Source organism: Paroedura picta, chromosome 3 (genome assembly GCF_049243985.1).
Source record: "Paroedura picta isolate Pp20150507F chromosome 3, Ppicta_v3.0, whole genome shotgun sequence".
Lineage (NCBI taxonomy): Eukaryota > Metazoa > Chordata > Lepidosauria > Squamata > Gekkonidae > Paroedura > Paroedura picta.
Genome location: NC_135371.1, coordinates 124,922,651 through 125,499,366, shown reverse-complemented (window position 1 = coordinate 125,499,366; position 576,716 = coordinate 124,922,651). Strand labels below are relative to the sequence as shown.

General features: G+C 43.4%; 6 protein-coding genes and 2 long non-coding RNA genes across 26 annotated transcripts; 4 read left to right on the top strand and 4 right to left on the bottom strand.

Moving 5' to 3' along the window:
• Positions 1–38,695: 38,695 nt before the first annotated feature.
• LOC143832750 (myosin-3) lies at positions 38,696–77,292 on the bottom strand. Of its 2 annotated transcripts, none has more exons than XM_077327601.1 (40): positions 76,956–77,292; positions 74,696–74,907; positions 73,186–73,329; positions 72,949–73,105; positions 72,726–72,753; positions 72,179–72,287; positions 71,189–71,281; positions 70,869–70,932; positions 70,693–70,791; positions 68,110–68,213; positions 67,860–67,998; positions 67,138–67,256; positions 65,471–65,620; positions 64,399–64,569; positions 64,006–64,315; positions 63,788–63,864; positions 63,188–63,275; positions 62,980–63,097; positions 61,696–61,819; positions 61,481–61,617; positions 60,327–60,582; positions 57,715–57,957; positions 56,418–56,594; positions 55,571–55,716; positions 55,392–55,482; positions 52,685–53,074; positions 52,260–52,386; positions 51,339–51,457; positions 48,832–49,028; positions 47,115–47,298; positions 46,688–46,853; positions 44,832–44,956; positions 44,135–44,443; positions 43,838–44,041; positions 43,452–43,577; positions 42,093–42,263; positions 41,480–41,584; positions 41,299–41,394; positions 41,030–41,167; positions 38,696–38,854 (listed from the first exon to the last, which is right to left on the bottom strand). In XM_077327601.1, exons 2-40 carry the CDS (start codon positions 74,897–74,899, stop codon positions 38,831–38,833), a joined length of 5,829 nt encoding a protein of 1,942 aa, XP_077183716.1. In that variant the 5' UTR covers positions 74,900–74,907; positions 76,956–77,292; the 3' UTR covers positions 38,696–38,830. The 2 variants fall into 2 exon arrangements, with proteins under 2 accessions (XP_077183716.1, XP_077183718.1); XM_077327603.1 differs by having other exon boundaries at positions 63,788–63,861.
• A 4,650-nt stretch (positions 77,293–81,942) lies between these two features.
• On the top strand, positions 81,943–84,302 carry LOC143831317 (uncharacterized). Its single transcript, XR_013228817.1, has 3 exons — positions 81,943–82,392; positions 82,542–82,612; positions 83,974–84,302. It is a non-coding gene; the product is annotated as an uncharacterized LOC143831317 (long non-coding RNA).
• An 18,053-nt stretch (positions 84,303–102,355) lies between these two features.
• On the top strand, positions 102,356–109,525 carry LOC143832747 (uncharacterized). Of its 2 annotated transcripts, none has more exons than XR_013229390.1 (3): positions 102,356–102,944; positions 103,393–103,609; positions 109,021–109,525. It is a non-coding gene; the product is annotated as an uncharacterized LOC143832747 (long non-coding RNA). The 2 variants fall into 2 exon arrangements; XR_013229391.1 differs by having other exon boundaries at positions 102,856–102,896.
• Positions 109,526–110,752: 1,227 nt separating this feature from the next.
• Positions 110,753–121,915, bottom strand: SCO1 (synthesis of cytochrome C oxidase 1). Its single transcript, XM_077327598.1, has 6 exons — positions 121,701–121,915; positions 119,636–119,726; positions 116,650–116,847; positions 113,640–113,732; positions 113,383–113,498; positions 110,753–111,483 (listed from the first exon to the last, which is right to left on the bottom strand). Exons 1-6 carry the CDS (start codon positions 121,848–121,850, stop codon positions 111,352–111,354), a joined length of 780 nt encoding a protein of 259 aa, XP_077183713.1. The 5' UTR covers positions 121,851–121,915; the 3' UTR covers positions 110,753–111,351.
• Positions 121,916–122,001: 86 nt separating this feature from the next.
• ADPRM (ADP-ribose/CDP-alcohol diphosphatase, manganese dependent) lies at positions 122,002–138,352 on the top strand. 3 transcript variants are annotated; one of them, XM_077327596.1, is made up of 4 exons: positions 122,002–122,220; positions 123,107–123,759; positions 132,137–132,253; positions 133,611–138,352. In XM_077327596.1, the coding sequence occupies exons 2-4, from the start codon at positions 123,132–123,134 to the stop codon at positions 133,952–133,954; spliced, it is 1,089 nt and encodes a 362-aa protein (XP_077183711.1). In that variant the 5' UTR covers positions 122,002–122,220; positions 123,107–123,131; the 3' UTR covers positions 133,955–138,352. The 3 variants fall into 3 exon arrangements, with proteins under 3 accessions (XP_077183711.1, XP_077183712.1, XP_077183710.1); XM_077327597.1 differs by having other exon boundaries at positions 122,002–122,291; XM_077327595.1 differs by lacking the exon at positions 122,002–122,220 and adding an exon at positions 122,302–122,905.
• Positions 138,353–143,047: 4,695 nt separating this feature from the next.
• TMEM220 (transmembrane protein 220) lies at positions 143,048–151,021 on the bottom strand. 2 transcript variants are annotated; one of them, XR_013229388.1, is made up of 7 exons: positions 150,839–151,021; positions 149,356–149,385; positions 148,269–148,329; positions 146,960–147,083; positions 145,321–145,380; positions 144,797–144,904; positions 143,805–143,939 (listed from the first exon to the last, which is right to left on the bottom strand). XR_013229388.1 is itself a non-coding variant. In XM_077327594.1 (6 exons), exons 1-6 carry the CDS (start codon positions 150,971–150,973, stop codon positions 143,807–143,809), a joined length of 543 nt encoding a protein of 180 aa, XP_077183709.1. In that variant the 5' UTR covers positions 150,974–151,021; the 3' UTR covers positions 143,048–143,806. The 2 variants fall into 2 exon arrangements, 1 of the variants encoding a protein (XP_077183709.1); XM_077327594.1 differs by lacking the exon at positions 144,797–144,904 and having other exon boundaries at positions 143,048–143,939.
• Positions 151,022–154,708: 3,687 nt separating this feature from the next.
• On the top strand, positions 154,709–235,922 carry MAP2K4 (mitogen-activated protein kinase kinase 4). Of its 8 annotated transcripts, none has more exons than XM_077327574.1 (13): positions 154,769–154,844; positions 170,234–170,266; positions 180,925–181,027; positions 189,461–189,556; positions 197,937–198,111; positions 206,607–206,726; positions 207,946–208,065; positions 212,054–212,105; positions 213,148–213,275; positions 225,552–225,629; positions 227,942–228,090; positions 232,177–232,222; positions 233,751–235,922. In XM_077327574.1, exons 1-13 carry the CDS (start codon positions 154,784–154,786, stop codon positions 233,862–233,864), a joined length of 1,275 nt encoding a protein of 424 aa, XP_077183689.1. In that variant the 5' UTR covers positions 154,769–154,783; the 3' UTR covers positions 233,865–235,922. The 8 variants fall into 8 exon arrangements, with proteins under 8 accessions (XP_077183691.1, XP_077183694.1, XP_077183689.1 ...); XM_077327573.1 differs by lacking the exon at positions 154,769–154,844 and adding an exon at positions 155,051–155,428; XM_077327576.1 differs by lacking the exon at positions 170,234–170,266 and having other exon boundaries at positions 154,709–154,844.
• A 1,048-nt stretch (positions 235,923–236,970) lies between these two features.
• On the bottom strand, positions 236,971–569,668 carry MYOCD (myocardin). Of its 7 annotated transcripts, none has more exons than XM_077327568.1 (15): positions 569,500–569,668; positions 369,322–369,412; positions 269,200–269,265; positions 268,552–268,600; positions 260,790–260,845; positions 257,253–257,328; positions 255,883–256,044; positions 253,112–253,287; positions 249,291–249,416; positions 248,256–248,509; positions 247,346–247,499; positions 245,238–246,188; positions 243,183–243,296; positions 242,299–242,356; positions 236,971–241,048 (listed from the first exon to the last, which is right to left on the bottom strand). In XM_077327568.1, exons 4-15 carry the CDS (start codon positions 268,598–268,600, stop codon positions 240,477–240,479), a joined length of 2,748 nt encoding a protein of 915 aa, XP_077183683.1. In that variant the 5' UTR covers positions 269,200–269,265; positions 369,322–369,412; positions 569,500–569,668; the 3' UTR covers positions 236,971–240,476. The 7 variants fall into 7 exon arrangements, with proteins under 7 accessions (XP_077183683.1, XP_077183681.1, XP_077183682.1 ...); XM_077327566.1 differs by lacking the exons at positions 369,322–369,412; positions 569,500–569,668 and adding exons at positions 282,586–283,003; positions 283,259–283,649; XM_077327567.1 differs by lacking the exons at positions 369,322–369,412; positions 569,500–569,668 and adding exons at positions 282,586–282,766; positions 283,259–283,649.
• Positions 569,669–576,716: the final 7,048 nt, after the last annotated feature.

The following is a 576,716-nucleotide window of genomic DNA, read 5'->3' as shown; positions in this document are numbered from 1 at the left end:
CTCCAAGTAAAATCAAACCTATAGGTCAAGGGTGCTCTTGAATTTGCAACCAACCCACAACCAGCAACAAGATGAGAGATAAGCAAAGGTGGTTTGCCATTGCCTTCCTCTGCATAGTAGTCCCTGTCTTCCTCGTCTCTTATCTAAGTACTGTCCAAGTTCTTCTCAGCTCTGACGAGATTAGCCTACTCTGACCTATTAGGGCTGCTATAAAAATGAAAGTTAGGAGGCTTTTAATCATTACCTCAGTTTCCAGCACAGACAGACTCACTTTCCTAATTTAACTTTTAAAATGCTATGAAACCAGATGGTCCTTGATTATTACTGGGACTACATTAATGAATCACCTTTAAAGGGTCTGGATGTTGATAGCTGCCATAAAGATCTAGTGGAGAACTATTGCAATGCAAGTAACAAAAAGAACAGTGCACTTTTATGCTATATATGCTAATAACCCAGCCATGTACTCCTGTGCATGCCAGTCCCAAGCCTGGATAACTGGAGAGGGTTAAAGAAAGACCTGGCAACCTACCTTGGAAAAATTTAGCCAAGAAAATCCTATGGAACAGCACTTAAACTACTTTGATATGGTGCCCAATGGTGAGCCCCTCAGGCCAGTAGGTACCAAATGAGCAACTGAGAATGAACAAGGACCTGCAGCAAACAGCCCTAGATTTGATGACACATCTGGAACAAATTCAGCAGCAACCCCAGATGCTGGTGCTGCCAATGGAGAAAGCAAGGGAATACACTTTATGAAAATGCACCAAATAGCAACTTAGAATATTAGAAGAATAAAAAGAGAGAGAGAGAGAGAACAGATCAGATTCCTATGCAGTCCATTTGGTGATGCCCGAGTGCATAGGCAACACTTATACTAATTGAACCAAGTGTTCATGATGCAAAGCCAGTTTTCATGACAAAATCAAACCAAGTGATCACCTGCATCATCCCTCTCCCCAAGTCCAAAGTGGCCAGTAATGTCTTTTTTTTGTTTGCTTTTAAGCCAACTTTTGCATTCAAGTCACACATTCTGGAAATGACATCTTTATGGGTACTTGTTTTAGAATGTCCTGAATGGTGGTATAGAAATTGTCAATTTCTTCTTCTGTTGGATCAGTTGTCAGGACATATACTTGGATAACTGTGATATTTATTGATTTGGCACAAATTCAAATTGTGATAATTCAATAGTTGATCATCAAAAAACTTTTTACTGCTCAATAAGATGTTTTGCTTGCAATGAAAGCCATGCCATTCCTTTTTATGGGGTTCTGAGTAGCTGTTCTATATTTCTGTACTTAGTATTTGTGGTCAAAACCCTACACCGATTCAGTGTAATGCAAGCTAAATATTTGTATTATTTCAAATCTTAACAAACTTATACTATAGACTGAATAGCACTCTAAACTGAAGATGCTATTAATATTTCATGGCTTCTCAACAGTGTTAGCACCTTGCTTAAGAGTGAGAGGTGCAGAAGATTGTGGAAAGATAATAAAGAGGAGGAACTCCTCGTCTCTTGCTGACATGTTGCTAAAGAACCACTCAGTCCTCATCTAAGGGATCTGCCAGAAGGGAAAGTGCCCTTGTCAGGTGAACCCGATTTGGTATGAAAACTTGTTCTCCTATCCTGGGCCCTGCAAGTCCTCCACAAGCACGTCTTGAAGGAACTAGTGGCTCAGTGGGGCTATTTTTACATGTGCCATTATCACTGCTCCCAAGGGTTAGGTTTCAGCTGTAAGAAGCTTATTTTTCGCTGACATGTTGTTACTCATGGTGGGTGCTTAGGGCTCTCAAGAGAGTGAGTGAATTCATCATAAGTCTGCCAGCTGCTGAGGGAACACGATCTGGGCCAAATATAAGAACACCGGGATTTATACATTTGTTTTATGCATTACTAGTACATTTAAAGGAACAGTACACTCATATGGACTGTCCTCAGCACCTTTCAGATTTCTCCTTTGAATAGATCTTGCTGTTGCAGTATAATGCACAGGGCCTTCTTTGGTCACAAGTCATTTAATATACTTTAGATCAGGGATCCCCAACCTTCTGAGGGGGGTGGCTTATTGATTGAATTCTGAGGGGCGGGTGGGGGGGAGCAGGGGCCCTTGGTCGCTGTAGATTACATCTGGTCTCGGCCAAATGCCTGGTGGAGGAGCTCCTTTTTGCAGGCCCTGCGGAACTGTTTAAGCTCCGTCAGGGCCCTGATCTCCTCTGGGAGCTCGTTCCACCAGGTAGGGGCCAGAACAGAGAATGCTCTGGCCCTGGTCGAGACCAGACGGACTTCTTTAGGGCCAGGGATCCTTAGCTGATTGGAGGCAGTAGAGCGCAGAGCTCTTTTGGGGGCATAGGCGGGGAGGCGGTCCCTCAGGTACACTGGGCCCTGACCGCGTATGGCCTTGAAGGTAATTACCAGAACCTTTAGTCTGATCCGGAATAGCTAGAGATTTCCTGAGACCTTTCCCAAAGTTATGATTTGCCAGGGTGTTTTCACCATGTCAGATTCTAAATGTAGACTCTGAATGTGTACCTGGCATTCTGCATCTGTGGTTTTCTTCTGTCAGTGGTCAGAACTCCAATCATGGCATGTGTTTTGCATTTTCATTAGGAAATTGAGCAGCTGTGCTTCCCATCATGCCCCTCCTTTTTTTTCTGGTCTGGGCATGCACTCATGCCATAACAAAATAAACAACGTCAACAAGAACAATTTTGTATGCAGACACTCATGAGTTGTGAGCCCCCATTCTTGAAGTGCTATAATGTGGTTTCGTTGCTTTTTGACTGTTTATGCACTGGAGGTTTTGAGTTTTAGTTGTGGCAGGTTGCCCTACCTCTTCCTGCACCCACACAGGGGAGTACTTGGCTGAGTGCAATTATCCACCCCTCATTTGTGCTCCTGCACGGGAGCTGGGGCAGTGAAGTTCCCAGTGCATAAATGATCTTTGTTACTTTCATGCACAAGACAAGACTTATTGCAACCCTCCCCTTCATCCCTCAACTTGAATCATCCAAGTAAGTGGTGGGGGGTGTCTTGTGCTGATGTATACTCACTCACCACATTTGCATGAAGACAAAACACATTGGATGCCATTACACAGCCATTTCTCTGCACAAAAATTATGACGTGCCCTGTTGTACCTTAAATCATGAAAGCGCATTTAGATCCTGGAGGAGGAAATGGGAGTGGCAGGGGGAGAAATATGGAGTCATAGTTAACTTCACAGGAAGTGGGCATTATTGTCATTGCAAATTCATGTTATAACACAATGATATTCAGTTAAAAATACGGAAGGGAGAGGGGTGGAGGAGAGACAGTTAGTAGGTAGAGCTGATATTATCTATGATGACATCACTGAAGGTGGGAATGGAGAAGGAGGCAGGCTTGAATCCCAAACTTCCTCATTAGATAAGCATGAACTGCCTTCCAAGTGGAGGGGGAGAAATTGCAGTTTCTGAAGATTCTCAAACCAGGGGGCAAACAAGAGTTGCATTCAGACTGGCTTCTTAAGAGCCAGATTTTAATGTAAAGGTTTATTATTCCACCAGTCTTTAGAAAGGCTAGAATGGCTTTTTCATGACTGCAGGAATGATTTGGTGTCTCTAGCACACCACGGAGCTGTTCTACCACCTCACAAACCAAGCCAGTTCATAAAGCAGCTAAACATTTGTAATGGTTTCTTGTTCATGAACAGGGCATGTTACAAACCATGAAGTGAACCACATTTTCCCAATTCCTGCTCATTCATAATCATTCATAAATTACCTGGTTAAGGATTGAAAACACTAATGGTAAAATCCATTAAAAATCAGTGAAGCAAATGTTCATATTTATACATTGGAAAACTGGACACATTAGCAGTGTGGCCCATCTATGTGGGTTTGTTGCACTACCACAGCTGGCCCACCAAGTGTTCCTAGGCAATTGTCTAGGGCAGAGGTGTCCAAACGATGGCTCTCCAGATGTCCATGGACTGCAATTCCCATGAGCCCCTGCCAGGACATCCTGGCAGGGGCTCATGGGAATTGTAGTCCATGAATATCTGGAGAGCCACAGTTTGGGCACCCTTAGTCTAGGGCATTAGTCTGCCCTTGATTTGGGGGTCCCAAGTAGTGGGACTGGTCACAGTGGGCATCACTGTACTAAGGAACCCATATGGTGGATGGGGCTTCTCAACAAATTGGTAACACAAATGGGGGGAGGTGAGGTAAAAGCTGGGCTCAGGGCAGGCTTTGGAAGCATGGCAAGCAACAACCCAGAAATCTCTGTGCTGCACTGTGTTAAAAACCAAGGCTATTCTTTTGCAGAAGGCAAGAAAAAGCTGAGATGTTCTGCATCAAAAAGGTTCCGAGCTTTATTGCATCCAAAAAGGTACATCTGAAATCTCCATAATAGAAAATCTATTGAAGAAGAATAGTTGGTTCTTATATGCCGCTTTTCTCTACCCAAAGGAATCTTACATTCGCCCTCCCTTTCCTCTCCCCACAACAGACACCCTGTGAGGTGGGTGAGGCTGAGAGAGCCCTGATATTACTGCTCAGTCAGAACTGCTTTATCAGTGCTGTGGCCAGCCCAAGGTCACCCAGCTGGCTGCATGTGAAGTAACAGCGGGAAATCAAACCTGGGTCACCAAATTAGAAGTCCACACTCATAACCAATACAGCAAGCTGGCTATGAACAATTAGCCAGTCTACTATAAGGTTGGGCACTTCAGCACCTCAAGCAGCCAGTCTCTCCTGGTGCAGCGAGTGCCGTGCCATGGGGGGGGGGGGGTAGGGGAAGCGCAGGCGTCAGTGCACCGGTGGGCACACACGTGCAGGTGCGGAGCTTGCTGTGCTGGGAGAGACCAGCCGCTTCAGGCCCTGAAGCGCCCAATCCTAGGCCTCTACTACGAGATTAGTATAGGCATCCTCTAAGTCCCATCTGCATGACAATTAAACTTCCCATGGCAGAAAAGCTTTTATCTTCAAAGAGCAGTTAGAACAAAATTAAAGTTAGTTTTTGCACCTAGCAGTCAAAAGGAGCTCAGGCCTAAGTATTAAAGTCATAATGTGCAAACTACAGATAATATCATTAAGGACCCTGCATTTCCTGAGAACTGGCTGAGAAACTAGCTGGGGGGGGGAGGGGAGACAAGGGAGCAAAATACAAGCCCCATGGGCTCCTGGGACTTTGGTTTCCCTTTAGCTACAATACAAGTGGATTAGTGGGCAGCAAGATGCACTTGCACCTGTGCGGTAGGCAGGGCCTTCCCCCATCAGTGGGCCTAGGGTGGGATTAGGAGACATGGCACTGCCCTAGGTGCCAGCTCACTGTACTGATATACCCAGGCAGTGGGCAGGGCTTTCTGCCATCATGAAGTCCAGGCAAGGATTGGGAGGTGGGATGCATCCCAGGGAACCACTGTTTCACATCCATGCCTTACCCTGCTGCCAGGTCTGGCAGGAGTGCTGAGGCAAGCTGCATCCTAGTCTCCAGTGTACTGTCTGGTTTTCCCATGGCAAGGGAGAAAAGTCATTAATCTAGGATAACAGACACTCTAAACCCCATCATATGGTTTTGGGAGCAAATGGGAATTGGGGGAGCTGAAGGCAGGAAAGTGGTATACAATCCCTGTAAAAGGTTATCCACACACGAAATTGCTTTGAAGTTTAAAAAATAAAGAAGCTGATCCATTGATCTCCTGCCATCACACACTCACAGGTTTAACATCATATTTGTTTGAGGATAGATTGCCTGCTGCACTGAGCATGTTTTTTGAAATCTACATATCCATATATTGAAACAGACTAGCATTCTCAGAACAGTACTGCTGGAATAAAAATTAAGTTGCCAGCATTACTATCAAAACCTGAAACTTAAAAAAATTATCCAGATTCCTTAAACACCAGATGTAAATAGCATGTTGAGGAGCCCATCTGTTAAAGAGTCCATGGAGCCCTTCAAGACCTGTATTGGGTTGTTTAGACAGCAATATATAGAACTTTTGTGGCAATTTCCTTTATCCGGCTAATACATTTTCATCTTACCTGTCCACCAAAGAGTGGAGAACAGTGTACATTTTGTCTTCTACATCGTGAGCTAAATTGGGCTAAGCAACAACAGTTGGCCCCAAATCACCCAATGAGCTATGTGGGGTCTTGAATTGAGGCCCCCTCAATCCTAAACCCACTCTTCTTATCACTATACTAAATTTTATGAGTGTTTAGTTTTCACACAGTGCTCTCTTGAAACTATTTGATTTGGTACAACAGTGCCTAGGTTCTGTTCAGCACAATCCAATTTTAAAAAATCTAACCTATCAGCTAGAAGGCTTTATGTATCTAGCAAATACAAAGCAAAGCAAGAAGCTACAGGAAGAGGACATGTGTTCAGCATCCCTGAAAGTATGCACCAGGGAATGGATGCACTGCTAAGCATTTTAGCAGATAATAATTAGCCTGACCTATAACTACATGGATCACTGCCCTCAATTAGCATGTAGTGTTTGTGTTTTTGTCTGTTCATTGTTGTAAGGCCAACAAGGCTCACAGGCTGTGCATTCTCTGGCTATGATGGGTTGTGAATCAGCCAAAGGCATCCCTGGTTGGAACAGATTCTACAAATGTGCACAAGGCAGAGGCCAGACATAAGGCCCTTGGGATGGACTGAGGATATTTCTAATGCCTCCCTCACTATTAAAGAGGAAGTTATGCACATAACAAGGACGTTTCGCACTCCAGTGTTTAGCTCCTAACATAATGCAAGCATCCAGCTGATTCCCTCTACAATGCAGGGGATGTGGTCATGGCTTGCACCCAGGGTCTTTGTATAAACAAAGAAGGGTGCTGCTGTCCTTCTTTAATTTCTTTACTGCCCTTTCACTCTTGTGGATTGAGAGCAATTACATATTTAAAAAGAAAACAAAGCCGCATTTAATCATGAATTTCATATATGACTTGAAGTTTGCAGTTTTACGTGAGCCGTCATTGCTACTTTATATATTTGAATTGAGAATCTGAAGTAGGTGGGATGCTGCAACCAAATGTGAGTCATTCACTTCTTTCATATTGTAAAACTTGAATTTAATTATATTTAACTTCAACAGTTGGGTTCACGTACCTTGAATTTATTGTAGACTAGAGCAGCTGTCCCCAACCCCCGGTCCGGGGACCGGGGACCGGGACCGGTCCATAGACCAGTTGGTACTGGGCCGCGGCTCCTACTCGTTCACCTCCCCGGCTGCTGCCTCAGGGGCTGCCCTGCCGCTCTGCTGCTGGCTCACCTTTAATGCTCTATGGCGGCCGCCATGGCTGGGGCTCCCCCTTGGGGTGGCACTGCGCAGCTGCTGCTGGCAGCGTCCCCCAGTGGGCAGTGTGAAGTCAGGGGCACCAGCGGGAAAGCAAGCGGAGCAGGGGCTCAGGTGGCGGCAGCAACATCCCTCGGCAAAAGACTACCTTCCCCCTCCCCGGGCCTCAGTAAAATTGTCAAGCGTTGACTGGTCCCCGGTGATAAAAAGGTTGGGGACCACTGGTCTAGATGATTATGAACTGCCTCTTGTGTCACAGGGTGGTAAGGCAGCTGACATGCTGTCTGAATCTCTGACCATGAGGCTGGGAGTTTGATCCCAGCAGCCGGCTCAAGGTTGACTCAGCCTGCCATCCTTCCGAGGTCGGTAAAATGAGTACCCAGCTTGCTGGGCGGTAAAACAGTAATGACTGGGGAATGGAATGGCAAACCACCCTGTATTGAGTCTAAAGTTCTCTAAAGGCAAGCCACCCATGAGATGCTGACCCTAGGAATTCTCACTGCTTAGAAAGTGGGATGCATGTAGTAATATGTTTTCTCTTTCAGGATAGTGGATTATTTCAACTAAACCCTTTCTCTGTGTTTATAAAATTAAAACCAGCATTGAAATGAAATGAACTGTTTTCAGGATATTCATCTATATACTATTTGGGACAGTGCAGGGCAATTGATATTTTCAGATTTATGACAGGTATCTTTAGTCCAGGTTAGTTCTTCAATTTAACATGGATGTCTTTCCCAATAGATGTTCAAATAAGTAATTGAAAGATAATTGTTGAGAAGCAGTGCAAAAACAATTTAAAGAAACTATTCTAATGCAGTATAGACAGATTGGTTACCTGTTGAGTACCGGATCAAGCATTGGTTAACAGTTGAGTACTGGATCAAGTTCAAAGTTCTGTATTCACCTTTAAGGCCATTCGAGGTCTGGCCTCATGTACCTGAGGGATTGTTTAATCCCCTAAGTCTCCCACAGGGCTTTGTGCTCTGCAGGCTCAAATAGGTTGGAGATCTCTAGCCAAAATCACCTGGCTGGTGGAATGAGCTCCTGGGAGAGCTGAGAGCTGAGGGCCCTCAAAACAGAGATCTTCCAGCATGCATTTGGTTGAGGCCAGGACGTGGAAGATCTGACTCTCCTACAATGCCTCTGGTGCCTTCGGGCAAGTCACCTGCATTACATCTATCCCACACACCTATACGACATGTATGCCACCAGTTTTATGGCTGGGTAGGGAAGGGATTGGGGGGAAGGATGGGGTGTGTTAAATGTTGTATTGATTTTCTTGTTTATAACATACAAGCTGCCATGGGCTAGCTGGGTTAGAAGCAGTGGCGTAAAAGTTAAAAATAACTAACTAACGAACTAACTAACGAACGAACTAACTAACTAACTAACTAACTAACTAAATAAATAAATAAATAAATAAATGAATAAATGAATAAATGGAGTTCAGTTATCTTTACTGGAATATATAGCATGTGGTGCAAACTGCACGGAGCTTTTATTCCAACCCCAGGCTGATTCAGGCCCTGCCCTCTACATAGAATACCGTTTCCATTTGGATTTTGGATGATTTAAATTTTCCTTCAGCAGCAAGAAAGATTGATCCGGAGTGACCCTACCTTTATTGTGCGATATCTTAGAGTGCTTTTAATGCTCAATATTTTTCAAATCTGGAATGGGAAAGCAAGCTCCATGGTAGAGAACCTCTGATAGGTCATACCTGGTCATGCGACAAGCTTGCCTTAAAGGAAAAGCCCCTAAAGAAAGAGGCTTGGCTCCCCCCCCCTTCTGAACTACCCTAACCATGTGCAGAACACTTTCCTGTTTCAATGAGGAGGGGGGAAGAGGAAGACCCGAGTTCAAAGCGATCTGGATTCAACAGGATTGACAATGGAATAAACAAAGTAAGTGCAGACTCTGCCCCAGTTCAGAAGGGGGGGGGGAGCCAAGCCTCTTTCTTTCTTTTCTTGAAGGGGGGGGAGAGGAGCCAAGCAGGGAGCCTCTTTATTTTCTTGGAGGGGGAGGGAGAGGATCGAAAAAGGCAGAGAAGGGAGGAAAAATCCAGGGCCAACAGAAGTTGAGAGAAATTAGGGGCTTCTCCTTTAAGGCAAGCTTGTCACATGACCAGGTGTGACCTATCAGAGGTTCTCTACCAGAGAGCTTGCTTTCCCAATCCGGATTTGAAAAATATTGAGCATTAAAAGCACTCTAACATATCACACAATAAAGGTAGGGTCACTCCGGATCAGTCCTTCTTGCTGCAGAAGGAAATTTTAAATCGCCCAAAATCCAAATGGAAATCGCATTCTGTGTAGAGGGCAGGGACTGAATCGACCTGGGATTGGAATGAAACCTCCGTGCAGTTTACACCCTATTCCGAATGTGCTCAAAGAGTACTAAAGTGGTTCATAATGTTTAGGTGTGTTGACATTTTCACAAAGAATTCATAATTTTTATGTATTGTTGTTTGTTCTTATGTAAACCGCCCTGAGCTCCTGGGGAGGGTGGTATATAAATATAATAAATAAAAATAAATAAATAAATAATTGATAAGCACCTATTACAAGCAGTGGATGCCCATGCGGAGCCTTCCTGTCCTAACCGCCAGAAGAAGCAGCTGCCAGGAAGGCCACTGTGACATGCACTCACTTGTCCAAATCTAATTACTACTCCAACTGCATCAGGCAAACAACTATTGGCTCTGATAGAAGCATTAAGATTGTCAATAGTCAGGAGGGAGAAAAGATCTTCAGTAGAAGCTTACTATTTGCCGGGTGATGTTATTTATTTACTTAAGTACAAAATTTATATCCCACTGTTTTGCCTTTACAACAGTCACCAAGATGGTTTATAATCAAAACATACATAATTAAGTTACATTTAAAAAAAATTAAGATAAATCAGAAGAAGAGCTTTTTTTTTGTACTCTTTTTACTAGCCTACGGAGTCTCACATTGGCTTACAATTGCCTACCCTTCCTCTCTCCACAATAGACACCTTATGAGGTACATGAGGCTGAGAGAGTTCTGAGAGAACTGTGACGGGCCCAAGGTCACCCTGCTGGTAGAAGATAGCAACAGAAGAGGACAGACAGAGAGTTTCAGAGTTTAGGTACCATGATAGTGAAGGCCTTCTCCTGGGTTGCCACCTGCTTATATAACCTCTGAAGGTGGTGACTGGACATGTTCAGATAGGATTAGGTGGCCCTTCAGATATATTGATCCCAAAATATGTAGGTCTTTTTACCTCAGTATCTTCAGCTGACCATTTCCACACATTATAGATGTGGTTGTAATGGTTTAATGCTTTAAAATGTTTTAAATTGTTACTAACTTTTATTTTGTATTGTTATGTTATTTAATGTTGTCCGCTGCCCTGAGCCAGTTTCACCGCTATACAAATCAAATAAATGAAACCTTTGTTAAAGGGACACCATTCTTCTCCAGGCCTCCTGGCAAATCTAAATTAAAGAATAATGTGTTTGGCTCTTCAGTTTAATGCATTTTTGGGTCATAAAACCAATTCCATTTTCAAATGTTATTGTTATGATCATGTTAAGTTATTGTTGCTATAATGTTATTACTGTTATCACCTGTTGCCATATGTTATCTGTATCTTTTCCTGTTCCCTGTAAACTGCCCTGAGCCTTCGGGGAGGGCGGTATATAAATATAATAAATAAATAATAAATAAATACCTGCAGCATACAGGTGTCTTTGAATTAAGGGCAACTGAATAAAATATGTAGGAAATAAGAATATAAGAAATCTGACTAGGGTAACTGAGGCAAGACTTGAGCTGTCAGGCTGCAACCCAAGGAGACTTATTCTATGGTAACTCCTGTCATTGCAGAAGCATATGCTACACTTGTCCTTCGCCACTGCTAAATGGCAACTGAGGGGAAGGTCAATCAGTCATGGAGACTGGAGAGCTCTCCATTAATACCCCCTGACTGCATGAAGGTGTTTTACAAAAGAAGTAGAGGGATTATGGTAATTAACGTGGAGGTGCATGTAGCTCTAAAGCGTTGTCTAAATCATCTTGGCTTTGGCCTGCCTCTGATTTAGCTGAGGCATTAATGTGTTTCCAGAAACATTCCCTATGGGATTTGCGGCTTTCCAAAGTTGCACTCATCCATGTTTTCAGTATTAGTAGAAATCCGAGGAGAGATCGGCCTTTCCCCAAAGCACATGTGGAAAGGAATGTACATCCTTGGATTTCAGCCACTTTCCCTGTAACCAGAGAGTGCACAGGAATCTTGGCAGCAACTAAGGAAGAAATGCTCAAGCCATCCCTCTCTTAAACTGAATGTCTCCTCTCTACAGACTTCTATTAAGGTTCTCCCAAGAACTGCAGCATGAAGATGTTAAGGCTAATTTTTCATGTCCTTGAGAAGTTGGATCATTCTGCCGAGTAAATATTGTTGGGTTCAATTAATTCACATTTTAAATAAGAGCTTTTTTGGTGTGATATTTGTAAGGATGCTGGCAAAACTAGTCTGAAAAGTCACACAAGAAATTCTCCAGTAGCACTTCAGAGATTGCAAGGTTATTGCAAACATCAGTCGATGCCAATGGGAAACATAGTGATATACTAATTTACAAAAGATTATTAGGGAACTGTTAAGAAGCCCATGAGGGAGGGAGCCGGCAACATGACTGCTGACCTTCTGGGCACAAGATGGGGCTATGGATGCCAGTCCCCAAGAGGGACCTGGGATTCCCTGGAATTATCTCCAGCCTAAAGAGATCAGTTCCCCAGGAGAAAATGGCTGATCTGGAGGGTGGACTCCATAGCATTATACTCCACTGAGGTCCCTCCCTGCCCCCAAATCCCTCCCACTTCCAGCTCCACCCCCAAAGTCTCCAGGTATTTCCCAGCTCAGAGCTGGCAACCCTAGATGGGACTAAACAGAGAAGATGAGGGATGCATCAGCATTATGTCTACTTCATACTGGCTTTAGAATTTTCAGACAGAGAGTGCCTTCCCTTTGCCAATGATCTCATCTGATGGGGGTCCAGAGAAGGCCCTGGAGCACAAACTCAAGAGAGAGGTAAAACCAGGGGGATGGGACTTTTGAGTGAGCTTCTCAACAATCCATCACAAGCAGAGAGCTAATATACTTCTCCTTTCTCTTCTATCAGCATCGGGTATCTGCACATAGGGGTCTCAGAAGGACAGGATGAAGATCAGACATGTTCACCCCTTGTACACCAAAGCAGCTGAAGGGTTCCTGTTACACAGCTGGTGAGTAAGATGAGAAGGCCGAGAAGGGTATTGTGGGAGGGAGAATGAAGAAAGAGGCTCAAGGCATAGCAAAAAGAATGATAGGAGTACAATGACAATAAAAGACAGTAGATCTGCCAACAATAATTATTAGACATTTTCTTCTCTCTCATCAATTTAAAAACAGCAGAGTTTGCTAAGTTTATGAATACTTTGCAAGCCTAGGTAGACTGGCCTTTACAATTTTCTTTCTGGACTTAGCTGATCAATAAAAAAAGCAAAATGTTCCTTTTTTAATCCTTTCGTAATTCCAAACTATATCTCTGATCATGCACATCAGAAGGTACTTGATTGTTCACAGGAAATGACAGATCATCTGACAGAGAGTACTATCCAGGTGTTTTCTTTTCTTTTCTTTTTTTCTTTTTTTCTTTTTTTCTTTCTTTCTTTCTTTCTTTCTTTCTTTCTTTCTTTCTTTCTTTCTTTCTTTCTTTCTTTCTTTCTTTCTTTCTTTCTTTCTTGCTAAATTTCCTATCAACAAAACCTATTCCGGGTGGGGGTTATTTTATTTTTTCCATCAAATCACAGCTGAACTATGGAGTGCCTATAGGGTTTCCAAGGCAAGAGACTTTTAGAGATGGCTTGCCTTTGCCTACCTCTGCATAGCAACCCTGATCCTTCATGGTGGTCTCCCTTCCAAATAATAACCATGGTTGACCCAGCTCAGCTTTCAAGATCTGATGAGATCAGGCTAGCCTTGAGTACCCACACCAAGGCTTCCTATTTAGGCAGAAGTGCCCAAGAAGAGGTGAATAGGACCAATTTCGCATGAGGAATTTGCCCCTGGACAACCTCTTATTGCTTGCAGATTTAGTGCTGCTTCCACATGACGTTGGCAGCAACATGAAGCTCTCCAGTGGGTGGTGTGAGTTTTCGTTTAGCTTGCTCTGTGATGAGGGAAATTGCAAAATCCTGATTTCCCTCTTCATGTCATGCTGCAAATCAGGGCGCAAACAGGAACAAGCCTGTCTAGAGGGAGAAATGTGCAACATTCTCAGTAGCATTTTGCCCGCCCTCGCACCCCCCCTTCCCTCTCCTTTTCCTGATCAATTTTTTTAAAATAAACTTTTCCTGACAATCTGACTCTCAGACAGTATGTGGGACACATACCAGCTCTGGAGCAGTTTTGTCAGGGCCCCTTCCCTCCCTCGCATACACACGGACACACAGACATAGAGAGACTTCCTTCCTTCATCCTGCCCTGGTTTGACCCTTACCTATTGGTTTCCCAACCTCCTCCCTACTTCCTCTCTCCTCCCTCGCACACAAGGACAAACACAGAGAGACTCTCCCCTCCCCCCTCCCATTTCCCCCTTTACCTATTGGTTTCCCAACCTACCTACCTCCAGGCAAGCAAACACACACACACATGCATACACACACACATATATTCACTCCCTTCCCTTCCCCCCTCCTGCTTACCTGTTCCTCTGCTGCTGGCTTAACCCCCACAGGTTGCATGTGCACACATACATGTGTGAGTACACACAGGTGTACATGTATACTTTTATTATTATTTCAAGTATTATTGTTCAAGTATGTGTGGCCACACATGAGCACATGCACAAATATGCATGCATGCACACTCACTCCCTTCCCTTCCCCCCTCCCTCTCCTGCTTACCTGCTTGTCCACCAATACCTCAGCCCCCATGGGTTGCACAGCAGCTGCCCAGGCCCCAGGGGTTGGGGCAGCTGCTTCAAATGCCTTGAGGACATGGCAGCTACAGCCTTGTCCCCTCATGGTTTGTTCAGAGGCTGCCTTGGCCCCTGGGGCTGGTGCGGCTGCTGCCTCAGCCTCGTGGGTGGGGCAGCCACTGCCTTGGTCCCAGCGGGTCGTGCAACAGCTACCCAGGCCCCAGGGGCTAGCGTGGCTACTGGCTGAGCCCTCCATTTTCTGGCACATTTTGTCGGTGGGACAATGGACCTCACATCCATCTACATTTCTGTTTAACGAGGCATGCCAGAAGATGTGTCCCACATCAAAAATGGCATGGTCCATGTAGCTACGGGACTGCAAAGCAACATAGCCATACATCAAATAAAATGTTCTCTTCTGTGTACATGTAATATTATGATCAGGCAGCTTAAAAAAACATTTGTGTTTGTGTTTTCTGTCGGTGGGGTATGAAGAGGGGAAGATGGTGTGTGTGTGATGCAGCAACCCTCTCCCTATTAGCTTAGCATCTGTGCTCTTTGTTTAAAATCTTTATCATTAACACACAATCACTGGGATCCAGTTACCATGGCCAGCCTACCACAAATCTATCCAATCATAAAGAGAGACCATTATACAAAGAATCCCGAGAATGGATTTAAGGAAATTTTTTATTGTTGTAGCATGATCCCGAAGCAATTAGGAAGTGCAAGGTTGTTTTAAAAAAAATGTTCTACTGTTGTTGAATTTCCCCCATAGCAGTGAGGTGAGGAAGTGAGGGAGGAAGTTTCAGTCCCCAAAACAACTGCTGTGAACGAATTGGTGGCTTTCACTAATTGACCACTCAAGGAGCTGGGGCGAAACGTCCGGTTGTCCACACTTCCTGCTTCTCCACCGCCTTGTCATGAGTCAAAAAGCTACAATGAGGCAGTGGGAAAATGTGGATGGGGTCTCCCATCAGGAAGCATGCAAAGCATGCATGGTTTCCTATCACGTGTTTGCAAGCAGGAGGTGGCACACGCTTTACGTCTTCATGTGGAATCGGTCTAGATGTTGGACTAGTATTTGTCAATGATGATTTAAGTATAGAATAAGGTACCTTATATCCCCTGGCAAGTGTTTGTGGCAAGTTCTGTGTGTGTGTGTGTGTGTGTTGTGTACAGTAACCAGGAAGCAAATAATAGTGGCTGCTTTATTGATCCTCTAGTGACCCGTTTTAATCTTTTCCCATCAGCAGTGAGTAGCCAGCAGGACACCTGCAAGATATGTTGCTTTTTTTTGAGGAAAAAGTCTCAAACCGGTCTGGTTCCATAATGGACCTGGATGGCATTTAAGCTCACTAGGAAGCAAAAGGGCCTCCCATGTCACTCATTTCTATGGCATGTAATGATCACTACTTTACAGGTCGGGAAGCAACTGGCTACTCAAGTTGACAGAATAGCTGCTTGCTACTTCATAAGGTAACCATAATGGGAGCATTTCTTCTGAGGGAGACTTACAACCTGCATCACTTTTTTTTAATATCAACGTCACAAGAGCAGGGCTGCTCTGAGGGCAGCTCTGGGTGCAGCCCACTGGCTGCATCTATTTTTAAAGTTTCACCCAGTGATGTTCCTTTATGGACATTATGGACCCATGTTTTTCCTGAGATCAGTTACCTTCGCATCAGCACTTACCAGCTGGCCGACAGACTGAGTACAGAAATAGGGTGTCAATGCCGAGTGACTCCTGTCCTCCATGTATGGCAATGAGGTTCATTTTCCATCCTTCCCTCATTAAATGTTCAACTTGAACCAGATAATCCAGTAGCAAATGCTTCCACCCAAAGGTGGAGCAACCTGAGATTACCAGTTATTCAATCCTGAGTGACTTTCATGTTCAGAGAAATCTTTAAAATGTGAAGGAAATGCCATTTTTTTACAGCTCCAGATAATCAGAAATAAAGCCTTCAAACAGAATCAGATGCCAAGGAGCTAAAGAGATTAAAATTCCCAGTGGGGCTCTCAAGAACATATACCTACCACTCAGCCATCCCAGATGGCTGTTGTAATATGATTCAATATTATAGCATCTGATTTAGCTCACAGCATGTTTGCTAAAATTTTATTAGTATCATTGCTGCTTAATTAAACTCTTTCCCTCTTGTAAAGAGGATTTATTTACACATTCATAGCAGCAAGCAGGCAACAACCATTCCTTGTATCTGCTTTTTAAAAAAAGAGCAAGCATTTCATTAAATGTATAAATAGCAATGTACAGAACCCAGCCTGAGTGGAAATGTATGATTTCAACAACACACCCTGGTTGGTCTTACAAATATTGGGTTATTGACCTGAACAATGCACTTTTCTAGTCGTCCGCAACTCCTGTCCTCCATGTATGGCAATCCAGTGATCTGGGTATATGTTCAGTGATACTGACAATAGTTCCTCATCATCAGATACTGAAACTCTTTTAATCAGCATACTCAATCTGGACTAGCAGAAAAGTCAACGTTCTATATGGAAGATTCACCCTCCCATGCACACCCCCTTATATGTAAACTGCTCCTGCGGAGCGGTAGTAATAAAATGCTAAGGGCAATGTGGGAGGAGAAAGGACGGGCCCTGTTCGGGATAAAAATTTAGAGGGCCCTCCGAGTGTCAATCCAGGGCTCCCCATTGGCTGCTTGGCCCGGCCTCGCCTGGGCTGGCTGGGGAGTCACCACTCAGAGGAAGAAGCCTTACCCAATGGTAAGTCCACCGGCCGGCTTCCCCTCACCCTTGGGAAAGGAGCAGGGACGCCACGTCGAAGAAACAGCCTCCCTGTTCCTTTCCTGCCCTGGGTCCCCTTACGCTGCGGGGGGGGGGGCAGGAGATGTCCCCAGATCGCAGGAGGGTCCCTTTATGCTGCGGGGGCAGGGGAGAAGGCCCCAGGTCGCGGAAGGCCCCAGGTCATGGCGGGGGCTTCTCCCGGCCCCGGAATGTGGCAAGGCTGTTCCTGGGGCTGGGAGAAGGCCCTGGGTTGCGGATGGGTGGCCGGGTGGGCGTGGGCCTTCCCCCGGCCCCAGGAACAGCCTCACAGACACGGCGAGGCTGTTCCTGGGGTCAGGAGAAGGTCCTGGGTCATGGCCGAGTGGCCGGTTGGGCATCGGCCTTCTCTCGGCCCCGGGTCATGGGTAGGTGGGCGGGGGCCTTCTCCCGAACCTGGGAACAGCCTTGCTGTGTCTGTGACACGGCGAGGCTGCTCCTGGGGCTGGGAGAAGGCCTCCAGTTGCATCTGGGTGGGTGGGTGGCCACCTCCTTTCTCCCAGCCCCAGGAACAGCCTGGCTGCATCGCAGACGTGGCCAGGCTATTCCTGGGCCCGCCTTACAACCCTGCCCGCTAGCGCCCGCTGTATTTTTCTTATAGCGGGCTTAAATTCTAGTTATAACATAATGCAGTGGTTCCCAACATATTTGAGCTGGCAAGCACATTTGGAATTTGGATAGAGGGTGGTAGAGCCACCCACAAAATAGCTGCCATGGAAAGTGGAGTCAGTCATAAAACGGCAGCCACAAGAGGTGGAACCAACCACAAGATGTCAAGAAGGGAGGTTATTATAAGATGATAATTCTGGTTGTAGCTCTTCAGCAGGAACTCTACTTAATAAGACACCTTTTAAAATTCACATATTTTTTACTAACTAAGAAACCCTCATTGGCAAACGCGCTATCTGTTCCCGCCCCCTTCCCCCCAGCCACAGGACCTCCGTCTTGGAGGGGTTGAGTTTCAGGCAACTCTGCTCGAACCATTCTGTCACTGCTTCCAAACATCTGGCAATGGTTCCGGGGGGGAGTTCGGGTGACCGTCCATTAGGAGATAGAGCTGGGTGTCATCAGCGTACTGATGGCAACCCAGCCCAAAGCTCCGTACCAGCTGGGCCAGAGGGCGCATAAAGATGTTAAACAATGTGGGGGAGAGGACCGCACCCTGAGGGACCCCGCAAGGGAGTCTATAGGGCCGCGAGAGCTCTTCCCCCACAGCAACCCTCTGGGACCGGTTCTGGAGGAAGGAGCGTATCCAGCACAAGGCTGTGCCCCGTATCCCCGTACCGGCCAGGCGATGGACCAACAGTTCGTGGTCCACGATGTCAAAGGCCGCTGATAGGTCTAAAAGGACCAACACGGCTGACCCGCCTCTATCCAGCTGGCGACGGAGGTCATCCAGCAGAGCGACCAAAACCGTCTCCACCCCGTGGCCAGGGCAGAAGCCAGAATGATATGGATCGAGTGCTGAAGTTTCCTCCAAGAATGCCAGGAGCTGGTCCGCTGCCGCCCTCTCCACCACCTTGCCCAGGAACGCTAAATGCGACACTGGGCGGTAGTTAGCAGGGTCCAGCGGGTCCAGCGATGGTTTCTTCAGGAGAGGGTGGACCACTGCCTCCTTGAGCCGCTCAGGAAACTCTCCCGTACTCAGGGAGGAGTTGATGATGTCTCTGAGCTGGCCTCCTATCTTCTGGCCACCTCCCTTGAGGAGCCAAGAAGGACAGGGGTCGAGGGGGCAGGTGGTCGTCCTGACCGAACCTAGCAACTTGTCCACTTCAGAAGAAGAGAGCCGCCTGAAGCCATCAAACCTCACTACCAATGGCGGCCAACAGGTCTCCAGTTCATTCACTGTATTAATTGTGGAGGGAAGGTCGCGGCAGAGTGACAAGACTTTATCCGCAAAATAGCTCGCAAATGCCTCGCAGCTGATTTCCAATTCACTAGTGTTTTGGCGCCCCTCAAGGGCGGTAAGTGATCTAACTATCCTGAATAATTGGGCCGGGCGAGAGCTTGCGGACGCGATTTCCGTGGCAAAAAACTCACGTTTAGCCACTTTCACCGCCATCTCATACGCCCTTATAAGCGTGCGATAAGATGTTCTTGTAGCCTCGTCACGAGTCTTCTGCCACACTCGCTCCAGTCATCTCACTTCCCTCTTCTTCTCCCGGAGCACCCCCGTGTACCAGGGGGCCCGTTTGAGTCGAGGGCAGAGAGGACGTTTAGGGGCGATTTCATCTATGGCAGCCGTCAGGCGGGACTGCCAGTCCCCCACCATGGCCGCAAGTGAGTCGCCAGGAGGCATCGGGTCCCGCAGAGCATTCTGGAAACCGAGCGGATCCATGAGTCTCCGCGGGCGGGCAAAAATACGCCCGCCGCCCAACTGGGGAGGGGGTGGCATCTCGAGCCGGGCCCGCAGGGCATAGTGGTCTGACCACAGCACAGCCAAAGCTGTATCCAGATCCACCTCTATCCCAGAGCCAAAAATCAAGTCAAGCGTGTGGCCGGCGTAATGGGTGGGCCCAGCAACAAATTGCGAGAGCCCCAGTGTCGCCATGGATGACACCAGGTCCCCGCCAAGTCCTGAAGAGGGCGCGTCCGCGTGGACGTTGAAGTCACCCAGGATTAGAAGCCTGGGGAACTGCAACGCCCAGGCGGCCGCCGCCTCCAGCAGGCCGGGCAGGGCATCTGGCTGGGCTTTGGGCGGACGATATACTAGCCAGATAGCCAAGCTCTCGACCGAGCCCAACTCAGTACCGACACACTCCACCCCACCGATTTCTGGCCCAGGGAGAGCCCTGTAGGAGAGAGCCTCCCGGACCAAGATTGCCACCCCCCCCCTCCTCTCTTGTGGGTCCGGGATTGGTGAAGAACGGAGTATCCTGCTGGGGCCTGTTCTCTCAAGGCCACCTCCTCTCCATCTCTCAGCCAGGTCTCCGTTATGCACACAAGGTCAGCCTTTGACTCCGCAAAGAAGTGTTGCAGAGTCACAGCCTTGTTCTTGATCGACCTTGCATTGCACAAGACCAATGTCGGACCCACTTTCCCCTTAGCCTCCACCCTCACATCCCTGGGGATGGGACGGAGGTTAGAAGGGGATCGAGCACACCCAGAGCGCTGGTCGTGTTTCCACGGCCGGGCCCTATACGGGACACCAGTGCTCCCAACCCTTCTCTTGTCCAACCGCCTCCCCCAGCCATAGCGCCCCTGGCCTGTGATCGTCGGGATCCCGGCCCCTCTATATGCTCCCCCCCTGACCAGAACTCCCCCTCCATAATTCCTCCCACCTACCCCCCCAAGAGAGGGCACTAATACACCTAAGCTAGGTCCTTCTCCCTACAACTACATCCCACCCTAGCCCGCTGCAAAAGGAAAGGGGGAAATGCTTCTTCTCTGTTCTCTCATGAGTGGTGACATTTTCAGCCTCCACTTTTTCTTGTAACAAAGACAGTTGGTGCAGAAGGATTGGTAGAGAGCTTCTTGAACATGTGTACAATAAGAGAGATTCTGCCCAGATTTTATTAGGAATAGAAATTATTTTAGAAAAGTTATCAAAAATTAATGTTATCATTAATTCCCACTGAAATTATAAAAATATATTAAAACTGGAATGATTTACTGACTTCCATAGAACTTCCCATTAGGCACATGAAGCCTTTTAGCCATACTGACCTATTGCTTTTAGACTCTGCTACTTGTATAATACCCAAAACCACTGCCATCTTTATACCATAAACATCAAAATACAAAACACGCTGGCTGAAGTGGATAGGTTGCTAACAACAGTGAGGCCCATTAGGTCCCTGCCGCTCATGGCTACTAAAACAGTGTGATAAGAGGATAGGAGGCTCTCTTTGGGAAAGCTGAAAGAGGCAGTGGTTTGTCCTCTGCTGAAAAAAAATCTCTGGATCCGCGGCACCTGTCCAGCTACTGTCCCGTCTTGCACTTGGTGTTCCTGGGGAATGTAGTTGAAAGGGCCACTGCAGATCAGTTACTAACATATCTAGAGGAAACTTCAGCCTTGGATCCATTTAAGTCTGGTTTAGTTTAGGGCTAATCCTGCGTTGAGCAGGGGGTTGGACTAGATGGCCTGTATGGCCCCTTCCAATTCTATGATTCTATGATTCTATGATTCTATGGTTTCCGGCCTGGCTATGGGGTAGAGACGACACTGGTCCCTCTGATGGATTACCTATGATGCCAGCTGGATCGAGGTGGATTGGTGCTGCTCATGATGTTAAATCTCATTGCAGTGTTAAATATAGTCGACCATGAACTTTTGGCTCAGATATGGGGGTCAGCTTTACAATAGTTGATCTCCTTTCTCTAGGGTCGCAGACAGAGGATCGCAGTTGGGAAGAATTTGTCACATCACTGCCAACTCAGGGTGCAATTTTCTCCCCAGCTTTATTCAACCTCTTCATGTGCCCTCATATACAGCTGGTTTGAGAGTTTGGACTAGGTTGTCATCAATATGCTGATGACACCCAGCTCTATCTCCTGATGAGCGGCCATCAGGACTCACCCCCAGAGTAATTTTCCAGTTGCCTGGAAACAGTGACAAGGTGGATCAAGCACCTAAACTTAACCCTCAAGGGTTGAAAATCAAGGTCATATGACTGAGCAAGCAGGGGCCAGATGAGGAAGTGCACCTGTCCTGCCTGGATGGTGTTCAACTTACTGCTGTTCACAAAGTCAAGAATTTGGGTGTGATCCTCGATGCCTTCCTTATGATGGAGGTGCAGGTCACAATAATAGTCCAGCTGGAATTTTTTCATCTTTGTCAAGCCATGCTACTAACACCCTAAGTGGCCCTGGAGCACCTAGACACAGTGATCCACATGATGGCGACCTCTAGGCTTGACTTCTGTAACCCTCTACATGGGCCTACCCTTATCCTTGACCCAGAAATCGCAGCTTGTCCAGAACACAGCTGCCTGGGTCCTTGCAGGAACTCCCTGGAGGACCCATATTCAACCTATTCTATGGCAGCTGCACTGCCTTCTGGTTAAATTCCAGATCAAGTTTAAGGCATTGGTTCTGACCTTTAAGGCCACTTGCAGTCTGGGCCTGGAATACCTAAGGGACCGCCTCTCTGCCTATATCTCCCAAAGACTGTTACGCTTGGACAATACTGACCGGTTGGTGGTCTCTGGCCCCAGTACATATGGCCTCAAACAGGCCTAGGACATTTTCAGTCCTGGCCCCTACCTGGTTGAATGAGCTCCCGAAGGAGATCCAGGCCTGTCGGAACTGGCACAGTTCTAAAGGGCCTGCAAGACAGACCTCTTCCACCAGGCTTTTGGTTGAGGCCACTGATAACAAAATCAACCCCCCCCCCTCCACAACAGACAACCTCCATGGAAAACCACAATTATGGTTCTACTCCAGGCATAATAGGATTATACTGGTGACTCTTCTGAATGGAACTTAATGGTAATGTGATTTTAATGTTTGCCCATCCTGGCTCTTGAAAACAGCTGGCATAAAGATAATGGGCCCCCTCCGGGAGATAATCAACCTATCTCTAACAACAGGAGAATTCCCGGAGGGTTTGAAAGAGGCTGTGGTATGTCCACTGTTGAAAAAAACATCTCTAAACCCACAAGAGCCTAACAACCACAGGCCCGTGTCTCACTTAGCGTTTCTGGGCAAAATGATAGAAAGGGCAGTCGCAAACCAACTGACAGAATACCTGGAAGAAGCTTCGGTCCTAGACCCATCCCAGTCTGGCTTCCGGCCTGGCCATGGGGTAGAGACAGCGCTAGTCGCCCTGACGGACGACCTCCGTCGCCAGTTGGATCGAGGCGGGTCGGCACTGCTGATATTATTAGACCTCTCAGCAGCGTTCGACACAGTCGATCACGAGCTTCTAGCTCACCGCCTCATCGATGCTGGAATACAAGGGACAGCCCTTCAGTGGCTGATCTCCTTCCTCCAGGATCGTGGACAGAGGGTTGCAATAGGAGAGAAAACATCAGGCCGCCAGCAACTTACTTGTGGAGTCCCACAAGGAGCGGTCCTCTCACCTATCCTATTCAACATCTTCATGCGCCCTCTCGCATAGCTGGTACGGAAGTTCGGGCTGGGTTGCCATCAATATGCAGATGACACCCAGCTCTTCCTCCTGATGGATGGCCGCCCTGACTCTCCCCCAGAAGCATTGGAAGCAGTGACGAGATGGCTCAAGCAGAGTCGTCTGAAGCTCAATCCTTCAAAGAGGGAGGTCCTGTGGCTAGGTAGGAAGGGCCCTTGCGAGGAAGCGCGCCTGCCTACCCTGGATGGCGTGCAGCTCTCCACGGCTCATTCCGCCAGGAACCTAGGCGTGATTCTGGACGCCTCCCCCACAATGGAGGCCCAGATCACAAAGGTAGCGCGGCTCGCATTCTACCATCTCCGCCAAGCCAAACTACTAGCGCCCTACCTGGCCCCGGAACACCTAGCCACAGTGTTCCATGCGACGGTCACCTCTAGACTAGACTTTTATAACTCACTCTACGCAGGCCTGCCCTTAGCCCTGACCCGGAAACTACAACTAGTTCAAAATGCAGCAGCCAGGATCCTCACAGCAACACCGTGGAGGTCCCATATCCGGCCTATTCTCCATCAGCTGCAATGGCTACCAGTTGAATTCCGGATCAGACTAAAGGTCCTGGTAATTACCTTCAAGGCCATATGCGGTCAGGGCCCAGTGTACCTGAGGGACCGCCTCCCCACCTATGCCCCCAAAAGAGCTCTACGCTCTACTGCCTCCAATCAGCTAAGGATCCCTGGCCCTAAAGAAGTCTGTCTGGTCTCGACCAGGGCCAGAGCATTCTCTGTTTTGGCCCCTACCTGGTGGAACGAGCTCCCAGAGGAGATCAGGGCCCTGACGGAGCTTAAACAGTTCCGCAGGGCCTGCAAAAAGGAGCTCCTCCATCAGGCATTTGGCCGAGACCAGACGTAATCTACAGCGACCAAGGGCCCCTGCTCCCCCCCTCACCCCCCTCAGAATTCAATCAATAAGCCACCCCTCTCAGAATCCCATCAACAAGCCCTGGACCTGTTTGTATCACGACTGTTTACTGTTATACTGTGTTGTGTTTGGTTGCAATTGTTGGTTATTGATGTACATGTTCTACAGACTGTTTTATGTAAGGTTCTTTGTTATAATGTAAACCGCCCTGAGCCTCCGGGGAGGGCGGTATAGAAGTATGATAAATAAATAAATAAATAAATAAATATATGTTATTAATGATGTGATTGTTTTTACGGTTGTGCACCACACAGGAGGATAGTACGTGAATTTAATAATAATAATAATAATAATAATAATAATAATAATAATAATAATAATAATAATAATAATAGAAAAGTTAGTTCTTATATGCTGTTTTTCTCTACCAGGAGGAGTATCAAAGTGGCTTATAATCTCCTTCCCTTTCCTCTCCTGACAACGGACACCCTGGGAGGTAGGCGAGGTTGAGAGAGCCCTGATATTACTGCTCGGTCAGAACAGCTTTATCAGTGCTGTGGCGAGCCCAAGGTCACCCAGCTGGTTGCATGTGGGGGAGCACGGAATCAAACTCAGCTTGTCAGATAAGAAGTCCATGCTCCTAACCACTACACCAATAATTATAATAACAATAATAAAAGTTTGCTTTCAATGACTTTTACTGCAATGGGCATTTGCAAAACGACAGCTGACTGCAGACCACTAATATAAGACAGACCTTCAGAGCACAAGCACTGACACAGCCTATCTAGAAATACCAGGCCCCGGGGGGGACCTGGGGATCCCCTGATTTTACAGCTCTTCTCCAAACGACAGAGATCAGTTCCCCTGGAGAAAGTAACTGCTTTGGAGGCTGGACTCCAAAGCATTAGACTCCTTTGAGGCCCCCCACCCCGCCACAAATCCCACCCACTCCTGGCTCCACCCCCAAAGTGTTCAGGTATTTCCAACCCAGTGCTGGCAATACACAGTGGGGGGGGGGGGGGAGGGAGAGGTAAGCTAAATTCCAAGAGAAAACATTAAAAAAAAACTCTGACTAGAGAATGCTGTACAGCTCTCCTTAGGATACAAGTGAATTAAACAATATTTTCAACCATATTTACATTAGCTGGATTTTGAGCCAGTTGTTGTTTCTCCGACATTACATGCACCTGAGGAAGTGAGCTCTGACCCACAAAAGCATGATATAGCATAAATTTGATTTGCCTAAGCCAAGGTGCCATGAGGGTGCCTGTTTTATTTTGCTACCCATCTGGAATGATAATGTGGACCAATTTCTCTAAATGTAATGGGAGTATTGCTGTTTTTTATTCAGCCAAGAAGAGCATCAATCACATTTCCCAGTGGGAAAGAGCAAACCCATTCAGCACAAACAGAAAGAATAAAATTGAAAGCTTCCAAAGGCAATGAGTGAGAGGCCTAATGTCTCATGGGACTGTGTGTCCCTCTGGTGGTAAGAAAGCCAAGAGGACCATTTCCTCTGACTTGCACTCAATTTATTCATTGTGTAGTTTTCTTTTGGGCATGTTCGCCGTTGAGTGTTAATTTGGTGACTTACGTATTTTGTAAAAAAAAAAAAAAAGTTAATCGAATTAGAAAAATAGTTTTTCTTTATCTGTATGAAAACCATGGCTTGTCTTCATCGTGCCTCACACTTGGCTTCCATCCAGGCCTATTAACCCAATGGCTCTGGGTAGCATGTGCTATTCCACAAATCTGGCAAAGGACCAAGAAGCCTTTTAATTATGGGTGACTTTTGCTAATGAAGAAGCCCCACATTCATTTAACCATGATTTTGTTGGCAGAGTTTAAATAAAAAGAACAAAACACCAGGGGGGCTTAAAACAATAATATAGTTTTAGTGTGAAGAGAAACCATTTTGTGTAGAAAGGAGGAGAGAGACAGAGACAGAGAGACAGAGAGACAGAGAGAAGAGTTGGTTTTTATATGCCGCTTTTCCCTACCCGAAGGAGGCTCAAAGCCGCTTACACTTGCCTTCCCTTTCCTCTCCCCACAACATGCACCCTGTGAGGTGGGTGAGGCTGAGAGAGCCCTGATATCACTGCCCGGTCAGAACAGTTTTATCAGTGCCGTGGCGAGCCCAAGGTCACCCAGCTGGTTGCATGTGGGGGAGCGCAGAATCGAACCTGGCATGCCAGATTAGAAGTCCGCACTCCTAACCACTACACCACTACACTAACTATTCTGTTGTCTGCAGTCATTCTTCTGTTCAACTGCTGTTCTGGAGGCAAACAGAGGAAGTGTGCTCAAAGGAGCAGAAAATCTCCAGTGGGCCAATCAGGACACCGGAGGAGATAATTTGAAAACTATCCGGAAGTTCCTAAACTATCCATCTTAAGTACATACTTCCTCTGATGCCCCTGCAGGATATTCTTTCTTATGTTGTTGAATTATGCACTCGATGGATCTTGCATATTCCAGCAGATTTTGCACAGCGCTTGATTTCAGGATAAAACTGTGGCTTGGTTCCTTTTCCTCATTTCTGCTTGCCCTCCTCTTTATCTGTTGCAGGGGCAATTGCTTCATCCTAGGCATTTGTAAGTTCTTTTGAAGACATCTTGCATAAGCATATTTATCTTATTAAAATAATTATTCCCCTCCTTTTCTCATGATTCAAGATAGCCTGCAAATTACAATTAAAAATAAGAGTGTCAGAGGCGCAAAAGCAGAGAGAAGATCTAGGATCCAAGTGGTTATTCCAGAACTATTGAGGCTGAAACATATCTGCTCAGATGTGCTGAGAAATGTAAGTGGAAAATGAGGGGGGCTATAAGGGGTTAGTCCCACCTCTCAAGGACTTTGTTTTCAATTGTGTCAATGGAAAATTTTGGAGATTGAGGGGGGCATTGGAAAATAAAGACACCACATATTTTTGTACAGTTTGGATAATGCACTTTGGAAGTAGATTTTGCTTTTTGTACAGGAAAATCCAGCAGCAAAAGCACATTACATTATACGACATGTGCAAAATGAGCTAACACTCAAGGTTCCAGTTTATGGTGTCCCTTTACCATCTGTGCCTATTGCCACTCACCTGGGCAGCAGGAAGAAATTTGCCAGCAAGATAGCAGGGCAGGATTATGACATGATGATATTACATTCAGTGCAACCTGAAAGTGATATCATAATGCTGGGGGATGACTTTTAGCTCTGGCCCAAAACTCTATGATTTCTATAGAGTTCTTGGGTAAGTTCTAGAGCACTCCCAATACAAAGATGCCATTTCCTGGTTATGCTGGAAGTTGCATTATTACACCAGGAATTATTATTGCACCTCCCCCATCTCCCACCAATTGCCAGTCCATGTCATGAACAACAAACCTGTTTGGTTCAAATGAGGCCCTTTTAGTTTAGGGTGTGGGTCCATGACCACCATGACCACCATGACCAACAAACCAAACCAAGCTATATTTGCCCAGTTCATGCCCACCTCTATGCAACCAATTGTCAAGGATATTTATTGTATAGATTTGATTAGTTTTGTCTGCAATGTATATAATGATAAATTATTGAAAAGTTTAGCATTTCACAGTGTTTGACTTTAATTTGATATCTAAATACACAGTTTATTTATTTATCATATGGCATGTGTTTAATATAGCTCAGAGTTCCTAAGATTGTCTGGCTGCCAGGCAAGAGGCATTTGGAGGCGGTTTGCCATTGCCTGCCCCTGCGTCCTGACCCCGGGATTCCTTGGAGGTTGCCCTTTCAAGTGCTAGCCTGAACTGACCCTGCTTAGCTTCTAAGTCCTGATGGAATCGGCTTGCCTAGGCTATCCAGATCAGGAGAGTGTTTCTGGCTAACTGATACTGTTTCCTTTTTAATTGCAAAATCTATATTTTCTATTTAACTGTTTTCCTACATCTTAGATTGCAGAAATTAAAAAACATGAGCTAGGTGGAGGCTATCTCAAAAAATAATAGCTTCATATTTTGATAATTTTATTTAATAAAGCATTCTATAATTTTGTAACAATATTTTTTTACTTAACCTTGAAAATCACCCAGCACCATCCTTTTGTTCATATTCAATTATTAAAGACATAGGAGCATAGTTAATTTTAAAACCATTCTAGTAGGATCTGGGGAACCAAATTTCATCTTGTTGTGTTGTATTGTTATTTTCTCTTCAAAGAGAACTCAGATAATTTTTTTCAGAGAATATCTTCCTGTTTTGTAAAAATATAGGGATGTGGATTCCCTTACAACTAAATTAATGTAAGGGTAAGGTAGCAGATGAGAACTAATTAGATGTTTATCGTTCATATTTTTAATCTGTCTGTAGTTTATCTTGTTTGAACCAGCTATCAATAAATCTGATTAAAGTGGCCAGATCTGTGGATGGAGTGCAAATATCAATGGCTCACTCTGCCAGGAACCTGGGACACCTCCCTCTCTATGGAGGCACAGGTCACAAGAGTCAGACAGCTGGCATTTTTCTACCTGTGCCGACAAACTACTAGCACCCCACTTGGTCCCTGAATACCTAGCCACAGTGATCCATGCAATGGTCACCTCTAGACTGGACTTCTGCAACTTGATCTACACAAGCCTACCCCTTATCCCTAATCCGGAAGCTACACCTAGTTCAGAATGCAGTGGCCAGGGTTCTAATGGGAACACCTTGGAGGGCCCACATCTGGCCCATGCTTCAACATCTGCACAAGTTACTTGTTGAATCCAAGATCAAGCTTAAGGTCCTGATCATTACCTTTAAGGGCATTCAGTCTGTGCCCAGTATACCTGAGGGATTGCCTCTCTGTCTATGCTTCCCAAAGATCTCTGTGTTCAGCCAACTCCAACCGGCTAGTGATCCCCGGTCCTAAGGAAGCACGTTTGGCCTCAATTAGGTCCAGGTCATTCTCTGTCCTGGCCCCCATCTGGTACAGTGATCTCCCAGACGAAATCTGGACATGGTCGGAGCTAGCACAGTTCTGCAGGGTCTGCAAAATGAATCTCTACTGCCAAGCATTTGCTTGAGGTCTGTGGCAACATCTATTGGGCCCCAGAACACACACACACCGCCCATTCTGATATGCTCACCAGTCTCATCACAGGCAACTCTGATCTGACTATTCTCCAGGGCCATGATCAAAATGTTAAAGTTACACTTAAACAGGGATTAATCAATTCACCCTTCATCTAACATCAAAAAGCAGTGTCAAAAAATGAGCCATGTGCATGCATCGGCAGAGTTCTTGGGTATATATATATATATATGGTGCTTAGCTAAACAAACATGAGCAGTTGCATGGCCACTAGAGGGCAGTGTGTTTATGTCTAATGGGCTTCCTGGATTCGTGGGTTTAGAAATTGTTCCTACTGAGTTGATGTTCCTCTTGTAACTTCAGCAAGGACAGCATGTAGAGGGCCTATAGCATGCATAACAGTTTGTTATCTATTCGGATTCCCTTCTTCCTTTGTCAAAAAAAAGCTAATGACACACTCCCTCAACGTAGCTAATGAAAGAATGAAGTGTGATAGCTATTTCAGCTATTTCACAGGAAAGATACCTTTCAATATATATATATATATATATATATATATATATATATATATATATATATATATATATATATATATATATATATATATATATATATATATATATATATATATATATATATATATATATATATATATATATATATATATATATATATATTCAATATATTCAATATATTCAATTTATTGCCCTATCTTCCATCAACCAACAATAATCATAGATCAAAGTTTGAGTCCAGTGTCACTTTTAAGGCCAACAGTATTAAACGTTGTGGGTCTTAAAGGTGCCACTGGGCTCACACTTTGATCTATTGCTTCAACATGGCAACCCATGTGAATTCAACAATAATCCTGTCAAAGTAGCATTACAGGGTGTCTGTTGTGGGGAGAGGAAGGGTAAGAGATTGTAAGCAACTTTGAGACTTCTTCAGGTAGGAAAAAGCAGGGTACAAAATCCCAGCTCCCATTTTTATGCATGTGGCTAATGTTTAGGTACTGTTTCATCAGTTGCACGCTCTTGAGATTACAATTAATCTTCAAATAACAGAGATCAGTTCACCTGGAAAAAATGGCCACTTTGATAGTGTTTAGGATGGCAGCTCCTAATCTGGTGAACCAAGGTGTTCATGCAGCCCGCTGGGTGACTTTGGGCTTGTCATAGTCCTGATGCTGCTGTTCTGACTGAGCAGTCCTGTCAGAGCTCTCTCAGCCTCACCTACCTCATAGAGTGTCTTTTGTGGGGAGAGGAAGGGAAGGTGATTGTAAGCCACTTTGAGCCGCATTTGGTGTAGTCAAAAGCAGGGTAGAAAAACCAACTCTCCTTCTATGGCATTATACCACAGAAGTCCCTCCTCCACAAACCCTGTCCTCCCCAGGTTCCACCCTGAAAATTCCAGGAACTTCCCAACCCAGAGCTGTCAACCTTGTTCATCAGGCAGTGCTTGAAATCCAGTTGGGTTAATCTGTAACAGCTTTTGATGTTAATACTTGAGCAGTCTCCTGGACGGAGACTGTCCGGCCGTCACTTCCTGTCCAACCTTCACTTCCTGTCTGCAAGCCCATCAGGATGTGCACAGCTTTGCCCCTAGTTTTTAATAAAAGTCAAAATATTCTCTTATTTCATTTTATTAAGGTTTAATAGCCCATAAACCATACATCTAAAACAAGCATTTAAAAAACCAAGTAAAACAGAGGTTTCCTTACATCAACAACAAAATTTTGGCATAAGCTCCTCAAAAATTATTTAGATCTTACTATATCAGTAAAGGGTGGATATTTCAGCATCCATTTTCTCAGAAATTTCTCCCTTTTCTGCTTCATATTTTAGACAGTAAAAAGGGGAAGGAGGGTACTGAATCAAGTTCACCATTTGGCAGTCATAGTAGCATTGGCTTGAAGGCATTTGGAGAAAATGACCCTTCATTTGAGCTCCTAGTAGTGAGTTGTAATGCACAATCAAATAAGACCATTTAAATTTAGAAACTGTTAATAAGATATAGAGGCAGATTGAATTCAGTGGAGTATTTAGTTCTGAGATAGAGTAGAGAACATTTCCCCCTAGCATCTCTTTGAAGAGAATTCCAATTGTATTTAAACAATTTCTGTAGAAATAATGATTGTCCTTTTTGAATTAATTTTTCTGTTTTACATAGACCCATTTTAGCATCTACAACATCATGCCATCTTGACCAGCTGCATTCATACGCTGATGACATAGTATAAGGTGACCCAGATTTTAACATTAGTAAAGTGGGACACCATTGACCAGGAGGGTTCTTGATTAAAAATTTGGTCTATATGGAGCAACAAAAAGTTTCATAGAACGCAAAAATAGTATTGTAATATATATATATATATATATATATATATATATATATATATATATATATATATATATATATATATATATATATATATATATATATATATATATATATATATATATATATATATATATTTAATTTCAACTTAAGTACAATTTGCCAGGTACCCCCAGATGTCCCTCCAAAAGTGGGACAATCTGGTCACCTTACCATAGTAAGAATTAAGTTGTTTTGAACATTGAACAGTCAATATTTGTATTTTATTGTGACCTTCCAGATCAGGATTGAGAGTTTTGGAAGGCCAAGTTCAAGTCACACAACATCAGAAGCAATACATGGTGGAAAAAATAATATTTTTCAGGAAAAGATACACTGAAGTTTCTCAAGTTGCTTTATTGGGCCCAGGAACCAAATCGGAAGACCATATAAAATTATTTTATGATTGTTTATTCTCTGGTTTTTTCTATGCTCTTAAAGCTCAGAGAGATAATCAAGAAGGGAAAACATTGGTCTAATTAACTAGATCCTTATTTATCCCCTACTTGTCCCTCTTCCTTATTACAAGCCCCCCCCCCCCATTCAATAGCAATTCTCTTAGCAATTTGTTGCTCAGCTCTCAATAATGTGAAGTCTGCAGGGTAGACCAGATGCCTGTGCCCCTGTGTCTTATGAAAAAGTGCTGAGGCATCGATCATCTGCTTTGACCATCAGAGATCACCACAGTCAAATCATCTTTAGGAAGGGCCCTTTTGCACCAACAGAAAGTACTAACATTGTCCTGCAACTTTAAACATTGTGGAGACTAGTTGAAACGTTTAGCACGTTTCCAAAATAAGTACTGTTCCATAGTCATGAAGCTGAGGGACATCTATTATTTTGTATGAAAAACAAGCAAATTAATAAGCTTGGATCTTACAGGATACCTAAGAATGGTTCAGTGTCTGCAAGATTTGTGTATTCAGTAAAGAGCTCTCTCTCGAGTTGTAAATACCAGACTTTTTCAATTCAATGCATCCTCCATGTCACATCACAAACAAACATTGTACAAGCCATCTGTGCTCTCCACTGGTACATTCACACAGTCCGATATTCCGAAACTGGAGGCAGTGGTTAATTTGCATCTGCATACAAATACTGGAAGATTTCTTGTGGTGTTTAAGGATGTATCCGATGTTGCCCAGCCTCATGTTAGAAACTGGAATGAGTCGACAGTCATTCATTTCTTGAGCTTTTGCTCTGTTTCCCAGTCTGTCTTGGAGATCAGTGCAGAAATGCTAAGGGATAAGAGTCCATGAAAGCCAGCAGCTGCCTCAGCACTTGAATTAGCCAGCCTCCAGACTCCCCAGGGCCTTAATGAAAATAGCTTTGAACATTGTGCAAAATAGTTATCTGGTATCAGTCTCATGTGGGCTCTGCTGAGAGTTTTATCATTCATTTTGTTACCACTTCCATGTCTGCTGATTCATTACCCAATTTTGTCGCGACCCCATCTGGTGGCATCTGATATTGCAGACTACAGTCTATTGCAACTGAATCTGGAATGACTCCTACTTAAGCAATGGTTTATCCAGTATATCCATATACTAGTCCTTTAACCGTTACTTTCTCTCCTGTTATAAGGCAACAGTCAACTGTGTAGCACAAAATACCTTTAGAAGAAGAAGAAGAATTGGTTCTTATATGCTGCTTTTCCCTACCCGAAGGAGGCTCAAAGTGGCTTACAGTCGCCTTCCCATTCCTCTCCCCACAACAGACACCCTGTGGGGTGAGTGAGGCTGAGAGAGCGCTGATATCACTGCTCAATCAGAATAGTTTTATCAGTGCCGTGGCGAGTCCAAGGTCACCCAGCTGGTTGCATGTGGGTGAGTGCAGAATCGAACCTGGCAAGCCAGATTAGAAGTCCGCACTCCTAACCACTACACCAAACTGGCTCTCTTGTACGGATGTCTTTACTGGCACTGTTGTACAGATGTCTACTAGGGTAGATTCTAAGTAGCTGACAGCTGAATAAGAAACACAATCAGCCCTATTTCCAATTAGTTATTTCTAGTGTAGTGCCAGGTTGCCTTAGTTGCCCAGAAAACACAGTCTTTGACTTGACACAAAAGGTGCAAATGGAGGAGGAAAGGAAAGAGCAATAATTTTTCTAGAGTCGATCTATGCATCTAACAGCAATAAACTGAATAGCATAGGTATTCTGATGAAAAAGAACAAACATTCCAAAGGGTTTGTGACAGTGTCCAGAATCTTCAGGCAAGAACTGGACATTTCAAAGCTCTTACAGTCCAATGTATCAATGATTCCCAATAAAATTTACAATGCAAAAGCAGTTCTCCACAGGAAGGCAAGGCAATTAACACATCAGTTCAAAGGCCAGTATTGGTGACTGTATGCAAAATAAGGTGGGAGTGGGTGGAAGGATACATATTGGAACCACAACAATTTGACAGAACCAAACTGGTTCTGACACATAGTTCGAGTAACTTTAACAGCTGCACAAGAGGCAGAAATTGATTCCTTGAAGCCTTCCTTCCTATCACAGTTCTGTCCATATTTGGAAAACATTACCAAAAACAGAAGCCCAGCAAATTTTTTTAAAAAAAGACAGCAACATTCTTTCTAATGTTTCTTCCAGAAAAGGACACTTATAATGCAGTGTTTGTCATCAGAGGTATTATTACCTACGTATATCAGACCGTGCAATTGTCCTGCATTTATTACCTATAAACTGATTTCAGGATCCAGCCCAGTAGTCCTGGACAATAACTTGTGGCATCTAAAATTAACTTTTCATGCCAAATGGGAGATAAACTTTTGCAGAGATATGAATAGGGCCTGCCATTTTCAATTTTCATACAGCTGTCAATAGTGCCATGACATCATGGTGCTTTTTTGCAGGATACTTCAGCCAACCAAGCCCCTGTGGAATGCCTTCTATGTTTATTAGGGGAAAGACTCACCACAACAAGAATCTTCCAAGGCTGCCTATAGTTAGATCTTTGGCACGAGCACATGACCTTCCCAAGAGAAGCAGTACCCAGATGCTGTTAAGAGTGTCAGCTTTCACTCATCTCTTCGGTCTCTTGTTCAATAGATCTCTGCTTGCTGACCTGAGAAGCCATCTTAAGATCATTGGCTTTATATACTGTCAAAGACTCAAGCACCAGTGACTTGGACTCTAGCAGTTGGATGTAATGTATGTAACAATTTGATGAAACAAAAGGATGTAATGATACACAGCAGATCACAGTCCCCTCTCTCCATCTTTCTTGAATGGATTTGTAAATACAAGGGCTTGATCTCACACTTTAGTTGAAATACCTTTGATGGTGCCAAAAATGACTCCCCCTAATGAAAAGCTCCAGGAGGAGAATGACAAGGATGATCTGGAGCCTGGGGACCAAACCCTATGAGGAAAATCTGAAAGGTGTGGGAATATTCATCCTGGAGAAGAGGAGTAAAAGGAGACATGATTGCTCTCTTTACGTATTTGAAAGGTTGTCAGTTGGAGGAGGGCAGAGATTGGTTCCTGTTGACAGCAGAGGATAGGGCCTGCAGTAATGACTTTAAACTACATGTAGAATGGTACAAGCTAGATTTTTGGGGGGGGGAATCACAGTCAGAGTAGTTCAGCATTGGAATCAGCTGCCTAAGGTGGAGGTGAACTCCCACTCACTGGCAGTCTTCAAGCAGCAACTGGACAGATACTTATCCTAGATGCTTTAGGCTGATCCTGCACTGAGCAGGGGGTTGGACCCTTTGAACTCTATGATTCTATGTGATGATAGAGAAATGCAGAATACTTTGATTAATAGGTAGGTTCTGACCTCAGCAAAAAAATGATGCAATAAATTCAGGTGGAGAGGAAATTATGGAACAAATAGGCTGGAGAGAGATGAACATTTGCCCACCTGCCAAGAAGGGGCAAGATAGATAGCTCTTTAAGTATTCCACGCTGGGCCATAAAAGTTTGGTGATGTGTGCCTTGATTTAATTGGAGAAGGTGCAAAGTAGTACACATAGGACACACTCCCAATTTCAGGATGCCATCAATCTGATAGGATTAAAACATTTAAAATCATAGAATAATAGAGTTTGAAGGGACCTCCTGGGTCATGTAGTCCAAACCCCTGCACTATCTATACCAGGGATTCCCAACCAGGGGTCTGTGGAGCTCACAACTTTTCCCCTCCTGCCTTAATGGACTTGGCCACAAGCTAGGGAACTGGCTGCCTCCACCCAGAGGGCTCGGTGGATAAGCTATGGGTATAAGGATCAAAGGAGGGAGTCATTTGTGGCATGGCATGGGAGATTCAGACTGTCTTCTCGGCTCCTGCCCCTCTTTCTGGTCCACATGAGGTAGAGCCACTATAGCAGTAGTAAAGGTGGGTGGGGGGAGGGAAAGGAGGGTGATGGCTGCATGTGGTTAGGTCGCATCTGGGGTATGGCAGGGAGGTGTGGCCAGTTGACATCATTTCCAGGAGTCCTTGAAGCCTGAAATTTATTTCAGGAGTTCCTCCACAGTTGAAAAGGGCTGATCTAGACACACAATAGGCCTCTAACACATAAGGCATACAGATAGGAATTTTGAATGATTGGCTGGATTAGAGCTGCAAGTGATCCAAGAAAAGACAGGAGAGTGGAACCAAGGCAGAACAAAGGGAAAGAAACAAATGGTGCAAAAGGGAAATAGGTTATTCAGCCATTAAAGATGCTTTTCCTTTTGCACCGTTTGTTTCTTTCTCTTTGTGATTTTTATGGTGTAAAACTGTATATAGTTTTTAAAAAAGAAATGAAATTTGTCACTTCTGTATACAGAGTATTAAGGGAACAGCCTTACAGTGGTGGCTTTGACAGTTCCCTTCTGCCCCCACCAGCAGTCATGCCGTGAGGGTAAAATATACTCCAGTAGGATGGGCAGCCCTTTCTGAGAGACCTGCTATGGTTCATTGCTTTCAGCATGGCTAGATATAAAGGCTTTATTGCTACACTTTTAGATGGATGATACATTTATATTTGAAATCGTTTCCTATTTTATTCCTGTATATTTATACAATTCTACATGTAGGAGGGGTTGTGGCTCGGTGGAAGGACTTCTGCTTTGCCTCCAATTCAGTCCCCAGCATCTTCAGTCAAAAGGATGTGAAAGTCCTCTGCCCTGGTGGACCACTGGTCTGAATCAGTATAAAGCAGGTGTTTACTTGCTGGCATAATGACCGCTGGTTATCATGGTATGCTTGTTACATGTTTTTTTCATATTGTGTGTTTTCAATACACACATGCCTCTGCCCCAATACTTTGAGAGAAGTTCTCAGAGAGCAGACATGAAGATATTAAACATATGCTTGGAAATTAGCAAGTTACTGTAAGAGCTTGCCAGCCGTGTTCTTTCGTATTTCAATGTCTTTTCTGTTTTAGTAAATTCACTGAATAACAAGCAGGGATCCATGAGATTTGTGGGTGGGAAACCCCATATCCCTCTCCTCACTGGCTCAGCCGGCCACCAGCCTGCAGCACTGCAGCTGCCTCTTCTTCTATTGGGTTTTTACATTTATATTTATTAGATTTTTATACTGTCTCTCCCCACAAGTGGATTGGCTTAAGCAGCAGCTCTGGCTCCTCCCTCCTAGCAGTGAGAGAGGGAGTGAAGAACTCACAGGGGGTGTGAGACTCTAGCTTGCCCTGCCATCTCTATGCTGTGTCCACTGTCCTCCTGCCTCTCACCCCATCACTCCAGCTATTGCCACAGCCCTGCCCACACTTCTCTTTGCCCTCCTCAACACACTGGTGCTTAGTGTTCTCATCACTGATATGCCCACTCCCCACTTTCTCACCCCCCTTTGTCTGCCCTCCCCATCCAACCACCACCCTATCTACCTGCTTCACTGCCCTACTACTCTGTGAGGAGTGATGACAGCTCCACTTTCCCTGTCCTTCACCTGCTGGCAGCATCATTGCCGCCATGTGGCTATCTGACTCAGGCTGCAGTGCCCCCCATCTCCAATATGTACCATCTGATAGTGGCATGGCATGTATGCAAATACTCTCTTTGGTGGGATTTCAACCCTTTCTTCAATTTTTAAAAAATGTATATATTTTCCTGCAACCTTGGGAAGTCCCCCAGGTTTGTAAAACATTGTCCCTTCTCTACAAATGGCCTTGACACACATATCTAAGTGTCCACAAATGGGTTCATGTTGAGAATTACAAATACTGATATAATGAACTTCAAAACTTATGTTTAAACGAAGATCCAATTGAAACCAAGTGCAGTCTTTTTCTTTCCTTGGAATGACAGTTAAACTACACTTTACTTTTCCGGTAAGTTGGCTTGGGGTTCTCTAGAACTGACACGCTTTCCCTGCAGTGACAGAACAGCTGTGGAGAAAAGCATGTTAGGCTCTCCAGGAACCCTGATTCAGCTTGAAATTGCAGTATAAAAGGAAGAGAGGCTCCTACCTTCCCTTCAGTGGCATTTCCTTAAGTTGAAAAAGCTTCCAGGACTTATTGTATAACTTTGGAACTATACATAACTTTGAAGCTGCACAGGGACTATTCTGAGTGCATGCAGCTCCAGATTTATGAAAATTTCTTCCTGCTGGGGCTGTTTCAGCTCTGGAAAATGCCAAGGAAGGGAAGGCAGGAGCCTCTCCTCTCCTCTCCTCTCCTCTCCTCTCCTCTCCTCTCCTCTCCTCTCCTCTCCTCTCCTCTCCTCTCCTCTCCTCTCCTCTCCTCTCCTCTCCTCTCCTCACACTGCCATTCTGAGCTAAAACTCCTGCGGAATTTGAAACTGCCTTTTCCTGCCATTGCTGAATGACTCAAGGGAAAATGTGTTGGGTCCAGGGAACACAACAAACGAGGGAGGGAGGGAGGGAGGGAGGGAGGAAGGAAGGAAGGAAGGAAGGAAGGAAGGAAGGAAGGAAGGAAGGAAGGAAGGAAGGAAGGAAGGAAGGAAGGAAGGAAGGAAGGAAGGAAGGAGCTCCAAAACTTCAGCAACAAAAGTGTGAATTCTGCCCAGCTGGCTTTCTTTGTTGTTCTTCAGATATGTTGAATTGGTAACGAGTATGAATTCAGTTTTTTTTTTTTATCAAAGTTTGCAGCTTGGAAAGAAAGGAACGACTCACAGTATGGATGAGTTAGCCTACTTGGTTATAAATATATTTGCTTTTTGTAATACTATCATTGTTTACTAGTCAGCCCAGAATGATAATCTGAAGATTTGCTCACAGATCAGCACTATACTTCTCCTTGGCTAAAGAAACATAGCAAAACAATTCATCCTTCTGAAAAACAGTGCTGTAAGAGGCTTAGGCAGTATCACAAAGAACAATCACTGAATTTTTAAGCAAAGCACAATTTATTTTCTACTGGCATCAGTAAGGAAAGACTACAGGGCTACTATAGCATTCAAAAACATCCGGGGACATATACATTTTGCATACATTCCCAGCTTTGATACTACAGTAGATTCATTCTTCACTTTCTATCACCACCTGCCAAAACACAAAAACAAAAATCCCAGCTTGATTCAAATTACATTTTTGGGAGAAAACATATAGGAGCAGTCATTATTCTTGGGACAGAAGGCAGCATGTTATTTCCCAGTATTGTCAAATCTCAGAAACTAAGAAGAGCTTGTTTTTTGTACCCTGCTTTTTACTACCTGAAGGAGTCCCAAAGCAGCTTATAATTGCCTTCCCTTCCTCTCCCTGTGAGGTCGGTGAGGCTGAGAGAGCCCTGAGGGAACTGTGACTAGCCCAAAGTCACCCAGCTGGCTGCATGTGGAGGAGTGGGGAATCAAACTTGGCTCTCCAGATAAGAGGCCACCGCTCTTAACCACTACACTAAGCTGTAGTATAGAAAATGAGCATGGCCAGCACTTGGAAGGGAGACTACGAAGCAAGATTGCAGAGGAAAGCAGTAACAAACTTCCTCTGCTTCTCACTTGCCTTGAAATTCCCTTGCTTTGGGTCACCATAAGTCAGCTACGATTTTATAGCATATGACACACACACAGTCACTAATCTGTATGAATAAGTATATGCAGACTTGACTACAAACATAACATCAGAATCTATCTTAACCCAGTTCTTTTCTGCACAATAAAGCACAGCTTCTGTGGTGGGCTGCAGTTTCTTCTCCTTCCTTTCTCATATATATTTAAAATAAATAAATAAACTGCCCAGAGGCACAGTCCAGTGCAGGAGGGGCAGATCAATCAATTATAGAATAAAGAAGAGAGTCAAATGGGAGGTGAAACTTGACAGTGGCTCACTTTGTCATCTTCCTCAGTGTGACATGGGACTATTCCATATTTTGACTACAAGTGTGCCTGCTTTGCTTCAGCAGTGAGACTATCTAGAGTCTCGAGGGACAATGGGGAGAGGCCACTTGTCATAACAGTCTTATAAACGTCATATAGACATCAGCATCCGGTCTGCAGACTTTCCAGGGTGTTCTTTGACACTTGTTCAAGTTCAGCCATTGTGTTCACACAACTGTCCAAGGGTGCAGAGCCAGTCAATACACAGCACAACAGGACCCCCAGCAATAACACTTGCAAGAACACACAATTGTCACAGATCAGGAATTCAGGTAACATTCAACATATTACAGAGTTCATAAGCAGAACAGACCAATCGATTCACAGTCCATTTCAGAAGAATCCCCTTCATCAGCTTATGATTAATAACAGTTAGTCCTATGCAGAGCTCTTTGAAACCACAAGTTAGAACAGGCTCAAAATCAGCTGACCATGACATTACAAAGAATTGTGAAATGCACTAGGATGTTTTCCTTGACCAGAGCAGAACCAGTTTAAAGATTCACAGGGCCCGTAGCACCAGAGGCAGCTTAAGGATTTGTAGGGCCCTAGCAGAGCACAGAGGAAAGGGGTGTCACTCAAAGTGTCCTCAAACAGTTCCATCAACCATTCCCACTTTTTAAAAAACGTCCCTGTCAAGAGAGTGTTGGAAAGAGCAAAGGAGGGGGCCTCCAACTCACCTGCTGCTTCCTCATTTCTGGTCCCATGCGAGGGGGGCAGTGGAGGCAATATGGCAAAAGAGGAAGACCACGGAGGAAGGAGCAGCAGTGACAGCAAGACAGCAGCGGGAAAGAAAGGGATGGGGCTCGGATGGAAGAAGACGAAGCAAGCTTCTTCTCCCCACTGCAGCACAGAGACCATGTGTGCGCTGATGCGCTCTTAGTTCTCATCTGATCTCTTGGCTCCACATTCTAGGGCTGCATCTGTACAATGCCTTCTTTCCTATCCCGGCACTTTGATGCTGCAATCCTAACAACCTCATACCATGAGGCTCTTCTGTGGGGTGGAGGCACTGCAGGAGGCCTCTGGAAGTGTGAAACCCATCACAGGTGCTACATGGATAAACTAGCCCTGGACCAAATGACCAGAGCACCCTTGTAAGATGGAATTAACTACAGAGCTCTTTGCAATATCATAGTTAACTGATTTTGAGCCTGTTCAAGTTCATTGCTTCAAAAAGAGTTCTGCATAAGAAAAACAATAATTAATCATAAGATGAAGGAAATTCTTCCAAAACTGAGTGTGAAATCGATTGGTCTGTTCTGTGGACTTTACTCTGAGCTTGTGAGTCTCATATGTCTCTCTCGTCTGCAACAACTGCATCCTGATGTGAAAAAACTCTTACCTTTGTGGTAGAAACTTCTCTGGTCTTTGCTCGGAGCTTATTGACCTGAGACTCAGCAATATCAGCCCTTTCCTCAGCCTCTTCCAGCTCGTGCTGTGCTTTTCTGAATTTGGAGAGGTGGACATTGGATTGTTCGTCCTGCAAGCAGAATGAACCATACAAAAGATGTCAGTCCAAAAAGCTCAGAAGATCTGTGTTACCAAAATCAGAAGCATGGGCCTATTTTTCAAATGGCAAAAATAAAAGGCTGCTTGTATCTTTGGACTCACAGCTTCCTCTGCTTGTCTCTTGTAGGATTTGACTTTCAGCTGAAGCTTATCCACCAAATCCTGCAGCCTGATCACATTCTTCCTGTCCTCTTCACCCTAGAAGAAGCAGCACATTAGGAGATGCTGAACACTGTCAAGGAGAAGGAGAACTGTGAGGCAAGATGCTTGGCATTCCTCTTACCTGGAAAGTCATTTCCTTGATTCGCCGCTCATACTTGCGAATGCCTTTGATGGCTTCTGTCGCTCGCTTCTGCTCTCCCTCGAGTTCAGACTCGAGCTCTCGGATCTAGGAGGGCAAATGAGACATGGCTTGGCAAACCTGAGTCAAGAGACTTCGGACAGTGCGTCACTCCCCCTCCTTTGATCCCAGAGTATACCTTCGGTCCTGGCCCCGACCTGGTGGAATGAGCTCCCGGAAGAGCTGCGGGCCCTGTGGGAACTTTCAACATTCCACAGGGGCTGCAAGACAAAGCTCTTCTGCCAGGCTTTTGGTTAAGGCTGAGCAGCAAAGGAGATCCGCCCCCCCCCCTCACAAATGTGGCGGTTGCGTGTGCCATCAGCCCCCCCCTTTTTTTTTCTTTTGCTTCCTTTTAGTGGGGTTATGGAAATTGGGTTAGTTGCATGAACCTGGCCACCATTCTTGTCTTGCCTTGTTGTGATTGGTGTACTGTGTTTTATTGTTCTTGTTACTGTTTTTAGGGGATTGATTTTATGTGACCCGCCTCGAGCCTCCGGGGGTAGGCGGGATATACATTAAACAACAACAACAACAACAACAATAATAATAATAATACCCTGGCCTCCATTTTCTGGATCTGTTTCTTTCCGCCTTTTAGGGCAAGCTGTTCTGCTTCATCCAGGCGAAGCTGCAAGTCTTTCACTGTCTGATCCAGGTTCTTTTTCATCCTTTCCAGATGGGCACTGGTATCTTGCTCTTTCTTTAGCTCTTCAGCCATCATGGCCGCCTTGAAATGTATACAATACATTTGGATTAACAGTTGTCAAAGGAAGTATGCTAAGAACAAAGGCAGAGCTCAGCTCGGTTTTGACCCCCCAAACAGCCTGTCATAACAAGAAGGTCAAATGAATGCATCAACACTGACTCAAGCTAACAACCTGCTGGGCTGACCATATAATATTGTATAGAAACATTTAGTATCTTTATAATACTAATGGTGGAAGCATGGTATCCCATTTCATGGTATGAGCATGTGACACCCTTCAAGAGTATAGACCAGGATTCATGAAAAATTATCCTGTAAAGCTGAAAGGTGTCAGTTTAATTGATATGCAATATAGGCAGGCCCTCTCTCTCAAGGAAGGGCCTGAAAGTGTGGCTAGGAAAGTGTACAGAATCACACTGGGCCCAACACGTTAGCTAAAAGTGAAAGAAAGTAAAGGGCAAACTGGACAGAGTCAATGTTTACACAAGACTTATTAATTCTAAATCATGCATTTCATTTCCTGGACTGCTGCTTGACCTGAGACCTGGAGTTTAGGCTTCTAGCTCAAGGCTATATTTAGGAATACTCCTTCCCTATCATTTCTCTCCTGTAGCATTAGATAAAGGTTTTTCAACCAGGGTTTTGTGAAACCCTGGGGTTTTTTTTGATAGTTTCCTGAATGGGTGGGAGTTAATTAATTTTAATATATTTTTAAATTTTTAAAACAATTATTAGGTGATATGACTATATATGGTCATGTTGACCCACCCACCCTTCCACATATGGTCAGTGATTGACCTGGAGGGGGGGTAGGAAGGGGCCTGCGTGGGTCTGGACACAGTTATGCTTCCTAGCCATATTTCTGCATGCTCACACCTCTTTCTGGGGTTTTTCAAAGCCTGAAAAATATTTCAGGGGTTTCTCAACTGTAAAAAGGTTGAGAAAGGCTGCCTTAGTGTGTCACCTGCTTTGCCCCCTTTCTTTACGAACATAATACTTCTGTATGGATAACTTATGCTGATTTTTAAAGTTGCAAGATATGAATCGTCTGGGGTCACTTGTGATTCTCACTGACATACAAGTTCACTTGTCTTGTGATGAATGCCTCAGCGTCCTGCATCTGAACTTCAAATAAGCTCATATCATAAACTTGCTAATAGGGGGGGGGACCTTTGTGGCAAACACTAAAATTGTCAGATGAAGCCTTACATCTGTAATTGCCTTCTTGGCCTTATCTTCTGCATTTCTGGCCTCTTTAATGGCATCTTCTACTTCACCTTGAAGTTGAGAAATATCAGTTTCCAGTTTCTTCTTTGTGTTAATCAGGCTAGTGTTCTGAAGAAGAGACAGAATGAGGATAAGTTTGTCTTTTCAGCAATTTGTAGCAATCATGATGAAATTACTCCTGTCAAACTCATGGTTATCACATGTTGAGGACTATTTACAGAAGACTATTTACATCTGTGTTCTGCTTGTGAACTTCTGTGAACCATCTGGGTAGCCATTGTTGGGCACAGAATTCTGCAGCAGATCCGCTTTTGGTCTGATCCAGAAATGCACATTTTAGATTGCTGAATTAAATATATATTACATACTTGGGTGTGTAGGAGTTGCACACGCTCAGTGGCATCCAGAAGTTCTTGTTCAGCTATCTTCCTGCCCCTCTCGGTCTGTTCCAGAGCGGCCCGGAGCTCTTCGATTTCAGCCAGCATCAGGTTTGCCCTACGTTCAACCATGGCCAATTGCTCTTTCAGATCTTCTTGACTTCGGAGAGCATCATCCAAATGCAGCTGTGTATCCTAAAGGCAAACAGCAATATGTTCAGAGGTGCCAATATTGTCTTAAGAAAATAATTGTATATGTCTTGTAGAAAAGGTTACTGAGGAAGTTACCTTGAGCTGCCCCTGAACATTCCGGAGGTGCTTCTGTGTTTCAGCTGCTAGGCGGTTGGCGTGGCTCAGCTGAACTTCCATTTCATTCAGATCCCCTTCCATCTTCTTCTTAATCCGCATAGCTTCATTCCTGCTCCGTATCTCTGCATCCAGAGCACTTTGCATTGTGTCCACTGTTCTCTGGTGGTTCCTCTTTAGCTGATCAATTTCTTCATCTTTCTCAGCAATCTTTCTGTCAATCTCAGATTTTACCTGGGTCAGCTCAAGCTGGATGCGAAGTATTTTAGCCTCCTCATGTTCAAGTGCTGCCTACAGAAGGAAAAATAGGACATATGGATACTGACATTTGGCTCAAGGCAGTTGAATGTATTCCTTGTGGATATATCCTCTTACTGAAATTACCATAATGTGGAAAATTTCTTAGGTAGTTAATGCATAAATGTTAAATGGAAGTTCATTGGAGAAGCTTCCCAACACAGTAGGCAGGATGAGGCATGGGAGATGCCCACAACTACACTTTAATTCAGGGTCAGTCACACTATAGGGCCCATCTACCATGCAAACAGGAAGAAACTAGGTTCAAATCAGGTTCAATGTGACTGGAATGAATCAATACCTCCAATCCCACCAAATGGGCTGGATAGAAGCATGGCTGCTAATGAGCATATATGTTCCCTTCCTTCACTTGATACCTTACCTCTGCTTCCTCTAGAGCCATCTGCATGTCAGATTTCTCCACCTCTATCTGCTTCTTGGCCTTCTCAAGTTCATGGATAGTTTTGCCATTTTCAGCAATTTGTTCTGTCAGATCAGCTATTTCCTCTAGATCATTAAAAAAAATGCATAGAAAATGTCACTGAAAAAGCACACGTGAAAAGCTGAGAGGGGTATTTTCTTCAGCCAGCTTTTAAAAATCGCCCTCGTCCCACCAGCCCTATTTGTATAATGCTTTTTTTTGCATGTGAAGGAAATCCCAACTATACCCAGGTATGCATTGCGATATGGAAATATCCAAGGAATCTCTGACACAATCAGTAGCAATTCCTGCAGTCATGATCATTTTTTTCCTAGTCACTGAATTCTAGAAAACTGTACCTATCATGAACTGGCTTGTGGATGATATAGGACCATGTGAATACGTTCCCATTGATGGCCAGTCTGCCTGTGTCAGGGGTAGTCAAACTGCGGTCCTCCAGATGTCCATGGACTACAGTTCCCATGAGCCCCTGACAGCGAATGCTGGCAGGGGCTCATGGGAATTGAAGTCCATGGACATCTGGAGGGCCGCAGGTTGACAACTCGTGGCCTGTGTGGACCAACTAGTATTGTGATAATCTGTTCTATGTTGTCACACCAGTATTCGCAATCTCTCTGAACAAAAAGATCATTTCTGAAAACATTAGTGAGCAATGACCTTAACACTAGAGGGCACTCTTCCATTATAAGTAGCTGGACTTGTGAAACAAAAGGGTGGGTAGGATACCAGCAAAAGGTCCCAACAATTTAAAGTGAAATAGCATCTATTCTGAGCCCTGATTCAAATTACCCAAGCTGGAAGATAATATATATGTGTGTGGTGGTGTGTTTTGAATCAGGGCCCAGAATGGATGCTATTGTACTTTTAATATTGCTGGGACTTATTGCTGGTCTCCCACCCAGCCTCTTGTTTGAATTATTTTTTATTTCATACATGATAATAAATACAAAATGAAGAGCTCCTTACATTACTAAGTATAATTAAAAGCAGACCAATAGATATAACAAAGATTCTTTTTTTACTTGCAAATAATCCTTTCAACATAACATAATATGGAATCCAATATGCTTCCCAACCTTTAATTTATTTCTTATGAATTGAGGCGGTAGACATAAGTAGCTTCACTGTCTCCCAAATTTTCCTCGGTTAGCTCAGTTAACTTGGAAAATACTTTGATCTTGTCCACATGGGGGGGGGGAGGCCAGGTCGGTGTTTGTGTGGCAGCAGAACTAATCCCTGCTTCCACATGATGTCCATGCTGCCCCAGCCTGGTTTACTTTAGGCCCTCCATTGCCCCATGGCAAGGGAATGCGGATATTTCTGTGTTCCTTTTTTTGCTGTGGGCACCAACAGGGCCTATCACAGGGCAGCCCCATGTGGAAGGGGAAGAGTCAGGCCTTCCAGGAGGGTTTTCCTCCCCCTCCTACAGTGTCCCAGAAGGGACAAAAAATGCCCCAGTCAGCTCTGCAGTGGTTCATGGCTAGATCATGCCTAGTTGAGGCCTTGAGTCCCCTCCTAATGCTTGACCCTAATCCTGTTTGTTTTTTAAAAATAAAATATTTTATTTACCCTATAATCCTGTTTTGTGCTAAGCCAAGATGAATACTTACTCAGTAAGCCCCAATATTCATGGCACAGAGTTAGAATGGCATGAAATTTCTGCCTGTCACGCAACGAAGATATATAGATTGTTAGAAAGAAAGTAGTAAGCTTTGGTTATGCCTGAGACTATCTCTGGATTATGAATTATTCTTGGAGTCATAATATCAAGGGAAAGAGCAAAACAAGGCACTCACGCTGTAAATTCTTGTTTTCTCGTTTGATTGTTTCCAGTTGATCCAGTGTTTCCTCATAAGCATTCTTCATTTTGAAGAGTTCTGTGCTCAAGGAGCGAGCTTCTTTTAATGCCCCTTCCAGCTCGGACTGGCTCTCCTCATACTTTGACTTCCATTCTGCCAGAATCTTAATATTGAATATGATTGGGTTACTGAATTGATACTGGAACTTATATACCTGCTAAGGTTACATACATACATACATACATACACACACACACACACACACACACACACACACACACACACACACACACACACTGTATATATACACTGTATATATGTGTATATATATGTGTGTGTATATATGTATATGTATACATATACGTATACGTATACGTATACAATGAAGGCTACTAGAAAGAGAAGAGCAGTGGTTCAAGCATACCTTATCAAAATTCCTTTGCTTCTTATCCAGAGCAGCCGCCTGTGCATTTGCTCTCTCAACATCCACCATCATGTCCTCCACTTCACCTAGCAGCCTCTGTTTTGTTTTCTCCAGGGAAGCACATTTGGAGTTCACAGCTTCTACTTGTTCCTCAGCTTCTTGAAGCCTTTGGGCAAGTTTTTTCCTGAAAAAAGTTAGGGACACAAGAATAACCATGTCACAGAAGGGCTACACAAGGAAAATGCAGTTGAGAGACAAAATGCAGAACTGCATAAGGATGCAAAACTACGTGTGTATGAGGCCTGGGGATTCCCTGGAATCACAGGTCATCTCCAAACTGAAAAGATTAATTTCACTGGAGAATATAGCTATTTTGGAGGGTGGACTCCATAACAACTGAGGTCCCACTCCGCCCCAAATCCCACCCTCTGCTTGCTCCACCCCTAAAATCTCCAGGTATTTCCCAACCCAGAGCTGGCACCCCAGAACTGCTCAATTATTGCTGTGCCATCTGGTATTCTTCTTCTAGAAGGCATTTCAAAGCAAAGAGTAAAATCTCCACTCCTGCATTTCTAGTGCACTTTGATGAATCAGCAGTAAGGAACAATATGTTTATTCTACAAAAAAGTTGTTTGGAACTATCATTTGCAAAATGGGATGCTGCTTGAAGAGGGATAGGTGTCATGGCTGAGGAAGTATCATAACTAATGCAAGAACCAGCCAATTGGCATTATGCAAAGTCAGTTTCCCCTCAATCAGACAGCCCCTCCACCCAACTATGAACCTAAGGAGAAGGTTGTATGTATATTGCAATTGTTGTGAATTTTCTTCCACGTAAGGTTCAGTGACATGTATGTAGATCTGCATGTCCCTTAACTATGTGAAAATGTCTTCTCCCCACCCTCATTGTTTTGTACCCTCAAATATCACTGTATTGATAAATGTTGCATCTTCATGTTGCATCTTCAAGGATGTGCCCACTCTGAAATATGAGGTATTACTACTATTATTAGATTTATTGGCATCCCCTCCCTGGCAACAGACTCAGGGTGCCTTACAAAAGTAAAAACATACAGAAGTAAATATAAAAACATTTATAATCAGCAAATTAAAATGTAATTAATTAAACCCTACTGAGTCCTCCAACTCTGACCTTATGGACCTTGATTTTATAGCTAGATTTCAGGTGGAGGGGAAGGTGGAAAAACAAGAGGGAGGGGCCTTTCTGATGTCTTGTTGTGCATTAGATTGGCCTCAACAATGTGACTGGTGGAAGAGTGCTGTCTTGCAGGCCCTTTGGGACTTGACCATTCCAATACAGCCCAGATCTCAGCTGGCAACTCATTCCACCAGACTGGAGCCAGAACCAAAAAGGCTCCAGCTCTAGTCGAGGTCAATTGCACCATTTGGGGGCTGAGGACTACCAGCAGGTGGGATTCACAGAGCACAGTGCTCTTCAGGGGACATACTCGGAGAGGTAGTTCCTCAGGTACACACGTCCTGGACCACATAAGGCCTGGAAGATTAAAACCAGTACCTTGAACTTGATCAAGAATTTAACAGCGGCAGCTGCAGAGTAGGCTGAATATGCACTCTCCATGGGGTCCTCGTAAGGACCTGGCAGCCGCATTCTGGACCAGCTGAATTTACAATAGTGTGAATACCAATTAATATAATAAAGCTCCCAAATCCTATCTTTTTCTGCTCCAAGACTTACTTGGCCTCTTCCAGCTCTTCTGTACGTTGAATGGCATCAGTCTCATATTTGGTTCTCCACTGGGCCACTTCACTATTGGCCTTGGACAGGGCCCGTTGGAGCTCACTCTTGGCTTCTTGCTCTTCTTCATATTGTTCCCGGAGCAAGTCACAGTCATGGCGAGCAGATTGTAAGGCATGGGCCAATGCATTCTTTGCCTATGAATTTATAGCATGCTGCATTTTCATTTGCAGATGAGCTTACACATTTAACAATCCACAATGCTTCTCGTGTCCTGTGTAACCCCTCAAATTATAATCCCAGGCAAAACTATTGTGAGGCTGAGGCAGAGGAGAAAGAGAGAGAAAAAGGAGGAGAGAGAAAGCAAGAGTAAAATGAAAGGCGTGAAAGAGAAGGAAAAAAGGGAGATAGAGGGGAAAAGGAAGGAAGAGAGAAAGAGAGGGAGGGAGAAAGAATGAGAGAAAGAGATGAAAGAAAAAGAAAAAGGGAAAGGAAGGATGAAAGACAGAAAAAAGAGTGATAAAGAGAGAAAAGGGGGAGGGGAATGGAGTGAAGGAGGGAGAAAACAAGAAAGGAGGGAAGGAAGGAAAAGGGAGACATGGAGGGAGGAAAGAGAAAGCGAGAGGATGAAAGAAAGAAAAAGGGAGAAAGGGAGAAAAGGATAAAGGAAGGATAAAGGAGAAGATGGAAGAGAGAAAGGCAGGATGAAAGAGAGAAAAGGAAAGCAGGAGGGAAGGAAGGCACCAGTTCTCCTGGAGAAACCTGCATTGGAGGGGTGCTGACCATTCAACCCCCTCCCACAAGAGTGTCCCATCCCCCCCACCTCTCTTAAAGGCTGGGTCACACGGGGATGGCTGTGGAGGGGTGGGCTACCACCTCTCCCAAAGGTCAGGCTAGGTAGGGTAGGGGAGGCCCTCCTCAGAGGAAAAGCCTTGCTAGGAGCTCCCAGCTTTAACCAAGCCTCAGCTGGATGAGAGCTTAGCCTATCCAGATGTTCAACAGGCAGAGGGCTCTGACCAGCAGGAGGGAATGGGGCTGCAGACAAACCAAGGCTTAGATTCCAAAGTTGTTGCAGAAGTTCCTCATTCCTCTGAATGCCTCCACCTGCAGCTCCCAGCCCATCTGGATCACCTGAGCCAATTAAGTAATGCCAGCTATGTGCTGAAAGAGAGCTCCAGTCTAAAAGACACCACACCAGGTTAGCATGATAGTTGCTGACTGCAGAAGCCTGTGAATCATCACACAATGAGAACTAAGAGGCTGCTGTCAGCCTATATTAACTTGGGGTTGGGAGGCCTGGGTGGTGGGCACAACTTTGCAGGTACCTGTGACCTGCTCCTTCTTCTGATACCCTTGCACTGCCTGAATGAATCCTTGATTTATTGGATTGAGTCAATACAATCATTGCATTCTGTCTGTCCCTTGGCATTCTGTTTTTTAAATACTGATTCTCTCTGCTTTCCTGTCAGCTCATCTGTGCTTCCAGCAGAGAACTAAAAACTAAGACTAACACAGGAGGCAAAGGAAGCAGCTGGCTTCCCTCCCTTGCCTGTGGGAGACGGAGCATGGGAAGAGACTGAGGATGGACCAACTTACCAGAAGCAGGGACTTTATGTGTGGCCAGCACCTCTTCCACCCAGCAAGCAACAGGAAGCAGAATAGGACAGATAAGCGCAATTGGCCCTCATTGGGGGAATGCTCTCTCCCTATTGGTGGCACACTTCCGAGGAGAGCCAACTTTATTATGTTTAAAGGTTGGCCAATTTATTTTCATTCACTTTTCTAAGAATTCCTATAATGGAATATGCCTTTTTCATTGCTGTGGCACACTGGGTCAACATTTCATTGAGCTTTCCACAGCAACCCAAAGATCTCTTTCAGATTCAAACAGCATAAACTTAATATCAGTCATTTTGGTTGCAGTATGCAACACCTTACACTCACCCACATTGAAGTTCATTCACCATGTGGCTGCCCACTTATCCAATGTAGAGATGTCATCCTGTACCTCTTTTATAATCCACCTGTTTTTCAGCATCCTGAATAACTTGGCTACTACACCATTCAGTTCCAATTGCAAATCATTTATGAATACATTAAATAGCACTGGTCCCAATACCTGTCTTTGAGGAATGCCACTGCATACATCCTTCCATTGCAGGAACTCTCAGTTTATTCCTATGGCCTGCTTCTTGCTATTTAATCAGTTTTAATTCATAAAAGGCCCTGTTCTCGTTTCCCATTACTGCTATATTTACTCAAGAGCCTTTCGTGAGGTAACTTGTCAAAAGTCTTTTGGAAGTGCAAGCATCACTGCTGTTGGATCACCCTTTTCAATGTGTGTTAAGCTGCACAGAGAACTCCTGGGCAAAGTACTACTACAAATATTGAACTATAATGCATTCACTGGTGAAATCTGAAACTCCCTGTTCTGGTGGTGGGTTCTTTGTAGTGAAATGAGTGTCCATATTCCCAAGCAAATTGGTATACTGTCCTCATATAAATACCTTGGTCTCTTCTTCTAGCTGCCTCTTCAGTTCTTCTATTTGCTGGGAAAATGCTTGCTTGCTTCTGGAAAGCTGTGAGATTATGCTCTCTTTTTCCTCAAGTTGTCGTGCCAGTTCACCTTTGATCAAAGATGACAAATTCTCATTTTCTTCATGATAAAATATTTATCTGCTTGTCTGTCTGTCACAGGTATAATTTATAAAACAAGTTCTGAAATCTGTCAAAGAGGAGTTTGCACCAGTGCATCATGCAAAGAGGAATTGGCAGAAAGTTCCCAGGGTGAGAGCCGTGTCTGAAGTGTGAAGGCAGCTGATATATTTCATTGTGGAGAAGGACAAAAGTCCCCACTTTTCAGGTTACACCACAAATACAAATTAGCAGAGTGTAAGTCATCTACGCTTCTGTTCTCTAATATGCATGCAGCCCCCAGATACTCTTCTTTGTTACTACTCAGCATGTTCCTGGACTGGTTCCTGGCATTCACAGTGCCAGTGCTAGAATTGGCCTGAGTACCTATTAAGAGCTAAACCAGAATGATTTACTCTTTTGTTTTGTTTTCTTGTCATGTCTCTTTACAGCTTGTTATTCAACTTACTCCATCGATAATCTTAGAGACTGATGGCCCCAATGATTCTCCCTAACTCTAGCCAGCTTACATTGAAAGCATCTTAATCATGAAACTTTTGCTGTGTAGACTGATTTATTCCTTTGTCACCTAGGACAACTTCAGGCTCTGCATTTAGACTGCACTGTGCTATGCATCTTCCTCTCCAGATTTGACAGGTCATGTCTGCTCAAAGCCTTTGTGGTTGTAGCTAGTGATGGGAAGAACCCAGAATGAGTCCCTTTTTGCAGTTAGTACTCCCATCCCAAATCTATTTTCTCTCTCTCCTTCTTTTTTTTTTTGGGGGGGGGGGTACCTGTTTCAGTCTGCAGACGAGCTTTTTGCATGGTTAGATCGTTCACAGTCCTCTGATTTTCCTCAGACTTGGCCTTCAGTTCACTGAGCTGGTCCTCTAAGGTACGGCACATTTTCTCTAGATTAGCCTGCGAAGGGAGTTGTAACAGTATGTCTGCATTATGCATTTATACATTTGCATTTATAATAGGGTTGCCAGCCTCCAGGTAGCATCTAGAGATCTGCTGGGGTGAGAACTGAGATCAAGTCACCTGAAGGTGGACTTTCCATCATTATACCTTGCTGAGGTCCCTCCCCTCCCTCTTCCTCAGGCTCCACCCCAAAATCTCCAGGTATTTCCAGCTAGGAAACCTAGTTTATAATGTCTGAGCACACAAAGGCTCGTTTGCATTTAGGTCTGGATTTCTTTCTTCCATTTCCAAATACCTTTGACTTTGAAACAGCCTCCAAGTTACTGGCCAGGTCATCAATCTCCATTTTAAACTCGCTTTTTTCCTTCTCTAGTTTCTGCTTGACACGCTGCAGGTTATCAATTTGCTCCCCGAGTTCAGCAGTGCTGTCAGCATGCTTCTTTCGGAGAGCGGCTACCGTGGCTTCGTGCTGCAGGGCAGACTCCTCCAGGTCACGCCTCATTTTCTGAAATTCTGCCTCCCGCTTCTTATTGATTTCTATCTGGGCAGAGGTAGCCCCTCCAGCCTCCTCCAGCCTCTCGCTGATCTCTTCCAGCTCACGGGCCAGGTCTGCCCGCTGCTTCTCTGCTTTTGCCCGAGTTGCTCTCTCAGACTCAATTTCTTCTTCCAGCTCCTCAATGCGAGCCTACTCAGGAGAAAAGACAGTTTCATTACTCCCTAACATTTGATGCATATAACTTTACACAGCTTCATAATGCATACCTTCAAAAAGACAAATCTCTGCCCCCAAGGAACTCAAAATAAGCAGTGGGGGAAAGTAGTAGGGCTAGGGATGCCAGTCTCCAGGTGGGACCTGGGAATCCCCTGGTTTTACACTCGTCTGCAGGTGACAGAGATCAGTTCCCCTGGTGAAAATGGCTGTTTTGGGGGGTGGACACCGTAGCATTATGCTCCACTGAGGTCCCTCCCTGCCCCGAATTCCACCCACTCCTGGATTCAACCCCAAAGTCTTGAGGTATTTCAAGACCTAAAGCTAGCAACCCTAAGTAGGGATATGCACTCAGATAAATCTAGTCTGAATATAACCCTCCCCCCCCAAAAAAAAACCCTTATTGATTTTCCAGTATCCAGAGTGTTATTCAGGATTCTCAAGAATATTAGAATCCAGGTCCGTTTATTTCAGGGAATATCTGGAATATCCAAGACTAGTATTTTAGGGATCTGAGGCCTGTTCTCCCCTCCCCTCCTGGGTTTCTCAGGCAATGGGAGGGAGGGGCAAGGAGAATATCTGTCCCAGCCCTGGGAATGTAGTGCCTGGCCCAAGCAAGCTAGACATGGGGTCTAGCAAAGCTGCAACTCTGGCTGGCTCCTTCTCCCTCCCTCCCTCCCTACTTTCTTCATTTATGATGGCAGGACCCCTTTTCAAGGGCCTTCTAGCTTGAAACTGGAGGGAGGCTGTGTTAGTGGATAGGCAGCACTAGGTTCCCTATAATTTTGGTGCCACCGTTAAAAGAATAGCCCATCTAGCCCCCAGTCCCCATCTTCCTTAGAGAATAATGCCTGAATTATTTCAGAATCCCAGAAAAATTCAAACTGAATCTTGAAATGGTGTTGGGGAACACAAATATCATAAATACTGGTATTTATACCCTTATCAAAATCTCAATCCTAACCATAGTGGGGGGGGGGGGGGTTGTCACATCCATAGAACAAAGTGAGGGAGACCAAAGACCAATGAATATGGGCCCATATACTGGCAAGTATTGAAACTTAGATCCATATTGGGATGAAGTCAAACGCTTTACAGAAAAAGGTCATTTTGAGGAAGGATCTTAAAGGGGGAAAAAGAATGCCCCAAGGGCAGTTCACATGTTCCAGAGAACTGGTATTTGCCACAAAATCTCTCAGATGTCCCGTTGGAATTTTGTGCCTCCCAAATGCACACAAACTTGAATTTAATTGTAACTGTCACATGTATGGATAAGGGCCATTTGTGTCCTGAAACTGCTCTTGTTCACTCCACTGTGGAAATTACGTGTAGCCAGGTATGTTAATGAATATTTACAGCTCAGCAAACTGTGGCCATTACAAGATGCAAAAAATGGTATCATGTAGAAAGGCTGAAGCCCTTCTCTATGAGCAATGCTGGACAGGCCAGACAAACCCAGTCCCATCAGATCTCAGAAGCTAAGCAGGCTCTTTCCTTGCTAGCATTTGGAAGGGTGACCTCTAAGGAATACCCGAGTCATGGCACAGGAGCAGGCAATGGCAAACCACCTCCAAACCTCTCTTGCCTGGCTGCCAGACAATCTCCTGTCTACATCACGCATATGCCATACAATAAATAAATAACAGTCATAATAGAATCTGCCCTGTTTGCATTTGGGAGGCACAAACCTCCCATTTTATGTTTTATACAAAGACATCATGGTGGACACAAGGATTTGGTAATGTATGAATTGGTAGGCACTGGGAGGTAGAGGTAGAGTTCCAGGGTTAAGAAGCAAGAAGGAGAAGGGAGGAGAATCCAATGGGGCTGCAGAAGGCAGTAGGAGTAGAGGAGCAAAAGTCACCTGCAGAAATATGGCATGCCACAGAACAATTTAACAGGCAATTCCATGGAGAGCTCTAGAGGTCAGAGTGAGACATTTGAGATGGATATAAAAGGAGATAAGAAGCAGTTATGCAAAAGCCCAGCTCCAGAGATGCTCATCTAAAACCAGACGTGTTTCCAAGCATTGCAGTTTCTTTGCCTTGCATGGAAAGTGACTGAAAATGGAAGCTCTGTGATCCTTTCTTTTGCCTTTGCTGTCTAGATTTAAGGAGCTGGTGGAAACCCATATTTACCTCAACCCTCGTTAACTTTTGTCTTTATCTCTTCATTCAACAGTTTCACAAGCGAGACATTAGTACACTTTGCATCATCTCAGATCTGTTAATTGTTACCAAATAAAAATGACCTGGGGTGAAAACTTAAGTATGGAGGGGGAAACAACTCATGCCTGCAGTTCTTTGATCTTCTTTTGTAGTTGGATGCCCAAATTTTGTTCGTCTTCAATTTTGCTTTGCAGCTGGCTGTACTCAAAGTCCTTCCTGAAAAGGAACCAGAGAGGCAGCTTAATTAAAAGGCCGCCTTTTAAACCTAAATTTTACATGCTTCTACAATGTACACAGTTCATACTTCTTCAGTTTTTCATCCAGTTGTTGTTTATCATTTTCTAGATCCATTATGGATTCTTGGGCAAGTTTCAAGTCCCCTTCTAATTTCCTTTTGGCTCTTTCCAGATCCATGCGGATTTTCTTCTCCTGTTCCAAAGAGCCCTCCAACTGCAAATGCAAGCATAATAACAGTCTGGTTATAAATGACAGTCATTACTTGTGTTTAACTCAGAATTCACAACAGCAAAGTGAGCTTTCCTCAGGGGGACTTGACATTTGCCACCAGAGGTGTAAGCATTTAAGAAGACTTGGTTTTTATAACCCTCTTTTTATTATCCAAAGGAGTCTCAAAATAGCTTGCAATTGCCTTGCCTTCCTCTCTCCACCACAGACACCCTGTGAGGAAGGTGGGGTTGAGACAGCTCTGACAGGACTGTGACTAGCCCAAGGTCACCCAGCTGGCTGCATGTTGAGGAGCGGGGAATCAAACTCCATTCTCCAGATTACAGGCCACCACTATTAACCATTACACCAAGCTGATGATCCCACCCCACTCCTAGTTTATATCCTGATGAGGCTGGGAAGCCAAAAGCAAGAAAAATCCCCCTCTCTCCTCAAATAATCAATGCAAAACTAGAGATAGCCTATTCTTCTACGATTCTCCTGAAGGTACAAAGGATCTACTTCCAGTTCAAGGATCTTAAAGTATACTTTCCCCATATTGGTTTCCAGAATTCAGGTTGCCAGGAGACTCATTTGAATACAATATATACAAGCTCCACTTGGTTGTGGACTTAACCTCAGCCAATTGTGTTGTTAACTTTGAATGGTTTGTTGCAGTCTGGGGCCACTAGAATGAGTTTTCTTACATCGTCCACTTGCTGCTCCAGTTTGATTTTGGCTTTCGTGAGAGTGTTGACTTTGTCCTCTTCTGCCTGTAGGTCATCTAGAGCTTGTTGATGAGCCTCTTGGAGGGCTTTCTTCTCCTTCGTTAATTTCACAATAGTTTCATCCAAAACTGCCATCTCTTCTGTTAGGTTTTTAACCTACAATACATCAAATAAACAATGCTGATGGCCTGGGGGACCAGTAAAAACATCCATGTCAATCCCATCACATAGTCCATTAAGAGATTCTCACACATTTAAATTTACCATTATTGCCTGCTCAAAGATACAAGAGTTACGCCATAATGTTCTTGCCTTCCTCCATTTTATCCCAATGTGGTGAAATGCCCCCCTTCCCTTGCTTGACTATTTCAAAGAAACACATAACTTGTTGGTGTTGTTCTCTGAGCTTTGGAGAGAGGAGAGGGCAACATTAATCACTTGCTCATCTTCCTTTAAATGCTAATTGATCTAGCCAGAAAACAAAGGAGGTCTCACAACTGCTACCTCTTTCTGGAGGCAGATATCTGGGAGGGGAGAAGAGTTTCTTCTTCCCAGAATGCCCCAGTGTGGATGGGACAAAGAAGGTGATTTAAGCTGCTTTTTGCTTGCTAACAATTGAAGGAGATTGTTTAGAACTGAGAGCAAGCGGGCAGCCATCTTGGACCATGTGGCTGCTAGGAGAGCTGATGAATATTCGCTAAGAACTTGTAACCTCTTTTAAAAGGTGCCTACTATAGGATATGTTTTAGCAGAGGGTCAGAAGGATTGTATTTCACCCAATTTCTTTTAACTCTTTTTCTTAACTCTGTGTTGTGCGAAAGATATGTTTATAAAACTTGTTAATAAATCATTTATAATTTGTATCTGGCAGTGGTTCTCTGAATCCCCTGTCTCAGAAATTCTAGTCCAGTGCAAGGGAAAGACCCAGGGTGAGGGGAGGGAGCTTGGCAAGCAGCTTTTCTTCTGTGGGTGTACACTGTATTGAATTGTCCCCACAGTGTTCACATGCTGGGCTGTGGGAGACACAGAGGCAAGGCCCTGGAATTGGATCCTCACAGCAGGCCGCCATGTACAATGATCTGGTGATGGTTGTGATCACCCAGAGAAACCTTTTTGCAGCCTTCCTAGAGTTGGCAACCAGCCAAAAAAGAGGGTAGGCAAGGTGAGCCTAATAGTTGCATGACAATTTGAAGAACCAGGCCTGTTATTTTCTATACTTAATCATTTGAAAACTGGAAAGTGGAAATTACTGTATTAAGGCAATATTAAAAAATACCTTATTCTCAGTGGCATGCTTTTCCTTTTCAACCTTGGCCAGTGTGAGCTCAAGGTCATCAATATCTTTCTTCAGCTCTGAGCATTCATCTTCCAGTTTCCTCTTCTTGGCTGTCAACTCAGCATTCATCTCCTCTTCGTCTTCTGCTCGTTCAGTCAGCTCCTTAATTTTGGCTTCCAGCTGGATTTTGGTTTTGATCAGCTGGTCACATCTCTCCTCAGCATCTGCCAAATTTTCACTTTCCTTATCAGGGAAAATAAAATGATAGTTAACTAACAACAACAACAAAAAGTAGTATTCTCCTTTCTTTAAACTTTAATCTTAGTGGCAGCTAGCTCAAGTTAAACTTTATCCTCAGAATGCAAAATAGTTTTGTGTGCTCCAGGGGGCCGTAAGAAGTTTCTCAAGCAAGAGCCTCTCATGGCAGGCATCAAAAATGGTTTGAGGTAAGGCACAGCAGTCTCCTGAATTCACAAATAAATAATCACACTGACTACGCACAAGTCTGTAGGTTTTCCTAAGTAGCTATTTGAACCCAGCCCTTAGTTTTTATCATTCTGTAGCTTCCAGACATGGTATCCCAGTTTGTGTCTCACTACTAGGCTGCTCTCTTCCACTTCCATTCTGCTTCTTAAACTTTGGTAGTTTTTTTAAAAAACATTAGTTTCAGAGGCATTAGAACATTAAGATTGATGCTGTCACTGCTACAAAAGGAAAGAAGCAAAAGGAAAGAAAAACACAGAAGAAGAAAAGATAAATAAAAAGTATAAAGAACAGGCAGGAAGATGTTGGGTGCCAGCATGAGCAAGGACAGTCTCTGTAAAGTTTCAAGATTGATAAATACACCTGTTTATCATCTTTAGCATGTCTTGGAATATGGAGTATGTGTGAAAGAGAGGAAAGGTGAGAGTGGGTTACTGCTGGCTGTGCCAGTTTCTGCACTCATAATATTAGCTTGACATTCAAGGTTTTCACAGGTTATAGCTCTACCAATTTTTACCTTGCCTTTGCCCCCTAAAAGGAGCCCCCAGTGGCTTATAGTCTATATGTACTGCTGTAATAAAAATGTTAATCTCCATAAAATAACCTACCCCACCCCAAATGCCCATAGCTGTTTGTCTATGAATAGTGCAGATGAATAAGGAACAGTGTGTCAGAACTCAAACAGCAGAACCTGCTGGGGAGAGAGAAAGGGACAGAAGAAGTCAAAGCTCTTATCAAAGGACTCCTAGACTGGCGTGATTATTGAGACAGATAGTCGAAGTCATGTGAAGGATGAAGGAAAATGAAAAGATCAAGAAAGGATATGGAACACAGTACTACAGGATGTTACTGTTGGAATATACAAGAACTGTAGATTGCATGATTCAAAAACATCTGAAGACTATCCTACAGAGGGCATCGGAGATATGTATTTAGCATAGTTAGATTGGGAACTTCCTGATATTTTTCAAATAGCCTCCTATGTCCTGATTGGCTCATTTGAAGACTTCCTGCTTCTTTGAGCATACTTCCTTTCTGTTCGCCTCCAGAACAGACAGAATGAATGTACAACAGAACAGTTACACAGTTAGGACTCTCTTCTCTTGCCTTTCTAGACAAAGTTTGCTTTTCTTCTCTTTATTCTTTTAAGAAATTTTGTGCTTAAACTCTAACAGCTGCAAATGGCCTTCCAACAAAGCATTATTTTTTGACTGGCAGGTGGCGACTCAACCAGCGAAGACACGACTCCAGCTTTTGGCATATAACTTGGCCGCAGCCGTTTATTGACAGACCACCCCCAGCCGAGGGTTGGCCATATGTAGGTAAGGGAGCCTGACCCCATCAGCCGTCCGGCTGCTTGTACCGACCTGCGGCCATCGGGCTCCACGCCTCACTCCCAGCCGGGAGGATGGGACGCCTTCTGCCGCGGGTTCAGGGGAAGCGGCCGCGAGGAACCCAATGGGCGTCCGCCTCCATTGTTGTTCCCTCGCCACTTGGCTCCCCGGGCCCCTGGCCTCCCAGCCGGGTAGGCCGCGCCCAGGTCAATGCCGGTCTCTTTAAGGAGACCCCCCCACCTCAGGGAGTCCTGCACGCAGGCGGGCTCCCTGCCAACAGGCTCCCTACCTTGCATATCCGCGACTGCGACGAACTTAAAAACAGAACAAAAACAGGGAGGGTGGGTGGGCATCTGTCCTCGGCGAGCAGCTGGCGCGGAATGAGGCCGGGGCCGCCTGCTCCAGCCTTATAAAGGCCGGCGGCCCCGCCCCTCTGCAGCCGCGCGCCGGCGCGGCCCCGATGACGCCGCCTGGAGCCGAGTCAACGCTGGGCGCCCCCGCGGCGTCAACGGCGGCCGCGCCGAGCCGCGGCCGCTATTTAGAGTGGATGGTGCCCAGTCAGCAAAAAAGAAGAGCTGGGTTTTTATACCCTGCTTTTCACTACCCAAAGAAGTCCCAAGGTGGCTTGCAAACAATTTTCCCTTCCTCTCCCCACAACAGACACCCTGTGAGGTGGGGCTGAGAAAGCTTTGAGAGAACTTCTTTGCAAGAACATATATATGATGCTATAGTTTTGCCTTGTTCCCTGAGACTTCTAGATAGTCACCATTAAAAGTATGCTGACCAATAACTTACAGATTGCACTTGAAGCTGCAGATCATTTTTCTCTTGCAGCAAAGACACCATTTTCTCCTCTAGTTCTTTCCTTTTGGCTTCAGATTTTGTAAGCTCCTCCTTGGTTTTCTCAAATTCTATCTTCATGTTAGCCATCTCCTTCTCTGCCTCTGCACTTCTTAACAGTGGCTTGATCTTGAAGTACAACTTCATCCAAGGCCAGTGCTTAACATTCATAAATGAGCGAATGTTGTACTGGATTGTAAAGATTGCTTCCCTGGAAAGGAAACAGCCCATGCAATTATTTATTATGGATACAAGTTTGTTGTGACATTTGTTTTGATCGTCTAAGTAAGGCTAAGTAAGACCCTCCTTAAAGCACCAATAAATGCTCAATTAGACTATGTAACAAACATGATCCCTTAACTCAGATCTGAAGACCAATTGTACAGAATGCTTCAGTTTCAGTAGACATGATTCAATCATACAGGTACAACAAAAGAGCTCTGCGCTCCACTGCCACCAACCAGCTAAGGATCCCTGGCCCTAAAGAAGTCCGCCTGGTCTCAACCAGGGCCAGAGCATTCTCTGTCCTGGCCCCCACCTGGTGGAATGAGCTCCCGGAGGAGATCAGGGCCCTGACGGAGCTTAAACAGTTCCGCAGGGCCTGCAAAAAGGAGCTCTTCCGCCAGGCATTTAGTTGAGACCAGATGCAATCAACAGCGACTGAAAGGCCCCTGCTCCCCCCCTGACCCCCCTCAGAATTCCACCAACATGCTGTTTGTATTGTTGCATTGCTGTATTGTCTATATTATTTATACTGTTACATTGTTATACGGTTACAACCATTACTTATTATTATAAAGTTATTCACATGTTTATAGATTGTTTTATGTATTGTTGTTTGTTCTTATGTAAACCGCCCTGAGCCCCCGGGGAGGGTGGTATATAAATAAATAAATAAATAAATAAATAAATAAATAAATAAATAAATAAATAAATAAATACTGAGAAGATAGGAGAAATGGAAATTTAATTCCCAGTGCTTTCCATTGCTCTTCCAGCTGATCCTTCAGAGGAAGCTTAAGAGGGAAGGCTGAACATCTGAAGGGTTAGAGATTCCCAGTGTAAACCAAACAAATCAGTAAGTGCCATAGAAAAGAATAGCATTGTACCTTCTCTCTACCATTTTTTGGTATTCCATTCTCATGAGGTACCCTCGGCACACAGCCTGCGTACGAGTAATGAGCAAAGCTAGACGATCGTCTCGCATCTCCTCCAAAAGGCCCAGCAGCCCAGCTTTGAAGAAGACCTAAAATGAGAAAGCCAAGTAGAAAAGCAGCCTTGCTTTGTCTGTCTACCTGAGTTCTCAACACAGCATGCAGCTTACTTTGGTGTGTCCAAATTTGTACTGCGTGTGGTCAATATCAATGGATCCCAAGAGTTTTTCGCAGGCTTTCTTGCTGTCCATAAACTGGCCCTCTGGGATAGCACTCGCATTCAGCACCCGGTACCTGTTCAGTTAAACAGAAATAATCCATTGCAGCACTAAAATGAGGACAAAGAAGCAGCTTTGTCTCACTGGGACAGTTTTAGCTACCTCTGACAGCTTAGGTCATAATTTAGATACAGGAAACAAGATTATGGCTTGATCAGTTCTGTCTAGTCTATACTAAATGTTAAAGAGAAGCTGTGTATCCAACAACAGAGCCAGGGCAAAGCAGCATTACAATATACAATTGTTCTCTAGTCTAAAACATTTCTATGCCACTTATTTAAACATTTAAACTCCATCTTCCCTCTTGGTTCGAGGTGACTTACAATTATGCCCAACAAAAGCACGCCCAGATAAAATAGCAAGGCCCAATTTCTCCTACTTCTCTCCACTTAAAGTATGCGTGCTATTAACCCCCTCCCCCCCCCCAAAAAAAGAAGCCCTGGCAAACAAGAGCCGATTCCGCACTGGCAGCACCACTCCAGAGTGCTGCCATTATGGTGCTGCAGAGCTCCACAGGTTTCTGTGTCCGCAGGGGAAACACATTTCAGTAGGGCACCTTGTCTGCCACGAAATGTGTCACCCCAGGGGACGCAACCACAGTGGACAAGTTCCACCGTGCGTGGGGATGATGCAGGGATTTGTCATTTTATAGGAAGGTGAGATTGTACAAGAACATGATCCCACCTTCCTGCAAACAAAAACAAAAAAAAGCCCCAGATAGACCGTTTATGCACTGGGAACTTCACTGCCCCACCCCCCTGTCAGGAGCACAGATTGGGGGCTGATGAAGTGCACCAGGCCAAATGCTCCCCCATGTGGGTGCAGGAAGTGGTGGGGCAACCTGCCATGACTAAACCTCCAGCCTGCAGCCCAGCATGAAACCTCCAGTGCATAAACGGTCTTTGCCCCACAAAGCCAGCTTGATGTAGTAGTTAGGAATGCAGACTTCTAATCTGACCAAGCAGATTTGTCAGATTAGGAGTGATCTATAGTGATCTAATCTAGATATTGTAAGGTCTTTCCTGTCTTTATATGTAAATGAAATACAAATTGTGATGCTAAACAAAGCTCTTGGGCAAATGCAAAGATTTCTAAATAAGGACCTTTCACTGCCAGTCTTCGTTTAGCAAGATTCAGTGCAAATTGACACAGTCACAACAAACAAAGCTGACAGACCTTTGTTTAAAATCCCCATACAAGATTCTGTTGGGAAAGCCTTTCCTGCAGATTCTAATGCCTTCTAGCACTCCATTGCATCTCAGCTGATGCAGGACAAGCCTGTGATCCATGGAACCTACAGGATGGGAGAACATGGCAGAAGTTAAGCATTCCTTATAGTCTGTTGAAACCTTCCTGAAAATTCACAGGACACATTTGTAGGTACCTGGAGTTTTGGTTTCATTGGGGATGATGCAGCGCACAAAATGAGGGTGGGTTGTCCGCAAGTTGGACATCAGTTTGTTTAAGTTTTCCTGCAATTTGGACAAAATGTCTTCAGATTATCTGTAATTTCTTGTGTGTGTGTGTTTTCAAACATTCTGTAGCTCAAAGCTGTATCATTGTGTTTCTCAGATTATTCAGATAACAGGATGGGTGTGTGTATTTACAGATGTTTTCAAGTTTATTTTAAAGCATTTGAAAGAAAAATATAGACTTGTGGTCCAAGAGGAGTGGGGTGCTATCCCCCTTCTTCAGGCAAATCTTTACCATCTCTCTTCTTTGTCATTAGGAGAAAACCATCCCAACACGGAGCAAGGGATGGTTGCTTTTCCAGACATCTTACAGTTTCATTCCTCAGTCATTTCACCTAACAATATGTTGTTGTTGACAATATCTATATAAATGTTTACCCAAATAATGGGAATTGTTTCTACAAAATGCATTTGAGCTAAGTATTTCACATAAACAACTATGCCATAGTTTCTGGTAAAACAATTACCATTTGTCTAATCTGAAGGAGGTTATTTAAAAAGATGCTACCTACCCTGAAGAGGGCAGAGACAGTTTGGAAAGAAGACCCCTTCTTCTTGGCTCCTTTCTTCTTAGTACCACCTGATTCTGCTAGATCAGAGGACACAAGTACAATCAGGTGTCTGTACATGGGCCAGCCCCACTGCTGACCTTGCACATCTGTGCTGATGGAGTCTTAAGCCACAGTGTGACAAAAGGATTTAAAGACAAAACAGGTGATCCACAACTTACCATCTTCCAGAGAAGCAAAGGTAGCATAAAGATTAGCCAAAATCTTGATTGATGACTTTTGATAGAGGGCCACAACTGTTTCATTCAAGGGATCCTTGTTCTTCTCCAGCCAGCCAGTAATATTATAGTCTACAACTCCTGCATAGTGGACTAAGGAGAAATGAGCCTCAGCCTTGCCTTTGGCAGGTTTTGGCTTCTGGAAATTGGCAGATTTTCCAAGATGCTGGTCATAGAGTTTGTTCTTGAAGGATGTGTCTGTGGCCTTAGGGAACATACACTCCTCTTCCAGGATGGAAAAGATGCCCATTGGCTAAATTGAAAAACAAGCAAATACTTTAATGTCAAGTAGTCTCTGAAATTAATATATATTTATGAGCCCATATTTAAGTCTACCTTCTCAATAAGCTCAATGCAGGCCGCCAGATCCATCCCAAAGTCTATGAATGTCCATTCAATTCCTTCCTTCTTGTACTCTTCTTGTTCCAGTACGAACATGTGGTGGTTGAAAAACTGTTGCAGTTTCTCATTTGTAAAGTTGATGCACAGCTGCTCCAGGCTGTTGAACTAACACCGGAATACATTGCGTAAATACTGTCACTCTGGACTCAAAGGTATGCAGGTAAGCAGTGTTTTCATTCATTGTTTGAGGCAAAAGAACTGATGTTCAAGGGACCAGCCAAAGGGCCCTCTGCACCTGGAGAACCTCTTCCCTGATGTCTTTAGCCTCCTTGGGGTTGGGACAAAGCTGTGGCTATAAAGGATGTACATTTTTATTCATTCTTGTCTTATGGTAATATAATGAAAACAAGTATGGACGTGTGATACTTGTGGAGGGAGGAACCTCTCCCCCCAGTGCTGCCAATTCGCTCTGCAGGATGCCGGCAGCTGCCCCATCCAGCTGCTGTGAGCCCAGCAGTGGAGGTTCCTGGCACCAGTGTCTGGGAGCCGCTCTGAGCCTGGAGCCACTGTAGTGGAAGGGTGTGGAGTGACTCCAGGGTCCACCACTGCTACGGCAGGGCCCAAAGTGCCTCTTGTTGTCCACAGCCACCAGGTTTCAGGGCTCTGCCCCAGCTCCCAACCCCAGCTATTGGAGCAAGGCAGTGCTTTGTTTTTGTTTTTTTTAACAGCCATAAATTATTCTTCTTAGGGTAAAATTTAAACATTTCAGATTTTCAGCAAGCCTGGGGAGTGCCCTGAGTTTGCTGAAAAACCTGTTGAGCCTTCCCAGATAGGAGCCACACATGGTTAATAGTATATAGAAGACATATATTTAACATGCTACCATACATATCAAGAACATGGGGCTTTCTTTGTTCTGAGCACGAAGGGACTGGGTGAGAGTGGAGCAGTGCTTGTGGAGGCACCAACCAACCCCTTTGTATTTTTCCTGGCATTGCCAAGTCCGGTCTGTACTGAGTGCAGAGGGCTGAAGGAAAAGACTTAATGTTGCAATGGCTCTACATACCTCAAATATTTCAAAGCCTGCGATATCTAAAACCCCGATGAAGTGTTGTCTGGGCAACTTTGTGTCCAGTTGTTGATTGATGCGGGCTACCATCCAGAAAAAAAGCTTTTCATAGACTGATTTGGAAAGGGCGTTGACAGCATGGTGCACCTGCAGACCACAATCCAAACAGTTAGTTCAATATCAGTACTATTTGGGGAGGGGGAGATTGTATGGAAGTTAGTGATTCTACCTAGTGTAGAAGGAGTGACCCAACTATAACCATGTTAAATGTGACCCTAGATCAGTAACACCAGGATAGGAAGCACTAGAGCATTTTCCACTGTGTTCCTTCTTCTAAGATAAGAGAGGGTTGGGTAGAAAAAGCTGCTTTATCACAAGACTGCCAATCTAAAGGTCAGAGGGAAATTAAAAAGAAAGAAGATGCTGGGGATCCACAGTTTATGTTAGTGATCTGTAAATACTGGGTGCTTTTACATATGCTAAATAATGTAATTTCAGTCTACTTCCATGAAAGTTTGCAAGTGCATTTTGACGTTTCTCACTAAAATTCATTTGCATAGTGCACTGAAAGAAGCCTGAAAGTGCATTATTGATTGTGTATGTGAATGAGCCAACAGTCATGTATCTATTATTTAAATCTTGCTTTCCTGAAATTACTGCCTATCTAAATCTACTTTGTACCTCCATGGCAATCTGGCAACAGCAGTGCCTTTCTGGGCACTGCCAATGCGGTGCTGCAAAGCTGCATTCTTCACAGCTTTCAGCAGGGCACCTGGTCCACTGCTGAAATGTACCCCCCCCCCCAAGGGACACAGCCACAATGGACAGGTTCTGCCGTGGGGGGGGGAACAGGGGGTTTATTTTGCAGGAAGATGGGATTGCATGAGAATCCAATCCCACCTTCCTGAAAAATCTTTTTTTTTTAAGACCTGGTCAACCCCATGGCACCGCAAAGCACCACAAAGCTTGGCCGGGACATTTTTTGTCCCCTCCCAGCCTCCATAGAACAGGGAGGAGCCTGTCTACATGGGCCTGTCACAGACCGGGATCTCAGTAGCCCCACAACGGAAGAGGGAATGTGGATTTATCCATGTTCCTTTAGCACAGGGCTACTGAGAGCCCAATCCATAGCAAGCCCAGGTGGGTGCCAGCCTGGCAATGATTTCATGTGGATGCAGGGATTAGCCCCACATCCTTATAGGTGCCCTTCCGGCCTTTTCTGCCCATGCAGAATCGGCCCATGTTAGTTTAATGTATCTAAAGAGCAGTCCACTAATGTTAATCCAGATAGAATAGGTGACACTGGAGCTACTGAGATGCAATTTCTCCAAACTGGTCATACAAACAGAAAGACACATATCTTAGCTGAGTGAGAGAATATATGAACACTTGAAGCTGACTTATATTGAATGCAACCACTGATCTATCAAGGTGAGCAATGTCTACATACACTAGCAGTAGCTATCTAGGATCTCAGGTACAACTCATTCAGATAATCTGCTATAACCTGACCTTTTTAAACTGCAGGAGGGGCAGGAAATTGAACTGGGTGCCTTCTACATGCAAGCCAGATGCTCTGTCACTGACTGAGCCATGGTCTCACTTCTAAGGGAAGAGCTCCTCATGCAAGCCGGAAATGTTTCTGGCCTGCTTCATGGACTTACCTGGTCCACCGTTTGACCTTTGGTCACATATTCATTCCCCACCTTCACTCGGGGAAAGCAGAGGGCTTTTAACAAATCCGCAGAATTCAGACCCATTAGATAAGCTGTCTTGTCAGCCTCTATAATACAAATGTATAGGAAAGCAAATAAATGGGAAGCATTTTCAGGACAATCAGCATTATTGGAATTGGTGTGAAGTGACAGAAAGCCATTCAAACTTCATTACATTAATTGGAAGCCATTCAGATCACCAGGATGGATCAAATTAGACATAAGACCAAATTGGGAAAGTGCTTTTTGTATTAACGATGTTATTTCCAGAAAGATCAAAATAATCAAACCTCAAAAAGAAGTAAAAATAATAATAATGAGTATCCTATATTAAATAGGCAAGTACAGCTTACTATCACACACACTGTCACTCTTCCCAAAAATGTCTCCTAACTGTACATCCTATCAACCATAGCATTATTTAGAAGATGACCACAAAAAATTCTGTGCTATAAAGAAAGAGGAATGGCTATAACCTCCAGTGTTAATAGGAATCATTCCAGGAGTGCTTCATGCATCTTGAATTAAAATATAATTAAATATATAATCCTCACAATTTGAAAAGTAGCTGCTCTGAATGGTGGGTACCATGCATTCCTGCATACTGCAGGGGGTTGGACTAGATGACCCTGGAGATCCCATCCAACGCTATGATTCTATGCGTTCATTACCTTCTGTGCCATCTGGTTCTGCCTGCTCCTCTCGTGGTTTCTGCTTAAACTTCATGTTCCCATAATGCATCACTGCCCCTGTCAGTTTATAGATTCCAACCTTCTCATCAGCAGTGAAGCCCAGGATATCTATAGCTGTCTGTGGCATGCAAGAAAATGGTTTATGCAGTCATTTATTAAAATGATTAAGTGAGTAATTGCAATTACAGTTACATTAATTGTAAGTGTCATCATAAATTACTGTACTCACATCAGTTGCTATTAGCTCCTCCTGGTCATCAATGCTTTGGACTGAGATCTCCCCTTGACTTACAAATGGGAAGTCATAAGGGTTGGTTGTAATGAGAAGCATTTCTGAAATGAAAATAGAAGATACTGGATAATTGACACTAAACTCCTAAATAAAAAATTGCAGAACATTTTGCAGTTCAGATAGAAAAGAGGAAGTAATTGCCGGTAGAAGAGGTCTTTGCCATCTCCTCTTCCCATAGTAATCCTCATGGCCCATGAAATATGCCCCTCAGGATTTAAGGAATCCCGAAGAACAGCACGAGTGTGAGCCTCAGAGGGGTCTACTGGGGAGACATTTAAAGACTGCTGCATGATGGGGTCTTTCTCCCCAGCAGACCCATGTGAGGCTGTGGAGAGCCAGTTCTCCACAGCTTCAGACAGGACTACGGGGGAGACATTTAAAGACCCTGCAAAATGACTGCTGGAGCCAGCTGCAAGGAGGGATGGGGAAGGGGGACATGGAGATGTGGGCTAAACTGAATAAAATGAAGTTCAATAGGGACAAATGTAAAGTTCTGCATTTAGGTAGGAAAAAACAAATACACCAATATGAGATAGGGGAGACTTGTCTTGGCAGTAGCATGTGCAAAAAGGATCTCGGAGTCTTAGTAGACCATACATTGAACATGAGTCAGCAGTGTGACTCAGTGGCTAAAATGGAAAATGGGATTTTGGGCTGTATCAAACGGAGTATCGTGTCCAGATCACGGGAGGTGATGGTACCACTTTACTCTGCTCTGGTTCGGCCTCACTTGGAGTACTGTGTTCAGTTTTGGACACCCCAGTTGAAGAGGGATGTAGACAAACTGGAGCGTGTCCAGAGGAGGGCAACAAAGATGGTGAGGGGTTTGGAGACCAGACATATGAAGAAAGGTTGGGGGAGCTTGGTCTGTTTAGCCTAGAGAGGAGACGACTGAGAGGGGATCTGATAACCATCTTCAAGTATTTAAAAGGGTGCCATATGGAGGATGGAGCAGAATTGTTCTCTCTTGCCCCAAAGGGACAGACCAGAATGAATGGGATGAAATTAATTCAAAAGAAATTCCATCTAAACATCCGGAAGAAGTTCCTGACAGAGAACAAGCTTCCTCGGGAGGTGGTGGGTTCTCCATATTTGGAGATTTTTAATCAGAGGCTAGATAGCCATCTGACGGAGAGGCTGATTCTGTGAAGGCAAAAGGGTGGCCGGTTACAGTAGATGAGCGATTGGAATGGGAGTGCCCTGCATAGTGCAGGGGGTTGGACTAGATGACCCATGAGGTCCCTTCCAACTCTATTATTCTATGATTCTATTAAATGTCAGCCCCATGTCCATCCTCCCTGACCCTCTGGGGCCTGCTGCAGGCTGGGATTGGGCAGAGGCACACAAAGCTGACATGTCAGCCCTTTGCTCACCCTCTCTGGCCCTGCTGGGTCTGGCTGTAGGCTGGGATCAGCTGAGATGGGTGTGGAGCTAACATGCCAATCTCACGCCCACCATCGCCAATACCAGCCTGCTCTTGTACAGCCCAGGCTGTGTTGGAAGGGACAGTTGGAGGCATTTAAAGGGTCCCTTTAAATGCCTCCTGAGCCAAACAGCTGATCCTGTGCTGTCAATCAGCAGCAACAGGTTCAGCTGTTCTGCAGCTAATTCAGCCAGTATGAGTTTCCCAAACTGGCTAAACTCAAATCAATATATCCTATATACTCGTGAATAAGCCTAGTTTTTCAACACCTTTTTTCACACTAAAAAGGCCCTCCTCGGCTTATACATGGGTATATGCGGTAATTGAAATAAAAGCCTGCTCCAGCCAGCCAATTGTTGCATTACCTTTTGCAAATGTGTACTGCAAGCTGAGCTTGCACTGACTTGTGTTTCTTTTAAATGTTGATTTTTACAGTTCATTCTTTCAATGTTCAGTTTTACAGTTCTTTATTTCAGTGGTTTGTTCTGGGGGGGCACTGAAGTTGTAGTTAGAGTTGTCCATTCTCCCAGTTTGGTGGCTGTTGTACTTGTTGTAGTAGGTTGCCAACTTCGGGTACTATTGTCCTGCTCTCGTTTGCTGGCCTGGGGGGTACTGTTTGCCAGAGCAGTTCTGTCAGAGCTCTCTCAGGGTGTCTGGCATCAAGAGAGGAAGGGATGGCAATTGTAAGCTGCTTTGAGACTCCTTTGGTTAGTGAAAAGTGGGGTACAAAAACCAGCAGCTATTCATCCTCTTGACTTTTCTGTATTTGTTTGGAGGGGGAGGCTAGATGGGAGAGCCTGTGATGATGGAGCATTTCCCACCCTCGGCTTATATGCGAGTCAATAAATTTGCCCAGATTTTGTGGTAAAATTAGGTGCCTCGGCTTATATGGGGCAGTGGGGCAGTGCTTATATGTGAGTATATATAGTACCAAATCAGTGATTCGGTTGATTCAAATTATACCAAATCAAGAAAACTCCAAAAAGTACCAAATGCTCCCCCAGTGCATATTCCTAGTCATCACTTCCTTGTGTCCTGTTACCAAATTGCGAACGTGTTTCTGTAAAACCTTCTGATATAAGTGGAATCTTACTTACCAATCAGTTCTGGCTTCTTGTTGGACATAATCTGATAGAAAATATGGTAACTTCTTTCAGCCTTGAGCTGGAAAGTTACTCTTGACTTTTCCAGCAGATCTGAAATAGAGACGTGTGTGAATGTTTGTATATCTAAATTTTAAAATCAAAGGCCTTATTTACATGTAATTACTTACAGGTCTCAATATCTGCAGAGGCCAACTTTCCCGTGGCACCAAAATGAATCCGAATAAATTTGCCCTGGACAAGTACAAAAGAAGGAATAGTCAGTAAAAAAATAAAATCCAGGGACTTTGTGAGAACAATCCTGAAGGTACTTTTCTTTGAGTAAGAACTATTGTATAACAAGGGATTTAATTCTGAGTAGACTTGCTTAGGCTTGATATCTGTTTGTCTATGTTAAAAAAGTAACTCTCTCTTCCAAAAACTTGCATGCTATTAGGCCTGTGGAAATGCATGGTTGGACACCTGCTTCTATAGATATTATGCAACTTACAAAGCGAGAGGAGTTGTCGTTTCTCACTGTCTTGGCATTCCCAAATGCTTCCAATAAAGGGTTGGCACTGATGATTTGATCTTCCAGTGTCCCCTGTTTGAAGAAATATTTGAAAATCAGAACCACATTATAATGAAAATATTGGTAGTACACGATCAAACTTCTTGTCCATATTTCCTGCAGATAGCGCAGTCCATAGAGCTGGACTGGGATATCTGGACATAAACTGCAGCTTTGTTATAACTTCACTGGGCACCTGAGGTTATGTAACACTCACAAGTTCAGAACACTTTATGAAAATTACCCACTTGTATCCTTTACAGCAGTAAGGTAGGTCAGTGTTACATCTTGCCAATATGGTGTTCTGCAGACAGAGAGTAGCTTGTCTGGGCCACTTAGTGAGTTCAGGGCTGCCAATAGGGAGGAGTGACAAAATTCCCGTGGGCCATGAAGGAAGCCAGTCTTTTGGGTTGTTTTCATATTGTTTTCATCAAAGCGGCTTACATTTGCCTTCCCTTTCTCTCTCCACAACAGACACCTTGTGGGGTAGTTGAGGCTCAGATAGCCCTGATATTACTGCTCGGTTGGAACAGCTTTAACAGGTCTGTGACTGATCCAAGGTCATGCAGCAGGATTCACATGAAGGAATGGGGAATCAAACCCAGATCTTCAGATTAGAGGTTATAGCTCTTAACCACTACACCAGGCAAACTCTATGGAGATGCATTAATCCCATGAACAATTTGTACTGTCATTCCTTAGAATTCAGCACAGAGAAATGGCTAAAGAAAAATCATTATTGAAATGTTCATCACATTGTGTCCAGTATAGATCCTGTAGTTGGGGGTTGGACTGATTGCTATAATTTGGCTTCAGAACCCCTACTGGTCTAGTCATAAGGCTCCCAAGAGGTTGTTCAGAGCCTGTCCTCCCTCAGCAGAGCATCACAGGTTTACTTGCATGTCCATCGCCCAGACCTACTCATCTTACCTTCATCTTGGATTGGGACTCCTTTTTCTTAGACCCTTCAGCTGCAATTGTTGCAAAATACTGGATGACACGCTTGGTATTCACTGTCTTTCCAGCGCCGGATTCTCCGCTGGCAAGAACAAGGGAGAATCAGATATAGAGAAATGAAAATACATTAGCTGCAACTCAATTTCACTTTTCATGCTATAGAAGAAAAGGATTATCTTAAAGAGACTACTTTGTTGAAATATGCAAGATCTATAGTATGCATGATTCAAAAGAATAGGAAGAATGTTTATGGGGTGGTTAGAATAGAATCTTCCTGATATGTTTCAAATAATCTCCTCCAGCATCCTGATTGACTCAGTAGGAGACTTCTTGCTCCTTTGAGCACACTTCCCCCCTGCTTGTCTCCAGAACAAGACAGAATGAAAGCAGAACAGAACAATTAGATAGTCAGGACTCTCTCTTTTTTTCCTTTTCTATTCAAGTTTGTTTCCCTTCTTAATAAGAACTATTTTATTCTTTAATCAGGTCAGACTGGTGCAAACTTTGCCAACAGACTTACGTGATTAGGATAGACTGGTTTTCACGATCTGGAAAAAGAGATACAGATAAATTACACGCAGTCAGTATGGTATAGAGAGAGCTGCTGAATAACAGTATTAACTACTAGAGTAACTTCACTCTAACAGGATATACAAGAAAGGTTTATTAATACTGATGCTATGAGGAACACTTTGACTGCACGACTCATCTTACTGTGCTTTGTAGTTACGAAGCACTCATACCGGTTAGCATGAACTGATAGGCGTTGTCAGAGATGGAGAAGATGTGGGGAGGTGCCTCTGAGCGCTTTTTGCCCCTGTAGCCAGCCACCACCTCTGGATTGTACACAGGCAGCCATTTGTATGGATTGACAGTAACACAGAAGAGGCCCGAGTAAGTCTGCACAGAAGTGAAGAGAAGGATCATTAGAATTACCCATCTGGCTAGTCTTCCTGTGCTGCAAGATGACACCAACTTACATAGATCATCCAGGAGCTGTAGCGGTCCTTGAGGTTATACAAAACGGCAGGTTCATGCAAATGTGTCAGCATGGCCATGTCCTCAAGTTTGTCAAATTTAGGCGGGTTCATGGCATACACATCTTCTGACTTCACCGTCAATGTCTAAAATACAAAGAGCATCACAGGAGGACCAGATGACAGAGCAAGGTTATAATTCTACCTAAATGGGACAATGTTTCCGCCATATCTTTATTTTATACTGTTGATATTGTTGTACTTTATGGTTTTTATGTCAGGGGTTTTAATGGGATTTTTTAGATTATATCTGACATTTGTAACCCGCCATGAGACTTTGGGGAGTGACAGGAAATAAATACATAAATACATAAATACATAGTTTTGATTTTTTTTATTTATTTATTGGATTTCTATTCCGCCTCTCCCCACAAGCGGACTTGGGGTGGTTTACAGTAATAATAATAAATACAGTTTGAACCAGCACCCCTCCCCTCTTAAATGCCTTCCCCTCCACCAGGCTAACTACCCTGGGGATGGTTTAAAAGAAGTGGAGGAATCAAGGGGAAGAAGGGAGGCCCATATAATTTTGAGACAGGAATGGCCTCAAACATAAGATTGGTGGAAGAGCATTATTCTGCAGGCCCTGCAGAACTTTGCTTAAATATGCTGCCTCTTTACTTCTGATCAAGGTACCAAAGGTAGCAAAAACTCCACAATATACAAGTATTTAAAATGTCACAATTGAACAATGTTACATCACAGTCACTAAAATAACAGCAAAAGCCAGCAGCAGGTTAACCATTTTATAGACCTTCCAGAATAAAAAAAGGTTTTTAATTGCCCTGGAAACCCCAAAGGCATGGTCCCAAGCACACTTTCCTTTAGCATATCCCATAGTTTGGGGAAGGGGGCGGTTGGGGTTTGAATGGAAAGCCCCACTAAAATAAAAAGTTAAATGACCATGCAATTTGTGGCCTGCATGACTTTAGGAGAAGAGGAAAACTTTTTTTCTGAAGAATTGCTATTTCCTCAGAAGCTAGGTTAACCAAATTATTTTCCGTAATGCATACTGGCAGAAAAAGTACTTTATAAACCATGCCAATTTAACCTCACAATGATCCAAGGATGGAGAGAGCCTGTTCCACACGCACTAGATAACACACTTACAATGTGCTTTCACAGATGGATTTTCCTGTGCAACAACAGGGAAATCTATCTCTAAAGTGCACTGAAAGTACATTATCCAATGTGAGCGGAATGGGCCAGAGTGAGTTTTGCCCTAAGCTAATCATTAGGTTTCAAATCCATTTGTGAATTTAAGCCTATTTGCCCATGTTAAAACCGAGTGCACTCTTCATGACAATGTACAATTTAAAATGAGATAACAGGAAGAGCTAAGCCTGATCTATGTTAGCTGGGGTTTTGTTTCACTGAAAATCCGGGAATACTTGTTGAAAAGCAAAAGCTTTACCCTTCCCTTTCTCCCCCCTTCCCAGAAGATGCTGCTTACCCTGCCGTCATCTGTTTCAACCGTTGTCTTGCCTCCTTCAGAGCTCTTGATTTTTCCTTTGGCATATTCTTCTTTGGGTTCAGCCACATAGCAGTATGTCTTAGCATCAAATGGCTGGTTTTGAGCTTCTATCCTTTCCTTCTCAGATTTTCGTAAGAAAGAGGCAGCTACCCCAAAAACCTCCATCTCAGAATCTCTGCTCATGGCTGCAGCTAAAAGAGAGGCAAGTGGTTCAGTCTTTTTCATTCTGTTCCAGGCTAAGATGTTTATAGTGAAAACTGTATTTATACATCACCATACAAGATAACAGTCCTTCCATCTCTCAAGCCTACCTGTGTGTCTAGTAGTGGCACAAAGACTCAGTATGAGCCAAAACAGAAACAGTTTCTCCATACACCTGATTTCTCTGTAATCACCAAAAGGCTAAAGTCTAAGAATAATTTACCTCTATTATTCTTCAGACTCACCAGAATTCTCACCCCATGACAATGTTATGTCTGATGTATTCTGTGGACAATATTTTCAGTGCTTTGGAAATGATAACAGCAACAGCCAAGGGCCATAATGCATCCATAAACTGTTGCAGAAGTTCAAAAGCTGGTGTAAAAATCCAGTACAGAATGCAGCATGGAGCAATTTCAGGGTTTTGGTTTTAAAAAATCAAATTTAAATAGTTGACATCGAGCAAGATGTGTTGGCTGCTTTTTCCATTTGATATACTTTCAGCATCTATTCAGGATGTAACTGTAGGATTAGCTTCATGGACAGATACCGAAGGCATTCTGGGCTATCTAAGTAGTTAGTCTTAACTCAAAAATCTAAAACTTTTAAAAACTTTTCTTCTTGAATGTTTTAATGGAGGGCCAGATGAATCTTGAGGGGTATTGCCTGTGAGAAAGTTGCAATAAGCCAGCATAATTATGCAAACAGACACATCCAAATTAGTGAATGTGTCAGCAGGTACTGAATGATAAGGTCCCTGGTTGTAATCAGCATGCAGTATGTGAGCTAAACCAGTGACTAGAATAACTCTACATAGTATTGCATTGCTAGGCTGATTAAGTATTTTTTTTTCTATTTGGGTTCTTTTTAGCTCACTTTTTTTCCAAAAGCTCACCCTTCGCCAATACCAGATTCAGTGCAGATCAAAACAGGTGCAGGTAATTTAAAAATGTACAATCAAAATTCATGACAGTGAACAAGCATGTGTAATTACATTTAGGTGGCAATGTCAAAAGCCTTCCTGAATAATTCTGCCTTGCACAACTTGTACAGTCTCAACAAAGAGGAAGCCTTTCTAGCCATTTCAGGAAGGCAATCCATAAAATAGGAGCAGCCAGTGAAACAGCCAAAGATCTAGCAGTGAACGTCTTATTTTTATATTATTTTAAAAGGTACTTTTAAATGTAGTGCATACCTTTGGAACTACTGCTCTTAATATCCTAACAACAGACTATTAGCTGAAGAAAATTTAAATGTTGACATCATTTTCAATGGCACCACTCCTTGTGGAACTGTTTATAACCACCAACAGTGCCCAAGATGAAGCTCATGGAGAAGCCTGATATGGATAGTTAAAGTTGCTCATTCTTGAGTATAGTTCTCAGGCTTCTGTCGTGGAATGCCTTCCACTCCCCAGTCTTCATATATTCTGAGGATTAGGAAATGATTAAGTCCTGTACTGAGGCTTGGCTTACCTTCACTTCTATAATTTTTTCTGTCACCATGAAGGGAAGTTCATTTTTCCCCATTCAATGACTCACTGTATCATATGCAAGTTGAATGCCAGTGTAGGTAAGGTAAGATAACCTGGAACAGGAACTGCTGCCTGCATTCAGCAAAATATTGCCTGAATTAGGCAGCCTCCTGGTACAGTGGATGGGTGTGCATTGTATGAAATCAGATTTTAAGATGCAGTTGCTATCAGCTTCAAAGAACACGATAAAACGCTACATGAAACACTCTTGGGAAGAAATTATATTAAACATCAGCATCTGGTGAGGGAGGAGCATGAAAGGTTGGGGTTTCCAACAGATAGCCCATTTTTATGTCCTGTCGGTTTTTTCCTTTTCACCACAGTTTACATGCAGAATCCAGATCAGAAACTTGCAGTTATATAATCTCGTGATGTATACCAATATCACTGTGGATTGCATCACTCCATAACAGCCTAACTTGGAGAAAGAGACCAGAGAACAAGACAATATGGGTAGCTGTAAGTTAGGGAAACAAAATCAGTTACCATACTTTGAATTCTTACCTTTTTGTTATCTACTCCCAACAGAAAGAAGAAATTATCTGGATGAAATGTCGAACCTGCAAAGAAAGTAACAGGATAGGTACTGAGGAATCCAGGACCCACCAGAAGTCCCAACAGCTGAGAATTTGTTGCAGTCTTCCTACACATGCAGGCTCAAAATGCACTGTAGAGATGGACGGTCTTTCCTTTGCACACTTCCTTGCTAAACAAAAGTTTCTGCATCTTTAAACTTAGTTATCCTCCAACAGCCCTTATTGTCTATCATGGCACTTGGTTGCTCTGAAGTCCACACAGTTGGTAGACTCTGCAGGAGGGAGAAGGCAGGAAAATAGATGTGGAAGGAGAGAGAGAAACAGAATCAATCTTACCTCTGACAATCTGTAGTCACCAAGAATCTTTATATCTCTGTTGGCTTTTATAGGCTCTGATTCTCTGCTTAGCTCAACCCTCCCCTATATTTGGAAATCAGAGACCAACCCTGTGGTTTGCTTCCATACTTATTTTTTTCACCAGAAAATGTATTTATAGAAATGACCAGGTTCAGCAGTCATTTTTCAATTCTGATAGCTTGCTCTGGGGCAAAAACTGAAGAAGTGTGCATGCACACAAAAGATTATTCCTTGACTAAAACTGAAATGCGCTCCTGGACCCAAACTTTGCTCTGTTAAGCTCACTTTAAAAAAAATCATGGAGGGGCAGGAGATGTCTGATCTCCAAACCCCTGGAACAAATGAAAGTCTCTGGCAATTTCGACATGATCTTCCTATTGCTTGAAAGTCTGGGGTTACAAAAGATCTACAGAAGCCACTATTAGTAATAGTGGTACTAGAGCCAGTGGTACAAAAATGCTTACACTGAATAGCCCTGTGCCAAGGCTATTTCAATGGCTGCATTTAAAGCAAGCTAAAATGCAGCATTTGGCTTTCCAAAACACTTGTGCAATAGAGGCAATTACTTTAAACAAGTCACAGGTGTCTATAGCTGCACCCTGCACCATGTATCCACATGGGAACCTATGTATGTTCCTGATGTAAGATGTAAAGTGTTCCCAATCAGAAAGCCTGTTAACCTAGTTTTAAATTTATTTGTTTGTTTGTTTGTTTGTTTGTTTATATGCCACCATTCCTGATTGGGCTCACGGCGGTTCACACAATAAAAGAATAAAAATACCCATAATTACAATAAAACCCATAAAAACCCATAATTACAATAACTAAAGATGACCAGACGGCAAGCAAAAAAACTGACTAAACTCACTCTCTCGACCAGCCAGGGCCAGACTTCTGACTGTCTTACTGGTGAGAGTGGGAAGACAGATCTATTTATTTACAGATGGACAAAAGGACATGGGGGATCTCAGATTGAATATCGGGACCACCCACCCTAGCCTCAACCATATGCCTTGTGGAAGAGCTCCATCTTGCAGGCCCTGCGGAAAGTTGACAACTCCAGCAGGGCCCTTAGTGCTTCTGGGAGCTCATTCCACCAGGTTGGGGCCAGGACCGAAAAGCCCCAGGCCCGGGTCGAGGCCAGGCAAGTGTCCCGAGGGCCCGGAACTACCAGTAAGTTCATACCCGAAGAGCGAAGAGCCCTGCGGGGGGCATAAGCAACCAAGCGGTCCTGCAGGTAAACAGGGCACAGACCGCGTATAGCCTTAAAGGTCAAATCCAAGACCTTGAACTTGATCCAGAAACAAACTGGTAACCAGTGCAGATGTCGAAGCACTGGCTGAATATGGGCCCTCCATGATGTTCCAGTGAGGACCCTGAGAGCCGCATTTTGTACCAACTGTAACTTCCAGATCAAAGACAAGGTCTGGCCTGTGTAGAGCGAGTTACAGTAGTCTAGTCTGGAAGTGACTGTTGCATGGATCACTGTGGCCAAGTGGTCCAAGACAGGTAGGGCGCTAGTAGCCTAGTTTGGTGAAGATGGAAAAATGCCGTCCAGGCTACTTTTGTGACCCGAGCCTCCATAGAAAGGGAGGCATCAAAGGCCACTCCCAAATTCTTGGCGACCAGTGCTGCTCATATCTACAAACACAACATTATGCAAAGGGGTAGAAAAAAAATGAATTGGTAAGAACCCTTTCCTTGAGGAACATGATGCAACACTCCTGGGTATGTGAATATACTAGCCCATATGGGCTACGTGGGTCCTTCTTCCTTCCCAATTGGCCATGCCTGCATGGTTGCATTTTTGCACATACTCCGCAACAGTTTAGGACTGCAACATGAATAGCTTTCTATCACACCACTGGATGTCTGGGTGAAGGTAGCCCTGGGACATACAAGAACCAAAAAACATGTTTTGAAAAAGTGACTGAATTAAAAGGAGACGGCAAAGAACTGGATTACTTGCAAATTAGTTGTTTGAAAGAGCCAATCTTGGATGTTGATTAAGATCTACTTCTGATCAAAATGATAACACTTCAGGCTTTCTCCTTTGGGGTTATTAACTGGCTAATGAAGCATGCCTGAGAACTAAGAACTACAACTATGCCAGTAATGAAAAGGAATCAACAAGAGTTAATGAAAGCAGTGGTTGTTTAAAGCAAAACATTCTAGTGAGAAACAAAGGGCAAATATTAAACCAGGAAAATCCCCCCAAGCTGTAGAGCTGCAAGAGTCAAGTATCTTTACACTGCCCGTGGCGCCGCAGGCGCCACGGACTAAATAAAAGGGTAAGGCGTTCTGGGGCGGGATGTGTCCAGGATGAGGAAGGGTCCGGATTGGACCCTTCCACCGGACAGACAATCGGAGGGACCAATCGGCAGGCACGCAGCGCCTGCCGATTGGTCTCTCAGATTCCCAGCCCCAGCAACTGCGAGCCGCGCACAGGGTGGCTCGCAGTTGCTCCTTTGCCGGTTGCTCCTTTGCTTCGCACCTCTGACGTGTCAGGCCGGCCGCAAGGGAGCCCCCGGCAGCCGCGCATAGCTGATCTTCTGCCGCGCATAGCGCGGCTGCCGGGGGGTCCCTGCCCGGCAGCCTGACATGGCGAGAGGCGCAAAGCGCCTCTCACCGTGTCAGGCTGCCACCCGAGGGAGCCCCCGGCAGTCGCGCAAAGCGCGGCTGCCGGGCGCTCCCTGCCCGGCGGCCTGACGCTAGAGAGAGATGACGACGAGGGAGCCCTCAAGGGAGCCCTTGGCAGTCGCGCGGAATTGCCCCATAAGGGCAATTCACTGGTTTGCAGAGGTTAGATCTGCAATCTCCAGCCTTTGTAACAATCAGACTCTACAGTTCCCACATGTGGGTTGCCTAATTCATATTGGGGCAGTGTGGCTTGCAGGAAAGGAGATTCAGTGCCCTTTTTGAGATCTGAAATGCTTCCATCTGTCCTCATCTGCCTCATGCACCTCTTGTATGAGAGAACAAAACCCAAAGTGTACATTGATTTTAGTCAACTATTCTTGAGTTACATTGTAGTGCAGGGGTGACATTGTTTGCTGAGGGTGAACAGCTCTGGGCTGGGAAAGACCTGGAGACTTTGTGAGTGTAGCCTGGAATGGCTGGAATTTGGGGTGGGGAATTGCATTCTCCAAAGCAGTCATTTTATCCAGGGGAACTATCTCTTTAGTCTGGAGATGACCTGTAATTCCGGGGGGGGGGGGAGTGGGGACTGGTATCTCTAAGTTTGACTTATGACCATTGTGTGGGAGGCTGCTTCCAGGGCATTCAGGTTAACACCAAAGTTTGTTTCTTCAGTCTGGTACAGCTACTGTTCTGAATATGCAGGTCTTCAGAAAGGATGAAGCATTGACAGGCAGAAGATCAGTATTTCTAGGTTTGTGCTTTTCCATGTCACAGATGTTTATCAGTCAAAACACCACTATAACAAACTTGAAGCAGTATTTAACATTATGTTATCATTAAAAAATGGCTTCACTATTTTATTTTATTACAGCCAGCTTAGTGTATTGGTTAAGAGTGCCAATTTGTAATCTGGTGACCTGTGTTGGATTCCCCACTCCCCCACATGCAGCCAGCTGGGTGACCTTGGGCTCGTCATAGCCCTGATAGTGCTGCTCTCACAAAGCAGTAACATCAGGGCTGTTTCAGCCCCATCTACCTCATAGAGTGTCTGTTGTGGGGAGAGGAAGGGAAGGTGACTGTAAACTGCTTTGAGACTCCTGGTAGAGAAAAGTGGCATATAAAAACCAACTCTTCTTCTTTTGTTATTTAGTCCCAGTCTCAGAATACACGAGAAAGTGGTCCATAGAATGTGTTCCAGTTGTGGGATGGAGCCAATGTATTTCTAATTTGCATGCACCTAGGCAAGTGTCCATATGAAGTCTATATGTACAGCCTGGAAGAAGGCCAGAATGCTCAATAAAGAGGAAAAACAGGGCCAGAATACTCAGTCCCACTGCCTTTCTGGATATGTTGGTGCTGTGTGTGCTTATATTGTATGGACTGATAGAGCTATACACAATTCCTTTTTAGGGTAAAGGTGTTAACAACAACATGAGTTATGGATATCGCCAGTAAAAATTTTATCCCAGGTACAAATCCCCAGACCCCATCATGGGTTAACATGCAGAATACGGACTTCTATCATTCAGGAGCTCTTCCCTTCCTATTTCCTCATAAACATGATTCTTTTGAGAAATCCAAGGCTATTAGGAAGAGTCACACAGGCCAAAGGGTGAAATTTGAAGATACCTCAGAATAGGGATGGGAGGTACTGGCTGCCTCAGGTGGTGGTATTTGTTTGTTTTAAAGAACAAAATATGCCTATTCTAAAAATAATCTGTTATCTGTTAAATGGAAATTATAAATGGCAAAAAAAAACTTTCTTGGGGAGGATGAAGAAAGACAAAGTGGTGTAATGGTTAAAAGCTGCAGCCTCTAATCTGGATAACCAGGTTTGATTTTCTACTCCTCCACATGCGGCCAATTAGGTGGCCTTGGACTAGTCACAGTTCTCTCAGAGCTCTCTCAGCCCCACCTACCTGTCTGTTGTGGAATGAAGAAGGGTGGGCAATCGTAAGCAGCTTTGAGGCTCCTTCAAGTAGTAAAAAGGGTACAAATACCAACTCTTCTTCTGAATCAGTACCCCAGTTGGGCAGTGTACTCAGTGGCCCAGAACCTTGGCTTCATCTCTGAGGTGAAGGTGACAAAAGGTCCAGACTCGATGGCTGATTCCCAGAAAGCTGTTTCATTTGGTTCCGGATAGCACGATAAGCATCCTGTCCTTTCCTTCACTTAAGGTCATTCAAGAATGGTCATAAACAATCACATCTCTCATGAAAGATGAATTCTTAGAATCCTCTTTAAGCCCAGAGGATGAGCTCTGTCTTTTTTTAGCAACAGTCTTCTCTGGTTAAAAGCCCTTTGAATGTTCTGCCATGTTTGTATTAGGTGTCCCTGGAAAGCCGAGATGATCCAGAAGCATCAGTTTTACACTAGACTTCAAACATGAGGATAGGAACTTTGCCATGGTATTTGGTGGTATGAAAGGCAAATGGGAAGGGCGGGGCGGGGGCAGCTTCCTGGCACATACAGAATAAGGAAGCAGCCATTCTAGTTCTAGGTGTCAAAGAACTGCTTTAGGTGGGTCTCCTGTCTTTCCTCTTTTCTCTATTTACAGATGCTACTGCCTAAGACTAATGAACACACATCTGCACTAGTCTGTGCCACATAAAATGAAGAAAAAGCCAAGTGAGTACTATAAACATTACAGAGCAGCATATGTAAAGTTCTGGTAATTCTGTGTAATTTAAAAGTCTTTTTACTTACTAGCCATCTATGTATCTTTCACATTTTAATCTTACCCCTACTGAAACCTCATTTCATCCTCATTTTATCTCCACCAGCCTGCTGTGTTAGGTTAGGCTGAAAGTGAGTGACTAGTCCAAGATCACCCAAGGCTGCATGTCTGAATGGGAATATGGACCTGGCTCGCACAAAGCCTAATCCAACTCTATAACCTGTCCCCACTAAGGCTAAGCCTGGTGTTTATTGGCACAGTCTCCAGAATGCACACAGACGATGGTAATTAATTGCATGTCATGTTGAAGTTAGAGCCTGACATTTTTAATCTGCCCAGGAGTTCCAGGATGCACAGAGGCAAGGAATCAAATCTAGAATCAAAGCCAAGTCAGGAAACAAAGGTCCACAGAGGTCTGGGAGCCAGGAGTCTGTCCAAAGGCCAAGGAAACAGGGAGGGTGGAGATTCAAGGTCCAAAGCTAGCAGCCATGATAGGAATCCAAGTACCGGTTTCTTACTGAAAAGTATGCCCAATATTAAAAGACAGGGAAACAAGACAAAATTTTGATCATCAAGAGTCTCAGATTACAGAGCAATGTGAGCTAAATTGCTCCCACATTGACTCTCTTCAGTGTCTCCCTTGTATCAGCCTAATTAATTGGCTCATGATCAAAACTCAGTATTGTGATTTGGCTTCTGAACCCCGTATTCTAAATGACATCACTTATACCAGCAACCCCAGACATATTCTACAAGTATTCCAGATTACATTACTTATCTCTAGGGTTGCCAGTTCTGGGTTGAGAAGTTCCTGGATATTTAGGGGTAGAGTCTGGGAAGAATGAATTTGGAAGAGGGGAAGGAAGGGATAATTCCATAGTGTCCTCCCTCCAAAGTCCATTTTCTCCGGGGGAATTGATCTCTTTGGTCTGGAGACCTCCAGGACCCAAATGTAGGCTGGCAATCCTATGATTATGGCATACTCATGCTGAGATTGTCACTATGTGGGTGACTATGCTTCTACCAGAAAAAAACTATTATGTGGCACTGGGGCAGGAGAAATGTAGGCATCATAACATTACAGATATTGCAGGAGAAAAATCAACAGAGCTACCAGCTAATGGAAGCAAGTTGCAACCCTGTGTCACACATAATGAAGAGTTCCATCCAGATTCAAGAAGATGAATACATTTTGCCTTATAATTCCAGAAATGTTATTACTGGACAATTCTACAGCAGTAGAAGTAGCATCAGGTGCCTTGGGCATGTATCAATCCATTGTCTAAGTAGAATATGTTATCTTTGTTTGTAGGCACAAGTATATGAACAAGATAAAACTTCCAGTTACAGGATGATACTGAGAAACATTTCCCATCTCCAAGAGCTGTTCAACAAAGAAACACAAGAATGTGAGGAATGTAGCTTGCTTACTTGGAAGTTTTCAGTTAAAGGCTGGAGAAAAGGAGTATTTTGATCCTAAATTTTCTCAATTTTTTCCTGAGGAAATCTGTGCTGTACATCACTGACGGTCATAAATAATTAAAGCATTTTAGCCTGTAATAAAGTTTCCAATATTTTTTACAATCATAGTAACTTTCATAAGTATTTTTTTTCTGTAGCCTTGTTGACCTCCCCCTGGGAATTCACAGGCTCATGAAAACCAAGCCAAATCTTTCAAATATTTCATTTTAAGGTTCTTTTAGTCATTTGGTTTAGCAAGCTGCTGCAAGAATAGTCAAAGCAAAGACCTCAAATCATCAATGTAAGGCTATTTTGACCTTTTACCCTTCTTGCTTTCACAGCAACTAATCAGTCCGGTTGTAATAATTAATTATATTTCCTGTTAAATTCTGTGCTTCGGGCCTTGTCCTGCTCTTGCAGTTGTACATAGCACAAAGCACTTAGATCTGGCACTCCCTCTTAAATCTATTTTGGAATGACCATAAAAGTGTTTTCCTTTCCTGTCCTTCTCCTTCTGGGGTGGCTGGCTGCAAAGATGCCCACCTGTGCTGTCCCTCTCCTTTGGAATGTCTCGAGCCTTTAGTCTGGGGCTGGAGCATTGTCATTCCATTGGAGAAGGCCCTTTTTTTGGCTCTCTGCTCTGCATACCAGGAATGCAGTTGCTTCTCAAGGAGACAAATGGAACAGCAACGTCTCATTCCAGAGGAGTCTCTGTCGTGATGCCCTGGCTTAGGATGGCATAGGCAAGATATAGGGAGGGGGGGGGCAGCTTTTCAAAAGAGATGCTACTTTGCATGAATATTTTAATGCTTCAAAATAACTTTTTAAAAATAGCTTTGAAATAGACAGAGTAAGAAGGAAAACACTTGGATAATGCCTAGTGCCTTCTCCTTATGGGTATTGCTATTATTGCTAGAGCCATCATCAGAGTCTTTACTATTTAGGCACAGTTTAAATATATAAAATGGCAGGTTTTTTGCTCGAAGAGTTTTCTTTGACAGTTAACATTATTTTGTTGGTCCGCCTTCTTCTTCAGGAATTGGGGTTACCAATCTTCAGGTAGAACCTGGAGAAGTTGCAGAATTCCAGCTGATTCCAGAACTTGCCAAATTCGAGCCTATAATGATCAGTTCCCTCAGTAGAAAATGGATACTTTGGACATTATAACCCACTAAGGTCCTTCCCCTTCCCCACATCAAATCTGCAGTTATTTGCCAACCCAAAGTTGACAACAAAATCAGTTTTAATCCTGCCTGGGAGAACATGCACTCCTTTGTGGTGTTCTTGGTCCTTTCTGCACTCACAGCTTACTGCCAAATATCACAAGGAATTGAGGAGTATGTGTTCTGCTCCCCAATGAGAAAAGGCAGATATTGCAGCAATGTGTGTGTGTGTGTGTGTGTGTGTGTCACATCACATGGTTGGTCTCTCCTTATTGGTCAGTTTCAGGCAGGGCATTTAAAAAAAAAATTGGAAGGAGCGATATACTCAGCTGCATTTACTGCCAGGTGGCTATTGAGTGATTCTCCCGCCGTCAGTACTGTTAGGCATTTAAAATTTTCTTTTCTTAATTTTTTTTAAATAAGAGCTTGGGTGACAAAACCAAGCATAGCACCATTAACGTGGACACACACGCACACACCAAATAGTGCAGGAGGGAGCCAGAGGCAGCTGAGCTGTGCAGGAAGCTCTTAGCTAGCTTCTCCTTTGTTCCTAAAACTGGCTCACCTGGGAAGACCTTTGGCCAAGGCCTAACTTAGGTACTGGTGGCTCTCCCATGCCATTCTTCAGGCCCCTGCCTGATGTCTCTCAGGAGGCAGCACCTGCTGTAACAATGACACACCAGTGGAGGAGCCCACATGGACACCTCAGTGCAAGAGCTGCACTGCAGAGTGGTGGGCTTGGAGCCAGAGCTGTGAGTGCTGCGGAGAGAGGCCAGTGGGCGAGAGTCCTGGTGAGGGAGGCTGCTGCCTGAATGCACTTTGAGGATGGTACCTGTGCTTAAGAAGAACTCCGAGCCACACTGCACATCCACACTGGTAGCCCTCCTTCCCAGTCCCATGCAACAGAGCCCCTTTTCCGGAGGCAATAGGTTGACTGGACTTCCACAGCCTACTGCAAGGTTGGTGGAGGGAGCCTGCCCTACTCGGTGGCAGTGTTAGGCAAGAGCATGCTAAACCTGGTGCACCAGCATTTCCATGGCAAATGGCAGAATTTCTACATGAACTGTGGGGTGCCCACCTACAAGGTCAGTCATGCTCTCACCCAGTTTAAATACTTTCGTTGGAGAGATGGAAGCTTTTGAAGTCCCTCGGCCTTCACTCAAATGCCAGATCGAAAACACAGTGATGACATTTGCACGGATTGCTGCTTCTTACTGGGAGAGAGTAAGTGGCGAAGACTTCAAATCTCGTGTTAAAGACTATTGTGCTTTGATTTTATTGCATTCTGTGATGAAGGAAAGCTCAGGAAAGCAGTGATTTGCAACGCATCTTTCGTAGGAGGGATGAATGCCTTTCCCTCACTATATTGCATGCAGCTTTTATGGGGTCACACCCTTTATTTTTTGTGGGTTCTCCTTACATACTTTAGTTTCTCCTACTCACAGTGAGAGATTAGACCTCACATGGAATTTCTGCCACTTGCCTCAGAACAGATGGCCCATTTGACTCAGCTCACCTTTTACCAGCGCTGATGCCAAGCTTGAGTGGGCAAAAAATTTAGTTTGGATCCAGCCCATTGTTTCTTATCCTGCAAGGAAAAATAAAGCCTGAAATGTTAGGTAATATTATCCTTGTCTAAGAATAAGTGGTTGGACCCACATTTATCTGATCCAGCAAAGTTGCCTTCAGTGATGATCAACACAGTAGCTCATGAGCTTTTAGCTCACCGCCTCACTGATGCCGGGATCAGAGGGACTGCCCTTCAGTGGCTGATCTCCTTTCTCCGGAATCGCAGACAGAGGGTAGCATTAGGAGAGAGCTCATTAAGCCACCACAAACTGGCTTGCGGATTCCCCCAAGGGGCAATTCTCTCTCCAACCCTGTTTAACATCTTTATACACCCTCTTGCCCAGCTGGTGCAGGGGTTTGGGCTGGGTTATCACCAATATGCTGATGACACCCAGCTCTTCCTCCTGATGGATGGATGCCCTGACTCTCCCACCGAAACATTAGCCAGCTGCCTGGAAGCGGTGACGGAGTGGCTCAAGCAGAGTCGTCTGAAGCTCAATCCTTCAAAGACGGAGGTCCTGTGGCTGTGCAGGAAAAGCCAAAGTGAGGAAGCGCACCTACCCAATCTGGATGGAGTGCAGGTAAAAGTGAACCACTCCGTCAGGAACTTGGGAGTGATACTTGATGCCTCCCTCTCAATGGAGGCTTAGATCACAACGGTAGCACGGCTGGCATTTTACCACCTTTGCCAAGCCAAACTACAAGTGCCCTACTTGGCCCCAGAACATCTAGCCACAGTGATCCACACAATGGTTACCTTTAGGCTGGACTTCTATAACTCGCTCTATGCTGGGCTGCCATTATCCTTGATCTGGAAACTCCAACTGGTCCAGAACGCAGCTGCCAGGGTCCTCCCAGCATCACCTCGGAGGTCCCACAGGCGGCCCATCCTCCAGCAACTGTGCTGGCTCCCGGTTGAATTCCAGATCAGTCTTAAGGTGTTGGTTATCACCTTTAAGGCCATATGCGGTCTGGGCCCAGTGTACGTGAGGAACCACCTCTCCACATCCACTCCTCAAAGAGCCTTGCGCTCTACTACTTCCAACCTCCTGGTGGTCCCTGGTCCCGAGAAAGCCCGCTTGACCTCAACCAGGGCCAGAGCTTTCTCCATTATGCCCCCCCTGGTGGAACAAACTCCCAGAGGAGATCAGGGCCCTGACAGAACCTAAACAGTTCCACAGGGCCTGCAAAAGGGAGCTCCTCTGCCAGGCATTTGGTTGAGGTCCACGTAAACCATCGCTTCAAATTGGGCCCCAAGCCCCAAGCCCCCCCCCCCACTACGACTGACACTAATCAGCCTTACCCACTGGGTCCCAGTAAGAGTTCAGCTGAAGCTCTTGCAATTTCTATTTTCTAATGTTATTGTTATGATTATGTTATTATTGTTATAATGTTATTACTGTTATCACCTGTTACAATATGTTATCTGTATCTTTTCCCGTTTCCTGTAAACCACCATGAGCCCTCGGGGAGGGTGGCAAGTAAATAAATAAATAAATAAATAAATAAATAAATAAATAAATAAATAAATAAATAAATAAATAAATAAATCTCACCTTTGACCACCCGAGATCACTACCAAACAATTACACCAAATACTTCCTAGAGACCTCCCTTATTGTAAGCCATGGGTATAGAGACATTGGATTCCCAGAGGAAGCCATCCTCCAAGCTGAAGAAGACATCACTTAACAGACAATGATCTTGGATCTGAAGTCTTCTTTCCATAATTACTCCAGATTTCTGGGCAGTCTACACTTTCAAATTGGTGGTTCTGCTATAGATATTCACAGAGCACTGCAAAGTTGTTCTTTACAGACTGCTGACCCAGAGCTACAAAGTTTATATATAACATAAACAAACAAATATATAAATGCACTCTACCATTTGTTCCTTTAAGAAACATGCCCTAGAGAAGTTCCATTGTGATGTTAATACCTTTCATATTGACCAGACTCGCCAAGTTAATATTTCAAATAACAATGTATCTTTAAAGACAGCTTATAAACTCAGGGAACCTGGCCCTAAGGGAATCAAACAGGCCAGAACCTTCTTGGCCCTGCCCCTGTCCTGGTAGATATTCTGCCAAATGAGATCAGAGCCCTGTGGGAGACCTTCAACAGTACTGCAGGGCTTGGAAGACATAGCTGTTCCACCATACCTATAGTTGAGACCAGAAGTAACATCTGTCACCATCGGCCTCTCTGCCTGACCTTCCCAGGCTGAAAACCTCCATTCCAGCTTCTGAAAGACTTCTGCCTTCCATCCCCAGAAGAGAAAGCATTACAGTCAATTTTAACACTTAATATTTATTATTTTAATGCATAAGATTTCAACATAACTGGTTCTACTGTTATCAGTCATCAGAAAGGCCAAAGCTGAGAGTGGGCTAAGATTGGCCAGGGAAGCCCATTGTAACAAGAAAAGATTTTTCAGTTAAGTGAGGAGCAAACATAAAGTAAAGGAGGCAATAGGCCCACTGTTGGGTGCGGATGGACAAACTCTAACATAGGATGCAGAGAAAGCAAAAAGGCTCAGTGCCTATTTTACATCTGTTTTTTCCCACAGGTCAAAGGGTTTAGGCACATCTAGAGATGGCCATAGCCAAAGGATGAGGATTAGGCCCAGCTGCAAGCCTCTGCATGAAGACCTAGCCTTGGTGTACTTAAGAAGAGGCTTGAGGCAAGCCTCTTTGTGGGTGCAATGCATGTGTTCCCTGCCTGTCTTCCCTGATGCTCGGTATTCTGGTTTGCTACAGTTAAGCTCTACCTGATTGAATCCTGGTTCCTGACTTTGGCCTGACTTCTGACTACATTCCTGGCTTCCGACTTTGGCTTTGCCTTCTAACCTGATTCCTAGTTCCCAAGTTCGGTTTGGCTTGATTCCATTCCCAGCTTCTAACCTCAGCTTGTTCCTTGACTCCAGACTCTTGATTCCAGTCCGGCTTTCGACTCTGCTCCCAGGTACTCAACTACGGTACAGCTTCGGCACTCTCCCTGCAAACAACTCTGGCCTGGCTTTGACTATGCTCCCTTCCCCACCCTCCCTGGTGAACTGTCTCCCTCACCCCTAGACTCTTGGACAGGACTTTGACTCTAAACTTGTCTACTGATTCAATCTTGGCTTCCTGGCCAAGGATGTAATTAACTGGTACCTGGCGTGCTACCCAGTAAGGGAGCATACATACAATCTATTGTCCATAATCCATATATCTAATAATCACATGTGGGTTCATCTGTGGAGATCTAAATCCATGGATCAGGCCCACAAGGGCAGAAAGGACCCCCCCCCCAAGTTTGAACAAACATCTAGAAACAACTAAAATATACACAGGAAGCTAAATATCCCCTCAAACAAAAGCATTGCCTGTGCAGGTGCAGGCAATGCCACTCCGTCCACCAGGCAGCAAGGATGGTAGGGGGTGGGGTGGCTGGTAGCAGAGCAGATTGAGAGGGAGAAACTGCAGCGGGCTCAGAGATGAAGACTGGCAGGTTCACCAGGCCTGACACCAATGAGCAGTGTGACCAGAAGACACAGTGGCAATGGGAATTGGGGAGGGTGAAGCTGCAGTGGTCCTGGCACTGGAGACAGGGAGATGTGCCAGGCCCAAAAGGGGTGTGGCCAGGAGGCATGGCAGTTCCAGCAAATGCAGCAGTAATGGGGGAGGGAAAAACTCTGACATGCCTGTCAATGGTGAAGGTGGGGGAAGCAGGGAGCTAAGAGTAGGAGAGGGAGAAAGAGAAAATGATGGAGTGAGAGGCAGAAACAGAGAAAGAAATATATAAGATAAAGGTATCCCCTGTGCAAGCACCGAGTCATGTCTGAACCTTGGGGTGACACCCTCTAGTGTTTTCATGGCAGACTCAATATGGGGTGGTTTGCCATTCCCTTCCCCAGTCATTAGCGTTTACCCCCCAGCAAGCTGGGTACTCATTTTACCAACCTCAGAAGGATGGAAGGCTGAGTCAACCTTGAGCCGGCTGCTGGGATCAAACTCCCAGCCTCATGATCAGAGCTTCATACAGCATGTCGGCTGCCTTACCACCCTGTGCCACAAGAGGCTCGCAGCCAATAAAAGCTCCAGAGTAAGAGCCTGTAAAAGATAAAGAAATAAACTGTAATTCTACACAATCCAAGTTAATACATAACCGAAGAAATTGTGAAATAAAACTTATTGTAAAGTATCAGTCACTTAATGAAAGATGTCTAGTTTTCGGTCGTTAGCTCTCTGTAAGTAATCATTTATGAAAATTTAATCAAACTGTTAACAACTAATAACAGAAAGGGAAAAAACAGAATAAAATTTACCTTCCAAAGGCTGCCCAAAATTTTCAATGGTGTGTTTCCTTATTAGTACATGTATTGCAATGAGTGAAGTGGTAGTAATATGTCTAATACAGGGAGACATCCAAAAGTATACAAAAAGGGATGGTAGACCATTACTGCTTACATCTATTAACACAATAGTATAAAAGGGGCTGTTAATAACAACAAATGGTATTATTTCATGGGTGATTTGTTCCTACTACCAGTGCAGGCTTCCATACCACTGTACCTTTCCAGTTGCCTGGAAAAAGTTATCACTGCCACCACAATGTATCTGGTTTCTTGAAGATTCTCATAATCATATTTGATCCTGCTTTAGATGGGAGAGTTTGCATTGCAGCTCTACACCTCATAATCTCCTATTCCTTAAAGGCCTCTCAAGTGGTTAGCGCACCGTATCACTTTTGCAGTAACCTAAGACATTATGAGTCTGGACAGTCAATTTGCACCTCAGAGGGCGAGACAAGGTGCTGCCAACACAGGATGGCTCTGCTGCTGAATAAATCCCATAGATGCAAAAGTGATAAGGACCTGACCATAACAGGTTTGGTGGACTGTGAGTTTCCATAAGTTTTGGTTCTCTGTATAGGTTTCCAAAGGATTCAGCCAATTTCAGGTCTCTGTCCTGGAACTATCTACCAAGAATAACTTTTAATCATTTATAACACAGGGACTCTTCCCCATACACCCAATCCCACTCAATCATACAATATAATGAATACTTTGAGGGGGGGGGGGTCTGAAGTTGCATAAATATTGTTAACTGCAGTGGTCCCCAACCCCCGGTCCGATGACTGGTACAGGTCCGTGGCTCCTCCTTGTCCTCCTCCCCAGCTGCTGCCTCAGGGGCTGCCCTTCCACTCTGCCTGCTCACCTTTGGTGCTCTCCAGCGGCTGGAGCTCCCCCTCGGCATGACACTGTGCAGCTGCTGCTGGCAGTGGCCCCCAACGGGTGGCAGGAAGTAAGGGGCACCAGCGGGAAAGCAAGTGGAGCAGGGGCTCAGGCGGTGGCGATGATCTTCGGCAAAAGATTACCCCCCCTCGGGCATCAGTAAAATTGTCAAGTGATGACCAGTCCCCGGTGATAAAAAGGTTGGGGACCACTGGTTAACTGGACCTGGTCTATAATAAGTACTCAGAACTGAGACTAGACATACTTCTGGTAGGAATCAAGTTTAATAGTGTTTTAACCCTGCACCCAGCAGTCTGGCATATCTCCTGCAGAGGAGAAGATTAACCCTTAGGTTACCACACCTCCCGCCCCATTGTTTCTAGAACAGTGCATCAGAAACTCTAAAAGAAGCCATTCTCTTAACATATATCCTATGCATTCTTCTAACATCCCATTTATCCCAAATAATTTATCTCAGATGTGAAGGCCACAGGCAAAAACATGGCAAAACAATATGCTGATTGACATGATACAAGGAATTAACCTTGGGTATAAATGATGGGTCAGTCTTTAAAACGACTCATTTCTTGTCAATGACACAGAGTTCTTTCCAAATAATAGACAGAACTCCCAACTCAGATACCCTTCTAGCTGAATAATACCCTTCTAGCCTTGAATAAATCTTTGTGGGTCTTAAAAGTGCTATTGGACTCAAATTTTGTTCTTCTAGCTGACGTTATGGCAACCAGAAAAGCTATTTTCCAATATAAGAATTTTAGTTCTACAGTATGTAATGGCTCAAATATTTGTCTCTGCCATGGTATGCGATAATTCAGCACCTATGCCATAAACTGAGGATGAGAAGTTTTGAAGCATCACAGTGGAATAATAATTTTGCACATTTCAAAAGGGATTTAAACTACTGGAGAACATGTCACTTTGCTGACCCACATATCCATTTTACATCTTTCTCTGTGCAATGGTCCCAAAACTGTTGAAAGAAGACCTAAACAGGCTTTTCAGTTTCTTCTTATCACAACTTTGTGACCTTATCAATAGCTGTCTTTCATCCAGTGGTTGAAGATCTTGTGTTATCACTTTATGCTCAAGATACCATTTGGGAGCTTGGAAAACATATGTATTTCTTTTCAGCTGTAAGTCAGCTGCTGTGAAATGTCTGAGCACCTCCTCCAAATGCTTAGGTGTTCTCTTTCAGTGGGTCCTGTAACCAGAATATCATTGAGGTATGCTGCAGCATTGCTTAGCCCTGCTAAAAGGCCCTCCATAACTCTTGAAAAAATGGCACAGACAGATGAGATTCCAAAAGGCAGGCAACTGTATACATATAACCCACTGTGGATGTTGCTTGTGACAATTTCCTGTGCCCCCCCTTCATGGAACACATTCAATTTTGTGAAGCTGACTTCTCCAGAAAGTTTTTAAGCAAGCTCCTCCAGATTAGGAATTGGGTAGCTCTCTAGTGTAATAGCTTGTGTGGCTGTTTGCATACAGCCTGTACATATTTGGACTGATCTGCCCTGTTTCAAAATTGGTACAATTGGAGGTGCACATTTAGAATAAGTGACTGTTTCCAACTACTTTATTTCAATCTCCATTTTGACTTTATTTCAATCTCCATTGTAAACCTTTCAGTCCTTCAATTCTCCAAATGTATCATTGAATGCAGCTTCTTATTGTTTGAGAATCTCAGGTTGGAGGCCTTGTGATGATTTGTTAATGGGTTGCAGGATGTTCTGCTGATCCAACAAAATCTGGAGCCAGTCTTGACTCAACAGGCCAGGTCCCTGGCCTTGAGGTATCAGGAGTGGTAGCCTGGCAGTTTGGGCACCATGAGTGACATCTAAAGAGCTAGGGTTGCCAGTTCTGGGTTGGGAAATACCTGGAGTCTTTAGGGTGGAACTGAGAATGGGTGGGATTTAAGGCAGGGAGGGACCTCAGTGGAGTATAATGCTATGGAATCCACTCTCCAAAGCAGCCATCTTCTGGAGGGAAATTGATCTCTGTCACCTGGAAATGTTTGAAATCAGGGGATCCCCAGGTCCCACCTTGGGACTGGCATGCGTATACAGAACCCAGAACTAGAGCCTTCTCACCAGTTATCTCCTAAGGGCTGGTGTTATAGATTCATTGGGTGCTTGGGTCAACTTTGGCTAGTTTTTTTGCCCATTGGTCTGCAGATACAATTGCATAGGCTGTTTCCAAAGATAACTTTAAGATCAAGTCTGGAACAGCTAAAAGGCAGAGGTTAATAGCTAAGTGTCCTGTGATCTACACAAGCTGGTCTCATAGCATGTTCCCTAACATAATAATGCCAAATAAACCACTGGGTGCAATCTGTTTAAAGGTAAAGGTAAAGGTATCCCCTGTGCAAGCACCGGGTCATTTCTGACCCTTGGGGTGACACCCTCTAGCATTTTCATGGCAGACTCAATACGGGGTGGTTTGCCAGTGCCTTCCCCAGTCATTACCATTTACCCCCCAGCAAGCTGGGTACTCATTTTACCGACCTCGGAAGGATGGAAGGCTGAGTCAACCTTGAGCCGGCTGCTGGGATTGAACTCCCAGCCTCATGGGCAGAACTTTCAGACAAAATTTCTGCTGCCTTACCACTCTGCGCCACAAGAGGCAATCTGTTTAATTGGTGCCTAAGGTTGGGTGCTTTGGCGCCTGAAACAGCCAGTCTCTCCCGGCGCAGCCAGCGCCTTGCCACGGGGGGGGGGGAGCACAGGCATCAGCGCGTCAGTGGGCGCACACATGCAGGTGCAAAGCTCCACGCCTGCATGTGTGCACCCGCTGGTGTGCTGATGCCTGCACCTCCCCTTCCCCTTCCCCCGTGGTGTGGTGCTGGCTGCGCCGGAAGAGACCGTCCGCTTGCCACAAAAACAGCTATTGTTTTTCCTTGGGTTCTAACACATGACTTAAATTTAAATCATGATTACCCATTGTTTCTAAAACTTTAGGATAGGATGCTTTACCAAGGTCCTTGGAGCCAGCAGATCCCCAATAAGCCCATAAGTGGAAAAGCCACAGATACTTGGTAAAATAGAACTCTTCGTGTTGTCATCAGTCACAGAGCTGGCCCTGAAGAAAGGCATTCAAAATATCTGCTCCATGATTCCTGGCTTAAGTCAAAGGCATCCATTTTAAAAAATTGTGCCATGGCCTACAAAGCCCTATTTCACCTAACATTTCCTCTAAAGAAAATGATCTGTAATTATGTATCTTGCTCTGTAGAGGGAGATCTTACTCTCTAGCCAGTTGCTGAATGAATTTCAGGCAAGGCCCTGAGTTTAACCAGTATTCAAAGCAGAAAACCCCATTATTATACTCTCTTCTTGCATTGCCTGGATTTCTCTCTCACACTTTCTCTTTCCTCTTTAGGCCTCAGTCACAGAAACAAGGGTTTTTAAAGAGTGTCAGTGGGGTCCTGTAAGATGTCCTTAGTGGATAGAGGCTTATAATGTATAATTTGTCGGTTGGCGGCTGCTGCTGTAGTTTTTTCTTTCCCCCATGTTAGTACACTTCACTGAGGCCAATTCCACATGGGCAGAAAAGGCTGGGGTGGTGTCATTATGGATCTGGGGCTAATCCCCGTGTGTACATGATGACAATGGCAGGCTGCCGCCCTCCGGGGCCTGGTATGGATCAGGCCCTAGAAGCCCCATACTAAGGGAACACAGATTCTTCTGCGTTCCCTTTTTGTGCTGGGGGGGAGGGGGCAATGGGGCCTGTCCCATGGCAGGCCCATCTGGATGGGAAGGCCTGGCTCCTCCCTGCCCTAGGGAGGCCTGCAGGGGGCAAAAAATGCCCTGGACAGCCATGTGGTACTTCATAGTGCCGTGGGGTGGACCAGGGCATTCTTTTTCTATTAAGCAGGAGGGTGAGATTGCATGGAGCACACAGTCCCAATTAAAGAATAATAAATTTTCTGCACACTGCTGTACAAATACATGACGGACACCTAGATACCACCTTATACTGGAAACCTACTGATCAACAAACATATCTATATGCATCCAGATACCATCATAAACATACCAAATGATCCATTGTCTACAATCAAGGTCTATGCTGTAACCTCAGCTTTTCTAATCCTACAAACAGAGATTCTCACCTGAAGGACCTACAACTAGTGCTTGCACTCGAAAGCTCATGCCTTGAATAAATCTTTGTTGGTCGACTCTGATTTTATTCGTGCTACTTCAGACCAACACAGCTACTCATTTGAAACTAACCTTTTGGAACTGAAATAGCTACCTGATAGAGTAAAACAAAAAACAAAATTGGATTAACAAAGCCAGAACAATACCCAGAGAAAGTCTGTTACATGGCAGGCCCCAAAGAGAGAATAACAAAACACACCTAGTAGTCACATGCAGCTCTCAACTCAAAACGCTTCAACACATCATCAGTGACTTACAACCTCTACTTGCACATAGACAGCATCCCAATTGTAAGCAAATCTTCATCAACAATAATGCAACATATAATTTGAACATGGACACTAGGGACACAGCTTGCAATAAATCCAGGTGCCATTCGCTGCCGCATACACTCAGCAGAAGAAAAAAACCTACCCTAGGCCATAACAAACAATTTAACAATTTAACAATTAATAAAGGTGGAAATACAGTTTATCTTAGATCCTCTTTTAATAGTAATCAAACAACCAAAACGGACTCTAGATTTAATCAGTGGTTGTTTCCTGAATATAAAAGAATACAATTAGTACATTATTATAAGCAATTATTACATAAGTACAAAAGAGAACATATTTTCCTTACAACTTTGTTACCCCAATTTCAAACACCACATACCTCCTATTACTATTCTATGAGCATAAATTCCTCAAATGTCATGTTTCCTTTGGTATCCAATAAATCAAAATGTATTAATCAAAAGATTGTTTTTTGCCTATCAAAATGCAAATACTAAATGACACAGTCTTATCAACTACTATGAAGGATCTAGTCCTTTACTAATTCTATAATCTGAAATAAAATAACAACATTTTAAAACTCATAAATCCTTAGTGGTAGCCTCTTACCTATTATTCTCCACTTAAGTTTTACAATATATATATTGGCCTTTAGATCAAAGGTACTACTCAAGCCGAGAGACTGACTCCGTGTCATACCTATATCTATTAAAGCTACAGTCACACCAAAAAACAGGAAAGTTCCAAATATATGTGAAAACCTCTAGGGCTCTAAATTATAACAACTGGCCATAAACTTTTATCTGCTAGTCAAAGTTTAAACTATAATAAAACTTAGTCAAGAATCACCCCAGACAATTAATACTTGATATGTATCCTCATCACAGAAGATATCCTTATACAAACCTGGAAAGGCCCCAGATTTGAAAAAAAAACTAGAATCTTAAAAAATAAAAAGATGGGGGTGTCAATCCCCACAAATAATAACAATGATGCCTGTAGCTTTAAAAATGAATACCTTCGCAGCAGCCATTGTGAAGGTTGCTAGACAACCACAATAGTATTGCCAGCCTTCAGGTCATGTTTTTTCTTAATAAAAGATAGGAAGACCATCCTTTCCAAGACTGTTTTGGCCTTTGAGGGAGGGCTCATCAAGGCCTGGCCTTGCAGAAACTACTGGGTGACTTGATAGCACACAATCTGCAAGACTGAATCAGGGAAAGTTGCTTACTACTGTTCACTACCAGCAACACTATGGCCCATTATGCACGGAGTGGAAAGTCCACATTTGGGGTGGAATGGCGGCGGCTAAAATCACCAATTATGCACACTGCGGGCGGCAACCAGGCGCAGAGTCAATGTATGCCGCCGAAAAAGCCATGTTAGCAAGATGTGGAAGAAAGTGGAGCTTCCTAGGACAAGGGCGCAACCAGAAGTGGCTCCGGAGTATCCGCGTGCATAATCGGATACTCTGGGTTTTGCCGCCGTTGTGTTTCGTCCCGTGCATAATCGGTTTGCTTCACTTCTTCCTCCTCCTCGTTCTCCATGCCGCCATTTCAGCGGCCGTGCATAATAGGCCTATGACAGCTAGAATGGTGTGCCAGGATCTGAGAGACACAGGATTGAATCTCTGCCATGGAATCTTTCTGTGTGACTTTGGGCCACTTAGACTTCATGAGGTCAGGATAAAACAAAGCAGAGGATAATGCTGTAAGCTAAACTGTGTCCCCTTCGTGGAGAAAGGCAGGATATACATGAAGAAAATAAATATAGCTGAAGATAGGAGCAGATACAAGGTGAGTGGGTGATAGAAAGGAAATGGGGGCAAGCAAATGGGGGCACAAGCGGTATTATCTTCAAGCTCAAGCAAATGGGGGCACAAGTGGTATTCTCTTCAATCTTGCCTGTCAAGGGAAGAGGAATGTGTCAGAAGATAATGGAGGTGAATCAGTGGCTGCGCAGTTGGTGCCGGCAGGAGAGATTTGGTTTCTGGGACCATGGGATAGGCTTTCTTGATGAAAGCCTACTAGCACCTGATGGAGTGCACTTATCAAAGTTGGGGAAGAATGTGTTTGGCAGGAACCTGGGGAGATTCATCAGGAGAGCTTTAAACTGAAGCCACAAGGGGAAGGAGACGTTCAGCATAGGGAGTGTAAGGAAGGAGACCGATCGGGGGCAGCCCAACCAGGAAGGCCAGCTCATAGGGAACCAAAAGTAAAAGGATTCAGATGCCTTTATACTAATGTCCAAAGCATGGGCAATAAGAAGGAAGAGCTGGAACTTCTCATGCTGATGGAAAGGTATGATCTAGTGGGCATCACAGAAACTTGGTGGAATGATTCTCATGACTGGAATGTAATAGTGGATGGATATGAACTGTTCAGAAAAAACAGAATAGATCGAAGAGGAGGAGGAGTGGTACTGTATGTGAGGAAAGGGCTTACCTGTCAGGAAATTCTAGTGAAGGAGAGTATATCTACAGTGGAAAGCATCTGGGTGAAAATAAGCGAGGGGAAAACAAACAGTGTGGTGGTTGGTGTCTGCTACCGACCGCCGGACCAATGAGAGGATGTGGATGCTGCACTTTGTGAGCAGCTTGAGAAAATATCCAAGCGTCAGGACCTTGTCATCATGGGTGACTTCAATTTCCCAGATGTGTGCTGGGAAACAAACTCTGCAAAGCGTCCTCAGTCATTCAAGTTTCTGACCTGCCTGGCTGACAATTTCATTTATCAAATGGTAGATGAACCCACAAGAGGTTCAGCCATACTGGACTTAATACTGACCAACAGGCAAGAGTTGGTGGATGAGGTGAAGGGGGTGGGGACTCTAGGGGGAAGTGACCATGTCCTCACAGAATTCCTTTTGAGATGGGGAGCCAAGGAAGCTTGTAGCCAGACGTGGATGTTGGATTTTCATAGGGCAAACTTTAATAAACTCAGAGACATGATGGGTGTCATACCATGGACGAGAATGCTGGAAGGGAAGGGAGCATGTGAAGGGTGGGTGCTACTCAAACAAGAGCTATTGCATGCTCAATCAATGACTATCCCAGAAAGACGAAAACACTGCAGGAGCTCTAAGAAGCCTATTTGGATGAACAGAGAACTTCAAGAGGAACTAAAAAAGAAAAGGGAGATGTTCAGGAAATGGAGGGAAGGACAGAGCTCTAAAGAAGAGTACCTACAGGTTACTAGGCACTGTAGATCAATCATCAGAAAGGCCAAAGCTGAGAGTGAGCTAAGATTGGCCAGGGAAGCCCACGGCAATAAGAAAAGATTTTTCAGTTATTTGAGGAGCAAACCTAAAGCAATGGAGGCAATAGGCCCACTGTTGGGTGCGGATAGACAAACTCTAACGGAGGATGCAGAGAAAGCAGAACTCTCAGCGCCTATATTACATCTGTTTTTTCCCACAGGTCAAAGGGTTTAGGCACATCTAGAGATGGCAGTAGCCAAGAGATAGTGTCTGGGTGGCAGGTTGACATGGACAGAGAGGTTGTGGAGAGGCATTTAGCTGCACTGGATGAGTTCAAATCCCCTGGGCCGGATGAAATGCACCCAAGAGTGCTTAAAGAACTTTCCGGAGAACTTGCAGAACCCTTGTCCATCATCTTCAGGACCTCTTTAAGGACTGGAGATGTCCCGGAGGACTGGAAGAGAGCAAACGTTATTCCGATCTTCAAAAAAGGGAGGAAGGATGACCCGGGAAACTACAGACCAGTGAGTCTGACCTCTGTTGTGGGGAAGATAATGGAGCAGATATTAAAGGGAGCGATCTGCAAACATCTGGAGGACAATTTGGTGATCCAAGGAAGTCAGCCTGGATTTGTCTCCAACAGGTCCTGTCAGACCAACCTGGTTTCCTTTTTTGACCAAGTGACAGGTTTACTGGATCGTGGAAATTCGGTTGATGTCGTTTACTTGGATTTTAGTAAAGCTTTTGATAAGGTTCCCCATGATGTTCTGATGGACAAATTGAAGGACTGCAATCTGGATTTTCAGATAGTTAGGTGGATAGGGAATTGGTTAGGGAACCACACTCAAAGATTTGTTGTCAATGGTGTTTCATCAGACTGGAGGGAGGTGAGTAGCAGGGTATCTCAGGGATCGGTCCGGTACTTTTTAACATATTTATTAATGATCTAGATGAGGGACTACTCATCAAGTTTGCAGACGACACCAAATTGGGAGGACTGGCAAATACTCCGGAAGACAGAGACAGAGTTCAACGAGATCTGAACACAATGGAAAAATGGGCAAATGAGAACAAGATGCAATTTAATAAAGATAAGTGTACAGTTCTGCATCTGGGTCAGAAAAATGAAAAGCATGCCTACTGGATGGGGGATACGCTTCTAGGTAACACTGCGTGTGAACGAGACCTTGGGGTACTTGTGGATTGTAAACTAAACATGAGCAGGCAGTGTGATGCAATGGTAAAAAAGGCAAATGCCATTTTGGACTATATCAACAGGGGCATCACATCAAAATCACAAGATGTCATAGTCCCATTGTATACGGCACTGGTCAGACCACACCTGGATTACTGTGTGCAGTTCTGGAGGCCTCACTTCAAGAAGGACGTAGATAAAATTGAAAGGGTAGTCAGAGTAGTTCAGCAGTGGAATAGGCTGCCTAAAGAGGTGGTGAGCTCCCCCTCACTGGCAGTCTTCAAACAAAGGTTGGATACACACTTTTCTTGGATGCTTTAGGACAGTGGTCCCCAACCTTTTTGTCACCGGGGACCGGTCAACACTTGACAATTTTACTGAGGCCCGAGGGGGGGGGTAGTCTTTTGCCGAGGGACTTTGCCACCACCTGAGCCCCTGCTCCACTTGCTTTCCCACTGGTGCCCCTGACTTCCCATCGCCTGCTGGGGAGCGCTGCCAGCAGCAACTGCGCAGTGCAACGCTGAGGGAAAGCACCAGCCATGGCAGCCACTGGAGAGCACCAAAGGTGAGCTGGCAGCAGAGTGACAGGGCAGCCCCCGAGGCAGCAGCTGGGGAGGAGGACAAGGAGGAGCCACGGCCCGGTACTGACTGATCCACGGACCGGCACCGGTCCCTGGACCGGGGGTTGGGGACCATTGCTTTAGGATGCTTAGGGCTGATCCTGCGTAGAGCAGGGGGTTGGACTAGGTGGCCTGTATGGCCCCTTCCAACTCTATGATTCTATGATTCACTTGATTACTTGGTGGCAGAATTTCAGAAATAAAACTGAAAGTTTTAAAGTAAATCTTTGAGCTCTTTTAACAGATTGTTATCAGCAAAGCTGGGTAGCTTGAGTGTCCCCTTCTGACTGATTAGTGTATGACATACAGAGACAAAGGGCAGGAAAAAGAGCGGTCTCCTTCCCACTGACTTTGACTCCCTAGTTATTTGTAGCACTTTATGGAAAGTAGAAGGCGTGCCAGAAGGAATTCATTTCCCCCCTTGGAATGCAGCAGTTGTTCCTTAGTGTAAGAAGATACCCAATGGTCCAAGCCAAGAAAGTGCTGACAAAAGTAAAACTCTAAAGGGCAGAGAGCAGGAATGAGGTGATTGGCTTAAGAATAGGCTCCCCTTCATCTCACACCCGATAAAGAATTGAGTTTGTGTGAAGACAGTCACATTGTTGATAGTGCCTTTCTTGGCATTGAGGTAGGCATTCTTCCCCTCCTACCATGGTGTAGATGAGAATGGTATGAACATACATCTTTTTAAAAACAGTCTCCCTGGTCATAGCTAAGAGGAGAGACCAAAACTGGACTCTGTTTCAATGTTCATGTCAAGGACAGTGATGTCATTTCTGGGTTTTCTGGAACATCCTGCCTTATCAGACAATTCTAGTTGTCTGGAACAGGGAAGATTTCACATACTACAATCAGTAGCATAAGAGCACCTAACTTCCTTAGCAAGAGCTCTGGAAAGATTAGATTCATCCATCAGGGCTTGCAGCTCATACTTAGGGGTAGATAACCAAAGAATGGGTGACTCTCACATTTCTTCGTGAATGCTAGTGCTACAGCTGACCCAAAGAATACAAAAGGTGGCTTTCAAAGATCTGTACATTGATCTTGCACAACACGAATCTCTGATTCCTTGTCAAGTCATCAACTTCAATACTCCATTATTTGACCATGCTGAAATGGTCACCGTGAGCATCTATTCCCTTGAATCACTCTCTTGAGCATGCGTCCCCAACATGGCCATTGGTGCCATGGTGCCCAAAAGCTTTCCTGTTCCCTGCCAAGTGATTTTAGAAAGTGGGTGGTGCCAGCTGGGCTTTTGCCCAGCAGGGCTTCTAATTGGCTGTACAGATTGTTAAAAATGTTGCTTTGACAGCAGCTGCCACCACATCACCATGATCTTCATGGAAACTGAAGGTAAGAGGGGCATATACAAGAGCCTCTGGAGAAGGATGGGGTAGAAAGGTAATAAAGATGTTTAAAAATAATATCTATTTTTTAAAGCATTCTGTTAACTATGCTCTGCATGCAACATTGAAGTGTTACTCTTTCAGTTATGTGTAATATTTTGCAGTTGGCTCCACCTCCTATCACAGGCATTTTGAAGTTGCATCCATCACTCTGTCAGAATTCCAAAGGTTCCAACAGGCTCAAAATGGCTGGAGACCCCTAATCTTGAGCAGCATGGCAAACTACCCTTTTAGAGGATATGTTTAAAGATATTAAGCACATCTGCCAATGTGCCTTCCTGATTACACTTTGTACAGCCTTTCTCTCCTGTTCCAGAATTAAGTTCAGCAATTAAAGCTATCTGACCTCCATTTAACTGTCACACAGAGCTCTATTTTACATGGTTATTGCTTGATAACCCTTATGGTTAGCTTTTTGATCCATATGTCTCTCTCTTTTGTAGGACCAGAAGAATTCTTTAAGAGCATCTGAATGTGTATCGCTTTTGAACAGCACTTTGAACAGCCCCATCATAGATACATGCTACAAAACCTGCTACAATGAAGTATTTGTTCCACAAATGAATGTAGCCTGTGGAAACAAACCTGCCATCCTCATGGAAAGAGTTTTTTTTTTTCCTCCAGAGGCCATGACAGTATTTAATGCCTTCCCAATAAGAGGTTGTGCCTTCTTTCAACATTTTCAGACTATTTTCACATATGTAGCAGTCTTACTCTAAATATCACACAACCCCCTCCCTTCCTTTTATCTTCCTATTGTTCTACCAAAAGGTTCAAAATGCCAGGCCTTTCTGGATAAAAGAGTATTGTTAGAAAATGTATTTTTATTTAGATTTATTTATTTAGATTTCTATACCACCCATTTATGTACATACATTTGTTCTATAAGATCACTACAAAAAATTTTAATGTCTCATGTTCTGATCATTTTTGCTTCCTGGTGTTGAAGCCTCATATTATAAGAAATCAGGTAGCCCCACTGGCACATCAAAATTTAATAAACTTACATGCTACACAAGTCCATGTAGTTGGGACGGTTGATTTGAACTTGTAATACTAACATTTAGTCTCAATTCATGCCATTTGTGAATGCTCTTAACCAGAGCCACTGTGGCACCTTTTGCTGTCCCAGTTCCCATAGAAATAATTTTTCAAAACACATTTTTGCCCATTGTGAGTGAAATTTATAGAACATAGGGCACTGGCATGTCATCCATGGAAGGTCTTGGACACTCACTTTATTTGCTAGTAGCAGCAAGACAAACCTTTTTAGAAGTTATTTTCTGAAAGTTAATGTAACTGTAAACTGCTATGCAGAATGGCTGTTTCATGTACCATTTTGTTTCTAATATTTCAGTTCAGTGGTCATCAGTAAATTGTGAGATTGTAGGAGCCCACTGTTTACTCATAAATGGCTTTTAGTGCTCTGGCCAACACTCCTCATCAGGTGTTCAGTGCTGACAGGAGGGGGGTGTTTCGCATTCAGTGTAAAACAGGCGGTAGGGCCTGGAGCTATGAGCTCTTTGAGTCAAGGTGTATCCTGGTCCCATTAGTTGTTTGGAGCTGCACCAAAGCTCTGATTTATCTCAGGAATTAGATCTCATCAACATACCTTGTTTTAGCCTAACTTTGGATTTCCTTTGGATGCTGCAAGCTGACTCTAGTGTTTCCGCATTTGGGTTACCCACCCCCTTATTTCCCAGGCGGAAATTCATGACATGCTTTCCGCATTGAGTCCAATGGGGACAGCCTCCCATCATGCTTTGCTCCCTTCCCCTTTTCCAAAAATGTGTTTTGCAAAATGGTGCCTGCTTGCACCTTGGTTTTCATTGTGCCTCTTAATCCCACCATTCTGCACTGTTGATCGCCTCCCCCCAAAGTGTCCTGAATGTAATTTTAAAAAATGGAGTCATAATGTTATAACACTGCTGTGTAAGACTGCAAAACTGCTTTTATTTTAAACTTAGAAACAGCGTTGTAACATGATCACCGCTTTTTGGAAAAAAAGCAATTTGTTGAGAATGGAGTGGGGAGGGAGGACAACGATGAGCAAAGGGGGTGTTCCCAAATGACTCAAAATAGTGGGTGTGGGGAAAAACCCAATTGCATGCATTTCTGCATTTGGCAGCTCCAAATTAGACCTCATTAATCCCTGCTTCCCCCTTCAAGGATCGCTGCCTTGTTGTGGCAAGGGGGCTTGCGTAGTTCAGTGAAGCTATGAGCTATGCCGTGCAGGGCCACCCAAGACGGGCAGGTCATAGCTGAGAGCTCTGACAAAAGGTGATCCACTGGAGAAGGCAATGGCAAACCACTCCAGTATCTTTGCCATGAAAACTCTATGGACAGTTCCAATAGGCATAACGATATGACGCTGGAAGATGAGCCCCTCAGGTCGGAAGGTGTCCAATATGCTACTGGGGATGAGCAGACGGCTAGTACGAGTAGCGCCAGAATGAATGAAGCGGCTGGGCCAAAGCCGAAAGGACGCTCAGTTGTGGAAGTAACTGGTGGCGAAAAGACAGTCCGATGCTGTAAAGATTTTTATTCCATAGGAACCTGGAACGTCAGATCCATGAATCAAGGCAAGCTGGACGTGGTTAAACAAGAAATGAGAAGACTGAACATCGACATTTTAGGAATCAGTGAACTAAAATGGACAGGAATGGGTGAATTTAATTCAGATGACCATCAGGTATACTACTGTGGACAAGAATCTCACAGAAGAAATGGAGTAGCATTCATAATCAATAAGAGAGTAGGAAAAGCAGTCTTGGGATACAATCCCCAAAATGACAGAATGATCTCAGTTCGAATCCAAGGCAAACCATTCAACATCACAGTGATCCAGGTCTACGCCCCAACCACTGCTGCTGAAGAGGATGAAGTTGATCAGTTCTATGAAGCCCTACAACACCTTCTAGAAGCAACGCCCAAAAATGATGTGCTTATCATCATGGGGGATTGGAATGCTAAAGTAGGAAGCCAAAAGATAACCGGGATAACAGGCAAGTTTGGCCTTGGAGTACAAAATGAAGCAGGGCACAGGCTGGTAGAATTTTGTCAAGAGAATACAATGGTCATAGCAAACACTCTTTTCCAGCAACCCAAGAGACGACTCTACACATGGACATCACCAGACGGTCAACACAGAAATCAGATTGACTATGTGCTCTGCAGCCAAAGATGGAAAAGTTCTATCCAGTCAATAAAAACAAGACCAGGAGCTGATTGTGGTTCAGATCATGAGCTTCTTGTTGCAAAATTTAGGCTTAAATTGAAGAAAGTAGGGAAAAGCACTAGGCCACTCAGGTATGAACTAAATCATATCCCTGACGAATACACAGTGGAGGTGACAAATAGATTTAAGGAATTAGATCTGATAGACAGAGTGCCTGAAGAACTATGGACGGAGGTTCGCAACATTGTACAAGAGGTAGCAACTAAAACCATCCCAAAGAAAAAGAAATGCAAGAAATCAAAATGGCTGTCTGAGGAAGCTTTACAAATAGCTAAGGAGAGAAGGGAAGTGAAAGGCAAGGGAGAAAGAGAAAGATACACCCAATTGAATGCAGAATTCCAGAGAAAAGCTAGAAGATATAAGAATGCCTTCTTAAATGAACAGTGCAAACAAATAGAAGAAAACAATAGAATGGGGAGGACCAGAGATCTTTTCAAGAAAATTGGAGATATGAAGAGAACGTTTCATGCAAAGATGGGTATGATAAGGGACCAAAATGGTAGGGACCTCACAGAAGCAGAAGAGATCAAACAAAGGTGGCAAAATTATACAGAAGAACTATACAAGAGCGAGCTTAACATCCCTGATGACCACAATGGGGTAGTTACTGACCTGGAGCCAGACATCCTGGAATGTGAAGTCAAATGGGCCTTAGGAAGTCTGAGCAACAATAAAGCTAGTGGTAGTGACAGCATTCCAGTTGAACTATTCAAAATCTTAAAGGACGATGCAGTAAAAGTGCTACACTCAATATGCCAGCAAATTTGGAAAACTCAACAATGGCCACAGGATTGGAAAAGGTCAGTTTACATTCCAATCCCAAAGAAGGGCAATGCCAAAGAATGTTCAAACTACCGCACCATCGCACTAATTTCTCATGCTAGCAAAGTTATGCTCAAAATCCTACAAGCTAGGATCCAGCAATATGTGGACCGAGAACTTCCAGAAGTACAGGCAGGATTTCGAAGAGGCAGAGGAACTAGAGATCAAATTGCCAACATACGCTGGATCATGGAGAAAGCTAGGGAGTACCAGAAGAACGTCTACTTCTGCTTCATTGACTATGCTAAAGCCTTTGATTGTGTGGAGCACAACAAACTGTGGCAAGTTCTTAAAGAGATGGGAATACCAGAGCATCTTATTTGTCTCTTGAGAAATTTATATGCAGGTCAAGAAGCAACAGTGAGAACTGAACATGGAATCACTGACTGGTTCAAAATTGAGAAAGGAGTTCGGCAAGGCTGTATACTGTCGCCTTGCCTATTTAACTTGTATGCAGAGCACATCATGAGAAATGCGGGATTAGAGGAGTCACAAATTGGGATCAAGATTGCAGGGAGAAATATCAACAACCTCAGATATGCAGATGAGAAATTTATATGCAGGTCAAGAAGCAACAGTGAGAACTGAACATGGAATCACTGACTGGTTCAAAATTGAGAAAGGAGTTCGGCAAGGCTGTATACTGTCGCCTTGCCTATTTAACTTGTATGCAGAGCACATCATGAGAAATGCGGGATTAGAGGAGTCACAAATTGGGATCAAGATTGCAGGGAGAAATATCAACAACCTCAGATATGCAGATGATACCACTCTAATGGCAGAAAGTGAAGAGGAACTAAAGAGCCTGTTGATGCGGGTGAAGGAGGAGAGTGCCAAAGTTGGCTTGAAACTCAACATCAAGAAAACAAAGATCATGGCATCCGGCCCTCTCAATTCCTGGCAAATAGAAGGGGAAGAAATGGAGATAGTGACAGATTTTATTTTCCTGGGCTCCAAGATCACTGCAGATGGGGACTGCAGCAAAGAAATTAAAAGACGCTTGCTCCTGGGGAGGAAAGCTATGGCAAATCTAGACAGCATCCTAAAAAGCAGAGACATCACCCTGCCAACAAAAGTGCGTTTAGTCAAGGCTATGGTCTTCCCAGTTGCAATGTATGGCTGCGAAAGTTGGACCATAAGGAAGGCCGAGCGTCAAAGAATTGAGGCTTTTGAACTCTGGTGCTGGAGAAGACTCTTGCGAGTCCCTTGGACTGCAAGGCGAACAAACCAGTCAGTCCTAGAGGAGATCAGCCCTGACTGCTCTTTAGAAGGCCAGATCCTGAAGATGAAACTCAAATATTTTGGCCACCTCATGAGAAGGAAGGACTCCCTGGAGAAGAGCCTAATGCTGGGAGAGATCGAGGGCAAAAGAAGAAGGGGACGACAGAGAATGAGGTGGATGGATGGAGTCACTGAAGCAGTAGGTGCAAACTTAAATGGACTCCGGGGAATGGTAGAGGACAGGAAGGCCTGGAGGATCATTGTCCATGGGGTCGCGATGGGTCGGACACGACTTCGCACATAACAACAACAACAATCCCTGCTTTAAAAAATGAAAACTGGTTTTCTGGGGATTCCTTTGCTGTGGGGCAAGTGAGGGGGCAATTCAGGTCTGCGCCTGAAGAGGCGAATTTCAGTGCAGAAATGGGGGGGGAAAACAATTCTTTAAAAATGCAAATCCAAACGATATCCCTGGTGTGGAAACAGTCTGACCTTTTCTGCATGGCAATGGCTACTCCGCTGCCAATTCCTTGTGACGGGGCAATTAGCTATGCCGCTTCCCAGGTTCCTACGGGGGAAGATTTTCCCCACCCAATCTGGCCTGCCCCGGATTACTGCCTCCACAACTCAGCTGGGATGGAGACGTTCTGCTGTGCTTTGCAGCAGCAGGGGTTATTTTCACGAAGGTGGGATTGCATTACTGCACAATCCCACCTTCATGAAAATAAGAGAAATGTCCCAGTCAACTCTGCACTGTCAAGCTGACTGAGGCAATTTTTGTCCCTTGCAGGATGCAGTAGAAGAGGAAGATCTGAATGCTCTTAAAGAATTCTTCTGGTCCTATAGAGACATATGGATCAAAAAGAGGATGGCCTGAATCTTCTCCTTCCACACGGACCTGCCCTGGGCGCTCATGATGAAAAAGGGAATGTGGAAAAAGCATAGGGGCAGACACTAGCCCTCTGCCTAGCCTTCCTGAGGGGGAAGATGTAGCGATTAAACGGGGATGAATTGTCCTGCACACTACACTGTCAGTTCATAAACAAATTCCTATATTTGCTTGGAATGGTTCAGCTTACAAGAGCTGCAAACCTAAAGCTTGTATGAAAACCAGGGAAGTTTGTTTTTATGAGATATTTAAAATCCACTCTTTTTGATAAAAGTTTGTCAGCACCTGCAGCTGCTATATGTAAAGGTTTTTACTCTTAAAATATATATAATTATATTTGCATTGTTGGGAATTACTTCCTTTAAATTGTTTTTATGACGCCATTAAGGGTACTTTGAATCTGAAATTCAATAAAGTCTGCCTAGGATCCCGCAACTGAAAACAAGGCCTCTTCTACCGCAGTCTCTGCATTGTGACTGGGTTGCGAGGCTGCAATGGGACTCCAATAACCAACCCTGGAAAATCCTTTTTGTGGTGTTATCAGAATTTGTATGGCATTTTCAAGAGCCGTTCTTGGACTGTCTAGAAGTTAGGTAGTTTCCATTTCCAGTGGGACTGAACTCAGACATCCAAACAGTTAGGAACAGGAATGTAGAGCCATGGTAAATTCAGATACTCAAGTAAACTGCATATTTTTGGTTAAAGAATTTTAAATACTATATATAAAGTTCAAATACGTATCTTTGGTTCACTTCTCTGTGTCTGTTAGGGATAACAACCCTGCTCACACATGCCTAGAAAAAGAGATAAACCACAAGAGTTAAACTCCAGTTCATCTACTTTAGTAGCTTGAATCCTTCCGAGGTATCAAATGGTCTTCTCTCTCTGACATATACAGGCAATGTAAAGGGGAAAGAGCTGCCACTGCATAGAATCCTTAACAGCTGAGAATGAAGGTTAAATTCTGCAAAAGTCGCAAAAGCACTTGCTGCAAATTGACCCAAGGAAATTCTTAGTGGACACTTGGTAAAAAAAGAAGGCAGTCTCCTTTAATCTATCAGGCATGTCAGAAGCAGAGAAGATATTTCAGGTCCATGGGAATCTTCTTATATTACGATGTCTCTTGCTGATGAAACCCTGCTACATTCCAAAGGAATGGCCCCTTTTCAGACACACGCTGTTCAAAACAAAGACATACATGCAGGCCAAGGACTCAGAGAGGAGGGCCAAATGAAGCAGATGCACAGCAGCCTGCCACAGCAGCCTTCCCCAGAGAAGTTCCTCCAGTTACTCAAATGCTGTGAAAGATTTTTGTCAACATGACCATTTGTTCATGATGAACATGATAGTGTACATTCTGCATCCTATAAGCTAAGGAGCAGGCCAACAAGCCTTTCCTCCTCTTCAGAGCCATGGGTATTTGTGGCAAACTGAGTGCAGTTGGGTACTGTGCAATCCTCTATCATCAGAAGATTAAGCTTGTCAGGTATATTTAGGACATTCATCCAGACTCTGCTGATTTTGCCTCAGTCAGTGGAATATCAGCCAACTCAGAAAGCACTGGAGACAAATGAGTCATGCTTTAAAAATCTAGATTCACTTTACCAAATGTGAAATGTTAAGATAGCACAAGTTCTATGTTACTCTCTTTATTTCATCATCTGCACAGTCAATGTGATTTGTAATACACTATATACATGATCAATGTAGTTTACATTCAATTACCCTTTATCATGTTACTTAGCCCTCTATTGCCATATGTCGCAGTTTCAAAAAACCAACAATAGTTTCTACAGCTGTGAAGGAGTGCTTCTTTGGAAGTTATGCTGAAGCTGTAGTCCTACTCTCTGATGATGCTCAGTTGCCAGAAAGGCTGGTCCTGTGAGAAGTACCTTCAGTCCCATTGGGATTTGCCTCTTACTCCACAGGTGTCTATTCAAGTGGGAAAAGATTCCAAGGCTTCCATGCCCCACATTTAGAAGCATTCATCTTTTAAGAGGAAATGCTTCATTGATGGTCCCTCTTCACGTTTAACAAATGCAAATTTAAGGCAAATTCAAAGAAAAGCATTCTACCACATAGGTTTATTTCCATGTATTCTTATTTAGTCCAGGTTAAAGCCTGTGGCATAACTTTTGTTGCAATTCAAGGCCATATGCTAAGTGAAAAGACAAACTGCTTCCACGACTCTGCTTCCGCTTGCTTGCCTCATAGTTCAAAACTTGTTGTCCCTTAGCTCGGTTTATATTGTCTCATGTGCGCAGCGATTGAAGCTGCAATCTCTGAATTATTTTTGTTTTGGCCATAGTAATCAACAAAGCCCCCATCTGGCCCAATAAGATACATGATGATGGTGTGATCCACCTGCAAAAGAACACGCAAGACAAATTGAGAAGATACTCAGCAGCAAGACATCCGACTTGAGAAGGCCAACTAGATATCCCCAGATGTGCACCAAGGTCCATTCTGAACCACAATACATACACAAAACACAAAAGTGGTCTTCTGATACTAATTTCTGAGCATTATTCCTAACTATCAAACAGAAGTCTGGCTTAGCAAGTCTATTCCTTGTCTAATTATACAAGGAAAACCCTTGAGGGAATGCTCTCTCTTCCACTTTAGCCTACTGGCTGTTCCTAGAGATCTCCCTTCTGGAACCAGGAATATGCAAGTCCTCTTATTGCTACCCTCAACAGCAGAGCAAACCTTTGCTCATAATTTAGCGGAAATTAAATAAGGTAGCATATAGAGGGCCCTGCTAGCATTGCTCTAAGACAGGCTTTCCCTGTTTGTTTGTTTTTTTTACAGCCCTGGAAGTGTTTCCCAAATGGAAGGAAGTTAATTAATTTTTCAATATATTTTTTTTAAATTGTTAAACATTTATCATGCGATATGACCATATATTGCAAACTTAAAAGGACTCCAGGGAATGGTAGAGGACAGGAAGGCCTGGAGGATCATTGTCCATGGGGTCGCGATGGGTCGGACACGACTTCGCACATAACAACAACAACAACATGACCATATATGGTCATGTCGACCCACCCACCCCTCCCAAAATGGCCAATGATGGGCCTGAAGGGGGTGAGGTCCCAGGTAAGCATGTACCCAGCTATGCTTCCCAACCATATTCTGCATGATCGTGCCATTCCTGGGATGTCTCAAAGCCTGAATAATGTTTCAGGGGTTTCTCAATGGTTACAAAGCTGAGAAAGGCTTTTCTAAGAGCAACAAGATCACCACTGTATAATTGAGGTGGGGGGGGGGGAGAAAGCTACCTTTTTAGTTCTTGTTTAATCAGCATTACATGAATGTTTATTTTTCATTACTGTGGTGTCAACAGGTGAACTGACAACATGTTTGATATGCAAGGAGTACGAAGCTTGAACTTTTGGATAACTTCATTTTAAAACAGGAAACATCTAATCACCAGAAAATGATTTGTTAGGTGGCTCCCCCTCCTGGCTAAAGTGCTAATAATTGCTAATATCAGTATGAAGAACACACCACGAACAGCTCATAGTGAACCCTTTGGCAAGGAAAGGCTGCTGGGGATAAAGAGCTTTTCTACCTGGGCTTGTCATACAATACTATGGCCCTTTCAAGCTACATAAATATGCAAAGCAACACTTCTACTTTTTACCCTGAGCAGCAACACCTATCTCAATGGCACCTGGGCCAACTTACGCAGTTTATTTTATTTATTTCCGCTATAGTTTACCTTTCTAGATGAGACTCAAAGAGGATTACACAATGAAAATCAACAGACACAAGCAATGCAATAGGAATGGACTGCAAAATTATCACGGGAGTCCTTTGAACTTTAGTACACCAACAGCATCTGAAAATCTATAGTCCTGCATTGAAAGTGTTCTGGTCATGCAGAAGCTGGACCATTTCTGCACTGGAAGCTTCATGCTGGGCTGCAGGCTGGAGTCTGAGTTGGGGCAGGTTGCCCTGCCTCTTCCTACTCCTGCACAGGAGAGCATTTGGCCCAGAGTACCTCATTTGTCCAAGATTTGTGCTCCTGCATGGGAGCTGGGGCAACAAAGTTCCCAGTGCAAAATGGGTAAAGGCTCACTTCTTGTAATCCACCTTGAGCAGAATCTCTGGAAACGACAAGCAAACAATCTTCCATTCCTTCCCAACTGCCTATTAGCTTTGCTGCCCTTCATCTTAGCCCACACTCCTCAATCCCTTGCGTAGGCCTATCAAAGCTCCTTTACCTGTGATATAGCTGTGAAAATTATATGCACTTACAATATAGTCATTATCTTCATCTTTTGGCCCAGGGCTGTAATAGACACGGTATACTCGGGATACCTGATCAATCTGTTCCTTGGTCCCTGTCAGTCCAACCAGCTTGGGTGAAAACTCTTGAATAAGGGAGGGAAAATGGAGCTTGCATTAGAGGAATCAAATGATGCCCTCCCATTGCTGCAAAATTTAGTCTGGACATATAGTCGCAAAGTGACAGAATTAAGATGTACCAAACCCGATAAAGAGACTAACAGTACCTTTAACATATCTGGCAATGGCTTCTTTAGTGTCTCTTTCTGGATCAATGCTGATAAAGAGAGGGGTGACGTTTGGCAAAGACGGGATTCTATCTATCAACCAAAAATATAATAATTAATATCTCTACTGATCAGTCCCACCACCTCAGCTCTGATGAAAGATATGCTGGTGGGAACTCATTTGATCAAAGCCTTGTGGAATACCATGGTGTGTGTGTGTGTGACAAAATACACGGCATTTTCTAACCATCTTGAGTTGTGGCAATCCTTCAGACCCCATTTTGAAGAGTCGAGCTGGCCATGAGTTGATGTGCTCCTTCCTCACCTTACAAATCTTTCTTTTCGGGGTTTTATACAAGCTCTTTTGGATTTTTTAAATTTTTCTTTTTTAGCTCAAACCCTAATGATACTTGAATTAATAGACATTGGTTAGTTCTCTCTTACAAAGAACTACTAAAAGCCCGGATTTGAAGTGGACTTCCACATCTTGTTGAGAGGGAAAGTACAAACTGTAAATCTCAGCTTAGAAGCTTTGCAAAGCAATGGTTTAATTACAATTAACCACGGTTAGTGTGACGATCTAGTCATGAATCTCAAGGAAACAGATGGACTATAAATGGAGTAAATACCAAAATAGAAGGGATGCTTCAATAATAGCTAGGAAATTTAGAATGCTTTGCTTTAGGATGCTTTGGGCTGAGCCTGCGTTGAGCAGGGGGTTGGACTAGATGGCCTGTATGGCCCCTTCCAACTCTATGATTCTATGATTCTAAATACATCAGACTGGGACTGGAATCTAAAATTTGCAGTTGGCTTATCAATTAGTTAGTTTAATATGATATATGAACAGGAACAGCCTGGAGCTGCCCTCATTGCAACACAAACTGGAATACCAGGCAGTTCTTTGTGCAGGAGAGGAAAGATATGAATAGAAATGGGCATGAACAGGGAAAATACAGTTGGGTTCATGGTGTGCCTGGCCTGTGAACCACGAACTGTCGCAAACAAAACAGTCCAGTTTGTGATGGGGTGGAATGGTCCCCTGGTACTCTAAAGAGCCCCAACTTAAAGAGGCTGACTCACCTCCACTTGCTCTCCAAGTTTGGTGAGGATTGGATTTATGGGATCTGAGCTATGACACTCCCCAAGAAGCTGCCCCCAGGAAAAGAAGAAGAGTTGGTTCTTATATGCCACTTTTCTCTATCCGAAGGAGGCTCAAAGCGGCTTACAGTCACCTCCTCTTTCCTCTCCCCACAACAGACACCCTGTGAGGTGGGTGAGGCTGAGAGAGCCCTGATATCACTGCTCGGTCAGAACAGTTTTATCAGCCTTTTCAGATGAGGCTGAAAGAATTGTGAATGGCCCAAAGTCACACAACCAGATGCATGAAGAGGAGTGGGGAATCAAGCCTGATTCTCTAGACCGATTATGCATGAGGCTGATCACCGATTATGCACAAGGCTGATAATGGCAGCAGTAGGGCAGTCCCAATTATGCACCCTGCTGCTGCCATCCCAGCCCTGGCCTGGTCCAGCGCCCCGGAAGACCCACAACAAGGGAATGCGGAATCTTCCACGTTCCCTGGGATGCTGCGGGTGCTGGGTCGGGCCAGCCCCGTGCATAAGTGGAAGAGCCGGGCTTTTTGGCCTGGCCTTTCCCTCAATCTACGATGTCCCTGGAGGGACACGGCAAGCCTCTGTCGGCTCCGTGGAGCCGACCGGGGAATCCCCTCGCCCCCATCTTGGTCGGAGAGCGGCATGCTGCTCCCCGCCATTGTGCGATGGGGGCCCCATTCCCCCCACTCACCTCCTTGCTGCTGCTGCCTCCAGGCAGAGTCGGGCTTTCCAGCCCCGGAGTTGTGCATGTGTGTGTGCACCCCGCTACGCTAGGGCAGCCCGCATACTCTGGGGGATTCCTCCCCCGTGAGTACACGGGAAACGCCGGGGCATCCTGCCCTGGCACAATGCCTGGTGTGGCTGCGGCCGTGCATAATGGGTCCAAGAGTAGAGGATGCAGCTTTTACTCACTACACCAAACTGGCTCTCTTGTGAGCTTCTTTTTTAGCATGGCATTCAGTCAGCTATTTCACACTATATTTTAACCTGGTTTCACATCTCCCCATCATGCCTTATTTTGTTCTCCACTTTCTTCATAGAAAGAGTCAGGTCTGTTAGTTGCAAGGCTAATTTGGAGAGTCTTCTGTGGGACAAGTAGTAACCGGGGGGGGGGGGAGGTGGGATAGTTCAGTATATAACGTTCTAATTTTGAGGTCTCCCTTCCTAAGCAATGACAAACTGATGATTGATTGCATTTAGTAATAAATATATTGTTTCTAGACCCTGATGCTTCAGATCCATATAAATTTAATTATTCTGAAGAGTTATAAACATTGGGTAACATAGCAGACAGCTAGCACTACTCCAGCAGCATGATCAGTGGGAGGCCAAACAGAACCTTACAGGATGATTGTTCAAATATAATTTACAGACAACTGTTCTTGTCACTAATAGTAGTCCCATTTATAATCTACTGGCAACAGAAACATTATTTCTGAAACTTTTATAATCTACTGGCAACAGAAACATTATTTCTGAAAACATTTTGAGATCTTGAAATCTATGACTAACAGTATCAATAGAACATGCAGTCTAAGGTAAAGAATATAATAAATCATACATTTGAGAGTATTAGAATGTCATTTAAAATCACATATGGTACTTCATATAAGAACCTATGCCTAGTATATATATAAAAATAATCTAACCATTTATTTATTACTTATATTTCTATACCACCCTCCCCTGAGGCACAGGGCGGTTTATATACAACATTTGCTCATTTTCCACTGCAGATATCTTACTGCATTCTTTGCGAGGAAATTGACATATGAGAGAGAAGAATATGTAGTAATAACAGAACTTACAAAAAAATGTTCTTGTGCAAATCAAATAAGATTCTACTGCATGAACCTATTACAGGGAGAACTGTGGTTTCAGTTCAGTTTACTTACTGATTTCATTCACTGCCAGAATCATTTTTTCTAGCTCTTCTGGGCAGATATCAGGGCAGTGTGTAAAACCAAAGTATATTAACACCCATTGACCCAGATAGTCACGATCAGTCTTGGGTTGTCCTTCGTGATCAACAAGTGAGAAAGGGCCACCTAACAATGGCTTTCCTATGGCTCGTGTCCGCTTTTTCTCCAGCGCTGAAAACAGAATGGATGGTTATATGCTTGCAGTGTCACTAAAGAACATTTCAAAATAAACTGATATCGTATATATCCTTAACACTATTTCGCTCCCTTATATATTTGGGAAACAGCCTCCTGGGAAGAAACTGTTCGGGGCCCTGTCCGTCCAGGTCCACCCTGATTGACCCTTCCCCTCCAGCTCCCACCCTCCCTCCTTGCCTGCTAGAAGCCTTGTGGCTGCAGCCTCCATTGGCGCCCACGAGGAGAGAGGCCCGCAGGTACGTTCCTGCTAGGAGCGGTAGCAGGGTTTGCAGCCTCCCTGTGGGCCACAAAGCCCTGCTGCCGCTGGCAGTGGGGGGGGGGGGCTTTCCACTCACTGTAGCCCACTTTGCGGGCCAAAGGAAGCTGCAGCCACCCTATCACACCCTCCTGCCTGCCACCCTTTTCAAAATGGATTTGATACTAGTTTTCAATATAAAGATTTTAAAATGGGCTTTGATACTAGTTTTCTATATAAAGTTTTTAATTGTAAATTTTGAGGAGTGTTATACATTACCATGTACAAATTGGCAAAGGCAACCAACTCTCAGAATATTTATAACAATTCCCCACTTTCCTTTTTTCTTGGCTCAGCAGGCCAACTCCTTTCTCATTGTTTTGCTGTCTGCCCCTCCTTTTTCTTCAAATGTATGTATGTATGTATGCATGCATGCTGATCTGGTCTAATGAACTGAGAACAGACAAAAATCCTTCATTTGACTATATTGGATTATGGCACAAGAGAGGCTGATAATAATTCAAAACAAAGTGCTTTGTTTCATTTCAGGGGGGATGCTCATGCAGGTGTCAGGTTTAAATTTGGCAGGTGAACAGGCATAGGCATAAGGTATATAATCAATGCGTTTATCAGGTTAAAGTATCTGTTTAGTTGCTAAGGCATATATGTAAAACTATGGAGGGAAATCTCTTAGCAATCACTACTTAAATAAGCACAAGCCTCTTTGTTTCAAAACTTACTCAATTCCTCAGGGCCTGCAAGATGGTGCTTTTCCACCAGGCCTTTGGTTGAGGCCAGACTGCCAGTAACATTTAAGAACACCTCCCCCACCCCCTACTCTGGCAACCAAATATAGGAAAGTAATTGTGGGGAAGACTAGTAGCAAGGATGCAGATGAAGTTAGTTTTTAACTGTTTTAATATGATGTATACCACCCCAAGACGGCTGGGTCAAGAGGGACAGTCCTACAAATCAAATTATATATTAAAAATAATTAATGGTTCTTGAGAAAGTGGGAACATATACACAAGTTCCAATTTGCCTTCTTAAACACTTCCTTCTTTTACATCTTAAAAAAAACACTTTTTACTACCCAAATGAGAACCAAAGTGGCTTACAAATACCTTTGCCTTCCTCTCTCTACACAACAGACACCTTGTAAGCTAGACTGGGCTGAGAGAGCTCTAAGAGATCTGTTCTGTGAGAACAGCTCTAAGGAAACTTAGGTCCAAAGTCACCCAGTTGGCTGCATGCGGAGGAGTGGAGAATCAAAACCTTCATATTAGTGGTCACTGTTCTTAACTACTATACCATGCTCATTTTTACTAGGAGCTATTTCCCTCTGGGAAGGAGTAACTGGTATCATTTCGCTAATTCGGGATCCTCCTTGATCCTTTCACTTTGCTTAACTGAACTTCACTGTCCAAACTCCCGCTCCCAATGGCAATTCTTAAACTGACGTTCTCCACTGTTGAATTCCATTTGAATACCCTATCACTCAGGATTCTCAGACAGGGTTAAAGCATTAGCTATTGACTGTCTGTTACAACATCAAAAACAAAGTACTGGCAATAATGAAGAAAAGAAGCCTTACAAGTTCAGCTGGCATTTAAAATGTTAAGATATCGAAACAAATGATTTCATATTTAAAATAATAGATTAGAATTATAGATTGTAATCCTTAACACTATTTCGCTCCCTTATATATTTGGGAAACAGCCTCCTGGGAGGAGACTGTACGGGGGCCTGTCCGTCCAGGTCCTCCCTGATTGGCCCTCCTCCTCCAGCTGCCACCCTCTCTCTTTGCCTGCTAGAAGCCTTATGGATGCGGCCTCCATTGACACCCACGAAGAGAGAGGCAGTGACAGGGTTTTGCGGCCTCCAAATACGCTCCCGCTGGGAGGGTGCCGGGGGGTGGAATTTGCAGCATCCCTGCGGGCCACAGAGCCCTGTCGCCACTGCTACTTTGCTGTTTACCTGTACTTCTATGAATGGACGTAATTTTCATTTCATTGTATCTGAAAAGTGTACATGTACTTAAATGCTTATAACTTGAATAAAACTACGTTGGTCTTAAAGGTGCCACTGGACAAACTTTGTTCTATCAAATACTGAAATGCACTTTCTAAGATAGACTGCAAATTCCAAAACTGCAAGCAGATTCATTATTTCAAATTAGAACATCTAAATATACAGATTAAACTCATTCAGAAAATTGTTTGGATGAGAATGTAACAGGCTAATCTTGTAAAGATATAATAAAGAAATAATATACATATTAATATGTCATTAAATTAAATAGCTTATCATCTTTTTTAATTAAATAGCTTATGATCTTAAAATCTAAGAAAAGTGAGAGATTGCACTACATTGGGTTAACAAATTCTTAGGATTAACATCTAGAGAACTGTACTAGTGACAACCCTTTGTGCAAATTATCCCATGTTTAAGAAGGAAAACAACATGCCCACCCCAATACAGCAAACAGACTAGATTAAAAAAAACCCAACCCAGTGGTATACATACTGTCTTCTTTTTGTTTCTTGAGATATTTCATTACTGCAAGCAGTCCCCCACCAAAAGCACAAGTAATCGCCAGAGATTTCCAAGTCACAGGCTACTGGGAAAAAGAAACAGGAAGTACCTTTGTAAATACACATTTTTCTCGGCTACTGTTTATTCACAAAACTATTGTCCAAATAAACGCTTTCACAGACTCACTAATGATCTAACATCTTTTCCAGCCCAATGCAAATGCCCAGTACTCCTTTAAGTTCTCCTCTGTCTTTTATTCCCCCCATTCTCACCTTTGGGGTCCAAATACCACATCAGTGAGCAACTCAATTATGGAACAAACTCCTCAAACCTGCTCCCCTCACTTTCAAACTTTTGGAGGCAACTAACGGTGGTTTTATTTATGACTACATAAGTTAAGTTTACTAACTAGCAGTCCTGAATTGAAATCTTAAATTTTGAAGTGGTTTAAATGTGTTTTAGTTATGCTGCAAGTCACCAGTTCTGTAAGAAAAAAAAGGGAGCAAACCAATATTTTTAATTAAATAAACAGTGAGATAAGTACACAGGTACACTTTAACAGAGTCCAACAGGCCTCTGTCTGGACTGCTGTCACCACACTGTGAAAGTCATTTCAGAATGAAAACAGTATTTATTACATTTACTAGGGCTCAGGATGTGATATGCTTCCTGGCTTGGGAAAAGTTGATAAGTTACAACAACATTTCTACAGGGTCCATGGACACAACTGATCAGCCCTATCACTATAAGGCTATTCAAACAAGGGCTCGTTCGACACACATTGAATAACACAGTTTCAGTGCACTTTAGAAGTAGAATTTCCTGTTTACCTCAGGAAACTCCAGCTTTGAAAGCACATCAAAAGTTCATTATCAAATGTATGTGGAGTGAGCTCTGAGACCTTTCAACTTCAACCTTACTATTTTATTTCATTTATATACCCCCCTTCCCTGAAGGCTCAGGATAGTTTACATAAAACAGGAACAGTACAATTAACTCAGTTTATAGTGATGTGGTAACAATAACAATGACAACAAGATAGTGATAGTAATAAAACATTGTAGAATGGTAGAACACTAGAAACAATTATTAACTCGCACTGAGGACCAGTGTTTTTGGTGGATCTGTAATGACTGTCGGAAGGAGGCTTAAGGGTCAGTGGGAAGCAGTGGTTCAGATTAACCTCAACCAAATGCCTGGTGGAGAAGCTCCCTTTTGCAGGCTCTGCGGAACTGTTCACTTTCAGTCAGGGTCCTGATCTCCTCTGGGAGCTCATTCCACCAGGTGGGGGCCAGGATAGAGAAAGCTATGGCCCTGGTTGGGGTCAAGCGGGCTTCCTTGGAGCCAGGGAGAACCAGGAGGGTGGAAGCAGTAGAGTGCAAAGCTCTTTGAGGGGTGTGGGCAGAAAGGTGATCCCTTAGATATACTGGGTCCAGACCATGTATGGCCTTAAAGGTGATAACCAAAACCTTAAGCCTGATCCAGAATTCAACCGGAAGTCAACGCAGTTGTTGGAGGATGGGCTGGATGTGGGAACTCCGATGTTTTGTTGTGAGGACCCTGGCAGCTGCTTTCGGGACCAACTGTAGTTTCTGGATCAAGGATAAGGGCAGGCCAGCATAGAGCAAGTTGCAGTCCAGTCTAGAGGTGACCGTAACGTGGATCACTGTGGCTAAGTGTTCCGGGGACAAGTAGTGTGCTAGTAGTTTGGCTTAGCAAACTACTTGCTAAAGATAAGATCGGATTAAGAGCACAGCAGTTCATTGGTACTAATTCTGCACATGCTGGATAATAACTTTTCAATGCACTTTCAAAGTAGATTTTCTGTTTTGCACATTTCAAAAACACATTGAAAGTGTATGATCCAAGGTGTGCTGAATGAGTCCAGAATCCGTTATCCGACACTGCTTGTATCGAGATACAGATTATCACAAAGCCGGTTTCAATGGCGCTGATTGCGCGCAGGTATCGCTTTTCCAGCCCAAGTCCAAATAAACGACCTCTTCTGCCTGCGAAAGGGACCACACTGCCGAAGCGCCGCCCAGAACTTGCTCACCCCAAGTTTTCTGGAGCCGTGATGAGGCTTTTTGCCCAGCGGCTCTGTGGCCAAGCAGCGGGCAGGGGAACAACTGCATGCCCAGCAATATGGAGATCGCAACAGCCGCCCCGCCAGCAGCCGCGGGACGCTCCTGCACAAGGCGGCCATCCCTTCTCACCGGTCCTCGCTTCCGACCACTTCACTTCCGCTCTGCCCCCTTCTTCCCAGGGGCGTCTCCCTTCCATCTCACGCTCCTCCTAGAGATACCGGAAGCATATAACGACACTTCCGGTCTGTTCTTTTCAGGGGAAGTATTTAGGGCCTTTACCACAGATACGCCGAAGGATAGAGCGTCACGCGCACCTTAGCGCCTATAGGGGGCCATTGTCAACAGAGCCGCGTTCGTCGCAGGCTTTTCCTGTCTAAGATTCTCCGCAGGAAACCGAGAGGAGGGAATGAGGGAAGGAATGGGCCGGAAAGGGAAGTTGGCTGACTGGCGGGAGGCGGCTTCTCGTATGGTGCGGTCTCCTTAAAGTGGGTGAGTCGCCGTTCCCATAGTAACGGTGAATCCCCCTCCCCACACACACACACAAATCTAGTGAATAAAGTGTAAGTCCGACGGCACCTTTTAAAACCAACGAAACTTAATTCTGGGTCTAAGGTTCCACGTGCATGCATACTTCTCCATCAGATCCATAAATACCAGGCTAGCAAGCATGGTGCTTAGCAGCCAATTACGTCAGTTAAGGAGAAAAGCGAAGCAAGGCTCAATTTAGATTGTAATTCTTAAAAGCAAATGATCTCGAGCATCAACGACCCCTTAGATTGGGATCCCCCCCCCCCCCTCATTGTGATAGAATAGGGGGACTGAGAGTGACGGGCCCAGATTTTTGGTGGAAATTTGGACCGGAGTCTTCACAGTCCTGGAGCTGCACTAAAACCTCTACACCACATCAGCCTTTGAAACATTTTCATTGAGCACATTACTCTTTCAGGAATTCTATGATGATGTGTGAAAGGACCAAGACTCTCGAACAGAGGATTGTCCATTGAAAATGAACAGTGTTTTGCAAGAATGCAAACCAATCTAAACTTTGGGAGAGCTGGAGAGCTGCCTCCTTTGCAGTTCAAAGTTTTCCTTTTTCCCTTCCAGCCAAAAAACCCTGGCCCCAAAGAGATTACTGTTTACATTTGTTTAGTGATATGGATGGATACCCACCCAGGTAATGAATGCTTGCTTGCCTTGTTTATTACCTGAGGACGCTTACTCTACCATTGTCATGCCATTATGCATGTTCTGAAATAAAAATACAGAGAATTGCACTCATTTAGCCTGTTCTGTGTATATTTGATCCATTTATTTGCTTCATTTATTTTAATATATATTTTAATATATCAACTGTTATTTCCCCCCCTTGTATTAGATTTATAAAGGAACTTTGGGCAACTATGGATGAGGATCTTAGCTGCAAACAAGGAGCAACAACAGGAACATCTGAAGTGCTATTCTCCTTTGGAGTAATAGCAGATATTCAGTATGCTGATTTAGAAGATGGCTATGATTTCTTGGCAACTCGAAAGAGATACTACAGGCATAGCCTACACCACCTTCACAGTGCAATTGAAGATTGGAATGGGGAGGAAATTCCACCTGAGTTTGTGCTGCAGCTTGGGGATATCATTGATGGCTTCAATGCCCAAAATAAAGTATCAGAGGAAGCACTGTTCAGAGTCATGAAAACATTTAAGAAGCTCAAGGCCCCAGTCCATCACATATGGGGCAACCACGAATTGTATAACTTCAGCAGAAACTATCTAAGACAATCTGTTCTGAATAGCAAGTACTTACAAGATCAGACTTTGCTTAGCAATTCTACTAGAGACCAAAGCACTACAGAAGATGCTTCTGCAGAATTTTATGCTTATCATTTTTGCCCGAAGGCTACATTTCGATTCATTCTTCTTGATACTTATGATTTAAGTATTCTGGGGAGGGATGTCTCTACCAAAAAATATCAGGATTCTCTACTTCTCCTGCGAAAAAATAATCCAAATGAGAATTTGAATAGTCCAGTAGGTATGGTTCTGAGCATGACTAATGTAGGTTTCTACCACCTGTTATGGCATTAGTATAATACTGGGGAATGGGGTGCCTCACTCAGCCTTTACGGTATGTTTTGTTATGTTCTGCTTCAGTGGGGGAAGTCCTCCAAAACTGGCTTCAGGCAGGGCTTGTGCAAATTAGTATGCTTCTCCAGGATGAGAGTGGGCTTTCCCTTCCCGTCTCATCATCCCTGCTGCTCCAGCAGGATATTCGGAGCATAGTTCCTCGACCTGCCTGTAATGGCCTATGACTGGTTATGGAAACAGAAAGTAATCCATGGATCTGGCTAGAAGAAAAGAAACCAAAGGAGTCTTTCTGGCCCTGAACAGCCAGAAGTCTTGGGTAAGTCTCACCTCCTGTCCATATACTGGGTCTAGCAGCGGGCTCGCCTGGCCTGAAGGAGGAACTTGAATAAGGTGAAAAGAAAGGTAGGTCGCAAGCTCCCAGCGCTTTGGAAAGAGTGGGTTATTGCACTGTGGTAAGGCAGTTTGTATGGTGAGGAAATGTACTCACTGCCTGTTCCCTCAGAGTGAAGTTTTTTTTACTCCCTCAGAATAAAGGGAGCACAAAAATGGTGCCTGCACAGTTTTTTTGTCATCTTTGCTACTCCTCCCCCACAGGATTTTAAATCTGCATGGCTCCAGCAGCAGCCAATCTGCATCCTGGCAACCACTTTTTAGCATATGCAGGGGGTTCCTCTGAAACAGCTACTGGCAGCAGCAGAGAGGGAAGTCCTGGGATGCATTTTAAAATGTGTGGAGCCAAACATGGAGACAGGCAGAGCTCTTTTTCTCTCCTCTGAACTGTCTTCCTCATCACCCTGTGGAGGCAAAGGCCAAGCTGGACATGTCCCCAGACCCTGTAATAGCGGGTGTCCGTTACCCCAGTTCAGAAAGAGCAGGGAAGGGAAGTGACACTGAAGGGATTACTGCCAGAGGTTTTTCTTATCCCTGTTTGGTAGGAGGACGTAGGGGAGGAAGCTGCTGTGGAAACCACAAACTTGTACCCAGAAACAGTGCAGCATGGTGATTTTTATGGAAGCAGCTGTAAACATAAGTCTGCAGGAGAATGGTGCACAGCCAACCCAGGTGGTAGGCACAGAGCTCCAGTAATATCCAGTCCACAGCACCAAAACATGGGCTATGCCACTAGGGCCCCTTTACAATCCAGATCCTTTTGGCTCCTCTGGACTAAGGGTTGGAACAAAAATTTGGTGGGCCTGCCATTTTTTCATTGTTTTCCTTATTGTATAGCACCAGCCTGGGTGGTCTGGGGTACTGTGCCCAACAAAGTTTTCTCCTGTCTCAGATGGATGGCTAGTAAGCCAGAGGGAATGCCAGGAAAATTGAGGGAGCCACAAAAAGCTGCCTCATAGTTGGTGAATTGTGGCAATAGAGGAATTCTTTAGACCTCTCTAGAGCAAGTTCCGTCCCCATCCTGTTACTGGCTACTCTGCCTCATTGGCAATAGTCTGGCCACAAGAAAGAAAAGACAAATTGTTAAAGGGGACCTTATAATTATATTTATCTATTTATTTATTTAGATTTCTATACCGCCCATTTCTTTGCAGCTTTGGGCGGTTTACACTGAACATTATATAACATTATATACGGAATGCTGCACCTTCAACAAGTTTATGTTAATAGTCAGCAATGACACTTATGTTACTCCAAAAGTAAATGCTGTTTTGTAATTAAACCAATAGAAGCTCAGGTTTTCTGCCACAATTTCTCGGCAGAGGTCAGGAAGGGATTATGTTGGTTGTCTGGAGGGCGCTCTCTTTCTCTCTCTCTCTCTCTCTCTCTCTCTCTCTCTCTCTCTTTCTCTCTCTCTCTCTCTCTCTCTCTCTCTCTCTCTGTATATAGAAGAAGAAGAGTTGGTTCTTATATGCCGCTTTTCCCTACCCGAAGGAGGCTCAAAGCAGCTTACAGTCGCCTTCCCATTCCTCTCCCCACAACAGACACCCTGTGAGGTGGGTGAGGCTGAGAGAGCCCTGATATCACTACTCAGTCAGAACAGTTTTATCAGTGCTGTGGCGAGCCCAAGGTCACCCAGCTGGTTGCATGTGGGGGAGCACAGAATCGAACCTGGCATGCCAGATTAGAAGTCCGCACTCCTAACCACTACACCAAACTGGCTCTATATATATATTATATATATATACTAGTAAAAAAGCCCATTGTATTCTAAAGACAATGGGCGCTAGCAGGGGGGGGAGAAATCAAGGGACTGGCAAAGGTGGCTTACGTTAAAGAGGGCGACAGGGACGGCGGGCGGCTCCAGCGCGGCGGCTTCTTGGCGGCGGCCATCTTCTTTTCGCGGGGGTGTGTCCTTCGGCGGCGGGGACTCCGTGGGCGGCGGCTCTTTGTAGGCGGTGCGTTCTTCGGCCGCGGGGACTCCCTGGGCGTTGGCTGTTTTGAAGCGGTGTGTCCTTCGGGCGTGGGTAGGCGCGGTTTGTCCTTCGGCCGGTGGTGTATCCTTCAGTCCGGGAGCAACTCCTTTGGCCGCGGGGACTCCCTGGGCGGCTGGTTTAGCGCGGCATTTTGTCCTTCGGTGGCGGGGACTCCCTGCCCGGCGGCTGGACGCGGGGAGAGGCGCTTCGCGCCTCTCGCCGCGTCCAACCGCCGGGCAGGGAGTCCCTGGCAGCGGCGCTCCGCGCGACTGGCGGGGACTTCCTTGAGGAGAGGCAGGCGGCTTCTTGGCGGCGTCCATCTTCTTTTCAGAGTGGTATTTCCCTCGGCCGCGGGGACTCCCTGGGCGGCAGGTCTTGCGAGGCGGTGAGTTCTTCGGCCGCGGGGACTCCGTGGGCGGCGGCTCTTTGTAGGCGGTGCGTTCTTCGGCCGCGGGGACTCCCTGGGCGTTGGCTGTTTTGAAGCGGTGTGTCCTTCGGGCGCGGGTAGGCGCGGTTTGTCCTTCGGCCGGTGGTGTATCCTTCAGTCCGGGAGCAACTCCTTTGGCCGCGGGGACTCCCTGGGCGGCTGGTTTAGCGCGGCATTTTGTCCTTCGGTGGCGGGGACTCCCTGCCCGGCGGCTGGACGCGGGGAGAGGCGCTTTGCGCCTCTCGCCGCGTCCAACCGCCGGGCAGGGAGTCCCTGGCAGCGGCGCTCCGCGCGACTGGCGGGGACTTCCTTGAGGAGAGGCAGGCGGCTTCTTGGCGGCGTCCATCTTCTTTTCAGAGTGGTATTTCCCTCGGCCGCGGGGACTCCCTGGGCGGCTGGTTTTGTGCGGCGTTGTGTCTCTCGGCGGTGGGGACTCCCAGCCCGGCGGCTGGACGCGGCGAGAGGCGCTTCGCGCCTCTCACCGCATCCAACCGCCGGGCAGGGAGTCCCCGACAGCCGCGCTCCGCGCGACTGGCGGGGGCTCCCTTGAGGAGAGTCAGGCGGCTTCTTGGCGGCGCCTTCTTGGCGGCGGCCATCTTCTTTCAGAGTGGTATTTCCTTCGGCGGCGGGGACTCCCTGCCCGGCGGCTTGACGCGGCGAGAGGCGCTTCGCGCCTCTCGCCACGTCAGGCCGGGAGCAACTGCGAGCCGCGCTCCGCGCGGGGGCTGCGGCTGGGAATCAGAGGGACCAATCGCGCCTGCCGATTGGTCCCTCTGATTGTCTGTCATGAGGAAGGGTCCAATCCGGACCCTTCCTCATCCCGGACACATCCCGCCCCAGAACCCCTTACTGCTTTATTTAGTCCGTGGCGCCCGCGGCGCCACGGGCGGTGTACAGATGTATGTATGTATGTACATACATCTAACCACAACTGCAATATATATATAAACATTTAGATTTTCCCAGTATTTATAACACATGGTGCATCTTATTTGTGTGGTAAAGAACCAGGGAACCTACCAAGGACATGGGCAGAACAGCAACCTTTTCTTTAGTTACACATTTCATAATAGTCCAGCAGAACTCCACTGAAACTGGGAGATGAGTTATCCAACAGGGGTTGGGATGGACACAATGATGAGGTAGCTTCTGTCTTAGCTTGTCTAACCAGTTTTGGAGGACTTCTCCCACTGAAGGAGAATGAAACATTGGACTTACCTGAAGGTTTCTTTGGTTCAGTGGGGCGAATTATCCCACTGCATTATTCTTTTGTATAGTCTGGAAGGTTTTTGTTCATTGGCTGATGTTTATGTGGTGGATGTTTAAGATGTGGTCACTATAGTACTTTCTAAGACAATAAAGTTTGTTGTATTGGGGAGCATGGCTGGAAAAGACACCCCACTCTTACCTGGAGAGGCATACTAATTTGCAAGCACTGCCTGGAACTAGTATGATCTAACCAGTTTTGGAGGATTTTGCCTCACTGAAGAGAAGAAACCTTCAGGTAAGTCCTATGTTTTGGTTGTATAACTGTCTGCATACATATAACAGCATACATGAAAGTAAGCTTGTGACAATGTTTATTCTGATTTGCATTAATGGGAAATGAAGTGATGAACACTCTTCCAAATACAGTTGAGACGTATGATATAAGGATGTGGACAAAGACCATGGTTTCCTGAGAGGAAGTAATAAATTCCTAGTATTTAAGACTGTCTCATGTTAAAGGAAAGGGAGGTTGAAATTTCCCAATAATTAATTAGTCCGTTAAAGCAATTTATTAGCTGCCATTCTCCTTTAAGGAACTCAAGGCAGGTTACAATAAAAATAAAGCATTATACAAAGCACAAGAAAAGCAACAGTTGTAAAACCCATAAAAGTCATAGTTTTAAGATCTCCAAATAGGACTGACAGTAATAAAAATTAAGTCAATTAGAATACAGATCCAAATAAAATTGATTTCAGCCACTTCCTGAACATTGATAGTAAGAAAGCCAGGTCCACTGACAAGAGGAGTTGTTCCATCATTGTGGGGAAACGCCTCCTTTCATGTACCTACCAAATGAGCATTTTTAATTGGTGGGGTGGGAGGGGAGGGCTCTCCTCATGATATTAATTCCCAAGTAAAAATGTATGGGAGAAGAAGCTCCATATATCACAGTCCCATGTAGGGCATTAAAATACAAAACTAACACCTTGAATTGGGCTTGGGATAGGATCAGTAGCCAGTGTAATGGGGATGTATGCTCCCAATAGGTGGCCCCTATCTGCAGTCTAACCACAACTGCAATAGATGCAACTTCTGAGCACTCTTCAAGGTAGATCCAAATAGCGCACATGGCAAATGTCCAGTTGAGACAACAGAACTTAATTCTGGGTATAAATTAGAACTGAGTGACTTGGCATGCGTAACAAGTAAAAACCTGTCCTAAGTACCGTAATAATTTGTAATTCAACAATATCCCATTCCAGTCTTTTACTGAAATTCCTTTGCAGTAAAACAGCTACTTTGAGGTTCCCCACTGAGTGTCCTGAGAGGTTGAAATATTCTTCAGGTTTCTCAGTTTTGCGGTTTTTGATTTATGATTTGTGATCATTATTCTCTTGAAAGAAAAATACAATGTTAAGCTATTTCTGTCAAAAGCTGAAATAGACCTTATATTAAAATTAATTCATTTTAATTAGTAATTCTGCAATTGAAAAGCTGTTATCCTGAAGATACACAATTGAAACCAAACCATAAGTATGTTACTTGGTGAGATTCTTAGAATCATAGAATTGTACTATCTAGTACAACCCCCCCCCCTCCTCAATGCACGATTGGCCTAAAGCATCCAAAATAAGTAACTGTCCAACATCTGCTGAAAGACCAGCAGAGAAGGGGAGTTCACCACCTCCTTAGGCAGCCAACTCCACTGCTAAATTACTGTTGACATAAATCCCCCCATATCCTAGCCCCCATAGTTTAAACCTATTACTACAGGCCCTATCCTCTCCTGCCAGCAGGAGCTGCTCCCTACTCTCCTAAGACCTAAGTGACAACCTTTCAAATAATTAAAAAGAGCAATCTTGTTCCCTCTGAACCTCCCTTCAGGCTGAACATTCCCAAGCCCTCAGCCTTTCCTCATAGGACTTGGTCCCCAGGTCCCAGATCATCCTTGTCACTCTTTTCTGCACCCTCTCAATTTTGTCCATATCCTTTTCAAAGACTCCAGAACTGCACACACTACCCCAGGTGATCAATACGGTATGCAGCAGGACAATCACATCTTGCGATTTTGATGTGATGTCTCTCTTGATACCGACCAAGACTGCATTAGTCTTCTTTACCGCCGCATCACACTGTTCATATTTTGCTTACAGTCCATATGTACCCCAAGATCTTGTTCACACACACTGCTACCCAGAAGTGTATCTCCTATCCTGTATGCATGCTTGTCATTTTTGTGACCCAGTTGTAGAAGTCTGCACTTTTTATTGAATCGTATCATGTTCACGTTTGCCCACTTTTCCAGCATGTTCGGATCTTTTTGAACTCTATATCTTCTGGGGTGTTTGCTACTTCTCCCTATTTGGTGTGATCTGCAAATTTAATGAGTAGTCCCTCCACCCCCTCATCCAGATCATTGATAAAAATGTTGAAAAGTACCAGATCCAATATGAAGCCCTGTGGCACCCCACTGCTTGCCTCCCTCTAGTCTAAGAAAATACCATTGACAGCTATTCTTTTGGTGTTGTTTTCTAATCAGTACCCTATCCATGTAGGCATCTGAAAAGCCAGTCTGCAGTCCTCCAGAACAACATAGGGAACCTTGTCATAAACCATGTGTACTGAGTTTCTACAATCTAGTAAACCGATCATTCAGTCAAAGAAGGAAATTAGGTTGGTCTGGCAGGACCTATTAGAGATAAATCCATGTTGACTTCCCCAGATCAACAATTTGTCCTTCAGATGTTTGCAGATCACCCCCTTTAAAATCTGCTCTATTCCCTGCAACTAAAGTCAAATTCAACGAACTGTCCTTTCCTGGGTCCTCTCTCTTCCCTTTTCTGAAGATGGGATAATGTTTGCTTTTCTCTAGTCTTCTGGCACTCCAGTCCTTCAAGATGTCCTAAAGATGATGGACAAAGGTTCCACAAGGTCTTCAGAAAGGTCTTTGAACACTCTTGGATACACACCATCTGGCCCAGGATATGTGAACTTACCCAGTGTAGCCAGGTGCCTCTCAACAACCTCCCTATCCATGTCAGCTTGCCACCCAACAAGATACCTTGCCTACTGCCATTCTTAGATTTGTCCATATTCTTCCAGGAAAAAAACAGGCAAAATAGGTACCGAGCCTTTCTGTTTTCTCCATCTTCTCCCAACTGTGGGCCTATTGTTTTATTTACCTTACATTTGCTCTTCACATATCTGAAGAAATGATTATTGTTGCAGTGGGCTTCCTGACGAGTCTCATATTCAGCTTTGGACTCTCTGATGGCTGACCCACAGTGTCTTGTAATTTACAAAAACCCCTTCCTTACATTTCTAAAACATTTCCTTTTTCTTCCTTAGATTTTCCTAAAGTTCTCTGTTCATCCAGGTAGGCTTCTTAGATCCCCTAACATATATCTGTCTTGCTGGAATAGTTATGGCTTGAGCATGCAATAGCTCTTGTTTAAGGAGAGCCCACCCTCTACTTGCTCCTTTCTCTTCCAGCATTCTTGTCCACAGGATGACTGTCATCATGTCTCTGAGTTTATTAAAGTCTGCCCTACAAAACACATGTCTGACTACAAACTTCCTTGGCCCCCCACCTTCTAGAAGAACCTGGTCACACACCCCCTCCCCAGGATTCCCATCTCCTTTAATCTATCCACCAGCTCTTAACTGTTGGGCAGTATTAAGTTGAGTATAGCTGAGCCTCTCATAAGTTCTTCCACCATTTGATAAATGAAATTGTCAGCCAGGTAGTTCAGAAAGTGGTATGACTCTGGATGCTTAGCAGAATTCATTTCCCAGCACACTTCAGGGAAATTGAAGTCACACATAATTACTCGGTCCTGTTGCCGTGATATTTTATCAAGCTGCTCAAGGAGGGCAGCATCCACATCCTCATCCTAGTCAGGTGATCTGTAGCAGACGCCAATCACTATACTCTTTGTTTTTCCCTCCCTTTACTCAGATTCTTTCAATTGGAGTGTCATTCTCCTCCTTTAGTATTTCTTCTCACATACAGCACCACTCCACCTCCTCTTTGACCTTTTCTGGGTTTGGGTTTTTTTTTTTTAACAAACCATATCTGTCCACTACTGCATTTCATTGATGGGAATTGTTCCAACAAGTCTCTGTAATGACTACTAAATCATATCTCAAGTTCTTCCTTTTTATGTCCCATACTTTTCAGGCATTGGTATATATAACACCTGAAGACTCTTACCCTTGGTTGCATTTGACCTGGACTTCTATTTGCTCTCCTACATTAGAATCCTTATGTTGGGCAACTCCTTCCCCTTGTGACTTCTTGACTGATTTTCTTTCCTTACAGGCCTTGCTGAACATCAGTTTGTACAGTTCAATGGAGGATTCAGTCAAGACCAGCTGGATTGGCTTGATGAAGTTCTTACATATGCTGACAAACATCAAGAAAGAGTGGTGATAGGGGGTAGGTATTTGTTGTTTCTTTTTGAATCATTGAATACATGATGTTTAGAAGGGAATGAAATATCCCATATGCCTAATAACATCTTTCTACAATTATATGAAATCTTAGCATGCTGCTTCTGAGGTTTGAGTAACGTAACCTGGCATAAGTTCTCAAAAGCATTCTTTGTGGAGAGAAAGAATGTGCCTATAAGTCAGGGTAAGTAAATTCTTGCATGTTTCTTTGTGGAGACCACAGTGGAACACAGTTCTTGGAAAAAGATGCCTTAGTGCAGGCATTCTCAACCAGGGTTTCATGAAGCATGGCAGGGTTTCACTGATTGGGTGGGAGTTAGTTTTTTATATTTTTAATAAAAATAAGATTATTGGGTGATATGACCATATCTGGTCATGTTGACCCCATCCCAAAATGAGGGGGTGGGAAGGGGTGGGTCCCTGGCTCTACAAATCCTTGTTGGCTGAGACATGTCACATGTGGTAGCAATTGGAGTCCAGCTAGGCAGGTACTCTCATTTTGACTTAAATGTGTGGGGGGGGGGGGGAGAGTGGGGGGGGTGGCACAGCGACATAGGCCTGCTCTGGCCCTGTTCCTTGCATTGGAGGGATGGAAGCCACAGAGCAGCATAGATCTGCCACAGTCTTGTTTCTGTAGGCTTTCACTGCAGGCTCCCTTTGGTGAAGAAGAGCAAACTGGTAACCACCCCAAAGTGCAGATATGGTTCTGTTCACAAATCGTCTAAAATTATTTCTGTGCTGTCACTCCCTATGATGTGGGAGTGGCCTGCTGATGTCACATCTAGTGGGAGTACCTGAGTGATGTCACTTCTGGTGACGTGATTTCCAGGGCGCAGCAGGAAGGCATGGACTGCTGACATCAGTTCCAGGGTTTCTCGAAGTCTGAAAAATGTTTTTGGGGTTTCTCAATGGTAAAAAGGCTGATAAAGGCCCTGTTCCTTGCATTGGAGGGTTATTAGAATGAGAGAAGCAAGAATCATGTAAGGGGTTCTCTGCCTCTCACTGTAGTGTCTGAGCTGCCCAATACCTGAATGGTTAGAGGCAGAATAATACTGTTGTATACTGTATATTTGTGTTGCTTCACATATTATTTCAATATCATCACAACAACCCTATAAATTGTCCTGTTTGCCCCATATTGAAGGCTAGAACTGAGAAATAGAGGCTTTCTTAAGGTCACCCAGTCAGCTGTGGTCCTTCAGCTCATATTTCATGCTCTTAACCACTATGCTACACCAACTTTGCAAGGCTAAGACAGCTTCAAATGATGACCTAATTCTTAAATTAGTGATAAACACTATATCCCAAGGTACAGGACTTGACTTTTCTGTCTCCTTTTGCAGGGCACATACCTATCCATCCACAATCTTCAAACTGTGTCTGCCTTGCTTGGAATCATAAGGATGCTCTTGCTGTCATCCACTCACATCCCTCTGTGGTCTGTTTTCTTGCTGGCCACGTTCATGACGGTGGTTACTGTTTAGACTCTCATGGAGTCCATCATATTACTCTTGAAGGAATTATCGAAACTCCTCCTGAAAGTAATGCTTTTGGAACTGTGTATGTTTATGATGACAGGATGGTATTAAAAGGACGAGGCAGAGTTCCAGATCTCGTGATGCATTATAGGAAACATCACAATGCGATGTACTGCAGTAATACAGCTGACAGCACTGTGCTGCCATAATTATTTACTGGACACTCATTCTGATATGCCCACAGAAAATGTATCAGGCACTGCTGGTGACTACAAGTCTGACATGCAATCTAAACATCTGTGTTGCTTGGTGAAGGAAGGAGTAGAAAATAATTTATTCAGTCTTCACGAACAAACTTGAAATAAAGTCTTCAATGCAGGCCTTTGTCTTTCAAATTTAACATGGCAAAATGGGAATATTTATCCTGTTGTGGTAAGTGTATTTTACTGTTGTGCCTAAATCTTAATCTCTGATATTTTTACTGCTTGTATTCCCAATGCATTACACTTTACCAGAAGCTTATAGCCAAGGAATTAGCTACTCGGCAATCATTCTGTGATAATGTAGTTGCCAAAGAACTTGTTGCCCTCATAGATAAACTGAGTAACAGGGTAGCAGTGATAGTAGAAGACTCAGCTGACAATATGCCCCTGTAATACAACCATTAAAGGAACTGAAATTAAATTTTGGCTATAGATCCAGCAATGCCATGTATGCTTCACACCTTGTCTAATTGTTTTCCACCACTTTTGCATAGCCTGTCTTGTTCTTAAGTCGCACGTGAGATTTTGTACCAGTCCTACTTTCTACTTAGCTGCTGCTTTGTTCCCCTTCCTTCTCTCTACCACTTCCATTATCCCCAGGTCTACTTTTCAGCCCAGTCTTCGTCTCAATTCCTTCAGTCAACCTGCTCATAAACCCTAGGAGGTTTCTCTAGAGCTCTGTCTTGTCTCATTCCCGTCTGTTTATCACATATTCTTACAGCCTGGTTCCTTGGCTGTTCCTTCATTTCAGTGTAGCCTGTGTCAAAAGTTTCACAAGCACAACACAAAATAGTTACTCCCTGTGCCCTTGGTATAAGTTTTGTGCCAGTTTCAAATGATGACCTAAAAAAGTTTATACCACAGTGGTTTGTAACAAGACATTTGTTTTGCTTACTAATAACATTGCTCTTGTCTATTGTATTGTCTATTTAAGTTTTGTCCCACTATTCCTCCAAGATGATTTAGGTGCTATATATGCCTCCCCCCACCTCCATGTTAGCTTCACAACTGGTCGTTTAGGCTGAGGGAGAGTGAGTGGTCCAAGGCTGGCCAGTACAGTTCCTGTTAGAGCCTAGTGGCATGAAACAAATGATGAAGACAGATTGACTGTTGTACCTAGCTGTTCCTGCTCCTGGAGGTCTGGTTGGCTCTCTCATTGCTCTTCTTTAGACACCATATGAAGACTTTATTGTTTCATGGTGCCTTTGGTTTGCGTATCAAATTGAATGTTTGCCTCTGTGCTGCTGGTCAGCTTTTCTGAAGGGCTCAAGGGAAGAAAATGGGGAAGAAAGGGTTCTATGTAATCCTTTTATAGTAGGTTTGAGATTGTTGCTGCATTGATTAACTATCCAGAAGGTCCTACACTGAAGGAAAGATTGGCTATAAGTATGTTATATATAATCTTTATGGTCACCCACAGAGACTCATGGATCCAATTGAATTCCAGAATTTGTTCTGGATTTGTTTGGCTCTGCCAGCAGCTCTCTTTATGAACTGACTGGTACCTGGAGGTCAGTTCCCCAGGTCTACCTTTAGGAGACCATTGACTGAGTTGCCCCCAGCACCCTCTTCACCCCTGAATTACCTTGGCTCCCTGGTATATGGATTAACTAAGGATGGTTAAAAGCGGTTTTAGATGGCTAGAGTGGTGCAGGCAATGAACTCATGACAAAACAATAAAAGCACTTCATAGAGCCTGCTTGAAGACGTATGAAGTGGCATTGAAGGCAGCACAGTGTTCTTACTGCATTGGCAGTGTTGTGTCCAGCTCAACTGTTTAGAGTTATAAGGCAACTGACCATTCCTTTGGTGGCTCCAAAAGTAGATGAAAATTTGGCTGTTAGCGATGACTCATTTGCAGCATTTTTCCCCAATAAACTCTCTGTCCTTCCTCAAGACTTGACTGCCAGATTTGAAGCCATTAGGAGTTCAGGGTCCTGTGTGTGCAGTCAGGTCCATTTCTGAGCTGCTTCAACCCACTTTCCCAGGTAGATATTGACAGGATTTTATTGGCTGTGTGGTCCATTACCGGCTACTTGGATCCCTGCTATTCTTGGTTTTTGAAAACTTCCAGGAAAGTGAGACATTTATTATTTATTTTTCAATTTGTATACCACCACTCTTCCAGTGGTCTCATGGTGGTACACAGCAATAAAACATTAAAATACAATAAAACCCTGCAAAGGCGGCAGGTGGTCACATGTTAAGCCTTCTAATTACCTCTGATCCCTTCCCTCCTCTTTCAACCTCTCACTCTCTCAGGGCTCATTCCCTAGCTCCTTCAAAGAGGCAGTAGTGACACCCCTCCTGAAAGTCATTGTATGATAAGGACCTAGCCAGTTACCACGCACTATCTAATCTGCTATTTCTGGGAAAGAAGACGAGTTGGTTCTTATATGCCACTTTTCTCTACCCAAAGGAGTCTCTTAGTGGCTTACATTTGCCTTCCCTTTCCTCTCCCCACAACAGACACCCAGTGAGGTAGGTGTGGCTGAGAGAGCCCTGATATTACTGCTCAGTCGGAACAGCTTTATCAGTGCTATGGCGAGCCCAAGGTCACCCAGTTGGTTGCATATAGGGGAGCGCGGAGTCAAACCCGGCTCGCCAGATTAGAAGTCTACTATCCACTACACCAAGCTGGTGATTGAACAAGCAGGGGCTGAACAACTCCAAGAATTTCTGGAGGAGACGTCCACCCTAGATCTGCCCTTCCAATCTAGCTTCCAGCAAGGGTTTGGGGCCCCTGGTTATACCTTGATGCAGGTTGGATGTCACTGCTTGAACCTCTTGGACCTACTTCCAGGGTCAGCCCCAAAGGATAATCATGGGTGAAGAGAGGTTGTGACTGCAGGCCCTAACCTGTGGAATTCCACAGGATCAATTATCTCCTCAATTTTATTTAATATCTTCTAAATGTTCCTTCTGGTAGGGATTGTTAGATGGTTTGGAGTAGGATGTCATTGGTATGCAAATGATACCCATTCTACCTTTTAAGGAGTGATTGGTAGCTGGAATTCCAGTTTTGGCCTCCTGCCTGGATGCAGTGATAGAATAGCTAGGTGAGAGCTGGTTGGAGCTAAATCCATCCAAGACAGAGGCTATGTGGCAGAGCCACTTCTACCAATCTATAATGGGATCTATTTTCTATCGACTAAATAAAGAATTTGAGATTATGGCTTGTTTAGAATTATGGCTTGATTATTTGCTCTCCATGGACAATCGTGACAAACATTGCATTTTACCATCTACATCAGGCTTGCCAACTGGTTCCCTTTCTGTTTTGGGAGGACCTTGCCACAGTAAAATGTGTCGGAGAGAAACTTCCAAATATGTTACTGGCTGAAAAGGAGAATTAAGCTGATTTGATATTTAAACATTTGCAGAAAGTGTAAAGTAGAGGGAAACATTGTTTCCTGAACAAATACAGAGTCCAATGTCACCCTTAAGACCAACGAAGTTTTATTCAAGTGTCATGACATTGTATCTGAGGAAGTGTGTGCGCACACAAAAGCTCATACGTTGAATAAAAATTTGTTGGTCTTAAATGTACCCCTGGACTCTAAGTTCATTCTGCTGTTTCAGACCAAAACAGCTACCCACTTGAATCTTATTTCCTGATGTAAGGTACCCTCTGCTGAAGAAAGTTGTTCACTAAAGAACTCCAGCTTATTTCAAAAGATGTTAAGTTCTCTAATTATTTGTCACAGTCTCTGCCATAAATAGGCAGTGTTCAACAGTTAATCTACTTAGCTGCTCTTTGGAGATATATCCACAATTCTTGTTATCAGTAAATAGGAAGTCAGCTCAGATGGTCTCCAATTCTCTACATGCACAGTATGGGCGGAAGTCTCTGAACAAAAAATGCAGCAAATGGTAGCCATGATGCTACATGTCTCACATTGTAGATGGACAGACACCATTTAAAGACACTATGTGGGGTTGTTGCTGTTTTTAAAGCTAGGCTTAATTATTTGAAATGAAGACCAATGCCATCAATATGTAATTTGATAAGTGAAAATAGACATTGTGCTGCGTTCTGTAGAAACATTTGGGGAAGTACAGCCAATCAGTCCTTGCCTCAGCTTCCCCTCAGCCTGCTGTATCTCCTGAAAATCATCTCTGAGGATCAGGGAACCTACAGTGTACCACTGTATGAGGGACTGCAGCAAGGAGGGCAACTGGGTGAAATCACCCACTTCTATCGAGCAAAGTATCTAATCAAAATCCCTCCTTGCACTTCAATATTTAGGGTAATCATTGTTTTGCTGATCTCATACTTGATAATTTTGAGCTTTCTTTAAAAAATCACTGAATGTATTTAATAAAAAGCACTTCTACCATTTCCTTTTGGTCCTGATTTGGTCCTGATTCTTGGAGACTCTTTGAAACATCAACTGGTATTCCCACAGGACACATCACACTCAGAACTTCAAGATCACCCTAGCTCACAGGAAATTTTCACAAACCAATTATAAAGCCAAGTTTTTGTGATTAATGGCTTACAAGGGCAGCCCAGCATCACATCAACCCTATCTCATTACTGCAATCCAATGAATCACAATTATGATTAGTAAATAAAGGCTGCATCTCAAATGAGATCCTGGCAAAGCCTTGAGAATTATGAGTTGTGTGTTAAGTGCCATCATGTTGCTTCTGCCCTATGGGAACACACTGAATTAGTGACTTCCAAAGCATTCTATCATGATAAAGATAAAGGTATCCCCTGTGCAAGCACTGAGTCATGTCTGACTCTTGGGGTGACGCCCTCGAGCATTTTCATGGCAGACTCAATTCGGTGTGGTTTGCCAGTGCCTTCCCCAGTCATTACCATTTACCCCCCAGCAAGCTGGGTCTGACTCTTGGGGTGACGCCCTCGAGCGTTTTCATGGCAGACTCAATTCGGTGTGGTTTGCCAGTGCCTTCCCCAGTCATTACCATTTACCCCCCAGCAATTTTACCAACCTCGGAAGGATGGAAGGCTGAGTCAACCTTGAGCCAGCTGCCGGAAATCGAACTCCGAACCTCATGGACAGACAGTTTCAGATGGCATTTCTGGTGCCTTACCACTCTGCGCCACAAGAGGCTCTATTCTGTCATAGGATCATAAGAAGAGCCCTACCTGATCAGCCCTACCTGAGCAGACCAGTGGTCCATCTAATCTACCACCCTGTCTCCCACAATGATCAAGAAATGGGCATAGAGATGCCTCCTGGCTCTGGGATTTAGGGGTTTAGTGCCTCTGAATTTGGAGGTTCTCCTCAATCACCATGGCTAGTAGCCATTCATAGGCTTCTCTATAAATCTAATTCCCTTTTAAATTTGTTTATTCCTGTGGCCATCACTACATTTTGTGCCTCCTGAACCATCCTGAATAATTTTGTGTCATCTGCACACCTGGCCACTACACAATTCACTCTTTGTTCCAAATCATTTACAGGCCCCAATACAAAACCCTATATTTGAATTTGGGATTTTTTGTCACAATGTGCACCACTTTACATTTAGCAATATTGAACCTCTACTATATTGTCACCCCCTCATCTAGTTTGCGGTGGAACTCTTGGACGTCTTCACAGTCAGCCTTGATTTTCACCATCCTGAATAATTTTGTGTCATCTGCGAACCCAGCCATACACTGTTCACTCCTTGTTCCAGATCATTTACAGGCCCCATTACAAAACCTAGTGGGATCCCACTGTTTAGTTCCCTCCACTGTGAGAACTGTCCTATTGTTTCCTGTCACTTAACCAAAGTTTAATCCATAAGAGAACCCATCCTCTTATCCCATAACTGCTAAGTTTATTCAGGAGTCTTTGGTGAAGTACCTTGTCAAATTGCCTCATGGAGGCTTTGCACACTGAGGGCCATCACTTGCTTTGAGTCAATGAATCTCAAGTTGCGTCTTCTTTCCCTGCTGTCTTCAGAAGAAGAAGAAGAGTTGGTTCTTATATGCCGCTTTTCCCTACCCGAAGGAGGCTCAAAGCAGCTTACAGTCGCCTTCCCATTCCTCTCCCCACAACAGACACCCTGTGGGGTGGGTGAGGCTGAGAGAGCCCTGATATCACTGCCCGGTCAGAACAGTTTTATCAGCGCCGTGGCGAGCCCAAGGTCACCCAGCTGGCTGCATGTGGGGGAGCGCAGAATCAAACCCGGCATGCCAGATTAGAAGTCCGCACTCCTAACCACTACACCAAACTGGTGTAGTTCAACCTTTCCTAGCGTCATTGTTTTTTCTAGTGTCTTCTCATCATGCAACCAAAATAGGAGAGCTTCAGTTTATTTTTTTTTTTTTTATAATGATTTTTTTTATTTTCATAAAGATAGAAATATAATCATCATTTAAGAATATACGACCCCACATTGACTCCACAGTGATATAAACTTTTGCCCAAAACTCTAAGAGCCATGAGTCTAAGAGCCATCCACATTTCCACTACATTAAAAAAAAGGCCTGTTTAGATATACAAAAGAAAAGTTATTATTAATCAACTTACTTGTGAGATCGTAGACCTCACATTAACTGCTTGATACAATCTAAGAGCTATCCTAGCAGATATTTCTAGGTTTGAGTTAGATGCTTAACATTAAACATTTCTTATAGCACAGTATGAGTTTTGGCCCTGTATCAATACCCTGATGAAGGGAGAGGAAAGTAGGGCTTTGCCTTAAAGATGTACAAAGAAAAAAAAATTACAAAAGGATTTCATAATTTCTCCTTATCCTTAATACAGATACATCTACAAACCATTTATACTTGACCCATTCTAAGAGCCATCCTGACAGGTATAAGTTGAGAGCTTTGCATTTTCTACAGATCAATATGAGCTTTGGCCCTATAACAATACACCAATAAAAAAAAATAATAATAAGGGGGGAAAGCCCCATTTTATATTTCCAACGCTAACGATTATATTACCTATATGTCTACTAAGAAAAAGAAACAAGAGAAAAAAAAGGCACTGCTTCCCCTTTTTCATAAAAATAGCAATGTAGGATACAGTATATGTTGTTAATACAGAGAATAATAAGATTTCCAGGTTTAGATTAAATGCTTAACATTAAACATAGAACAATATAAGCTTTCAGTCTTCTATAGCTTCTCCTTATCCTTGGTTCTGATACATCTACAAAACAATTTATGCTTGACCCATTCTAAGAACCATCCTGACAGATATATTTTCAGATTTAAGTTGAAAGCTTAACATTAAACATTTTCTACAAGTCAGTGTAGGCTTTAGTCCTAGGACAATACCCTAATAGAAGAAAGAAAAAATAAGGGGGGGGAACCCCATTTTACATTTTCAGCACTAATGATTATATTACCTATATGCCTACAAAAGAAAAGAGACAAAAAAAAAACAAGAGAGAAAGAGACACTGCTTCCCCTTTTTCATAAAAATGGAAATATAGAATACAGTATAACATTAAACATAAAACAATATGAGCTTTCGGTCTTCTTAAGGGGGTCTCATCTCGAGGCTTGCTACATCTTGTCGTTCCCGTAAAATTATATTCTGTCCCATTGGCCTTTGGCGTAGAAAGTGCAGTTGTACTCTTTCCCGCAGAATATGCATCGATAAATCTTGAGGCCGTTGCACCTCCTGGACTCCAGTATCAATACAATTTTCCCCCCAGAGAGATCCTTTAAATCGGTTACTTTCACTGCAGATCCATATTTCTTTTGATTGATTTTTGTACACTGTTGCTTTGAGATGGCTGTATGTCTTTTTAAAAAGGGTGTCCTTATCTGGGCTGCAGAACTCCGGCATCCCATTTTCCGTCTCCAGAATTTCAGATTTCTCTTCTACTGTTGGTTTTCCACCTTGTTTAGAGCTGTCATCAGCCACTGTTATTGATCCATTATTCCTGTTAAAGACGTCTTCCTTGGCATCTTGGATCTCCTTGAAGATATGAATTTCAGATTTCTCTTCTGCTGTTGGTTTTCCACCTTGTTTAAAGCTGTCATCAGTCACTGTTATTGATCCATCATTCCTATTGAAGACTTCTTCCTTGCCATCTTGGATCTCCTTGGAGATATTTTTGATCAATCCATCTAAAAATACTTTGTAATCTTGGGTTTGTATCTCTATTAGATGAGCCAATCTTTTTAACATAGACATGATTTTGACTTTAAAAAAAACCGGCCCCAAACGATTTTACAAGTGGCCAGTAGAGGTCCTCTGTTTTATCCTCTAATGTTCCGGCACAGGCATGTGACGTATTGAAGGCAGAGATTCTCGTGCTGGCACAGAGTTCTCGTGAGATTTTCCCATTCACAGCTTATCTTATCTTCGAAAACCAAAACAATTACAATAAGAGCTTTTGCCAATTAATTCGAGTTGATTTGAGTCCTTCTTCTGCTTAGTTAGGAGAATTAGCCTGCCTCTTAACGAGGTGGCTTCAGGCAGAGCAGAGTAAGAGGAGGGGGGAAACAAAGGGCTTTGATGCAGGAAGAGAGACGGAGAAAAAAAAAAGCGAGAGATACTTGCAGTAAATGATGTTTTGGAACTCAGCCGATGTCCTCCCCTCAGTTCAGAGCGTTCATTTGTGGTAAATCATCATGTAGGGTTGAAGCAGATACTTTAAGATTAAAGAAAGAAAAGAAAGTCCGAGGTAGAAAATGGCAGTCGTCCTCTGGACCTGGAACGCTGACAGCCTATAATCCAGGGAGATATACTCCCTAAAGGATTGGAGACGGCCCCAAGAACTTCCTGGGTAGAAAGGTGAGGTGGGGTTTGCGTACCCCTCCTCTTTTCTGCCAATTGCTTGCACAATTGACCCCTGTCAGGCTTCAGAGATAGCAGAGCAGATGCCCTGCCACCCTCTCAGGACGACATCTTTAGCCACACCCCAGGAGAGCTTCAGTTTAATCGTTTTAGAGGCTAGGGAGAGGCTTGATTTCCTCTACAATCCACTTATTTGTCTTTCTGGCAGTCCATAGTATCCGAAACTCTCCAACACCACAGTTCAAATGAATCTAGCTGCTTCCTGTCAGCTTCATTGTCCAACTTTTACACTCATACACAGCAAATACTATGGTATGAATTATTTATATTTTATTTATTTATATTTTGATTTCTAGGCCACCCCTCATCACAAGCAGGCTCAGGCCGGCTTACAACATATAAACATTAAAATCTTATTAAAACGTAAGACAGTTTAAAAAAAAATGTTATTCACCAATTCCACAGCCTCCATATCTCTTCAATAATTCTGTCTGCAGTTCTGACTTCTGCCAAGAGGGGGGAGAACCGTCATGGGAGAAAACATGAGGAGTAGGGTAGCGGGAGGCCCGTAGTTGTACTTCAGACATCATGGTCTCAACCACAGACCTGGTGGAAGAGTGCTGTTTTTACAGGCCCTCATCTTGGTCACCAGCAACACTTACTAATTAAGCACTAGGATGTTCTGTGCAGACAGGTTAAACTCGAGGAGGCAGGGATACATATGACTGTCCCATGCAGACTCTGTCGAAGCATTCTTGTTCAGTCATTTGTACATTCATTTATACTGCACTAACAAATACCAACATCATTCTCCTTCAAGGCAATGTTTATTTTGAATTCCACTGGCTTAAGCAGAGCCACCTCTGGGCTTCATCAGCTTCCAAGGACATATCCTTTCTGTCATATTTGTCCAATAACAGGTACCAAGACTCTGCTGTTAACATAGCCCTGTACTATGTATCTTAATGCACATGGAATGATCTCATGTTGGTCACTTCTGCAGTTCCTGTTGATTGGTATTGCTGATTAATTATTCATGGGGATCAGAGCTTTCTACAGGTTCATTTCCACCTTAAATAACAGTTTTACAGTGTGATGGCCAGGATGCCCGCATCTCTGAATTGACATATATGTACAGCCACATTATAAAGGGGGAAAGTGAGAAAAAAACTGCAACAGCTAGATGAACTCCTCCAAGGGTTTTTCTGGAAAAGAAGAAAAGGAGGATACAGCATTGGCAGTTCAATAACTGCAAATCAAATCCAACCGATACAAACACTGACAGGTGGAAGGAATGCAAATTATTTTTACCTTGCACAAAATAACTTCATAATAGAGGATATAAAATTGTATTACAGTCAATTAAATTGTATTACAGAAGTGATTTATGACTGATCTACTACAATATAGGATATCACCTTGCAGTTTTGAAATTATGCTTGGAAGCAAGCTGTAAGTTATCTCCCGAACATTCCTCTAGTTAGTTTGGCTGGATTAGATAAATATGTACATAATCATTGCACATAATGAAGATATTCATCGGTGTATTTATGCAAAAAGATTTAGCATGAATTCCCAGAAAATAACCCTTGCTTGATTTAATTGCTTTTCTTGCTGAATCCCAATTGTACATTAGGCTTACTAGTTTAGAGAAACATTAGAGATACAGACAACACAGGGTATATGAATTGCCATGCTATTTGCAAATTTTAAGTATAAAATTGTTCAAAAACAATTGTTCTAATTTTCCGATCAAAAGAAATTGCTATTTTTACTAGGCAGTAAACAGTGAACAGTTTTTCTGTGTGCTGTTTTCTTGTGCCCTAGTGTTAACCTTCCTTTTTTTACTCATCCTGTTTTCTACAATGGATTTCTCACTCCAGGATCCCAAAAGATTGTGCTGGAATTTGTCTGTTCATATCTTCTTGTAACCTGCCTTGAACCTCTGGGGTAAATGCAATATATAAGCACTATATATGGAAGGGAGATATGTATTTTGCCAAATGTTTTTTTGAGTCGCATCTCTCTTGTATATAGAAGGAAAATAAAAAACACAACTTGCCTTTCTCATACTAAACAAAGCAGCTCTGAGTCTCTGGCATGTAGACATCAGCTCTAACCCAGGGCTTTGTGAAACCATGTGGTTTCCTGACAGCCCTGGAAGGGTTTCCTGAGTGGGTGAGAGTTAATTAATTTTAAATATATATATATATTAATTTGGTAAACATTTATCAAGTAATATGAGCATATATGGTCATGCCAACCCTCCCCCCCACAAATGGCCAACGATGGACCTGGAGATTGTGCCATTTCTGGGGTTTCTCTAAGCTCAAGGAATGTTTCAGGAGTTTCTCAATGGTAAAAAAGTTGAGAAAGGAACCTTCTTCCAACATGAGTAGCTCTTCCGGAAGAAGGCTCCAAAGTTTGCTCAATGTAGTGGTAGGACCAGAGTCTTTGGGAAGAAGCAGGGCATCAAAAAATCATAATCAATTTGAGGGAGAAGCAGTAATGTACATTGCAAAAATAAGCATATGGCTGCCATGTACCATAAAGAATAAGCTGAAACAAGCAGGTTAAAAGACTCACCTTGCTGAACTACGACACAGGCTCATCCACACTGTAATGATCACCAGACCAAATAATTCTCTATTAAAAAGGAGTAAGTACATTTATTAATTAATACATAGAAATATAACTATGAAGATAATATGATGGTTTCTCTGAAGCAAAGGGAGCAAATTTTTGCTTCAAGCCAAGTGTAGAAGTCATATTGGACATGGGAAGCTCAATATCTATACACACCAGATGCGAGTTCAGTTGGCGAAAAAGGAATCTCTGGTCAATATTCCTAATTTGAAGTTCTATTCACTCCACCCCAATACTATAGAATGTTTTAACAAAATATAAAGCAGATGATCAAACCACATAGAAATGGCAGGTATAGGCTGGAATTTTACTTCCCATGAATATACTATCCAATAAACTTGGGACGTGTGTGTCAAATACATACTGCTGCAGGACTGATCATACTGTGTGCATGTTTTGACTTTTCAAGGGTAAAGCTCAGAAGTATGCTGGAAATCTGCAAAATTAGTCTGATCAGGAACCAGAGTAGGACACAAAAACTGAATGCATTCACTGTGAGCTTCCGATACTTAGAAAAGCTATCATCTGATTAGATCCATCTGTAACTAAACTTAGATCCAAAAGATACAGAGATCTGACAGGCGCAAAGGATCTTAAGTACCTCACAGTAGATGTCAGATGCTTTGATTCCATGCTTGTCATATGGTCAGTGGATTATATACTTAATCTTATAAACTAGCATGTACCAACTTTCTACCACCAACATGAATATAGGGCATAATTCCTAATCACCGAGAAAAACAACCAACTGGGCAATCCTGTGCAGAGTTGCTACATTGAAACCAATGGCCTTAGACTGTCAGTGTCTCAGCCAGACCCCTTTTGGATGGCTCAATGCTCTCAGATCTCGGAGCTTAAGCAGGTTCAGCCCTGGTCAGTAATTGAATAGTAGACCACCAAGGAAGTGAAGACTTTCTACCCAGAGACAGGCAATTACAAAGCACCTCTGCCTCTTGCCTTGGAAACCCCGAGAGCTGCCATGAGTTGGCTGCAATTTGAAGACACTTTCCACCACCAGTCTTTTACTGGCACACAGGAAGGAGGATCCTGCCTCATTTATGTATATTAAAAAGCCCCTTATCATTGTCCAACTTAACTATTTTTTACAGAAAAACACCAGAAAGTTAGATTTACAAATCAATTATACTTTCTAATGATAAAAAGATTTAAAACCTACGCTGTGTCTTAGACGATCAGCACAATGCCATTGTTGTGCACTTCAGGTATCCATCTGCAGATAGCTTACTTCACCATCTACCTGGTCAACACAAGTATGCTTACCCTGTTCCTTCTGTATGCCTTCTAATTCTTTAGGGCACACAGCATACAAGGTAGCCGTAATCAGAGTCACGTTGTTGACTTCCATGGACCTATGGGGATGTTACTGTCCTTCAGATGGTATTGCTAGGTACATCCTTATTGTCCCCTCACAAGGGCTAGAAATGTAATTGGCGTTTTTTAATGAGTGGCACAGATTCTTTCATGAATGGGAACATGCTAGAGACAGCTGCTACAGATGGGATGCCTCTGTTTATGTCAATAATGTGGAATTGGAGCAAAAAAAGACTTAATAACTTACCTGCCTTCTTCTTCATGCAAGATGTTCTTTTGAGCATTTGACAACAAAGAGTATCCCAAAATGGCAGAACCAACAACACACGCAACTGAGTGAAGATCTGATAGACTCCTCCATACAATGTTATCTAAGAAATGTAGTAAGAAATAAATACAAATTAAAATAAAATGCACACCTTAATAATTCATTTTTTTCTTGGATGATCTCTTCTGCAGATTACATTCAACAATGAAGAGAGCAATCCAAAAGAAAAAAAACCCTGTGTAGCTGGAATACATTAGAGATCACTAAATTAGAATCATGCAGGTACCAAATACCTTAAAAGATTAACAAATAATTAGTATATGTAGGAATTATTTTACATTGCAGAAAACAGGAGAAAAACTATCAAGGCAACTTAATTCCAGTAGTGACTTGCAGAAGAGACTTCAGATAAGGATGTAAAATGTAGGAGAAAGTTGTCAGGAAATTATAGAATTCACCATTCACCATTAGAAATTTTTTTTTAAGAGGGACAAGGAACAAAGCATGATGGGAGGCAGTGCAGAAAGCATACCATGAATTTCAGCCTGGGAAATGAGGGGAGGAAAGCCCAAATGCAGAAAGGCTAGAGTTGACTCAGAGCATCCAAAGGAAATCCAAGGCGAGGCTCAAACAAGCTCCTAATGTGGAAATCGCCCCAGCTCTTTAAAAATTTTTATGTTAAGTAGGAAATGTGAAAAAACAGAAGAACAAGTGTTGAGGGGAAAAATTAAAATAATTAGAATATGAGTTGCGACTAAAAAAGGACATTAAAAATAATCCATATCCCAAGTGGAAAATCTAGAAAAGCCAGAAGAGCATCATAAGTGTAAGGAGGAAAAGAAATATGAAAAGACTTGGAATAAAATGAGTTGCAATTATAACAGGTTCAAAAGAATTAAAAGGACACATTGGAAGACAATTGTAATAACCCTGGATAATGAATATGATATAGTACAGAGGTGTCCAAATTGTGGCTCTCCAGATGTCCATGGGCTCTAACTACCATGAGCCCCTGCCAACATGCTCATGGTAATTGTAGTTCATGAACATCTGGAGGGCCAGAGTTTGGACACCCCCCTTATAGTGTATTACCTAAATGATAAACAGTAGTAAGAGTGTGGTTCAACTTACCAATATGGGAAATTAACTGTGGGGATTGTTCTTTCCCCCCTACTTCTAATCAAACCAGGAAATGTTAACATAAACAGCAAAGAAGAAATGCAGCACACTGAGGCCTAACACTACTGGGGTTCATTGAGAGAATCTGTTTAATGTATCTGTACTGTACCTGCACTTGGTGGATTAAGACTAATAACCAATGTGAGAGCTGCAGGCACAGTGTAGGCAACCTGAAAGCAAAACATAATAAATAAACTAAGGCAGGAGTAAAGAGAAGTCAATATACCCTAGTCACATTGCCATAACATACAGTAGTGAGGGAGAGCCTGCTGGTCACAGAAATAGTAATACTATGTTTGTCAAGCTTCTTTCCTGACTGTTCAGCGTTGTGACACATGAAGAAGTGTATTCAGTGAAACAGGTGCTGTCTGGAAACACACTGATAGGCATTGTGCAAACAAAAGGAAAAATTGTAACAAAGCTGCACTTGTTACTTTAATGTGCATACTTATTATCGATTGCTCTTTGGAATGGAACTAGAGTACTGTGTTACATATTTGTGTTGCATGCAGGACATTTGGCTAGCTGAAGGGTATTATTTGGCAGCTAAAAGGACTATATCATTTGGAATTTTTATGATGTATACAAACATTCACGTTTAGTGATTGTTACTAAATATTGATATTGATATAGTAAGCATTTTTGTATCTAGATTTTGTTTCTGTTTGTTAGATATTCACTGTGTACTATTGTTTAGTTAAGGACTTACAGAAGGAGGCAGCAATAAAGGAACTAAATAGCATAAGAGGGCTTTCATTTGTTCACACAAGTGCCCTTTGATCACAAAGCTATTCATAAAGAGAAAGATTCTGCTGGTAGAATTGACCATTTTATCACTAAAGATAAGTATAAAATTATGCAGCCTGATGATTCAAGTCACATGTTACTTGGTATCTCTGTGCGTGTGTAGTGCTGTGCTAGCAAGTAACAGATGATGAAGTTTCAAGGCAAATGATTAAGCTGAGGGGGTTTGTTGCTGCTTTCCTCTACAAAGTGTTCTTTGGTGGTCTATCATTCAATTATCAACTCTACTTAGCTTCTAAGATCCAATGAGACTGGGATACACTATGCCATTGCACACCCCTCCTGGCAGAATTATGTAAAGAAAGGAGGGCTCCCACTAGGCAATAGGACTTCAACACTTGTCCCAATGTTAAGCTCGCCACCATTAAAATAGCATTTCAGTTAATACTCACTATCCAAAGACCTGGATCAGGGTCATTGACCTGAAACAAAGAAGGCAGGGAACAAAATCAAACACTAACCTATTTCTGCAGCATAAAAAGTCTTTCCACTGATCAATAAACCAGTTAAATCTGAGCATTTAAATACTTTCATTTGCTTAATTCATTATCAAATCAGATTTGTGAAATAGAAAACATGTCGTATGCAGAATACTCAGTCCTTTTGTATATCCTCAACAGATCATTTCCCCCCTTTCCTACAAGGATGCTAGAAACCTTAGCACTATAAGGTAGACAAAGAAGAGCTGGGGTTTTTTTTGTACCCTGCTTTTCACTACCCAAAGGTGTTTCAAAGCAGCTTACAATCACCTACCCTTCCTCTCCTTACAGCAGACACCCTGTGAGGTAGGGAACTGTGAGTGGCCCAAAATCACGCAGCTGGCTGCATGTGGAGGAGACAGAAATCAAACCCAGTTCTCTATGTAAGAGGCCACTACTCTTAACTGCTACACCAAGCTGTAGTGTAGAAAGTAATCAGGGATCTACTGACGATGAATGCAGACATTTGGAATGCACTGGAAATTCTAGGAAATATGACTGATATATCAATGAAGACATTTCTGGTAAGGGTTTACTTTGGTGTTTACATATCTCCACTTTTAATACTTTCTCTACAGCATTTCAGAGCAAAACAAGCCTATTTGCTTACTGTTCAGTGACATCCTTTACAAATGCCATAACACTCAATGTGATTTATGGCCACAGTGTTTTATAAATAAAAACACACACGGCCCTTACATATTACACAGATGACAGGGGGAACATATCACAATTATGTGAGCCTGTATTCCAAATGTAGAAAACGCTCACCCTTGTGATTATAGTAATAATATGACAAGTATCTACAGTATTTGCTGGCATATAAGACTACTTTTCCCCACTGAAAAACATGCCTCCAAGTGGGGGGGTCGTCCTATACGCCGGGTGCACTTCAGTTGGGATAGACATAGCTGCCCATAGTGGCCCAAAGTACTGTATTTTGAGTGGAAATGTTGGGGGGTTGTCTTATATGCCCAGTCGTCTTATATGCCGGCAAATATGGCAGATGTAGGCCCATTTCATAGTTGATCTTCCTCAGAAGTGATTTCCTTATTAATAACCATAATCATTATAACACAAAGGACACCACAAAGCTCAGTGGAATCTCCTTAGTATTACAAAGGAGCATAAGCTGTCTTATTTAGACTTACCTTTTATTTACAACTCAACATTTACATAGGAAGCAAGCCAGTCCATTATTCAGGCGCAAAGCCTCCTGCTCTAATACTTGCCGGCAAAACACTCTCGGGAAACATACCCTTTTAAAGAAAAAACTATCTCCCGTAATTCCGTGCATGTGACACGGCCACATCCTGAACGGTACAGATCGCCATTAGAACCATGATCAAAGTTATCCTGCTGTCCACCCAACACCCCCCACAGGGCAGACCCCGACCTGCACGGCCCCCGCTAGCCCGAAGAAGACAGCCATGAGGAAGTTGCTGAGTCTCCAGAGCCTGCTAGCGGCCCCCGAGGATGCGGACACGGAGCCTGGGACAGCCTCCGTCGAGGAGTCGGCAAGAAACGCCATCGCCCGCTTCTACTCGCTGCGCTCCAGGCCTGAGACCGCCTCCTTCCCCCCCCCCCCCCCGGCGGCCGAAGCGCCAGGGCTCCAATCAACAGGCGCCGTCTTCCAGCCACAACACGGCGAAGCAACGCCCACACTTGCAACGCCGTATGAAGGGGGCAGTAGGCTTTTGAAATAGGTAGCTCAGCCGAAGAGTAGTAGTAGCTGTTAGGTAGCAAACGCACTCACGCCACCAATCTTGCGCTAACAGGTCCATTGTGGCATCTAGATTTTGGTGGACTAGACTAGAGCACTTTTACTTAGATGCATTATATAACCCTGTGCTGAAGTGAGCTCCTGACCCAAGAAAACATTATACTTCAGTTTTAAAAAAAATAGTATCTAAGCAGCTCCACAATTTCCTTCCAGATTGTTCACCGGACATAAAATGTACACTTCACAAAGTAGACCCCTGACCATGTTTACTCAGAATTAAGGTCCAGTTATTGCAATTGTGAGGGTATTTCAGACTGCAGTCTTAGATCTACATTTCAGGTGAGCAGCCACATGGAGCTGTTGCAGCAAAAATGTTGTGGCACCTTAAAAGCAAAAAAACCCCCCCATATTTGGGCATACACATTTGTGGGTCAGAATTCATTTTGTCACATGCAAGCATACAGCATGACATGAAATGTTTTAGCCACATGGATAGAAGCAACAATAGTAAATGATAGTCTGAAGGTAGCATATTTATTTGCTTAAGCGTTACAATTTGCAGGAAGTTCACAGTGTTACACAGCAAAATAGATACATGTAATCTTTACATATCACAATATGAACTATGTTTCTTTCTCCAGCAGTATTTTCCAAAAGTGTTCTGTGAATTGATGGGGTTCTTTAACCTTATCACGGTCTTTAGTGAAATGATCAGCAGTGGTGGGAAACTTGGCTTAAAATAATTTGCTCTACCATTGTCAATGGAGGAGCAATGGTCCACAACAAAGTATTGGCTGTGTTCTAAGTAATAATTTCAATTTATGCAGAGTAATGATAATGATGAGGAACAGCAATGAGGCTAACATGTTTGGCTTATGTTCAACATGTCCCAGGTATGTGCTGTAGATCAGTGGTCCCCAACCTTTTTATCACCGGGGACAGGTCTACGCTTGACAATTTTACTGAGGCCTGGGGGGGGGGGGAGTCTTTTGCTGAGGGACGTCGCCGCCGCCTGAGCCCCTGCTCCACTTGTTTTCCCGCTGCCTGCTGGGGGGGCACTGCCAGCAGCAGCTCCCACGCCAAGGGGGAGCCCCAGCCATGGTGGCCACTGGAGAGCACCAAAGATGAGCCGGTGGCAGAGTGGCAGGGCAGCCTCCGAGACAGCAGCCAGGGAGGAGGACGAGGAGGAGCCGCAGCCCGGTACCGACTGATTGACGGACTAGTACCGGTCCCCGGCCCAGGGGTTGGGGACCACTGCTGTAGATAAAACACACTCCCAAACCTTCAATAGTGTACCTACAGTTTTTCTTGAGCTCAGATTGTTCCTGATGGTGGCCTGTATCAAGACATACTTATTTATCATTAAATCACTAGCATCTCTGTTTATAGGAGCAGGAAGTATATAGTTTGGCTTTAAAACATAAGCTCCATATTTTTACCATGCTATGCAAATTTATCCATTCTCTACCTAAATGACATCATATAGCCTAGAATAAATCAAAACAAACAAAACTTTGTACATTGAGAACTGCTGCACAGTAATGTACAATGATAAACAGGGCTAGGGCCATAGACAGAACTTTTTTAGGAGGCAGGGAAATGAGTACAGTGGTGGTCAGCTCATTATTATTTCTTTATTTATATATCAGTTTTCTACTTGAGACTCAAGGTGGATTACATGGTATAAAACAATGTAATCAAATTCCTTGAGAAATCTTGTAAGCAATGCATTAAAACTAGGATTACAAACTAGGATTACAAACTAGGATTAAAACTAGGATTATGTCAATTTTTTGTCAATTTTTTGACATAATCCTAGTTTTAATTTTTTAAAACTAGGATTATTTTTTAATTTTTTAATGCAATGCATTAAAACTAGGATTACAAACTAGGATTACAAACTAGGATTAAAACTAGGATTATGTCAATTTTCTTACAAGATTAGGTTATTAAACTAATGCTAAATAAGATTCCCAATATGCACATCACAGTTATCAAAAACTTTTAACCATTATCTACAAATTGAACGGAACTAGATCACTAGCTCAAGCCTTCTAATGGGTAACATAACCTACATAACAAATGAGTAAGATCAACAAATGTTAAAACGTATACTTTTTCTGTTTTGGCTCCATCTTGCCTAATGGCCTTTCTGAAGAAGTCAGTAGAACTTCTACACTTTACTCATTCTGCAAGCTATTGTACAACAGAGTGGTTCAAGAAGGCTTTCTATAAAGGTAATAGGGCTATATGATAATGGAATGGTTTAGGGAGGAGCTATTATAAAAGGAACAAGACTGTATTGGAATATTGTATGTTATATATTATAGTTTCAGGATTGCAGCCATATCAATCTAAAGCAGCAGAACAAAATGAGTCCAGCGACACCTTTAAGACCAGCAAAGTTTTATTTGAGGTATAAGCTTTTGTGAGCATGACAACATTTGCATACACATGAAAGCTTATACCCTGGATAAAAATTGATGATGTCATCCGTTCAGTCATGTCCAACCCTCAGCGATTCCAAAGGAAAGTTTCCACCATATGTCTCTGTCAATGACCGCTTCTTTTAGTTGGTTCATGGTCATCCCTGTGTCAGCTTGGATCGTGTCGAGCCATTTTATCCTTTGGTGACCACATTTCTTTTTGCCGCTGACCATGCCAAACATTCATGATTTTTCTAGTTAGTCTTAAAGGTGACACTGGACTAAAACTTTGTTTTATAATGTTTGCTATATGCATTTCTGTGCTCAGCACATTGCTTTCTACTTTTGGAATACCATTTCTTGCATTGTTTGACGTATCATGTCTAATGATTTTTGCTCCATTTCAAATTGTTGTAACAGTTTATTAGATGGCTCATCTGTCTGATTGCACTGACTTAAGTAATCAGTTTTCAGTAGCAGTAAGAAAGGTGAATTGTAAAATAATAAACAAAATGCATACAGTCAGTCTGTGAGTAGGATTCTTTTCTAAGTGAATATACATAGGATGGAGCAACAGTGACATGATCCTGAGCTGCCCTCAGGTAAGGGATCCTTTCCCAGAAACCTCACAATTCTCCCCTGTGAATAAGATTCCTGTGAGGCAGCGTATATAAGTAAAAGACTTGTGTTCCCTTAGCTCTTGGCCTACATTCCTTATTATTTGTTTCCTGTTCTGTCAAAACTAATTTCCCTGGCAATAAGAGTTCTACAGAAATGCCTTTCCTGGGTTTGCTACAACCTATTTACCCCTTCATTGCTTTATTTCGTTTTTGCTGTTTCATTCCAACATCCCCCCTCCACCCAGCTTTTTAAATCAAGACTCTTCAGCCTTGCTAACTGTTCTAGCCAGTGACATTGAGAATTCACACTTGGAAAGATGCTGGACCTTGGAAGATGCATACTTTTTCACCTCAACTCCATCCTTTTCCTTTACATGGAGTATTGACCCTTGAAGGACTGGTGAGAGATTTCACAGCAATCCCTTGTGCAGCCTGGAGGGCCCCCCGCCTCTTTTTGCACCACCCTGGCTACAGGCCTGCTCTTATCTTCCTCATCCCGCTCCGGGCTTGGATGTTGGAGGCTGGCTGGCTGCTTGCCTGCCTGTGGATCTTCGCTGTGCCGAAGGGACCTCATGCCAGGGGCCGCTGAGCCTGGCGCCCACAAGCCAAGCAATGCCGCTTATCTTAAGCAGGGTGCGTGTGCCTCAGGCGGCCAGCGCTGCGGCGGAGGGAAACTTGGGCAAGCTGAGACCCAGAGAAAATCCCTCGTCCTTCCTTCCTTCCTTCCTTCCTCCCGCCAGCCCTGTTTGCGTTTCTGGGCGAAGAAGCCAGAGGCATCATCCGTTCCCCCCGCTGCCGGGGAGGGGTTATCTTTGCGCCGTGAGAGTGGGAGGGAACGGCAGAGGGAAGCGGAGGGGGACTGGCGGTGCCGTGGGTCTGTCGGCCCGCGAGAGTCTGGCGCCGGTTGTCCCGAGTCGGGGCTCTGGTGTCCCGCCAGCTGCCTGAGGCTGAGGCGGGAGCGAGCGGGCGGGACGGGGAGGAGAGGGGGGTCGATCCGCTGCGCTGCTCCTGCTGCATTGCAGCCTCCCTCCTTCCCTCGCTCCCGCCGTCCGTCCACCCATCCGTCCCTCCCTCCCTTCCTCCCTCCGTCCCTCCCTCCCTCCTTCCTTCGCGAGTGGCGCGCTGCACAATGGCGGCTCCCAGCCCCAGTCCCGGCTCTGGCTCCGGCCCTGGCGGCGGGTCCCAGGCGGCGCACACGGCAGTCAGCAGCATGCAGGGTAAGGGAGCGCGCCCCAGGAGCGGCAACCGGGCCCGCCACGGCCCCTGAGCGGCTCTAGGCCGCGCTTCGACCCCCGGCCTCCTCCTTAGTCGAGCTGCAGGGAGAGGAGCGAGCGGCCGAGCTGGGCAAAGGAGGACCAGGCCTCTCGCAAGGATGATAGGCCTTGAGCGCGCCCCGGGGAGAAGGAGGCGGTCGGGTCCAGCCGGGTGGAGGACAGGGGAGACCCGATTTTACCCGAGCAGCATTATGGACGGCGTGAAATCCATGGGCGGGTGTGTATGTGGGAATGCTAGACGAGGGAGACAACCCTGGGCTGGGGTGGGAGGAGAGGCTGGGCGAGAATAATAGGGGAGAGAAAGAAATGTGCATGCGGCTGGGGGGTCGTTGCGTTTCCCCTGTGTGTTTGAGCCCACACCGAGCTCCAGTGGGATGAATTGGGAAAAAGTATGGGGACCGGAGGGAATAATGTATGGGTAATTTCCGGGTGTGAGGACAGTTTGGGGAGTCATCCTGAGATGCTAGTACAGGACAGGGTGTGGGGAGGATAATCATCAGGGTGTGATCACTTGGGAGAAGAATTAATATGTAAAGCACAAGAAGTGTGAGTTCAAAGGCAGAACAGGTTGGGCATCCTCCAGGATGTTATGTGGATGTATGAGAGAAAGAATGTATGCATTATGGGTGCAAAGTGTTGCAGATGTTTTTTTTACTATGAATAAATTTTCTGGGTGGGTAGGTAGGATAATGTATGCTGGATATTCACCAAGGGCTTTTATGTAGATGGTGATGGTGATGGAGACTGTGCAGTGAAGTTAGTACCACGAAAAAGGGATTCAATTTGTAGTATTGATACTAGGAATGGTGCTGTTGGAGACCAGTGAACAATTTATTTGTTTAGCTATTCACAACACATCTTTGTCACTATCAGTGGACAAGTGCAAAGTATTGTATGTTGACATTGTTTTGACCTTTAACAATTTATTCCCCTTCCCCACTATAAATTATCATTGCTAGACCACAGAGCAGGGCATTCTTAGTGTTGGCACTGTGGCTTTGGAATGATTTGTATTATTAAACCTGCTGTGCAGCATTTAGTTCCTAGCATTTCCAGAATCTCAGGCTGCAGGAGTGGGAAATATTTGTTCATTTCTTCATTTATGCTTCACTTTTCTTACCAGCAGGGACCAGAAGCAGCTTTTATTGATCTCCATTTTATCCTCACAACAACCACTGAGGTGTAGTTGTTACAGTGTTGAACTAGGATCTTGGTGGCACAGGTACAAATCTTTAGTTTGCCACAGAAGCTTGCTGGGTTACTGTGGATGAATCACACATTTTCTCAGCCTAAACATACCTTACAGGATTGCTGTGAGGTTAAAATGAAGGAGAGAACATTGTAAGTTCCCCATGATGGAGAAAGGTAGTATGTAAATTAAGTAAATAAATAAGAACAAAAGAGAAACCATATTGGATCAGGCTAGTGGCCCATCCGGTCCAACACTCTGTGTCACACATGTGTTTCTAAAACATAGTTACCATCAGGAGGTCCACTAGCAGGGCCAGAATTCCTGAAGCCCTCACACTGTTAGTCCCCAGGCAGCAAGACTACAGAGCATGTCTGAGACATAGTGTTCCATTTTTATGTTGTTGCTAATAGCCACTCATGGACATCTGCTCCATATGTTTATCCAGTTCCCTCTTGAAGCTGTCTGTGCTTGTAGCCACCACCAGTTCCTGTGGCAGTGAATTCTTCATGTTAATTACCTGAAGTACTTCCTTTTATCTGTTCTAAACCTACTGCTCATTAATTTAATTGAGTGCCCACGAGTTCTTGTATTGTGAGAAAGGGAGAAAAGTACTTATCTCCTTTCTCCATCCCATGCATAACTTTGTAAACCTCTATCAAGTCACCCCATAGTCATCGTTTCTCCACAAAGACCCAGCATATTTTACCTTTCTTCATTGGAAAGGTGTTCATTCCCTTAATCATTTTAGTTGCTCTTTTCTGTACCGTTTCCAGTGCGACAATATCTTTTTTGAGGTATGGTGACCAGAACTGTACACAGTATTCTAAATGAGGCTGCATGATAGATTTATACAGGGTATTATGATGCTGACTGATTTGTTTTCAATCCCCTTCTTAATAATCCCAACAAGATCTCTCTCCTGGTCAGTTACCATCGTTTGGACCCCATCAACATACATTTATAGTTAGCATTTTTGGCTTCAATGTATATTATTTTGCACTTGGCCACATTGAATCTATTTTACCACATTGATACCCACTCATTTAGTTTTGACATCCCTCTGGAGCCCTTCACGGATGTTCCTGTTTCTTACTGCCCCGAAAAACTTAGTGTCATCCACATACTTAGCCACTTTACTGCTAATTCCCAACTCCAAATCATTCATGAACAAATTAGAAAGCACTGGACCTAGTACTGAGCCCTGCAGGACCCTGCTGCTTACCACCTTCCACTGTGAAAACTGCCTATTTATATGCACTCTGTTTCCTATTAATTATCCAGTTTTTAATTCATAAGAGCACTTGTTTTCTTATCCCATGACTGATGAGTTTCCTTAGGAACCTTTGATGAGGAACTTTTATTAACGGCTTTCTGGAAGCTTTTACCTAAATAACATTAACTGGATCACCCTTGTCCACGTTGCTTACCCAGTGAAAGAACTCTAAAATGTTAGAACCAAGTTTGAGTCAAGTGGCACCTTTAAGACCAATAAAGCTTTATTCTGGATATAAATTAAATTTTGTTGGTCTTAAAGGTGCCACTGGACTCCAACTTTGTTCTTTTGCTTCAGACCAGCATGACTTACCCACCTGAATCAAAAAGGTTAGTGAGACAAGATCTTCTCTTGCAGAATCATGAGAGTTGGAAGGGGTCATACAGGCCATCTAGTCCAACCGTCTGCTCAATGGCCCATGCTGAATATTCCTCAGTAGCTTTTGTTCATCAATGTCCCTACTAATTCTATCTTTAATAATAGATTCCACCAGTTTACCCAGTATGGATGTTAAGCTTATCAGCCTATAATTTCTTGGATCTCCTCTGGAACTTTTAAAGATGGGGGGGGGGAGGTACCTTAGCTACCTTCCATTCCTGGGGAATGGAGGCAGATTTTAGTGATGGGTTGCATATTCAAGAGATCCACAAGTCCACATTTTAATTCTTGCTGAACTCTTGGATGTATACCATCTAGGCCTGGTGATCTGTCAGTTTTTAATTTGTTCATCTGTCATAGGACCTCCTGTCTCATCACCTCAGGTCTTTTGATATCCCTCCTGAAATTGACAGTTCTGGAGTGGGCAAGCATCTCTGATCTAGCACATGAAGACAGAGGCAAAAATGCAGTCAGCTTCTCTTCTATGTCTCTATCATCCTTTATTAGTCCTGTCTCCCTTAGGTCATCCCACTGCCTACCTGGCTGGTTTTCTGCTTCTTAAATATTTGAAGAAATTGCTATTGTTGATCTTTATGTGTGTGTGTGTATTTTTGCAATATGGTCATCATTGTCCCTTTTTGCCTGTCTGATCATTGACTTGCATTTTATTTGCCAAAGTCTCTTCTCCCTTTTATTTACCTTACTTGGACTAGTCTTCCACTGCTTAAAGGAATCCTTACCTTTTACTGCCTCCATTACTTTGCATGCCTTTTAAAATACCTATTTGTATCTTTCCTGACCTGCAGTATACATTTTATCTGAGTTTCCAGTATTGTAGCTTTAAATAGGCCCCAAGCTTCCCAAAGGGATTTGACCCTTTCACAAGCTGCCTCATTTTAGAGTAGTTTCCCCTGTGTGAGGTAGGTTAGGTTGAGTGTGTGTGACTGGACCAAGGTAACCAGCGAGCTTCCATGTCAGAGTGGGGGTTTTGTGCCTGAGTCCCCAAGAATCTGATATTCTAACCACTGAGAGAGCAACTGCCTTTGAGCAGACAATGCTGGAGTAACTGGACCAGTGACGTGATTCAAGGCAGCCTCATATGCTGATATGCTGGGAAATTGCTCCTTGTGCTCCTTGCAAACTCCTTGCAGAGCTCTTCATTCTACGAATTGGTTGGTGACCCCTGGCCCGTGCAAGGTACATCTTGCCTCACCCAGGGCCAGGACTCTGCTTGGTGGAATGAACTCCCGGAAGAGCTAAGGGCCCTGTCGGAGCTATCTCAGTTCTGCAAGGCTTACAAAACAGAGCTCTTCAGCCAAGCATTTGGTTGAGGGCAGGGTAAGGAAGATTTGTGGGGTCCCTCCTCCAAGCACCTACCTTGAGGCATTAAGCTGGGATGGGCCTGTTGAGCTGAGTATGTATTTTAGGAGGACTGTTTTTTTTTAATTGTTGATTGTTATTATCTTATTGTTTTACTACTTTTATCCTGTTTTTGTGACAGTTTCTCTACTGGCTTCACATTAGCTCCCACACACACATATATATGGAAATGTATCCTGTGAAGAGATGTTATATTTAAGGCAACCCAGTTATGCAGGAACGGCAGCATATCAATGTTATTGAGCTTTAAATCTGAGGTGGCATTGGAATTTAGTCTGCAACTATTTTAGGAGAGGTGCGTAGGGCAAATATTCCATAATCTACACGTATATTATGAGAGATACTTTACTGCTAAATGTATATAGGATTCCCCCTGATTTTATGCTAGATTGATTTTTATACCTGGACTTTTCTGCTGCAGGTTTGATGTAAACAGTGTTGTCACAGGTATTATTCATGGTACCGAAGTCTAGCATGGCAATCAATTAGTTATTGTGCTTAACCTAGAAAATTTAGGATGAGGTATGGGTAGTCTGTTCAGTCTGATTCTTACACTTTGTTAGATTAGTAAACGACTTACATATTAAGTATCCCTTCAAGGAAAATATTCCTCTTACTGTTTGAACTAGTGCGTGCAGGAAAATTTTTTTTTACTTTCTTTTATTGCTTTAGTTATAATTATTTCTGCTAGAAGAAGTAGATGAGGTAGTTTTTTATACTCTACCTAAAGGAGTCCCAAAGCAACTTACAGACACCTTGCCCTTCCTCTCCCTACAACAGACACCCCTGTGAGGTGGTTGGGGCTGAGAGAGCTCTAAGAGAGCTGCTTTGCAAAAACAGCTCTGTGACAACAATGATTGGCCCAAGGTCAACCAGCTTATTGCATGTAGAGGAGTGAGGAATCAAACCCAACTCTCCAGATAGAATGTGTCTCTCTTGCCATTGTACCACACTGGCTAGAGTTTGCAAGAAACATGAATAACAGAGAAATGTTTCGGCGCCCAAAGCGGCCTTTCACTCCCGACGTAGCCAGCACTGTGCCGTAGGGTGGGAGGCGCAGGCATCAGCATGCTGGCGGGCGCACACCTCCACTGGCGCTCTGATCCCCGCGCCTCCCCGCCCCATGGCGTGGCTGCGTTGGGAGCAAATGAGCGCTATAGGAGTACATTTTTGCCTCTTTCTCAGAAGGCTGCTTCAGACGTATACAGAAACCTTACTTGTGAAAGCCTGTTAACCGATCAGTTTTTACAAGGCATTAGTTTCTCAGTATTCATCCATATGTGAGTTCTATGTGAGGCCCACTGCATGCTTACAGTATTTCTCTGTGGCAAGGTGACATCCCGTTGCTTGGGAGGAGTTGCCTCTATCACTGATGTGAATGGGGGAAGCCTGCATACTTGGGATGTTTTTCCTTCCCTTGATGCAGAGATGGTTAGTGATACATTACATTCATTCTACTTTACCTACCATTTATTTTTTCATCAGCGTGTACAACAAGAATTTTATAGAATTTATTGTGAAGCAGAGGTAGATAAATAGAGGTCACATAGCATATGTTACTAATTAATGTATAGTCTATGGAGAGTTTATTAACCTGTAGTAAACTCTTAGTGGAATGAGTCTTTGTATATTGATTGATAGATTGGACTACATTCTTTTCTGAGCTGAAGATGTTTGCATAGTGCTATAGAACACTTGGAAAATGTTTTTGTGCATTCCTAGGTTCAAGATTAGTGGCTTAGATCCAGTGGAGTGTTTGTGCAAATGGAAGGATTTCTTCTCTACAGTGGGATTTTCTCCCCTTCCATTGCAGTCCCAAATCCCCATGAAATGATACACACAGGGCACAAGCGACCCCCTCAGAATAGTGTGGCTACAGGCTATCCCTCTATCCATGAAAACATTCTGTGGTTCCAACCCAATGCTTAGAAACGGATCAGGACTCTGTTCTGGCGACTCCTTATTTTGAAGCAGGATAGCATACTAGATGTCTATTAGAGCTTGTTAATTTTTAAGAACTCCCCCCTGCCCCAGTGCTGTTTAATCTGGCTGAGGCCTTAGGTTGACACTGTTGAGAACAATTGAATGACTCAGATGGTAAAGTTATAGCCATCTCAGAATCTTAGCTAATTTCTGTATCTTTTTTATTTTGTTTATAAATATTTATATCCTGCTCTTCCTCAGAGTCGCTTACAAGTAATAACTAAAACATTATAAATTAAAACCAAATAAATTTTTAAAAACCCCTCTAATACCGTTCAAAAGAATATGCTGTTCACATTATCAAAGCCCTGGAAAACAAACAAGCTTTACTGTGCTTCTCGAAGATCCCCAAGGGGGGTTCTTTCTCCTTGGGCACTGCTTACTGCTAGGCAGGCTACTGCCTAACAGGTTTTCACCTAACAAGTTTTTCCTGTTTGGGAACAGCCATCAGGTGGCAGTCTGAAGACCATACTGGGCTCACAAGAATATATGGAAGATGTTGCTTTAAATATGCAGGTCCCATACCATAACGGGCTTTAAAGATCATAACCAACACCTTGACCTTGGAAAAATTGGCAGCCAGGGTAGCTTTCAAAATGAATATAAATTCCTATTGGCTGGCCTCTGACTATAATCATGCTATTGCATCTAGGACCAATTGCAGTTTTCAGGTTGTCGTCCAGGGATGTTCAGTGTAGAGCGCCTTACAGTAATCTAGCAGTGAGGTTCCAAAAGTGTGGATCAGCGTGGCCACATCACAGTCTAAGAAAGGAGACAGTTGGAGAACCAAATGCAGCTGATAGAAGTCACTGTTATGTCTCGAAGGTTTTGGAACTACCGTATATACTCTAGTATAAGCTGACCCAGATATAAACTGAGGCACCTAATTTTACCCCCAAAAAACCTGGGAAAAATTATTGCTGCTACTGGTAAATTTCAAAAATAAAAATATATACCAATAAGATTACATTAATTGAGGCATTAGTAGGTTAAATGTTTTTGAATATTTACTTCAAAGAAAAACAGTAAACTAGCTCTGTAAATGCAAAAGAAGATAATCCTTAGCAGGATTATCGTGGGAACCTACCCTACTGTCCTCCAGTGGAGGAGCTCAGTGTGGCCTAAGTACTTAATCCATGCTCCATCATCACAGGCTCTCCCATCACCCTCCCAACAAATACAGAAAAGTCAAGAGGATGAATAGCTGCTGGTTTTTGTATCCCACTTTTCACTAACCAAAGGAGTCTCAAAGCAGGTGTCAATTACCTTCCCTTCTCCTCATGCCAGATACCCTGAGAGAGTTCTGACAGAACTGCTCTGTGAGAACAGCTCTGGCAGGAGAACCAAACAGTGCCCCCACCCCCAGGCCAGCAAACCAGAGCAGAACAACAGTACCCAAAGTTGGCAACCTACTACAACAAGTACAACAGCTACCAAACTGGGAGAATGGACAACTCTAACTACAACAACAGTGCCCCCCGAGAACAAAACACTAAAATAAAGAACTGTAAAAATCAACTTTTAAAAGCAACGCAACCCCAAGAAGAAAAGCCAAGGAAGGCTGCCCCTCAGATAAAAGAAGAAACACTAGGAGAAAGAAACAGTGAATCCCAAAGCACCCACAAAACACACTCCACCCCACCTACAGAAATAAAAAAAAATAGTTTGGAAGAAGTGATTAAGAAGAGGAAGAAGAAAAGTGAAGGCAAGAGGAAAAAAAGATCAGATTCCCTCGGTCAAACCGTTGATGTCTTCTCCAGCGATGATCCACCAAATGTTCAGCGCAGCAGCCATCCATCCATCCAGCAACACACTCTCTGGGGGTCAGACTGTGACAGTCAGAGCAGCACAGGCCAGGAGGCCAGCAACTGAAGGCAGGTAAGAAGACCCCTAGCCTTATATACTTTCCTGGCCAAACAGAAGATTTTCAAAAAGGAAAAACTTTTAATGCTTGGCCAGGAAATGTTTCCCCCCCCAAAAAACATGCTTTCCTGTGGGCTAACTTCCTCAGCATTGCAATACATTTTGCAAATGCAAAATGCATTGTAATGATTGGCTAGCCTCAGCAGGCTGTTTAAAAGAAGTTATTTCAATTACCATATATACTCGAATATATACTCAATGATTTTTGTCAGTGTAAAAATGTGCTGGAAATACTCAGCTTATATTTGAGTATATACGGTATATAGGCATAATCTTGGGCATGATCTGATTTGTTAATGAATGCAACCTCACAGCTCTTGGACCATGCCTCCTAATATAAGAAGTGGTTTAATCCATTTTTCTCTCCTCATTGAAACTTGAACATTCGGAAACTAGGTGAGCCAGGGTACATGTTTTTTCTGCATTACAAAAACAACTCATTCTGAAAAAGGGATTCCTAGATAGCAACCTTTCATTTCCATAATAACGTTTAATCTGGTTGGCAAAAACCCCTTGAAATCAGGGTATGGTCTTAGATTTTAGATAAACTGCTAATGTAAAGGTAAAGGTATCCCCTGTGCAAGCACCGAGTCATGTCTGACCCTTGGGGTGACGCCCTCTAGCGTTTTCTTGGCAGACTCAATACGGGGTGGTTTGCCAGTGCCTTCCCCAGTCATTACCGTTTACCCCCCAGCAAGCTGGGTACTCATTTTACCGACCTCGGAAGGATGGAAGGCTGAGTCAACCTTGAGCTGGCTGCTGGGATTGAACTCCCAGCCTCATGGGCAAAGCTGTCAGACGGCTGCCTTACCACTCTGCGCCACAAGAGGCTCATGGAGATCTGAAAAGATGTAGTATATTTTAAAAGGGTTGGGAACATCTACACTTCTATTGCCCTGACCTAGATAACCTAAGCTAATCAGATCTTGGAAACTGAACAGGGTCAGATGGCAAATATTTGGGTGGGAGACCTCCAAGGAATACCTAGGTTGTTATATGAAAACCTTATGGAGGTCACAGTTATACTGTGACTTAACTGCACTTTCCACCACCATAATGCTACTACAATGCTGTGAGATTTTATTGAGTATTCTTCACTGCCTTCCAAAAAATGTGTCTGACCTTTTTCTTTGTTTGCCTAAGGCTCCCTTGTGGCCAAAGATGGCCTCAACTAATATATATCTTCGGCATTTGTTCACTAGTGGTCGTTTTCTTTGCTTCAAGGAAAGATAAGTGCAAGAGGCCAGTAGCACCTTAAAGCCTAACACAATTTGTGGCATGGTATGAGTGTTTGTGAATCATTGGTCAGTTCTTCAGATACAACTAGAATATTGTTAAGCTTCAGGGTGTTTAGGTTTTTAGCACTGGATAACAAGTCATTTTATGTGTGATTAGGCTCAGTGTACTTCCATTCTGTTTCAAATGTCGAAGAGTAGATTCTTTTCCTTTAAAATTGCACATAATTCTAAATTCCTTGTTTGTATGAACTTTTCCATCTTCTCAGCCTGGCTAGTGAGGGAAGCAATACCTAAGTCTACATTTTAACTAATGTTTCATAGAATTTGAAACAACTTTTTTTCCTGCTATTGTATCTATTCAGAAATAAATATATCAGCATTCTGCATATGCATAACATTAATTGATTGCGCCTCTTTTGTTAAGTATTAGAGAGTACTATATGTTCAGTTTTATATGAAAGGATTTAAATTGGTACATATATTTCTTTTCATCTCCAAACCTTCACTGTGTATAAAGGAAGGAAAGGAAAGTAGCTAAAAAATGTTTTTTCCCAGGAAAGTTTTTTCCCAGGCATCTGAAAGAAAATATGTTTTTGAGAGTAGCTGTGTTGGTCCTTAGTAGCACCTTAAAACAGTGGTCCCCAATGTTTTTATCACCGGGGACCACTCAACGCTTGACAATTTTACTGAGGCCCGGGGGGGGGGGTGTAGTTTACTCCTCTACTATCAGCCACTGCCCTAATGCTCTCTGATCGCTAAGGTAATGTTTAAACATCCCTTCAAAATAAGATGCAGACACATCACAACAATGAACATAAGGAACATTTTATTTTCATGGAAATTTTAACTCATGACAATGACAAATCAATGGGAACCCTGAGCTTGTTTCTCTGCAACGAGATAGTCCCATCTGGGAGTGATGGGAGACAATGACACCCAAATGTGTTGTAAAGGGCCGGGGGGTGGAGAAGGCGTCCTTCGCGGCCCACCTCCAATTAGTCGATGGACCACGTGTGGTCCGCGGCCCACAGGTTTGGGATCGCTACCTTAAAATACTAAGATTTTCAGAGTATGAGGTTTTGAGAGGCAAAGCTCCCTTTGCCAGATATTTAGCTGGAACGGAATGTGTCAGTATCTTTTTTCCTGCTTCCAAAGTTAAACCTATATGATCTTTTTTGTGCAATAGAAGGGCAAGGTGGAGAAGGGGTGAGATTTAACTGAACACAAGGGATCTCCACACCCTTTAAAAATAGTGAGATACTTACCTTTCATTGTCATTATCTTCCAGCCCCTCCATATGATGTTGGCAACATGCAGTGTCTGGGCAGTAACTCTCCAGCTACATCCTCCATTTTAAAGTGCTAGTTGGTGAATCACAAAATGTGGATTCACCAACCTATGTAGTGCTACATAGTGGAGAACAACCAGCAGGCCACTAGCAGAGGGAAGGTATGGAGGCTCAAACACACTGAAGGTGCCTGCCTTGTCCTTCCTTCGCTCCTGTCCCCCTCTCCCGGGGATAGGAACAACTTTTTAAAAATGACTTACATCCTGGAGCAATAAAGAGGCGGACAAGCGTACAGCTGATGCCAGAAATAAAATAATTTCTTCCAAAAGTTGTAACACAAAGCATGCTTCTTGAAAATTTCCAAGAACTGACCCACCTGGCCCCACCTCACCCCACCGCCAAGCAAGCCGTTGAGAGAAGCCCCAGTGCTACCTCCGCCCCGGGGGGGATCCGAAGACAAGCCAGATGATGTAAGCCCAGAGCAAGGCGCAGCTGCCCCCTGTCACTCCCTTCCACCCCCACCCCCCATCCGTTCTTCGGTGGCAGCTTCCCCCTCCAGGTGTGGGGTCATTCCTGCCAGGGCAAGGGGGTGCAGAATTGGAGGCTGACCTTTCTGTCCTCCTTCTCACCACTTCTCTGCCGGGTGGCTGCTACTGCTGTCCCTGGCTATCTCGCCCACCAGCCCATCGTGCAGCCACTGCTGCTGACAGGTGTAAGTCACCTGGGTGTAGGGGATGGGCTCCGGGCACTGCACAACTCCCTTCATGTCCATTGCCCTTTCCCAGCCTGCATGCTGCCCAGCAACTCGGGGCCCTGCCTTGGAGTGGCCAGGGGGTGGAGGTCCTCTTCAGAAGGAGACAAGCCATTATGGGGGGGGGGGGGGGGCTGAGACAGGCCTGGATTCATCTGGGAGGGGCAGGAGGAGACGATCCTTACCTTCCAAGCCAACCCTGGCTACTTTCCAGGGAAGTGGGGAGGTCCCAGAGAGTGCACCCTCCCTCCCTCCTTCCTCTGCCTGGTGCCACTCGGTGCCCAGACCTCGTCCCCTCTGTCAGCCACACACAGACTGCGCCTGAGCTGGCCAGGGAGGGAGGGAGGGGAAGGGGAGCGGGGGAGCTGGGTCCAGGTTTTTGTGCAAACCAAGGCAGGTCTCTTAAGCCTGCAGACTATTTGTTTTCTGTCAGTTTAGGCCAGTCCGTCGATTTAGATATAAAGATCTTCCCCTCTCTCAAGCGTGCTTGTGCCCTGCCTCCCTCCCTCTCGCCCTCTCTAGTCCCTGTGGAGCCTCCCAACTCTTGCCGGCAGCCTGTGCCTGGCCCTCATCCACCAAGCGGAGCCCCTTTCAAAAGTATCAAAAGAGAGTGGCATTCAAAAAGCACTATGCTATGCATTTATGATTACATGCATAGCCGTTTCAACAGAGAACTGTGAATTAAAAAATATAGCAGGCATCGCAGACCATTTAAAACAAGGAGAAAGGGGTTTGGCTGCCTGGCTTGATTGACAGGCAGAAGAGAGTTGCATATAAATCGCGTTGCTCTCTTCTGCCATTTCCAACAGCACTTCTGGAGGGTGAGATGGTCAAAATGGCGGCAGAGTATAGCGAGACAGCAAAAAGATGAGGATGGGCTGTGAGGTGCGATTATATTTAGCGTTACGCCACTCAGCTAGCATAATGCTATTTTTAAAGATGTGTGGAAATGCCCACAGTCCTCATTTAAATAAATACCAACTATTAGAACAGAGTAGTCAGGTAAGATAAGCAATGCTGTCACTGAGGTTAGAAGCTAGGACAGTCTGAATAAAGTATTCTTGACCAGTGGGACCTTATCCGTGGCCATTTTTGCACCACAAATAGTAATGGAAGACAAGTTTCTTTGAATATTAGCTGTGACCAGCTCTAATGAAGCTCCATGGTTAAAGGTAGTGTAAGTGCAATTATCGGATGCTGAGGTTATACAAGAAAGCTTGGTTCATCATGTTTTGTCTTTGAGCTTCCCAGAAACATTGAGCTGGACACTCTTAGAACCAGAATCTGTTGAAGTACATCTAGTGTTAGAGCTGTTCCAAAAGGACAATTTGATTATGTAAACTGGCGTCCTGTGGAGTAGCATACGTTAGAAACAATTTGGCGTTCGGCACAAAGTCATCATGGAATTTTCAGCTTTCATTTAAATAAATGGGAAGGTATGCTTGAAAATGTGCAAACGTTGCTAAACGGAAATCTTGTAACCCAGAGACCAATTATGCATGGGGGGGGGGAGCGCCAAGCTACCACTCATGTGGCAGCAGGGCAAATTCCCACTTGTGCACGATGTTGATACTGATCCAGCCCCCTCCTGGCCCACTTTAGGGCCTCTGATGCTCTGTGGCTATGTTGTTTTTTTGTTGTTCCCTATTTTGCTGCAACCACCATCGGCGGCCATCCCAGGACAAGCCCGTGCATACAGGGAAGAGCAGGGCCTTCGAGGTTCAGCTCCTCTGCCACCTATGGTGTCCCAGCAATGTCAGCTTCGTGACACCCCAGAGCTGAACTGAGCATTTTAAAACCTTCCACAAAGTTGGGATTAAGTTGTCACACAATCCACCCTCATGGAAGTTACCCCCCACCTCCACAGAGGAATGTGGCGGAACCTTTCTGCTCCGGCTGGCATGTGTACATGACAAAATCCGGGGCAGACCCTGTTGGCTTTTAGTGGAAAGATAGCAGTGTGCCAGAGCTATGCATAGTAGCTTGCTCCCCCCCCCCCCGGCTATCAGAAGTATTGTAAAGTATTCAAAATAAGTAAACCAAGCAATAGTAGTTTAGTTTGCATGTTAAGAAACTGTGTTTGTGTCTATAGTTATCTTGTAAATCTGAAGTCAATGCTTGGACCATGTGAACAATAAATCTGAATTAGGTACAATTATAATTAGTCATAATTAGCCAGTGCAATTCAGTGCCCATCCTTTAAAGTTCAGATCTAAACAAGGGAAGTCTCCCTTTTATATTTGTGTCCAAGCTTGGGATCACTTCCCCTGCACTTATTAGCTGCTCGGGGGCTGCCAGCTAGTCAGCACTGCCCCCCCTAAAGTTTAGGGGCACCTCCAGTTCCTCTAGCGTCTGAATCCTAATTGAAGGGGTAAGGAAAATGCTGGAAGTCCAGCAGAGTTGGAGGCCCAGCTGCAAAAATTCCAGAGCAAACCATGCTTGTCCCCCAGTCCAGTCAAAGGCTGTTGCTGTGAACCTCTTAGGTCTAATGTGGCTAGGGGAACAGCTGTCCCTAACCCCCGGTCCGGAGACCAGGACCGGTCTGTAGATCAGTTGGTACCGGGCTGCAGCTCCTCCTTGTCCTCCCTGGCTGCTGCCTCGGGGGCTGCCCTGCCACTCCGCTGCCAGCTTGCCTTTGGTGCTCTCCGGCGGCCGCCATGGCTGGGGCTCCCCCTCGGTGTGTCACTGAGCAGCTGTTGCTGGCAGCGCCCCCCAGTGGTCAGCAGGGAGTCAGGGGTGCTGGCGGGAAAGCAAGAGGAGCAGGGGCTCTGGCGGCTGCGATGTCCCTTGGGGACCACTGCTTTAAAAGACAGGTCCAGGGAGAGCCAAGGCATTCAAATCAGAGTCCTCTTCTTTTGTTGGGGAAGAAGTGCTAGACAGAAGAGGGCTTTGGGTGAGGATCCCTTCTTTATTGGCTGAGACATCTCAAATGCCTATAACCAAAAAAGATGCTGCAGGGCACAGCAGCCCAGGGAGTTGGACCTATTTTCAGTTTTTTATTTGATTATAGAAAACATAATACCACCTTTTGTTCTTAACCTATGTTTTTTAGATTAGCAACAAACGAATACTTGACATCTGTAGTTGACCTGGTTTGGACATCTTTTCCTTTGTTGGTATTTTGGACATTACAGTTCTAACTTTTCCACAGGGTCCTAGATATTATCAAGAAAGCTGAGCTTATTGGAAACCTCTTGTACTTCAAGCTGAAATCCTGCCTATGTAAAACTTTTTATCAAGTGTTTCAGAATTTTTTAAAATCAACATTAAATGTGATTTTTAAAGGTTATGCAAATCTGTAATTTCCAGTAAATGAACTAGAACTTATCTTTTTTGCTTTAGGCTTTCAGATAAACTTCTGTGAAAAAGCACAAAGTAAGCTATATGTTTTATAGTATTCTGCTGTTTTTTTAAATCTGTATATCATTCTTGGTATTGGGAATGTGTCCACTGTTGAGCTTACTGGTTAGCCATGCATTAATATGTGGGCAGAGCTTCCATTTTTCATTTTACTTTCAAAAAGTCACACTGTTGTGTATAATTTCATAGATCTGTCAGAAGTACTTTAATACATGAATATGCCTTGGGTGTATTTTTGTGGAAGTTTATGTATTTAATTTGTTTATTCCCTACTATTCTCCCTAAGAGGACCTAGAGTGGCATATATCATTCTCCTCTCTTCCACTTTATCCTCACACTAACCCTGTGAGGTAGGTTAAACTCAGAGGTTATGACAGGCACAAGGTTGAGCTTCCATAGTAGGGACTTGGACTTTGGTCTCCCAAATGCTAGTCTGACACTCTTAACCACTGTATCGCTCTCTAAACTGGTTATATATATATATATAGATAATAATCTGTTTACTTTGGCAATCTTGCAGACTTAGAGGAGAGTTTTGTTTTTTGCTTTTTGTCAAAGTGTAGTAGAATTTTCTGGATGAGAAGTAGCAGCTTAAGATAACGTTTAGCTTCAGCTGTTTGATATAAAAACATTTTAAAAAACAATGATTATATCAAAGTGCACCTGGATTTCAGAACTTTAATGTTCTTCTTCTAGACATTAAATTGCATAGAAAACTGCCTTTTAGTATTGGTCTCTCTGTGCCAGCATTATCTATTTTGATTTTTGGCAACTGTTTAGTGCTGCAGCAGGGGGCCTTTATAAGTCTTTGCTATCTGCAGGTGCCAGGAATTGAACCTGCCTAAGCTACGATCTCTTGTTCTGAGCCAGACTTTATTTTGCTTGCTTTGTAGCATTGGAGTTATGAAAATAACTTTTAAAAAGAAATAAATGGTAACATATTTTAATACTTTATCATATAAGGTACTTTGTAATATTAAAATTTTAATAAGTAATTTAATGTTTAGATTTTAATGCAGGTTTTATGAAATATTAGACGGTATTCTTACTTGTTGTAACCCACCCAGAGCCGTTGGGGAAGGGCAGGCTAAAAAGTTTTAAAATAAATAAAGCTAAATAAATAAATTAAAAAGCCCCCATCTGATAACACTACAATCTCTAAAGGTCAGAAACTGTTAGCCCATATTTGGATGACTAATGGAAGCTCTGCACAATTTTTTTCCATTGTACCATTGTATTATGGTTTTCATTTTTAATTGCTGTGTTCATTATGTCATGACTGCCTGCCATGTTTTAGTTAGATCTTTATTGGATACCAAAACATAGCATTGGTATTAAATGTCTTTACTGGGTAAACTCAGTATAGTGAATAAGAAATCTTACATTTCATTCAGACTACACACATTTAGCATTTTTATTTGAAGTTATTAGATGTGCATTTGTAATCTAATCTAAAATAATGAAATGTTTTGTAAAATGACTTTGGTATTCTGTAATATATGCTGGAATTTTATGTTTGAAATTTTCTAATAAAATGGTTGTCAATAGAAATATGATCTTTTCAAAAAGAATTAAGGATAAGTTTTTGAATTTGATTGAGTCTTTGGAATACTATTACAAGAGGTGCAAAAAAGTTCATCTTGTGCCCATCATTGCACTACTGGGTCTCCTAAGGGAATGTATTTATTTTGTTGCTCTTCTTCAAATACTTGTAGTTTTTATCAGAGTTATTATTTTCAAACCAACCTGGGACACATCCCCCCCCCAACATAACTAAATTGGCATACTCTGGCACTGGAAATTTTCAGGAAAAAGTATGGTCTTTTGACTTTATATGAACAGTTGCTGTAAGAAAGCAAAGATAACAGACTCAGACCAATTATGTACAGCGTAGAAAGGCCAGGCTGGCAGCGACAGGGCAGCTGGGCTAATCCCTGCATAGGCATGACATTGCTGCCATCCTGGCCCGAATGAGGGGCTCCGATGGCCCATGGCAAGGGAATGCAGATTCTTCTGTGTTCCCTGTCCTGCCATGGTGGCCAGCAGAGACCCAGCTGGGGCAGGCCTCCTCACCCACACCTACGGTGTCTTTGCAGGGAAACAAAACGCCCTGTTTGGCTTCACAGTGCTGCGGAGTAAAACGGGGCATGTCTACACCCCCACGATGGTGGGATAGTGGCATCCTGCGGTGGGATCCCTGTGCCCCCCCACCCCCCACCAGCACTGCTGGCTTGGCGGACCTTTCCCACCCCAGAGTTTTGCATGCAGTCCATGTGTGCTGGCGGATTTTGTCCCCCATGTGTACTTGGGAAGTGGCAGCAGCCCGGCTGCCACCGTGCATAATCAGTATCTGTGGCCATTTCTAAGGTATTGTGGTACATTTCTGCACCTTTTGGGTTTCCCTGGCTTTTATTTGATCTTTCTCAAATCCACTTGGCTCTCAAGTTTGGGAATGTATAGTCTGAATAGCTACCATTTGGGTGAGAACATTTCTGGGCTACATAGCAGCTATTCTCCCTGACTCTGGCCCATTGCAGAAATTCTCTCCCTCTGCCATTTGGGGAAGATGTTTCTTTTTTTTAAATATATACTGGAATATTATTATATTGATAAATTGGTTTACCAATATGCCTGAAGTTCTCTGAATAACCAGCTTTCTTTTTAAAAAGCAAGTCTCTAGTGCTTTCCCTTGTGGAGATGTTAGTGTCCTTTTTGTCTTATGGAACACGAGGTTTAAAATATGGATAACATATGTAAAATAGAATACATAAAATACATTAAAATTTCAAATCACAATTTAGAGCTGCCAGTAAATTAATGAAATGCAGTCCTAAATAAAACTGTCTTCAAATGCCTCCTAAAGATTGACAGTGATGGAGCCAGGTGCATCACCCTGATTGTGGTGCTGCCTTTGAAAAACCTTTTACTCGCATACCCACCAAATGAACTTCTTTTATTGATGAGACAGTCAGAAGGGCCTCTCCCTTTGATCTTAATTCCAAGATAGAACATATGGGAGAAGATGGTCCTTCAGATACCCTGTTCCAAAGCCATTTAGGGCTTTAAAGGTCAAAATCAACACCTTGAATTGGGCTCAGGACTGGATTAGTAACCAGTGTAATTACTATAGTAACAGGTCACATACTCCAATAGCTGGCCTAGTCCTGCATTCTAGCCTCAGCATTCTGCATTTAGTGTAGCTTCCAAACTCTACAGGGGTATCTCCTAGTAGACAATCATATTGCAAAAGTAAAAAATTCTCCAAACCACTGTAGCCATCTGGTTTTCTAAGGTGATTAATATGTGGAGTAGCATTCCCAAGCTGCCACTCTGACTTTTCAAGGTGATATAAGGAACCATAAGGGGAAAGTCATGTCTCTACAACAGTCTTCCTCAACTTTTTTTTACTGCTGAGAACCTCCTGAAACATTCTGCAGGCTTCAAGAAACCCTAGAAGTGGTGTGATCATGCAAAATATGATTGGAAAGCATAGCTGTGTACACAACCACCTGGGACCTCTCCCCTTTCCACCCCATCTAGGCCCATTGCTGGTGATGGCGAAGGGATTTAATGTTCAAAACAATATCACAGTTTTCAAAACAATTTCAAAACAGATTCCCAGGTATAGTCCATTTTCGATATCTCTATAGAGGAATTATACATAGTGATGTTAATATTAGTAGACCCCTACAAATTTGGATATTACAATATTATATTATACCAGTTTGGGATTGAACTATATGCCCGAGACATTATAAGAGACTAAGTTATTTCCAACAATCATAAAAACATTTGAGAAAATTGAGTTATTATTATATTGAGAATTCACTGATGAAGATATCGAAAACGGACTATACCTGGGAATCTGTTTTGAACATTAAATCACTGCACCATTGCCAGTTTGAGACTTTTTACTGATGGAATAAGAGGGGCCAGAGACAATCTTTAAAAAAAACAAAAGTCCTCAAAAACTAGGAATTCCAAGAACCAGTTATATTTTTTTTACAATGTTATATCGCAATAAGAAAGTGCTAGAGTCAATTTGAAAAAACTGAGAAGCCTCCAGTGGCCGGGGATGGTAGTAGCCACTGCTAGGGGATTGGGGTAGGGAAACTCCTGGGAAACATGCCAGGCAGAACCCCTATTGTTGCTCCAGTAATGGGGAAACTACAAAATCTCTTCACTGTATGGAAAACAACCGTGGAAGAAAGAATTGATAACATGGTGTTTTTAACTTTGTATTACACCTGTAATGGTAGCAGATTGGTTGCTGTAGAAAATTATGAGCCTCTTGCAGATCGTTTATGCTCAAAGGATGTTGAAGTTTCTATTCCTGGACATGTTGTCTGAGTTGTGGCTCTTGTAAACAAGATGCTTGCATTAGATCAGGGTTTTGTGAAACCCTGCGGTTTCTTGGTGGGCGTGGAAGGGTTCCCTGAATGGATGGGAGTTTATATATATATATTGAAATATGTTAAACTTGAAATGATCATATATGGTAAGGTCGACCTATCCCCCTCAAAAATGGCTAAAAATGGGCCTGGAGGAGGTGGGAAGGGTAGGGGCCCTGGGTGGGCATGTACACAGTTACGCTTCCCATTCATATTCTGCATGATTGTGCCTCTTCTGGGGTTTCTCAAAGCCTGAAGAATGTTTCAGGGGTTTCTCAATGGTAAAATGTTGAGAAAGACAGCATTAGACTATGACTTCTGCTTTTGCTACCTTTTCATTTGTCGTCTTGTGTTCTGCCGGTAGCTGGAATTCTTCGGTTTGTGACTTGATCATTCCCTCTAGGATTAGCAGATTGTTTCAAGCAGGATTCTGCTTTGAGGAGGGGGTTTGTTTAGTAGATGACTTGTAAAAACATGAGTGGAAGTGTGCATCACAGTCCTCACAGCAAGGATGCATGGCAATTGTGACAACATAATGTGAAAAAGAGTGTCACTGATTTGCATCCTTTTATTTATACATAATAATTGATAAGGCTCAACAAACTTGCATGTATTGATTTGTGATTAATTTACAACTGTTTTATGCTGCTGCTGTTTACCCTAGACCCAAATACAGTTACTTGGATGTCAGTTTGGCTGATTTGTTGATCATGTAATTTCTTTTGAGTGTGTTTTAGGACTATGATCTGAAAACTGGCAGTCTTTATTATAGATGCTTTATGTGTCTGTCAGCTCATGGAAATTTTTAAAAATAATTTTAAAAGCTCATGGATGTTTTGAAGTTTGGTGCAAAGTTTTTGCTTGCAAACATGATTCAGTATGAATGTACAATATGCAGTTTTAAGCTGATTGCAATCCTGGTTTGAAGGGCAAGAACAAATATTGTTGTTGTTGTTATGTGCGAAGTCGTGTCCGACCCATCGCGACCCCATGGACAATGATCCTCCAGGCCTTCCTGTCCTCTACCATTCCCCGGAGTCCATTTAAGTTTGCACCTACTGCTTCAGTGACTCCATCCAGCCACCTCATTCTCTGTCGTCCCCTTCTTCTTTTGCCCTTGATCGCTCCCAGCATTAGGCTCTTCTCCAGGGAGTCCTTCCTTCTCATGAGGTGGCCAAAGTATTTGAGTTTCATCTTCAGGATCTGGCCTTCTAAAGAGCAGTCAGGGTTGATCTCCTCTAAGACTGACCGGTTTGTTCGCCTTGCAGTCCAAGGGACTCGCAAGAGTCTTCTCCAGCACCAGAGTTCAAAAGCCTCAATTATTTGACGCTCAGCCTTCCTTATGGTCCAACTCTCGCAGCCATACATTGCAACTGGGAATACCATAGCCTTGACTAAACGCACTTTTGTTGGCAGGGTGATGTCTCTGCTTTTTAGGATGCAGTCTAGATTTGCCATAGCTTTCCTCCCCAGGAGCAAGCGTCTTTTAATTTCTTTGCTGCAGTCCCCATCTGCAGTGATCTTGGAGCCCAGGAAAATAAAATCTGTCACTATCTCCATTTCTTCCCCATCTTCCCCATCTACAAATATTACTTTGCCTATTTAGATATAATAGCAAACCAATTTGCCATTTGTGCTAACCAGAAATGTGAAATGTTTAGTTATATAACACCAGTCAAGATCAGGCATTATGTAAACACCAGCCCATTGATTGCTAAAACAACAAACTGGTTTTATGAAACAGTTCTTTGAATAATAATTCTTCTCACCAGTTACATCTTTCAGCTAATTGTGTACAGGAGGGTTCAGATGATAAATGTTGTGAAATTACACAAAATCAGCAGCAACTATTATTTACCACAGTATTTATTTACTTCATTTATACCCTGGCTTTCTCCCCAGGGTATATACTCTGGCTTTCTCCCCCTTTTGGAGGGACATCTGGGGGCACCTGGCAAATTGTACTTATGTTGAAATTAAAAGATATATATTACAATACTATTTTTGCGTTCTATGCGTTCTATGAAAATTTTTGTTGCTCCATATAGACCAGATTTTTAATCAAGAAATCCCCCAGTCAATGGTGTCTCACTTTACCTGTTCACATTATAAGCTGTTCACATTATACAGGAATCAAGTCAGAAATTAGTAACTTCCTTGGTTCGAAGGTGGTGATGTGGTGGAATGTTTTCTATATACTGTATATAGTTCTTCATTTTTTTGTTTTGGTTGAAAAGTCATTAGGTCACACTATTGAGGTGTCTTAAGCCCTTACCCATAGCTGTGAAAGCTAGAATCAGTTTTATTTAATTTAAAACTTGTATTGGTCAAATACCGTCACTGTCTGAAAAGATCCTTGTTTTTCATGACAAGCAAAGAATTTTTTAAATCATATTTTTTACAGCTTTGAAAAACTCTAAAACTTCCTTTGATCCATTCAAAGGACTCATAGTACATGGTTTGTTATACTATAGCTCTGTACCTTTCATTTTCCCCTACCCTCACTTATGTTTCATATGTTTTCATTGAAAAGAAGGTAACTTGAAAAACATATGAGCTATCCTCAGAAAGGAGAATGAGGATGTGTGGGCAGCAGAATATATAATACGTTCAGGTGGCTAATTTTGAAGTCATCAGTTGCACACTTAGAACCGAATTTGCTAAGTGGCCATGCATTCAAAAATAGCACTTTCTCAACCATCTGTCATTGGTGACCCTACTGATTTCATGTAGAACATTGTTGGAAGCATGGATATGGACAATCTTTGTATTGTTTCTGGATAATGGTTGCATGTAGCATACTACATACCCAATAACCACCCTAAAACATGTTTTCAAATGTTTTATTTCTCTAAAGCTGCACTTAGGATTTAAAACTAGTGATGAAAACCATGTATTAAATGTTATGCTTGTCAGGGCATTGTTTTGGCTTCCAAGGGAAAAGCAAGGGTTATCAATCTCTGTCAGTGAGTAATTGTGTTTGTATCCTAACCTGAGGATAGTAATTTATGCTTGACATATAGTGTGTATCCAATATCAAATTACTCAGATTAGTGGTTAATTCATTCAGTCCACTGATGCATCAGTAGAGAGCACAGACGATCATGGGTCTTCTCTACTTTCCTTCTTGCTCCTTCTGCCTCTGGGACAGTTGATTCCCGGGAATCAGCACTCTTGGATCCGAAATAACTTGTGGGGGCTATAGAAAGCAAAGAAGATCGGTGATCTTGGTTTGAATATCTGCCATTGTTACAGTAGCTGATTGCTGGATCTAGCTCAGGCTGTGCCACTTAAATTGTTAAGTACAAATTAGGATACCAAAACCAGGAAGTATGTAGTGAAACTGGGATTTTGTGTTTATTTTTAATAGTAATTTCATGGCTACCTGCATTCAGGGATGGAAGAAAGTTCTTAATCCAATTTGGAACTTCAAAGAATTGTTTGGAAAGTGTCCCTACCTTCTTGGAAATAACTAGAGATGTTAAGGCCTGTGAGGGGGTGGGATGGAAGAATAACCCCCCTCCATTTTTTTCTATGGATTATATTTTTCCAGCTTTTCAATGGGGAAAAGTAGTACTTAGAAGTAATTTAGCTTGTAGAAATTTTTTTCCGTAAATCTGACAATTACTATTTTATATGCTGTTATACATCATGCATCTGGTGTTGTTAAAGCAGCAAAATAAGTTTAATAGGAAAGTATTACATATATTTCCCCCCAAAATTTCCATACTCACCCCCAAATACTCCCCCCATGTCTTGACTGTTTCCAGAAAGTTTGTCCCTAGACATATATGGGTAATATTTTGCAAATATGTAGGCTGTATCTTATGGGTCTGATGATTATCTGCAAATTCATCACTCTTCCACTCTGAAGATAATGTCATTGCTTTTAAACTCTGCTGTTCCTAATCTCCTTTATTTTCATAAGCCTGGAGACTTATAAATGGGAAGCCAGTGGAATCTCCCTGATTGCATATTTGTGCTATTATCTGGCCCGCTGTTCAGTTTCCAGTATCATCATTCCTTTCCCCAAGTAGCAGATGTGGGGAAGAGAAATGTTTGTACTTGCACTCAATATTCTTTTAAAGAATGGCTTCACAATATGGGTCAGAGCTTTACTACTCAGTAATCTTCATACCTGGAAATGAATTTTTTGTGTTGAATTGTAATATATGTATATAGTAACAAAGGCAACAGGGTGGCAGTACTATAAAAGAAGTAACTTTTTTTCAAAGCACATGAGATACCAAGAAGCACCAATAAGTTACTTGGTCAGAGTTAGACCTTCAGCTTCTCAAGATGGTGTTTTAAGAGGGAAATCTCCTGAGGTGTCTGGTTGATTAATGACAATATCTTAATTTTCCCCTTGGTTTTCTTCTGAAGGTGAAGGCAAGTGATTTCTACAAATCTGTGTTGTGATGTAATTGTAATCATGCTTTCAGTAAAAGGTTGGGTGGGGCAAGGGCCATCATCATTAGGTGGAAATATGGAATCAGCATGTCCTGAAATCAGTGGGGAGGCTTATGCTACAATTACTTAGAAATAAATTCCATTAACTCATTCCTTTAAAAGCTCAGAGATGTTAATAAGTGGTTTTAAAAGGGATGCTAGCCCATCCCTAGTCTAGAAAGAAAATGCATTCATTTTAATTTGAATTAAAATTCTAATGCAAAAGTTGAGCTAGTCAAGCCTGATCTTTTTTCTTTATTATAAAAAAGGCCAAATTCAGTACTGACTTTCTCTTAATGATAAGCCATTGGTCTGCACAAAATAGTATTTTGCATTGATGTGTGCTAAAGGGAAGCATCCTGCTATGTTTAAAGCTGTCCCACTTTGCCTCATTATTCCTCTTACTCTTCCTATTGGGGCTCCTTGCATCCTTAACAGGAAGCTGTGTGTGTGGGCAGCAAGGAGGCAGGAAAACCTAGGCAGTCAGTAAACATGGATTAAGATTGGCACATTTTATTGCAGCATATAGTACAGAAAGTGTTTATTTATATTTATATTATATTTGTTGGGTTCAGTTGTTTTATTATGAACATGTAGTGTAGCTATGGTGGACACTGGATGGGCAGTCACCTACAGTATCTTTATGCTGTGGAAACTCTTTCCTCCTGATTTATATCATTAAATATGCTAGCGTGCAATGTAATTTTTAAGCTGGCAACAGAAACCTTTTTTGTTAGAAGTTCCATATTTCCAGTTTTAAATTGCTTGTGGTATTCAACAAAACTGTACATGTTCATTTGCACTGTCTGCACTCACAGATCTGTGCATATAGATGCTCATTCTTTTACATGCGCATGTAGCGGAATGCAGTTACATTTATCTACATGAATGTACACATGTTCTCTGTGTATGCAGAGATGTTCATTCTTTCATAAACAGAGGTACTGTCAATCATATAAGCATCTGCATTTCTTTCTTCAAAAGGCTAAAACAGAATGAATTCCTCTTAGTCAAAATCTGTAGCATGATTGCATCTCATTCTAGCATTTCACATGGGAGCTAAGGATGTGACCCTGTCTGTTGTTTTTATTTTTTAAGTTGAACCTCATGGACCCATTATGCACGGGGGTTTTAGCGCACATTCGGGGTGGAATGGCGGCGACTAAAATCACGGATAACGCACGGAGCCGGCTGCAACCGGCTGCAGCTTCGGTGCATGCCGCCGAAAAAGCCGCGTCAGTGAAACGCGGAAGAAAGCGCAGCTTCCGGGTGAGCGGGGCGCAACCAGAAGCGGCGCCCGGATCGGCGCGTGCATAATCGGTTACTCTGGGTTTTGCCGCCGTCGCGCCCCGCCCCGTGCATAACCGGTATGCGTCGCGTCTTCCCCCTCCGCGTTTTCCACGTGACCCGAAATCGCCGTTTCGGCGGCCGTGCATAATGGGCCATGTAGAGCCTGCATGGCACATCTTGCTGCTTGAGAGTAATAAGATATATTTTTTGTACCCTTAATGCAAAAATATTAATATTAAAAATACCAGTACCTGGTAATTATTTTTAATATTATTGTATGGGTAAGAACAACTGCATTGCAAAGGAGCTGTCTTATGAGAAGCTGTGGCTTGCTTAATGGCTGAATTCAGTATAATGCAAAGGAGCTCTACCCCATGGCTGTTCTATTGCTGATGTGACTAATGTTGTCATGTAATATATGTAATGATGATATGAGATGTTCTTACATGTAAGGAAGATACCTAGATTATTTCAGGTGCTCTCAGAACAGTATAATCTTCGTTCTCTTGCCTACAAGATTTTGTTGTGTTTGCTTCCTCTCAGGTAAGCGCAGAGCATTGAAGCTGAACTTTGCAAATCCACCTTTCAAATCCACAACAAAATTTACTCTGAACCCAACTGGAGTTCCTTTTCAGAATCCTCACATGTGAGTATAATGCCATCAATTTTATCAGTTGGAACATCTTTGAAATAGGAAAATAAAGATGTTTCCTTTAACTCATGTGTCATAGGCAGTTTCAATTAAGTGTAGTCTGGTTTAGTATGCGGGGTTTATATAACTTTTTCACATGTAAGTTAGAATAAGCTAGAGTTTTTTCCATTAAATTGAAATGATAGAAAACCTTGTTGTTATAATCCCTTGGTTTAATATAATTTATTGAGCACTTTAATTTATGCTTGCTACTGTTCACTTTGGCTAACTTCTTCTTTCTTCACTTTTAAAAGGTATACCTCAGCCATTTTAGCACTAAAATTTAGAATCACTTTTATGCAACTTTGTATTAAATACAGTGCAGAGTAATTGGATGCTTTATCTAGAAAAGTGCCTCCTTGTACACAAACTTTGTATCCTCAGATTCACTAGTCTGGATTGATGGGTGACTTTACAGCCTGTGAGTGTAGTTAAATCAGCAAAATCTCCTGTGCTCTTTGAAAGGAATCAGAAACCTTGCCAGGGAGAAAAATCAAAGCATAGTCCTTAGGACTGTGTTGCCATGGGATGTACATCCTGAAATGTTTTTTACTTTGCTGTGCATGTTGCCGCTTAGTCATGTAGCTCAGAGCTTTACATTTCCCATAGGTGAAATATATATCATAGAACTTTTTTTTGCCATTTTCTTAAGGCCTCCCATGTTTTGAACTTATTCAAAAATATTGATAAACTTAGCAAAACATTTCTCAGATTTGTATAATCCTTGTTGAAAGTTACAAAATACAGAGACTTGAAACATACATTCTTAACAAGGTTTCAAGTTGGCCAGGCCAAAAGAGGAAGACTAAGATTTGGCTTGAGATGTTGGGCCTTCCGTAATATTTCACTCCATAACATGGGATTTTTCAGAACTCTGTACTTCTCCTGCTCATATTAAAGCTCATACTGCCTGAACTCTTGCCTTTTCACATGAGCTCTGCACCTCCTTCTCTAAAATGGATTTTTACAGTTTTCTCCCTCCTTTGCCTTTTCCTCTTTGTTGGATTTCCTGTCCATAATAGACATACTAGTTAATTCATCATCCACTTCTAGTGGCTTTCTTGGTTAGGATTATTTTTCATCCAGCAATTTTTTGCTCTTCTAATTTCTCCAAATGGCACCTGCTCTTCTCTTGCATCAAATCTTCACATTCTTAACTTCAGGCTCACCCAGGCATATAAAAGAGAAATTACTTTCCTGTGGTAATTATTTTGCCAGGGACTGATTCCAAATAGTGAATGTGGGATTATTCTAGACCATGCAGTCCAGGGCAGAAGATAAATGTGCTTTAAATTTGATGCTGCACATTCTGCACTACTAATGCAGAAGCAGTCTCCCTTTGTAGAATAAGAACATTCTGTAGTCTTTGAGAGGAATCTTGCCTATAATAAAATTTGTGTTGGGCAGAATTTCTGAAATATGTGCAGTGTATATTTTTTTTCCTTCACAGTTTTATCACCACTTCTAGGATGATATCTTTATCTTTGTTAAAATTCCTTCCATCTTCTTTCATGGGATCTTTGCTATCTGCAGACTTTGGTAACTGGTATGGAGGGCCGTATGTCTGCATGTGCTGTGACTGAAGCAATTTGTTACTTTTTAAATACTTATCTCTGATCTTTATGGATTCTCTTTAGAAGCTGTTGTTTGGTTGCTGTTCTTGGTTTTCAGTGCAAGTGATTCTTAAGCATAACCATATTCATATATTATGTTGTGTAGTTTGTGTTCCATTCATCGAGAAAAATAAATCTGAAGACTCAGAGATTATAATTGATCCTTCTATACAGATTCAAATGGGTAGCCGTGTTGATCTGAAGTAGCACAATAAAATCAGAATCCAGTAGCACCTTTAAGACCAACAAAGATTTATTCAAGGCGTGAGCTTTCGAGTGCTTGCACACCTTGAATAAATCTTTGTTGGTCTTAGAGGTGCTACTAGACTCTCATTTTATTATCCTAAACAGAGTTACACTTTCTAAGCACACCGAACATAGAACAGATGTTTGGGATGGTCTTCGATCCTCCCCTATTCCCCCCCCCCCCCGTATACATATTAGCATTGATGGACAATTTACTTGAATTTTATGGACTGGAAAAATAATATAAAGTGAAATAGTTAAAGACCTGCATGTTTCATGAAAACATGGCTTGCCTGTTAGATATATTTTCCCTGTTTGACAGACAGTGATCAGAGAAAGGTCAGTATTTTATTATGCATGGAAAAGAATTAGCCCTTTCAAAACTTTCTAATAGTGCAGTCAATTCTCTTCTGAACTTGGGGTACCCCCAAATGGAAGCAATTGTGGAAAAGTTCCACCCTACCTGGTGGAACAAGCTCCCAGATGAGTTGCAGGCCATGTCAGGACTCGCAGAGTTCTGCAGGGCCTGCAAAACAGAACTCTTCCACCATGCATTTGGTTGAGGCCGGGTAGGGGCTACGGGGTATGTGATTGGGTCCCCCCTTCCCGCTAGCCTCCCCCCTTGCACAGTACTAGACTGTGCTGGGAGCCTATACCATTCTTATCTGCCAGCCACTTTTTCAATCATTTAAACGAAGTTTGGATACCGCCATCTTCTGTAGTTTTGGGGGGGTGTTTTTAAGGGATTATTAATTATATGTTTTTATTGGATATTATGTTATTTTTTCTTGTAAACCGCTGCGAGCCAGTTTCCTGGGAGCGGTGGTATAGAAGCTTAAAAATAAATAAATAAATAAATAAATAAATAGGCTTCAGTATGGGATTAAGACGCTTCATTACACTGGCTAGGTCTTTTGTTTATAAAGAAGATTTAATTTAGATAACGCTGATTTCTGTGGACCTCTTGGCCAGTACAAAAATGAGGTGTCTGATTTGAATAGCAGCTTTGCGTAAATTAAGTATAATGTTTTCTCTTCGCCCTTTTGGCCAGCACATGCATCTCCAAGCCAGTATTTAATTCAGTTGTACTCCCTGTTTACTTTCTGTCTCTCTTGCCATAATGGCTAGTAGTAGGGGAGTTCTTTATGTATGCTTAAAAGATATTTCATATGCTATCTTTGTGAATAAAAGATATGTGTGTTTATTTGTTGGTACTAGAACTCCAGTTAAGATTAGATCAGTTAGATTTGCTGTTACTGCTTATAACTTGCCAGATCCCCTGTATCAGTAGCTTAGAAAATATCTATATAATTCTTTCTGCTGCTCAATATGAAATGAGATTCCCAGGTGGTCTCTAGAAACCACTTGGAACTAGCTTTACATTGGTGCTTTCACGACAAATTCTTATTTCAGAAAAATACTTCAATTAGAGTAGGGCTTGTACAAGCCTTATGCTACTCCTTAGGCATCCAGATTTTTCAGTTCTCTTGGCTTGCTTTTTCTGCTTCAGGTAAGGATGGAATATGTGATCAGTCAAAATAAATTTTCTGAATGTGGTTTATTCTGCTTATTTAGAACAAATAATTTTGAAAGTTCAGAAAGGCCAGTGCACACTCTTCCATGTATATGAACTCACTGCTGAATTTTAGGCGAAATGCAGAATACACAATAATATCTGAAAACAGGACTGCAATGGGTCAGGACCGCAGTGGGATAACAGTGAAGTATGTATACTGAAAGCTCAACTACACTTCTTTCCTTTTACACTTGTGTATTCTGTCAGGTGTTTCCTCTAAACTGGAGCATTGGGAGCAAAAATTAGACTTTGTGGGCAAAAAGAGCTACTAGCATTAAAGTTGTGAGTGAACCTACATTTGACTATTGTGAATACTTACACAGTTTTAGGGAACACTACTTACAGGGTAGAAGTGGAGGGAGAAGTACAATAACTGTAAAGTTATTTATTTAAACCGCCACAGTAATGAAATAAAATATGCAAGTAGAAAAATTTTGTCTATAGCCTTGCTGTTCCAAAAGCAAAATTCAAAATCAAAACAACAATCTGTGTAGTATGACCAGCACAGATATAAACACCTCTCTGCGTTTGTTATGCAGCTAAAGAAAAGTATCTGATAAATGGACCAGGAAGCCAGCGTGCATGAATGAATGCAACACAAAGTAAAACTATCCAGTTTGGCCTCCATTTACTTTACAGCCCATGGTCACAGTTAAAAGTTAATACAATATGTGCTAAGTGATTTTTGTGTTTCCATGTTTGTCTTTAGCTTTGCAAAATGCTAGGTGCAACCTACCCCCAACATAATTTCAAATTTGTATGCTTGTAGGAACATTCTCTATAAGACTTTTGAGATATTTTCAGCTGGAGTAGTCATGTTGGTCTGAAGCAGCAAAACCAAATTTGAGTCCAGTGGCACCCTTAAGACCAGCAACCCTACCCACGCTGACTTGGTAGTAAGCAAACACTGCATCCTTCAACATTTGTCTTTTACATTATTTTTACTAATTAGAATTGTACACATTGTATATATCACTTTCCCACAATTTAAGAGAGCTTACAATAGGCAACAAAAACAACTCATATAAATTACAAAAAAAAAAAAATTAAGCAAAAATTGTATTTATGCTTTCAGATAGCAGAACACAGAAATTACTTTGGAGGCACTGGATGTGGGATGGAACGTTAGAAGATACTATGTTTGTAGAAAAGAAAAAAATAATTTGCCTTAAGTTGTATTGCAAATATTTATTGTGAAATTACTGGGGGACCTCTAATGCATGAGTGAAAGATTTTGGGGACAACTTCTAAACTACAGGAAAATCAGTTAAAGGCCAAAAGCACCCCCCCTTTCTAACCCAGTCCTCCCCAACAGGCTATTTCAGACACTGACAACCTCTGTGGCATGGCCAAGAGTCTCTCGCCTGCACCATGCAACTTGTAATAATTGCCTGGCTCAAAGAAACTCATGCTTTTGGGTTTAGTAGGCAGCACCAATATTGCACACACGAACCTGGTGTGTGAGCCTCATCTGTTGTGCTGAGGAGGATCCATGGAAGCTGGCCTGCTGAAATCTCCCAGCAGCTATAATGCCCACAATCCTTGTCCCCCACATCTATCACATCCAGTCAGAATGAGAATGCAAAGATAACTCATGCTGCGTTGTTTTTGATTCCACCCCCACACACACACTGTGGCCACCATAGAAATTCCGTGAATTTATGTCTGTTCTTTGTTTAGATTCACAAAGTTGCTGCTTTCTTCCTCCTTGGCTTCATAGACTCCTGGCCTGTGTTAGTCCGAAAATCTGTGCTGTAAGGGCTAAAAATGTGTGTGGCAGTGCACGCTGGTACTGCTCATAGGGAACACTGTTTAAGTGATATATTTTTACTTCCGTAGTGCTTTGCTCTAAGAGTGCTGTAAGTGTTCCAATATAAATGTTTTGACTCTATTATAAGGCATAATCTAGATGGAGCTGTTCCTTGCACAGCATGCACCCTTGTTCTATGCTGTGGTGTAGCTTTCTTGTACAGCAGCTGCTAATGAGTCAGGATATCCTGTGCTTGGCTTTCTTGAAAGTTAAGGGTTTCTCTAGTTAGCTCTGCCGTATTAACTGGTCTTGGCTCTTAGCTGAAGTTGATCTTGCTATACTTGGCATTAGTCAGAATTTGGGATTGGTTGCATTTATTCAAATCAAGACATGCAATTAAAAAAAAAACCTTAAAAAGAATTTCAAAGTGGACCACTATTGGCTGTATTTATGCTTGATCAGAAAGTATTATGTTTGATTCTTGAGCACCGTTAATTCCACGTCAGCTCTTAAATCTATTTTCTTGCCAAATGCTGTAGAATTGATAACACTGAGAAAACGAGTAGTAAGGAAGCCAGTAATTGTGGAGCTTGCGTTTGCAAATGATCCCCATCAATACTTTTCCTTCCTGAATGACCATCAACAATTCTTCCAGATTCAGTATTCTTAGAAACTTCCAGGCTGAATATTAGACATTTATAACCTTCTTTGCTCCTCAGTGGGCACCAAAGCAGCTTACTACATCATTCTCCCATCATCCATTTTATGCTCACAGCAACAACCCTGTTAAGCAGGTTAGGCAGAATGTGTGACTGACCCAAGGTCATCCAGCAAACTTCCATGGGTCTTCCAGATTCTAGTCCAACACTCTAACTGCAAATTACACTGGCTGTTCTTGTACTTGACTTGATGTTAGTTCAGCCTGTTGGACCGATTCATCTCAAGCCACTTTCTAGAGGAATAGACTTCAGAACTTGATATAAATAAGGTTATCAAGGAGACTGCAGGACTATGGAAACATTTTCAAGTGGTTGACATTGCTTGGATCTTATTGTGTGTGTTTAAATATTTATACCCTGCCTTTCCCTTGTGGCTATAGGTGGCTTCCAATTCCATTAAAAATCCTTAAAGTACCCTCCCCTCACCTTACCATCTCAGGGAATGCTACAACATGAGAGTGATTAAATTGCCGGAACAGGCTCTAGTAGACAGCAAATGGTCCACTTGAGGTAGAGGAAGTTGCTGGTAATCAAAGAAGAGGAAACTATGCATTTGAACTATATGTAGTATGAAGCAAGATTCATCTTAGGAAGTACCCATTTTTCATTTTTATTGCCCGTACAGGTGGCAATAAAGCATTCAACAGGTGGGTTATCCCTTTAGTGTCTGAGTAATTTATTGTCAGTTGTAAGGATTAGACTAGAGTCAAGACAGATTAGAATCTTCTGTCCTACTTTGCTCAGACATTACTAGTACATGTCTGCAGAGAGAAAGAGAGAGTGCTGAATGCCTGATAAAGGCAAGAATGTGCATTTTCTGTGTTAGGCTATTTCAGTGACAGCCGCTGCAGTTTATTATGTTTAGAGGGGTAGGGGTAGGAAGTAGAATGGTGAGGCATTATTATAGTTGACTGCTCGTAAGCATCTCTGCACTATTCTGTCACCCAAACATAACAGTCTTCAGAAGAATGCCATTGAATACTTGTGTCTATAGGCGCTGTGCTGTGACTGTGGAGCTGTCTGTGGCATTATGCATTTGTCTTTCTTTCTGTTTGTACTGATTGTGAACCTTAATAAAGTCCTTCAGGTCTTAATTTTTCATTTGCTAGAAATTGTCATTGCACTAACCCCACCTCCTTTCCCTCCCCCCACCTTCCTGTGAGAGAGCCCCAGGGGAGGGCGGTATATAGATCTAACACAATAAATCAATACAATAATAAACAACTATTTATTTTTCTTGTTGTGGGCCCTTAGTTAGATGTAGCTTCTGAAATTATTAGAGTGATTCAAAATAGCAGTGAAGCAGCACAGTAAATATCTCTATGATTTTATGATTATATAGCATAGGACTCTTGGTTTAAGATATTGTGACATGCCCCTTTTCCTGACCTTCCTGCTTTGACCATTGGTTTATTTTCCTTGTTTGCCCTGGGCTTGTATTTCCACTGAGGGGTACTTTGTCATGGTTAGTTTAGGAGATTTCTTACCTAGAAATATCCCTGCACGATTTGGAGCCAGTAACTCTTACTTATTCCTCATACAGTCCCAAAATAGACCATGAAAGCTGGCCTGTAGCTCCTCCAGCTGTTTTGGGAGATTGCAGTTTACCTCAGTAAATCAGGCTTTTTCAACCAGGGTCTGGTGAAATCCTGGGGTTTCTTAATGGCCCTGGAAGGGTTTCCCAAATGGTTTGGAAGTAATTAATTTTTAATTAAAAAAAGAAATGTTAAACATTTATCAGATGATATGTCCATATATGGTCATGTTGACCTGTCACCCCCCCAGTGGCCAATGTTGGGCCTGAAGGTGGGGAAAGGGAGGGGCCGCAGGTGGGTATGTATACTGCTATGCTTCCCAACCATATTCTGCATGATCACAATACTTCTGTGGTTTCTTGAAGCCCGAAGAATGTTTCAGGGGTTTCTCAGTGCTAAAAAAGTTGAGAAAGGTTGCAGTAGGTAATAGGGTAATGTGCACATGATTGGTGGATCCAAGACACAAGCCCTAGTTTTCAGGTAAGAAATGTTTCTTTATCCAAATACATGGAAAATCAGGTGGTGGAAAACATGGGGATGAAGCTGAACATCCCTGTTTAGTTACTTTCAACTGCACCTTTGTTGCAGGTGATAAATATGATAAATGAAAGCATTTCATCTGAAATGAAGTTTTAAATTCTTCTCTTAAATGTGTTTATTTGGAAGGAAATTATAACCTTTGTTGGATTATAACCTTCCAATGTATATATGCAAAAATTAGCATTCATGGTTTTGACAAGATTTACAGGTTAATTGCTGAACTATACTCTCTTTCTCCCTTTCTCAGCCAATGAAAGCTTAGCCTTAGCAAGGAAGTGAAATGTGTTTATTTTTCTTATACTGAAAGACAGTCTGTCTTCTCTTTGACTATGTGTGTATGTGTTATTGTGTTATGTGATAACAGCACTGTGTTTTCCTGTCATTTTTACAACTCTTTCCCTGGCTGAAGTGATACACAAGCAACAATGGGTAGTAATCACATTGCCCCGTTCACTTTCAAAAGGAGAGAAGCGGAGATGATCGTGAAACTTTCCAGCAGGCTACAGTAAGCGTAACTGTCTGTTAGCCCCATTGTCAAATATTTTCATAATCAAACAAAAGACACCAACACAATTATAGTAATTGCAAAAAATCCATTCCATGTGAGTTGATATTTGTAATTGTAATTATCAAATATTGTCTTTATATATTGATATTATTTTCATATGACAAAACTTATTGCTGTCTTCCTATCTGTTTTGTCTGTAAGACCATAACTGGCAGTAGAAATGCAGTGCTTTTGAAGAGCCGTATTAGAATTCTCAGGATGGCTTGGTACTAGCTTACACTAATCTTTTAAAAAATAGCATTTTAGGCCAAGGATGGTTGTATTTGGCAGAGAAGGTTAGTGGAGGTGTAGCGGATTTGTTGCAGATGGCAGATCAGTTTTTCCTACTGTTCAGGACATCTTAATCCGGCTTTATATTCACTGGAATGTTTGGAAGGCCCACTTATCCTTACAGTTAAGCTGAACGAAATGCCACTCCATTTTAGAGTAGCCCTGGCCCCTGGAAGTGGGATGAGCTTGCATAAAGTTGCAGTGGACTTGGAAATTATCAAAATTGATCCAGTTCATTGTGCCTCTGTAATGCAGTGCAGAGAACAGCAATTTTTATACAAATTACGTTTATTCACCTTACTTTGGGTTATCTCCTGGCACAAAATGATTAGATCAGAATAATTCTGTCAGTATCATTAAAAATTCTAGTCTCAAAAGGTTCGGTGATAGGGCACTGCCAAGGCATGTGAAACTAACCACACTTCCAATACTTGTCCATTCTGTAAAATGCTGCAGCTATGTAAGATTTTTGCAGTGTATCCAAATATCACTCAAATAATCTATATTGTCATTGATTTATCAAATATGTTTTGATAAGATTATAGCTGGCAGAGTAAAAATCTGGAGTTAGGTATTCATGGGAATTCTGAGGCACTCAACACTTCAGGCCCACACTTTTGCAATTTGCAATATGGCAACTGAATGTATTCCAGCTCTTTTAAGTTAGAAAAAGAAGAGTTGGTTCTTATATGCCACTTTTCTTTACCTAAAGGAGCCTCAACAGCCACCCTGTGAGGTGGGTGAGACTGAGAGAGCCCTGATATTACTGCTCAGTCAGAACAGCTTTATCAGTGCTGTGGTAAGCCCAAGCTCACCCAGCTGATTGCATGTGGGGAGCGCGGAATCAAACCCATCTTGCCAGACTGTCAGCACTGATTCATGTCCATAAATGTGAGCTCTTCCTAAGGTGAAAAGGTCTCTCTTTCTCTCATCCATAACAGTGTGGACTTAAAGAGTGGAAATAACTTTCTAGGATGTGTACCTCACGGATGCCGTTGCTCTGGGCTGCAGCCTGCTGGTTGAGCCAGGGGCAGGTTGCCCTGCCTCTTCCTGCCCCCACATGGGGGAGCATTTGGACAGGTGCACCTTGTCTGCCCTGGATTTATGCTCCCTAATGGGACTTGGGGTGGTGATGTTCCACTATACTGCAGGGCAGTGTGGGCCTTTTGTTTTTTTAAAAAATTAAGAACATGGTATTGTTATCCACCACAATACCACATTCTTAAAAATTAAAAAAATGCCTCAGGCAGTTCCACAGCAAGGCACAGCACTGCAGGGCCACCTGGGGCATTTTTGTCCCTTTCAGGACACTGTAGTCACGGTGGGGGGAGCCAGACCAGGACAGCTTGACTCTTCCCCTACCTCACGAACCTGCCCCAACATAGGCCTCTTGCTGCTAGGGGCAAAAAAGGGTTTGTGGATGTATCCATGTTCTCTTTCTGTGGAGCAACAGAGGGCCTGAATCGGGCCATGCCTGGGATGGCCGCGATTCATTGCTGATGTTTAGCGGAACCAGGAATTTGCCCTGCCACTGGATGAGTGGCCTTTTTCATTGATGCTCTAGGATGTATTGAGGTTCTGTCATTGTTCAGGAAAAGAGGGAAGGCATTTCTAAGGCAGTGCAACAATGCTTCTTTCTCTTTCTGTGCTGTGCTCTGTGTCCTTGCATTGCTTAGGCAGGCTGACAGCACTCTTATTTGTGTTGTGTTATAGTCTTGCATGCTCCCATTGCTATATGTCCATGTTCCCAGGCAGCTGGGCAGACCTCATTCTCTTCCTGTGCCACCCTGCCACCTTTCAAGCTAGCAACATAGAACCACAAACCAGGCATGCATACTTGCAATGACAACTGTGCAACACTTGCCTCTCTTCTTGTTATGAACCACCGCTTTGCGGCAAAGTATCAGAAGTTCCTCTGTGCTGAAATAAAATGGTACAGAACAGTAAGGCTGCAAGTTGCCACATGTAGTCGAGGATTGTTCTTCATATTCTGTTTTCTTCCCCAGGGGTTATACTTCAGCATAACTCTAATTTTTGTAGTCTGTTCCTGATTTATCATTAGAAGATCCACATTAAAATGTTCAAAGAATGGAATCTATTTTATTAGATTTTTTTTTTAAAAAAATAGAAACTTGTATCCTTCTTACAATGTTAGCAAGCTGGTGGATAATACTGATTTTATGTATAAACTCTGTCACATGAATTCCTTAATAAAGATGATTGAATTCCCCTTTAAGTTCATATCAGTTTCTCTGTAATAAGGATGTCAGTCAGTTAACCCTCCGAAGCCTTTTTGCTTCTGTTTGGAGGATTTGCAATAGTGTCATTGTGATTTGATACTACATCTCTTTTATCTCTTGTATCAGTGCTGAATGCTGGGCAAACAGTTGCACTGCACAGAAAGTGAGAATACAAAGCAGAATTACGGCGCAATCCTAAAGTCACTTTCTTCGGAGTAAGCCTCCTTGAATAAATCTGAGTAGAATTCTGAGTAAAACTATTTAGGGTTACTGTCTTAGAAATAATCAAGCAGGCTTAAAATGTTTGTGATGTTAATTTTTTTTTGCCAAGGCAAGGACCTTTAACTTTTTGCCTTGTCCATTAGGAAAGAAACCTCAGCCTCTGACTGCTGAAGGTTGTGGTCATACATGCCTGGAGCTATTTCTTAAACCAAGGCTAATTTTCAAAATCTGTAGCATTTCTCTTGTTAAACCTTTGTCTTTTCCATACTAAGGCTTTTTTAAAAAGTTCATTTCTTGTTAATTTCATTAGTCATCCCATTGTCTTTTTTTTTTGAAGTGTACTGTTGTAACCACAGCATGTACACAATCTTCATAGGAAGGGGTAAAGAATTATAACTTCTCTCTTTGAATGCCTGTGCAGTTGAAGAATGACTGAAATGAGAGTTGTTTCCCACAAACTCTGTTTTAGAAAAAAAAAAACCCTTTTTTTAGATTACTTAACAAGTGAAGTAGTATTGTATTCTCCTCCTGTACTAGGCTACATTACTTTGTGGCTTTGCAGTACTTTGAACCATATGGCATCTTTTAGCTGCCCTGTGCATAAGATGCCAGTGATAATTTAGAAAGTGGCCTGTGCAATTCCCCTGTTCTTTTGGTGACCATATTAAAAAGAGGCATTGCTTGATGATGGAACTCTTTGCCATTTTGACATGATAGTGTCCTTGGCTCTCAAACCAACCCTGCTAATCCATGTGGGATAGAAGTGATAAGAACTGAGATCTTGCACCGCTATATGTCTATTTTACAGCACCAATCACCTACTGCTACATTTGTGTGGTTGCCTTGTCTTTAGAATCATAGAGTTGGAAGGGATCTCCAGGGTCATCTAGTTCACCCCCCCATACAGTGTGTTTAACAAATGTTTGTTCTATACCACGTGTGGCTTCTTAAATTTTGGCAACCATAGATCTGGTTTGATAATGGCTGGGCTTTTATTGGGTATTTTAGATGTATCCCATATTCTGTGAGTTCTGTTTTAAGATCTGTTTGAAAACGTACAGGGTTTTTTCCTGTTTTTAGTAACTTAGCAGCATTCTGCCTCTTAGAAGATCTATCTTCATAATTTGCCAAGACCTGATATGCATGAAGCTGTCTCATATTGAATCAGACCCTTCTTCCATTAGAGTCAGTTTTGTTTAATCAGATTGACAGCAGTACTCCAGGATCTCAGGCAAAGGTATTTTACATCAGCCAGTGCCCCATCCCTTAACATGGAGATTCTGAGGATTGAACCTGGGACTTTCTGCTTGCCAAGCTGATGCTTCACCACTGAGCAACAGGCCCTCCCTGATGGTAGGCTTGAGCATATAGTGAGCACATTGTCTATTATTTTATTATTTCTTAGATTTTTAGCCCGCCACTCTCCAGAGACTTGTGGCAGGTTGTAGTATATAACTCACATAAAACATCATATAACCCAACCCAATGAAACAGAACATATGATTGCCTGAGGATAACAGAGCTGTGCTTGGTTTGAGTCCTATGAAGTAGGCTTGCAAAAGTATTCACCTCCCTCGGTGTTTAAGTTGGGATGTTGGTGGTTAGCAACATTTGATTCTCACAACATTCCTACCACTTTGAATGTGCAAACTGTTTTTATTGTGATACAAATAGTACTGAAGACAAGAAAAACAGAAATCATAACTGGGCATAAGTATTCAACCCCCAAACTCAATACTTTGTAGAGCCACGTTTTGTTGCAGTTACAGCTATAAGTCCCTTGGGGTACATCTATCAGCTTAGTACATCTAGCTGCTGGGATTTTCACCCATTCTTCAAGGCCGAACCGCTCCAGCTCCTTCAGGTTAGATGGGTAGTGTTGGTATACAGCAAACCAAGTCATACCACAGATTCTCAATTAGACTGAGGTCTGGGCTTTTATTAGGCCATTTCAGGACATTAACATTCTTTCCTTTAAACCATTCCAGTGTAGCTTTAGCTGTATGTTTAGAGTCATTGTTCTGCTGGAATGTGAACCATTATCCCAATCTCAAATCTCTGGCAGACTGAAATAGGTTTTCGTTCAGAATTGTCCTGTATTTAGTGCCATCCCTCTTTCCTTGTATTCTGACTAGTGGTCCTGTCCCTGCTGATGAAAAACATCCCCATAGCATGATGCTGCCTCCACCATGCTTTATCATGGGAATGGTGTTCTCAGGGTGATGTGAAGTCTTGGGTTTGCACAACGCTTGGTGTTTCCCATAGACCCATTATGCACGGGGGTTTTAGCGCACATTCGGGGTGGAATGGCGGCGACTAAAATCACCGATAATGCACGGTGCCGGCTGCAGCCAGCTGCAGCTTCGGTGCATGCCGCCAAAAAAGCCGCGTTCGCAAAACGCGGAAGAAAGCGCAGCTTCCGGGTGACCGGGGCGCAACCAGAAGCAGCGCCGGGATCGCTGTGTGCATAATCGGTTACTCTGGGTTTTGCCACCATCGCGCCCCGCCCCGTGCATAACCGGTGTGTGTCGCGTCTTCCCCCTCCGCGTTTTCCATGTGACCTGAAATCGCCGTTTCAGCGGCCGTGCATAATGGGCCATACTGACAAAAATGTTGATTTTTGTCTCATCTGACCAGAGAACTTTGCTCCACATGTTTGGGGAGTCTGCCACATGTAGTTGGGCAAATTCCAAATATGTCTTCTTATCCTTTTTTTCTGACTACTCTCCCATAAAGCCCCACTCTGTGAAGTATATAGCTTAAAGTGGTCTTATGGGCAGGTACTCCCATCTCCGCTGTGGATCTTTGCAGCTCCTTCAGTATTATCCTTGATATCTTTGTTGTAGCTCTGGTTAATGCCCTCCTTTCCCAGATGGCAGGTTTGTAGTGGTGCCATATTCTTTTCATTGAATGGTGCTCCACAACCCTGTCTCTGACTTGTTTGGAGTGCTCCTTGGTCTTCATGGTGCTTGCCTAGTGGTGCTGCAGAGTTATGGGCCTTTCAGGACAGGTCTATTTATACAACCTGTGGCAGATCATGTGCCACTTGGATTGCATACTGGTAGACCCTAATTATCTAATTATGGGACTTCTGAAGTTGTGGTTGGACCAGATCTTATTTAGGGGCATCATTGCAAGGTGGGACAAATACTCATGCACAGTCATGATTTTTGTTTCGTGTCCTGAATACTGTTTGTGTCACAATAAAAAGATTTTGCACCTTCAAAGTGGTAGGCATGTTGTGAGAATCAAATGATGCTAACCCCCCCCCCCCCTAGTTCCAGGTTGTAATGCAACAAAACAGGACAAACACAGAGAGGGTAAATACTTTTGTAAGCCACTGTACAAATGCAAAGAGCTGGCAGAAACAGACCTTCCCAAACATCTCCATGTGACCTCTGTAAAGTGTCTCTGCAGGTTGGGTGGGGCTACCTTTCCAAACAAAATCCACAGAAGGCAGCATGCTATGTCATTTGTGGGCCATTTTGTCTTTGAGGGTGTCCACTATACCCTGTGCCCAGTTTTTAGTTTTTGTTTTTTTAAAGAGGTTATAAGAGCGTGCTGGGAATGGAAAAGGAGAGGAAGATCTTTCTCCACAAATTCCTTGTGCTTGTGGTTTGTAAACCCCAATCCAGTGTCTTCATTGTGAAACAGACTGGATGTGGCTCAGGAGGGGAAAATGTTTTATTGGAATTTCAAAATATTCAGTTGTCTAGAAGTCTTTCCCCCCCTCATAGCATTTGCTATTTAGAAAGCTGCTTCTAAAAGTGTGGAAAGTTTTTATGTCATGGAAGGCTGTGATGTAACAGTAGCATGGAAGTAATTAATTCTTCTTATCAGTGTGATACTAGTTCCAAGGCTAGTTATTCTTAGCTGTTGCAAATGCTGAAATGAATTTTTTTGGGAGGGGGAGGGGTTCAGCTTTTCACAGCTTTTTCTTTCCTTTCTGGTTTCCTTTTGTGCAACTTAGAGGGGAAAATACTATTTCATTGTAAATATGCATTTGAGGGGGGGGAAGTTTAGAAGTGCTGAGAAATAAAGTTAGCATCTGAGCTTGGTATTGTATTGTCTTCATATCTAACCTTTGCAATTTGAAACCGTTAGGCGAATGAGGGAGTTCAGCATCTCAGGAACTGGTAAATGTACAGTGCTGTTCGAAGCAGGGTTACACCCTTCTAGGCCACTTGACTTCAGTGAATGTAGTAGAGTAGAATGCTGCTTAGGATGAAACTGCAAAGTACAGAAATCGAATTCCTTAGATTAGGCCTTCTTGCCCATCAGTAAATCTAGAGAGTTTTCTTGAATTTGGAGGTTCAGGGTTGTCATCTCATAAAAACCATGCTGGCACTATATTTTTCTGTTTAACTGGATTTTTCTTGTGTATTTTTTAAAAAGTAGAGTTTGTCAACTAAGCATTCCATACCTTTATTATAATTACAGTACACTGTAAATTTACAAATAACCAGTCTTTCTTTACTCTTTGTTATTCTAAGTAGGAAGAGAAGTCTTTAAAAATGACACCATTGAAGCATTTCTGAACCAGGAGTTGCAGGACTTATAGACTGTTAATGCTAGTTTGAAGGAGGAATCTTAATAACAATAACAATAATACTTTGCAGACTTTTACAAAAGCCTGCTGATCTCTTTGGGCTTTGTCTTCTAGTAAAATATCTTATGACAGTTCAGTGTTACTCTTCAGTAATAGTTTATGACACCACAAGCAGTGATTACGAACATTATCATAAAAGATGCTGAAGGCTTTAAAATTTATCTTGAGACAAGCACCTTTGCTTATTAGGAAGCCAAAGCAGAAATGCCAAGTATTGCTTCACATAAACCCGCTTATCTGTTGAAAGAACTGTAACACAACTGTGAAAATCTGTTATCTGTTTGCCCAAAATGGTAAAAAGTGATATTTATTCCACAGTTATGCCACAAAGATACCCTCTACATTCCTTCCTTCCTTAATAATAAACATATGCACTGGCAGATTTACTAATGAATTGTGTTTTAATTTATAAATATAATAACCAAATACTAGCTTTGCACATATTTTTTATAGTTAACTGAAGAGATTATGATTTGTGTCAGATTTCCAATAAGATTTATAAGCCCCCTTTAGGGAAAAAAAACAGCCATCACAAATGGGAATTTTCTTTATGTAATTATCAATGAATACATTGTCATAAAGGGAGTGGGGATGGGGAGGAACAGTTAGTATCCAGCCTAATGAAAGTGAGCTGTCACATATTTCCTAGTATAGCTAGTGCTGTCATTCCACTAGGAATCTGGTATCATTTATGCAGGAAATTTATAACCAGTCCTAGAAATTAAAATAATATTGCTGTAATGTAAGATGTTGACTGAGTTCTATGTACCAACTAAGGAACTTTAGCTGCCTTGAATGAAATCTGGCCCCAGTGTCCTTCCCTCTGCCCCTGTCTAGCTCTTTCCTGGAGCTTATATTTTCACCTTAGCCTTTTGTGCACTCATCTCTATAAATGCTTTTAGTCAATGCTGCTGAAAAGAGAAAAGTTTAAAACTATTTAAAATGTGGAAAAATTCCTTCCCAAATTTTTTGACAGAGAGAGACTGAGAACACACAGCATTGAATCATCAGGAAAATTGAAGATTTCTCCTGAACAGCATTGGGATTTTACTGCAGAGGACTTGAAAGACCTTGGAGAAATTGGACGAGGCGCTTATGGTTCTGTCAACAAAATGGTCCACAAACCAAGTGGGCAAATTATGGCCGTTAAAGTAGGTGATGCCCATAATTATGTTTGTACTTCCAACAACAGGAACAAAACAGGATGGAGACTATAGTGTTCATCCATCTGGCATACAGCAGTTGTTTTTCACTATAAGCTATATTGGATGACAGTATTGTATATTAATGGCTTATCTGATGTGGTATGTCAAATTTAAAAGAAAATACTTCAACAAGCATATTTTTCAAGACAAATCTTAATATGCATACTCACAGATATCACCATGAAGGGCTTGGAAAGTTGCAATGATATGAAGATATGAGATTTTTTTTTAATATAGGGGCACATTTAGATGTCATGAAGAAACTCTGGTTTGTTTGTGCCAAGAATGAATCTTATTTCTTCTTGGGGTCATGTGCTTCATTCCCCGTCTCTCTTCTTCTATGCTGAATGCCAATTAAAGAGTATCTAGTTAGAAAGCAGCCTTATGTTGTTGTGACAAATTGCATCTGGTTTCTTGCTTTCAAAGTGGTGGCTTCAAGCTCCAGTTTGTAGGCAAGAACTGAATTGCAGTTAGTTAAAGTACCCACACTCGAATACTACATTAAACCGTGGTTGCTTTCAGACTAGAACATTTTCAGTTTCAGCAGTATGTGTGAGAGGACGAAGGCGCTCACAAGCCCAAGAATAAATTTTGCTAATTCTTGTCATTAACAAACTGGAATGTGTTTGGCATTTGAATTTAGTCTTGCCACTTGTTTAAAGTCAGTTCACAGGAAATTCCTTTTTACAGTGGGCAGTTTAGAGTCTTCTGTGGAATTGCTTGAATTTTAAGCTTTTTGCACCTTAAGCCTTGGTGCAGTAGTTAACTTGGCAGGGGGAGGGAGCTATAATCTGTGTACTGAGAAGGGAAATCTGGATGATAGTTTTTAAATCTACTGCCCAGGTTGCTGGAACTTGAATTTTTAGGATTCTCATTCAGCATTTTCAATAACTTCACATAAATGCAGCCCATTCTTTCCCCTTAAATATCTTGTACCCCAGACCAAGGAGAAACTTTGTCCTTAACAATATTATGCAATATTACTATGATCTGTAAGATTCAATACTCCATTGCAGGTTAAGGTTAGTGTCACCTGTCATTTCCATCTGTAGAAAAAGAATCCACAATTGTTAATTTTAATAACTGATATTTCAGTTTAGCTACCACATGTTAGTTGAGTTATACAAATAAAAATAATTACTACTTAATGACTGGGTGGGGTGTTCTTATAAAATACTTTCAACATTACTTGATGTCAGGGCAAAAATGAGCCACATGCTCAACCCCCAAATATCACTGTCTGCATTGTATTCTGCATACCCTAGGATTGTTCTCTGGCACCTTCCTTAATTTGGTATTAAAGGTGCTACTGGAGTCAAACTTTGTTTTGCCTTCATTTCTAGTGAGCAGCCCTTGGAGTTGAAAAGAAGTTTTTTCACAACCCATATGCTGCTAGTCCTAGATGTGATAGGAGCAGAACAGGGTTTGACCAAAATGTTGATGGAAAACTTACATGTTCTTCATCCTGCTTCTCCAAATGCAGTTGGGGATGTCTTTGAGGTACATCAGTGAGCATTGACTAGGGAGAAATCAATTCTCTTTCATGCCCCTCACCTAGAATTTGGAAATTGCCTTCTTGCTACCTGATACAAATTGTATTTTATGCCTGTTTGTTGGTATGTTATGCCCAGAAGTGTCAAATTGTTGTATTTGTGTTTACGTTAGAATAAAAATGACATGAGTGCCTTCAGACCTGAAAGATTTGATTCTTACATTCAGGAAGCCTTTCAGATTCAGTAAATTATTATTCAGTTGCTGCCACTAAATAGTTAAATAACTGGCTGGCATCCCCATTAATTTTTGTGACTTATAAATCAGTGTGGCAGCTCAGTGAGAAAGGCTGGGAGCGAGGATTTCCAGGATAGCAGCTGTTGTAGACACCTATTTGTTGACACTTATTTTTTCCCCATATGCTTAATGAATACGGTCAGGGCAAATAGCTTTCATGACCAATCAGTTAGTGCTGTCTTAGCATTTAAATGGGAAGGAATTGAGGCACTCAGATGAAAGGGATCAATTTGACTGCCTGTAGGTATTTGCTGTGTTGTAGTGCCCTATTGGTAGGAGATTTGCTGTGGAGTAAAAGCTAGAATTTGTCTAAAATTTTCTTGCTAGTAGTTTGTGCACACCGTCGCTGTTCACTGGCAGCATGCTTTGGGTTAGCAGCTCCCCCCCCTCTGTTGCCCATTATTGATATAGGATCCAAAAGAGGCTGCAGGACATCTGGACAGATCTTCAGAGTATTCATAGATTGCACAAGATACATGGATTGTTCCAGCACATTCTCCTTGTGTGCAGTTCATTTATTTATTTTGTATATTTTTGTTTTGCCTTTTCTCCACGGATCTCATAGTAGTATACATTTATTTATTTTATTTTATTTTATTTTTATACCACCCTCCCCGAGGGTTCAGGGCAGTTTACAGAAAACAGGGAGGATACAATGAACACATGGTAACAGGTAACAATAACAGCAGTAATATTATAACAATTAATTTAACATGATAATAACAATGTTACATAAAAGGTCGACCTCAACCAAATGCCTGGCAGAGGAGCTCCCTTTTGCAGGCCCTGTGGAACTGTTTAGGTTCTGTCAGGGCCCTGATCTCCTCTGGGAGCTCGTTTCACCAGGTGGGGGCCAGAATGGAGAAAGCTCTGGCCCTGGTTGAGGTCAAGCAGGCTTCCTTGGGGCCAGGGACCACCAGGAGGTTGGATGTAGTAGAGCGCAAGGCTCTCTGAGGAGTCCTGACCCCCACAACAACCCTGTGAGGTTGGTTAGCCTGAAAGCCTGACTGCCCCAAGGTGCCACCCAGTGAACGTTATGGCTTAATGGCTATTTGAACTGTGATGTAGCCAGATCCTAGTGCTATGCTGTAACTACTACGCCATATTTACTCTCGAGTGCCTCCTCTACATTCACCTTCTCTACATTTACAGGAGGACCCCTGTGGCTGTCATTTTTAAAAGTCCCACCTCTCCTCTAGGGTCCTGAACCAGTCCTTGTGATTTAGGCCTCATGTCAATCCAAATGATTGTCATCCAATCACAGCTCATGGAACTCCACTGGAGGGGCAGGGGGCTGAGCCGGCCTTAGCTTAAGGAGGGTGAACAAACTTTTTAAAACTTTGTGATGGGGATGTTGTGGCTCTGGAAAAAAGTATCAGATTAGCCAGCTGCTTATTAGGCTTTTTAGTTAGGGTTTGGGGGTTGGCTCAGGGAAGAAATGTTATTTTAGCACCCTGTTAAGGTCCCATCTTTTCTAACTGTTGTTTATATGTAGTCTCTGAGAGAAAAGATTAGTCTTAAACCCGCTGAGGTCCCTGTCCAGAGAAAGGGGGATCAAATCTCCCCTCAGGAGTTATTTTCTTTATATGAGAGCCAGCTTTATGTATCTAAGTTATACACACAACTTATTTACTTTATTAAATACTTTTATTTTCTATTAAATAGGCCTTTGTTATTCATCACCTGTGTCTTGTCTGTCAAGTCAAAAAAGTAAGAAGCAGGAGTTTCTGCTTACCTCAAATACAAGTACAGCCTTAGGTTTGCAAACAAGAGACCTTTAAGGAGTATATAGCTTATACCAGCCTTTCTCAACATTTTTACCATTGAAAAAACCCTGACACATTCTTCAGGCTTTGAAAAATCCCAGAAGTGCAATCATGCAGAATATGGTTGGGAAGGATAGTTGTGTACATGCCTATCTCCCCTTCCTACCCCCTCTAGGCCTATCATTGGTTATTCTTCTTTTGGGGGGGGGGCAGGTTGGCATGACCATATATGGTCATATCACCCAATAAATGTTTAACAAATTTAAAAATATATTAGAATTAATTAACTCTCACCCATTCAGGAAATCCTTCCAGGGCTGTTAAAAAACCCCAGGTTGAAAAAGCCTGGCTTACATACTACCAATCTTTATTTTAAAGCTTGTTTCACCCCTTTTTTGATTAGGGGCAGTTAAAGTATAAAGAATCTATATAGGAGAGGTCAGGGGAAGAATGGATATTCTTCAGTCAAGAAGGCAGTTGCCTCAGCCTTCCCCCCCCACCAATCCTCTTGTTATTTCTCAGCTAACCTCTAAGACTGCCACCATTTGGTCTGTTTCCAAGATTCCATAACCATCACCTGTCTCGCTTTGAGCTCCACTTTCTTTTGCCTGTGAGAAGAATGGATGCAGCACTTTTACAGAATAATGATTTAGTCTTGTTTAGAATACTGACATGCCTGTCGTGTGATTAAAGCTGTGGTGAGAAAAGAAGCAGAAATATCAGCTGAGGGGTTTGAAAATCAACAGCTTGAAATTCTGACATTCCAAAGGCAAAATTGTCTCCAAATGCGAAGGTGATCCAGAAGGTCCAGATGCTAGCAACTGTGGAAGAAAGATGCCTATCCAGTACGGCAAGCTCAGAAAAAGCAGCATTCTGGAGAGGAAAAGAGAGTCATAGATTACTGCTGAGATGGGCTGCAGCAAGTCATAGGTGTTTAGCAAGGATCATGAGATCAAGAATAGTGGTGTTCTGAAGATGGAGACATGGGTTTTCCATGTAATATACAAGAAAGGGATTCTCTTGCATACAAGATTTGATGAAATTTCAAAAACTAGGTATGGTTAAAAGCTCAAAAGAATCGGGTAAGTTAGAGTCCCTTAGAGCAGTAGTCCCCAACCTTTTTGTCGCCGGGGACCGGTCAATGCTTGACAATTTTACTGAGGCCCGGAGGGGGGGGTAGTCTTTTGCCGAGGGACGTTGCCGCCGCCTGAGCCCCTGTTCCACATGCTTTCCCACTGGTGCCCCTGACTTCCTGCCGCCCGCTGGGGGGCGCTGCCGAGGGGGAGCCCCAACCCCATCGCAGCCACTGGAGAACACCAAAGGTGAGCCAGCAGCAGAGTGGCAGGGCAGCCCCTGAGGCAGCAGCTGGGGAGAAGGTTGAGGAGGGGCCACGGCCCGGTACTGACTGATCCACTGACCAGTACCGGTCCCCGGACTGGGGGGTTGGGGACCACTGCCTTAGAGCATGTACAATTTTGGTATTTGAAACATTTCTGGGAAATGCTTTACTTGGAGATACTTTTTAGAATTATCTACAGTAATCACATATATGTAGACTGTCCTTACCCATATATGAAGACTGTCCTGGTTTAGCAAACTGTTGAAGTGCTTTCTAGTTGTATTCAGAAATGTGCCATGACTTTGTATTCTGGAATAGTTTTGTCAGAAGATTTGTATCCTGTGTCTTCAAAAAAATTATTTCCATCTTTAAACTTGCAATGCAGCCTGATTTATATGCACAGAAGAATAAGATGCTAGGATTCCGAGGTGACAGAATAGACTGCATGATACTAAACTGCATGGGGTGATTCTGAGTTGTTATGAATCCTACTTTTGAATACACCTTCACAGGAAAGAATTTGACACAAACAGAAAACTAGCAACCTAATTACACCCCACCTTGATTTCCTATTTGCAGGTCTTTTAAAATTCATATTGCCTGTACTCTGGTATTATGCAGTCTATTCTACCACCCCAATATTTTACTACCCCATTTTCTTGCTTGTATAAATCTGACTTTCAGATAACCTGAAGTGGGAGACCTGTGACATATTTCTTTCTCTTCCAACTTACAGTATTTCAGTATCAAGAACCATATGGATGGATTGTTGTTGCTACTGAACTGTATATGTGTGTGTGGGGCGGGATTGTGATGTGATTTCTTGAAGATGGATCAGTTACAAAGCTGTCATACGCTATATGTCAGATCAATTTGAACCAATGATTTGGAGATGAAACAGTCCATAGCTTGTTCTCCTGAGCCACCTGCTTGCTTCATCCACATTTGCACTGGTGTGATTTCCTCCTAGCAGGCCCAAAATCATGATTTTGTTAAGAGGTTCTTTTATATTTCTGGTGGGTAGCATTTGCAAGATTATTTCAGACTGAAGGTGCTACATAGCTGTGAATTGTTTACCTCTATGGTCTGGAATTGTGAGAATATTAAAATTGCATTGTGAAGTTGAGGTTTCCATCACAATGGTACCTTCTAGTGCAAGTGTATGCAATTTCGAGCAGATACTCTCTGATTCGTTCTCCACTTATAGTATAAAGAGGGGCTAGAAAATACTCCACCCCCAAATACTATTTTTTTAATCCCTGGGGCCAGATAGACTGAAGTGTCTGTTGCATGAAAAAGGAATTAAGTGTTTGTACTGCCATGTTGTGTTACTTGACACTAATACACTTCTGCCATAAAAGGGCACTCTGGGGCAAGGGAACAGTTGCACTATGAGGCGGCATGTTGCCATCTGTAGCTGCTGCTGAAACAGTTTTCTTTCTCCTTACAATTATTACGGAAATCAATTTTTGCTGGGATTGTATGCTTCACATTTTCCTTCAAGAGGAAACATGTCAAGTATCTTGTGATGCTATGCTTTCATTTGTCCCAGTACAACTTTTATTATTATTTTTTTTAAAGCACGTTCCTTGGAAACCCCATGCTCCACCCCTCCCACTGAGCAGAGCAGTTCACATCCTGAGCTGAATATAACTGCTGCAATCTTAAAATATGTAATTAGCAGTGCAGGATATTGATGGCTGCTGAGCAGAGCTTCCCATGTTCATGAGCAGCTGCTCACAGGCACAGTTGAGAGTGAACACCGTTACTGGTGCATTCTTCTGCATTTGGCTGTTGAGCCTTCATAATGGAGACTGTTTTTGTCAGTATTCCTGTTGTCATCAATCAGTGAGTGTAAAAGGGAAAGTGAGCAGGGATTTTGCTTTAGATTATGCACCATTGCAGAAAATTCATATTAAAAAGTGATTGAAGTTTTACTCTTCCTAGCAAGACCAATTCTGTACTTATCTCCAATGATTGATATCTTTACCAAATTGCTTGCATTTCTTCTTTCTTTCAAAATACACTATGCAATCATCAGAAAGAACCACTGTTCGTCAGAGAGGTCATTTCTGCATAGGCGGAAAAGGCTGGGGCAGTGTAGGTATGGACCTGAAGCTAACACGTGTGTCTTTATGACATCGCCACCAGGCCACCACCCTCCTGGGCCTGGCACAGATCAGGCCCCAGAAGCCCCGCGCTAAGGGAATGCGGATTCTTCTGCATTCCCTTAGCCAGCTGCGGGGGCCAACAGGGCGGCAGACCCACGTGGACAGAGAAGCCTTCCGGGCTTAGCTACTCCCTGCCCTACAGTGGCCCAGAAGGGGCAAAAAGAAAAACAAACCCGGTAGGCTTTGCAGTGCTTTGCCATGCCGTGGGGCAGACCATGGCTTTTTCGTTTATTTGGCAGGAAGATGGGATTGCGTTCCACACAAGATTTCCGAAACCAAAGTGCTGAACAATCAGACCAGATAGAAATGTTTCATTGGTTAGAACATGAGTGTTTCACAGCCTTGACCAGGGGTAGTCAAACTGCGGCCCTCCAGTAGTCCATGGACTACAATTCCCATGAGCCTCTGCCAGCATTTGCTGGCAGAGGCTCATTGGAATTGTAGTCCATGGACATCTGGAGGGCCACAGTTTGACTACCCCTGGGCTTGACCATAGAGGTTGCTGCCAACTAAGATCTAGTCAAGACTGCATCCTTTCTAGTAGTACAGAATTGCTTGCAGTTCAGGTCTTTCTCCCCTGCAAAGGCAGGTAGCACCTTCATTTTTATCCACACCATAATACATGCACTATTGAAAAAAATTAATACCTAAATATTTTTGTTCAGTGAATTGCTCTTTTTGTTTTGCTTTGCTTATAAATGTATTTCTTAAGACATACAGAACTCTAGCTTATTTTACTTCCTTGAGTTGATCATGGAAATTCCCCATTATTTTAACATATTACAAGGTCATTCAACTGGCTAAGTGAAACAACTCTGTAGTACTTTATGGTATGTCATTTATCAGTCACCTGATTTTACTTTGCTGCAGTGAAAGATATATATACGAAAGGAGCAACATTTGAAACACATGGGTGAAGGACCTCTGCATGGTTTTTGTTATTCTTAGGACATGGGAGTACTCAGCTCTCTATCAAGGTCTTAATGCTGCTTCCTTCTTACCAGTGTAAGAAGAGGAATGGGCATGAAGGAGTGTACTGTAACACAACATTCCATTGGTCCCTCAGCAGTGGACCTTGTGTCAAGATAAATGCATACATTCTACAAGGAGTGCTCAGTCAGTGTAAATATGTGACATCTCTGTATTTTCTTACTGTTAGGGGAATTAATAATGTGCTCATCATGTTGAATTTCTGGCAAATGGTTACATGCCTGTCTGTTGAATGAAAATCTGTGGTAGATCTGTGGTAGATTCTCCCAGTTCAAATATTTCTAGTTGGTATAAGTATTGATTGTATGTTTTCAAACTCTGCTTTGCAGTAGCTTATTGTTGCCTCCTAAAGTGATTATAATACCTTTTCCCTTTTTACTCTTTCAGAGAATTCGGTCAACGGTGGATGAAAAGGAACAGAAACAGCTTTTGATGGATTTGGATGTAGTTATGCGAAGTAGTGACTGCCCATATATTGTTCAGTTTTATGGTGCACTCTTTAGAGAGGTAGGGATTCTTAACTTGCCTGATTTGTATCAGATGATTTAGATAATCTGTTTCAAGATTTTTAGAGTATAATGAAATATATTAATTAAAGGGCAGATCATTGCAAACTTGCAGGGTAAGCTTGCAGAGTAGTGGAGGAATAGGCAGGTACCAGAAGCACTCCCTGTCTTGCCATGACTTAGAGTTGGAGAAATGTTGGTTTGGGTACTGTACTTCTTTTCAACTCAAGGAAAGCACTTCAGTTTGCCAAAGCATGGGACCCATTTTTGCTGAGCTCCCCCCTCCTTCCCACTGCAGACTTCTACCAGCCCTCATGCTATTATTCAGGTTGTACACAGGACCACAGTCTTGTACATCACAGACAACTAGAGTGGGGAGGTGGGAAACATGTTCTTTTTCTATTATGACTCTGTTCACCATGAAAGATCTAAACTATTCTGTCTATGGCAAGCCTTCATTAAAAAAAAAATCTCTTCTGATTGACTGTCAAAAGTGATGATATATATACAAATAGAAGAATACTGCCACTGTTTATTGCTTGATTACATAAGCTTAATGCCAGATTTAATGGCAGAGATTAAAGTATTTCAAGAAAAATGACAAAGAAACAATGGGTTTGTTAGCAATTAATGTGTTTTGCAACCCGTGTATGACAAGACAAGGCCCTAAAAGACCTGGTTATAAGGAAAAGGAAGAAAAGAAGATAGGTTCACTAAACCAGAGGTAGTCAACCTGTGGTCCTCCAGATTTTCATGGACTACAATTCCCATGAGCCCTTGCCAGCGTTTGCTGGCAGGGGCTCATGGGAATTGTAGTCTATGAACATTTGGAGAACCACAGGTTGACTACCCCTGCACTAAACTACAAGCCTGTAAGCTTTACATCAGTAACTGGAAGGTTGTTGGTACATAATTTCTAAAGAGACAATTGTTGGTGTAAAGGAATGGTACATAAGTATTACATAATGTTTTCATTGGAACAATTGCCATTCACTGGGTGTGCAAACAGTGTTTTGTCAGGAAGCCAGTAAATCAGTTATACACAAAATGTCATGTCTTCTGTACCTGTTAGTAAGATGAGATTTGCAGCAGTAGAAAATGACATTATTTTGTCTGACTTTTCTTTCCATCATAATTCAAAGAGATCTCACACAATTGGAGACAATTGTGTAATTCAGTTTAATAGTAATAAAGACCTGTCTTCTCTTTCTCTTTTATAGGGTGACTGTTGGATATGTATGGAGCTCATGTCTACCTCGTTTGATAAATTTTACAAATATGTATATAGTGTATTAGATGACGTTATTCCAGAAGAAATTTTAGGCAAAATCACTTTAGCTGTAAGTTTTGGCTTTTTTAAATTTTTGATTGCTGATCTATTTGAGCACAGTCTGGCAAGTCTTTCCCAATTTATGTAATGGACAAGAGCTGATTTAGCTTTTTTTAATTTTGACATGAGCCTCTTGTGGCGCAGAGTGGTAAGGCAGCCGCCTGAAAGCTTTGCCCATGAGGTTGGGAGTTCAATCCCAGCAGCCGGCTCAAGGTTGACTCAGCCTTCCATCCTTCCGAGGTCGGTAAAATGAGTACCCAGCTTGCTGGGGGGTAAACGGTCATGACTGGGGAAGGCACTGGCAAACCACCCCGTATTGAGTCTGCCATGAAAACGCTAGAGGGCGTCACCCCAAGGGTCAGACATGACTCGGTGCTTGCACAGGGGATACCTTTACCTTTAATTTTGACATGTTTACATTATGAGCATTAATTAAATGATGTCTTTAAAACTTGGCTTAACCTAGGTTGCTAAAATTGGGGGAGGGGAATAAGAAGCTCATCCCAGAGGAATGGGAAGGTGACAGTAAGCCGCTTTGAGCCTCCTTCGGGTAGGGAAAAGTGGCATATAAGAACCAACTCTTCTTCATCATCTCATAACTGATATAGGACATCCATTTGCATGTATGGAAAATGTGGATATGCAAGAACTATAGCTTCTCTTGTAAATTTATATAAAGTTTTAAAAGTCTACATTTTCCACGAATTTACTAATATTGCAATTTAAGAAAATGCCTTTAAAACTATTTTAAAACAAGGGTAAAAAATTCTGGTTTCTGAATCTTTAGCATATTCTTGCTTTATCTCCTCCTTTATTGATGTAGTGAGTATTGCTTATTTTTATTTTATTTGCTAGCAAAAAAGCCCATTGTAATTAAATATACAATGGGCATTAGCCTTCCCCCCCACCCTGGGTAGGTCCACTGAGGCCTGGAGAGGCCTCAGTGGGCCTATTTGGAGTGGGGGGTAGCACTGGTGGGGAATCCCTCCCCCCCTGCCCTGGGCAGGCCTGCCAAAGCCTGGAGAGGCCTTGGCAGGCCTTTTGGGGGCAAGGGCTGGTGGGAGTCGAAGCCTTCCCTGCCCCCCATGTGCCAGTGAGGCCAGCATTCACCCCCCTTCCCTCCCAGGCCCCGGTCACTGGCTGGGCAACCTTCTGGAAGCCACCAACTGCAGTCCCTTCCCCCTCCTCCCAGCTCGTACTCACTGGCTGCATTACCTCTCACAGTCAGTTGAGTGGAGTGGGCTGGCAGTGGAGGGGGATACGGACAGGGGCAGGAAAGCCTACCTGATTGGCCGTTTGTTAGATGAACAGGCAAACAGGTATGCAATGAGTCCCAACCTCTCCTACCACCCCTTTCCCATTTTATTTATGTTACACATTTATGGTATTTATAATCCACTTTTCTCATTGGGACTTAAGGCAGATTATAAAGTCTATATAATTAACAAGATGGAACTTTGAGTAAATATTGCGATGGGATTTGGATGTAGAAATCTGAAACCGAGCTCAAGGAAAACATATTGCCACAATATGTGAAACAGTGCAAAAATGACATTTTAGAAACGTACTAACATCAACAAACAGGATGAACTGTATTCAGTAGCACAGTCCACAGTCCCTAACCTTTGACCCAAACATCTTTCTGAATAATTTTGCTATTGTAAATCCCTGTTGCCTATGCCAAAAAGCCCTCTTGAATAGTTCAGTTCTGCATAGTTTGCAGAAAGCAAGGAGAGGGGGAACCTTCCTAACCTTGTCAGGTAGGTTATTCATAAGGTGGGGGCCACAGCAGAGAATGTGTGTTTAGGTGACTGTAGATTTTGCCTATTTGCAGGGTGGCAACTGCAGAAGGCCCTGCATAAATGATCTCTTTTTTGAACTCAGGACTCTTTGGAACCTTCAGCAGTTCTGGAGGGCCTGCAAGACAGCTGTTTTGCCAGGCCTACTGTTGAGGTCAGGAAACTACCAGCAAGGAAACTACTGGTTTCTCTGCCCACAAGCCCCATTCGCAGAACATTAGTCTGCCAATTTAGCTAGCACCCTCTCTATAATGGTTTTTAGAAAACAGCTTTTAATGATTTAATTTTTATCCTAAATTATATATTGTTTTAACTACGTGAATTATATTATTTAGTATATTTTATATTGTTGTTACCTGCCCTGAGTTGTCATCTACATCTACATCTACTACTACTACTACTACTACTACTACTACTACTACTACTACTACTACTACTACTACTACTACTACTACTACTACTATTAATGTAGTAGTACTACTACTACATTAGCAAAACTGCCCTAATAGAACATAGGGGGAGAGGTGTCTTATAGATATGGAGGACAAAGTCCATTTCAGGCTTTGTACATGATAGCGAGTAGCTTGAATTGAATCCAGTAACTAATGGCATGACTGCCTAATGGGAGCAGTACATGTGCTTGAATAAAATTAGGTGGTGTTTAAAACACTTTATATTCTCTATATCTTGGCTCATTGTGGTAGTAGGCTTTCAAAATCAGGGCATGGACTTGCTGGAAAGAGTGAGAGATGCAGGTTATGTGGAGTTAGGTGGGCTTAAGTTCAGGAATGTTGACTGTAAGAGTGCTTATTGATATGAACAGGAAAACGTCTTTAAAAGCAAGTTCCTTTATTCAGAGACATAGACATCATTACAAAGGGATAGACAGGAATGGCAATACTTGGAAAAGACTCCTCTGATAAACCCTAGCACAACTCATTCCCCCTCCCTTGGGAAGATGATGGCCTGCATTTCAAAGGAACCTAAACATTTGGTGCAATCTACAAAGGCATGGAAAAGACAGGGAGGCTGGGGAGGATAAGCTAGGCTATGGGAACCAAAAGCATGTTTGTCCTTGAGGTACCAAGCAGCTCAGGTATTGGGATGTATCACAGCCTGACAAGGCAGGACAATAAATGGATCAGTCACAGTCATCATGGCAGAATACTGGGGGATTCCGACAGTGACTATTAATATTTGGAAGTCCTAAAGTATGAATCTGAAATAGCACTCCCAGATGTGATAGCATGGTCCTTGGTGTAGTTAACTCATTCATTGTTTATAATTCAATTATAAAGTTGCAAACCCCAAAAGAGGATAGAGACATTTGGGGTGGGATTGTTGACATTTGGGGTGTACTTTGGGTGCTTTTTATTCCTGTCAGCACCAACCTTCGACTGGGAAGCTGGAAGAGTGTTTCTGATTGGCCTCTGTGTTTCAGGGAAGGTGCACTTTGGCAAGTGCTTCTCTTTCAACATCTGCTGTGAAGCAACAGCAGATCTTGATACAGAAGTCTGGATATGAGAGCTGTGAGAGGGGAAGAACTTAAGTCACTTTGAAATTCTAAGTGACAATGTGAATATGACATCGTTAGGCTAGATTAAAGAAAGAAAAGGACTTTTTATGGTGATTATAGTCTTCTTGAGTATAATTTAATTTTCTCCTAGTCTTCCCCAACCAACTTCAGTCAGTTCACAATGGGTCAACTCTTTTAAGTTGCATCAGTAAAAAAAAAAAATGGAAAGAATCACAACGCATTGTAGATTAACAGTTACACTGAAAGCTTTTGTGGGCTAGAGCTCAGATGTTTCTGATGAAGAAGACTCTGGCACACAAATGTTTGTGGCATGAAAAACATGTTAGTATTTGAAGTATCACAGTATTCGTTTTTGTCAGGGGCTAGAAGGTGTATAATTCTGTCACAGTAAGCAAAAAGCAAATTACAGGTGTAGTTTGAACATTGGCCAGAATATTTTACCTCTTTCCTCATTGATTCCCAACATTGTTGTCAGAAGATTCGTCTTTCAGTTTCTCTTGCAGTTTGTGTTTACTGCATTGCAGCATGCTGTAGGTATTAAATATTTGAAGGGACTGTTTTATATTTCTGTTTCAAAATTTGTCTGAAATAACTTTGTTCATATTTGTTGAATTGTGGAATTGCCTTTTCCCCCTACATAAGGACTTTTCCTTCTCTCCTAGACTGTGAAAGCACTAAACCACTTAAAAGAGAACTTGAAAATCATTCACAGAGGTAGGCCTATCTGGTTTGTCCTTTCTGCAGAAATAGCTGTACACTTTTTTGTCCTACCATCAAAGTATGAGCATCCTCAGATGATATGATTGCTTGAAACATCTTCTGCATTTTGTGCATAGGACTCTTTAATTAAGAAAGTCAATATAACCATGTTATTATGGTTCATATTCAAAACTAGCAGTCCAATGCTAAGCATGTTGACTAAAGGTTTCCACTGAGTTCAATGATATTGCTGTTATAAAGTATGCTTAGTATTGTTGGCTTAGTATCGTTATATTATGAAAGTACTGTTATGAAAAGATAAATATTTTGCTGAAATTGATTTTCTAGGTTAGTTTCCAAGATCCCTTGTAATGATGGTTGTGAGCATTCCATGCCTTTTTAAAATACAAAGTTTATGGCAGTCACTTAGACTTTACAAAGAGAGAAGGAAAGTACTTTATCAGTCTTTATCCCATCCCTTCTTCTCACTCTTCTAACCTTTTTCGTCAGTCGGATTATTTTTAGTTCAGAATAAATGCTAGGTTGTTTGGCCATACTGATATGAATATTTCAATAGTCCCTCAATTGAATCAGTGTGCACCTTCAAATAATTTGGGGGTGGCCATTTTATATCCCCTTGGATTCTGGACATTGCTTACTATCTGCTTGCCTGTTTTCCTGAACTAGTTTTAGTATCTGATTATAAGAACCAATAGCGTAAAAATGACCACGTATTATCCAACGTGTCTTCATGACTTAGCTATTTTGAATATTCCATTTGATTATTTCCACATTCTAGACTGGCTCTATCTGATTTTACTTCTCTGTAGATGTTGTAATTGGGGGTTGATCTCAATGAAAAAGCCAGTTAACTACCCCTGAATTATAAAAGTGTTGTCTTGAACATTAAGAGTCTATGTTGTAGAGTATATAATTGCATTCTGAAATGAGGAAGCAGTTTTAGCAAATATATTGTCTTCAGTTCTGATTTTGTGTCTCTTGCTGTATAGCCTTCGGCAGATTTGAAACTGAAGCACTTTGTCCACATCCCTTGCAGATATTAAACCTTCCAATATTCTTCTGGACAGAAATGGAAATATCAAACTCTGTGATTTTGGCATCAGCGGACAACTTGTAGACTCCATTGCCAAAACAAGAGATGCTGGATGCCGACCCTACATGGCAGTAAGTGAAATTTGAACACTTGGATGTGATGAGTGAGATGGGAATGCAGGCCATAAAATCTCTTGAGAGTAATAAATAACCAACTGAAAGTTTGGCCTTGGTGGCCCTGACTGGGAAGAAAGGTGGGATATGTTGGTAATTAATCAAATGATTAGGCAAAAAGCATGTTTCAACCTGACATCTAGATTTCAATATCTTAGGCATGAGTTGAGCTTTTAGAAAGAGTGCATTCCAGGTTGGAGTTCCACCACTGACAATGTCCTTTCCATTGTTGCCACTGCACAAAGAGGGCTTGAGCTGGACAGTACAGAATGATGCACTCCTTTGGGTACATCAATCTGAAGTCAGTTGTAGGGCTTCCTAGTTAAGCATTAGCACTCTGAATTGTGCTTAGAAATGGTGTGAAAGATAATCCATGGAAATGCTAAAATAACTAAACCATCAGCACATTTATATAAATTAAACTATGTTCCAAATACTTATTACGGACACTATGGAGGGAAGAAAAACACAGCACTGATGGTTTGGCAAAGAGATTTGAGGGCAGTTTAACATGTTCACTCTACCACACACTCACTACTACACACTATTAAGGTAAAGGTAAAGGTATCCCCTGTGCAAGCACCGGGTCATGTCTGACCCTTGGGGTGACGCCCTCTAGCATTTTCATAACAGACTCAATACAGGGTGGTTTGCCAGTGCCTTCCCCAGTCATGACCGTTTACCCCCCAGCAAGCTGGGTACTCATTTTACCGACCTCGGAAGGATGGAAGGCTGAGTCAACCTTGAGCTGGCTGCTGGGATCGAACTCCCAACCTCATGGGCAGACAACTTCAGACAGCATGTCGCTGCCTTACCACTCTGCGCCACAAGAGGCTCACTATAATTAACCATAAGCAAATGAAATAGATGGTTACTTACTGCTAATCTCCATGCAGTGTAGTCCCTACAGCCAGAAGTTTTGAATTTTCTCTGTACAGTAATGGTTTCAGTAGGCATGGGCAGTTTGGCTTGGATAAGCCAAAAAGTACCCGAATCAGTGCTGATTCGGGTACTTTGTTTAGCCCATCGAACTTGAACCACCCATTCACAATTCATCCTGTTTAAATGCATCCCCTCCCATTTTCAGGTGCCACCACTCCCTTTAAATCTCTCTCCAGTCAGACAGGGCCACTGTTATCATCAGCTGTCAGCATGCTGGATGCATTTAAAGGGAGCAACCAGCAAAGCTGCCTGCAAAGGTGGGGTGAGCATTTAAAGATAGTGGCCAACACACTGAACAACTGATAATGACAGGCACCCTGCTCGCTCCCTTTAAATCCAAAAGTTTTTGGATTTGGCCAATTCTGAAAATGTGAAGGGATATTCATGCATTTCAAATTCAGCTGAATTGTTTCCAGCTGAATCCGAAATGGTCCAATTTTTGTGCATACAGATGGATATTTTATAACTTGCAGAGTAATACTGTTCTTCTGATCTCATAACAAACTCATAGATCTAAAGGAGACTATATCAAAGTTGAGATGAATCCTTTTGAGTGGCCAAGTGATTCATTGCTCATAAGCAAAAGTAGAAATGACAGTTGTGAGGCAGCTTGCCTATTTGTGTCCAACGTAAGCAGCTGGAATATTAGGCATGCAGTCCGTTTATAGAATAGGTTACTTCAACATGCAGGTTTTGTTCTGTTTTGACCTCCAAACTTGAGTGAAGTTTGAAGCATTCATGCAATGTCATCTGCTTTCCATGTTTTCCTCTGCTTTGCTCTGTGATCTTTCCCAAACCTGTTTTGATGATATTGTTATGAAAAGACCATAGTTCATTTTACACTGCATTGGTAACAAGGTGTGCATATTTGGAGAATCTGCTCAATTTCTTTACTTTTCCTTGCTTCATCTGATGGCAGCTGACAGCACTTCTTAGCAATACACACACACATTGATTTCTAGTTTGCTATAATGGTATAAGGTTATGGCGATTTATTGCAGTATTAGGGGCAAAGCCCGTTGTCTCCAAGAATACAACGGGCGCTAGAGTTTGGCAGTGGGAAGAGGAAGGGGAGGAGTTGTCCAGTCTGTAAGGGCATGGGGTTGAATGTGTATGTTGTGTGGGAGGTTGTGGTGGCATAGTGGAAATGAGGGCATGGGTGTGGAGATATCGGTGTGGAGATATGGGTGTCAAGAACATGTGGTTTGGAATGTTCGTTGAGTGTGGGAGAGGACTGGCCTTTGGGAATTGTGGCATAGTGGTTACAGATGACCTTTCCAGAGCCATGTCTTCAGATATGTGAGGGGAGATTACATGGCAATCTATTCCTCCCTGTTCTGTGTCATTTCCCTTCTTGTGTGAATTAGGCCACAGAAAATGAAATGTCCCCCTGCCCTAATACACATGGGGTAGTCACAGTATACAGGTGTCTACCCTGCTCCTTCTCTCCATTTTTTCACTGTTGATAAAATGTTATGTGCCCACATGCTTCTTTCATGGTTGCTCCTTAGAAGAACTGGATTTTTGTACCCTGTTGTTTACTACCCAAAGAAGTCTCAAAGCGGTTTACAAACACCTTTTCCCTTCGTTTCCCTACAATAGACAACCTGTGAGGGATGTGGGGCTGTGAGAGGTCTGGGAGAAATGGGAATGGGTCGCAGTGACCCAACAGGCCTCAGGTGTCTCAAAGCATTTTCCAATTGTCTTCCCTTCCTCTCCCCATGAGGGAGGTGAGGTAGAGAGCCTCACATGGAAGCTGGCAACCCTAAGAGGAAGTCTCTCTGTGCACAGTAATCTTGACCTTAGTAAGGTTTTTTATATTGTTTTTTTATTTGCCAGGCCAAGGTTGAAAAAAGTCACTGCTGTTCCCATGTCTCTCCAGCCATTTACTTGTTCAGTATTTACAGTTTCAGGCTGTAAATATTTATTTAGGTCTTCCTGCACTTTCCAGACTCATAGGACTGATGCTGGTCTGCTTGTCTATGCCCCAGAATACAAACAGTTGCTGGTAAGGGCTGGCCATAGCCTATAGCCCAGGAGGGACACACCTGCACCACTCCCTCCCAACTGCAGTCAAAACTGGCTCCTTTGAAGGCTGGACTCTGAGACATTGTACGATTTTGAAGTCCCACCTCCAACCCTCCAGGAATATTTCCAACCCGAGGTAGCCAACCTCCAGGTGGGGCCTGAAGACCTCCTGGAATTACAGCTCATCTGCAGAGTATAAAGATCAGCTTCCCAGACAGAAAGGGCTACTTTGGACAGGGTTGTGGTAGAGAAGAAACATTTAAGGCCTCCCACAGAGGTTGTTGTTGAATTGAAATACTTAAGGCCTACTGCACAAATACTTAAGGCCTACTGTTGTGCAGATGAAACAGGAAACAAAAGAACCTCCACAACAGCATCCAGTTTCGTCTGCAGAATAATGCTGTGCAATGGCCTCAAATCTGCAGAGAGTTGCGAAGAAGAAATACACATATCTTGGCTGTGTCTAACCCCTGGCCAGAGCAGTATTTTAAGTGAGAAGGGGCTTTTCTGTGGCCTCCCTGTCAGCCAACTGTTTGGCAGAAGGGGAAAGTCCCCCCCCCAAAGGAAGGCACACACCCCTCAGACTCCCCTGCGTTGCTCTCGGAAACGCCTCTCTCCCCTCAGTCAGGAGCTGCCAGAGGCTCCTTCGCACCAGGCCTGAAGGGAAGGGGAGGGAGGGGGAGCATTCTCCAGCCTCTTGCCAGCTCTGTCAGGGTTCTAAGGCAAAGTGAAGGAAGTTACAGTTGGACATGACAGTTAGGACAGCCTTGGGACTAAAAGGGCTGGCACAGCCTGTCCAAGCCTCCGTTCTCATCCCCCTTGACAGCCCTACTGACCTCCTCTCCCTGCTGTGGTCAGAAGCAGATTGGCAGCAATATCTCCAGATTGCCCCTGGCTGGGCTGGGTGGGTGGGCCCTGTCAGAACCTTGGCCCTGTCAGAACTTTGGCTTCACACCTCCCGACTGGCTGAAACTCTGGTCTGTCCTGGTGAGGGCTTCGCGCCTTCCAGTTGGGTCCTCGCCTGGACCGGCCCCACCCACTCTCTGCCCACTTAGACCTTACCCTTTTATATTTATACAGCAATAGCGTATAAAGATTATAATGTTGTCTCAGACTATTTTCTGGTAAAGATAACACTTTCCTTTATATCTCCATGATGAAAAGGGCTAGAAAAATAAATACTTCTTTTAACAAGTAAGGGGATCAAGTAGATATTGCAGTATGTTTTTATAGCAGCTACTGTTTGTTTTTCAAAGGCTTGCAGGAGAATAATTCAGGGAAAGTAGCAACCAAGAGAAGAAAATGTACACAGAATTCTTGTGTAGATGCTGTGCTGCCAACAGAGAACCCTCATCATGGGGTTGAATCCATAGAAGTGAATTGTGTTGCAAGTATTGACAATGGCTTCGAGAAAGGGCATTCACTTTTTAGAAATTGGCAACTGACTCCTTCTGTGATGCAGCCAGCAGAGAAAGAGGGTACTAAAATCCCTGAACTCTGAGTAGGCACTTTCTAGCCAGGGCATGCCACTGACGTCACTCACATATGTGAATGGCTAAGGCTGAAATCATAACTCAGCTTACTCATTCACAAGCTAAAAATGTCAATGAGGTTAGCTTTGTCTGGGAGTTCTCTCATCTAATCTTAGCACATGACATCACTGCATACCTAGCCCATGTTTAACAGCTTCTGTTACAGCAATGAAATTGTGTTCGTGCTTCAGTCACCTCATCCTTGCTCTGGTGAGGGATCAGAAGTATCTTTTATTTCTGCCCATGTTGACTTAAGTGGCAATTTATAAGGAACACATAATGGAGGTCTTGCTTTTTACCTAGAAAAAAAGGGAACTGGGGAGAGAATGAGAATCAACAGATTTTTCAAAGCCCCCCAAGACTCCATCAGAGTTTGCTACTGTAGAAGAATGGATACAGTTCAATTAAATTAATTTTCTTATTAATTGGACTTTGATACCACCAGTCCCAGCAAGCCTTGCGGTGGTTCACAAAAAAGTCACATCTAAAAGCATAACCTATAAACAATCCCCAATAATTTTAAAACAATCCTCAACATCATAAAAAGGTGGTTTATTCTATCATCCATTGTTCCTCTTAATATTTCTGAAACAGCCCTGGGGGTGGGGAGTGTCCTGACTGTCCGAGATGGAATAGGGCATGATTGGCCCTCCCTCTCCAATTCCCACCCTCCTTCCCTGGATGTTAGCCACTTTGCTTTCAGACACCTGAGAGAGACACATAGAGAGTCCTGCCAAACTCCAAATGACCCCTGATTACCTGCTTTGTCTCCTGCTGTGAGGGAGAGAGAGAGACAGACAGAGACAAACTGCAAATGACCCTTGCTTCCCTGCTAAGGAGCTCTGATTACCTGTCATGGCTCTTGCTGCGAGAGAGAGAGAGAGAGGGAGAGAGAGAGGGAGAGAGAGAGAGAGAGAGAGAGAGAGAGAGATCTGTGCCTGCCAGTGTTCCCTGGGTCCTAGCGCCCATTGCATTCCTGGTTGCAATGGGCTTTCTTACTAGTATACTAATAAAAATATATTGGACCATCGGGCTGGTGCTAATGACAGTATTAACTGGCAACACAAAATAGATGACCTAAGATCCCTGTGCTGGCTAATACTGCACACAGGGACCGAAACAAGGGGAGGGAAGACCAGATCGAACACCCCGGGATTACCACCTGACTCAGCTACTTAGTTATTGTGCTACAATATATAATTACAGCACAGCTTTAGTGTCCAAATGTGATAAAACTCGGCCGATCCTAGAGAGAAACGTCACCTGGCATACAAATAATGGTTGTGCTTGATGACTAAAGATATGGAGGCAGCTATCATTTTATTTTTAGTTATGAGTCTGCTAGCTTTTAAGGGGAGGAGATGCCAGATTTAAAATGTAGATAGTAAGAAGGAAATTATTTCAGGAATAATGACATCAATAATAGGAGCAGTTGGTGACATTAGTAACATATGGTATACTCAGTGGGTTAATTTTGCATTTTTTAATGTCTGTTCTGTGTAGAGAATGACCTATTGGTTCTTATGTTCAGTCTTATTAAATACTAGTAATCAAGCCCGCTGTACTTAAAATACAGTGGGTGCTAGGCAAGGGAGCTCCCGGCAGTCGCGCGGAGCACGGCTGCCGGGGGCTCCGTTGGTCGGCGGCCTGAAGCGGCGAGAGGCGCTTTGCTCTGGTGCTCTGGTATTCGCGCCTCCCGACGCGTCAGGCTGCCGGCAAGGGAGCAACTGCGAGCCGCGCTATGCGCGGCTCGCAGTTACTTCCTTGTCGGCAGGGCCAATTGGCCCGGCCAATGGTCTGTCTGGAGGAAGGGGCCAATCGGCACCCTTCCTCATCCCGGACTGAGCCTGCCCTAACTCCTCCCACTAAGCCTTTACAGCTTTATTTAGTGTTAAGATTTTATAACATGACTGTATTGGATGTATGTTGTTGTTGTTAGGTGCGAAGTCGTGTCCGACCCATCGCGACCCCATGGACAATGATCCACCCGGCCTTCCTGTCCTCTACCATTACCCGAAGTACATTTAAGTTTGCACCTACTGCTTCAGTGACTCCATCCAGCCACCTCATTCTCTGTCGTCCCCTTCTTCTTTTGCCCTCGATTGCTCCCAGCATTAGGCTCTTCTCCAGGGAGTCCTTCCTTCTCATGAGGTGGCCAAAGTATTTGAGTTTCATCTTCAGGATCTGGCCTTCTAAGGAGCAGTCCGGACTGATCTCCTCTAGGACTGACCGGTTTGTTCGCCTTGCAGTCCAAGGGACTCGCAAGAGTCTTCTCCAGCACCAGAGTTCAAAAGCCTCAATTCTTTGACGCTCGGCCTTCCTTATGGTCCAACTTTCGCAACCATACATTGCAACTGGGAATACCATAGCCTTGACTAAATGCACTTCTGTTGGCAGGGTGATGTCTCTGCTTTTTAGGATGCTGTCTAGATTTGCCATAGCTTTCCTCCCCAGGAGCAAGCGTCTTTTAATTTCTTTGCTGCAGTCCCCATCTGCAGTGATCTTGGAGCCCAGGAAAATAAAATCTGTCACTATCTCCATTTCTTCCCCATCTATTTGGCAGGAATTGAGAGGGCCGGATGCCATGATCTTTGTTTTCTTGATGTTGAGTTTCAAGCCAACTTTTGCACTCTCCTCCTTCACCCGCATCAACAGGCTCTTTAGTTCCTCTTCACTTTCTGCCATTAGAGTGGTATCATCTGCATATCTGAGGTTGTTGATATTTCTCCCTGCAATCTTGATCCCAATTTGTGACTCCTTTAATCCTGCCTTTCTCATGATGTGCTCCGCATACAAGTTAAATAGGCAAGGTGACAGTATACAGCCTTGCCGAACTCCTTTCTCAATTTTGAACCAATCAGTGATTCCATGTTCAGTTTTCACTGTTGCTTCTTGACCTGCATATAAGTTTCTCAAGAGACAAATAAGATGCTCTGGTATTCCCATCTCTTTAAGAACTTGCGTCAATTTGTTGTGCTCCACACAATCAAAGGCTTTAGCATAGTCAATGAAGCAGGAGTAGATGTTCTTTTGGAACTCCCTAGCTTTCTCCATGATCCAACGTATGTTGGCAATTTGATCTCTAGTTCCTCTGCCTCTTCGAAATCCTGCCTGTACTTCTGGAAGTTCTCGGTCCACATATTGCTGGAGCCTAGCTTGTAAAATTTTGAGCATAACTTTGCTAGCATGAGAAATGAGTGCAATGGTGCGGTAGTTTGAACATTCTTTGGTATTGTCCTTCTTTGGGATTGGAATGTAAACTGACCTTTTCCAATCCTGTGGCCATTGTTGAGTTTTCCAAATTTGCTGGCATATTGAGTGTAGCACTTTTACTGCATCATCTTTTAAGATTTTGAATAGTTCAACTGGAATGCTGTCACCACCACTAGCTTTATTGTTGCTCAGACTTCCTAAGGCCCTTTTGACTTCACATTCCAGGATGTCTGGCTCCAGATCAGTAACTACCCCACTGTGGTTATCAGGGATGTTAAGCTCACTCTTGTATAGTTCTGTATAATTTTGCCACCTTTTTAAAATCTCTTCTGCTTCTGTGAGGTCCCTACCATTTTGGTCCCTTATCATACCCATCTTTGCATGAAACGTTCTCTTCATATCTCCAATTTTCTTGAAAAGTTCTCTGGTCCTCCCCATTCTATTGTTCTCTTTGTTTGCACTGTTCATTTAAGAAGGCATTCTTATCTCTTCTAGCTTTTCTCTGGAATTCTGCATTCAATTGGGTGTATCTTTCTCTTTCTCCCTTGCCTTTCACTTCCCTTCTCTCCTTCGCTATTTGTAAAGCTTCCTCAGACAGCCATTTTGATTTCTTGCATTTCTTTTTCTTTGGAATGGTTTTAGTTGCTACCTTTTGTACAATGTTGCGAACCTCCGCCCATAGTTCTTCAGGCACTCTGTCTATCAGATCTAATTCCTTAAATCTATTTGTCACATCTACTGTATATTCGTCGGGGATATGATTTAGTTCATACCTGAGTGGCCTAGTGCTTTCCCCTACTTTCTTCAATTTAAGCCTAAATTTTGCAACAAGAAACTGATGATCTAAACCACAATCAGCTCCTGGTCTTGTTTTTACTGACTGTATAGAACTTCTCCATCTTTCGCTGCAGAGCACATAGTCAATCTGTTTTCTGTGTTGACCGTCTGGTGATGTCCATGTGTAGAGTCGTCTCGTGGGTTGTTGGAAAAGAGTGTTTGCTATGACCATTGTATTCTCTTGACAAAATTCTACCAGCCTGTGCCCTGCTTCATTTTGTACTCCAAGGCCAAGCTTGCCTGTTATCCCGGTTATCTTTTGGCTTCCTACTTTAGCATTCCAATCCCCCATGATGATAAGCACATCATTTTTTGGTGTTGCTTCTAGAAGGTGTTGTAAGGCTTCATAGAACTGGTCAACTTCATCCTCTTCAGCAGCAGTGGTTGGGGCATAGACCTGGATTACTGTGATGTTGAATGGTTTGCCTTGGATTCGAACTGAGATCATTCTGTCATTTTGGGGATTGTATCCAAATACTGCTTTTCCAACTCTCTTATTGATTATGAAGGCTACTCCATTTCTTCTGCGAGATTCTTGTCCACAGTAGTATACCTGATGGTCATCTGAATTAAATTCACCCATTCCTGCCCATTTTAGTTCACTGATTCCTAAAATGTCGATGTTCAGTCTTGTCATCTCTTGTTTAACCACATCCAGCTTGCCTTGATTCATGGATCTGACGTTCCAGGTTCCTATGGAATAAAAATCTTTACAACATTGGACTGTCTTTTCGCCACCAGTTATTTCCACAACTGAGCGTCCTTTCGGCTTTGGCCCAGCCGCTTCATTCATTCTGGCGCTACTCGTACTAGCCGTCTGCTCATCACCAGTAGCATATTGGACACCTTCCGACCTGAGGGGCTCATCTTCCGGCGTCATATCGTTATGCCTATTGGAACTGTCCATAGAGTTTTCATGGCAAAGATACTGGAGTGGTTTGCCATTTCCTTCTCCAGTGGATCACCTTTTGTCAGCGCTCTCAGCTATGACCTGTCCGTCTTGGGTGGCCCTGCACGGTATAGCTCATAGCTTCACTGAACTACGCAAGCCCCCTTGCCACAACAAGGCAGCGATCCTTGAAGGGGGATTGGATGTATAACTGAGTGTAAAAGAATACATCAAAATCTCCATAAGGCTAAACCCAGAATACATTTCTTGCTCACATAGGGCACTTGTGGAACACATTGTTCTAGCCTCCCTCTTTTTGCTGCAGCCTACAGATATTTTGGAAATGCTGCTCTTGGGGGACAGGGGAACTTCAGGAACAACATGACAGGCAAATTGGAAGTCTGCATCAGGCAGATGGAATTGTTGGAAATCACCCTACCCCACCCCCAACTCCGTGCCCAGACAACATCCCCTCCCTCCAAACCAGAAACCCTGGCCAGTCTGGCCTGGAGGAAACTCACTTCCCGATCACAAAGTGATGATTGGCATCTCCCTGGGCATGAGCCAAGCATTGGCACAATCCCCTTTGCAACCCACTTACAATCTGCCTAAGTTCATAGAATGAGCATTTCCATCAGATGGCTATCTAGCCTATGCTTAAAAACTTTAAAGAAAGGAGAACCTACCATCTTCCAAGGAAGCCTGTTCCACCGAGTAGCCTTTTCAACTATCGGGTGTTTAGCCAAACATTCTTTTGAACTAATCTCATCTCATTGGTTCTGGTCCAACCCTCTGGGGCAACAGAAAATAATTCGGCTCAATCCTTGATGTGACAACCCTTAAAGTACTTGAAGATGGCTGTCATATCACCTCTTAGTTGTCTTCTCTCCGGACTAAACAGACCAAGCTCCCTCAACCTTTCCTCATACATCTTGGTCTCCAAACCCCTCACCATTTTCATTGCCCTTCTCTAGACACGCTCCAGTTTGTCTATAGCCTTCTTCAGTTGTGGTGCCCAAAACTGAACGCAGTACTCTAAGTGGGGTCTAACCAGAGCAGATAGATGAGGAATTACTTCCATTCTGCTCTTCAGCTATCCCTAGCTGATGTACAGAGATCCATACTAACACCATGACACAGCCATCTCTGCAACTGTTTGTTAAGTGGTCCCTGTTCTGGACCACTTAGGTTGGAATTAAGGCCTTTTTGGATTAGGGCAGGGCTGTGAGTACACTGCTTTTGCACACTTACTCTGTGAAAATATAATTTGTTGTTAGACACATACTTCAGTATCGTGAGAATCCCCACTTTCATTAAAGGGGGATGGGAGAATAATTAAAAGCATGCTTTCTTCTAGCAGTCAAGATACCTTGAAAGTCAGTGGGCATTGCCTGGCGAAATCTCTGAAGCATGGTGGTGGTCACTGAGCACAGCTTCAGTGCTTCTTCCATCTCAGCTTGAAGTATAATCCATTATGCAAAACAAACTGTTGTTCAGATTTTCAGTTTGCTCTGGGTACAGAAGCTGAGTTGCACAGCTACATGTTCTGATTTGGTTTAAGCTGAAGGTCAAGTCATATGCTAGGCTGACACAACTGTGTCCTGCTCAAGGCTGAGATACCGAAGACAAAGTAGGAGCCTTTATTGTTCTAGCAAAGACTGAAGAGGACCTTAAGTTCTCCCACCAGGAGGCAGAGATGTAAAACCAGCTCTTAAAGGCATAACACCTGGTTTCCTGACTTCTGCAACCAGAGTATTCCAATATCTGTAGTATGGAGTAATGATGATGATGGTGATGATGATAATCTGCCCAACCCACTGGGTCTCAGGAAGAGTTGAGATGAGGCTCCTTACAGTTTCCACCATTCTTTAATGTTATTATTTTTGTTATTATATGAATGTTATTGTTGTTATCACCTTGTTGTTACTATAAACGATGTTATCTGTATCATTTTCTTGTTTCATGTAAACTGCCCTGAGCCTTCAGAGAGGGCAGTATATAAATACAATAAATAATAAATAAACAGATGATTTGTAGCTGTCTGGAGTGGTAATGTGTTTGGCAGAGATCTTCATAAAAAGATTCCTGGTTTTGGGCATAAAGCAGTGCTGGTGTCATTGGGGCACTCTTCCTAGTTACTGATAGTGGAGGTAGTCTGAGGAAACTATTTCCTCTGCCACTACCCTTGCCATTTTGTTGGCTCTTCTTGCATATGAATTTTGTGTGCATTTTTCTTTTGAGAGAATATAAACTGAAACTGTTGTGTCTGGCCATGGGTGCTAAATTCTAGTGCATATAAGTAACCTTTACTTGCTACCATGCTTAAAGCATGTTTCCTCCCAGAAATCTGAAGAGAAATTAGACAATTCAGAAACAGTATGCTCTTGCCTCATTCCATGTTTGATAATGGCTATTTGATTTTAAAGTCATTGTTCTCAACTAAGAGGTGTTTTTTCACAGCAGAAATGTAACATGCATCTATTGCATATGAGAGCTGGTGAGATGTAGTGGCTACACATGTGAGCTCTAAACTCCATAAATCTCACTTTACTCCCACACTCCCTAGATGACTTGAGCTAAGTCTCTGACCTTCCAACCTGCACCCACAGGAATAGCAATAGTCATCTATCATACAAGGCTCCTGTAAGGATTGCTAAAATCATATCTGTGATGTACTTCACAGAAACTGGGTAGCCATTGCCCATTTAATTAAGATATGCATTGTCTGATACCCATCATAGCAATTTTATGTACAATTTTCTAATGTGATTTGTATTCCTCTTTTCATTTCAGCCAGAGAGGATAGACCCCAGTGCATCTAGACAAGGATATGATGTACGTTCTGATGTCTGGAGCTTAGGGATTACATTGGTATGTCAACAATGATACTGAACATAAGAACTAACACTGCTTATACAGCAAGTTTGGGATATGGGAAATGTAAAGGTTATGCAGGTATTATTCTTTCCAACATACACAACATGACAGAGCTTACCTGAACAACAGTTCTGGCTCTGCTCCCGTAGAGTGCCATGCTAGATCAGAGTAGTGGTACATCTAGTACAGCATTCTGCCTCACTCATTGGTCAACCAGTTACTCTGGAGGGCCAACAACGGGACATAGAGTATTTAGAGATTTACTGTCTCGGAATGTGCAGGTTCCTCTTAGATATTAGATTACCTTTAATGGCATAAAATTCAGGTTCCCTTCAGTTACCATAGTTAGTAACCACTGATAGACCTGTCCTCCATGAATCTGTCTAACTTTTTGGAAAGTTGTCTGTGCCTGTAGCCATCACTACATCCTCTGGCAGTGAATTCCACATTTTAACATTGGGTAAAGAGTTTACCTTTCGTCTGCCCTGAATCTATGTCAATCAACTTCACTGAATGCCCTCGACTTCTAATACTTCTACCACATGCATAATTTTATAAACTTCCATCATGCCACCCCTTATGTGTATCTTTTCTTAAAAGCCCCTCTTCAGGCTTTCTTCATAAGAAAGAGGCTCCAACCCTTTAATCATCTTGTTTGTCCTCTTCTATACTTTTCCAAGCTCTGCAATGACCTTTTAAGGTACAGTGACCAAAACTGCACAAAATATTCCAGATGAGGCTCTGCCATAGAGGGGCAGTATTCCAACTCAGCTGCACCACACTGGTTGGCATTTTCATTGAACTATTTACCAGGACCCAAAGGTCTTAGCAAGTGTACATCCTATTAAAGCATACATACCTGGGACAGACCTTAGGCTCACTGGTCTGTGATTTCCTGGTTTTCCTCTGGAACCTACTCTCCACTCCTCTGAGAAGTTGGGTAACTAGCGTTATAGGATCGTTGCCTGTGTTTACAAGTTCAATTTCACCCGTAGGAACTCAAGGCCGACACGTTGGTAAATGGTAAAACAATAAGTATATGCTTTATTGCAAAGAAAATAATAAAAGCACAAAAATATAGCTAACACACCAACAAATGGTTGTATAGAGAAGAGAAAGAAGGCTGGAATAGAAGGCTTGGTATAATTACCTGTCCAAAGAATGGAGAGTCAGAGGAAAGCAACATGAACCAGCGTGGAAGGTTCCAATGGTCTTGAGTTGGAAAGCACTTAGGGTGGCTGTCTGAAGCCACGGTTATATGGGGTTTTGGGGAGGGGGCTACGTGACAAGACTCAGGTGAGCACATGATGGAATTTTCCATGGGTCAGGATGTTGGACAATGCCCTGGCCGGATACAGAGATGGCCAGAGATGGGCTTAAACAAAGGTGTTAATGTGTCTAATCATGTCTCAATGGGTCTAGCAGCTAGGATTTGGGGGAGAGATTTCCCCTGGCAGAGGGGCCAAGTGTGAATATGTTGCAAGACAAAGATCCCCTGGGCAAACAGGATGGAGCCAGTCCAGTAGGTCAGCAAAAAATGGGGTGGGAGGTAAGATGGAAAGCAAGATTTGAGCCAGGAGGCACCTGGATTAGGCTGAGGCTGTACTTCGGAACCTAAGGCAGAGAGCAAGATTTCTAAGATGGTGTCTGGCCTAGCAGTGTCATGGCTTTGGCTTAAGCCTAGTCTATTGAGCGGTGCCATTGGTTGTAGAAAACAGTGTGCCCGTCTGTGAGGTAGGGGGACCTGCCATACTTAACAAAATGGTCCCTCAAATAGGTGGGCCCCAGACTGTGGATGGCCTTAAAGGTCAATACCAAAACCTTGAACCTGATCCAGGCCACAATCAGCAACCAATGCAGCTGCCTCAGCACCAGCTGGATATGGGCCCTCCCAAGATGTACCCACGAGGACCCTAGCAACTGCATGCACCAGCTGCAATTTCTGGATCAAGGAACGTTCAGTGGGAACGTTGTGTTATTCAGAAAGCTCTCATTAGTACTGTATTGATGGCTGTAGTTTTCTTTTATCATCGCAGCCGATTTCCTGCCCTGCAGAGTCTCAGAGTGAGCTGGAATGACTTCTGCCAAAATCCAACCAAAATTGTCATGCCCATGAATGTATAGCCTGAGCTCTTTGTGATCTCTGTCCTATGAATGACAACCCAGAAGGTGTATTTAAGACAAAGATACTTCTTGTTGTGAAGATAGGTTACATGTCCAGTCTGTACTATGTTTATTAGCAGTCACCTTCTGTGAGCATGACCTGGACTGACCCAACATTTTGTTGCTGTATTCCTCTGCTGCAGTATGAACTGGCCACAGGACGGTTCCCCTATCCCAAATGGAACAGTGTATTTGATCAACTGACACAAGTAGTCAAAGGAGACCCACCCCAGTTGAGTAACTCAGAGGAACGGGAGTTCTCTCAAAGTTTCATCAACTTTGTCAACTTGTGGTGAGTATTTCCCACTCAGTCTGTTCAATGCCTTGATGGCAACAACATGATTCATGCAGTGTATCCCACATCTATGTTTCAGTTCAAGATGCCTGTAGTAAGCCTTAAATTATTTCCACACACCTTGCATGTCTGATTGGACTGGTGTTTTTCTAAGACAGCATGAGTCATGCCTTCTCCAAGCTCCTGAATCAGTTGTCACTCTAGTAGTAACACAACGAAAAATACCGGAACACCATCAGTTGTTGGTATTCAACAAGTAGCACCGGGAAGAACTGAGTTGGTAGCAGGTAAGTCTTGTCTATTTAGCAACACCTTTTGTAACCCTCAGTTATATCCTGGAAATCTTTGCCCAGGTGAGGCTTGTTTTGACAGTCATATAATTAATGAAAAGTACTAGGATTCTGATTGCTAAAATGGGGTGCATGTCAGGTCACACAGTGAATCAAACTAATCCTTGCTGCTGAGAATTTTGCAAGTCTGTGGAGGTGTAGATGTGTTAGGTTACATATACATCTTTAGAATTATTACACATTGGACTGTGGACAAACTAAACTGGATATAAGTCAGATGCTTCTGTTACTTTTGATATGTAGAAACCTCAGGTGAACAATGTAAAGTGTGTAGCAGTGCTTACAATACACTACTGATCAACAAAGGGCATTTGGGGCTGCTTAGAGCACCACATCACCTGGTGGCATTGCAAGACCTGCACCCAAAGCTTTGCTGCCAGCAGGGGTTCAAGGCAATGGCGGCCTTTCTTCCAGCTGGTGGGGGACATGGCAGGGAGGCCTGTCCTTACGCATGCTTCTGCCACTAGCTCAGGTCCATAGTGGCTGCAGACATAGTACTTCTGCATGCTACCTTATGCACATTTGGGGCAGCAGAATGCCTGGGGTTTACGTTCACATTCAGAAAGAGCCATGCAGGACCAAGGATATTCAGAGAGGCATATAAGATGTAATAAATATTTGCCTTTAAATTTCTGATAGTGTGGAACAGAGAAAATGGTTTTTTTATAAGATGAGCAGTCTTAGATTTTAGAAATTGACTGAAGTGGGAACCACTGGTAAGTTTCATGGGAAATCTCCCTCTGTGTCTTCCATATGGTGCAACATAAGCAGAGTGATACCCATTCTGTGTGCTTTGAAGGCAGGAGACATCTGTTTAATATTGCAGTGAACTATTGTGTGGATTTGCTGCCACCTTCTGGTTCATTATCATCTCTTTCATTAAAAATACAAAACCAAAACACAGGGAGTTATAGTTTGGCTTTGGTATTTGATGGAATGACAGAACTAGGATTTTATTTATTTGTTTGTTTATTTACCCACCCTCTCTCAGAGTAGCTTGTGGAGGGTAACAACATTCATACCCACAATAAAAGCCCTTTAAAACAGTAAAACCAACCCACCAATAGTAGTGACAAATAACCCATCACCCAACCCCCAGGCAGGCCCAGTGCCTCAGGGCTATAGGGCTAGCCAATGACTTGGCTATTTCAGGAAAGGCCCCCTGATCTAATTGCCCTGGTCTGTACTGAAGACCTTGTGGAAGAGCTGTTTTGTAAGCTGTGCAGGACTGGGAAACTTCTGTCAGGGCCCTCAGTTTTCCTGGGAGCTCATTTCACCAGGTCAGGGCCAGGACCAAAAAGGCCTTGGTTGAGGCCAGGTGAACCTCTCTTGGGCCCAAGATCTTCAGCAGATTTGCATCCACAGAGCAAAACAACCTGCAGGGGGGCATAAGGAGATAGGTGGCCCGATTGTGCACAACATTGATGCCAGCCCAGCCCCCTCCTGGTCCTGGCCCACTTGTGGCCTCTGATGCCCTGTGGCAAGAAAACACTGATTTGTTTGCATTTCCAGGCCAGGCCCATGCATATAGGGAAGAGTTTCTCTCTATGTGATCCTAATTGAAATAGGACAATTTGGACAAAATGTGACAACCAGACGCAAATTAAAGAACAAATCCAAAAGCCCAGACTGCAATGGTTTGGCCATGTCTGCAGAATGAACAGCAGCAGACTGCCTCATAAACTCCTCTGGTGAGAACAATCAACTGAATGGAAGATCCAGCGTCTGGTGCCAAGGAAAACAGATTGAGGAAGACCTCCCCCATCTATGGTGTCCCAGAATATGTCTCTTGCAGCATCACAAAGCCAAACAGGGCATTTTTTAACCTTCCACAAAGGTGGGATTATGTAACCTCCCCATCCCTCTGCACTAATTTTTAACAGCGTAGTTGATGCTGTTATGAGAAAAGTATTGAAGAATAGATGCAGAGTTCAGTATGACCAAAATAACTGATCTAATGTTTGCAGATGATAGTACCATATTTGCCAATACAGATGCAGAGGCTACTAACATCCTCTATGACATTGCCTGAATCGCCCAATCTTATGACTTAAAAATAAATGTGGACAAAACCGAAGTCATAACCACAGATGGATCACTAACAAATATATACCTCAGCGGAGCCCAAATTGAGCAAGCCAAATAATTTAAATACTTAGGCTCATTGGTGCAAGAAAAGAAAGTGTAATCTGCCTCTGAAGCCCACAATAGGATTGGCCAAGCAACATTAGCATTTGCCACACTTAAATGGGGCCTCTGGAAGAAGCTAAACATCTCTCTCAAGACCAAAGTTTGTCTCTTCCGGGCACTAATCTGCCAGTCCTCCTATATGGATCAGAAACATGGACTTTACTAAAACCTGACATAAGCAAATTCTAGACCAGGGGTAGTCAAACTGCGGCCCTCCAGATGCCCATGGACTACAATTCCCATGAGCCCCTGCCAGCAAATGCTGGCAGGGGCTCATGGGATTTGTAGTCCATGGACATCTGGGGGGCCACAGTTTGACTACCCCTGCTCTAGACCTTCCAAATGTGATGCCTGTGGAAGATTCTGAGTGTCTCTCTATGACCGTGTACACACTGGGAACTTCACTGCCCCAGCTCCCATGCAGGAGTACAAATTGGGGGTGGATGAGGCATACTGGGCCAAATGCTCCCCTGTGTGGATGCAGGAAGAGGTGGGGCAACCTGCCATGACTAAAACGCCTGCCTGCAACCCAGCATGAAACGACCAGTGCGTAAACGGTCTATGTGATCATAATTGAAATGAGACAGTTCGGACAAAATGTGACAACCAGATGCAAATTAAAGAACAAATCCAAAAGCACAGACTACAATGGTTTGGCCATGTTTGCAGAATGAACACCAGCAGACTGCCTCATAAACTCCTCTGGTGAGAACGACCAACTGAATGGAAGATCCAACGTCTGGTGCCAAAGAAAACATGGATTAAGTGGATTGGGGAAGCCCTTAGAAACCAGCAGTTGACTATCCATATGGCCAAAACTACTGCCACCAATCACCAAGAGTGGAAACATATTATAAACAAGGCAAAAACTCCAGCATCACCTACAGGAGCGTTTTGGCTGAGAGGACAACCTGCTCCACCAATCGCCAGCTAAAGGATATAAAGAAGAAGAACCTACCACCCGTGCCATCATGAAGAAGCGCGGTGGAACCTTCCTGTCCCAGATGGCATGTGTACACACCGAAATCTGGGGCAGACTATGTCCAGCGGGGGAAATCTTCCCCCACTGGTACATGAGAAGTGGCGAGGCATTCTGCCTTGCTGCAAGAAACTGGTGGTAGCCCGCCACAGCCACTACCGTGCATAATGGGTCTAAGAGAGTTTAACAGGCTATATAGAAGTGACAGAAGGTGCAATTTGATGGATGTATAGCTAGATTGTTAGCTTTTTGACTTTTCACCTGATTTATTTACAGATTTAGCTACATAAAAATGTATTACTATTACTAAATGTATCAATGAATCTGGTGAGAAGCCAATGAATGCATTTCATGATTATTGCATGGCAAGATCTTTATTGTAGAACTGCCTTTTTTGTATTTTTGTGATGCCTCATTGCATGTTACTAATCATGATGAATACTTACTAGAAAGTTGCCAGGCTGTTATAATTTGCCATGTGCCAGGAAGTTGTACTGTCCAGCAGTTCATTTCAGGTGTTTATCAACATTTTTGCTCCTTTAACATCTTTCTGAACTTTTCTAGCCTTACAAAGGATGAGTCCAAAAGGCCAAAGTATAAGGAGCTTCTGGTGAGTGTGTGTGTGTGTGTGGGGGGGGGGGGGGGGGCGGGCAGGGCTAGCAGACATTTAGACTGCAGCAGTAGCCCAGCCCCATTGCCTGACTGCCCCAATTGCCAGGAAATTCCAATCCCCTCCTCACCACTGTAAGTGGTATTTATATTTGCACCACTGTCCTCTGTGAGCCTCTTGTGGCGCAGAGTGGTAGGGCAGCCGTCTGAAAGCTTTGCTCATGAGGCTGGGAGTTCAATTCCAGCAGCCAGTTCAAGGTTGACTCAGCCTTCCATCCTTCCGAGGTCGGTAAAATGAGTACTTAGCTTGCTTTCTGGGGGGTAAATTCCGGATCAGACTAAAGGTTCTGGTAATTACCTTCAAGGCCATACGCGGTCAGGGCCCAGTGTACCTGAGGGACCGCCTCCCCGCCTATGCCCCCAAAAGAGCTCTACGCTCTACTGTCTCCAATCAGCTAAGGATCCCTGGCCCTAAAGAAGTCCGTCTGGTCTCGACCAGGGCCAGAGCATTCTCTGTTCTGGCCCCTACCTGGTGGAACGAGCTCCCAGAGGAGATCAGGGAACTGACGGAGCTTAAACAGTTCCGCAGGCCTGCAAAAAGGAGCTCCTTCACCAGACATTTGGCCGAGACCAGATGTAATCTACAGCGACCAAGGGCCCCTGCTCCCCCCCACCCCCCCTCAGAATTAAATCAATAAGCCACCCCCCTCAGAATCCCATCAACAAGCCTTGGACCTGTTTGTATTATGATTGTTTATTGTTATACTGTGTTGTGTTTGGTTGCAATTGTTGGTTATTGATGTACATGTTCTACAGACTGTTTTATGTATGGTTCTCTGTTATAATGTAAACCGCCCTGAGCCTCCAGGGAGGGCGGTATAGAAGTATGATAGATAGATAGATAGATAGATAGATAGATTAGATAGATTAGATAGATTAGATAGATAGATAGATAGATAGATAGATAGATAGATAGATAGATAGATAGATAGATAGATAGATAGATAGATAGATAGATAGATAGATAGATAGATAGATAGATAAACAAACGGTAATGACTGGGGAAGGCACTGGCAAACCACCCCGTATTGAGTCTGCCATGAAAACGCTAGAGGGCGTCACCCCAAGGGTCAGACATGACTTGGTGCTTGCACAGGGGATACCTTTACCTTTTACCTCTGTGAGCCTGCGTGATGTAGGGGTTCCCGACTCCTCCACATACAGCCAGCTGGGTGACCTTGGGCTAGTCATAGTTCTGCTAGAGCTATTCTTGCAGAGCAGTATTGTCAGAGCTCTGTCAGCCCTGCTTACCTCACAGGGTGGGGAAGGGAAGGGAAGGGAAAATTGCTTTGGGACTCCTTCAGGTAGTGAAAAGCGGGGTATAAAAGACCCGCTCTTCTTCTCTATGCTGGATCAGTACAACAGCCCATAGAATGTTATTTGAAAGCCTTCTGGGAAACTCCAGATGCTTTCTTTGCTTATGTGTGACAGAAGTGGTAAGACGCTTTCTTTCTCATTTCCCCCCCCAGAAACATCCCTTCATCCTAATGTATGAGGAGCGAACAGTGGATGTTGCGTGCTACGTTTGTAAAATTCTGGATCAAATGCCAGCAACTCCCAGCTCTCCAATGTATGTTGATTGATACTGCTGCTACATCAAAACTCTAGAGCAAGTGCTGAGAGAAAGCAAGATGTACAGAATCTTCATATTGCAGTATTTTAACGCTCGCCCAGACACCATGTGCGATAATGTTGGTGTTTTTCTTTCATTCTGTCTGTATATTATTGTCACTTATAAAGTGCATCCATGTAATACCCGATCACACAGTGTTAGTGTTGGTCAAAGAGAGACCTCATTTGCTCTTTTTGTGGACATATTCATGAAATGTGGAAACAAATGACATTTATTTGTTGACCATGATTGAATAGCATCTAAAATTAATTTCTAGACTTGGAGACTTCTCAGCAGCTACTGGAATGATTTTTTTACTCTCTCAAACTCTTCCAATTGTTGTTACAGATAATTTAAAAGAAAGGATGTCTGTCTAAATATAAAGAGACTCAGCTTGAGGAGAAGAACTTGGGCAGCCAAGGGAGCTGCACTTTACCTTCTGGAACTAGCAAATAGTGCAATAGACTAATTGATCTGAAATCCTGTTGCTTTATGGTCATATAGTGTCTGTGTTGAGGACAGTGTGGCTCAGCATAACTTCACGGTGTGTGTGAGGGAAACAATCATATAAAATGGGTTGTGTCTTTACCAAAATGTATGCATTGCATTGAAAGAGGCTAACAATTGAAACTTCTAAGAGATGGAGAATAATGTATTATTTCCATTTCCAAGCTAGTCACTCGTTAGTAGTACTAGATGTCCTATAAATTGTTACCTGGTGCGATAAGATTTTGACCTGAGGTTACATTAAACTGCTCAATTGAATTTAACTGGCTTGTGAGCCCTGATTTCTAACTGCACCATGCTTGTCAGCCGGCTGAACCTCTGAAAGGGCACCACAGAGCTTTGCAGCGGTGGAGATGATCTGTATTGATCCTTAAATATTTGTAAGTCATCTCTACTCACCTGCCTCAGCTCTCCAGAGTCTTAATATAGGACCTTGCCACAGAGATCCATATAAGACTTGGAATCTGTGCTGATATCTGATATCTTCTATCATATCAAAAATATTTCTCCTATCTCCTCCTGCTGGATGGCTGAGGCTCCAAAATAACTGCAAAAAATGTGCTATATTTTGGATAGAGTCTAAAATCTGACAAAAGTTTGGTTTTTATGGGAAAAAAGAATTTTCTTAAAAGCAGTTAATTGTGAGGGTTAGAATGTTCAAACTGTTCCAACTATTTGACATAAAAAGGAAGTTTAGGGCAAGAGAAAGTCATATTTCCCTCCCCCCCCAAAAAAAGAAAATCCTAGTATTTTAGTCCCCTAATCTGTATCAGATGAGACTGGTCATCAGTTATGAAGGAAATAAAGTGATATTCTATGACCTGTAGCTACTTAGAATTTCAGTAGACAACCCCTGTCATATTGTGAGTGATTTGGTGATCACAAGTTTTCGTTGCTGGCCAATTTCCTTCATCTCCTTCTAGTTTACCAGCTGATTAATAAACTCTTCTTGCATCTGCATAAGAACACCGTCAGCACTAAATGGCATTCAGAACTTATGCAGCATGAGAATGGGAACTAGCTGGGATTCTGTCTGCTACATTTGGGTAGATAATCCGCCTTGTTAAGAGCCTCCCAACGGCACATGGCTCCTGCTCTGTAATTGCTCCTTGTCACTGTCAAAAGTTGGACAGCCATCGCCTTCTCTTCCTCCTGCTCTATTTCTGTGTATTGTAACAGAACACCTTCCTTACAGTTAATCAAGAAATGGAGGTAGCTTCCAGTTCAGGCTCAGTGAATGACTGAGGGACAGACAGTTCTAGCATATTAATCATAGATTGTTATAATATACTATTAAGGGTGCAGCATTTATATTACAGTGTATGTTTATAAAGATGTATAGTGTTCAGAAGCTGTGAAAATAGTGTAAGAACTGTACATTGTGAGCTCTGGTTAATTTTTTTTTCTTTCTTGTACCATAGAAAAAAATGTATAAAATTTTATTGAGAAGCTGATGTGCAGGGATATTGCCTTATTGTCTGTAAGTAAAATGGAGTTTGACAATATAATGGCTTCTAAGAGCTTCCAGCTATTTTATCCTTTCCTGACTTCCTTCTCTTCTATTTAAAATATTCTACATGGAATCAGTGTTAATGTAATAGGTCTATCCCACCCCCATCCCTGCCTGCAGGTCAGTTGTAATAAATCAAGGATGCAACTGTGACCTTGTTATTTTTCTTATAAGGTCAGACACATGATGGGAGAAAATTAATAAATGCTAAGTAAAAGGCAAAAATGGCATTGTCCTCTGGCCAAGAATTTACTGATTCTTGTTAGGAGGACCAAAAGGACATAGAGGCTCTTTGCAACCCCTCCTCCATCCTTTCTCTTTTGCCATTCTGAAAAAAATCGGTTGTCTACTTCACCCAATTATTGATCTTCTGAATCAGTTACTCGTTTCTGTAAACTGGATAGTCAGTACTGCAACAGAAAGTTGCCAGTGTCCAAGTATGATGCGTCTGCAAATGGATACCAGAACTGCATTTGCCTTGTTAGCAGCAGAGTTAGTGATCCACTGTTGCCATCAACATCCTAATTGAGAGGCTTTTGAAAGTCTAATTTCTTAATGAAATAGTAGTGGGAATCCTTTGTTCTAATTCTCCTCCAGAAATAAGACTAGTTGTCAGCTGGGATTTGACCCAATTTTAAATCTTGGCATAGCCATAAAACTTTTTTGATTGCCCTGGGCAAATTATTGTCTCTTAAGACTAACCGTTCTCAAAGGATACCTTGCAAGGATGAAATTAGTGATATTGTCACCCTTTTGAGCATTTGTGGTAGGCTTCAAAGACATTTGAACCAATACTAAGAGCCATCATAGTTAGACTAGGAACTGGGAAACCCAGGTTCAGATTCCCACTCTTTAATGCAAACTTTTTGGGTGAACTTGGCCTAACAGGGTTTGAGAATAAAATGGAGAGGGGAATGATGCCAAATATGTTGGATTCCCAGTGGAGGAGAAAGGGGGGGGGGGTAGAAACATCTTAGATATTACATAAGCAACAACTACAGACTGAAAGGGAGTACCAATGATTATAAAATTTGGATATGCAAAAATGGAAAATGACAAGTCACAGGGATTCTTTTAATAGGTATGCCACAGCTGGTCACAGAGGTAAGGCATTGTGTTTATTTACAATGTGTGTGGTTATTTCAATAGCTGACAGCATCCCTTTAAATGCTATTATTAAAGCCCAGTACCGCATGACAGTGTAGCACCTAATACTAGTTTGGATTCAAGTGCCTTTAAAAACTCCATGGAATGACTTCTAAATTTTTTCATATTAAAAAGTAAAGAAAAACAAGCATGTGAAGGATTATTCTATCCTACCAGTGCACTGTGAACATTGTACAATAGAAAAATCATGCTTTTAAATAGTGACCTTAACAACACAACTTTTTTTTGTTTTTTTTTTATACAACATGCAGCAATATTAAAGCCAGCTGTGATTCTTTCCCCACTAAATCCTCAGGAGTTTTGCTTTCTTACTGAGGCTGGGGATTCACACACATTTGGTCTTCAGAAACCGCTCTCCTGGTACAGTTCAAGCTGACCTTCAGCCAAAAAGATACTCAAGGGTACGCAGTCCTTTCTGAGCTGTTTCGATTTCCAACAAATGATCCTTCCAGTAACACGTATTAAATACAGTCAATTAGTATATATTTTGTAACATTCTTTGGTTAGATTTGTTCACAAGATTTCTCATAGTAGGTTCATATATAGAAAGCTGCCCCAAGCTGTTTAAGCTTTGATAGAAACTTAACGATGGGGGGGGGGTGAGGGTGCTTTCTCCCCTCCCAGTGCCGACAGACCTTCCTGACTTGCATTGCACAGATTTACAGAAGAAATAAACACACTTGTGAATGTTGTTGTTATTGCAAAGTGCTTGATTCGCTTAGAAGAACACGCTCCTCCTTGTCAAACGGGATTCAAAGCTGTTCTCTAGGAGGCTTTGCAGGGGACGTCATCTCGACTCAGCTCAGCAGGAAGCCACGGAACAGAGTAATGGCTAAGGCACTAAAATGTCATGACCTCGAACAACATATGGTATGGCTGCTTCTAGTTCACAATACTGGAACTTTTTCTTTCCAGCAGCTGAAGAAATCAAAGGCGTTTGAATGTGATTTCGGCGAGATGATTCCTTGCATTGGCACAGAATATGGCACAGGCGTCCTTAAGGATGGGTTAATTTGTTGTGTGACTTCCATTTGAAGGGGGGGGGGAGAGAACAGATAACAGCCCTAAGAGACAATGCTGAGGTTCACACAGGAAGCAGGAAGCCTTTAGTCAGGTGCTGTGTTTTTGAGATACACACAGGTGATTAGACAGGGCCATTTAATCATAGAATAATAGAGGTGGAAGGGACGTCCTGGGTGATTGCCATTCTCTTGCATTTTGTTCTGCTTTGTCTTTCTGTAACAGGATGTTCACAGGCATGAACATCCACTCTCAGGCTTACTGCTAGAGCTACATTAATTTACAGCACCAAAGCAGATGGAGCTGAAGGGCCACAAACCACAGAACAGATAATGTTTTTAAAAGGCTGACTAATTCACACCAAGAAACTTCTCACACTGATTCCATTGAGGCACCAGTATTAGCAACTGCCCTAATTCTGGGGAAGATGGACTAAGGAAACGGAAGTGACTTAAGCACCAGCAGTGTTTGGAGATGCACTCTACCTATTTATCTTTATTTCTAGCAGTCACGCAACTGTCCAGTCCCTTGTGGGGTGCCACAGGATGCAATATTCTCCCTGATGTTCCAACATCTTTATATACCCTCTTGCACAGCTGGAGGTATGGGCTAGGGTGCCACCAGTACACTGATAACACCCAACTCTCTCTGTTGATGGCCAGGTGTCTGCAGGTGGGATGGCTTTGGCAGAGTCACCTAAAGCTTAATCCCTCAAAGACACAGGTCCTGTGCTGAGGAAGATGGAGCCATGAGAGGAAGCATGCCTCCCCTGCCTTGAGAGAGTGCAACTAAGAACTTCATTCACTGTCAGGAATTTGGGGATGACTTGATGCCTCCCTTACAATGGAGGCACAAGTCAGAAAGGTAACTTGCCATGTGTTCTACCATCTGTACCAGGCAAAGCTACTAGGCCCCTACCTAACCCCAGAATATCTAGTCATAGTGATCCATGCAACAGACATCACCAGACAAAATTACTGTAACTTACTATACATGGGGCTACCAGATCAGGTTCTGGGCCTTGCTTAAAGGCCATATGCAGCCTGAGCCCTGTGTATCTGATAGACCCCATCCTCCCACAGTATGTTCCCCTGAGAATATTACACTCTGCTAACACAAATTTGTTGGTATTTCCTGGGCCCAAAGATGATTACCTGGCCCTGGCTCCAGCCTGGTGGAATGAGTTGCCAAGTTGAGATCTGGGCCCTGACAGAGCTGTCAATGTTCTGCAGGGCCTGTAAAATGGAACTGTCCCACGAGGCTTATAGTTGAGGCCATGGCAGCCTGAAATCATGCAGGTGTCCCTCCTCTCCTTGGCTCCCCCTTTACCTACTATCTAGCCAGCAGATAAGATTGAAGAGGGCATGGGGAGGGGACAGTTTTGTAATTGTGTTTTAACTATCCTTTTATCTATGTTTTCTTGTTGTAAACTGCCCTGAACACATTTGCAGGGAGGGGTGATATAAAAATCAAATAATAAATAAATAAAAATAAAATAAATAATTTCTAAGATGGGAATGTACCTTGTACCATGAGAAGCATTTCCCCCTGAAAGACAACTCAGGTAGCTATAGTTAAGGTCACATGTGCTTTCTATGATAAACATTTTATAAAATGATCGAACTAAGGAAAGGAGGAATGTAAATGAAACCACATTCTGGGGGTTTCCTAAATATCAAGGAATATCAAATATGCTCCCCTATTGATTTTTTATGGATGCCTCATTTCTGAACTCTCTAATCCCCTCCTGCCTAAAAAAACAAAAAACAAAAAAACTAGTTTCTTAGATTATTTAAGGTGGAATAAATGACTCTGCTCTAATTCTGATGCAAGTGCCTTTAAAACTGGGGAAACAAAAGCAAGGCAGATAATGAGATAGGTGCTGAAGGAGACCTATGATGACAGTAATGAAAAAAGGCATCAATTAAGGCACAGTGCTTAGTAGTAAGCTGGTTTTTAGAGAAAGAAGGCCTTCACAGATAGGCTGTGCTTAGAGTCACGAAGGGTTTATTGCTATGTCATGGTCTGCCTACAGTAGGTAGTAGAGTCAAGATTAGGGCTTGATTAGGGCTATTTTATGTTTTAGGGATGAAATGGGCAGATACATACCAAGTGTAGTTCCACTACAAGGGGAACTTGGAAACCATTTGAAAGATTTCTGCAGTATGCATTTGCTTAATTAAAAGGAGAATCTTTTGCTTGGGGTTGCCTGTTTGAAAGTGGGATCTGTGATCATTTATACTGAAAAGATTATGTCCAGAGAAACACTGACTCCAGTTTCTCCTCCCTGGATGGTACCAGAACTCTGGTTTAGTCTCAGTCTTTTTTGTGGAAGTCATTTATAATTGGCTACATCACCATGTGCAGGGATCGTTTTGTTCACCATTGTTGTAATTGTAGGTCCATGGTGCTGTTCAAGTTGAGATCAGTAACATCTAAGAAATCAATGTTGAAGATGCTGGGTCCTGTGGTGGTGAGGGAACCAAAACCATTGGCTGAGCTAGGTGGAGTGAGATCCAGCCATTCCATTGTTTCCCAAGGAGACTCTGTGAAGCTCATGTGCAAACCAGATCCTTCACCAGAAGAAGGAGAAAGTTGAGTCTCCATGGGTGAGAGGGGTGTTGGCAGGATCTCATGAGGTGTGAGCAATTCATCAGCAGTTTTGCTGGAAAATCCTTCCATCACCCCTTCAAAGTGAGGCTCTTCACCACCTACCTTCAGAAGGGTGATCTCATTCATTGGCCCCAGGGGGCTGTGGGAATTTAACAAGATTTCAAGATGACTCTCATTGTTGCCAGGGCCATGTTCAAAGGACAGCTGACTTGGAGGGCCTTGCTCAAAAGCAGATGATGCTTTTAGTAAGGAGGATGTACCAGAGCTTCCTGAAGACACTGTTATCTGAGGCACTTTCTGAAGACAAGGGCGGTCATCTTTGGCATTTGCAGGCATTTCTGTTTGCAGACCAAAAGCAACAGGAAAACAACAGTGTGGATTATACCATCAACTCTGGTTACCTCATAGCTTTCAACATTACAAATTATTGAGCACCTCTGTGGTCACTTTTATCTTTTCTCTGCAGTGCTGGGATGGCCACTGGAACATAACAGTGTGAAACGCACCATGGGTAGCAGCAGATAAACTCTAATGTAGTTCTGGGTAAATGAATTACATGTGATACTTTACTGGGTTAAACCGACACAGAATTAATGCTTCTTGTAGTTTCTGTGAGCCTGCACATGTTAGGTATAAGAAGAAAAGGAAATTCATGCAAGATCTGGCAGCGGAAAAACACAAGAAAAATGTTAATACAAAGGGAAGTGTCCATATAACAAACAGCATAACAGTGTTGATGCCAAAGCTGAACTATGACTAATGTGCACAAAATCACAGTTGTGTGTATGCAGCACAGGGTTTGGTAGTTGTGCAAGGTCGGCAGCATCCAAGGTAGTGTAAGTGGCTGGAATCCGAGAAAGTTAATGCAGTCTAGTGAGAACAAGCATACCGATTTTCTGAGTGCCATTCTAGCAATGCACTTTATCGCTAGTATTCATTTTTCATTACTTTCAGCAGGTGTTATTTTAGAGCTTGAGGGAGAGGATGGAACATAATTGAAGTGGGAGGTGTGGGCAGTGGCATTGTGTCAAAGTCCCGTATCAGTTTATGCAAGACATTCGGCCACTGTTTGGCACTGGTCTTACTACTGCCTACCAGCCTACCTCAAAAGGTATCACAAGAAAACCTCCTTGATTCCAGTACACATGACACAATGTCTCAACTTGGTCATTCAAAGTGCGAGTCTGCATAAAAACTATAACGCCTCTCTTTTTAAAGCCTAAATCTATGCTAGTATAATCAACTCGTTTTCTGATTGTGGAAAAGGTTAAACACAGTTTGAACTTCCAAGCGAATCCCGTTTGCTTAAAATAAAGTCGTCAAAATAGATGGGCACGTAAGAACACTTTGTGCAACAGACAGTGGGACGGGCTGCATTTAGTCTTTCTGTAAGTAGCTGGCACAGGCAGCAGGCATTTGGCTCGAATAGTGCTCACTGTGACTAACAGATGTCAGGAGTATTGTCTGAAATAGCTATCACAGGCACCATGCTTCAGGCAGTGGACAGATAAGGGTGATAGTCTTTGACTGCCCAGGGAGAACACTCAGTGTCTGCAGAGTCCTGAATCATCCTCAGGGTACTGCCTACCTCCAGTTTCAATAAGCACATCCAGCAGCTCATCCATCTGCTGACTTCGGGTCATCTGCTGCAACAAGAAAGACAGAGGAATTTGCAAAAGTTAGCCATTTGAGCCTACAACGTGCTGCAAAAAATAAAATGCAAATCAGCTTGATTGGAAGGAAACAGATCAGAGCTATCCAGAAGAATGTCCAAAGCCAGATTAGTCTGGTTTGTCAATTTTAGTGAATCTACCAGCTTACTACGCATTTCAAATATACCTTTTAATGGGCCATCTAGGGGTATCAAAGCTAGAGAAGCAACCTCAGCTGCCCTGCCGATATGGAAGGAAATGCAGCTCCTCATTCTCTGCCTCAAACTGTCACTGATTATATTTGCTGAACTGTAAATCCTATACAATTTCATATGACTTGTACGATCAGGGTTGCAGCCTCTCTCTTCATGTCCTTGGGAGGTAACCTTTCATGTTCAGGAGCGCACCCACTGGAACAAGACATTCTTTAGGTGCTTCAGACAAAGCTGAGTCATTCACAGATCCCTGTACTTGAAATCTTTACAATTGGTAACATCTGTGCAACAGTAGTCACAGCCCTGCTGCTGTTCACATAGTTACTTATCCAGCAATGAAAACAAATGTCAAGAACCCCCTGCTTCAGCCAGAATTGAACGGCTGGCTCTCATTTCAGCCTCTTACTCCATGGCTGACCAATCAAAGGTTGACTGAGTGTGAACTTTTGCTTGAGTGTCCTGAATTGCCTCTCTGCAGTGGGGAGTCCACCTTTTCAAGCCATCAGCAATGAGTTGATGTCACTCATAAACCAGAAGGGATCTGAGCAAAAAATAGAGCAAATAAACCCTAGTCAAGGATAAGTTAGCAAGCTCTGGACAGTTACCTGCTTCACTGCATCAGCATATGGTGGAGGCTGTTTTCCTTCTGGCAGGGCAGCATTTGACTTACAGAAGCTGGATGACAGAATAGGATACTTCTGTCCTCCCTGTGTTGGCATCTACAGAGAAGGCAAGTTAATCAATGGAATCAACGATTAATTGAGCAAAACTGTACTGCTTTATAACTGCACAAAGACCCTGGACCTGAATGTCTCTCTTGCCCCTGGGACCAAACTCTCAATCAATGAAAGGGAACTCGAAAAAACAGCAAAAGATATGCAACCCCGCCCCCCCCCCCCACCCTGCATTGTTTATCTTTGGACATAGTCTTCCTTAACTCTTATCTAGGAAAGCTTCCCTGTCTCATAAGAGAATGCTTAGAAAATATAAGGAACTTTCCTCTACTTCTGACAGGCTGCCTGGCTTGGGAGATTTTTGACCTGTGTGGATGGGAAGACTTTTAGGGGCACTGAGATTGTAATCTATCTCTACAGAGATAACCGATAGCAAAAATGATAGGGTAAGATAAAAAAAGCTTCACAAAATTATATCAATATATAATAAATATCCAATAATGAACAATGAAAGCACAATATATGAAATTACTCTTGTATACAACAAACCAAACTTATTCTCCTATGTTTTTGTGAACTACAACTGAATTCGAGGGGTCTGATTGGCTGGTTTAGCAAAGAATTATCATGTGGCTGTATTTGGATGCTGTGACACAGGTTACTAATGTGACAGGATTAACTTTTGCTTATATAATCCCACTGTCATGAGGGTCAGTTCAAAGTCTGAGGAAGAGTGCTTGCACTCGAAAGCTCCTGCCTTGAATAAATTGGTCTTAAAGGTGCTACTAGACCAGGGGTAGTCAAACTGCAGCCCTCCAGATGTCCATGGACTACAATTCCCAGAAGCCCCTGCCAGCAAATGCTGGCAGGGGCTTCTGGGAATTGTAGTCCATGGACATCTGGAGGGCCGCAGTTTGACTACCCCTGTACTAGACTGATTTTGTTTTGTCGTGCTGCTTCAGACCAACACAGCCACATTTGTTGCATGCTGGAGTATCCTCATATATTTTTCTTTCATAGTTCTTTATTGGGTATTTATTTTATGCTGATATAAATTTGTGACACTTTTTTGATCTTACTCTGTAATTTTCGCAGTGTTGTCTTCTGTACAAGGAGCTTCATTGTAGTTTTATTGCACGGTGTCCCCATCTATCTAATGCCAGTAGGTTGAAGGCCGCAACACGTGAGAAGACAGGCACTATGTAACACTGCAAGGAACCAGGAGCTATATAGCTTATGAATAGAAGTCCCACCTCCAGCCCCAAGAGGTCTAGAAAGGAGTTTGGGCAACAGGGCTGAAAACGGAGATGCCTGATTCTGTGTGAGGCACCATGTTCTGACCACAGTGATTACTGGATTCCACTTCTGGCAGGGGACAGGATGGGAATCTTTTGCAGCTATAACAGGTTCAGGCTCAGCCACACATGCTTCTAAAATGCATTCTCCTTTCCTGGAGTTCTAAAATGCTGTGTGGGTGAGTAATACCAATACCAAAGTAACATTACCACTTGCTTGCAAGAGAGAGACAGCCAGGCTACGTAAGGTTTCAATGCATTTCCTAAAGCCACCAGGATTCAGGAGAATTGAGACTCTTTGTGCTCTTATGCTGCACTGTGGCTGGTTCTATGATAGAATCATAGAATCATAGAGTTGGAAGGGGCCATACAGGCCATCTAGTCCAACCCCCTGCTCAACACAGGATCAGCCCAAAGCATCCTAAAGCATCCAAGAAAAGTGTGTATCCAACCTTTGCTTGAAGACTGCCAGTGAGGGGGAGCTTACCACTCCTTAGGCAGCCTATTCCACTGCTGAAATTCTCTGACTGTGAAAAATTTCTTCCTGATATCTAGTCTATATCGTTGTACTTGTAGTTTAAACCCATTACTGCGTGTCCTGATACAAATGTGCACCTGAACGCTCATCCCCTCATGAAACTCAGTAAAGAAAGCACTCATGAAAGGAGTTACATGATCCCAGCTTCCTTACCGGAGTGGGGTGTAGATGGCTGTTGGCCTGTGGAGAACTGCTGCGCCCTTCACCTTGATTGTTAGGGGATACCGAGAGGTGGTAATGGCTATTTGGTGAGGGTGGGAGGCTGATGTGTTGTGGACTCTTCGCTGTCTCTAGTGGTGAATGCTGGGGAGAGCACTGTGGGCTTAGGAATGTGGAGGACAGCATGCCATTTTGCCCTGAAGGTTCCATGCAATGGCTGTTTACAAGGCGGGGAAGCTGAGGCAGCCCACAGTTATTCAGGGTGTCAGAGCTGCTGCTTTGCCCTTTCAAGGCAGTCTGCTTGGATGCAAATGGACAGCTAGATGCTGTGTTTTCTTGCTTGATCGGAAAGCCAAAGAAATGCGTGGAGGGTTGCTTCTCTTCCGCGCCATGGCTCCTTTTGCGCTTCTGGAGTTGCATCCGCAGCTCTTCCACTTGCCTCTGCTCTTGCTGCAATTTCCAGGTGAGCTCATTGATGACCTTTTGTTTTTCCACCAGCATCTTGTCTTTCTCTGTGTCAACTCTTTCCACTTCAAGCTGGATGCCAGCTCCATTAATGCTTCCTAGCAAACTCTCTTCGCACCCACTCTGCACGGGGGAAGGGTGCAAGACAAAGGGTGGGGAGGACATGGGCCCTTCATTGAAAGTGTCTGGCAAGGAACCGCTCACTGACAAGTCAGAGGAAGCTGGGGAGATGGGCGGTGTGGAGCTGGTGCTGCCAAAGTGGTAAAAGCCGTTGGATAACAGACTGGTGGAGGACCGGGACTGATAGCTGGACAGGGAGCTTGTTGGGGTCACTGGGAAGGTCACAGTAGTTATTTCACTGAAGCTGGGCCCTGAACCCCCGCTGCATTCTTGGAAAGGCCTCAGACGTTCCATCAGGGCTGTTTTCGTACCAGATACAGGAAGGCCTCTTATTCGGAGCTGTTGCCTCAACTCTGACACCTGAAATGAAAGCTCTTTGATCAGCATGAGGATCTCAATTTGCTCCAGGTTTATGAGAAAGCAGCAAACTGAGTGAATCAAGCTGACCTAGTCTGACTTTTCAAGTGTGTTCTTACTCTGTGTTTTGTCCAAAGAGCTCAGGGCAGCATGGCTTGTCTTCTATTCTCCATTTTATTCTACAAAGGAGATTATTTGTGGGAGGGGCCATGGCTCAGTGACAGAGCATCAGGTAAACCATCTTGATATGAATTGTTAAAAAGAAATAACAAGATAATTTTCTTTACTTGGTGTAACCACCAGCCTCTTCAGCATGCTGTGGCTTCCTAAATGAGACCTAAATACCTTCTCAGTCCTATGCTTCCCCCACCCCCACACGTTTCTTACACACAGAACATTCATCAAATTGTACACCATTTTGAATGTCTGTAAAAGAAAACATTACAAGCCATTTTGAAGGAAGAAGGGTTGGTTTTTATATGCTGCTTTTCTCTATCAGAAGGAGTCTCAAAGCGGCTTACAATCGCCTTCACTTTCCTCTCCCCACAACTCTGTGAGGTAGGCGAGGCTGAGAGAGCCCTGATATTACTGCTCGGGGAGCGCACAATCAAACCCGGCTCTCCAGATTAGAAGTCCGCACTCCTAACCACTACACTAAACTGGCTCCCTTTTATACAGATCTGATACTTTTTCATAACATTCTAGTAGGAGAATCAAATTTTATCTATGCAGAATTTGAGCAGTTTTCGTACAGAATTATAGAAACTCAAGAGAAGAGATAGATAACTGCAGGATCTAAAAAAAAAAGTTGTTACCAATATTAGTCTCTAAACAGATGTTGTCCCATTGTCAAAGCATGATTCTTGTGAGCAGTCAGCCAATTGCCTATTGATTTCAAAAGTCGATCACAGCATATCTCTGCATCTTCCTGATCTACAGCTGTTCATGGCAGACATCAGGAAACCACATGGTAGCCACCCAAATATCTGGCTTGCATGCTGCCCAGAAGCCATCCTTAACCAACCACTGCAGAGTTTAGCATGGTATTACCACTCTACCACTTCCCTGGATTTGCCAGTGACTGCTGATTGGCTGCAATGCTGGGTTTTAGGTGTTATCATGAAAAGTTTTTTACTTACTGTCCAACACACAACACTCACTTTTAAGTCATCCAGATTGGATGGCAGAGGACCTGGTTTAAGCGTAGAAATGCAAGGCTGACCTGAAAAGGTGCCTTTCATAGGAGAAAGAGGGCAGTTAGCAACAGCGGTGGGGGAAGAGTTTGTGGTTTTGGCCGCTTGCTCATTGGGCTGCCTGAAAAAGAAAAGGACAGATTAAAAAAAGAATCAGTATCTCTCTCTGTGTGTTTTTTGTACTATCAGAAGGGATGAGTGCAGCGCATGTAGCATCGTCTCATCCAGCTGCTTCAACTTTAAAGGTATGTAAATAAAACTTATTCAAAGAATGGTAATGCTGCCCTTGGTTAAAGATTTTAAGGACTTGACCACTGTGAAGTAAGTGAATTATTATTTATAAGCATGAATTTGCCATCTCACTTGCCATAAGTTCCTTGAAGAACCAGGAAGACAGACTTGTTTAATTCCCCTTATTTTGTATTGCAAGGCCGTGCATTAAGTTCTCCAGAAACTTGAAGGCAGAACAAATATCAAAACTTATAAATGTTATGGATTTTGACAGCACACCTTTCATGAATGGTGAAAAGTGCCTAACTTTGCCGCCAAATAATCATATAGCTAGAAGAAGGGATATGTCAGTGTTTGTCTCTTGTGGTCATTCCTTGCATACCCAGGGAATTGCTGATCGCTACTGTGGGATTGTAGGTGAATTTCCTCCAACCAATCCAGGCTGGATTTGGAGATTTTGGGTGAGGAAATCACTGAGGCATGAAATGGGGGTCACTGTGGGTGGGCAGGTAATTGTGGATTCCTGCATTGTGCAGGGGGTTACACTAGATGACCCTGTAGGTCCCTTCCAACTCTAGGATTCTATGATTCTAAGAAGACATAGCAGGTGCATATTGCTATAGGAACCGCTTCCATTACCACTCACTTCAGCTGACTGGAATGAGAGCCAGGGTAGTTGAAATGCTGATGGTGTTGCTGCTGCTGCTGACTGAGGATCTGGAGCTGCAGGAAGAGCTGCTGCTGCTGAAGGAGCCTCGCATAGGCCGAGTCCATGGGTGGAGGAGACTTCTCGGCTTTCTGGTCAGGAGGAATGTACTGGTGATATTTGAGCTTCTTCACTTTGGGTTTTGTCTCCTTAGGCTTTTTGTGGCGGTTCTTGCTGTCACTTGATGCTTTTGACTGTATAACACAAGGAAGAATTCAATAACTGAGCGTTATATGTACTTGAGAGGGTGAGCTAAGATGTCCCAACCAATTAGCCACTTGGTTGAGCTACGGCACTCAGTCTGTCAACATATCTTGGAAGCCCCTCCAGTTTTTCTGGACTCTAAAGGTCTCTGGCTGTTGTGCTGGAGACAGCATCAGGATCATGCATGACAACGCAAGAGAGACCATACTAAGAGTCAGTTCTCACTGGCCTTTTCTATTTATACATGGGCCCTAAGCTAAATGTGAGGTATGTCAGTGCTTTTTAAAATACTTGAAAGTAACAGCCTAATCTTTTGCTGGGTGCGTCTTTTGGTTATTTTAAAGGCATAGACCATAATAGTCCTCCTCACAACTACCTGAATGTTGATTTTTATAGTTGGGTTGCTATATTCAAGGCAAAATTTTAAAGAGCAAAAATCCATAGGCTCAATATCTTCTCCTCTCGATAGCCAAGACCAACTAAAAAAACATTGAGTGTATACAGGCAACACATGCTATTGGACTGCCAACTTGCCTTTTTGTTTTGTTGATTTGGTTACGATTCTATTGCCACAGGTTTCAACTGTACTTTTTTGTGTGTGATGCACTTGAAGGTACAGTAACTCCCAACTCCCAACAAAGCCAATGATGTTATAGTCTTTATATTAACTTCCCCAGATCTCCCTAGCAGTTTCTGGTGTTTTAGATTGGCATTAATGGCTGTGTATCTTTATAACTTTTCTTCCTAAGCAGCGAGAGGGCAATGGCATACCTTTGCTGCCGTGGCAGTAGAGACAGGAGAAGTCTGTTGCCCATTCAACTCTTTTGGACTTTTTGGCTGGCTGCTCTGCTGAGATGACCCATCAGCGGTATCATTTTCAGAGGCATTGGAATGATCCTGAAATCAGAAGCCCACTGAATTTATAGTTACCATTTATATTCACACATTCAAGAAGTCTATCGATAGGTACCTTAAGACAGTGGTCCGCAACCTTTCTAAGGTTGCGGACTGGTGGGGGGGAGGGCGATCTGGCGGCCGCGCATGCACGGCTGCAAACGCGCATGCACACCAACTGTCGCACATGCACAAAACTGCCTCGTATGCACATTTGCACATGTGTGGCTGCAAAAGCGCATGCGTGGCACTGCCGCACATGTCTGCATGTGAGAAACTGCTGCTCATGTGTGCTTGCAGTCGCGCATGGTGCAGATGCGGAACTGCCACACATGCGCGTTTGTGCCAGCGGCCCTGCTTCCCTCTCCCCCCCTCCCACAAAAGAAACTTGCCAGGTTGCAAGCTTGTGGCCTGGGAAGTTTCTCACTGTGGGGGGAGGGCGGGGAGAGGGAGCCGCGGCCTGGTGCCAGGGCCTTCGCGGCCCGGTGGTTGGGGACCACCACCTTAAGAGACACATGCAGAAATGGCCCACAATACCAGTCCCTCTGGTTCAGATCTAGTTGTTTTGGCACACTTGATCCAACTTTTTCTCTTAGAACTGATCTACAAGTTATGTAATCCCATATGAGGGGGAACTTCAGTAGCCTGATACATTGCCTAGTGACCCGGAAACTCCAACTGGTGCAGAATGCAGCAGCTAGGGTCCTTACGGGAACACCTTGGGGGGCCCACATTCAGCCCACACTCCAACAGCTGCACTGGCTACCAGTTGTCTACCAGATCAGGCTTAAGGTTCTGGTAATGGCCTTCAAGGCCATATGTGGTCTGGGCCCTGAGGACCTGAGAAACTGCCTTTCTACCTATGCCTCCAAAAGAGCATTACACTCAACCAACAGCAACAAAATGATGATCCTTGGTCCCAGGGAAGCTCGCCTGTCAACGACTAGAGCTAGGGATTTCTAGGTCTTGGCCCCCAACTGGTGGAATGAGCTCCCAGATGACATTAGGGCTCTGCTGGATCTGAAACAATTCCTCAGGTCCTGCAAAAAGGAGCTCTTCCATCAGGCTTTTGGTCAAGACAAGTAAACAAGCCACCAACCATTAACCAGGAGCCCCCGTCAACTGCACCAACAGAAAAATTGGACCACAATACAGACAAACTAATTGTTGATTGTTGGGTACTGATTATTAAGTTACACTGTTCAATACAGGTTTTCCTGTTGAATATGTTTATCTGAATCAAGATGTTTATTGTACTGTGTTGCTTTATGAGAGTTACACTGCAAACCATCCTGAGCCAAAAGGGAGGGTGGTATATAAATATAATTAATAAATAAATAAAGCAAAACTATGGAATCAAGGGGCTCCATATGAAAAGCCATGGTAGATGTTAAAACTAGGCCACAGAGTGTTGCCAGGCAGAAGTGACCTTCCTAAGGAATAGAGGCACAAGTGGATAGGCAAGGGAAAGGAGAAATAGTGAGAGCAATGAACTGCATTCCTTAAAAGAGACAGCTAAATCTTCTTCACCAAGATATAAAGAGAGATTATGTTCATTGCACTGGAAAAAATGAAATACCATCAAACACAGCAGACAACCTTACTGCTTCCATGTTCCCTCCATGCTAGAGATTGTGGTGGGCTTATTTTTAAACTATACCCACCTGATGGACCAAAACATGACATTGATTTGAAAAGAATGACCATTGTTTGATATTTAGCAGGAATTCAGATGTTCAAGTTGCATGGTTGTCCATCTTAAATACAATTGTGTGGATATAGCTCAGAGTTGCAAGCCACTATAAGTTTCTCTTGGACAGTTTTAACCACACTGATTCAAACTGCAGGAAAAGAGATTTTGCATGAGCACAGCTTAAACTTCCAAGCTACATGACAATCTACACAAGTAGCTTGCCATGTGCAGATGCCTTTATGTGTGTCTCCAGAAATAACCCGAGACTGCCCAAATTATCTTCACATAATCACCCATTTTGTCACATACAAGAACCAGCAGATTAATTTAGCATGAGCTTGCATGTTAAAACCACTGGAGCTAGTAGGCCACACAGCATATTTTACCTTGACTGTCATTTTTGAAGTATTTCAGATTACGAATCAATGACTGGCAGCAACTTTTCACAGAAGAGATTAAATGTTACAGTTTCATAATTCAGCTACTGGAACCTAACTGCAATTGACACACTGTATTAATCCTGAAGTAAGCAGGGTTTCCATGAGCTAGAATAAACCAGCATATGAAATAACTGCTCTGACAGCAGTCTCCCCAAATAGGTAAATATCCTAAGAAACAGGAATGCCGCTTCTTCCCAACTGGGATTGGGAATTCTTGCAAGGATGTCAACATAGAACATCTTGACCCCAGTGTGTACGGTACTCTGGTAGCCTAAATCTGCATATGGAACTTTCTTCTAGGACATTCTACATGTAAAGAAAAGAAAAACAAAAATGTAACATAAGCTGTCAGGGGAACCTGATTTCTCATTCAGTCTTCATCACAATCAATCAGTGTTTTGGGGGCAGGTAGTCCAGAACTCTCTGCCATAACGTTTCAATACAGCTCAGGCAACTGTATTTCAGAGGCCAGTGTTATTAGGGAAACCAAATGGACTACTTTTCGGCCCTCTGCCATAAGTGCCTGGAAAATGGAGGTGCCCCACGCCAAGTACACAGTGTAACAGAGCTGTGGAATGGAGGAAGGCAGCCCAAGCCAAGAATATGTCATGTTCAGGTTAACAACGGTCCTGGATCCTCTGCAGGACACCCCAGTGTTTTATGTAACCACCAGGGGGCTAAGCTCCAGTGCCCTTGGAGGGATTTTGGCATAAACTCTGTTTTAGTTTAGTGCCCCTGGGGAAGAGAATTCTTCCTCCTCCTGGGTCTACTGTTCAGAAAAGGGTATGTTCCACACCATAGCTGAGCTCCAGAAAACTGGTTCTGCAAGTTCGCTTTGGAATGAGCTGTGCATGTCATGGATTGGCTGTACCCTACGCCATCACCAAAACTCCCTTCATCTCATGCAGTTTTGCACTTTGACGAAGTTTCTTCCCTCTTAACAAGGCAATGATGGAGGACAAATGGCTCCTTTGACATTTGATCTGTGTGTTTTAAGAAATGTTTTTAAAAGTTCTAAAAGCTTCTCCAGAAGCATGAAGGATATGGCAACACTGCTCAGCAACAGAATCCCCAGACACTCCACCACTGTGATACAGTGAAGCATTATCGTATTGAGATGTGACACTGATTAAGTGTGACAGGTCTAGTGTGCTGCAGATGGCACTCTGTGCCATGGCAATGTGACAAAGGCTTTCAAATAAATGGAAGGGGGAAACCTCCACACACTGCAGGTGGAAATAATGACAATGACAGATGTGATGAATTTAGGAACATCCTTCATAGTGACTCCATGCTAAGAGTTTGACTGAGAACTGATCCTCCAGGGAGTTCTGTCTTTGTATTTCAGTGATCACTTGGAAATGTGCAGAAGAAGAGAATATTCTCAACCATCTCACTGCGCAGCCTGAACTTACAGACAACCATCCACGCAATCCGTAAATTGTCATTTATTTCCATTCTGGGCTTGGCTTCATAAAACAGTCATGCTCTTTTAAATGCCATGTGGTGGCTCATATTCCCAGTATGAGATTATGTAATTGATCTGGACAGCCTCAATGTTTTACCTGAGTTGACCCTGACATTGAGGAGAATGCCGGTTCTGAAATTTTGGCTCCTGCGGCTGATTCTGTTGATCCCTCAGAATCCTCACTTCTGACTTGCTCTGGGGACATCCCATCATTGCTGCTTTCTTCTTCAAAAGCAAAGGCATCTGAGGATTTTGAGAAAGTCACCTGGGTATCTTAGGTAAGAAGGGAGGAAAGTGATGCATTATCATAAGTGTTGCAAACAGTACTGACTGTCCCACAACTGTACAAATGTTACTTTTGTACACTTCCCCCCAATAAAGTATCAGATAAGAAGTCATAATCTATCACGATTTATTCAAGCTCCCATGTAATTGCCCAGCATCCCTGAAATAAAGTGGAACATTACAATTAAACAGTCCGTTATTGCAGCATAGTATTATCTGAAGAAGAAGGAATCCTATAGCTACATATTTTAAACATTGAATCAAATACTATAAAATGATCAGCCTTGTAATGAGAGCTGAGATTAACCATGCTAAGTATTCAACTCTGTGAACACTTTTCTGAGACTAAGCAATATTGAATAAAATGGGCCTTACATCCATGTAGACCTGCTTAAGAGTGGTCTCTAAAGCTTGGATCCAGTGATGCACAAGTACAAATAAATGGAGTTAGTGCAACTCCCCTTGCACATGATGTTGTGCAGCATCTAACATTTTCCTTTCTATAGTGCCTGGAAACTGGTTGTACATGAAAAAATGCAAGTGGGAGTTCAAAAAGTTTAACTTAGTGCAAGCAGCTCCCACAGACTCTTGTGCAAGAGCTCTAGCGCGAGCTGGATCCAACCCACAGTCTTAAACTCTGCTTACAGGATGTATGGCTGAATTTCCTATTCGGTTCTGATTCTTTCAGCAAAAGGTTGCATGCATATTTTCACAATATATTCACAATTTTGCACCCACAAAGTTTTATGGAAGCATAACTTTCCATTAGACCCATCATTTGATTTTTAAAAATGTTATTCAATAATTTCACAGCTCAAAGGAATGTAATTGGTTTCCCTTGTTTCATGACCTCTGTTTCAGTTGAACTTCTATGCTTAAAGCCACGGGTCACTGCTAAACATTGCCTACCACAGTTGAAAATATATCCAAGGGACTTAGCAGGAACAATTCCCCAGAATAACTCCTCATTTTACAGATCTAGAGCACTCTTCTTTTTGACATTTTCATCCAACAACCAACTAGAAAATTTCCATGGAAGTCTTTTTATGTGACCCATGTTGTTTCCTCAAGAATCAGTGTGGGTTATGCCAAATGATGCCTCTCAACATACTCAAGGAGTTCTGGAAAGTGTTCCAGCACAATATCCTGCAATCTAGCAGGCAAAAATGCTTGACCCTTGGCTTCTGTTGATAAGTAAAGTGCTGGGAAAGATAGACACTATCACAAAAGCCCCTGGAAGGCTGAAAGCCAGAGCGTGAGCAGTCGAAGGAAGGAAGATTCCTGATGCACGGTGTAATCTTTCCTGGGCCCATGTCTGGCTTTGATCAAGTGTCTTCCTGTTCAGCTCGTTAAGAGACATGTTGGTGTGTGCGTGTGTAGGGAGGCAGGCTGAAATGAACCATGAGATGGATACTGAAGTCCTGGTGGCTCTTCCACATGGATTTTTTTTTTATGGGAATGACTCTAAAGGCATTCCTGTGGAGAGAAAATACGTTGAAAGACTCTCTCTTCCCAGCAATGCTTCTTGTGTGCAGTGCAGGGATGTGCATTCGGATATATCCTGTCCAAACATACATCCTTATCAGCATTTTCAAGATATACTTGAGCCTTTGGATAGTATCCAGGATTTGGGGGGATATTAGGAAATGTGTCCTGAAAAATCCCAGAAATATTCAGCAGTAAGCAGGAATATCAGGAGCCCGTGTTTTATGGCCCCCAGGTCTATTTTTTCTTCTTTCTTCTCTGTGTGTCTTCCCTGGACTTGGTATCCACTTGCCATGTTGGTTGGGCTTTGGTTCTGTCCTTTGAAATTGGTTTGTGCAACAGTATTTTTTACATGAGTTGGGTTGTATTGGGTTTGCAGTTTGCGGTGGATTTACAGGCTCTGTGTTGCCTTTGATGCTTGGCTTGTACATTGGCTCATATTCTCCAACTTGACATTTGTTGGGCATGCTACAATGTTCCTATTCAGGCTGGCTTAGGCGCTTCTCTAGCTTGGCATAGGATGGATTCTTTGGTTTTGCATTTGCCCACCTTGGTTCTACAGTAGTACTATGGGCCTGTTGGCTCTGTCTGTCTTGAGAGGCTTTTGGCTAGGGATTGCATTGCTTGTTCTTGTGCCTGGCTATTCTTTGCCTTGATGGAAGCACAGAATCCCCTCCCCATAGGAAACAATGGAGGATGGCTGGGATCACTTTGTCATAAAACTGGATCTCTTGGCCTAATTCAGTTGAAACCTGGGGGCTAGTTAAACATGCCAGCAGTTCTGCTGCAACATTGGTGTTATTTGTCCACAAAACAGTCTCTCAAGCTGTCTAGAAAAAAATGTTTTTGGGGAAGGGGAGAATCCCAATATTACCTAGCCCCATTATTCCTTATGGGAACATAGGGAATAATGGGGCTAGATAATATTGGGATTCTCCCCTTCCCCAAAAATAAAATGGGATCTGAACATCAAACTGGTATTTGGAACTGAAAAACCAGGAATACTGATATTTTGGGGCTCTCTGAGAACTGGATCTGAAAAATGTAGCTGAGAATGCCAGAATGGCAACAAACTGCAGGTGATACTTCTGGTCCTACCTTTGATGGCTTCTTTCACAGCTGAGTCAACAGGGAGGATATTCTTCTCCACCAGCTCCAGAGGACCTGGCCTAAGAGCAATCTTTTCATTCAGATTGTCTGCAAGACGGGCTCTTTTTAGTTTCATCTGTGTAGCTTGAATGGACCCCTCTGTGGCTGAATCTGGAAAGGCAGTATGAACAACAGTAGCTAGCCAGGTGTGTAGCAGGTGCAGAATGTGAAGTATCCTTCACAGACATTAGTGTTAGAGCAGTTATACAAAAATGATACATTCCAGTTTTTTCCCAAGAACAAACTTGCATATAGTTGTGAACTGCAGCACAGGGACAGGGGAACTTCTCCCGTGGTTGATTTGACAGTCTTAATCAGAGCCAGCTTGGTGTAGTGGTTAGGAGCACAGACTTCTAATCCAGCAAGCCAGGTTTGATTCTGCACTCCCCCACATGCAGCCAGCTGGGTGACCTTGGGCTGACTACATCACTGATAAAGCTGTTCTGACCAAGCAGTGATATCAGGGCTGTCTCAGCCTCGCCTACTTCACAGGGTGTCTGTTGTAGGGAGAGGAAGGGGAGGTGATTTTAAGTCGCTTTGAGACTTCTTCTGGTAAAGAAAAGCGGCATATAAGAACCAACTATTCTTCTTTAAACATGTCAGAATTTTTAAAAGTACTGGCTTGCACAGCATTTCAGGTTGTTCAACAGCACATTGAAAAGGTGCTTAGTGTTGGCAGAGTATGGCTTCACTGAAGCATGAACACGGTACTGACACGAGGTTCTCAGCTCTGAGCAAGAGGCTGGGTCAAATGGAATTCCATGCAAGAAAGCAGCTCTGGTAACCCCAATGTGTTGATCTCAAGGACTAATGGCCTGGGTTCCTCACCCTGTGTCACAGTCAGACACGAGCTGTAAGTTCTCCACAATAAAAAAATTTAAGAAGGGGCCTCATCAGAAAAATAAGGGAATGTGTTTCAGAGTACAGCCTGCACAAGTTATGCTGTCCACGTTGTCTCAGCTGGAGCCATACTAAAACCTACTATAGATACGCTGACATATGCTAACAATGGAACAAGAGCTGGGTTTTATACCCCGCTTTTCACTATGTGGAGGAATCCCAAAGTGGCTTACAAACATCTTTCCCTTCCTCTCCCCACAAAGGCATCCTGTGAGGTAGGCGAGGCTAAAGAGTTTTGAGAGAACTACATTTCTTAGAACAACTCTGAGAGAACTATGACTGGCCCAAGGTCGTCCAGCTGGTGGCAGGGGGAGGAGTGGGGAATCCAAGAAACAAATGGAAAGAATACAGAACTACATAGGCGATGGCAGTGCTGAGGAAATCTGCTAACGTGAGAGAATAGAGGTTTCCTGTCTTACCTTGTAAAATGTGCATATCAACCAGCTCTGAGTGTGCAGGTCTGTTTCGGATCTTGTGCTTTAAATAATCCTCAGTCTACAGAACATAAGAACAGAGAACATTACACCACTGGCGTGACTTCAGTGCATTAGGCAATACTTCAGACCTGGACTAACTGATGCACGTTTTATTTACTGTTTTGTTTTACAGTTTAAAGCGAATTTCCACAACTCCCACTGCAATTCATCTGGATACTGAAAGCTTGTCAGATTTTTGGAGGAGCTTGATTTCTGCAAGCCAGAATGTTTGGTCAGTTTCACAGGATGTAAGATACCTGTAATTGATAGAAAGGAGTCATGAAGCTAGATGATAGAAAGGAGTCACGGGAAGCCTTCTGCCACCGGCCGGAGCGGCCGCGCAGCGTCATAGACGCTGCGAGCCCGCTCCGCCCGCCGTCAGAAGGCTCCAGAGAGCCTCGGGTGGGTGGGGGGGGGACGGGAGTTCTAGCGCCCGTTGTATTTCTGCCTACAACGGGCTTAAGCTACTAGTATAATATAATCCCAAACAGGGATGTGCACGGGGAAGAAAATTGGTGCTTTACGGATTTGAGGTTTCCTGATTCGGTACAACTTGAATCAACCAAATCATTCACTCAGTATATCAATTTGAGTTTGGCCAATTCAGGAATCTCAAACTGATTCATCTGAAACAATGTCCAGACACCTGATCTCTGGGGATCAGCTGTTTGTTAGGGTCTTTAACTATTTCCCTGCAGATCCCATCAAGGCTGTAGAGACTGGACTCTGTGCAGCCTGGAGAGGGAGCATTTAAAGATGCCCACCAAAAAGCTAATCCTCAGTATAAACTATGTGGTGGCTCTTCCCCTTTAATACTGTTCCCTGGCAGCAGAGAGCAAGCTTTCCACTGCCTAGGATGTGTGTGTGTGTGTGTGTGTGTGTGTGTGGGGGGGGGGGGCATTTAAAGAGCTAGCAAACAGCTGATCTCTCAAGATCAGCTGTTTGGTGACTTCCTCCCATATAACCCTTCCAAGGCAGTGGAGAGCAATTTGAGGAAGGGGGATGAGACATTTAAAGAGTAATCAAACAGCAGATCTCAGAACCAGCTGTTTGGCAGCTCTTCTCCCTTCCAAGAACCTTCCCAGGCAATGAAGAGCTAGCACTCCACTCCCGGGGACCAGCTGTTTGATGACTCTCCTCCCATTCTCAGGCTGCAGAGAACTGGCTTTCCACAGTCTGGGAAGGGTCTGCTGGGGAAGCTTTTAAAAACCCCCACCAAACAGCTGATTCTTGGGATCAGCTCTTTGGCAGGGTCCTGCTATATTTGATTCTCAAATCAGCCAAATTAAACCTAAATTGATTTGGGCTTCGGTGATCTAGCTGTTTTAAACTGATGGGATATTTGATTCAGCTCAGATAAACCCCAAAAGTACTTGAATTAGCATTGATTTGAGTATTTACAGGCTATCTGAGCTGAATCACCCATCCCTATAGTCCCAAACTGAATAATTGGCAAAGTTCAGTGTTTCTTATAACAGAGACCACAGAAGAAAGCCTACATTTAAACCTTACAGATAAACATACAGAAAGCACTCTCATTGATCCTATTAGCATGAATTTAATCAATGCTGTATTTTGTCAACATCAACGCAGGTGAGTTATATAGTTAACTGCATTTTATAATCTTTTGAAATTGATGCAGAGCTTCATGTAGATAAAAATTTGCAGACCAGTTTCTTTCCTGTCCGTCAGAACCAAACTGCTTCAGGCACATTCTGGTTTTGTCCCCTACACCCACCTCTTTCAGAAAAGGCTTGGTATGAATATTTGGTTCTACTCCTGCTATGTGAATGAATCCAGTTTGGAGCTTTTGACTCATATAATCCTTTTTTCTTCCAGGCAACCAGCCAGTAGAAGTCTTTGAAGGGAAACACTGAGATATTAACCTATGCCTCAACTAAAATGTACAACACTTCAAAGATACTTGAAATCTTCTAAGCACATTAATTTTTCACAAGGGGCTGTAATTCCTCTCCTAGCCATGGATTTTTCCAGGATGCATACAAAATACCATTACATAGGTTCACTTAAAATCTATATAGGCATTAAAAATATCCTGCATTCTTGCATGCATCATTCTAAAAGCTGATTGTGTTGGATGCAGAATCACAATGCTGAAAGGCGATTCCAAGTCTAGCATCCTAATTTTGATGGGTTTCCTTCTCATATTAACCCTATACAAATTAGCCAGATGATGTGGTGTCATAAACTGATGACATTGTTTATGACACTGCCAGATGACACTAGGTAATATATTCCTGTTAGATGGAATTGAGAAGTAAACTATTACTGCCATTTCCTAGCAGTTTAAGCCAACACGTACATCTACAGATATATGAAATTGATTGTGCACTGGAACAAATTTGCAAAGTATTGTATATGGCTTTTAAATTATGTATAGATCTGTTTTATGGGTAATTCTTTTAAAAAAAGAAATTGCTTCATACTATTTGTCCCCCTAGATCAGTCCTGTCTGTCCAGGTTCCTCAGAGTCCTTCAGTTTCCTTCTGGTGGTTATCAACAGAGGCAAGAGGCATATCTGCTTTGAATGGAAAAGTTACTGCACAATCCTCCCTCTGTTGTCCCCTCTTTCCACCAGGTGTCTGGGGGCAATCTCGGGTCAAAGTTATCTTTCTTATCCCTGTTGTCTAGGGCACCATTTGTTTTCTTTGAAGATAGGATCAATGCTACTAGGCTGGATTTGGAGGATGAACTGGGTCAGCCCAAACACAGAAAGGGCCTTTGGCACGTGGGGCTGGGCTCTTTCTATACATTCTTTGGAACCTCCAGACACAAGTGTTGCTGCACTGCCACCAGTTCTTGCGTACTGTGGAATGTGGAGAATGTGCCGCTAATGAAAACAGGCATGTTTGTCTTCAGCATCCAGACAAATTGAGGTCCAGCCCAGCAGCAGCAGCAGCAGCAAGACACACACTTCACTCTCCCAGGAGGCTGCAGGCTTAGCACCAAAGAAGTCTTGGGAATGTGTTCCAGTTCTTCTAAATGTGACCTGATCACCAGACAGTCCACTTTGGTGGGAGGTGGCCTCTTAATCTTATCTTTCCCATTAGTTTTGATTAACAATGCCTAAAACTATGCTTGATAACTGGTGCCAACAAGAGCCAGAGCACAGGTCAACAGCCCAAAGGCACTTTGCTGTGTCTCACGAAAATGATATTGTATTGTGCTATGAACGTTAGGATCAAGGCTTCCCTCAGAGATATCTTTCATGGTCTGCAAAATACAGCATTCAAGATCTATATCCAGTTTCTCTTGGAACACATGTCAACATTTTAACCTCCAGTAATACTGCATTGTAGTACACTGCTGCATTTCGAGGACAGCCTGATGAAACATATCTAGGGTGTATTATTATTCTCCTTTCGGTTCCTGCCCAAGACATATCTGAACCTACTGCATTCTAAACAGATGTGAAGCTAGCTCCATCCACTTCTACTCAGATGTGTATCCAGATGTTACCTTAGTTCTCTCCAAGGTCTTCTTTTGTTCATGGAAAGCAGAGGAGCTTTTCAGCGCTGTAATCGAGAAACACACAGAAGAACCATTAAGGCATCCGCAGGCTCTCACCTCAGCAGCAAAGGCCTTTTAAAAACAGCCACATAAATAAGCCACTCTCTATTGTATTAACTGAAAGTAAATGAGAAAACTTCATTCTCTGTCTCATGTTAGGCTGTGGCAGGAGACATGGAAATAAAAGTATAGCAGAGCAAAGAAACCTAATCCCGAACTCTGTGGTAATATTTCAGAAAAGGAGGCTTTCTTCCTTTTGAAAGTGTGTGAAAGATTGCAAAAAAGCACCAACTTCTTAGTCTCGGAACCTGTTTGATGCAAAATAAATGGACTGGTCTTCGACATCTATTCTAAATGAACTTTTGGGAACTGATCCCACTAATTGTAGCAAACCTTACTTAAAGTACATCTAGGAGAGAATCTAATTGTGCAATGGACTTCTGAGAAGTTTAACTATGTCCATGGAACTCACTAACCAAATTTAAGTTGAATGCCCAAATTCCACATCCTAGCTGTATAAAACCAAAGCAAAACTGCAGCAGACAAAATCTGATAAGAGTAGTTTGTGTCAATGTGTGAGTGAGGGAGGTCGTTAACCCTTTCTGTTACAGAAATTATACATAAGGCCTTTGTGCGCATAACTTAGCAGCTAGGGAGGGGGCCAACTTTTGATAGGAAAAGAAATAGAGTATGGAGTAGAAATAGCTTTAAAAAAACATTTCTACCCACTGCTCGGATCACTGGGCCCTTACATTTCATTAAAAAAAAGACTTTGGCGAGATCCACTCATAGATCTCCAACAAAATATGCAAATTGGCTCCAAGCTTTATTTTGTCTGAATTATATCTATATAGGTACCAGCAACACATACTACAGCTGTTTTTCTCCCCTCCCCCATAATCTCCTCCAGCCTCTTCAGGCAAAATGCTGCCCCCTTTCTGCTTCATCCAAAAAGCAGATTCTTCTCATAGTTGAGAAACAAAACCTCTAGCAAATTCTGATTGGTTTCCTTTCTTGAGAACCAGCATGGGTATTGTTGGATAACAGTAGTCAAACTGCGGCCCTCCAAATGCCCATGAACTACAATTCCCATGAGCCCCTGCCAGCATTTGCTGACAGGGGCTCATAGGAATTGTAGTCCATGGACAACTGGAGGGCCGCAGTTTGACTACTCCTGAAGTCCTTGGCTCAAACTCACCATGAAGTCCACTGTGTGATCATGGGTTTTCCACCTAGTTTAATATCCCTGACAATGCCATTCCAATGAAAAGTTAACAGAAGAACCACATGCACTGAATTCAGCTCCTTGGAGGAAGAGTGAAATAAAATGGAAATAAATATTCTCTGCTATATTGCTGTGTACCAATATGCCCACCATTATGACGTGCGAAAGATGGTGTGTTTCTCTGTATCACGGTGCATCTACCTGAGCTCCCTGTTAGTGGGGTTCATAATGGCAGGAGGCAGGCTTTGCCCTCACTGCGGCATGCATAAGAAAGAATCGTGTGAGACTGCCTTCTCCCATATCTGCAAGACCACCTTCTCCCATACGCCCCCGGAAAGATTTAAGATCTAGTGAGAAAAACTTGCTCAGGATCCTTAGTCCCAAAAAGATTAGATGGGCCTTTCCCAATCTGGTGGAATGCACTTTCAAATGAAACCAGAGTCCTGCAGGACCTTGAACCTATGGGTGAGGCCTAAAGTAAGAAACATCTGAATTATGGTGACTCCCCCCCCCCCCAAAAAAAAGCCTTATTATACATCAGCCAGGATTGGAACTATCTTCCTCTCTCCTCTCTTTGTTGTTCCTAGTATGACAATAGCTATTAGATTGAAACTGAATTTGTTTTAGATTTTAATGTATTTAGCTGAATAGTTATATTTTATTATTACATTTTACTGTGGTGTGATTTTATTGTGACTTTATTGATGGAATCCACCTTGAGTTGCTTGCAAAAGGGAAAAATATTAATAATAATTTTAATAATTGTGGTCATTCATTTATACTGGATAAAGTAAAGGGCTGGGCGGGGGGGGGAACCCTGTGAATTAAACTTCTTTCTGTCTGGGAACCATTTCCTTGTCATGTCAGACAATATTGGTACCTGGGACAGAGAGACAGAAATTTCTCCCTCATAATTTTTCAAAACCCTCTGTTTGGAAGAAAACAGACCAAACTTATCCTGAAAATACTGAATTTCTACAAATCCAAACAGAATCTCATCAACAGGTTATATCCTTGTCTTCCTTTTAGGATTAGTGACTTTCTCAACAGGAATTTTCTCCTTGCTGTAATCACTGCTTCCCATAAAGGTGGAAGGGGAGGTTCAGTGCTATCAATGGCTACCAAAGGCCTAGTTGGGTCTTGCTTCATGGACCATTTTAACGTGTTGCTATTTGTTTCATGCAAAAAATGTAAAAACCTGAGGGCAAAGCTTCCCTTTTCACAAAGCTGTTACAAAGCTACTAGAACTATATCATATAGTTGGTCAGCTTATATTTTTGCCTGAAAGTGATCCATAATTCAAGAATAATGATTGTGGACAAAACTCAGATTTTCGTTTTAATAAGAAATTGTTTTTTCATACAGTCAAACTATGGGACTGGCAAAGTCAATGGCAGCAAGGTCTTATTTTTGAGTCTTTGCATTCTTAGGCTTCATATTTTAAAGTCTTTTGAAAAATAAAACTCAACAACTGATTGTCTTCCCCACTCTGTGCACTGATTTATATCCCTTCATCAAATGGGTTTGGAGTCAGATTTAGGAGTCACTTTACATTGACACAATGGGATGCATTACTTTAACTGGATCCTGAAATACAAATGGGATTTGCTTTGTAGAAAAGAGAAAACCCAAGCAACAAAAGGCTAAAAGGTCAAAAGACACATGCAAAAAATGAGGGGGAAAGTCACAGAAAACAATTATAAATGGGGAAAGGCCAATGAAGAAAAGCAGGATGCCACAACATGGATTTGAATCAAATTCGTAGATCCAGATACTCCTTCCTACTTCCAGATATTGCAAGAGCAGCTGCAAAATCTGGGGTTCCAGTAAACAGTCAATGTGCACTGGGGAATTGGTGAGAGCTTTGATTAAAAATCCAATAATAGGAATAATCGAATAAGGAAACCGAAGCAATTATTCTCTAAGCCCAGTTCATGCACATCTGTACACATAGAAGGTCCAATGCGAAGAGATGATGAACAGAAAACAAAATCTGTTGCCAAGAGAAATTGTGTGGATTCTGCTGTCTTTAAAACAAATGCAAAGTATTGGCAAGTCTCTGAAAACAATAGAAGGGCATGAGTAACTTCTGAGAAAATACTCATGTCCATACTGGGCTGAATAGACCACCTCTTCTTTGATGGAAGTGGAGGGGGTATCAGAAGACAGGAGGTTAATGTTTGGCATTACTTACAATGAGATGATGGAAAGAACACAAATGAAAAGGGGAAAACAAACAGTGTGGTGGTTGGTGTCTGCTACCGACCGCCTGACCAACGAGAGGATGTGGATGCTGCACTTTGTGAGCAGCTTGAGAAAATATCCAAGCGGCAGGACCTTGTCATCATGGGTGACTTCAATTTCCCAGATGTGTGCTGGAAAACAAACTCTGCGAAGCGTCCTCAGTCATGCAACTTTCTGACCTGCCTGGCTGACAATTTCATTTATCAAATGGTAGATGAACCCACAAGAGGTTCAGCCATACTGGACTTAATACTGACCAACAGGCAAGAGTTGGTGGATGAGGTGAAGGAGGTGGGGACCCTAGGGGGAAGTGACCATGTCCTCATAGAATTCCTTTTGAGATGGAGAGCCAAGGAAGCTTGTAGCCAGACGCGGATGTTGGATTTTCATAGGGCAAACTTTAATAAACTCAGAGACATGATGAGTGTCATACCATGGACGAGAATGCTGGAAGGGAAGGGAGCATGTGAAGGATGGGCGCTACTCAAACAGGAGCTATTGCATGCTCAATCAATGACTATCCCAGAAAGACGAAAACACTGCAGGAGCTCTAAGAAGCCTATTTGGATGAACAGAGAACTTCAAGAGGAACTAAGAAAGAAAAGGAAAATGTTCAGGAAATGGAGGGAAGGACAGAGCTCTAAAGAAGAGTACCTACAGGTTACTAGGCACTGTAGATCAATCATAAGAAAGGCCAAAGCTGAGAGTGAGCTAAGATTGGCCAGGGAAGCCCATTGTAACAAGAAAAGATTTTTCAGTTATGTGAGGAGCAAACGTAAAGTAAAGGAGGCAATAGGCCCACTGTTGGGTGCGGATGGACAAACTCTAACGGATGATGCAGAGAAAGCAGAAAGGCTTAGTGCCTATTTTACATCTGTTTTTTCCCACAGGTCAAAGTGTTTAGGCACATCTAGAGATGGCCATAGATGGCCATAACCTGGGTGGCAGGTTAACATGGATAGAGAGGTTGTCGAGAGGCATTTAGCACTGGATGAGTTCAAATCCCCTGGTCCGGATGAAATGCACCCGAGAGTACTCAAAGAACTTTCCAGAGAACTTGCACAGCCCTTGTCCATCATCTTTGGAACCTCTTTAAGGCCTGGAGATGTCCCGGAGGACTGGAAGAGAGCAAATGTTATTCCGATCTTCAAAAAAGGGAGGAAGGATGACCTGGGAAACTACAGACCAGTGAGTCTGACCTCTGTTGTGGGGAAGATAATGGAGCAGATATTAAAGGGAGCGATCTGCAAACATCTGGAGGACAATTTGGTGATCCAAGGAAGTCAGCATGGATTTGTCTCCAACAGGTCCTGCCAGACCAACCTGGTTTCCTTTTTTGACCAAGTAACAGGTTTGCTGGATCGGGGAAATTCGGTTGATGTCATTTACTTGTATTTTAGTAAAGCTTTTGACAAGGTTCCCCATGATGTTCTGATGGATAAATTGAAGGACTGCAATCTGGATTTTCAGATAGTCAGGTGGATAGGGAATTGGTTAGAGAACCGCACTCAAAGAGTTGTTGTCAATGGTGTTTCATCAGACTGGAGAGAGGTGAGTAGTGGGGTACCTCAGGGCTCGGTGCTCGGCCCGGTACTTTTTAACATATTTATTAATGATCTAGATGAGGGGGTGGAGGGACTAGTCATCAAGTTTGCAGATGACACCAAATTGGGAGGACTGGCAAATACTCCGGAAGATAGAGACAGAGTTCAACGAGATCTGAACACAATGGAAAAATGGGCAAATGAGAACAAGATGCAATTTAATAAAGATAAGTGTAAAGTTCTGCATCTGGGTCAGAAAAATGAAAAGCATGCCTACTGGATGGGGGATATGCTTCTAGGTAGCACTGTGTGTGAACGAGACCTTGGGGTACTTGTGGATTGTAAACTAAACATGAGCAGGCAGTGTGATGCAGCGGTAAAAAAGGCAAATGCCATTTTGGGCTGTATCAACAGAGGCATCACATCAAAATCACAAGATGTCATAGTCCCATTGTATATGGCACTGGTCAGACCACACCTGGAGTACTGTGTGCAGTTCTGGAGGCCTCACTTCAAGAAGGACGTAGATAAAATTGAAAGGGTACAGAGGAGAGCGACGAAGATGATCTGGGGCCAAGGAACCAAGCCCTATGAAGATAGGTTGAGGGCCTTGGGAATGTTCAGCCTGGAGAAAAGGAGGTTGAGAGGGGACATGATAGCCCTCTTTAAGTATTTGAAAGGTTGTCACTTGGAGCAGGGCAGGATGCTGTTTCTGCTGGCTGCAGAGGAGAGGACACGCAGTAATGGGTTTAAACTTCAAGTACAACGATTTAGGCTAGATATCAGGAAAAAGTTTTTCACAGTCAGAGTAGTTCAGCAGTGGAATAGGCTGCCTAAGGATGTGGTGAGCTCCCCCTCACTGGAAGTCTTCAAGCAAAGGTTGGATACACACTTTTCTTGGATGCTTTAGGATGCTTAGGGCTAATCCTGCGTTGAGCAGGGGGTTGGACTAGATGGCCTGTATGGCCCCTTCCAACTCTATGGTTCTATGATTCTATGATTCTATGAAACCCAGAAAAACCCTGTTCCTGACTTTGCAGTTGCTAAATGGAATGACTTCCAAGCTTTGAGGAATTTTTGGAAAATGCTCAAAAGTTTGCAATAAACACCTGAGCGTGTTTTCATTTTTCCCCTAGTAAGTTCTACCATTCTTGGTTATAGACAAAATGAAACATCACTTTCAAGCAGAAAACTAAATCAGAAAGTAATTCTTTTCTATAAAAGTCAAATCATGGAGTTTAAAAATGGGCATAAAGTTTGCATGTGCAGCTAAAGAAAGAAGGTCTTAGTGGAGCTCTGGTAGAGAGGCTTATTGGACTTGTTCATAGATATCTACATGGGTTTTATGTGTGTGATAAAAACACCATTAACTCGTTCTGTCTACATGTAAGTGTTGCTATGTTAGGCATGGAAGGGAGACAGAAAGAGAGTGACTTCATGGAAAAGATAGAGGAACAAATGAAGCACCAGAAAGAGGGTAAAAGAAAGCTGGGAGACCTAACATTACTACCTGCCATGCTGATTAGCATTTTTTTTTAAAATCCTCCTTCAAGTGGAACTCCCAGTGATCCTGCATTTAGGCACTGATCCTACTTAATGAATAGACAAAGAATCAGACATTCACAGGTCATTGCCTAGGCAGTGACCGCAAACTGGATATGGATGGGTCTACATACCTACATAGCTATTGTGTACCTCATCCCTCATATCCTCCTGATGGATATTTGGGAGCTGATAGTGGTGATGTGCCAACATAATAATTGAATAAGATATTACTTCCATCCTGCAATCGCACAGGGCCATATCAGACATTCTATGTTCCTTCAATACCTTTTCATGCATTCATGTAGAGCCAGAACAAGAGCTGTACAAAGACTTATGATGAGCTGGAAAAAGAGCTCATGTATCTTGTACATAAGACTGGCCATTCTGACAGTTTTAAAACATGCACATCCTTCCCAGTCTCTTGGCTGCTTTCCTACATGCTTTTTGTACAAGACCATTAAGTTGACTTTGTGCCTTTACTTTTACTGTGAAGAGAGCCCACGGGCAATTATTGTGCCCTCGGAAGACTGTTAGACTAGGAGAGAAGGAGATGCAGACTTGTTTCTTAGTAAGGTGAAAAATCAAGTTGGGTCATGGAGATTGTAGAGAACCTTGGTGGCCTAAAATGAACGCTGCTTCCAGCGTCTTATCCTTGCTTCCATACTCCTTGTCACTTTCCTTCTACCTCTGTCTGAGAAATGAAATGCCTTTTAGGGGGTAAACTGACAATTTTTATGGGGTGTCAGATCATCTGCTGGCAGTTGGCAAAGCCTGACGACACCTCATTTTTGCAGAACATGACAGTTAATTCTGATTGGAATATAGGAATGAAACTGCCAAGAATTCCAGGCAATGCATTAAATAAACAGTCTGTGCGAATCCACTCTGTAATATTTCACAAGCTGTACCTGTACTGCATACACTGAAAGGGCCTATGCAGATGCCAAACAGCTCATGCACCATTTGTATGGAAGCAGCAGACATTTCATGCCAATAATGGTGAGTGAATAGGGAAGCAACAGCAAATGCTAGCAGCGTGCTGCACCCAAAGGCTTATGCAGTAATAGTGGGCAGCTCAGAGTCAGTGAGATCTGGCAGATAGAGCATTTGGGCAGGGGGACCTGGACAGGTCCTAGTTTGACCATGGACTCACTGGGTGGCCTTGGGCAAGGTGTTATCTCTCTCAGTCTCAGTTTCCCCATCTGCAAAAATTTGGAATAACAAAAACAATTGGAATAACAATGACCTACCTTGTAGTGTTGTTGTGAAGTGTCCTGTGCACCTTAAATTGGTTACGGAAGTAATATATGGACTATAACTTTGGACTGTAATCTGCCCAAAGCTCTTTGGTGGAACCAGTTTGTTAAGGTTTTAAGCTTTGTTCACTAAGTTAAATTTCTAGACCTTAACAGGTTTAACTGTAATGCCAGCAATACACTGAAGATGTGTCCCCATGCAGTGCTGAACAAGCTGCCTTTCTCAATCTATTTCTTGTTATCCTGTGAAGAAATAATTGTTGCAGCTTTATAGCTCTCTTGGGATAGCACTACTGAGGAGGAGGTACTTCTGCCAAAAATGTTCCCTTTTCTTTCTGTAACTGTTTCCTACAAAGGCACCTTGTGCCAGAATATTGGGCCTCCTATACGTATCCTTTTCCCTTTCTAGAATGCAAGATTTATTTATTTATCTATCATGGTTGTTACTACTGCAATATCATCTTGGCAGGCAGCAAAAACCCTCAGCAAAGGCTGCCTGTGCTCCCTGGCATAGCAAAGACAGAACGAGAGGGCAGGGTACTCACGTGGCATGACTTCGTGGTTGGTGAGCTGCTCTCGGCTTCGTCTCTGCTGCAGCCGCAACTGTAAAACTGGGAGAGAATGGGTCTTTCAGGAAGGGACCTCTAGCTTTTGCCACATACAACTGCACACCTTTCGTATGAGATAGTGTGCTATTCAGTTACAGAAGTATGGTTCAGGGATGTGCCAACGTGCAGAAAGGAGTCAGCCTTGGCATCGTAGGTCTGTCTTGTGAACAGAATGAAGTTTTCTTATTTTCTAGATAGAATTCTGACCCAGACTTTGGTCAAATGTCCTTTTCTCCTTCCCTGCCCTTACACATCTAGCTAGGGACACCTTTATAACACAGCAGGAGCACACAAACAATTCATGTTGTAACTGATTTTTGCTAAGCTAGAGCACAGATATGAAAAAGTAATTAATTGTTTTAATTCTATGGCTTATTGCTGCTTGTTAAAGTTGATGTTCCTGTTCTGCTTGGCACAAAAGCATGCATTCTACATGGTATTTATGGAGGAGAGGAGGATAAACTTTTTTTTTTGCTTCTCTACAAGTTATTGATGGTAAAACCACTGCAAGTTTCTTTTGTTTCGAAGGTTAATAGAAAATGGCTCAGAGGAGAGAAGTACAGATCTGCAAAATGTGGCTTACGTAGATATTGTGGTCCTATTGGCTTATCCATAAATAAGATACTAAGGAAAAGGAATGGGCTAACCTAGATACTAGTACCTATTTGTGCAAATAGGCAGTTAGAAAAAGAATTTAACATTATAGAACTACCAGGTCTATTGCATAACCCTCTCGAATGTTGTGCATGCTCTGTATCTTTTTTCCCTCAAATTTTTCTATTAGGAATAGCAGAATATATATCCTGCATATCAATGAGAAAAACCAGGCATGATTTTCAGCACCGAAATATTCTCTTTTTTTGGTGTGGCATGGTTAGTCAGTTCTATGCTGGGCATGTTTTTTTTTTTAAATAGGATAGAGATTCTTGAAGCTGTATTTCTTCCTGGGTAGCCATCTTGGCAGAATGTTAGTGGTTCTCGACCCTTAATCAATGTGTAAGCTGCACTACTGCTTATTTTTTCCATTATGTAAATTTTGGGTTTTTTTAACAAGTGGGATGAGTCTAGCTATATGAGTTTATCACTAAATTTGAATTGCTGTGGAAAAACACTATTGACAGGGAAAGAATGAGGTACAGGTGGGAGTCTTTTCAAAATTAAAGATAATATGGTCCAGAAGTGGTGATTTGTCTGTGCACCCACATGCAGGATGGGCTAACAAACACTTTCCCACAAAATGTGGATTATTCTTCCCTCTCATTTTAGTGATCCCACAGCTCCCCCATTCTTTCCACTGTCCCATCTGTCTTCAGGGGCTATAATACATGTTTCCGTTTTTTGTGCATTGTCCTGGCATTCAACTTGACTGCATTTTTTTGTGTTCCATTTCATGCAAAGGAATGAACCATAAGAATTTTCATTGGAGGGTGGAGGGAGAAGAAGAAGAAGAGTTGGTTCTTATATGCCGCTTTTCCCTACCCGAAGGAGGCTCAAAGCGGCTTATAGTCACCTTCCCATTCCTCTCCCCACAACTGTCACCCTGTGGGGTGGGTGAGGCTGAGAGAGCCCTGATATCACTGCTCGGTCAGAACAGTTTTATCAGTGCCATGGTGAGCCCAAGGTCACCCAGCTGGTTGCATGTGGGGGAGTGCAGAATCAAACCCGGCATGCCAGATTAGAAGTCCGCACTCCTAACCACTACACCAAACTGGCTCTCTGGAGGGAGGGAGGGAGGGAGGTCAAGACCGGCAACAGGTTGTGTGACACTGATCAAGTCCAGAAGTAAGAGTGGCAGCTGCCAATCATCAGGATTATTCGTGGATTGGCTCAACACAGTTTTCTATTAAAATCCTCATGGTTCAGTCCCTTGCATGAAAGGGAACACAAAGAAATGTAGTGAAGCTGTGGGGGGAATTCATTGTGAAACTGACAAAATACGTTTTGAGTGACTTCAGCAGTTCTGAAGCTCCATTTTGTTTAGTTCTAGGGCTGATGCTCTGCCACCAATACCCTTATAATTACCACACAAGCACCATCTTCTTGTGCTTGTGCTGTGTTGAGCTGCAATCATGGGTAATGGTTTAATTAAATGTATCTTTAAAAACTTTTAACTGCACACACATACCAGATGAGGACTGATAGCCTCTGCACGCACAGCTGGGCTTGAACACTGGCACTAAACCTGATGTCAGAATTAAAATCATGTTGCTAGACTCATCCCACTTGTAACCCCACTCCCAAATTTATATGATGGAGGAAGGAATACAAGGAGGTCCGAGAAAGGAGATCTGTGGCCAAAGAGAGGTTTGCCTGGCCTTTACCAAGGCTAGGGCCTTTTCAGTCCTGGCCCCATCCTGGTGCAATGAGCTCCCAGGAGAGCTGAGGGTCCTGACAGAACTGTCACAGTTCCACAGGGGCTGCAAAATGGAGCTTGTCTGCCAGGTCTATGGTTTTGTCCAGTGCAATTAAGATCTACGGTCCTGCACCAGGTTGCCAGTACATCAGACTTTCATTTGTTATCAGCCCCCCACAGCACCATTCTGCACAGGGACGACATCCTTTGAGATGTGATCCTTTCAATTAAAGACTGGATTTAAGAAGGACTGTCCAGGAAGCCTTTACATAGGAGGACCAATAGAAATGATAAATAACAAGAGGGGAAACTTCAAGAATCTGCATGGGTTTCATTCCCTTCTCCCATATTATTTCCTTTTTCTTTTCCTCAAAAGTCCCAGCTTGCAAGTGATGCCTGGAGATCTCTTGGAATGACAGTTGATATCCAGACTATATAGATCAGTTTCCCTGGAGAAACTGGATCCTTTGGTGGGTGGACACTATGGTCTCCCCTCTGCAAACTCCACCCTTCCCAGGTTCCACCTCCAAAATCTTCAGGAATTTCCCAGCTTGGAGTTGCGCAAACCTAACCTCTCCTCTTTTCCTGATTCTTTCTCTCCCTCACACCTAACAGCCAACCTACCTTTCTCTGTATGCTACTCTTCAGCTTTCCCATCTTCTCTCTCCCTGGTTGCCTTTACCCAGGGAAACTATAGCTCAGCTGCACAGTACTAGCTGCAAGGCTGGGTAGAGTTGCAAGGTAGAGTACCCTCAAGGACTTGCAAAGTTCCCCTGTAGTCCCCTCTCCATACTATTTCCTCATTCTCTTCCCCTGGCAGTCCCCATATCCTCATCTTTCCCTTTTTCCTTCTCTCTTTCCCCCTGAACCCCATCTTTAGCTATATTTATTATTTATTTACTTCATTTATACCTTGCTTTTCTCCCAAATGGGGACACAAAGCAGCTTACGTTACTTTTCCTCTCCTCCATGTTGTCCTTACAATAATCCTGTAAGATAAATTAAACTGAGAATATAAAACTGTTCCATGGTTTCCCAGTGACCTTCCACAGTACAATGGTGATTCAAATGCTTTGGAGTGTAGCCTCTATGGCATTGTACCCCACTGAGGTCTCTTCCTACCCAGGTGCTATCCCCCAATCTTCAGAGGTTTCCCAACCTGGATCTGACAACCTTATGTCTCCCCCACTCAGTGCTCAGGGAGGACCTGGCAACCCTATGCATGTCCCATGGCATCAAGCTGACCAGTGACTGCTGCTGAGGTGAGCATAGGGGGCAGGGATAGGCAAACAGGGAAGATAAGAAGGAAAATAGAGGAAGGAACGAAAAATAGAACAAAATGAACAAAGCTGGAAAAGTAGAGAAGAAGTTATTGCTGGGAGGAAGGAAGAACAATAATATGGGAAGTAGGACTAACTGGAAGCAGGGTATCTGCATATTTACAGGATCTTTGTTCAATTGTTCTAACTGTTCTGGCACAATTGACAACAGACTAGCTATTCCTATTTGGAAACCTCAGAGGGCTGTGATATTTTTAAAGGTATACTATCACCAAATCTATGTGAAATGATTTAAATTAGCTTTCATACATAATGGACTCAGCATGCTTTCAGAATGGAGGGGCACAAATCTTTTTAAAAGTACCTCCTAAAATTACAACATATACCACAATTACTCAAAAAGAAAATAACCCTAAATATAAGATGATCCTCTTTAAAAAAAAGTATACACATTTATTATTTCTGGGCATAATTGGAACTTATATGCAAATGTACAATGATCCCCTATTTTTTGGATGGCATACTTGGAAAAAAACTTGCTTTGCATTTGAATAAATATATTAATTTTAACTGCATCTCTTGTTAATGCAAGAAGCACATTAATCACAAAGAATATGGGATGCGGGATGTGTACATGAATGTGTGAATACATCCCCTTCCTCTTTCAAACAATATTAAATCTTTCCGTTTTAGTAAAATCTAAAGACTTTATCCAGAAACAAATCAACTTAAACAGGAGTCCCGTGGGATCTTTAACAAAGTTTATTCCAGCATAAGCTGTTGTTACTACTCACTAACAAATAATCAGTTTATTTCCAACATGTCTAATAACCTTAATTCAGCTTTAACTTAACATGAAACATTTACCAGTAAAGTCGAAGAACAGAATACAGAATCTGTTTTTCCCCCCAGCAAAACCAGAACTTCTAAGGGTCTGAAAAAATACTCGGACTTCTACAAACTATCTCCACAAAATGAGCACAAGAGACAAATGGATGACTTGGGCACCCGCACCCTCTTGAAAGCTCTTATGATTTGTTTATGCCTGTACAGGCTTAACACTATAGAAGGATTAAAGTATCTGTACACTGCTTTAATCAGGGTGTCCAGGAGCTTGCACACTTATGGGATGTCACTTCAACAGGAGAACATGGAAGGAAAGAGATACAGAGAACTGGAGGAAGCAGCTGCCAAAGGTCTTTGCTTTTTCAGAAAGCACGGCCTGGTGTTTGCGGGCTCAGGAACCAGATGCTAAAGTCTGGTGCCACTCAAATACATTGTAAATATATCAAAAATATTTTCCCTATACAAAGATCAGTATTTCTTATACTGATCTTAAATGAGTGGTTGCTGCATACATCTGTTTGGTTCAATAAATACGAATGCCAGAAGTTCACCTTGAATACATGCACTTTGAAAAATGTTCCCAGAATTTTAATGAAGCAGGTTCCAAGTATTTTAATGTCATAGACCATAGCCTTTAAACTCCAGATTTTGAGATTTCTTTTTTTTAAAGAATTTTAAAGGAATTCCTGTTTCTAGAGGAGCTGTTGTCTATATTGGGTATTACTTTTAAAGAATTAGAATGCTTTCCTGATTCAGAAATTTCCAGTAAATTATGTGGCCAGGGATGCCAGATCCTGCTTGGGAAACTCCTGGAGATTTGTGGGAGGAGCCTGGGGCTAGGAGGAAACTCAGCAGGGATATGATTCCATTGAGTCTACCATCTTGTCTATCTGTAATTTGGACATCAGTCGTCATTCTCGGAGAACTCCAAGATCCACTTGGAGGATGGTAATCCTTACTTTTTAAAAATTCATTGTACATAGAGGACGATACAATGAAAAAGAAAAAATAGGATTAAGAGAGAAATTAAAGAGAAATTAGAATAAATAAATTATGTTCTCAGAATAAGATTGCCAGCTTCAGCTGGCAAACTGCTAAGAGGATTTGGGGAGTGCAGAGAAGTGCTCTCAGAAGTGATGTCATGACAGTCTGGGGGTTGTTCTATTTACTGTCCCAAACTCTATGGTTTAACCACAGACTCTGGGGTGATGCCTAGTGCTCTCCCTTCACCCTGACATGATATCACTGTCTGTTTTCACCAAAAGTGAAATTGGATGCTGGTGCAATGCTAGTGCACATCCTCCATTTCCTCCAGCCTACCTTTGAGGTTCTGGTGGGAAGCAGAGGGAATTATCAGAAAGTCTACGTATATAGCAGTAAATCTCCCCCTCTCCCCATTACACCATTTTTGCTGCACATTCATAAATACAGGTATCACATGGGGGAGAAAGGTATGATATGAATGAAGTTATTAAATTTTAACAATAGCCTACATAAACAAATTAAATGCAGTTACACAGGTGCTGAATAATGCACTTTCAATCCCCCTTCAATGGACTTCAGAGAGTGGATTGCAAATGGATTTCGCCATTTTATACAGTAAAATCCACTTGGAAAATGCCTTGAAAATAGATTGGAAAGTGCATTATTTCAGCATGTGTGAAAGCACCACAAAACTCTCTAAAAACAACAGCCTTAGGGTTGGTAGAAGACATTTCTGGTCGCTTGTAGTATAGCATGTAAACTCCAGGTGAACAAACTAACTGTGCCCAAAACCTGGCACCTCTTACACTCACATAGAATGCATGTTCCTATTGTTGAATGGATGAACAGAAAAGAACATAAACTGTAAACTTTTCAGGGGGGACAGGTCATTGTAATCTAGAAGAATCAATATGAATACTTCTGTATTCCTTCTGGGATTTTAAAGTGAAATGTGTGATTTCATGTGCCCACAGTATGCCCATTTGCAGTCTTTCTTCTTACAGCTGCAACACTTTGCGTACCATCATTCATCTGATGGTCTTCCCTTGTGTACCTCTGAACTAGGGTTGCTAACAGTCTTCAGCTGAAGTTTTCATGTCATGGAGGTAAATTAAAAATCACCTGGTAAGTGAGCTTATTAAACCTGTATTAAAGGGACAGAACATCTTTGTCTAAGCCTATTGTCAACCCTTGGGACAATCCTAAAAATACCACTGGCTACAGCGAACAAGGACAAAAAACTCTACAGAGATCAGTTTCTGTGGGAAAAATAGCTGCTTTGGAAGAAGTTCCTATTTATTTAAGGAGGTGTTAAAATAATACAATCATAGAGCGGGAAGGGGCCATACGGGCCATCTAGTCCAACCCCCTGCTCACCACAGGATCAACCTAAAGCATCTTTCAGAAATATCTGTCCGGCTGCTGCTTGAAGACTGCCAGTAGGGTGAGCTCACCACTTCTTTAGACAGCTAATCCCCCCCCCCCCCCCCGATATCTAGCCGGTACCATTCAACACATAGTTTAAAGCCATTAATGTGGGTCTTATCTCCTGCTGCCAAAAGGAACCTTTCTCTGCCCTTCTTTAACTGACAACCTTTCAAATACTTAAAGACAGCAATCATGTCCCCTCTGGACCACCTCTTCTCCAGGCTGAACGTTCCCAAGTCCCTCAGGCTTAACTCATAGTTCTCTGGCCCCTGATCCTCTTTTTCACTTTCCTCTGAATTTTCTCAATTTTGTCCACATTAGTTTTTGAAGTGAGGCCTCAAGAACTGCACACAGTATTCCAGGTTCGATCTGACCAATTCAAATGGGTTGCTGTGTTGGTCTGAAGTAGCACAATAAAATCAGAGTCCAGTAGCACCTTTAAGACCAACAAAGATTTATCCAAGGCATGAGCTTTCAAGTGCAAGCACTCTTCCTTGAAAGCTCACACCTTGAATAAATCTTTGTTGGTCTTAAAGGTGCTACTGGACTCTGATTTTATTGATCTGATCAATGTGGTATACAGCAGGACTATGACATCTTGTGATTTTGATGCAATTCCTCTGTTGATACAGCCCAAGTCTGCATTATAAGTTCATTATAAGATTTTTTTAAGCTTCTGAAACTTCAAAATAACTGTTTTAATGCAATCTTCACATTTCTGAACTTTATCATTTATAGACATCAAAGATGCACAAAGATGCACAGAGGTTTCTGTCAGTTATGAGAAAACCTTTGATTTCTTTCTAGTCCCACCTAGAAGTGTGTCAGCACCCCCTATGTTGTTTGAAGCCCTATCCTGCTATGTAACCAGTGGAACATGGCAGCAATTCAATATCATCAGGATTTATTCAACCTGCCTCTCTATGAGGTGGCCAGAGATGAAAGACAACTTCTAATGGAGGTTTCAGGTGTGTGTCCTATGACAGGACTCCTATAATAACGGGGTTTCACTTTGTTTCAGCAGCAATTCTATGGGTTGTTTTCCATGGGAAGACTAACTTCTTCAGGAGGTGAGCCCTAGGGCTGTCTCTCATGCTTTCTCCCATTTGATTTAATGTAATTCCACTGATGCTTCAAGCCCCCGGCAGTCATGCAGGCAAGAAGAAGAATCATTGTTTCTGTGGAATTTGTCAGGATGACCTCAGGTTTGTATATTTAACTTTGGCAAAATAGACAAAATAAACACACACTCAAATTCTAGTCTTCTTAACTCAAAGGAAGTGGGAGGGGAGAAAAACGGCAGGCCTGCAGTATAGCTGAGATTTTGGGCAACGTAGAAATTATACCTCACTCTGAGCAGTAGGTTGTTTTGCCCACTGGAATTCAGACTGAATTTCAGACTGAAAACAATTCTGTACTGATATTTCTTGGATGCCAGAAACCCATAAAAAACTATTATCAATTTTTATATGTTTGCAGTTATATGTATATGCCCCTTTTAATCACAGGCCCTTAAAATGGCTTATGACCATAATTTAAAGCATGGAATTATCATCACAGCACAGAGATATGCATGCAAGTAAAACCAGTATACACTATTAAAAATAAGTTCGGAACTAGATCCGATTTTTCAAATGTGCTCAGGTTTCAAAAATGTTTTCAAAACTGGCTTTTTCTTGCCACCTGCCTTAACATCACAGAACAGTGGGCCTGGAGGTTTCCTCTTGGAAGTGAGTTCCATAACAAGGGAATTGTCACTGTGTCCGATAGTGAATTACGGAAGGAGAATGGTACTCAAGGCCATCTCTCTTCACTGAATCTATTCTGTGGAGAAGGGATTTGTGGGAGAAGATACAAACCAAAACATTTCGAACCCTAATAATTAAAAGCTTTAAAGGTCAAAGACAGCACATTGAGTTTGGCCCAGAAACAAAAGTGGAGCTTAAACAGAATTACAGATATGTGGATTATGTGATCATCTCTAGGCAAAAGCTGAACTGCTACATTCTAAGCCAGCTGAAATGTCCAGATTCTCAAGGGCAGCTCTCATTGGATACTTAAGAGAAGCTGAGTAAAAAACAAAAAGCCACCCCTCCCAAAAAACCACCCCCCCCCCAAGAAAAAAACAGCATACAAGGTAGGACTAGGGATGCCAGTCTCTAGGTGGGATCTGGAGATCCTCTGAAATTATAACTCATCTCTAGACTAAGTAGATCAGTTCCTCTGGAGAAAATGACTGCTTTGTAGGGTGAGCTCCACAGCATTATACTCCACTGAAGTTGCTCCCCATCCCATATCCCACAGCTGGCTACACCCCCAAATTCTCCAGGTATTTCCCAACTCAGAGCTAGCAAACCTAGAGGGGAGCCAGGTCCTTAGTCTCTGGACTATAGTCAAAAGAGTTACTCAGTACATGTTTGGAACAAGTTCCCAGAGGAAGAGTAGTGATGAATGTTCTTTGAATGATGAAACAACTGGATTGCTGCTATGTAACTCACTGCTGATCTTCCTATTCCCATTTAGAAGTCTGAGCATAAATCATTTATGCCGGTGAAAGGAATACCTTATAATACTGTAAGCTGTACATACCACTAAATTTCATGAGACTGTATGAAGTTGTACAGAAGGTAATATTACTCACCTGTATGATTAATAGTATGGTATTGTTTTACAGCTAACAGTATACAGAGTGAATCCAATCTAAACCCATTGATTCCAATGGTTCTAGAGTGAAATAATTCTTCATAAAATTTTATTGAAAGAGTGCTACACAAGATGATGGTGGCCACTTTTGTTTTTGTAGACTGAAACTTTTCCTTTTGTACTTCCAACATGGAACACATAAATAATATTACCTTCTTCCCACCTTACAAAACCTTAAAAAGTAAGGGGCATTAAAAAAACCCTCTTAAATTAGGTATCTTTTAAAATGTGGCACACAAATTGACTTGAATTTCAATCCAAAGAACAAAGTTTTCTCCCACTGCAGCCCCCAATACCTTTCCTGAAGGACAATTCACCGCCACCACTCCTTAGAACATGAGAAGGAAGTTGATCTGCCACACGAAGCAGAACACAGCAAAAAATCCCCCCCATGGAAATTCTGTTGTGGATGGAACACAGCTTGCCAGAATGAATATGAACTGAGAAACCTCTTAGCCATTTCAATTGTGTTAGAAATGTGGGACATCAACTGAAAAACATATACTTATTTAGAAAAATGTATACATTACTTTGAGACGAGTTTGAAGTTGCTCACAAAGTTCGACAAAAACAATCACCCTTGCCCTGGTACAGCCATCAAAACATCACTTTATCAGCATCAAAACAGGCTGCAAAAACAAGTTGATGCATAAAAACAGCGTAAAACATCACTCAGCCTCAAAAGACACCTCCAAAACAGTCCTCAGGCTAGAAGGCTAGGTTGTAGCAAAGTATTTATTCCAAAGGTTGGTTTTGAGGAGAGAGCACCAGGAAATGCAGCCTTTGTGGCCCTTATGAGGGCAGGATGGTGTGATATACATATTGTAAGTAAAATAAGCAAGTAGTGAGAGAGGTGGTATCAGTCTCAGTTGCAATTCCAACCTAAGCAGCCAGCCAGAGAGAAAGGGCAGAGCCATTTGGGGGCAGATAAGTCTTGATAACAGCATTATTTATTTATGTATTTGTTTGTTTGTTTATTGAATTTCTACACTGCCCCCCATAAGGCTCAGGGCAGTTTACATAAAACGTCATGAATATACATAGAAATCTAATGACAGTAACGTAACTGTGGTTCCCAAACAGAACACAAAAAATTATCACAAAATGTGTGACACAGTGTGACAACAACTCTCAACAACTAGGAAGATGCTATGGATGGTAATGCATAGTAGGCTGTATATATATAATGGCTTTAAGACAGCAGGTGCTCAAATATACTTAGAATAAACCCAGAGGTATTTACACAGTTATATACACAAGCACATATATCCAGCCCTGACATGAATGGTCCACTCCAGCCTGATCTCAGAAGCTAAGCAGAGTTGGCTCAAGTTAATATTTGGGTGGGAGACCACCACAGAAGTCCAGGCTCATGAACTGATAATAAATGGTAACTTCTCTTACCCCCCCTCCCCCCAAAGCTACACAGAAAAAAGCGATTGGGGAAGTTATTAACATATAAACTATATTGGTAAAAAAAATGTACAAACAGAAGATACGATTCAGGTGAATGTTAAGTTTCACTGATTTTAATAGAGGAACCACGTAGATACTGATTTCTGATTAAATCAGTGGTTCTTCAGAATGTTTAGCATAGATCTAGATCATGTCCAGGATCTGTGTTTGACACTAGTTTAGTTCTCACAGAAGTAGTAAACCTGTTTCACAAATGTCACATTTTAGGTGAAGACACAGATAATTGGAATGTTCATCCATTCGCAGAATTATAAACTAATCTTCTCCTTGTCATGCTGCTATGTGCAGGAATTGCTTTCAGACTAGAACAGCATTTAACATCACGAGTCCCTACCTGAAGCACTACAGTTGCAGAACAGATGGAAGACTTCTGTGCAAACCAAGACATCCAAGCTATCTGCTGTCTTATCTGATTGCTTTTCCATATCTACATGTAACGGTAGATACATGGAACTTGGTTTCTACCAACTTCCTAAACTCCCATTGTCAATCATCCACTGAAGTAGTTGTCTTGCCAGACAGCAAGAATCTACGGTGCTGTACCCATTTTCCTTTAAATGCAGAGGCATAACCATTCAACAATGAAAATATCTGAGTCAGAATGGTGACTGTTGATTGACTTTAGAAACTAGGTTCTGGGGAACTTGTTTTCACATCCTGTCGCGTAATGCAATCTCTGCCAACAAGGTCTGGGAGAGAAGAAGCCATCACTGTGGATCTGCATCTCGACTACATTTCTTACACTAATGCCACAATCAAGCCACAGTCAACACAGGCATCTTGCAGCAGCTGAGGCACAAGGCTAGATAGGGGGGAGGGCATGTGCTCAGTACTCATCAAAATCAAGGCCCTCATTCCCAAACACCACTGATAGAGTTTGATCCCAACTTCATGCAAAGAGTAATCCAAGAGCAGAGATACGCATAGGATTAACCCGCTATGTCCACCATTTCTTTGCCACAGAGGGTACACCAGCAATGCCCATTTTATCTTACTCCATATCCGAGGGGAAAACCAAGCACATCTTCTTGGTTTCCCAAATGCCTGTGGGATTTCCTTGGTTTCTACCACCTTCCTAAATTCCTATTGTCAATGATACACTAATGTCATGAACTCGAGGGAGGAACACCTCTGGGTATTAACAGTTTCACTTAGTAGGAAAGGTTGTCTGCAAAACATTTTGCACTTTAGTAATAGGGATACTGTCAAATTGATATCCCATATGCCATTGCCTTCGAAAATGAGGTGGTAATTAATTTGTGGGAAAGGCAACCTAGATTGGAAAAGTGCCCCATAAACTGACTCCACTAGAAACACTAAAAGGAACAAAATTTATGAGACTTCACATGTCATAAAATTTACTTTTAGCTTAGAATCATTTGAAAAATATGTTTCACGATCCTACCATCAACTCTGTAATCTCTCTGCCCCCAACACCCCGTCTTTAAAAATAACACAGAAATGAGTCTTAAAAACAATACTGGCTCACTGTAAAAGAATGCAGTGGCCTAGAACTATCCCCCTCGGTCCTCCTTGCTTCAAGAAGGTGGCAGTGTTGCTTTGGAATTACGGGCTTGGAAAACAAGCCTGCCTCTCTCCAGTGAATGGCACTGTACCATTTCCATAATATACCAGTGGATTCTGAGGAATGACTTGTTCTCATGAAATGTAAGATCGCTCTGATACAGAAACCACAGCAAAGCACTGGATCCAAAGTGCACAGAACCCTAGACAGTCAAAGCCCCCTTACATTTGTACACACAACTCCAGAGTTTTCGACTAGCTGCCAACTTTATATTTTCTAAGCAAACATAGCAATTGACCACCCAGCTTCCTCAAACGTTCAGATAATGTGAGCGTGCGTGAGCACCAGGAGGATAAGCTTCTGATCTTCTCATTATCTATAGTATCCCAGAGATCAAACACCAGTGCTATCAGCCCATCCCATGCTGAGTGGGCGATGTCCTGAAATGGGTGAAAAATAACACGGAAACAACCAAATCAGAATGCGGAACGTGATCATGTAGCACATTCATTGGCTGCGTGTCGAATATAGGTACGTTTGACCCACAAACGGCAAACCATCATAAACATCATAAATACTATAGCCAAAATCAGCAAGAGCACAGTATAAAAACAAGCATAAAGCTTCTGTATAATTCTGAACATGTTTAAAACTACTAAGACTATCTTATTGGGGGGGGGGGCTAAATCTAAAGCGACAATCTCTTGTCCTAGTCCACTGTTACTCACCTCAGTTCAGCGGCAGTTCCTCAACGAAGCCCCTAATGGGGGCTTCAACCCACGCTGGAGATCTGGGACATGCTTTCTGTTGCAAAGCTTCAGAAAATGGCAATCAGTCGTTGGCTCTAGCTTTATTTCTCTGGTGATGTCATTTTAAATATTTTTCATGTTCCATTTGTTATTTGTACTTCTAAAAAAAAATGATGCCTTTCTGCAAATTCATGTTTCTCCAATTAGTCACATCACAACCCAAAGGAACAAAACGGGCTGCATGGATGCTGGAGCGCAGCATCAGGGCCGGCATACGCAGGGCAGCACCTGACTTGCCTAGATGCGAAGAAGCACACTGTCTGTCATACAGCAGCCTTTATGGATTCTCAATTCAGTTATTGATTTTAAAGCCCTGGTTCAGGAGAGTTCCCAAAAGCTAGAGGATTTAAAAAAAAAATAAGCTAGTCTACAGACATAAATTGCAAGCAATGAAACAGCAGAAAGGAAGGGAGCAGACAGAACGGAAAATGCATTTCTTCATTTCCAGAGTAGCCTACATGACAGTAAGCCCCTGACAGTTTTACAACTCCCTGGTTATTTTACTTGCATGCTGCTTAATGAGAAACAGCCTCCAGCCGAGGCTTACGGCACAGGAAAGTTTGAGGAGAAATTCTCGCTGTGTTCGCCCTACCTGATCTGAATTTGCTCCGAATCAGCATAGAATGCTCAGCCCCCAGAAGTGTCATGGTGATGCCTCAGAATAATTCCCAGCGGCAGAATGCCCCTCAACTTAAACCGGTTCACCGGCTCCAAGAAGAGAAGCCACAACACATCTAGCCCTCCCTGGAGCCCGGGTGACTGCAAAAAGCAGCACAAGAGTGACTTAGGAAAAGTTTGGTCCCATCCAGCACTGACCCTCCACAGAAATCTACTGCTTGCCCTTGCACCGTGTTGGGCTAATTTTTAGTGAGCAGACCCCTCCTTTCATTCCCCCACTCTCCCCTCCTTTCTCAAGAGTTTACTATCAGCAGCATCACCGGGTGTCCTGACTGATGTCATAGTCTAGCAGGGAGCAGACTATCCCTAAAGGGTCTTTAGGAAAGACAGAGGTTTGATATCTGATCCGCTATTACTACCAACAGGGACTTGGCCAATCAAGAGGCTCTCTCCTTCTGACTGCAGGGGTTCAGTTCAGAGCTGGAATATCAACAGACTCCTGCTTAACTCTTTCCAGTGTACTGAGCCACAGATACCAAGAATTCAGGGAAGAGGAAGGGCTCCGCTGCCTTGTTCCTGCAATGAATTTTGACAGCTCACGTCCCAAAGACAGCATTTCACAGGCATCCCTGCGGACTTTTAGCTGGCAGAGTGGCTCTAAGTTAGAGTTGTTATGAGTTTTGTTTTAATGTTACTCTCTGGAATCTGACAGATCCCTGTTAATAAACTGATAGGTAGCAAAGCACATACATACTTCATTACCAAAAACTCAGACACATCACACATAGCTGTAACACATCACATCTTATATTATTAACAATAAACCAGAGGTAGTTTGGAAGTCCAGAAAGTCTGTCAGTTACAAAATCCCCCCCCCCCAAATATGCTGTCACCCATGTCCTGCACCCACCCAGCCTGCATATCTCTACCAAGATCTCTAAACTTCCCTTCATAACTTTCCTCTCTAACTTCTCCAAGAGTTAAAAGCATTCTTGAGTGGAAACGGCTCGTCCATATACACTTCACAGTGGATTCCATTCACACACTTAGCTGTTAACCATCAAATGTATTGTAATCAAATGTTTGATGTACCCAGATATCTAAATGAGTTCTAAGGAAATTAATGATAGAAATCAAAGAGACCAGAACATTTTTGATTACTGCTGTCCCAGCTTCTTCCATGGTCATGCATTGTGGCTGCTGCTAGGATATGATGTGGTAAGATGAAGCAGCTGGTGAGGAAGGGGAAGGGGAGAAGAAGGAAGGAATGAGAACTGACGGAGAGGCTGATTCTGCGAAAGCTTAAGGGGGGTGGCAGGTTACAGTGGATGAGCGATAGGATTGTGAGTGTCCTGCATAGTACAGGGGGTTGGACTAGATGACCCAAGAGGTCCCTTCCAACTCTATGATTCTATGATTTTATGATTCTAACTGCCACATCACTGGGTCAAAAAAATTAACTGAATGCAGCTTCCACAGATTTTGGCACTGCCAGTCCCTTTGCTGATGGCACACAACCCTTCTTCCTCCCCAGCCAGGCCTTAGAATGACACATCTTAGCGAGAGTAAGATTGGAACTGCTGGTTCCAGAAGCTAAGCACTTTGGAAGAATAAATATCTCTAATCCATCCGTATGTCATAATGGATTACAGAATTTGAAATGGGTTCTGAAAGAATGCCAGAATTACTTCCATGCTTTGGTTAGGACCAGCTTGGTGTAGTGGTTAAGGCTGGCAGCCTCTAATCTGGAAAGCTGGGTTTGATTCTCCGCTCCCCCACATGCAGTCAGCTGGGTCACCTTGGGCTAATCACAGTCCTGTTAGAGCTGTTCTCACAGGATAGTTCTACTAGAGCTCTCTTGCTCCCATCTACCTCACAAGGTGTCCGTTGTAGGGAGAGGAAGGGAAGGCAATTGTAAGCTGCTTTGAGACTCCTTTAGGTAGTTAAAAGCGGGATATAAAAAACATTTCTTACATAATGGCGCCTAGCAAAGGCCTACCAGTCTCTCTTGACCACACTAGGCTCACTATACAAGTTCAGTGGGCAGGGAGAATGGCTCTGTAGTACAGCCTCAGTCTTCTCAGTATGGCCAGCCAAAAGGGTCTTGACAATATGAAAGATGTCTCTCTGGGACCCAGGAGAGCTGCTGTTAACCAGAATACACAGCACTGATCTCCTTTAGATTCAGTATAAGTCAGTTTCAAGAGTTTCCCATTACCATCTCCTAAGCATCCTGCTATTGTGACTCTTAGAGGTGCTATATGCCACCTCCTACTCCTGATTATTTCAAAAGAATAAAGAGCTGTCTTGGGCCAGGGGGTGACTCTTGGGCAGGCAGAGATGGGAGATCTAGGTGGGCGGAGTTTGGAGCACTGCAGCCTCACCTATAGACTCAGAAAACTTGGATTCAAATTACTACTCAGTGTGAAGTTGACAAAGTGATCTGTGCCTGGCTACTTTAATTTACAATAACCTACCTTGCAGGGTGGTTGTGAGAGGGGAAATGCAGAAGAGGAACATGAATGCCATCCTGAGACAGTTTCTATTTATTTATTAGATTTCTTTCCTGCCACTCCTGGATCAGCTGGCTTGCAGCAGCTCACAACCACAAAACCAATAAAATTCCAATAAAAACAATGCAAAGAAATCATCCATCTACATTACTCTACAACATTAAACAGCATCAGCTGCTTATATACTAATAAATGCATATCAAGCTCTCCAGCACCTTTATCTGATTTTTATAAAGGGTGATTGCTATTGTATAGAGGAGGAGACATTGGGATGGTAACTACATCCTGGCTTCAACCGAATGCACGGCGGACGACTTGCAGGCCCTGCAGAACTGAGATTTTTCTGTCAGAGACCTTAGCTCTTCCAGGAGCTCATTCCACCAGGTAGGGGCCATGCCAAAAAGGCCCTAGCCCTGCTTAAGGCCAGGCAGGCTTCCCTCAGGCCAGGTGCCACCAGTCTGTGGGTATTTTAAGAGTGAAGAGATCTCTAGGGGGCATAGGCAGATGGTCCCTTGGATGGTCCCTTTAAGGAAGGGTAGGATAAAATTGTTAGGCCTAAATTTAATCTTGTCTCTTGTCTGGTATATTTCCAATGTTTCTTTAAACAGCATGGAACAATTGCAGCACGTGTTTGCTTTGAGTCATGTTCGTCCTTCTGCCCATCCATCCATTATATCAGTGGTACGCAACCTTTTTTAGGCCATGCGTGGCCGCAAACGTGCGTGTGCGGCCGGGCCGCACATGTGCACATGCGTGAAATTGCTGTGCATGCGTGCATGCAGCCACACATGCACGTTTGCACATGCAGTCGCACTTCCCTCTCCCCCCTCCTCCCGCAAAAAGAAGCTTGCGGCCTGGGGGGGCGGGGAGAGGGAGCCACGGCCCGGTGCCAGGGCCTTCATGGCCCGGCACTAGGCCGCAGCCCGGTGCTTGGGGACCACCGCATTATATGATTTACTACCTGCTACTGCTGGACTAACAATTCCCACAGTAAAACATGAAAATCCCAACACTTAACGGTCTCCTAGATCTAGTTGAACACTCTATTGGGATACTCGTTTAGCATAGCAGAGTTTGCCCAGTCATAGAAGCATCATACTGAGTGCAGTAAACAAATCTCCCAAGAAGTATATTGTAAAATAGGTAAACTTAACATTTATTCAAGTAGATCCAGTTCACATTCAGGTTGCAGTCAAAAGAAGAGAAGGAAATCTAATCTATAGTATAAAGCATTTAGCACAAATGGCCAGCTTGCCCAGCATCATGTCTGTGGAAGTATGAGAAGAAGAAACACGGAACTTTTTAAAAGATATCCCCACTATGACTAGCCCAAGGTCACCCAGCTGGCTGCATGTGGAGGAGTGGGGAATCAAACCCAGTTTGCCCTGGCCAATCTACACTTATACTGGTGGCAGTTTTTCAAATATTGAGACTTATATCCACTCCTGGATATCGTGGGGAAAAGATTGGGTCACCGTGGATCAATCATGCGTGTTGCAGAGGGAAAATTTAAAACACCCAAGATCAAAATGGAAATTGAATTCAGTGTAAATGGGGAGGATTTATTTGGGCTCGGAGTGGATATAAAGCCCCATGCAGACTCGACCTAGGACTGCAATACTGTTGGAGAATCAGAACAAAGCCTGTTCTTGTATTGGCAGCTAATGGGATGTTTTGCCATTGATTGCACTACCCGAAAATGCTTCCCCACTCTCCTAAAGTCACTACTAAGCTTTCTGATGTTTTCATCATAATATTTACTTCTTCGTAAATAGGCGAAAAATCTTCACTTCTGATTCAGAACTGAAAGATTAGAGAATGAAAAGAGAAAGTTGACACGGCTGTTTAAAAGACCATGCAAAATGTTTTCTGCTTTGTGTAAATATTTAATTGTAAAAAAAATTGCTATCTGTTGTGTTTATCAAGTAAGGGATGCAAAATGCGCACTAAGTGCAGGGTGGAGCGTGCTGGCTTTGCTACTACAGATTCCATCCCTCTTTAGGATCCTTGTGTGTTCCTTAATCTCCAGCCATATAATGCTGGCAGGCTGAACAGCATGTCCTCGCAAGAATTGACTGGGATGCACATTTGAGGTTCAGAAGAGTCTAGGAGGAAGGGAATAGGGAGCTCAAACCTCAAAGTGTGCTATTTGTCTCTTATCTCCCATGAAGTTATGGTTCTAATCATTTCCACCTCCACACCACCAACAAAAGCAATATGGAGACGATCCTGAGATACTGAGGTTGAATTTGCACATTACCTCTGGATGTGCAGCCTTGTTTTCTGAGCAGCGATCATATGGAAGGTAAGGCTGCCACCAACCTGGGGGGGGGAGGGGGGAGTCCTATCCCTTTAATATACACCTAATGTATGGAAATGGTCAACTGAAGCTATTAATGACACTGGGGTAAACAGCATCTCCTGGAGAATAACATCCCACTAAACTTCCATCAAAGAGTCAGGATCCGACACAGTGCTCTTATCATACCACCTTTAGCTCTGTTCCGAGGGGGAACTTCCTCCTGTTTTCACAGAAATCTTTGGTATATAATGGCCGTGATCTGTCATCTGCTCGTAAGCAGCCAAAGCCAGCATTTCTGCACTCCGAATATCATCCCTGCATGCTAAACTCCACAAGCAAATATAATTTTCTGCTTAGGATCCAGTATAAGACAGAGGCTTTGGTTTGGTTGTTTGTTTACGAGGGAACAAGAAAACAAGAATGTGATATAGTTAGGAAGAGGCCATACACACCTATACATTTAAAATAACTGTGCAAGTTAACTTCATCCTGCCTTGGAACCATGACCAAAACAGATATGCCTAATTTCACAACTCTCCATCCTTTTGCAAAGTACAAGTCATGCTGGGGCTGTGATGGGAGGTTTCCCTAAGCCGAGCCATCAGCCAGTCTCTCCCGGTGGAGCCAGTGCTGCGCTGCAGGGGGGGGGGAGGGGAGGCATGGCCATTAGCACAGCGGTGGGTGCACACACGCAGGGGCAGAGCTCCTGGGGATCTCCCAGTTTGCTGCCTTTCCCCCACTTCAGGGGATTAAGAAATGGGGGGTAACCCCCCAAACAAACAAACAAACAAACAAACAAACAAGCAAGGGCCTTGGGAAAAAATGCAATATTTCTATGTCATCTGGAAGTGAGGTAGGGACATTACTGATGTATGTGTGAATGGTGGGAAGTGCTCTGATTTTGGGTCAAAACTCTATGGTAAGAAGCTAATTCTACCATAGAGTTTTGCCCACAAACCACAGCATCGCCATGATGTCCTGACTGCACTTTTTCATACTTCTTCCCTCCTTCTCCTGGCAAGACCCCCTCCACCATCGCCTGCAAACCGGTCTGACAAACCTGGCAACCATAACCAGATTATCTTAATCTGTATTATTTTTGCTGGAACAGTTACCTTGCCTTGCCAGGAAATTTGAGCTCTGTACAGATGGGTCATTGAGCATACAAGTGTGTATGTGTTGGGGGGGGGAAGTGGAAATTGGTACTTCCATACATTCAAGAAACTATAGTCATAATGTATCATGTCTCCCTGCAAGTGAACTACCATCCATTTTGAAGAATACAAACTGTGCACAGGGAGATTTCCACATACACAGAGAGAAGCCCTACAGTCATTACAGGGTTTTTTTTCCAGGACAAGGGCTTGTACTGCTGGCTAACTGTTAGGGCCATTCCGCACCAGGATCTATGTGGCAAATTGGTTGTGGGACGAAAAAGCGCCATTTTAAATAGTGGAATTCGTCATTATGCATACCTGGCTTTGTAGTGGAATCCAGTTGCGTTTCTATAGTTTCCCACAAGTTTCTGGTCTCTGCAAAAATCACTAGCCAAGAAGCGATATTGCTGAGCTTGTCCCGCCCGTGGCCGTCAAGCAGCCAATGGGCAGCCATTATCATGATCCCCAAAAGCCCCTTTCCCTTTAAGGAAGTTAAAAAAAAACCATGTTGCAACGAATCTGCGTTGATTTGTTGCAACGGAGAGACCCATCTAGGTAGCAGGTGGTGTTTGAGCTGCCGTTTCATCGTTGCCACACTTCCCCCGAGTGAAAAAAAAATACCCCCCCCCGGCACGGCCACGATTTTCGGCCGAAAATAAGAGTGAAAAATAAAGGGAAAATAAACCAACAAACGGGGCTGTGTGTTGTTTCATGCTTAGTGACTTAAAACAGCTCTGCAGCCAGGGAAGCCTTGCTGGGTAAACGAAGGCCAGTGCGTTTATCTCCGCTCGCTCGGAGAAAAAAAAATGGCGATCGCTTCGCCGGAAGATCAGAGGAGAGAGTTAGGGGGCGGGTCTTTGCAGAAACCGCAACAATGGTAACGCACAGAACTTTTTCGCTAGTGTTGCTGATTGGTTGCAAGAGTGTAACACTTTCCAGAGGGTGAATCCACTTTTTGGGATTTCCCTGAAAGCGCTACAATGAAGCGCTTTTTGCAGATCGGTTTCAGGAGTGTTGCAGATTGTCAAGTGTTGCAGATTGTTGTGCATAATGGCAAAACTGTAGTGATTTCAATTTGTAACCATTGTGCTATTTTGGACAAGTGCGGAATGGCCCTTAGAATCCTAATGGTTAGATAAATGCAGTCACTGCTTCATTTGACTAGGCCATTGTGTTTGTTTTCTTGGTTCAGTACACGTGTGCAAGAGGGCAGGACCAGATGATGGAGCTGTAAGTCTTTTCCCACAGGGTCATTTGTAGGTGTGATGATTGTTTGCATGGGGCTTTAGTTAAGTTTTGCATTGATTGGGTGTTGGTGGTGACCAGCAGCCAGCACAAAGGCTGCAGGAGAAAGAGTTTTGCTGGACTCAGACAAAACACATTAAAAACATATGTGTAAGTAATAAGTCCCACTGTAAACATACTTCAAATAAACATATACAGAAATTTGCCTCCAGGGAGGAGATACAATTGCTGGGGAAAAGAGATGGAATGTGGGGGGAGGGGAGAGAAAATTCTCAAAAAAAGCTGCTACAGAGTTCTAGAGAGTTCTAAGATCCAAATCACATGTGCCCAGAAAAGGTGAACTGTGGCTGGGAATCATCTTTTGTTTCATAAACCTGACATGAGTGTGTTAAGCACTGTCTTTCCATTTGCCCTGTGTGTACGCCAACAAGTGGAGGCAAGCCTGAGAAATATGGTGTGTATTTGATCAACATACACAAAGCTGTTTTCTTCCCTATAAAAAGTCTGAATTTTGAGGACTTCATATGTCATATTATCATACCACTCTACAGCCTAGAATGACAGGAATCGTTCACAGTTTCTAATTTCTGAAAGTGCTACTGTAAGAATATTTCTATTGCTGCAGAATCCAAAGTTTCTGGGTTCAGCTTCTTTATAATTATTAAAGAATCACCTGGGAAACTGAACAGGGTAAAGGCTAGAAATTGATCAGGAGATGCTGACTTGAGGTCTGTCTGATTTAACCCCACCTTTGGTACAACACGGGGTACGATGCCAGCTAGAGAAAGAAGAGCTGGTTTTTATATCCCACTTTTCTGTACCTTAAGGAGACTCAAAGCAGCTTACAGTTTCCTTCCCTTCCCACACCAGGTGAGTTAAATGGGGCTGAAAGAGAATGGTGACAAGCCCAGGGTCACCCAGCTGGCTGCCTGTGGAGGAGTAGGGAATCAAACCAGCTTGGTGTCATGGTTAAGAGTGGTGGCCTCTAATCTGGAGAACCGGGTTTGATTCCCCACTCCTCCTCCACAAATCACACTCCTCCCAAGCCAGTCACAGTGGGTAGATGGATGTTCATTTGTGTGTACACTGAGGAAAGAACTCAGAGTTAATCAAAGCTAACGTTAAAAAAGTAATTACAGAACATGTCTGCACCATAGATGTAACCTGGTTTAATAGCAATCTTTGCTCCCACAGAATTGTGGGGAAAATATAGTACTGGGGACTTCTAAACGCAATTTTCACTTCCCTCACCAAATTACAATTTCCAACATTCTTTAGAGGTCAGCCATAACACAATAGGCATAAAATCAACTTGAGTATTTTTGTGAAAATATGCCCAGAGATTGCATCCTTCTGAGCCAAGACACTAGATCTCCATATCTACTCTCTAGAAAGAATGCTTCAGTTTGTGTTTATTACTCTTGACTCAGAGATCAAGCCGTCCTCCCCCACTTAGGTAGTTTCAGCCTGAAACAAGCAACACCTATTCTGGAACAAGATAAACACTGGTGGATGGTCTGAAGTCAAGCTATGCTGCTGCCCACCAGGAAACTGAATGAAAGCCACAATGTACATCAGGTGGCTAAATGAAAAGGGGCACGATCTTCTTGGAAAGCCTTCTGGTCTTTATTAAAATGAGGTGACAGTCAATCTCATAGAGCTCATGGACCAGGCTCTGGGCCAAGGATAAGTTAGTTCTGCAAATATTTATTTAATCATATCAATGACAGACTCCTCCATATAAACATTTTTATTTAATCATAATTTACCAATTATTTTTAAACGATTGTTTGTGTGGTTTCTAAACACTAATCGAGGAGACAACATTAAAAGTTGTTTGCACAGATAAGACACATTATCTCACTGCTAGCCTATGGTCATAATAGACTGCCATGTTTCCTGGGGTGTGCCTGAAGGGGAAGGAGGGAATTGCAATGATAGATATCTCATCCTATGTGGTCGAGGACCCAAATCTAGCTGGCAAATGACATCTCCTGCTGCTAGCTGAAAAATCTGACATCTTACAAAAATATATTGGGAGGCCTAAATGCCCCTCAAAATATATATATTTAAAGATGTGCAGAGAAAGCACCTCATTCCAGCATGGTTGTTAGAGGCTGTGTCAGAGCCCAGCAGCAGCCCTGGGCCTGGTAGTAACTATGGAGGAACCTGAGAGCCAAGAAAGCTAAATTGGAGCTTCAGTTGCCAGCTCTGAGTTGGGAAATGCCTGGAGACCTTGGGGGTATTGCTGGAAGTGGGCAGGATTTGGGACTGGAAGGGAACTCAGTGGAGTATAATGCTATGGAATCTACCCTCTAAAGCAGCCATTTTCTCCAGAGGAACTGATCTCTATCACCTGGAGATGAGTCTAATTCCAGGAAATCCCCAGGTCCCACCTGGGAACTGGCATCCCTCTGCAGCCCAAGAACTGTCGTGGGCCTAGCCACAGATGTGTCAAAGCCGAGAAGCTGCGGTGGGCCCAGCAGTGACTATGCCAGAGGTTGGGAGCCATGGTGGGTCTGGTGGTGTCTATATCAGAATCTGAGAGCTTAGGAACTGCAGCAGGGCCAGCACAGCAGCTGAGAAGTAAAGATCCAGGGCCATTCCGCACCAGGATCTATGTAGCAAATTGGTTGCAGAAGGAAAAAATGCCATTTTAAATAGTGGAATTCGTCATTATGCATACCTGCCTTTGTAGTGGAATCCAGTTGCGTTTCTATCGTTTTCCACAGGTTTCCGGTCTCGGCAAAAATCGCTAGCCAGGAAGCGATATTGCCGAGCTTTGTCCCGCCCCTGGCTGTCAAGTAGCCAATGGCCGTTATCATGCTCCCAAAAAGCCCCTTTCCCTTTAAGGAAGGTTTAAAAAAACACACACAAACGTTGCAACGTAACTGCGCTGATTCATTGCAACGGAGAGACCCATCTAGCTAGCAGGTGGTGTTTGAGCTGCCGTTTCATCGTTGCCACGCTCCCCCCGAGTGGAAACCCCCCCCCGCATGGGCACAATTTTCGGCCGAAAATAGAATGAAAAATAAAGGGAAAACGGGGCTGTGTGTTGCTTGGTGCTTGGTGACTTAAAACAGCTCTGGGGAGGACTGCAGCCAGGGAAACCTCGCTGGGTAAACAAAGGCTCGCCATGCGTTGATCTCCGCTCGCTCGGAGAAAAAAAATTGGCGATTGCTTCGCCAGAAGATCAGAGGAGAGAGCCAGGGGGAGGGACTTTGCAGAAACCGCAACAATGGTAATGCACAGAACTTTCTCGCTAGTATTGCAGATTGGTTGCAAGAGTGTAGCACTTTCCGGAGGGTGAATCCACTTTTTGGGATTTCCCTGAAAGCGCTACAATGAAGCGCTTTTTGCAGGTCGGTTTCAGGAGTGTTGCAGATTGTCAACGACGTTGTGCATAACAGCAAATCAGTAGCGATTTCAATTTGCAACCATTGTGCAATTTTGAACAAGTGTGGAATGGCCCCCAGAGATGTGAAATCCAAGAAGTACTTGATTTATTCAAAACAAGAACGAGCCAAAATGGTCTTCCTGACTTTTATCCTCCGTTTTCCATAGACTTCCTCAGTTGCTAGTTCCTAAGTTTAATAAAGTAACTTATTCATAATTTATAATATAGCCATAGTAATATTTTCCTGAAATATAATGTAATGTCAAATAGACAATCAATTAATCAATCAATCAATAATAAATAAAACACTTGTATATTCGAATAGCCAAGTCAGACAAATCTGAGGATACTTAAATACAGTGACTAGAGCTGTGAATAGACAAGACAGATCTTTCTAAAGTCCGAAGAAACATACCAGGTTTATAGAAAAATCTGAAATCTAATATATATATTTGAGTTTAAAAACATCAACAAAATGATATAAAGAATGCCTGTACCTTTAAAAAAAATCAGAAATCCTCAGATAAACACAGCATTCTATGCTTGATTTTTGTCAGTAAATGGGAAGGGATTCATTGGGATTAGGTCTGGTAGCAGCCACTGTGTGGCTTGATGCCACCTTACTGCACGACTCACCTGCGTCTGGCTGTTGCTACTGTTCAATAGCACCAACTCTATGAAAGCCAGTGTGGTGTAGTGTTTGTAGCTTTAGACTACTGTTTGTGAGACTTGGGTTTAAATCACCAGTCTGCCATAAAGGCTCACTAAGAGATAGGTTGGTGAATGATCTAGAAGGATAGAATGACAAAGAAAAGAAAGAGGATATGATGATTGCCAGGAGGATAGAAAGGTGAAAAGAGAAGAATACTGGGAAAAGTTAGGTGCCCCCTAACATACAGCTGGGCCATAGTTTCTTAGGTAGAGGATCTTTGTGGCAGGGGAAGCAAAAGACAGAGGATCACATAAAGGTAGGTTGCTATTGGATGAAAAGGAGAGGAGGAAGTAGAAAGCACAGAGAGGTTATGCGGACTTCTGAGAAAGGGAAAAAGGAAATGGGAGGAGGAATGATATGCCCCCTCGCAAGTCCTTCTAGGTACCCACTTGTAATTTTATATGTCTCTATCACGTTCTCCCTTAGTTGCTTTTTTTTTTCTAAATTGAAAAGTCCCAGGATTCCCTTTAATCCCCTGTTTCCTGTGCTACCCATTGACCATTTTAAAAGTTCATGGAAATTTGTGATGGTACCTGTCACAAACTTTGTTTCATGAACCACAAACAAGACAACATTGATGATGAATTTTGCTTTACAGTTTTTGGGTAGCTCACAAGGACCATCTGGATTAATGCCTTCACACATGGGTGGTGGGGGTTTTAAAAATTTGCACCAAGGTGTGATTGCTTTGTGGGCTCCTTAGCATGTTGAGCCACTTGGAGGATCTCATGGTAGCAGGACAGGAGAACTGAGGGAGGAGTGTTAACCTGCCCCACATCATATGACTTTTGGGCAGGAAAGTCACTCTATTACTCCTAGGTGGGCAGGAAAACATGGCGGACACATTACAGAATTGGTAGGAGAGTGTTCCAGCATTTTGCTTCCCCAATGATTAAAGGTCTTCTTATTAGATCAAACAAGTTGATGCACTAAATCTGTCACATATATTTGGTCAATCATGTAAGGTCTACAATCAACATTCTGTTTCTGGCTCTGAGATACTGAATTTCAGCTCCAACAGCTTTATAGGGTTCCTCCAACAGACAGATAGAACTTATCTTTCAAGCATAGTTGCCAGATGTAATTTATTTAAACAAAAATTATCCCTTGTTTCAAAATATAACAGACTTATAATGATTAGCTGTGATTGGAGAACATTATGCCACACAATTCATCAAACAGACATTATAGTTCTAATTTGTGCCTTTAAACTGCCCTTTGGCTCAATGAATTAGCATTTGTTTTCAATTTGTTCGTTTCAGAGCATAGAGAGCACATGATAAGCTTTACTGAAGCTAAGTAAGTTTGAGTTTGTTGGTGTCTGGATGGAAGATCTAGAATTCTATATATGCTGCCTTGTGTTACATCATGCAAGAAAGGCAGGATAACCAGGAATATATAGACAAACCTTGCTATTTTCAACAGTAAATGTGCAATGTTTTATACCTAGGAAAATGGGAAACTTTCCCACATAGTTACACCCATTACTGTTGTGGTAATTACTATTTGATTCTCAAACCATTTCTGCATGGAGGGGTAAAACGTGAGTGGCTTCCTGCTGACAAACGTGGGATGGCAAATCTCACATTTGCAGCCCTCTTCATGGGGAGACCCCTCCCGTGTATTCCCTCTGCCCCTTCAAGGCTTTTTGCCTCCTAAGGAGGCTGCAAGGGAAAACAAGCTGAACTTCTTCCTCCGCTCCTTGGCTTGTCAATCACAGCAAGCCACCACCACCACCACCACCACCACCACCACCACCACCACCACCACCATCATCATCATCATCATTATTATTAAAAGGCACTTGTGTGTTGCTATGTGGTAATGCTACAACATATATGCATCTTTAATAAAATCAACACTAGCCCATTGCTATGGAGAAACACCAGAATGATACAGCATCCCCCCCCCTTTGGGGGGGGATTTGTATTTTTTTTTTTGCACTTTATTTCTGTCTGGGTGGATTTCTGAGATGCTGCACATTGTCCCTGGAGCCCAAGAAATGAGAAAAGATAAGGGACAAACTTCACTGTGGGCTGGGGGGGATGGTGGTGGATGGGTACATATTAAATAAACCTTTCATGAACTACATGGCTTCTTGAGAAGCAAAAATTGATACTCCTGCAATCCATTCATGCATAGAAGAGATAACTGTCAAATATACTTTTACTGATATGACAGCCAACCCTGTCATGGAGAATAAATACTCCCGTATTGATTATAGGTCATAAGTCTTTGAGCCTAATCCATGCTCCCTTGCCAAGGATTAGAATCAGTTGCATTACAAGAACCTGGTTGATGTCCTACAAATCTCTGCTCTGCTAAGTTCTACGCTGCTGCTATTAAATTGCATACTATATACTTAGGACAGAAATTACCTCCTCCAATCTAATTGATTCACTACTTTGCACATGGTGTTTTAATGAGTTTTAATTATGTTTAGGTTTTATACTTTTGGTTTAAATATGTTTCTGTATTCTTAACATTTTTTGGCATTTACTGATATTTTAAATGTACCTTTTCAGTTTTGTCTGAAAGACTGTAAATAAATTTGTTGGTTTTGGTCTAGAGGCTGATGTTAGGACTTCTGCTACCCCTGTTGTTTAGGATCCTTTGGGAGGATCAGCCGTGCTGACCCAGCATGGAGCTGACCCATGTCCAGGTGGAGATGAGGTCCTATGTGTAGGAGATCTGGCAAAAAGGGAAAGGGAATGAATTCCTCTGTTAATGACCAAAGAAGGAGAAACCACATATTTATTTGTTTGTTTATTTAATTTATATACCGTCCTCCCACGAGGCTCAGGGCAGTTCACATGAAACGTAGAGGAACAAGAACAATACATAAAATTCAGTTGCTAAGTCAAATGGATAGTAACAACAATAATAGTAGGAATAAACAGAAAGGATAACGTTCTAACAGAATAACAGTCTAATAGTTCCATGGTTGGTTAGCTCAGGCATATAGATTCATGGGAGGGAGATTCAGGGGCCCAGTGGATGTAGTTAGTTCCAGTTGACCTCAACCAAATGCCTGGTGGAAGAGATCCCTTTTGCAAGCCTTGCAGAATGGTTTTAGTTCCATTAGGGCCCTGATCTCCTCTGGGAGCTTGTTCCACCAGGTGGGGGACAGGACAGAGAAGGATGTGGCACTGGTTGAGGTCAATTAGACTTCCTTATGGCCAAAGATCACATAGGGGCTAGAAGACTGCAATGTGTCCTGTCCTCCCATAATTTGGCCACAGTCTTTCCTGGGAGACGTATTAGTGGGAAAGCAGAAAAATGGTACCCAGACCACAAGCATTGAAAGGCATTGCCAGTGGATAGTGGGTCTGATTCTGCTCTTGAACAAAATACAGTGCAGTTTGTATTCACGGTGGTTGGAAAAAGGTCTATGTCAGGAAACCCCAACATTGGAAAATAGGGAGGGAATACATTCTGGAGCCCCTAGGGAGTGTCTGCTCAGAGTATCTGCAATTGTTTTCATTTTACCTGAAATGCATATCCCCTCTATATGTATGTGATGTCCAATTGCCCAGTGCCAAATGTCAGCAGCTTCCCAGCATAGCTGGAGTGAAGACGTTCCCTCCTGTTGTTGTAGAACTTGCCATCATGGTGTCTGTGGCCAGTAATACACGGTGGCCAGAGAAGATCCCTGAGAAAGAGATGAGAGCATGTTTAATTGCTCTCAATTTCAGAAGGTAAATGTGCAACATGCTTTCCCTGGCTGACCAGTGACCCTATACATATATATATATAAAAGAAGAGATAAGAAACGTTTATTTATATTTATTGTGAAATTGCTTAGTATAGCCCAGGATAGGTTCTGTTTTCTGTTACAATAATTTTGAACCGTCCTTTTTTTCATGGTGTCCTCATATAGAGGCAGGCATATAGGGTCATGGCAGTTGTTGAAGCCATGTGTCCTAAAAGTCTTGGCACATCTTTTACCGAATGATAATGTTTTGACATAAAGCGACATGCCATAGTTGCAATCTTACATGCCCTACTATATGGTAGATATGCACAAGTTGCAAGAGAGTCCCTTGGTGTCTAGGCTCTGTCAGAGGCATGTCCATCAGTGCCATTGATGTATTGGGTCAAGGTGGAGGGGAAGGAGGTTGCTGTCATCGGCCAGAATCCTGTTGTCTTGGAGATTTGTAGGCTTGCTTTTCCAGGACGTTTTTTTTTTTTTTGCCTTTTTCTTGGCCTTTTTTTGGAGTGGTTCAGAGGCCGCCTTTTCATCATAGCCATTACCACTCTGAAAAGAGGGGCCAGGGGATGGCATCGAGAACACCGAGGGAGGGGTGAGGTTGGGATTTTGGGGCCCTGTACCCATCTAAAGAGCCTCTTGTGGCGCAGAGTGGTAAGGCAGCCGTCTGAAAGCTTTGCCCATAAGGCTGGGAGTTCAATCCCAGCAGCCGGCTCAAGGTTGACTCAGCCTTCCATCCTTCCGAGGTCGGTAAAATGAGTACCCAGCTTGCTGGGGGGTAAACGGTCACGACTGGGGAAGGCACTGGCAAACCACCCCATATTGAGTCTGCCATGAAAACGCTGGAGGGCGTCACCCCAAGGGTCAGACATGACTCGGTGCTTGCACAGGGGATACCTTTACCTTTACCTTACCCATCTAAGCCCTGATGGGAGGCTGACATAGCCTTTTCATAAAGGGCTTCCTTCAATTCCCTGAAAGAGTAAAAATGTGTGAACTTAATCAGAAACTCTAACCACTACACAATATTAGTTTTTGTGGGGCAGGTGTTCATGCTGTTTGTGTGGTATCAAGTTGTCCAGTGGTTGCTGCCACCCCATCCCCAATGAGTCTTCCCTAAAAGGCCAGAACTGTCCTGGAAAGGACTATCCACACCCAGGTTTTTTACTGATAGGAACCAAAACTTCAGCTGGCAATACTGTTGTGGTTGCTTAGCGATGGCCATAGATGGCATTTACCTCCCTCCCTACACAAACATGAATCTTTTTTTAGACTTCAGATTTTTTTTCTGCAAACCTGTGGCTTTTCTTGGGTTTGCAAAAGATCTGCCTTGTCTATTGATGGGTACAGTCCAGATTTAAATATCCAGATTTAAATATCCACAGATTTGGACACATTAAGAATGAGATATATTGATCCATTCAAAATATACATTTAAGAGTCGAAATCAAAATGCTCACAATGACCTTTTCCTCTCAAACTGAGCACCTCATATGATTACATCAATAATTTATTTGAAAAACTTCAAATAGATATTGTAGATATTGATTAATACAATATTGTAGATATTGTATTAATCTATTGCAAATAACTCTTGAGTGCACAATTAGTAACATCCTGAATAGGAGCTGCCTGGTACCTGCAGCCCACAATTTATTGGCTTGCTTAGATAATATATGCCACTTGGTCAATGAGGGCAGTGAGTAACTATAGAAGTCAATTTAACAACATAATATAGTACAACCTTGCTGTTTTGTTTTCCCAAAGGCTCTTGGCTCCCACTTCCTCCTCAGAGTCCTTGCTCCCCATTTCATTGCCTCTTACTCCAATGGAGTCCATGTCCTTGGGGAAAATTCTTTTCCCATACCCATATCTGTTTCTTATCTGCTGCATAGATTTTTGATGTTTATTATGAAAAAGATAAGGCTTAGAAGACTCTGTCTTTCCCAGCAAAGTACATGGTGGCTGTCTCTCTGGGCACCCTACCCCCATTTCCGTATGACAGTTTAGTGAGCAATTGCCGGTAAATCCCTTGCTATTTCAGCAGCAAAATGGCATAAATATCTGGCATTCCCATCAAAATGATAAAAGTACCAGACTGATCATTGCAGCAGACACACTTTCTTGAGCCAAGAGATTCTGGGCACCGTTTCTGGTGATAGCAAGAAATCACGGCTCCTGTCAACAACAGAAGCAAAAGATAACCTAGAGGAAGTCATTCATGGCACTTCTGGTCATTCGCATTTGCAATCAATGAGGGCTTTTCTTGGGCTGAGATGTCTGTCCAGAAATTATCGCAAGGCGAGCTTCTCCAGCTATCTTTCAGCTTTTGCTGGGATAGAGCTCTTGCCCTGCTGCAGGCAATATGTAGATATTTCAAAAGCATTAAGGGAATATAGCTATACTGACCAACTGAAAGGCAAAATTCCTTGAACATGAAAGTTCCCAAAATCTCAAATAAAGTTAAGTTCTTCACATAAGAAACTAAATAAAAAATATGCCATTTCTCAAATTTGCAACTGTTGCTCCTGTCAACTAGAATGTAATCTCTGCCCTTCAGTGTCATTCTATTATGTCAATTATTGTATCAATTGTATCGAAGTGTCAATTATTATATGTTCAAAATGATTACGTTCCTTGTACTGCACCACAAATTGCAATTTAAACCACCCTGAGCTGCAGGGGAGGGCAATAAATAAATGTAATAAAATAATAAATATTTTGCACTTTGTCCTTTGAATCTGGGCTTATAGGGAATCTGGAATGCCCCCAATGATCACAGTGCATTGTTGAAATGATCACAGGGCATTCATGAGACTTTAATTCTTTACAAAGAGAGGCTTTGAAATGATTGCTGATAAGTGTTTGAGACTTTAAGGACTGGTTTGAAAAAATACTGTTAAGGATTCCCAGCATAAAGTTTGTCTGGAAATTGTTTGTATGGCCAAGTACCAAAAAACACACGTTGTTTGGGATTTTTGCTTCTTGAGATGTAGCTCTCAGCTCTGCAAGGCTCCCCTATCCCAAGACAGTCTTCCTGCATTCACCATCTCACCACTAAAAACTGCAGCTAGACCATTGGCCTTAGAAATGAAAAAAGCAGGGATTCTAGCCAGGAATTGGAACATTACATTTTCTTTTTCTTTGGTTTGAGACTGAACCACAAACCAAACAATGAACACTGGTTCATATAAGTTTGTGACCCATTTCTGCTCCCCATCACTTATTGCAGGGAGCAGAAAGTTAGGGCTTAAATGTCTCAGAGCCATTTCTTCCCCTATTTTCTGCCTATCAGCAAAAGCTTTTGGCAGTGAGCAGAAACAGAAGTAAATGGCCCCGAGCCCTTTCAGTCCCTGCTTTTTGCTCCCTGCCAAAAGTGGTGGGGAGCAGAAAGCAGACAATTTAAATGGCTGAGAACCATTTAAACCCCTCTTTTCTGGTTCCCACTGCTTTTCACAGGGAGCAGAAAGCCAGGGTTTAAATGGCTCAGAGTTGTTTAAATCCCAGCTTTCTGATTTTCCCAAACGGTGGCAGCTTTTCAGTTCACAAAGACCACAAAACAGCCAAAATCTGCGACAAACTTTAATTCATGAGCTAGTTCATGCCCAACTTTAATTCCATCAACCGGGTCCTATTCCTGCCCCCAAACTGTCTCTCCACATTTACTCTCTTTGGTCTGAGCTCAGCCTTTTGCTTCCTTCCTGGCCAGGTGTTGTATCAACCTGTTTATAGGATTGCCCCCCCCCACACACACACTCATAGTCTGTCTCTAATCTCCTTCTACCTGCTCTACCTGGAAGACTATAAAGGGGAAAGAATGAGTGTTCTGTATCTTTTCCCTGCTGCCTGTTTCCTTGCCCTGCTCTTTCCCCTTCTTGCTCATATCTGTCTCCTGTTCTGGCTTTCCCCAAGACTGGTAAACGCAGAAAATGGGGCCTTTGGATTGCTCTCCAAGAACAAAATAGTTCCTTCCTCTTCCACCTCAGTATGTGTGTCATACTTTTTGTTTGTTGTTAAGTTGGCAATAAAATGAGGCTTATAAGAGGCAATTACTCGACATATCTTGCATTATATATATATGTGAGACAGATTTCTAGAACATTCAACCAAGAGAAGCATGTGTGTTCATTTTTTCCTTGAATACATTAATTCAAGCACATTCAAAGCATAGGATTATAGCATCATAGAGTTGGAAGGATCCGTACAGGCCATCTAGTCCAACCCTTTGCTCAATGTAGGAGCATCCTAAAGCATCCATGACAAGTATCTGTCCAGCCACTGTTTAAAGACTGTCAGTGAGGGGAAGTACACCCACTCCTTAGGCAGCTGATTCTACTGCTGAACTATTTTGACTGTGATTTTTTCTCCCCTGATATCTAGCTGGTATCATTCAACACATAATTTAAACCTATTACTGTGGATCCTATACCCTGCTGCCAATAGGAACCGCTCTTTCCCCTCCTCTAAGTAGCAACTTTTCATATACTTAAAGACAGCTATCAGATTTTCTTTCTGTGATTCTCTCATCTAATTTTAGCAAAATAAGCACCACACCAAGCAGCATACAATTTTCACATGCAGATTTCATTGCTGTGTAGAAAAACTGTCTTATATAAGGCGATCATTAGAGAAATTCTGCAATAGAGTGTATTTACTCCAGAAGCCTATTTGTTCTTGTTAATAAAATGGGGAAAGTCGTTCCTTCAGGACCCACTCTAATTTTATTGTAATATGCTTAACAAATCTGTTCTTTGTATTTATTCTTCCACATTTATTTTCTAGGTATCTCCTATATCTTCCCCTTTGTCCTTTGCCTTTTTCTTTTCTATTTTTGAAACAGTCTCTTTTTTCTTTTATGCATTCAAAATTTTCACTAAAAACTGTATTAAAAGCAGGACCCACTTTAAATGTTCAGCAACTTCATTTAATTATACTAAATGATGAGATTTTAATTTTAACACTACACAACATAGGTCAAACTTAAAACCAAGCTACTCTTGCTGAAGTCCAGAGAGAAGGCCTGTCTTTGGAAAGATCCCTTCTGGAATGTTATTCTGAACTCTTCGAAATGGTAAAAGTGTTTCTAAACATTGCAGCTCTCTAGGGAAAGTCAAGTTTAAACTTAGTAAAAGGTTTTTTAATTTTAAATCATCCCTTAAAATAGTTGACATAAAATTTGGTGGGAATTCTTTTGAGAGGCTAGATTGGCTGAACTGGAAGTGACATTTGGAAACCTTTTTTTGAAAAAAGAAAGATACAGAACACTTGTTTTATTGTTGGCTTAGTATGAATTTGTCAGAGCCTAGTGCCCTCCCCTTCCCCATGCCCACACTTACCCCATCTCCCCTGTTCTGAATTGCGCAAGAAAGGCTTATAGAGAAGTGCCTTTCTACTCAGAGTAGTGCCAAATGGATTGCTTCCCACAGTGATGGCAGCACTTCTGTGAGTCACAGGGCCAGTTGTGTGTTGTTTTCCCTGACTTATTTATATACAACGTACAGCAACAGAAGTTGCAGTCTTCCTCACAAGAGCCTTAAGGGAGGGGGGAAGGAAAAGGAGGGGGGCATTTCAGTCTTTCTCCTCTGGCCTTTTTCTCACTCTTCAAAAACAAAACTATATTGAACTCAGCAGTATATGCAAAGTTTGTTTACCCACTATATCGTTCCCTACAGTGATCATTGCTAGATCAAGTGGAGGAGTGACGTTTCCCACTCCCCCAAACTTTCTAAGCCAACATTTTCCATATGAATGAGTTTGTATGTCAGCTAGAAGAGAGCATATTACACCAGTGCTCTGGCTCCAGACAGGAGACCAAATAATGGCTGATTCTCTGCTTACTTTGTTTATTCCGTTGTGGGTCCTGCTGAATTCAGATTGATTTGAACTCGGGTCTTCCTCTATCCCCCCCCCCCATTGAAACAGAAAAGTGTTCTGCATGTGGTTAGGGAAGCTCGCAAGGGGGGGGGAGCCAAGCACAGCTGGAGCCACTTTCTTTTCTTGAAGGGGGGGGGGAGGATTGGAGACAGCAGAGGAGGGGGAATAAATCCAAGAGGAAAATCTCTGCCAAGAGAAGTTAGGGCTTCTGGAGTTTCTGCCGAGAGAAGTTAGGGCTTCCCCTTTAAGGGAAGCCTTGCAACCTGGGAACAAGGAAGCCTTTGAATTGATGCCCTGGCCAATCAGGGCATTTCTACATTGTTGGAGGCTCAAGACAGGAAGTTATTTTGGGGAAAGCAGACAGCTGCACACTTACTCATGCTGATTTTTCAAATATTGAGGGTTATATCCACTCCAGGATATCATGGGGGAAAGATAAGGTCACTCCAGATCAATCATGCTTGTTGCAGAGGGAAAATTTAAATCACCCTAAATCAAAATGGAAATCACATTCAGTTGAGATGCCAGGGACTGAATCGACCTGGGATTGGAATAAAAGCTCCATGCAGATTCAGCTCAGGTTCAACATTCTGATCCTGATAAACAAAGCCCTAAATGATAAAGGACCCCTGAATCTATGGGACAGCTTCTTCCGTTACAGCCCCCAGAGAGTGTTAAGTTCACAGGAGCACAATTTGGTCAGGGTCCCCAGTCCCAAAGAACTAAAACTTGTCATGGGCTGTGCTTTTTCAGTCTTGGCCCCCACCTGGTAGAACACTCTGCCTAGTGAGATCAGGGCCCTCCAGAGGGCCCGTAAGACAGAGCTGTTCCACCAGAACTATGTTTGAAGCCAGGAAATTAATAGCCTCAGAATACTGGCCTCCCTACCTGGAAAGCACATGAAGATATCCACTGAAGTTATGAATAATCCCCGCCCACCAAAGGTTTTCTTAATTATGAAGAGACATTAATTGACTAATTTTAAAACCAAATTAATTATGTAATGAATGTTTTATTGTCTATAATATATTTATTAAATCCATAGTTCAGGAAAGACACAGACACTTTTACTGAACAATCAACATTGAACGACAACAAGCCAAACAGGGGAATTTAAATAAATATTTGAGGCTCCTTATATCCATATTGGTCCTTAACGGAGGCCTCTGTTAGGTCCATTTCATAGTCCAATAAAGTATCAAGAATAGAGATTTAACAAGTCCCATTCAAGAGGCCAGGATCCAAGGCTCTTGCTCTAAGCTCCTTGCCTCAGATTGTCCACATACACAACAATATTGATTGTTTGATTTTATTACCCACACTCAGCTATAAGAATAAAGTTATTATTATATTATTATTGTTAAATGTTTGAAGAATGCAGTGGACCGTGGAACACATTTTAGAGTGCATGTGAGGCACTGATCAGACCTGTTCTATGAACATATCATACCTAACACCAGACATTATCAGGAGAGATACAGGATGAGGCATTGCACAGATCTACCAGCTTGGTGTAGTGGTTAAGAGTGGCAGCATTTAATCTGGCGTGCCAAATTTGATTCTCTGCTCCTCCTCCACATGCAGACAACTGGGTGACTTTGGTCTTGTCAGAGCACTGATAGAGCTGTTCTGACCAAGTAGAAGTATCAGGGCTCTCTCACTTACCTACCTCACAGGGTATCTGTTGTGGAAAGAGGAAGGGGAAAGTGATTGTAAGACACTTTGAGACTCCTGGTAGAGAAAAGTGGCATATAAGAACCAATTATTCTTCTATCTAGTTTTGGACTTGGGTTCTTCTGGAACATATATTGAAATCTTGTGGTTTAGAAAACACAGAGCAGGTTGCCCAGGAATAATTGTGCCTAACAAGGGACAGTACCACCAAACTCCTTCACTAGTTGATGTTTCTTCAATGCAAGATATTTTCTCAGGTCCCTCCTGGCATGGTGGAATGGTGGGGATGTACCAGAAGAAAGAGAAATACCCATTCTACTGGGCTGGTGTTGCCTCCACTGGGTGGGTTAGCAGAGTTTAAATAAATCTGGTCAAAGCACCAGATTTAATGTGGAGAAAAACAAACTTTGTATAGAAAGAGGAGTGATCTAGCAGTCTAACTGTTCTTATTTGTTCATTCATTCAATCTGTCCTGGAGACAAGCAGGAGGAAGTGTGCTCAAAGAAACAGGATGTCTCCAATGAGCTAATCAAGATGCAGAGATTATTTATGTGTGTGTGTGTGGGGGGGACCCCCTCAGGAAGTTCCTGATCTAAATATGTGAGGTACATATCTCCTCAGAAGTGCCCTGTGTGATATTTTTCATATTCCTTTGAATCATGCACACTATAGATCTTGCATATTCCACCATCCCCACCCTTTCAGAAAACAGTCACCTAGAAACAAGCTTAGGGCCATTCCGCACAATGATCAATGTTGCTAAATGTTTGCAGTATGCGGAAACGCTATATTTAATAGTGGAATTTCGTCATTCCGCATACCTTCAATTCTAGTGGAATATTGAAGTCCCAGTAGCGGTCTATTCATTTCCCACAGGTTTCTGGTCTCGCTGGAATCGCAACAAAGGAGGCGATATTTTTCCGCGCTTCTTCCCGTCCCTGGCCATCAATCAAACAGAACAGCCAGTGAACTGTTGTGTTCGTGCTCTTGGAAAGTCCCTCTCCCTTTAAAAACTGTTTTTTAAAAAACCCCAAACGCCAGCAGCAACGAATATTTGTTCATTCATTGTCTCAGAAAGACCTATTTCACTGGCACAGGAGCTGGCACAATTGTTTACATGCTCTTCAAGTAAACCCACCCCCCAATGGGCACGATTTGTGGCCGAAATTATGGGCAATGTCGAACAGGGGACTGTAATGTGCTCGGAAACTTTAAAGACAATTGCAGAAGGGAGCTTTGTTTTACTATTAAGCACTTCTGTGGAGGGACTTCAGTCGGAGAAGCCTTGCTTATCCGTTGCTTTTGCCGGTTTATGGGGAAAAAATGGCGATCACATCTCTGGAAGCTTGGGGGAGAGAGCTAGGGAGGGACATTCTTTCTATCGCTATTTTGAGAACGCACATGTCTTTTGCTGATGTGTTGCGGCTTGTTCTCAGAAGTGTAGTGTTTTTTTCAGGGGGAATCCACTTTTCTGGATTTCCCTCTAAGCGCTATAAAATTCCGATTGTTGCTGGAGTTTTGCGGGAGTTTTGTGGTTTGTTTGCAACGTCATGCGGAACGTTAAATTAGTAGCGTTTACATAAGGCAAGACTTCAGCTACATTTAAGTCATGTGGAATGGCCCTTAGTCATCTTGGTTAGATTCACTGGGGCATTTTGGCAAGATGGAGACAGCTTCTAATTCCCCAAATATTTGGCATGACTAAAAAAGAAAATTCTTGCCACTTGGTGCTGAGTAGGAAGGAGAGGAAAACACTGATTATGAAGCTGCTCCTCTTAACTGTCTTTATCCCTGGCCTTAGCAGTCCTGTAACAGCAAGCAGATTCCATGCAACACACCAGAGCCAACAGTAGCCTGTGCACCAAACGTGGTACACAAAATCATTTTGTGTTGCCCTCCTGCAATACCAAACAGCTGAATGGACTTGCCCAGAAGTTGTTCAGCACTGAGAAGAGGGTGGTCTCTCTTGCCCCAGATCTAAACTAGACATGTGCGCTAAGGAAAAAATCCAGACTGCTTTGGGTTCCGAAGAACCTGCTTCAGGCCGTGAAAAGCCCAGCCGAAGCAGCTGCTTCAGTTGAAGCTTCGGCTGAAGTGCTTCAGCCATCTTTGAAGGGCTTTAGCCATTAAAGTATTGCATCAGGTTCCTCCTCCACTGGCCAGGCCAAAGCCATCCTGCTGTGGCAGGTGTGGGGCTTGTTTTGGGGGAAGGGGGGAAAAGCAAGGGCCCGCCTCCCCCTCATCGAAGCCTGCCCTCCAGGGTGAGCGAGCTGATGCAGCTGCCTTCCCAGGCTGGTGCAGGTCCCGCCCTGGCTCAGCCTCACCCGGGCAGCAGAGTGATGCACCTCAATGCCCGGTGGAACGGCAGGATGCTCCCCTCAGTGGCGCATTTACTTTGCAGTGTCCAGGGGAAGTGGCAGCTCCAGAGGCTGCTGCTTGTCACTCTTATGGTGGGTAGGCAGAGACCCAGGCGTGCTTCCCTTCAGATGGGGGACCAACTGCAGTTGAGTGAGGGACTGAGTGGGGGTGGCAGCAGCCCTGGCAGGGATCAGGCCAGAGTTGGGGCTCTCACTACAGGCCTCGAGTGAGAGAACCTTTGCTCCAGAGTAGGTAGGCAAGGCGCCAGATGGGGGCCAAAGCGCTGAAGTGAGCTTTGGACAGCTAGAGAGAGAGGGGGGTCGCCTGTTTGAACTTTAATTCTGTCTCGAGATTTAATTTTAATGGCAATAATTATAGGTTTTAATATGGTTTTATTGATTTTATATGATTTTATGTGATATTACGATTGCTAGGAGCCATCCTGAGCCCCCTGGGGAAGTGTGGCATTCAAGTAGAAAAATAATTTTTTGAAAAAGTTCGGCTAAATACTGGAAACCGATCAAGAATTGCACCCTTTTAGACTAAACTAAATCACACAGATATTAGGCGAGGAGCAGACTGTTCCATTACATACATACAAGGATATAATAAATATACCCACAAGGACAGCAGTCTGTGACAATACTAGGAACACTGCAAGAGAAGTTCTTGCCTTGGAATTTGGTGAAGAAGAGGAGATGGGGGTGGGGGTGGGGTGGGAGGTGCTGTAGCCCATTTTTTACTACCTGAAGGAGTCCCAAAGTGGCTTACAATTTCCAGAGCGGTACAAAATATTTCAAATGATTCTGCATATCAGTGGGGAAGACCACAGAGAATGTCATGAAAATAACTGGATTTAATTGGAGGGGGGTGGGCAGGATGTGATCTGGTCATCATTCAGTACTATTACTGCCCGTGAGGCACCAGGTTGGCTGAAGAGTGACACGAATGCATAAAAGGGTCTGTAAAGAGAGTCTGTAAAGTGCTGTCAAGCGGCAGCCAACTTAACGGCAGCCCCATAGGATTTGCAAGGCAAGGGAGAAGAAGCTGAGGTGGTCAGCCATTGCCTTCCTTTACAACGTTTTCCTTGGTGGTTCTGATCCAAGTCCTAAGCTGGCTTAGCTTCTGGATCTGATGAGGTCAGGCTATACTACACCATTGCACATCCCAGAAAAGGGCATAGTACATGACAAAAAAAGTCTCTAATATGTGAACGGAAAAAAACAAAAGCAGACACTGGATGAAGAGGAAAAGCAGACAGTGTTCTGTGCAGATTCAAGTGCGTAGCTGTGTTTGTCTGAAGTAGCACAACAAAATTTGAGTCCAATGGCACCTTTAAGACCAACAGAGATTTATTCAAGTACACGAAAGCTCACACCTTGAATAAAATTTTGTTGATCTTAAAGGTGCTACTGGACTCAACTCTTGTTATTCTGTGCAGAGTAAAGGACAGGAAAATATAGACTGCTTTCATTAGAGTAGAATATGAATGGCAAGTGAGGAAGGAAGTAGTTTGCACTTGAGAGGAAATTAATTTGGAGTTCATAAGCATGTGTGTGGGGGAGGGATTTCCCTATTTAGTCCCCAGCTCAAATTTCATCTCCTTTTCTCTTACTAACTGCATGGCCCCAAATTATCCCTCATCCCAGTAGCTTGTTCAGCCAAGGCTTTTTGTCACTTGATGTGATAAGGACACCTTCCCACACCTCAAATCCCCTCCCAGCACTATAGTGCTAGCAGATAAGAGAGGGAGGCCTTGTTTCATTCGCCATGAAGCTCACAGGGTTTAAGGAAGCTGCCACTGATATCTCTGTGACAGGTGTCAGCTTCACATGGAGCTGCCAGCAGACGTTAACATGGAGATTAGCTGAGCATTGCTCTTGCCAAGAGGCACATGGGCTTTATGACAGTGTGTGTGGGCACAAACACATGTGCACCTAGTAAGGGAACAGATTTAGGACATCACTTATGAAACCATTTCCCCCTTATATCCCCATCCTATGCAGCAGGATCATCATAGGGGACAAAACAGAAGGATGTAGTAGGAGGGGCAATAAGTGAAAAGCACCTTCACTATCTTCTGCTATAAGGGAACAGGAGTACAAGATGCAAGCCATTTTCGGGACCCAAGTATCTGTTTAACACCCCCCCCCCCCAGTATGTGTCAGTCAGACAGTGAAGATCAGCATCAGGTCATGTTCAGGTCATGTACCCTTGCAGTTAAAAGTTAGGTGAGCCAGCACCAGACACATAGCCTTTTCAGTTGTGGTGCCTATCTTGGAACTGAAATTAAGATAGAGGCCAGATGATGACATTATTTTATTTTTCTTGAGCTTTTAGACAAATCTTCCATATACCTCCTTACAGATTCCATCAGCTGTCTTGCTTTTATGCTCCTGTTATTTTTCGGAGGATTTTGTCACTTTTTTGCAGTGCTGTTGTACATGTTTCAAAAGTCATTAGCTGCGATGTTTAATATGATTCTGCTTTTCACTTTTCTAAATCTGCTTTGTTGTTGCTGTGCTGATTTTACCATACTTTGTTGTATTGTTTTCATTATGTTGTAAGCTGCTTCAGACATAATTGCCTGGGGATGTTGTGCAATTGTTCAAGTACTTTTTGTAGGCTTACATTTCATCAATGTAGGCTAGATTGTGCTATATTCTGTTTCCAAATGGTGAGGTCCTAAGTGGCAAAAAATAAAGCTCTCAATTACTGTGGAAGCCAGAACATAGCAGTTACAAAGGATGACTTAGAAATTAAGCAGTTGACTGGATCTCAGTTATTGCGGATTCCCTGATAACTGTTGATCACAAGGGATAAGCATGCAAAATGATTTTATGAGAGAGATTCAGAGGTGTACGGCCAATGGCACATACTTAGTTCTTAGGTTAATTATTATTTAGTTGCTTTTCCAACTTTTTAATTTGCACTGCTAGATCTTTTTTAAAAATGATGTGATGGAAAACAGAGACTTCTCTAATGGAAGACCTGAAAGTGCCCTCTGTGTCTCAGAGAGAACACAGCTTGCTGCACTTGTACTTTGCACTGTATTGTGCCACTTATCTGAAGATAAAGTTACAACAGGGTTTTCTTTAGAGTCCCTCTCTGCATTGCTTACCCAACAGAAATTACAGCATCAGGATGCAAGGAATTTCCCCTGGAAAGACAGGAAAAAAATCCCCATTCACTGTGGTTACATGTAGGAGTCAGACACCTTCCCTCCATGCCATGGCATCTCTGCCAATGTTTAAAAACTGTCAACAGACTGTTTTCAAAAATAATAGGTACTGAAGAGTTCTAAGATCCTGTTGCATGGAATCCTATGTTTTTAAAAGAGATGTATGTTATTTTCTAGGGTGCTGAGATATTCTTAAATAAAAACTCATACTTTTAAAGGAATAAAGGACCATATTTCAATCTGACAGAAGGCAAAATTGCAGCACTCCCAAACTGTCTACTGATTTCCAAATTCCTTTGTCCTATTAAAATCAACACACTCTTCATTGGAGTTCATATATCAGCCACACTAGTCTTTCACTGTCTTAAGTTAGTCTCCTGATAATAATTGTCCCCGATACCTGTGTTACATTTTGTTTAGTCAGTCAAGTTCAAGCTGTCTTCCAACAAAACAAAACAAGTGAAAAACAGTAATTAATATGTCTAATAAACTCAACAACAGCAACATGGTATCAACTCAACAGCCATAGAGTTCTCAATAAAGGCAGGTTTTATATTCTCTTTGAAAAGTCACAAACCAAAGCCAGGGCAGTTCTGAACAACATTGCAAGCCTGGAATATGGGCCAGAAGGGAGGTGTTTTGTGGCCTGGGGCAAATCCCCATGAAGCTCTCGGGATTCATACTTGCTTCAGTGCACTTTCTCCAATACACCACTAAGAGCTGTGAACAGATTCTATTACATCCCAAGGCCATCACCAGCACCACCATTTTAAAGGTAAAACAAAACTGTCAAAATTTAATGGCCAATTAAATGCAAGAAGTGAAATTGCCAAAAATGTTATATTTAGGCTATAATTAATGTGGTGATATTTTTAAAAAAGACCATTCAGAGTGCATTGTGACTTTTTATTTCAACCTGTCTCTCCTAGACTCTCAGATATGGGCCAAAACAAATGAAATACTAGAAATATTAGATACAGAACTTCAAATGTTTGGGGCCCCTCTTTGGATCAGGTCCACAGCATGCCAAGAAGAATCTTTTAAGCATTTTATCCACTACTTTCCTGACTTGAAACAGTCTCATGCAGCTATTTGCCCCAGTGGATAGGTGCAATGGATGATTTCATGGCAAGAGAATGGTACAGAAAGGAATGCTTAAATTGCCCTCAGCTCCTACATTGTGGTCCCTATACAAATGTGTTGGAATATGCAAGCTCTGTCATGTGCATGATTTTAAAAAGCATATGAAAAAACATATGAAGAATATCCTAGATGTACTTAGTTAGATTAGGAACTTCATGATATTTTTCAAATGATCTCCTCCTATGTCCTGATTGGCTGAGTTGGAGACTTCCTGTTCCTTTGAGCACACTTCCTCCCTGCTTGCCTGTAAATTACAACAAACAGACAGAATGAAGATGGAATAACAGTTAGGACTCTTTCAGAATTCAGGTAGCCATCTAGTGCAAGACCAATAATATGACAGCCTAGACTATATATGGCAGGAATATTTTCAGACTCTCCAGCCAGTTGCCCAAGACTTTCTCAGTATCCATACTGTTACCTGCACAATAAACAAAGACAGAATTTTGTTGCAAATTCAAAATGGTGGCAAAGTGGTATTCTGACTGTTGCAGTAAACTGAAGTGTTTCAAACTCATAATTCTGACCTAAAGAGCCTAGGCATGCCTGTTCCTGTCAGATTTTGGAAGCTAAACAAGGCCGACCCTGGCTAATATTTGAACAGGAGACCTCCAAGGATTTGGTTGGAGTTCCTCCAATGAACACTAGATGTCATGACGTGGAGGCAGGCAATGACAGATCACCTCTGAATATCCCTTGCCTAGCTGTCCGACAATCTTCAAATCTCTTGGCTACACTACATGTGCCATACGATAAATAAATAAATCCTCTATATTTTAGTTTTACCCTGTGGAAAACCCCTCCTCCTCAATATACAAAGTGTCTGCTACCTTATTCTCATAGAAGACTGTTATGAAAGGAATGCTCTTCAGCGAGTCCAGTCAAATTGAACTCCCTCAGCATTCCAGTGATCTTTTATTTGGCTCAAGTGACTAATGTGTAGGGCAAGGTGATTTCACTGGCAAGGAGGACTGACTTTATTAAACACTCAACAGGATGTCATGTATCCCCATGCAGTCAGACTCCATTTTGTACCACAGAAGGCTGGTACTCCAGCAGGGCACCCACACTACCCAGCCAATCTAAACTTTCCTGTCCTTTCCAGAGATATTTATAGATGGGAATTTTGACAAGAGTGAGTTTCTGTTGTTGAAGGAATACTTTTACTTACTGCTGTTTCTGTTTTTAGCTTGTGTGTGGCCCAAAGGTGAAAGCAATTGACCAAACTGTAGTATGCATGTATTTTGTCAAGAACGTGATGAATAAATCTATCAATCTGGAGAGGGCAGATATAAGCCACAGTGTGTGTGTGTGTGTGGGGGGGACCCCACGAATGTGAAAAATAGCCTTTATTCCGCCCCATCTCAACTTCCCAACCTCTGTGCCAAAATAAGCAGAAAGCATGGAAGTTCCTGCAATGTTTTTGCATCCCCCCAATAATAAAACAATGGAAATTTTATTCCAGAAGCAAAAATATAATATTCAAAGCAAAAATTTGAAATTAATAACATTTTTAATACCATATGGTGTATACTGACTGCTATTGTGCTCACCACTGTTATTATTTAATGTGAAAACAATACAAGAAGATTCCTTTATCCATTTCACTTTTGGAATGTCATAGTATTTTTGACAAACAGGAAAGTATGTTTTTGAAGGACAGGCTTGTTACATCAATACAGGGCATATGTATGATTAAACAGTGCTTTTTAGTAAACTAGATCAGAAAACTAACTCCCATTTCATAATAGTTTAACATATTTAGTAAGGGGTAGGCTGAGAAAAAAAGTTGCTTTAATTTTGGATCCAGGATTTGGAGCACGGGAGCCTTTACAGAGATGGCTGGTTTTCAGACAGGACATGAATGATTTGGGTTTCAAATTCATGTGCTTTTCCAGACTCCATATTTTGGGGACCATTATTTTCAATGAGGAACCGATTCAAGTGCCTGGGACAGCTGTATTTAAAAATGATGATACTAAATTTGCATAGAACATAGTCCTCCCTCTCCTTGAAAGGCCTCCCAAGTTTCCAGCCATGGGATTAATGATCCAATTATAGGGGAACCCAAACAAGGTACCCTCCCCAGTCATTCTACTTGCAAAGGGGAAAAGGGCCCACAAAGGAGTGGGGGAAGGAGTCAGCCAAAACTGCAGTCCTGCTATTATTTCATATGGGGGACTTGGAGGGGGTAGAGCTGGAGTGGCTGCTTTCAACCTATTTCATTCATTCATTCATTCATTCATTCATTCATTCATTCATTTATTCATTCATTCATTTATTTCTATACCGCCACACTCAAATGTCTCATGGCGATTTACAGAATTCATAAAAACAATAAAATCCCATAAAACCCATTAAAACATAATATCATGGTGGCGGATAATAAAAATATAAACCACTCCCCTCCTCCCGTCCAGCAAAGGTCTATTACTCTCTGTCTGGGAGCAAGGGACTTAGTTGGTTTCAGCTAGAGATCCACAGCTGACAACACCGGGGACCGCCCTGGCCTCAACCATATGCCTGGCAGAAGAGCTCTGTCTTGCAGGCCTTGCGGCAAGCTGACAAGTCCTGCAGGGCCTGTAGCTCTTCCGGGAGCTCATTCCACCAGGTTGGGGTCAGGGCTGAAAAAGCCCTGATCCTGGTCGAGACCAGGCATATGTCCTGGGGGCCCGGCACCACCAGTAAATTCATACCCACAGAGCGAAGAGCCCTGCGGGGGGCATAAGCAGATAAGCGGTCTCACAGATAAGCCAGACCCAGGCCGCGTATAGCCTTAAAGGTTAAAACCAGAACCTTTAACTTGATCCGGAAGCAGACTGATAACCAGTGCAGATGGCGTAACACCGGCTGAATATGGGCCCTCCAGGATGTTCCAGTGAGGACTCTTGCAGCCGCGTTCTGTACCAGCTGCAATTTCCGGGTCATAGCCAAGGGTAGGCTGGCATAGAGAGAATTACAGTAGTCTAGTCTGGAAGTGACCGTCGCATGAATCACTGTCGCCAAGTGTTTGGTGGGCAGGTAGGGTGCTAGTAGCTGCGCTTGGCGCAGATGAAAAAATGCCATTCGGGCTACTTTCATGACCTGAGCCTCCATGGAAAGTGAGGCATCCAAGGTCACACCCAAGTTCCTGGCTTCTGATACCGGTGTTAATTGCACCCCATCCAGGCATCAGAGATGCGCTTCCAGATCCTGCCCCCTTCTGCCCAGCCACAGGACCTCTGTCTTGGAGGGGTTGAGTTTCAGGCAACTGCCTGAGCCATCCAGCCACTGCTTCTAAACATCTGGCAAATGTATCTGGGGGGAGGGGAGTCTGGCCAGCTGTCCTTTAGGAAGTAGAGCTGGGTGTCATCTGCATATTGATGGCAACCCAGCCCATAGCCCCAGACCAGCTCGGCTAGAGGGCGCATATAGATGTTGAAAAGTGTAGAGGAGAGTATCACCCCTGGAGGTACTCCACATGGGAGCCCGAAAGGGGCCAACAACTCTTCCCCCACTGCAACCCTCTGTGTTCGGTTCCGGAGAAAGGAGACTAGCCACTTTAATGCTGTCCCCCTAATCCCGGCAAGGCGGTGGGCCAAAATCTCATGGTCGATCACATCAAATGCGGCTGACAGATCTAAAAGCATGAGAACGGCTGAGCCACTTCGATCCAGCTGGTGACGGATATCATCCATCAAGGCGACCAGTGCATTCTCCACCCCATGGCCAGGACAGAAGCCAGATTGGCTTGGGTCCAGGGCTGAAGTTTCTTCCAAGAATGCTAGGAGCTCTTCCGCTGCGGCCCGCTCCGCTACCTTGCCCAGAAATGCAAGACTGGACAGTAGCTGGCGGGGTCCCATGGGTCCAGCGATGTTTTTTTTTACATCAAACTTGCAGGTGAGTTAGTGTTGCTTGTCCATAACAGATCCTCTTACCACAACCAAGTTCCAGGCAAACTGGACCAATGTCCACCAGCCATTCTACATGCAGACGGGAAAATGGGCCCACCCAACAAAGAAGGAAGCAAAGAAGGAGCCAGCCAGACTCACAGCTCCGCCAGACACAGCCCCAGGCTAGTGCTGCCCAGAAGTCCATTCCTCTGAGCCGCTGCCCGTGAGATTCAGAGAATCAAAAAACAAGATGCCTCCTGCTGCTGATAAAAAGCACCCAAACATGAAAAACAACATGGATTGTTTTTGGGAGGGGGAGGGACATTTATTTGTAATATCGAAGAATCCCAGATTTCTGTAACCACTACAGAAAATCATGGTAAACAAATCAAAGCAGCAATTTCATGTATGTTTTGGTTCAGAAATTCCAGAATGCACACTCGTAAAACAATAAATACATTAAATAAATAAAAAACTACTAGACCTCCTTTGCTGATACAGTGAGTTCCCATACACATGTATACAAATGGCCAGAAGCAATTCCACATTTGGGGGTTTGTGAGCAAGAAAACTTTATTGTTGTGGTAATACAAAAAGAGGCCCTCATACCCCATAAAGAATGGACCACTAATAAAATTGGAAGAGCTGAGAGGAAGGTAGAAAAGGCACTGGGTTCAGCACATATCTTGCTGAGCCTTGAACAACTGCCCAGCCTTGAGAAATTGGATGGTTCATCCAGGATAGTAGACACAACTGGCTAGCTCTGCTATTTGAAATCTTTCATTGAGAAATGCTCACATATCAAGCACATGATATCTCACTGGGCTATGTCTCAGAGTCTTCTGAGAAACTTTTGTATACTTTACTTTATCACATTTTATTCAAAAAGTAGAATCCCCTCACATATCATTACACCAGCAGGTTTGCACAATAGAATCAGAGTCCAGTAGCACCTTTAAGACTAACAAAGATTTATTCAGGACGTGAGTTTCGAGTGCAAGCACCCCTCCCAAATATATACACCTATGTATGTATATGAATATATAGAACCCATCTCTATGCTTGGCAATTATACTGAAAACTTGTCTTCTCAGATGTAAACTGTAATACTCGTTAGCATTAAACAGATTACAGCACACCTTGTGGTCTGGCATAAAAATGGACTCCCCTATGTGCCTCAGCAAACAGCCATGATTGTCTTGCAGAGCAGCCAAGGCAGTAAAATAGAATCGACGTGCCAGAGAGTGGAAATGGCTGGTGTTCAGAATGCCAAAACATAATATCTATCAAGAGCATAGCTCAGATTATCTGCTTGAGGCCATTAGATCTGGCAGAGTGGTACATATTAACACTAGGCTAAGATTGTGCAAGCTCAATCTTTCCTTTCATTTCTTTGATTCTTCATACTAGTGCAGGCCTGTTCTTATCCTCCAGGTTATCAGCACTGAGATGGAAAATTGAAACAGCTTTTTAAAAATCTTCATTAAAAAAATGGTTACACTGAATTTGGAATGGTCAGTTTTCCAGTGGTTGGGTTTCTTATGAAGTGTAAATATAAACATTCTAATTCTCAGCTTGGAATTTTCAAAGTTTGACCTTGAATGCTCACACTTTAAGATTTCAAAAATGCTACCTTTGGCAATGGAAATAAAAATAGTCAAGGGGTAGATGAGCACAGTCATAGCGGTCAAACAAGCCCTTCTGTGTTCAAATGGCCAAAAATGGAGCAGACAATGTCATGGAGCTGTCTGATAAGAGTTGTCGTACTCCAACAAAATAGTCAACACACCATTCTCTTTGGTTCTCCATAACTAATCCTTTTTTTTTGTTGCAAAGAAACACAACAGATTTCAGGAGACCCAAGCAAGCTATATTACAGCACACTGTGAATATGCGTAGACAGAGACTTTCCCATTATTTACAAGCATGAGTTTTTTAGATTTGTTCTGTAGATACCTGCCACTGTACTGAAGCTGAGACCATGGTATCAAAGCAGGGTACTACTGACATGGTACTGGAAACAATGTAGGCTTACGGTACAGAAGACCAGAACAGATCCAGGAATTGAGATCTTGTCAGCTCCCTTAGCCCCCTGAATGCTGTCCGCAACACTGGCAAATATGAACATTACATGGTTTTGGAAGGGCTCCCGACATCTCTGAGTGCTCTGTGTACTATTACGTTATCTTTAATCTAAACCCCTGTTAGGGATTTCATGCTCTCAGCCTTTGTTTTAGATTCAGCACATTTATCGGAGTAATCTTTCTGAGATGTGTCAACAAATTCAACTGGCTGTTCTGAGTTAGTTATTCAGAAAGAGAAACAGCATTGTGTTTGGAACTGAGGACTGAATCACACAAGATATAGTAGGTTTGCATGCCGAACTCTTCGTTAGTGCATTTTTTTCCGGCTCTATCATAGAAATCCAACAGGGTAAGAACTTGCTTGATAGTGCCCTGTTTACTCTGTCTGAACTATTTTCCAGTTTCACTGTCCTGCTTAAATATCTAAGATGTACATTCTTAGTACAGACATGATATGAAGGCAGGGTTTACCCTCTGTAGTCTGTAATAACCAAATACATAACTCCCTCCTTAAATCTTCATCACAGTCCAATCAGAGTGTAGCTCCACCCACATCATCATTGTCCTATTCCTCAGAGTGCAGTAAAAAGTTGCTTGTTTGTTGCTTGTTTTTTTTTTAAAAATGGCCAAAGGGTAGAAATTTTGCCCACTGCAAAATATGTCTTTTTGTCAGGCAACTGGATGAATTATTAGGTTATGTATCCCTTGGTGTGTCAGTACATGGAACATACATACAAGGACTGTTCATTCTCGTGGGAAATATGTTGGCATATGCATCCAGATGAATGAATTAGAACCCAGATTGAAAATCCTCTATTGTTAATACAGTTATAACTAAGCAGACCATGCCCTACCCTGGAGAATCCATGTCATTGACTAGCCTTTTTTTCCGGTGTAATGCTGTACTTTCCCTTCTAGGGGAACAGGTGCTCGAACAGAAAAAAAAGCAAACATGGTTTGTGCCCATCTTGTTCTCATCCCTGGCCATTTCTCATCCCCTGCCAGCTAAGTCCAGTAAATATGGGAGGAAAATAGTTACAAGACAGAATGAGGGCAGGAAAACTCTCTTGCCCCGCTTCTGAAAAGAAACACAGGTTGCTGCACAAGGTTGCCTCCTCTCCTTTACCCCGACAACAAACCTGCGGGGTAGGCAAGGTTTATGTTTTTACACAGCCAGCCAACAGAAAATAATTAAGTTGGGACTGCACGATAATTCACAAATGGCATGAGGACTTTGTTGAGTTCCCTTTCCAGTGACAGCCATCCTGCTTCCTACAAACTATACTTCTACCACACCAGGTAACCTTCTCGTCTGGCATCCAAGGCCCCAAGGTTGTGTGTGTGTGAGTGAGTGAATGTGTGAGATAGAGATCACCCCCAACAAGTTTTATGGTTGAGTGGGGACTTGAACTTGTGTCTCCCAGTTCTTGGCCTGACACTCTTACTTAACATTATTTGGACTCTTCCCTTCTCCGTAATGGGAACCCAAAGCAGCTTATGTTGTTCTGCTCTACTCCATTTTACCCTCATAGCTACCCTGTGAAGAAGGCTAGGCTGAGAAAATGTGAGTGGCCCAGGGTCAGCCAGCAACCTTCTGTGGCAAAGTGGGTGTTCCAACTTGGGTCTTCTAACCATAGTGTGTGTGAGAGAGAAAGAGAACAATCTTTTTATCATGTGTCCAGTGGTGGTTGTAGTGGTTAAGAGCGGCAGCCTCTAATCTAGAGAACTGAGGTTGATTCCCCATGCCTCCACATACAGCCAGCTGGGTGACCTTGGGCCATTCACGTTTTTCTTAGGACTGGTCTCACAGAGCCGTTCTCTCAGCCCCACCTACCTCACAAGGTGTCTGTTGTGGGGAAAGAAAGGGAAAGGTGTTTGTAAGCCATTTTGGGACTCCTTCAGGTAGTGAAAAGAGGGGATAAAAGAAATCAGCAGCTTTTGTTAAAAGCATCTGGCAGTCCTACATAAGCAGAGTTGTAACAATGCTCTGTTTTTACAACTGTATTTTGAAGATCTTATTTTATGTTCAAGAACATGAATGATCAAATAGGTATGTGCCAGTATTTGCGCATTTGCCTAGGAACAGGTTTCCAGTTGACATGCCATTAGGTCCCATTTCCTTTATAATGAAATCCAGGCCTGGAGTCTGTCCGTCTCCGCCCGGCATGCTGCTCAGCCCTGCAGCGTGTGCTGGAAATCGAGTCCAGAAGGTTAATTATTCTCTCCGTTGACCAACATTCTTGAAACAATACAATAAGAAAAATTAATTGCAGAACTCAGTCTTTAAGAAGCGAATGGCAAGAAGCAAATCCTTTGCCAAAGCTTGGCGTCGGTAAGAGTGAGAGGGAAATGAGGAGAAAACAGAGGCAGGGTCATTAGGAAGGTTGTATTTTTTAGCTCGCTGATTCCCTAAGAAAAGTTTCTCTCCTCATCTAATGTCTTATTTCATTTAATTTAGTCTACTCCTTTCTACAGAACCAGAAAAGTATTTTAAAGATTGTGTGTGAAGGATCAAGCACTTCGTACAGTCAACAGTCAGTGTAAAATGAAAGTCCAAGAATGGAAATCTTAACTCTTTTCAATATACATGTTCTGTCAAAAGATGCATCCATGCATCATATGCAACTGCATTTTCTAGTCCACACGGGGAAATTCAGTTGATATAACCCAATGTCCAACTATGGCCAAAGTACTCTGCCTTCACACAGACCGTTTACGCACTGGGAACTTCACTGCCCCAGCTCCCGTACAGGAGCACAAATCGCAGGTGGATGAGGCACATTGGGCCAAATGCTCCCCCATGTGGGTGCCGGAAGAGGTGGGGCAACCTGCCACGTCTAAAACTCCAGCCTGCAGCCTGGCATGAAACCCACAGTGCATAAACGGTCATATAAACACATGTGTATATTTATCAGAAACCAGCACTTTAATGGACTATTTTGCCACAGCTGTTGTTCCATAAGCAAGAAATGAGGATCATTGCCAATCTGTGGGCTACCCAACCAACTGGGTGAACAAGGCAAGTAGGAACAGAAATTAAATGTCAAGCTGCTATTTGCCATTGCCTCTGTGTACCCAGATCTGGAGCTTTATAGTACACCTGTGCCAAGGAATTGAGAATGTCACAATCAGGCAGTTCCTGCAATCATATAATATGGTTTTTTGTCCTAAGTGAAGAATCCTGGGCAACAGCGGATAAAAGCAAAATGAAGTCCAGATGGATTTGTGAGTAGTATGCATGGAGCAGGATGAATAAATGCCATGCTGTGGCCCAGACTTCTAAAACAAACAAGTATGAACCAAATTGCTTTAGGATGCTTTGGGCTAATCCTGCGTTGAGCAGGGGGTTGGACTAGATGGCCTGTATGGCCGCTTCCAACTCTATGATTCTATGATTCTATGATTCTAAATTCTCAGGGCCATTTCGCACCAGGATCTATGTAGCAAATTGGTTGCGGAACAAAAAAAACGCCATTTTAAATAGTGGAATTCGTTGTTATGCATACCTGCCTTTGTAGTGGAATCCAGTTGCGTTTCTATCGTTTCCCACAGGTTTCCGGTCTCGGCAAAAATCGCTAGCCAGGAAGCGATATTGCCGAGCTTTGTCCCGCCCCTGGCCGTCAATCAAACGAGCAGTCTATGGACGGCCATTATCATGCTCCCCAAAAGCCCCTTTCCCTTTAAGGAAGGTTAAAAAAAAAAAACACACCGAATCTGCATTGATTCGTTGCAACGGAGAGACCCATCTAGCTAGCAGGTGGTGTTTGCACTGCCATTTCATCATTGCCACGCTCCCCCCGAGTGAAAAAAATACCCCCTCCCTGCACGGGCGTGATTTTCGGCCGAAAATAAGAGTGAAAAATAAAGGGAAAATAAACCAGCAAACGGGGCTGTGTGTTGCTTGGTGCTTGGTGACTTTAAACAGCTCTGGGGAGGGACTGCAGCCGGGGAAGCCTCGCTGGGTAAACGAAGGCTTGCTGGTGCGTTGATCTCCGCTCTCTCCGAGAAAAAAAAATGGCAATCACTTCACCGGAAGATCAGAGGAGAGAGCCAGGGGGAGGGACTTTGCAGAAACCGCAACAATGGTAACGCACAGAATTTTCCCGCTAGTGTTGCAGATTGGTTGCAAGAGTGTAGCACTTTCTGGAGGGTGAATCCACTTTTTGGGATTTCCCTGAAAGCGCTACAACGAAGCGCTTTTTGCGGATCGGTTTCAGGAGTGTTGCAGATTGTCAACGATGTTGTGCATAACAGCAAATCAGTAGCGATTTCAATTTGCAACCATTGTGCAATTTTGAACGAGTGCGGAATGGCCCTCAGACATTTTATACTCACTGTCTTGAACACTGGGTGATGTTTGGGCAAGTCCTTATCTTCGAGTCCATGGTAGTAGCATGAATGCAAACTAAAAATCTACCTCATTCCCTTCAGAAAGAATGAATCATGTTTTTTTTTTAGATCACACTCTAAAAAGTATTTTAAAAGTAGAAGTATAAAATTAACAGAAAATGACTAAATCCTGAACCTCAGACCAACCAGGCAAACAGTTGACTTTGCAGGAGGGCAATTTGGGCTGGAATAAGATGTGACACACAGTTGTTGGGTATAAACATGGCCACAGCTTTATTACCTCCCCACGGGAGGGTTGGCACAGCATGGGAGAAGGAGCCTGACCTAGCAGACAGCGGACTGCGCCAAAACTCACAAAGTCCAGAGGCGCCCTGGGGATCCGCACCATTCCCAGCCAGGAGAACAGATCCCCTTGCCTACTGAAATCCACTCTATAGGAAGCGACCTATGTGGGGGAGCCACGAGGCACCCACCTCATTTGGCTGTCCCCAGCCCACCTAAAAATGAGCTCCTGGCCCCAAGCAGGTGTAGCCACCCTCATTTACATGCTACCTCCTATGGAGGCCCTGAACCCCAAGGAGTCCAATCACCTACCAGACTCCCTGCCCACCAGACTCCTGTTCCCGGCCCTAGGGAAGCACGCCTGGCCTTGACCAGGGCCAGGGCCTTTTCGGTCCTGGCCCCCGTCTGGTGGAATGAGCTCCCGGGAGAGCTACGGGCCCTGCAGGACCTTCCATCGTTCCGCAGGGCTTGCAAGACGGAGCTCTTCCGCCAGGTTTACGGTTGAGACCAGGCTTAACATCTATGCCCCCCGGGACCTGAGGATTGGGATTAAAGAGATGGGTACCATCAGTATCCCCTCTCCACCCGCTAGTGGGGGAATGGGTAGTCGATTAGCCGCTCTTGCCAGGCAGCTTTTAATTGTAGATGTGTCAATGGGATTTTAATGTATTTTATGGGGCTTTATACTGTTGTAACCCGCCACGAGCTGCAAGGGAGTGGCGGGTAATAAATCCAATAATAATAATAATAATAATAATAATAATAATAATAATAATAATAATAAACAGGCTCCATCCCATGCGAAACCCTGTGACAATATATTTAATAAAGCTGTGACAATATATTAACCATGAAACATCCATCTCAGACACAGTCACACGGCTGTTTACATATCACATAGGGTGGGAGGGAGGGAAGCTGCTCTGCGGTGTGCTGAGTGAAGAGAATGGGAATCACATGCGTGGCATCTTTATAGGTACCGTGGGTCCTGCCTACCTCATCTATGCTATGTGCACTGCATAAGCACAGCACGCACTCTGCACAGGCTGCTGGGGCAGTTGCATCTCTGCTGCATCACCCAACAGCTCTGCTTATTCTTTGCCATGCATTATAGACAAGGGTTGTTACCACATGAGCTTTTTACCATGCCTTGCCTTCAAAACTGCAGCAGTCCTCATTGTTACCCATCCACACACACACACACACACACACACCCCTTCTGGATTTACCCTTCCAAGTATATTATTTAATGTATGCAGGCTTCCCTGGAAAATCATACCCAAAGCAGGTTTGGGGAAAGTGCAGAGGGGAAGATGCAGATTTCCACGCCTTTCCCCTGCCATCTCCCCTCCCACTGCCTGCCAAGAGCCAGAGGGCTTTTTGCCAATTACATATATTGGAAGGAGGTATATAGAAATGTCATGTTAAAATACCATTGCAATATACAAACCACCGATGACGCTCATGCTGGAACATGAGGGGAAATAATGGGAAATCACCCTACACAGAGGCCCTGTTGCCCTTGAATGCAACAACTATGAAAAGGTGTAAATGTAGGGAAATGAGGCAGTGGATAAGTGGGATCCCTTGGGTCAGAGGTGTCCAGTCCTCCAGATGTGAGGCCTAAATAGAAGTGAGCAGCAAAGCACCAGCTCTCTGTGTGGGGCAATGTGGTTTGGAAAATAAAAGGGAGGGAGATAGATCAAGGTGGGGAGCCATGACATAGTCCTAGTATGCAACAGGAAGGTCAGTTTTTGATTGAATTATTCAGGACTTGAATTGATTGAATAATTCAGGACTCAAAACAGAAGCGGAGTCATGTATTCAGTGGGAACTTTGGGGAACGTTTATATTGGAGGGTCCCAGTTGTCCACTTAATGTCCAAATTGTATTAATGGTGAATGATCACATATCATATCATTTAAAAGGGGAGAAGCATATTTGTCTTCTAGGCTGGCATAATTCATGGCTGCCATCCAGTTCACACTCTCAGATTTTTCACAAAAAGATTTCCCTTGTTACATCCATTTCTTTAAGTTCCATCCTAGGGCCCAAAACACAGTAGGTTGGATTAAAGGGATGGTGGGGGTGGGAATCCAAGATCAGCTACTATCCGTGGTGACTAAAGAGAACCTTCATGTTCAGTAGTAATAAATCTCTGAATCCAATCACCAGGAGGCAATAGCAGGGGAAGGCCTCGGCCTCTATGCCCCGTTGTTGGGCCTTCATAGGAACTGGTTGGCCACTGTGTGCGACAGGATGCTGTACTAGTTGGACCACTGGTCTGATGCAACGTCTCTTTTTATGGTTTTATGACTATTCCCATGGCCTCTTAAAGCTATAGCTTTGTAACACTGGTGGATAAGGCAAGGATAATGACCATCTGAAACATTAAATTCCCTCAATAATTTATTCAACACATAGTAGCTAAACTCAATCATGTAGCATGCAAATATTAGAAGAGCTATTCCAAATATGGTTGTGTTGCAATTGGACGATAAACATGAAAGCGGGAATGTAGTTATTTATGTCCTCGATCGCATGTTTAAGTTTGGCGAATTTAAGCTCTTCTATCCAGCTGTCTGACTTTATCAATTCCCGTAAAACTTGTTTCAAGTGACTGTGCCAGGGGAATAGCACATCACAACAGACTGTATATGTATCCTTTTGTTGCAGCTCAGGTCTCTATGGAGTAAACTGACCTGTGCATCTTACTCATTGCACTGTGTATCCTGCTACTTATTCATAGAAGATATTCATAGCATACTAAAATGTGCAGTCAAGTATACCTCATCCTGAAACAGCTACTAAAGAGGCATTGTTTAAAATTCTATTGAATCAGAGGAACTGTTCTTGTGTTGTCCAAGGAAGAGTACATTATTTCTATAAGAAACTGAACAAAAGCAAAATCCCCCCCAACCCCATAAAAATTAAAATACAACAGACTAATAGTTCGTACTCTAGAGCTATAGAAGCCACACTTGGATGAGAATGGAGATTTTCAAACCCAGCTAACTGAATGATCACAGGCAAAGCTCCTCTGGTGTAAAGTTTTGTAGAAAGCTATGGAAATATGCACAGAGCACATTTCCCAGATACAGATTTCCTGTTGGCTCTTCCTTTTAATAGATTTAAGTCTGGAAAAGGTATATAGACTATCAGCGTACTGGATTATATGCATATACTCTCACAAATCCTGCAAAAAAAATGTGGCAAAATGTCAGAAATGACCCCAACAGGTTTGTGTGCACATACACATACATGTACACACATTAATAAAGCAAGTGTTACATTTTCTGAACCTATCCAACCTCTTAAATAAAAAAAATGCCTCTCTTTGCTTGAGAATTTGTCCCAATGTCTACATTTTCTCCTGATGGGAAAATTTCATTTTATAACTAATCTTAACTGGACTTTCTGGAATTTGCATTTGTTCTCTACTCTGTATCTAAGTAAAGAGAGACAGATTGGTACAGTGGTTAACAGTAGTGGTTTCTAATCTGGTGAGCCGAGTTTGATTCCCCGCTTCCCCACATGGAGCTAGCTGGGTGACCCTGGGCTGGCTACAGCACTGATAGTAATTAGTGGCCGTGACTCACCGCGGCTGCCATTGGTGACACAGGGGGGTGGCCGAGAAGATGGAGATGGCTCTGGTATGTGCACGCACGCCATGCTTGGTGTGCATGGGAGGTGGGGGCATGGCTGCCCTTATAGGCACCATGTACTTCTGCCTCACCCACACTCACACTCTACAGCCGAACTGTTTCCCTCCCTTCCACCCTATGTTGGGGGCCTGAGTTGTTGTGGGTTCAGTTTACTTGTTGCAGTCGGTTTAGGCATGGTAGGAACCTGTTGTCCAATTTGTGCACTGGACTCCCTGGGGGTTGGGGGTCTCTTTAACGAAACCAGCAGACATACAAGCACAGCCTGCCTGGCTGGGAAGCCAAGGGCTCATAGCCAAGCCACCTACAGGGTACCAAAGTGAGGTGATGCCTGGTGGGCCCTGTTGGGGTTGCTTTCCTGTGAAGGATTCCAGTCGCAGAGGATCTGCTTTCCCGGCTGGGATAGAGCAGGTCCCAAGGCGTCCTTCTGTGTGAACACAGTAATTCGGGGCAGACAGGTCTGCTGCAACAAAAGATTCCCCATGGGGACACAGGAAGCAGCGGAGCATGTTGCTCCACTGCAAGAAACCAGCTGCAGCCCAGTGTGGCTGTCACCATGCACAATTGGTCTCAGCTTCTATGTGGAACCCGTTTAATTATTTTAAAAATATAACCAAGGGCTATTTCTGACCTTTCTGTGATATTCTCAAAATCTCATTTCTTATCCAACTTCCCTTGGGTGAAATATGCAAATTACAAATGCACAGACAGTTCACACATTTCAATGCAGAGGAGATATGAATGCCCTTATTCAGCCTTTCTGTAAAAGCACAGAATAGGAAGTACTTCTGTGATGGACTCACCCACTTCCCTCCATTTTTCTTTCCATTCCTGAGCAGCCCTTTTAATCTGTTTTCTTCTTTTCTGAAGAACAATGGCTTTCCCACCTCTTCACACTATGATATTTGGCTGTTGGTTCATTCCTGGAACCTGAGTTCATCTCTTTAACCACTGAAATGGCACTCAAGGCTTCTAAATGTTTAAAAAAATTCAGGGAAAATGTGAACAGAGGGAAAATAAAGGGAAAATGTCAGGTGAAATTAGGGGCAAAATTTCTGAGGTAAATCAATATAGGCAGATACTACCGTTCATATATTTCAAGCAATTGAGAGTTTCTTAGGTTTTTCACAGTGACTTTGAAAGTTTAAAATGAGAGGCTTTTATTTCAGTATTTCCCAAACACTCCAGTATACTTTCTTGAGAGCATTGGGCTCTTTCGGTTTCCAGAAGGCAGGGATATTTTGTCCAGTACCTAAATTCCTTCAGTAAACACACTAGTACTCTCAAGTTTAACTGATTAATTTAAACACGGTTTCTAAGCACATCTGACCAGGGATCAGTCAACTCCTCAGGGTAATCTCCCTATTCCAATTGGGCAGGGAAATTCTTTTCTCACTTTCTATTCCCTTATCTGGTCCAAATGGGAGTCTTCAACTAATTATCCACTCCTCCTGCCAACCTTCCCAACACTCTGTGTTAAACTGCTCTCAGTTGGGGTTAAACACAAACCCTGTCATTACTAAAACCTGTCAGTACTAAACTCTGCTAGGGCTAAGTTCAGACTTAATTCTCCTCAGCATCCAGTTCAGAAGTCTTTCTCTGCTCAACTGATGCTAACCAATCAAATCCTTGGAGCATCTGTTCTCTGGCTCTGTGAGGAATTAACCTTTCACAGTTCATTACCTGTTTACACCGCATTCCTAAGCTTCTAAAAGTGCAGTCTGTCATGGCTCCTTATTCCATTTCACCCCCTTCTCTTAATGTCTGAGGCCTTTTTTGCTTTACATGACTACGTAGCAAGCCATTCACTTTGTTACATTTTCTAGCTTTCAGCTTTTTGTTGGTTCCTCCTGCAGTGCACATGTAGCAAGCCACCATCACTGGATAGCTATGTTACAAGTTACAACTCTAAATGTCATAACAGATTGATTACTTGGTTGCATGAACTGGTCCTCAGAGTACTTAATTCAAGCAAAGCTATCTTTCTGACCTGCAAAGTGTTCAGTGGATGTTGAACAAATAACCCACAACTAGATATTCCTTTAGCCTCTTTGGACCTTTGCTTGGTGTTTATGGGATCAGTAAGCTTTGCTATAACCTTCTAGTTTTGCCATATCCCACGTTTCTGCCCTAACAATGGTCACCATGGTTGCTAACAATTTTAAACATATGCAATAAAAATAACATATTCAAAACCATTAAAATAAAGCACCCATAATTTAAGAACATTAAAAAAACAGTTCAAATATACACAAAATATAAACACAGTAATTAAAACATGGTTTAGGAGGACAGATCATTGAGGGAAGGCCAAATGAAACATAAATAATCTTCACCCATTGGCAGAAGATAGCAACAGAAGGAATCTCCTCAGGGAAAACACCCCAGAGCTTTGGTGACAACACTCTTCTGGGTTGTCACTCATCAAATCCCAGAAGGTGGGGCCAGGTTCATAAGAGAGTAGGTAGTCCTTCATATATATTGGTCCCAAACTATACAGGACTTTGAAAGTCAAGACCAGCTTGAATTGTTGCCTGGAAACAAATTAGGAGCCATTATATAGGCCAAAACTGGATTGACATGTTCCCTCCAGTCAACATCTCAGTAACTTGTGGGCAATTCCCCTTTTCTTTCTGGAACACACTCAAAGAAGGAGCAGAGTGAAGCTCTCTCACTCTTTGTCAAGCATCAGTGAGCCTTAAAAGAACTGCTAGCTGTTGTGGGAGGGAGAGGAGAAGCACAAGATGCCTTTTTTTTCAGGTCCTCTCAGACATGGAAGCAGTCCTAATGTACATTTAGTTGAACTTTACAAGAAGCTTCTCATTTACACCAGAATAAGATAAACAGCCAGTGTGGATAAAGTGTGATTTGTTTTTGCATCACACACAGCTGCTAATACAACTAATTTGTGTCAGCATTTGAAGAACGCAGAGTCTTTTGAGTGTTCTGCAGTAAGGGAATGTTGCAAAGAATTGTCTGGATGGATTGTTCAGTTCAGGTTGCAAGACCAATGCCAGACCCTGCAGCTAAGAGGTACTGCTCCGACCGTTTTTCATTACCCAGAGTTTTTAGCCAGCACATAGCTGCCTCCAGATTCTTTGAACAATAGTTTGTCAACAGTAGCAGTAGGATCCTCAGTTTTCTGAAGAACCTGGAGGCTATTAAGATCAACACAACAGCTGAGCACAAGCCTGCATATCTTGGAAAGAATACTTGATGGAGTCTAGCTTGAAAACACAAGAACAGGCAGCACTGATACTGAGAACAGTCTAAAGATCTGAAGAGTTGAGAAGAGTAATCCAAGCATGATATTATGCAGTCTTGGATCATGCCTGGCACAGATGAGGAAAGCAAAAGGGAGAAGGATCTAAGGAACCTTCATGAACCAATATTAAACATCTGGATGCTCACTTATGAAGGGATTATTCCAAATGGCTTATTCGAGTAAGATCTGAGATAATTATGGTCTGACCCTAAGCACACCACATAAAACATTCAAGGAAAAATGTCTAAAGACAATAATGGCATGACCACACTGAGTTAATAATCTTCCACTAAGAGACCATGATTATTTTAAACACATAAGAACTGGAATTGATTGACAAAAGTTCCATCTAGGACCAAAGTCCATTCTAAGTGCAAACGAGTATGCAGAATACCTAAAAAAAACCCACCAGAATATTTAGGAACTAGCAATAACTTTGTACCCAAATACACACACACATACTCTCAAGCAATTCACCTTGCCACCTGCCCATACTAACTGAAGGATAAAATCAAGGTACTGCAGAACTAAACAGTCAGATTTGTGTGGGCTTAAGGCCAGAATACTGAATTCCAGAGACAAAATTCAATATCCCTAAACAAAGAGGGAAAATTACTTAAAATGGAAAAGAACATAAAATCAGGCATATAGGAAAATAAACATACGGCACATATTGGCCAGCTCAACTCTGTCCTAGCTATGATAAAGCACTGAAGAACAGGGTAAACACTTGCATTATTAAACCAGGTACTCTCAGTCCATTCCATTCAGAATAAACTGAAACAGACAACCCTCTAAACCATAATATGAAGCATGATGTGAACCAAAGCATAAAGTTGTGAGAGAGCAATCATGTCTCCTTCACAGTAAAGATCCCAACTACCAAATAAAGGACAGAAGAATCTGAAGACTTAAAGATTAAGGAGCACTAATTTTTATGAGAACCAACATGAGAAAGCAGGTGCTCTGAAACTGGCCTTTCCATGTTGCAGAATGAGGTGGAAGACTGCTAAAATTGGATCACACCTTCCAGCTTGCCAGTCTTAAGAAAAACACAGCACAGAATGGGCTGGACAGGTTGTCTCTCTATTGCAGTACTTGTTTTCAAACTTGCCGGTAGTTTTGTAAATAGGGGAGCATTCCAGGATAGCGTCCATCCTCAACCACAAGTGAGAAGTGGTGAAGGCTATTCCACCACAACTGCATGTGAAGATTAAGCCCTGAAGCCAATTGCACATAGGGTCAGTGGGATGCAAATTTAATTAGCTCGCCAGGTTTGGATAAATAGGTGAGTTCGGAGAGAGGACCAGACGGAAATTTCCGCTACTCTTCTGAACCGTGTATGAATTAAGGACAGTGTTTATTTGTTAAAAGAATCTCCCTGGGTGCTAAGCCTGCAGTTTTATGCAGTTAATTGGGAATATGTCCTACTGAACTTGCTTTCAACTAAACATGGCTCAAACTAGGTTGTGAATAGTTTGAGCTGAATAAACCTTTATGTTGGCTCAGCCTGAAATGTAGTAATAAGAAGTCATTCTTGTCCCCCCTCCCCCCCCCCAGTCAGGAAGGGTTTGGATAGAGAGACCCTCCCCCAGACACCTGTTGATTACAAAATTAATTTAAATGAACAAAGATATTATGTTATTCTGACTTTTATGTGTGCTTAGTGACATTAGCAGCTCCTCTTCATTTGTTTACCCTAATTAATAGGAGTCCATAGGTTCATGACCCCTGAAGAAGAAACCATGAACATATATATTAAATCTGCACTGTATTGCTCAGCAGAGAAAGAACCCTAGCATCTTCTTAGTTTGTTCATGTTTTCCCTCTTCAGCGGTGCATCCTTAAAGATTTGCTGTTTTCTTGCAGCTGGCTGCTCTGAAAGTTTTATTTTCCTTTGGCAGGTTCTGGTTGTTCAAAATTCAAGCAGTTGACAGCTGCTTGGAACTCACTACAAAAGGATTCAAAGCCAACAGCATTTCTATCTCTTCATCTCTCTAGCTTTAGACTGGATCAAGTCTCCGGCCGCTACTTGTGGCTGCTATTCATGACATAGCTGGTGTTGTTATGACCCTTGTCTCTGCTATTGCCTTATCACAGAATGCTATCTAACTTACAGAACGCTATCTAATTGAATGTTTGTGTGCAACAGTATATCTGGGTCCCTTTCCCTTGTAAGCTGGAACAGGTTTATTGATGATAGAAGGTGCAACAGCAACAGTTCTAAAAGGGTCAGCCACAACCCTTCCAATTAACCTACAGGTGGTACATTGAATGCATCCAGCTTTTTCTGGACATCTGAATATGGGATAATGTTTGCCTGATCTTACATAAATTGCATTACTTGATCATTCATTTCTGAGTCCAGCTTGAAGGCTTCTGGTTGAATTACGGGTCCAATCAATGTTCTGGTGTTAACCTTCAAGGCCTTTTGTGGTCTGGGTCCCCTGAGGGACCATCTCTCTGAATATGTTCCCCAGAGAGCTATTTGATCAAGCAATGCTAATCAGTTGAGGATCCCTGGACCCAAGGAAATTCTGCTGGCATGAACCAGAGCCAGGGGCTTTTTGGCCCTGGCTCCTGTCTGGTGGAATGAGCTCCCAAGAGAGATCAGGGCCCTGTCAGAGCTCTCTGAGTTCTGCAGGTCTACAAGATGGAGCTCTTCCACCAGGTCTCCTGTTGAAGCCAGCCAATTAATAACAACGCTGGTGGGCCAGTTTAGTGGTGTATCACTATCAGTAAGTCTGGTGTGATAGTGAACAATTGAAGTTGTAAATTTTATAATTTTAGCCTGGTTGTGATTAATGTATTGGTTTTATTATGTTTTAATTGTGTAAACTGCCCTAAGATGATATTCCAAGAGGGGTAGTTAGAAATCCACAAACAAACAAACAAACAAACAAACACATTGGTGATGAGTTTGAAAACCCTAAATGACCATGGCCCAGAATACCTGCCAGAACTCATATAAACTTCCTTATAATTGAAGATAATTAAAGATCAGCTGCTATCCTGATTCAGATTTCATTAGTAAATGAAGTGAGATTGGTGAGCACATAGGACACTGAATTTTCAAAAGTGGCCCTGCCAAAGAAACCTCTTTGGGCACCTCACATTTCACTCTTGAGACCCTGATTGTAACAGAATTGTTCTTTATGGCCTTTGATGGCAACTGAAGCTAGTAGCTTTTTATTTCTGGATCTTGCTGTTATTATTGGCTTTTATTGCTGATAGTTGATTGACTTTACAATTTTATCTTTGGATTCATTGGGGAAATGTAAATAGTTGCCTTCATTGTAGTTTGTGTTGGGAAAAAATCTTTATGCTGCTTTTATTACTGCTCCTAGTTTCAGATTAATCTCGCATGCTTTATATTTTTATCTTGGTACCCTACCCTGAGTACCAGCTGATAGACAAGTAATAAATGAATCCGTACCCAGAGGATGCAGAGTAGATGCAGAGAAAGCAGAAAGGCTTAGTGCCTATTTTACATCAGTTTTTTCCCACAGGTCAAAGTGTTTAGGCACATCTAGAGATGGCTGTAGCCAAAGGATAGTGTCTGGGTGGCAGGTTAACATGGATAGAGAGGTTGTCGAGAGGCATTTAGCTGCACTGGATGAGTTCAAATCCCCTGGTCCAGATGAAATGCACCCGAGAGTACTCAAAGAACTTTCCAGAGAACTTGCACAGCCCTTGTCCATCATCTTCGGAACCTCTTTAAGGACTGGAGATGTCCCGGAGGACTGGAAAAGAGCAAACGTTATTCCGATCTTCAAAAAAGGGAGGAAGGATGACCCAGGAAACTACAGACCAGTGAGTCTGACCTCTGTTGTTGGGAAGATAATGGAGCAGATATTAAAGGGAGCGATCTGCAAACATCTGGAGGACAATTTAGTGATCCAAGGAAGTCAGCATGGATTTGTCTCCAACAGGTCCTGCCAGACCAACCTGGTTTCCTTTTTTGACTAAGTAACAGGTTTGCTGGATCGGGGAAATTCGGTTGATATCATTTACTTGGATTTTAGTAAAGCTTTTGACAAGGTTCCCCATGATGTTCTGATGGATAAGTTGAAGGACTGCAATCTGGATTTTCAGATAGTCAGGTGGATAGGGAATTGGTTAGAGAACCGCACTCAAAGAGTTGTTGTCAATGGTGTTTCATCAGACTGGAGAGAGGTGAGTAGCGGGGTACCTCAGGGCTCGGTGCTTGGCCCGGTACTTTTTAACATATTTATTAATGATCTAGATGAGGGGGTGGAGGGACTACTCATCAAGTTTGCAGATGACACCAAATTGGGAGGACTGGCAAACACTCCGGAAGATAGAGACAGAGTTCAACGAGATCTGAACACAATGGAAAAATGGGCAAATGAGAACAAGATGCAATTTAATAAAGATAAGTGTAAAGTTCTGCATCTGGGTCAGAAAAATGAAAAGCATGCCTACTGGATGGGGGATACGCTTCTAGGTAGCACTGTGTGTGAACGAGACCTTGGGGTACTTGTGGATTGTAAACTAAACATGAGCAGGCAGTGTGATGCAGTGGTAAAAAAGGCAAATGCCATTTTGGGCTGTATCAACAGAGGCATCACATCAAAATCACAAGATGTCATAGTCCCATTGTATACGGCACTGGTCAGACCACACCTGGAGTACTGTGTGCAGTTCTGGAGGCCTCACTTCAAGAAGGACGTAGATAAAATTGAAAGGGTACAGAGGAGAGCGACGAAGATGATCTGGGGCCAAGGGACCAAGCCCTATGAAGATAGGTTGAGGGACTTGGGAATGTTCAGCCTGGAAAAAAGGAGGTTGAGGGGGACATGATAGCCCTCTTTAAGTATTTGAAAGGTTGTCACTTGGAGGAGGGCAGGATGCTGTTTCTGCTGGCTGCAGAGGAGAGGACACGCAGTAATGGGTTTAAACTTCAAGTACAACGATATAGGCTAGATATCAGGAAAAAGTTTTTCACAGTCAGAGTAGTTCAGCAGTGGAATAGGCTGCCTAAGGAGGTGGTGAGCTCCCCCTCACTGGAAGTCTTCAAGCAAAGGTTGGATACACACTTTTCTTGGATGCTTTAGGATGCTTAGGGCTAATCCTGCATTGAGCAGGGGGTTGGACTAGATGACCTGTATGGCCCCTTCCAACTCTATGATTCTATGATTCTATGATTCTATGATTATAAATTGAGTGAGGAATAGGGGTGCCAGCTCTGGACTGGGAAATTCCTGGATATTTTTAGGGGTGGGCCCTGGGAAAGGAGGGCCCTTCAGTGGGGTATAATGTCATTGAATCCATTGACAGGCAGGAGGGCATTACCAGCCCCAATGAAGACTCTTGATACCTCTTTAAGTTGGTATAACCGACCACAGCTTTATTACCAATGCATGTAGTGTTGGTTAGACATAGGGGAGAGCCTGTCCTGTGGTCAGCCGACCACACCCGTGCCTGCATTCCCTAATGGCCTTACCAGGAAACCCTCTTTTCTCCCAGGTGGGAGTCAAGTTTCCTTGGCCACTAGGAACATGACCTGAGAAGTGCCCCACCTGAGGTACCACAGGGGGCGCACACCTCCATTGGTCCAACCTCGGGCCACCTGCCTGCATGAACTCCAAGCCTCTTCCACAGAGAGTCAGTTCCTTCATGCCCAACCACCTCTTAGGAGGTCCCAACTGGGAGTCGGGATGCAAGCCGTCCTCCCCCAAAACTCAGGATCCCCCTATGCCCTCCCGCAAGCTATGACATAAATTGCATAGAACAACATATCCCAAACACAGAACAGTAACATCTTTGAAACAGAGGGTGGGAAAGACTTCTATTGTCTGCAGCTTAGGGTGGCAAATGAGGACGGGCTAACGCACATGGTGCTATATATAATAGCCCGCCTCACTGCTCCACCCCGCATGTTCAGCGTTGGACTGTCCCGTTCGTCATGCCTCTTCATTGGCACCTGCTCCTCCACCCATCAGTGGCAGCTTTTGGTAAGTCAAGGCCTTCTTTTCTCCAAAGCAGCCATTTTCTCTGGGAATACTGATCTTGGTCATCTGAAAATTAACTATAATAGTGGGAGTTCTCCAGGTGCTGCCTGGAAGTTGGCAACCCTAGTGAGGAACCTGGGCAAAAATGGCGGAATTGTTTGCTGGTGAAGCCTCAACATAGGTAAGAAAAGGAAAACAAGCTACTCATCTTCTGTGAAAGGAGCCCAATCAATCACATCTATTGATTAAGGACCAAACCTATGTGAAGATATGCAGTCCACCATCAGATAGTCCCAGCATTTTTTTAAGAGCTCAGTTACAATTGCACACAGTCCTGATTTTGATCAAATCCATAGAGGAAGGGAGTCTAAGCTTTTGATCCCTGAAGAATTTCACGAGTCTGAAACAGAGCCTTTCACACTTCACAAAACAAGACTGGTACATGATGGGCACCTGACTTTCTTCCTTCAAGGACTAATAAGCGGCCATGTAAGTGTACTTTCAATGTACAAGACTCTGTATGGCTGGCTGGGGGGTGGTGTTAACCACCTCTTCCTTGATCTGGATTAGGGCCATGCATATCTGTAACAAACCATTAAAAGACTAATGGAGATCTGTGATCTGCCATATCTCACTGCTGCAAGACGTTTATTTGCCAAGGCAAAGAACCAAGATTCGAACCACAAGTCTCAAATGCTTCAGCAGTCTTTTGCTTACACAGAGTATCAAAGCACAGTAGAAGGGGGAATCTTCTTCCCCCATATATTCAAGCATATTCAATTAACCAGAACTTTACGTAAGATCTTCTGTTCACTTTGGAATATTGCATTTTAAAGCAAATGGTGCCTAGAATAATCACCCAGCTTTTAAAATCTGCTCTTTTTAAAACAATGCCTTGAATAGATATATGGCAAAGAGTTTCAAGGCAATTGGTTCAATGTTTTAAGTGAACTCCCCCCATCAGAATCCAAGTTGTACTTGTTACCAATGTCTCTCTTTCAGAGCTCACAGGTATTACTGGAGGTTGAGCGGAGGTGGGAACAGTGGAAAATGTGCCCTGCTGTTTCTGTTTAATTCCAGGAATCATTCCAACAAGGATAATAACCAAAGACTTCAGTTTGCCATGTCAAATACACAGGTATTTTGCTGAATTAAAAATTGATGATTCCTTCTTATAAAACTGGCTCTTTTTGATTACTGCATGACAAAGCTGCCCGTAAATAACCTTTTATTTCTTATTTAATGCAATGGCTTGGGTAAAAGGAGCAATCAATTTTTCATAAAGTTTGAAAGGAAGATAAGTGCCAGGGATCACTCTCTGAGTCACCATCAAACAGCATGGATATGGGTATAAAGCAGCACACGGAGGGTTTGACAGATCATTTTGTTTTAAGATATCCCCCCCCCCCATTATAGGCTATTTTAAGTAAAACTGTGTAGCATACCCATTTGAAATACTTTTAGTCCTGCAAAATGGTGGAGAACATGGCTTGACAGGTACCATACAAGAAAGTGTTTTCAATTTGTTGCAATTGGAAGAGGACTGGAAGAGAGCAAACGTTATTCCGATCTTCAAAAAAGGGAGGAAGGATGACCCGGGAAACTACAGACCAGTGAGTCTGACCTCTGTTGTGGGGAAGATAATGGAGCAGATATTAAAGGGAGCGATCTGCAAACATCTGGAGGACAATTTGGTGATCCAAGGAAGTCAGCATGGATTTGTCTCCAACAGGTCCTATCAGACCAACCTGGTTTCCTTTTTTGACTAAGTAACAGGTTTGCTGGATCGTGGAAATTCGGTTGATGTCGTTTACTTGGATTTTAGTAAAGCTTTTGATAAGGTTCCCCATGATGTTCTGATGGATAAATTGAAGGACTGCAATCTGGATTTTCAGATAGTTAAGTGGATAGGGAATTGGTTAGAGAACCGCACTCAAAGAGTCGTTGTCAATGGTGTTTCATCAGACTGGAGGGAGGTGAGTAGCGGGGTACCTCAGGGCTTGGTGCTCGGCCTGGTACTTTTTAACATATTTATTAATGATCTAGATGAGGGGGGGGGAGGGATTACTCATCAAGTTTGCAGATGACACCAAATTGGGAGGACTGGCAAATACTCCAGAAGACAGAGACAGAGTTCAACAAGATCTGAACACAATGGGAAAATGGGAAAATGAGAACAAGATGCAATTTAATAAAGATAAGTGTAAAGTTCTGTATCTGGGTCAGAAAAATGAAAAGCATACCTACTGGATGGGGGATACGCTTCTAGGTAACACTGTGTGTGAACGAGACCTTGGGGTACTTGTGGATTGTAAACTAAACATGAGCAGGCAGTGTGATGCAGCGGTAAAAAAGGTGAATGCCATTTTGGGCTGTATCAACAGGGGCATCACATCAAAATCACAAGATGTCATAGTCCCATTGTATATGGGTCAGACCACACCTGGAGTACTGTGTGCAGTTCTGGAGGCCTCACTTCAAGAAGGATGTAGATAAAATTGAAAGGGTACAGAGGAGAGCGACGAGAATGATCTGGGGCCAAGGGACCAAGCCCTATGAAGATAGGTTGAGGGACTTGGGAATATTCAGCCTGGAGAAAAGGAGGTTGAGATGGGACATGATAGCCCTCTTTAAGTATTTGAAAGGTCACTTGGAGGAGGGCAGGATGCTGTTCCCGTTGGCTGCAGAGGAAAGGACACGCAGTAATGGGTTTAAACTACAAGTACAACGATATAGGATAGATATCAGGAAAAAAAAGTTCACAGTCAGAGAAGTTCAGCAGTGGAATAGGCTGCCTAAGGAGGTGGTGAGCTCCCCCCTCACTGGTAGTCTTCAAACAAAGGCTGGATACACACTTTTCTTGGATACTTTAGGGTGCTTTGGGCTGATCCTGCATTGTGCAGGGGGTTGGACTAGATGGCCTGTATGGCCCCTTCCAACTCTATGATTCTATGATTCTATGAAATTTTATCCAGCCACACTAAATACTCTTGTTTTGATAATCTTAATTGGAACCAAAGCAGAGCCTCTCTTGACTCTTCTTGATCAAAAATACAACAAATATGGAAAGGAAAAATACAGAACAGTGACATTTGTCCCTAAGACGTTGTCTCAGAGTTCCTAAGCACTTTAGCAGGGGAACATGGCCAACTATCAACCAGCCACTGTCTACTCAATATACCAAGCACTACTGTATATTATTAGCAGTAGAGATAAGACTTTGTCATGGCTCATGGATCAATCCATTTCCTTCAACAAACATTCTACTGTTGATAATGATGTTTTGCTTTTGCTTTGTAACATGCTGGACACAGAACCTTCTCATCCATTATAAGAGGCACTATGGTAATGCATCCAAATATATGGGTATAGGATATGTTTTTTTTTTACATACCTATACACATGATGCAATACCACATGTATATCTGAGAGAATTCATGTGAATAATTCCTCATGAGAATACTCTCTCAGCTCCATATGATATCTACAGGGTCTCCCAATAATGATGTCAGTCTCCAGATGAGACCTGGAGATCCTCCTGTTTTGCTTCTCATCTTCAGGTGACACAGATCAGTTCCCCTGGAGAAAATGGCTGCTTTGGACTACATAGCATTATACTCCATTGAGTTCCCTTCCCACCCCAAATCCCTCCCACTCCTGACTCAACCCCCAAAGTCTCCAGGTATTTCCCAACCCAGAGCTGGTAATCATATCTCCCAAACAGTGTTTCCACTTTGGATAGGTTGTTATACTTCTAGCCTCAGTGAAAGCCACTCCATTATTGCTAGTACTGTGTGTAGTCAATGCACAGTGTAGACACTGAGCATTTTAGTGTGCAATGTGGAGAATAGAATGCATGTGCCTGCTTGTTGTGTGAGCATCCTTTTCCAGTAAGAAGAGACTCCAACACAACCTCCATGTGATCTGACTCCTTATTCAAAAATTGGTCAGTTCTGAGATCCAGAAAAACAAGGGTAACTCAAGAGGGATAACTATATTAATCTGATGAAGCAACAATATCACTTTCAAGACCAACAAGTTTTTATTCTATTGTAGTCTGATCTTGCCACATCTTGGAAGCTAAGTAGGGAAGACGCATGGATAAGAGACACCAAGGAAGACTTTGCAGGGAAAGTAATGACAAACCACTTCTCCTTGAAAAGTCTACAGGTTCATCATAATCAGCAGCAGTTTACAAAGTTTATGCACACAATCTTCCATCATATGTATATGCTGGGTCTGCCTAAGCAGACAGATACATGTCAAGTTATAGGAGTAAGAGACTAGAAGAAGGAGCTTTTCATTGGGGATTCCTAAGGGGTTATACATAGGACAATTCAAAATGCTATTTTATTGCAGGTTATAATTGGTTGAATATATTTAATGTTCCTGATCTCATGAATCCCAAATATGTCACCTTGACATACTGTGCATTATCAAGCAGCTTATTATTTTTTTTTAAAAAAGAAACAGAGTCCTCTTCTGTTGGCGGCTTCATATAAAATTCCACTGAGATGCCAAAATTTCATAGTTCTCGTCAGGAAAAGATGATCATGGGGCCATTCTCTGGGGAAGGATTTTCATTCTTGGCCTCTGTCTCAACATTCAATGAAAAATATAATCTTTCATTAAACATAGCTATTCAAGATTTTGCAGGTTTCTTAGTATAAAACATGTCTGTTCATTGGTTAATAGGTCTGGACATCCTAAGCTGATAATTATTAGAAATAAAAGCGAGAGAAGACAAGTTAAAAACTAAAAAAAAAAACACCCCTCTCATATTTTCCTGCTAACTAGCAAATGAGAAGATCCAGATCTGAAATACTGGCTCTCAAGACAAGCATTCAGCCTGGCTCTGGAACTACAAACATGGAATTTCTTCTGACGGGTCATCTAACAAACAGAGGGACAGAATTGGATTTAGGGACATTTCAAAACAAATGTTTTCTAAATAAGTAGCAAGGCAACTGAAATATTCCTGCATAATATTAGTGTAAAAATAATAATGTAAAAAAATGGTCGCAGATATTTAACCAATTGGGATACCTCTGGAATTCCAGACACATTACTGAAATATGATACCAAATCTTTGTGGAGATATGTGATATTCCTGTGACTCTAGCTGTGGAGGACCAGGGCAGGTGAAAAGGTGAAAGGAACCTCAAGCTGTCTATCTCAAGCCACTCTGTGCTGCAGGTACTTTCACAGCTGAAGCTTTTCCAGTTTTTTGGATTTTTCCTAGAAACTTTTTGCCGCCATATTTAGTTTCTGACATTATTAATCAGGAGACTTCAGACAAACAGATGGACTATTTATATGATGAAAAATAGAGATTCCAGAACTCATTTGCCAAAGCTATGCCTCATCCAAACAGACTATCCGTACACATACACTGACTCCATGTTCCTCCCCAAGAGGAAGCCTAGCAAACATTACTAATTTTACAGAGTGTATTGAACATATGGACATGATCATATTGTTCAGACTATTGTGGCTACTACAAATCAATGAAAATGTAAATCGTTAGTATGACACTGCACTGATAGCTAATCTCCATGAGACAGACAAAATATCTGAAACACAACAGTTAGACATATATTAAACATGGGTAAATGTAGCCATTTTGCTATGAGATATGGGAAAGGCTTTCGGTTCCTTGCTGAGTTCTCATAAAACCAAGCCACGTATACATTCTGCTCTGAGGAAAACTGGTTTATATGCAGCATGTTACCTAGGACCAGTCTCCAAAATACTTAAGAGATCAGCTACCTACCCACTAAAACTTATGTGATTCATACAGAATCACTGATGTGCAATCTGTGTTATATACATAGGAAGGAAATTTATTTATTTATAATCATATTTATATACCACCACTCCCAGGAATATTGGCTCGTGGTGGTTTACATACAAAGATAAAACCCCATACATATAAAACCAAGTAAAACATTCTAATAATAAAAATTCTAATCCAATTTATCAAGAAATTTTTTTTTTGATTTCCAAGATGGTGGTGCAAATACTATCTGATGACATCCACTGAGCCTAGATCTCATAACAATTCTGCATAACAGCGTTGCTGACATCAATCTCATAAATGACAGAGGAATGTCAAATCATTGTCAAGAACAGTGGGAGAGCAGCAATTAGAGGGGGAAGAGCTTCCTGAATTCTCAGCATTAAGCACCTTATTGCCAAAGGTGTCTAATTATATGTGCAATGCACAAATCATGTTGATTTATGCCAATTCAGAGTGGCCCTTGTATCTGAATGCCAAACATTTGCCTTGAGTCTTAGACTGAGATAGAACTTGCTCAGCACTTGCTACTAGTGTTAACATTCTACATGTGCTATATCACTGAGTACATAGGCACATAGAGTGACAAAGCCTGCTGAGGGAAAATCAGCATGGCTCCTGCAAAATCAGCATGACTCCTGCCTCACCAACCTTTGGGAGTTCTTTGAGAAAGTGAAAAGGCATGTAGACTGGTAGACCTGGTAATGACCTGGTAGGCATTATATACTTGGACTTTCAAAAAGGCTTTTAACAAGGTACCTCACTAAAGCCTCCTGAGTAAACTTATCAGTCACAGAACAAGAGGATGGATTTCTTATGGATTAAAAACTGGTTAAATAACAGAAAACAAAGAGTAGGAATAAATGGACTGTTCTCATAATAGAGAGAAGTAAGCACAAGAACTGGTATTCGGGCTGGTATTATTTAATTTATTCAACAACAATCTGGAACTAAAGGTGAGCAGTGTAATGCCCGCATTTGTAGATGACACAGAATTATTCAGGATGGTGAAAACCAAGGTTGACTGTGAAGAACACTGAGAGGACCTCCACAAACTGGGTGAGTGAGTAACAATGTGGAAACTGAATTTGGTCAGTCCTTCACATGCTGGGAGGGACCCCCCACCAGATGCCAGTCTGCTGGCTCGTAGCACAGCAAACGAGCTGAAGCTGGTGGAGGAAGAAGCATGTTTGGAAACACTGGGGCCTGCTCTCAGCCAACCTCCATACCACTTTCCCTGTCTTGCAGCCAGATGTCATGCCTTGGGGAGGCTTGGCAATCCGGAGTGCCCCAGTCCTGCATCAGGGAAGGGAGCAATCTCTCTAGGACTTTGTGCAGGATCAGCTGCAAGGGAAGAGGAGGTCATCCTGCCCTGCCCACCCAGCCCTGTTCAATCTGGCCCCTGCACTAGCTCCCTCTCTCTCTCACTCACTAGCTCTGGAGGGCTGGAGGACAGTTGTGAACTTCCAATATGGCTACCAGAGAGTAAATGCAGCATGAAGAACCTCTGCTTCCTATTTCAAAAAACACACCCAGCGTGAAACTGACCAATGAGGAGAGACCAGTCACACTGTGACAGTATCCAGGTTTTCTCATTGGTATGCAGAACATATATTTTTTTATTTCAAAGAGAAAATCAGAGAGAGAAAAGGGTACAGACACAGGATTCAAATCAAAGGCATGCCGACCTCCGCCCCATCTCTCGGGCCACTAGGGTGGAGTCAACGGTGAAGAACCAACACTGATGCTGTGCAATGCCAGGTCAATCAACAATAAAGCCTTCACTCTGCAAGCCTATTTTACAGAGCAGGGGGGTAGACCTGGTGTGCGTGATGAAAACCTGGACTAGGGATGGCGAAACAGTCACCCTTAAAGAGCTAGCTCCTGCCGGGTTCTCTGTCCACCATTAGACACGGACCCTGGGGCGGGGAGGAGGAGTGGCTATCCTGATCCGTGATGAGATCCCCTTCAGGGCTTTCCCTGTGCTGACAATCCCAGGAATTGAATGTGTTGACCTTGGGTGGGGTACAACCGAGAGTGTGGCCATATGGCTGGTTTACCATGTACCCAATGCACCCCCAGATGCCCTGCCATTGCTGCCTTGACATTACAATTCCCTAGATTATTAATTCTGGGGAACTTTAACGCCCACGTGGAACTACTGTCCTCTGACAATGGGCTGGATCTGGTGTCATCCATGGAACACTACGGCTCTCACAATTTGCCCTAACCACCAAGCAGGCCACATGCTGGAAATCATTTTCAGTGCAGGATTGAACGTGGATTCGGTCACGACTATGGCCATGCCATGGTCGGACCACTATGCTCTGAAGACCCAGCTAAAGTTGCCACCTCCACCTAAGTTGGGTGCCAAGCAGATTTCAGCTTGTCTGCAGAGATGCATGGATCCAATTGGATTCCTGAATGCTCTGTGGGAAGTGCCTCCTGGCACTTCTCTAGATGGACTGGTCAGTGACTGGCATGACAGGATGCTGGCAGCCATCAATGAGATAGCTCCTAGATGTCCTCTCTGCCCCCATATCAAGCAGGTCCCCTGGTATACTGAGGAGCTGTGCTGGAAGAAAGGGGAACTGAGACAACTAGAACAATCCCTCACCACCCCCAATGGGGACAAAATAATAGCCAATTGGCTATTACCTGTGAGGCATTCGCGAGTCACACCGCAGAATATATTTTTACTGTGCTCCACGACCTTCCCCCAACTTTGGACACAGAAAGTGAACTAGAGACCCCTTGGCTGTCCTTGGAGAGAACACTGAGTTACTTTGGACAACTCTCACTAACAAAAGTGAACAGAATGCTAGCAGCAACAAGGCCTTGCTCACTAGACCCATGCCCATTGTGGCTTCTAAGAACAACAGACATAGGAATTGGGGACCCCTTCCAGGAAATAATCAATCATGCCCTCTCGATGGGAGAATTCCCAGAAGGGCTTAAAGAAGCAGTGATATGCCCATTGCTCAAAAAAACATCCCTGGACCCACAGAAGCCTGACAACTGCCGCTCCTTCTTGCATATAGCGGTCCTAGGGAAATTAGTTGAAAAGGCTGCTGTGGACCAAATATCAGCATGAAGAGGAAACTTCAGCCCTTGACCCATTTCAGTTGGATTTTCAGACTAGCCATGGGGTAGAAACGGCGCTAGTTGTACTGACAGATGACCTGTGTCATCAGCTAGACCGAGGCGGGTCAGTGCTGCTTAAACTATTTAATCTGTCAGCAGCGTTTGACACTGTAGATTATGAGCTCCTAGCTCACCACCTTGCTGAAACCGGGACCAGAGGGACTGCCCTTCAGTGGCTGATCTCCTTTATCTGGAATCATGGACAGAGGGTAGCATTAGGAGAGAGCTCATCAAGTCATCACCAACTGGCTTGTGGAGTCCCCCAGGGGGCAATTCTCTCTCCAACTTTATTTAACATCTTTATGCGCCCTCTTGCCCAGCTGGTGCAGAGGTTTGGGCTGGGTTGCCACCAATATGCAGATGACACCCAGATCTTCCTCCTGGTTGATGACTGCCCCAATTCCCCCCCAGAAACATTAGCCAGGTGTCTGGAAGCAGTGACGAAATGGCTCAAGCAGTTTCATCTGAAGCTCAACCCTTCAAAGACAGAGGTCCTATGGCTGGGTAGGAAGGGACCAAGTGAGGAAGCGTGCCTACCCAACCTGGACGGATTGTGTCTAACAGTAACCCACTCTGCGAGAAACCTGGGGGTGATCCTCGACGCCTCCCTCTCCATGGAGGCACAGGTCATGAAAATAGTGCAGTAGGTCTTTTACCAGCTACGCCAAGCCAAGCTATTAGCACCCTACTTGGCACCAGAACACCTAGCCACAGTGATCCATGTGACAGTGACCTCTAGACTGGACTTATGCAATTCACTCTATGCAGGCCAATTGGTTCAGAATGCCATGGCCAGGATCCCACATCCAGCCTATACTTTCAACAACTCAGCTGGTTCCCAATTGAATTCTGGATCAGGCTTAAGGTTTTGGTTCTTACCTTCAAGGCCATACGTGGTCTGGGCCCTGTGTACTTGAGAGACCATCTCTCTGCCTATCCTCCCAAAAAAGCATTATGCTCCACAACCGCCTACTAGCTGGTGATTCCTGGCCCCAAACAAGCACGTTGGTCCTCAACAAGGGCCAGAGCCTTTTCTTTCCTGGCCCCCACCTGGTGGAATGAGCTCCCAGAAGAGATCAGGGCCCTGCCTGAACTCCCACAATTTTGCAGGGCCTGCACCAGGCTCCTCCACCAGGCAGTTGCCTGAGACCGATCAACCCAACAACATCCATAGGTCCCCCCTCAGACATCCATACCCTGAACCAGTCTGACCTCTCTGGGGGCCTATTCTAAGTTACCGTTCCTGTTATATTGTTGCTGATTAAGATATAGAACCACTGTTGGATTATTGTTGATGTTATTTTTGACTGTTATATGTTAGGTCATTTCATGTATCCCCCCGCAACGTTATATGTACACCGCCATGAGCCATATAGAAGGGCTGTATAAAAATCTAATAAATAAATATTGTAACGCCCCCATATAGATCTGTAGTGCTGCCTCTTTTGGAATACTAGGTCCAGTCCTGGTCACTGTATTTCAAAAAGGACACTGCAGACCTGGAAAAAGTACAGAGGAAGGCAACCAAGATGATCATGGAGTTGGAACACCTTCTGTTTAATGAAAGGCTGAAGAGGCTGGGGCTTTTCAGTTTAGAAAAGGGATGATTGAGGGGGGACATGGTAGAGGTTTATAAAATTATGTATGGAGGAGAGAGAGCTGACACAGAGATATTTCTCTATTTCTCTTAAATATTAGAACTTTAGGGCATCCAATGAAGCTGATGTGCAGAAAGTTCAGGATAGACAAAAGGAAATTCTTCTTCACATAGAGAGTTATTAAAATATAGTATTGATGGCTACGGGAATAAACAGTTTGAAAAGGGAATTAAATAGATGCATAGATGAGACATTTATCAGTGGCTACTAGCCATGACTGAAGGGAACCTCCACATTAAGAAGCACTAAAACTCTGAATCTCAGAGCCAGGAGTCCATACCAGGGGAAGGTCTCAGCCTCTAAGCACTGTTGTTGGCCTTCAGAGGAACTGATTGGCCACTGTGTGATTCAGGATGTGGGACTAGAGGGACTTTGGTCTGATCAAATAGGACTCTTCTTATATGCCATAGTGCCTCCCTCAAAAGGGAAATTATGAAAAAGCAAAGAATCAGCTTGAACTGGTATCTGTATGCATTCTTGTTCAACTGTTAACTATCACCTTATAGAGGCAATTGAATGTGAAAAAGGTAGCTCACTGAATTATAGTCCACCATTCAATAAGCAAAAAAGGTCCAACAAAGCATTAAACGATTTAGTGACATTTGAAAAAGTACATTATGCACAAAACAGGTGCAAGAATAGGCTCAAACAAAAAACAAAAAGTGACATTCTGCAATGAAAAGCAAGCAAGAGGCTTGAAAAATACCCTGACAATTTAAACAGAAGCATTTACTTAAAGAGAAAAGGACAACAAAAACCTTTATACTTTCCCCAGATTTGCTTGCCAACTGTTTTGATTTTATTGCTAATCTCAGACTTTTAGTAGAGTTTTAAAGGCATAAATTGCAGAATACCTCATAAAATTTGGAGGACTCCAGCTCTGGGATTTAAAGAGTCTAGGCCACTGTGATCTACAGAAAGCTTGAAACGAATGAACTGTGCTGTGGACAGGCATCATGCTCAGTTCCAAGAGGAACATACACCACACACCTGCAGGCTGCACTGAGCTGATTTTTTCACCATTCCATTTAATAAAGATAATTTGTATGAGCTGCATCATGACCAGTGCCATGATGGAGTTGGTGAGTGTTATAATTTTTGTACAAAGGCTACTGGCAACCTCATAACAATAAGAGCAATTATATAGCACATTCTCATACTCAAAACACTTAACATGCATTGTGTTACAAAGATTTGGGGGGCGGGGGAATGGACTTTTAATATATATGTAAAAAGTCAATTTTTTCCCCAAAAACTTTCTAAAGATTCATTTTTAAACATTTCCTTTCCATGCTCAGATGGACTAGAAACTTTCCTTTCCTGTTAGCCATAATTATTGGGATTCAAACAAGAGGCTATTTATGCTCTCTAACGCTGCAATCTACTACTTTTATGTATAGTACATTGCTATTTTTAAGGCATCAGAATTTTTTTTTATTCACAAAGTCTGTCACGTACTAATCTCTCTAATGTCTGGTTGAAATTAAGTATTTTATACTTGGCTAGAGGTACCAGGGTGCAAAACTAAAGCTAAGCACCATGAAGCAGTGAGCAGAAATGACCGAGCTCCAGATATTTTCAAGGATCACATTATTCCTTTAAAAAGAAAGCAAGATAGATAGATGTAGCCCACAAAGATTTTGTTCTTCAGTTTTTGCACCTGGGTACAAATAGTCTGTTAAAACATGACCTGAAGATGAATGATTTTACTGAGATTACAAGCCAGCATTGTGTGTTAACAATCAACATACATTCCATTGTGAACTAAAAAGCCATTAAGGAAAGTGAAAAGAGAACAGAAGACAGTGATTTAGAACAAATACACTAAATGGGCACTTCTGTGCTGCTTCCTAAATGAAAGACTTTGCAGGCAACCACCAACCAATCTGAAATGATCACTGGTCATTTCCTGGCTTGTAACTTGTAAACTGTCCCTTTCTGGCATTTACTGGCTAAATCCAGATTGCAAGAACACTCATCAGGGGACAATCCAGCTCCTTAATGCTGGATTCCTGTGACTGGCTCAGCTCCTGGGATGCACTCCAAATCCACACATGGCACAACTTTAAATTATCCATGGGATGGTGTAAGCAGAACAACAGGAATACAGTTACCCCAACAAGGAGTTTCCAAAGCAAATAGTTATCCAGGGAGTGATAGTATCCTAGCTGATGTTTGACTTTATTTTAAGTATGCTAAGGGATAATGAAAGCAATAACACTCTCTTGATACGGAGTGTGGCCCTGTTGTCATGAGCTTGCTCACAGTCACCCAACATCTGGTTCCAATTGGCATGTTGGAGTATTTCCACACTGGAAACTTCACTGGCCCAGCTCCCAAGTGGGAGCACAAATGCAGGGTGGACAAGGTGGGCTGGGCCAAATGCTCCCTTATGTGGAAGCAGGAAGAGGCGGGGCAACCTGCCCTGGCTCAAACTCCAGCCTGCAGCTTGGTGCAAAATCTCTGGTGCGGAAGCAGTCGATAACAGCACTATATTACTTTACACTTGGTGTGATGGCTTTCTTGCGTTTGAGCTGCACATATGGTACTACAAAGTTATTCTTAGTAAAGGATGAGAGTGCAGGCTAGTCCTTGATACTTTGTTTTCATGTTCTGCCCTATTCTTACTACTTATGCCTTTATTTTGAACACCTTCTATGATTTCCAAGTGAACCAGGGGTTCTATCAGTTCACAAAGTGAAGACCCTGGAAGGGTCAAAGGCGTTTTTCTTTTTAATTTCAAGTATTCAATTCATTAAATATCAAATATCTTTCACTAAAGCAAATAAAGGCTCGTGTGCTCATGAAATCTTGTGTCCAGTCTTTCAGTGTGGCTGGCAAAATGAATTCACTCTTATCCAAAATTAGTCAGGATTCCCAGAGTCAGATGATAAAGACAACTATCAAAGAAAGCATTCATGCCAGGTCACCTTAAACTAGGAGGTGGTTATATGGATTTATTTCAACACCTGATCCTATAAAAACATGACATCTGTTTCCCAAAAAGCTAAGGAACTCCTACTAGCAAAAAACAAAACAAAAAAAAACTAAGGTTATAAGCATTTTAAAATGGAAAACAAATGTAACTTTAGTTTGGCAATTAATATATTGGTGAATGTAGCATCCATGCAATATACTAAGCTCTCCCTCTCCCAGCAGTCCCAGATTTGAGTGTAACTCAACTCTGCTTCCTCTCAGAAAGCAAATTTAGTTGTTTCTGAAGATTGTGCCATAACAAGGAGCCCACTTTGGGGTCAATATCAGAGACCCCCTGTGGTGAGATACACATATACAAGTTTGCAAACGGGGGAAAAAACAGTTCTTTAAAAAATCCTTATAAACACCCTTTGGCAGCACAGACATTCATAACTAATTGCTCTGTACTGATCACAGATATCAGCCATATCTTCCAAAAGGCTAGTTAAGCCTATATATGGTCAGAAGATCTCAAGACAAGAATATTTGTTTTGTTCTGCTGGAATCAGATAGCTTTGTGCCCGTCTCTTACTCGAGTGGGTTGGAGCTAGATCATTTGGCAGAAGGTTGATTTGCTTGAAAAATTAAAAACCTACAAGTGCTCATCATTGCCTATGTCAATACTTAAAGCCAAAAGAGAACTATAAGAAAAGCTGTAACAAGGTTGCAACAAGCCGTCTCAGGTTTCTCTTAAGAGGTGTTAAGACCTTTGTAAATTTACCTTAGTTCATGATGACTCTACAAAACTGACATCTCTGTACCTTCATTCTGCACTCAGCTCTCATTTTATCTTTCCCATGAATACACTTGAAATTTGTACAACGGGCTCATCTAATCTTCCTCTCCCTGAGTTACTGACAATTGAACAAGGCACAACATGTAACATAGAGAATGAGAAACTGGCAAGCATCCCCCCCCCCCCACCTTGCATGAGCACAGGACTGGAAATTCAGTTTGATTACCAATGATTATTATACATGATCATGTATATTCAACATATATATATACTCAGGAATCTATCATTGGAATAAGCTCAATTTTATTTTAGCAAGTTACCTTAAGGTTGAAGAAATTTCCTTGAAGACACTTGAGCAATGGATAGTGAAAATTTTGACACTAGGTAAGGGCTTGACAGGGTTTCTGAATGGTACTCTTTGTTTCTGAAGGCTTCTACTGTTAAGTTGCCAGTGTTTTCTGTAGAGACTGATTTTGGAAGCAGTATAAGTTGTTGTGGTTGGTTGTGAAGTCGTGTCCAACCCATCGCGACCCCATGGACAATGATCCTCCAGGACTTCCTGTCCTCTACCATTCCCTGGAGTCCGTTTAAGCTCGCACCGACTGATTCAGTGACTCCATCAAGCAGTTTCAGTTATATAAACCCAAAGATATAAAGCCTAGACCAAAGGTCTCCCAACCTTTTGGTGCCTGTGGGCATCTTTGGTTAGTGGTGGGTACAACCCAGTGGTAGGTACAATCATAAAACAGCTGCCACAGAAGGTAGAGATAAGCACAAAATGGCTTCCAGGACCTGTTGTCAGGAAGGGTGGTATTTAAATCTCATAAACAAACAAACAAACAAACAAACAAACAAACAAACAAGATACCGTATATACTCGTGTATAAGCCAAGTTTTTCAGCACAGTATTCACCCTGAAAAAGTCCTCCTCGGCTTATATGCAGGTATATACGGTAATTGAAATAACAGACCGCTCCCAGCCTGCTGATTGTTACATTGCTTCTGCAAACCTCCTGCCAGCTGAAGCTTGCTTGTTCTGGCTGCTTGTAGGACAGCAAGGGTTTGACTGAGGGACTCTGATGTTGTTTTTCTTTTGCATTCCCATCTTCCAAGCTATTCTTTTGGTTTCTGTGGGTGGGGTGGGCTGAGGTGGGTTTTGGGGGTGCTTTGGGATTTACTGTTTCTTCTAATATTTATTTCTTTTTTCTGAGGGGCAGCATTGTTTGCCTTTTTCTCTTGGGGTTGTGTTTCTTTTAAAAGTTGATTTTTACAGTTCTTTATTTCAGTACTTCAGGGCACTGTAGATGTAGTTAAAGCAGTCCATTCTCCCGGTTTGGTGGCCATGTATCCTTTTGTAGGAGGTTGCCAACTTCGGGCACTGTTGTTCTGCTCTGGTTTCCTGGACCTCTTTTGCACTGACAGAGCTAGTTTACTGTTTTTATTTGAAATAAATATTGAAAAACATTAAACCTACTGGTGCCTCAATGAATGTAAATTTACCAGTAACTGCTGCATTCCCACTCTTGGCTTATATGCGAGTCAATAAGTTTGCCCAGATTTTGTGGTAAAATTAGGTGCCTCAGCTTATATGCGGGTCAGCTTATATGCGAGCATATACGGTACTCAAAGTACACTTTTGTCCCTATAACATCAAATAACTATACTGAATCTATCGATTAAATGGACCTACTCACCCAAATATCTATGCTGTATCTAGTAGATACAGAGAAAGAAAAATGGAATGATTAAATTAACTTGGAGATGACAATGAAAAAAACTATTTACCTACCATGACATGCTGATTTTTTTTAACTTTTATTAAATATCAATAAGATGATGTACGGATGGTTTATACCCCACCAAGAATGCCAAAAACGGTATTGACATCCTCTTTCAGTTGCTGGAGATGTTAAAAAGCATGGTGGCATTCTTACCCATATTTGATGGGTTTGGTCAAAATGTTTTGGTAAGAAATACATCAGATTCTAACAGAAATTATTCATTGTGAGATGGCATGTAATCCAGTTACACTTCTGGTAAGCTGTCTTAATATGTTAGAAACAATAAGGATTTTATAAGGAATTTGCTAATAGCAGCTACAATTTGAGTAGCAGAATATTGGAAGCAGAAGGTGCTACTAATTATGGAGGAATGGCTCTGTGTAAAATATGTAACAGTTTATGGAGAAAACAGTTTATAGATAACGCTGTGATGTTAAACAACTTATTCAGGATATTTTGTTATGATACGTTATGTATTGTCCAAGTGAACATAAATTTGATCTAGGTGAAGGGGCCAAGGTATTTATGTTTCCTGCACTGTGCAGGGGATTGGACGAGGTGACCCTGGAGACCCCTTTCAGCGCCATGATTCTATGATTCGGTGACCTGTAGCCAATACCCAGCTGCTTTCAGCGTCTCAAGCAAAGCCTTCATCGTTGCCATAGGGATGGCTAGGCTATGACGCTGAGTATTCTGCTAAATGATGTCACAACCATCTTCAGTCACACATAAAGCCTGCCCACAGTGGTTGCTGTGCAGTCTGCAAAGACCTGCTCGGTGGCATACACCTTGCTGATATGGCTTACGTTAACCTCTTCCTTTGGATTCTACTGGGGCCTCTTACGGGGCCAGCGGGAGCTCAAGGGCCTTGCCTGCCTCCTGCCACTGTAGTTTAGAAATTCTCAACTGCAGCAGGATCACCGACTCTCCTGGATTCCACCAAATTCCTCTTCCCAAGCCAGGAGCTGATCCTCATCCTTTCATGTACTTGGACTTTACCAGAAATGTGATTTCCTCTATTGGAAAAGAAGTGTGGAGGGCTTATCCTTGGACTGAATACTTGGTTCTCAAGGACAACAGCTTGACGAGGCTTCAAAACTCATCTCTGGAGGGCTTGCTCTCGCCTACCTACCTGGACTTGTCATGCAATAAAATACAGGTTATCGACAGGAATGCATTTGAGGCTGTCCCTTTCCTGCAGATTAGAAACCTCAGTGGCAACATCATGGAACAGATCACTGAGGGGACATTCCGGGCCTGGCATGGCATGCAGTTTTTGCTCAAGGTGGATCTCAGCCACAATCCCCTGGCGGTCATTCAGGATTCCTTTTTTACAGGCTGCTCGCGCTGAAGGTCCTAAACCTTGATGCCACGGAAGTGACGACTCGGATACTGGAGAACCTGCTGCAGACCTCTCTGCAGCTGAGGACGCTCGTCTTGCCCAAGAAGCTGTCCTGCTGTATTTGCCGGATTCAGGAGGACATTGATGCTTTGGGCGACAGTGTCAAGTTGGAGTGCACTGGGTCATGTGATGAAAATTTAACTCTTTGTGAAAAAGAAGAGCCTCTAATGCAAGAAATCATGAAGGCATTAGAAATGAGAAAATTGCTTAACATTTTGCTTAACAATGTTAAGCAATTGCCTGCTTAACATTTTGCCTGAGAAGGCCAAGCATGACAATGCCATGGCACAGAGAACTGAACGCAACTCTCTGGTTTTGGCCCAGAACTACTCCAGCTTAGTTGCCAATTTTAACCTGTTAAATTTGGTCAAGCAGTTAATGCAGAAGAAGGCAGATGAGCCTTTGGACGTAAACTGGGCAGACAAAAGTGAGTTAAAAAATCTTGAAAGAACAAATTGTTGAACTCAACAAGGTCAGTACAGAGGCAACTGTCCAAAATGAGCCGTCTGACCATGTTTTAGGGAAGCCAACAAATGAGGCCAGGAAAAGGTCTGCAGATAGCGGGAGGAAATTAGCGGAAGGCCCAGAAGCTCAGCGCACCCTTCCGTTTCTTCAATCCCACCAAGCAGTTCTTCCGTCCTCTTGGAAATGCTCCATTCCAGACTCTCAGACCAATGTTCTTGAGCCCAAAGGCTCCTTGGTAGTAGACGGTGAAGACAGTGACTTCACTAACCTCCCTAATGGTGAAAACTCTGTGGTAGTACTGAAGAAGGTACTTGGGTCACAGATATTGACTAAAGAAGAGCTGCTGAAACCGCTCCTACAGGGAACTAAACATGTTGCAGGAGAAATCTTGGCAGGTGACTCAGAACCCTCCTTGAATGAGCCCTCACCTCAGAGGACTTCTGTTTATCCCCCTTCAGACTTCTTGCCACGTCAAGATGACAACGTTCAGGGTGAGGGTGAAGTCTTTGAAAATGAGCTGAACGAGAAGTTGACTGACCTAACCCCAAACACACCGGTGAGGAAACTCATCTCTCACATGATCCACATCCTGAAAATAGATTGCACGTCACCCACACTCCACGTGGCTTGTGCAAAACTCATCACTGAAACAGACCGCCTCATGAAACTTTTCATTGAACACATCAATGAAACCTCCTCCCTATGGAATATTTGGCCCTCCTTGGATGCAGCTGATATGACCACAGCAAGCACAGCAAAACTGGAGAAGCCTTCAGGCAGTTTAGCAAATGAGGGGATTCCAGCATATGGATATGGAAACAAGATGCTCTTGGCTATTTCAGTGACCATCGTCATTCCGATTATCATTGTTAGCGGCCTAATTGAGGTCTGGTTTCAGCGTTCTGCAGCCAATGAGAAGAGCTTTCTGGGCAAAGAAAAGAAACCCCTGCCAGATGAAGACCTTCCCAGAACACCATCTCCATTGAGGGATAAGCCTCTTTGGCTCAAAGATATGTATTATAACCTGGATGAACTAGAGAATAACACACTGGACAAACTGCATGATGTGATGAAGAATCCTTCGAGGAAGTGGATCTGACCAGTTCAAGAACGGGAACCCCACCGTTACGAGAGCCCAGTGTTGAAAAAATACTATCTGAACCAATGCTGGAACAACGGATTCCCCCTCCATCACCAGCAGAATGTGTTCCTCCTCCTGCTCCTCCTGCTCCTCCTGCTCCTCCTCCACCACCACCACCACCACCACCACCTGCTTCTGAACCACCACCACTACAACCTGCTTCTGAACCACCACCACCATCACCAACAACAACAACAACACCTATTACTCCTTCTGATAAGTCCAGTTAGAAAAAGAGTTCAGAAACAACAGAGGCCATCTGTCCAAAAGCAGCATCTTCAGCAGCAGATGAAGCTACAGAGACCTCTGCTGAGAAATTAGAACTCCCCTTCAACAGAAGTTATGAGTGAAGGACCAGAAAGTGGAGACGGGGATGATGAAGGTGAAGGTGAAGGTGAAGAAGATGAGGAAGAGAGTGACTGATCTCTCTCAAGTTATGAATATTTACATAATCTGTAATAGTTTTAATGTTGCCTTTTTAAACATGTGATTAAAAACACACCTCTGATATAGTTTGGATTGGGTTTGACAGAAAATCTGCAGTCATGTCTCCATGTGTAGAAAGAACAGTCATCCATTATTTATAGATTTGTTTATTAGTATTAAACTTTTTATCTAATATCTAATAAGAATGCTCCTGACTTCTGAGCCTTTCATTGTGAAGTGTAAAAAGAGCTTTTGGAGAGAGCGGTACATAAATATAAGAAATATAAGAAATAAATGGAGTGAAGAGCGTCTTGTTGCCTATTCTCTAATTCAATATTTTTTTAATCGAGTAAGGTTTAACTGCTTAGTTACCTAACATTACTGTGAAACTGAGTGATCAGAAGTAGCTATATATACAGTCCAATCCCTTGCAGACTACCCTAAATGCATTAGATTGGAATCCAGCCAGTTCGTCCCCTCCTTCTGCCACAGAAGGCCTGCTGATCATAGGCCCAGTCTTTTGTCCATTCAGGTCTCATGATTCCCACAACCTGGGCTGATTCTGCCCTTACTTTGTTTTTTCCATTGTGGATCCTGCTGATTTCGATTTGAACTCAGGCCTTCTTCTATCCCCCCCCCCATTGAAATAGAAAGTGTTCTGCACTCGATTGTAGAAGCTCAGAATGGGGGGGGGAGGGAGAGAGAAACGCAGCAGGAGTTTCCTTTTCTTGAATGGAGACATCAAAGGGGGGGGGCAAAAGGCTAATCTCTGCTGAGAGAAGTTAGGGCTTTTGGAGTGCAGTCACTTTAAGGGAAGCCTTGCAACTGGGAACCAGGAGGACTTTGAACTGATGGCCTGTCCAATCAGGGAAGACTTTTTTGCTACAGCATTGGAGGCATGAGGCAGAAGTATTTCACAAAGAGCAAAGATCTGCACTCATCCTGATGCCTGTTTTTCAAATATTGAGGCTTATATCCACTCCAGGATAATGTAGGGAAATGGTAGGATCACCACGAATTAATCATGCTTGTTGCAGAGGGGAAATTTAAAGCGCCCAAAATCAAAATCGAATTCAGTGTAAATGGGAGGGATTGAATCAAACTCGGACTGGGTAAAAAGCCCCGTGCAGACTACACCCTGGTGTTTTGGGTGGGCAAAGGGATTACCACTCTTATCCAGCAGAAAAGCTGGTTGGATCTACTGGGTAACTCTGCTTAAGAATCTACCATTAATAATTCCACCGTAATATTTTTAAGTGCCCTAACCTCCATAGCCCAGGTTACTTGATTTTGTCAGATTTTGTGAAGCTTACAATTTAAGGATGAGCTTATTGAAAGATCATGGTCAATCGGTAGGAGGAACACGAACCATGGATATGAAAAACACCCAAGTAATACCATCAGTATCAAGACTTCTTAAAATTCACGGAGTGGTTTGGTGATTCTGGGCAGATGTAGAGATCACCATGGGCAATGAAGCTGAGGATGAAGACTGTGGGCAGACGTTAAGAATGTTTTTTGTTTGTGACATCTGAGGGAAGAGACATGAAAGAATGAGGTGACAATGAGTTAGAACCCTGAGGTGGTGGGATGGACTTCACCACTTCAAACTGCAAATGGTGGGTTCCAGGTTTGAATGTTTCTTTGCTGTGAGACCTCCGTGCAAATAGAAAATTTGGCCCACAAGGAGAACGATTCTATGGTTGGGCTGGTTTTCTGAATTCAGGGAGTTTTTAAGATAAGGGAAAGAGCTGCAATACATGATGCTCCTGAATCTTCCCTTGCAGTTTGAAATAGTACAGTCCAATATAGCATCTCCGCATTCTTCTTCTTCATCCTCCTGCATGGATTTACTTATGTACTTCATTACCTATCATGGAGTTTTAGTGTTGCTTCTATTAAACATATGATTAAAAACACACCTCTGACATAAATTGTCCCCACAACAGACACCCTGTGGGGTAGGTGAGGCTGAGAGAGCCCTGATATTACTGCTCAGTGAGGGCAGAATCATACCTGGCTCACCAGATTAGAAGTTCACACTCCTAACCACTACACCAAGCTGTTGGATGTGGGGCTGGGGGTTCACACTCCACCAAGTTCATAGAGACATCCCACTCTTGTTTGGGATAGATATAAACAAAAAGCACCACTCTAAGCCAAAAGAGAATCGTACTCCAGAAGCCTTGACAGAGGCACAGGATAAATGCAAGTCTCAATTGAAAATGGACTAATCAGTATGTATAGTAGTCTTACGATGGATATGGTCATTTTCAATTCATTTATGACTTGGCTGGACAATTAAACGATGTTATACATGAGCTTTCAGTAGGGTTGCCAACTGTGGGTTGGGAGGCACCTGGAGACTTTGGTGGTGGAGATGGATGTGGGTGGGATTTAAGGTGGGGAGGGACCTAAGTGGAGGATAATGCTACGGAATCCACCTTCTAAAGCAGCCATGTCATCCAAGAGCACCGATCTCTGTCGCTTGGAGATGAGGTGTAAAACCAGAAGATTTCCAGGTCCGACCTGGGGACTGGCATCCCCAGCACTCTGTCCTATTAACTCATCCAGGAAAAACAGGATGAACACCAGATCTAATGTTTCAATATACTCATAGTACCCTTTTGTCCCTACAACATCAAATATCTATATTGAATCTATGGATTAAATGGACCTAACCCAAATATCTATGCTGTATCTAGTAGATACAGAGAAAGAAAAACGGAATGATTAAATTGACTTGGAGATGACAATGACAGAAACTATTTACCTACCATGACATGCTCATTAAAAAAAATGTTTATTAAATATCAATAAGATGATGTACGGATGGTTTATACCCCACCAAGAATGCCAAAAACGGTATTGACATCCTCTTTCAGTTGCTGGAGATGTTAAAAAGCATGGTGGCATTCTTACCCATATTTGATGGGTTTGGTCAAAATGTTTTGGTAAGAAATACATCAGATTCTAACAGAAATTATTCATTGTGAGATGGCATGTAATCCAGTTACACTTCTGTTAGGCTGTCTCTATGTTAGAAACAATAAGGATCTTACAAGGAATCTGCTAATAGCAGCTATAATTTGAGTAGCAGAATATTGGAAGAAGAAGGTGCTACTAATTATGGAGGAATGGCTCTGTGTAAAATATGTACCTGGAGAAAACAGTTTATAGACAAAGGTGGGATGTTAAACAACTTATTCAGGATATTTTGTTATGATATGTTATGTTTTTATTGTCCAAGATCAATGTTAAAATCCATAATTTTTTAAGGAAGAGATATTTTGGGCAATAGGGACAGGCTGTACATTGTATGACTATTATACATAAAACAACATTAGTATTATATTATTATGACAGTAAATTTAAACATTTCAAAAGATGTGTCATCTGGGCATGGAATTGGGGTCACTGTGGGGGCCAAGGTAGGCATGTTTCCTGCACTGTGCAGGGGATTGGACTAGGTGACCCTGGAGACCCCTTTCAGCGCCATGATTCTATGATTCGGTGACCTGTAGCCAATACCCAGCAGCTTTCAGCGTCTCAAGCAAAGCCTTCATCGTTGCCATAGGGATGGCTAGGCTATGACGCTGAGTATTCTGCTAAATGATGTCACAACCATCTTCAGTCACACATAAAGCCTGCCCACAGTGGTTGCTGTGCAGTCTGCAAAGACCTGCTCGGTGGCATACACCTTGCTGATATGGCTTACGTTAACCTCTTCCTTTGGATTCTACTGGGGCCTCTTACGGGGCCAGCGGGAGCTCAAGGGCCTTGCCTGCCTCCTGCCACTGTAGTTTAGAAATTCTCAACTGCAGCAGGATCACCGACTCTCCTGGATTCCACCAAATTCCTCTTCCCAAGCCAGGAGCTGATCCTCATCCTTTCATGTACTTGGACTTTACCAGAAATGTGATTTCCTCTATTGGAAAAGAAGTGTGGAGGGCTTATCCTTGGACTGAATACTTGGTTCTCAAGGACAACAGCTTGACGAGGCTTCAAAACTCATCTCTGGAAGGCTTGCTCTCGCCTACCTACCTGGACTTGTCATGCAATAAAATACAGGTTATCGACAGGAATGCATTTGAGGCTGTCCCTTTCCTGCAGATTAGAAACCTCAGTGGCAACATCATGAAACAGATCACTGAGGGGACATTCCGGGCCTGGCATGGCATGCAGTTTTTGCTCAAGGTGGATCTCAGCAACAATCCCCTGGTGGTCATTCAGGATTCCTTTTTTACAGGCTGCCTGCGCTGCAGGTCCTAAACCTTGATGCCACGGAAGTGACGACTCGGATACTGGAGAACCTGCTGCAGACCTCTCTGCAGCTGAGGACACTCGTCTTGCCCAAGAAGCTGTCCTGCTGTATTTGCCGGATTCAGGAGGACATTGATGCTTTGGGTGACATTGTCAAATTGGAGTGCACTGGGTCATGTGATGAAAATTTAACTCTGTGTGAAAAAGAAGAGCCTCTTATGCAAGAAACCACGAAGGCATTAGAAATGAGAAAATTGAATGGCAGCAGCATGCTTAACATTTTGCCTGAGAAGGCCAAGCACGACAATGCCATGGCAGAGAGAACTGAACGCAACTCTCTGGTTTTGGCCCAGAACTACTCCAGCTTAGTTGCCAATTGTAACCTGTTAAATTTGGTCAAGCAGTTAATGCAGAAGAAGGCAGATGAGCCTTTGGACGTAAACTGGGCAGACAAAAGTGAGTTAAAAATCTTTTCTTTCTCACCAGTCTGCTGCGAGCAGCGCTGAAAAAAACAAATTGTTGAACTAAACAAGGCTACTACAGAGGCAACTGTCCAAAATGAGCAGTCTGACCATGTTTTAGGGAAGCCAACAAACGAGGCCAGGAAAAGGTCTGCAGATAGCGGGAGGAAATTAGCGGAAGGCCCAGAAGCTCAGCGCACCCTTCCGTTTCTTCAATCCCACCAAGCAGTTCTTCCGTCCTCTTGGAAATGCTCCATTCCAGACTCTCAGACCAATGTTCTTGAGCCCAAAGGCTCCATGGTAGTAGACGGTGAAGACAGTGACTTCACTAACCTCCCTAATGGTGAAAACTCTGTGGTAGTACTGAAGAAGGTACTTGGGTCACAGATATTGACTAAAGAAGAGCTGCTGAAACCGCTCCTACAGGGAACTAAACATGTTGCAGGAGAAATCTTGGCAGGTGACTCAGAACCCTCCTTGAATGAGCCCTCACCTCAGAGGACTTCCATTTCTCCCCCTTCAGACTTCTTGCCACGTCAAGATGACAACATTCAGGGTGAGCGTGAAGTCTTTGAAAATGAGCTGAACAAGAGGTTGACTGACCTCATCCCAAACACACCGGTGAGGAAACTCATCTCTCACATGATCCGCATCCTGAAAATAGATTGCACGTCACCCACACTCCACGTGGCTTGTGCAAAACTCATCACTGAAACAGACCGACTCATGAAACTTTTCATTAAACACATCAATGAAACCTCCTCCCTATGGAATATTTGGCCCTCCTTGGATGCAGCTGATATGACCACAGCAAGCACAGCAAAACTGGAGAAGCCTTCAGGCAGGTTAGCAAATGAGGGGATTCCAGCATATGGATATGGAAACAAGATGCTCTTGGCTATTTCAGTGACCATCGTCATTCCGATTATCATTGTTAGCGGCCTAACTGAGGTCTGGTTTCAGCGTTCTGCAGCCAATGAGAAGAGCTTTCTGGGCAAAGAAAAGAAACCCCTGCCAGATGAAGACGTTCCCAGAACACCATCTCCATTGAGGGATAAGCCTCTTTGGCTCAAAGATATGTATTATAACCTGGATGAACTAGAGAATAACACACTGGACAAACTGCATGATGTGATGAAGAATCCTTCGAGGAAGTGGATCTGACCAGTTCAAGAACGGGAACCCCACCGTTACGAGAGCCCAGTGTTGAAAAAATACTATCTGAACCAATGCTGGAACAACGGATTCCCCCTGTTACTCCACCTTCATCACCAGCAGAACTTGCTCCTCCTCCTGCTCCTCCTCCACCACCACCACCACCTGCCCCTGAACCACTCCCACCTGCTTCTGAACCATCACCACCACCAACAACAACACCTATTACTCCTTCTGATAGGTCCATTTAGAAAAAGAGTTCAGAAACAACAGAGGCCATCAATCCAAAAGCAGCATCTTCAGCAGCAGATGAAGCTACAGAGACCTCTGCTGAGAAATTAGAACTCCCCTTCAACAGAAGTTATGAGTGAAGGACCAGAAAGTGGAGACGGGGATGATGAAGGTGAAGGTGAAGGTGAAGAAGAAGAAGAAGAGAGTGACTGATCTCTCTCAAGTTATGAATATTTACATAATCTGTAATAGTTTTAATGTTGCTTTTATTAAACATGTGATTAAAAACAAACCTCTGACTTAAAGTGTTTTGATTGGGTTTGACAGAAAATCTGCAGTCATGTCTCCATGTGTAGAAAGAACAGTCATCCATTATTTATAGATTTGTTTATTAGTATTAAACTTTTTATATTGGCCTTCCCTGTGGGCTCTTATCTAATAAGAATGTTCCTGACTTCTGAGCCTTTCATTGTGAAGTGAAAAAAATATTTGAACTTTTAGAGAGAGCAGTACATAAATATAATAAATATAATAAATATAATAAATAAATGGAGTGAAGAGCGTCTTGTTGCCTATTCTCTAATTCAATATTTTTTTAATCAGGTAAGGTTTAGCTGTTCAGGTACCTAACATTACTGTGAAACTGAGTGAACAGAAGTAGCTATATATACAGTCCAATCCCTTGCAGACTACCCTAAATGCATTAGATTGGAATCCAGCCAGTTCGTCCCCTCCTTCTGCCACAGAAGGCCTGCTGATCATAGGCCCAGTCTTTTGTCCATTCAGGTCTCATGATTCCCACAACCTGGGCTGATTCTGCCCTTACTTTGTTTTTTCCATTGTGGATCCTGCTGATTTCAATTTGAACTTAGGCCTTCTTCTATCCCCCCCCCATTGAAATAGAAAGTGTTCTGCACTCGATTGTAGAAGCTCAGAATGGGGGGGGGGGCAGAGAGAAACGCAGCAGGAGTTTCCTTTTCTTGAATGGAGACATCAAAGGGGGGGGCAAAAGGCTAATCTCTGCTGAGAGAAGTTAGGGCTTTTGGAGTGCAGTCACTTTAAGGGAAGCCTTGCAACCTGGGAACCAGGAGGACTTTGAACTGATGGCCTGTCCAATCAGGGAAGACTTTTTTGCTGCAGCGTTGGAGGCATGAGACAGAAGTATTTCACAAAGAGCAAAGATCTGCACTCATCCTGATGCCTGTTTTTCAAATATTGAGGCTTATATCCACTCCAGGATAATGTAGGGAAATGGTAGGATCACCACGAATTAATCATGCTTGTTGCAGAGGGGAAATTTAAAGCGCCCAAAATCAAAATCGAATTCAGTGTAAATAGGAGGGATTGAATCAAACTCGGACTGGGTAAAAAGCCCCGTGCAGACTACACCCTGGTGTTTTGGGTGGGCAAAGGGATTACCACTCTTATCCAGCAGAAAAGCTGGTTGGATCTACTGGGTAACTCTGCTTAAGAATCTACCATTATTCCATTGTAATATTTTTAGCTGCCCTAACTTCCATAGCCCAGGTTACTTGATTTTGTCAGATTTCGTGAAGCTTACAATTTAAGGATGAGAATATTAAAAGGTCACGGTCAGTGGGTAGAAGGAACAGGAACAAAGGATATGAAAAACACCCAAGTAATACCATCAGTATCAAGACTTTTTAAAATTCACAGAGTGGTTTGGTGATTCTGAGCAGATGTAGAGGTCACCATGGGCAATGAACAGACTTCCTTGAAGCTGAGGATGAAGACTGTGGGCAGACGTTAAGAATATTTTTTGTTTGTTTGTTTGTGACATCTGAGGGAAGAGACGTGAAAGAATGAGGTGACAATGAGTTAGAACCCTGAGGTGGTGGGATGGACTGTGCCACTTCAAACTGCAAATGGTGGGTTCCAGGTGTGAATGTTTCTTTGCTGTGAGACCTCCATGCAAATAGAAAATTTGGTCCACAAGGAGAAATAGCTGGCCTGACTCATCGGGGCTGCTGTTGATGAAGCGGTGAGGCAGGGCGGGAAGAGACGGCGCTTGAGCCAGAGCCACATTGAAGGAAAGAGGGGAGGGCGGTACGTGGCGATATAAAAGGTGCCACATGCACGTACGCGGCCTCTTTCCCTGGACGGCCCCAGGAGCAGCGACAGCAAGCTGCTCCTCGAGCCAGAGCAGGCAGGGCCAAGGTTGTGGCCTCAGCACAGCGGGGGAGGGAGCGGAGTGAGGCGCGTAGACTCCCGCGGGGATGCGTGCGCATAGTAAAAAAAAAATCGGAGAGGGAAAGGGGAAGGACAGGGCCAGGATGCAGCCAGTGAAGAGGGCGCATCACGGAGCTACTCTGTGCTCCAGGGATGCGGGGAGTTTGGGAGCCGCAGCAGCCCCAGGTGCGGGGGCTCGGGCCTCTCGCGGGTGGTGAGCCAGCATGATCGGCATAAGGGAGGCTTGGGTGGCAGCCATCCCAGGGGAGCGGGTAACTGGAGGGAGAGCCGCAGGTGGGGGGGAGCTTGAAGCCGGGACCCCCTGGGGGAGGAGGTGGGGATCCCCCCAGGAGAGCATCACAGGGCCATGGGGAGCAGCACAGGGGGTGGCCAAGGAATGTGGGGGCGAGGAAGCTGCCCTCGATTATGATTGGGAATTCAGGGAGATGGCCTCCTATCACCCACTCTCACAGTGGGATCTTAAGCATCACAAGTCTTGGCTGATAAAAGTGGGGCCGCATATCAGGAGTCCGAGGGAGAAGGAACGGAGGGTTGGGGTAGCCAGGCGGACCACTGCCTTGCCCTGTTGGGACTTTAACAGAAAAGTGTGCAAGAGGCTAGAATGCTGTTATAGCCACGTATGTGAGGCATGCGGGGGTGAACATCCTGGCCAATCTTGAGGCAAGACTGGAAGCTTGCAGCAGCCCTTTCGAGGGGCCCGATTCTCCTCTCGGAAGGATGGGGGATCGGGTACCGGAGGGCCTTCTGCCACCGCAAAGACAAACTGAGAGTGTACCAGTACAGCTACTTGGTGTCGCCCCAATGCCAGTACGAGTGAGTGCATTACAAAAACTATTGGTCACGTACCCTGACAAGAAGGCGACTGACTACCTGAGCCGGGGTTTCCAGGAGGGCTTTCCTATCCCATACATGGGGGCCAGGGTTGCCACAGAATGCCAGAACTTGAAGTCAGCCAGGGCCATGCCTCAGGTACTGCAAGAAAAACTGGCAAAGGAATGCGCAGCCGGGAGGATAGCAGGGCCTTTTTCCAGCCCCCCGCTGCCCAACCTCCGAGTGTCGCCACGGGGAGTGGTGCCTAAGAAGGCCCTGGGCCTATACAGACTTATACATCACCTGTCTTACCCAGTGGGCTCTTCTGTGAATGATTTCATTCCCGCCGAACTGTGCACGATAAGGTATGCCTCTTTTGACCAGGCAGTGGCCATGGTGAGGGGCTGCGGTCCTGGGGCCTTAATGGCTAAGTGCGATGTGCAGTCCGCCTTTCGCCTCTTGCCAGTACATCCCAAGGATTTCTGTCTCCTGGGAATGAAATGGCAGGGGTCCTGGTACGTGGACAAAGCAATGCCCATGGGCTGCTCAGTGGCGTGTGCAGCCTTTGAGGCATTCAGCACATTCTTAAAATGGGCGGTGAAGGACAGGCACGGCTTTACGGCGGCCACACATTATTTGGATGATTTTATTTTTGCAGGCCTTGGCAGGATGAGCAAATGCGCAAATTGCCCCCTGGCCTTTCAAGTATTGGCTGCAGAATTAGGGGTTCCCCTGGCGGGGGGGGAAACGAGGGGCCGGCTACCCAGCTAACATACTTAGGCATACAGACTGACTCTGTGCAGGGCACTTCCAGGCTCCTGGAGGACAAACTTTGCTGTGAGACCTCCGTGCAAATAGAAAATTTGGCCCACAAGGAGAACGGTTCTATGGTTGGGCTGGTTTTCTGAATGCAGGGAGTTTTTAAGATAAGAGAAAGAGCTGCAATACTTGGTGCTCCTGAATCAATACACCTCTGAAGGCCTTTTACTCAGAGGGCTTGAGGCTTTTCTTTTCAATGGCTGAGGACAGTGGCAGGGCTAGATCCTCCTTTGTAGTGCAGCACTAGCTTCATCGGCAGCGAGGAGAGCTGCCCCCACCAAGGCTGCCTGCACCAAAATGCCTTTCCAGTAGAGGAAGCAGAGCGGCACCTCCACACCCTCCCTGCTTCCATTCCCAATGACATTCATAGGATTTCCTCCTGGAAGACCAGCAGGGCGGGGGGGGGGGGGCGGGGAGAGAGAGAGGTGGGCAGCTGTGCTGTGGATGCTGCAGCTGCTATCACGACTCTGGAAGGCAGGGTACCCTATCCTCCCACCCTTGGCTTGTAGTATTTGTGGCCCTGCTGGGCTGTCCTCCCAGTAAGTCTCCCCCGCTAAGGCGAGCCTTCTGCCTGTGCAGCACAGTGCACAGTCTGGAGAGGGGTGCCCGCGCCACAAAGGCAGCTCCAATCCCCCCAGCTCCACTATTATTCTGGTTGCAGCCAATCGGGTGGCTCTATTCACTGAGCTAGCTAGCCTCAGCAGTATTCACCACATCTCTTCACTTTCACATCCTCTTTTCTGTTCATGGTTCAAATTAGGCATGTGCACTTTGGCATGCTTCAGCCACTTCGACGGCCACTCCGAGGCGGCCAGTGCTGTGGGGGGAAGGGCAGCACCAGCGGTGGCGTGCCAGTTGACACAGAGCTGTGTGTTTGCATGTGGGCACCGGGTTGTGCGCTGCCACCGGTGCTGCCCCTCTCCCCGCGTCACGGTGCTGGGCGCCTGGGTCTTGAATAGCTGTCAAAGCAGCCGAAGCGCACTGAAGCGCACAAGCCTAATTCAATTACAATGGAAGGAAATGATTGTTAAAGAGACAGCTGTCTATTTCTTAACGTTTCAATGGAGGACTGAATTAAAAAAAAAATAGCAGCCTTCAGGGCCCCTTTAAAACCCTGAGAAAGGGAATTGGTTGCTTGGCTTGATTGAGCGGTAGAAGAGAGTCATGTGTAGAGCATGTTGCTCTCTTCCACCATTTCAAGCAGGCAGTATGAAGTGTAAGGACTGAGAAAAGGCAGCAGAGGAAAGCAAGACAGCAAGAAGGTCAGGAATGCTTAGAGATGCGATAATATTTAGCGTTACGCCATTACACTGGCATAACACTATTTTTTTGATGCGCAGTATTGCCCTGAGTTTATATATAAATCAAATAGTAACTCTTCAGCATTTCAGGAAAAAGCTCTGTTTAACAAGATGCCTTTTAATTTGCACATTAAATCAGATGTGCAGCTGGGAATCCTACAGACCCTTGGAAAGAATGTGTTGGTGGGGCATCAACTTGGGGACTCCTGCCTAAACAATTTTAATTATTTTTCATAGTTCAAAACTTGAGCTTTCTTAATGATGGATGGGTTTGGTGCCTAATAGACACTGTATGAGTCTTGCTTTACTATTTGTACTGTGTGAGGATTCTGGTGCCAACTAAGCATAAGCATCAGCAATGTAAGGAAATTTCCATAAATGTAGCCTTTTTTAGTAGAAGACCACAAAAAAGCAAGGTAGCCCTTGCTTGACACTTTCAGTCAGGCCTCATTCCCAAGCCAACATGAATCAATTGGGCTCAATTGTGCTGGTCAAGAAGTCATAGAAGAATTCACTGGAGAATATCTTTCATCTCCTTGAAACTGACATTTCTGCTTGACTAAGTGGAGAGCTCCAAAATCCATCTGCTATATAGCCTCATTTTAGTTTAACTGGAGCAAAAGCCTTAACAATGCAAAATAACTTTTATTAAATTGGACAAGAGACATGCTAGTTAAAGGTTATTTTCAAACTTTTCAAACAAAATGCCTTAAATAATAGAACTGCATGCTTTCTTTCCCCCCAAATATCTTTCTATTGATTTCCAACGGTGTTGCATGAAATCATTGTATTGCCCTTCACCTATTAATGGAATCAGACATGCAAGTCTTATTATATTAGTGATTTTCACAGTGTAACTTAGTAAGCTATTTTTAATGCTCTGCCGGAGGCTTGCCAGGGTGATCCTATTTTGACATTTGATACAGAGCCATGCTCATTTTGGCCTAATTTGCTTGATTTGCAATTGCTAGGAGTCCAAAGGCACATGACCCCTTTATAAGGCTAAAGTAGAAGAGCACTCTGATCAGGAAAAAAAAATTCAAAGGTTCATTTCAGGGTCTTTTGGGACAAAATAGAAAATGTTGAGTTTCAATTTACACACAGGTACAATGGGCAAAGAACCCTTGCAGCTATTAAAGAGACAAATGACATCTCTTGGACCATTTATGCACTGAAGGTTTCATGCTGGGCTGCAGGTTGGAGTTTTAGTTGTGGCAGGTTGTCCCAGCTCTTCTTGCACCCACACGGGGGAGCATATGGCCCAGTGCGCCTCATCCGCTCCTGATTTGTTCTCCTGCATGGGAGCTGGGGCAGGGAAATTTTCAGTGCATAAACGGTCTTGGGTTTAGCTGCCATTATTGCTGAACTTAAAAATGACAGAAGAAATGTTCATGAAGCTGGTAAATACAGAGGGACATTTCCTGCTATTCACTTCCCGCTTGTCACAAACTCTCCATGTGGGGCCAGGTGGTAAGGTTGTCAAATTTGAGAAGTTCCTGAAGCTTTGAAGAAGAAAAAGAGTTGGTTCTTATATGCTGCTTTTCTCTCCCCGAAGGAGTCTCAAAGCAGCTTACAATCGCCTTCCCTTTCCTCTCCCCACAACAGACACCCTGTGAGGTGGGTGAGGCTGAGAAAGCCTTGATATTACTGCTCGGACAGAACAGCTTTATCAGTGCTGTGGCCAACCCAAGGTCACCCAGCTGGTTGCATCTGGGGAGTGGGGAATCAAACCCAGCTCTCCAGATTAGGTTTGGGATTTAGAAGGAGTTTGAATAAAGCAAATGAAGCGCAAGAGGGTGAGGAAAGACAAAATAAAACTGAGAAAATCAAGCATGTTTGAGATTAACAAGAAAATTCCTGGTATAGTAAAATCTATATACCAATACTGCTAGTAGTTAAATTTGGGTACAATGAGGGCATGATCTGGAAGTAATAAGGAGATAAAGAACCATTTCATGAACTCAGTGTTTACAAGAGCTCCTTTAAGTACAGTTCATCTCCTGACTAGTAGCTGGAATTCCAGTCTGGGCCTTCTGCCTGGATACCGTGGTAGAATGGCTAGGTGAAAATTGTTTGAAGCTAAATCCAGCTAAAACAGAGATTATATGGAACCCAGTTCACTAGGGTTGCCACTTCTACTGACCCCTGATGGCGTCCATCTTTCTACAGTTGACTTGGTCAGGAAATTGGGAGCTTGGCTTGATACTTGGCTGTCCATGAACAAATATGTGTTCATGGTGACAAAGACAGCATTTTATCATCTACCAGTTGGCTTTCTATCTCTCTTGGGAGGGCCATGCCACAGTAATTCACTCAACAGTTACTTCAACACTAGACTATTGAAACAGGTTTGATGAAGATGCTTCAGAAGCAGCAAGTAATCCAGATCACAGATGCAAGATTGCTGATAGAAGTGTCCTGATCAGCATATATGACACTTATCCTATGATAGCTGCACTGGCTCACAATTAGTTTCTGGTATCAATTCAAAGTGTTGGCACTTACCTTTAGAGCTCTAAATGGCCTGGGACCCCCATACCTTTAGGACTGCCTCTGCATGGATTGCATGGACTCCAGATCTCCAAGTCCGGAAGTGCTGTGTAAACAGGTAACAGATTGTGAAGAATTAATCCTTGAATAACAGACTCCTCCAAGGAATATGATTGATTAGCATCAGCTGATCAGAGAAAGATTTCTGAAATAGATCCTAAGGAAAAATGAGTCTGAGACAAGCACTGGCTGACAGCAGTTTAACATAGATTGAGAACTGGGGAATTTGGCAAGAGGAGTGAGTAGTTAGAAGAAGACTCCCATTAAGGCCAGAAAAGGGAGACAGATCTTTTAGAGGCAGAATTAACGTAGTTGAAACAGGGAGATAGTCCTGGAGAGAGAAGAGTTCCCTAGTCTAGTGTGCCATTTAAATTTAAGGAAGCTTTTGATCCTTCCTTCAGGTTTCTGGGCTGAGCCAACAGCCAAAATATTATACTTTAATATGGTGGGACAGCCAGAGTTCTTGAGGAAAAAAGAAAACAGATAACTAAGGTAGCTGAGTCACAAAGGGGAAGAAAAATGGAGGGGGAATCTTGCCTCTAAGTGAGCAAGTGGATGGGAGTGTCATATTTGATGGCAGTGTTGTGACAGAAAAATAAAACTCACCCCTAGTTTTTCTCACTATAAGTAGAAACTATTATAAGAAAATATTTTATAAATTTGAGAGGAATTACCACAGAATTCCTGTCAAAAATGGCACCATACCATAAACTTAGAGAGGCACATGGAGGTGAAGGAAAGGAAACATCCAGAGAGAAAAGCCAGGAGGTAAAAATTAAGAGAATGAAAATTGAACTGGTTAAAATAGAACCAGAAAAAGAAAAATAAGGATAAGGATAAGGATATCTCAAATTACTTTCTTTTTAAGGAGATAGTACAGAATTAGATTTGGATTGTCCATGGAACAAAGTAAAAAAGCTTTCAGAGAAACTAAATTGAAGCTAATTATTTGAAGAAACTCAGATCTCTCTTCGTTGACGAGTAACATTGGATTAAAATTATACTAAGACTGTTTCGACACAAGGAATCTGCCCCTGGACAGCCTCTGGTTGCTGGCGGGTTTTAGAGCCCCCTCCATGTGATGTCGCCTGCATCCTGAGGCTGTCCAGGGACTGGCTTGTGTTTTACCCAGATTTGCCTCGGGATGAAGAAAATCACAAAAAGTGGATTTGACACCTTACATCTCGCATCCCATTGGTGTGCAACCAGGGGAAAGCCCGTATGGAGGGGCAAAGGCATGATAGTCTTTGTAGCATTGTCCTGCCCTCACCCTTATCCTCCCCTCTCCATGTCCTGCTCCGAGTATTTTTTTTTAATGGCATGGTCCGTGTAGCAACAAAACAGCAAAGCTACATTATCAAGGGTAAAATAAAATGTTCTTTAAAGACTCCACAGTCTTTTTGGGATCAGGCAGGCAGAACACAGTCCCATTTTTGTTTTTTGGAGGTGGGGAATAAGCTGGGAAAGGGGGGGGGGTATCAAGCAGCCTTCTCCTGATCATCCAGGCTTCTGAGCGCTCTGTTTTTAAGCCAACCGTTTACAAAAAATGACTTTTTGAACTCCAGGAACCATGTCCATCCTTCTCACAACCCAGGCAGGCAAAACACAATCGTGTTTCTGTTTCCTGGAGGTGGGGTATGAGCTGGAAGAGGAGGGGTGGGTGGGTTGAAGCAGCCTTCTCCTGATCATCCAGTCGTGCATGCTGCTTTTTAAAAAGCCTACCATTCACACACAAGCACTTTTTGAGCTCAAGTTACCATATTCAACCTCTCATAAATCCACCCAGACATAAATAGAGTCCAAAACACCACGAATCCCCCCCAAAAGGAGAGGATGCTGTATTTTTTGGCATTTCTCCATAGCAACATGGAAGTGTTACTTTTGTATTAAAAATGCATCTGTGTTGTGGCATTACCACATAGCAATACAGAAGTGCCTTTTCAAAAAAAACAATTTTGTGGCTAGGGGGAAGAAAGTTTCAGTCCACGAAAGAACAGCTGTTCTGTGATTGACAAGCCTAGGAGTGGGGGAAGAAGTTTATTTTGCTTTCCCTTGCAGCCTCGTTGGGAGGCAAAAAGCCACGATTGGGCAGAGGGAGTAAGCGAGAGGGGTCTCCCGTGAGGAGGGCTACAAACACAAGGTTTACCATCCCATGTTTGCAAGCAGGAGGTCACTCACATTTAGCCCTCTGTGCAAAAATGGTCTAAGTGTGAGGGATACAGCAATTATTGTAAAAATAGTTATGTCTTTGCTGGCAAATTTAAATGAAAATCTTTCCATGATGGAATCTGTAACTGAAATTGTTTAAAATGTTAGTTTTATGCTTTGCCATTTTTATGCCAATAAAGGCATTCTGACTCTGACATTGACCCCAGTGGGGGCAAGCTGGGCTTTGCTGACGAGATCCGTGTCAGTGAAGCAGGAGCGGGCTGTTCCAGGTGAGCTTCCCATTGAATCTGGATTACTACAGAGCCACACTGCTTCTTATGTCCTTAAACCCTCTCTTCTGAATCTTTCCCCCCAGTGAAAGCCCCACACCTTTCCTCAAGCCTCTGGCAACGCAGGGTCCACCCCTGGTCAGACAAACCAATTGGAGTGCCACTCCCTGCAATTTCTTTGCTTGGCTTTTGCATTATGGGATGGAGTTATCTGCTTTCCAGGAATTGTGGGCCTCTAAATGGGCTTCTGAAGGACAGTTTGGTGGCGGCAGGTGGGAGAAGTTTCTTATAGTGGAAATATGTTATAACTAGGGGCAAAGCCCGTTGTCTCCAAGAATACAACGGGCACTAGAGCTTGGCAGTGGGAAGAGGAAGGGGAGAAGTTGTCCAGTCTGTAAGGGCATGGGGTTGAATGTGTGTGTTGTGTGGGAGGTTGTGGTGGCATGGTGGCAAATGAGGGCATGGGTGTGGAGATATGGGGGTCAAGAACCTGTGGTGTAGAAAGTTCGTTGAGTGTGGGAGAAGACTGACCTTTGGGAATTTTGGCATAGTGGTTACAGATGAGCTTTCCAGAGCCATGTCCTCAGATATGTGAAGGGAAAATCAGACTGGAGACTCTTCTTAGGGGAAGATTACATGGCAGCCAATTCCCCCCAGTTCTGCGTCATTTCCCTTCTTGTGTGAATTAGGCCACATTCACCGAAATGCCCCTCTGCCCTAATACACATGGGGTAGTCACAGTACGCAGGTGCCCACCCTGTTCCTTCTGTCTCCCATGTTTCACAGTTGGTAAAATGTTATGTGCCCACATGCTTCTTTCATGGTTGCTCCTTAGAAGAACAGATTTTTGTACCCTATTGCTTACTATCCAAAGGAGTCTCAAAGCGGTTTACAAACACCTTTTCCATTTGTCTCTCCACAATAGTCAACCTGTGAGGTATGTGGGGTTGTGAGAGATCTGAGAGAACTGGGAATGGGCCGCAGTGACCCAGCAGGCCTGGGTCTCAAAGCATTTTCCAATTGTCTTCCCTTTCTTTCCCCATAGCAGATTCCCCATGAGGAAAGTGGGGTAGCGAGCCTCGCAGGGAAGCTAGCAACCCTAAGACTCTCTGTGCACAGCAATCTTGACCTTATTAAGGTTTTTTATACTGTTTTTTTATTTGCCAGGCCAAGGTTATTTGCCAGGCAAATAAGTCATTACAGTTACTATGTGTCTCCAGACATTTACTTGTTCTCTATTTACAGTTTCAGGCTGTAAATATTTATTTGGATCTTCACTTTCCAGACTCACAGGACTGATGCTGGTCTGCCTGTCTGCGCCCCAGAATACAAACAGTTGCTGGTAAGGGCTGGCCATAACCCATAGGCCAGGAGGGACACACCTGCACCACTCCATCCCAACTGCAGGCAAAAATGGCTCCTTTGAAGGCTGGACTCTGAGGCATTGTCCAACCTCCAAACCTCCAGGAATATTTCCAACCCAGGGGTAGCCAACCTACAGGTGTGGCCTGGAGAGCTCCTGGAATTACAGCTCACCTGCAGAGTAAAAAGATCACTCCCCAGGCAGAAAGGGCTACTTTCAACAGGGTTGTGGTAGAGAAGAAACATTTAAGGCTCCCCACACAGGTTGTTGTTGAATTGAAAGACTTGAGGCCTACTGCACAGGGTTGTTGTGCAGATGAAACAGGAGACAAAAGAGCCAGTTTCCTCTGTAGAATAACGCTGTGCAGCGGCCTCAAATCTGCAGAGAGTTGCAAAGAAGAAAGACACATGGCTTGGCTGTGTCTAACCTCCGGGCAGAGCAGTATTTTAAGTGAGAAGGGGCTTTTCTTTGGCCTCCCTGTCAGGCAACTGTTTGGCAGAAGGGGAAAGTCCCCCCCCCTCAAAAGGAAGGCCCTCAGGCTCCCCTGCATTGCTCTTGGAAAGGCCTCCTCCCCTCAGTCAGGGCTTGTCAGAGGCAGGCCTGAAGGGGGGGAGGGGAGCATTCAACAGCCTCCTGCCAGCTCTGTCAGGGTTCTGAGGCAATTTACAGTTGGACTTGGGACGAAAAGGGCTGGCGCAGCCTGTCCAAGCCTCTGTTCTCATCCCCCTTGGCAGCCCTACTGACCTCCTCTCCCTTCGGTGGTCAGGAGCAGACTGGCAGCCAGACTGGGCTGGGTGAATGGAATTTTGGTCTGTCCTGGTGAGGGGCCAATAGGAAGGCACTTTGCGCGCCTCCTCATTGGCTGCTTGGCCCTGGATGGACACTCGGAGAGCCCAATCAGGAGCTGCTTCATGGCTCCTGATTGGGCCCTCTGAGTTTTTATCCTGGACAGGGCCCGCCCTAACTCCTCCCCAGGTGGCCTTACCCTTTTATTTAATACCGCAGGAGCGGTAAAGAGCGGTAAAGATGCCATTGTGGCTGAATATTTTTTTAAAAAGCAACAAGATGTCAGAAATGGAAAGGGACATTCAGAGGCAGCAAAATGTCAGTGGCAGATTATTGGTTGTTTTCATCAGGATGAACAAGTAGGGGGAAAGGGTGGGGACATGGGGGGTTGCCAATGGAAGTTACGCTACAGGACTGTGGTAACAATGTTGGTCACAGACTTGCAAAGCTGAAATGTCCACATATCAGCATTGGCCAGACCTGACTCATACCCCGTTAGCTCCTGGTTCAAAAAGTGAAAACCGGATTTCTGAGGATTCCATTGCTGTGGGGCAACTGAGGGGGCGAGTCAAGTCTGCACCCAAAAAGGGGAATTTTGATGGGGAAATAGAAGAACAACTTGACCCTATGCAAATGGAAATCTGAGTCAAAACCCTAGTGTAGAAACGGTCTGAGTCTTACTGTGTTTCAGAATCCCAGTACAGAATGGTAAGAAAAATATACATTACTCAACCATAGCTATATGGAAGAGAGGGAGCTGGCCATGAATGCATGAGGGGGAGGGGGATAGAACCACAGCAATAGACACTATGTGATCAAGGGCCCATTAAAGTTTTCAGGTAGCCTGACTAGGCCCGGTTCACTGCGCAATTAGCCTTAACTCAGAACTGCTTATTCTTAAAATCAAATGCACAGGATTGCCAACTCCAGATTGGGAATGCCTGAAGATCTTAGGGGTGCCTCATGGGAAGGGAGGCTTTTGGGAGGGTACTCAACAGGGTACAATGCCACAGAGTCCACCCTCTAAAGCAGCCATTTTCTTCAGGGGAATTGATCTCTATTGTCTGGAGATCATTTGTAATTCTGGGAGACCCCAGCTGCATGTTAGCAACTCTACCAAATACACGGAGACTTAACTTTGTATAACTATTAAGAGGATAAGTCTCTAGCAAACATTGTACAGCAACTTATGCTGGAGTATTATTAACCACTTTTATCTTCAGTTTCTAGGCCCTGTTCCCGAATTGCACTTGTATGCATATGAGGTGCCATTTGGAATCTGTATTGTGTTTTCCTGTGTAAAAAAAAGAAAAGAAAAAGAACAGCAATGAATGAGTAGGTTTGAAATTGTGCCAGCCTGTATGAGCTGCTATCTCATCATTCAATGACTTTTACTTAGGGTGAAAGTTCTTGTGATAAATCACGGAAAAACTGACTTGTGCTATCTTTAGTCACTGTGCCGTTTTGCTCTCACAAGTCATTCACAGCTCTAAAAATACAGTTTATATCACCACATTCCTGGAATTCTTCTAGTTCTTACATTCTGATTTAAGTGGCATTAAAGTCCCAGCCACAAAGTTCAAGACTGTGGGGATGATATCTCAGCAGGAGATTAGCTGTCACCTGAGTTCAATGCAGCATCTGCAATATTTATTTGATCTGCAATCGAAAGCAAACATAGAAAAATCTCTGTGTATACACACCTACTACCTGGTTATGAGAAGCAAGGCCTGGACAAGATAATCATTTAATAAGGACTCTCTGACTGCAATATGGATTTAAATGGAAACACATGCATGCAATGGAGGCTTGCTTGCTGAGAGGAAAAGCCTTAATGGAGTTCAAATCTTGTTAGTTTTTATTATTCATTAGCAGTGTAAACAGACAAACAAGAAAATATACAGTCACTACAAATATCCCATTTGATCCCTCCCCCGCACCGTATCCCACTGGCTGTTCATATTTTTACTACGTCATGAGAATGCACTCAGGCTAAGAGAGGGAATAAGGATGGAACTTTGGAAAATAAATATTTTGCACAGGAAGCTCCTGGAGAGACATATCTTGAGACCTTTTATACTATCAGGAGCATCTTCTTTGATTCCTTTTACCACCTTTCAGTTCCTAGTGCAACATTCTAACAATTCATTTTAAAATCAGACCACTGAGGAAGACCTCAAGAGGGGTTGAAATGCATTTGGTCCTTTGTATTATGTCACTTTATCCATGCGTCAATATGTATTGGATCTATGAAATATTGTGTAATTAATACTTGTTTTTGTGCAAATGAATAGTAATAAACATTTGCATTTTAACATTTAGTATAATCTGTTGCTCAACCTCTAAGGTTCCTAGCTTGTTCACATTATTGCCAAATGATTTTAATAATATCAGTATCAAAATGCTGTCTATTAAAAAAATGTTTCCTAATTTAGAGGCCACCTTTCTTCCCCCAAAAATTGTTCTCTTTTTGTCTCCTTTGCTAGGTTCTGACTTCTTGGGACAGTTAACAATCCTTATCCATTGCCCCTATAATATATTTGGCAAACTGGCAGGGTCCAAACTGGCAGTGTCCAAACTGGCAGTGTCCAAACTGGCAGTGTCTATAATATATTTGGCAAACCGGTGTGTCCAAGCCCTAATATGGGCCAATCAGGGTGCAGCCAGCAAATCTGATTGGGCCAGCACCTAGAGCTCCAGCCTTCCATTGCCGTCCCTCCCTGCTGCCCGACCCACCAATGGGGTCCTACCGTTGGCCAAGAGGCAGCCTTTGCAGTGGCAGCCCAACAGCCCAGCACTCTGATGAGGCGCCGCTGCCGACTGACCACCACCTGCTAATGCTCAGCCTTTCAGATGGCCTGATGAGGTCACGGCTGCCACGGTGCCCATGGCCCACCTGCCTGCTGTGCCCACTTGCATGTGGCACCAACCCTGGACGACCTCTGCCAACACGCCACATTCTCTGCCACTGCCGCCCACCAAGGGCTCTCCGAAGGACAGGCTACGTTGCAGCTGCAGTGCATGATACAGCCAGTGCTCTAATGAGCTGGCAGCACCGCCCGCCGAAGACAGCAGCTGCCACCAAAGACCCAACACACACCAAGCACGCACGGCTCCATCAAGGGAGCCACCGCCACTGAGGGACCACCACCACCTCTCAGCTAGGATGGCACCCACCCACGGCGCCTTCCAGACCTGCCACTGAACCTCCTCCACCCTGCCGCCTTTGGGACTCAGAGGCACCTGGGCGGATCAATGGGTCCATGCCACCACAGTCCCAGGGAGGCCACTAGCACCCGCTGCATTTACCTTTGCAGTGGGCTTTGTGGCTAGTAATAAGGTTCCAAAATTTCTGACTCCGTTCTGGTCCAGGGGTTCTGCTTTCTTCCACCGTTGTGCAATGACAAGATGAAAAACCATTACTAAATTGTGGATTATTTTTCTTTATATCACATATATATCCTCACAGCATTGTCAGTAGGTTAAAATTTAGCATATATCCAATAATCTTTATTTTATTATGAATCAATCTCTAAAATGTTCACATTTTATTACAGGTCCACTTCAGAAATTCCCTTCTAATATTTCGCAGTTTCTTAAAGTTAAATACCAAAAACAGAGAAGCTTTAAAAAAATTATTCTCTATTCCCACAAAATGATACATCGGAAATATTTATGCAAGTTACCTGCCAATCTTCTTTTGCTATTTCCAATTTTAGCAATTTCCCCCCATATTTTCATACATAATGTCCTTATTTCTTGCATTTCTTTGAATATATTATACAATTTTGAATTAATAGTATTACTTATAGTTTCAGCATTTAGCAACATCATCTCAAATTATGTTAATAATCTGGTAATCTTTAGTTTTACCAAGACCTTTCCTGCACAGTGGTGGCTACACAGGGCCACCACCAGTTCCTTTGATGGGGCACTTAGCCCCGCTTCTTCCCAGGTCCTCATGGGGGAAAATGTTCCCTGCCAGACCTGGTCCACCCTGGATTTCTGCCAACTGCAATAAATTCTTTACAACCCTGATGGATTAAGATGTTCTTGTGATGTACCAATAAAGATTTATAATACTTTTTAGTGCCAATAGTTCACTTGCTGACTCATGGTCACCATGTAGGCAACCCATGAGTGATAGGAACCAGCCCAGCCTCACCACAGCAGGCCCTTCCACCTGTGCTTTCAGGTTGCTGCTGCAGTGGTTTTGCCTTGTCCCCTGCAAAAGGCTGCAAGTGCAACAGTGGCAGCAGGAGAGGTGGCAAGAGGAGCAGCAGAGCCCAAACCAGCCTGGCTACCACTGCTTCCTCTCCCATGGTAGCTTGAGCATGGGGGTTAGTGGTGGGAGGTGTACGCAAATGCCTGGGTATCCCCCACCCACCATTATTCTACAAGAATCAAATTCTTGTAACTTATGTATTCATTTTCACTGCACTCTAGCTACCTTCTTGTTCCTCATTTTGTTCTTCTCTGCAATTTAGCACCCTACTTGGCCCCAGAATACCTAGCCACAGTGTTCCACATGATGATCTCTAGATTGGACTTCTGCAACCTTCTGCAACCTTGATCTGGAAACTACAGCTGGTCCAGAATTCTGTGGCCAGGATCCTCACAGCAATAACTTGGAGGTCCCACATTTGGCCCATCCTTCAACAACTACACTGGATAACAGTCGAATTCCAGATCAGACTTAAGGTTCTGGTAATCTGGTAATTTAAGGTCATATGTGGCCTGGGCCCGGAGTACCTTAGGGACTGTCTTTCTGCCTACACCCCTCAAACAGCTCTATGCTCTGCTACCTTCAACTGCCTAGTGATCCCTGACACCAAGGAAGCTCGCTTGTCCTCAATGAGGGTTTCTCTGTTCTGGCCCCCACCTGGTGGAATGAGCTCCCGGAGGAAATCAGGGCCCTTGCAGAACTAGAACAATTCTGGAGGGCCTGCAAAAGAGAGCTCCTCTGAAAGGGCATTTGGTTGAGGTCAACCAGAACCATTACCTTCCTCAAGCCTCCCTCCCATTAAAATCATTGCCTGAACCATCCAACCATGGGGCCCTCAGTATGCTGCAGTTATTACTGTTCACCACTGTTCCGTTGTTCTACTATATTACTGTTTTATTGATATCTACTGTTTACTACCACTGTTATTTATAGCAACTGGTTTTCTGAATTGTTCCTGTTCCGCTAAATTCTTTGTAAACCGCCCTGAGTCTCAGGGGAGGGTAGTATATAATGTAAAATAAATAAATAAAATAAAATCTGAGGGATCCAACTGATCTTTCTTCTGCTGATGTTGCTGTTGTTTTGGAGTAATGCTTTGACTTCTTAAAGACACAGTACATCTAGCACTTGTTCCCTGAATGAGACTAATAACGAAGGGAAATCCCCAGTGATATTTTAATCCCGTCTCTTTAAAAAGCAGCAGTTACTGGCCAGAAATGCTTTCTGTGTGGCAAAGTTTCTGCAGAGAGATCTTGAAAGGTAATTATAACTTCAGAAGTTTCATTAATACAAGTTCCTTGTCTTTAAAATTCACTACCATATCTCTGGGGGTTCCAGGAGGTACCTCCATCTACTGATCCCTGAAGAATGGTTATTAATTTAAAGACACCAATGATAAAGAAGCCCTGATTTCCCAACAGCACATGCTCCCTGGATTTCAGAGCTTGAGCAGAGTTTGCTTCCTGCCTCACAGCTTGAGCAGAAATTAATGCTTTCTAATTTTTCCTTTGAGGCACACTATGTTCTTTATTCCAACTGGCAGTTCAACAAAGCCAAGCAATAAAAGACTCAATTTGTGTCATAAACTATGGTATAATAAACTATTCAAGCACAAGGTCCTTGCAAACATACAACCTTACTGCACATTACATGAAACTTAAACCAGATGTATACCTACAAATCCTTGTCTTTCATTCAGAGTCTTCAGGGATTCAGTAGCACAGCATTTCATCACATTTGAATTTAGGCCTTTACCTAAGGAGCTCAGAGAGATACTTTTGCTCCCAAGAATCTCTGTGAGATAGCTGAAAGATATTTCCTCAAGAAGACCCAGTGACCTTCACATGGCCATTTGTATGCTGCCTTAAGGTTGCATGTACCACTGTCCAATGGGGAAATCACACAGAAGAACTCCATGACTCAGTTACTTCTCACATTAGCATCACCATGGCCCATTATGCACGGCCGCCGAAACGGCGATTTCGGGTCACATGGAAAACGCGGAGGGGGAAGACGCGACACATACCGGTTATGTACGGGGCGGGGCGCGACGGCGGCAAAACCCAGAGTAACCGATTATGCACGCGGCGATCCGGGCGCCGCTTCTGGTTGCGCCCCGGTCACCCGGAAGCTGCGCTTTCTTCCGCGTTTCACTGACGCGGCTTTTTCGGCGGCATGCACCGAAGCTGTGGCCGGTTGCAGCCGGCTCCGTGCGTTATCGGTGATTTTAGTCGCCGCCATTCCACCCCGAATGTGCGCTAAAACCCCCGTGCATAATGGGTCCATCAGAGGCATAAGAAGTTATTGTCCCTTCAACATTCTGTCCTCATTCTGCCATTACTGGATCAGTGTGGAAAGCCACCAAAGGGAGCAAGCAACTACATCATAACTGTGATCTTAGAAAGACACTTGGCTAGGTGGTGAGGTGATCTTGGATCTTCTGCACTTAGTCCCACATCAACTATTATAGTGGTTTATATCAGACACCAACTGATTTTTCCTTTTTAAAACTGGTAATAAAAATAGTGCACAGAAACAGGGTGTGTCCTGACATATTTGGGATCTTTCAAAACGCTAACATATGGGAAAGTCACCTTGATAAACTCTCCACTGAAACAGTATGAGTACTCGTTAAGAATCGAGGAGATTCAGATTTAGATCTCCTTTGTATCATAAAGGCCACTGGCTAACTTTGGACTATTTGTCATCTCTCAGCCAAGCACACTGCCCTGAGGTCCTTGGGAGAAAAAAAATCAATGAATATATTACTCCAATGACACAAACAGTGTCAGGTTTCAATGATAAATCTCATCTTGAAGAGTATCTTGAAACATCTAGTTTCCAGTGTGCATAGTATTTTATATATATTTAAATATATTTTGCAAGGAGTAACAGTAAGAAATTATACTAGGTATCTAGAGACAAATTGACCTCCTGCAGAGTACCTTCTTTCAATATAATTATTTCTTTTCAATCAAGTATCTTATTATTTATTTATCATCATATTATTATTTATTATTATTATTATTATTTATATTCTCCATAAATAATGCAATTATGGCACACAATTAGACCAAAGTACAATTAGGATTTTTAGTTCAGGTCTATTGGAACAAATTTTTTTTTGTTATTTCTGAAAAATCCCAGTATGATATTTGAATCCAGAAATTTCTGGAACTCCAGAATGTTTTCAAATCTTATCAATGTGAGAAGGAAAATATGGATTAAAAATAAAGCCCACCTATGAATGGGGCTGGTTGGGTTTCTTCTGCAGCACAGTGCTGCAATGGAAACTGGCCCCAGGATCTGTCTGGGAGCTCTTAGCTGAGCTGCAAGAAGAGTCAACCCCAGTCAAGGCAGTAGCCAATCAGATTCTCTGATTTGTATTTGGCTTAAATAATACCAGTATGGTATTTTGGGGGTTTTCCTCGGGAGAGGATTCAGTTTATGCCAAATCCACACCCCTAAATACAATCCAAAAACAGGCATACCATTCTAAATTCCTTGAAGTCAATAGGCTGTGAAGGGTATAAACTCTATTTAGGATTGCACTGACAGATTGCAGCCTGTTTAAATGCTGAGGTACGATATGCTGGAGTTCAGGATTACTTCTATCATCACAACAAACATTTAGAGATTACTTTTCAGTTTCCAAAGGGTCAAGTAAAATGTTAGACATTACTACATATACTAAAGTAGTATCAATTCCCACATTATATCCTGTTCCTTGTCATTGGTTCTGCTATGTTCATACTGTGCATGTGCGCTTTCTCCCCCTCTCCCCACTTAGTTAAGAAAGCAACTCACCGGTTTTCCTCTTAGCAAATGTAGGCTCCTGGGTATGTGAAAAGATAGTTAAGTCTCTCACTTGTCTGGAAACACTGTCCTTGCAGGCCACCTACATTTCCACTGGGGGTACTTTTCTGGTCTAAATAATCATAATCTGTATAATTGTAACAGTCATCACCATACCTGAAAGGATTTTGTTAAATTCTTATTCCTCTACTTTGAAAGGTCAGTGCTTCCCAAGGAGTACCACTTTAACAAAAAATTGTAAGAAGATGGATAATAAAGTTAGTTGATATGGCACTGGAGGAAGGAAAGAACACAAAAGCTTGCCTTGGAGAAGTCACTTAGCACTCATTCTGTATCTTTCATGCAATATGGACTTCATTGGCTTCAACAACACTAGGTCAGCAATTACATTAGTATAGTGATTGGCCCCTCCTCTCCCTAGTTAGCTTGGGTTCCTCAGTATTAGAATTATATGACTCCCCATAACTGTATGGCTTGATTCTACACTTACTTTGTTTTTTCGTTGTCAATCCTACTGAATTCAGATATATTTGAACTTGGATCACCCCCCAATTTAAACAGAAAGTGTTCTGCACTTGATTGGGGAATCTCAGAAGGAGGGGGGACACAAGCGCAGCAGGAGTCTCTTTTCCTGAACAGGTGGTGGGGGAGAGAGGATTGGAGGCCGCAGCCTCACAGTGAATGGGAAAATAAATCCAAGAGGAAAATCTCTGCTGAGAAAATGTGGGTTTCTGGAGTGCAGTCACTTTAAAACAAGGCAAAAATAAGTTTTGGGAGGGAAATCTTGCAACCGGGAACCAGGAAGTCTTTGAACTGATGCTTTGGCCAATCAGAGAAGACTGGTTTGCTATGTCAGCATTGGAGACATGGAGCAGGAAATTAATTTGCAAAAAGCAGAAATCTACACTTATACTGGTGGCTTTAAAAGCCGTTTTTTCAAATATCACGACTTATATTAGCTCCTGGATACTGCAGGGGAAAGGTAGGGTCACTGTGGATCAATCATGCATGTTGCAGATGGAAAATTTAAAGCACCCAAAATCAAAATGGAAATTCAGTGGCAGAGGGGAGGGGTTTATTCAGGATGGTAGTAGATAAAAAGCAAAGTGTAGACTTGACCCAGGAATCTGCCATGCACTTATTTGTACTATAAATACAAACGTTTACTATAAAGGCAGCAGGGTGTGCACACTGAGAGACTATTGCAGAAAGTCTATTCAGATTTAGTAGGACCCTTTCTTCTTTCATTTGGATGGAAAAGGTACATCTTGATTTTCATGTATTCTGGAACTCATTTGTTTAAGTCTATCTGATAAAATCTAAAGATCAGGTGCTAGAAAAATTCAAGAATTATGTTGCTGTTGTGAAATATATATTGACTAAAGCTCCATAGGTCCTGTTTACAGACAATAGTATAGCATATTCTGGCATTTGAATTGTGGTTTGGAAGAAAACCAGGCTTAAAGCATATGAAGGCATTTGGCTCAAATGCATATGCCCATATACTGAAGGCAAGAAGGAGAAAGTGGGACCTCAGAGCTGAAGAGGGAATCCTTGTTGGATATACTCAAGGTGGAAAAGGATCTAGAGTTATGAATCCTACAACACTTTTAATTTAGTATGTGATGTGCTACATATTGATGAGAGCAATGTACTCCAAGCTTCTAAACAAATAGACTCCACAGTGCAAACCAGCCAGGAAATCAAAGAAGTCTCTTTTAATGGTGTGACCAGATGGCTCTTTGCCATGGCTGCCAACAAGAGACTTAATCAGAAGAGGAAGCAGGAGAAACTGGGCTAGAGAAGACAGAGAGATAGTCACAAAGAAACATTAAGGGGGTACCGTTGCAGAGGATTTCCTTGAGTGCAAATGTGCAATCTATGAATGAACCCTCAATCTGGAAATAAATGATTAAACTGCCTACACATGAAAGAGACAAATGGATAGAGGCATCCAAGGAAGAGTTTGAACCTTTGCAAAGGAATTAAACATGGACACTTACTAACTTACTGCCTAGAAGAAAAACTGTTGGGTGCAAATGGGTATTCAAGGTGAAGCACAATACTGATGGGAGTGTGGGGAAATACACAGCACGTTTGGTGGCAAAAAGAATTTATGCAAAAACCTGAGATTGACATATCTGAAACTATTGTCAAGCACACCTCCATCAGGATTCTTCTATGATTAACAGCACCAAAAGGAATTCATATTGAGCACCTAGTTATTGTAATGACATTCCTCAAAAGAGATTTACATGAACAACCAGATGGTTTTCAAGAGAAAGGAAAGGAGAATCTCATATGCAAACATAAGAGAAGAATTTATGGGCTCAAACAAGGAGCCAGAGCATATAATGTAAAGTTTACTATGCTGCTGAAAAATCAAAATTTTCAATAAGGAAGAGCCCTGCTTGTTTAAAAGGCTGAAAGATGAACGATATCAGTATTCTGACATACATAGATGATCTAATCATATGCTTGCCAAGCAAACAGGATACATTAAAAGAAATGCTCAGAATGTGAACAAAGAGGCAGAGGTAAAACAGTTGGGAGATGTGAACCATGAGTACCTCCTGGCCAGTAATGACTTTTTCCAGCTTAAACAGGTTCGATAGCTATGGACTTTCATGGGTAGAAAAGGCCACTGTGATGCATGCCCTGGTTACCACTAGATTAGATTACAGCAGTATTTTCTATAGAGGGCAGGCCTTGAGAAGCGTTCTGAAACTCCAATTGGTGCAGGAAGCTTTCACCAGGACAATGACTGGAGTGAGTTGTAGGGATTCATTCATTCATTGTTCTTATTGACCACCACTCCTGGACCCTACTGGCTCATGGCAGTTTACAGTAAAATCATAAAATTATTATTATTATATTATATTATTATTATTATTATTATAAATAATAATAAAATCATAAAACCCACATAAAAGTTCAAATACAATACTGGCAGCAAAAAATCCTATCTACATCCTCCCCTCCCACCTGTCCCTACCCGATAGCAACCCCACACCACAGCCCTGGGGGGACAGGACTCTTTCCCCTCTGTATGGCACATGGGCCCATACATGTAGGGACCCAATCTTCCTGGCCTCGCCTGAACCAAAAGCCTGGCAACTTACAGGCCCTGTGGAACTGTACTAAATCCATCAGAGCCCTCAGCTCTTCCAGGAGCTGGTTCCATCGAAGCCAGGCATACCTCCTGGGGGCAGGGGACAACCAACAGATTCAAATCTGCAGAATGAAGGGCTTTGTAGGGGGCATAAGGAGACAAGTGGCCCCACAGAAATGCAGGGCCCAGGCTGCAAATGGCCTTTAAGGTAAGAACCAAATCCTTAAACCTGAGCCGGAAGCTAATTGGTAACCAATGCAACTGCCTCAGCATCAGCTGGATATGGGCCCTCAAAGATGACCTTGTGAGGACCCTAGCAGCTGCACTTTGGACCAATTGCAATTTCTGGATCAGAGATAAGAGAAGGCTTGCGTAGAGCGAGTTACAGAAGTCTTGCCTGTAAGTGACGGTTGCATGGATCATAGTGGCCAAGAGCAGTGGCAACAAGAGTAATCTTCAGAGGTCATGCTTTGGGTGCCTTTTGAAATTAGGGGGTGGGAACCCAGAAGTGGTCCTTCTCAGTAGTGGCACTAAAACTCTGAAACCCTCTCCAGGGAGATATATCTGTCCACTTCTGTTGCCATCATCTGCCAAAAGGTGATGAGATTGCTTTGTTGTTTCTTGTTGTTACCTCAGTTAGATAAAGTCCAATGAAGTCTGAACTAGAGTTGGGCACTTTGGCATCCAAAGTGACCATTCGTACCCGAAGCAGCCAGCGCCACAGCGCGGTGGGGAGGGGAAGCTTGGGTGCAGCACGCTGGCCGGCATTGATGCCTCCCCTCCCGCCCCTGCACCATGGTGCTGGCTGCTTCGGGTGCGAATGGTCACTTTGGATGCCGAAGTGCCCAACCCTAGTTTGAACATGCTGGGAAAATGGGCAAACAAGAACAAGATGCAATTCAATAAGGAGAAGTGCAGAATTTCTAAACCTGGGCCACAAAAATGAGATGCATGAATAATAGATGGGAGATACACTTCTCGATAGCAGTGTGTGTGAACAGGATCTTTGGGTACCTGTGGATTGTAAAATGAATATGAGCAGACAGTGTGATACTGTGGTAAAGAAGGCGAATGCAGCCTTGGGCTGTATCAACAGAGGCACCAATTCAAAATTGCAAGAGGTTATAGTCCCACTGTATACCACATTGGTCAGACTGCACCTGGACTACTGTGTATGGTTCTGGATGGTTCTCTTCAAGAAGGAAGGGGACAAAACTGAGAGCATGCAGAGGAGATCAACAAGGATGATCAGGGGTCTGGGGATCACGCCCTATGAGGAAAGGCTGAGGAACTTGGAGATGTTCAGCCTAGAGAAGGGGATGTTGAGAGGGGACATGATTGCCCTCTTTAAGTTTTTGAAAGGTTGTCACATGGAGGAGGGCAGGGAGCGGTTCCTGTTGGCAGCAGTGGATAGGTCCTGCAGTAATGGCTTTAAACTATGTATAGAACAGCACTGACTATCATGGGATGGGGGGGGGGAATTTCATAGTCAGAGTAGTTCAGCAGTGGAATAGGCCAGCTAAGAAGGTGGTGACCCCCTCCCCACTGGCAGTCTTCAAGAAGTGGCTGGATAGATACTTAGCAAGGATGCTTTAGGCTGATCCTGCATTGAGCACTGGGTTGGACTAGATGGGCTGTATGGCCCCTTCCAACTTTATGATATGATTCTATGAAATAAATAAAATATCCATTCCCTTACAAACTCTTATTAACCCTACTCCCTTTTTGTGTGTTTTATGTATTTATGTTCTGTTTTGTTTAATTGTTTTTGATTATTTTATAGTTTTGTATTTTAAATGCTTTTTAACATCTGAAATATTGTAATATCCAAAGTCTTGGGAACCCAGAATTCGGTGCAAAGATGACATGGAAATGTTCTAAATAAAACAAATACAAATAAATTACAGTTATCCATGCATTCCATCCTGTATGTCTGACCTTATAGAATACAATATAGGGGCCTGTCTCCCACTCACAGTATTGTACATCACCACCACTCTCAACAGAGGTGATAAACATTCAGGGAACATGCTAGAGATATGCATTCCTTAAATTTAATTTATATGTTTTATATCAATGAATGCACAAATTTGTGAACTTCTTGAAAGAATGCAAAAGTAAAAATAAAGAACTCACATGTGAAGAAAGGAAGTTGAAACAAGAACAGCAAAACAATCATACCTCTTGTAGACATTCAAGGAGACTAATTATCAGTTTGCTCACTCAACACATCTCTTTGGGCTGGGAAAAGAATGCTGTTCCAGTGTGCAGCCCATTGATGTGAACAGAGGAAACAGAAAAATTATGGCTTCACACGAAAGAGGACACGTATGTCACATAATCTGCAAAAGTCACATCATGCCAATATAGAAAAAATTAAGCATGTATATATTTAGGTATCATGATCTCTAGTACATCTAAACACCCTCATGTGTTGCAGCTATCAGCAGACAGTACAACCACACTATAGATTTGAGGATTTGAAAGCCAGCTTGGTGTACTGGTTAGGAGCATGGACTTCTAATGGGGCAATCCAGGTTTGATTCCGTGCTCCCCACATGCAGCTAGCTGGATGACCTTGGGCTCACTACAGCACTGATAGAGTTGTTCTGACCAAGCAGTAATATCAGGGCTCTCTCAGCCTTACCTACCTCTTCCCCTCGTATGGGGAAAGGAAAGGTGATTATAAGCCATTTTGAGACTCCTTCTGACAGAGAAAAGTGGCATATAAGAATCAACTTCTTTTTCTTCTTCATATATAAATGTGGTACTTCTCCCCATTAATAAATATTGAGAATGCTCAAAAGTCTAGACCTGAGATTCTGAGTTTGCACAACGTGAACAAAAATGGGGAAATCAAAGAGATTTCTCACTGGTCATCAGTTCAACAGCGTCTTGCCAATGCACTGTACACAGCAACATTCCCCAGACATCTCCAAATTTCATCTGGGCTGCTAATCTACACAATTCAGCATCATGACTAAGACGTCCATTTCTGCGTACTGGAGAGATCATGGCAATCCATCCATAGCTTCTTCATAGCATCGCAAATCCCCCTGTTTTGTAATTAATAAGCAAGAAAGAGCTAGCAGTAATAACTGTTTATTCCCATGTTTTCAAATATTCATCTTCCCTAGCATTTTGGAGCTGTTGATGTGATGGATCTTTCCAGTGGAAAGTTGTTGGTGATGACAGGACAATCCAGGAAATGGCATCTGCTTACAAAAATGTGACTTTGTGTGGCGGAACATTAAATCTTTGATGAATTAGCCCAGGGCTTTGGTGACGTCGATGCTGAACCGATATGACAGTTTTATATGGATTATGATTATTTATGTTTGTGAAAAACAGCAAGTGAGAGCCAGCAAAGCAGTGTTGAGGCTCTGAGACCACCAGCATCGGCCCATGTTCCTCCTGAAGACTTCTTATAGATTTAGTAGAATAAAATTATTTTGAAGCCTAGAGCATAAATGAGCATTTAAATGTGCAATCATTGCAGGAGTGGCCTTCAGTGAAATCCTGGAGGTCACAGTGTGTCCCCAAGGATGGCTGTTTCCCCAATATTCTCGAGTAGTACAGGTTTACTGGGTTCTCTACCCCTCCCTCCTGTCAGATTTGGCCTCAACATGGCCCATGCTTTCCCTCACTTTGGTTTGAACTTCGCATATCTACAAAATGTAAGCATACCCATGAGTCTCAGAGCACATCTCCCAACATACACGGCTGCCAACATATAAATTGCAAGACTATACACAGAACAGGACGTGTCCTGTCTCTTCAATGCCTATAAATATTAAAACCTATAAAGTCTCATTGCAATGGTAGCTTTACATGGGTGTGTGCAAGTGAGTTGAAATCTGTGGAGAAAAGGATTTCAGACAACTCCGCTCCAGTGCTGCTGATTCTGCTTAATACCAAGACATTCAGAAGAGCTATAAATGTACAAAACACCAAAATAAAATTTCTGTGTAATGACCCCTTGCCTTTCAATGTTGCTGATTGTTACCCTCATTACAATACTGCACATCTAGCCATAACAGTGCCATAAGTGATTAAAAAAGAAAAAAAAACACATTTTATTTTTTAACCAGCATAGACTAAGCCTAATCATTTTGCAACTTTACTTTCCTGGCCCTTTTCACTATAACACCGCATATATTCTCACAAATATACCTATGGCCGGTCCATGGGGTGCTAGGTGCCTCAGCCATAATACCACAGAGAAATTGTAAGGGTTTTTCCCCCCTCTGGAAATAATATCACAACATGGTATAGTGATTGAAGACTCTAACCTAGAGAACTGGGTTTGATTTCTTACTCCTCCGCATGATGGAGAAAGATGCCCAATTTCCCCATGCTGTTTGATCCCCTTCTGTGTTGACCTGTCAGGTGCACTAGGTATTTATTTCCTTCAGGCATTGCCCAGTGAGTCTCAACAGGCAGTGCCACTAGGCCCAGTTAGTCATCATTTTCGTGATCCAACTGCTCGTAAAGTGAGATCTTGCTATGTTCAATCCTCTTGATACATGCAGCCACCATTTCATCATCATATAAATAAAGCAGCATGGATATTTTCCAGCTTTGGTATGCAGAAACCCATAATCTGCGCAGTTCCCTGTTCACATAAAATGGTGACTATACAGATAAGCTAACGTGTAGTACACTCTCAGAACACAAGGGAAGCCTACTGGGTCAGACCAGTGGTCCATCCAACCTGGGCCTAGTCTGCACACAAAGGATAATGCACTTTCAATGTGCTTTGGCAGCTGGATTTTCCAGTGCAGAACAGGAAAATCTACTTCTAAAGTGCATTGAAAGTGCATTATCTATTGTGTGCAGACTAGGTCCTGGTGTAAGCAGAGGGCCCTGAGAGAGCTTTCACAGCTCCGCAAGACCTGCAAGATGGAGCTCTTCTGCCAGGCATTTGGTTGAAGCCAACACAGTTAAGATCAAGGGCCCCTCCTCTGTTTAGCCAGGATAGCAGGCTGTCCCCTCCTGGGTGGAAGGCTGTAGAGCAAGAGAGGGTAGGTGAGGTTTTAGTGTTCATCATCTGGGAAGGTTACAGTTTTAAATTGGGAGAGATGCCTGTTGTGAGCGAGCCAGCTTGCTGGGGGCAGCAGGTAAGAAATCTAATCTATTAATCTAATAAATAAATGAAATAATAGTCCAGTAAATTGTTACACACTGCAGCCAACTAAACCTGAGGGCCAAACATATAGAGGCTGAAGCCCTCCCCCTGTTGCTGTCTCCCAGTACCTATATCCAGAGGTTTGCTGCCTCTCTAGATGGAGGCCCTTCCGTCACTGTATCTCATGATCTGCAGGCAGGCCTAGTCAGGTCTCCTCTCGAGCAGACTCTCAGGTCTAGATAGCAAGCCTTGGAAGCATCCACAGGCATTGGCAGTCAGGAGCTGGCACACAGTGTCGTACCTAGTGGGCTAGCTGATTCAGCTCTAGGCTGAAATAGACAGAAAAGACAGCAGCTCCGCCTGCTCTGGAAGGAGCACCTGGGCCTCACCTTCTCTAGGCTTCACGGGAAGCCAGAAGCCTGCAAAGAGTCATGATCTGGCCCATTAGGTGGAGCATGGACTGCATGCCTAGCACTGCACCTTCACTGAGCTGAGCATGAGCCTGCTGTTGGGTAAAAGTGGATTCTTGTGAGCTTGTAGACTGAGTCATGGACTGGCAGTTAGTTGCCACATCCTTGAGGGCCAGAAGGAAGTTCCAGCAGAGGACCTCCCACTGCAAGTTTCTCAGGGGCAAGTTCTGGAGGAGCTCTGCCTGCAGGATCCATAGGTGCAAGTTCTGGAGCAGATGGAGCAGAGGCATCTACTTTGCAGGGTTGCCTGAAGTTTCTTGCCTTTCCTCAGGTCATGTTTTTGGCTCTTCAGTGGCTTCTGGGTAGAGGCCAGAGCCATCTCAGTGGGGTCATGACACCCCATAATCTATCGCCCATTGTATTCCTGAATGCAACAGGTTTGGCTCCTAGTAATTCTGTAAACCTCTATCATGTCACCTCTTAACTCTTCTCCTTCAAGTCTGAAAAGACTCTCCAGCCTTTTCTCATAGAAAATATGCTCCAACTCCTTGGTTGTGCTTCTATGTACGTTTTGCAGTTCTGCAATATTCTTTTTGACATAACAATTACCAGAACTTCACATACTATTAAAAAAAACAAGGTTGTTGCCATTCTGGACATTTTATTTTCAGTCCCCTTCCTAGTAATTACCATTACAAAGTTTGCCTTTTCACTATTGCCATGCAAATGGTTAACATTATCATTGAGCTCTCCACTACAACTCTAAGATCTCTTTCAATCCCACAGTCTCTTTCAATCTCTGCCAGATCAGACCTCATCAGCATATATTTAAAATCATGATTTATTTTGTTTCACTATGAATCAATTTAAATTTACCCAAGTTGAACTTTATTCCCAATGCTGTAGCCTTAGGGATATCAGTCCTCAGGTGGGCCCCGGGGCCCCCTGGAATTATAGAACTAAAGAGATCCATTCCCCTGGAGAAAATGGCTGCTTTGGAGGGTGGACTCTATAGGATTATACAACAATGAAATCCTTCCCTGCTACGAATCCCACCCACTCCTGGATCTCCAGGTGTTTCCCAACCCAGAGGTGGCAACCCTTCATGGCCTGTTCACCCAATTTAGGGATCCTACTAAAGCTCTTCTAAATCTGCCTTGGTTTTCACCACCTTGAACAATGTGGTATTGTCTGCGAGCCTAGCAACTAAGCTCGGCCCCGATTTCAAATCATTTTTGAACAAATTAAAAAACACAGGTCCAAAAAGCCATCCCCATGGGACCCCATTGTTCATTTCCCTCTATTGTGAGAACTATCCATTTACTCTTACTCTCTGCTTCCTGCCATTTAACCAATTTCTATTCCATGAGAGGACTTATCTTGTAACCCCATGTCTGCTAAGCTTATGCATGCTGGCGCAACTATTTGCCAATTCACACTTACAATGGAGATTCAAGATGCAGAAGAGTAATGTGTTTTCCTACCATTGTTCACTTTGTTTTCCTTTTTCACCAGATAGTCTCCTCCTGTATATCAGGCCACTAGCATGGTTCTCTGCACACCTTTTCTTTTTAAATTTGGGGATATATGCACGCTGCTACTTGTGAATAGTTCAAAGCTGAAATTCTTTTTTCACCTAGTCCTCTATTTTGGACAGCATAGATAAGGAATAACACAATACTTGAAGCCTTCTGCCAATTTTTTCATGCTTGCTTCCCTTTAATGAATTCCTCCCTACATTTGTTCAATAGTTCTGCTCTGAGAAAGGCAATGAAGAAGATCCCCCGACCCCTTCCTAATTAAGTAATTAATTAATTAATTCGTTCCTTGCTGGGTTGGGCAAGAAAATGGGGCCAGCAAAAAAAACCCTCCCCTTATTAGTTATTTTTTGGTCAAATAAGAGGGTTCTAGATCAAACTAAGCCTTAACTCTCCCTTAAAAGATAAAATAACTAAACTGAGGCTATTACAGTATACTTGGGTCACATCATAAGAGAACAAGAGTCACTGGAAAAGACAATGACACTAGGAAAAGTGGAAGGCAGTAGGAAAAAGAGGAAGAAGAGCTGGATTGTTATACTTTTTTACCCAAAATAATCCCAAAATGGCTTAAAAGGTAAAGATAAAGGTATCCCCTGTGCAAGCAGGTCCCTTGGGGTGATGCCCTCGAGCGTTTTCATGGCAGACCCAACATGAAATGGATTGTCTCAATAAAGGAAGCCACAGTCTTCAGTTTTCAAGACCTGAGTGAGGCTGTTGGGATAGTATACCTAGGAGTTGATTAGCTGACAGTATTGCTGTTAGTCAGAAGTGACTTGACAAACAACACATTTAGATTGGGCAAACAAATGGGGCCTGTAAATAAGACCACAATGAATTACCTTACTACTAGGTTAAAGCTGCCATGGCTTGAATGACCAAGCCCAGCCCAATCTTGTCAGATCATGGAAGCTAAGCAGTGCTGGCCCTGATTTATACTTGGATGAGAGACCCCCAAGGATGTCCAGGGTTGCTCCATAGTGGAAGGTAATAGCAAGCTACTCCTGTTTATAAAGCTCATGAGCCCTTTAAACACCTTCAGAAGGCATTTAAGGTGACTGCAGTCCCTTTATCATAGAATCACAGAATCATAGAGTTGGAAAGGGCCATACAGGCCATCTAGTCCAACCCTCTGCTCAATGCAGGATCAGCCCTAAGCATCCTAAAGCATCCTTTAAACACATTTTCCCCTCCACTGGAAACAGTGGAGGATAGGGACACCTTTTTGGGGGGCCCATAAAACAAGTCTCCCTGGTCCAATTTTTGAAAGTTGGAGGTCCTTCTGCAGGGAAGCACCAGGAATTATACTCCCAAGTTAGTGACTGTACCTCCAAAAAGCCTCATTAGACCCCTGGATATTCCCAGATAGATGCCCCAACATACCCTATAATTAAGCTGAAAAAATAAGACCTAAAACCCAAATCTGAATATCATATTGCAAGTGGCGATGTATGTATTATGCCCAGAATACACACACACACATACACACACAAGCTAGGGCAGAATGTTCCCGAGGGCAACGTGAACCCCTATAACAATGAGTTGGTGAGAAATCTGGTGTTTGATAATTCGGATAAATGGGTGAAATGGATGCACCACTGGGAAATTTACAAGATTAGTTGCAATTAGTGGGTCAGCCGCTCTTTCTCAAATATTTTAAATTATTATATGACCAGGCTTGTCCTTGAAGTTGACATCCATGCCAATGTTCTGTTTGGGACAATGGTGTTTTTCACTTATTAACTGACTGACAGCTGTTTTAGTGTCTTTTTGGCCAGGCAATGTATAGCAAACAATATTTTTCCAGGATATTACAGGGAAGATGTTTCTGGGTGTTTATCTATAAGCTGCCCTTCTTAGTAAGAAGTGCTTGCTAGCATGTTCTATTGCCTGGGGAGTGGCTCATTGAGCAAATAAGGCTTGTCATGAAACAGATTTGCAGGAAAGAAAGAAAGAAAGAAAGAAAGAAAGAAAGAAAGAAAGAAAGAAAGAAAGAAAGAAAGAAAGAAAGAAAGAAAGAAGAGATGCAACTTATCACATTTTTTACGTGTTTGTTGTGGCATGTTTGTGTTCCTGGGATTCTGTTCAGAGGAATGTTGCTGATAAAACACATGGCTATTTGTACATTTTAGCTGCTGTTTACAGTGCAGTAGACAGTGAGGGTACATTCAGATTCTCAAAGGGCTGAAGTACAAAAGGTTGGACACTCCCCTCTAAATGACATTCTCAGAAAGATGAACAGTCCTTGCTACTAACATTGTTGGATGCCTTTGGTGTTCAACAGAGAAAAACATCACCACCATTATGGATCTGAATTTCTTTTATTACCTAAAATAATAAATCAATGTTGCTATCTCTGGAAAAAAATCATTCTGGGGCTGTTAGGGAATTGTGTGGAATTGGGGTTATCTTTTCCCCTCTGTAGATAACATTCACATTTGGAAGAAGGCTCTGTCCATTAAACTCCCTGGTGTCTCCTCCATGAAACGTACAGATCAGTTCAACTCATAACTGTTTTATGCAGAGGATACAATTTTCCCATAGAGCTATGGATTCTTTCTGTGCCCTAGAGAGGTGGCCTACCCACCTCTGGTTTCATTGCCAAATAGCAAGCAGTTTGGGATGATTTCTTGGAGAAAAGAGCTGAAACACTTTTGTGAAAGATTTTTTAAAATCCTTTATCCCACCTACTGAGACTTCTGAAGGCCTTCTTCTGAAATCCACAGCATTCCTGAATGCTATGTAATTTAAAAAAAACTATCAAACACTTGTCTGCGAAAGTACTTTGATACACAGAATTCATCTATAGCCAGCTTTAAGTTCCACAACAAAGAAATATAATTTCTGTAAGTGAAAGTCCTAAAAGGGCCAAATTCAATTCACTAGGTACAAGCAGTTGTTGTCATTTCAGCTTCAGATATTTCTTTATCTTTTTATCTTTTTAAAATTTAATATCTTTAACTTGATCAACTTCTATTGGTTGGGAAATACCTAGAGATTCAGAGGGTAGAGTCTGGGGGGTGTGGGGTTTGGGGAAAGAAGGGACTTCCGTGGGGTTCAGTGCCATAGAGTCCAAAAGTGGCCATTTTCTCCACATGACTTGATCTCTATTACCTGGAGATCAGTTGGGATAGTGGAAGATATCCAGTCACCACCTGAAGGTTGGCAGTTGGTCCAGAAATATGCAGCTCTTTGATTACACATATGGACTGGATTCAGTTAAAGCAACCATCACGATCTTAATGTTTCTTAATAGCATACACGTAGGAACCCAGTTGTCTATGGTGATAGAAAGCAGTGGTGTCTTCAAGATTAGGGAAGAAGGCCAGGGACACATATCACAGACAGCTGAGAGTCCCTCAAAAGAGACTGTAGCTTTGCATCTAGATGCCTGTGATGAGGACTCCATCTTGTGCTGATGGCTAATGACAGAAGATGGAGGTCCAGGGAAGGAACTTCCCTTTATTCGAGTTTCCCGCCTTTTTGGAGGAAGGAGTTCTAGACTCCTGACTGGGTAGAGATCCTTGCAGGAAATGTTGATTGGACAGATGGAATCACGAGTGAGATTCAACTGCTGGTGGCATAGTTTCCTTTATCTGTAAAACATTATGATTGTAGTCATGTATTTGTGTATGCGTTGACACGTGCTCATGTACAAAAAAGATGACACCTCTAACACGAGAGTTTAAGTTCGCTGTGCCCATTCAGAGCTGGTTAATGTTGAAAAGTTGGCAGTCCAAAAACACAATAGGACATGCATTTCATGGGGGGTGGGCTGAGTGGGGTTCTCCATAGAACGCTATGGAAATGTTGCCAGGCTGAGGCTGTCTTGCATTATCTGGCTCAAAAAAATGGGGGAAAAGCCTTGGGGGAAGTGCACTTCTTGTCACCTGAATTCTCTTTTTAATTTGTCCGTAATATCATTGCCATTGCCAGTGTAAGGTGCGTGATCACCTATTTGTTGCTCCAGGCAGTTCACAATTTAAAAAAAAAATTAAATCCTGTCTCCCGGAAGAAGGATGGCAGGAGTGAGGGTGAGACATTGAAGAGGTGATTATCATGCTACTTTGGCTCCGCACATTTCTTTGGCTGGTGGCCTGCTGGTTGCTCCCCGCCAGCTAGCGCTTTATACATGGGTGAATACACTTTTTGCGATTCCCCAATTTTCGATATAAAGCGCTGGATGCTGCAAGAGTATTGCTGCCAGAGGTGGGATGTGGGTGATATTATGTGAAATGTCAAGAATGTAGCACCTTCAAATGGTGAGTGTAATGCTACATTAAAGCTATGCTGAATGGCCCTATATATTCTCTTCTAAAAGAAGGGCTTATAGGACCATTAAGAACCTTACTAGAATCCTGACTGAAAATACTATAAGGCTGATTGGGAAATGTGGGAGTACGAACTATGTCAAAGTCAGTTGTACCACACAGCCAACCATAATGCAGATGACTCTCCCATGGGTAACATAGATATGCCAATTCAGGGTGGGTGGGGTTTCAGGACAGGAAGGACTTCAGTAGGATGTAATGCCATAGAGTCCACTCTACAAAGCAGCCATTTCATGTTAGTTATAATGTTCTGTGTAAACTGCCCAGAGCTGCAAAGAAATGGGCGGCATAGAAATCTAAATAAATGAATGAATGAATGAATGAATGAATGAATGAATGAAATTAGAGGAGTTGATCTTTGTGATCTGAAGATTGCCTACCAGTTGGCACTTGTGTTTCTACCAGGTTTTCTTTATATATTTTTAATTATTTCTTGAGTCCAGTGGCACTTTTAAGGCCCACAAAATTTTATTCTTCCTCTTATAGTCTTATATAAACTTATACCCAGAATAAAACTTTCTTGGTCTTAAAGGTGCCACTCAATTCAAACTTTGTGCTAACAAGGAGCCAACTTATTATTTTGGGGTAGTTTTATTTATATTGTAAACCACCTTGAATACTGTAATTCAATGCTACCCTCACAATGGAAGCCCAGGTTCCCTCTGGATGCTTCCCTCACAATGGAGGCCCAGGTCGCAAAGGTAGCGCGGCTGGCATTTTACCATCTCCGCCAAGCCAAGCTACTAACTCCCTATCTGGGCCCAGAACACCTAGCCACAGTTATCCATGCAACGGTCACCTCTAGACTGGATTTCTGTAACTCGCTCTACGCAGGCCTGCCCTTAGCCTTGACATGAAAACTACAGCTGGTCTAAAATGCAGTGGCCAGGATCCTCACAATAACACATCCAGCCAATTCTCCATCAACTGCAAAGGTTGCCAGTTGAATTCCGGATCAGGCTAAAGGTTCTGGTAATTACCTTCAAGGTCATACGTGGTCAGGGGCCAGGATCGCCTCCCTGCCTATGCCCCTCAGAGAGCTCTTCGCTCCGCCATCACCAACCAGCTAATGATACCTGGCCCTAAAGAAGCCTACCTGGCCTCGACCAGGGCCAGAGCATTCTCTGTCCTGGCCCCCACCTGGTGGAATGAGCTCCCAGATGAGATCAGGGCCCTGATGGAGCTTAAACAGTTCTACAGGGCCTGCAAAAAGGAGCTCTTCCGCCAGGCATTTGGTTGAAACCAGGCATAACCAACAACATCTGAAGGGCACCTGCTCCCTCCCAGAACTCCATTAGTGCAATCTGGACATGTTTACACTTATTGCAATGTTTGCACTGTTTTCACTGTTATATTTATCACTTATTAGTATCAATGTTACAATTATTTATATGTTATGGATTGTTTCATGTATTGTTTATATGTTTTATGCAAACTGCCTTGAGCCTCTGTGGAGGGCAGTATATAAATATAATAAATAAATTAATTTAAAGTCAATAAACAAAGTCCTCTTTTAGTCCAAAAATAAAGATCTGTTTTCATAGTTTATTTTTGGAATAAAAGACTTTGTTTATTGACTTTACTTGTGTAGCCTGTTTGTCAGCTTCCTTAATTGTTTGCTTTCCACCTGTAGGATGGCAACTGTACCACCAAACAATGACCAAAAAGGTGTTCAAGCCACAGCTGCTAAGGCTAGGAGCTCCTTAGGCATAGAATACAAAATCAAGGGAGGGCATAGGGAGGGCATCTATGTTGCATGTGGGTGAAGGCAGCCAGTTCCCTAGCTTGTGGCCATGTCTATAAAGGTACGAGGGGAAAGGCCACAGACCCTCTCCAGAGCTCCTGCGGACCCCTAGTTTTGAATCCCTGCTCTAAGCATTGTTATACCCTTCTAAGTCCATTGACGTCAATGTGCTTAAAAGGGTCCAGCTCTGTTTTGGCCAGCACTGTGGTACAATGGGTGGCTTCCACACAGGTTCACCCATTGGAGGTGCAGCTGTAGATAAAGCGCAACAGCAATGGGACTGATTTATTTTATTTAGAGTTTGGCTTGTAGGACCGCCCCTCTCAGCCCAGCTGTCTTGGAGCAGTGTACACTATATTAAGACAACATCCCACATGGAAGGTTTCCCCACAGGCTTTGGAGCTGGAACATGAAGGGAGCAGCACTGAAGAAGAGTTGGTTTTTATACTCCACTTTTCACAACCCAAATGAGTCTCAAAACAGGTTACAATTGCCTTCCCTTCCTCTTCTCACAACCCAGTGAGGGGCTGAGAGAGCTCTGACTGAGCTGCTCTGTGAGAACAGCTCTAACAGGACTGTAACTAGCCCAAGGTCAGACTGCTGGCTGCATGTGGAGAAGTGGGGCATCTCCACATTAGAGGCTGCTGCTCTTAACCACTACACCAAACTCACTTAACCACTATACCAAGCTGGCTCTCTCACTGGCTGCCATAATGTTATTGTGAATCCTAGAATCATGTAGACACAGCTGACATTGCAGGGTCTCCCCCCCTCCTGTCACTACTTGGAGCAGCGGCAGGCAATTAGATCTGCTGCAGGGGACCTAGTGCCCTTGCAGCTTTATCCCCGCCCCAGTCCCCCAGAAGTGGTCACCCCAACCCATAGGTCTCTAGGGGGGGGGGTGTAATTTCAAAAAGAAATGAGACTTCAATATCATTATAGGCCATACTGTTGTAACTATTGTAGTCCTGATTTTTATAAAATAAAAATCCCCTGGCAGCAGAGGGAAGGAATGGCTTCCATGTGATCCAGAAAATCCAAATTTCCCTATCTACCCAGCAGCCATCCAGACTTTACTGCAATTTTTTTCTGAAAAGGACAGAGCAAAGCAAGCCACTGAAGAAAAACTAGGGAGACCCTCAAAGCTGTGTAAGTGCACTTGGATGCCATGTGGGAAGCAGAGGGGGGAAACAGGTTGCCAAAGCATTGCTCTTGGGTCAGGTACCTGGTGTTGAAATGACCAAGGTCCTCATGGTGCATTTCCCTGGACCTCACAGTGACAGCCATCAAAGCACAGAGAGATGGATAAGCTAAAAATGCAAAGTTACTACATCATACTTTTTTTTAGTAGACTTTACTGGTCAGAGGGAAGGAGGAGATGTAGGGCTGTTCTCAACACAGTCAGATGTTCTCTATATTGCCTCATTCCCCTGAGAGTAGAAGTGAGGAAACAAATAGATCTTATTTATGTTCTCCAACTGATTTCCCCCAAAACAACTGTAGAACCTAGAACTTTTTCCCTTTTTTTAAGCCTATAAAAGTCTTTAATGTCACATAATTTTATAGCTAAAGGGCAAAGTCTTCTTGAAGAGTCAAACAAAAATCAGAAAGCCTTTATGAAAATCATGACCTGGCAACCTGTAATGCTCTTGACACAAACCATGCATGCTCTTTGATATTAGCTATAGCCGTGCACACTGAATGAAATGCAAAATGCCTGTGCGTACCCAACAGTGCTTGGCAGCATTTGAAGGCCAGCAAGGAAATTGCAATTTAACTTGGTTGTGGGGGAGAAAGCAATTATATTTCAAGCCTGTGTTTTTTGAAAGATTGGTCAGAAAAGAAAAGGTCAGAATAAGCTTGAGTTCCATAGTCATCCAAAGATGATAGAGAGATGGAAACCATCCACAACCATCCGGTGTAAAACACTAACTCAAATGACTATTAAAGCACCCCTTGGCTAATCACCTTTTCCTGCTGCATATTCAAAAGAACTACTTATAAATACCACACTAAAACGCTACCTCTTTCAGAATTTTTTTTAAAGACAACTAAAGTTACCGGGTTATACAATGGTCGAAACAAAGGCAGTCTGTAGAAGCCAAATTTCAAATTATATCAAATGGTTTTTAATCCGACCCAGATAAATACTTTACAATTACAAGATGGAACACTGCTGCCCTGCGGGAAATGGAGAACGATATATTTTAGAGGCCAGATACACCAGGGGATTAAGGATTTACACTCCACTAATCTTATACTAATCCACATACAGCGAACATGGAATGAAGAACACCACAGAGTCAAAAGACTTTGTCCTAAACAGCTACTTGGAGCCAATGCAGATGGCAGTTCCTCCAGGGATGGACCTGAGTGACCAAAAGATGTCTCAGTCAATTAATGTAGAAGTAATAACAAGGACATAAAGCTTCTCTAAAAATAAGCCATTCTGTAGAATACAGGTTCTTAGGATGTTTCTAATCTTCCCTTAACATATGCCAACAGTACAATCCTAAGAAAACTTCCACATGAATTTGTCTTACACTGACTCAAACCGTCAGTTCATCTAGGGGCATATTTTCTGTTCAGACTGCCAGCAGCTCTCTGTGGTCTGGCAGAGGTCTTTCAAGGCATCAACTTGCTGGCAGAGTTTAAATATGCAAAGAGGACTATAGCACCAATCTGCCGGTATTATGTATGGCAGGACCCCTGACTCTCAGGCTGGCACACAGTAGTGCTGTTCCATAGTCTATGCTTGTGCCAAAGCCAGAACCTGTAACTGTAACAAGACACTGCTGGAACTAACTCCATCTTGGATACCCCCTCTTCAGCTTACCCTTCACTATAGGTTGAGAATCACAGGTACTGCCTCAGGTATTCTCTCCCCCTTCTTCCCCACTCCATTGCATTGCTGGCCTGGCTAAAACCTGTTTGCCCAGGTGCTCCTAAGCAAACTGCTTTGTCTCATATATATGACTCATGCATAACCTCTCTGCCACGGAATCTCTTCCCCAACCTTAGCAGCTAGATCCATTGAGACATGATGGTTCCCCATTCTTAGACCCATTAACTCCTTTGTCCAAGCCCATCAACACTCGTATCCAGACCTGGCCATGACATTGTCCAACATGGTGCTCCATGGAAAATTCCATCATATGCTCACCTGGGTTACATCACATAGCCCCCAAAACATATATAAACAGTGGCTTCACAAAGCAATCTTGTGCTTTTCTGATTCATATGCATTAGAAACATCCTTCATGGCCCCTTCTAACTCTATGATTCTATGATTCTATGATTCTACTAGATTTCAAGCCCATTTTAGATTGTCATAAAATGGGCGCTAGACAGCTCCCCCCCCCGAGAACGGCGAACGACGTTCTCTCGCCCTGCGGAGCGCCCTCGCTGCCGCGAGGGCGCTCCGCAGGGCGAGAGAAGGCCGGCTCCCACCACCCCCACCCTCCCCAAGCGGCGAACGGCGTTCTCTCGGCCTCCGGAGGCCGAGAGAAGGCCGGCTCCCACCACCCCCACCCTCCCCAAGCGGCGAACGGCGTTCTCTCGGCCTCCAGAGCACCCTCGCTGCCGCGAGGGCGCTCCGGAGGCCGATAGAAGGCCGGCTCCCACCACCCCCACCCTCCCCAAACGGCGAACGCCCCCCGAAGCTCTCCCCAGCCTTCTCCCGGCCGCTCCGGCGGCCGGGAGAAGGCAGCGCGGGTGACCGCTCACCTGTCGCTGTGCGGGTGAAGCAGGGAATGGGGAGCGGCTCCCCATTGCCTGCTTCGGGCGGGATGGACACTTGGAGGGGCCAATCAGGAGCCGCTTCGCGGCTCCTGATTGGCCCCTCCGAGTTTTTATCCCGGACCGGTCCCGCCCTACCTCCTCCCCACTACCCCTTAGTCTTTTATTCTGTGTACAGATGATTCTATGATTCATGCTGGTTCATGTATCTCTTCTCTGCCTCTCTATTCTTCAAGACCAGTAATTATAATGAAACTTCTTTTCCCACTCTGTTTTTCTCTATACGACTGATTGCTAGTGTGCTAGATATATTTTGCCTATTTTATTATTTTCCTTCTAATAAGGATTGTTACTATTTTTACTATAACTATTTTTGCCTGCCTTGAGTTCTTAAGGGTGTAATCACCTTGTAAACATTGGAAAACAATCCATTTAGCTATTTTACCACCTCTCACTAAACAGACTCCCCAGCGTTGAATATACCCATGTCACAAGACATGTGTATTTCTGGCAACACCTTAAATAATACAATATTTTATTGTGATGAGAAACAAACTTTGTATAGAAAGAGTAAAGAGAGTCCTAACTGTCAAACTGTTGTTCTGCATTCATTCTGTCTGTTGTGGAGGCAAGCAAGGAGGAAGTGTGCTCAAAGGAGTAGGAAGTCTCTAATTGAGCCAATCGGGACACTGGAAGAGTTTACTGGGAAAATATCAGGAAGTTCCTACTCTAGCTATGCTGCATATACATCTCTGAAGCCCCCTGTAGAATGTACTTCAGATCTTGCATATTCTAACACTACTGCCCAGTCCTTTAAACTGGAGATACCAGGGACTGAACCTTGGAATTCTGTATTCAAAGCAGAGGGTCTTCCATTGATCAAGAACACCTTCCCAGCCCCTTGTGAGAGAATAAGCCCCACTGAATAAACTTTGATGAGATTCTGAGTGCTTTGGATTGCTCTCATAAACACTGAAGGTTTCAGTCTGAACAATAACACAGATCAGGGGAATTATCAAACAAAGTATGCATAGCTGCACTTATCTCTTCCATTCCATCTCCCATATCCTTATCCATTGTTGTTCCTCTTATGAAACAGCCTGGGGGGTGGGACGTGTCTGGCTGTCCAGGTTAGAATAGGGCCAATCAGGGTGCAGCCAGCTTTGCCCTGATTGGGCCTGCCCCTGCAGCTCCCGCCCTCCACCCCTGGACTCTAGCCTCTTTGCTCTCAGACGCCTCAGTGCCTTGAGCCAGCAGCAGGTAAGGGGAGAGGCCCTAGGCAAAGGGTCGTAGTGGAGGGCTTGCTAATGAGGGCCTCTTGGCCTGCTAGGCTGAGCCTGCTCATGAGGGCCTCCTGACCTGCTGACTGCCTGCTAAGGAGCTCTGTCCCGGCCCTGATAATGAGCTGCCCAGCCCCGCCTGCCCCACTTGATCTGGCTGCAAACTGCAGCCCAAAGGCACCTTAAGCTGCCTGGCCAGGGGCCAGGGGAGGAGGCCCTTTCAAAGCCCGTTCTTAGGAACGGGCTTTGACGCTAGTATGTAGTATAAAACTCTTCTCTTATATTTTAAAATTAAGCACTTGTTGCTCTCTAAATACTATCCACGATTCAGACCTTCATACATATAGCTACTGAGAAAGAATAGACTGACAGACATACTCTCCTTCCCATTCCCATTGTTGAGTTAATGCCTTCAGAGTTCTGCACATGCCTTTGTGGTCTGCACATGGTCAGTGTTTAGAAGGCAACATAAGCAGCCGCCACCACAAGAGCAGTGCTCACTGGCTGGTATAGAAGGTAGACAAGGATTTAATACCTCATAAACAAAAGCATAGGTCATAAAAGAACCTGCAAGATCATAAACCTGTAAGGATTTCTAGCACTTAAAATTCAATAGGCCAAATAACAGTTCCAGACTTCTACATGCGATGCGGCTGGAATGTGTTAGAGGTGCTCACATCTCCAGATTTGTAACAGAGCTCAGCAGTTTTGTCCTAAGGTGATTATTGAAAAATTAAGTATTCCCAAATTAGTGGCAAACTCTATATCCCTGGCAACACTGGAAATCTAAGTATTAATATAGGCTCCTCCTCATTATTAAGAAATTCCAGCCTTTTGACAGGAAATAACTAGATCCAGTATAAGATTCATTTTGGTTGACTTGCAGGAGGGCATTTTGGACTGGAATGAGATGTGACACAATAGTTGTTTGGTATAAACATGGCCACAACCTTATTACCTCCCCACGGGAGGGTTGGCACAGCATGGGAGAAGGAGCCTGACCTAGCAGTCAGCGGACTGCGCCAAAACCCACGAAGTCCAGACGTGCCCTGGGGATCTGCACCATTCCCAGCTGGGAGAGCAGATCCCCTTGCCTACTGAAGTCCACCCTACAGGAAGTTACCTGTGTGGGGGAGCCACAAGGCACCCACCTCATTTGGCTGTCTCCAGGCCACCTAACAATGAGCCCCTGGCCCCCAGCAGGGGTAGCCACACTCATTTACATGCCACCACCTATGGAGGCCCTGAACCCCAGGGAGTCCAATCACCCACCAGATTCCCTGCCAACAGGCTCCATCCCATTCAAAACCTACAGCTGTGACAAAATATCTCGTCTATGCTGTGCGCACTGCGTAAACGCAGTGTGCACTCTGCACAGGCTGCTGGGGCAGTTACGTCTGCCTCCAGCCTACCCTCCACTGCATCAACAGGTGGCTCTGCTTATTCTTTGCTGCGCATTACATTCTGAAGTGTGTGTTAGATATATTAAAGATGGGGTCTGCCAGTTCTGGAAAGCATTGCACATCTCATAGAACCCCAGGTACTGCAGAATTATATACAAGCAGAGAAGTTCGCCTGTCATCGACCAGAGCCAGGGCTTTCTCAGTCTTGGCCCCCACCTGGTGTAACGAGCTCACAGGCGAAATCAAGGCCCTGCAGGAGCTAAAGCAATTCTGTAAGGTCTGCAAAAGAGAGTTCTTCCACCAGGCTTTCGGTGAAGACAGATGAACCAACTACAGGCCAGAGGCCCCTTCCACCAGCAAGTTTCACCCACAGAAGGAAAATTGGAAGTGCAGGGCAGTAAAACACTGAGCTGTTGACTACTGAATGTTAAATGTTAAACTATAAACTGCTTTATTCATTACAAGTTCTCATTGTTAAAGTTGCTTATATTAAGTCAAGATGTTTATTATATTGTATTGTTCTATGAAAGTTTCAAATGTAAACCGTTCTGAGCTCCAAGGGAGGGCAGCATATAAATATAATAAAATAAAGTAAAATAAATATTGTACAATTACAGTTAATTTAAGCATAAAATTAACATGGAAATTATCATCACCTATTGTAGCTGTCCAATTTAAAAGCATACCTTCCTGATAAGATTTTGTTTTCTAGGAACTCTGATTTTTCTGATACTTATATGTTATATATATGTTATTTTGAAAGAGCAAAATCCTCAGTTTGAGAAGATCAGCATCTTTGTTTGGAAACATCTTTGTTTGCATCTATAAACTGCAAGATTGTTTTCCCAGCTAATAACAAATAGAATCTTCAACTTTGTAATCATGACCTTTCCCCTATATTTTCCCAGGTTAAAGGAAGACTGTCTGGTCTCGAAATGTTGCCAGTAAAAATTCATAGGATTCTGTCTCTAGGTTCATTCAAAAGACATTTTGTTTCTAGATTACCTTAACTAACACTTGTGTTGAGAACTATATAGTGCTGTCTGAACAAACCTCATGTAATTTTTTAAAAAGAATTAAGGGTCGAATAATTGATCCATAAATCTCTTTTGTTGTTGATGGCCCAGTCTCTTTAATGTTTCTTTTACCCACATCTCAATCCTGTACTTTCCTCATAAGAAGTTGTCTCTTTAAAGGAGTGTGTTTAATATTATCTAAAAACGTCTTTCCTGTTCTTTTTTTAAAGACCAAGACCAGTTCCCCTGGAGAAAATGGTAGCTTTGTAAGGTGTCCTCCAAGGCATTATATCTTGATGAAGTCCCCCCCTCCTCTAAACTCTGCCCTCCCCAGGCCCCAGCCCCCAAATCTCCAGGTGTATTCCAACCCAGAGCTGGCAATCTTATGAGGTATGCAAGGGACTGTGTTAGTGGAAAGGATTTGTGTTGTATTTCATAGAAAGTAACTCCTCACTCAGGCTTTAACCATCTTTCTGGAAATAAGAAGCAGAATGACTGTTTAAGGAGTAGCAAATTACTGGTGACAAAGGGACTTTGGTTTTGGTCTGACATATGGAGGTAGTTCACATTGTACCCTTTTTGTGATGTCAGAATATACTCTCTGACATGTTGGGAAAGGCCTAGAGAGCAGCAGCAGCACAAACCATCTCAAAAAGAGGAGGAAGAAAGAGATATATGTAAAATTAAAGCAAATCAATTACTATGCAATGAGGAAAACAAATAGGATTTGTCCTTTAGTTTACAAGGACAAAATGTAACTTCACCATAGTAATTTAGAGGGCAAAAGACAGACAATGAAGTGAACCCCCCAAGAGTGGCCAGCAAACATCTTTCATTGCAGAGTTTTACAAAAAGCTCAAAAATATTTATCTTAAGTTGGTTTATGTATTGTTCACTTTGCTGTCCTTGAAGGGATGTGGGGAAAATGATGTCTCACAATTCGTCCTACAGCTCCACAAAGCGCTCCTAACATAAGGTCTGTAGGTACACCGGTAAATATTATTACTGTTATTGTTAATATTAGACTACAATAAAGAGAGAAATGCCAGTTACCTTAGAAACCCACAGAGGAATAATTTTTCCGATTCTTATCAGCTGCAGAACCAATGTTTTAAAATTGCACACAGACTTGCAACTTTGGCTGCATAAGCAGAAGCAGATGTTAGAAGAGAGAAGCCAGGGCGAAGTATACTCCTGTGGGTCCAAAAAGGAACAGCTAACTTAAGGGGGATATTTCTTTGCTACCTAAACTCCCAGCCCAAGTCCAGCATGTGTATATTGGTGCCACTGCTACAAGCACCAGACTCCCACTAACCACACAAACAGCTGGGCTACTTTCCCTTTCAAGATGTCAAAGCTGTTGCTTGATCTGCTTTCCTGTCAATGCGCTTCTACATAAACAGCTTCTATGTTCTATTCATCACATTTCCTCCCTTCCCTCCAAATTCCATCATGCCTGGATTTACACCGGGAGTGTATTTTCAGCTGGAGTAACCAAACCATATATACTTTGAATGTTGGGCTATGTTTCTGGAATAAGAACGAATCAGGGTATAACCATTCTAGAAAGTGGCACTCTCTGATTTCTCCTTAATTCCAGATTTATACAGACACCGAGTGTGGATATTCATTAACAAGAGAAAGAAAAACTGCACACATATCCGTGCTTATTTTTTATTTTGTTTATAGTCTGCCTTTCTCACAGGGTCTCAGAGCACATCACGCCTAGTGAATTAGGACAATCCACAAAATGGGGCATTCCATAACCAATGCATTAGGATTTTAGTGTCTGGAACTACCTGAAAGAACTGAAACAAAGCATAAGAATTAACACGACACATCAAATAGCATGGGAATTACAAAAATAGTAAGAAACTTCCCAGGCCGCAAGCAAATCGGCCCCAAAAGCAGCCGATTAGCTTGCGGCCCGGCAAGCTTCTTTTTGTGGGATGGGGTGAGAGAGAGTTTGTGGCCGCGCATGTGTGGCATGTGCAGCCAGGCGATCGTCCTCTCCACCGCAGGCGGTCCACAGCCTTAAAAAGGTTGCGGACCACTGCTTTAAATGAAACTAAGTCCTCTGGGACAAGAGCCTCTTGTGGCGCAGAGTGGTAAGGCAGTGATATGCTGTCTGGAGCTGTCTGCCCATGAGGTTGGGAGTTCAATCCCAGCAGCCGGCTCAAGGTTGACTCAGTCTTCCATCCTTCCGAGGTTGGTAAAATGAATACCCAGCTTGCTGGGGGGTAAACGGTAATGACTGGGGAAGGCACTGGCAAACCACCCCGTATTGAGTCTGCCATGAAAATGCTAGAGGGCGTCACCCCAAGGGTCAGACATGACTCGGTGCTTGCACAGGGGATTCCTTTACCTTTACCTTTATCCTATGTCCTCTGGGTCAAATCAATTGCATCCAAGGGTACTAAAAGAACTTGCAAATGTAACTTCTGAGCCTCTGTCCATTATTTTTGACAATTCTTGGAGAACAGGTGAAGTGCTAGAAGATTGGAGGTGGGTAAATGTTGTTCCCATCTTCAAGAGGGGGAAAAAGGAGATCCAGGTAAGTACTGATCTGTTAGCTTGACATCTATAGCTGGCAAAATTTCAGAATAATCAGACAGTTGGTCATTCTGTGATTGCACTAGTAATGTTGGGCACTCTGTACATTGCACAAGGATTCCCCACCTTCAGTTTCTACTGCAGAGATTCTCTGGTTTGACTTTAGTCCTGTTGGGTTTACACACAGCAGCACTGGTTCTGCTGGGCACATTGACCTGACTTTACTGGGCTTGCAAAAATACCCCCACCTTCAATTTCTACTGCAGAGATTCTCTTTGATTCTGTTCTACTGGGATTCTATTGATCTTGCTTTTTTGTGTGTGGCTTTTTATCTCCATTGGAAACAATGGAGGATGTGGGCACTTTCTTTGGTGGATTATAACCTACAGCCTATAAATCCAACTCTAACTAACTGTAAAGGGCTGAGAGTCATCTGGAGATCTCTTGCAAGTTTGGTGTTTTTAGCTTGCACGGGATCCTTCCTATACATTCCTGAACCTATGTCTGGCATTTTCTCAGAAAGCACTTTTCTGGGGTCACCTATTGGTGGGGCTGTAACTCTGACCTTGTAAATCAAATCCCCACCAAACTTGGAGGGCAGGTAGAGAAGAGTCAGCTGGAAATTCCCAGAGAGTTTGACATCTCCAGCATGCTGGGCAACTGTTTTACCACATCACAAACTTCACATTTCATTTAGCCCTTAAAGGTTCATGACCATTTATTATTTGCAAACTGGACACAAATTAAATATTTATTATATATAGCTGGCACAAATAAAATTAAAAACTTTAGGTTTCTGAATATCATAATGTACAATTTAAAAGCATCCCTAGTGGATGAGTATGTTATATGAATCACATGAAACCAGACACATGTGGTTGTTCCAGCCTTCCTCAGTGGTCAAAAATATATTAGACTAGCCTTTGGGCCCACTATAGCCCAAATACAGCGGGCACTAGCTGGTGGGCGGCTGGGTGCGGGAAGCAGGCCAGTGGAGGGGCGAGGATCGACGGGCTTAGAAGAGGCTGGGGCAGCTCCCCCATCCACGTCCCCATCAAAGCCTTCCTGGCTGGCCCCCTCCCCCACGAGTCCCTGGCTTAGGTGCTGCCCTCGGAGCAGGGCCACCGTGGCAGGCCTGCTCCGAGGGCCACACTGAAGCCTCCCCCAGTCGCCCCCTCCCTCGGCCGCCCCCTTCCCTCATGAGTCCCCGGCTTTGGCGCAACCCTCGGAGCAGGCCCGCCGCAGCAGGCCTGCTCTGAGGGCCGTGCCAAAGCCTCCCCCAGCTGCTCCCCGTGAGTCCCCGGCTTCGGCGCAACCCTCAGAGTGTGGGCCTGCTCCAAGGTCTGCGCTGAAGCCTCCCCCGTGTGTGTGCAGCGGAGCACGGCTCCCGTCTCCGGGGCCAAGGGGCCAAACCAGGAGTTTTGATCCCAGACCCGGACCACCCTAACCCTCCTTAATGTTTTATTAAGAGCAACAGATATCCAGAACACACATTCAGATAATATTATATATTTGTAAAATTTTAAAAAGGAGAAAACCAAATTATTATAGTAAAAATTTACAATATTGTGCTCAGATATTAACCAGTAGATATGAATAACAGGTTTGTTTATCAATCCAAAGTTTTTCAGCTTTTGATATCAGTTATTATCTTAATAATAATTAGCTGACATACAATTTATTAGCTGACATATAATGATTAGCTGACATACAATTTATTTTTTTAGATCAAAGTTGTGTAAGCATAAGCATCATAAACCCATGGCTTTATATATCAAATATTCTTTGCCTAACCACACAGCATAGGAGGTAAATAATTATTAATTTTGATAAAATGTTAATTCTTATAAGAGGTTAGACATTTAGTAAAATTTTAGCATGGGGAACTTCAATGTCCATACAGAAGAGATTAGCTTCATGCCAAATTCAAACTTGGTTTCTGCCATGGCAATACCAGGGCTCTCCCAATTTGTTACTGGTCCCACACATCAAGCAGGCTAAATCCTGGATCTGATCTTTGAAATGGGGATACACATTGGTCCAATTTAGTCAGCTAGAGTGCCATGGTTGGACCATTGTGCCCTTAAAGCTTGATTGATACCCGCCTCCCTCCCTGTATAGCTGGAGAGCAGATTTATGTTCACCCAAGGAGACTTATGGATCCAATTGGCTTCCAGACTGCTCTGTGGAATCCCTTACTGCTTGGTGACTTGGTTGATGTACTAGTGGAGGATTGGCATAGCTGCCTCTCCAAGACCATTGATGAGATCACTCCTGGGCATCCTCTCCACTCCTGTCCCAAGCTGGATCCATGGTATGCATAGGAACTGCGCAAAAGGAGACAGGAACTGAGATGGCTAGAGTAACTCTTTATCAGACACGTATGAATGCTTATGATATGACAATAAAGGCCACAAAAAGTGAGTATTTTGTGGCCTCTGTTGTCCCCATTAGCTTACGCCTGAAACAATTATTTAAAGCAATTTGATCTTTGACATCCTTAAACAAAGGATCTTCCAAAATTACACATTTGATATTAGCTGTGAAGCTTTTGTGAACTTTTTTTGTGGAGAAAATCTTGTCTCTCTCCTAGGACTCGTCTGTTGATTTTGATGATGAAGAAGACGAATTGGTTCTTATATGCTGCTTTTCTCTACCAGGAGAAGTCTCAAAGTGGCTTATGACTGCCCTTCCTTTCCTCTTCCCACAACAGATACCCTGTGAGGTAGGTGAGGCTGAGAGCCCTGATTTTACTGCTTGGTCAGAACAGCTATATCAGCACCATAAGCAAGCCCAAAGTCACCCAGATTGCTGCATGGGAGAGAGCGCAGAATCAAACCCGGCTTGCCAGATTAGAAGTCCGCACTCCTAACCACTACACCAAACTGGCTCTCAAATCCTCAAATCTATAGTATTTCCAAGAGTTGTTGTACTGTCTGCTGATAGCTACTCCTAACCACTACACCAAGCTGATATCATAAGGGAACTGGAGACCCCTTGGCCATCTCAAGGTCCTACTTTGGAGCCATCCATGCTCTCTGGATGTGGACATGACTCTGGCAGCTGTGTGGTCAACCACCTGCCAGTTTGACCCATGCGCAGTGAAGGCTGGTAGTGAGGTGATCTGGGAGACTGTAAATCCATCCCTGATCTCAGGGACATTTCTGGAGAGATTAAAAGAGCAGTGGGTATACCACTTTTGAAAAAAAATAATGGCTGGACCCTTCTGGCCCAGCCAACTAAAGCATTTGCCATTCCCGGGGAAAGCATCTGACATTCCTGGGTAAGATGGTTGAATGTGCTATTGTAGAACAGCTATAGAGTCTCCTGGACAAAACATCGGTTCTTGACCTAGCCATGGGGTGGAGATGGCTCTGGTCACTCTCACAGATGATCTGCAGAGACAGCTGGATCTAGGCGGGTCAGCACTGCTGTTCTTGCTTGACTTGATAGCAGCATTCAGCAATGTTGATCACAGCCCAACTAATAGCCCAAGATCAACAGACAGTGGCACTAGGGGAGAGTCAGAGGTTCTCAGTGGCATGCAGAGTCCCACAAAGATCTATTCTATCCCCAATGTTATTTAACATCTAGATGTGCCCGCTTACCCAGCTGTTCTAGAGCTTTGAGCTAGGTTGTCATTAGTAAATTGATGTCATCAGTACACTGATGACACCTAGCTTTCTCTGCTGATGGACAGCCATCTGTTGACACACCCAGATTGTTTGACCAAATGACTGGAGGCCATAGTGGACTGGCTCAAGTGGAGTCAGCTAAAGCTGAATTCAGGTAAGATGGAGTTCCTCTGGTTGGGTCAACATGCTGCAGGTGAGATAGTGCAACACCCAGCTCTTGACAAGGACCAATTGACACCTGTAACCACTGTCAAGAGCATGGATGTGATTCTGGATGCATCTTTAACCATGGAAGCCCAGGTCACAAATGTCACACACCAGGTGTTTTACCACATCTACCAAGCACAACAACTTGCACTCTGTCAGTCTCCAATCCAGGCTAGATGTACTGTAAGTCACTATATGCAGTGCTGCCCTTGATACTGCTCTGGAAGCTACAACTAGTCCAGAATGCAGCAGCACAGGTCCTCAACAGTGACCCAATGGAGAGCACACAATAAAACCTGTGCTCTCCCAACGGCACTGACGCCAAATTGGGGACTGGATCAGATTCATGGTTCTTATATTCAAAACCCTAAACAGTCTGGCACTTTTGTATCTATGGGACCACCACTATTATGTCCCCCTAAAGAATGTTAAGAGCCTCTTGTGGTGCAGAGTGGTAAGGCAGCAGACATGCAGTCTGAAAGCTCTGCCCATGAGGCTGGGAGTTCAATCCCAGCAGCTGGCTCGAGGTCGACTCAGCCTTCCATCCTTCCAAAGTTAGTAAAATGAGTACCCAGCTTGCTGGGGGGTAAAACAGTAATGACTGGGGAAGGCACTGGCAAACCACCCTGTATTGAGTCTGCCATGAAAATGCTGGAGGGCGTCACCCCAAAGGTCAGACATGACCCAGTGCTTGCAGAGGGGATACCTTTACCTTTTTAAAGAATGTTACATTCTAGCAAACAAAATTGCTTAGGATCCCCAGTCGCAAGGAAGTTAAATTAGCTTCAACTAGGCTCTAGTGGAACACTCTGCCAAATGAGATCAGGGCCCTGTGGGACCTTAAGCAGTTCCGCAGGACCTGCAAGACAGTTTTTCCACCAAGCCTATGGTTGAGGCCTTGAAACCACTTTATGGTTTGCTGACTTCTCTGCCTACAACCCATCAAACTAAATTCCCCCTAAAACCCATCTACTCTTCCACCTCGTTATTTGCTTGGGGAAGGAGGCAGTTTTTGATTAAATGGTTTAATGATTTAACTGTTAATTTTTTAAAATTAAAAACTTAGTATGTAATATTTAATTATCTTATGTGTTGTTAATCCTTCTGTCTGCAACCCTGAGCTTCTGAGGAAGGGCAGGTTACAAGTGCAAAAATAAACAAACAAACATAGATCTAAGGACTCAATGTTCTAGCTACTCCATCTAGTTACTGAGGGGCTGATAACAAGGTGTCTTGGAACAAGAACCAACATTTATGCTACTGATTAGGGAGAGGGAGGTCCTTGATGAGAAGGAAAGAGCTGGGTAAAATATTAGGCATCCAGAAACATGAACAAGGAGCATAGCTATCACAAAGCCGGGCATTCTGATCATTTGTCATGTTGAGCTCTTAAAGATAGTCTTGAGCTCACAGCATGACAACTGCCCTGCCCTTCGCTTCTTCTCCACAACTTCCCATATTATGAGTAGACTCTAAAATAAGGGCATGGAATCCTTTGGTTCTCACCCCTGTCTCTTCTAAAAAGAAGGTAAAATATTATTCTTAATATACCTGGTCTGGCCAGTTGCATGCTCAAAGGGCATGCAGAGCCCCATACCTGTTGCCTGGGTTTTCCTTATCTTTCTATATCAGGGGTGGCCAAGCTGTGGCTCTACAGATGTCCATAGACTACAAATACCATAAGACCCTGACAGCATGTTAGCATGGGCTCATGGTAATTGCAGTCCATTGACATCTGGAGAGCCACAGTTTGGCAACTCCTGTTCTAGAGCAGAATACCAATTCCCACTTCATTACTGCTCATTACAGCTACAGAAGACTATTAACACCAAGATGAGGTATAGATGGAAAGTCCCTTCTCATTTGCAGCAAAAATGCTGTTTCCTTCTTCTACAAAGTACTTCCTTGAACAATCAGACAATTCATAGTAATGCTTTTCTTTCTTGAGCAGGAAGACAGCCATGGCGTAGTCCAGACCATCTCAGACTATTCAAAATAGCAGAACTGGAGATTATTTCAGTTGGGGGCCTGAGAGACAGTTTGGTGTAGTGGTTAGGAGTGTGGACTTCTAATCTGGCATGCCAGGTTCGATTCTGCGCTCCCCCACATGCAACCAGCTGGGTGACCTTGGGCTCACCATGGCACTGATAAAACTGTTCTGACCGGGCAGTGATATCAGGGCTCTCTCAGCCTCACCCACCCCACAGGGTGTCTGTTGTGGGGAGAGGAATGGGAAGGCGACTGTAAGCCGCTTTGACCCTCCTTCAGGTAGGGAAAAGCGGCATATAAGAACCAACTCTTCTTCTTCTCTTCTTCTTCTTTCCCTCAGATGTCCAATTTGCATGCAAGCATCTAAAAATAAAAATATTACAGGCAGTATAGGACATCTCAGTTCCTACCAACTATCAATATCTGGTCTGAAAAATAAGGACAGTGATGCTTTTATCCATTATTATCTCCAGGTGACAGAGATCAGTTTATCTGGAACAAAATGGATGCTTTGGAAGGTAGATTCTGGCAATATAATCACCTCCCTCCCAAATCTCCAGGTATTTTGTAACCTGAAGCTGGCAATTCTGACCAGGACCATACCTGACAAGTATGCTCCTAATTAGAAAAAAAGGTGACTTAGAAGTCACAAAAGAATGTTGGGGGCCATGTTTCTCATGTGCTTCATCAAAAATGGGCCACTGTTGGAGGCAGAAAATAATGCTGGTTAACCTAGAAAATTTAAGCCTAACCATTAAAAAAATGCAAAGTAAATGAACTTAGAATGAATGCTATTTCCATTTTCAGAACTGGTTGCAAACAAGATAATGTACTTTTCTGGATCAGTGATGCTAAAAAGGCTCAACAGAAACAGTGGAAAAAATTAGCCAGCTTGCAATCTCTCCAAGGAGGATGTTTTGCTTGCAAACTTGGGATGTCTGGCACACATCCCCCCCCCCCCGCCTCTGCCAGGCATGCCAAGGCAAAGATGAGGAACTTTAACTAGAATGGCTAGTTCCCTGTTTCAACTCTTTTAAAACTCTCACAGACTTCAACTCCTCTTCATTCTTTTCCCTTGCTCTGTTTTCTAAACAAAAGCTGTGGAGGGGCAGAGGAAAAGGCTGGTGCTTATTCAGTGGAAACTCCATTGATTACTCTGTGTGGTACCTTTCTGACATCAAGGACACCTTTGGTACAGGGGAAAATCTGGGTTCTATCAGTTCTTATAAGCAAGTGTTTCGAAAGGTTTACAGAAAAGTAAAGTAAACAGAGCTCTGAGTAACAAAAGAGCCCCGTCTATGCATTCTTTGATTCACTGTAAAGGATGGTGTAAACTAACTTTTTAACCAAGCATTAGGCAAGCATTTGGGCCCACGCCATTCTATAATAAACAGTGACATGGCTATATTAAAATATTTACTTAATGCACGGCCGTGACTTATAGTATGAGTGGCTACTCAATAGAATGTCCTGAGTGCTAAGGCGTCAGGTGCCACTGCCTGTATAAATATTCTGTGTGCACTTGTTTATAGGAAAACCCCATCTGGATTTGGCTAGAAACAGCAGACACCCTGGTGACCCCAGTTTTTGCTATTGGAAAATATAACACAAATGTTCATCCAGAGTAACAGCAGCAGTTAAGTGCCATCTGACAGACTGAAGGGTATTGGCTTTTCTCAATAAGGAGCAAAACCTACAATGGAGACTGGTTCACAGTAAAAGCTCCTTGCTCAGTACCTATGCATTGGGCACCTCCATGTCCCATCTACCACCATTATTAGAATGGGCTCTCCAGGAATGCAGGGAAATGCATCCCATGAGGAATGTAAAAAAAAAACCCTGATAGAACAATTTGGAAATAAAATCAAACCACGTTATTTTGTCCTCTTTCCCTCACCTGCCTAAGGCAAGGTGAGATGACATTTGGTACTTCCACAAGAGAGCTTTGCTTTAGGTGTCTTTTTGGATAAATGGCTAACAATCCCCTTAGACCAGTACTGGAGAGGTAAAAGTCAAATGAGTGGTAAGCAATGAGCAGCCACAGAAACTAACCAGAGGTGATGTAAAAGGCAGAGGAAGGTAGAGAATCTGTCAACAAGGATATGCCACAAGCACTGAAAAAGAAGAATCCAGTAGAGGCAACAATCACCATGATCGCAGATCTCTTTCACATCATCGGCTATTAGTATATTTTACTTAGGGCATCTGGAAAACCCAGTCACTGCTAGTTTCTGGTAGGTGGTCAGCCAACAAACTGAACATTTGAATAGACTGCCCTGGTTCTAGCCCCAAACCCATCTATGACATTATATGTGGATCACTTTTTTAGTACATAGGACATTGGGATCATTTTCTCCCACATTTCTATACAGAGCATCCCTTTATCCTCATCAAACCAACCTTGTCAGGAAAACCAGTCTGAAAGATATCAACTTGTCAAAGACTACCCCAGGATCACAGCAACCTGAACTTCCTACATGCAAGCCTAATGTAGTCATCAACTACACCAGGTAGAAAGATTTGAAAAGTCAAAGCTATCTATGTCCCACTAACGTGTTAAGTGATTAAATTACTTGTTACTGTTTTCCAGTTGGTTATTCAGAATACATGCTAACCTTCAAACTGAAGTTCTGATTGGCAGATGTTATCACATAACATGAAAATTTAAGGCAAATAATGAAAGCTTTAGATGTCAAACAGTTCACCATAATTAGAAAGTCCCATGTGCTGAATGATCTTTTTGGAATGGGATGTCTGGCCTGCTGTAGGTTTCACAAGCAGCATCATGTTTTGGATGACCAGGTCAATGTTTGTAACAAAAACGCCAATAATCTTCCAATTATAATTTAAATTTAGGATACAATTTATATATGATATGAGGGCTTTTTGTTGATATGGCCAAATCTTGGCTATTATTAATTTGCTTCCTATTAAGTTTGATATTTTAATGCAGTGTATTTGTGAACTATTGAGAAATTGTTTTACATACACAACTGCATGCACCTTATTGTTTAAATTGACTCCAGTAAAAAGTAACCAACCACAGTGAAGCTTTATTCTCTCTGCCTCCATTTTATTCTCACAACAACAATCCTATGAGGTCAGCTAAGTGATGAAAGAGCGACTGGCCCTAATGTCCTTCCAGATCCTCACCAGACACCATGCTGGTTGTAAACCTGAATATAATGACCATTGAACCACAGTTGGGAGTGAACTGTAATTTTTTTTAAAAAGCTAATCAAAACATGACCATGGATGAAAAATAGTCAATGCTGTTTACAGAGCAAACGTATGAACGTATTATTAAAAGTAGGCTCCACAGGACTTACTTATTTTATGCATTGTTCACCTTTCTTGCTGAGACACAGTACAAACGGTACGAGACAACACAAACCGTGTAATAGGATTTGATTACAAAATTAGAAAACAACGCAGAATAAAACCTGTAGTGGTGATAGAAACACTGGATTCAAGAAATTAGAAAGTAATATAGAAAGAACAAGCTAATACATGCTATATATTTCAGTAAACAACAGCCTTTTATAAAAGTGTCTTCCTGAATAATGCCCTGTTCTGAAGTGTGCCCAGGATTGCAGGTCCAAGTTCACTGTAGAATTGCTTCCCTTTTTTACTGATAGGTTTCTCATCAAGTAATCTTCAAGAGGCCGGTCTACCATGTGATAATTTCAGTTATCTTTGGAAACAAATGTTTGCTTGAATCTACGTCTTGTTTCTGGAGAGGTGACTTGGTCTCATTCATTTGAAAGATAAGATGCTTCAAGGGCTGCCAACCCCCACCCCACCCACACTATTTCTTTCACTTTACTCTTCAGGTCTTTAATTGTATAACAAACCCACACAGTATAAATAAAACCTGACTGTCTCTCACATCCTGTCAGACAACTTAATATTGCAAACCTGACTGGAAAATGCTGGCCGCTCATCTTAGCTGTGTGTTGCTCTATCTTTATGAGTAGTATAGTTTAGTCTACGGCCTTTTCTTTTGAATAACATGAGCACAATTGGGCAGGACGCAAATATGATAGCAAACTTACCGGGGGGGGGGAAGGGGGGCTGTGAATTTATGCTCCCATTGAGCACAGACCATGCTTAAACTTTCTCTGTTCAGAACCGATAGCTTGATGGAACAGAGACTTATTCCAAGTCTCTGGAAGTTGCACCACATCAGAGAACGTGGCTTCTGTCATCCTCAAAAATGGTCTGCCTTTCATAGGCAGCAGTGTTGATATGGAATTATAAAGGCATTTCCATTACTGTTGCCCTTGATCCATGGAGCAAACTGAACAAGGAAGGAGCTGGCATAAACAATGGACACTAAACAGGTCTGGTGAGTCATCTGCAGCCAAAGGCCAGGTTGTGGCATTTCGCCACTAGCTCTTTGGTTGGGGGTGGGGCAGGGGGTGTGGGGGGTGTATCCGCATTGCAAGCCAGCTCTGCAGTATGTCAGCATGAAAGCAGAGTGTGCGTGGTCAGCACCATCATAAAAAAATTGTCTGCCTTCCAATTATGTCCATATATTACAACACACCATAAGCCCTCCAAAACGTCTCTGGGCATTGTGAAGGAATTCTCCCCCCCCCCCCTTCTTCTGCTGTAGCTTCAGGGCTCGACTTCTACAGCACAATTTTTATATGTAATAGCAAACTGATTTGATGGTGCGAGAACAAGCCCTGGAAATTCTTAAGCTGTAACTCTCCATGCCTCTAACCCTGTGACATAGCTTGGAAATTTGTCCCTTTTCACAGAAAACAACGGGTTTTTTGGGAGGAGGTTGCCCAAATAACAAACAGTGGTTGCTCTTTTGCTTCTAGACAAGATGGCTTAATCTTGATCTTGAATTCTGATTTGGAGGCAAAAGAATAAACAACTGTTTATGGTTTAGACATAATGAAACCTGGTTTGTTGCAAAAACAGAAATGATTGGGTATTGAGCCACACAGGAGGGGAGGAAGAAGGGCAAGGGAGAATGCAAATACAAGGATTTTCAAGGGTCTTTCAAATAATTACAAAACATTGGTTTCATGTTTCACTTGAATTGTTTGTAAATTCAAGCATATCTACAGTATAAATTTATGTTTGTTTTATACAAGTTCAGCTGTTTTGGCTTCTCTACAAAGAATATTGAAATCATAGTTTGATAAATTGGTGGAAATTATTTAATTATTTATTGTTCCATTTATTTGCCATCTGCTGTCTGGAGACACAGGGCTGCTCACAGCGATACAAATTACATAATGAATCATATATAATTTAGGAATTTAAATAATTAATAGTTTAAAAAAACATTAAACCCAAAATAAACACTAAATTATCTAGTTCTCTTAATCCTATAGGAGAAAGTGGGGGAGGGACTGGGTCACATGAACCCTAACTGTGGTCTAATCTAGTGGATTTTCACAGGGAGGTTAGCAGTTCCAAATGTGCAGTTACTTTACGTTCCATGTGAACCGCCCTGAGGCACAGGGGAGGGTGGTATACAAATGTAATAAAATGAAACAAATAAATATAATGTTGTTTCAGCCTCAGCCATAGGTCTGATAGAACAGCTCTGTTTTACAAGCCCTGCAGAATGGATTATGGTCTCTCAGGCCTCTAATCTCATTTGGCAGAGCATTCCATCAAGCCACAGCCATCGTCTGTTTCTCCAAACTCCAGTACACAGGGGTCCCATAAGGGAGCAACTACTTAAAACACATTTAATTTTGTTGTTGGATTGATATGCCCTCAGAAAGCTGATTTTTGGTGCCTCCCCTAAATCTCTCTGCATTTCCGCACATTGAAAAAAATAGTGTGACGCCAGCAAAATGGCATAATGATAAAAATTATTGTTCCTCCAGCCATTCCTCACCTTCTGGCTCTCTTGCTTTCCTCTGCCACCTTCTTGCCCTTCTTGTACTCCGCATACCTGCTTGAAATGGTGGAAGAGAGTAACATGCTTTACACGCGACTCTCTTCCGCCTGTCAATCAAGCCAGGCAGGTTTTGCAAAGTTTTAAAGGACCCGTGATGCCAGCTAATTTTTAAAAGTAAAACTTCTCCGTTGAAATGCCTATGCATCTAATCATAGATGCATAGTGTTTATAATGACACCCCTTATGGAACCATGAGCCTTGAATCTTTTAAAAATTAATCTCATTCCCAATTTTTTTTGGGGGGGGGCTTTAGAGAGGTATGCTTTGTGTTTTAACTGGGTGGGGAAGTTTTCTTTTGCTTTGCTTGCACAATTGAACACCTATTCGTTGCTTCATGCAGTTTGCTTTTAAAAAAAAATGTCCCTGGGAGAAGGAAGTGGGAGGAAGGTGCGAGAGTGGGAATTGGAGGCAGAGATAGCTCTACTTCAGCTCCACACATTTCCTTGGTGTGTGGCTTGCTGGTTGCTCTCCTGTGGCTCACGCTTTTTAGGCTGGGGAATCCACTTTATGCGATTCCCCAGCTAGTGCTTTAAAATGGAGGATGTAGCTACCGGTTGGCTGCTTGGATGCTGGATGTTGGTGACGTCATGCAAAACACCAAAAATATGACGTCTGCATACAGTGAGCATTTTACTATATTTATTGGGTGCAGAATGGCCCTCTTTTTCTACCTTGGACGCTTGCTCCTTTTTCTCCTCTGCTCATTTCACCCCAATGTACCACCCACACCATACTAGAAGGCAGGGTATGTATATAGAAATCAGTTGTTGAATACTTTAAAGGTTACATTATAAAGATGTTTCTGTTTAAGAGCATTTGTAATGAACATTTTCTTATATTTCTTAATAGTAATAGGCAGCAAGTTTAGGAACACTGGCCAAACAAGCAGCTGTTGCTTTTGAAACAAAACACTTTCTAACAAAGCCTTGAATACTCCTTCTGTCAAATAAAATGCATGTTTATAGAACAGTTTAGAATACACAGATCTTGTACAATATTTATTCAATACCCAGGATCTGTAAAGGCAAAATATTGGTATCACTGGCAGTAAACTAATGCAGTCTAATAATATATTTAAGAATCGTTATCATCAGCATGTCTCAACATCAGTAAATGCTCATGTACTTTGATCACTTCATCCACTTAAATGGCACCGCTACTGCAGAGAATCCCAAATATTGCAAATTGTATAAGACATTAAGGAAACATGTTTAGAGTAGACTGCATGCAATGTATTTATTTTGTTACTTAATCAAGAATTTGGAATTTTTGGTATCATATACAATTTACTCCTATGCAGTACTCGTTAGACTTATTTACTTTTACATTTTTACTTTCTTCATTTTTCTCCAGTGGAGACCCCATGAGGCTTACAACATTTTCCTCCACTTCTCCATTTTATTCTCCTGACAACCCTATGAAGTCACCTTGTGACTGGCCCAAGGTCAGCCAAGAAGCTTCTATGGAACTATAGAGATTTAATCCTGTGTCTTCCATATCCTCATCCAACACATTAACCACTACATCACAGTAGATTTAGTGATAGCTACTGGTTGCAATCGCTCTATGAACAGAAATATTAGCCTGCTCATCTTCACTGTATGTATATTTTCATCAAAGGAGTGATTCCTCCTACTTTTCAATGAACAGGAATATTAGTCCTGGTTCTCTTAAAATCCATCAAATTCTTTGGGTGGATCTATACTGGTACCATTAGCTCCAGTTAAGTCACAATTGTTCCAATGAATTGCATGTGGATTTACAATGGTGAATCCACAAGTTGGCAGGCGCACTTTTGAAATACCTTACTTTCTAAATTTTACCAGGCAGGAAGTTCAGTTCAGTTATGATTATGAATCTGTTCCTCCTTCCATACTGATGTCTGCAAAAGCAGATCTGTATAAGTCAATTTTCAGTTTGAGCCAATGATACTACGAAATAGAAATGGCCCCCAATGACAGTAATACATTATAGCCAGTTTCAAATATTATTAATATGTTGCAAAGAGTTCAGAGGTTAATAACTAGAACTATGTTTTATAGCTTGCACCGACACTTATGTACCCTTAAGCACACAGTGAAATAGACCATCCAGACATTATAGATTGTGCTTTTGGCCTGCAGAAAAAGAAAAAAACCCACAGCAAATCAGCTCCTAGAAAAATCAAGACCATCATGAGAGGGGGGAATGGGATTGATGACTGTGACGGCCACAACACCACCCCAGAGTTATATTGCTCTGAATCAGCACAGTGCTCTGAAGTAGCTGTATGGGGAGAAATTAAGCTTCGATGGGGCTTGTTGGAACTTTGGTTTTGAAGTTGAGAGAGAAAGGTTACTCCAGAAATCCTCAGCCTTTTTGAGCCGGTGCACATCTGTGGAATTTTGACACAAGCTGGTGCGCACGATCACAAAATGACTGCCACAGGTGGATCAACGACAAAATGTCAGGGAGTGAGGTTACGCATAACTCCATCAGTAGCTATACAACATTTCAGGCAGGAGCTCTGTTTGCTGGGATGCCTTTTAAAATGTACATGGCTATTATTATCCCTCATCCCCACCAATCAGCTTTTCAAGGGTCTAATGTGGGGAGAGAAAACCTGGGAAGATCCAAGCAAGTCACTAGATGCAACCTGCTCTTACTAATGTGATTGCCAGTCAAGCTCCATGTTGTAAGTTTTTCCTGTTTTTTTTTAAGCCTTTAAGAAGCCTTCGGGAACATTTGGGAATGTCCTGGAGCAAGAAATGAGCCAGCTTTTGCTCTCCCGTGTGCAGGCATTATCAAAGCAGTTCCAGAATGTGGCTGTCTGTGTTTCAAACGGGCAGGAGTCTACTACAACATGCCCAGATGATTTGCTAACCCATTTGTGTTTAGGCGAATCTGACTTGGCAGCAGGACTCAGTGTGCTTGTAGGAGTGAGGTAATAGCTCACAGGCAGAAGGGCTTTGACCTGGATGTCGCACCTAATGAGCTCTTTATAAGCCAAACTGTTTTTACAAAGTGATGGGTTTGATGCTGTTGCTCAGAATGAGACTGTCAGTCATGCCGATTCAAATTAGAATTCCCTGATCTTCTGTATTTCTGTAGGACTGTAAGTAGATTTCACCTTTTGATTAAGAAACTGTATAAAAAACTATGATTTGGGTTCATAATATGGACACCTTTCTGGTTTTATCATCAAAAAACTCATTTTGTTGCTTTTCAAAATAGGAAGAGCAAGAAGTTGATAAGTGCTATCATGTGCTTAATCTTGAATAATTATTGGTTAGGATTACTAAAAAGCAAATGATATATGGATTATATCCAAAGATAGTTTGTTGAAAAGCTAGCATCAAGTGACCTCAGTTGGCTGGCCCCTAACTGTGAAGGTAAATTGCCAGATTAACTTTTTTAAAAGCATAAGGCAGATGGGTAACTTCTGTGGCTCAGTTCTGTAGTTCACACATAGCAAGCCTAATGACTTAGGGGGTTGAACAATAGAAGAAGAGTTGGTTTTTATACCTCACTTTTCACTGCCCAAATAAGTCTCAAAGCGGCTTACAATTGCCTACTCTTTCTCTCCCCACAACAGACACTCTGTGAGGTGGGTGAGGCTGAGAGAGTTCTGAGAGAACTATGACTGGCCCAAAGTCACCCAGCTGTTTGCATGTGGAGGAGTGGGGAATCAAATTCAGTTTGCCAGATTAGGAGCCTCCACTCTTAACCCCACAGAAAACTGGCTTGTATTTTTAAGGCTAATCCAGTGTTCTTGTTTTTTACAATCTTGCATAATCTCAAAACCAAATGGAAGTTACCTACATATTATTATCCACATGCAGTTGCCATCTACAAATAGCTAAATCCACAGATTGGGATCAACAGAGGCTAAAGACATTTTTCTGCAAGCTTGGGAGACACCAAACTTGCAGAAAAATCTTTAAATCTTTTTAAAAATCCAGGGATGACAATCAACAGCAGCTGTGCAGCATGCAGCTTCATGCAGGCCTGGTGGCAGCTGCAAAACCCAGGAACTGCACTGGGCATGCTCCTGCTTTCAGATCCCAGGAGCCATGGGTAAAACCTGGGCTGCATGAGGCCTGGCAGCAGCTTTGGGGGACGATGGGAACAGCGCTGGGCCAGACAGCAACAGCCATGCAACCTGGGATTCTGTGCTAGGCCTGATGGCTGTGCAGCTCAGGGGCTGCCCTGGGCCCAGTGGCAGTGGAGCCTGGGAGTTGCACCATGCTTGGCAACAGCCGCCAAACAGCTAAACAACCCGTGACTCCATGCTGGACCCAGTGGCTGCAACCAGAATGCCCGGGAGGCACACTGGCTTGACAACAGAGTGGGGGAGGGGAGATAGGATTCCCCCTAATTGGACATATTTATTGAATTTAAAATTTACAGCCACTGAGACTTTGAGGGTATTACTGCCCCACCACCTTCTGGTCTATTTTCCCCTTCAGTAAGTTTGGGAAATTAGTTACTTTTACATATACACATATTACATATACAAAAATTTTATTAGGCATATTCATTCAGTACACCCAAACAAAAAAAATCCTAATAATACCTTAGTGGTAATTTTCTTTTTGATATTTCTAATCTGCTTTGGCTACTGGCACATGGCCTTTTAAACCCTCATTTTTGCTTTTCCCACCCTTTCAATGGAGGGGAGTGAAGAAGTAGAGTTGGTTCTTATATGCTGCTTTTCTCTACCCCAAGGAGGCTCAAAGCAGCTTACAGTTGCCTTCCCTTTCCTCTCCCCACAACAGACACCCTGTGAAGTAGGTGAGGCTGAGAGAGCCCTGATATTACTGCTTGCTCAGAACAGCTTTATCAGTGCTGTGGCGAGCCCAAGATCACTCAGCTGGTTGCATGTGGGGGAGGGTGGAATCAAACTCAGCTTGCCAGATTAGAAGTCTGAATCACTGAAATGGCTGCCAGTTGATTGCCCTATAGGAAGCCTGTTTCAGACTGGGGCCCCCATCACAGTCCAGGCTGATCCTGTTAAGAGACTTCCATGGGATCAGTTGTTTGGCGAGCATGTAAATAGATCTTGATCCTTTTAAATACCTGGGAGCTGAAACGAATCAGTGTTCAGTCAGTAACCTTTTATTGGCATAAAATATGTATAAGACATATGAAAATAGGGTTTAAAATTTAGAATCAGTGTTGCCAAATATTTTCTGAAATTGAGAATATCAGGAAATATCGATATCTTTGGGTCCAATATATCCAAACCAAAAACTATTGTGGTTTTTATTTTATTTTTTGTTTGCACAGGCCTAGTGGACATATATGTTGCAGTCATCTCAGAAGAAGTGAAAAGGGAAAAGTTCACCCACAAGTCATATCACAAGGACAACAGAAAGCAGTTGAAAAGCAGTGAAAGCCTTTTGTGTCCCCTCAAAAAGATTAAGTATTCTCCTAAGTGGAGAAAGGCATTGTGGATTTAAGAGCTATATATGTCTACAGCATGTCTACCTTCACTTTAAAAGCATTTCACTCATTCCAAAAGAGAAATTATCTCAGAAGAGGGTTTTTTCCCCCCAGTACTCTCTAAAAAATATTGTTTTTAAGCCTTGGGGGAAAGAGGAGTAGGAGTTGTCCTTCCCTCCCAATTTATCCATTTTGTTCTCCTGGACCTTCACATCTCTATGTAGGCTTACTATTACACCAAGTGTACAATACTAGACAGTTGCGCCTAAACTTGGGCTACCAAGGCAAAACTTGGCATAAAGAACAAAGGGTAGAGCCACAAGATGTGGTCTTATGAAGGATCTGTTTCTAAAAAGCGGTTGCAGGTCACAAGCTCTTGTCATGATATTTATCCTGGAAGCAGTGCTTCTTAATTGATAGTGTGAAGGAACGGCCTAGGTAAAGTAGTGGTTCATACCTTGTTTCAAAAAAGAGCCTGCAGTGGAATAAAGAAGAAGGAAAAGGGGGCATATAGTACAACAGAAGGCCCTGCTCCTATCCATTGTTTCTATACAGAGCACTCTCCACCCCCACACACTTAATCCATGATGTATCAAGAGCTGTGGTATTTTAGGGTCACTGTCTTCCGTACGTGTTTAAAGTATTGCAGGAACAAAACACTAATAAATAATTTTTATATTCTCTACTTCTTCAGTTGTGACATCTATAAAAGAGATAAAGGGGACCTCTCTAAGAATCGAGTTTCAGCTGCTTATCTCTTGTTTGAATAGTTAAATGCCAGCTTGGTATTACTCATGCTTTCAACTATTGCAGTATTCTTCCTGGTGTAAAGACTCCTGAACTGTGAATACATGTGGCAGTTTAGGCATCCAGTATGCATACGCGGGACTCTCACTAAAAAGGTGAATGTGTCAGTCCTCCCATTTCCATTTTTTAAGTGCCAGGCTGGAGACTTCTATTCCTCCTACTTCCATGTAGTTGTTAGTCTTAGATAACATAGGCTTCTTTGTGTCATAGTTCCAAGAAGACACTAGTAAGTGAGAAAGTATTTGAGAAAGTATCTTAAGACAATGAATTCAGAACAGCTGAGACCCTGTGAACATTGTGGTCTTCTGAAGAAGCTGTTTCATATACCTGTCAGAGAAGAAGAGACACCTGTTGTGGTACCTCCTTCCAGGGGAAACAAGTCACACACTCCCCATGAATAATTTTAGGAATTCAATCAAATCTTTTTGTTCTTCCAATTGTTTGGGAGATGGTTGGTCTAGGCACTGTTGGTCAATAGTCATAAGCTGTTATGTGTTATTATTGGGTTAACCTAGAAAATGTTCAATTTTTTAAAAAAATAAAATTTGTTAATTGGCACAATCAATCAATTTGTTAATTGGCACAATACACCATCTTGAGGCCTCATAATGTGGTTTCAGGCCTGGTTAAGGGACTGAAACAGCCTTGATCACCTAGGTTGATGACATAGGGAATGCAACTCTGCTGATTCTCCTGGTGCTCTCAGCAGCTTTCAGTATATCAATCATGGTATCCTTCTGGACCACAAGTCAGTGTTCAGACTGGGAGGCAACAGCTAATGAAACTGCTGGTTGATGTCATCTGGAGGTTTGGACTGAGTTGCCACCCATATACAGATGCTGCTCAACTCCATGTTGTGTTTCCAGTGGATCTCAGGGAGGCTGCAAAAACTTCAATCAATCAAATGTTATTACAGCAATTGCCAGCCATTACAAAAACTATAATCAGAGGCTCAGTAATCTTGGCACAAGATTCCCTATAAAAAGGGCATCTGAAGTAAACATGGTTGATGGCTTCCATTTCCTTTGTGTTACATAGACAGATTCTATTCTCCCTAGGAATCTTATTAACTTGAATCCATATCTGGAGGCAATTATTGTATGTGTTTGCAGTCTTAGAAACTGAGGCTTACTCTCAATAAGATGGAAGTGCAGTTGGTGAGCAGAAGGACTCAACTAGCCCTTGTTACAGAACTAAAGGTACTCAAGTTCTTTGGGGGAACAGGTGTGGGGCTGTGGTTCAGAGGTAAAGGATCCCCTTTGCATGCAGAAGATACCATGTTCAATCATTGGCATCTCCAGGAAAAAAAAAAGAGATCAGGTAGTAGGTGATGTAAATGATGTCTAGCTGAGACCATGAAGAGCTGCTGTTAGTAGAGTAGACAATAGAACAATGGTAGAACAATGACCTTAGTAGAACAGTGGTCTGAATCAATATAAGACAGCTTCATATGTTCAGTACTATTATATCAGTTTGTTATAAGTTTGTCCAATAACTGCTAGCTTTGATTGGTGACTGGGCGTGCATGTCCAATTGACTGAAATACAGAAGGATTTCAAGTGAACACTGGAATTTCCTAAACAGAATAGTAGAAGGTATTGTTCAGCATTTTGAAGTACATGGTTCTGAAGGTTTATTATATATGTTACAGAGCAGATGCACAGCAGAAATTTTTCTAGCACATAATACAATACTTTAAAAGTAAGATTTGCGGGGAGTCCTTCACCCCCCTCCCATTCCTGTAAAGCTTCCATAGTATCTATATAAAATCTGGGCCCTGGTCAGGCTCATCTGATCCAGCCAAGCTATTCCTATCACAGGAAACCAACTGTCTGCCACCATCTTCATGTTTGGCTCCAGTACAAACTTCCTCTCTTGAAGAAGCACACCTGGGGAGGTTACTTTCAGACCTAAACAACCTGCTCAATCACAGTTATTGTTTCTCTCTTTTTCTCTCTCTTGTTCCAATTGTAAAATTATTTGGAAGTGGTGTTTTGAACAATGGAAGTGTGACACTGCAAGAAATTCAGAGAAAACATGAGTGACTTGTAATTACTACTACTCTTAAGTACCTCATAGCCGTAGTTTTGCAAGTAATTCTCCTGCATACACTACATCTACACCAGTAAAGAAAAACTGCACTGGAAAGTGTGCATATGTAGGGAAAGGCTAACATATTTATTTGGACATTATTGTTAAAATGTCTCACGCCACTAGGGTGGAGGCAATGGTGAACAACCCACCTCTAACACTGATGCTGTGCAACGCCAGGTCCATCAACAACAAAGCCTCCACTCTGCAAGCCTATTTTGCAGAATAGGGGGTAGACCTGGCGTGCCTGATGGAAACCTGGACCAGAGATGGCGAAACAGTCACTCTCAAAGAACTAGCCCCTGCCGGGTTCCCAGTCCACCATCAGTAGTGGACTGTGGGGCGGGAAGGTGGAGTGGCAATCCTGATACATTATAAATCCCCTTCGGGGAATTCCCTGCACAGAAAATCCCAGGAATTTAATGTGTTGGTCTCTGGCTGGTGTATCGCACGCCCACTGCACCCCCAGATGCCCTGCCAGCCCTACTGGCTGCCTCCTGGACGTTACAGTTCCCTAGACTACTAATTCTGGGGGACTTTAACATTCATGCGGAACTGCCATCCTCTGGCAATGGGCTGGATCTTGTGTCAGCCATGGTGACACTAGGATTCTGGCAGTTTGTTGTTGGCCCTACCACCAGGCAGGCCACACCTTGGGCCTCATTTTCGGTGCAGGGTTGAATGTGGATCCGATCACAACTACTGCCGTGCAATGGTCAGACCACTATGCCCTGAAGACCCGGCTAAGGTTACCACTCCCACCTCAGTTGGGCGCCGAGAAGATTTCAGCTCCGCGGAGACTTATGGATCCGATTGGATTCCTGAATGCTCTACGGGACCCAATGCCTCCTGGCGCTTCTCTAGATGGACTGGTCAGTGGCTGGCATGGCAGGATGCTGGCCACCATCGATGAGATAGCTCCCAGATGTCCTCTCTACTCCTGTCTCAAGTGGGTCCCCTGGTATAGTGAAGAGCTGCACTGGAAGAAATGAGAGCTGAGACAACTAGAGCAAGTTTGGAGGAAGACTCACAATAAGGAATCGAGAGCACCTTAAAGAATTCAGATGAAAGCCTATGAGATGAAGTCAGTGAAATGCAACTTTTACTCAACATGTATCGTGTCTGCGCACTCACGCCCAGCACAATTATTCAGGTAGTTCGATCCCTCACTGCCGTTGATGAAGGGTACCAAAATAATAGCTAGTTGGATATGAGCTGTGAGGCATTTATAAGTCACTTCACAGACAAAATCTCGACTCTCCGCCATGACCTTTCTCCAACCTTGGACACAGAAAGTGAACTAGAGGCCTCTTGGTCATCTTTGGAGAGAACACTGAGTTACTTCAGATGACTCTCATTAGCTGAAGTGGACAGGATGCTAACAGAAATGAGGCCAACCACTTGCTCACTAGACCCATGCCCATCATGGCTCCTAAAAACAATGGACATAAGAATTGGGGCCCCCCTCCAGGAAATAATCATCCTCTCTCTTGCAACGGGAGAATTCCCGGAAGGTCTAAAAGAAGCAGTGGTACGCCCGTTGCTCAAAAAAACATCTCTTGACTCGCAGAAGCCTGGCAACTACTGCCCCATCTTGCAATTAGCATTCCTGGGGAAGTTAGTTGAAAGGGCTGCAGTGGACCAAATATCAGCATTCCTGGAGGAAACTTCAGCCCTTGATCCATTTCAGTTGGGTTTCCGGCCTGGCCATGGGGTGGAAACAGCACTAGTCATCGTGATGGATGACCTCCGTCACCAGCTAGACCGAGGTGGGTCAGTGCTGCTTTTATTATTTGTTCGGTCAGCAGCATTTGACACTGTAGATCATGAGCTCCTAGCTCACCACATTGCCGATGCCGGGATCTGGGGGACAGCTCTCAAATGGCTGATCTCCTTCCTCTGGGGTCACAGACTGAAATAGGAGAGAGAGTATCCAACCATCATCAGCTCACATGTGGAGGCCCACAGGGAGCAGTCCTCTCTCCTATTCTATTTAACATATTCATGCACCCTCTTGCTCAGCTGGTACGGAGGTTTGGGCTGGGTTGCCACCAATATGCAGATGACACCCAGCTCTTCCTCCTGATGGATGACCGCCTGGATTCCCCCCCCCCCCAGAAATCGTAGCCAGATGCCTGGAAGAAGTGACAAAATGGCTCAAGCAGAGTCGTCTGAAGCTCAACCCTTCAAAGATGGAGGTCCTGTGGCTGAGTAAGAAGGGACCAAGTGAGGAAGTGCACCTACCCAACCTGGACGGAGTGTGTTTAACAGTAGCCCACTCTGCGAGAAACCGGGGGGGGGAGTGATCCTCGACACCTCCCTCCCCATGGAGGCACAAGTCACAAGAGTAGCACGGCTGGCCTTCTACCACCTACGCCAAGCCAAACTACTAGCGCCCTACTTGGCACCAGAACACCTAGCCACAGTAGTCCACGTGACAGTCACCTCTAGACTGGACTTCTGCAACTCGCTCTATGCAGGCCTACCCTTATCCTTGACCCAGAAACTGCAATTGGTGCAGAACACAGCGGCCAGGATTCTCACCAACACGCCATGGAGATCTCAACTTGCTCCCAATTGATTTCCGGATCAGGCTTAAGATTTTGGTTCTTACCTTCAAGGCCATACGCGGTCTGGGCCCAGTGTACCTGAGAGACCGTCTCTCTGCCCATACCACCAAAAGAGCACTACACTCCGCCACTGCCAACTGGCTGGTGATCCCTGGCCCCAAACAAGCACGTCGGTCCTCAACAAAGGCCAGAGCTTTTTCCATCCTGGCCCCCACCTGGTGCAATGAACTCCCAGAAGAGATCAGGGCCCTGTCCGAACTCCCACATTTCTGCAGGGCCTGCAAAAGGGAGCTCCTCCACCAGGCATTTGCCTGAGTCTGACCTCTCCAGAGGGTTTAGCTATGTTTCTGTTCTTGTTATGTTGTTATTTTTGGGATCACTGAAGTTGTGTTGTTTAGAACCACTGTTGGATTTTTATTGTTGTATATTGACTATGTTGTGTGTTGATTCGTGCCATGTATCCCCCTATGATGTTGTATGTAAACCGCCCTGAGCCATATGGAAGAGCAGTATAGAAATCAAATAAATAAATAAATAAATAAATAAATAAAATGCTATCCACTCAAGCCCTTTCTATACGATCAGTACTAGAGATCACTAGGACAAACCAGGCTAACCATTTCTGTGTTAAAAGCGGAGGATCCCCCACCCCTGACTCATGTTTCCTATCACTCCTGTGGGAGAAAAATAATTGGGGGGGGGGGGGTTATCACCTTTGGCAATTGCCTGATTATGGCAGGAAACCAGGAAGTGATGTCAATCCACTCTAGGAATCATTGGGGAGAGGAAGGGAAAGCAATTGTAAACCACTTTGAGATTCCTTCAGGCAGTGAAAAGTGGAGTATAAAAAACAACTCTTCTTTTTCTAGATGAAATTAAGGTAGTTTCAGGTGATATCATGATTCATGCAGTGAAGAGATTTGACTGACAAATTTTAACTGGCAGAAACCAGTCTGTTCCTCAAAGTCCCCATCCAAACTGTCCTGTCCACAAGCAGGATGAACTGTTTTCCCTTTAGATTCCCCCCTCCCCGCTGTTGTAAATCCCACTGGCATCCAGCCAAGGCCTATGCTAGACACAGCCATAATACAGTCATTTTTCTTCTGCCCTTCCCCAAAGGAAACAGCAGAAATGTTCTCCTTTCAAATAACTTAACAAAGTGCAGATCCCGATAGAAGGTGACTCGGTAACCTCTCTAGCAGAAACTGTGGGCTTCACTGCCCTGTGCTCACCCAAAAGGAAGCAGAGGCCAACCCAGACCGTTAAAAGGGAAGTGTGTATTAGGAACAGCTTTTATTGTGGCAATAACACACATAGACGGCTGCTGTTCTGGGCTCCATCATATGAGAAAGGGTAGGTGAAAGCAATAACTACGGGGGTGGGGGGGAATTCAACCAATAAGATGATAGGAAAAAAGCACCAGAAAAATAGATCCGGGCCCATTCTAGATAATGGTAGGTTTGTACAGCAGCTACACCATGTTCATTCATATTTTATTGAGACACACAGATGACACTTTCCCAACTAGTGCAAGTGGTGTTGGGATACTGTATTCAAACCATGACATTGCAGTTGCAACATTGTAAGATCCTGCAGAATTGATCAGGGTGGGGAAACCTGATTTTCTGATTTGAAAAGAAATCAGCTTTGCTCAGTTGTGTCAGTCAGTCAGAGATTAATTTCCACAGCTGTATTTCTGTTCCAAAATCAAGCCACCTTGGTGAAACAAATAGAATCTAGCAATTATGATTATTAATGTGTGCCTGCTGGATTCTAAGCCACAGCTCTGCTCATTGATCATTTGCTGCCACTTTGAGTGACAAAAGCATATTTCCTCCCACTTGGTGAGGATTTCAAAATGTAGACAACACAAAACAAGCATCAAAGTAAACTGCCTAAGATTTTTTAATTGGATAATAATGCAGGAGCAACATCACCATAATATTTATTTATATCTATTTATTTTACATGTATATACCGCCCTCCCCTGAGGCTCAACATGGCTATATTTGTGGATAGTTAAATCCAGAGACCAGAGCCATGAATGGTTAAATCAGATATTCTACAATCTGATAGAAGCTTCAGGTTCGCAGAAAAATCTTAAATCCGTGTGTGTGTGTGTGGGGGGGGGTGTAACTTCCCCCAAATAAGAGAAGCAGCACCTGTACCTCTAAGAAATGAATGTCTTCTGCAATATCTTCTGGCCCATATGGGATTGCTGTCCATGACACTATTGCCAGTCTTCAAGCCTTGGTTTCTATCGGTAAAAAGCAACGGAAGTAGCAGGGACTTTTCCAGGCCTTTGAGGCAACTAGTATTCCATAGCAGGCACTGCATGAAAGCTAATGTGGTACACTGGTTAGAATTTCAAACTAGGATCTGGAAGTGCCACAGTGAATTCCACTTGTCTGTGGAATCTCACTGGGTAACATTGGACTAATCACAGATTCTCAGAATAACCTACTCCATAGGGTTGTTGTATGAATAAAAATAGAGAGAAGAGGAATGATTTAAACAGCTTTGTGATAGAAGGCAGTATGAAGTAAATAAATACAGCCAAAGATGGGGGAGGGCAGATTAAAAGGTACATTAGCTGAGAAAGCAAGCATATGGAAGCTGCCAAGAGGGGGGGGGGGAGAGGTATGTTACCCTTACTTCTCATTCTTCCACAGTCTACAACTGAGATTCTATACTTAAGACTGGGACATATTTTTGCATATACTTCATTCTGCCATATAAAGGAATAATAACAGCCTAGACTCCTCTGCAACCCCAAAAGTGCATAAACTGCACATTAATTCACAATGAATTGGGAGCACAAGGCCAGACAGCTGTTTAGAGCTAGGTCAGAAATAGCAGCTGAGAAGATCAGCTTGCTGTTTGAAAACTACAAGTGGGGGACCTGCAAGGATTTGCAGGGGGCTTCTCATTTCCCCCCTGTACTGTGGCCACATCTTAAACTACTCCAGAATTTACAGTGAACTAAAAGGCAAGTTAAACTTAGTTGCTGCTGTACCTCTGTTCAGTGGAGACAACTTTTATTAAACTCTGCACCAAACTCAATCTGGTGCCTCCTTATTTCCATGCCTGGCTTTCTGGATACATCAGATACAATCATGAGCAACTTGTACAGCGGCTCTTGTATACAGCAGGTCCCTCCAAGCACAAGAACTAAAAGATGAGGCAGTTCTAGCCTTTTCCCTGGTCAGTATGCACAATTTCACGTACCAAAGCTAAAAGCAAAACTGAGCCCTTGAATGAAATGGCAGAGGAGGATTCTCAAGTCTTCATCAACCAATTCACGTGTCAGTCCCTACCTCAATCCATTGTTATGTGTTTCTATTAGGCTTCTTCAGAGTTAACGAACTCCAAATGGCTTCTTGTTCTGGTGTGGAGTTTGCATTGTCATTTGTATCTTGTATTTTCTTTCCACTGCGCCAAGGAGTGATGACTCACTTGAATTACACGTCGGTAATAACTAACAGAAATGTAACGGCATCCACACTAAAATGGCAATTATATCACTGAGGAAGCATGAGATCTCCTGAAGCGCCAAGAAACAAACAGTCATGTTTCTAGGACATGCTGGAAAAAATGGAAATTGTGGAATGGTCAATAAGTGGGCATCACTTGAAGAATGCTGCCAGTATCCGGGGCAATGTTCTAGATATAGGTTTTGGAGCCAACTGGTTTTTCACATCAGCAATCATGATAACAACACAGAATTTTTGCGGATAAAATTTGCAACATGTATCCCTATTTACCAGTCTCTAAGACAACAGGGGATAATGAATTATCTGGAGTAAGTGGTTACAATAAAGCAAAATCTAATTTAACACTGCCACTATGCACAGACTGACGTATCTAGCAAATTTTATTTATGTAACACTTAGTGTCTCACTTTTTTTGTCCTACTGGTATTGGGCAGGTGTAGCATCCAAACAGGGGTGCAACTTTCCCAGAAGCTAAAGAGTGTGGGACCTTCTCTCTCTTTCATACCATTTCTTCTCCTTGGAAGAAAAAGAGTTTTTAAAAATGGAAACAAAAGTGCCCAGAAATATTTTTTAAACAGTCTTCAAAAGAAATCCACAAGCTCATTAATTCTGTGATGTACAGTAAAAATGACTCCTTAATAGCCCCCCTCTATCAGCTCCCTGCTGTGTCTGCATGGACAATAGTAGATAATTCTCTGGTAAATCAATTCCTGAGGGCCCAGCCTGAGGTCTGAAGTCAGGGCCATTATGCACATCGAAAAAAATAGTGTTATGCCAGCGCAACGGCGTAATGCTATAAAAAATTGCACCCCTGGCTATTCCTTACCCTCCTGGCTCTCTCACTTTCCTCTGCCGCCTTCTCGCACTTCTTGGCACTCCAGGTGTCTGCTTGAAATGGCAGAAAAGAGGAATGCACTATACATGCGACTCTCCTCTGCCTGTCAATCAAGCCAGGCAGCCAATCACCTTTCTCCATGTTTTAAAGGGCCTGCGATGCAAGGTATTTTTTAAAAGAAGTAAAACTTCTCCATTGCTATGCCTATGCATCTAATCATAGATGCATAGTGCATACTTTACTGCCACCTCTTTTGGAATTATGAGCCTTGACGCTTTAAAAAAATAATATTGTTCCTGATTTTTTTTTTGGGGGGGGGGTTACAGAGGCATGCTTTGTGTGTTAACTGGTGGGGGGATTTTTTTTTATTGCTCTGCCTGGACAATTTGTTGCTTAAAAAAAAAGCCCCATCCTCGGGAGAAAAGAGAGGGAGGCAGGTGCAAGGGCAGGTGCTGAAGGTGGAGATAGCGCTACTTCGCCTCCACACATTTCCTTAGCATGTGGTTGCTGGTTGCTCTCCTCTTGCTCGTGCTACATAGTTGGGGGAATCCACTTTTGTGGATTCCCCCAACTAGTAGTTTAGAATGGAGGATGTTGCTGCCAGTTTGCTGCTGGGGTACTGGATGCTGATGACATCGTTTGAAATGCCAAAAATATGGCATCAGCAAAAGGTAAGCCTTTCACTATATTTTCTGGGTGCGGAATAGCCCTAAGTCTTGCATATGGAACTCTGGAATAGGGAAGGCAGAAAGCATTATCTGAGTTGTCATTCCATACATGTATATTTTTTAAAAGGTTAAACCTGCGGCCAGAACAAGGAGTGAATGTGTGCTGGCCAGTCAGGCTACAGAGACACAGCTAAAACTCAATTAAAAATAGCTGCTTTGCAGGGGCGGCCTTGGGGAGTTCGATAGGAGTCTTCTCTCCCCTTGAGTCAGCAACTGGGAAAGCAGGAGCCTCAGGGGACCACACTGTCCAGCCCCACATTGTCTAAGTGTAGGAAGGTATTGGGCCAGGCTCTGCCCCAAGTAATGTAGAGCCAGTAGACAGAAATTGAAACACACTATCTGGGGACTCCAGAAGGGCAGTTTTCTGTGGAAACCCATCCATTTTCCTCTTATTTGTTTGGTTATGTATGTTTTGTTGTAACAGCTGGCAGTTTTGCACATCTGGACAGATCCTGTTGCAGGAAGATGGGCTTGCATGTCTACCTCACCCCTTTTGGGGACTCTCTTAAGAGGTTGGTGGCAGGGTGTGTGTGTTTAAGTCAAATTGTGTCACTTAGAGGCAGACAGCCTTGTGATACCACTCATTTGTCACTCCCAGGGATGCTTACTGAGTAGCAAGTGGGTCCCTCAGTATTTCAGGATCTGCCCATATGCCTTGCCTACACTCCTCAGACTATAATCAATAAATGCTGGTGCCTGCTTTTATTCCAAAAAATTGTTGTCTGGTGTGTTCAGTGTTTCTTTGGGAGACCTCTTCTCATCCGGCCCTAGGCCTACAATCAGTCATGTGGCTCAAAACGGTCTTAGAGCTGCAGTTTGGCTGTTTTTCTTAGGAGTGTCACAATCACAGCCTTGGATAGAGACCAAGTAGACAAAAACTGAAGGTCCATGGCTATTAGCAGGCCTTTTACTCAGAGCTTCAAGCATAGCAACGCTGTTGACAAGATGCAGTTAGATCTCTTGATGGACATCATACACATGTCCTTTTTTCATGTCTTACAAATGGCTAGGAGAGGCAAAGCCGAGGGTGGTCTGCATATAAGCTTGCCTAACACTATAGTTATGCCAACCCTCAGTTATTCGCAATGGATTTTTCCATGCCTTAGGGTGATTTCATTTTAATTTGGTTTCTTTATTTTAGTTTTTTTTTAATGGCTTGTCCATATCTAAGGAGGAGATAACAAATCTTTATGCTGTTGGGCCCATGTTTCACTCACACAACTCCATAGCTATGCTGTGAGTGGAATGTTTTCAAATCACAAAGGCACATTTTCCCCCTTGAAAAACAGGAGGAGTGATAGGAGGAGCTGGCAATAGTAGCAGGGCCATACCATAGAGGCAGAGTACGTATTCTGTCTGGAAAAGGTCCAAATTCCATCCCTTGTATTTGTAGCTGAGAGGTCTCAGGTAACACAACTTCGAAAGCCCTTGAATAAGAACTATTGCTAATCAGAATAGACACTGCTGCATACCATGGACTAACAGTCTGCTATGGTATGAGACAGCTTTATACATTCATAAGAGAAAGAAAATTAAGGACATTTCCATGTGACCTATTTCTTATACAATGAGCTCACATTTGTTTCCCATTTGTGGTACACATTTCATAAGTTCTTCCCTCATGACTGCTCCATTCTTACAAGGATCCTGAGAGTGTAAGAGTAAGGTGACCAGATTTTTAAAAAGACCAGATTTTTAACAAGAGTAAGGTGACCAGATTTTTTAAAAGATAAAGCAGGACACCCAGAAGCGGGACACCTGGAAAGGGGCCAGCCCAGCCCAAAGGTCACGTGGGCAGAGGTTGCAGCCCGGGCCCAGCTGAGCCCCCTCCCTCCCTCTGACTGGACTCACCATCGCCACTTGCAAGGATCCATCTGGTGCGCGCACCTCCTGAGCGCACAGTTGTCATCTTGTCGCACTCACAGGAATAGCAGGACTTTGTGCCACAAGCAAGAGCCCTTTCCCCTCGGCTCCTTTCCCCCGCCGCGGGCCCGCTATATGGCCAAGTTTCCGAGTGCAGGCAGGCAGGCCACCAAAAGTGAAAGCACCAGTCCCTTCCTTAGTCTCCCACGAGCCCACCATTTTCCCGCCCAGGCCAGGCTGGCTGCTCTTCTGCCACCACCATCGCAGACCTTGCCTCACGGTGGGTTCTCAAAGGTGGGAGTGTCTTGCAGAAGTCGGGATCGATGGGCAGCTTAAACAAGCGAGAAGTAATAACTCTCTTGGGTAAGGTAATGCCAGGCAGGCCTGTTGGTAAAGTATCAGGAATTATCAGAATTGCAGAGTAAGGACACTCTCCTGGGAGTAAGTCCTTTTGATTGAAATGGGATTTGCTTCTGAGTAAAGCAGCTTTGGACTGTTTCCTTAAGCCAGGCATGTAGCAGTGGATACAAAATTTAATAATAATGGACTGTGGAAAGAAGCAGAGAGACCGGAGCCAAAGGAGGAAAGAAACTGAACGATAGTTATAAAGAAATTTGCCCAGGCCTGGAATTCAGTTACTCTGTAGTTTCTAAGGAACCCGACCCTGACTCAGCAGGTTTCCTAAGAAGCTGAAAAGTGCCACTTGAACCAATTGTGAATATATTATTTTGGTTCCTACTCTTGATCTCACAGCTGGGCTAGACAGTGCCTTTGATGAATGATCCTGAAGATAGGGGGTCAAATACAGAGGACGCTTACAAGACCCTCTTTGCGAGTTAATTAAGACTATTCTACAAACATTCAACTGCAAAAGTGAAACTGGGGGGCTTTCTGCACGACAATTTTGCTGAATGTTTTCAGTATGCAGAAACGCTATATTACCCTTTTATTTATACAGCGAAATCTGTATGGCCCACCAATACAGCTGTCCTCATGGTCTGAAAGTGAAGAACTATAAAAGCAGGTCTAAGAATAAAGCTGCTCATATTGTTTAGATATGATGATCTTTTAAAATCTTACCAAACCATGGTGAAAATTTCATGTGTGTTATGTCCACCCTATCTTTTTTATTATCACACATATGCAACCAATCCCTAATAGAGAGTCCAGGAACAGGGGATTCTACATGGCCATCATGTTTGATATAGATTCAAAAGAGCTCTCTCTATGTAAAGGAAGAAGGAGCCTATAGTTATAAATAGGGACAGCTGGAAAACATGATGGTACTCTATTCATGTATCAAACAAAGCAATGAAAATCAACTGACAGGCTTCTGGTCATACCCCCCCCCCCCCCAGCCATAATGTGATTGGATATATCATATAATCAACAGGAATGCAGACATAAATCTCAAAGATTATTGGAGCTATGTCTTCCCCAGTTCTGAGGTCTATGGAGCTCCATCAGGGAAGGCACAATGGCAAAAAGGAGGGAGTGTTTCCTCATGGAAGCAGGATGTACATGTGGGTTTACTATAGGACAGTATTGTGCAGAACAGGGGTGGCAAAACAGTTATTGTTTGCTGCCGCCACCACTACAATTGCAGAGTAAGTTTTCTTTTCCCTGACCCATCATCAGAGCCCCCTTTTATACTTCCCTCTTCACCCCTTGCTTCCTTCACACTGGAGCCCCTTGTTCTGAGCTTTCCCCTTCTATCTCCGCATTGGCTTTGTCTCCCTGGGGAATCGTCCTAGCCGGCTCCTGCCCCAGCTCGGCCCCACCCTTGCTATTGAAGGCATGCTCCTTCAACTGGGGAAAGGGCACTGGGTAGGAAAAGCTGACTTGGGGCAAGGGCACTCCACGGCCCAGGGAATGCAGTCCCCTCTCCCCCCTCCCAGCAAGGGCTCTCTGTGGACCAGGGAAGCCTTGTGTGGCCCTCCAAGGCTTCCCCAATCTACTGAAGGTGGTCCCTTCTTCTCCCCTCCTGGCAAGGGCCACTTACATGTTGCCCTGTCAGTGGCCAGGGGCAAACTGGCTGCGATGCCTATGCTTCTGAGTTTAAGCCAGCTACTTCTTCTTGTTCCCTCAGCTTTCTGCCGGCTTCTCTTGGACTGCCACAACCTTTTCTGTCTCCAATGGCATCCTGACTTGCTGATTCAGCAGGTGCTCCTAAGCTGGTTTGTTGCCCTTTGGGGCCATCCGTGCAAGTATGTCGGCTCTGGGCTTGGAAGAACTCAGCTTCTGGGATGGGATATAGATGTTTCTGATAGTCCTGCCATTGCCATAGTAGCCATGAAATCCTTAGCCATTAAGAGAGAGAAGCATCAACATGAAACGCATGACTTTGGTACCAGAAGACCTACAAATTGCCAAATAAATAAATACAAAAAAAAAAAAACAGGGCCTATACTCTGCATTTGAATAAAACTTCTAACAGAGAACCAGGAAACATATATTCCTAAGCAACTATTCATTTTGACACCAGAGCAAGTTCCTAACCCCTATTGGAGCAGATAAAAACCTTAAGACAGGTTTTGCTAAAGAAAAAGCTTTACATACTTAGTTTTATTTCTTTATTTGATATAGCTCTTGTCACCAATGGTATCAATTCTTCATCCATAAGCCTTAAATTTAAAAAAATAATAACTGCAGCTTTCCAAACTGCATAACCAAAATAAAGCACATAAATAGTATAAAATATGTAACTTAGTCGAATCATAACATTCTAAAATCTGTGATCTAACCTTCCTGCAACTCTTAATAACTTCCTAAGCTGCCAACCATTTGAAAGGGACACTGCACCCCTTCATTTTTTCCTTATCCAGAGGCAGAATGGTTTCCTGGTTGTTAAATAACTTGTCCGGTCATAAACGCATCCCCTCCCCCTTCAAACCCAGTCCTCTGAACTCCACAGCTTCGGACGGGCTATCGTCAGCCCCGCACCTGCCCTGCCAGGAGGCCTTTGTTTAGCACTAGCATTCATCACCCTGGCTGAGCACATAAATAATGCCATTAGCCACTCCAAGCTGTGATAAAATTAGCAGTGTAAACAGAGAAAGTAAATGACCTTAGTGGAAAACCATTGTTGATCCTGACCCAACACTTACAAAGGAGATTAGTCAGAGAAGAGCAGGGCAGGATGACAAGGGCTCCTGGGGACTGTTTAAAAAACCTGAGTCTCCAGAATGTTTATTCTTAGGAAAAGATCTAATTCCCTTTTGTGAGCTTCATAAGATTCATTGCTTTCCAAAGGGGAGGTGTTAAATTTAGTTCTTTGCTGATATCTACCGGCTTAGATATAGCACTTCCTTGATGCCCCAAGGCTAGTAATGGCTAACACCCCCACCAGCCCTTTTTGCAATCTACACACGGCCGATGAGCAGAAAGTGTACAATGTACTCCTCTGGAGCAATTTGCACCTGGCATTCCTCCCCAATCCTACACAACTGCACCTGGAAAATAGGTATCAGTAACAAATCAAGCAGAGTGTCATGACTGTGAATTTGAAGGAGGGAGGCTTAAAGATGTTTCTAGCCCTTGAAGCTGGAGGTTCCTTGCATTTTTACAAGCATTTGGTGGAAGCTGCTTCATATAGCTTCCATGTGGCAGCTTAATGTATACAGCAGCTTCATAGTTCTGCTTTTTCATCCCACCCTACCTCCCAGGAGCTGTGGGTGGCATACAGGGTTCTTATCTTGGCCATTTTTTCACTTTAACTTCATGCGCTGAATGTGGAAACTGCCCCAGTTTTAGAAAGATGCCTCTACATGTGACAGCCACTACAGCATATGAAGACAGACTCCTACAAAGTGATAGTGGTTTCTGTACTGGCCTTTGTTAAAAAGGCCTTTTTACCCTTACCCACTTTTGTTTGCAGCTGATCTCTCTATTTTCTTACCGCCTCATATTATTACTGCTATTTTCCCCAATGCCTGACTGACCGCAGAACTCTTTGGAAAACTTTCTGAATATTCCACAGGAATATAGATTCTGCATGCTGTGTATGTGGTCCAACGGAAGCAGCAAGCTTAGAGCCCGGGACTGGTATTGTGGACTCTGAGGCCTAATTAGCTAGAAGCCTGAAACCCTACAGTTATTGGACTATACTATGGACCAATCCAGGGCATCTGTTAAGGACCACTGATGGGTCTTGGCAGAATGCCTCAACTGTATATAAATTTCTCAGTTGTTGTTGTTCAATGTTCATTGTTTGTTAAATATAAAACATCATAGAATCATAAAGCTGGAAGTGACGTTCAGGGTCATCTAGTCCAACCCTCTGCACCATTCAGGAACTCACAACTACCTGCCCGCCTATGGTGACCCCAATTTCATGCCCAAGTGATCCCTCCACCAAAAATCTCCAGAATCCAGACTGGCCTGGAGGAAATTCACCAACCATCCCACATTCCCTGAGTATGCAAGGAAGGGCCACAAGAGACAAAGATTGGTGCATCCCTTCCTGCTCACACACTCACAATCTGCATAAGTTCATAAAACCAGCATTTCTGTCAGATGGCTATCTAGCTTCTGCTTAAAAACTTCCAAAGAAGGAGATCTGCATTCATGTCTTGCTGAACACACCATTTAATACTCAACCCGTGATTCCTCAACTCCAGAAACCAGCCAACATTCAGGGTTACCAGCTTTGGGGTGGAATATTTCTGGAGGCTTGAAAGTGAAGGAGTTTTGAGAAGGAACAAACATAATTGCAGTATAATGCCATAGAGCACAGCCTCCAAAGCAGCTATTTTGTCTAGGAGAACTTATCTTTGTCATCTGGAGATCAGTTAAAAGTATTGATGAATATGAACTGGCTCAGAAACTAAAGTTTGTGATGAATTTTGGTCAGTTCTTGGTTCATAAAGTTCATGGCAGGTCAACTAGTGCAAACTTTCCATGATCTTGTAAGCTGTTAGTGGAGGATTATATCAGTTCATGAGTTGAGATATTTCCAGACTGACTATCTCTACTCAATCAAAATGTTTACATAACTTCAAAGCAACAATCTGGAGAGGATGTAGAGGAGCATCCAAGGGAGGTCTCCTGTAACTTTGGTGTCTCTAGCTTGTACTGAATCTATATAGTCATGAACAGCTGATAGTCATTTTGCCAAGCAAAGATTCAGGAGTCTATAGAATGTATCCTGTGCAAGCTAGAGACATCAAACTCAGAATAGTCTTCCCCCGGATGCTTTTCTATGTGATTTCCAAGTTTAATGTCTCTAGCATAGACTGGATCCATTATATACACTCCTTAACCTTTGCTGGTCAAAATGACCACCTGTCATTTTGATGGATGTAGGCTCAGGAGTGCATATAACGGATCCTGTTCAAGCTAGAGACACCAAACTTGCAGGGAATCTCTGGCTGACTCTTCTCAACATGCCCTGCAAGATAGGTTTGCATTGCATTTATTGGGTCCAAATTATGCCTCCCCCAAAGAAGGTGCCCCCAGAAAACTGTTTTCTGGTCAAAAGTGTTTTCTGGGGAAGTGACCAGTGGTCATTTTCCCATAAAGCACTTATCTGCAGGCACCTTCTTTTGGGGGCTGTAACTTGGACCCTGTAAATCCAATCCCAACAAACCTGAAGGGCAGTTAGAGGACTGTCATTCAGAAATCCCCTGTGAGTTTTGTGGTCTAGCATGCCAAGGGGGCTGTTCTACCACCTCACAAACTGAAGCTGTTCATGAAGCAGCTAAAAATTAATGATGGTCCATGGTTTGCAAACTTTTTCAAGTTTATGCTCATCCCTAGTTAAAATTCTTGGAAATCTCCGGATTTCATATGGAAGTTGGCAACCCTACCAACATTTTTTCCCTGCAGGCTTTATGTAGAGTTGAGGGTATCTCTGCACATTCCCCTCTTGGTGTCTTTTCTGTCACTCAAGAAATTACCATTTTCTTAATCTTCTCTCAGACAATGACAGAGAGGTTATACTGCCAGTTGCCAAATATGTATCCATGCCCCTGAGATTTTGAGATAGTTATCTAAACTCAGGGTGATTAAGATCTTGGAACCCTAGCCTTTTACCTCCCTTGATACTGTTTATAATTTTTTTACCCTTGCTGATGTTTTGATAATTACTTTGAATTATAGCATTTGTAGAGGTGTTTCCTGTGGTCAGCAGTTGGTTTTATATATTATTCGTTTTCAGGGGTCCCTGACCTTTTTCGGCCCATAGGCACCTATGTAATTCTGATATAGGCCAATGAGCACAACCGCAAAATTGCCCCATGGGGGGCAGAACCAACTACAAAATGGCCACCACAGGCGGCAGAGTCAGCCACAAAATGGCCACCACAGGCAGCAGAACCAGACCCACACACATTCAGGGAAAGAGAAAAGTGGAGTCAAGTTTTCAAAATACATTGGGAAAGATGTGTGAGAAAGAGAATAAACCCCAAACTGTGGTGGCAGTTGCTGCCAAAACAATGTTATTTTAATCAATACAGTCAATCAAATCTCTAAGGGCCAATTGGGTGTATTAGCCTGCAATGTCCTTTTGCCTTTTCCATTAGTGCAGTTCCCCTGACAAAAGGAGGACAATTTCATCCTTTTCCTCTCTCCACTGAAGCCTCCTGACCCATGTGGCTACTAGTACATGTGAGTCCTGTAACCATACAAACAAACTTTCCCAGGGTTGGAAAGGACTGCAGGGGAGGGGGAGAACACAGGAAAAGGTTGTGATGCCTATGTCTGCAGATCGCTAGATCCATCTCACAAGAAGGATGGGACTTTTGGACCTTAGCCTGAGCTCTGGGAAGCTGAAGACAGAGATGTTAGATGAACAGAGGGCAACTCTGTTGTGGGGTAAGATCCATGAGACACTGCACACTACTGATGAAGAAGACATCTGCGGGAAGTTCAAATGTAAAATGTAAACAATCAAGAAAAGCAGAAGCCAAAAACAAACAAACAAATCAACACCTGGAATTCAGAACTGCATGCTGCTAATTTGGAGAGTTCATCTCATCTCTTTTGCAAATTGGCTTGCTTTCATGCCATTTTATGCTGCCCAGCCCTTTCATAGAGCACACTACACTTTGTGCTCTGGCTTGTATAGACTGATGCAGAGGGGCTGATGAAAGGATGTTCGTATCTTGCTGGTCTTTCTTCCCTTTCAGTAGTACGGCGCTATGTTATGAAACCACAATAGCTGCTTGGATACTCTGCAGCCTGCTTCCTTCCACGATTGCCCCAACATCTGCTTTTCTATTCTTCTCCTGGAACTGACTGCAAACACTGTAGATGGTTAAGATCAGCCTCCTAATTGCAAGCACATGGAAGGCAGGCTGCACCCAAGAGGATGGGAAGAGCTGCCTCAGGAAATGAAAGCAAGCTGTGACGCGTGTACATGTCACATTCGCTTTCCCGATGTGTTGCTGAGTGGGGTCCTCGGTCCAAAACAAACATTACCTAGCCTGCAGAAACTGGAGCCTGCATCTCCTGCGTGCAAAGTGTCAAGAGTCACTCCGGGAGGAGCTTTCACTATGCAAACGGTAATGCTACTCAGAGAGGGTGGCGGCAGCAGCAGTTGTTAATCTCTCCTGACTCACTTCCAGCTTCCTCTGTGCTTCAGAACTAGAGCCATAGAGCTAACCTTCAAAGCAGCTGCATTGAAAACCATCAGTATTGACATTTGGGGAAGGTCAAACAGGAATAGGGGCCATTATCCATCTAGAAATGAGTAGAAAAACAATCCCTGATAAGTGACATTGTCCCCTTTCCCCAGTTAGATTGGGGGCCTTTTTTTTTTTTTTTTACTCCTACCTTACCCTGTGCAAACTTAAATGGACTCCGGGGAATGGTAGAGGACAGGAAGGCCTGGAGGATCATTGTCCATGGGGTCGCGATGGGTCGGACACAACTTCGCACATAACAACAACAACAACCTTACCCTGGCTCAACAAACTTTCTCACATCATTGTATTGGTATTACCCAGCAGGCCTTTTGGCATGGTGTAATCCTGTGTTATTATTTATCCTATGGCATGTGTAGTGTATCCAGGAGATACGATGATTGTCTGGCAGGCAGACAAGGGATATTCAGAGGTGGTTTGCCATTGCCGGCCTCTGCATCATGACCCCTCTTGTTCCTTGGAGCAACTAGCACCCAGATCCTTGGTGGTCTCCTATCCAAATAATAGCCAGCGTCAGCCCTGCTTAGCTTCTGAGATCTGACAGGATCGGGCTTGCCTGGGCTATCCTGGTCAGGGCACAGACTTGTGTTGACCTACTGTGATCTGGATGACTTGCTAGGCTAGTCACCGGTGGATCACTTTTGTGTGATTACATGAACTGGCCAACTGGTTTCAGTGCTCAGCCTCACAAAGTGACTGATGGGAGGCACATGTCACAGAGACAATAGGATGCTCTGTACAGGTAACCATGGATGAGACCTCAATCCACAACCTGCTTTGGACCTTTGTGGAGCAGCCTGCGCTGAAGCAATCAGGAAGGTCCCCATGCTTCTGTTGTTCCATAGGAGGTAAACAATGGAATTGCCCAGAAGGGCATTTTTTTTGTAAAGGTTTGTAGTTTATTATCTTGTTTTTACTGTCCTGTTTTCTGGGTTTTTAAAAACTCCACATTGCATTGATTATGGGGTGCCTCATATAACTGTCTTCCTCATTTTGTAATCTGCCTCAAATCTCAGAGAAAACAATGAATTCTAAAGGAAAGCAACTCAGTCAGTAAAATTAATCTTGAGGGGATGTTGTTCCAGAGAAGCTAAGCCTTGAGACCAGTGGCTGAAACAGCCAAACAGAGCTGATGCACCAGAGTAGATGCTAAAAACACAAGTGTATAAGAAACCTCAGTACACAAAAAGGCTTACTGTGCAATTTTATGCCAAGTTACTCCAGTCTAAACCCATTAACTTCTGGGAACTGAGACCGGAATAACTGGACACAAGACGGCACTATATAGTCTTACCCTGTGTGACACTTTCTGCATTGTTTCAGCTGAAAGGGAAGGAGCCAAAGAACCCACCCTGCAGGCAACAGAGAGATTCTGCCTCCACTCTGCCATATAGCATCCTTCAGTTTCTGCCCTCGGACATCCTGTTTTTTCATTTTCTGCTGAGATGTTTTTGTGACGTATAAAGGGAACCTGTCAGACATTATGGCTGCCTCTGCTGTCCTTGTGCCCCGTCTTGCTGCAGACATGGAACATCACCTCTCTCAGTACTACCTTGCTTACGCTTGGCTCTGGAGCAGCGTCTGCAGCCGAGGAGGAGCAGACGTCCTCCCAGAATGTTTCCAAGTGCTCGTTCCTCACTCCAGTCTAAATTACCCTGTAGTTAGACACTGATCTGGCTCAGATAAAAGAACTGTAAGATTGCTTTGAAGCTTTTGTTCCCAATGAACATTTTGATCCTTGCTGGCTGCCTCACGCATAGCTATTTGGGGTAGTGTCTGGGAAAGGAGCAGGACACTTATACATTCCAAATGCTGGTGAATGTCAGTTTACTTGCAAGGATCCATTTTTTTCCCCTTGTTACTCAATCTTTAGTTTGGGGTCAAGGAATACAAACATCTCTGTGCTGTGACCAACAAGGTTTGCACCAATGTTACCCCAAACATTTTACTGTTATTAATTTGAGTTACTGGAACTCCAGATGGATTAGAAGTCTGATAAAAACAAGTTTCAATTTACAAGAGAGATTCAGGTGAATATCTGTGTTGGTTTGAAGCAGCTGCACAAAGTCTGAGACCAGTGGCACCTAGAAGAAGAAGAAGAAGAAGAAGAAGAAGAAGAAGAAGAAGAAGTTCTTATACGCCAACAAGGCAAGCACACTTCCTCAGAAACAATGAAATGGAAGTTGCCAGTCAATGCATACAAGTAGAGGGTGAGAAGTAAATTAGGATGGACTGTATCTGACCGATTCCGCATGGAGGGATGTTTTTGGGCAGGGCGCCAAGTCTGCCCCATATTACTGCCTCCACATGAAGGCAGTCAGGGAGAAATGGGTCCACCGCCTAGGGGGACCCAAGAACATCCACTTGTCATCCCCCCCCAGATACCCCTTACATGACTAAACAGTCCAACCTACCCAAGGTCTTATCAAAGTTACTGTTCCTGTTCCTAATAAAATATTGTTCTGGTTGACATGTTATGTTATGATTATTATATTTGTTATATTGTTACAATTTTCTACATAATTATCCTGTGACGTTCTATGTAAACTGGCCAGAGCCATATGGAAGGGCAGTATAAAAATATAAATAAATAAATAAATGTGAGATAACATTTAGCACTTTGCCATTCAGCAAATTTACTGATGTGCGGAAATCCCCTAGTTATATATATGGACTGATAATGTCCATATCATTTTATCTGAAGAAGTGTGCATGCACAGGAAGACTTATATCTTGAATAGAACTTTCTTGGTCTTAAAGGCACCACCCAACTTGAACTTTGTTCAGATTATATATTAGAGTCCAACAGCAAAGATTTCAATTAAAACACAACTGTGCACTTAACTAGTGTTTATACATCAAAACCCCTAAATCTATTTGTAAAAAGCATATGCAATAGAGTGAACCTGGATGTGAGGATCTCAACTCTCAACTATTCAGTCTACAAGGTGAACTTTGGCCAGTTTGCTAGATGACCTATCTACCAACATAGGGTTTCTGAGAACAGAATATTGGGGGGGGGGGAGAGCTATGCATGCCTCCTTAAGCTTCTTTGAGGAAAGACAGCATAACAATGTGCATTTAGTCTTCAGAAGACTGTTCATATGTATTGGCTGTCTTTTCTCTGTCAACATCTTGTTATACATTTGCAGAAATCCAATTAACTGTATACAAAAAATTGTCATGTTTATGGGTCAGTTTATAAAGTTTCAAAAATCAATCTAGGAACCACCTAGACTAAATAAAAGTACAGTCCCTATCCCAAACTCCATCACATGGGAGGCTGGAAGCCAGATTCTCCGTGTTAGGTAAGAAGTGTAAAATCATAAAGCCTAAAAGGTTTGCAAGAGACACTGAAGTTCCAAATACTACTTGAGCGGTTACCTATTGCCCTTTATATTCCTTGCTCATTTTGCCCATAATTCACAGCACCAAGTCCTCTAGCTACATCAGCCAACCATAACAGTCTTGTTTAAGAGATGAATCCTGCTTTTTTAAAATCATGTTTTGAATTTCAGGAAAAAATGAAAATAGTCTTGTTATTCATATTATGGTATAAGAGGTTTTTGGCTTCTAGAACAATGCATTGAGATTGGCCAAGGAGCTCATAAGAAAGTCTGGCTAAGAAGTGGCTAAAATACCACTATATAAAGTGGAGTTGCCAACCTCCAGCTTGGGCCTGGATGTCTTCCAGACTTACAATGGCTCTCCAGACCAGAGAGGTTAGATCCCCAGGAGAAAATGGCTGATTTGGAGTGTGGGCTGCATGGCATTGTGCTCCAAGGAGGTCTCTCACCACACTCTGCCTTCCTTAAGTTCCACCCCCAAATCTCCTGGAATGTCCCAATTTAGAGCTGGTAATGTCCCAGTTTGGAGTTTCCACAATTATACTATTTGCTGTAATCAGCATATTGAGAAACTGTATTGATTGACCAGTCTTCAACTACTTGACCTTTAAATTACTTTCAGCAGGGAAGAATATGTCTCCATTCCATTGTAACTGCTCTTGAATGGGGACCCCTTTGATCAAACATACATATTCCTAAGGTACCAAGAGGTCCCCTTCACACACTATATCAGACTCCCTCAAGAAGATGCCCTGTTAATTAACAATACAATTCATTTGTATCTCCAAAAAAAACAACAACTTTGTTGTAACCCTCCTTTGGGGATGTGTATAAATAAATAAATAAAACACTTGTCTGTATTCCCCCAGGTATTTCTAATGCACGGTTGCTATTTGACAATATATTTGCACATATTATTCGATGTGATGTTTCCAGATGGACAGGCTCAGGTTACTTTTTTCCTGACACCAAGAATTGTACTCTCTGAAAATAGGAAGAAATTGCAAAGAACAATGGAATCAGGTCAGCAGATAGCACCCATTCTTACGAGATAACCCACTGAATTTTTATGCCAAAGAGGATTATTTTGTGCACAGCTGAAAAAGAAATATGATCTACTGAATGTATGATTTATATAATTTATTATCTTTTTTTTAACGAATACCCCAATAACAAAGAGTTTATTGGAATCCCTTAAAGCTACAACTCTGGAACTTTCTCTCCAGGGAGAATAATTTGTCCCCTTCTGATGCTGTCTTCCAGGGGAAGACTTTTCCCCCCCCCCCATTTGGCATTTCTTCCACGATCCCTCCTTCATGTCCAATGTTTTAAGTGATTGTTTTCAATTGTGTGCAATTTACCTCTTGTTTTAATGGTTTCTGTTCGTTTTAATGGCTTTTAGGATGTGATTTTACTATGCAGATTTTAATTTGTTAAGCCGCCTTGGTGGCCCTGGTGAAGGCAGAGAGGCAGGCATAAGTTCTGTAAAATAAAAATAAATAAAACCACTTTGTTTAAAATAAATGACAGCCTCCAGAATGATAGCATCTTTTGCTTGAAAGATCATTTCCTGCCACAGAATCAGGCACCAATAATAAAAAGAAGCATTTGCAAGGTTAATAGATCAATCTCATTGATTTCTGAGGATGTATCTTAAACAACTATAATTGTATCTCCAGCTCTCTAAAAGCACTGAGAGGGCATTAATTGTTTTACACTTTCAGATTCAACAAACAGTGCGCAGTTGGGGAAGTTGCAGTGTCCAGTGGAAAGTGTCAAGAGGTTTATTTTTGTTGAGACCTGCAAAAGAATCCGAGTTTGAAGCTTTCAGATTCCGCTTCCCCGCCTGGAGCTACAGCATGTAAACAGTTTATTTAACATGATTTTTTGGCATGTCTTCAATAAACCCCTATAATAATCCCCCTGGCAGACCAAACATATTGCAGATTAGCAGACATGACTGCAGTAAAACACCCAAATGACCCCATCCCCGCTTCCCTGTTTGTGCATAATGTAAAATCCTCTACTTAGCTATGTTTATGCCTCTGTTCCTAGACATCTCTGTAGGATATGGAACTCCTCCTATCAAAGAATTGCTTTAGACTAAATTCCTAATGAGTTTCTTAATGTCGTTATATGCAGTTTATAAAATGGGTTAGGTGTTGACCGCTGTTGAACAGGGACGATTTACGGGATCAATCGACAATGCAGGCAACTCTGAACTAATCCTAAGGTCACCTATTGCTTACATTTCATTGTAATGTGCTCAAGTTCATTAAAAGTTTATCATCTCCATTAAACAAAGCAAAAGAAAGAAAGAAAGAGCCTGTAGTGTAGAGACTGATGTAATCTCTTTAGCTCTAAAACCACACAAAAGAAGTCAAGCACATTGATGAGAAGGAACACTGCTGCGTTCTTTGCAGCATAAATCACACCAAACCCAGCACTCGGGGCAGTGGCACAAGACCTGTCACCTGTGCTGCTTGCATAGTTAAGGCCAGTAAGCGTTGCTATATAAAGGGCTGGCAGCACACGGGATAGCCTGCCAGACCTAGGAGTCAGTCATCGGCTGCTCAATGTCAGGATTCAATACTCTCCTCTTGAGACTATGAACTGTGCAATAGTTGAACAAACAAATGTCATATACAAGGGTGCTGATCAAGCATACACTGGCAGCAGTACTGCAGGGGCCAAAAGTGGCCCCAGCCTGATGTAACACTCTACCTGATAAGATCAGGGCACCACTCTGGGACTTTAAACAGTTCCAAAAGGCCTGTGAGATGGGGCTGTTCAGCCAGGCCTATGACTGAGGCTTAAAATAAGATCAGTAGATGCTGGCCCCCAACCTGAAAAGTCGATCTAAGACTCTAACCATCATGGAAAAAGGAAAAGCTTTTCAGCCTGTTTACACCCTCAGCAGCTTTTGAAATCCAAATTATTAATATGCTAGCAGTAAACTCCTTTGTGCAAAAAAATACAATAGGCTCTAGCAAACTGCTGCATGTCTTTAGGGAGAGGGAGAGGGAGAGGTGAGTTGCTGAAAGGGGTAGGAAGAGGAGGGGGCTTTTTGGTGCAAAGCGGTGGGCAAGTGGAATCCCAGCAAAACAGCGAGAAGCTCCCCAGAAAAGAGAAATACATTAAACTGACTGAATATAATAAATAAAGTTAACAATAGTAATAACAATAAACAGAGAATAACATTCCAACGGGGAACAATATAACAGGCCCATGGCCTGCTCTAGCAGGTCAGATCTTTCGCATGGGTTCAAGGAAGAGGGTTTGGGGCCCAGTAGATGTTGTTTAGTTTTGGTCAACCACAGCCTAATGCCTGGTGGAGGAGTTCCCTTTTGCAGGTCCTGTGGAACTGTTTTAGTTATGTCTGGGCCCTGATTTTCTCTGGGGGCTTGTTCCACCAGGTGGGGGCCAGGACAAAAAAGCCTCTGGCCCTGGCTGAGGTCAAGCAGACTTCCTTGGGGCCAGGGATCATTAGCCAGTTGGAGGTGGCAGAACGCAGAGCTCTTTGAGGGGTGTAGGAAGAGAGGCGATCCTTCAGGTACACTGGGCCCAGATCGTGTCTGGCCTTGAAGGTAATTACCAAGAGCTTAAGCCTGATCCGGAATTTGACGGGTAGCCATTTTCTTCATTTTTACCCTCTGAGCAACCAAACAGTAATGTGTGGGGAGTTGCCAGATAGACATCTCCCACGGAGCAGAAGATCTGGCAATCCTATGGGGAAATGGGACACGTGGAGTCAGAAGAACAGACTAAACAGTATTTGGGATTTCTCTTCGCACTTGACTGTGGTTAGAGTGGGCTTCATCCCAACATAGTCATCTTGCTGCATTCAGAGTTGAGTGTCATTGTGCCAGCCCAGGGGGGGGGGGTTGTCCATACAGAAATTCAGAGGAAACACAAAGACGAGACGGCAGAGCTGATGGGGAAAATTCCTACATAAATATTTACAGCTTGCCCAAGTGAAACTATAAAGGGACATGTTAACAGTCTGTAACTATCTGAAGGCTGCCTGCACAGTGACAGATACTAATTATTCCGTGACACATTTGTGGAAATAATAATAATATATCACTGGCCATAGCTCGCTGAATGGAGGCCAGGATCCAGCAATATCCCTGAAGCAACCAACCTGCTCCTTCAGAGAAAGTGTAACTTCATTTCGGTCGGGCTGACTCCTGAGCCCTTCAGCAGCCTTGTCATTGACCAACTGCACCTCAGTCTCATCTGGACTATGCTTTAGTTCAGTGGTCCCCAACCTTTTTATCACTGGGGACCGGTCAACGCTTGACAATTTTACTGAGGCCCGGAGGGGGTAGTCTTTTGCCGAGGGACATCGCCGCCACTGCCTGAGCCCCTGCTCCACTTGCTTTCCCGCCGGCACTCCTGACTTCCTGCCGCTCGCTGGGAGGCGCTGCCAGCAGCAGCTGCACAGTGCCATGCCGAGGGGGAGCCCCAGCCGCTGGAGAGCCCCAAAGGTGAGCCGGCGGCAGAGTGGCAGGGCAGCCCCCAAAGCAGCAGCCAGGGAAGAGGAGGAGCCGCGGCCCAGTACCTGAACGGTCCCTGGACCGGGGGTTGGGGACCACTGCTTTAGTTGACTGAACCTTCTCCATCCATTACTTTCTCGAGGCACCTGTTCAAGACTTTCACAGACTCATCCAACTCAGCCGATAACAATAAAGTTGGATATCATCTCCATTTTGATAGCACCTCAGTCCTAATCTCCTCCAGCAGTTTCCCACTCTCTCCTAGCAGTAGTCCACCAATGCTGTCCTCTGAAGCCAGTCCAAAACTCCCAAGCCCTCCTCCTCACACTTATTAGTAGATACCTTATTTCTATCCCCTCTCTCTTAATTCTGTCCCCTGATCCTGTGCCCAGCCAAGACAATGTCGCAGTATTTCATTTCCCCCAATTCTTATTACAACTTCACAGATGGACTAGGTGTTAATACTGCAGGAACGCCACTACTTTCTCTCTGCACATCTGTAGGGCTGTGACCAAGCCTGTAGAATTAAAGGTCCTGCCCCTTTAATAGAATTTTAATAAAGGAAAAACAGAGGACTGTGAGGCCTGATTTGAAAAAGTGATACCAGCTGAGGCAAAAGCCTTTCTCAGAGATGGAGCCTCTTGTTTAAACTGGGCTGCCAACCACAGAGCTGTTTGCCTGGAGAGCAGCTCAGTTTGAATGAAATGCTGTGCAAGGGTAAGATGCCACAGGGAAGTGCTTTGGCTAACATATTGTTTAAATCAAGGGCGAGAGGTTCCTATCGAAGTGTCAGCTCTGACTATTTCGGTCTGGAAGATGCACTTTAGATTGTGCAAACTACTAATCAGTTGGCTGTGTTTCTGCACACACATTACTACTCTATCTAAGCAAAATGGACCATTTGCACCCATTTCTAAGTGTTGAGCTGAACGTTCTCCCACGTGGTGTAAACTCCCAGCGTTTACATAGCTAACCATATGATGACCGCAGCATTGGGAGCATTGTATGATTTTCTCTATTTCATTGAAGTTTTGATGCACAAAAATAACTACCGTATTTGCTGGCGTATAAGACGACTGGGCGTATAAGACGACCCCCAACATTTCCACTCAAAATATAGTTTGTTACATTACATTACAGTACTATGGGCCACTATGGGCAGTTATGTCTATCCCAACTGAAGTGCACCCGGCGTATAGGACAACCCCCCCCCCCACTTGGAGGCATGTTTTTCAGGGGGGGAAAGTAGTCTTATACGCCAGCCAATACTGTATATAAAAGAAGACAGATTTAGATGGGTAGCCGTGTTAGTCTGAAGCAACTGAACAAAGTTTGAGTCCAGTAGCACCTTTAAGACCAATGAAGTTTCATTCTGGGTATAAGCTTTCAACTTAAAGGTGCCACTGGACTCAAGCTTTGTTCTATTTTTAAAAAGGGAAAGAGAACAAAATGTGGCACCACAGCAATACTGCTGTGACTCATGCAACCCCACTTGGTTACATTCTGTATTTCTACAGTAATTAGGCACAAGCCTGGCCACCCTTAATCACACACATTCACCTGCTAACAATAAACATGTGAAAAAAATGTGGAATTATCAGCAAGACTTTTGGTAAATATGAGTGTCCAGCTGGCTTTTCTAATTGCATAACATCTATAAGAGATCAATAATTGATTTGCAGGACAACAACAAAGACTATCTGGCCCCCTCATTTTGTTTCCAGCAGCAGCCACCAATGTCTCCAGATGCTCACAAGTCTACCTGCTAATTGTTCACATCTGCTTTTGCAGAGTGGTGTTCAATTAATCTGTCATCTGTCATGGGTAATAACTGAAATATGGGTTTATGGACCACGGACTCAGGACTTTGCAAGCATCTTAACTTATCCCACCGTACCACTAGTAAAGATGGAAGTGTTCCTCCAGCCTAAGGAAATTTTCTCTAAAATAAATTGATCTTCCGCTAGTTTTTCTAAGCTGCAATTGGCCTAAGAAGCCTTTCATCAACTTAAGATATATAAGTATTGGGTTCCATCCAACACAATTTAAGTATTTTGTCCCTCAACCTTTAGCTATCAATCTTCTGACTCTGTCTCTGACCTAGAAGATTTAATCCCCTAGCTCTTGCTATTAATTAACTGTACCTTCCACACCATGCATCTAAGATTGCTAACATTCTGGAGGCAATCAAGTGAACATACATGTTGGTTTGAAGTAGCACAACAAAATTTGAGTCCAATGGCACCTTTAAGACCAACAAAGATTTATTTAGAAGGGTGGAGACGGATGGGACTAGCAACAAGTCTCTTTCAATTTCCTGGCGCAGTTCAGGAAAGTAGCCAGCCAGGCATTTTTCCATCTTCGCCAAGCTCGGCTACTAGTGCCCTACCTGTCCCCCCACCTGGCCACTGTGATCCGTGCAACAGTCCCCTCCAGATTAGATTTCTGTAACTCGCTCTACACAGGCCTAGCCCTGTCTCTGATCTGGAAACTCCAGCTAGTACAAAATGCAGCTGCTAAGGTCCTCACCGACACACCTTGGAGGGCCCACATCCAGCCTGTGCTGAGGCAGCTGCACTGGTTACCAATTGCCGTCCGGATCCAGTTCAAGGTTTTGGTTCTAACCTTTAAGGCTTTACGCGGGCTGGGACCCACATACCTGAGGGACCACCTACTGCCCGATGCCCCCCGCAGGGCTCTTCGCTCTGCGAGTGAGAATCTTCTGGTCATTCCCGGCCCCAGGGAAGCACGCCTAGCCTCAACCAGGGCCAGGGCCTTTTTGGTCCTGGCCCCCACCTGGTGGAATGAGCTCCCGGGAGAGCTGCGGGCCCTGCGGGACCTTTCAATGTTCCACAGGGCCTGCAAGACGGAGCTCTTCCGCCAGGTCTATGGTTGAGGCTGGGGCTGCTGGGGTACATCGACTGCTCTCCCCTGGGCTTCTTCTTGAACACCGTTGACCTCCTTCTCCTTCACCCCCCCTTTTTTAGGAAGGGGGGTAGGAAGGGGATTTTATTATTGTGCCGCCATGCTGTGATATTTTTAAGTCTTTTAATGGGAGTTTTAATGGGGTTTTAAAACACTGTAACCCGCCAACCCGCCACGAGCCATTAGGGAGTGGCGGGAAATAAATCTAAATAATAATAATAATAATAATAACAACAACAACAATGTCTTTCCACAACTGGAAAAGCGTCTGCCATTAATCACTGCCTTAATACTTTTATATCTCCCATGTTTTTGTGAACAACAACTGAACCCAAAGGACAGATTTTGTTATTCTAGCAAGAAACTAGCCAGTCTTCATCATCATGCTGCATATTTGTTGTGATGCTGTTTACTAATTTAATCTCTCCTTATATCTGTACACTTATGATTTTTGTTCCATTGCCTGAGGATGTGTGCTTGCAAACAAAAGCTCATGCCTTGAATAAATCTTTGTTAGTCTTGAAGGTGCTATTGGACTCAATATCTGGAGAGAAAAATGTGTTACTTGGAAAGATTAAGCTTTTCATGGGCAGGAAGTTAAGTAATCACTTGGTAAATAACATACCTTTAAGCCTCCATTCTTTTGGCCAACTCTCTTATCTTGGTCTGCTTGCACTGAAATACAGCAATGCAATAATCTCTTACTTTGGAGAAGAAGCCATACTAGTAGGGATCCACATTTGTCTACCATTTTCACCACTGTCAAAGCCATGACTTTGGACAAGACAAAGTCTCCATCTGCTTTCTTGTATGTTTCAGTTTCCTCACAATCTATTTGCTTTCTTCCTTTCTTCCTATCTTATTTCTTAGATTTATATACTGCCCTCCCTTGCAGCTCAGGGTAGTTTACATAGAACATAGTGATAAGGCCTGTAATTCAATAACATCAAGTAGAACACAATAGTAACAGTGGTTTCAATAACTAGTGATAATCATTCCAGTAACATTTCCATATAACTGTTCCAATACTAATGATGACAACATTAACCTGTCAGCAATGGTCCCATAGGTTGGTTGGTTTGGGATTCAGTTCATGGGGAGGGATTTGGGGGGGGGGCAGCAAATGTTGTTGGTTCAGTTGACCTCAACCAAATGCCTGGTGGAATAATTCAATATTTCAGGCCCTGTGGAACTGCATTAGCTCGGACAGGACCCTGATCTGGGAACTCATTCCACTTGTCCACCAGGTGGGGACAAAAACAGAGAAAGATCTGGCCCTGGTTGAGGTCAGACGTGCTTCTTTGGGGCCAGAGATCACCAGCCGAGTTGGAAGTGGTAGAGCTCTTGGGGGGGGGGGGTATAGACAGCAAGGCACTCCCTCAGGTACACTGGGCCCAGACCATGTATGGCCTTAAAGGTGATTACCAAAACCTTACGTCTGATTTGGAATTCAATTGGTAGCTAGTGCAGTTGTTGGAGAGCAGGCCGGTTGTGGAACTTCCACAGTGTTCCTGTGAGGACCCTGGCCACTGCAATTTGGATCACCTGTATTTTCCAGACCAAGTTTAAGAATAGGCTTGCGTAAAGTCAGTTGCAGAAGTCCAGTCTAGAAGTGACCATTGCATGGATTACTGTGACCAGGTGTTCTGCGGCCAAGTAGGGTGCTAGTAGTTTGGCTTGACACAGGAGGTAGAATGCCAGCCACACTATTCTTGTGACCTGTGCCTCCAATAGAAAGGGAGGTGTTGAGGATCACACTCAGGTTCCTGGAGGGGTGAACCACTGATAGCTGTACCATATCCAGGTTGGGTAATTGTGCTTCCTTGCTTGGACCTTCCTGCACAGCCTACATCTTTGAAAGGTTGAGCTTCAAACGACTCTGCTTGAACCACCTCACCACTGCTTCCAGACATCTGGCTAAGGCTTCTCAGAAAGAATCAGGGTGGCCACCATCAAGAAGAGCTAGGTGTCATCTCCATATCGATGATATCCCAGTCTGAACCTCCACACCAGCTGAGCAAGAGTGTACATAAAGATGTTAAATAAGATTGGAGAGAGGACCACTCCTTTCGGGACTCCACTAGAAAGCCTTTCCTTGCTGGCAAAAAATCTTCCCATGCTAAGAGAAGAAAGGTGTCCATCCTCAGCCTGGTGTTTCTTATTGTATAGCTGCGATAGCAGAACTGGAAGAAATTATGTCCTAAAAGAGTCCCCTTTTCTTGGGGCCTTTTGGCAGCTGTACATGTTCTCTCGGCACTTTGGCCAACTGTGAATCCATGCTTGAAGAACCTTGAGAGTCACTTTTGAACAAATCATGACTAGGCTTGTGTGATTCGGCCGCTTTGGCGGACGTTCCCTCCGGGCGCAGCCAGTGCCGCGCCGCACGGGGGGGAGGGCAGGGCCGGCAGCGGCGTGACAGCGGATGCAACCATGCAGCCTGTGTGGTTGTGCCCGCTGCCACGCCGCTGCCGGCACCGCTCTCCCCCCCTGCAGTGCGGCGCTGGCTGCGCCCGGAGGGAATGGCCGACAAAGCGGCCGAATCGCACAACTCTAATCATGACTAAATATCTGGTTCTGTAGAACTACAAAGGCACCACTGTGCTTTGATTAGTTAACAACAATGAATTCTTGTGATGACAAAACATTTTTCCAGATGAGACTCTAAAGCTTCTTTACTCAAGCTTATAATACTTAAACTGTTAATCAGTGACAGAAGTCGGGGTCATTATTTGATGCACTAGGGAAATACTTCCCCTCAAAAGTACAACAGGACAATTATGCCCCAAGAAACCTGCCCTGGAGTGCCTGTTTCTCAAAGAATTCCCATATTGTTTGTCGTCCCAAAGAGGCCAAAGCTAGGCAAATTCACAAATCGGCTAGGAAGCGCCTTACCTCTCTCTCAAATGACCGCCTGTGTACACCACTTCAGAGAGAAATAATAATAAGCATGAAATTCAATTATACAGTCACCCCCTTAAGCACTTGAACCATAACTGCTTCTCTTAATCTTTATTTTGAGGACAGACTGGAAGCCACTTTAGTTATGACAGGATTTTATGCCAATAAAGTTCATTCTGACTTGGGGCCTTCTAGCCTAATTCATTTCACAATATGCACAAGATGGAAGCCAGGGCCTGCTATCTGCAAGAGCTGAGCAAGGCTGTTAATGAATGGACATTTTGTAAGAAATCAATTAATTAATTAATATGGTGACCATATTAATTGATTGATTAGATATTAATTGAAATATACAATTTCAAGATCCTTTGAAGGGGGAGGGGTATTCCCTTCCAGTGCATGCTAGCTATTCATATTGTCACCAACAGATTTCCAGTCACAAACCGCTCTGATACATCCACTACAGAACCATCATAAAGTAGGCAATAAACTGGGATGAATATTTGTTTATACCAGGGTAAGTCAAAAGTATTGCTACTAGGCTTCCGGAATACACAAGAGCTATTGTGTGCATGATTCAAAAGCATATAAAGATGATGATGATGATGATGATGATGATGATGATGATGATGATGATGATGATGATGATGATTCAGACAGTTTCAAGTTTGGCAGGACCTGATTCAGACCAATTTAGAAGCACCCAAATCAGCTGATTTGGATCCAGGGCTGGCCAAATTGACTTGGATGGCTTCAATGCAATTTGGCCATTAAAGTCAATGGCATTTGTCACATTTCCAACTGGGTACCCCCATCTGGTCTCATTGGATTCAGTGGTGTGAGAGTAGGACAGAGAACCTAAATTCTCATCAGAGGATACAATGAGGCAAGCCTCAGGGGGAAGGGCATCCACAGGCAAGGTGCCACCACTGACCAAGCCCTGTCTCCGTTGGCTACCTGCCTTGCTTCTGGAGGGAAGGGTATAGAAAGCCAAGCTATAGAAGAGTATCTTAACTAGTGGACTGGGTTATGCAAATGGCAGCAGTCCTTCATGTATCCTGGCCTCAAGCCATGTATGGTCTTAAAGGTAAGGACCAGCACTTTCAGTGGCATCTAAAACAGGAGGGCCCCCAGCACTGGGGGTGATATGATCCCTGTATCCTGCTTGGACAGTGGCCTGGCTGCCACACTTTGAATTAGCAGAAATTTCCGAGCAGCTTTTAAAGGCAAATACTCCTGCATATTATCTCATCTTACATAGCAGACTGTCACAGCACTTCAACAGAATGGTGTTTGGCAGCACAAGAAGGTCCGTCAGCCCTGCCATTTCAGATCCCTACTGAAAGAAACAGCTGAATCACAAGGACTCTAACTGAACGACCCCTTTTGTTAGAGCCAGCAATTTGCGCTGGATATCCAAATGCTATTCTTTGACGTTTGGTAAAAATGTCAACCCAAATCACTCTGCTATGTTTTGGAAATTAGGAAACTCTTCAAGCTGCCCAAAATGTTTGAAGCTGTTCAGAACAGGCCTCCTGATATGATTTAATACTTCACAGCACCGACGGCAGAAAGGTGCCTCAATCACAAAGCATTACTCTCCAAGCCACTTTGAACAGCATTGCTGTGAGCACTAATTTGATTAAAATAATACTATTTTTCCTTTCAGATCTACTGCCAAATGCAAATCATTGAGGCAGGTCCCAAAATCAAATGCCAAAAGCATTTCAGAAAGCTTCCTTAAAAGACGCATGCCTCTGCTTTAATGTCCCCTGCTGGTGGAGACGATTTTATTACTTTACAGCAAGTCCTTCTTTGTCCCACTCACATCCTGCCTGCAGCTACATTATGGTACTGAGATATATACCCAAAAATCATATTACAATGCCCTCAGTTTTCTAGTCATAATAATGATGTGGCTTTAGAATGCCCACCCTGAGCAAAAGGCAGACATCTACGCACAGCAGGAGGAGAGGGGGGAGCTTGTATTTAATGCCCCACTTTTCACTACCCAAAGGAATCCCAAAGCAGCTTACAAACCCCTTCCCCTTCCTCTCCCCACAACACATATCCTGTAAGGTAGGTGGGGCTGAGAGAGCTCAATCAGAACTGCTCTGTGAGAACAGCCCTAGGAGAACTGTGACTAGCCCAAGGTCATTCAGCAGACTGTATGTGAAGGAGTGGAGAATCAATGCTCTTAGCCATTACAGAATACTGGCTTGAAAGTGTTCTTTAAAAAATAGGACGTTTTTTTTTTAATCCAAACTTTAAAATACCACTTGACAGTGACATACGAGAACTAAACTGGTAAGGAATGCTGGTATAATTACAGGACTGTCACTGTACACAAAACCGAAAAGAACGGAGAAGGAGTGAGGACTAGGACAGATGGACTTTGCAAGCAAGCATCCAACAAGACAGGCCAGTTCTCTTATTAATGGATTTATAGCACTTGCCTCTGATCTCTCCATGCGCTGGAGGCAGTTTGCAGCGATAATTCAAACATGAACTTGCCTCCTACAGCCTTCATACTTTCCGAGGCTTCATCCTTGAAAATTATAACTCTTAGCAGCAAGAGCTTGAACTGGACAGTACAATACTTGAAATGAGGTCTTTCTCCACTTCTAAAAGAGGGCAGTCATTCTCCTGCTTGTATGAATGACTCTGACCCTGTTGTTTATGTTCTGTTAAAAAAACTCCTTCTGCACCCCCCCCCCCCCCCGCCCCAAAATACTTAAGTCTTTGACGTAGTTCCTTATCCACAGACTTAAATACATGACATCAGTACAGAAAAAGGCATATGACTACATCATTACAACAATTCATTGTCAAAGTGTATCCTTGTTAATTCTAGCTTGACATCTCAGGGCAGAAACAAAATGAAATATGGAAAAATCTATCTACTGCTAGAAAGAAGAATTAATGTCTCAAAGAACAGAGCACATTTGTGAAACGCTTGTGGGTTTTATGATAAAAGCATGAAATCTGCCACAGTCTTAAGGCATGTCTTAATAAAGATTTTCTTTCCAGATAAAAAGCCATCACCAACCAATGTTCTAACAGCAACAGCAAACAATTTAAATGCTGTATGCAATTTCCCCCCCAACTGATGTTTTGCTGATAGTGATTGTTTGCAGGTTTAAACCATGCAAGCAGAATTATATCTTAGTACATTTGTGTTCCTATTGACTTCAGTATCATCAAACCAATGGTAATCCATTTAGATGCCTTGACATGATAGCAAAATGGTTTCAAAAACATATTTCACTGTACAGATTAATATTTACTTAAGAAAGAACAAAGTTATTTCCAAGTTAAATTTGATGAATATATATTTATTTTTGCTAATGGCAATATTGTTGGATGGACTGTAGATCTTATTAAAAGAGCAGAAGCCTAATGAATTAAGACAGCAGAACTTCAGAAAAATATTGCAGTTTGCAGTAGTGGCAGTTGCATGGATCACAAGGGCACAATTTGAGCTAGAACCTGCCTCATACTTTCTTTTTCTGACCTCTTCTCTATGCATTCTTGTTATGCTTCACTTTAGTCTGCATCTACATTTTTTCAAAGCACTGTTCTAAATTGAGGTGGAATGTCACTTGTGTGATATACAGGAAGTGACATCCAAAGTTGTCGGGGTTTCTCCGACTTCGCCGCTCCTACCCGGGGAATCACCAACGAGAGGCGTATCACCTGGACCTTTATCCAACCCTGCAGAGTCGGGTCTGGGGGAGTCCTCGGCAGGGGGAGTCCCCAACGAGGAGCAGTGTTTGCGCTTGGAGGACCGGAGAGGAGTGAGGAGCGGTCTTGGCCGGGCAAGGAGCCGCCCAAGATTGAAACGACGGATGCAAGACGCCGGAGCTTCTCCTTTAAGGGTTCGGTGGGCGGGGGATGCGAGGGAGGAAAGCTACTTAATGGGAGAGGTCGGCGTCAGTGAGGAGGTGGGGTTCGGGATAGTGCAAGAAACTATCACGAACCTGGGAGTTTCAGCCCGGGTTTCCCGGGGGACTCCATTGTGAGACGTCGACTACCTGCCTCAAGTGCTATTCCGACCTGCCTTCCCGTCTGCCGACACCGTGGCGGAGCAAAGAAGAGGAGCGGACCCCTCGAACCCTGACAAAAGTTTTGTTTAAAATTATGCACTTGCCCTATTGCAGCCGCACAGCAGCGTCTGGCAAACACCTTCCATTTAAATCTTCATGGTGCAGGTTTTGTGCGTACGTTTTAGTGTTCATTCCTTGGACGAAAGGGACCAGAAAGGAACACGGGCAAAGTAAGGAAACTAGGGATGTGCACCCTCCCCCACCCCCAATTGGTACTTTTTGGATTCACTCCAAATCAATTCAGGCATGCCCAAATCCCATTTTCAATATAGGGATTTGAGTGATTTGTGTACAGCCAAACTGATTTAGCTTCATTAAAACTTATGGGGCATTAAAGTCAATAGAAAATTTTGCTTTTCTGGCTATTCAGTAGTCTATAGGCAGGCTGAGGTAGAGGTACCAAATTTGCACCATAGCTGCCTGAGCTTCTCCTCAAAAGAACCCCCCCCCCCAAGTTTCAAAAAGATTGGAGGAGAGGTTCCAATTTTACAGGCACTGAAAGAGGTTTCCCCCATCCAACCTCCATTGTTTCCTATGGTGGAGAAAATGGGCTGAGCAACACAAGCCCAGAGAACCTCTTTAATGAAATTGAAGGGGTGGCATTTTTGCAAGTGCCACTCTGCCCAACAGAACCAGTGCCATTGTAGCAGTGCCAACAGGACCCAGCTCACACCAGAGACTCTCTGGAGTGAGAGGGAAGGGTCATTTCTCCAGGGACAGCAGAACCAGTGCAATGCACGAGAGCCCAGCAACAGAACCTCGTGTCACTCAGAACCAAGCCAACCAGCTGAAGTGGACAGATACAGTGTTCCATCATGAGCAACAACAGGAGGATGCAGTACAGAGACCCAAATCCAGCAAGTGGGAGGAAGCTAGTAGCAAGGGCAGCAGAACCAGTGCCATATGTTAGTGCAAAATATCACCAGGATCAATGTCTCCTGACTGTTATAGTGCCCATCAGCAAAACCCAGTGTCTCATCATAACAAATGACAACTCAGCATAGGGCTGCAAGCACAGAAACACAATCCTCATGATTGTTGCTCAGCCCTGAAACCGTAAGCATTCACAGGAAAAGCACGGAAACACATACACCCTTAACAAAACAAAACCCCAAGGAATTCAAAGGAAATCCAAAATTCAGAGGGGAAACTCTAATACACTCAAAGAATGTCCCTACCCAAACCACACAACAACTAAGCCAAAGCAAGACAAACAACAACAACAACACTTACCCTGGCCTTACCCCCCACCAAAAAAACAAAACAAAAACAAAAACAGAACACCAATCCAAGCCAGGCAAGAGTAGGCCTGAAACCTTCTGTCCTCCTCCCTTCCTAACCCTCCAGCCACACACAGGGCCACCAGGCCAAAAAAGGGAAAACACAAATCCAGAAAAGTCACCAAAAAACAGATTAGAGTACCTAAATAAAGAAACTAGAAACCGGAGCCAACAAAAAATTTAAAAGGAGGCCTGAGGCCTGCTGTTCTCCTAACTCCCAACCCCCCTCCCCCCCCCCCCCCCACACACACACAATACACAGGCAACAGGTCCAAACAGGAAAGTGAAAAGAAAAAAAAAACAGAAATGAAGCAAAACAGAACAAGAGATAAACCTAAGAAAGCATGACTCGAGGCCCTTGGCCAAAAGCCCACCACATACTACCCACAGCCCAGCAGTACCCACTCAGCCCCACAAGTGCAAGAAAAGAGGAAAACTTTTTCAAAGATTCTCCTCAGATCAAACCAGATTAAGTCCAGGAGTGATCCAAGTAGTCTACTCTAGATGATAAAGTGCAGAGTCTCCCAGAAGCCAGGCAGCAAAGTTAGGCAGTCTCAGAGCAGCAGCAATGAGCAAGCAAGCCAAAATATCAGCCAGCCCCACACCTCCTCTTCACTGGACTCAGCAAAGCAATAGAGTCAGATCCTTGCTTTTATGTCTTATGACCATGTATAAATTAAAACAAATAAAACTATGTTTGTCTAAGAGCAGTCCCCCCCCCAACCGGCTTCCATTTTGGATAAAAGGTCCCCCTTCCCCCCTTGGCTGAAGACTACAAAAAGCTTTACAAGCTTCCAGGCCTCATCGGGATTGCAGTTGTAAACTCAAATGCAATGATTGGTTTCCACTAGGGGTCTTCTGCCATTTGTCTGTCAGGATGCCTCTTTCCCCCTTCTTTCCGCCCTCGAAATCAGGGCAAAAGGCAGGAAAGACCATCTGGAGAAGAGGCAGAGAAAGCAAGAAGAAAGTAGGTAAGTTCCCATTTAAAGTTTAAATGGTCTGAATCAGCTGAATAGCAATTTGGACTTCTCTGATTTGGCTTCTGTAAACTAATGGAATGTTCAGTTTGGCTCGGATAAGCCTGAAAAGTATTTTGGGGCTTATCTGAACCAAATCACCCATTCCTTGGGAAAACCCAGTGTTGAAATTGACCAGATTTTCTGTGAAGCTTACATCAGCTGTGATGCCCCATTTTCTATATTGCCCAGCATTAGGGGATTCTCTGCTGTGTTATCAGCCACTGTGAAAAATGGGAAAGAGTCACATGATCTCATAAAATGAGGGAGCATGTTGAGTTTACAGAATGCACAGTAGAACCCAATGGCACTGGCCTCACAAGCTGTGATTGTTGGCAACTTGTCTGTGCATGCTTGCACCTGCGCAAAGTCGGATTTAACTCCACCATGCTTTGCTCAGGGTTGCAATTTGATTGGGGAGAAGTCTACTGGCAGAAGCTCTGGAGAGCATTTTTAGTCTTGTGGCAGTAAAAAAGAAAAAAGGGGGGGTTACTGCTTCCCTAGCTTACCTGTATAATAATTTCCTGCCCCTCCCTGCAAATTTGTGTAGTATTCTCTTTGTGATTCTCTAATTTGATCCTGCATATCAGCCATGATCTTGGCAGTTTTTTAGAGCCTGTCCTGTGTGGATTGTGCTCTGTCCTCCAAAAACATTGATCCCAAGCAATTTTTATGTTTGGTGGTTTGCAGCTACCAATTCAATGTTAGGCTTCCAGAGACTGCCAAAATGTCGTCCCAAAAACATTCATTAAGTTCACTACGGTATTAAAGGGAAAAAATGATTTCAAACCTTTGGGCTTCCCATCCCAGTTACTCTCGCTCTTTACCTCATGTCAATTTCATTCCACATTGACAATACCCCCTTCTTTATTTTGTTTGCATGCAATGCTGAAATTCTTCTTTTTCTTTTCTTTTTTTACACTGGGGATGCTGCAAATGTCCTCCTCTCTAATCCCCCTTTCAAGTCAGTACAAGCAGGGAACTAAACCTCACATAGCGTCTTTTAAATCCCCCCATTGTTTGATTTTTTTTAATTCAACCACCTGAGACAATTAAATTTTTAAAAATAATAAATGAGGGGAAAATGGAGTTGGTACATCAATGAAGGGGGCAGATGGCAGAAGGTGTAGAGTGGGGAGGAGTGATTTGCAAGGGTGGTTGGAGGAAATCTGAAGGAAACTATGCTTTTGAATCACCTTCACCTTAGAAGCAAAATAAGGGGGAAATCAGCAGAAAATCACTCTCAGAAAACCCAGGGAAACAGTGACCAAAAATGTATTGAGTGCTGAAGGAAGGCCAATTAATGCAGAATTACAATTAAAATTCCTATAGACATACATAGTGAAAGTGAGGGAAAACACCCATGCATAATAGGTCATTAATTAAAGGTTTGCCCCATGCCTCTCTGGGTCTTGTTGAAGAAAGATACTGAGAGGTCTATGCTCAGAACTCAATTCCCAATACCCAAGTGTAGTTATTTGGATCCAGTCTGGAGCATACCAGGAGAAGGGGCTGAAGCCTGTGCCATTTCCCTGCTTAGAAAGATCCTTAAGGAGCCACCTTTTTCCAATTGTAGCTCATCACTACACAGGTAGCTCTCAGTACATACAAAGGAAATCTCTGCCACGTGGGAAACTAATGTGTTAAGGAAAGGCTAAGCTTGAATCCTTAATCTTGAAACTTTATTCTCTTTGTGGTTAGAATCTTTTTTCTCTGGAGAAGCATTCAACCATTTGAATCCCTACCTACAGTGTGAAAATAGCCCAGAGAAAGCCTTAGAACCTTTCCAGAGGGCAGGATGCTGTTTCCGTTGGCTGCAGAGGAAAAGACACGTAGTAATGGGTTTAAACTACAAGTACAACAATATAGGCTAGATATCAGGAAAAAAATTTTCACAGTCAGAGTAGTTCAGCAGTGGAATAGGCTGCCTAAGGAGGTGGTGAGCTCCCCCTCACTGGCAGTCTTCAAGCAAAGTTTGGATACACACTTTTCGTGGATGCTTTAGGATGCTTTGGGCTGATCCTGCATTGAGCAGGGGGTTGGACTAGATGGCCTGTATGGCCCCTTCCAACTCTATGATTCTATGATTCTAACCATAATGAGAACTGGACCACAGATAGAGGGAGGGGGGATTACTCTGGGAGAGCTTTTCCCCAGTGAATCAACAATGTGGCTCTGAAGTGCTTGTGAGACAAAAAACAACAAAATATCTGGAAACCTCAAAATATATGCTCTGTTTTTAGTATGCCATGAGACACTTAAGAAAGCATCAGCTCTTTCTAGAAATTAAAGAGTTTTTCTTTAAATGCTATACCCAATCTGCTCCAGACTTATCAAGTCCTGATGAAAACCATCCTGCATGAGGCCAAATGTGGGCTGTTCACACTCAAATGCTTACAATGAAAGGAGGCCAACCCACAATGATCTTTGGCACTTAATGTGGGAGAACTATAAAGTTCCTACTAGGATCACAGTGAATAAAAACTGAGAATTCATCCCTTGTATGTCCAACCACAAAATACTATTTGCAGTTTGTAATGAAGATATTAAAACATTGGCCATTGCCAGCAGAACATGAACTGGTACTGGCTTTTTATCAGGAATATCTTTAATAGCTCATTCGCTCACATGCTGGCAAATTTCACACTCTAATCGTAAAACCCACAATGCCTTAACAGAAAAAGAATTAACCCAGGAGTCCCTGTGATATCATGGAGCATGTAAGAAGTGGAATTTATGTGCTCTTCAGCATGGAAAGAGAATGAGAAGGGCTTAATTGAAACTGCATGCTCAAGGGCTTTCCAGCCAGGCTGTTATTAGCTGCATTATTCTTAAAGTGAGAAATGTAGCAAGCAGGAGATATATATTGCAATGCATACACAAACTTGACTATGGGAGTTTGTATTGTTTCCTTCATTTTTGATATTGATTCCAAAATGAACAGTTATTGCTTTTTTACTGTTACTTTCATTATTGTTTCTTTCGTTACTGTTCTTTCCTTTCCATAATTTTATTTCCCATTGGTTTCAACAGAAGACACAGCATGACCTTAATCGTCACAGAAACTGTTGTTGTTGTTGTTGTTGTTAGGTGCGAAGTCGTGTCCGACCCATCGCGACCCCATGGACAATGATCCTCCAGGCCTTCCTGTCCTCTACCATTCCCTGGAGTCCATTTAAGTTTGCACCTACTGCTTCAGTGACTCCATCCAGCCACCTCATTCTCTGTCATCCCCTTCTTCTTTTGCCCTCAATCGCTCCCAGCATTAGGCTCTTCTCCAGGGAGTCCTTCCTTCTCATGAGGTGGCCAAAGTATTTGAGTTTCATCTTCAGGATCTGGCCTTCTACGGAGCAGTCAGGCTGATCTCCTCTAGGACTGACCGGTTTGTTTGCCTTGCAGTCCAAGGGACTCGCAAGACTCTTCTCCAGCACCAGAGTTCAAAAGCCTCAATTCTTTGACGCTCGGCCTTCCTTATGGTCCAACTTTCACAGCCATACATTGCAACTGGGAATACCATAGCCTTGACTAAATGCACTTTTGTTGGCAGGGTGATGTCTCTGCTTTTTAGGATGCTGACTAGATTGGCCATAGCTTTCCTCCCCAGGAGCAAGCATCTTTTAATTTATTTGCTGCAGTCCCCATCTACAGTGATCTTGGAGCCCAGGAAAATAAAATCTGTCACTATCTCCACTTCTTCCCCATCTATTTGCCAGGAATTGAGAGGGCCGGATGCCATGATCTTTGTTTTCTTGATGTTTGAGTTTCAAGCCAACTTTTGCACACTCCTCCTTTACCCGCATCAGCAGGCTCTTTAGTTCCTCTTCACTTTCTGCCATTAGAGTGGTATCATTTGCATATCTGAGGTTGTTGATATTTCTCCCTGCAATCTTGATCCCAATTTGTGACTCCTCTAATCCTGCATTTCTCATGATGTGCTCTGCATATAAGTTAAATAGGCAAGGCGACAGTATACAGCCTTGCCGAACTCCTTTCTCAATTTTGAACCAGTCAGTGATTCCATGTTCAGTTCTCACTGTTGCTTCTTAACCTGCATATAAGTTTCTCAAGAGACAAGATGCTCTGGTATTCCCATCACTTTAAGAACTTGCCACAATTTGTTGTGCTCCACACAATCAAAGGCTTTAGCATAGTCAATGAAGCAGAAGTAGATGGTCTTCTGGAACTCCCTAGCTTTCTCCATGATCCACCGTATATTGGCAATTTAATCTCTAGTTCCTCTGCCTCTTTGAAAACCTGCCTGTACTTCTGGAAGTTCTCGGTCCACCTATTGCTGGAGCCTAGCTTGTAGGATTTTGAGCATAACTTTGCTAGCATGAGAAATGAGTGCAATGTTGCGGTAGTTTGAACATTCTTGGCATTGCCCTTCTTTGGGATTGGAATGTAAACTGACATTTTCCAATCCTGTGGCCATTGTTGAGTTTTCCAAATTTGCTGGCATATTGAGTATAGCACTTTTACTGCATCGTCTTTTAAGATTTTGAATAGTTCAACTGGAATGCTGTCACCACCACTAGCTTTATTGTTGCTCAGACTTCCTAAGGCCCATTTGACTTCACATTCCAGGATGTCTGGCTCCAGGTCAGTAACTACCTCATTGTGGTTATCAGGGATGTTAAGCTTGCTCTTGTATAGTTCCTCTGTATAATTTTGCCACCTTTTTTAAAAATCTCTTCTGCTTCTGTGAAGCCCCTACCATTTTGGTCCCTTATCATACCCATCTTTGCATGAAACATTCTCTTCATATCAGTTTTCTTGAAAAGATCTCTGGTCCTCCCCATTCTATTATTTTCTTCTATTTGTTCACACTGTTCATTTAAGAAGGCATTCTTATCTCTTCTAGCTTTTCTCTGGAATTCTACATTCAATTGGGTGTATCTTTTTCTTTCTCCCTTGCCTTTCACTTCCCTTCTCTCCTTAGCTATTTGTAAAGTTTCCTCAGACAGCCATTTTGATTTCTTGCATTTCTTTTTCTTTGGGATGGTTTTAGTTGCTACCTCTTGTACAGTGTTGCGAACCTCCATCCATAGTTCTTCAGGCACTCTGTTTATCAGATCTAATTCCTTAAATCTATTTGTCACCTCTACTGTATATTCGTCAGGGATATGATTTAGTTCATACCTGAGTGGCCTAGTGCTTTCCCCTACTTTCTTCAATTTAAGCCTAAATTTTGCAACAAGAAGCTGATGATCTGAACCACAATCAGCTCCTGGTCTTGTTTTTACTGACTGTATAGAAATTCTCCATCTTTGGCTGCAGAGCACATAGTCAATCTGACTTCTGTGTTGATTTCTGTGCAGCCAGAATGTTGACTGGAGGGCTCGTAGGGATTGTACTGTGCCTGTTGTTCTATCCACACTGGCACCCAATCTGTTTCCTGCCACAAGATGTGTTGCTGACCTTTAAATTCCTGGCATGGGGCCAGCATACCTGAAGACTTGCCTACTCCCTTGTGACACTACCCAATCATTATGGTGATCTTCCGAAGCCCAGCTCCAGGTGTCTTCACCCTCTGAGGCTAAGTGGGTGGCAACTAGGGAGAGGGCCCTCTTGGTTGTAGCACCAAAACTCTGGAACTTCCTCCCAGAAAGTTGTCTGTCCCTTCTATGGCTGTCTTCCACCAGCGAGTCAAGACTGTGCTTCGTCTGGCATTGCCTTAGTGATTGCTTCATTCTGTCTGGGCTTTAATGTTTTGGTTTGTGTGTTTTAGCTTTGGCTTTAGTTGTTTTAATTATGCATTTTTGTTCAGTTTTAATGGTTTTAGGATATTTTTATTATGTATATTTTAAATCTGTTAGCTGCCCTGGTGGTCCTGATGAGGGAAAAAAGGCAGGATATGAAAGCTGTAAATAAATAGGATAGTCTCTTCTAACAGACCCATTCATTGCAACCGTCTAAACAGCATAGCAATCCATTTCTGGGTCAAACAATGGTTGGGCACATCATGACCTTGTTGCTGTCCAGGTTTGAGGAATTATAAAATTCCTTTTTGATTGCAGCTTTCGTCAGATGTTTATCTACATACTTAGGAAACATAAAGAGAGGGAAGCAGAATCACACTTGCTGACCTTGCTCATTTCACTGAATGCCTGTAGTGACACCCTACACATGTACCAGTGTACATATACATGCTCCTCCGTATGCCTGGGCCTCTGCCAAAAAGCAAGATTCCAACTGCATAGTCACACGAAGGCGCTTTCTGGAGATGTACTGCTGAGTGTACAGATGTCATAGGCAGGGTCAACAGGCATGATCCTACTCTCCCCTACACACATTCACTGAATGTGCATTGACTCCTGACTCAAGAAATGTGTAGAATGAATGGCTGACATCATCAACTCAAGCTTTGCCATCAAGTTGCACAGTGGGTCATTGTGACCAGTGGTGCAGGCAGACAGACATATTCAGATTCTTTCTGTTACACAGGACAGATACACACACACACACGCACACATATTTTAAAAACTGTCCTGTGCAACAGAATGAATCTGAATACTGATAATCAGTGGTGATATATTGTTGTCTGCTTTCTTAACAAGAAAATAATAGCAGCAGCACTGCACAAAACGGTAATATTCTTCATAATGCACACGTATTTATACATATAAACGTCTTCTCCCAAGCAAGAAAGAACCCTAGACTGTAATTAATAACATCAGAATTCCAAAGAAATAGTGCACTGTGTACTTTTCAGGAATGACAGCCAGAGTTGGGTCATGATCCTGAATCTCCACGTACTTCTTGGAAGTCAGTGCCACTTTGTACAATCCGCAGATGGGGGGTCAAGAATCTGAAGGAGGGTTCCTGGAATAGCATGGCACAAAAACAGCCTAGACCCCCAAGGCAGGGCTTCCTCTGAGTTACTGCTCAGGAACTTTTTTGGAATGCCAGGGATTTATGCATCAATAAATGAAATAAAGCTGAAATTCCTGATTATGCAGAGTTGTTTCCTCACACCGCATAATATTTATCACCAACCCACATCTGAGCTTATAATAAGATTATTAAACACCCAAAAGTACTGGGCAGTTTATGATAAAAAGTGAAAAACACATGCTTCTGCCTAAAGTTTACACAGCTGTGCACATTCTGGATTGAAAAACTAAGGTTCAACTGTATGGTGGAGGTCTGACTCTTCACAGCACCTGGAAAGAAGGTGGTTGATACCTAGAAGAGGAGCAGGCACTGTCCATAGCTCTTCTGATAGACAAAACTGCCAACACTTTTCCAAGATGTAAGGAGCAGTAAGCACAGCACACGTCACACAAAATGGCTGACATAAAAGACAGCTGCAGTTTCAAACTTCCCTATCTCCAAAGTTTCAGGGCTAAAGTTCGCTGGGAGAAATGCTGCTTCCTCTGGTGAAGGCAGGCTCTATTAGATTCCCCCAAATGCAATGTTAAGATATCTGGAAATCATTCTGGAAATTATTCCAGACCCCACGTGGAGGTTGACTCAGCCCAGGAAGCCATGGCCATCAACTTATAAGACGGAAGAAATGCTGTTCACAATAAGATGTTTGGGAGGACATTAATTTATAGGGTTTCAGGAAGTCAGAAGCAATTTGATGGCACTTCATACTCATGCATCCAATGCTGGGTAAGTTGGATCTCTTTTAGCAGTATCTTACTATACACTAGTGTCCTTTCTGCATCAAGTATTTTTGAGGCCGTTTTCTGAATCATAAGTACTTGAAACCATAAGTACCCTCACTTCCACCCAGAAGTGAGGGATGACTCAGCTTTTCATGTGAGCTCTTCCCCCCTAGTTTCCAAAATGAAAAGAAATATCAAAGTAGTAGGACTGGTGTGTCTTTCTACAAGGGCTCTAAAAGCAGATAGTACCAGACACACATGACATAGCTCCAGCACCTGAAATACTATCAGGTGTAGATTGTGGCTTCTTCATCTGACTTCAGTCCCTTTGGCAATCGCATCAATTGCTTCTTGATCTCAGAGGCGCCTCATTCTAATCCATGTTGGAATGCAAGATGGTATTTAAATACTTAGCTCTAAAGCAGCACATTCTAAGGCACTTAGAGATGGCCATGCCATGTATGACAGACCAATCCACTCCCCTCCTCCCTCAGAGGTAAGACTTTCCCTCCATTTCTATTTCCCTTCTGTGACTGAGACACCAAATTAATGTATTTTTTTCTGTGCTGATGAACTCTGGCTCTTGGCTTAGCCCAGAAACCTGAGGGAAGGATCAGGAGCCTGCTTTACCTTAAGCAACTTAAATGGCACTCGAGGCATTTTTAAATTAAAAAATAACAAAATATTTAACATAGAGGTGAAAGGTCATATGTAATCAGCGGGTGAAATTTCTGATGTAAAACCAATACAAACACAGACTTTAGTTCTTAAGCTTATGATAGGGACTTACATTTTTATATTGAGAGGCTTTTGTTCCAGTGCTGTCCTCAAACACTTCAGAATGCTCCCTTGGAATATTCACTAACTCTTTTGGTTTCCAGAAGATTGGTGCACTCTTTCCAGTACCCAAACCCCTTCTCTTGCAACAACAGTACTCATCCTGTGATTTTAATGGACTCTTAAGGTCTGTAAAGGCAAATCCTAACCACAACAGAACAGGGATCTCTACATTCTTCTGAGCTAATCTCCTATTTAACTGGGTATAGATTTTTTCTCTCTCTCTCTAAAATATCCATCCCCTTTCTTTGGCCTGAACGGAAGTCTTGGTCTACTTCCTAAACTTCCTTGCAAAATGACCCCCAGTTCTTTGCCTGTGTTAAACCGCACTTAGCTAAAGCTCTCTTCAGTCAAGACAGAAATCTAACTGTCAGTACTGAACTCTTCTCAGCTAGGGCTAAAATCAGACTCAATTCAGTCAAGGCAGAAATCTGTCTCTTCAAGTCAGCAGGTCTTTTTTTGCTCAGCTGATGCTAACCAATCCCATTGCTTGGAGCAGCCTGTCACTCACAGCTCTCTGTTTCTGTGAAGAATTAACCCTTCATAGTCCTTTACTCTATACAGCACTTCAGGGCTATTAAACAGTGCAGTTCATCACATCATGCCTGAAAAGTCCTCTCTCTCTTAATGTCTGCTTGTATCATATCTTGTAAAGACACTCTCTGATTTGATCTGAAACTTTTCTCTTGAAAAAGTTTAACTTGCTTATTTTAATTACTCATTGCTTGGAAAACCTCAGCAAAGAAATAAACACTGTGAAGCATATTAGCTAAAATAGTCCTGATTAAAATAAAAGGAGTAGACCATACATAAAATTCAACAGCAATAGGTCACAACAAAGGGTGAAGACAGATGTTCAATGAAGAGCCTCTGTGACTGCTGGTTCTTCTCCTCTGTCATAAGTTCAACTCACCCCCTGTCATGATTTCTGAAACAAATGGACACAGCTGGAGGTTAGGCAGTGGATCAGCCTCTGGTCACTTTTCTTTTGCATGCCCAGTCCACCTTTTAAAGGGGAACATACACATAAATATGTGGGCCTTGACCCTATAAAGACAACCCCAAAGGTTTCTTTTTACTGTTCTGGGATCAGAGAAGAAAGAAAATAGCTCATCATTATCAGAGTCATGAGCCACAGATGTTCTCCACAGGCAAATCTTCCTTACTGAAATATATCAGTTTGCAAAGCAGCAAAACTGCCTCCACTACTCTTGCAATACCATTGGTATATCCTGATATAAGAAATAGCAGACAGCTGGGAGGTATGGCCTATACTTGCACACACACAACCCTACTGTCCTACCCTGAAGTGCATATTTTCCACCCAAATTCTGATCCTCGATTTTTCAGAAGTCCACCTATCTTGCCAAATCATATAAATATACAAATAAAATTATACACATATTTCATTCACCATACATATCCGACAGATGTGGTTTTTTAAGGTCGTTATTATCATTATGCAGAGAGGAACATTGTTATATTAAAAAAGACAGCATGCAGATGTGGCAAATACAAAAGGGTTCTCTACTTGAGTGATAGGGAATAAGGAAGTGTTGGCTGCAGAGGATAGGACCTGCAGTAACAGCTTTACATTGTGTGTAAAATGCTACCAACTAAATATCAGGAAGGGAAATTTCACAGTTAGAGTAGTTCAGCAGTGAAATAGGCTGCCTCAGGAGGTGGTGAGCCCCCCCCTCACTGGGGGTCTTCAAAAAGCTGCTGGACAGATACTTATCATGGCTGCTTTAGGATGGTCCTGCATTAAACAGGGGGTTGGACTAGATGGCCTGCATGGCCACTTCCAACTCCATGAGTACACCTGTCTCTTTTTGTTGATGTTTTGTTGATGTGAGCCACTTTAGGAGGCAGATGTCTGAAAAGCTGAATTTAAATTGTAAGTAATTGTAAAGAGTAAAATGATGTAAGATGTTTTGAGTCTCCACTGTGAAGAAAAGTGGATTATAAGTGCAGTGAGAGGCAGATAAATGTAGGTTGGTTGGTGGAGGAAGACAGAAGCAGGCTCTAGTAAGGATATGAGTCTGCCAGAAGAAGAGGAAATTGTTTAGAGAGGGGATGCAAGGAATAATAAGGTGCCCCTTGTAAGTCCCTGCAGGTTCTATCATGAAATTGGGCCTGGTTTAGCCAGCACCACAGTTTTCCCCAGGAGAGGCTACTAGAGGGAGGGAAGTAGTGAAATAGGGACAGAGGAGTGGAAAAGGGTAGGTTGGCTGTTGGGTAGAAGGAGTAATGAAAGCAGGGAAAGGGGAGATGCTATGGGGGCTTTCAGAGAAGGGAAAGAGGATATAGTGTGGGACAGGGGAAATGAGATATTTCTCCACAAATTGTTGCAGGCCCATGGCTTGTTTTTTTATATAGCATGTTTGGGAAAATGAAGCACAAAAAAGCAACTACTATTTATTTATTTATTGGATTTATATCCCACCACTTCCTCGAGGCTTGTGGTGGGTCACAGTTACTAAAAACCCCTTAAAAACCCCTAATACCATAAAACCCATCTAAAACCAACAACCCCAACCTAACCCAACCAATCCAAGCGGCATCAGCACTACAACCCAACACATATCTCGAGGAGGAATAAACAAATCACAGCCAAATGACCCTGGGGGGGGGGGTCTGATCTACCATCGAGGTGCCAGCCTCAACCATAAACCTGGTGGAAGATCTCCGTTTTGCAGGCCCTGCAGAAAGCTGGTAAATCCCGCAGGGCCTGCAGCTCTTCTGGGAGCTCATTCCACCAGGAGGGAGCCAGGATCAAAAAGGCCCTGGCCCTGGTGAAGGCCAGGCACGCCTCCCGGGGACCGGGTATGACCATCAAGTTTGTACCTGCAGAGCGCAAGGCCCTGTGGGGGGCATAGGCCGCCAGCCGGTCCCTCAAGTATGTGGGTCCCAGGCCTTGAGGGCCTTGAAGGTTAAACTGCTGCTAAACTATCTGCTAAACTGAGGAGGGTAACAGCCAGGTACTCACAGGGGCTTTTTGCACGCCTTCAAAATAGCACAATGGTTGCCAATTGAAAACGCTACTGATTTGCTGTTTTGCACAACGTCGTCGACAATCTGCCACACACCTGAAACCAATCTGCAAAAAGCGCTTCCTTGTAGCGCTTTCAGGGAAACCCCCAAAAGTGGATTCACCCTCCGGAAAGCGATACACTCCTGCAACCAATCTGCAACACTAGCGAAAAAGACCTGTGCGTTAACATTGTTGCGGTTTCTACAAAGTCCCTCCCCCTGGCTCTCTTCTCTGATCTTCCGGCGAAGCGATCGCCATTTTTTTTTCTCCGAGCGAGCGGGGATAAACGCACCAGCGAGCCTCTTTCTGTTTAGAGGCTTCCCTGGCTTCAGTCCCTCCCCTTTAGTCACTAAGCACAAACCACAGAAAAGCCCGTTTGCTGATGTATTTTCCCATTAATTTTTACACATTCATTCAGTCGAAAATCGGGCCCGTGAGAGGGGGGGGGATTTTTTTTTTTTCACTCGGAGGAAGCGTGGCAACGATCAAACGACAGCTCAAACACATTAGGCAGCTGGATGGGTCTCTCCGTTGCAACGAATCTACACATATTCGTTGCAATGGGTCTGTTTTTTTTTTTTAAAAAAAACCTTTCTTAAAGGGAAAGGGGCTGTTTGGGAGCATGCTAACGGCTGCCCATTGGCTGCTTGACGGCCAGGGGCGGGACGAGCTTGGCAATAGCGCTTCCTTTCTAGCGATTTCTGCCGAGACCGGAAGCCTGTGGGAAACGCTACAAAACGCAACTAGATTCCACTACAAAGGCAGGTATGCATAACGACGAATTCCACTATTTTAAATGGCGATTTTTCATTCAGTGACCAATTTGCTACAAAGATCCCGGTGCGTAAAGCCCCACAGTCTCCTTCACTTATCACTTCTACAGAATAGAAACTGATTTCTAAACTAATTTCAGAATTCTTTACAACCTCAAATGATGTTCCCTCTCTGCTAATTCTAGCTGTGGAACATAGAAGTGAGGAGAATTGATTTAACTCTTTTCAACTGAAGGATGAAATGGAGTTCATGCTGGTTCTTATATTGTTTGAGACAGCCAGAAGAAAGATAGTCCACTTTCTATCCTCTTCAAAGACATGAGGGAACTCTGGCAAATAGGGATTTTCTTGGGAAACCACGATGTTTGGACTGAAAACTCAACTTGTTCTCTTGGGGCTATGTTGGGGCCAAGCAAGGCACTACCGAGTCGAGGACAGCCAAGTGGGTTTCCTTTCTACAACCATCAAGAGTTCAAGCTTTCAAATGCCATCTTGGATCTGCTTTATGGTTTCTGTCACAATGCTAATGAATAAAGCTGTCTGCATAGGGAAAAAAATGGTGCCAGATTCAATGAAGAACAGAAAATGAAGATATTCGGCAATCTCACAGGTAGTATGTGAAAAGACCATGGAGAGGCAGTTTCCCAAAGCAGATCAAGGAAGTACTCCTTTGTCTCTTGAGGGAGTACGTTGGCAGGACTAATAGCAGCAACAATTGCTTGGCTTTCAGCCACAATCACTTGGATCTCTCTATGCTGTTGTAAGAGAAAGGTAGGGGGCAACCTGGAGTTGTTTGGCTGTGCACCTTCTATTAACAGCAAAGTGCCAACAATATCAACAAAGGAAGAATTTCTAAACAAACCTGTAGGCTAATGCCATCAATCAGGACCATCATTTACAATGGATAGAAGGCGAGGGTGCCCCAACTGGACCTTTCAGATCATTTCTGGTTATTCTTCAAGAACATCCATGTATCTGATGATTTTGAGGTATTAAAAACTAACCAAGACCAATGTTCCTAAAACATTAATTTTAATATGTCCCCAAACAACCCTTTGAATCTTGCTGTTTGCCTTCTCCCCAGGGTCTACCTGCCATCCACTCTATTTGTTTGTAGATAAGGAGAAGAGGAGGCAGCTGTAATATCATTTGAGTCCATCTGAAAAGCCCCACCGATTCAAGGACTCCAACATACAATACTTTTACCACAGCGTTCACCCAGATAGATCTTAAAAGCTGACTTTTCTTCTCCAAGTATTCTAATCTGTGCAATGTAACCACAAATTAAGACACCGAAGAAACATTAGAATTTATACAGGACTTTTGCAATGGGCCCAATTTATTTCACATACATTACATTCACATACGGCACTATATTCATCTCTGTATTACAAAAGGGAGGCTATGATATACACTGCAATCCAAAACAGAGTTACACCCTTCTAAATCCATTGACGTCAAAGGGCTTTGACGAGTGCAGCTCTGTTTAGGATTGCACTGACAGTGACTACATCATTGTTCCTATGATAAAAGAAGTCTGAGAGGGCCAGTTCATTCACTTCATCCTTCCCTCCATACCCATTAAAAACCCCACAGAGGACAGTTATGCATACATATGCCAAATCTGTGAAATCCTTCCAATACAAAAAGAAAGGAGATGGTAAAAGGTATATGAATTTTCTTGAAGGTTTGTGTACAGTACATGCATATCACCCAGATGTAAATGGTGGAAGACGTGTGCAGGTATAAGATCCATATTTTGGTCACTGTGCAGTACAGTGTAATTGGATTTACTAGGCTATCCCACTGAAATCAGTGAATAGATTTTCCAGTAAACATGCTTAGGGACTGCAAATCTCCTGTTCTGATGAGCATTTTCAAATGCTGAGAAGCCATGAGACAAAAAGCATTCCCTTGGGTTGCCATGTAGGCATGCTGCCTTCTACAACCAAAATGCCCTGCCCAGTGCAAGCCCTGTGAATCCATCTCTCCCACTTGTTAGCCTTCCAGGCAGGGACCACACACCAGTTGTATGTAATGTATAGTACTTAAGCAAACAGCTGGCCAAGAAATAAATGCAGGAGTAATGCCAGTTAGATCATTTGTATATTATCAACTTCTGCACATCTTTTTGTTTGTTTGTTTGTTTGAATTCATTTGAGGGTCGGGGGGGGGAGCCCTTCCTTATCCTATTTTGCTGTTGCTTCACGTCTGTCTTGTTTAAAGGGCTGGTCAAACTGGGAGATCCCTTTAATGTCATTCAGCCCAAGAATATGGCCAGGAGGGAACATATAAAGCTACTAGCAAGAGCAGCACACTTGTTCCAGACAAAAGATCATGCTACATGTGTCATAAAAAGGCTGAGACGTCTTCCAGATGTTTTATTGTGCTGGGCCTGCACAGATGTTTTCTATGTCTGCCCATAAATGTTAGAAATGTAAAACATTTGTGGTCCCACAGATGCAAAGATTAAATTATGCAAGAGATCGGATAAATCTCTGTGTAATGCGAGAAGACCGTGAACTGCTCACATTCATTGTTTTTAGTAAAATCCGTACCATTTTCCAGCATGCGCCTGCAAAAAAGATTTTTGCTGTTATTAAATGTGATTAAACATTACATACAGTGTCAAAAATCAGCACATAAGGGTCATTTAAAAAATCCCCTGATACATCGCATGTGAGGCCACAAGACCTCCTGTTCAGATCTTAGTATTATCCTTATAAAGTAGCAATGCTAACACTTTACCACCAGGGACAACAATTTTCTCCTCTCTACCATCTCAGTGCTGAAGGATTGCATGATCTAGGTCTGGAACCGTTCCATGCCTCCAAATGGTATCTTCAGCCAAATCATGATCCAGTGATCTTCTACAAGATAAGAAGATGCAGTCCGTGGCTTCCCTGATGTAATGTAGCGACCCCAGTGCCTGGTGATGGAAAGTGTTGTCAAGTCACAGCTCACTTATGGTGACCCCATATGGTTTTCAAAGCAAGAGATGGACAGAGGTGGTTTTGCCATTTTCTGATTCTGCTTAATGGCCGTGGACTTGCTTGGTGATTTCCCATCCAAGCACTAACCAGGGCCAACCCTGCTTAGAAACCTAGAGGTGACAAGATTAGTTGTGCTGCTTAGCAGGATAGGCATGGCACCAGGGTGCTCCAGGTAGAAGTCAGAGATGCTGTCTAAGGTTGGGACAAGCAGTGGTCAGGAGCATAGTCAGAATCCAGTCCAAGGTCAGGGCAGGCAGCAGTCAGGAGTATGATCAGAGGCTGGGCCAAATGTCAAGGCAGGCAGAGGGTCAAGGCCTAGTTCAGAAGCAGTCCAAAGGTCCAACAGACAGTCAGGGTTTCAGAGCAGGTCAGGTGGCTCCTGTTCACAGTGACCTGCTATTACAAACCACTTTTATAGGGCATGGCAGTCCTGATCCTGCCAGATCCCTGCATTCAGGGATCCGGATGCCTGCATTCAGCCCTCATTGTGGAAAGATCTCCCTTCTTCTTCCAGTTCCCTGAGATAGTGAGCCTGTAGATGGCCACTATGCCTTCTCTCCTTCAGTTCTTTTATTTTCTGCCAGCTCCTTTGGTCTAATGGTGTTGGTGCTTCAAGTGAGCTGGGGACTTGGTTTTCTGACAGTGGTGATGGCTCAGATGTGGGAGGTTCGTTAGGAGATTAACCTTCTGAAGAATCTTTCCAGAGATTGCGCTTCAGGCTGTTTGCAGGTTATGTTTGCATACAAACTGACAGAGCCAGATTCCTTTTCTTCCAAGGAGTCCTCTTGTGCCAAGGGCTGACTCATGACATTGGTCCAGCCTGGTCTATCCAGATCAAGTCAGGTCCCCAACCCCTACACTTGCTTAAATATTAAAAAAGGGATTTATCAATTAAGGGACTTCAATGGATTTAGAAGGGAGTAACTCTTTTTAGGATGACACTGCTAATTTGATTAGGATTGTATGTATGAAACTATGGTGCTACACAGGCATCCTCATTACTTGCTCATTATAGCTACCTATAGATGTAGGAGATGCCATACATACAGAACCCGGTGCTATATTTCTATGTGCAGATCATCCTTGCTGAAGCTGACCTTATGGTGGGAGAATTATTGATGTGGAAACATCTACTGGCACAGCCCCTCAGACGGAAGTCTATGGACATGACGTCTGTAGTCCCGCCCCCAAGGACTGCACCAGTAGATGGAGAGCACTGGCAGCCTTGAAGAACAAGCGGCAGCGGCAGCTGGCAAGCCTCTGACCCAAGCCCTGTTCACCACACTGCTGCCGCCTGTCCTCTGAGGCCGCCCGTGCCCTCAGGAGAGCAAGGGTCACCTCAGAGGATGAGCGGTAGCAGTGAACAGGCTCCAGAATTTTGAACAATAGGCAATTAAAAGGTATTACCTTATATATTTTGTGGTACTGTCTTATTTTCCATGAGACTAAAGGCTGCTAAAGTTTTGAAGCAGAATTCTGAATGTTTGAAAGGTTTTTAACTTAATTTGTGAGATTTAGTTTGGTGCCTAACTAATATCTGCTACCTTTATCCAGATTATTTTGCTCACCTTTCCTCTTTTTTTTTTGACAACTATACCCCAACTGGTATTAGGAAATGAGAGCAAGAAATAAGCAAGGGAATCAATGCATCTTATCTTGTTAACATCTGTATCCACCAGAACCCCTGGAACATTATGTGTATAGCCACAAGGTCTCCAGGGAAGTCCAGCAGTCCAGGGAGGCAGGGTTTCTCTTCTTCCCAGGGAATCTGGCATGGGAGACCCTTAGAATAGATATGGCAGAGGAGCCTGGACACAAATACACACATCCCCCCCCCCAAAAAAAACCCTAAGATATCTTCACTCCTCTTTTCTACATCCCCCCTCCCCACTATAGTATCCTCACACAACCTTCATCTAAAGGGAAATTTCTTGGGGATGGAACTTTATATTACCAGTGTGTAACTTAAGTGGGATTTATGTTGAATTATTGATTGTACAGGAACACAATTACAATTGCTGAAAGGAAAAATCTGGATCTCACTGAGATATATTTTTCTAAGTAAGAGCAAAAACTCCAGCCTAAAACTACAACTAAAACAGAGACAGATTGCTGGGCAAAAGTTAGAAATGGTTTAAAGGTTATCTGCTTTATGGAATCTGAACTAAGCTTAACATATGATATAGTGTCGATCGTATGGGACATGAGCGTCAGATGTCCGATCCCTAGAGAACTCCTTCTTAAGATGTAACAAGGTTCTTCATCCCTTCTATTGCTGCCATATCCAAACAGCTCATCCCAAGTACAGGAAAAACAGAATGCATAATTACATAAAATATGATTTGTACTATTTGTTGCATTGTAGCCACTGAGAAAACTGTCTCTTGTACCCCAAGATTATTTGGACTTCAGATGCCAGATGTGCAGGAAAATGCATCTATTTTTTAGATACTAAAAAGAAGGAGCTCTCGATCAAGGCAGGAAGTTTGCCTATCCACTTTTGAGAGGGAGTGGCTAATGTTCTGCATATTCCAAGGGAACATTGATCAAGACTCCTATCATAAATAACATTCCATGTTTACAGGGCAATAACCAGAGCCCCATAAATCTACTTCACAATATAACTCCCAGAGGATTCAGTTATAAACCCAGGAAGGTCCATTAATCCATCTTCTAGCAGATCTAAGTCAGGATTGCCACCCATTCTAATTCAATCACTGGCAATCAGCACATTTCCTGTGCATCTTTCTATCTCAGGATGGCTAAACAGTCCTATCACAGCACAGATCTTGGACCCTTATCAATGGGATCTTGGATTGTACCAGTAGGAATGCAACTGTCCAACAATGGGCATAGAATCATAGAATCATAGAGTTGGAAGGGATCTCCTGGGTCATCTAGTCCAACCCCCTGCACTATGCAGGACACTCACAACCCTATCACTCATCTACTGTAACCTGCCACCCCCTCGAATCTTCACAGAATCAGGCTCTCTGGAAGATGGCTATCCAGCCTCTGTTTAAAAATCTCCAAAGATGGAGAACCCACCACCTCCTGAGAAAGCCTATTCCACTGAGAAAGCGCTCTAACTGTCAGGAACTTCTTCCAGATGTTTAGACAGAATTTCTTTTGAATTAATTTCATCCCATTGAATCTGGTCCATCCCTCTGGGCCAAGAGAGAACAATTCTGCTCCATCCTCCACATGGCACCCTTTTAAATACTTGAAGATAGCTATCAGATCCCCTCCCAGCTATCTACTCTCCAGGCTAAACAGACCAAACTCCCCCAACCTTTCCTCATATGTCTTGGTCTCCAAACCTTTCTTTGTTGCCCGTCTCTGGACATGCTCCAGTTTGTCTATATCCCTCTTCAACTGTGGTGCCCCAAAATGAACACAGTACTCCAAGTGAGGCCCAACCAGAGCAGAGTAAAGTGGTACCATCACCTCCCGTGATCTGTACAAGATACTCCATTTGATACAGCCCAAATTCCCATTTGCTTTTTTAGCCACCGAGTCACACTGCTGAATCATGTACAATGTAAGGTCTACTAAGACTCCTAGATCCTTTTCGTACATCCTAATGCCAAGGCAAGTCTCCCCCATTCTATATCGGTGTCTATGATTTTCCTACCTAAATGCAGAACTTTACATTTGTCCCTATTGAATTTCATTTTATTCAGTTTAGCCGAGTTCTCGAGCCTATCAAGGTCGTCCTGTATTCTGATTCTGTCTTCTGTTGTGTTTGCTACCCCCCCCCCCAGTTTAGTATCATCTGCAAATTTAATATCCCCTCTAATCCCTCATCCAAGTCATTTATAAATATGTTGAACAACACAGGCCCCAGGACAGATCCCTGGGGCACTCCACTTGTCAGTCTTTAACACTTTGGAGTAATACCATCACAGACCCTAGCTTTGTACCAGACCAGACCAATAGGAGGCCTCCAAGAGGTCTAAGAAGGGCAAATCAAGCCTTTTGTAACTGCTTCCCTTCCAGAACATTTGTTTCCCTCTCCATCACATGCTTGAAACCAGACCCTTCCTCTTCAAGTCTCGTGGAATCTGTTGTCTTTATACCTAGTTTGCTCTTGATCCAAATTTAATCCTCTATGCCTTTTCACATGTTCTCCATTCCCTCTGCTGTATTGTAAGTGGCCTCTCACCTATCTTTGCTTTAGATTAGTCACATGAGTCTCTCATTAGTGAGAGCCAGCTTGGTGTAGTGGTTAGGAGTGCAGACTGTTGAGCCCAGTTTAATTCCGTGCTCCCCAACATGCAACCAGCTGGGTGACCTTGGGCTCACCACAGCATTGATAAAGCTTGTTCTGACCAAGATCAGGGCTCCCTCAGCCTCACCTACCTCACAGGGTGTCTGTTGTGGGGAGAGGAAAGGAAAGGTGAATGTAAGCTGCTTTGAGACTCCTTTGGGCAGAGAAAACCAACTCTTCTTCTTCCACAAGGGAGGAAAACAATGAGGATTTCTTTAGAAATTGGCAATTTAATTAAATGATAGATTTAATACAGTAGGATTGGTTATAAATTCTAGTTACATGTGACTTAGTGTTGGCCGAATTTAAATTTGCAGACAGGGGCTGAGCCCCATGCTGCTTAAAATAATTAGTTTTCTATAGAAGAGAAACAACTTTGGAAAGAGAGAGATTCCTATCTGTCTAACTGCCGTGTTTTGTTGTTTATTCTGTCTATATGTTCTGGAGACAAGCAGAGGGGAAGTCTCCAAGGGAGCCAACTAGGACACTGGATGAGATTATTTTAAAAATTACAGGAAATTCCTTATCTAACTATACTGGAATAGAATCATAAGGGCCATACAGGCTATCTAGTCCAACCCCCTGCTAAATGCAGGATCAGCCTAAAGCATCCATGATAAATATCTGTCCAGCCTCACGTCCAGCTAGTGCCCTGCCATGGAGCAGCGGAGCCAGTAGTTGCTCCCCATGCTGGCCATCACCCTCCCTCCTCCCCACCCTGACACAGCAGAGGGAACCGCAGTGCCACCACCGCCACCCTCTTTCCTTTCTCCCGCCTATCCTCACTGGAATAGCGTCATTCACAGGGCACCAAAAAGCAAGCACTGTCTGGCACTTGCGGAAAGCCACGGTGGGTAAGTAGACTACATCTTCCAGAATGCAAGCAGAGCGGGGGGGGGGGGTGCCCATGAAGAAAGAACGCACCTGAAGTCTCGCGATGAGAAGTTGAGTGAGGGCGAATGAAGCACAGGGACGGGAGTTGGCTGGCGTGGTTGCTGTGAGACAGCGGCACACGGAGGGAGGGAAGCCATTAGATTGAGTTCCTCACGAGAAGACGAGTCAGGTAAGCAGTCGGGACTCTTTTTAAATGCTGCGGGATGCGGGACAAATTTTTAAAAATTGGGACTGTTTTGCCAAAAGCAGGACATCTGGTCACCTTACCATATGCAGCAGATTCTACTGCAGAACTACTCTGACTACTCTAAATACGCATCTCCAATGCCCCCATTGGATATTATTTATATCCTCTTGAATCATTCATGTTAGAGATCTTGCATTTTCCAACATTTAGATGGGGTTATGACTAAAGGGTCATGCCAAAAACTTGAAGGGAAAGCTGGTTTTGAGGCAGGATTAGAGGCAGTAAGGGATAAAGGGCTGCTGCAAGGGTTAAAAGTATTATAATTTTTTAAAAATTAAATCTTCATACTAGAACAAGTAAATATTTTACTTTATACAGGAAACCACTTCATCATAGTCAAGTAGAGAACAATGTGCTAACCAATCACCTCTGTGGTGTCCAGTAGCCAGCATGTCCCCCTCCCCAACAAATTGTTCCTCATGTATGGAATACTCTTCCCCAACCAATACCTAATGAAAACACATGAGAACGGATCCTGGAATGTAATTATAAACACATTCATATGCACTGTGTGTGTATGTATAATAATCCTACACGTACCAAAGAGGGAAGTAGGACAGAGTAACAGATGTTTTCTGTTTAAGGGGGAATACAGGGGTACATGAAGACATTTCACCAACACCTTCTCCTGACAGCTCCCAAATCTGCCTATTTCTGCAGTGCTGACAGATGTAGCATTTGTGCATGGCATAGTGAGGATCACGTCGATCAAATTCACACCAGAATGTGTTAGAGACACATGAACTAGATGATTTGCACAATGGCAGGCATTACATGTATTTCCAAATTTTAGAGCTATGTTTAATCCAGTTTCGGTTTCAGGATAATTTGCAAAAAAAAAAGACAAACATCACAGAATGGCAAAAAAAACCCCCAATAAGCTTTAAATAGCCAATATTAGCTTTAAAGATTAAAGAAATGTTGTCTGGAAGCTCTGCCCATGAGGCTGGGAGTTCAATCCCAGCAGCCGGCTCAAGGTTGACTCAGCCTTCCATCCTTCCGAGGTCAGTAAAATAAGTACCCAGCTTGCTGGGGGGGTAAAAGGTAATGACTGGGGAAAGTACTGGGAAACCACACCGTATTGAGTCTGCCATGAAAATGCTAGGGGGCGTTACCCCAAGGGTCAGACATGACCCGGTGCTTGCACAGGCGTTACCTTTACCTTTACCTAATACAGTCCCCATTGCACTTTCCAGCTAAATCATGGCATAACAACTTGCAACATCACTAGAGATTGGCAGTAAGGAGACAGGGGTGAGATGCCTCCAACTGGGGCACAGATTTCTTTAAGCTGTACTCTTCTACGGTGTCATCTTGCCCCATAAACCCAAGGAATCTTCTGCACTTGCTAGGTGCCTACTTGAAGTCACTTCCCTGCTGGAGGAGGAAGGTGATGGACCCAGAATTTGGGTTGTGCTTTTGTGGTTTTCTCTGGTTCCTGCTTTTATTTTCCTGCCATATTTGCTCTTTTCCGTCTGCTGTACCAAGATAAGCAGAGCCTACTTTATTACTAAAGCTCATCACTAGGAGCAAGCAGCTTATTCTAGATTGAAGATTCATACTGTTAAGAGAGCTAACAGTGAACAGGCAGAGAAGGGCTTTGCTTTCAGTCCAAGAACGGGGAAAAACACTCCGATATCTATATATTCCCAAATAAACAGTTGGCTTCTTTTAAATAATGACTCATAGCTCTGGATGGGCATAAATCTCTTCCTCTACAAAACCTTCAGACAAAGTCTGGGTGTCATGCTCCTCACAGTACTGATACTCTAGGCCTCAGCATATGTGTGTGTGTGTGTGTGTGCTCACTAACATATGAGTATGCACACACACACATACACTGACATATATTAACATATATTATCCCTGCCGGCCTCCCAAAAGTGAGCCCAAAGTGTATACATTGGTGGCTGACCATGCTGATAAACAGTCCATGATTGTGCAGTGATGCACAGGAGCTGCAGGGAGGAACCAAAGAGCCAAACTAGAACTAGATGTGACTGAAATCGCTTCTGTTTTTCAAAAGGCTAAATTCAGCCACAGTGTAGGCTGGTTTGGAATGGGTTAAATCATTCCCATCATGCAAATCTTTTGTCACTGTAATGGTGCTTGCATGTTTTCCACTGTGAGGGAAACAGCAGTTCTCAGCCCTGTGTTACCGAAATCAGAACAATGATACAAGGACAGGATTACTTCCTCCCCACCCCCCACCCCCATCAAACTCGGGCATTTCCACACATCACTAAAAATAGTGCTATGCCAGCTGAATGGCATAGCGCTAAATATTATTCTTCACCTTCTTGCTGTCTTGCTTTTCACACTTCTCACCCTCCACAAGCACTGCTGGAAATGGCAGAAGAGAGCAACACAGTTTATATGCGACTCTCTTTTACCTGTCAATCAATCCAGGCAGCCAATCCCCTTTTCCTTTTTTTAAAGGTCCTATGATGCCCACCAATTTTTTTTAAATTAATAGTTCTCCGTTTAAACGCCTATGAATCTAATCATAGATGTTCCTTCTGGATGTGCTCCCATTTTACAGCTACATTCGAGGAAGAAGATTAATTTTTAAAAGATTCAAGACTTGTGATTCCATAAGGGGTGGCATTCAAAAAGCACTATGCATACCAACCTCCCCAAACATTCCTCACTTCCTCTTCCTTATTACCCTCTACTTCCCTCCCCGTTTGGGTCCCTTAATTCCCATGTCTTCCGTCGCTTGATGCCCGGACAGTGATCTCCATATTATGACTTCTTTTGAACTGAGCCAGGTTTGAGTTCCCAGGGGAGGGGGAACCCCCCAAGCCCCTATATTACCTACCTTTTGCTTTTGGCCCAGTTATGACTATGCCTTCAACATAGATGCTTGAATCTCTAATAAAGAAACTTTAATTCAAAGAATTTGCTTATTTAGAATTGAAATCTCTCACAGTCAGCAGTTGATTGTTATTATTATTTATTAAATTTCTATACCGTTTTACTGAGGCCAGCTCAGGATGGTTGCCAGAGATCGGCAGCTTCCACCTTTAGCACTTGGATTCAGCCTGCTTTATTTCTAACAGGAGGAAGAGAAGGCAGGCTAGGCAAACAAGCAGTGAACTTAGCATATGCTTGCTGCCTGTTAGTCCATTCCGTTCCTACAAAGTCCACCACTGTCTCATCCTTCTGATAGGGATGAAAGCATGACACAGACCGGTATGGAAATGATCGATCACAGGCAACCAGCCTCAGTCCACAATGCAGGGATGGCAATGGTAACAGCAACAGACTGACCATTGCATTTGCTCAGGTGCAACAAACATATTTATATTAAAAAGCAGAGCTCAGAAAACAAGCTTCTTTCTAATGTATGTATGTACGTCGCCTTAGCCTTACATGCTTAATGTTCAACTGTCTACCATTATGTAGTGTGTGGAAAAGACAAGAGCTCTTTCCTCTTTCCTATTCTGCCAGAGCCCTTTCCTATCTCAGTTTTGTCTTTCTCCTTCATCCAGATAGTTTAATAAACTGAAAACCCTGGAGAGGCATCGTGCATTAAACAACTACAGTTTCTTCCACTTTAATCAGAAATCTATAAAATGGAGTTCTGTTCTGTAGAAGTCATAGACAGGGGCACTGCTTGATTTATGTTGCTTTTAGAGATAAGCAGAAGAACCACTGGGTTCTGTTCCAAAACATTTTGGTGGCAAGCAGAACCAATCCACATTGCTTTCATCAAATTGCAAAGCAGACTGCACTGAAACTCAGATGCACTTTTGAAAACAGCCTTATAGTCAGCCCCTGCTCACTTGCCCTCAGTCTCTGCAGCCAAATTCTGGCCCCCAAATCTGATTTAATGAAACTTTAGTGTGTACAAAGCCAGGGAAATGCTCCAAGCAAGACAATGGAAAACTGTCACATAAAGACATGATAAATCCTCAAACATTTGTCAAGGAAGGTTTAGGTACAATTAATCCTGACTGAGTGTAGGGGATTTGGGGCAGATGACCCTTGGTTCCACTGAATCCTATGGCTTTTGACATGAAACAAATAGAGAAAAATGTATTCGAATCAAAGAACAGTTCCAGGGAGTTTTGTTGTCACAGGCTGGCTGAAAGACATGAGACTATTGGAATGCACTTTTAAATAGTTTTTAGCTGATATATGGGACTGCCAGTGCAGGACGTGTTAACATGGCTCCCAACCAACCTCAGAAAATCCTTGTTATCCCCAGTGATTCAGTGCTCCATGCTGTCTTGATAAACAGTGCTGTCCCTCCAAATATCCAGCAAAGAAAGGCTGACCACAGTTCCTTGATCAAACCTGGTGTGATTCTTCCTTTCATTCAGGAGAAGAGATGAGCCTCAAGCCAAAGAAAAAACTGCTATTAGCTAAGCAGCATGACACTACTGATGCCTGAGCTCCATATCTGAAGCAGAAGCAGCATCACCAAAGACAAAGCTGGGTCTCAATAGCCTTTGCTTTTGTGGTCCTTCACTTTACATTCAAGAAGTGTTCAGGATTTTCTTGACTTTGTAAATATCAGCATAGGAAGCAACTCCTACATTACCTGTGAACTTTTAACTAAAATCTCCAGACGTTCTCATCCTTGAGGAAAAGAGACTGAAAAGAGAAATTTCATATTGTAGTTCTACTTGATATGAGGAGGTAGTGTCTACTCCTATGTTTTGTGTAACATCCCCTTTCCTTATTCACTTTAACTTAGAATTATCAGCATGACTCAAGTGTAATGACAAACCGTTACAAATTAATTGTTTCCACTGTTACAGCAAACCACGGTTTGTTATGTCATCTAAGCTACAAAGCACTAAACACTAAGTTGCTGTTTTCTACAATGCTTATGGTCTTGCTAATGGCGTCTCTCCTTCAGAGACATTCTCATAGCCACAGTTGCCATGCAACAGGCACATGATGCAAATGGATTGCCTAAATGTGTAGATCTGACAAACAGCTTTTTGACACTGCACTTATTAGCAAGGAGTTACTCCAAAGAATTTGGAAAAGAAGCACGTCTTCCTTTCATCTGCAAAACAGAACATTTGCCTTTTGGGCTGCAAAACCAACATGCACAGAGCAGTGTAGGACAGCCCCGTTCCAAAGAGCCCACATTAAGGACCACCATACAAGATTCATATGTGGTATGCCCACTGCTGAAAAAAACATCTCTAGATCCGCGAGAGCCTAACAACTACAGACCCGTCTCGCATTTAGCGTTTCTGGGGAAGTTGATAGAAAGGGCAGTCGCAAACCAACTGACGGAATACCTGGAAGAAGCTTCGGTCCTAGACCCATCCCAGTCAGGTTTCCGGCCTGGCCATGGGGTAGAGACAGCGCTAGTCGCCCTGACGGATGACCTCCGTCGCCAGTTGGACCGAGGTGGGTCGGCACTGCTGATATTACTAGACCTCTCAGCAGCGTTTGACACAGTTGATCATGAGCTTCTAGCTGCCTCATCGATGCCGGAATACAAGGGACAGCCCTTCAGTGGTTGATCTCCTTCCTCCGGGATCGTGGACAGAGGGTTGCAATAGGAGAAAAAACATCAGACCGCCGGCAACTGACTTGTGGAGTCCCACAAGGAGCGGTCCTCTCCCCTATCCTATTCAACATCTTCATGCGCCCTCTCGCACAACTGGTACGGAAGTTCGGGCTGGGTTGCCATCAATATGCAGATGACACCCAGCTCTTCCTCCTGATGGATGGCCGCCGTGACTCTCCCCCAGAAGCATTAGCCAGCTGCCTGGAAGCAGTGACGAGATGGCTCAAACAGAGTCGTCTGAAGCTCAATCCTTCAAAGATGAAGGTCCTGTGGCTGGGTAAGAAGGGCCCATGCGAGGAAGTGCATCTGCTTGCCCTGGATGGTGTACAGCTCTCTACGGTTTGCTCCGCCAGGAACCTAGGTGTGATTCTGGACGCTTCCCTCACAATGGAAGCCCAGATCACAAAGGTAGCGTGGCTGGCATTCTACCATCTCCGCCAAGCCAAACTACTAGTGCCCTACCTGGCCCCGGAACACCTAGCCACAGTGATCCATGCGACGGTCACCTCTAGACTGGACTTTTGTAACTCGCTCTACGCAGGCCTGCCCTTAGTCTTGACCCGGAAACTACAGCTGGTTCAAAATGCAGTGGCCAGGATCCTCACAGCAACACCATGGAGGTCTCACATCTGGCCTGTTCTCCACCAGCTGGAATGGCTGCCAGTTGAATTCCGGATCAGACTAAAGGTCCTGGTAATTACCTTCAAGGCCATACGCGGTCAGGGCCCAGTGTACCTGAGGGATCGCCTCCCCACCTATGCCCCCCAAAGAGTTCTGCGCTCCACTGCCACCAACCAGTTAAGGATCCCTGGCCCTAAGGACATCTGCCTGGTCTCAACCAGGGCCAGAGCATTCTCTGTCGTGGCCCCCACCTGGTGGAACAAGCTCCCGGAGGAGATCAGGGCCCTGACGGAGCTTAAACAGTTCCGCATGGCCTGCAAAAAGGAGCTCTTCCGCCAGGCATTTGGTTGAGACCAGACACAATCAACAGCGACTGAAAGGCCCCTGCTCCCCCCCTGCCACCCCTCAGAAGTCCACCAACATGCTCTGGACCTGTTTGTATTGTTGCATTGTTGTACTGCCTATATTATTTATACCGTTACATTGTTTTACGGTTATTATCATAAAGTTATTCACATGCTTATAGATTGTTTTATGTACTGTTGTTGTTCTTATGTAAAACGCCCCGAGCCCCCGGGGAAGGCGGTATATAAATATAATAATAATAATAATTTTAAAAAGATGAAATTTCCTGTGCCACAATGACGTCTAACTTGCAGTTGGTCAAGCACCCTTTGGTTGCAAATCTCACGTTATTGCATGACAGCTCACAGGATTCATGTGACTTCCTACAAGCACGTTTCGTCTCAATCAGAAATTCAGTTTTGGTGAATCAGATCATCAGTGCCAAAACCCGCAAAGGGAGGAGAAAGCTTTTGTGTTTCAAAACCTTTGAGTTCCTATTCCATTGCAGAGATGTAAAGAGAATGCAAAAGGCTTGCTTTCTTCTGCCCTCTTTTTGTGATACCTTCAGTATTTGAAACTCTTCCATTAGTAAAACGTAGGTGACAAGTAGCCAGAATTAGTAACTTGTTCTGTGCCTTTAATGGAAGTTTGTGCAGCAGAAATCAAAAGTCAGAACTTCTCCATGGCATGGAGATCAACATGGCCACCTCTTAATTACTGCAAACTGAACTGCTACTGAAGAGGCAGGTTCAAAACGAGCAAGCCTTATTCAGAGCCACTCCACATAGTATTCCGAATGAGGTGGCACACCTCAGTTAGCAGAAATCAAGCCTGTACTACAGACTATAGAAAGGGTCATATTTTAATGCTCCTCCGGGGGAAAATAAACTCTTTCCACACATTAAACCGAGTATATTATGTTGAGGTCGCACCAAGTTTAATTTTATTATTGATTGTTACGTATCATACGGCATGTGTGTAATATAGCCAAGAGATCCTAAGATTGTATGGTAGCCAGGCTAGAGGCATTTGCAGGTGGTTTACCATTGTGTGCCCCGAATCATGACCCCAGTGCCCAATCCACATACTAGCCAGGGTCAACCCTGCTTAGCTTCTGAGATCTAATAAGACCAGGCTTGTCTGGGCTATCCAGGGGAGAGTCTGCACTTACTTTGTTTATTCCATTGTCAATCCTGTTGAATTCAGATCGATTTGAACTCAGGTCTTCCTCCTCCCCCCCCCCTCCCCATTGAAACAGGAAAGTCTTCTGCACGTGGTTAGGGAGGCTCAGAAGAGGGGGGAGGAGGCAAATGGAGACTCTTTCTTTGTTTTCTTGAAGGGGGGGGAGAGGATCCAAGAAGTCAGAGGAGGGAGGAAAAAATCCTTTCTTTTCTTGAAGGGGGGGGGACAAAGAAGGCACAAAAAAAAAATCCAAGGCCGACAGAAGTTGAAAGAAATTAGGGGTTTCTCCTTTGAGGCAGGCTTGTCACATGACCACCTGTAGCCAATCACGGGTCCTCTACCACGGAGGAGAGCCCAGATTCAAAACAATGCGATTTTCTGAATATATTCAGGATTAGCAGCAGTCTGAGATATCCCACAATAAAGGTAGGGTCACTCCGGATCAGACCTTCTTGCTGCAGAAGGAAAATTTAAATCGCCCCAAATCCAAACGGAAATCGCATTCTGTGTAGAGGGCAGGGACTGAATCGATCTGGGGTTGGAATAAAAGCTCCGTGCAGTTTACACCCTGGTGAAGGCTGCTCTTATGTGAGACTTAGACAAAGCATCAAAAGAACACAACTCCCTTTTTAATGCATCAATAACAGTGATTTGAGAATGGCTGCTGAGGGCTGTGGCGTGGAGGGAGGTGTTAAGCTGTTACCCAGTACCATTTCCCAAATGAACACTTCCCCCCACAGGCTGCCATTTGTCCTGGGAAGGAAACATGCAGACATTATACAGGTAGCACAAGTAGCAGCTCCAGGGCAGCAGATCCAGGAAGTCAGGAAATCAATGCAAGTACAAGACTTTAATCCCCTCCCCTCATGGTCTTAACACCCCCTCCATGACTGCTATTTATGCTGTACAAAAACTGCAGGTGATCTCCTGATATTGCTGTGTCACAGCTTGGGTGGTCCTCTGAAAAGTAATAAGAAATAATCAGTGTTGAAGAGGGATTTGAGGAACGGGAGAGAAGTGACTCAGAAGCTGTGCTCCAAGAAGCCATTCCGGGGATAAAAGGAACAGTAGGAAAGACTGGACAGAGATCTCTAGGCACAAGTAGAAGCAAAAGATGAAGTCCACTACATGAAGACTGTGCTATTCTAAATTAATCTTTCCACGTGCATTTGTGCTTCCCTGTGCTTGGAGAGTTCTATAGTTTTGGGGGCTCAATATAAGATCTACAGAGGGGGGACCTCTAGTGAGGTCACAAATGTTGGCATAGTTTGAATATGCAGAGAGGGCAGAACACTAGGCTGCGTGCAGAATAAAATAATTTCATTTATGAAGAGAAACAATTACACATAGTAAGGGGAGGGGGAGAGAGACAACTAACTCTTCTAGCTGTTGTCTGCAATCATTTTGCCTGTTCAACAACTGTTCGGGCAAGCAGGGAGGAAATGTGCTCAAAAAGCAGGAAGTCTGTTGAGCCAATCAGGACACTGGAGGAGACAATTTGAAAATAATCAGGAAGTGCTTATCCTATGCTAAATGTACATCTCCTCTGATGCCCCATGTAGGACACCCTTTGTGTTCTTCTGAATTATGCACACTGCAGATCTTCTACATTCCAACAGCAAAATGATGTCTTTTCCACATCTCTGTACTGGTTAGCCAACATAGTGGGCTGTGGCTTTTCTAAATGCTACTGTACTGACTAAGCACAGTAGAGAGAACAACGGCAGGGTGGTTGAACAGGAAATTGCAGCACTGAACCAGCCTTTAGGACCCTCTTTACTCATGCCTCTTTGCCATATTCTGAGCTCAGCTGTTAGTGTTGATACAGTTCCAACCTAAACCTGATGAGGGCAGAATGCTGGGGTAGAAATGTTGTAAGGAAATACATGCACATACTCATTCAGCTCTACCTCACTCCACTTTTCTCCCCCCACAACCAAGAGCAGTGTTAGCGTGACAAGACAGGTAGGCCAGTAGGCAGCCACTGGAGAAGCAGCCACCTGACCAGCTCAGCTTCAGAGGGGAGCCCCCCCTCCCCCATTGGGGCATGGACTTTAGCAGATGCCCAGCACCAGGCCTAGCTGAATGAAACTGTCAGCCCATGCTGGCAGCTGTCTGCTTTCTCCTGGATTAGTCAGTTTCTGACAAATGTGAACCTTTGTGCGGCTGTTTAGGTTGAGATGAGTGAGGAATTTATTAATGGGTTGAGAACGCAGAGCTTTCTGTACTTGTGTCTGCTTCAGTTGTCTGCTCTAGGGAGCAGAACACTTCACTTTTTCCATCCACTTCCAGGCAAGCTTCTGCATTCTCTAGCCACTTGCTCCTGAACGCAGCTGCCCTGCTCAACCAGAGCAGTTTGATGGTGTGGAGACAGGCAGGCTTCCCATTCATTCCACACTGCCCTGAAATCCCGTTTAAAACAGTCTGAAGGACTATGACCGTGGGCATCGTGCCTTTATGTCTGCAAGAGAGTGACCAACCACCACAACACTAGAGCCAACGTGAAATCCTGCCATGCAGAACCCAAGATGCACTGGAGTCCCCAGAAGCCTGCCCAGTATATCATCCCCTTGTTCCCCTCCTCTTCCATTGATGAAAATCAGGCTCAAAGGATTTGCCAAAGCATCTTGTTTAAGTTACAAAGGCTCCTCTTGCACTGAGGACTGAACTCTTTGCCAGGATTCTTTCTTTAACACAGCAATTGATTTACAATATAATTAGAAGCAAAGAGGCATCCTGCGGAGCCGCTTATCCATCCTTAATTTTCCATAAGCAAAGGGTCTATTTTTAAGTCTGGGCTAGTAGAGTCTTTGTTCCCAGAGGAGGGAGCAAGCAAGAGGAGCCCTCGTGGCAGGCAGGCAGGCAGGCAGCACCTTCCACCACTTACCCCAAGTCCAGCATGGGTACTCTGAACAGGACTGCATCCTTGCCCCTGTTGGAATATGCAGGATCTGTAGTGTGCACAATTCAACAGTATGGAAGAAGAGTATCCTGTCGGGGCATTGGAAATGTGTACTTGGCATATTTAGATCAGGAACATCTTGTTATTCTAAATAACCTCTTCTGTGTCCTGATTGGCTCAGTTGGAGACTTCCTGCTCTTTGGGGCACACTTCCTCTTAGCCTGACATTGGATGAAGAACAACAGTTAGTGAGTTAGGACTGTCTCTCTCTCTCTTTACAAAGTTGTTTCTGTTCTCAGTAAAGCTCTTTATTCTTTAAGCAGCCAGTGCTCAGCATCTGTGTATATTTAAACTCCACCAGGCCACTACTCAGAGAGACCAGCTATTCCTACTCTTAGCAGAAGGCATAGCAGGAAGCAAGAGGACCACTCCAGGGACTCAAGTTCTTGTCAAATGATCAAACACACACTACCAGTTACAGTTTTCAAGTGTAACAGGTAAAGGTATCCCCTGTGCAAGCACCGAGTCATGTCTGACCCCTGGGGTGACACCCTCTAGCGTTTTCATGGCAGACTCAATACGGGGTGGTTTGCCAGTGCCTTCCCAGTCATTACCGTTTTCCCCCAGCAAGCTGGGTACTCATTTTACCGACCTCGGAAGGAGTCAACCTTGAGCCGGCTGCTGGGATCAAACTCCCAACCTAATGGGCAGAGCTTTCAGACTGCATGTCTGCTGCCTTACCACTCTGCGCCACAAGAGGCTCCTGTTTTCAAGTGTACCCAGGCATAAATTTGGTTGCCAAGTCACAATCTAAGGGTTATATTTATGCTTTCAGAATCCCCAAAGCAGATAGGCTGCCGTAGCTCCTCCCTTACAGGTGTTGGCAAAGTTTAAACATCTGAAAGAGGAACAGGGCACCAGGCAGCTTAAAACAATAAAATAGGTTTTTTTCAGAAGAGAAACAGGCTTTGTATAGAATAGGAGGAGAGGGAGGCCTAAGTCTAATTTCTAACTGTTGTCTGCAGTCATTCTGCCTTTTCAACAACTGTTCCAAAGGCAAGCAGGGAGGAAGTGTGCTCAACGAGCAGGAAGTCTCCAGTAGAGCCAATCTGCAGAAGACTAAAAAAGATCAGGAAGTTCCTAAATACACATCAGTTCCACACACACACACATCCCAACACTATATTCTGCTCGATCATGTACACTGGGGCTCTTGCATACTCCAACAACAGGAAAGTCCCAGGACATTGTCAAAAGGCATATGATATATACCATAGCTTTGCTGAAGCTAAGTACGACTGGGTTTAGTAATGGTCCCCAATGTTGTTGAGCCTGCGGGCAGTTTTGGAATTTTGACACAAAGTGGAGAGCACAACCTCAGAATGGCCATTAGAGGCGATGTGGTCAGCCACAGAATATCAGGGAGGGGACCTGTGCAAGTCTCTTCTAGGAGCTCTCTGACATTTCAAGTGGAAGCTCCATTTAACAGAACACCTTTTAAAAGGAACATGCATGTTTTAAAATATTTTCAGACTTTCAGCCTAGATCCTTGGGCTGCGATGGAGGCTGCTAAAAATAACTTTAAAAAAATCTGCTCAGCCAATCAGAAGCCCTCCTGTGTAAAAGTACTATTTGGACTTGACAGATGCCAGGAAATATGTTGGGGGTTGCCATGGCACCTCTGGGCACCACTCTGGGGACCCCTGAATTTGGGTATGGGTTGGAGAGTCTCAGGAACCCTGCTACCCTGAATTCCTTAAGAGTATGAAGGCGTAGTATAAATGTTATAGACACATATGCCTTTTTTCTCCTTTCCCTGTGCTGTCACATATCCTTCCTTGCTTGCTGTAACAGGCCAGGCTCCAGATGTACTACACAGCTGTGGGAGGACAGACAACAGAAGCTAGTGGGAGAAAGTGCAGCTGCCTCATCTCCCACTGCATCAGGGAATCTGCAGATATGCCTGTTCTCTGATCTGAGACCAGCCAGGCAACACTAGGCATTGGGATGGATATAGGAGCATTGATATGAAGAGGAGCAGAGTGTTCTACAAAAAAAGAAACGAGAGATTTCTTATAGGAATCAAGACCTAGCCATTTTGGGATTGGCCTTCTCTCAGGACTCTTGCTTGTGCGCTCTCTCTCTCTCTCTCTCTCTCTCTCTCACACACACACACACACTTCTAAAAACTATAGTTCATTCCATAACTGGTAGGTGCTGAAGTGTTATTTATTATTTAGCCACTTGCAAGAGATAGAAAGGATGCTGAACTAAACAGCACATTGTTCCTTCTGGAAAAAAGGCTGTTCTAACATTTCTGTCTGACAAAATTCTACAAAAGTCACTGAAGTTCCATCTAAAGTGAACTTTGCCCATCAGAACTAATTTCCCTGACCCAACGTTCTCATCCACAAATGACCCCCCCCCCCCGTTATACAAAAATATATTTCTGACTAGCCAACGTTTCCTTTCCAAACCAAGAGATTTTCACACAGACACAGTATCAGCCATTTCCCTCCTGCGACAGATTCCCAAGCCCCTATCCAATTTTAAACTACACCAGCAACGGGGATTCCTCTCCATCCCTTGGGAAACTACTCCACAGACTCATTGCTAGGAAGGCAGGATTTCCCCATATCCGTCTGTCATGAGGCAGTTATTTGAGCAGCAGTTACTTCACTGACAATAATAACTGACTATAATAACCAGTTTCCCTCCTTGCAGTGCTGACATGGTTCTTTTGCCCTCAGTCAGCAGTTGTCACAACAGCATGTAGATCTTCATGGAAGCCCGTTTGACCTCAACCAAGGCCCGAGCTTTCTCCGTCCTGCCCCCCCCCCCCCGTGGAACAAGAGCCCTGATGAAAAGTTCCACAGGGCCTGCAAACGGGAGCTCCTCTGCCAGGCATTTGGCTGAGGTCTATCTGAACCACCATTTCCCATTGCCCCCCCCCCAAAGCCTCCCTTTGTTGACAGTCATTATAGACCCACCCAACCCACTGGGCCTCAGTTTGAGTTGATTAATACTGTTCCACATGCTGTTTACTGTTATCACTACATTGTTGTTCCTGTTATCACCATATTACAAATTGAGATATCTGTATCATTCCTGTTTCATGTAAACCGCTCTGAGCCTTTGGGGAAGGAGGTATATAAATTAAATAAATTAATGAATGGGGAAAAGTTGATTTCCTCCCCCCCCCCCCCAGACACACACATTATTCAGCATTTCTGTTTCTCCTCTGAGTTTTGATGAATTTATGAATAACGCAGCAGTGCAGCATTTCTTGGGGGTTCTCACTGTGTCTGCTGGCATCAAAACAAAAGGTTCTGCAGGACCCCTTACCAAATACATTCCCATGCTGAAGTCCCTTTGCCCCCTCTCCCTCTGGCACACCCCTATGGCAATGGCCAGCTCAAAGTCTGTCTGTGTAAGCAGGGAATGTTTGACCCTCTCTTCTTAGAATCCCCAAGGGATCATCCCCATGGCAGGAGCATTCTATCATTAAAATTCCATATATTTCACTCTGTGTGAGCGTGTGTGTCTGAAGAATACTGCAGCATAGCCCTTAGCAGAGTTAAAAGCATAGTGGCTTCAATTGCCTTAGAAAAGTGTAACTCCTCTGTTTAGGATTTTTCCCTTTATGAAACATGGTTTAGTTTGGTGTTGGGAAAACACCAGCTGCCTTGCTTTGGACCAGCACAGACTGGACTAGCATGAGTTAAATGTTTGGATATTACAATGGCAACAACCAACTTTAGTTGGATTTTGTGAAGACACAAAGCAGCCAGCTCCTCTCCCTCCTTCCACAAGAAAACTCTAGAGGTCGCCAGCCTGCAGTTTATTGATCTGTACTGCTGTCCCCTTGGTATTTTGCAAGCTACCCATCAGATTATCTTTCAGAGAGAGAGAGAGAAAGAGAGAGAAACAAGCACAATAACATCCCAGAACTGGCAGAGTACAAAAGCAAAAAGCATGCAGAGTGAAGATCAGTTTGGAAAGGGTGAAAGATCACAGAAAAAATAGGTTATCATTATTGTTTGCCAGAAACACATTTGGACATTAATGTCCCAAAAGACTGGTAACCTTTTTTGCTAGCAGAAAAGAGAAAATTGGGTTATAATTATAATAGAAGCCTGGGAACTTTTAATCATAGGATATTTGGGTATAGCATATTCTTTTAAAGCCTGTTTAATCTAAACCATTTCTGTACTAGGCATTAGCCCAGCCTTACTGCTTTTCTGATAGCAGGGCAAATTCCCAGTTCCACATGATGTAGGCCCAGTTGTGGCCAAACTCAGGCCCTCCATGGCCCCGCATCAAGGGAACATGGATATATTTGTGTTCCCTATTTTGCCCCAGCAACAGGGCATTGGGTGGGTCAGGGTGCTTCAGGGGAAGAGGCAGGCCATCAAGGCCCAGCTCCTCCCCCCACCACGGCATCCAGGAATGGACAAAAAATGCCCCAAATGGCTGCGGCACTGTGCAGCATCACTGAGCTGGGGCATTTTTTTTTCATTTAGGAACATGCTATTGCTACCATGTCACTAAAGCCAGCTGGGTGATCTTGGGCTCACCACAGCACTGATATAGCTGTTCTAACTGAGCAGTAATATCAGGGCTCTCTCAGCCTCACCCACCTCACAGGGTGTCTGTTGGGAGAGGAAAGGGAAGGTGAACGTAAGCCGCTTTGAGCCTCCTACAGGTAGAGAAAAGTGGCATATAAGAACCAACTCTTCTTCTTCTTCTTCTTCTTCTTCTTCTTCTTCTTCTTCTTCTTCTTCTTCTAATCTGGAGAACAAGGTTTGATTTCCTGCTCTTCCACTTGCTGCCAGTTGGGTGATCTTGAGCCAGTCACAGTTCTCTTAGAGTTATCTCAGCCTCACCTACCTCACAGGGTGCCTGTTGTAAGGAGAGGAAGGGAAGGCAACTGTATGCTGCCTTGAGACTCCTTTGGGTAGTAAGAAGCAGGGTGTGAAACCCAACTTTTTCTTGATGACTGGGTATTAATAAAGGATTGTAGAAGCCAGAAACAGATAGCAAAGATTAGCTTTAAGTAGCTTGATTCATAGGCACACCAACTAGCTTCTCATTAGCCCCTTTGCCTCTGAAGTCTGAGTCCAATACAACAAAACTGAGTCTAACAATGCCAAACTTGTTCTGCTGCTTCCGAACAACATGGGGACCCCCCCTGAAACTTTCTCTTCCCATCCTCATGGTCATTTTAGCTTCCCCAATACATCTCATTCATAACCCTGCAGTTCAAGAGTATATTTTGGCAATCACACAGCTGGTTACCGCTGACAACTTTCTCAGCCATTTACTGTTTCACTCCAACTATCATCAGCTGATTAGCCTAGGGATGACTGAAGACTACCCAGAATGAAGCCAGAATCTACCAGAGAAAACTTGCTCATCAAAGACCTCCACTTGTCCTCAGTAGAAACCCATCAGGGCGTTGATAGATAGGGATGGGGGACCTGAGGATCCTGTTATAGTTCATCTCCAGGTGACAGAGATCAATTCCTCTGGAGAAAATGGCTGCTTGAGAATGTGGACTCCCTAGCATTATACTCCATGGAAGTCTCAACTACCACCCACTCCAAACTCTGCCCCCAAAGTCTCCTGGTATTTCCTAACCCAGAACTGGCAAGCCTGTATAGAGTTTTCAAAATCCTCTCCCTTCTTTCTCCCCAAAATTCCAGGTAAGTTGTGTCATCAGTGGAACACCTAAAATATTTAAATATTTAACTGACAGAATGTGAGAAACAAAAGCCCAGAAGAGGGAGGGGGGATATACAAAATGCTCACCAAAACAACAAATGAAGCATCCCTGAGATAAGTGAAAATACCACTCCAGTACCTTGAATAGTTATACTGAAGAGGATGTCTCAACAGAGTTGACCTTTTTTTAAAGCCTCACTTGAAAAACTGCACCTACCAAAATTTTCCTCTTCCACATGCCTACTATACCCATGGGATGTTTTTGCTTTTTGCATCTGCTCAGTTTAGACAGGTTGATGTCAGGCACCACGAGGCTGAAACTGGGATCCAGTAGCTCAGGCAGCAACTCCTTGGATCACAGGGCAGTTGCTTAGAGGAAGGGACTACCAGCCAGTCCATCCAGGACCTGCCACACCAACTAATTATTTCCCAGGCCTGTGAGGGCAGGTTATGCCGAAGACCCAGTCAGGTTCTGCTGAGGGACATAAAAATTCCCAGACTTGCTGACTTCCCTTTTGTCTAGGAAATGTTGGTGGGGGAGGTCACTGGATATTTCTTTTGTATCACCAGACTTCTGGCTTCTGGACAACTAGCTTGGCTCCAAAGTACCTGCCCATTCTCAGCCTGAGTAGTTGACAGCCAATTACCAAATGAATGTCCTTTTCTAATCAGCATGAAAGGAATGTCTCCTCACAGTGCTGGCCAGAACCTTCCTGTCTGACCACTATACCTTGATATAGAGTTGCTAACTCTGGATTGGGAAATTCCTAGAGATTTGAGAGTGGAGCCTATAGATGGTGAGGTTTGGGAAGGAAGGGACCTCAGTGGGATGTAATGCCATAGAGTCCACCCCTCTTGCCACCCCTCAAAGCAGCCATTTTTTCCAGGGGGGCTGTTTTCTGTAATTCCAGGAGATCTACAGGCCGCCCTTCAAGGCTGGCAACCCTACAGTTTGTGTTGACATCTATACAAAATCCACACCCTCTTCTTGACAGTCACATCTCTTCCTAGAAGAAGATGGAGAGTTGGTTTTTATATCCCACTTTTTACTACTCGAAGCAGTCTCAAAGTGACTTACAATCGCCTTCACGCCCTCCATCCACAACAGATACCCTGTAAGTAGGCAAGGCTGAGAGACTTCTGACAGGACTGTGACTGGCCCAAAGTCACCCTACAGATGGAGAGTTGGGAATTAAGCCCCATTCTCCAGATTAGAGGCCGTTGCTGTTAACGACTACACCAAACTGGCCAATCCCTTCCTAAAAGTTCTAAAAGGCTTGTCCATTCCAATTTTGAGTGAGAGCAATTAGATGCAGCTAATGTCTGCTCCCTGTACCACATGGCCACCACTTGTCAACCTCCTCCTTCCCTGGAGGGATCATCCCACACTTTCCAAGGGAAGGGCAGTTCCCAGTCTGTTGGCTGTGTGGCCAGTTGCACTGTGGATCTATTCAGAGAGTCTAGCTCTGTGCCCCTCCCTTTTTTTTAAATCAAGACCATCACATTTTATTTGTTTGACGAAAGGTCATTGCAAAGCAGCCTGTATGCTCTTGCACAGCTAGGTGCCAGCAATTCTTGCCTGCCACAGTAGATTGGCATTGGTCATAGAATAATGCCCTCAGGTACAGCTTCCCAATCTCCGTAGCGAGGCTGTGGGGAGCCAGCGCACATTGCCATGCTAGGCTGGGGTGACGTAGATGCCTCCCAGGAGCAGCTTTGCCAATAAATCATTATGTTCTCCAGATGCTGCTTTTCCTCTTCACAAAGGGCAGCAATTGACACAATAAACCAAGTATTTATGAAATTCTTCTGGAGGGGCAAAGCAGTCCACATTAAATAGAAACATCTTTACCCCCCAGAAAACATGCAATGCAGTGGGGAAGCTGATGCGGGCCCTGATGCTATACCACTGGGTATCAGCGTGGAAAAGTGCACGAGAATGCATTTTCCAGATGAATGTTTTCTACCCTCAAGCAACCCACTACATGATTTATTCAGAGAACTAGAAAATGCTGTGGCTATGCCACAGGAGGCAGCCTGGTCAGCTGTTAACATGCTCTGTAACCATATCTTGTTATAATCATAGGATAGCAGGTCTGGAAAGGACCCGAAGGCCATTCTGTACCACTTTGGCACTGATGCCTGATTCTCCATATCTAACCATTTAAAGCCCGCACGCTTTAACAAAATGCAACAATCATCCATTACTGGAAAGGCTACAACCCCTCAATGGTGTATCTATTTAGTAACACAGGCCCCAGAAGTTGCTGTTCCCACCCACCCAACACACAAACATACAAAAGAAACCAATCCTGCCTTACCTGCAGTGTTTTTCTTTCCCCCTACTTATTCAAGCACTCCAGTTTTTCTTTCTGTATATCCCCGTTCATCTTTCCATACAGCCAGTCATTACAGTACCCCAATCGAATTCAAGGTCTTGAAGGTCTTATCTACGTACATCCTTATCCTTATCCATGGTTCCTCTATATATTTGTGAAACAGCCTGGGGGGGTGGAATGTGTCTGGCTATCCAAGTTGGAATAGGGCCAATCAGGGTGCAGCCAGCGTTGCTGGTTGGCCCTTCCCCTATAGCTCCCGCCTTCCATCCCTGGACGCTGGCCACATTCCTCTCAGACGCACCAGAGACAGAGAGAGACACACACAGAGCCCTGCCAGACTGAACACGAGCCCTCATTTCCTCCTATCGCTCCTGCTGCGAGGAAGGTAGAGAGAGACAAAGAGAGAGCTGTCCCAAGCTGCTGACAGAGACACAGAGAGAGCCGCCCCTGCTGCAACGGAGGGAGAGAGAATGAGCTGCACCAAACTGCACAGGAGCCCTCCTTCCCTCCTACAAGCCGGCCCTTATTTACCTGCTATGCCTTCTGCTGCAAGGCACACCTAGACACGAAGAGAGAGAGAGACCTGCACTTCCCAGTGTCCTAGCGCCCATTGCATTCCTGCTTGCAATGGGCTTTCTTGCTAGTAAAATCATAACCGTGCAACCAGACAAAATGCTGAAGGTTCCGAAGCCTCCTATTGGTGGAACCTCCCCCAGTCAGGGCCAATTGCTGCTCTTGCTAAGGATTCCACACACACACCCTTCCCTCCAGGCCTGCTGTGAAGGAAGTCTCTAATAGCCCCGACTGAAGTGAGACCAATGCAGGGGAGCCTGTGGCCATGCACTTGCATTCCTTTTGAGGGGAGCAAACATTCCCCTTCTGCATAACAATTGCCTAACAGGGAAGCCATAGAAAAGCCCCTTCTCATTTAATATAGTACCTTGGCCAGTTTTGCTGCTGGAGGGAAGACACAGCTAAGCTATGTGTGTCTGTTCTCCGGCACTCTCTGAACATTTGAGACATAATGTATAACATGGTTGTAAAGATGAAACTGGATGCTGTTGTAGGGGTTCTTTTGCCACCTGTTTCATCTGCATGACAACCCTGTGCAGTAGACCTCAAGTGTTTCATCTCCACAACATCTTGTGTTGTTGTTAGGTGCGAAGTCATGTCCGACCCATCGTCATGCCCGACCCATGGACAATGATCCACCAGGCCTTTCTGTCCTCTACCATTCCCCGGAGTCCATTTAAGTTTGCACCTACTGCTTCAGTGATCCATCTAGCCACCTCATTCTCTGTCGTCTCCTTCTTCTTTTGCCCTCAATCGCTCCCAGCATTATGCTCTTCTCCAGGGAGTCCTTCCTTCTCATGAGGTGGCAAAGTATTTCAGTTTCATCTTCAGGATCTGGCCTTCTAAGGAGCAGGCAGGGCTGATCTCCTCTAGGGTGTAAACTGCACGGAGCTTTTATTCCAACCCCAGATTGATTCAGTCCCTGCCCTCTACACAGAATGCGATTTCTGTTTGGATTTTGGGAGATTTTAATTTTCCTTCTGCAGCAAGGATTGATTCGGAGTGACCCTACCTTTATTGTGCGATATCTTGGAGTGCTTTTAATCCTCAATATATTTTAAGATCCAGATTGGGAAACCAAGCTCCATGGTAGAGAACCTCTGATAGGCCACACCTGACAAACTTGCCTTAAAGTAGAAGCCCCTAATTTCTGTCAACTTCTGTCGGTCCTGGATTTTTTCTCCCTTCTCTGCCTTTTACAATCTTCTCCCCACTCCACCAAGAAAAGAAAGAGGCTCCATGCCTGGCTCCTCTCCCCCCACCCTTCAAGAAAAGAAAGAAAGAGGCATGGCTCCCCCCCCCTTCTGAGCCTCCCTAACTACGTGCAGAACACTGTCCTGTTTCAATGGGGAGGAGGGGGGGGAGAGGAAGACCTGAGTTCAAAGCAATCTGAATTCAACAGGATTGACAATGGAATAAAGAAAGTAAGTGCAGACTCTGCCTAGGACTGACCGGTTTGTTCGCCTTGCAGTCCAAGGGACTCGCAAGAGTCTTCTCAAGTACCAGAGTTCAAAAGCCTCGATTTTGGTCCAACTTTCGCAGCCATACATTGCAACTGAGAATACCATAGCCTTGACTAAACGCACTTTTGTTGACAGGGTGATGTCTCTGCTTTTTAGGATGCTTGTCTAGATTTGCCATAGCTTTCCTCCCCAGGAGCAAGCGTCTTTTAATTTCTTTGCTGCAGTCCCCATCTGCAGTGATCTTGGAGCCCAGGAAAATAAAATCTGTCACTATCTCCATTTCTTCCCCATCTATTTGCCAGGAATTGAGAGGGTCAGATGCCATAATCTTCGTTTTCTTGATGTCGACTTTCAAACCAACTTTTGCACTCTCCTCCTTCACCCGCATCAATAGGCTCTTTAGTTCCTCTTCGCTTTCTGCCATTAGAGTAGTATCATCTGCATATCTGAGGTTGTTGATATTTCTCCCTGCAATCTTGATCCCAATTTGTGACTCCTCTAATCCCACCTTTCTCATGATGTGCTCTGCATAAAAGTTAAATAGGCAAGACAACAGTATACAACCTTGCCAAACTCCTTTCTCAATTTTGAACCAATCAGTGATCCCATGCCCAGTTCTCACTGTTGCTTCTTGACCTGTATATAGGTTGTGGGAGGCCTCAAATATTTCTTTTGCACAGCAGCCCTGTCCACTCTCCAAATCTGCCATTACTGGCTGGAGAGCTGATTATTACAGTCTGGATATGAGCAGTAATGCCAAGATATGGCAACCCCAGGTTGGAAAAAATACTTGCGGTTTGGAGGTTGGTATCAAAATGGTACAATGCCTCAGAATCCATCCTCCAAAGCAGCAATTTTTGCCTGCAGAGCTCATCTTTATTGTCTAGAGCAGCGGTCCGCAACCTTTCGGCTGCCACGGACCGCTGCTCCAGTGAGTGGGGAGAGGGCGGCCTGGGGGCCCGTGCACGCACGGCAGCCCCAGCGCAAACGCGCATGCGCGGACTGCTGCGCACGCGCGTTTGCACCCGGCAGGGGCGCAAACACATGTGAGCGGCAGTCCGCGCATGCGCGTTTGCGCCGCCGCCATGCCAGTGGCCGTGGCTTCACCTCCCAGCCCCTCCGGGCCGCCAGCACATCGGCTGCCAAAGCGGCCGATTAGCTTGCAGCTCGGCAAGCTTCTCTTCCCTCCCCTGCCCGAAACAAGAAGCTTGCTGGGCTGCGAGCTAATCGGCCGCTTCGGCGGCCGATTTGCTGGCGGCCCGGAGGGGCTGGGAGGTGAAGCCACGGCCACTGGCATGGCGGCGGCGCAAGCTTCTCGCTTCGGGTGGGGAAGGGAAGAAGCCGCGGCCTGGCGCCAAGGCCTTCGCGGCCCAGCACTGGGCCGCAGACCGCAGGTTGGGGACCACTGGTCTAGAGAAAATGGTTAGAGGCAGTAGTTTATAATTTGTATAATTATACTGTTGCCTTACCAGCAGTAGTTTATAATTTTTGCCGCAAGCAGACAAACCAACTGGATAGCAGAGACAATGGTAGACGCTTGCAGGCTGAGGTTGGGGTGGAGTGGCACAGATGTGTCCCACCTGGGCTGTAGCTCTGGTCAGCCCTTACCAGCAACTATTTTTATTTTTTGGCACAAACAGACATACTAGCAAAGATCCTGTGATTCTGGAAAGTGCAGGAAGATCTAAATACGGAATATATAGATCCTGTTACTGTAAGAGTCAGCAGGTGTAGTGGTTAGGATTGCGGACTTCTAATCTGGCAAACCGGATTCGATTCTGCACTCCCCCACATACAGCCAGCTGGGTGACTTTGGGCTCACCACAGCACTGAGAAAACTGCTCTGATTGAGCAGGAATATCAGGGCTCTCTCAGCCTCACCTACCCCACAGGGTGTCTGTTGTGGGAAGAGGAAAAGGAAGGCGACTGTAAGCCGCTTTGAGTCTCCTTCGGGGATTGAAAAGCAGCATATAAGAACCAACTCTTCTTCTTCTAAATGGTGAACAAGCACCTGGCTGGAGAGACATAGGGGATGAAGTGACTTTGTTCAAGCCTGGCCTGAGAAATAACAATCAGTATTTGCCACGAAGGTGCTATGAAATCAAAGTCATAAGTGGTCCAAAATTTCAAGTGGAGTTAGCCTTGGGAGTTCACATATGAAGGGTTTACAAGAAAGTAGACAGTTAGACTTTGGGGGAAAATAGGGGCATTTCCACACCCATTAAATATAGTTAGATATTAACTTCACGTAGTCGTTATATTCTGCCCCCTTCATATGACGTCACCAACATCCAGCATTTGGACAGTAACTAGCTGGCTACATCCTCCATTTTAAAGCGCTAGTTGGGGAATCGCATAAAGTGGATTCATCAACTTATTTAGCACAAGCTACTGGAGAGTAACCAGCAGGCAACCAGGAGAGGGAAGGTATGGAGGCTCAAATGCTCTAAAGGTGCCTGCCTTGTCCTACCCTCACACCCACCTTCCTCTTTTTTGTTTCCGGGGATGGGAACGTCTTTTTAAAAATATCTAACATCCTGGATCAATGAATAGGCAGACGAGTGTGCAGACGATGCCAGAAATAAAAGAATATTTTTATTTAGAGAGAGGCAAAGCATGCCTCTCTAAAGTTTTCTTCCCCCCTCCCCAAAAATTAAATCAGGAACAAGATTTTTTTTTAAGTATCAAAGGACTTATGATCCCATAAGAGATGGCATTCAAAAAGCACTATGCAGACTAAAGGTTCTGGTAATTACCTTCAAGGCCATATGCGGTCGGTCCCAGTGTACCTGATGGACCACCTCCCTGCCTATGCCCCCAAAAGAGCTCTGCGCTCCACCGCTACCAACTGTGTAATGTAAGGTGACCAAATTGTCCCAGTTTTGGAGGGACATCTGGGGGCACCTGGTAAATTTTACTTGTGTTGAAATTAAAATATATATATTACAATACTATTTTTGCTTTCTATGCAATCTATGAAAATTTTTGTTGCTCCATATAGACCAAATTTTTAATCAAGACCCCCCCCCCAGTCAATGGTGTCCCACTTTACCAATGTTAAAATCTGGTCACTTTAGGCTAATGGTCCCTGGCCCTAAAGAAGTCCACCTTGACTTGACCAGGGCCAGAGCATTCTCTATTCTGGCCCCCTCCTGGTCGAATGAGCTCCCGGAGGAGATCAGGGCCCTGACGGAGCTTAAACAGTTCTGCAGGGATGGAAAAAAGGAGCCCTTCCACCAGACATTTGGTTGAGGCCAGGCATAACCAACAGCGACTGAAGGGCCCCTGCTCCCCCCCTCCCTCTCAGAACTCCACCAGAGTGCTCTGGACCTGTTTGCACTGTTGCACTGTTGCATTGTTTATACTGTTCCATTGTTATATTGTTACAACAATTAGTTTTTAATATTATTGTACGGTTATTCATATGTTATAGACTGTTTCATGTACTGTTCTTATGTTCCATGTAACATAAGCCTCCGGGGAGGGCAGTATATAAGCCTCTGAGCCTCTGGGGAGGGTGGTATATAAATATAATAAATAAAATAAAAAATATATGATTCTATATATAGGCATTTCAACAGGACCTTTAAAACATGGAGAAAGGGGATTGGTTGCCTCGATTGATTGACAGGCGGAAGCAAGTCATGTATAAGGCACGTTGCTCTCTTCCGCCTTTCCAGCAGCAGATGTAGAGGGTAAAATGTATGAAAAGAAGGCAGACAATGGCAAGACAACAAAAAGGTGAGGAGGGGCTTGGAGGCTCGTGCTGATTTAGTGCTATGCCATTCAGCTGGAGTAACACTATTTTTACTGATGTGCAGAAATTGCCTAGAATCCAGAAGACTTATGTTTGAATCTCCACTCTGCTGTCCAAACTTGCTGCATGGCCTTGGGCCAGTCACATCCTCCCAGTCATGTAGTGCTGTTGTGAGGATAAAATTGAGAAGGGAAGGGTGCCCACTTTTTCCATTATTATTTGCTTTAACATTAGAACCAATTAGGTCAATAAAGCAATAAAAGGAATTAATCTTAAAGGAAATGAATATAAGATAACCTTGTATGCAGATGATATAGTATTTTTTATCTAAGTTGGAAGATTCAGGCAATGCATTGACAACGGAAATTAGTGATTTTAGTTTAATTTCAGGATAAAAACTAAATATTGAAAAATCTGAAATATTAAAATTCTATGTAGACTCTAAAGGGAAGCAAACTAATGGTTTGGAAAATATGAAAGAATTAGATAAAGTTAAATATTTAGGTACTTGCTTTAGTAAATCTGAAAGGGAAAATCTAAAACTAAATTGTGACTCAATTATTGTTCCACTTAATAGTTCTGGTAAGCCCTTGGAGGAGGAGCATGTCTCATGGCTTAAGTGCCTCTCAGCGCTTAACACCCATTCAGACCTACTGTCCACTCCCTGAGTGCCTCCTCCTCCAACCGGCTTGCCTGTCTGTCCAGTGGCCAGCCAATTTCCTTCCGTCCATGTGTAGAGTCAACCTCCTGGGTTGTTAGAAAAAAGTGTTTGCTATGACCATTGTATTCTCTTGACAAAATTCTACCAGCCTGTGCCCTGCTTCATTTTGTACTCCAAGGCCAAACTTGCCTTTTATCCCGGTTATCTTTTGGCTTCCTATTTTAGCATCAGATGATAAGCACATCATTTTTTGGCGTTGCTTCTAGAAGGTGTTGTAGGGCTTCATAGAACTGGTCAACTTCATCCTCTTCAGCAGCAGTGGTTGGGGCATAGACCTGGATTACTGTGATGTTGAAGGGTTTGCCTTGGATTCGAACTGAGATCATTTTGTCATTTTGGGGATTGTATCCAAATACTGCTTTTCCTACTCTTTTGTTGATTATGAAAGCTACTCTATTTCTTCTGCAAGATTCTTGCCCACAGTAGTATACCTGATGGTCATCTGAATTAAATTCACCCATTCCTGTTCATTTTAGTTCACTGATTCCTAAAATGTCGATGTTCAGTCTTGTCATCTCTTGTTTGTATACGTCCAGCTTGCCTTGATTCATGGATCTGACGTTCCAGTTTCCTATGGCAGCAGTCCGCAACCTTTTTAAGGTTGCAGCCCATTGCCAAGGGGTGGGGGGAGAGGGCAACCTGGGGCCCCACGCAAACAAGCATGTGCGGACCTGCTGTGCATGAGCATTTGCACATGGTGGTGGCGCAAATGTGCATCAGTGGCAGTTTTGCGCATGCACGGACCCATCACGCACGTGCATTTGTGTATGGCAGTGGTGCAAATGCACATGTGCAGCATGGCTCCCACCATGTACAAAAGCACATGCGCATCAGGTCTACGCATGCGCAGCAGGTCCGCACATGCAAGTTTGTGCCATCGGCATGCCAGCGGTCACGCTCCCTTCTCCCCCTGCCTCCCGCAGCAAGAAACTTGCCAGGCTGTGAGCTAATTGACCACTTTGGCGGCCAATTTGCTCACGGCCTGGCAAGCTTCTGGATGCAGGGGGGGTGGGGAGAGGCAGCCGCGGCTTGCTGCCGAGGCTTTTGTGGCCCGGCACCGGGCTGCAGACTGGAGGTTGGGGACACCCATCCTATGGAATAGAAGTCTTTACACCTCCAGTTACTTCCACAACTGAGCGTCCTTTCGGCTTTGGCCCAGTCGCTTCATTCTTTCTGGTGCTACTCGTACTAGCCGTCTGCTCATCCCCAGTAGCATATTGGACACGTTCCGACCTGAGGGGTCATCTTCCGGCGTCATATCATTTTGCCTTTTGGTTCTGTCCATAGAGTTTTCATGGCAAAGATACTGGAGTGGCTTGCCAGTTCCTTCTCCTTTTGTCAGAGCTCTCAGCTATGACCTGTCCATCTTGGGTGGCCCTGCACAACAGAGCTCATAGCTTCACTGAGCTATGCAAGCCCTTTCACCACGACAGGGCAGCGATCCTTGAACAGGATCGACACATTACAATCAGCCTTTCACATATTTGAGGAATAGGTTTCTCATCGGAAGACTCTTAAGTTTCACACACCTTGATAACTGTAGTCTGTTATTTTAGAAACCAGAGATTAGTACTGAATTTTAGAATATGTGTATGTTTGCTCTGGATAAAGAAGGTGAGTGTGAATGAAATTCAACTGTTTTATAGTGTTATTACCTATCGGGTCCCGGTCTGCCCAGGATAAAGGCAGATATCTAAATATTTAAAGTTAATAAATATCTTGTCTATCCTGGTTAACAGAACAAAAATCATACAAAAAGTTTTAATCTGATTTAGAAACTTAGCTTTTGCAAGGCCTAGTTTAGACTAATAGTTCATCACATGGTATAACTGTTCCTGGACTGTACTACCATAAACTTCAGAATAAGAAAAATCATGAATTCCCTGATAGTGAAAAAACTATATTATTTTTAAAACTGTCTGAACATAAAACAGTAGGTGCCAGGTGAACAGATATTAGTTTAGCATTCTCCCTGACAAAAATGATCAGCTGCAAGGTAGGGCCTGGAATTTTCCCAGAATGACAGGTGGGCTCCATACTACAAATATTAGTTTCCAGGAAGCAGAAGCTTCAGAAGGTAGACTCCGTGGTATATCACAGAGTCTAGGAGAAAATAAAAGTCCTAGAATAGCTGCAGAGGGTGTATGTGCTAAGACTTTCATATATTTGATGGGATGCCATTAGCGTTGCCACCCAGAGCTGGTACCCAGTGGGAGACTGCCTGGGATGGGGACACTGACCTCAAGATACTATTTTGTGTAATGCAGAAGAAATTCCATCACATAGGTATGATGCTTGAGTGAATCCTAGTGCATAACTCCAGTCTGAGCCAGAAATGATTGTAATTCCAAATTACCTTTCCATCATCTTTCTCCTGCTATGCTGTCAGGGAAGTGTCAGGTGTGATGGATTACACTTTTTATAAGCTAAGAAGTGCTGTACAAACAGAGTAAAGAAATGTGAAGGGCTAATTCTTCACAGAAACAGAGAGTCTTGAGTGACAGGCTGCTCCAAGCAATCTGATTGGTTAGCATCAGCTGAAAGAAAAAAAAAAGACTTGAGAGCTTCATGCTGAAGAGTCAGTCAGATTTCTGCCCTGACTGAGTTGAGTCTGATTTTAACCTTAACTGATAGCAGTTTAACACAGACAGAACTGGGAGAAAGTTGGCAAGCAAATTGGGGAAGTAGGTGGAGACTCACATTTTGGTCAAGGAAAACAGATCTTCTAGAGAGAGAAGAAAATTCCCTAACCAGTTAAACATAAAGTTAGCTCTGAAGAGTGCAGACAGCCCTAGTCTGTGTTGTTAGAAACTGCCCTTTGAGACCTTAACAGTCAGTTAAAAACTCAAGATGAATACTAGTGTTTCAAGAGAAGGGGTTTGGGTACTACAAAGAATGTACCAGCCTTCTGGAAACAAAAAGAATTAGAGATTACTTAAGGAAGTGTACTAAAGCATTTGGAGTAAAACAATGAAACAAAATTTTTAAGTCACTATGAAAAGCTGAAGGACTAAAGTCTGTGCTTGTACTGGATTTACCTCAGAAATTTCAACCCCTGATTACACCTGATTTCTCCCTTAAATAAATAAAATATTTTGTTATTTTTAAATTTTAAAACACCTTGAGTGACATTTAAGTTGTTTAAGTCAAAATGGGCTCCTTATCCTTCCCTCAGGTCCTTGGACTGAACCAAGAGCCAAAACATCATGCTGTCAAAGGGTAGGACCGCCAGCTTTCTTCAGCAAAGAAGAAAATACTTACTGGGGCAGTGCAGTATAACAGGGAAAGGAAAATGGGCAGGGGGTTAGTGGTGGTGGAATCTTGCCTCTGTGGGAGAGAAGTGGACCAGGGAGTCCAGGGAGACTTGGCCACCCTGTATAGCCTTGAAACTAGGAGAAATTGAGTGTCCTTTTCATGAAATTAAAGGCTAGAGGCTGGTTGGATATTGTGATCAGAATGACAGTGATATGAGATGGGAAATTAAAATGTGAACGTTAATGGGAGGAAGTGACTTCATGGGAGGAGTTGGAAGAGTTGACCTTTAATCCATATATAACATCATGGGGTGTGACCTCAAAGGACATGACATCTCCCTAAACTCTACTATCTTAAAAACACCATCTCTAGGCACTGCCCCCAAATTTATCCACAACATATCACCTTTCTATAATATTATCATGTGGTTGCATTCAGATATGTATTCCCTCACATATACAATTGGATGCTGAATAGTTTTACCTCATGAAGATGGTTTGAAACACATGGGAACAAAAGCAAAATAAGAAAAACAGTACTCTGGGTGCCCTAGCAGGTATAAACTCTTTTAGATCCAGTTCCCAAAGCTGCAGAAATTCTCTAGCTTTTCATCCTTTGAAAATAAAGCATCCTACTAGTAGAAACGAAAAGAGAAAATGGAAAAAGGATGCATCTCAAGTGCACCACCATAATTTGGAAAAGGACATTGTTATTCCTGGAAAGTGTTCTGTGGCTTGCAATTTACAACCTCTGTGAAAAGTTTCAGCTATTTACACAATCCCAGCCTTGAATTGGCAACTGTGATGTGCCTGTTCTTGTTTTTGTTACAGGCTTATGAGGCATACTGCGCAAATGCTGAACGGCTCTCCGCCTTTTGTTGGATACTGGATTTTAATGGAGATGCCTTGGACAAATGATTTGTGATGAAAATTGTTCCAAAAAGTCTGTTCCATCCTTGCAACCTGTAATGAAAAATCTATTTCTGCTTTGTTTAATGCTAGATAAGGGCAAGCAATTTAATTTCCTTAAACAAGGTATGCTTTCTTAAACATTCTTACATAGATTTTTTTTAAAGGCTTTCTTGAACAATCTTCCTCGGATGGCTGTGGGGCACTGAGCCTGCCAAACTTTACAGTGTGGCTTGATCTTAGGCATTTTGTTCGAAGTATCATCTAGAAATGAGATAATCATCAAGACTAGAAAAGAAAGTGCTAAAAAGCTTTTATCTCGGGGAGGCTCAATTGACAGGTCTTTCTGTTAGGGTCAGGATCTCTGTAAGTAATATCAAAAATAGGTTTCTTCAGATCAGATCAGTTGGGGGATCAGTGAGGCTTCACTTCTTTCTGTAGTCCATGCCCCCATCAGATTGCTCTGCACAACATGTTATTCTACCTTCCTACCAGTGCCAGTTTCTGAGCAGTCCTCAGCAGACAGTGCCCAGAGGCCCCCAAAGCCTACCCAATACCTTTTCACCCCCACCCATATCCCACGCTTGCTTGTGCATCCTTCTCCCACTTATAAGCCTGCCCATGCTCAGTTGCTTACACCCCCCACACACACACACTGGGTATTGCCACCATGGCCACCAACAACATCGCCTCTGTGCACCATATGCCTTTCTCCAGTGATACTGGTCAGCTGGAGAATGGGTGGTAGAGCACTTCGAATAAACAGTAGAGAAGGAAATGCTGGCAAATATAGGGTTGCCTGTTCTAGGTTACGAAAAACCTGGAGACTTTGGGGGTGGAGCCTGCAGAGGGCAGGACTTGAAGAGGGGAGGGATTTCAGTGGGGTTTAATGAAGAAGATTTAGTTTTTATACCCCACTTTTCACTACTAGAGTCTCTAAGTAGCTTACAATCACTTTACCTCCCTCTCCCCAGAATAGACACCCTATGAGATAGGTGGGGTTGAGAGAGCTCTGAGAGAAACTGTTCTGTGGGAACAGCTCTAACAGGACTGTGACTAACCCAAGGTCACCCAGCTGACTGTATCTGAAGAAGTGGGGAACCAAACCCTGCTCACCAGATTAGAAGTCACCACTCGTAACCACTACACCAAGCTGGCTCCATAGAACCCATCTTCTAAGTTGCCATTTCCTCCTGGGGAACTGATCTCTGTTGCCTGGAGATGAGCTTCTATTCCTTGGGGAACCCCAGGTATCAGGGAAGCTAGCATCCCTAGGCAGGTAAATGGTTATAGGCAGCCACAGGAAATGGTTACATCATCAGTATAAGGAAGGGGGGCATGACTTAGCTGGTTGGTTTTGCCAGCTAAGCCATGGTTTGTTTTTTATACACCTGGGCAGGTGGCAGGGAAGGTGAGTGGGTGGGAGAGAACAGACCCCTAGGCCCTGGCAGTTGCCCTATCTGAGGGTATGCTTATGCTAACCCAGCTTCCTGATATGACTACCTCCTGGAAGCCACATGAAGCAGTTTCTAGGTGGCAACTGCTGCAGGTGACCACTGTAATATGCAGACCAGCTTGCTCCATGGAGAGTTAGTATCTTAAGAAGGGCATCCCTGCATTGCTTAATCTGCTCCTTTTCCAACTTGCACAGAGCATTTTTTCATGCTAAAGGGGGGAAAAGTTGGGCGAAGAACATTAACCGCCATTATTCTTTTTTCTAAGAGACTTTTAATAAAATACATTCCAGTCCATGAAGGAACAACACATTGATTTTCCTGAACTGAGACATGTACTATTTAGAGTCTCTGCAAAAACAAATAAAATGCCCGTTACAAAACAAGTACATAGAAGAAAATGCTACAGAAAGCTCTTGGGAGAACACTGTGTTTTAATACGGTCTGTGTACTGTGCATCATTGCTAGCCTGCTGAAAACTGTGCTCTAACGGTACAAAAATGCATCTGCATTCCTTCAGAATAAAAATATTCATGTAGACATCATAGCAAAATCAGAGTCATTTTTCCTCCTCTTTTTCCAACTTGGTTCCTTCTTTGCGTTCATCTCACTTGTTGAAACTCGTTATTGTTTAGAATACATATTCATGCTGATATTTACTTTGCTGAACAAATGTTATTGCCACAGCTAAGTGGTCTCCTCCATAGTCAGTACATCAGCATCCACGGTAATTAACAGCTAACAAGCACATCGATAATCAAGGACGGGGAAATTTTGGGTTGGTTGTGGAGGATACAACAATGAGAAATGGTAGTGCATCTTGACTGCAATCCTGGAGCAATATGGTGCCTGAGCGTGTGAACAGGAGGCTCAAATTTTGCCTCAGGCAGGGTGATTCCGGGCAGACCACAATTCTCAGATGTGGTAACATGCAATATGGCAATGCTGGTTATGGTGCCCCCCTCCATCCTATCTTGAGGCAGATTTCCACACAAAAAATTCTGTTCCTTCTCAGCCTGAGCTACCTAAGTAACATGGTTTCTTTATTTAGAGTTAGAAATGAGGCTGACCCGCCCTGCGGCACTGAAAGATAATTTGGCTTTTAACTCAGCCCTGGAATATCAAGGGAACATTCAGCAGACTTCTTTACCAGAACCCATTCAGAATGGCACTTGAGATGTTGTCAAAACCAAGTAAAATAAAAGGTTATATTTAACATACAGGGAAAGTTAGAATGAAGATCTGAATACACTGCATAAAAATATTAAAGGGAGCGTAAAGATATTAAAGGGAGCGATCTGCAAACATCTGGAAGACAATTTGGTGATCCAGGGAAGTGAGCATGGATCTGTCTCCAACAGGTCCTGTCAGACCAACCTGGTTTCCTTCTTTGACCAAGTAACAGGTTTGCTGGATCGTGGAAATTCGGCTAATGTCGTTTACTTGGATTTTAGTAAAGCTTTTGATAAGGTTCCTCATGATGTTCTGATGGATAAATTGAAGGACTGCAATCTGGATTTTCAGATAGTTAGGTGGATAGGGAATTGGTTAGAGAACCGCACTCAAAGAGTTGCTGTCAATGGTGTTTCATCAGACTGGAGGGAGGTGAGTAGCGGGGTACCTCAGGGCCCGGCCCGGTACTTTTTAACAAATTTATTAATGATCTAGATGAGGGGGTGGAGGGACTACTCATTAAGTTTGCAGGTGACACCAAATTGGGAGGACTGGCAAATACTCCCGAAGATAGAGACAGAGTTCAACGAGATCTGAACACAATGGAAAAATGGGCAAATGAGAACAAGATGCAATTTAATGAAAATAAGTGTAAAGTTCTACATCTGGGTCAGAAAAATGAAAAGCGTGCCTACTGGATGGGGGGTACACTTCTAGGTAACACTGTGTGTAAACGAGAGTTCGGGGTACTTGTAGATTGTAAGCTAAACATGAGCAGGCAGTGTGATGCAGTGGGGAAAAAGGCAAATGCCATTTTGGGCTGTATCAACAGGGGCATCACATCAAAATCACAAGATGTCATAGTCCCATTGTATACGGTACTGGTCAGACCACACCTGGAGTACTGTGTGCAGTTCTGGAGGCCTCACTTCAAGAAGGACGTGGATAAAATTGAAAGGGTACAGAGGAGAGCGATGAGGATGATCTGGGGCCAAGGGACCGAGCCCTATGAAGATAGGTTTAGGGACTTGGGAATGTTCAGCCTGGAGAAAAGGAAGTTGAGAGGGGACATGATAGCCCTCTTTAAGTATTTGAAAGGTTGTCACTTGGAGAGCTGTTTCTGTTGGCTGCAGAGGAGAGGACACGCAGTAATGGGTTTAAGCTACAAGTACAACGATATAGGCTAGAAATCAGGAAAAAAAATTCACAGAGTAGTTCAGCAGTGGAATAGGCTGCCTAAGGAGGTGGTAAGCTCCCCCTCACTGGCAGTCTTCAAGCAAAGGTTGGATACACACTTTTCTTAGATGCTTTAGGATGCTTAGGGCTGATCCTGCGTTGAGCAGGGGGTTGAACTAGATGGCCTGTGTGGCCTCTTCCAACTCTATGATTCTGTGATTCTGTGATTCTATGATTCTAAAATCTGTAGTTGTGCAGTCCTTAGTTCACAAAGTGAGACTTATAATAGCTTATTCCTTTAGTTTCTTAGTTCTTAAGAGTGAGAAGCTTTTGTAATTGTATTTCCCGAAACACTACAGTATTCTTCTTTGAGTTTCCTTAAAGTCCACTAGTTTTCTGAAGGTTGGTACCATCTCAGAACACAGTCTCCCTTCCTTTGAAAAACCAGTTGCCATCTGTCTCCTGAGGTGTATGGGCAGGGATTCTTCTCTCCTTAGAAGATATATCCCATTTCCTTTTGGCCTGGCTGGGAGTCTCATTCCACTATCCAAATCACTTCGTTATTCCTAGTTCTCCTATCTGTGTAAAATTGCTTTTAGCTTAGGCTGAACTCAGACTTTTTAGTCAAAACATGTTTTTTGACTAAAATCTCCTCAGGGTAGATGTTCAATAGCTAAAGTGTAGAATGATCTCTCAACTCAGATTTCTATCAGAATCCCTATTCTCACAGCATACTACTTTCATAAGACCTCTCTCAGCTGTTGCTGGCCAATTAGAGCGCTTGGAGCAGTCTGTCTCTCAAGCTCTCTTGTTGTGTGAAGGTTTAATTCTTTACCTCTTGGTTATCTGATACTCCAGGACTTTGAAGCTTGCTTTAAAGTACTGTACACTGCACTAGCTTATGTTACAGGTCTGTTCTGAAAGGCAAAATACATAATCCGCTTTGTTTACTTGAAAAAATGCTATATAAATGCAAAGTAGTGCCATCATTGTTTAATTTATTTCTATTTACTCCCAAACCTGTTCCCTGTTTAGCTCCTTGCTAGCATCTCTTCTCCTAACTTTGCAGTACCCCCTCAAAAGACCCAGAGCATTATGCCAATAATCTACTACCTCAGTTGTCCTCAAGAATCAGGGTCTCTACCTGGACGTTTAGACTTTGAACCAATTAGCAGTGCATTCCTAAGTAAGTATATTCAGTAATAATATGTATTCAGAATTCAATGGGACATACACCCTTGTCAGTGATCGTAAGATTGCAGCCATTAGGTAGTTTTGGCAAGCATTTCCCAGTGAAATTCCACTTGAAAAGGGGTCATGATGATCTAATTCTGGCTGCTGAAATGACATTTACCAAACCAACACGACTGCTGCGAAGGATTCTTGGGATATGTGCCCCTTAAGGCAGTTTGGAAACAACAATGAGTGCACAGTACAGCTGCACACTTGATGGTGGAGAAATAGGTGAAATTAAATTCACTTTGGCTGATTCATACTGGCTGCAGGTTTCCCCCAAGATCAATTAAATATACTTGGTTTAATCTTTAATAATAATTAATTTTGTAAAGGCCTATGGCTATATACAAATAAATTTATCTAATAAAATGTTACATAACCTGATCCTTAAAAGTATAGGGAATACCTTATAATTTATATGCCAGCCATTTCCCCAGTTTTTCAGCATGTTCAAAGTTCTTTTGTTTTAGCCAATCCAATTTTTTCCTCATGTCTTCAGTTTCTAATGCATCTCTTTTTAATCTTAGAAGAGTTATTTGTTTGGCTATCTTCTTGGACGGATGGGCTTGGTGTTGAAGTTTGGAATACCTTGTCCCATACAACCTCATAACAGGAGGCACTGTTGCCCATGGAAGTTCTGTTCTGCAAACACCAGAAACTCTGCCACCTCTAGTGGCAATGAAAGGATGGCTTCCTCCCTCTGAAAATTTGGCATCCCAGTTTTATGTCATCAGGCCTTTGACATCTCAGCTCTCCATGAATGTTATTCTGTACTGTAATGTGGGTGCAAGAATGACATGTCTATTTTTGCTTTACCATATATTTTTATAATCCTGTGGCATGTTTACTGTCTTTACTGTAAAACACTTCTGGGAAAGCAGTATGCAAATGTTAAAAAATAAATAATAAACAAAATGTACAAATTTTAAAACCATGAAGCATGCTTACAATGAAGCCCAGAGAACAGAATGTTCGAGTCATTTGTACTTTCCATTTTCGTTTAAATCCCATTAACATCCACAACCCCATTATAAGTGACTAATGGGGACAGTGATGTATTATAGGAGACTGGGAAGAGATTCATATCAAATGATTTTACCTTCTTAAGCTGCTTCCACACTAGGATGCTTTTATGTTTCGTTTCAGTTATCAGAAGCACGAGGTATTGAAACAAGTTCTGCTCAGCATTATATTCCATATAAAAATGCAGGATCTTGCCCCATGGGCAAGATCCCTGTTTGCTTACTCAAAAGTAAAATCCCAGCAAAGTCCCACTTCTCCAGGAAACTTTCCTTTTTGTTCTTTGTGCTCTAGTAGCTGGAGCATTTCTTAATCAATCATTAAGGATCAGTTCTTATTTTGTGGGGGCTGCAAATAAATACTACTTTTTACTCTGCAGCCAAAAACACTGCACATTGTATTTTATAGATACAAAAGTACAATTATAAAATTAAATCATATCTCACTGCAAACTGAAAATCAGTTTATCTACAAACTGAAAAACAGTTCATCTCTCTCCAGATAATTAAGTAGAAATAATTAACAACTGGTTTAAGAATGGCATGGCCGCAATTAATCAGGATGCAATTAATTAAGCTGGAAGCAGAAGGAATGAAGAAAAATACAGCAGCAGCTGTCCATAAAATATTAGGATACTAGGGACAGTCACAGTACTTCAGAAAAACCTTTACAGTGCTTTGACTAATCCATATCTAATACATTGGTGTTATCATTGAACTAGGAGCAAAGTCTGTTGCACCCAGGAATGTACAGGGTGTGAGGATTCAAGCTTGTACTGTGTGTTCCTGGGTACTCCTCCCCCTGTTTGATCTTGAGATCCAGCATGGCAAAGTGGTTAAAGTGTAGCAGTTTCTAATCTAAAGGGCAGGGTCTATCCCCCACTCCACCTCTGTGTGCAGGCAGCTCAGTCACCAATCTCCAGTTGGAGCCTGGAGATCTTCAAGAATAACACCTGATCTGCATGCACCAGTTCCTCTGGAGAAAACAGCTGTAAAGAAGAAGGAAAGAAAGAAAGGAGGATGAAGAAAAGAAGAAAAAAAGAAAGAGCAAAAGGGGAGGGAGAAAAAGGAAGGAAAGGAAGGGAGGGAGGGAGGGAGAAAAAAGAAAGGAAGGAAGAGGGACGAAGAAAGGGGAAGAGAGGGAGGGAAAAAGAAAAAGGGAGGGAGGGAGACAAAAAATAGAGGAAGGAAGGAAGGAAGGAAGGAAGGAAGGAAGGAAGGAAGGAAGGAAGGAAGGAAGGAAGGAAGGAAGGAAGGAAGGAAGGAAGGAAGGAAGGAAGGAAGGAAGGAAGGAAGGAAGGCTCTCCCCTGCCTCCTCCCCACTTATTAGGGTGCATAGAGGAGCACCACAAAGCTGCCCTGGGCCCTATGGAGCCTTTGAGTGGTCTTTCCCAGCTTCCGCCAAACTGGGATGGGCCACGCTGCGGCCTGTGCAGCCCATGGTGGGCCTCGTCAGCTGGGCAGGAGTGTATGTGGGGGTCCCCTGGGTGGACCATGGTGGGCCCTGTCAGACTGGTGGGGGGTGTTTGTGGTGCCTCCCTCTCCCCACCCGTACCTGGACAGGATGAGACCTGTGTAGGCCATGGTGGGCCCCATCAGGTCAGCGAGGGACGTTTCCAGACCTTTCAGCACCCCGTGGACTTGGACAGACCATGCCAAGGCTTGCACAGATTGCAGCAGGCTCCATATGACTGGCAGAGGGAATTTCCATTGCCTTCCTGGCCCCTCCAGATCTAGACAGGCCCAGCCTCTCTCTCCCTCCCAGCCACCACATTCTTTGGCCAGCTTACCTTTTGGATTCTCCATGAAAACAGATGGCAATTCTATCATTTGGCTAGTGTGGAAGTAATCTCATAGGAACTAGCTGGTATTGGACAAATCATATCATATGTAAACATTTTTCTAGGTCTGTTCACCTGGAAGTTGTATGGTTTTTCTAATCTTAAAATGAGTATAAACACTGTTGATCATGTCTTTACTAAAAGGCATCTAATTTGTTGTTTTAATAATAAAAGTATCCTCTTCCCTCCCGCCTGAAAGACATACAAATATGTTTCAAAAAATTAAATACAGTGAGCCAATAGAACATCATTTCACAATTACCAGAATATGCCAAGCCAAGAATTAACAATAATTGCACGGCAAAGCAAGATGCCGCAGAGGTTTTAAAATGCCACAGTGAGCATTTCTATTTAAATAGAAACAGATTTGTGACATTAACTATGTTGTGAAGAAAGATGGTAGGATATGTCCCAGTGAGTCCCCTGCTGCCTGCATGTCGCCAGAATGCAAACCTTTGGCACATCACACTGAGCAGTATCTTTGGAATTAAGGTCCTTGTAAAGATTTCAAAACTTAATGGACTAATAGAGTTAAGATGAATTATTCCCAATATTATTCCAAGGCATACAGTTATTGTTATTGCAGTAAGCATAAATTAATAGCATTGGCAGTTGTGCCCATCCACTATAGCAACATTTATTAGATATGCAGAGTGGAATTACACAACATGGAACCATGTGTAAAGATGTTCCAAAGGGGGTAATCCTGTTAGTCCATAGTGGCAAAACTACACAGTGTTATCCGAATTGTGCTTACATGTGTCCTGGAACACGTGTATTTGAACCATGGGGAAATTAGCCAAATTATGCGAGAGGTTGGGAAACTAGCGTTAAAGGATCGATTTGTCTGTGTTTACGAGGTCAATTACACCCGTAGGAACTCAAGGCAGAGTTCCTTGCCAGAGTTCCTTTATCATTTGCCAGACACATTGGCAAATGATAAAACAATCAGCATAGACTTTATTAGAAGGAAAATAATAAAAGCATAAAATATAGCTAGAACACCTAACAAGCAGCCATATAGAGAAGAAGGCTGGAAGAGAAGGCTTGGTATATTTACCCATCCGAAGAATGGAGAGTCAGAGGAAAGCAACATGATCCAGCATGTAGGGAGGTTCCATTGGGTGCTGAGTTGGAAGGCACTCAGGGTGGCTGTGTGAAGCTGCGGTTTTTATGGGGTTTGGGGGAGGGGGCTGTGAGGTGAACATATGATGGAATTTTCCATGGGTCAGGATGTTGGACAATGCCCTAGCCAGGTCCGAAGAGGGCCGGAGATGGGCTTAAACAAAGGTGCTAATGGGTTTATGAAAGCGAGCCATCATGTCTCAATGGGTCTAGCTGTAGCCTTTGGGGAAGAGATTTCCCTGGGCAGAGGGGCCAAGTATGGATAATGTTGCAGGACAAAGAGGTTTGCCTAGGAGACCTGGGGCAAACAGGATGGAGTCAGTCCACTTGATCAGCAATATAATGGAGTGGGGGGGGGGGGCAGATGGATAGCAAGATTTGAGCCAGAAGGCACCTGGATCAGGCAGTGGCTGTCATTCTGAACCTAAGGCAAAGAGCAAGATTTCTAAGATGTGGTCTGGCTTGGCAGACTTTAGCAGTGTCATGGCTTTGGCTTAAGCCTGGACTATCGAGGGCTGCTATTGGTTGTAGAAATTGTGCCTGTCTGTGAGGCAGGGGGTTCTGCCATACTTAACAACAGGGACCAAATAGCACCTACATTAAATGTTGTTTACTTTTTAAGGTGTGGCATCTACCTTTCATCTTCCTGCTCCATCTAGGCTTTGTGGGAATGGAGCCTGGGCAGTTTGGCAGCCAATTCAAGCTGACTGGTCTGTTGTATCCTTAACGCGAGCCATCAGAATACGGATGAAACATAGTTTTGAGTAGGAAAACAGTTTAATACATCACAAGGGATTCCTTTTTCTTCTTTTTTTATAAATCAGTTTTTAATAAAAATATTTTATCAGTATCTAAGAACTGTGACTAGCCCAAGATCACCAAACTGCCTGCATGCGGAGAAGTGAGGGAATCAAACCCAGTTCTCCAGATTAGCATCCATCACTCTTGACCATTCTATTATGCTGTAACACCCTTTCACCAACACCACATGGCCTTTCCTGTGAACCTCACCTGGCAGTCTCAGCAACACAAAGTGCACCTATTCATAACAACTATCAAGCTTCTTAAGCGACTATTCCATGGCAGATTGGTACTTGGCAGAAGTGCAGAGCCCCAGGGTGAAGCAAGGTGATGAGAACACAACTGAGAAAGTAGCCAGCCATAGCCACTTGTCAAGACTTGCACAGAGAACGCAGCCATTACAAAGCGATTAATGGGAAAACCCATCACATTTATTGCGAGAAAACAAATTTGTGATTCTTGCGGCAATGACATCATTGGCCGCACTGCCAGTATAAATAGTATTTGGAGAATTTCGTTTGTTTTTGTGCTATTTAAAATTATAGTGTGGGAGCCTGTTTCAAGGGTGTATGAGCGCAGGCGCATTTGGACTGAGGTAGTGGTGGTAATGTTTATCTTAAATGCTTGTTTATAAAACCAGTGTCCCCTGCACCTAAAATGGACATTTTTCTATTCTAAAACATCTTTTAATTACGGAAAAACGACTTGATACGTTTCAATTTCTATAAAGCTATTTATAAACAAGAACATAAACGCATATTCATAGATGGAAAGAGGACTGTTTGCTGGTGAAAAGCTGAGGCTGCCATAGGCACAATGCACATCTGCGTTTAAAAAACAACAACCTGAAAATGAAACATATGCATGCTGGTGCTGTTCAATCAGGAGTAAGCCCCCAGGGATCTAGAAGACTTGCTCACTTATAAGTGTTGCTAAGACTGACTACCCTATGTACCACTAAATTCTGTGCTGCTGTCATTAAAATGTGCAAACATTTCACAGGGAACTAAATTTTTATCCATTTTTAATAATGGTCATAAGTTTACAAATGTTATATAAATTACTGTCTAATTATGCTTTTCTGAGGCTGAGTTTTAAATGCATTCAACATTTTACTTCACATTTATTGTTCTGGTCTAAATAAAGTGTTTGTTGCTGAGACTGAAGTCTATATGATATTTAAATGTACGAGAGAGATCACACTATGTGACAAAAACAGAATCCTCTTACCATTAAGAGGATGTTTGTACCTGATGGACAGTATGCAATGATAAGTGAAAGATGCATGTAGCACACTCCTTGTCCCTGAGACACCTCTTGTCCTAAATAGGAGCCAGGTGTGGTTATGGACAGCACCTGGAATAGGAAAGACCCTTGGCAGGCTCCTAGATGGATGTGCTTGTTTTTGTGAAGAACCCTGGCATTAAAAACAGACTCTAAGATTAATTTCCAAATCACCCCAAGTTCAGATGAAACCTTGAATACACAAAGACTCCCGTAGGAGATGCCTCTCCACAAGACACCTGACCTTCACTGTGTCAGAATCGATCCCTTCTATATTGGGCTGGACTGTAGTTGTCTCATCCTTTAATTCCTCTTTAAGGCTCATCTCTCTCTCTCTCTCTCTCTCTCTCTCTCTCTCTCTCTCTCTCTCTCTCTCTCTCTCTCTCTCTCTCTCTCTCTCTCATTAGTTAAAAGTTGTTTACAGTGCTCCTGGTCCAATACAAACAGCTCAAGGACAGCAAACAATGTGGGAGGGAAAAGGAGGAAGCTAGCACACAGACCTACATCAGCTTCTTCTGTGCCTTGGCTGCTCACCTAATTCTGCAGCCACAAGGGACTGGAACATTCCAACCGCTCTGCTGCCAAGAACACTACCTTGACCCTTGAATAGGCTGCAAGGAATTATCACAACTGGCCTTATCATAAGATCCATGTTTCTCTGAGCACAAGAACCTGGGGCACAATCGTCAACCACTGTTAGAAGTCTAGACACCGCTGCTTGGTATAGTGGGCCTGTAATTTGGCAAACTAGGTCTGATTCCCCACTTCTTTGCATGCAGCCAGCTGGGTGACCTTGGGCCAGTCACAGTTCTCTCAGCCCCACTGATCTTACAGGGTATCTGTTGTGGAGAAAGGAAGGGAAGGCTGCTTTGAGACTTCTTCGGGTAGTGAAAAAGCAGGTTACAAAAAAACAGGTCCTCTAGAGTTCATGCAACCAAGCACATATGCCTGGGGGAGGGAAAGGCATTTCCTGTTCAGTGAAAGTTATCAACAATCCTTATGAATAGTATGGTAGCAGCACATATCACATCCTTGTGATAGGAGTGGTTACCACACGCTTGTGGAGGCAGTTTTATTAAACTTTCTTGAAAACTGTTATGGTGTTATCATTAAAGCAAGCATATGATATCTCATAATGAGCAACAGCTTCATTGTCAACAGGACTGACTATGATATGGAGCAACTGGAGGAAGCAAGGAAGCAGAAAAAGATTTAGACGATATCAGTAAGTGAGAGATTCCCTTACCTCCTAAAATTACCTAAAATAACATCTGCAAGCCACATGTTCTCTAAGCCCAGGTGAACAGCTGTATGGCTGGAAATAACCACAGTACAGCTAAACTATGCTACTTGAAGAACACAAGGTAAAGTAACTGACTTGTGGTGAACCTGCAAATTGCCAGTTCCAATAATGTTATTGACAATGATGTGACTGAAATAAGGGACACAGAACATGAGGGGGAAGCCTAGGGGCAAGGGGAAGCACTTGCCAACAGTGGCTTCGATCTACAGGGAAGTTTCCATGGACATAAAGGATTTCTCATCACGTAGCATGTCTTCCTCCCACATATACAACAGTCCAGAATGCCTCCTGGAATGTTGCTCCAGGGGGATTGGGGGATCCCAGGGAACACCCTGGGGGAAGTTTCAAATCTGCAATGGGAAGGAGAACTGGTGAAAGTGGTGGAAATTTGCAGTTGTGGAAAGTTACAGTTGTGGAAATTCTACAGTGCAGTGAAGCCAATCAAGAGGGCTGAAAAAAAAAACGAAAGGGAGAATGGACAGAATAAAGTAGAAAGGATAAGAGGAGGAGGAGAGCCAATGGAACAGAAGAATCCAGACTAGTTGATGGTAGATATTTTTTCTTTAAAGAGAAGAAGAAGAAGAGTTGGTTCTTATATGCCGTTTTTCCCTACCCGAAGGAGGCTCAAAGCGGCTTACAGTCGCCTTCCCATTCCTCTCCCCACAAAAGACACCTTGTGAGGTGAGTGAGGCTGAGAGAGCCCTGATATCACTGCCTGGTCAGAACAGTTTTATCAGTGCCATGGCGAGCCCAAGGTCACCCAGCTGGCTGCATGTGGGGGAGCGCAGAATCGAACCTGGCATGCCAGATTAGAAGTCTGCACTCCTAACCACTACACCAAACTGGCTCTCAGTGTGATTGCTGACATCAGCTAGTGAAGAACATTGGACAGAACAGTGTAAAGTAAGTGGAGACTGTTAAGTAACAATGAGCAGTGCTATGTAGTCATAGTAGTATTGATTTGCTGGGAATGAAATAATTTTATTAGTGGGTTAAAATCAACAGCTGGTGCAAATTGACTTAGTATTAGAGAGGTTCTTGCAGTGAGCTGAGGTGTCCTGTCCAGGCCAAGCTCTGACAGTCCAAGGAGAACCTGAAATCCGTGTTCCAGCTCCACACAGCATATCCTTCACTACTGAAGTTGTGCATGCTACAGCTGGAGCACATCACTGGCAGCAGTCTGGCTGGATCATGTGGATGAATTTTTCAAATACAAGACAGCTGTAAACAGAAGCTCAGGGAGTGGTCCAAACTTGAGCCTTTTCTTCTTCCAACATCAGAAAAGAAGAGAGAGCTTGGGTGGTAGAATGACTTGGCTACAGGAAACCCAGATGCAAATATTTCATCAAGCCATGAATTGCAACTGCGTGGCCTTGGGCCAGTCATACACTCTCTCTCTGCTGAACCTACCTCAGAGGCCAGTTGTATGGAGAAAAGGCCGGTATGTTCTGCTCTTTGGAGAAAGAACAAGATGGATGTGACAACTGAGGCACACACCAAGCACAATGTTAAAGAGGAAACTTAAAACTAAGATACTCTGAAACAGTTCAGTGGCACCTTTACGATCAACAAATTTTTATTCTTTGTGTGTAAGCTCACTTCTTCAGATACAGTGAAACAAGATATCCTCAGCCATTACATATGGGGAGGGAGGTTAGCTGCCAGGAAGGGAACTAAGTTTGAACATAGAATCAAGAACTAAAATGTCTGAGTCCAGTGGTCACCTCTAGACTGGACTTCTGTAACTTGCTCTATGCAGGCCGGCCTTTGGCCTTGATCTGGAAACTACAGCTGGTGCAAAATGCAGCGGCCAGGGTCCTCACAGCTACACCATGGAGGACCCACATTGGGCCCATTCTCCACCAACTACAGTGGTTGCCAGTTGAATTATGGATCAGGCTAAAGGTTCTGGTAATCACCTTTAAGGCCATACATGGTCAGGGCACCTACCTCCCTGCCTATGCCCCTCAAAGAGCTTTATGCTCCACCATCACCAATCGGCTAATGATCCCTGGCCCTAAAGAAGCCCGCCTGGCCTCGTCCAGGGCCAGAGCATTCTCTGTCCAGCCCCCACCTAGTGGAATGAGCTCCTGGAGGAGATCAGGGCCCTGACAGAGATAAAATAGTTCCGCAGGGACTGCAAAAAGGAGCTCCCAGGCATTTGGTTGAGACCAGCAGCATCTATAGGGCCTCTGCTCCCTCCCAGAAATCCACCCATACATTTTGCTCTGGAACAGTTTGCATTGTTATACTCTGTTACTTCTGTTATAGTTTAATGTTAATGTTATTGTTAATGTGAAAAGCTGAGTTCCATGAGCCTTAGGGGAGGGTGGTATATAAATACAATTAATAAATAAACTTTAAGACAATTTCCTGCTATACTCAGATCTTACCAATTGCTTTGATCCAGTCTCAGCTATAATCACCTGATTGCTTATGCATCTTGACTCTAACTAGCCCTTCCTGGTGACTAACTCACCCCCACTTATATGTACTGGTTCAGAACATATTGTTTCACTGTATCTTACAAAGTGTGCAGGCACATGAAAGCTTATACTTTGAGAAAAACTTCGTTGACCTTAAAAATGCCACTGGATTCAAGCTTTGCCCTGCTGCTTCAAACCAATATGAATACCCACCTGAATCTAAGAAACTATGTGTCATTTTCACACTTAATTTTTATGTTTTAAGAGCATTATGAGAGCCTTCAGAGCATAGTGTGCTTAATTCTGTCATGTGCCCTACAGCATTTAGGGTGCTTTTGAGACACCTGAAGCTGTGGCTGCAGCAGGATTTGGCTCTTTCAAGACACTCATATCACTACTAGTCCTAACACATTGCAGTCACTAATATAGGGTTGAATCCAGCACAGTATTATTGTTGTTGTTGTTGTTGTTGTTATATCCCACACTTCAATCAGCATCTCAGGGCAGCTAACATCATGAATAAAATACAACATAGGTACATTAATGCAATTTTAAAGCTGTAAAATGTGAATATACACAGTACATACCTGTACCATTTCAGCTCAGAAATTTATAATCAGCATGTTCCTTTTACAATGAAAGTCTTTTTGCCTTTCCTTAGTTTCTTTTAATGATGCTAGCTCCCTTTACAAGAGTTTGAGTTTTACTGATTGGTGGGCAGGAAGAAAATCTTTGACTTTCTGGACTGAGAATATTTTTCTGGTGTTACCTGGAAAGGGCAATCTCTCTTCACTACTGTTTTCAGTGAGGTCTCATGACATTGCAAAAAAATTAAAAAAATAACTCCCCTTTGACATCTTTATGGGTTTTCCAAATATTTCTCCACATTGCCTGTCTTATTGGATGGGGACTGTCCATTGTGTTCTTTATAATATTTCAGCCGCATATTAAATGGCCAATGGATGATGTAATCATTTTCTGCTTTTGTGCAATCTCAAGTTGGTTTAAAGAGACATTGAACAGAAATTCATATATTGATGCTGAAGAGTGTTCCATAGCTGGCTTCTAACGATACCAAAAGCATGTCGAGATTTTCAGTTTTGATGCTTCAGTCCTACACAATCAGAGTATGCATTTGCTACCCATGATGTTGTTAATATGCATGTCACCATCATATATGAGATGGGAGCAATGTGTATTTTCCATGTGCATATAGCTTCGGTATAGCTTACAAGAGAACACTAGGCATGTGAATGTGCATGGAAAATTGCCCCTTTCCATACAAAAGGACGACTTCTCAAGATTATAATGGATAGCTCAAGTTCCCTGCTTAGAAAATGTCCTGAGCTGGGGTGGACAGACCATGGTATACAAAGCCAGAGCCAAGAGTAGGTGGACCCAACTAATTCTGGTTTTGTACCCATCTTTGTCCTTTGTAATAAGGACAGTGCAGTCCTTTTAACACATTATTTACAAAGCAGGTGCCAAGATAACACTACTTTTCCTTTCTAGTACCATATTTGTTAATACATGTGCATGCTAGTTTGGCAATGAAGAAAGCTGATAGAAGGAATATTGTGTCATCTGAAATCTGGTGTCAGAGAAGTCTACAGATACCATGTGTGTTTGTACAGTGACATCAAGAACAGCTGATTGTACAATGCAGCTGGTTTATGGTGACTGCATAGGATTCTTAAGGCAAGTGATTAAACAGAGGTGGTTTGCCATTGCCTTCCTCTGCAAAGTCTTCTTTGGTGGTCTCTCATCCTGCTTAGTGTCTGAGATCTGATGAGCTTGGGCTATGCTATACCACTAGCATAGTATAGCATTCCATTATTGTATATCATTCACATCCCATAGTTATCATGGATCATCAAAAAGACAAATGTGGACACCTACCACTCACCCAGCAGCTAGGGCTCCCCCTAGTGCCTGCCCCAAAATGTGGGGTTGGGCTCCCCTTTTCAGAGAGCACCAAATGGGTGGTGGGGAAGGGCTGCTGCTGTTGGAGTCAGCTTCTTCTCCATCTCCATGGAGGGTGCCCACTAAACCTCCTCCACTGTCAGGCTGTGACCAACGGCCCCCTCCAAATAATTTCTTACCTCCTCTCCATCTTGCTTCCTTCGCATTCGTTCTCTACTGTCTTTCTCTATATAATCATTCACTCATCTCTCCTTCTCCTGCATCCAACCCTGGGTATCCTCTCTGTCTTCCTTTTATCCTACCTCCCCTCCCACCCCTCCATGCCTCTTGCCCATCCCCTGAGCTGATAAATTCCCCACCCTCCTCCTTGACATCTGATTCCTTGCTCCCTCCTTTCCTTGGACATGGCAGCTGCAGGGTGTGCCAGCATTCCTGGGCTTGCCCGGGCTGGTGAGTGGCTCAAGCTCAGGCCAAGCCCGGTCTTTCAGCCCTGACTTCAGCAGTGCCCCCTGGCTAGGGTGCAAAGAGGCTCTTCCATGGTGGCAGCTGAGGCCCAACATTGGGCAGGGTTGGCATCTAGTGGCATGCCATGTACACCGAGCAGAACATGATTTGGGCTTCCATGTTGCCCTGTTCTGGCAGCAACGGATTGAGGCTTTGGACCAGCTGGACCCCTATCAGCCTCACCTACCTTAGCCTCTCTCTCAGCCTCACCTACCTCACTGGGTGTCTGTTGTGGGGAGTGGAAAGGGAAGATGAATGTAAGCCATTTGAGACTTCTTTGGGTAGAAAAAAGCAGTATATAAGAACCAACTCTTCTTCCTTCTGACCTCCACCCTATCTGCAGAAATGTGAGGGTAAAGGCTAGGATGGAGCCAACACTGATGCTGTGCAATGCCATGTATGTTAACAAATCCTCCACCCTGCATGAGTATTTTCTAGGGCAGGAGATAGACCTGGCATGTGTGACTGAAACCTGGGTGCAAAAGCAGACAGTTGCCCTAAAAGATCTGGCTCTACCTGGATTTTGGTCCTTCTCCAGTCCTGGCCCTATGGTAGGGAGGGTGGCAATCCTGGTCTGAGAGGTTTTCTCCTTGAGGGCTCTCCAAGCATCATCAATCTCTGGAATGGTGTGTTGGCACAGGATGAGGTTCAGTGGAAAACTTGGACATCTGGTTTATCATCTGCTCAACACACCACCAGCTGCCCTGTCGAGCCTGCTGGTGGTGGTGATATCCTGTGTGCTGCAGTACCCCAGGCTTATAATCCAGGGGAACTCAACACCCATTCTGATTTGCTGCCTTCTGGCTCTGGACTGGATCTTCTGTCAGCCATGGTGACACTGGGGTTCTCCCAGTTTACTACCAGCCTCATCCATCAGGCTGCCACACCCTCAATTTTATCTTTGGTGCTGGGGTAGAGGTGGATCTGATGGTAACTGATGTTGTCCCATGGTCAGACCACTATACCCTGAAGGCCTCTAAGGGATCCAATGCTTCCAGGTGACTCGATGGAGGTGCTGGTGGAGGACTGGCAGTCCTACCTGTTGGCCGCCATCAACAAGATTGCACCTCAACACTCTATCCACCCTCCCCTCAAACTAGCCCCATGGTATATCAAAATGATATGGGAGAGGAAAAAGGAACTGAGATGGCTAGAGTCAGTCTGGAGGAAGACTCTCAGCGAATCAGCAAGAACATCTTATCACATGCTCATGAAGGCATATTAGATGGTGGTGAAGGGGGCCAAATGGGAGTTTTATGCCTCCTCTGTCACAGCCATGACAATTGTTCAGGGTAATTTGGTCTCTTAGCAATCTGTGGGACCAAGACAACTACTGCCCAGTCTCTCATCTTGCATTTCTGGGCAAGGTAGTTGAAAGGGCTGCCACGGACCAGTTCCTGGTGTACTTGGAGTGCCTTCATGCACTGACAAGCTGATAGCTTCATGAGGAAGTCCTCTTGTGATTGTGGATTGGTTAGGCAATGTCAGGGAAAGTCAGAGAAAAGAAACAAGGATGTTCATATGATCAGGTGGAAACCCTATGTTGACACAAAAAAATGACCTGCCTAATTAATAGATTCTGAAGGTAGTCATGGGCATGAAACAGCAACAAACCTTTGTTCATGACAAATTTTAGACTGTTCATAGTTTGTGAACTACAGCCTGGCCATGAACCTCCACAAACTTTAAACCCCTGTTTTCTGCTCCCCAGAAAAGTCATCAGGACAGCTGAGTGGTAGGAGCAGGATATTCCTAGCCTTTCAGTTGTTTAGAATTGAAAGAGCTGAGCCGCAGAGGCAACCTGCTCCCATGGCTCAGCTGTTTTGAGCTTCAGCAGCTCAGCTGTTTATAGGATTTTCTTGGGTAGCCCCAGGCACTGGTTGCCCAAGAAAGCCCCTTTAAACAATTGAGCCACAAGGAGCATTTTGCTCTCAGTTTGTGTGGCTCAACTGTTTAAAGGGGCGTTCTTGGGATCAGCTTTGAGCCATTTAAACCCCAGATTTCTGCATTCCACAAAAAGCAGCAGTGAGCAGAAAGCAGGGATCATGAACCAATATGAACTGGTTTAGTTCATGAACCTAGACTACTGGTTTGTACAGGTTGTTTAGATTGTGGTTAAACTACAAATCGAACCACAAAAATGCAGTCCATGCCTATCCCTAATTCCAGGTTGCGTTATTTAACTTGATGCTCATTTCTGCATATTAAGCCTCTCTTAAAGGTGCAAGACATCCCCCCCCCCAAGGCTATTGGTAACTCGGCCGCTTGTAAGTATGGAGATTCCTTTTAACCCCCTAGCCAACAGCTGTTGATAATTCTTGCCAAGTTCCTTTCCAAGATTTTTCTTTGATCTCTACTTTTATCTCTTTTGCTGCTGGTAATGCCCTGATATTTGATTATAGTGTCCAGTCAGAGCCAGTGTTCTCACTTCATAGTCTCTCTCCTCATCCCACTCATCCTAGTTTTCTCCTGTTGGCATATTCATGATTCTCATTCATTCCTTCACTAGTTGGCTTTCCTGAACAATGCTTACATATTTCCTTTCAAATACAGAGAAGACTGGATTTTGGGAAATCTCCATGCACTGGGCAGGGCATGGAATAACCTTTGTCACTGGGGCTTGCCCTGCAAAATGCTAATTCCAAGTGGAATTCCTCACCACTAACATCAGAGATTTTATGCAGGCCCTTCCAGATAAACCCAACTTATTTAGCTGATAATGTATAAACAGTTTATCAGCTTTTGTGCATTCTCTGTGCAATGGGATAGCTGTTGTTCTAGGAATCCTGTTTGGTCATAATATTTAGAAGAGGGCTCATGATAGCTGAGATAAGCTGCTCATCCACAGCAGATGGCCCTGGAGACAAACAGCTGAGCCAACATTCTGCAGGGAATGAACAAACTTGTAAGTAATGCAAGTTGTTCATAAGTGGTTTGGGTGAAACGTCACATGTAAGACTAGACAGGCATGCTCTGTTCAAGGTGTCTGAATTTATAGGATTCAATGAAAAGGGGCCAAGTGTGGTTTTAAAGTTCCTTAAACAAATGTACAGAGCAGTAGATGTCTCTTTTTCATCTGCAAGCACAGATTACTTTTCTTACAAAGCATTCACTGGGCTGGCATACTGCAGTATTAATCCAGTGCCTGAGATGTGAAAAAATGGGAGATGGACAACACCTTTACCACTAAAGATATCACCATATCTTTCTGACAGCCCAATGTTTTGTATGTTATTAAAAAATCTCACAAAATTCAATGGTACCTTCTTTCTTTCTTTTCTTTTCTTTTCTTTTCTTTTCTTTTCTTTCTTTCTTTCTTTCTTTCTTTCTTTCTTTCTTTCTTTCTTTCTTTCTTTCTTTCTTTCTTTCTTTCTTTCTTTCTTTCTTTCTTTGGATTTGGAACCTGCCCTCTCCACCAAGGCAAACTCAGGGTGGCAGACAGCATGTACATGTACAATTTAGTTATATTAAAACTATCCTAAGCATTCTCAAAATTCAAACCCCAAAACCCTAGAACCCCAGGCAGGGTACAATACAGGAGGGAGGCCAATCTGATGTAATACAGGCCTCGACCATTTTTATACAGGCCTCGACTAAAGGCCCCCATACCAAGGGTGATTAAGAGCAGAAACTAAGAGTCAAATCTAAAGCAGGATTTGATTCCAATAAGCCCAGGCAGCAGATTTACCTGGGACCTCATTTGTAACACCATAGTGGGGAAGGGGAAGGCACAGGAAGGGAGCCATTTGCTTCCACTGTCAGAGTTTGGAACCTCCTGGGGGCCCCTATAGCAGTATAGGCCCTTGACATTTCTTCCCCTGGCTAGCCAATCCGAATGACAATGTCCTGGGACATGCTAGATGCTGGGCAGGGCAGTCGGCCGGAGCAAGAGTGAGATGACCTGTGGGCACAGCTGTTGCATCGTGATTAGTCTAGCTCCTAAATGGAATATGGCATTTGGCAGCAGCATCTGTGCTCCAACAGTTCTGGAGATGGAGGGGGTGAGGTGGATGTTCCCTGATACTGAACTATGGGGCTGTACAGCCAGGGAACTGTCATCAGGCTGTGAATTGCTAGTTAAGTATAGAATCATGGATTCCTCAATGTGGACTCAGAAGAAAAAAAGGAAATCACGAGGCACAATGATGTAGTAGTCTTCTCTATGTTTATAAATGAAAAGGTTATAACATAAAGTCTAAATGGTCAAACATATGATCAAACATAAAGAGTCAACCAAAACGGGATCCTAGGTTAAGGGATTATAGGGGCACTTTATGAAATCCCCAGACGATTATGAGCATTTTGCCAATGTGATACTATGATTACTATTATGACAGTATATTGGAAGAGGAACCACTGACAAAGATAGAACAGAAAGCGGTTTACTTAACCTAGGATCCCGTTTTGGTAGACTCTATGTTTGATCACATGTTTGATCATTTAGACTTTATGTTATAACCTTTTCACTTATAAACATAGAGAAGACTACTACATCATTATGCCTTGTGAATTGCTAGTTGGCAGCACAGTTGTAGCTTCCTCTAGAAGGCTGTGGGCTGGGAAGTTCTTCAAATGCCCATTCCTCTTCAGAAGAGACCACTGCCCCTGTGCCTAGCTGACCCATAGCTGATGGCCTGGTCTGACTGTGGGGCCAGGCTCTGGCATGTGGACCAGGGAAAAACAATCTTCCCTCCAGTCTGCCTGGCTATAACATTAAGCAGCCCACTGCTTGGTCTGCTTGCTTTCTGCCTTTGGCCCTTGCTTTCATTACTCCTCCTTAAGATAGCAAAAATGGCTGAAGCATCTCCTGGATATGAATAACAGAGACAAACTATTTCATAGGACATCTTTAACAATTCATTCTATATTAATGGGCAGGTTTATCCTAGAGCTGCCACCAAAAATCGTACTTACATGGCTTGGAATACACATTTTCCCATCTTATAGAGTTTGGCACATAACAAGCTGTAATTCGATCAAATGGTTTATCCATGCTACAGACTTACACTGTTTTAATGCGGTGGCACCTTTAAGACTAGCAAAGTTTTACTCTGGCTTTTAATTAGGGGTGGATCGTATCAGCTTTTTAATGGTCTACTATTTTATAGATAGTTTTTATACTTCTTTTTTTATGGCTTTTATGCTGCTTATATCTAATGGTTTGTTTTAAGGGCTTTAAAAATATATGCATGTTGCCTAAATAACATTCTATCCTGAATAAATAAATAAAGCTGTGATCTGTGTGAATCTGCAACAGGTTCGGGCTCAACCATAGGCTCTGACTTTCTGATCAACCAGGCTATCCTTGGGCCATAGCGAGACAGGCAAGACAGTTGTACAGAATCAGGCTTCCTGTGCAGATGGACTGTTTCGCTTAGCCCACTTATTTTTGCCAAGCAGTTTATGCCAACTTGCTACATTTCCTCTCATGAGTAGGTGATGCTAGGAAGCAACAAAGAAAGTGTGATACCACCTTCCTATAAACCCCGCTCTTTTCTAGACTCAAGCGCTTATCTCATAACAGCTCAAAAGATTACCCCAGTCTATTATAATGCTTTAAGGGCAAACTAGACAATTCATAGGAGATTGGTTTTCAGGATAAGAGTTGGAAAAGGTGATGGTATTCATTGAGAAGGGGTAAATTATCCTGCATTTTCCTCCATTTAAATTGCCCCCATCCAGCAGCTATTTTCCTCCTAAGAGGGAGCATATGTTTCTGATGTTCTTGGCAACTGATTAATTGTAGCCCGCACAACATTTTATCGGCCCCTTCCTTGTATAAAGCCTGAGATGTGTCTAGCAAAACAGGCAAAGACGCATTAGCCACATCGTTCTAATGTGCCTTTGCTGAGTTCTTAAGGAGTTATGTTTCTCCAGCTTCATATCCAGACAGATTTGGGGCTGGGCCTCTTTACTGCATCTCTTAATTGTTTAGATTTATGAGGCATCTACCGTAACTTCTAAGACAGCATTTAAAATCCCCCAGCTCTTGTTCTGTTTAATTCATTCCTTTCTTCATGGAGTTTATGGTTCCAACTCAGAGAGTGTTACCGTGCCATTGCCAACATTCTGTTTCTTCTCCTCAGAGCAAGGCAAGTCTGCATCTCCGCGATTTATTCATTTTTCCCCCTTTTGTGCTGTCTGCACTCATCTCCCTGTTTCATGATTCCTTTTGCCCAGTGAGCAGGGCTCACTACCTCCCAAGGTTTCCCCCTCTGGATTCCTGTCCAATTGCTACCACATTGTAACTGGGATGAGGTACTACTCTATGAGGGGATTCAGAAATACTCCTTGGTTTGCTTCTGTTGAGCAAGCCTTTGGGGTTTTGATGTGTTTGTTTGTTTTAATCCAAGCTGATACAGTCTGGCAGAAGGTTGGAATCAGGATTAAAATCAAATTGAGGCTTTATATTCACCACATGCCCTTGCCCAAGTTTCTCAGGCGACAGTTCCTCAAACAGAAACAATGCCAACTGTGCTGATTGTGAGGAGGGAAACTAATCATCTTCTACATGGTATATAAATCAAAATTCTGCAGTTGATATACTTAGATAACTAGTATTCTAGTTTCCAATGATTGTATTCTTAGTCACTACTACACACCTAGAGTATCATCATCTGGTACCATCCAGGTGGAAGTCGTATAATATAGCCAATACGAGCATCTGAAAATGAGAGCAATAGAGACTCACCATGAATGAACTGGACATGCAAAACACTACTGCTTTTGTCCTTATTCTTCCTCCCTCTTGTTTTGCACAGTACACCTTCAGTTGGCTTGCAGTGCTATTGCATGATAAGCAAGAATATTATTTAATTAATTTATGCCCCACATTTCTTCCCATGGAGGCCCAAAGTGGCTTACTACATTCTTCTCTTCTTCATTTTATCTTCACAATAACCTTGTGAAGTAGGTTTGGCTGAAAATGTTTGACTGGCTCAGAATTACCCAGCAGGCTTCTATGGCAGAGTGGAGATTTGAACCTGGGTCTCTCGGATAGTGCTATAACCAGTAGACCGTGCTGGATCTCTCTGTCACTCATTCTCTCTCATTGTGCGTGTGTGCTTATAATATAGAATTTTCCTGAATATTTCCATAGTAAATTTCCATTTCCATAGTAAATAATGTGTATGATAGGGCTATGGGCTTCATTTATAGGTTATTTTTCTTTAGCTGCTTTATATGTGATTATACTTCAATATAGTGCCACACAATGCAGAACTTACTAGTAAGCTGAATGGAGTCTAACAAGATTGTATGCCAGTTAGGCATTTGCTTGACCGACAGCACAAGTGAGGTTTATTAAGCCCCTGCTGGGCCATAATACATGGTTGTGTTCAGTCTGGAGGACCACATACTATGCAGGCCTGTTTCACAATACCCTGTGTCACAGAATGACTGCATGTCATGCAGAAGAAGTCATTTCTGTTGCTTATTTCAGACCTGCTGCTTGTTGTTTTATGTCTTCCCTGGTTCTTGTGTTATGAAATCGCAATGTTTCCCTTTCAGTATCTACTGTCCACATCATCCCTACATTCTGATCTGAGATCCACAGAGTGCTATCAAGCCTATGACAAAAATATGTACTGAAATGATACATGTTTTGTCTTAACCCCAAAACATCAAACCAACATTCACCTCTGGGGTATTTCCACCACTACACTGAAAGGTGAGTTCAAGGGAGGAAATCAGAGTACTGCAAGGTTTTCATCCTTGCTTTAACGGTAATTTTAATAGCTCTGATGTATGATGTGAACTTGCAAGGAGGGGCATATAAAACCAATTATAAATAAAACAAGTCAGGCCATTGGTCCACTGGCTCATATCTACTCTGATACAGCCTTTTTGAGATATAATAAGCTGAACCAAGAGCCTGCTAACTACACATATTAGAAGCATGTGTGGCCTGAGATCCTGCCAGTTTCCAAGGTGTCTGAAAGAGATTTGGCTTATGCAGACAGCCCCTGTACATACTACACAAACCCCTGATCTTTTCAGGATTTACATATACAAAAGCTGAAAATCCATAGGTTACCCCTTTCAGACAGCATGACATCTATGCACAGGCACTGGTCTCTCAGTACGTGGACTGTAGCATCTGGAAAGGGCTACTGACATGATGGTGTGGGCTCTTGTATTTTATGTGGCAGAATGAAAGCATGTTTGTCTTTAAAGTTCCACAAGATTCCTGTTTTTTCCCCCCTGTTCTGGCTAGCAGATGCACTCCAGGATCTTAGATACAGCAAGGTCTTTCTTGACACTTGCTGTTCGAAATCCTTTAGAGATGCCAGGAATCTAACTTTGGGCCTTCTTCATGCAAAGCAGAGGTTCTATCCTTTATAGCCTTTCTCAAAGTTAGAGGCATTTACTTACTATCCCCTTCCTTTGGGTAGATCACCTCAGTGAGGGGTGATAAAAGCACTGAGGGATTAAGAACAGTGATGTACCAAAGACATCACTTTATTCCATCCATCCCCTTCTCCTGACACCCACTGAAATAAATGGAGCTGAACACTCAGAAAAACCTGACTGCCAACAGTGCCACATTTATTTTCCATCTGCCAACACTTGGGAGCCATTTTAATCCTCTGGTTATTTTGATTAATTCCCCCCCCCTTCTCTAAGACAAAGTGATCTGAACTGTTCTTAGAAATGAAAGTGTGAGGAACACTATTTATTTACATGGTGTCATTGTGATCATTTCTGAACCAATCTTCTATCCTGCTCCTAATGGCTCTGGTGTTAATGCCAGGCTTTTTGACAACTGCAGCGCAACAAGCTGACATTCTAAGGGAACACTGTGCACAGAGAAATTCTTCTCCAGAAGACTGGCCAGTTTCTAGAAACGAACGAGGGTATGAAATGCATGCTGCTGTTCACATGGCCCACAAAACCCAAGAAGATGTCTCAGCGATGACAGTTCTCGGCCAAGGTGACACGCAGTGCCAGTATTGTGCTTTGGAGGAATGAGGGAAAAGAGCAGGCTTCATTTGCTAATTTTCACTATAAATGGTAAAGAGTCTAAACTCCAGCTTTTGGAGGCAGATTTTAGGCAACTTCAACTTCTTTTTGGCTGAGGAAACATCCTTTTATTTTGACATCACAGCCATTACCCCCCCCCCTTTTTTAAATTGTAGGGATAAAAAAATATGTTTTATCTAGACAGCAGGCATCAAGTTGCAGAGTGACTCACTATTGAATCTATTCTATATAATAAGCCAGAAAACAAGCGACTCTGAGCCCTGGCAGTGTTTAAATGTCAGGCCTAGGGTGCACAGTCATAAACAGAGATCTGTGTTTCCTCAGTGTCAGGGCAGCTAACAGGGGAAATGGCGGCAGCATGGGTTCATCGAGCAAGGCAGCCATTCACACCCACAGAGAGGGCCAAACCTTGACACCACTGCAGCACCAAAGGAAGATGTTGCTTACCCCGTTCCATTTCTTCCCTAGACTGCCCATCTCCCCCCCCACCCCCCACCACTTCTGCCTCCACACAATGTAGGTGAAGGGTGGCTGAGTGAAGAGCATATATGAACACATGCAGCTGCCTTCAGAGTTGTATTTGTGCACAAGGTTACGGTTTCAGGCCTCAGAGTACGAGGGGGCCTTTAAATATAATAAAAATAAAAATCACTAAATGTCCATTTTTTCCAGTAATGTTATTAGGCCTCTTAAAATGGCATCTTTTAGGGCTCTGGCATAGCTTAATTCCACTCTGGTCAGTACTGTGTGCTTTGACTGGCAGTGGCTCTTCAGGGTCTCAGGTAGACTGCCCTATTGCCTGATCCTTTTAACTAGAGATGTCAGGGATTGAATGCTGGACCTTCTATTACGGGTGGGCACAAACTGAACCATGAGTTTTGCCCAATTCATAGTTTGTGAACTGAAGATTCTATAAATTTTTAAAGGAGTCCATGATAGTTCATGGTGGTTGGCAGATAGAGTAGAATGCACAAAAACAGAGCAGACATCAAAAGGGTCAGTCTACTTGGCAGTTTTAACACCCTAATATGTTCCTACCCCCTCCTTCCCTCCCCCTTTCTGCAAGCATGTTGGGGGGGGGGAAGCTTTGTCTGTCTCACCAATGTCTATTGTTTTTAAAAAGAACAAAGTCAGTGGCACCTTTAGGACCAACAAAGTTTAATACTAGGTATAAGCTTTCATGCACATTTCATGCCTCATTACTGATGGAGGCCCAGGTCACAAATGCTGCCTACCAGGCTTTTTATCATCTCCACCAGGCACAGCAGAAGACGGGACATGGTGGGACATGACCTAGCCACTGTGATCCATGCAATGGTCACCTCCAGACTGAATTACTATGACTCACTCTACGTAGGGCTACCTTGAAGCTTGAAGCTGATCCAGAAACTCCAACTGGTCCAGAATGAACCTGTGTGGGTCCTTACAGGGATCCCTTATAGCAGTGGTCCCCAACTTTTTTATCACCGGGGACCACTCAACGCCTTTTACTGAGGCCCGGTGGGGGGGGGTAGTTTACTCCTCTACTCTCAACCACTGCCCTAGCGCTCTCTGATCGCTATGGTAATGTTTAAACATCCCTTCAAAATAAGATACAGACACACCACAACAATGAAGTGTGTTGTAAAGGGCTGGGGGGGGGATGAAGTAAAGGGCCAGGGGGAGGGGGAGAAGGCGTCCTTCGGGGCCCATCTCCAATTAGTTGAAGGACCACATGTGGTCCGCAGCCCACAGGTTGGGGATCGCTACCTTAGAGGACCCACATATAATCTGTGCTCACCCTGCTGCGTTGGCTCCAGATTGGGGATCAAATCACACTCAAGGTATTAATTCTTACTTTTAAAGCCCTAAACGGTCTAGGGACCTTGTATCTTTCTTAGACCATCCCTTCCATTATGCCCCAAAAGCACATTAATGACTAATGACACAAACTTACTTAGGATCCCTGACCCCAAAGAGATCAAACTGTCCACAGCCAGAGCCAGGACTTTCTCAGTCCTGCAAAACCTCAGACCATTCTAAGGTCAAATAATGAACATCTGATCTCATGGGCTTCTATGCCTGCACTTGCCAAACTATACTACTTGCAGAGGTTTATATCATGCATCCCCCAATCTCATAATAGGAATTTTTAATGGGCAATAATAGAGTTAATTTATCTTGCAATTTTTAAATAAAATTAATATTTTATGCAGGTCAAGAAGCAACCGTGAGAACTGGGCATGGAATCACTGATTGGTTCAAAATTGAGAAAGGAGTTCGGCAAGGCTGTATACTGTCGCCTTGCCTATTTAACATGTATGCGGAGCACATAATTAGAAAGGCGGGGTTAGATGAGCTACAAATTGGGATCAAGATTGCAGGGAGAAATATCAACAATCTCAGATATACAGATGATACCACTCTAATGGCAGAAAGTGAAGAGGAAATAAAGAGCCTCTTGATGCGGGTGAAGAAGGAGAGTGCAAAAGTTGGCTTGAAACACAACATCAAGAAAATGAAGATCATGGCATCTGGCCCCCTCAATTCCTGGCAAATAGATGGGGAAGAATTGGAAGTAGTGACAGATTTTATTTTTCTGTGCTCCAAGATCACTGCAGATGGGGACTGCAGCAAAGAAATTAAAAGACGCTTGCTCCTGGGAGGAAAGCTATGGCAAATCTAGACAGCATCCTAAAAAGCAGAGACATCACCCTGCCAACAAAAGTGCACCTAGTTAAGGCTATGGTCTTCCCAGTTGCAATGTATGGCTGTGAAAGTTGGACCATAAGGAAGGCCGAGCGTCAAAGAATTGAGGCTTTTGAATTCTGGTGCTAGAGAAGACTCTTGCAAGTCCCTTGGACTGCAAGGCGACCAAACCGGTCAGTCCTAGAGGAGATCAGCCCTGCCTGCTCCTTAGAGGGCCAGATCCTGAAGATGAAACTCAAATACTTTGGCCACCTCATGAGAAGGAAGGACTCCCTGGAGAAGAGCCTAATGCTGGGAGCGATGGAGGGCAAAAGAAGAAGGGGACAACAGACAATGAGGTGGCTGGATGGAGTCACTTAAGTAGTAGGTGCAAACTTAAATGGACTCCAGGGAATGGTGGAGGACAGGAGGGCCTGGTGGATCATTGTCCATGGGGTTGCGATGGGTCAGACACAACTTTGCACCTAACAACAACAACAAATTGTATTTTATAATTTTGTGTGATTTTAAATGTGTTCTGATGCATCCTGAGTTCGGCAAGATCAAGCAGAATAAAAGTTTATCATCATCATAATCTTCATAATCTTCATCATCATCATCATCATCATCATCATCATCATCAATAATAATAATAATAATAATAATAATAATAATAATAATAATAATAATAATAATAATAATAATCTGTAAACCACTCAGGGAGCGATATAAATAATTAAGGCTAAGGGGGTGGGCTGAGTCCGGGATAGGAAACAGGGGCCATTCGCCCCTTGGCCCCATACTGACAATCGGAGGGGCCAAAGCGCTTTCCGATTGGCCCATCAACCGACTGCCTCCAGTTCAAGTGGGCCGTGAAAGACTGCGCAGCCGCCTCCTAGGCCGAGGAAGGCACCTCGGCAAGGAGCGGCAGCCTGGCCCCAAGGGAAGCTAGCCCATGGCCCATCACTGGGCTGCACTGCCCAACGCTGCAACGGCCTGCTCCAACAGCGACAGTGGAGTGCGCCGTGGGGGAATTCGATCCCGCTTTGAGGCCCAGGGATGGGCCCGTGGCGAGGAGCGGCTGCGTCGCTGGAAAGACACTGACCTGCCTGGGACCGCCAGTCAACCTGTGGCCCGATGTGCGGGCCACGGTAAGGGGCAGATGCACTGCTGCGAAGAGAGGGGGCCAGGAGCCGGGTGGCTTACCCAGGGCCCGCTGAGCTCCCCTGCCAACTCTGCGGCCTCAGATCCAGCAGCACCGCTGTGGGGGGGGGTGGAATGGCTGACCGGTTCCACCCCTTTCAAAGCCTGCTCTTACGAGCGGGTTTTGAAGCCAAGTAGTAGTAGTAGTAGTAGTAGTAGTAGTAGTAGTAGTAGTAGTAGTAGTAGTAGTAGTAGTAGTAGTAAATGTGCCACTGGACTCAGACTCTGTTCTATTGCTTCAGACCAGTGTGGCTGCCCACCTGAATGAACAAAAATAAATTATTGATAAGCCAATATTTTGGGGGATGGGGCGCCACTTGAGTTAATTAAATGCTCCTTCGTCTGAGGAAAGGCTCCAAAGGTTGTTCAGTTGAGTGGCATGATATGTGCCACTAGCTTTTGATCAGTAATGATGCATTAATACCTGGATGCAGAGAGGGGACAGTTAATTAATAAATAATAATAATATACTTTTTTTGAAGAGAAAATTACTTATTCCTTTTTCTCAGCCATCTCATCAACAAGAGTGGTTGCAGTAAAGTGTGGATGAGTGATGTTTCCTCAGGAGAGGGGGAGAAGAGTTAGGTGGGCATTCTGCCTACTACTCACAGCTAACTCACTAACCTGCACTGACTACCCTCTTATCCTTTGGATTGCTCTCTATCTTATCTACTTTATAGTGTGGTGATCTCCAGTGTGGCACCCAAAGACACTATGGTGTCAACCAAAGGGTTTCCTAATGCCCATTTGTTTCCTTCCCAAAGCAAAGAGAAAGTCCCCACTCCACTGTACTAGGACACATTTCAGAAAGACCCCGGAGGCAACATCTTTGTATCTGCAGGGATAACTTATTCTAAAACAGTTGCTTCCATCATAGGAGGATGCTTAGCTTCCAGACTCCTAATTTCTTTGTGCTTGGTCACAGCACCTCATCGTAGTCATTTTGTGGTGGTGCACCTTGCTCTCAGTATTCCAGAAACGTCCACAAGCTAAGCAAGATTGAGTACCCCTGCTGTGTTTTTTTAAAACAAAACATGTTTTGTTATGAAGTGTGGATCAGAGCATGATTAGCTGATATAGTAACCCAAAAGTTTGTATTTGGCTGCCCATGTACATTGTGCCTTTACTTCACCAGACCAACCTCACTAGGAGACTGTTATGTGCTTCAGACAGATAGCTGTCTCAGATGGCTACAGTAAAATTAAACAGAAATCCAATTTAGAGAATTCTCTTTCCAGAATTCGTTCCAGCACAAGTTTTTGTGAGTCAGAGCTCACTTCATCATACACTGCAGGTCAGTGAGGCCTTCCACAGCCATGCTCGTTTACTGTGTTCTTCATTTCAGTATTTATTAATCAAATTGAATCAACAACTTTCTTGCAGTTAGAATTATGGCCCAGGCTAGCCCATTCTCATCAGATCTTGGAAGCTAAACACAGTCGACCCTGGTTAGCACTTGGATAGGAGACCACCAAGGAAGTTCTGGGCTGCTACACGGAGGAAGGCAAGAACAAACCAATTCTGAATGTCTCTTGCCTTGAAAACCCTACAGCGGGGAGGGGGGGGGAGCAAACTGTAGCTCACTATTGGCTGCAACTTGGCAGCATTTTACACACATATTTACTTCATCTGTCATCCACCTTTCTCACTTACACTCAAGGTGATTTACAAAATTATATGACAATGCAATAAGCACCAGAGCCAGTGTGGTATAGTGGTTAAGAGCAGCAGCTTCTAATCTGAAAAGCTGGGTTTGATTCCCCGCTCCTCTACATGCAGCCAACTAGGTGACTTTGGGGTTGTCACAGGCCTGATAGTGCTGCTCTGACCAAGCAGTCCTCTCGGAGCTCTCTCAACCTCATCTGCCTCACAGGGTGTCAGTTATGGGGAGAGGAAGGGAAGGCAACTGCCAGATCTAAGAAGCAAAATCTGTTTATGACCTGATTTTTTCCAGCCCAACAATAGAATGTAATAAAGTCAGCAGGCAGGGAGTCATATTTTTTTGTTCTACGTGACTGATGATCATTGTTCCTTAGAGGACTGGTACAGTGCAGTAACTGGGAGAGCCAGAGATAAACTGTAGCACTGTCAGAAAGGAACACTGAAGCCTGCAGGTAACAGGAATGTCTGTGCTGACCCTGATAACACACATTCAGAACCACAAATCCTAAGCCCTGGAGCTGTGGTAGACTGTGCCAAACAGACTCCTTCAGCAGAGATAACTCCATTACCCACACATCCCATGGGCAAGACTTTGCTGACCAAAGCCCTTGAACACAGACTCACTAGACTCCACATTTCCCCAGCCTGCCCTACAGAATTCCTGTAAAGCTAGTGGATTAAGATTCAAAGATGAAGGAAGTGGAGGCAATGCTTTGATAATGCCTGGTTGGGCCAACTGTGGAATGTTATGGGCTTTTTCCATTGCTGTTTCATCTCAAGCCTGTAGGTTTGCAACAGCTGAATGATGCAACTTCAAAAAACCCAAAGCCCTTAGCTGTTCTAAGCAAGGGCAGGTAGACCTTGCAGCAGTTATGAAATATCTTCCCATAAATTGTACTGTGAAATATCTAGCATGTATGTATCTCCTAAATCTCTCAGATAGAAACCAGGAAATCCACTGCATGGCAGTAGTGGTAGGGATGCCAGCCTCCAGGTGGGACCTGGGGATCCCCTGGAATAAGATCAGTTCTCCTGGAGAAAATGGCTGCTTAGAAGGTGGACTGTATGGCATTATACCCCACTATCCTCCCCAGACTCTGCTCTTTGCAGAAGTTCTTTATGTTTTTCCCAACCCAGAGCTGGCAACCCTAATTGGTGTTCACGTGTGGCAGCAGAACTCAGATGTCTTAGCTTTGACTGCTACTGCTTTCTGCCCTTTTCAAAGTCTGGATCTGACTATGCTACAAGTTTACTGTGGATCACAGCTGAGGGGAAGCGGATTTGGTGTGCAGCTGGCCTGCAGCATCTGCACAAAGAAAGTCCATCTGGGAACTGTCAGCGCAATAAGAACCGGTGTTCGAAGAATACTGCTTTGAAAAGGAGCACGTTCTTTCTCAGCTACAATTCACCACAACTCAAAACTGTAAGCAGACAGAAATCCAAGGATCAGCCATCAAAGGTGCTTCACGTGGATTATGCTATTCTTGTCCTGTGCCCTTAACTGACCTTTCCCCTACTAATGTTTTCCATTACACTAATGCAGTTGGTATCCAAGTGACTTTTTCATCCAACTTTTAAGGTTTTTTTTTTAAGAACTCCCTGACCAATCTGAAGCATGCCTTTGCGTAGTTGTTATGTTTAAGGGATAATGAGAATACAGAATTGTGCATCCCCCCTCCCATGCAATAATATTGTAAAGAAAGGCGTGTATTAGCCCATCAGTGTGATTCAATGCCAGTGCAATGCAATCCCTCTATTTAGCAAGGCCATGGCTAGACATTCACTACCATTTACTTGTTTCTGCCATAGAGGTTAAAGAATGGGAGAAGTGAGCCAAGAGGCACCTCATTCCTCAGGCACAAGTTTCCTTATTACCTTAAGTGTCCCATTATCACTCCAGCCTATGCCTGTAACAAAGGTCTGAAAATAACGCTTACCTTCCTTGAAAACTGTCATAAAAAATAGTGAGAAAATCTATATGATAGGCTTGAAGGCTAGCTATTCTAATGGAGTTTAGGACATAGCTGTGCAGGAACTTCTCCAACATATATTTTGGTATTTTAGTCCCATACCAAAAATATGGGAGAAAATCGCCCCGAAGGTAATCCTGGTGTGATAGAACTCTGTGCTAAAATGAAGACATGCTCCCACTCCAGTCTGGAGTTCTATGAATGAAGCAACTCTCAGGTGACAAAGGGAAATGACGTTATCTTTGCTTATTGGCTCTTTCTACAGAAAAGAGAAATAACTGTACTCATTGGTTCTGTAGCCCCTTAGGGCAGGGGTAGTCAACCTGTGGTCCTCCAGATGTTTATGGACAACATTTTCTGGCAGGGGCTCATGGCAATTGTAGTCTATGAACATCTGGAGGACCACAGGTTGACTCCCCCTGCCTTAGGGAAATACTACAATTAGAGATTTTTTTTTTTTACATGGCAACTACTATATCTTGAAAAATACAGAAATTTCACTGGTAAATATTTTTCATGTTATGTCAATAAAGTTTATCTTCAAAACATTTATTTTAAATATGTATTGTCTGCTTACAGGAATTCAAGACGGCTTAAAATATAAACAACAACAGGAAAAATTTAAAAAGTGGACAACATATTGCAGGCGAACAAACCGGTCAGTCCTAGAGGAGATCAGCCCTGACTGCTCCTTAGAAGGCCAGGTCCTGAAGATGAAACTCAAATACTTTGGCCACCTCATGAGAAGGAAGGACTCCCTGGAGAAGAGCCTAATGCTGGGAGCGATTGAGGGCAAAAGAAGAAGGGGACGACAGAGAATGAGGTGGCTGGATGGAGTCACTGAAGCAGTTGATGCAAACTTAAATGGACTCCGGGGAATGGTAGAGGACAGGAAGGCCTGGAGGATCATTGTCCATGGGGTCGCGATGGGTCGGACACGACTTCGCACCTAACAACAACAGTGTTGCAGTAGAGAATCAGCGGGTCAAAGAAGAAATTCTCAAGAAATCAATGATGCAATAGTTGCAATGAAATCTCATAAGACAAAGAAGAGATTATAACTCTCAAGTAAAAGCCTGGGTGAATAATAATAATAAAAGTTCTCACTTGCTGCCTGAAACTAGCCAGTTAGGTGCCAGGAAAGCAGCTGAGGGATAGGTTTTCATAAAACAAAAATGGCCTCCTCTCTGATAACCACCCACCTAACCTCTAAAGAAGAGAAGGAGAGCTAGTTTTTTATACTCTGCTTTCCACTACCCAAAGGAATCTCAAAGCAGCTTACAAACACCTTTCTCTTCCTCTCCTTACAACATATACCTTGTGAGTTAGGTAAGGCTGAGAGAACCCTAACAGAACTGCTCTATGAGAACAGCCCTAAGAGAACTCTGATTAGCCCAAGGCCATCCAGCTGGCTGCATGTGGAGGAGGAGTGGGGAATCAGATTAGAAGCCACCACTCTGAATCACCATGGTGGCTGGAATTTAGGAATAAGTATCTGTTAAAGATCTTAATTTATGGGCAGGTACATATGGAAGCCCACAGTCTTTTAAGTGGCCTGGTCATAATGTATTTGAACCTCAAAGGTAAATAACTTCTTTAATTGCTATGTATTGTGCTGTGGCTCAATTCACAATTGAAAGGCCAGCATAACTATGATGGCAATTTGAGCTGTAGTACAGCATCCTCAAAGACGCAGGGAAGGGTAAGCCTAAAACATTTGAAGCAGGAGATCGGTACACTGGCAATAATAGATCCAGTGTGTAAATAAGAGAAGAGCAGTAGGGAGTAGGGATGAACATGAACCTGCTCACAAATGAAAGTTCATGATGAATTTTGGCTAGTTCATGGCTTGGCAGGTCACCCAGCACGAACTTTCAATAAACTTTCAAGCAATTTGTGGATGGTGAATGGATACATTTCCAGTCAGACTGCCTCTGCTCAAAGATAATGTTTGCCAAATTTCCAAGCAATGGGGGGGAGAACTGAATTCTGTCAGACTTGCATGCTGTTCTGGCTGCCTTCCTTATCACTGAGGAAAGCAGCTAGCCAGCTGGTGCTGTTGATAGAATGTAGCTTTCAAAAACCCTACTGGATGTGAACCATGCTTTCTGGGTTCAGAGCCCACAATATTCAATATGAAGAAACAAGGATATCTTGTATGGGACAGAAGATGCCCAAGATATAATAAAGGAGGCCCTAGGGTTTTTTAGGGAATGATGTCCCCAATAATCAGGGCATGTGGGCTGTATGGTTGCAGTTGGTTTTTTTTAGCAAAGCTATACTGGTGTTTGTCTCCTATAGCCTTGTGCCTAGGCAGGGAGTATTGGGATATATAAGATCTGTAGAGTGCATCATGCAACAAGAAAACTTACAGGGAGCATTTGATGAGATTTGTAGTTAACATATTAAGAACAGAAACTTCCCTGTATTTTTCAAATAATCTCCTCCTATGTCCTACTTGGCTCAAGTGGAGACTGCCTGATCCTTTGAGCACACTTCCTCCCTGTTTGCTTTCAGATGAAGAACAGTCAGTTAGACTGCTAGGACTCTCTCTCTCCTCTCTCTCTCTCTCTTTACAAAGTTGTTTCAACTCAGCAAAGTCATTTATTCTTTATGCAGCTGGTGCACTGCTCCTTTCCATCTTTAAACTCTGCCAACATGGAGAAAATTAAAGGTTTGACTTCTCCCACTGGCAGGCATCCCCTGTTTGCAAGCAGAGCACACAGTGCTAGGGATACTCAGGTGTTTGCCAAAAACTGTAAAAAAGAAAGATTGGCTCCAAAAAGGACTTACTCTCTCCTCCACACACTTAAAAAAATCTTGCCAATTCAAGGCATGCTGAATACTTCATCATGGCATGACATAATGAGGTGTAAGGCACAGGCACACCTTATCTTCACATGATGTCACATTACTGTCACTCACATATCCTTGCTATAGGCACACTGGAGAGGGGGAGGGGTATTGTCTAATTAACAGCGCCTGGAGTGCAAAAGCCAGAGTTGTCCTGCAGGGAACTCAAAACATTTATTCTGGATGACTCTGGAGGCTGGCGGTTAAAGGCAATAAATACAGATTGTATTTCATAGTTTGAGGAGCAATATTCTCATTTTTTAATAGTATCGCTGCCTGAGATCTGACATTACTAAATGAGATGTTGCAACACAATATTTGAGTAATGGAGGGGAGAGGGAAGTATTGTCTTCAGCTCCAACTGGAGGACAGCTGGACACATTAATCAGACTTGGGCATTAATCAGACTTGGGCATAAAAGACCCTAAAATATGAGAAGTTTTCTTTAAAATTCTTGCAGTATGTTGCAGCAAGCCCAATGGGCAAACTATTCCCAGTGAGACAAATGGGTGATCATCAACTGCTAGTCCTGGGATGGCACAGCAATGTGCTCAAATCCCTCACTGCTTTCAAAGACAGGAAAGCCAGAAACAGTCATTTTCCTCCCTTTTTTTCTTATCAGTACCGTACAGCATTATAGCAACAGATGCAAAGGAGGAAAGAATCCCCAGAGGGAAAAAAACTCAGTAATTCTGAGAGCTTAACGCTCAAAGGAACAAACAGGAGTAAATTACTCTAACTCTGCAAAACACGCAATGGAGACTTGTAACCTAAAGGCGTGCAGATTCCTATGAGTCAAAGGCTCATTCCACATGTGTTGGATAATGCACTTTCAATATCCTTTTGCAGCTGGATTTTTCTGTGCAAAACAGGAAAATTTACTTCTGAAGTGCATGGAAAGTGCATTATCCAATGTGTGTGGAATGAGCCAAATGTAGGCTTAACTGTGGTTGCATGATTAAGGCTGACGTTCTAAGAATGCCTTGTTGGTGTAGCAGTTAGGAGTGCAGACGTCTAATCTGGTGAGTTGGGCTTGATTTCCTGATCCCCCACATGCAGCCAGCTGGGTGACCTTGGGCTGGAGAGCCAGTTTGGTGTAGTGGTTAGGAGTGTGGACTTCTAATCTGGCAAGCCGGGTTTGAATCTGCACTCCCCCACATGCAGCCAGCTGGGTGACCTTGGGCTCACCACAGCACTGATAAAGTTGTTCTGAACGAGCAGTAATATCAAGGCTCTCTCAGCCTCACTATGGGGAGAGGAATGGGAAGGCGACTGTAAGCCGCTTTGAGCCTCCTTTGGGTAGGAAAAAGCAGTATATAAGAACCAACTCTTCTTCTTCTTCTTCTTCTTCTTCTTCTTCTTCTTCTTCTTCTTCTTCTTCTTCTTCTTCTTCTTCTTCTTCTTCTTCTTCTTCTTCTTCTTCTTCTTCTTCTTCTTCTTCTTCTTCTTCTTCTTCTTCTTCTTCTTCTTCTTCTTCTTCTTCTTCTTCTTCTTCTTCTTCTTCTTCTTCTTCTTCTTCCTGGGAGTAAGCCCCGTTGAGTAAGATGGGAACTTATTTTCAGTCTAGTTACTTAATGCAGTGAAGATTCAAAAGGATCAGTGGGGAGTAAGGTTGTCAAATGGGGGATGCTCTGCCCTATTAATCGCAACATATTGAGTGGAAATGAGCAGCTGAAGCTTTTCATGGCATGAATAACATCCTCTGAGAATTGCTTGCAAATCTAACTGATATTAAAGAGGCAGATAGAAGGAACAGCTTAAAAGCTGGCAACCCTAGTAGGGAGGCAGAGCAATTGAAAATGCCATGGGAAAGAGAACTTGTGCAAGACGTCAAACAGGATGGGGTGTTTCAGATTATGGCTCGTGTCTCGATATGAATCTAAGAGAAGTCCTGCTGAAATGTCTAATTGGAAAGCACTAATAAAATGGGAGGGTAGATGTCAACTATCCAGAGGAAAAATCCTGTACCATTAATAAAGGCTGGATGGGATGTTATTTGCTAGGTGATCTTATTAGCACCCCATTCCCACATACAAAAGGAATAAGACATTTTACTCTAGGCCTGTCATGTCAGCAGCCTTTGCTGTCAGTGATCTCCCATCTTTAGTGTTACTTCTTCATAAGACAAGAGAGTTGACGTCTCCAACCAAATCATGACATCTATAGTACTTCATTGACCTCAACCATCATTCAACACCAATTCACGATTGACATTCCTGTGACAGGTGACTGATATGTAGTGCCAACTCAAAAACAGTGACTTCAATGGGCTTAGAAGGGTGTAACTTGGCTTAGAATTGTATTGTTGTGCCCCGAGTTCCCTCCATAAAGCTGGTTCTGTTACTTACTTCAGCACCTCCTGAGACAAAGGTCTGTCTTTCACTAAGTCTTGTCTCCTGATAAGCTAATCAGACTGCAAGTCAGAGGCACAGAGAAATAAAAGGGTGGCCTGGTGTCATTTGGAGCCATTGTGCTATAGTGGATAGAACATTGGACTAAGGTCTGGTAAAGCAAATTTTGTACCAGGATACTTGTGCAGCAGCCTAAACTACAAATCAGTTAGGTAGTACAATTCCTTCTCTTGATTAAACTTTACCTAAGGCTTTCATCTATGAGATTCTTATTTGATATCTGCCAATTAATAATGAGCCACTAGGAACACTAGGAATTCCTTGCGACAGCTGATGTTCTTCCAAGCTAAAGCAACTTTCTTCCATCAGTCTAAATCACTCTTGATCTTTTCAATTATAGAGCCATAATAATGCTATATAAGCTATACTAGTCTTCTCTTACATATAACCCCAGATATTTTGCCTTTTGGGGGATATCAGTTCTAGCTGATCCTTGAATTATGCTGTCTATATGACTACTCTTTCTAATTTATCTAAATTCCTCTTATATGCCATATCTCCAAATTATACCCAATACCTTTCAATGGGGGCAAAATTTGTTGATAAATGATATCATCTGTGTAAAGAAATATTTCTCCTCATGAATTCCTATAAGCATTTACCTCACACTGCATCATTAAAATTTGTGGCTGAGAATTTTCTTCCTGGCATAGTTAGCTTTAGTGCTGTCTGCATGTGGTAAACAATAAGCATACATAATTCAAATTAGGGTTGTCAGGTCTGGGTTGGGAGATTATGGAGACTTTGGCAGTGGAGCCAGAAGTGGGTGGAGGCAGGGAGGGATCTCAGTGGAGCATAATGCTGTGGAGGTCATCTCCAAAGCAATCATTTTCTCCAGAGGAGCTGGCCCATTCAGTCTGAAGAGGATCCCTCCCTGAGGGCTGTCATCACCAGTACAAATTGAAAGTATCAGAAAAGTTTGTGGAGCAAAGATAAAGGACAGAAGCTTCAGGATGGGTCTAGGAATGACCAGGAAGTTTATGCAGAATTGATATGCAAAAGCAATTCTATATCATGATACTGACATGTGCTTGAATACTAATAAACCTGGATAAAATTATGACCTGGATAAAATTATGAATGAGGTGGGGGAGAGGAGAACAACGCAAGCCAAACTGGCTCCCCATTGGAGGGAAAAGCATGGTACAAATGAATTAAATCAACAAAAATAAATAATGAAAGCAGTTTAATTTGTATTGTTTTCAGAGGTGCTGAGTCGTGCAAAGGGGCTGTTAACCATGAAATGTTTGGATAAAGAACCAGCGTTGGTGGCAACAGATGTTTTATTTCACTTCTTCTTAGCTTCAATAAATTGCTGTTAACTTCAACATCTTAAAAAATGACACATAGTTTAACCTGCAGAGTCCTGCATTTACCACAAGGATTAGAAAAACTAAATCACATGGCGTATTAAAAGATATTATCCCTCAGAGTCAATGGAAATATTCCTCATGAGTCCAGGTCCACATTTGGCTGGATATTGCTCTGTTGTAAAGATCTATTTTCTGGATGTTGCTGTATAGAAGATCCAAGAGTTAAATTGTTACATGTAATATTCAACTGTGTGTGGTAGGGTGGCCAGGTCTCCCACTATACGGAAGATATCCCACCGACAGCTGCAGCTTTTCATAGCGGTCTGGTAGGCCACCGGGGGAGGGGGGAATAAAGCAAGAATCACTATTGCATCAGCAACATATCATTTCCAGAGTAAATCTAGAAGTGATATCAGCAATCCTAGAATGACTGACTGACTGAATTCTAGAATGACATGAAATCACTTCCAGGTTTGCCCTGGAAATGACATCATGGCAGAAATATAATAATGTCACACCTATTTTTCCATCCACTCCCAGTCTAGCTGGGTCCTATACAGTTTGAGCTGGAGCAATCAGCATTTATTGTCCTTGTCTACTACTGCTTGCTTGGTAACTACAATGTTACTTTCGCTTCTTTTTGCCTTGCTTATTTGGTTTGTGTCCCCCCCCCCCACCAAAAAAACACCTCAAAGAAATATGAAGGCCAAACCAGCTTTGCCCAGGTAGGTATTTGGATATTGCTTTTGTCCTTGCCGATAATAAAAGAGGAAAGACAAAGCAGCTTAGCATTGTAGGAGTTACATGTTCTTTACTATTTTTCTGCATATCATGAGTAGGAACAAAGATGGGACACTGATGGCTGATGCTGATACATGGATCTAGAAGCAGTTCAAGTTGTGCAGTGGGGCTGGCTTGTCTTAAGGAGTCGTTATTGGGGGGGGGGGTTAAAGCCAGCTTTGGTGGCAGCAGATGCTTTATTTCACTTCCTCTCAACTTCAAACCTCTTTCCCTCAAGAGATCAACAATCTTTTCCTTCCACCACTGGCGAGACGGCTCACAGGTTGTAACGACACCACCTAGGCAAGGCTTTGTTTAACAGGTTGCAGGCCATTCTATAAAACACTGCTATGTAAAAGCAGAAAGGTTTGCTTGGATTTGCTTGGAGTGCTTTTGTGCCAACTTCCTCCAACATGTTTTACAACTGACCTGCAAAGAATGTGTGTCATTGAACAGGATATACAGCCCTGGAGAGCATAAAATACAGCTGTGTTGTTTAATAATCCCTCACCAGTGAGATTGGCGAGACAAGGGGAAGGTGATCAGAGTGAGATAACTCCATCTAGTGTGTTAGAAGGAACAGCTTTGCTACCTTCACCAGTGGAAGATCCTTATAAATTCACTCAGCCTGTCAGAGTGGCGCACAAGGGGTCAGTCAATGTACCGACTACACCAGCACACAAATTCTTCAGCCTTTGGCCACATGCTTAGCAAACCTCTGGATAGCTTCACAGTCAGATTAAAATGCTAGAGCAACCCATAGTGGCACACTTGAAATGTAGGCACTAATTCATTACATTTATTCTTAGCAAACATGGAGACATCAGAAAGCTGACTTTCGATGGGGCTGCACACAATTGGCTTAACCCTGCAAGACAATGACTACTGAGAAGGGCCAAGCAAGCAAACAAACCTAAACAATGCTGCACTAGACATATATGGAGCGAAAATAGCCTCCTTCTAAAGGATCTTCTGGAAAAGTTTGATAACAGATGTAATTATATGGCAGCTCATCTCCATTCCTGGTATATTGCGTAGCCCATCACTTTTCTGATTTACAACCATACATACAAGATTTAGCAATGGAATGTCATTGAAAGAACCATAGAGCTGTAGGACTGGAAAGGGTCTTCTGTGCTGATACTTAGCATAGATCTATCCACATATATCCCTTAATTTGAGCTTATAAATAAAAGCGGTAAGGCATCCTGGAAAGAGTTGGTGTCATGGGCCAAACAGGTCTATCATTGGCACCTGTATGCCTCTGATTGGCCATCCACTGGGTAACTGCCCAATCAGATTAGAACTCCCGCCCTTAATGGTCTTCCAACAATTCTGCTGCTTCTTTGCAGTCTCTGTCCCCTCGGACACCTCTCCCGAGGTGAGTGAGCTGCCAGGAGTGTCTGGCAGCTCTTCAACTTCGCCCTCCTGAAGCAATGGCTCCTGGCTACAGAACTTTAAAAAGTCAGCCTGTGTCTTCTCTGAGGTGGAGCGCCCAGCCCACCACTACCCCAGCTGCCACCGTCCCTCTCTTAAGGATCCTGGGACACACTGGCCACTAGGCCATCCCTCCCATCCGCCTGACATGTTGACTGCCAGCACCTGCCTCAATGCCACCTCTTGCCAACTCTACAGCATACCTGCAGGCCAAGAAAAGCCCGACAGCCCCAGCCTAAACTGCAAACAGAGGGGAGGGCCAGGGAGGAATGCCAGGGAAAGGGAAGGGGCACCTAGGATTACAGCTCCAGGCTAAAGAGATCAGTTCCCCTAGAGAAAATGGATGCTATGAAGAGAGAACTCTCTGGCACTGTAATTGAGGGTGCCAGTCTCCAGGTGGGACCTGGGGATCCCCTAGAATTACAGATCCAGACTAAAGAGATCGGTTCCTCTAGATTTGCCATCATACAACCAATCACCCCCCACAAAACACCTCTTCATCCCCATGCCCTTGTATGCAGGGCAACTCTCCCCTTCCTCTTCCCACCACCAAGCTCTAGCAACTATTATATTCCAGGATACAATGGGCCTAGTAGCGAACAACTTCACTGTATATCTGGAACAGCTTCGCTGTATAATATAAAAAGCTAAAGCCTAAGTGGGCGGAGAGTGGGAGGGGCCAGTCCAATCTTTGTACCAATTGGAAGCCCCTTCCAATTGGTCCAAAGATTAGACTGCCCCTGCCCCCCAGACTTTGGACCAATAGAGAGGCAACACAGCCCCCCCCCCCAGCCTGACCAGGGGCAATCTGGCAAGCTTGCAGCCAGTTTGCCCCTGGCTGCTGATAGGGATACAGTAAGTGGGCTGGGGGATGGTCGCCTCCTTTACCCCTTAGGCCGGGAAGCCCTCATGCCGCCTCGCAGAAGCAGCGTGAGGGATTCCTGGCCCAACTCCTGGCACAATGGATGCTGTTGCACAGGTTCTTTCGCCTCCTGTTTCATCTGCACAACAACCCTGTGCACAAGGCCTCAAATCTGCAGAGAGTCATGCAGAAGAAATACACATGGCTAGGCTGTTTCTTCCCTCCAGGAGTGAGGCTGGCCAGAGCAGTATTTTGTGAGAAAGGGCTTTTCAGCCAACTGCTTGGCAGAAGGGAAAGCTTCCCCCCACTCAAAAGGAAAGCACAAGTACCCCACAAACTCCCCTGCATTCCTCTTGGAAGGAAACGCCTCCCTCCCCTCAGTCAGGGGCTGTTAGAGGCTCCTTCACAGCAGGCTTGAAGGGGGGGGGGGGAGGAACGCACTCAACAGCCACCTACCAGCTCCATCAGTTATCTAAGGCAAAGTGTTGGATGTGACAGTTAGGCCTGTGCAGTAGCCTCAAGTGTTTCAACTCAACAACAACCTGTGTGGGAGGCCTTAAATGTTTATTCTCCACAACAACCCTGCCCAAACTCCAAAGCAGCCCTTTCTGCCTGGGGAGCTGATCTTTATACTCTGCAGATGAGCTGTAATTCCAGGAACTCTCCAGGCCCCACCTGGAGGTTGGTTACCCCTGGGCTGGAAATATTCCTAGAAGTTTGGAGGTGAGACTTCAAACTCATACAATGCCTCAGAATTTGGCCTTTTGAAGGCAGAGCTGATCATTATAATCTAGAGATGAGCAGTGATCTAGAGATGAGGGCAGACTGCGGTTGGGGTGGAGTGGTGCAGGTGTGTCCCTCCTGGGCTTTGGCCATCTCTTACCAGCAACTGTTTGTATTTTAGGGCTTAGACAGACAGACAGACAGACAGACAGACAGACCAGCATCAGTCCTGCAAGTCTGGAAAGTGCAGGAAGATCTAAATAAAGAATATTTACAGCCTGAAACTATAAATAGTGAACAAGTAAATGGCTGGGGAGACATGGGAACTGAAGTGACTTTTTCAAGGTTGGCCTGGTAAATTAAAAAACAAAACAAAAATAGTATTTGCCAGGAAGGTCCTATGAACTCAAAAGCATAAGTGGCCCAGAATTTCAAGTGGAGTTAGCTTTACAGGAAAGTAAAGTGAGACTTTGGGGGAAACTAGGTGATCCACTTTTATTAGACAATGACTTGGCCTTGTGAACAACAACAGGGACTGCAGTTGCCAGCAGTAGGCCTCAGGCTTCAGAAAGGCAGACGTCACCAGCCAAGCAACAGACAGTGCTAGCCAAGGAATGTATGTTGCCACGTGCATTCTTTTTAAAGGGGAGCACATGAGGGTGGAGAAATAGAGATGAGCTGTATTTTTGGGCGATCCTCAGATCCCATCTGTAAGCTGGCACCACAAAACCTCAATGGGGTACAATGCTACACAGTCCCCTCTTCAAAGCAGCCATTTTAGCTTGAGGAGCTGATCATTATAGTCTAGAGGTGAACAGTAATTCCAGATCTCCAGGCTCCACCTGGAGGTTGGCTACCCCTGGTCTGGAAATATTCACTGAGGTTTGGAAGTGGGACCTCAAAAGAGTATAATGTTTCCGCAGCCACACAACCAGCCACATAGAACCTGCTGGCCTATTCAGATGAAGAAACCATTGCAGAGAGGAAGTAAGGTTGCCAGTTAGGTATCGGTTCATGTTCTGGAATTCCACATTTTCTAGGTGTGCTTGAGCCTGACTTGGGTCATGACTACTATGCACAGAAAGACCTCCTCTTAGGATTTCTACCTTCCAAGTTAGGCACTAAACCCACACCAAACCATGAGTTAGAACCCATTGCATTACAGCACACAATGGGCTTTACTACTAGTAATTTATATTGTATTACAGTTTGTTGACTTGTTGTGGGAATGTTTCTGCATGACTGTCTGCAAGGCAGTGATGTCATAGAATGTTCATTAATGTCAACAGCTCTATGAAAGTCTCAGTCACAGAATGTTTGAATATTCCAGCTTCCTTCCAAAACTGTTCTGTCAAACCATATGATCAGGAAGACTTACGCCCTGGCTAATATTTTTAGGATTGTACTGTTAAACCACTGCTTAGGTCTCGTTGGCTACACCCAAAATAGTGGGCTGAAGGATAGCCATGATCTTCTCACCCAATGCACAGCGGTGCCTTGTTTATTGTGGATGCTTTTGTCTTTGCCACCAATTGGTTCCTCCCATCCTCATGTGTAAGGGTTCACAGAACATCTTGTGGTAAATTAGTCAGTCTGCCCACTGGCCACACTTAAGGGAATATGATGATTAGAAACAAATGAAAACAGGGTATGAGGTAAGCAAGTGACCTATGGTCTAGGTCTTCTAACTAAGGTTGGTATGCCTCAGTTCCCATGATCAGTCTCTGTTGTGCCTGGTTGCAGGAAAGGAAAGACTCCTGCTGTTTAAAGCAGCCAGATCGGAATGAGAGGAACCTGAGTCAATGTACATGCTTTGCACGCATAAGGACCCAGATTCAATCTCTGGCATCTATAATAAGTGCATCTTTGGAAGGAACACCAAGAAAAACTTCAGTCTGAGATCCAAAAGAGCTGCTGCCAGTCAGTGTGAGCTTAGCTGCCATAGGAAAGGATGGTTGTTTGTGTCAGCCCCAAGGACCAGACTTCAGATGTTAACTTAGACAAGAAAAAAATCACTAGCTTTCCTGTTCTTCAGTTACTGCTTATTATGATCTCCTTCTTTTTGCAAGTGAATTCAAGGCTGCCCTTTGATTTGATATTTATTTTGGAAAGTCTGCATGGAGCTGAGGTGGGGATGGCTAGAGATAACTTGGTTAAAGCAGAGAAACTTGGCAAAGGAACAATGTGAACCTTAACCATTCATTTCCTGCCTTGTTAGATGGAGCTGCCAATTCAGATGGACTGGGGGAAGGAGAAATGGGATGGCATTTTTTTTCTTGCAACTGCTACGGCAGAGAGTCTCACAGAAATCTACAACTGAAGCAAGTATGTTAACTAGGGCTCATTCTGTACACATTGAATAATGCACTTCCAATGTGCCTTTGCAGCTGGATTTTCATATGCCAAACCAGAAAATCTACTTCTAAAGTGCATTGAAAGTGTATTATCCAAAGTGTGCAGAATGGGCCACTCTTGGTTGGATGTTTGATGCTGTTTTTATAAAAGACTATCAGAAGAAACATGAGTATAAATATGGTCAGACATCTACAAAAGCTTGTGATAGCATGGAGGATGCATCCGTATCTCCTGTTGATGCCATTTCAGTAAAGAAGCAGGAGGAGGTTAACAAGGGGTGTTAGTTCATTTGTGGGATGAGATGACCAAAGAAAGCAGATATGCAGGAATGACAGCCCAGTAGAAGGTCTTCACAACATAGATGCAGTAGATAATGCAAAAGCAAAGTGATTTGCCAATCATTTGGAAAACAAGGGCACTTCAAAAGAGATTGCAATGCTTCTGAGCAGAAATGTGCCTTTCCTAAAGACATAAGAAAGGAAAATTATAAGCAGTCACCCTTAAATAAATGTTATATGTTCACTCAAGGTGTCACCCAAAATAGGACAAGGTGCAGACATGTGTCTGAACAGGGGCTTATTTGAAATTGTAGATGAAGATAAAAAAGAGACACTAAGCATGGCAGATGGCAGATCTGTGGTTGCACTAGATGCCGGGTCAGGAACAGCAAAATGTAGACAGTCAAATGGACAAATTAGAAAGTCCCCATTGAAAATCGCTTATAATTACCACACCTGACAAAACAATGTTTTAATTAGAGTGCTTGCTAAAAGAGAAATGGTGACACCATTTGGGGGGGAAATGTTTGATTAAGCAAAAAGGGAAAGTGATCACAACTGGGAGTGTGGAAGAGGTTTTGTATGCTTTAATCACAGAGTGCAAACCTGACTTAATGTTGCTATCACATGAAGTATTCATGGCTGTGGCACAGATTGCTTTGTCAAAGGGATAATTGTACTATTGCACAGCTTCAAAGTCAGAACCTGACCAAGGGTATAGAAATAAACATTTGCACTACTAAAAGAAACTGCATGCAGTACATACAAACTAAAAGTACAAGGCTTAGCTTCATCAACAACCATGAGACAAGCCAGAAAAAATGCACCCTAGAGATTATTCATAGTGATATATGTGGCCCAATAAAAACAGAGACGCCTAGTGGGGACAGATATATTCTAACCTTTACTGGTGATTTCTCAAAGTACATACTAAGTTACCTATTTAGTCAAAGAGAAAAATCAAGTACTAGAATAGCTAAAGGCATATATTTCAATAGTAAGCAACAGGTTCCGGAATAAACCACTAGCCATTCACACAGATAATGGAGGAGAATATGTGGGACATGATATGAAGGACTACTTGGCTAAACAATGAACATCACTTAACTGTTCCATACACTCCAGAACAGAATGCAAGGTATGATTCAACAGCATATATGAAGAGTGTGATATATGATTCTCATAATTTAGTGTACAAACCTCCTGGTATTTTCCAACAGTTGCCTCCTATGACTTGATTGAGTCAGTTGGAGACTTCCTGTTCTTTTGAGCACACGTTTGCCTTCAGGTTTTACTTATTCATTTATTTGTTCGTTCGTTCGTTCATTCGTTTGTTTGTCCATTCGATTTATTGGCTCACTTTCTCTGAAGATAAATTCTGGTTTAATCATGCCAGGCCAAGATTTGAATGATCATGTAAACCAAATCCTAATTCCAAAAATTAACCGCTATTAAAACAAACCACGATTTTGCATTATGCCTGAACTAAGCCAGTGTTTTGACTCAAGAATGTGGACTTGGAGATCAGAAGCCTTGGAATTATGGCTTACTAGGCCACAGATTTAAAAACATAACAAAACAGAAAGTCTGTATCTAATCACAAGCAGGTGCATGGGTAGTTGTGACCTGGGAAGAGCCCAGATGGAACAAAGGCCTGCAGGCCAAATGTGCAGCAGCAGAGCTCTGCTGCAGCAATGCTACAGATTTGTATATGTGAATTGGGCAGAGAATCCCCTGGCTAAGTCAGCACCTTCTTCAGCCTCAATTCACCTTCACACACTGGAAATCTCAACAGTGCCCTATTGGTCATTCTCAAGGAGGCTCTGCTGATGAAGCATTTTGCATTATGTGTTTGTCTGCTCATATGTTTATATGATGTGTGTGTAGAATGCTTTTTAATGTTTGAACTGTTTGAAATGTTTTAATGTTTTGTTTTAATGCCTTAATGCGTACAGACTTTGGGACCCTGAATTGGATAGAAAGTTGATATAGAAACATCTGAAAGAAAGTCCCCACTGTGTGATTATTGCCATGCAACCATTGCGTTTTCACCCAAGCACTTACCTCCCAACGCCTTAAAGACACATTTTATTTGCTGACATTATATTGGATTTGTTCCCTGCCACTCTCGGCATGCTGGCTTGTGGCAAGTTACAAAATAAAACCCCGTAATACAATAAAACTCCTATTAAAAACAATTAAAAATTAACATTAACACATAGGCCCATTATGCACGGCCGCCGAAATGGCGATTTCGGGTCACATGGAAAACGCGGAGGGGGAAGAAGCGAAGCAAACCACTTATGCATGGGATGGGACGCAATGGTGGCAAACCCCAGAGTAACCAATTATGCATGCAGCCACCCCGTCGCCACTTCTGGTTGCGCCCCGGTCACCCAGAAGCTGCGCTTTCTGCCGTGTTTCGCTAATGCAGCTTTTTCGGCAGCATGCACCGAATCTGCGGCTGGTTGCAGCCATCTCCGTCCGTTATCGGTGATTTTAGTCACCGCCATTTCACCCCGAATGCGCGCTATCCCCCCCTGTGCATAATGGGCCATACACGCACACATGGCGATAAAACAATCCCTCCCCCACTGAGGGACAATTCCCCCTGCCATGGCAGGAGGGGAACATCTGCTGACTACCACTGATGAAACAGGGTGAGTGTCTTTCTTAGGGGTCACATCATATATCCTCCCTGCACTGGCCTCAACCATAGACCTGGCAGAAGAGCTCCGTCTTGCTAACAGATAACAGAGCCATTTACAGAAGATGCTTGCATCGAAGGAGACAAATCCGGATTGGAATTAGGTATGCACTGTTCAGAGTGAAGGGAATGAAACAATGGATCAATCACTTAATCTTGGAAGGGAATGGATACATGAGCTCCATAGGGAATGAATACATGAGCTCTGTAGAGGGGGTTTCTTTTATGTTCTTGATGAGCAATAGTTTCTGGGTTTATAGAGAGGAATAGCCGGGCAAGTTTCCATATGCTCAGCCATATCCAGATGGGATCTGGCATCTTGAGTCACTGCAGAAGTGGTGCGCGTATCTGCGTATTTGTGCTTGTCAATCAGTCTGTCTGTCTATGTGGACTCGGGGCTAGTGGTAGTGGCCACCTCTGAATGTGATGACGGAATGAACAGCAAAATTCCAACTTCCAGAACAGTATGTTTTATCCTCATTACAAGTTTTATGAAATGTTTTTGGCAAAAATGTGAAACTATTTGGCTGTGTATACATGGGTCTGGCAAACCAAAAACTGCAAGTTTAGTAGAGCACTCCAGAGAGCAAAATGAAGTCAGATATTTTTAGCTGCTCATTGTATTAACTGGAGAACAAAGACATAACTAAGATATTTACAATTGAAGTCACTGGGCTTAGAAGGGTATTGCTGTGTTTAGGATTGCACTGATAGTCTCTTAGCATTTTTGTAACTGCCAGATGCCTCCATAGTTAATACCTGGCAGCTTCTTGGCCCAGTAACCCTTGAAGGCAATAGCATTCACCTTCTAGGTAGTCCAGTATCACTACGGACAACCAATGCTTACCAGCCCAATGTCCATATACAATAACACCTGATCCAGGCCAGTAGCTATAGTTACCAACCAGCAGACAGCAATCAAAAAGACTGGCAAGCATCAGCTGTTCTCAGCGCTGCTTTCCAGATATTAGAATGACAGGGATTTTATTTAACTTTGGCGAGAAAAACATTGTTTTTTTTTTTCAATGTTTGCATGAAACCAGGACCTAGATGATCATAAATACTATCTGTTAACTATGCTGAAAGATGCACTTGATGAAGAACATCATTCAGAAGATAATTTTCTATGACTTAAGGCACATTTTCATGATCCTTCAGCACAGATTAGCATTCTGCAAAAAACCCAGGTATTTTTCAGTTCAAGTCTAAACATTTGTTGATTTCCAAAAAATCTCAAATTCTAGAAGAAAAAAAGTTGTTTTTTACGTCCTGCTTTTCACTTCCTAAAGGAGACTTAAAGTGGCTTACACACCTTGTGAGGTAGGTGGGGCTGAGAGAGCACTGACAGGACTGCTCTGTGAAAACAGAACTATCAGGGCTGTGACAAGCCCAAGGTAACCCAGCTGGCTGCATGTGGAAGAGCAGGGAATCAAACCCAGCTCACTAGATTAGAATCTGCTGCTCTTAACCACTACACCAAGCTGGTGTATGGTATTCAGAACTGGAATTTTTTGGGGGATGTCCTAATTTTGGGCGTCCAATAGACCCAAGAAGAAAAATACCCATTTTTTTTAAAGACCATGGTGCTGGCTTGTCTTCTCCTGTAGTGCAGTTTAAACTGTGCTGCAGAAGAAGCTGGCCCCAGGATCTGGTTGCAGCAGGGAGGTATCTATCCCTGGCATGCAGACCTGTGTGGAACGCTCAGCTGCCATTGTCCTGGCCAGTCCTGGACTGCTTCCTCTTTTTAACTACAGCTACTGGCCTGGTCCAGTATATAGCAGAGTCTCTGATTAGCTACCAGTATAGCTGAGTTTGAGTAAAGCTGAATTGGGGGGGGGGCTTTTATTTGGGTATATTCTGCTGTACCAAAGATCAATTGGGGTGGTAAGAGCTGAGAGTGCCATGCTTATCTCATCTGGGGTTGGCTGCTCTTGCATCTTGGTTTAAAACAGTAATTATGAAAATGCCACACTTGTAAACTGCAAGAGAGCTCTGTAAGTAGGTTTGGAATACTGTCTTCATGAAAACAGGAAAGTTAAAGTATATATCAGCTTTCCCTATGGGCACTTGAACCTGTTATAATGCTTATGTGATGGCCAAAGAATGCTGCTTATTCCAATATTAATCAGACTAGAATGAATGTTTAAAAAACCACCCACAATATTACCTACAATATAAAAACAAAAAAGAGTCTTGCAGACTTCTAGCAATACAAAGTAGACAGCTGCATGATATTATAATAAGAATATTTTATTTTTTACCTGCCCTTCCCTGAAGGCGAGTCATGGAATGAGCTCCCAGACGAGCTGGGAGCCCTGTCAGGACTTTCTGAGTTCCACAGGGCCTGCAAAATGGAGTTCTTCCACAAGGGATCCCAGGGTGTAAGATCTGGTCCTCCTTCCCCGGTTCCTGTGCACGGTGCTCGACTGAGCCAGCAGCCCTATTCCATTCTTAATTGCCAATCATACTTATCATCTGAACTGATCCCAATGACCTGAAGCATGGGGAGAGGTTTTTAAGTTAAATTGTATACTGCCATTATTGTACGATGTTGGGTATTGTTTTTAGGATTATTATTAATATTATATGGTTTTATTGGATACTAGTAAAAAAGCCCGCTGCAGTCAGGAATGCAGCAGGTGTTAGTGACTGTGCTCCAGAATCCCACACAAATTTCAGAAGACATTTGCCTCATTCTGTGAGAGGCTGCCACTGACTTGGCAGCACTCGCTCCTTTAGGAAAGGAAAGAGATGAGCAGCCTCATGCTCAAGTGCAGAAGGGGGGGGGAGGGGGACAAAGCAGAAAGACTCAGGTTCAAATAGATCTGAATTCAGCAGGATCAACAGTGGTAGGGGAAAAGTAACTGCAGAATCAGACCAGGTAAGGCCAAGTCAGAGAGGTCCTTCCTGATCTCTCTCTGGTATCTAATATCACCAAATCTCTTTGCCCTGCTTGAAGAAGAGAGGTTTGTGTAGCACTTTCTAGACCTATTAACCTTGATATGAAGGTGGACTGAGTTATGTCAGGAAAGCAATTGAGCTGACTCCATCCCCCATGCTGTTCTCTGTCCAGAAAGAAAGAAAAAAAACTTTTAAACTCAGAGTGAAATATTTTCTAGATTCAAACCTCCAGAGAAAAATGCATTTTACACAGAAAAGGAGTTTTCTAGATTGTTTGGGCTTCTATGTTAACAGAAAACTCAGTTATGACAAAAATATATTCTCAGGCTTTGCCTAGGAAGAAAGAGCAATGCGAGTTCTTAGGCAATACTGATTATGCTCAGCTGCTGTGATGAGACATTTTGAGAATAGCCTTATTGAAGAGAAATAATTATTTTTCAGAACAGTCAAAATTGTCTGCTGGAAAGCAGTGATCCACAAGGTGTCCATAAAGTTATTCTTCCCCATACACACCCAGGCACCACAACAACATCATGTTCTGGAAATCCAATCATTTCCAAGAGAAACTAATATTACACATTACTCTGGAAGGTATCACTTTAGCTTGTTAGGTCTCTTTAGACAGTGGACCATATTAGCTCTTAGATCAAGGCTCTTCTTCCAATCAATGTAACACACATGGGGCATTTGAAATTCACTGAGAAAAACATCCTGAGGCCTCATTGGCATGTTTGAGATTCATGTTGCTGTCATTCACAAAAACTACATTCTGAATTCACAGCCATTACAATGTATACACATATTATAGATGCATATTGTAGCAATCTATTCACATCATTAATAAACTGTATCAGAATATTAATTCTGACCAGCAATATATGATATATTGTTGTGTATATTTGTATATATGTGGCCTAGGTGTTGTGCATACAGATATATATCACATAGTCTATGATATATATCACATAGTCTATGTACATGCAAATATACATACACAATTTTGTATTCAGATTACACACACATTCTATGAATGTGTGTACACAACCCTTTTGTGTGAGTGCACATATATAAATCATGATTCATGGATAAGCATGTAGATAACCGCTCTGTATAAATGGACAATGCAAAATAGATGTGCATACATAATAGCCTAGTTTCTCTTCAGATCACATTTGCACACATGTAAAAAGTTTTTTTTTACAAACACAATCTGCAACTCAACAGGTGGATCCTTTCTGCAGTGAGAAAGCAAGCAATAAACCTTTATTCTACTTTCAAACTGTTATTAGTTTCTTTTTTAGGCTTGCCATTTCAGATAAACCAGAGGCTTTAGGCAAAACATAAGCCAGCTACAATACCAACGTTGGGGGGGGGGGGAGAAACTAATGGAATAGAAAGACAAACTATTCGGATGAATAAACTATCTGTGAGGCCTTTCAGATAAATTGCAGATTTTCAGCAGATTCCTTGGAACGGAGACTTCTTGCCTTCTCCAAGGAGTATGGCCAAAGTTCAGCAGTTTGAGGAAAGCAAAAAGCAAAAAGAAAAAAGAAAGGTAGATAAAGAAAAAATAACAGAACCGCTTCCTCGCAGGCACTCCTTACCTGTGACAGGAGGCGACAGGAGGGGCTAGTTGAAGTTTTTTTCCCTTCCCTTGGCTACGTCACCTAGTGATTGGGAGTGTATCCAAACATGCCTGGAAAGGCACAGTCTGCCTATTGTACACTCTGTATACACGTGATATACTCAAGACACCACCGACTCTGAACTGGCATCTTCCCACCACCTTCATGTACTTGGAAAGGAGGCTTGATTGAGAAAGGAGGCTCGGAGATGTTTGACTATCCTGCCAGTACAGAAAAGCCTACAACAGCATTCAGGAAAAGATCTGCAAGCCACAGCTTCTTTGCAGCTGGAAGGGTTGGGGGGGGGGGGAGAGGAGGAGGCTTTTCTCTTATGGCTCAGATAACAGCAAGAACCTGAATGTCTCACTTCAGATGTGCCTGAGCATCTCAGAACTATCACTGAGGTTGGAAATTTAAGTGCATTGATATAAAAATAATTTCGACTGAACTAAATGGGATTTGCTTCTGAATACATATGTTTGGGATTGAACTGCACGTGGACTAATGTTTGAGGGCGCCACTTTTCAAGAGGGGAAAGATGAAAAGAATATGAATGTGAGTGGGAATCACTTAGAAGAACACATAAATAGAAGCATTTGTCTAGATCTATAGCAAAATCCCCAACAAAAGCCATCTAATGCCTTATATTAAGACAGCTAAAATAACACAACACAATGTGCAAGCTTTCAAGTTCTCCGGAACTCTTCTTCAGGCTTGGGAAGAAGGACCAAAAAATAGAAGTTCTCTCTCCAAAAACACAGTTTAAATATCAGCAGTTAAGGTTTCCAGGTCTGGCTGGGAAACTCCTGGAGATTGTGTGTGTGTGTGTGGGGGGGGGGGGTTAGAGTCTGGGGAGGGCAGGATTTCGGAAAGGGGAGAAACTTTAGCAGGCTACAATGCCATGGAATCTACCTTCCAAAGCCAAACTGGTCTTGGAGATTTGTACTCCAGGAGATCTCCAGTCATTACCTGGAGGCTGGCAAGCCATCAAATGTCTCTTCAACACTGAATAGTACATGCACATTTCATAAAACACTCAGGGAGCAAAAGAAAATGTAGTCATTATTATTATTATTATTATTATTATTATTATTATTATTATTATTATTATTTAATTTTTAGACCGCCCTTCTCCCAATAGGTCTCAGGGCGGTTTACAACATGAATAGTTAAAACACAATAAAATCCCCATAAAAACCATAATTAAAAGTTACATCTTTAAACAGCCCCGTGGCGCGGAGCGCCACGGACTGAATAAAAGAGTAAGGGCACTGTGGGAGGAGCCGCTTTGCGCGGCTCCCCATTCCCTGCTTCACCCGCACAGACAGCCACGGGTGAGTGGTGGGCCGCGCTGCCTTCTCCCGCTCCGCCAGCCGGGAGAAGGCAGCGCGGCCTCGCTGCGTCGTAGACGCGGCGAGGCCGCTCCGCCGGCCGGGAGAAGGCTCGAGAGAGCCTCGGGGGGCGGGGGGGCCCGGAAGCCTTCTCCCGGCTGGCGGAGCTGCCTCGCTGCGTCGTAGAGCGGCCTCGCTGCGTCGCTGCAGCGAGGGCGCTCCGGAGGCCGAGAGAACGCCGTTCGCCATTTGGGGAGGGTGGGGGGGCGGGAGCCGGCCTTTTCTCGCCCTCCGGAGTGCCCTCGCTGCACTGTGGGAGGAGTTAGGGCGGGCCCTGTCCGGGATAAAAACCCTCCAAGTGTCCATCCCTGCCCAAGCAGGCAATGGGGAGCCGCGCTTTGCGCGGCTCTCCATTCCCTGCTTCACCCGCACAGACAGCCACGGGTGAATTTGGGGAGGGTGGGGGGGCAGGAGCCGGCCTTTTCTGGGCCTCCGGAGTGCCCTCGCTGCAGCGAGGGCGCTCCGGAGGGCGAGAGAACGCCGTTCGCCACTTGCTGCGCCTGCACCGCCAGCAACGCGCCTGGCTTGCTGCCGCCACTGCCGCAGCTGCCCCGCCGCTGCCGCGCCCCTGCACATGGTCGCCCGCCTCATGGCCGGTCGCGACCCAGTGCCCTCGGACCACCCGGCCGCTCAGGACCCGCGCTACATGCCTGCAGGTAGGCCTCCTTCTTCCCATCCAAGGCCCATTCCGCAAAAGCCTCACTGACCCCACGCCATCCCTCGCATCGCTGGTGCCCTTCGCATTCTGGGGGGGAGCTGTCTAGCGCCCATTTTATGGCAGTATAAAATGGGCTTTAAATCTAGTATAACATATAGCGGCGGTGGTCACAATTCTGATCTTAGTTCAGCCTGGTGGAGAAAATAATGTTCAGAAGAGGGTGGCACCAATACAATAGATCTAACCATGATCTCGATGTTAGAGATCTCAATATTGGAGGGGATCCTCTGATGGATTAGTGGGAGAGCTGCCCTGGCCTCAACCATATGCCTGGCGGAAGAGCTCCGTCTTATGTTAACAGTGTTGAAGATTAATTTTAATTGTTGCATTAAGTAAAGAGTTAAGGTGAATTGGGATAGTGTTTCCTGGTGAGGCTTTGAAGGTTCTTTCTTAGGTTCACAGTGAATGTTGCCTACAAAAAATAAAGATATGTCTTCATAGAACCCCTTTGTGCAGGCTCTAGAGATTTCATTTCAATTGGGTGGGATTATACCAGAAATATGTTTCTGGTTGAAACCTGTGCAAGTGACAGCTGGGTTGATCTTCTGCTTAGCTTTACCTGCAGTACCAAGGCATCTGACTCAAGTTGTTAAAACTACTTGTATCCCAGCTTTGAATCTTTGCATTTCTTCGTAAAGAATCTGCCACATTTAATGGTATATTCTAGCCCAATGAAATTAAGGTAGCTGGGATAGACTTTGACTTGATTTTTTGTTCCTGAATCCGATGGAATGGACTTCCCTTGGCCACTGTAAGGACCCCGTCACCTCTTCCAGCCCCCTTAAGGGACCTAGAATGTGGAGAGTCTCATAAAGGCACCAGGGTTCAGTCCTGAATATCTAGTAAAGAGGCAGGGAGTGCTGGCATTACAAACTGATCAAGTCTAATCTCTCCCAGTCCAAGGGTCTCTATAAGAATAAGACTTCACTTCATTCTCAATAACAAAACACTTTTCAACACTGGAATATTCTGGCCTATCCCAGAGGTGTTTGCCCAGCCCAAGGAAGTTGCTAGATTAACCAATGCCCAGTTCTTCTTCTTCCTTTCTTCCCCTCAGTCATAAAGGGCACTCGGGTTATAATTTATGCTCCATCTGGTTTCAGGAGTTATCGTGACTCACTCAGACTTTTGTGTTAATGCAGATCTGGCTCCCTTCAGTTTAATTAAAGTATGCTAATCATGCTGCCTTACCCATGCTTATTCTGCCCATACAGATTTGGCTCACAATAGCCTAATCAGGGTAATTTCCCCACCAGTTTGATAGCAATTAACTTTAAATCAGCCAGTGAGATTCACATTCTAGGACCAATAATATACCTGGTAAAGTGGGTTCTCATGTCCAACTATGGGTCTTTTCCCCATAAAAGACCATCCCAGATCATTGACATGTGTGCTAGATTTTCCCCATTACCCAGCTCCCTTATTTTCTCCTTGCTCTGTACCTTGGATCTCAGTGATATGCCCCTTTCCTAAAACTTCCCAGTTTCCCCCCTCCTACCTTTTTATAATTATGTACTCTTGCTGGTATGTGTGTGTGTGTGGGGGGGTTACTTAGGAATGAGGTAGTTTTAAAAATCTGTTTTTACATTTTTACTTCTTTTATTTTATTTTGTATATGATAAAATGGTTGTATTTACAATCATTCTTTCACTCTCTTTATTCATAACGTTATGGTAGGATACCCTTACTGAGATCCCACAACGCAGAAGTCCTTTCTGGAACACTTTTAAAGTTAATTCCCCACTCTTTGGGTTTGGTAATGCCATCTGGTATTGAGAAATATTTTCTCAGCCAGTATCACCCCAGGTTAGCTCAATGGTTCTCCTCCCTGATGTTCCACACACAAGCAATAATGCACATAAAAGTCTAAATATCAAGTTGTATATCATGAGGCCTCCCATGAAAGCACAGGAGCTCAATGGCATAAGTAAGTATGGAATCAAACAGGAATACTGAGAGAACAGAAATATTTGGAAATGCAGCTTTGAGTCTGGAACACAGCTCAGAAATTGGAGCAAACATCCGTCTGGAATTCCTGACCAATTTTGTGGAAGATACTGTGGGAACCTCCCTTGCTCTCTTAGCTAGTGACAAAATGCAGAACCTGCTGGATTTCAAGTATTATCCAATAACATTATCAGAGTGGGAGCAACTCTGGATTCTCATGATTTGGAGCAAAAAAAGCAAAAACAAACAACAAAGAGAGACCCCTTGCTTGGCAGCTATTTTTAAAGTAGGGCCACCAAGAGAGATATCAAATGTCTCAATTTTTTCAAGGATAAGCCCATTTGGAATGAAGTAGGGGAGTAAAGGACATATAATTTCTGTAATAAAGAAGAGGTAACTTTTTTAATCAACAAGGTCATCTCCAATTTTGGCAAGCCAATTCATACATGAGCCATTTTCAGATTGTGTTAATGTTTTGTTGTTTCTATGAGATTCAATAGTTCCAAGTAAATTCACTGTGCAGTGAAGGAACAGTGTCCAGGTAGCAAAAAGCTCATAAAAAGCTAAAGCTCATAATTTGCTTTTTAGGAATGAAATTTTAATTTTATTTTTTTATCATAACTTTATTCTTTTGAGATTTACTTAGTTTTTCTTCTTTTAAATTCTGTATTTCTTTTGCTTTTTATTTTAAAAAATCACTTTTATGTTAAGATTGTAGCAGCTTTTAAATAACAGCAATAAATAAGCTTGGTTTAATTTAAAATCAAGCAGACATCTGAGGGCTGGAGGACGAAGCAACATGAGGTTTTAGAAGGATTCCTGAAGGCTTGGATGGCAAGAGCAGGCAGAAGATCAACTGTGGAGGCTTACAAAATAACATAACAAAAATGCCATCAAATCACTTCTGATTTATAGAGACCCTATGAATTAATGCTCTTCAAAATATCCTGTCATTAACACCATCTCGTCTTGGGTCTTTTCTTTTCCTGCTGCCTTCACCTTTTCTTTTTTTTTTAATTTTATTGTTTATTGTTATTATATAAAGCATTTACAGAAAGGTGAAAGAGAAAAAAGAAAGCGACCAGCTGATAGGTAATTATTATTACATAGTCTATACATCGTCTATACAAGTATACCTTACATAGTATAGTCTGATATTATCTCAAGAAATATGTAGTCAGTTCCCATTGCATATTAGTCCTAACCTAACAGTTACTGCTGTCTTTCTTAAGAAAGTCCAGGTAATCCCTCCACTGTTTGTCATATTCTTCCAGTGGTTTCTTATTAACCATGTTAGTGAGTCTTGCCATTTTTGCTAAGTCCACTAGTTTGTCTAGCCATGTAGAAATAGTTGGGGTCTCAGTCTCCTTCCAGTGCTTCGCCCACACCAACCGCGCCGCCGTAGTTGCATGGAAGAAGAGGATTCCAGAAGAACTTGGTAAAGCACTTGGATGAAAACTTAGCAACCTAGATTCAGGCTTCATTGGGTATCGCATTTTAAATATTTCCTGTAACACTATAACGCCTTCACCTTTTCTTGGCGTTATATAGCGGCCGCGGCATTGGCGTGGCCGCCGTTTATGCGGCGGGGCGCCCAGGAATGACGCGGCTCCCCCGGCGACGTCATCGAGCCGCGCCGTCGCGCGGCTCGAGAGGGGCGGGACGCTCAGCCATAAATAGGCCGAGTGCACAGGCCGAGGCCCTCTTTGTGCCGGGCCACGTTGGAGACAGACACCCTCCCACCCTCCCTGGTTCTTTGTTTTTCCATTGTCGCAGCGGCGGTTATGCGCGGTAGGGAGCCTGTTGGCAGGGAGGCCCACCTGCATGTGGGACTCCCTGATGTGGGGGGTCTCAATAAGGAGACCGGCAGTTACCCAGGTGCGGCCTACCTGGCTGGGAGGCCAGGGGCCCGGGGGGCCAAGCGGTGAGCGGGACCAATGGAGGCAGACGCTCTTTGGTTCCTTGCCACCGCTTCCCGGAGTTTCGCGGCAAAAGGCTTCCCATCCTCCTGGCTGGGAGTGAGGCGTGGAGCCAGTGGCCGCGGTACCTGGCATGCAGCCGGACGGCTGATGGGGTCAGGCTCCCTTACCTGCATAAGGCCAACCCTACGTTGGGGGGGGGGGTTGTACGTTAATAAACGGCTGCGGCCAAGTTATTTGCCAAAATAAGGAGTAGCGTCATCACTGGGTCAGTCGCCACCTGCAAGTCAATATATTTTCCATTGACTCTGGTCCTCTCATGATGTATCCAAAGTAAAATAGCCTCCGTTGAGTCATTTTAACTTATAAGGGGGTTCAAGCTTGATTTGGTCTAGAACGCATTGTTTGGTCCACAGTATCTGTCCACAGTATCCTCCACCATCACATTTCAAAGGAATCTACTTTTTTCCTATCAGTTTTCTTCAGTGTTCAACTTTTACACCCATACATAGTAATTTAGAATACTATGGTATGAATTAACTTGATCTTGGTCACCAGCAACACTATTGCTCTTAAGGGTCTTTTCTAGTTCCTTCATGGTTGCACTTCCCAGTTTCAACTTCCTTTTGATTTCTTGGGTGCAGTCTCCCTTTTTACTGATGATGGAACCAAGGAATAGAATTCTTGAATAATTTCAGTTTCTTCATTGTCAACCTTAAAGTTATGTAATTTCCAAGTAATTACTTTTGTCTTCCTGATGTTCAGTTGTAATCCTGCTTTGGCATTTTCGGCTTTAATTTTAAGTAATAGTCATGTCAATTTTTCATTGTTTACTGCTGGTAATGTGGTGTCATCTGCAAATCTCAAACTGTTAATGTTCATTCCACCAGTTTTACTCCACTTTCATCTAAATATAATCCAGCTTTCCTCATGATATGTTCTACATTCAGACTGAAGAGATAGGGAGACAAAGGTCTGACACCTCTGCAAACTAAAAACTATTCTGATTCTACATATTGTGTCCTAACATGGCCTCTTGTCCAGAGCATAGGTTGCATATCCAAACCATCAGATGCTGTGGCACACCATTGTTTTTCATGATCGACAGTCAAAAGCTTTTTTGTAATCTATGAAACAAGCTGATTTACTTCTAAAATTCTCTTGTATGCTCCAGCACCCAATGTAAATTTGTCATATTTCTCTTCCTGTTCTAAATCCAGC

Excerpts from the sequence above, each read along its gene's own strand:
- SCO1 (XM_077327598.1), bottom strand. The coding sequence starts at position 121,850 with ATGGCCGCCTTGTGCAGGAGCGTCCCGCGGCTGCTGGCGGGGCGGCTG. Across the intron at positions 116,848-119,635 it reads CAAGAAACAAAAAGAAGACA|CGCTGGAGAAAAAGCGGACA; the intron begins GTATGTATACCA and ends TTCTGTTTTCAG. Across the intron at positions 113,499-113,639 it reads CATTGCCAGATATGTTAAAG|AGTTTTCACCCAAGCTGGTT; the intron begins GTACTGTTAGTC and ends CCCTTATTCAAG.
- LOC143832750 (XM_077327601.1), bottom strand. The coding sequence starts at position 74,899 with ATGAGCAGAGATTCTGAGATGGAGGTTTTTGGGGTAGCTGCCTCTTTC. Across the intron at positions 72,754-72,948 it reads CTATCAGTTCATGCTAACCG|ATCGTGAAAACCAGTCTATC; the intron begins GTATGAGTGCTT and ends CTCTTTTTCCAG. Across the intron at positions 55,483-55,570 it reads CTGGATGAAAAACTGAAGAA|GAAGGACTTTGAGTACAGCC; the intron begins GTATGAACTGTG and ends GTTCCTTTTCAG.
- MYOCD (XM_077327564.1), bottom strand. The coding sequence starts at position 283,313 with ATGACACTTCTGGGGGCTGAGCATTCTATGCTGATTCGGAGCAAATTC. Across the intron at positions 269,266-283,258 it reads TCGGAGCAAATTCAGATCAG|TTTTACAGTTGCGGCTGCAG; the intron begins GTAGGGCGAACA and ends ATTCTCTCCCAG. Across the intron at positions 241,049-242,298 it reads TGTGCTTATTGAAACTGGAG|AAATGCCTGCAAATGCCAAA; the intron begins GTAGGCAGTACC and ends GTCTGCAAACAG.
- MAP2K4 (XM_077327573.1), top strand. The coding sequence starts at position 155,341 with ATGGCGGCTCCCAGCCCCAGTCCCGGCTCTGGCTCCGGCCCTGGCGGC. Across the intron at positions 206,727-207,945 it reads ATGGTGCACTCTTTAGAGAG|GGTGACTGTTGGATATGTAT; the intron begins GTAGGGATTCTT and ends TCTCTTTTATAG. Across the intron at positions 213,276-225,551 it reads GATGCCGACCCTACATGGCA|CCAGAGAGGATAGACCCCAG; the intron begins GTAAGTGAAATT and ends TTTTCATTTCAG.
- TMEM220 (XM_077327594.1), bottom strand. The coding sequence starts at position 150,973 with ATGGCGTTTCTTGCCGACTCCTCGACGGAGGCTGTCCCAGGCTCCGTG. Across the intron at positions 148,330-149,355 it reads CTGATCCAGGTCTTTGGATA|GTTGCCTACACTGTGCCTGC; the intron begins GTGAGTATTAAC and ends TTTTGCTTTCAG. Across the intron at positions 143,940-145,320 it reads CTGTGTCGTAGTTCAGCAAG|AAAAACCCTTGGAGGAGTTC; the intron begins GTGAGTCTTTTA and ends CTTCTTTTCCAG.
- ADPRM (XM_077327595.1), top strand. The coding sequence starts at position 122,886 with ATGGATGGATACCCACCCAG. Across the intron at positions 122,906-123,106 it reads ATGGATGGATACCCACCCAG|ATTTATAAAGGAACTTTGGG; the intron begins GTAATGAATGCT and ends CCCTTGTATTAG. Across the intron at positions 123,760-132,136 it reads GAATTTGAATAGTCCAGTAG|GCCTTGCTGAACATCAGTTT; the intron begins GTATGGTTCTGA and ends CTTTCCTTACAG.